This window comes from Carassius auratus, chromosome 10 (genome assembly GCF_003368295.1).
Source record: "Carassius auratus strain Wakin chromosome 10, ASM336829v1, whole genome shotgun sequence".
In the NCBI taxonomy this organism is placed as follows: Eukaryota; Metazoa; Chordata; class Actinopteri; order Cypriniformes; family Cyprinidae; genus Carassius; species Carassius auratus.
Window position 1 is genome coordinate 12,484,054 of NC_039252.1, and position 576,716 is coordinate 13,060,769.

Here is a 576,716-nt window from a genome sequence, read left to right on the forward strand (position 1 = left end):
TAATAAATTCCTGTAATGGCTGGCCCACTTATCGTTTTAATCATAAACTAGATTTAGTTATATCGCATGGAATCGATCTTACTGATATAGATATCGTACCTCAAAGTGATGACGTTGCTGTCTATTTCCTTGTATCGTGCATGCTGCGTATCACTGATATTAAAGGGGGGGTGAAATGCTATTTCATGCATAGTGAGTTTTTTACACTGTTAAAGAGTTGGATTCCCATGCTAAACATGGACAAAGTTTCAAAAATTAAGTTGTACATTTGAAGGAGTATTTCTGTTCCAAAAATACTCCTTCCGGTTTGTCACAAGTTTCGGAAAGTTTTTTTCGAGTATGGCTCTGTGTGACGTTAGATGGAGCGGAATTTCCTTATATGGGTCCTGAGGGCACGTCTGCCGGAAGAGCGCGCGCTCCCGTATAGCAGAGCACTGAGAGCACAACAGATGTTCACTGATCAGAGCGAGAGCGTCGCGAAATGTCACAAAAGGAGTGTGTTTTTGGTTGCCAGGGCAAGACAACCCTGCACAGATTACCAAAGAAAAAACAGCATTAAGGGACCAGTGGATGGAGTTTATTTTTACAGAGCATCAACGGAGTTGTGCAAGTGTTTGTGTTTGTTCCCTGCATTTCTAAAATGCTTGTTTTACAAACAAAGCCCAGTTTGACGATGGATTTGCGTATCGTTTATTTCTTAAGGATGATGCAATCCCAACGAAAAAGGGTCACGATTGTGTGTTGGAGCCACAGGCGGTGAGTAAAACTGCTTCAAATATCTCTGCCTCCTTGTTAGTGCGTCCGCCTCCCATCGGAGACCCGGGTTCGAGCCCCGCTCGAGCGAGTCCTTGCTGCTACTGCTCTCGTTCAGTTTCAGCCTTCACAGCTTCCAAACGCTCTCAAAGCAACTGGCACTCGTGATTCTTTAGCTCCGCCCACACGTCACGCCTCCAGGCGCTCGTGTTTTTCCGGGAAAAATCGGTACAGACTATCTTTCTCTTATGAATATAATAAAACTAAATAATTTTTGGAGTTATGAAGGATGCAGTACTACTCTATAGGTACTCAAGATTAACATGATATTGAGTGAAAACGAGCATTTCACCCCCCCTTTAACTATATGGCTCAGCATTACCATCTGTGCAGATCTATTGTTCCAGCCACCAAAGACAGATTCGCAAATAACCTGCCTGATTTATCTCAACTGCTCTGTGCACGTATAAACACATATAAACTAGACGAAATGACTAGCAAAATGGGCACTATCTTCTCTAATAGTTTAGAAGCTGTTGACCCTATCAAATTGAAAAAGGTTAGAGAAAAACGTAGCTACTGTGTCATGGTATAACAGTAATACCCACTCTCTTGATCAAGAATTAAACTCGTAGTCTTGAGTGCAAATGGAGAAAAACTAACTTGGAAGTTTTTAGAATTGCATGGAAAAACAGTATGTCCAGCTATAGACAGGCTCTAAAAGCTGCCAGGGCCGAGCATATCCACAAACTTATAGAAAATAACCAAAACAATCCAAGGTTTTTATTTAGTGTTTTTTTTTTTTTATGTTATGCCTTACGTATAATCCTTCAGATTTTTTTTTAATATGCTGATTTTCTGCTCAATAACTTTTTATTTAAATTTTTTATGACAGGAAAAGAGAGAGAGACCCAGTTGTGCGGTCTAAAACTTTTGTAAATGTAAATTGCAAAGCCTTTTTTCAGGATTCTTTCAATAAAAAGTTAAATAGAATACCATTAATTTTGAAATAGAAATCTTTTATTCACTTCAAAATAATAATACTAAAATAATAATAAATAAATGTAATAAATGCCAAATGGTAGGTCAAAATAGCAGTTTTGCTGAAGTAACTGGCCTTGTCTTAAGGATGTTTTGATTTCTTTCTGGAAAAGAAAATTAAATAATTTTTGGCTCATGTCCATAGCCGCATTTCCACTGTTGGGCCAAAAGCGAGCATGCTAGTGCGTGCCAGGGCCAGTTGTGTTTCCACTGTCACATACGGTGCTTGATCTAGCCTCATCGGTGCTTCCTCGGGGCCAACGGCCAGGGTTTTCTGGCCCGACGAAAACTTTGGGCCAAAGTGGGCCAGCTGGGGCTAGAGGAGTGGTCATGAACAAAGGTGGAGTTTCTCCGTCACTGGAGAGATCGTCTGTGCCGTTCATTTCAGAAAGCCAACAGCTATAACACCAGCATTAAAAACTTTTTTAAATAAGTTGAGCTCAAAACTCACTTTCAGTCAGTGTTTGAAATAACCTGATCCGATGTAGATTATAATCACCATACAAGGCAGAAATATTTATAAGCGATGCAATATGCATGCTAAGCATTAACGTTACCACATGGTAAATGCAACTACTTGAAGAAATCAGACGTCAGCTTCTTATTCTCTATCACAATTGTGTATTCATGTAGTAACATATTTTTATCTGTCATAAGTCTTGTCTCGAGAGTTTAGCTCTGCATAGCCTTGGTCATAAAAAATATAGGCTAATACTGTTTTTTGTTCGGGAGCTTTTATACAAATATAGAAATGATCATTCTTGCTAAATGTGATGTATAGGCTACTGTGACTATAAATAAATAGAAACAGACTTGTAAAGGGCTGTTTTAGTGAAGAGCAGCAGAGCTTCTGGCCCGACGGTTGAAACACAGCGCTATTTTGGCCTCGGCGCTACAGGTCCTAGGCTATTAGGCCTACCTGGCCCATTTAAAGCACCAGCTCGCACTGGCCCAACAGTGGAAAAGCGGCTAATGTTTCTCGGATTCTAAGCTCACAAGGTGCGTGAGATGAAAAATTTGTGTATGACAGTTTGTGGGTCATTCACCTCTTTAGTAGTGGCCGATAATCCATGCACATCATTGAATAATACATTGACAGAGGCTAGAAAATGTAAGTTAGATGATTGGGTAACTGCTGCACAGTGTGCATATCCCTCTTTAGAGCGGACGATGCGCAGATAGAGACAAAACGCAAGCTGATTTGCGATGAGTGGGAGCATTTTTCAGCCTCTGATAATTACATCCATCTATCATGACTCTATTTTCTAATTCAGCCCTTCTCCAGAAAAATCACCCTCAGTGCTGTGTTTCTGATTGTTTCTGAGATTTTCCTTTTATTCATGAGGCTTTGTCTTGCGTCCAAATGAAAAGGGGCAGAATGGCACGATTACAGCTGGCACAGGTTAATGAATGGAAACATTGCGGTGCAGTAACATGGCCTGTAAATATGAATGTTCCTGCCATTTCTCTTCATCTCGGCACACTGCGTGGTCCTCTCAGGATGTCTGACTCACTGGTGAGTGTATGATAGCATGGGAAATATATAACAGCTTCCTGGTATAATTTCTCCTTTCCAAATTAAAAGTGGAGGATGAGAAGGTGCTCTGAACGGTTCATTTTGCAGTCTATCAGAGGGGATGATGGGGCTTTTTCTCCTTCAGCAGGTACATGCACATGAACTCCCATCTCATTCATACCACACCGCTTAGGAAGCCAGGACAAAAACATTGATGATCATGATAAACAGAAATGGTGACTATCAGAAAGAGTGATAATGCACTCTGACATTTCATTTTTGAGAAATGGAATACAAACCTGTTCACAGAAAACTTTCTAGAGAGTTTTGTCTTTAGGGACAGTTCACAGAATTTTTTTAATATTATTAATCTTTTTTTTCCCGGCATTTACTCATGTTCTAAACGTGTATGCTGAACACCAAATAAGATATAAATGTTTTGGTAATCTTGACAAAACCTGATGTAAATCTTTTGGTTTGTTCCTCACACAAACATCTCAGTTGACATTAAAACAGTTTGAAATAAAGCATTTATGGATCATATGGATCACAAATATTTTTGTTGTGCTTTTACATCTATTTTCAAGCTTGGTTTTGGAACAGGGCGAGTAAATGATGACCAAATGTTCATCTCTATAAAATTCTGCTGCTGTCTCAGGAGAGAGTTGTGAAAGGGATTTTTCCCCCTGTGGAAATTGTGAAATTTGCATTAATATTCTGTGTATGTACTTTATGGTATTTTTCATGGTGTTTTTGCTTGAAAGCTTGAATAAGCTTTTATGCTAAAAATTACAGCAATGCAGAATTTAGCATTAGGGGAAATGAGGCCTGTCCAGAACAAAAAAATAACCTTTATCAGTAATTAGTAGGATTAATATGGCTGATAATAATATAATAGTGTAGTTCCTCATGGCAGTGAAGGCAGAGATGGATGAACAGCATGAATCATCTGCTTTTTTCCCACTAATTTATCATTGTGGTAGACCCCAATCCTTACTTTTCACTTTTCTGAGCCAGTGGCCATTGTGAGCCACCTTTCTCTCAGAGAATCTTAGAGAATAAGTGACTCTGCAGCTGAAATGCTTATCCCAAAGAAAATAAATGAGAATAATGTTTCTCCTAACAATAAGAGTGAATGGATATCAAATGAGACTTTCTCCTGAGAAAAGATTATTGCTTTTCATGTCTGTCCTTTAGAGTTTTCGAAGAGATATTAACAATGTCTCAGATTTGTCAAGATTCAAACATCTGAGTTCCTCAAAGTCTTCCTTTTTATATATCCCAAGAAATTCTAAGGGAAACTTCTGAGACAGAGTGTGTACAATAAATAAACCCTAACCGAGATCTCCAGTTAGGGTGACCACCTGCTAATAAGCCCAAGGGGGGACACGGGGTATGTTTCTGAGGGACAATGTGGGACACCCCATGGGCTGACTCACTGATAGTGGTTTACCCATTTCTAGCACATACCACCTTACATGGTATATTAATAATGCCATATTCCCCTAAACGTGTGTAATTGCTGATGTATGCTCATGACAGAATTGACAGATGCACTTCCACTTACGATTTACTTTAGCTATTTTATTTATTTTTCATTACGGTTTATTCACTTTAAATTAATTATAATATAAAATTATAGGATTAAAATGAATTGTAGTTGCTCAACACCACAGGAACAGTAAAATAAAAAAGTCTAACATCACAACTCAAGGGAAGGGAATTCACTCATTCACTAATCCCTATATAATGTATGACAGTTGAGTTCTCTATATCAGGAAGGAGTGAACAAATAAATAAGTGAACGGATTCGGACAGTGACGTATAGCCTACACTGCGCGTGAGACTTGGAGCTATTGCAAAACATTGCCATGTGTACTTTTATATTACATGTACCTAATTTTAGAAAATAATACTGATAGCAATAATACTCAAAATTACTTTATATTGCAGTTTATATTAGGTGGCCTTCACTAATATGTACTTACATAAAAAAATAAGTACAATGTACTTATTGTGTTCATATTGTATTGTAAAACACTTTTGCTGCTATTGAGGTGGGATGGGGTAAGGTTAGGGAGAGGGTTGGAGGTATGGGTAAGTTTAAGGGTGGGTTAAGGTGTAAAGTATGGGTCAACAGTGTAATTATAAATGTAATTACAGAAATTAAATACAGATGTAATTACATGCAGTTTTTTTTTAAAATATAAGTACAATGTAAAAACATGTATGTACACAATAGGTACATTGTACTAAATTATTAATTAAAATAATTAATAACGTTAATTTTACATCGGAATACACCTGTTAATAACGAAAAAATGTAAATTGTCCACCAAATTATCATCATTTTTGTAAGTTAACAATGATGCCACCTCAGTAAATTAGTCAAATAGTATAAACTCAGTTATTGCCTCATAACATATTTTATTATAAATAATGTAGGAAAAACGTTAAAACAGAAATAATACAGATGTAAACTTTGTAAATAAGATGTAAAATCTCTCATTCAAACTCGCTCGCTCCCGCTCTCGCAGTAGCGTGCTGAACTGTCAAGTAATGTTCGTTTGGCTGCCTGGGGCTCGAGGATATAGAGCCATCAACTTTTTTTAGCAAGCATTGATTATGCGTGACACAGTCTCAATTTGCGGGACGCGTGAATTGGGCTTCAAATGCTGTGCGCGCATGCGCTACGTGGGACGGGTGGTCACCCTATCTCCAGTGTTTAAGAAAGTAATGATGGCCATCCTGAGCTTTTGACTTAAAGTTTTTCTACAGAACTTCAAAAATCGCTTCAATTTTATCCAAGTGTTGTGAATTTACAAAACAGAGAACATAGCTGTTAAGCATCTAAATGCACCCATGACAAATGGCAAAAAACACATTCAGCTTTCAGTTTCTGACCCCCTTACTCTTGCCTTTGCAGCTGTTAGTTCTGTAAGTTGAAAGTTCTCTCTCTCTAATGCCTTTCCTCTGCACAGCTTCTTGCACTTGCCAAGTACAGAACTTTTGGGAAGTTTTATTGAATAATCCATCTTTGAATACGTTTTTGAGAGGTTCTTTGGGATTCCAGCCAATGTGTTACAGGCACAGCATAAATAAAAGATTCATATGTTAGTGTTATTTAGCAAAAATGCAGCATTTGTCTTTCTTTGAGATGCAAGCAGGAATGAGATAGTGTGTACTTTTTGACCGCCTGTACTTTTCTTTTCAGCTGTAAATTAATTTGCTGCAGAGTTTGAAGTACCTTTCAAGGTGTTTCTCTGGAGCTTAATTCAGATGTATTCAGATGTAGTTGAGAAGCACTTTCAGCTTTCAGTTTGCAGCCTTGTTCACTATCATGCACTTATTTCTATTTTGTTCATTGATGTCGCTCTCTCTTAAAATGCGAAATGTAACCTGTTTAGGCTATGTTTGGTGTTATTTTTGTATAGCTTGATAAAAGTAGTAAATAAATTAATGTCAACGAGAAAGCAATGGAGGACAAAACTATATATCTGCATTGTCATTTATGAGAAAAGCATATATGCTTAAACAACCTCGAGAAGATATGTATACAAAATTTAATAAGACTTGTTTTGCTTTTTTAAACTCAGTCATTCATTGATTCTGTGACTCACACATAACACTACTAAGTGACTGTTTATTGGAAACATGATACAAGTACATTATTTTCAGGGTTACAAAAGACTTTTTAATCCTTAATTTAATCTTTGATGAATAAAAATATTAATTTATTTCAGAAATATCTTGTTAATCCCAAACTTTTGTTACGGTATGTATGTGTATGTTCAGTGTTGTGTGTTTTATGTATGTCTATATAAACACACAGTTAGTGTTATGCTCTTTAATTTCTGGAGACATTGTCTCATCTGAAGCTTTTAAATCCATTAAAAGAAATTAAAATACATTTGAAGCTGCTCTCTGTTAATACATTTTTTTACAGATGAACTGACAATTTAATTTGAGATCCATGTATAATATTTACTTTTGTCTTTGTCACTACAGGCATTCATGATAAGAAGGGCATCCTTGGCCTTTTGGTTCACCTTAAACCGAATGTCTTGGTTACATACGTAGCCCTCATTCCCTTATGGAGGGAACAGAGATGTTATGTCATGATGACATAGGGGGTTTACTTGAGAGCCAAAATCCACTCTGACTTTCAGAGAAAACACCAATGAATGGATTTTGCATACCTGAGCCACTCCCCATGCATACGGGTATAAATAGGTGACAGGTGCATCCACTCATTCAGGTTTTATTCTGAGGAGCCGAGAACATGTTCCTGGAAACCAGTGATGGTTCGAGGTTGTGGCATGGGGACATAACATCTCTGCTCCCTCCATCAGGGAATGAGGCCTATGTACGTAACCCAGACGTTTACAATCTGTTGGTCACTACATGTTATGTGGTTCGACATAGGGGGTCCATGGAAAGCACAACAACCTGAACCCCATAACAAACCTGTAGCACTGTAAATGTTGACAGGCAGCCACATGTCAGACAAATGCTACACAAAGGTCATAACCTTCTCAACGCCCCAGCGCAAATTCGCTGACCTTGGCACCCGCAGGGACCAAAAGGTGAGTACAGTATATCGCTGCTGGAGATAGCCAAGCCACTGTTCCTATGACACAAAAAAAATTCTTAAGAGAAAATTATTTCGACCTTCATGAAGCACACCAGCTCTCTATGTTCCTTGTACAGAATAACCTCCTGGACAGCAACCAATCTGGCTTCAAAAGCAGACACTGAACTGAGACTGCCCTGCTCTCGGTAACTGAAGCCCTGCTACTGGCAAGAGCAGCTTCAAAATCCTCAGTACTCATCTTGCTGGACCTGTTTGCTGCTTTTGACACCGTTAATCACCAGATTCTCCTGTCCTGTCCTATCCTGTCCTGTGGTGTAAGTCCTACCTCTCTGATAGATCCTTCGAGGTGTCTTGGAGGGGTGAAGTTTCTAAGTCACAACAACTTGCTACTGGAGTTCCTCAAGGCTCAGTACTTCGATCACTTCCTTTCTCTATCTACATGACATCATTAGGATCTGTCATTCAGAAGCATGGCTTTTCTTATCACTGCTAAGCTTATTACACTCAACTCTATTTCTCATTCCAACCAGATGACCCAACGGTAGTTGCTCACATTTCAGCCTGTCTGAGTGACATTTCTATCTGGATGAATGACCATCACCTTACTGAAACAGAACTAACAGAACTAACCCATAGTTTCATCACAACTTCTCTATAAAGCTCGGTTCGTCAACCATAACTCCTTCCAGGACAGCCAGAAACATAGAAGTTGTGATGGATCATCAGCATACATGCCAACCCTCCCGATTTTTCCGGGTGACTCCCGAATTTCAAAGCCCCTCCCGAAAATCTCCCGGGCTGACCTTTCTCCCGAATTTCTCCCGATTTCCACCCGGACAACAACATTTCTACACCATCCGTCACTTGGCGCCGCTTCAGACCGAACAATTGGGACTTAGCAACAGCCTCTGGTGGAACGGCAACGCCATTCTGGCGTTATATTGCACATGCGCGAATTTAACTGCTACTTTGTGACGTTCTACTTTAACGGTCTACTACGGGAGAACAGCTGATTTGCCGGAGTCGCTTCAACGTGAGAGATAAGGTAAATAAATGTTATGGCATTTGACAGTTTATGATTGTCTGATCACAAACGATCTCATTGGGAATCCCGAGAACATCTATATAGGTAATAAAAAAATATTTTATTTTACCATGATACATAAAAAAAAAAAAAAAAAAAAAGATAGCTTGAATGCACTGTAAGTCGCTTTGGATAAAAGCGTAGCTATGCTAAATGCATATTAAAAAAAAATCTACCAGAATTGGTAGGTCACATTTTCTGACACGAAATGAATTTAAGCATTTGTCTTCCTCCATGTAATCAAGGTTAAAAGGCAAGTATTGCTTACATGGTAAATCTAGCTTTTTTATTATTTACATCATACAATATTAAAAACTCATTTTCTGACAAAAGATTGTGATAAATGGTGGGTTTGGGTTGTGATGGGTTGTTGTTACTGTACCTAATATGTATGTATAAACTTTGTACAGATAAATGAATTATATTTCTTTTCTATGCGTTTGTTTGTGTGTGTGATTATATATGACCCCCCCCCCCCCCCCCGCCGCCTTTTGAATATCTCCCGAATTCTGAGGTCTCAAGGTTGGCAAGTCTGATCATCAGTATTACTACAATGACCCGGTCCTGCAGATTTGCCTTATAGAACATTACGAAGATTAGACCCTTCCTGTCAGAGCAATCCACCCAACTTCTTGTCCAAGCTCTTGTTCTCTCCAGACTGGACTATTGTAATGCTCTCCTGACGGGCCTTCCTGCATGTACTATCAAGCCTCTGCAACTGATCCAGAATGCAGCAACGAGGGTTGTCCTCAATGAGCCAAAAAAAGCTCACATTACCCCTCTCCCCATCAGGTTACACTGGCTACCAGTAGCTGCTCGCATCAAATTCAAGGTACTGATGCTTGCCTATGTGACGACCACTGGCACTGCACCAACATATGTCAACTCACTAGTTCAATCTTATGTGCCCTCCAGAAGTTTGCGTTCTGCAAGTGAACGATACCTTGTGGTGCCATCCTAAAGAAGTTAAAATTCACTCTCACAGACCTTTTCCTTTACTGTGCCCAGCTGGTGGAATGAACTCCCAATCTCAATTCGAACAGCTGAGTCTTTACTCATTTTCAAAAAACTTCTAAAGACTCATCTTTTTCGCCAGCACTTAACCAACTAATACTAGCACTTACCTTTTCTTTTCTTGTCTATCATATTCTAAAAAAATCAAACAAACAAAAAAACAACAACCTGGCTATGTGTTCTGTACTAGACTAACTGACACTTGTCATGGCACCTGTAAACTGTTGTTGTTTTCTTGTTGGTCTGATTGCTTCTATTGTTCTCATTTGTAAGTCGCTTTGGACAAAAGCATCTGCTAAATGATTAAATGTAAATGTTTACAGCTTGGCAGTAACAAAGGGAAAGCGAGCCTTCCAGAGAAGGCTGCTATGGAGACCACATCCTGCCCATAGGGAGGTATTATGTGGAGACTCTGATATGGACTGACCCAGGCCTGGGGCAGTACTACATATGGAATGGTCTTTGAGGCAGGTCCTACCTAGGAGTAGGGAGGAACGGCTGCCAGCAGAGACTGACAGAGTGATATGTCAAAGGGAAGACATGGGTTTACTGAGAGCAGTAGTAATTTTGACAGCAAATTTTGATTTAGTTTTAGTCATAGTTATTGGACTAAAATGCCATTAGGTTAGTCATATTTTAGTCATCTGAATTGTTTTTAGTTTTACTCTAGTTTTAGTCGACTAAATATAAGATTTTAGTTGACTAAATCTAAAGTAAATTGAGTTAGCTAAAATCTAATGGGTTTAGTTATGCATTTATTAAGCAATTCTCTTAAATTTCCAAAATCATTATATAGGTTTGATTTTAAGGTTTTATCGTGATAAGACACCTATTTAACTGTGATGGCACACAACATGCCTTTATGTTAAAATTATATAAATCCACTTCTCATAAAGAACAAGAACATGGTCTTCTTTTTAATGAAATTCCAATGGATATATAGGCTAATTTTGCATTCTTTATAGCAACTTTTTTACCTTATTATTCATTCATTCAAGCAGACGTATTTATTTCTATAAATTAATATATAGATTCGTCTTTAGGGCTACTGAAGTTTTTCAGTCAAGCCCAGTGTGTGATTTTCTGTCTTTCCTTTGTTGCTTGCTTGACATAAATGACTTGGACAATAGCAACAAAATTTGGCTGCTGTCCCTTTAAAATCGAATGAACAGCTGCAATGGATGCAATGTACTGATACAGTACATGTTATCCCTACTGTTTACTTTCACTTACGAAGTAATCAACTGTGTTTATGTGAATACTCGTCAAAGCAGACAATTCAACATAATTTTGTGTGTAATTCCCCATTCATGCGATGCAAAAGAGTAATCCTGCACTGTGAGACGTGCTTTCTGTGTGGGTATGCCTCAGTGTCTGTTTTCAGAAAACTGAACCAAATTAAGTTCTCTCTTGCATCGTCAGATTTATCCATGTCTGCCTTTCTCTTATTCCCACATACTGACATTCTTGAACATTTTATGCAATGTGCAGCAAGTGTATGTTAGCTTATGTCCCACTGGTTCATATGTAATACACCCTCTGAACCACGCAGCAGATTCATTGGGAATGAATCTCTTCTTCCCATATCGTCTCTCCCTAACGTTTTTGTCTCTTTTTTTCGTTGATGAAAATGTCAATTGATTTACTTCATAGTTTTTGTCCTTCAAATAGAGTTTTAATTCATTATTGTCTCATTGTCATTAGTGAAAAATGTAATTGACGAAAATTATGATGAAAATTATTTGTCAATGAAATTAATATTGACTGAGAGGGAAACCTTACCATGAAATACACATATGGGATCGCCTGCAGGGAATCAAGCCATGTGGACAACCAGTCCGGTAAAGGGGCTGACCGGAAACCTGGGCAATACTTGGGGATGAGGGAGGATACATAACCAGGGTTTGCCGAATGGGGAACTTACTGGAGGAGGGAAAGGCGCACACATCCTCGGGTGAGGGGGATTTGTAGGTACTTGCAGCTTCTAGCACGTATCCAGACCAGGGTCTCAGGACAATGTGTGAGTAGGCTGGCCTGAACACAAGGCACTCCAGAGCCCCAAAGCTGCCTGCCAATTGCATGTAGCACCCCAACCCGTACTGGAGGAATCTGTCATGATACCGACATGGTGGGAAACTTGTTCTAAGGGCACCCTGGCCTGTAGTAAGGAAAGGTCTGTCCAAGGGCTTAATAGGCTTTGACACTCCAGTGTGATGGTCACACAAAATGTTCTGCAACACCATGCCCATCTCTGGACTCTGAAGTGGTCACATATGAAGCAATCCGGGTGGTGTGACTGCAGCTGTGGATGCCACATGCCCCAGGAGCCTCTGAAAGTGTTTCGAAGATACCATGTTCCAGGCAGTTCGTTAGTGAGATGTGCTGTCATACTCACTGAGTCTAACTTCATACTAAGAAAATAGATTTTCTGCACGGGGAGAGTTTGTTCTTTTCCCAGTTGACAGAAGCCCCAACTGGCTGAGGTGCTGGAGCACCAGGTTCCTCTGATTGCATTGTGGGTGAGAATGAGGAGACAGTGTGTCACTCACTGTCAACCCACGAGCCTGATAACACGGAGACAAAGGAAACTATTTTTTTTTTTCAAGAATTTGGGTACCACTGGCTGATGGACCAGAGGCGGAACAGAAACAAAATGGAGCAAAGTATTCTCCACCTGGCCCTTCTCCAGGGGGAGGAGTAGTGCTGTTATCGCCATCTCTACAAAAAGAGCAGCTTCCCATATCTATGGTTTGCCCAGGTCAGGACCACTTTGTCATCTTTTTAGAGGACTTTAGAGGACCCTTCAAGAGGGACCGCACCTTGAATTTCGTAACCCAGAGAGTGAAGAAAGTCACCGTTCACAGTTCCTGCATCAACCCCAAATAGGAACTACCCTTGTGAATTTCGTTGTGCTTTGGCTTGATGGACCTGCAGGATAACCATAGCATGCAGGGCAGAGGTGGCCTGGCCCTGCAGCACCGCAAGTTTGGTTTGCGAGAGATGCCGTCAGCTTACAGGCTTTGGATGGGAGACATGGACAATTCCTACAAGTGGTGGTGTTTTGTGAGCATAAGTGCACCACAACCGCTCTCTCCACCTGGGGAATGTCTACATACCCCCTTGTCGCCCCGCCATTGAGGGAAGTGGGGATGGGAGAGGGAGACAAGTGGCTTCTGGCCGGAAAAGGGGCTGTCCATGACTCTGTCAACTTCTCATGCACCTTCAGGAAAAAAAGGTGCACCAATCATCCAGCCGAGAGAGCTTGGGACTGGGCGGTGTGTTTACCTCCAGCCCAATACTCACAATTGCCGGGGGAGCATACCCATCAACTCTGGGTCCAATTTGGCAGTTGCGACAACACCCGAGGGGGGCAGCCCCACTGAATTTTTATCCTTGAAAGACAGTAGCCCATCCCCCGATGGTGCGATCGACATCTGATCGTCCAGCGGCGCACCAAATGAAATGCCGGGACCAGCTAAATTACTCGGGAGCTGCACGGGACATTCGTTGCAGGGTGAGTGAGAGATCCTCTTTACCAGGGGAATTGCTGAATCAACAGGGACACTGCTGTTTGTGCCATCAGACAACCAAGAACAGCTTCTTTCTTCCATTCAGAACAAAAAGGTTTTGTGGAGAATAAATCATTCACCCACTTGGCTCCGAAGCAAAAATCTGAATTAGTGGATGCACCTGTCGCCTATTTATACCCGTATGCATGGAGAGTGGCTCAGGTACGCAAAATTCACTAACCAAATTCATTGCCATTTTCTCATAAAGTCAGAGCAGATATGGGCTCTCAGGTAAACCCTTTCTGTCATCACAACATAACTCATAGTAACCGACAGATAGGAAATCTGCCATGTATGTGAATCAGGTATGTGGTCGTTAGCACTTAAGGACCATTAATCCACCTGCACTCTCAGGAACAAACAGACCAGATGCTCACAAATCGCCTAGAGAAATGGGCCTGTCCGATCTTGCTGAATAACGACCTTTGCTTCTGAATGTGTTGCGTAAGTGGAGATGTTTCAGGAGGTTTCATAAGACGAGTTGAGATGACATTAACTTTCCCAGTTTCTTTAAGTATTCAAATCTCTTTATTTGGTGCCCAGATTTCAGCGTTCATTGTCTCTTACACACAGAGCTGATTTCTATCCCAAGATGCAATGACATTAATTAAGAATGGCATATTTAACTTCTGGTGCAAGAATGATGCAGATTTTCTTGTTCCTTCACTGTCTCTTTCATACTTCTAGCACATACCCTCAAGTGACAAGATGTTAAAAGCACGACTCCGACATAATGAATACATAAGTTAGAGCTTTTCAGAGTTTTGATGTGGCCTATGTACAGCACTGCATTCCTTTCCTCTGCTTTAGATACTGCTGTTTCCTCAGGAGACTGTGGACAGGGTTATGAAATCATATTATATTTAATATGAATGTGACATTTTTGTCATGTCTTTCCAATAATTTATGACCTGTTAAACACAATACTTTTAGCTCGTTCCTCACACAAACTTGCAAAATGCAAACTACCAAAATAAAGAATACAAGTCATATGGATCAGTTAAAGGATGTTATTATGCTGCTTTTATCCATTTTGAAGCTTGAAAGAGTGACCTGGACATTCTTGGGTGATTTAAAATGAAGGTATGGCACAAGTTTTTGAACAGCATGCAGTTAAATAAATGACCTTTTTTTATTTTATTAAGTTCTTTTGTTGGTGAGCGGTGTCTTTAAAATTCATTTGTTGTCTCGGGAGAAGGTTATTAAAAGGGATTGTATTCTCTGAAAATTGTGAAATTTGAATTAATATTCCATGTAAGTTCCGTTGTCTTTTTCCGCAGTTGCCTTTTATGTGAAGACATGCTATGCTCTTAAGTGTTATCTGGGTTTCCCATATGATTTAGCAGGAGTTCCCTGAATAACATTGGATTTATGTCAAAATAATAAAATATGGCGTGATATGATTGCATTGGGCACTGTGTACCCAGAACCAATTTACCAATTTACTTAGGAAAGGCTGTACACAACTTTAATGGGCTTGTGCCATAATCTCTGTAGGGCTTTTCCCTTAAATGCCTGTCATTCCTGGTTTAACATATTTTACTAAAAGATTGTTGACTCAGGCACACAGGGGCTCAAGTAAACGGAAATTACTTTTGTATAGTTTAAAGACAGACACTGTAAGCAGTAAAGATAGATGCACTGAGCCTAATTCTCTATTGAGTTTCTGTAATTGTTTCTGGTTTCCATTTGCTTGACACTAACATTAGCTTTTTCCAGTTTTGTATTTGAGCTCAAATTTGCATCTGCTTCTGAAATATATCACTCTCACTTGAGTTGTTTGGTTCATTGGTTGGAAAAAAATTACTGTATTACACTGTATTGAGAGCAAGCTCAGCAGCAGATGTGCTGGAACATTTTTGAGTTTGAGTGCAGAATTTTGGAGGAAATTAGGGAATTTACGTACCAAAAATATGTTCTTACCGCATTTATAAAACTGATTAATAATTTGTGCTGTCAGTCAATTAATCACGATTAATCGCATCCAAAATAAAAGGTTTTGTTGTTTGTTTACATAACAAGCCCATGCATTTATATGTTTAAGAAAATGTTATGTTTATATATATAAATATATATTTATATATGATATAAAATATAATAATATAAATATAGAAATGTATATATATGTAAAGAATAAGCAAATTATGTACAAACTTGCAATAATCATCTTATAATTCTCACATTTCAGTTTAAAAATCATAATATTGATGGTCCTATTAAATGTACTAGCCAACAGGCAGGTAGTTTTGCCTCAGTCCTTTCCCAAAGCTAATTTTTAGGTTTGTGTTTGTGTTTATTAAACATTAATTTTGGACCCTGAGCGTAGATATGAATTTGGCATGTAACTAACTGAATCTTGCATCATCCTCTTATAATTTCTCTCTCTCTCTCTCTGCTTGTCATTGGGTTTGCATTTCTTGTTGTGTTGGTTGCCATTCAGTTCAAACATGATTAAACTAACAGATCGGTGCTTTACGCACTTTGTCGAGATGCAAAATTAATTCCACCAGTGCAAACAAGATCAGTTCTGCCCCTTCCCCTTTAAGCAAGACAAATATCCTCAAGACGACTTTTATAATAAATGTGCTCTAATGTAGAAATATGATGGCATAAGCAGTTCTATTAGAGTGAGGTAGAGTGCTGCCTCTGCATTAGCATTATCATTATAGTAATGAATTACAGCAAAGTGGTATTTGAGCTTGTGCAACAGGGACACAGGGATTGATTCATTGTGTTGAAGTCATCATAAATGTGCTTCAGTGGTATCAGAGCTGCCAAATTATCATCTGACTTATTGATTTGTTTATCCAATTATGCATGTTTTGTGTGGTATCTTCTTGTTATTCCCCTGGTGGCATTTATATTGGACACATGTTTACTTGTGGGGACTTTTCGCTCTACGTATCCCATGATAATTGAAAACGGTGGTCAGAGTCATCCAGCATTGTGCCAACTCATGCATTAGAAGACTTTACTACTCCCATCCATACAACTACTCTGTAATGTTACAATATACTTTGATCATATCAGTTTTGTGATCTGTAGATCAAGAGTCCTGCTTATGGGGGTAGGTTGTGTCTCAAACCTGGTGAGCTACCTGCCTAGACAGCATCATTTTAGGCATCATTGGCAGTGTCTAGGTAGGTTTTCAGGCTTTCAGGCCTCAAAAGGAGATGCAAAAAAAAGCAACAAAAAAAGTACAGAAATCCATGTTATATTTCCAGGTCTTCTGATGTCTCACAGTAGCACCGTGTGAGGAAGTTCAAAGCTATTCATTGATAATTTTCCCCTCCAGTGAGCTGTTATCTCCTACTGAATCACTGAATCAGTGAATTGAATCAGAGAATTAGATCTAACTTTAGGTGAGTAATGATTTATTTTTCGATCTGTTTCTCATATTGTATGGCTTCAGAAGCATTGGAATGTTGCACAAAAATCATTACATTTATGATACTTTTATTGAGATTTAAAATATATATGTATGTAGATTCATTCGCGTTCAATTTCATTACATTTTTGACTGCTAGTAATGCATTCCTGCAATAGCATTTTGGATATTAAATAATATACTTTCAACAGGAATGTATGTGTCTTTAATAAAATAGCTGTTATTTATTTTTTATTTATGTACATATAAAAAAAAAATCGTAAAAAATATATGTATATTTTATCTCAATTAAACATTTTTCATTTATTGTCAGAATAGACCATGTGTTCTGGTGATAATATATAAACAAACTTTTGTGATGATTCACTTTCATTTTCTTTTCATTTTTGTGTTTTTGTTTCAGCTTTTGCTCCCTAAAATATGATCAAACAATAATTGACAGGCCCCCAACAGTACCATCCTAGACCCCCTAAGGGCCACAAACCCCCTGTTGAACTGATGCTTTGTTCTACTCTTCCTCTTTATATCTCGTTACCCCCAAATGCTCCCGGTTTAGTTTGAAAATTTACCACCTCAGGGTTCACACTCCAATATAGCTAATTATCCCCAAGACATTGTCTCTCTCATTCTTTCTCTCACTTTTTTCATTCTGTCTCTCGTTCTCCTTTCTTTGTTCCCAGTGGCACCTGGTTTCACCCTACGAATGACACCTCCATTGGCAGCAGCAATGTGTTGGTACAGCGTGTCAAATTGGAACGATGCTTAGGTCAGCCAGGCACCCCACTGCAAGCCCAGGGAGAGGCGGCCCATCGGCTCAGTTGCCTGGCCGTCTGTAGCTGTGCCAGGCCCGCAGAGGTCAGAGAACTGTCTCACAATGGGGGTGGAAACTGGTCTGAGCTGGATGTGACTGCTGAATACAACGGCTGCACAGGGTGCATGTTATCTAGTCATGCATAAACGTATGGGCAAACCCACATGGAATTCTGATTTCGGCAGAATTACAAAACCTGTCACTCAAAAGTTTTTGTTTATTAAATATTTGGGCCGAGTTGAATATGCTTATATATATGCTTACAATATATTGTTCAAATGTGTAAAAGTACTACACTCTTGTTGCTATCTGAAAGCATATATATATATATATATATATATATATATATATATATATATATATATATATATATATATAGTTTTTGCTCAGTAACTAAAACTATATGTATAATGTAAGATACTTACAGACTTAAAGACTTTATGTATAATGCTTTATAATGTTAATGCATTAATTATGCACTGTAATGCACCTTATAATACACTGAACAATCTCAAGTATAATTGTATCCACAGTTAATACATTATAACATGGTTACTCTTTATTTTAAGAAATCCGTGTCCCAGTGTAATTATACAATTCAGTACTGAATAATATTAACTACATGTACTTACTATATAGTTAGGGTTAGGATAAGGGGTTGCCTTGGGGTTATTTGCATGTAATTATGCATAATAAAAAAAAATATTAACTGTAATTATAATTGTACATGTCATGTGTAAAAATAACAACTTAAAATAAAGTGTTACCTATAAGACATCAATTCATTGTTACAATATGTATAATATATATATTATTATGCAATGTTTAAATAGCTACGACTGGAGAAAAACAAAAAGTAAAAATGTGTTATTATAATATTCACCTCCAGGGGCCAATGGGATCATGAAAACTTTGAACACAAAAACAAAATCTAAATGATAAAGAAAATACTAAGTGCACTTGAACTAGTGCCTTATTATTTTAGTCTACACTGGCCCTGTCCCAAATGGAACACTTCATGTGCACTTACAGACAATGGCTGCTGCGTGCACATGTCTGTTGTCCCATTTGTCATTTTTGCATTCTGATTGGTGCTCAAAAGCACCCCCTTTGCGGCTGTTATGCGCCCTCAATCCACACTTTTTCCAAGCCCACCCTGTGGCGAGCTCCACAGCAGGCTTCTACACGGCAGTCAAAGCGGCATTATATCACGAAAGTGCAGACTCAGAGGAAGACCGTGAGGGTTTAGGGTGCCATTTGGGACAGGGCCACTGTGCTATTAAACTACCTATTCTAACTGTCAAAGACAGGAGGAAAAAAAAACACTTGGGACTTTCTTATGATTTCCTGAATTGTAGAAAAGCTCTCGAAGCCCATTTCCCCACATCACTGAAAGCGAATGTAAAAAGATATTTAATAGACTCCAAGGCTTTAGTTATTTTACAAAGCAGCTTCTGTTAGAACAGCGCAGGCTGGCCGTGTCCTTGTTTGGGTGAGGAGAGATAAAGTAAAGATGAGTATGTTTGTATGTTGCAGTCAAGCAGAGAGCTAAGATGACAGGCAGTCTCACAGTCACTTGTAATTTATTTTAATTGCATGAGCTGAAGTATAAAAGTTACGGTGATCCATAATTTCCATTTTTAAGTAAATTTTTTACAGTCTTTTCCTTTCGGTTGGTTGCACCCTCTCTGGCATGTGGCAGATGAACGTAAATATGTGTCAGAAAGACATATTGCTAATCAAGCGGAGCCGCGTGTTATATTTAGGCACCGAGTGTGTCTGTTCAGGGCCCCCTGTAGGCCCTTTGGGACCCGCTGATGCTGACAGATTCAGAAATATGAGACTGCATCATGTCTGCGTCTCAGCAGGCGAAGGAATCAGGGCGGACAGGTCTGCTCTGCTGCTCCGCTCCACTGGAATCATAAATAATGTGATTCCATGCTGTGACTTCCACCTTCGCTCTCATCACAGATTTTTTTTCCTCTCATATTTACAAAGAGTATTAGTGAGACTTTCTTTTTAATGAGAAAGATAATGCTGGGATGAATTATTAATGCGTTCGTGGGGTAAGGATGCGCAACACATCTCGGATAGGTCGAAATCTGCATTGCTAGAAGCCAAGTATTTGACTTTCGGTCATTGATTCAGGTTACTGTGGCCAAGCCCCACCTATTTAAATTGACTGACATGTAAAGCAACCAATTACAGTTTGTTTTAAGTTGGTGCGAAGCCAACCAGTCAAATTTAGCTTGGCCATTTCAGCCTACTCTTGCCTTTTTCGTACGCAATATGTGTGCGGTCAAATTTGTGGGTTATCATTTGAGGCAGAGACTACAACATCCCAAATGAGGTCTAAATTCTCTGTGCTGTGCTGCCTGACAGCGTCCTCTATCTCAGAATGGACAAATATGCAACACCCCACCCCTTTTTCTACTTTTGGCCATCAGTCTCTCTCTCTCCAATGACCACCCGCTTACTTAATAGTCTTTTAATCGCATTTTAGTCTGATCATTCACAGTTTAACCAGTATTTGACATTCACCAAAAGCACAGCATTTCCAAATCTGTGAGTTGAATAAATAACAACTCGGCTGAAGATTCTTCAGATATTGATGTATATTGTTGTGTAAGATTGCATGAATGGAACTGCATGCAAAATAAGTTATGTCTTTGGGTGCTTTCAGGCCACATTGATGGTTTGATTTGCAGTTTGTATGGTGGCTTTGAATCTCTCGTTAAAGGAATGTTCCGAGTTAAATAGAAAATTTGTCACTCAAAACAAGCAAAAAGCATGTTTACAGGAATGCACTTCCAATATAAATGACATTTATATATTTGGCAGAGGCTTTTAAATAGAGTATTCACAGTATATGTTTTATCAATTGCATTTTCTGGAAATTGAACTTTGGCATTGCAAGGAACCCACTTTGCTGTACAAAAAAAAAAAAAAAACCTTCAAGCAATTTGTACTCACAACTTACAACTTCATAATCATAGACAAAAATATAAATATAATAATGTTAACATTATCATCATAAGCTTCATTATTATGTAAAATAAAAAACAGTTATCATAATAATAATAATTATTGTTATTAATTTGTACACACCCTGGAATTTAAACCCTTTATATATTTAAATACAATAATAATGATAATCATAATTATTATTTTTATTTATTCATTTTGTGATGTTGGACTCAAAAATTGTTGTATAAAGTCATTATTTGTGTTTTCTTTGCACACAAAAAGTATTTCGTAGCTTTGTTCTGTTGAGCTACTGATTTCACATAAATGTATCTATGGTTGTCTGGTTGTCTTGTCAAATTAAGTTTTCAAAAAATCTTGTCAGAAATCTTCAATTTAGCATGGCAAATTTTCCATTAACTATCTCTATAAGTTATATATATATATATATATATATATATATATATATATATATATATATATATATATATATATATATATAATATGTATTATATGTATTATATGTAATATAATACATATATAATATGTATGTAGATACTGTCTGGGGTCTGCCATCAGGAGTTGAGTATGTGACACCCCCCCCCCCATGCGTGTCCCCATAAAAAATGAAAACCCAATGTATGTGTGTGTGTGTGTGTATGTGTGTGTGTGCATGCATGCAAGATCCATTATCTCTCTGCAGCTGGTATGCCAGCTGTTCTAATTTGAGACTAATTTTCACCAGGCAGCACTGAAGCTGCCATGCATCGTCTTAAAGAACATTATTTTGTGCATTTGGTGTAATGCAATGTTATTATTTATTATTGTTATTATTTTCCACATACCGTACATTATTTTTTCTCCTCTATGCCCCACCCTGCCTCTCTGAAATGTGTAGATTTTTACAGAACTCATTGTTTATACCTCAAGCTTGTGACAGAAATGTTACGCCCCTTACCATACCCGGCGTGACGGGCCAAAAACAATAAAAACCCATTACAAACGTGGCATATTTTGCATCCAGTGGGGACATAATTATGGATTTTAATGACTTATATGGTATTTTTATGCATTGCATTGCATATTGCGCCACGTAAACATAAAACTATTTTTTCTGCATTTGTAATTTGAGAAACGTCAAACAAAAAGCGCTACTCTACATTGCTCAAAACTCGCAAATCAAATCATCAGTGGCAAATTCTTTAAATATGAAAACATACTTACAGGTTGTAAATCAGAAAAGCCGACATTGTAGGTTCAGGAAACAGTCCTCCGTTAAATGCTTTGCACACACACACAAATATTTGGTTTAAACAAAGTAGTTTTGCTTTCCGAACGAAACATACAGCATCTCCACGACATGATGGTGGCGGTAAAAATACTGCAGCCAGAATCAAAGTTACGCCTTTTTTCTTTGCATGAACATTTGTGCGGTGTTATGTAAATCTTACCACATCATGACGTAGATATGTGGGGGCATGTTTAAACGAGGCTTTTAAGAAGAATGTGGACGAGTCTGTGTTTGAAACGTTAGTCTTTGTAATTTTAGGGATCTTATCTATATACGAACAGCTTGTTCCGAAGAGAAAGGAAAACTTGAAATCACATCATATAACCCCTTTTATTAACCAAAACTCAGCTGACTGCAAGGGGCAATATAGGATATACACACACTCAACTTAGTATGCTATTAATGTAAAAACCTTCTTTCAACACACAAACACAAAGAAACCTTAACTTTTTTGCAAGGCTTATGTTTTATCCATGTACACTTCATAACAAAATCAACTGCTTTTAATCACTGTTCATTATGAATGGAACTGCTAGAGGGGCCTAGATGGTTCTTCATGGTATCTGTATGAGAATTGATGAGAATAGAGCGAGAGAGAGAAGGAAAGAAATACATTATATAAATAAAGACTCAATCCTGTATGTGCACACCTTCAAATCAATTTGCTAAAATACAATTAGCTCCATTTGTCTGTAATTGTTCTAAGAGGTTAATTGCAAATGCATTTCTTGCTCTCTTTTTTCCATTTACTCTAAATCATTTTTGAACATTCGCACACACACTGAGAAGCATTTTCTGCAATGTACAGCAGAGTTGCCATGGATTAGGAAGGCTAATGGGGAAGTTGAGGATTTCTTGGCAGTGTTTGGTCCCCACTCACCCATGAGCAATGTAGCCCAGCATGCACCTGTGATAATGGGCACTGAAAGCTTGGTAAATAAATGAATAGGACCAAAGGAGGCATCCCCTCTGGACCAAGGCATCAGCATAAACTGCATTCAGCAAATTAAATGTTTTTTTGAAAGTGGCCGTAACACCTTGTGTGTGCATTAATTTGAAATAATGTTGAAGTCCAGAAGTGCGTGTTTCAGATTATACCATGGTTGTCACATTAGTACATTGTGTCAGGGTGTTTAGTTAGATTTTATCAGTTTTCAGAATTATTTTCTTTAATGGCTGTTTCTAAGCTTTTTTTAGCAGAACACATTGTGAGTTTGTGTACAGTATGTGAGTGATTACTGGAGTCTGTCCCAGCTCTCATACACCTCACATTATTCCATATAATTACAGTATTATCGCCTGGACATTTCCCCAGCTGCTGAAATTGTTGTGCTTTCTTTAGAAAAATAACATTTTAATGTTTGTCTTGCAATTTGCTGGTCCTTTTCTGATACATTTATTATGATAGACTGCATAAACCTTTAAATGTGTTAAATTGATATCAAGCTTTTATATGGCCATGATTATGGTAGCCTGAGTAGAAGAAACAAAAAAAACCCTGTATTTCTCAAAATTGTGATTTTAAATCTCAGAATGTGGCTTTATACTTCCTATTGTGAATTTATGGCTTTATATCTCATTACAATATTGTTGAAGCATTGAAAATACATTTTGGTACAAAAACAAGAAAAACATTCTGACTTTATTCAGCGCCGTCTTCTCTTCCGTGTCTGTTGTGAGCGCGACTGCTGTGACTGTTGACGTATGACGCTGCTGACGTGTTTTCTGGCAGGCCCAATAACAAAGATAACACGTCAGCAGCGTCGTACGTCAACAGTCACATGTCAAATGTCACATGACTACTTTGATGATGTTTTTCTTACCTTTCTGGACATGGACAGTATACCGTACAAACAGCTTCAATGGAGGGACTGAGAGCTCTCGGACTAAATCTTAAATATCTTAAACTGTGTTCTGAAGATGAACGGAGGTTCTACGGCTTTGGATCGACATGAGGGTAAGTTATTAATGACATCATTTTCATATCTGAGTGAACTAACGCTTTAAGTCTTTGGTTCTTTTAATTGTGATGATTTTGGCTAACATTTAACAGAAACCCATCAATTCACTATCTCAACAAATTAGTATATGGTGACAGGCCAATCAGATAATCAATTCTGATTGGGCCTTCAAAATGGTCCTTCAGTTTGGTTTACTATGCTACACAATCATGGGGAAGACTGCTGATCTGACAGTTTCCAGAAGACAATCATTGACACTCTTCACAAGGAGGGTAAGCCACAACATTCATTGCCAAAGAAGCTGGCTGTTCACAGATTTGAGTGAACATTACAAGGAATGGACTGAGGCTGGGGTCAAGGCATACAAACGTGTCAAGGAATTTGGCTACAGTTGTCATATTCCTCTTGTTAAGCCACTCCAGAACCAGACAACATCAGAGGTGTCTTACCTGAGAAGAAGAACTGGACTGTTGCCCAGTGGTCCAAAGTCCTCTTTTCAGATGAGAGCAAGTTCTGTATTTCATTTGGAAACCAAGGTCCTAGAGTGTGGAGGAAGGGTGGAGAAGCTCATAGCCCAAGTTGCTTGAAGTCCAGTGGTAAGTTTCCACAGTCTGTGAAGATTTGCGGTGCAATGTCATCTGCTGGTGTCGGTCCATTGTATTTTTTGAAAACCATAGTCACTGCACCCATTTATCAAGAAGTTTTGGAGCACTTCATGCTTCCTTCTCCTGACCAACTTTTTGAAGATGCTGATTTCATTTTACAGCAGGATTTGGCACATGCCCACCCTGCCAAAAGCACCAAAAGTTGGTTAAATGACGATGGTGTTGGTGTGCTTGAGTGGCCAGCCACGTCACCAGATCTTGTCAAGAGGAAAATGAGAAACAAGATACCAAAAAATGCAGATGAGCTGAAGGCCACGGTCGAAGAAACCTGGGCTTCCATACCACCTCAGCAGAGCCACAAACTGATCACCTCCATGCCATGCCAAATTTAGGCAGTAATTAAATCAAAAGGAGCCCCTACCAAGTATGGAGTACATATACAGTAAATTAGCATTCTTTCCAGAAGCCCAACAATTCAAAAAAAAAAAAAAAAAAAAAAATATATATATATATATATATATATTTTTTTTTTTGGTCTTATGAAGTATTCTAATTTGTTGAGATTGTGAATTGGTGGGGTTTTGTTAAATGTGAGTCAAAATCATCACAATTAAAAAAATGTAAGACTACTTCGGTCTGTTTGCATTGAATTTATTTAATTCATGAGTTTTACAATTTGAATTGAATTACTTAACGTTTCCACAACATTCTAATTTGAGATGGACCTGTATATCTTCCGATATTGGCTTGATGTTCTTGATGTTGACTTCTTGTGTGTTACTAGCTCTTATTTTAAACTTTATCTCTGATATTTTTTTCTATTTGTGGAAAGAAATTCTGACCATGAACTGCTTCATAGCCATTTTGTAATCACCCAATCAGAATCAAGAATTTAACAAACTGAAGTCAGAACAGTTTTAATCAGTCAGACCACTGAAAAAGGTTTTCCAACACCTGATTGGTATTCTTTCCAATTTACCTTATCATCTGCCATGGCTCACTTTTGACAAGAAAATACATATATTTGTGTTTTTCCTAGCAAAAAGACGCCAGATAAGACCACAACCCTGGTTGTCCTGACCCACAGTTGTTTCAATCAGGGGCACCAGAAACAGCTTATTATTTCCTACCACCAGTGGTCCATCTTATTCGGTGAGCATATGGAACCCTAAAAGTTCCAGGAAATAAGTGGCATTTAGGTCTGTTTTTCACCATTTTTGCGGCTGGCTCCCTGTCTGCTTCACACATCTGTGTCAACCTCTGCTGCCATTTGGAGAGAATTATTCACCTCATATTCCTGGCTGCAACATTGCTCAGTATGATACTGTATCGAACCCTTTTCAACACATCCACTCTATCAAGCTTCTTTTTCTATCTCATTTTCAGCTACTATTAGTCTGCCCGCCTCATTCGCAGGGTAATAGTGCAGCTGTTAAACTGCAACTAAGGTTGAAACATGATTTGACAGACTTTATGAGCAAATCCAAAGCGGTTTCGAATTTATAGTGACAGAATGTAAGGATATGGATGTTTTACGGTGTTCAGCTTGTATATTGCATTTGGTTTTGATTACATACAGCTTTTACGTTAAAAAAATTCAAATTTATCTTCATGTTGGGCATCTTGTGCAACTGACAGCTCTTTTGTGTCACTTCAAGTGTTTAGTTTGCATATTACTGAAACACAACGACCAAAAGCACATTCTAAACTTAGCATTTGTGTTTTTCTGTTTCCACTAATTAATGGGAGTATCATTGAGCCAGGATGTGAAATGTGAGTTTCTCATGAGAGGCAAAGCAATGCACTGTAAACGCATTCATATTCTAGATGCAATTAATCCACGTGACAGACTCCGCTGTGACATTTTGAGTTTGGGGAATAACGATGTTTGCTGTCCTCACTGTGCTGACCGCAGGAGCTGGCGCGAGGGTGGGCTTGCTGGAAGAGCACTCGCGGTAAACAATGTAAGTGTGTGCGTGGGACAAAGAAAGGGAGTGAAAGGGTGTGTGGATGTGTGGTTGTTCAGGGCCTCCATTAGTGCCAGAGTTGCTAATGAGCAAATGGGGGTCCTTGTGGTCCCAGTAGGCATCATGCACACAGTTCAGTGCCACACATCAGAACACACACTCAAACACAAACCTTCGCACGCATGCGTAGACACTCTGGCACTGTATACACTTACATGCTTGATTATCCTCACCACGGCCTTAAAAATGTTCCCCTTTCCTGAGCCATGTGAGTGTGACGCCCAATCCTAAAAGAAAGATAAGAAAGACTTCTGAAGAGGATTGGAATTCAGCTACCGCTGCTACATGGATTCATTGTCCGCTTTTTTTATTTATTAGCCTTTTAAACTCTATTACCCCTCCATAATCCTATAACACAGAATTGCGTCGGCTTAGCCTAGTGTGCCACATCACGCTCGCGCTTTCATTTTGGCCAAATGAAAAGAGATTGAATGACTAACTATTTGGAACAAAGTATGAAATATCATACAGTATCGATGCATGATTCTGTAAGCCGTGGGAACTCAAAGCGTAAGCTCATTTATTCATACTCATGTCATGTTATTACAAACCTTCAATCTTGCATGTTCTAGCTGCTGTTTTCTATATAATGAAAGCATATGGTAACAAGAGGTTGTCACTCAGGCATCAGTAAAAAAACATGTTTAACAAGAATTGCATGGCTTCTGAAAATTTGGACAATAGCCCACACACACACACACACACACACACACACACACACACACACACACACACACAACTCATATATATATTTATATATATGGACACACAGAGGGAGAGAGAGAGATACATATTACCTTTCAAAATTTGCCTTAGAGTTTTGTTTTATGTTTTTGAAAGTGATCGCTTATGCAATTATATTATATTATATTATTTATTCAATCATGATAGAGACATACATATTTCAACTTCAAGATCAAAGATTAACTTAATTTAAAAAACTGAAATATAACACCACCGTAGTTTACAAGAAAGTTTCTTTCATTGCTTTATAATACTCAAATTCCTCCACAATTCTTGAGTTACCGAATGCCTTAATGAAATAAAGATGTAATCTCTCGACCACATCTATTTTCCGTTGTTTTATAAATGACAAGCTTTGCCTGTCTGAGCAGAAAATTGAGCAACTGCCATTTAATCTTTTGCTTTTGATTGTAGCCCCGCACCCGAAATGAAAAATGAAAATATCCAGTGTAAACTTTTCCCCACGTTTACCACATAACAAAGCCAACCAATTAAAAAGCATTTGAAACCTTAAACATAACATAACATAAACATGCTAAAAAAATAGTTTCTGTAGATGCACAAAACACACATTTATCATCAGTGTTTGGATTAATGATTGAAACAAATGCATATATATATATATATATATATATATATATACAGTACAGACCAAAAGTTTGGACACACCTTCTCATTCAAAGAGTTTTTCTTTATTTTAATGACTATGAAAATTGAAGATTCACACTGAAGGCATCAAAACTATGAATTAACACATGTGGAATTATATATGGAATTGTATACATAACAAAAAAGTGTGAAACAACTGAAAATATGTCATATTCTAGGTTCTTCAAAGAAGCCACCTTTTGCTTTGATTACTGCTTTGCACACTCTTGGCTTTCTCTTGATGAGCTTCAAGAGGTAGTCACCTGAAATGGTCTTCCAACAGTCTTGAAGGAGTTCTCCGAGAGATGCTTAGCACTTGTTGGCCCTTTTGCCTTCTGTCTGCGGTCCAGCTCACCCCTAAACCATCTCGATTGGGTTCAGGTCCGGTGACTATGGAGGCCAGGTCATCTGGCGCAGCACCCCATCACTCTCCTTCTTGGTCAAATAGCCCAATTTTCATAGTCATGAAAATAAAGAAAACTCTTTGAACGAGAAGGTGTGTCCAAACTTTTGGTCTGTACTGTATATATCAAATCCGGTGCGCCTTATAGTGTGGAAAATACGGTGTGTTTGTGTATACTGTGTATACTGTATATAGGAAAATAAAAAAAAATCCCTCACAGTAAGCCCTAAGGAAGCAGAAAGTTGTTGTTATTGTAGTTTTTTTTTTTCAGGAAGAGAATAAATATAGGAACATATGTGAAAGAGAACTGAACTGATGGCCTGGACTTTTTGAAATCAGAATGGATCTGTGTGTGCGTATGTGAGAAGAGAGAGAGCTCTATTGAGACAAAGACAGGCTGAGCTGAGAAGAATTTGATGCATTATTAATGCAAGTTAAATTGAAGGAGCATCTTCCTGTCTGCTGGTTTCTGCCTGCATTTGATTGGCTGTAGTCTTTCTTCTGAATCAGTGCTCCCTTCCCTCCTTCTTTCCATCTTTTCATGTCTGTCTCTAACCTTTTCTACAGTACATCATGCTGTTTATCTAACTTCCTCTGTATCTGTTAGACACTCACATGTGTGTCCACACATAATAACCATAGCATTAATCCATCATAATAGAGCCGATGCATTGATCATTGTCAGGTAGTGCTCTGCAAAGGATGATGGGGTCACAGAATGCGCCGACCCTGGAGGATGTGAGTATTTGTTTGTATGTGCTGTTTAGGAGCTTTGAAGCAATGGCCATTTTCTCTGAATATCTTCTGGAAATGCTGTTTAAGGAAGTAAAACTCTAAAAAAGAACAAATATCATAAATCTTATAAAACAGTTTTCTGAAGTAAAACTGTCTGTTGGATTTGATTGGCTCATTAACCCATCTAGAGCTCAATACAGTTGCTATATTTCCATCAGTTTCTGATATTTCTATATAAATAGAAATAGTTTGATAAATATATCACCATCATTTCAGAAATTAACCACAAAGAGGAGTGTCTACACAAGTACTAAATTATGTCTGGTAAATTGCCAAATTCACAAGTTGTTGTGTTTGTGCCAATACATTTAAGTGTTTATGGCGTTTTGTGTGTCAAAGAGAAAGCAAGTTTCATTGCCAACCATACTGGCTTTGGATGACACAAAACCATAGTATTCAGCCAAACCAACACACAAACACAAACACACTATCTATCAGGTTCCGAGTTTGAGCCCTATAGAGCTCAGCTGTCCTTAATTATTGCATGCATGTGGTTCTGATTAGCAATTTTCCAATTTTACATTTGTTAGTAATTTCCAGCTCAATATTCAATTGGTTTTTACACATTAGTAATGTGTTGGGGTCACACAGCTTGCATGGAAAATCGGGCAACCTAATCAAAGTGGATCTATTTCGACCTCACTCAGACCGTCACCACGGTCTTACCTTGAATGACGCCATTCCTCCGCCTATCCTCGAGACCAAATATCAACAATGTCAGGTGACTGACCTTAGGGGTTGGCTATATAACATCCAACCACTTCCTCTTGCCTTTCTCGCCTCATCTGAGACCGACGCGGTAGAGCGCATTGTTTTTGATTACAGGAGAGATTAGTTTCAATCCGTCACGTTTTGTGCAGGTGCTTCAAGTCCCTGAGGATTGCAGTGGTTTTTCTCCTCATTTAAATATTTCGACGTGTCGTCGGAACGCATGTCGGTGAGTATTTCTTTATTTTTCTCTGTTTGTTTTCAGGCATTTATTGATGGTTCTCAGGTCAGCTGTTCGCAGCAGACGAGAGTTTTCTTTTCCATTTACTGCGTGTGCGCACGTAGAATGATGGATATATAATTTTCTAAAGAGTTCTGTTCGCAGACGTATTCTGAATGATGAGTATGAAGAGTGATTCGTCACAATCTTTATACTAAATTGTACCTGGTTAATTGTGTTTAACTAATACCAGACATATATTTTTTGTGGATTAAGGAAGTGTTCAATTTGATTATGATCTAGTGATTCGTCACAGTCTATTTGTTAATGGCATTTTTGCAGTTATTTTGTAGTTATTTTGGAGTCTCGCAGTTCAGCTTCCAGAATTAGTTAAATACTGTGATTCATTACGGTTTATTTCCCTTTTCATGCACTATCATTATATGAGTGACCTGACCTCGGACTTGTTGTCATGAGTCACTCAAGGTGTCGTTTTTGCCAAACTAGCATACACCCAAGAGATGGGCATCGCGAATGTCCCTCCTGTTTGGGTATGCAACATGTACTAGATGATATTGAGGATCCCTGTGCAGCTGCGTTGGAGCTATCTTTGCGGGAAAGAGTGCAAAGAGCTAAACTGTTAACTGGTGGTAATAAAGAAATTATTCCCAGTAGTTCCTCTCATAAACGTAAGAGGCCAGATGCAGGTCCTGACATGCCTCCAGATAAAATAAAGAAAGCCACAGTAGTCCGAGATCCCAAGGATGACACTCAGTTGCAAATCTTAGCAGCATTGCGTGACTTAGCTGGTAAGCTTGAAACACGTAATTCTTCAGTAAACACACAGCCATCTGCACTCCGGGCTGGGGATGAGTTGACATCACGTCAGAAAGAGAGGGATGATTATACGGATGCCGTCTCACTGCATGCAAATAACTCCCTTTATGGTAGTGAGGAGAATGCAGATGAAAACGAGGGAGAGGAATCCAGGTCTGAGGTTTCAGAAGGAAGCCTGCATTCTGATGTTCTTTCGCGCATTTTAAGTGCAGCAAGGATCCTGGGCCTTAATGCACAGGAAGAAGCTACAGCTCCAGCCCCCACACAAGGTGTATGGGCGAGTATTTCCCCTGCACAGCCTACTGTGTCAATCCCTGTAGCTGAGGATTATTCCCAGATGTTGAGGAAAGCCTGGAATAATCCAAAAGCGGCACCCCAGTTTAATGCAGGATGTAGACGGTTTGTTAAGTTGGATTATCCCGCTGAGAGTGGTATGGGGAACATGCCATCAGTGGAGCGAGAGATCGCAGCCTTAACCGCTTTGGGACCTGATAAGGTTACTGACAATCCTCGTTGTCCCGGTAAGGAGTGCCAAAAGACAGACCGGTTAATGAGCCAGGCATATAATGCAGCTACTCGGGCAGCCCGTTCAGGAAATGCTCTAGCAATAGTTTTGGCTGCGTTAAGAAAGGTTGTTAATAAGGAAGAGCGTGATGTGATGAGCTTGATTGACACAGCACTCATCACACACTCACAGTTTACCAGGGACATAGGGGCATCTATGTCGTCTGCAATTTTAGCCAGAAGACAAATCTGGTTGGCTCAAACATCTTTACCTGACGCAATCAGGAAGGATTTGACTAATATGCCAGTGGTTCCAGGACGGATATTTCACACTGATGCACAGGCTTTACTGGATAATGCTGATCAGGCAAGACGCAGAAGGGAGTCAGTTCAGCAAACATTTGCTGGCCCTACCAAATGTGGCCATAGGGCTGCTCATTCTTTTCAGCCCCCACACTTTCCTCGTTCAGAAACTTGGGGGTATGACAGAAGACGATCTAGGGGTTACCAGTCCCATGATCGAGGAACCAGACCTTTTTATCAGGCTCCCCAGACCGACCAGGCCCATAATCCAGTCAGGGGAGGACCACTTAAGAGGCGTCCTTCCAGGGGTTTCAAACCCCGGGGAGGCCAGGCATAGCGGTCTCTGTGTCGTCGGAGAATGCTCCCAACTGTGCCTGGACAGTTGGGAGAAGGTAACATCAGATCCCTGGGTCCTAGATACCATCAAGACAGGATACAGGATACAGTTCCGGCGGCGCCCTCCTACTTTTTCAGGCGATCATATGACCGTAGTCAGAGACCCAGTCCAGGCACAAATTTTGGCCAAAGAGATCACAGTTTTACTTCAGAAAAAGGCGATTGTACAGATAGACACCAGCAAACAGCTCACTGGGTTCTATTCAAAGTATTTCCTGGTGCCAAAGAGAGACGGGGGACTTCGACCCATTCTAGACTTACGAAAGTTGAACGAATTCATAAAGGTATTGCCCTTCAAAATGCTGACTACAGCACAAATTCTGGAATACATAGAACTGTGAGAATGGTTCACTTCCATAGACTTGAAGGATGCCTATTTCCACATACCCATCTGTCAGGATCACTGCCCGTTTCTTCGCTTTGCCTTTCAAGATCGGGTTTATCAGTTCAGGGTCCTTCCATTTGGCCTGTCTCTGTCTCCAAGGGTCTTCACCAGGGTGGTGTCAGCAGCCCTTCGTCCCCTTCAGTGTGCAGGTTTGAAGATTCTGTCATACCTGGACGACTGGCTAATTTGTGCTCCTTCACGCAGTCAAGCCATGAGGGACACCGAAGTGGTGCTCCAACATGTCCAGTCTCTTGGGTTCAAAGTGAACTGGGAAAAGAGCAATCTAAGTCCCAGACAACAGACCGTGTTTGTAGGAGTTTCGCTAGATTCCCAACTGATGACGGCAACTTTATCACCCCAGAGAGTGGTACAGTTGATCAGTCTAACTCAATCATTCCATCTGAACAAGAAGGTGAAGTTAATTCAGTTTCAGCGATTGTTGGGCATGATTGCAGCAGCAGCAGCTGTGGTCCCACTCGGCCTTCTCAAAGCCCGTCCACTACAACGTTGGTTGAACAGCTTTCACTTGCATCCCAAATTACACAGACATGTAAGGATAAAGGTTACACGAAGGTGTGTCCAAATGTTACACCCTTGGAAGTCGTTACCGTCACAAGGGGTTCCTCTAGGCAACATCCCAGCGAGGCGGTCTGTGATAACGACAGATGCCTCTCTAACAGGGTGGGGAGCAGTTTGGGAAGGCAGGTCCATCAGGGGACACTGGAAATTCCCCTGGACCACAGAGCACATCAACGTGCTGGAACTCAGGGCAGTCCATCTCTCCCTGAGGGTTTTTCTCCCGTTGTTACAGAACAAACATGTTTTAGTGAGAACAGACAACATGTCGGCAGTGTACCACATCAATCACCAGGGTGGCACCAGATCAGCGCGGTGTCTCCAGGTGACACAGGAACTACTTTCTTGGGCATTTCCAAAGCTCTCATCACTCAGAGCAGTATACATACCGGGAGTGGCGAACAGAGCGGCAGACCTGCTGTCACGAACTGGACCACTCCCGGGAGAGTGGCGCCTCCATCCCGAAGTGGTGAGATTGATATGGAGGCGTTTTGGTATGGCGAAGGTCGATTTGTTTGCGACCACGGAGACAACTCATTGCGATCTATGGTATTCCCTGAACAGCCAGGGAGGCCCTTTAGGGATCGATGCACTATCTCAAGAATGGCCGGAAGAATTGTTGTACGCTTTTCCACCCCTACCCTTGATCCACCTTGTGATCAACAGGGTAGCTTTGGGCCGTCACAAGATTTTACTTGTGGCCCCACGTTGGCCAAAGAAACTTTGGTTTCCGACCCTTGTACGTTTGGTCCAAGATTACCCTTGGCAGTTACCACAGAGAGCAGATCTCCTCTCTCAAGTGGAAGGCCAAATCTGGCACCCCAGTCCAGAGACACTTCAACTATGGGTATGGCCCTTGCTCAGTCCCTCTCTGAAGGCTTAGATGAAGCTGTATTAAGGACAATAAATAGTTCTAAGGCACCGTCTACGTGGAGTAACTATTTTAGCAAGTGGCGAATATTCTCAACATGGTGTCATGACCGACAACTAGATCCGGCCAAGTGTGACACCAGTTTGGTTCTTCGTTTTCTTCTAACATTGATTGATTCTGGGAAATCAGCTAATACCATAAAAGTCTACATTGCAGCCATCTCACACTTCCATGTGTCAGTGGATGGTGCAAATATTGGCAAACACCCTTTGGTGTCTCAATTTCTTAAGGGTGCAAAACGCTTGCGTCCAGGGAGAATTATGAGATCACCTGCTTGGGACCTTTCTATTGTCTTACAGTCACTGGCCAAAGCACCTTTTGAACCTTTGGAGCAAGCAGATCTCAAGTTCTTGACATGGAAAACAGTTTTCCTACTGGCGATGTGTTCAGCCAAGAGAGTTGGTGAGTTGCACGCTTTATCAGTCAGTGAAGACTGCTTGAGATGGAAGGCAGAAAAAACAGGGGTTTTTCTCTGGCCAAACCCATCATTCTTGCCCAAGGTCCTTAAGCCTAGCACAATAAATCAGGTAATTGAGCTTGATGCTTTCCGTCCAGATCCCCTTTGTTCAGGTGAAGAGTTGGATCATTGTTCTCTATGTCCTGTTAGGGCATTGCACACATATATTGAGCAAACTCATCAACTACGACAGTCACACACACAACTATTTGTATGTTTTGACAAGAAGTGTGCAGGCAAACCTGTGTCTAAGCAACGGTTATCTCATTGGATAGTGGATACCATTTCACAAGCTTATGTCAGCCAAAATCTACCTATCCCTGGTGGTCTGGTTGCTCACTCTACCAGGAGCATGGCCACTTCCTGGGCGGCACTGAAGGGGGTAGCACTATCGGACATCTGTGCCGCAGCCTCTTGGAGCAGCTTGTGCACGTTTACGAGGTTTTATAGGATTAATGTGGCAAAGCCAAATCATTTTGGGTCTGCGGTTTTATCTGCGGCTAAATAAACAGGGGAAGGAAAACATGCTAGTCCCTCGTGACCCTGGGGGTATAAGTCATCCAAGGTAAGACCGTGGTGACGGTCTGAGTGAGGTCGAAATAGATCGTAAGTTATGACTATAACTATGGATCTATGAGACCGAACGATGACCGTCACCATCCCTTGTCACTCGGGATGAACTGGGGCGTTCCAGGCAAGAGGAAGTGGTTGGTTCACCTGGATGTTATATAGCCAACCCCTAAGGTCAGTCACCTGACATTGTTGATATTTGGTCTCGAGGATAGGCGGAGGAATGGCGTCATTCAAGGTAAGACCGTGGTGACGGTCATCGTTCGGTCTCATAGATCCATAGTTATAGTCATAACTTACGATCTTATATGCGCTCACAGCCTGAGGTCACGGTATCAGACTTTGTAGTTTAATTGAGAAGTGTGAAAATTCATGTTATGAATATGAGCACCAAAGGTCAGGCATCATTAGAATTGTTAGTGGCAGTGAGTATATTCTGTGTTTCCTTGAAAATGTTTCTGACAGTCACCATTATACTGTAAATACTGCAAGAAAAAAAGTAGATTGCATGACTGATTGCAAACACTGGTTGCAAATTATAACCAATAACAAACGATACATTTTGTTCCAGTTTATGAATGCAATAACCAATCAGAGGTGTTTGAATTAGTCATTGCTGAAACACATTTTTGTTGTTCAGTGCACGTGCATGCTGTCTGTATTCTGTACTCCTTTAGCCATTAATGAACCTCGATGCCTGAATATTTCTTCAAAGTTTTATTTTCCACAAGTCATTGATTCCCACACAGAAGACAGAAGTAGTCTGTAGCTGAAGATTTTGATTTCCTCTCTGGGATTTATGTCCTCACAATTCTATTAAACGCAAACTATATTCTCCATGTAAGTGGGGCAGGGAGCTGCTATACGACGTGCAGCCGAATTGCTTAGTCACAGTCGACAGATGAAATCTCTGCAGAGTTACAGGAAGATGAAAGAATGAATGGATGAGAGAGAAAAAAATATGCAAACAGTGTCAGAAAGTCACAACTTTTCTGACTTTTCCACTCAATAGCAGAGCTGTCATTAATAGTGCCTGAGGAAAAGAAAGGCAGCTAAAAGCTAATGCCTTGGTTACCTATTTTTATTCTACAGCAACAATAATGACTATGCTTTGCCCTTTGTCTGTGAATGTGGTGGATGTTGTGTTGCGGAAGGTCTGGTATATGGTATGTGTAGAGCCAGATGTGTTTGATTGCAGGGTTGAGGACATGGGAAAGAAAGGCCGACTGAACTGCCATGAATTCTTTTAGTCTTCCCTCCACAGACTGTAATTAAACTGTAAAACTCCACAGGAATGAAGCCATAGCACACTCTGGAGAGCTCCCCCACAGATTTTGTTACAACGAATACCTCAGGCCGTAGTGAAACATAAAATAAAAGCGAATACAAAAGACACAGCGGTGTAAAATCAATAGGTTCTTTCTTTTGTGCTGCATACACTTAAAAACAGAAAACCCTGTTTACAAATTTGCGTCTATAACCTTTGTATTTTTATGGCAAAAATCTTCAAAGCTTCTTCCTTTTCCTCCTAATTCGTTTTTCTCCTTAATGCAGAACAAGTAAACAGTTGCTGCTATCCTACAGCTGCGTGTTAGCGTGCATGTAAATTTATGGTAATGTTTGCAGTGCTTTATTCCAATTGAGAGTGAAAGTGTATATACAATCTTAGTTTAATAATGACTTCTTTAGCGATAAAATGGACTGTAGGAGACACACTGTGTCACCAGTGTGCAGTTTGTTAATAAATGATCCATTCATATGAGATTTTTTTAAGCAAATAATAATAATATTAAACCAGCGTGATTTCTATTTGCTCTCTTTTAGCCAATATTTTAGCTAATCAGTGTTGCAGAGTAGCTTATAATATGTCTGTGTAGATCATCAAAACTGCTTTTTCATGATTGACCTATTAGATCAGTGACAAAGAACATATTTTGACATAGCTGCTAACATTTATGCTAATTGCCATGCTAAAGTATATGTTATGTAATGAAATATATATATATATATATATATATATATATATATACACACACAAGTAAACAAGTGTGCTTTGAAAATTAAGTGCCCAGCAATTTGCAGTTGGATCATATTGCATCATATAAAAGCATTGCAAATACATGTAGAAGTAACATCATGAAGACATGTCAAAATAAGAGGATAATAAAATGAGTTTGGTCAGATGCAGGTACACAGGGAGGGGATTTAACTGTCGGATGTGATTCCTCAGTCTAGTGCGAGTCAGCATTCTTGCAGCTGCGAACTGAATGCTTTGTAATTGTTTGGTAAAGCTCTTTGGTACGACAACAAACGCATGAATGAATTTCATGTTGTCAGGAATGGAGAGAATATCATGTACTTTAGATTGGACTCAAGATTTGATAGATCAAAGAACATTAGATCTGAAGATTAAACTCACAACCAATCACCTTCCTGATAAAAACATCTAGTTTCCCCATTAACTGGTCTCACAGCTTGACTAAGATGGTTAGGTTGGTCGGTATTGATCGTTTTATGGGGGTTTGGTGGGAGATGCTTTAACTTATGTTTTGTTATGTTATGTGTTTGTTAGTAATTTGTTATGCTCCACATTAATATCTTTGTTGTTCTCTATTTTCCCTGTTGCAAAAACCAGCTTATGTTTGAAGAATGGCTGCTGGTTTCAGCTGGTCATGAGCTGGTCCAATGCTGGTCAAAAGCAACTAGCTCCTGCTCAGGACCAGTTCAGGACCAGATAAGAACCAGCTTAAACCAGCTTCCCAGACAGCAAGCAGTTTCGGCCCATAACCGGCCCGCATCTGGCTCGCATGAAATCCATGAGGGCCAGATGTGGGCTGGATCTGGGCCGAAACTGCTTGCTGTTTAACCAGCAAATGCAGGGTTTTTTTTCAACAAGGTTGTGTTGTGTTTTTTTTTTTTTTGCTTTTTTTTTTTGCATTTTTATTTTGTTGGTTTGTTTTGTTTTGTGCTTTGTTTTATGATGTGTTTTGGTTTTTGGCATTTTTTGTTTTGTTTTGTTTTAATATCTTCTTTTGATGGCTAAGTTTAAAAGGGTTTAAAAAATTTGAAACTAGTTAGTAGATGGTTTTTGATTAGTAGAAATATGTTTAGATGAAGCATGTACTTTCAGTCTCATAGGCTTACAAAGACAAGTGAAAACATGGTTTTGAGAGAACCTGGTGCTTATTTAAATATTGTGCGGGAAAGACAGATCCAAATTGTTATCCAGATAGAGAAGTTGATGTTGCCAAGTGCAAACATACCGTGTCCTGATTTACTGATGATCCAATCTGGTTGATCAGATCACAGTGATCCCTTGTTAATTCCAATTGTAAATGCATCCACAGAGCATCTTAATCAAACTTGTTGGTCTAGTCTTCTATCTCTGCACAGCTGGTGAGCTTGTTAACAAGTTTGACCAGCATCTCCGGTTTGGTGAGAACTATGACTTTTTCTGCTTGACACTGAAGTTTTTATCAGCTGTAGACCTGGACATATATTATATAGCAGCCTCCAGACAGGAATGCTTGTTATAGATGGGCTTTGGAAGCTCATGAGACCTGCACACGCACAGTATTAGGCAGAATCATGTGTGAAGTGTGGAGGAGTGGGCATGAGGCTTATGTCTCGTCCATCCCTCTGCCGAAGTGAGCAACCCCTTATTATGCCCTGCTGGAGCTCTGACATGTCCACTGAGCTGGAAAGAGATCTCCAAAGATCATGGCCGTCAACCTTTCAGCTGATCTCAGATCTGCTCGGGGACGGCCAAGGATAATAAAGGCTGGGGGTGTCGGGATGTGAGATGTTTTCACAACAGTGGCAGGAATGATTCATCCTCTCTGGATGTTACCTTCATACTTACTCCAGCAGAAGCCTGACAGGTGCTGGACATAAGATTTTCATGACACATAGTGACCATGATAGAAGGGGGCAAATCTTTGAGACACTGGTTTAAAGGACAAAACTGAAAAAGGGACAGCAGGGCAATAGGACAGTCTCACAGTAGGACAGAAAAATCAGTACAGCTTAACGCCATCTAACAGATCGAGTGACAGACAGATAGTTTGGGCTTGACAAATCACCTTTCTGCTAAGAAACAGATTCCCAGTTAACTCAAGTTATGTTGGTCTGTGTTGATGGTTTTATGGGGGTTTGGGTTTTTTTGTTTTATTTTTTTACTTATTTCATATGCCCATAACATAATTTAATTTAATTTATTTTAATTTAATTTAATTTAATTTAATTTAATTTAATTTAATTTAATTTAATTTAATTTAATTCTTAAAACAATAATTAATTTTTTTCTAATTTGATGCTCTACAGAACGATTTTATTTGTATTTTATTGTAATAATGTTCTCGTAACAATTGCTTATTTTATATGCTCAGAACAACATTTTATTTAATTAAATTTTCTTGTAACTATCTATTACACATATACATATATACACACATACACACATATAATTTTATTTTATTTTTTTCAGTAGTTCAATATTCTCATAACAATATTTATTTTATTTTATTTCATGTGTTTGGTGAAAATGAGTGAGACCTAGGATAGAGCTTAAAGGGAGGTGGGGGGGGGGGTGAAATGCTATTTCATGCATACTGAGTTTTTTACACTGTTAAAGAGTTGGATTCCCATGCTAAACATGGACAAAGTTTCAAAAATTAAGTTGTACGTTTGAAGGTTTGTCACAAGTTTCGGAAAGTTTTTTTCGAGTATGGCTCTGTGTGACATTAGATGGAGCGGAATTTCCTTATATGGGTCCTAAGGGCACGTCTGCCGGAAGAGCGTGTGCTCCCGTATAGCAGAGCACTGAGAGCACAGACATTCACTGATCAGAGCGAGAGCATCGCGAAATGTCAAAGACAACCCTGCACAGATTACCAAAAAAAAAAACAGCACTAAGGGACCAGTGGATGGAGTTTATTTTTACAGAGCATCAACGGAGTCGTGCAAGTGTTTTTGTTTGTTCCCTGCATTTCGAAGATGCTTGTTTTACAAACAAGGCCCAGTTTGACGCTGGGTTTGCACATCGTTTATTTCTTAAGGATAATGCAGTCCCAACGAAAAAGGGTCACGATCGTGTGTTGGAACCGCAGGCGGTGAGTAAAACTGCTTCAAATATCTCTGTGTTGTTAACTTAGCTATCGGCGCATAAGCACATCAAGTAAACAACATGCGATGTTGTCATCAAACTGCACTTTCCACATGTACAGCTTAAAAAAAAAAAGACGACATAAAGTGGAACTTAGTCATTTTCTATGGAGCCAGAAGAGTCTCAATAAAGATAAATGCACACACTACAGTCACATATGCACACATAGGATTTATACATGCACACACATAATTCATAAATACACACACAGGATACACAAATGCACACAAAATTCACAAATGCACACACAAAATTTAAAAAGCACAGAAGATTCACAAATGCATACAAAATTCAGAAATGCACACAAAATTCAGAAATACACACACAATTTAGAAATGCAAACAACATTTACAAATGCACTCAAGATTCACAAATGCACAGGACAAGATTCAGAAATGTATTTCTGATGCACACACACATATATCTTGATTTACAATCTGCTTGCGGTCTGTGAACTTCACTGCATTTGTGTGTGAATTTTGAGACTCCCTTGACTTGGCTCGACACACAAATGCCTTTTTTTAAACAGGGAATGATCTGCAACCAATCAGATATCTCCCTTGTTTTAGCCAATCACAAGAATGCACCCCACGTGGGGGATTGTTTACTTATAAGCCAATCAGCGAACGACTCACTTTCCTCATAGTGATGGGAAGTTCGATTCTTTTCCGCGAACCGGTTCTTTCGGACGGTTCGATTCAATAAACCGGTTGAAAAAACCGGTTCATCGGTTCTTTCACGCTCGACGTAATGACGTCAATGGCGATGACGTAATGGCGTCACGTCTATCAAACATTCTAATATATAAAGTCAGTAATCATAACTTTAGTCAGTTAAAACCTCACAATCATGAAAAGTTTACATTTGAGTTTTGCAACAACACCTAAATACAGTAACAGCAATAATGTGCATATGAGGATTTAAGTCTTGAAGATATAAAGTAAATAAATTAGGTGTCATCAGCGCAGAAACCATGATCCAGTTACTAAACATAATCCATTGCGATGTATTTGTTACTAAATGAATTTACGTTTCGCCAGATTGCCCTTCATCCAAGCCCTCGAAATACCCGCGCTCATAACATTACTAGTACAGAATCAGAATCAATCACCAAAAGAATCCCTTCGGTTCAGACATGCTGTCAGTCAGTTGGCTTCACGCTGAATCGCGCATGCGCAGTATCATCAGTTCATCGGTTCTCAATTCGGACGCGTCCGACAGAAACGATTCTCGGTTGAGTGTACTGATGGTCCGAAAACCGATGCAACCGGTTCTTGACTCGAGAACGAGAATCACTCTAACCAGCACGTGCTGCAGTTCAGTTTCATCAGCTGCTCTACTCGTGTTCATATTCTGTTTACTACAAACTCTATTTGTGAATGTCATCATTAACTATAAATACAGTACAGATATCTCATAAATCATCCCTTATTCCTATTAAACATAAGAGTCTTTAGAGTCTTAATTATTGTCCAACTTCCTTGAAAACCCATTTGGCCTATACATTATATACAATATACAGATTGGAAACATTAATCTAAAAATAATAATAAAAAAAATCAAAATAAAATATAGTTATTTTATCACACTTTCCGATGTTTAACAAAATACTTACAAAACTACACGCATGCGCAATATCATCAGTTCATCGGTTCTCAATTCGGACGCGTCCGACAGAAACGATTCTCGGTTGAGTGTACTGGTGATCCGAAAACCGAAGCAACCGGTTCTTGACTCGAGAACGAGAATCAGCTCATCGGTTCTCAAATCGGACGCGTCCGACAGAAACGATTCTCGGTTGAGTGTACTGGTGATCCGAAAACCGAAGCAACCGGTTCTTGACTCGAGAACGAGAACTGCTCCAGCAGTGGGCGTGTTCGTTCATTATCTGGCTTGGCTTGGTGTTCATCTTCAGTTCGGTCTTCACAGCATTTCATTCAGTGTACTGTTTGAGTAAATGGATTACCCTGGGATATTGGTTTATTCTGACTCAGAGGGAGTGTCCGTCACGTTAAAAAAGTTAACAGCTTAAGTAATTTGTGGATTAATGCTTATTGGAGACGTGAACCGTTTCAAACGATTCAGTTCGATTTGGTGAACTGGTTCAACCGGTTCACTAAGAAGAACCGGTTAAATTGAACGATTCGTTCACGAATCGGCCATCACTATTTCCTCACGCAGCGAACGACTCACTTTCCTCAGCGAACGACTCACTTACCTCACACAGCCGGCGACTCACTTTGCGCAGCCAGCGACCCACTTTTCGCAGCGAACGACTCACTTTCCTCACGAGTCACGCAGCGAACGACTCACTTTCCTCACCCAGCGAGCGACTCACTTTCCTCACGAGTCACGCAGCGAACGACTCACTTTCCTCACCCAGCGAGCGACTCACTTTCCTCACGAGTCACGCAGCGAACGACTCACTTTCCTCACCCAGCGAGCGACTCACTTTCCTCAGCGTACGATTCACTTTCCCCACGAGTCACGCAGCGAACGACTCACTTTCCTCACCCAGCAAACGACTCACTGTCCTCAGCGAACGATTCACTTTCCTCAAGCAGCGAAGTTGAGCGAACGATTCACTTTCCTCACGCAGCGATCAACTCACTTTCCTAAGCGAACGACAGCCGAAGACCCACTTTTCGCAGCCAGAGAGCCACTTTCCTCTCGCAGCGGACCACTGACTCTCTCTTCATGTAGGGACTGAATATTATAATTAAAGTGACTTCTATATTGCATCCAAAATAATAATTAGATATATTTAAATATTCAAAAAGGTTTAAACATTTTTTTTTTTTTTACTTTCATTAAAATATTTCAATAAAATTAAATAATTGCCTATTGCAAATTTATGAATCCATGGTTAACTTTTTTTCTGCAGTCACTGGGCTATATGTATTGAGACATTTTTAAATTTATATTTAGTAAAAAATAATAAAAAATAAACCTGAATTGTAATCTAAACATCTGTATTTTCAGACAATTTAATACAATTGCTGTGTGAACACGTTCATGTGATTGGCTTATAAGTAAACAATCCCCCCACATGGGGTGCATTCTTGTGATTGGCTAAAAGAAGGGAGATATCTGATTGGTTGCTGATCATTCCCTGTTTAAAAAAAAGCATTTGTGTGTCGAGCCAAGTCAGGGGAGTCTCAAAATTCACACACAAATGCAGTGAAGTTCACAGACCGCAAGCAGTTTGTGAATCAAGATATATGTGTGTGTGCATCAGAAATACATTTCTGAATCTTGTCCTGTGCATTTGTGAATCTTGTCCTGTGCATTTGTGAATCTTGAGTGCATTTGTAAATGTTGTTTGCATTTCTGAATTGTGTGTGTATTTCTGATTTTTGTGTGCATTTCTGAATTTTGTATGCATTTGTGAATCTTCTGTGCTTTTTAAATTTTGTGTGCATTTGTGAATTTTGTGCGCATTTGTGCATCTTGTGTGTGTATTTATGAATCATGTGTGTGCATCTATGAATCCTGTGTGTGCATATGTGAATGTAGTGTGTGCATTTTTCTTTATTGAGACTCTTCTGGCTCCATAATTTTCCAAAACCACTAAGCAAATATATACAGTTTCAGTACATACCACATAGAGACGTCGTTGCTGATGCTGCTCTTGTTAAATTTCAGCCTCTGGATCTGATTCTGGATCATAAATATATGCTGAATCTGACTGTTAGCCATGGTTTGTTTTGGATGTTTTTTCCTCACGGTAATGTCACAGCTTCCAAACGCTCTCAACGCAAAAGCCTACTGGCGCTCGTGATTTTTTAGCTCCGCCCACACGTCACGCCTCCAGCCGGTCGTGTTTTTCTGGGAAAAATCAGTACAGACTATCTTTATCTTATGAATATAATAAAACTAAAGACTTTTTGGAGTTATGAAGGATGCAGTACTACTCTATAGGTACTCAAGATTAACAGGATATTGAGTGAAAACGAGCATTTCACCCCCCCCCCCCCCTTAACGGGATAGTCCACCCCAAAATTTACATTTGCAATTGTTTCACTTCATAAAACCTCAATTTCCATTTTGGGGTGAATTATCCCTTTAAATAGGTTACCTCAGTCTTAACATTATTATACATTTCCCAGCCCAACTAATATGGTTAGGCTAGTATGTTTTGATACAGTACTTTAATGGTTGTTTGGGGCACTTGTGAGCTAGGGTGGCCTAAACCCCTATGAAACATTAAAATAGACTAGAATTGCCAGGCTGGGAGATAAACTAACTGCCTTAGGTCCCAAGCTATTCCAGAGGCTCATCTTAAATTTTCTCGTGCAGTGATGATGTATCTGGCTGTGTGTTGTATTCTTTGGGTGGTTCTGACCTAAGCAGATGGAACGAGAAGTGTGAATTGCATCGGTAATTGCATGCCAGCACTTTTCTCTCTCTTTCTCTCCGGTGGATGGAACCTGCTGTGAGCACGTGCGGCCCTCTCAGCCTCAGAAGCTCTGAGTTAATGAGCCAAAACACCCAAAGCAAGTGCGCATGTGTGTGTTTTTTGGAAAGGATAGATGTGGCACAGAGAGAAGAGTGTGTGTGGATGTGACAGAGAATGAGAAGAAAAAATTGTGTTTGTGTGTTTGTGAGTGTGTGTCATTGCGTGGGCACTTCTCTCACAGCACAGGTAGGACAGATGGAGACCTACACCAATTATTGGCTCTCCAGAACCACTGAATTGCTTAAAGACCTTCTGAGGCATAAAGAAGGGAGAGCGTGCAAGGGAACGATGACACTTGAAAATGGTCGCAAGGTCGTGGTGGTATCGTAGACCCGTCGAGTACAGCTCAGCTCAGCGTGATGCCTTAGAGCACCAACCTCCGTTTAACATTGAAAAAGCACTGCAGTACAAAGCATGATTTTTTTTCCAGCTACAGGGTTTATCTGCAGCCCAACTCCACGGGTGGAAAAAATCTCAGCGCTGTTTCCACCAACACTTCACAGCCCCCATGCTGGGACCCCTACTGAAAAAAATGTTGGATCTTCACACCATGGAGTTTCAGTGTTTAAAAATGCACATAATACTCTCCTTCTGCATGTCTTCTTTGTCTCATGCTGTGTATACGAGAAAGATCCATGGGAAGATAGATGTATTGCCCCCTAGAGGCCAAGTGTGAAGCAGGCCTTTAGGCAGGGAAATTGACAGCAAGCAGTCAAGCAAATTCTGTTATTTATTACATTTTTACAATAAAAGAGTGCTGGCTTTAAAAACGAGGCCATGCGGTAATCATAGAGCACTTTATTTACAATAGAAAGGACTTTTTCCATCATAGTTCTCTTTCTCGCTCTCCTTTCACTTTTTTATGTAAAACTTTTTTTGCTGCGATTACAGGTGAAAGGGCCATGTATAATCGTCCAAAGCAATTATATTGTGGCAGGTCATTCGCTTTAGACCTGTCATTACTCAATGCCAGTTCCAGAGCGCCCCTGACAGCCATGAGTAATGACAGGGGAGAGAGACAAGGCTAGATTTCAAGATGTCCACCTCTTGTGACAGGGATGGAAGGGGTTCGCGGCAACGGTTAGGAGGCGGTTAACAGTCCAGAAGATCTTAATGACAAACCTTTAGGTGAGTGGTTTGAAATGTTATGAGTGAATCTGTGATCAGCAGTATAATGTGATGCAATCTGTTCCCCTGGTGTGTTTATAGTAAGGCTGCTAGTTTAACTGTCAGTATAATGCATCTCAAGAGAACAAGTTTAGCCTGAACAATCTGCAGCAACAGTTGAAAATGTTCCATTGGTGTTGCTCACTAATGCTACTGGTTTTCATATTTAGTATTAGGGATTTTAACATTTAACAAGTATTGAACTTTAGTACCTTGTCCCACACATTAGTGCTACAGACGTTTTTCTACATGCAAATTTTTTAAATTCCTGTCCCAAAATTTGCATAAAATATATTGTTTGATATCTGGCTATGAGGAACAGACTTGGCTGAGTGCACACTAACCTAGCAACCAATAGCAACATACTGGCAATGCATTTGGCATGCAAAAGTGCTGCTTATTTTCTTTTCAAAATGTAAAAATGTAGTGCAGAATTTTCAGAAGACTGAAGCAACTCTGCTGACACATGTATATGAATGTTTATTCGCTTTAATTCATTTTCGAATTTTATTCTTTAATAAAATATTTTACTTTATGCCTTGTGTGCCTACTTGTTTTTACATTGTACTTAAATTTTGAAAAAAAAAAAAATATATGTACTTACATATGTAATTAATTTCTGTAGCTACATTTATAATTACACTGTTGACCCATCCAACAGTTGTACTGATTACACATTATTTCAGGATTTTATGATGAATAGAAAGCTTAAAAGAACATCTTTTAACAAACAAACATTTTTCTTTCTTTCTTTCTTTTTTCTTTTTTTTTTTGTAATAATGAATATTAAAAATAAAATTTTTGATAAGGCCCAACTTAATGTGTCTTTACTGAATAAACATATTATCACAATGACTTGAACTTTAAATGGTTGAACATATGCAATTTAAAGTTATTTGTAAAATTGTAAATGTTTAGGCTTTCAGTGTAGGGCTACAGTAGGCTATATCCTGTTTTAATTATGATATGGGGCATAATCTTTTACGATCCTGAAACGGTGGAACTTGTGCATTTTTAGCAGCTCTAGGGACTGACTTATCACTGACGCAAATGCATTTTGGATTTCTTGTTGCTGCAAATGTCTTGCTAAACAGTTCAGTTTCATTTAAACATCTTTTTATCACATGCTCAGGAGACCATTTCAGGTCATGGAGACAGTTTTGTTACTGTGCTTTCAAGATAGCAGACTGCCTTAAGTATATGGTCGGTAGATAACAATATTGTTTTTCTACAAAACTAAGCAACATAACCCAAGACTGACCCGATATCTGTCTGCAGCTGCGGAGCAGAAAGGAGATTACGAATGAACGATGCCGTTTTCCCTCAATTAACTGGCCGGTTAATTAAATCACACCGGTAATGAGTACAGCCTCACAAAGCCAAAGGAGGCCAAAGAGCAGAATAAATTTCATCTGACACTTTAATTAAGTTTCCCCGAGAATCAGATGTCAACGGTTACTTTTTTATTTTGATTAAAAAAGCCTGCAAGCCGGTGTTCAGAACAGCACAGAGCCATTGAGCTCTGTGTTTGTCCCTCATCCTTCTCGTATTACAGTCACCAGAACCCTGATATCGCTGGCCTGTGCTGCCAGGCATAATTGACAGCTACAAATGACTCGGTTTAAGATATGACGGCAAACATGATGGCACATCCTTTCATTTTGAAAATCAATAACACTCTGCAGAGCCTGACTGACAGAGAGCATAACGGAAAATCCATGTTCCTGAGCGTTCCCCTATACGACCCTCAGATACACCGAGGTTACGAGGCGTTTGTGGGAGCTGAAAGGAACACCGGGTTTCAGTTAAGTGCTATATAATACTCTGCCAGCTTGGCCGTTTAGAAAGGGAGCAGGGGCCACAAATGTGGCCACGGCTTTGCTAATGGTCCCCGTGTGTCTGTGTGGATATCGCTGAACATTTATCAGTAACAGACACCCTTCAGGCCGCTTCTTATCTTCTCCCGAAGGGACGATCGGATCCTCCAAACTCTCGCTTTTGTCCTGCTCTTTTAAATGTCACATCCCTCAACTGATTTCTGCACATCTGCTTTCATATTGTCCCCCATAAGTCATCTGTTAATAACACCTGTTCTTTTCTCTAGGTCTACAGTATTTCATTTTATAAAAATTTTATTTAAATATTGCTTATTATAAGATATAGGTACACTACCGGTTGAAGATTTGGAATAATCAGGATTAGGAAATGTTTTTTGAAATTTCTTATGCTCAGCAAGGGTGCATTTATTTGCTCAAATATGTAGTAAATTTCATTAAATTAAATTTATTTTGTCATTTTATACTTATGTTTTGTCAATGATGGATGGATGGAATATATTTTATAAAAAAAATGTATCTATCCATCCATCAATGACAAAATAAAGTATAAATAATAAGATAAAATACATTTAAGCTTGTTTAATTTGAAATAATTTACTTTATATTTGATCAATGTAAGTGTACCCTTTTCTATCTTAAAATATATCTTAAAAGCAGTTTCCATCTATAATCATATTTCATATTTTGATTTCAATTTTTGAGTCTTTCTTTGTCCATTTCTTCAAATGTTTTTTTTTTTATCTTTAATATATGTTTTGAGTTTTCGTAATTTGTTTAACAACTGTTATTCCCATCACTGTAAAAGTGTACTGCTCTATTTCATTTCTTAAAGAACTCAGTTTTGCTCCTTTTTTACAGTACATCTTGCTACTGTACATCTACACCCATCTGACTGAATGCAGCGTGATACTGATGTGATGTCAGATCGGGGCTTGATTAGATCCCACAGAGCATTTCGTCTGGTGGCCCGTCTCGGTCTTCACAGTGCTCCGACCAGCAGCAGTGCTTCTGAATGGATTGATCTGTGCCCGGTTGAGCTGGGTGGAGATTGCACAGGGGGAAGAAAGTATTCAGGCATTAAGGTGGCAGCGGCCATTTCCGAACCTCCCTCCCAGATCAGATCCGTCTGCTTAACCACCTGCTGTCTGACTCTGACAACCAGCAGCTATACGGTTCTTTCAGTTCTTTGAGAGAGTATGACTGATTGGGGAAAAGAGGAATGAGAGCAGGCCTGCAATACCTCATTGGTGAAAGAAAAAAAATAAATAAATAATGATGATGATCAACAACGTATTACATTATCGATTAGTTGGTTCTTGTCACTATTCATGAAGAACCTTTGTAGAATACTTCATTTTAAAGAAGTGAAAAATGTTTATGTGAATTAAAAAATGTTTATTTACATGTTTGTATTCTTATGAAGATGTCTTTTTTACAAAGCAGCACGTCTTAACAACTACTTAGTGATTAAACGTTGCTGCCGGCGTTCAATTTCAAGTGCTTCATAAACAAACACAGCACAACAGAAAAGGAGCTCAATGAATTGGATCAAAACAATGTTTAATGTTACATAAACATCAAATATTGGCTTTAATCTAACCGTTATTGAAACATCAAGTCCTATATTCAAAGGAAGTAATTGTATTCATAAAAAAGAAAGTTATGTGCGGTTAGGGATGTAAGAACCAGAGGCGTGTCAGCCTGACTCATGAATATTAATTAAGTGATGAAACATTTGCTTTGTAGTTGTAATTCGTTTGTCGAAAAGCCAAATTCTGATGATCGCAAGCAGATTGTGCCTTCATCCAATCGATTGGATGCTGATGCAACATGTTGGCAAAATGTCTTTGTCCATACAACGACATCCCAGTACTAAAATTATATACCATATGTTCCTCTGTGTTCCACAGGAAAAAGAAAGTCAAACAGGTTTGAAATGACAGAAGGGTGACAGATTTATCACTTTTGGGTGAACCATTCCTTTAAAAGCCCATTATTATTTTTATTGCTTGGCAAAATAAATTCCTTAAAATATGATCATTGCCCAAATTGTAGGAGGACAAAGTTTGAAAGCATACGTTCCCCTCAGGTGCTCATGGTTGCTACGCCCTTAGTCGAAACTCTTGATGAGAGAGGCCTTGCCTTTCTTGTGATTCATGAGATAAATGCTTTGATGTAAAAGTCGTGCTAGATCATTTTTCATCCACGCTCTGATTCGCGATCTCACGTTTTACCTCTTTTTCAGCATTCTGCTCTCGAGCTTTCTGTATTTTCATGATAAGTGTGTCTATGTGACTATGATTGAGGAAGCAGTAGCTTGTGTCTATGAGAAATTGCCGGGGCTCACTGAAAAGGCCATAAATGAGCCTCCTGTGGGTTTTTTCAGACGGCCCTGTAATCGGGCCTTGTTCGTGTATTTTGTTGGCACAGTGCTTCTGACTGGAATAGAGAGAAACAGTCGTAACATAATGAGCTCGGTGAATGGACACCCATACTGTGTGTGTGTTACTCATACATGCTCACTGACTGGCCTGATTAACCGATTACCCAGCTCCGAGCATTTCTTGCCCAGTATACTGAAAACTCCCTCTGCTCAGCTGTCTTTTATTTAACACAGTGGCTCCCATATGAACCCCCAGTCCGTCAATGAGAGCTGACATGAAAATGACCATCATTTACACACCCTCATGTTGTTCCAAACTTGTATGGATTAATTTGTCCCATTTTGAAGAATGTGTTGGTCATCTTTTTACATACAATTACAATGAACAGATATACTGGAGCTTCATAAAATGAATCAAAAGTGTCGTTGAAGTGGTACATACAATTTGTGTGCAAATATTGCAATTCGCATAAAGTCATACGATAGCTTATATATGAAGAGTTCAGATGCAAAAGCCTCTAAATGCCATCTGAAATTTTCATCTAAAATTAGGATTTTTATCAAGCTCCTTTGCTTAGGTTGATTAATTTTACTTTAATTGTGATGTGCAGGTACTTTTCCAGGCTATTAAAGTGAAATAACTGAACATAAATATAGGAGCCTGATAAAAAAAAACTAATTTTAGATGAAAATTTCAGATGGCATTTAGAATTTGGAACTCTTCATATATTTGTAGTTGTGAACTGGATCATTAAGAAAACAGAGAATTAAAAATAATGATTCCTTCACACATTAGACTGCCGTTTCTCATGAACAGTCGGTTCTCCACACAAATCTATCCTACGGCTTCAGATGACTTGGGATAGAGAGCAAACACACAGTAATCATTCGAGTGATACTTTTTCATTCTTTTTGATCAGTCTTCATTAATATTAACTGCATGGGGGGGGGGGGGGTGCAACTTGTAAATATTTGAACATTTCTCTTCTTGTGTTGCACAGAAGAAAGCCATACAGATTTGGGACAACATGGGGGTGAGTGAATAGTGACAGAATTTTCTTCATTTTTAGTTTTATTGAGACAGTGAATTGTACGTATAATCTTAATTAATTATTTGCGGAAATTTTATCTAAAAGAATCTTTATTTTTGTGTTGTATTGTGCAGATTTGGAATAACTTTTAAGAGTGTATGGAGCTTATAACTTGAATTGAATGAATTTGTATTGTGTGAATTTGAATTATTGACAAATGTAATTTAACAAAACTTGATATTATGTGGCATTTAAAGGGTTAGTTCAGGGTTATTTAAAAAATTATCTTTGATCTTTCAAACCGTTTCATGGCACTCAGCTGGTGTTGCAGTGCATCAATCCAAAAGAAGTGAAATAAAAAGTTCCCATCCATAAAACATGTCTCACTTTTTTTATGTGAATGTAACTGAATTGAATTAAATTGATTGAATTGATTTGAATTAAAGAGTTGAATTTATTGAAAACTAAATTCACTTAGTTTTGTCATATAAAAGCTCACAAAATAGCTCCATAAAAGCTACCATATTATTGAGTCACTCAATTGAACTTGAGATTTTGTAAGTGAAGAGTTCAAATGCAAAAGCCTCTAAATGCTGTCTGAAATTTTCATCTAAAATTAGCATTTTCGTCAAGCTCCTATATTTATGTTCAGTTATTTCACTTTAATTGCACAGAAAAGGACCTATACATTGCCATTAGAGTAAAATTACTAAACCTAAACATAGAAGCCAGATAAAAATGCTAATTTTAGATGAAAATTTCAGATGGCACTTAAGAGGCTTTTGCATCCGAGCTTTTCAAGTGTATCCTTTCAATTGATTTTGTGAACTGGATTAGATGGTTAATTAACCATCTGTTGCATGGATAAATTGAAAATCATGCAGATTTTGAGGGTGAATAAATGATGACAGAAATTGCATACTTAGAATGTACAATACCTTACAAGGCTTTTATTCCCCATGGACGATCTGAGAATGAACAGCTATGCCAGGAATTCATTGCAGTGTGTTTGTATAAGGAATACTGAGACCTGCTCACTCAAGCCTATGTGTGCCGTTTGTCCTGCTATAAAGAGCTTGTCAAGGTCACGTTTGAAAAGTGCAGCATTTGCCTTATATTCGCTCATGACTCATATTCTTATGAGCTTCTCACATGGCACATGCATATTCTATAACTGCAGGTAAATGCTCTGGAATGCATGCTGGGATCTTTCACACTTCAAGTTTGCCTGCTCTTGCCAGTCTGTCTAGACTTCTTAGCTCTGGTTCTTTAATGAATGACAATACTATTTGTTGTTTTTATGTTTACAGTATTTTAAACATAATATTGGCTTGAGAAAACATAAGTTTTCTGTCATAACATTAGTTGCCCTCTCACTCAAAAACCACCCTTTATTCTTTCCATTCTGATGTGGAGAGTGTTTGGCTATAAAAATGGAAATGAAAAACAAACCTTCGACCCTCGGCAAATCTGTTTTTTAATGTTTCATTTTGCACCGTTTGCACAGCAATCAAAAAGAATTTGTACGGGAAGATGTTTTGCTCAATTGATGATTTATGTTTTTTATATTCTTCAACTTTTTTAAAGACCCCATGGAGTCTAAATGGAAGGTCTGTGGCTTTTAGTGCATATAGTAGCTCTGAGACTGATCTGTATGCTTGTGCGCTCCTAAAAGTTGACAAAATAAACAGTGTAACAACATATAAAAATAACAGGGGGATTGTCCGTATCCATTTATCCATTTTTATTAGCTGCAAATGCATTGCAAATGCAACCTTCCTCTGACTTACAATTATAGAAGATCATAGTTCATTGATGTGCAGTGTGCACTGATGCTTAGTAGTTTTATCAGTTGTTTAAAATGTATTCATTTTAAAAGTGTTTTCATGTAAAAACTAAATATGCATTTCAAAACTCTTCACGGTTTCAACCAATTCATGATATTTGTTTAGCAGTCCTTCTCTTTTCCACATCAGTCATTTTTTTCTTTCTCTTTCGGCTTCAGACTGATTTGATTGATTTATTCTGTGTAGCCCTTTTCAGAAATCATATCTGTCGTTCACTGTTTTCAGATGATTTTTTTTTTAAGATCTATAACTGTTTTAAAGCATCCAGGAGCATATGTAAAAAAACAATTATAGTTTGTATCCATGTCTTGTTGCAGCACTGTGTTGAGGTCAGCAACCTTTCCCTCTTTCCCATTTGTTCTTTTTTGGTATTTTAATTACCTCATTTGCATGATTTCCTCTTGTTGTCTGTCTTTGTGTTATTTTGCTTAACAGATCTCACCAAACAGTTATTGGATTGCGTTCTGCTGGTAGGTTCTGGCAGAGCGATCTGGTTTAAATGAAGCCAAGTTCTTACATAACCGGTAAATTGAACTGTATCAAGCAATTATGCATTTCAGAACAACATACAGAGTAAATTATTCCTTTAGCAGTGCCAGCTTATAAGACGTGACTATAACACATTTATGGTTTTCTATACTGTGATTATTTGATTATATAAATCAAGTCAAAACCCAGTAACCAACATCAGACTCTCGTTTGTCTTGTTTATCCATAAAGACATTTTCCACTAATGTTTTTTTGGAAAAGCCGATATTTCTCCATTAAAGGATCCATTTATAAACACTTGCTCTTTTATTGAGAGTGCCACATTGTTGTGTGATTGCAGTGGCTGCTGAAAAGCCCTCACAATAACAGGCCGACTGAATGTGAGTTTCATTTGCACCGATAATGCTGTGTTTACCGAAAGCTTCTGGTATGTGAGAGTGATTACTATCTGCAAGATTATCACTCAGATGTTTATTGCTTCTTCTGGTGGTTTCAGAGAATTATGCAGATTGGTCCAATGCCCATCTCTCGTTACATGGCAGATTCTGAATTATAATTAAAAAATAAATGGAATGAACTCAATTGTCTGTAGCTCCAGGTTAGGTCTTCTCAAGAATGTGCTAATAAATCTCTTTAATCTCTTTTCTTTTCTTTTGGCAGCTTCTTCAGTTTCGAGGCCATGGCCCCCGAAAACCCGTAGCAACTCTCTCCGATCCTTTCTTCTCTTTCATCCGTGGCTTCTTCCTGTTTCCTTAGATTTAAGTCTTGAAACTTTTTTCATCTCTGCTAGTTCTCCGCTGAGAATCACAGCTTTAGACTATTTACTCCCCAAATAAAGCTTCTTTTATCTGTTCAAGGTCCTTCTCCCATTGCTGATTTTTAGAACTGTATCCTGACAATTTAATTGGCTACAATTGTCAGTTTTTAGATATAGCCACCAAACACTGAAAGTGACAACGTTCAAACTTTTTATTTTACACTGAGCTTTGAAAAGTGTCATATCAAGTTTATAAAATGAAGAGTTTTGACTTTTCTCTTAAATAGTTTTTATAATGAAAGTCAATGGGGTCCAAAAAAACAAACAACAACAACAAAACTTATTTTGTGTTTAACAGATGAAAGTAAGTCATACAGGTTTTGGAAGCTGAAGAACTATATGTCCTGATTATAAATATTAATATATTTTATCTTACTATTTATTCAACATTGGTGAATTTTAGCAAATTGACAGAATCTTATGTAAGCAATAAACCACACAAACTCGCCTGCACTCTTAAAAATAAAGATTCTTTACTGGCATTGATGGTTTTATGAAGAACATGTAACTTCCATTTCACAAAATGTTCTTTATAGTTAAAAAATTTTCTTTGGGTTATTAAAATGCTTATTTGAAGAACTGTTCACTGAAAGCTTCTTTAGCGAACTTGAAATGGTTCTTCTATAGAATCACTACAGAAACCCCTTTTGAAACCTTTATATTTAAGACTTTATGGTATAAAGTTACTGTAATGTACAGCTTTATTTTTTTACACTGAACTTGAATATAATCTTGTATATCCAATCAATATACTGTATTCAGATTCTGTGTAGCCTAGTAGTTAAAGGTCTGGGCTCTTAAAGGCTGTAGGTTCACACACCATAAAGGAAAATCTGTGGAACATAACTATTGTGCATTTGAGCAAGGCACTTAACCCCATTTACTCTATTGGGACATCTCTGTAACTTAATAAGGTGTGTGTGTGTTTGTGTGTGCGCACACGTGGGTAGCAGTGGACCTGGTCATGTGCAATACATAGCGATTCTGTAATATATAATGCTGCTTTTTGTTTCTAAACCTTTTGGTTGGAGCCATTTATACCAAAATGTGTGAAAAATATATATTTCTTTGATCTTTTTTCTGTCTTTTCTCAAAATCCTCAAAATAGCAAATAATTATGTACTGTACTTGCATTTCTGGGGGAAAGCAATTATAGTCACCCTGTGCAAAATTAGGAGCTATTCTTTTGTACATGAGTACTCCTGAAGTACATTTAGCAGCATTGTGTGCTACATAGTGCACTTGAAAGAAAATAATAATCTGTGAACACATTTAACTTACCGGAGATCTCCATGAGTCACAGAAGAACTGTAGAAAGAGACCAGTGAGGAGAAAGTTCAGCTTTAAAAGTGTCATTACAGCAATTAGCATGGAGGGAAAGGTCAGCCAGAAGACATCACCACCTGCACCTTGTAGAGTTTAGATCACCTCCCTAAATTGGATCTCTGAGTTGGTGAATGTAACTAGACAGGTTATGAAGTCACTGGAATACCTGATGAAGCTGCTGGAAAGCTCTTGAGGCTGCATTAAACAAACATGTGCAGAAGTCTCCGGAGAGTGGACTGACTAGGGGTGCTTCCAGACGGAAATGCCATTATGCACAAAAACAGGATTTATTCAGTTTTGACCACTCAGTGGCCATTCAAGCAGTTATCCCCTGCAGGCTGTGCTGGGACAGAGGAAGGAAAACGTCAGGATGTTTCGAGAGGAGTGAACAATTACAGCTAGGAGAGAAAGAGGCTGATAAAGACAAGAGGTGTGTGAGTTATTCTCGCATTCAAGGATGGTTTGTGATCAGCCAACACATCATACAAGGCCTGTCATTTTCTTGAAGTTTAAAGATAAGCTTTAAATCCATCTTGAAAGTATTGTGGAGGGTATTTACACCTGTTTTTTTCCTGAAAAGACAGGTATCAGATCAGAGAAAATGCATGAAAAGACCAGGTGTAAATAGGCCCTTAGATCACCTTTGTCATCATCTGTCACTCAGTTAAAATTAAAGTAATTCTGTAATATGTAATCGATAACACTTTACAATCAGGTCTTCTTATTGAAGATACGTTTGTTAACATGAGTTCATGTATCAACTAACATTAAAAGTATATTTTTTTCACATTTATAAATCAATGTTAATGTTAGTTAAGAAAAATAATAACTAACTGGAAGTTGTTCATGTTGGTTGACAGTGCAGTGCTGTTAACAAAAAAATGTATTAGTAAATGTTGAAATTCAGTTAAGTAAGGTTAAATGCTATAGATGTTCATTCTTAGTTCAGGTTAAGTATATTATTAAAGCTGCAGTCGGTAACTTTTGACGCTCTAACAGTTAATAAACAGAACTGCTTGCGTCTTGCAAAAGAACATCGTAGCCGGAACTACTTCTCTCTGTTTATGTCTATGAAGAATAAAAAAGTTACGGACCGCAGCTCTGATTGGTTGTTTCTTACCAGGAGTGGTGAATTTTTGCAAATGGCAGTAGGACCACTGGGAGGAGCCAGAGGAGCTTGATTTTTTCACTGATTATCTGTCTCATATTCTACTGTCAGGACATAATGACAGATTTAACAAATATGTAAAAAATACATTTTTACAAAAGTTACCTATTGCAGATTTAAGTAAGGTTGTAGATAATCTTTAACAAATTTGAAAAAACGAATTTTTAACCATATAAAGTTGTGTTGTCTAAATTCACTTGAAGTTTTTAAAGTGATTTTATTTGATTTTATTTGTGTTTATCTGTAATGTTTTAAAAATATTTCAAATTATTTCATATTTTGTTTTGTATGTTTATTTTGTATATTTTACTTTTATTATATTTTATATTTATTTAAATGGAAAGTTATATCAATTTATTTTCTTAACTTATTTATTTTTTTCATTTATTTTATTTTATTTGTGCATTCCTGCTTATGTAACCTACATGTGTTCTATTTATACAAACTTAAACAGCCATGTATTGAACAATGCTGTTGCTTTGTTACTGGCAGAGAATTCTTTTTTATTGTTGAGCCCTGCACATGATGGTCACTGATTTTGTTTAATCTAATTAATGAATGTAAACCCCTAAAAAAACAAGTTGATTTATGCCCAGCAATCCACTTGAGAGCCAGATCTTAAATTTCATTGGCCTGATTTATTCTGGGCCCTTTAAACGACGTCTCTCAGGGGAGCGAGAGTGAGATGACAAGAGAGGGGGCGTGGATGTGAAGCTCTCTTGTTTGTCAAGCGTATTGTCCGATGCTCTGGCAGCCAGACAAGGAGCGGGCTGCTTAATTTGCTCAACGTTCATAATTTACTTAATCAGAATTTCAAATAAGCCAGAATGAGGTGACGGCCCTCTTCTCTCCATCCCACTCGTGATCAAGGTTAGGTGACATCAGCGCTCCGTGTCAATGTCACCAGACGGATGAGTCACAATCAGAGGATGAGAGCATTTGCTGAGTGAGAATTATGTTCATTCACTTATTCAAAGGAGATCGGTGTCAAAATTTGCATACTACCCATTATAGTATGCAAGATTAGCACATCCCAAATAATAGTAGTTTGAAAATAGTATGCTAAAAGCAACCAGATGGCATACTGTTCCCGCTGGATTTGAGAATTACATTTCCATGCATGCTTTTTAAGCTAATATTACCCAAAAGTCTTCTGGTGACAGGAAAATATTACATTATAGTAGGTCTCAAAACTAATCCTTTAAACTTTTTTTTTGTTACTACAGTATTTACTTGAAAGTAAACACATTTAGTATGCAGTATAATACAAGTAAACAAAGCGAGGCACAGCCAGGAAGAGAGAAAGTGTTTATTATATCTTCCTGTGAATAGTGCAACAAATAAATTTGTGATTGTAAATCTTCACCGGAGAAAATGCCCTTTGCATTCATGTGCTGAAAAATATTCTGCATTTCCACAATGCAAGAATGAAACCTGAGGGTGCTGAATGTATTCATGTTGTACCGGTACAAGCAAAATTGAAAAATCTGGCTTGAAATATTTTTCAAATGTAATCCTGACTGCGAGCAATGAAAGCACAGAGGGAAATTGCCAAACACTGTATTGTTATTCTAAGTATGATACAGCTATTGCGGGCTTGTTCAGTTTTGTTGTCTTTTGTGTTGATGAGAACTAAATCTTACGGTGTCTCTTCGTCATTGCCATTCATCTCTCTCTCTCTCTCTCTCTCCTGTCACCCTGAGGAGGTTGAGTTTGGCAGTGTGGTGAATCTAGTGGAACTCTAGAGTTGACATACTCTCTTTTTCTGTCTCTCTGCTGTTCTTCTCTCCTTCTGTCTACCTATCTTTTTTTCCTTCTCAGTTCCAGCCGTGAGACAGTGAGCTGGTAGACAAACGTGTTGATGGGCAAATTCGCTCTCCCTATCTCTATATAGCAAGGTGAATCCATTAAAAACAAAGCACTTGCATCCATCAAAATGTCACAAACATACAATTGTGGCACTTTTTTTAAATAAAGGTTACTTTTAATATTTTGATTCATTTTTAGCAAAATGCACCAGTTAACATTTGAACTGGATCAAAACCAACCAAGTTACCTAATACCAAAATTTGTTCTTGTCTTAGGACAAATTTGATTAACTTTTTTGATCCACTTAAAATGTTGACTACTATGGTATACTTAGTTACTAGTTATTTTAACTTGAGTTATTGATGTGTTAACTTGGCACCACAACTGTCAAAATAATAAAATAAAACAATTAAATTAATAAATTACAAATTGGAACCTGTATGTAGTCGATAGGACTGTTTTTAAAAAGAATAGAAATAAAGCAATCTAAATAATTAAAACTGTTAAATCATTAAAATACTTTGCTTTAAATTATTAAAGCTATTGTAAACTAATACTTACCTTAATATTTAATGTGTGTTGTGGTTTCATCTATTTCAGCCTAAATAGAAATTAGAACAGAAATGTCAAAATAGGTAAAAGTCATTTAATGCTTTTAAAATTTGCATATTAAATTCTGTCATTATTTGCCATTCCAAACCTGTATGACCGTCTTCTGTGGAACATAAAAGAACATATAAAATAAAAATGATTGAATATTGATTGATTGAAGATTTAATATTTATTTATTTATGGACGGATGGTCCACGCAAATAAAAGTCTGTGGGGTTCAGTGTGGCTGTTTGGACACCATTAACTTTTATTGTTTGGGCAAAAACAGTTCTATAAAATATGTTTTTAGAGCTATAGCAACCACTGATGTGAGATTACGGCATAAATTGCAGTTCCTATGGTGTTTTGACAGTCACCATGGTAATTGTCTGTAAGAGCTGCACGTATACATGCTTAAGGTTGTGTGTGTGAGTTTGTAGCTTTCAAATGTGACATTTGCTTATTAAACGGTGCCATTCGACTTCTTTCAAACCTAATAGCACCTTAAACGTTGGGTCTTAGCTGTGGCCTCTGTCCTCTGCACTTCCTTGTATGGATATTCCAGTAAATTACCAAAGTACCAATTAACGCTGTTATGCCAGGCCTGCTATCACATAGCACACACTGGGGGCTTGTCAAAAGTAAATGACTTTATGTCCACTGTGGACGCTGATTAATGAGCTAGAGAGAGAGCCTGAGGCTCTTCAGTGGAGTTTTTCTGTAAATGGCAGCTTAGAGAGTCTAGAAGAGGTGCACTGATGCAACACAGGTAACAGAGCAAGCAGGTGTTTATTAAAGCCAGAGTCATTCACAGTCAATTACCCTTTCACTCAACAGTAGGGGACTGTTCTCTGTACTACACTACACAGTACACAACAGTAACTGTCCCCATTCACAGTTTTTGTGAAGTTTACTTGACTTGATGCAATCACTCGTTTGGAACGGCCTGCAATGTCAGCAAACACAGACTTAAGTTATGCATATAAGGAATTTCAGGATATAATCATAAGTAAGACTTTTTATAAAAGAAAATAAAGAGAAAATTAAAAGAAAAAAAACTGTATTCAGCAAAAAATGCATTCAGTGCATTCTGAACCATGTTCTTTTGAACTTTTATTCATCAAGGAATTCTGATTACATATTAAAATTAGAAAACAGTTATTTTAAATTGCAATAATATTTTGCAGTATTACTACTTTTGAAAAACAAACGAAGCTAAAAGATCTGGTCTAACCGGTCTCTAGCAAACTGGTCTTCAGCTATTTTATCTTTTTTTTTTTTTCAGACTTACCTGCTGATAAGTGAGGATAACCCTCTATGTAAATATGTGGATCCTGTAAATTGTTTAGGCTATAAAATGACACACTGTATTACTGAGAACTCTGTTCTTGCCTAAATTACTTCAACAATGATTTTATAGATGTATTAGGTTACTGTATATTTAATAAATGACTAGTGTTATTTTCATGTAAAAGTAAAGGTGATTTGGTCAACATGGTAATAATAGACATTACCACTCTAGCTCCACAGACACAGAGTGAAATTAAACTTTACTTTGCATTAGTGTCTTGATCAGACTGCTGTGTGCACATTACATTTATACTCAACCACATAAACGTGTCTGGGCAGATATAAACACGCTTCTGCTCATGGCTCATCTACTGTATAATGTGCAGTTCTACAGCAGCGTAACACCATGTAGCATTTTAGATCTGCACGTCTTCAGAACTTTTTGCTGTATTTTAAAGAATACTGAAGAAGAAACCAACAAGGTGTGTGAAAAAATACACAAAAACAATAAAGTATAGATATCTTCCCTTCCCTTCCAGTTTCACATTTGAATATTTAATTTCTCTATTTCACAATTTGTGCTGGGTTTGTTTTTGTGCTCATAAAGTATAACCATAAACTCTTAATGTGTGTGTGTGTGTCTATTTCTTCACTGAAGAAAACATATTTGGCTTTGGAACGGCATGAGTAAGTGATGACAGAATTGTTTTATTTGTGAGTTTGTCCTGATAATTCTGTGAACAGTGTAATAGCAACATGTATTTTTTTCCCAGACCAAAAGCACGTTTCTCTGCCTCATCAGACACAGCGTTTGGTTATTAAATCTGATCAGAGGAACCATATAAATCATATGTTTTTAATATTGTCTATGATTCAGTGCCCTAGCAAGGCCGAGCATTATTCAGCACTCTCTCTCTCTCTCTCTCTCTCTCTCTCTCTCTCTCTCTCTCTCTCTCTCTCTCTCTCTCTCTTTAACACAGCAGATTATCTGCTGCATGTCTGCCCTCTACTGTTAAGATATCATATTTACAGAAACATTGATATTTCACACATAACCTTTGGTTCATCAAGGGCGTTTGGAGAAAGAGTTGAACAAACAATTCATTCCTGAACAGTGCTCAAAACTGAAAGCTAGGATTGGACAGAAAAAAAACGACAGGATCTGATACTGTGTCCCAGCCCTGGAAGAGGAATCAGGTTTAAATTCAATCCAATTCCCTGACCTATACCGTTCGTGAGCTACGCCTTTCAGCTTTGATTGACGAGCACGAAATACAGGCACGAACAAATACACACCGTCCTGAACAAGGAGGGAGTGATAAGACTACATTATTTGTGCTGTGAACCTGGGAATGTTTCAGTAGAGCTGCAGCGTTTATGAGCACAACAGGTGAAATATGATTCTTTTAAAAATGCAGTCTACACCTTTATTGCCATCTGTCACAGTTGCTTTCTCAATGGAGCACACAGTGTCCATCTAAAAGAGTGTGTGTTGAGATGATGGCTGCTGTCTGAAGCAGAACAGAAGTAATCACATGGAGCTTTTCTGCTCACAGAGCTTCAGTCTAGCTTGTCTTGAATTCTATCTTTCTTTCTCTCTTCAATCATGCTCTAGAATGAGGTCTCTTCTTTCACGAGAGGCTGACCACACTGATGAGGTCTGATAGGAGAGATCCCCCGTGAGCTGAACCAAGAACTATCCCACCGTGTCTGCAGCATTGATGGAGACCATAGATCAGCGTCCCAAGGTAATGATTATAGTTTTAATGGGCTCGGTGTAATATTTAAGTATAATATTTATTATAATATATATCAACCAGACGCATGATGTGCAGTGGGAACACTTTGACTGAAAAGCAGCCTAGTTGTGCTCTTCATGCAATATAGTGCTACAGTCCAATATATTCGGAATTGTATTTTACTGCCAAAGCAATATATGCTTTATTTACCCAAGTATTTATATTTTTCATGTTTGTACCTTATTGAAATAAAATAGAAATAAAATATTTTTATTATAAATATATTATTTTATCTTTTAAATGTTTTTATTAGTATAAATAGAAATGTATTTATATTATAATAAATATTCATTTATTTTTGTTAAAAAAAACATTTAAATACACTTATTTCGATAAAATGATGCTATTAATATTATAATAATTGCATTAATTTAACTATTTTAAAATAATAATAATTACATTATGCATATAATAATAATGTATTTTATACTTTATTTTAAATATTTAAATATGTTTACAAATATTTCAATAAAATAAATAGATGATGATGATAGTAAGCTGCCTATAGTGATAATGAAAATACTAATAGTTTTCAATAAAAAAGTATTTGTATTATAATCAATTTACTTGGTACATTTATTATACATTTATTTGTAATTCATTATTTGTAAATATTTCAATACATTTAAAATTTAAATAATATTATATATCAAATAATGTATTTTAATTCACTTTTTAAAATAAATAAAATAAAACACTATAATAAACATAAAAATGTTTATTTTTTAATTTTTTTTATAATGGTGACATATTGCTAACACTGTTTGATACATGTGACAAGAATTTTCTTTAAAAAGCAGAGTAAAATAAATCTAGTTTGAACTTTCTAGTTTGATCTATTTCCAAGGTTTTAAAAAACATTTAAAGGTTGTTGATGTTTGTAGTTCAATGCAAATTGTAAAAAGACTTTCGGAAATTATTTGCCTTTGATATCTTGTGGTTTTGAATGAAACTAAACTAGAGCACTAGTCTAAGACACTCAGTCATAACTTCAGAGGAGATAAAGACTGCTCTCCATCACAGTCACGACCAAAAGTTACATTCCTCAACAATAAAGTGTTTCATTGTCAAACGTTTTCTAATTGAAACCCTTTATTTTCAGTGAAGTCCTTTTATTTTTTGTGAGTCTACAGGTGTGACCTGAGCATATTTATCTGCTGGTGGTCTTTAGACAGAAGGAATATATGGTTGTTGTAAGAGGTTTTAGAGAGGCATACAGGATTATTGAGCAGGTTTGGGCTCAGAGTTCTCTATAGCCCTTATGTGTGTTCGCTCTGCAGGTCTCCTTCAAGCCACAGAGCTTTGAATTTTTTACAGCGCTCCTGCAGTGAGGTTCAAAGCACATCCCTCTTTCTCCTCTTCCTCCTTCATTACTCTGCTTCTTCAGTCCTCCTCTCACCCACTCATTCTATCATTAATAACCGGGTATGACTCCTGTGATACAGGGCCTTTGAATAATGAATAAGCTTTCCTCGATAGGAAATTCCATCCTATTGTCTTGAGCACTTGAAACAAAGGTGGAGATGAAAGGACAATGTATCCATGGGTAAATCTGAACTGGTTTCTGCTTAGTTTGTCAGCAGACATACAAGAAAATCTGACATTAAAAAGGTTGTAAAAGCTTTAAAAGGAAAAATACTTTTATCTATTTAGTGGCATTGTCATTTTACATACTTTATTGCATAAATTTAATTTAATTTAATTTAATTTCTTATAGCAGTCATCAATGGAAATATGCATATTTATTATTTTAACATTTGGTGGGTGAATATAAAAATGTGAATTGGTTAACTTTGAGTTCATACCAAATACACAAAAAAATTGTTTTAACTTGTAAACAAAATTGAGTTTCCATATAATTTATGAATAAAATGTATATTTAACTAAATATAACATTACACGTTATGTAATGCACTTCAATAACAGTATTGTTTATTTTATTTATTGAGATTTAAATACAAGTTTGATCTTAATTTTTGATCTTAAAATACTGTAAAATATGTAAATATATAAGTAAAAAATATAATTTATGATTCAAGTCTACTGTATACTATATTTAATGTAATAATACATAAACTCCTATGGTAAAATTATGTTTATAAGATAAAAGTTACCTCATAATGGAAATGTTCACAGTGGTGATGCATCAAATTTGTTTTATAGTATGTTTAACGAGAAGTCAGAGGCGTTCGGATCCATGTGCAGAATTTTATTAAGAGAATGGTCATAAAGGGAGAAATCAGGAACGGCATTAGGGATATCCAGAATCATTAACGGTAACAAGCAGAGATCAGGGCAGGCAGCAGAGAATCAGAGAGTCGGTTTAAACAATCCAAGATAATACACGGAAAGAACAAACACTAGGAAAAACGCTTTAAAAAACATCAGACAGGCTAAACAAGACTTCACAGTGAGTGAGAGTGATTGTGCTGCTTTTATGTGTGTGTAAATGAGGTGCAGGTGTGGCAAGGAAATTGGATGATAATGGGGTGCAGGTGTGGCAAGGTGATTGTGATGCAGTGACTCATGGGGAATGTAGTTCTGGTGTGGTGCAACATTCTGAGAGGTGCTATAGTGTCCAAGTGATGATATGGTGATATCTGGTGGTTGATGGGTGGAATAGTGCCCTCTACTGAAGTTTATGGGCACTCCATCTAATGATCGTGACATAACATAACATATATAGGTAGATATAACTTTACTCTGTCTATTCATATTTATCAGCCACCGTTGTTGTGCATGACCTACTTCAGTCATTTAAATTGATTGGTATATTAACATTATCAGTTACCAAAATATGCGGATATGAGTTGTGTTACTGTATTTCCTACAGTAAATTTCTGGCTGGTGCAGCTGCTGTGTGCTATGTAGGACACTGCAGATAAAAACTGTATTAATAAATCCTAAAAATAAAATATCTATTATATTTTAATGTTACATTTCTTTGGAAAACCACTGTACCCTTTGCGGGTGAGTCAGAATGTGGGGCATTAAAATATTTGAAGCTATGCTTGCAAAACAGTGCAAAAGAAACAAAGAGACTTAAAGAGAGCCACAAAATGATGGCCTAGTTCAGCATCTGACAGAATGAATCATCATGTGCCCTACTTATGTGCTGGATCTGTCTACAAATCTGTCCTTTCCTCTCTGAACTCAACAGGGTTTCTGTCCCAATCATGACCTCAAAACAAAACAAAAACTGAATGGAGTGAATGGTTGATTGATTGATCATTTTGTGTAATTTGGCAATAATTAGGCCTATGTGAGGTATTAGTAGGGGGTGCAATATAAGATCACGTTTTCTCCAGCGTGGCTGTGAGAGCAGTTTCAGGTGTTAGACATGAAAACATGAACTCCCTAAACAATGAGAACAATGAAGTTAGGTTCATCATAGCTGTAAAGACACCTGACAATATACAGATCAGGCATTAGTTCATTTGACAGGTCACAGTAAAATGATATTAGACTGTGATCAGATTTCCCTACTAATATTGCAGAGGTGTCACCTAAAAATCCACTTTTTCTGAATGAATTTGCTTGACCCACTTTAGCTAGGTGCCTATTTTCATCATATAAACAACTTTTTACTAGGTATTTTCTACCTTTACAAACTTTTACACACACCTCTGTCACATTTTAAGTACGGTATGTATAATAGTTTTAAAAGACCCGAATGCTATTTTCAGGCAATCTAATTCGATTTTACTGCAACTAAGTAAAAACCCACTCAAGAGGACAGTGATTTGTTCTTGTACCAGCAGCCTTTACTCATATGAAGCATGCATTAATGGATGAATCGCAAAATTACATCTACTTTTAAGAGTTCAGTCTTCCATATGACTTTAAAAGAAGTTACAAAATTGCAGAGCCAAGAACATAACTTCAGATCTAAAGATCAACGCTTTGCTGCACTCTCCTTCAGCTCACTTTCATTTGAAATTGCTTTTATTTCCATTTCTTTATTTATGAAGTTGAACATGCAGAAGGAATCTATAATAGTCTGCTATTGCTTTATTGATTTAAAAGGATGTGTTTCATTGTAAATGCAGGGATGTTTTGGGCTGTGCATTAGTAGTCTTTAGATATGGGGATGTCAAAGTTAAATGAGGAATAAGCAGAAAGAGTAGTGTTTAATAAATAACATATTACATTTTAGAAGGTAAACCCATCACATACATTCAGATTTATTTCCTTTTTGTGTTTTACAGGTACCACGGTGTGAGCTCATTGGGATTGGATTCATTTGATGGGTCAGTATTTTTAATGCACTATTGCAAAACACAAGAATACAGAGAATTCATATTGCCTTATATAAACCAAGGATTAAAGCTCTGTTTTGGTTGTGCATTTAACATGTATTCCCAGGTCAAACACAAGTTTAAGATGTAGAGCTGATGTAGTAGTACACTGTTGCTCTTCTAAACCACATTATGCTATGATTATTCAGCTAGAAACATTATAGAAAATATTGAGATGTCTGACACAGTTCTATGCTGAGCCCTGCTCAGCCCTCCAGCAGCAGTCTTCTCTTGGAGTAAGAGCAGGGTGTCACAGCTCACCGGGGCATATTTGAAGGTGCGTTGTGCCAGTATCTCTTGTAGAAAACTGCTCCCAATCCTACAGTCATGATGCAGGCAAATGCCAGGATGCCCACAGCCAAGCCGAGACCCACAGAAGAGTCTGAAGGTGTTTCCGTGTTGATTGTGACTTCTGCAAAACAAGGACATATGAGATTCGAATACTACAAACAAAAGTAGGGTTTTAAAGAAATTACCACTTTTATTCAGCAATAAATGGGTCAAAAATGTTACGATTTCTTCTTCGTCAAAGAATCCTGAAGTAAAATGTATCATTATTTCTTCAAAAATAGTAAGCAGCACAATTGTTGATACAATTGATATTAATTACAACATTGATATTAATAGTAAATGTCTTAAACACCAAATCAGCCAATCCAAAGGTTTCCTGAAAGATCATGTGACACTGAAGACTGGAGTAATGGCTAGTGAAAATTCATATTTATATAGTAAATTAATAAAAAGTAATAATTATATAATATTATGATTATTTGAAAATAAAAATATTAGAAAATAATTGTAATAATTGTTTTATTTATTTAAAACAATCAGATAATTTGGCTGCAAAAAAAAAGCAGTACTGTATCGTTATCTGTAAAAAGATACATAATGCCTCACACAGACAAACTGATTCTACAAGATTCTTCAAGAGAGTGCTTGATTGTTTCCTATGTTTGTTTCATTAAATTAGTATTTAGTTAAATTAGTTAACATTGCTATATTCTGGAAATAATTCCCTAACACTGGAAAATATGAAGTGATTTTGGACAAATATTACATGCTTTATGTGTGAAACAGCTGAAGCTCACCTTCCTCTTTTGTTGCCACCACTGAAATGAAATAAACAGGAAGTGAGCTTCTTAGATCTGGAACTTAAATCTCAGTAGTGTTGGAGATCAATAATTCATTGTGTTTTCACAAAGGGAAAGGAACGTACCATTATCTGCACGTATAACGATGGCTGGTGATGTGAGGGTTCTGGCTTCTGTGACTCCATTTGGAGAAGGAGTGGTGGTTAAAGGCACAACGTCTCTCCTTTTTCGTTTGCGACATTGCTGTGGAAAGAGTCATAGAGTATGGTAAGACTAAAAAGTGTCTTAGCCAGTGTTTGTCTCTGGGTAGGGGAACTTAATGTTTATGTTGCTTTTTATGTTTGTTTGTTCAAAAATCCCCACAAAATAGCAAAGCTTGGAAAAACCACTGTATATTTACAATGACAATAACAACCTACCCATCCCAAGCCAAAAGGCGTTTCTAATTTGCCTAGCTTATATAAATTACTATGACAGTGTTTTAGTGCCATGTTGAATGTTTCAAGAATAAAATCGAAATACTTCGAGAATAAAGTCAAAATACTTTGAGAATAAAGTAAAAAAACTTCAAGAATAAAGTCGAATTTACATTAATAAAGTCAAAATACTTAGATAATATAGTTGAAATATTACGAGAATAAAGTCGTAATACTACAAGAATAAAGTTCAAATGTTTTGAGAAGTGAAATCGTAGAAATTAAAGTTATAATATTTTGAGAGTAGGCCTTTATTGCACATGCAAATGGCCCGGATTGAGAGCGGTGGGTGAAGTTGCAGGCGACTGGAATTGATTTGAATATTGTTGCATCCGAGCGGCTGCATCATCTTACTGGGATGAGGAAGAGTCAGTTTAAGGTCTCGCAGAAACAGCTTAATATCAAGAATATAATATTTATTAACAGACTGACCAGGAAAACCTTTTTATCTTAACATCAGCTCACACACCCTATCGACATTCCTTCGGGGGCCACTGTAGCTCTCTTATTTTTTTTACTCTACAAATATATGTGGGATCATTCGCAGAAGTCATACCATGTGTCATACTTGGAGGGACAGTATGTTTGGAAATAATATTTCATGTCTTCCATTGCATTCGTTATTTGTAGTGCTCATGCCACCCAATAGCAATAAGATTTGTGTTTTTGATACACCTACTTTTAATGTGTCAGCTTTGAAACACTAATTATGTGTCTTACAATAATGTGTTTTTCAAACTCTTCAATGATCAGGTCGCTGTGTTTATGTGAAACAATTCATTAAATTAAACTGCTTTCTTGGTGAAAATTCAAAATATGTGAAAATGTATTCTCGTAATATTTTGACGTTAATCTCATAATATTTCGACTTTATTCTTGTAGTATAACGATTTTATTCTCAAAACATTTCAACTTTATTCTTGTATTATTACAACTTTATTCTCAAAACATTTCGACTTTATTCTTGTAATATTTCAACTTTCTTTTTGTAATTTCGACTTTATTCTCTAAATATTACGACTCATAATCTCAGGGGGTTTTTTTGTTTGTTTTTTTTACGTGGCACTAAAATGCTCGTAAAATTACCATTAACTAATACAAGAAAGTATAAGTTGAATGTTTTTACCCTAAATGCACTGCAGGTTGATATTTCACAGAGTCTTGTAATGCAGTGCAGATAGTATGTTGAAACTGTTTGGTTCTGCTGCTCTGTGAAGCGGAAGGCCGGAAATGAGAACCGAGCACGTTGCATCTCCCCATTCACCATCATTTTAGTGAGCCGATCACCACCGCAACTGATCAAACAAATCATCAAATTGCAAATTATTCTCTCTCAGGCCCACCAAATCCTATCGGACAGATTGTATAGTTTTACAAACATGGTGCAGTGGTAATGTAACATGCAGTTTCCCATGACCATAGTATAGATCAAAGTACCATAGTGAAAGCACAGTACTTTTTTGGGTTAAAATAAAATAAAAATAGGATAATATTTTATGATTAAACTTACGGCATAAAGAGGTCGTAGTAGGTCCTGGTGGTAGGGATGGTGGAAACAGAGGCAAAGCATCTGTCCAACAGCAAAAAGTACCTGTAAAATAAGTAACAGTCGTCGACTTTATTGCAAAATGTATTCATTTACTGCCATAATGATACTCAATGAAACAGGTCTTACTGGGTGGACAAGTTGGCGGCCTCCACTTGCACAAACACATTAGTCCTCAGCTCAATACCGAGGGGAGGCATAACAAGAGGCTGGGTGTAGTTAATGTCCTGAGAAATGAAGAGAAATTCAGATAAATTAATATTTTATGTTTGTGTATGTCTCTAGCTGTAGGTCCAGTTTAGGGAAAGACTTACACTGAAGAGTCTGAGACTCAGAGTGCTGATGAAACTGCCATTGTTGTCTTTTACTGCAATCGAGGAGCCCGACCTGTGAGGCATAACTAGGTTAAAGTTAACCAAAAACCACTGGAATAGACGTGTGTATCTGTGTCACTGTTGCGTATATGATATCGTCTTCTTGTCCCTTGAGGATAACAACAGGGATGGACCAGTTGGATTTAATGTGTTCTTAGAAAGTGATACTACAACAAAATGCTTATTCCCCAGTCCGTTTTGTTCTTTTATCCTCAGTAAATGGATCTTAGACCTGGTACGCTTTACCATGAGTGAAAATAAGCCCTTACACATCCACTTGAGTGTTGTTGATCAGGTACTCCAGAGGATAGGCGCACGAGTAGTAGTACTTCAGCTCAGCGTTATACGTCACTGTGCCTGTTGTGATGTCTTTCGATCGTATAATTCCACTGATGTTGACCGTTTCGATGTTGGAGAACTCTGAGAATACACCTGTCCCTACACTACTTGTTGTCTGTGGAGAGATGTTAGGATTGAATTGTATTTAATGCCATAAAAACAGACTGACCATTTAGTTTTGGCTTTTAATAATAAGTTATTTGATTTACTTTGATTTACAGCCATTACTCACAACAAAGTTGCTGCCGCAGCCATCGGTTGAGTTAATCGGCAAACTAAATCGAGCCACAGGAGGTGAAACGGTAGTATCGAGGGTCGCATAGCAGTCTGGGTTATTCATGATGTTGTTGAGAATTAACTCCGATTCGTTGTAGCCAGTGTACATGACAGGACAGAATTTGATAGCCAGGCTGATGTACTCCGTTCCACAGTCTACAGAGATGTCTGTGTACTCTGTCATGGCAAGAACGACAAGATTAGTTGCGCAAAAAACTGTACGAAGTCTTATTTGAGACAAAAAACAACTGAAGCGAATTAAAGTTGTTGTTTTTTTTCATCAAATTGGACAGAATCACAAGCTTGAAAACACCCAAAGACATACATCAAAATAAGCTAATTCAAATAATTCTGGTATTTTATGATGTAAACAAGCAATTAATCTCTGTGTGATTCAATCAGAAATGAAAAATATACCTGGACGTCTGAACTCTGATCCGCAGTCGCTCAGTGTTAACTGAAAGCTTTTATCGAATTTTGTGACTAGGAGGAAGAGGAAAATGTTGAGGGGAATATCTTTCCAGTTGTTTGCAGAACGCGAACCTGTTCATGGAAGAAAATACACCATAATCAAAATCAGCTAGTCACCATCGGTATATCCAGGAGCTTAGCACATATCCCACAGTTACACGTCCTAGGACACGTACGCACCTTGGATCATGTTTGCGACTGGTTTGGGTATCCTCTGCCTGTGAGATCTTGTGAACTGTCGAGTCCTTTTATAGAGCACTTTCCATTGTGTGGGATGGTAATGAAATAAGGTCAGAAAGGTTTGGTGTGGCCACTGTTTGGGACCAGCCCTTTTGTGAATAAAGTCCCATAGTTGACCGCCTAAAGGCACTTGCTAAAACTCTACACAACATGGGCCTCCAGATATGCAGCTGACAATAGCCTGGTTTCTTTTTCTACTTAACGTAACATGGATATCCTCCTGAGGAATAGAAAAAATACAGCGATGGCTCTTTCCACCTTAATTTAACACTACGAAATGTCAGAGATCTTTATGTTGATCCAAAGGTAACCCAAGCAACACAATAAATAAGGATGATAAAGCAAACACATACCATTAAGTCTTAAAAATGTGACCGTTGTGATGTAAAAACCTGACAGGGGTAGGCAGCTGAGTAATTTTTTGTTGTTGTTGTTGTTGTTTATTTCTGTGTTTCATGGATTGTCAGTTTCCATGGTAACATTGTTTTCTTTGGACAAGGTGTACACCGAAAACCACATGACTGTTTTAGCCATTGTTGTCTGATTTCTTCGAAATGACAAAGGAAACTACTTTTGACATAACAGTTTAAATGAATAACAAAACCTGACACTGTAGTAGGGTTTTCAGTGTTTGTCATAATAACAGATATATTAAATAAACTGTAATAATGGTTTCCATTAAGTTCTATAATGAAAAACAATCTATCTAACATAAAATACGTGTAGTTGTGCTTTTTGTATGTTTCATACTGCTGCAACAAATTACATAAGAATGGTTTGGCAAACTGTTTACAAAGAAAATTCATTCTGCCAGCATTTCATAAATTAAGCCCACTGGGCATTATTAGATAACTAATTAAATAGATCAGAAATCAGACAACATGATTACAGGGGTGAGTAAAACATTCATTATACACATCACAGTGCACTCCTGGGCTTTGTTTTGACTAATCCTTCACAGTAATATCTCAATCAAATCTTAAGTCACTTACTGTGTTTAGTTTGATAGCTTGACACCTGAAAAAAGATACAAATAATAACAGATGCTCGCAATTAGTGCTTATTTGGTCACTTAACGCTTATACACCAACCATTCTTATACCTACCTGCTTTAATTGCAATCTGATTTCTAATTGTGTGTATTTAGTCAAGTCAGAGATCTCTGATCACATAAGCTGTGCCTTTTTCTTTTAAACATTTGTCCAAATTAACTAATGGTACTATCACATATATCTAGAGGTCTAAAAACAGGGCCTGTTTGAATGAAGGCCAGCCAATGAGTGGGTAAACACTGTTAAGTGGTGTGAAAAGGTCAGTGGATTACTCTGTAATGAGAGGGCTCTGCTTTAAGCTCCAAACTAATCACTTTGTTTCAGCGTTTTTTCTTTTCGTTCTTAGTAGGATGAGCCACAGATCCAGATAAATCTCAGGTGAATCTGTGGAGAATCACTGATGGGTTTAATAAAGCTTTAGCGTGACCCCTGCCCGTGTCACATGCCAGCAGTGTGATTTCTTCTTCCCAGACAGATTTATATATATACTATTTTTTATTATTAATTCAAAATGTACCAAATTCATATTCATTTTAAAATATAATTTTATACATTATTAAATGTTTATTTTTCCTAAATTATAAAACTCTTTTCAACAACTGTTTTTTTTTTTTCTTTTTTGTCATCAAGATTTAGAATTGCACTTTCTGTGACAAAGGCTGGGTTTATACTCTTCAGTTCAGTTTCAGTTCAGTTCAGGTCAGTTCCAAATCAAAAGAGCTAATCCTTATATTCTATGCTGACACTCAACCCTTCTTTATGGCAGATAAGGATAAGGAATGTCAGATCTAAAAAAATTCATGTCAGGAACTAAGGTGGATTTTTATTTAAGAAGGGTATACTTATGTCACTGTGAAAACCATGCAGCTTTGAAACCAATACTAAAACACTCTTACATAAAGCACATTGATGTTAAAATGGTACAATAATGGTTTCAGAAGGAAATATCATTATGCTTTGATATATATACAGTTGGTACGGAAAGTATTCAGACCCCCTTAAGTTTTTCATTCTTTGTTATATTGCAGCTATTTGCTAAAATCATTTAAGTTATTTTTTTCTCATTAATGTACACACAGCACCCCGTATTGACAGAAAAACACAGAATTGTTGACATTTTTGCACATTTATTAAAAAAGAAAAACTGAAATATCACATGGTCCTAAGCATTCAGACCCTTTGCTCAGTATTTAGTAGAAGCACCCTTTTGATCTAATACAGCCCATGAGTCTTTTTGGGAAAGACGCAACAAGTTTTTCACACTTGGATTTGGGGATCCTCTGCCATTCCTCCTTGCAGATCCTCTCCAGTTCTGTCAGGTTGGATGATAAACGTTGAAGGACAGCCATTTTCAGGTCTCTCCAGAGATCTTCAATTGGGTTTCGTCAGGGCTCTGGCTGGGCCATTCAAGAACAGTCACAGAGTTGTAGTGAAGCCACTCCTTCATTATTTTAGCTGTGTGCTTGGGGTCATTGTCTTGTTGAAAGGTGAACCTTCGGCCCGGTCTGAGGTCCTGAGCACTCTGGAGAAGGTTTTCGTCCAGGATATCCCTGTACTTGGCTGCATTCATCTTTCCCTCAATTGCAACCATCGTCCTGTCCTTGCAGCTGAAAAACACCCCCACAGCATGATGCTGCCACCACCATCCTTCACTGTTGGGACTGTATTGCACAGGTGATGAGCAGTGCCTGGTTTTCGCCACACATACCGCTTCGAATTAAGGCCAAAAAGTTTTATCTTGGTCTCAGCAGACCAGAGTCCTTCAGGTGTTTTTTAGCAAACTCCATGCAGGCTTTCATGTGTCTTTCACTGAGGAGAGGTTTCTGTCTGGCATAAAGCCCCGACTGGTGGAGGGCTGCAGTGATGGTTGACTTTCTACAACTTTCTCTCATCTCTCGACTGCATCTCTGGAGCTCAGCCACAGTGATCTTTGGGTTCTTCTTAATCTCTCTCACCAAGGCTCTTCTCCCCCGATAGCTCAGTTTGGCCGGACGGCCAGCTGTAGGAAGGGTTCTGGTCATCCCAAACGTCTTCCATATAAGGATTATGGAGGCCACTGTGCTCTTAGAAACCTTAAGTGCAGCATAACATTTTTTTGTAACCTTGGCCAGATCTGTGCCTTGCCACAGAATTGGACAGCACCTGAGTTAAATATATGAGTGTCACAGCAAAGGGTCTGAATACTAAGGGCCATGTGATATTTCAGTTTTTCTTTTTTAACAAATCTGGAAAAATGTCAACAATTCTGTGTTTCTCTGTAAATATGGGGTGCTGTTTGTACATTAATGAGGAAAAAATGAATTTAGCAAATGGCTGCAATATAACAAAGACTAAAAAATATACTTTCCGTACCCACTGTGTATATATATATATATATATATATATATATATATATATATATATATATAGAGAGAGAGAGAGAGAGAGAGTTCTGATGTCTTTGCCTTTACAACTCACCACAGGAGAGGAGGAATTATCTTCTGATGGATTGTTTGCTTTTCATATCCAGAGAAGATATTGTGGGTCCCATCCCTGCCCTTTTGTACCCAGAATCCTTCAGATTAAATTGAGCCATTCATTTATTCTGCCACAATCCCATTAATATTTGTCACTGATGTCACGGATAATAAGCCTGGACATCTTCAGAGGTCTGATATGAATACCTGATCTTTGTTTAGCTGGTGTCATGGTGATTACTATCATTGTGAAAAGCTTTACAAGCCTGCTTTCTTCAAAGACATAATTGAATATAATAGAACTGAGTAATGAACTGTGACCCCTGTGTGTTTTGTAATTACTACAGGAAAATCTGCAAACAAAATATTCAGACACACATCTGAATTTACTTTATTGTTAAAAAAGACGAAAGAAAAATCTACAAAGTAATACAAATACGTGTTTGGGGGATAATAACATGGGCTGTTATATTTAATAAAATTATCTTGGACATAAACACCATTGAAATAATAATAATAATAATAAAAGAGAAAAGCTAATACTAAATATTAGAGTATGTGAGACTAAGAGCTAAGCCTTTTTACTGTTCAGCGGGTATCACTGAGGCATATGAATACTAATGAGTAAAAACAAATACAATTAATTAAAACTAAAAATATCTTAAATAGTCTTCTCATCCACCTCAATCACATAGCATAGTGATCTAGGTTGCTGTTCGACTTAATTAAATTCGTTCCCTATGGTCTCTTTCTCATCTCTTGTAACTCAAACTAATTATTGCAGAGAGTAATGTACTCGGAATCACTGGTGTCCCATGATCTTTTGTGCTGTTGTGATGAATAGACTCCTCACTTTCCTTCCTATAGCCTCTTATATTCTCACTGAACTAGAAATATATGTTATGCAGGTCTATTAGATACCTTTGCTCATGTTCTTCATGTAACTGATCTTAAACCCTGCAATAATGAAGCAAGGGGCTGAGGTATTAACTTTAAGTTACACTGCACCAACAGATCAAATTACTTTTCAAATGAAATGTATGTAAAAACAGTTTGCTGCTCTATTGATCAGTTGATTTACAAGTGCAATTAAATAAGGTTTGTAAAAACAAAATATTTATTCATGTTTGTGTTACACCGTGTAGCTACGATCACTTTCAATGTATCATTTTAGTGTTTCAGGTTTGACAGAAACAAATTGTGCTGCTGTTGTGTAGTGTTGTAGCAGTCACGTCTTAAAGTATGAAATAAATGGTGGGAAAGTTCATCGAAAAATTCTTCTTCTATAGATTCCAAACCTGTATTTATATTATATATTATAATTTGAAATATATTTCAACTGTTGTTTCCCATACAAAACAACAGCATAAGACTTTATAGATAAAAAAAATAGGGGTGTAACGATATATTCATTTGTACCAAACAGTCATGGTATGGACATCCGGTTTACAGCGAATACAGACAATTCACCCTCAATCCAGAAGGGGGCGCTGACAGTAATGCAACACTGTTTGATAGCCACCAGCAGTAGAACAGCGAATGCCATGAGTTGCGCACTTGAAAACTATGCCAACTAGACAGTGACCATTTGCTGATTCTGAATGCGTCTTTCAATGACAAAGGAGTACACTTTTTAAAGGCTTGCACACTCAACTGTTTGCGAAATGATACCCATTCATCTCATTCACCACAAATCCATATATTCCATAATATTTCCATATTTACGATGTATCTGAATGCAAAACTATTATTTATTATGTAAATTATAGGCTTTGTACTTCAGTTGCGTTCTAACGGTGACACAGAGGCGGGCGTGCTGATGTTTGGTTCACTGCATTTTATTTGAATAAAGTACCAAATGCGCTGTCAAGTTAGCAACTGATGTGTTTTGTGTCTGTGTGCGCTGGCACGATTACTTTAACTGTTTCTTTATACCAGCAGTATCAACTTAAAACACTCTGTTATTTATTGTCTTATTAATAATGCATCACTGTAAAATGCCTACTTTTATTTAAAATGAAAACAAAACATTGTACTTTTGTAAAATAAAGAAAACAAATAGGATATTGTTTTCTGCCATTTGAGTTTCTTTTATGTGATCAAATTAAGTGTCACATAAAAATGAACTGAAATGAAATATGTGACCCTGGACCACAAAATCAGTCTTAAGTGTCAATTTTTTGAAATTGAAATTTATACCTAATCTGAAAGCTGAATAAATAAGCTTTCCGTTGATGTATGGTTTATTAGAAAAGGACAATATTTTGCCGAGACACAACTATTTGAGAATCTGGAATCTGAGGGGGCAAAAAATTATCTATATACTGAGAAAATCGCCTTTGAAATTGTCCAAATTAATTCTTATCAATGCTTATTACTAAATCAAAAAGTAAGTTTTGATATATTTACAGTAGGAAATTATCTTCAAATGGAACTTGGAAATGGAACAAAATATCTTCATGGAACATGATCTTTACATAGTATCCTAATGATATGTTATTGTAGAAACATAATTTTCTGTAAAGTTGCTTTGTAACGATTTGTATTGTAAAAAGCGCTATACAAATAAACTTGAATTGAATTAAATTTAATTGATTTTTGGCATAAAAGAAAAATGGATAATTTTGACCCATACAATGTTTTTTTGGCTATTGCTAAGAATATACCCCAGTGACTTAAGACTGGTTTTGTGGTCCAGGGTCAGATATAGGCTAAGTTGCATGTCGCACAGTTTTTTCCCATTGTTTATCTTTTAACTAAATCAAATATATTAGTATTAGCATTTATTCCTTGTATGTGTATATGTTCTGCAGATTTTATAAATATAATTCAATATAATATTTAGTATTTTCACATCTAGGTGGAATTTTTTTTTCTTGTTGTACCAAAAACGTATCGAACCGTGACCCCCGAACTGGGGTACGTACCAAATAGTGACATCTGTGTACCGTTACACCCCTAATAAAAACACTAGAAACCTTTCTTTAAAAAAATCTCCTTTGTTTCAAAATAAGATATTAGTGATGTGAAAATGAAAACTATCCCTTTGCAGTCAGAAATATGTTTCACACAAGTTTATGAATGCAGACATTTTGCCTTTAAACCGATGTGTTAAGCTAAGTTGTTATCAAGAGTGACTTAGATCAAGATTTTGTTTAAACTGTTGCTCTGCCATAACAGTAGTTGACATGAAAGATAAATCTGATCTTAAAAGCAGGCAGTTTTAGAAATAGCAGCTCTTGCGGCAATGATGAGTAACAGCATTTGTGTTGCATCTATCGTAGCCAGAAGCATCTGCCTTCATGTACATGCATAGACCATTTTTTTTAAATCCTAAAAGTGCATTTGTAAATGTTTGTTTATGTTGGGTGAGCCTTCTTGGATTTATAGTGACACCTAGTGGTGTGGATGCAGAATTATGCAAAATCAGATGTTTTCAGTTTTAGAAATGCGTTATCAGCCATGACTAACTAATTTCATTAGCAAAACTGTCCATTTAGTCAGTATTATTCAGCTGGTCATGTGATCTCAACATGTCAGCCCTCAAAGTTTTTTGGTCTACCAGTGTTTGACTAAGAATCTCACGTGAGTGTACATGATTTAGTCAAAATTACATTTTTTAATCTGTAAAACATTTTAATGAGGAAAAATTACTGAGAGCATATTTTAATGCTGTTATTCCTGATTATATTATGTCTGTGAGAATCATTTCCAATCAGAGTTCAGCCTCTTATGGTTTAGGATTGTGTGTTATGTAAATTTACAGGAATAAGAATGAGGTATTCATTCTTTGTGACCGAAAATAGGCATCGGTGTATAGCTAAAGGCTGTGTAGAGTGATATTATGATATTACTTCCCTGTACTGTATGACTGTGTGTAACCGAGAGCTCTGCACACAGGTATTGCTGTATTGTTCAGCGGCTCAAACAGCTGTGTGTGTGCGCGTTTAGCTGAACGCTGGGTTGTGGGTTCCTGACCGAGGTGTTGGTGCTGTATATTTTCCTCTCAGCAGTGACAGAGACAGGATGAAGAAACACATGCTCATAACGGCGAGGATCGCGATGGAAGAAATCAAGGCGCTCGTCACTGAATTCATTTTGAATGGAGGGCTGTTTAACTGTGCTGAAAAACACACACAAACACACACACACATACACAGAGTGTTACGAAGACTTCTTACAATATATAACCCACCATTCAAACTGTATCGCACACTCTTTCTTTCAATCCGCTTGTTCATTTCTTGATAACACCTCCTGCTTCTACCCTCTATTAACTTCTCTCTAACTTCTACCCTCCGAATCTTTATTTTGGTCACGTTTTCAAGCCGCTAGATCCTTTGAGGAGAAAAAAATTCCTCTATATTGTCTGGGAGGAAGTAAAGCATGCTCCATCAGAAATTCTACAGTTCTGAGAAAGAAGGATTTAGCTTTCTTTTAAAATATCTATCATGGAAGCCAAAGCAAGGCTTACCTAGCTGGGAATTATTGGTGGGAGTTTCATCTGTGGACAGATGAAAATAGTTTTAGTAAGATGAGCACACTATTGACATAAGGTGCTAAGTCATGTCACATAACAGGCTCAATATGAAAATTAAAAAATGTGCATTGTTGAAATCATGTGCTACCAAGATGAGCTACATAAACACTACATTACAGTTCATATCATACCACTTCGGGTGATGATGGGCCCGGCAGTCATGACCGCATTGCCAGAGGCCACCGCAGTTCTTTCCGAAACGTTCCTTTTCTTCCTCTTACCACAGATCTGTCAGGATGACAATGTTTGTCAGTCATAAACACAGTTCCAGTCTAAAGTATATTTCCTTATAATAACAGAAAACAAAGTATATGATTACAACTAGAACTAAAACTATCAGAATTAAAATTGTGTTTTCCTTTTAAATTCTTATTACTTTCACTTGACTGTTTCTAATTCCTATTATTGATGGGATGGTGACTCTTACTATATTCTCAGTATAAACTAAAGGCAGTCAAACCAGTACTCCCATGACACATTTACGGTTTTATTTTTTTATTCTTCACATAATTGTCTTGCATTACTGTAATGTATTTTTCTGATTGCTGTTAAGTTTTGTTTCTTTGTTTTTCTAAATGAAAATCAAATATACCATAGATAGATTCAAAGGATCTTGGAATAAAAATGTGTATCTGGATTCCTTAAAAAATACTGAGCAGCACAACTGTTTTCAACATTGATAATTATAATAAATGTTTTTTGAGCACCAAATCACCATATAAGAAGAATTTCTGAAGAGTCATGTGACACTGATAAAAATTATATTTTGCTATCACATGAACAAATCACTTTCTGAGTTTCACTATGGTATTAGTCTCAAGCAGCCATCCTTACAGGCAAGAGCAGGGGGCAGTCATCAGAGCGACACAGCTTGGTCACACAGTGCAGAAAGACGGTGGACATTTTCTGGTTCTTGTGCTTGACAAAGCGGAACACCTCGAAGGAAAAGCGGCCCATCTGGCTCTTCCCATTCTCAAACACTGTTGTCTGTGGGTCCTTATCACATCTGCTGGACCAGAGACAAGACACACCTAGCATTCAGCCTCAGTTCTAGTCAGACACACACATATGTGCAAGCACCTCCAGAAAACATGGAATTACCCAAAGAAAAGGTCGTATCGGAGCTCATCATTAGGATTCCCAGAGGGAGTCGTGTAACAGTAGTCCATCAGAACATTCCATCTGTGGGGAGTGACATGCGTGAATCAGTCACTAAAACAAGGAAGACTGGATATGAAATGGCCCTATATGAGTTAACCACTGTTGTTTCATATAGAAGTCATGTGTCTTATCTCTACTCAAGACCCATGATAATCTTTCCCATCCACTTTAGTGGCGCCTATGGTTTGACCTAAACAAGGCCGGCATTGAGTCACTCAGCATTCTTCCTTTAATGGGCTAAACCAGTTCTGGATTTATCAGATATAAGAGAGGAGGTCATTTTAGGGAAGTGCTTTAACAAAGCAGTGACACAGTCCAAAGACCATAGATATTTGACCTCCATCAGATTTCATGGTTAACTCACCAATAAGACGGTTTCAGTATCATATCTGCAGTATGTTTTGCATTTAGGCCTCCTTGCAAGATACTTTCCCAAGATATGTTTGTGTAATTGTAGTTTACCTCTTGTCTAGGTTGGTGGCTTTTACAGCGGCAAACACTCGCGTCTTCAGAGTAAGTCCAGACACTGGGATGGCAAGATGATGGATGTATGTGGAGTCCTTAAACAATAAACACCAAAGGTTAGGATTCCACACACACTTGCTCAAAAATCATAAAACACACATATATAGTGTGTATATAGTCTATATTTGACTAAATATAAATTGTAGTAAAATGTAATAATATATTCTATTGTATTATATATATATATATATATATATATATATATATATATATATATATATATATATATATATATATATATATATATATATACTGTATATGTATGTATGTTTTAAATAAAATATATTCCACATGTACTCACGTTGTATAGAAGTAAATTCAGCGTGCTCACAAACGTGCCATTGCTGTCCTTCACTGATATCGCTGCGGCCGACCTTCGAACAAAAGAAGCTATTAAAAATATGATAAATATATTTTGCAGGCCAATTAAAGTCTGAAAGGAAAACTTGTGTTATAGTTTTTCCTGATTTACCGTCTGATGTCCTTGTAATCAACCGTGCATTAGGTTTTACAACATATTCGTCGTGCATACTAATTGAATTATGCCTCACAATTTAGCTCGTTAAAGCTTAACAATAAGTGCTAAGCCTTTGACAACCTGCAATTTGGGACTGTTTTATCTTCCATCTAAATGCTGTGAATAATTCCGCATTAGTTTGCTATGTAACAGTGATGAAGTGGACTTACGAAGCAAGCTGTGTGTTGTTGACCAGGTATTCCAGAGGGTAACTACAACTGAACTTGTAAAGCAGTCCCGGTAGGTAGCTGATGACCGTCGGGGGATCCGGAGTGTCAATGTATCCTGCTATATTCCCAATCTGGACCAAGGAGAGATTCCCATAGGCGTTGGGCCCCTGAGCCGTGGAGACCTACAGACACAAAGGCACTAAAGTGTGATTGCTCTTCCTAAAACTAATGTACCTTCACCTCCCTAATCCTCAGCTCTTTTATCACTGCCGGATCTCTGCTGTCACCCAACCAAAGCTAAATCCACCTTACCGCAGATGTTCTTCATTTATTACAGACAAACTGACATAGGAGGATACTGTCTCTCCAAACACAAGCTGTAGTTTAGCATTTACAGTAACAAATGTGTTTTTCTTACTAATGACTGAAACTGAAATTCTGGGCCATTGAGGGGCTAATGTGTGTAAATCATTCTGTCATGGGTCAGTGTACTCCATGTAGGCCTTTAGAAATGGTGAAAACCGGTGTCTTACCGCAAGTGAGTTTCCACATGCCTCCAGCGTGCTGAGACTGATGCTGAACAGCACGACTGTTGGGAACGTGTTGTTGTTGATGAACCCTCGGCAGTGGGCATCGCCGTGACGCCCGTTCAGCGCCAGGTCAGTGTCGGTGTAGCCAGAGAAAAGCACCGGGCAAAAATTGATCTTCAGCGTTATGGTTTGCACTCCACAATACACACTGATGTCCCGCTCGGCTGTTGAGAGAGATTGAAACATCACTAATTCCATGATCAAATGCTTGCACAAAAAAAAGCAGGCGTTCACTCACCGGGGAAGCGGCTGTGGAAGTTGGCATCACAGTTGAACCCATTGAATTGTGCATTCACTATGAAAGTTTTACTTACAAGCAAAAGAATCACACACAAACGTTCCATTGCAGCGCCTGAGGAAGACAATGTATGAGCAATTTCTTAGGAGTCATCAGAAAATGCTTCTTGTTCTGAAATGAGAGAAGAAACGCATGATTAGACTCGCTTCAAAAGATAAATCCACTGTATTGTTCTGTAATTATGCAATTACATTGGAAGGAAAAGACCGAAAATGAGAAATGCGATACTTTTGTTGGCGCTTCTGTTCAATTTGAAACCAATAATGAGCATGAATTGATCTGAAGAGAACAAATCAACCTCAATTTATGTATTCAAAAAGCTATAAATCAACTCAAACCGTTCGCTTCCTGTAGGTATTTGTAAGATGACACAGAGTTCTTCGTGATTCACCCTGACCTCGTCCTCTTTTGCCCTCCGTCTGCTCTAGCGCCCCTCGCTCTGTTTCGGAAGACTCACCCGTTTCCCTGGCAGCTGTAGAATCAGCGGTACTCCATCTGTTCTCAGCTGCGACGCGAGACTGACTGGATTACCCAGCATCCCGGCAAAACCACTAGAAACACGGCCTTGCTCCGAAGAAAAAAAAAATAAACATAAGAGATTCATTATTTGAACACGTCAGCAGCAAAAGAGCTGTCTGGGGGAACATGGGAAAGTCCATCAAAAGTGAATGTGTTATACAAATCCTTTCACGGGCCCAGAAACATGAGCAGGTTTTGAAGTTTCCCACTCATATCCTTTCTGCTTGATCTTGCTCTGTCAGCGCTCACAAGCGGCCCCACGCCGCATGTGGTCTGCGAGGGGGGAATTATCTTTTCATCGGCTCCTGGACTGGGCTCGTCGCTGACTGAGCTGGCCTTTCTGTGTGCCAGGATGGTCTGGGTCGGGACCTGGATTGTCTGGACGCTTTAGATGCATTGTTTGGCCTGGCTCAGTCAGCACTCCTATGATAGTATCCTACCTGTCTGGCCGTGACCCTCCTTTCCGACTGCCTCACTTTTCCTCGTGATTATCACCTAATGTATATGAGAATCTATATAAGTCTGCTGTGAATAAACGCCATTCCTAATCTCATATTATGTCCATTATCTACATACTTCTGGTGATGAACGCTTGTTTGAATCTATCCGAATTCATAGCATACTTATATTTCATCAAATTAGCTGCAATTTTTGCATCATTATTTTTCAAATGCCTTTAATCTGCATGATTTATTGCCTTAGAAAAGTCTCGACGGTCCACCCTTGTGGGAAATTTGAGTGATTACATTGTCCGTTCTTACCTGATTGATCAAAGCTCAAAGTGTCCGGGCTCCAGGCCAGCTCCAATGGCAATACATCACCCAAAAGTCACTTGCCAATCCGTGCAAAATACAAGAAATCCAAAGGATGAGGATTTTCAAAACTATGCAATACTACTCCAAACTGCTGGAATCCTAAATCCAGCTAGGTTTGGCTCTGAAGCCCCTTCAGCCAGAACTGATGAAGTTTGTCTTGCATCTTGGACTTTCTTCAGATGGAAGGGATTGTGGGCAATATGGAGCTGTTGGTCTATAGTGGGGCAGCTCAATACTTGCGATAAGTATCTCTATTTATGCGCTTCCAGCAAATGTCATTCCTTCATTTTTCACACTTGAATGTCTCTATATGGCAGGCTATAGTGCGGTTTATCAGTGTGACACAATCTAATACACCTTGGCAAGAAGCAAGAGAAAGCAGGACTATTACTGTAAGGATTTCCTCATGTGTTATTGCATGTACACTCTAGAATAGCATTTGAGAAAATGGAAAATATTTAGCCATTCTTTTGATATTTGTGGATTCAATAATTTCAATTAAAACTTTGATTAAATGTTCTTTTAATTAGCTATTCAAAACCCAAATAATGGGTGTAGGGAGCAATTTTGAAGTTTTCAGACATGCAAAAGATAAAAGCCTTTATTTTATTTATTTTTTATTGTATTTTATATTTAGAAAACTGTGTGCTTGGACAATTTAAACAAGTTAAAAATTGGCATACAGTAAATGCTTATAAATGTGAATAGATTCAGCTATTCACTCATATAATGGGTGGGTCAGAACAATCACAGGAAATTTTTAGAATTACAAATGTGTTTCGTGCTCAATTTAAACACCAGATGGAATGATGAAACAGTCTCCGTTCACATCTGAACTTCTAAAATCAAAGCCACCAGAAGGAATTGTATTTATGAACACGTTAAGAGCTTATCGCAACACAAAGGCTGTATCTTTTGTTATTTGCCTGCCATTTGGTCGTGCTTCATTTTCTTGTCTCTTTATTTATCTGATGACTTTATTCACAGCGCAATGAATAATGTGGGTCATTAGGAGGTTATTGTGAGAAGCTCAGTAATGCAATATAAAACTGACAATAATAGTGATGACAATGGCATATCTAACCTTTCATAAGGTCTTTAGTCTAACCAACAATAATATTTGACCATGTTCTCTAAGCAAAATAATATCTGCATATCTTGTATCACAAATCAGTCTATAGTTTCAAGTAAAACGTGTCTCTTTTTTTGAGCAGGGTACTAAGTAATTACTGTTTTTCTTCTAGCCGTGTGAAATGCCATCAGCTGGCGGCCAAGCAGGTGTCAGGCCCAGTGCATCAATCACCGCGGCCTGTAAGGAATTAGGAACGATGAGCAATCTGTCTCTGTTTGGTTGTCATGGCTATCTGGCGGCCAGGATACGTCTAGCCTGCTGAGAGAAAACTAAAGTGGAATTTCAAACTAGGCAACACACTTTCGGTGGCCTTTTTGAAGCGCCATAAGGCATGTAAAAGCCACAAGTTTTGCTAATTGCCTCTGTCTCTGTCAAAGAATCTGCTTGCTTTGTTGTTTAATTGTGCCATGTTTATTCATAAGGATTTTTAACTGGAGGCACAGTCGATTTTAACTACTTATGATGTAGATTTGATTTAGAGTGATTTTAGGCCACTAATTGGACATTAATGCTGCAATTCAGTGGAGATTAGAAAGACTTTGTTGGGACTGTCTCAAAGTCAAGTTCTACAGAACATTATAAGAAGATTAAAAAAAATAAAAATTCATACAGATGGCTCCGCAATACCAACATAAGGATAGCTAACACAGCTGAAATAGTTTCACCATATTTTATAATACTTCTAATATGGAAGCAAGTCAGCTGTGTGGCTGTGAGAGGTGGAGTGTGGAAAAGAGAGAGGGATAGAGTAGGAAAGTCTGTCAGTGACAGGTGTTTGGCCCTGTGTCGGGTACAGCTAAGGTTATAATGCCTTTTTTTTTTCTCGGAAGATTGTATTGTCTGTCACAGCAGCAAACTTCGTTACCTCCTATTTTCCTGTCAGCAAAAGGTACATCACTTGTCATCTAAGTTAGCCCTCATCCAACACAAAAACAGTTATATGTGCTAGTGAATGGGGTCATATAGCACATGATATAGAGAAAAAACATATCCATGTCGAGCATATGACATCTATATCGTTTTTTTCTCCTACACCCTTTTAATGACCCATTTTGTGACCCTTTATAGTTGTTTGAAAGTAAATCTATTACTTAAAATACTCACGTTCGAAATTCAGATGTTTTCAATAGAAAATGTATATATTTGAATAACGTGAAATTGAGTTAAAAAAAAAAATTGGTAGAGGATTCTTGAAACTTAAAAATGCTTCAATGCATTTATTTTAAGAGTCAGAATGAATAAGAAATATTAATAAACATTTGAATCTGTTATTGCGAAGTGGCTTAGTTTATTATATCAATGGCTGATTAATTTGTCATTTCTATATTTATTTTTATAATAAGTGTATTCTATGGTATCAAAAGAACTGCATCTCTCTCTCTCTGTATAAACTATATGTATATATATAGAGAGAGAGAGAGAGAGAGAGAGAGAGAGAAAGAGAGAGAGAGAGAGAGATACAATTCTTTTTATATAGAATATATGTGTGTGTGTGTGTGTATATATATATATATATATATATATTGGGTTTATAATGTGGCACTATCGTGTAAAAATGGACTCTGATCTAGGAAAGAGTTTATAGAGTTGAAACACTGCTGGACAACATTTGAGGAAACTATTGTGGATGTGAGAGAGCTCTGCAAACAGCAAACAGAAAAGCTGTGTTTCTGGTCCCAGGTGGTAGAAATCACAGGCTGCCTTATTGTTTATTTGTGAAACACAAGCCATGTGGTATTCAGACCTGAGGGACACACCTTTTCATTATGAGCCATATCTATAACCAGCTTTCTCCTCACAGACACAAACCCTGACAGAGATCCACAGCATACAAAACATCAGTGTGTCTGGATTGTAATGCAGGAAAAAAAAAAAAATTATAATAATACTTACTATAGTCATCATAATTTTAATGAAAAATAATGAAAGCATGATAATAAATCACGAAAAGATAATAGTTAAGTAAAAATACAAACAAAAATAGTTTCATTACTGTAATGCAGAATTTTTTTTATAATAAAAGTTTTTGTGTATGTGAAGATTACGTGTCAAAGGATCCTGAAAGTCATAGATTACACTTATGTAAAATATATATGCAACCTGTTGAAATACTGTTCAGTATTCTGGTAGAATATTTGTTGTAAATAGAAAAAGCTGACATGCACCTGCGGTTTCTAAAATGGATATTGTCAAGATGTTCTTGAAAGTTTGTGCACAAGGACACAGAGACCTGCATGTGTATATCGCCCTCTACAGCGGTGAGACTGCCACACAAGAGCACTGATGCCACCTGTGTGATTCCGACTGTTGATACAGGCCTAAGTCAATCTGCTCGGCCCATTTCACACAAATGAGCCTCGTCCTGAAACTGTCCAATGCTCTGGATTTGTGCATTAGTGGCTGATCTCCTGGACATTCAATCTCTGATACCCTCTCCCTTTTTGCTCTTCAGTGTGAGAGAGCTGAGAATAGTGATCCATCTATCTGTCTGTCTCTCTGTCTGTCTATAGATGCTTGAGAATATTTGTATTCTTACGCAATCGATATTGGAATGCATCAAGTTGAATTAGGCAGATATTACAGAATCCTACAAATCAGGTGGGTTTCACTTACGCTCATCACAACCAGCATACAGTCAACACCAGTATAATCAGCTACTGTAATTTATATCAATTATTTAAGCTTAAAAGACGCAGTTCATGATTTATGGATTGCCTCAAAACGCGAGACACAATCTGCTTTTTGATACTTTCTGTAATAGCATATTTTTATCACTAGATGTCTCCCTTTCCATGCATTTTAATTATTTCACTACGTAAAATCGTTTGTTTTGATTTTCTTTCCCACACGTTTATCAGTTGAGCAACTGGAAGCTAATAAGCCTTTCATTTACAAACGAATGATAAATATCACAACAATAACAATTAGAATAAATTATGAAATAATGTTTTTTGTTAGTTTTTTTACGTAATAAAGATAAAAACTACAACTTTTTTCCCCCGTCCCACTTCTATTTTTTTTCTGTTTTTTTTTTTTAACTATTGTTAAAAAGTCACACAATCTCTCCTTATATTACATTTTAACATAAAACACACACACACACAATTGTAGCTATATAACAATTATATACATTATTATTTTGTTAACGATGAAAAGCAAATTTAATCAGTGACAAATATATAAATAGACTTTGTGAAACCATGAATTTGGTTGGACAAATTCCGTCACGTGCACCGTCACCAGTCTGAGTGACTAGTAAATAATACACAGAAACTAGCCACCTAGAGCTGCCATTTTGGCTCACAAGCCAAACAGCAGTACTCACATTCTACGTAATGCGAGGCACCGGTTCCAATATGTGGAGCCAACATGGCGTCGTTTTACACATGATGTCTGTGGTTTTACACCGACCATTCAGCATCCATATAAACCTTGGGAGGATCCTCTGAAAAGAGGAAACAGACCCGCCATTTTCCTAGGAGCCTTTTAAACCCAGCAGGGGGAGGCGAGATCCGAGAGGAGAGCCACTGAGGAGGAAAAGGGGGAGTTAAGAGAGAGGGAGAGAGAGAGGAGAGTGCGTGACAGAGGGGTTGCGAGAGAGAGAAAGGACGCTGCCGTTAATAGAGGAGAAAACGTTTGGTACGTAAATTTTGCGATCAGCTGACGGCATACATTGAGAGCAAACTTAATTTGGACTCTCTGAAGCGGCGGATGCGTCTTACTTGCAATCTCATTTCTTTTCTCTTTCCCCTGTCAGGTGGCGGAACAGTGTACATCCCAAGGACTAAAGCATTGCCTTTGGATTTAGCAGTCCGAGCATATTTTTCCCCCTCTTTTTTTGTTTTCCCCCCTCTTTTTTTGTTTTCCCCCTTTTTCTGTTTGTTTAAAACTGCGAGGATGTCTGGACAGAGCATAACGGATCGGATAACGGCAGCGCAACACAGTGTTACCGGTTCCGCGGTGTCCAAAACTGTGTGCAAGGCAACCACGCACGAAGTCATGGGGCCAAAGAAGAAACATTTGGAGTGTAAGTGTCATGGGATTTTTTACTATAGTGCTTTCGGACCCGCGTTTGAAAGTTACGTCAGTCACTCGTCGCCCTGGGAACGAGAGGTTCTGGGGCTCGAGGCCTGCTAAAGAGTCACGTTCAGTGCTGCTCGTGCTGTTTAACCAGCTTTCTCCAGCGACCTTTGCTGATGTTGAAACAGGGAGCTTTAAGATAGCATGAGTACAGTGCAGTGCATTTAATGATTTAACTTGCTAACTAATAATTAACCACATTTAAAAATGAGCCCATCTGCTGTCTCATCAGGACGCTTGCAGTTTGAGTCGAATGGATTAATTGAGAAATCTGATGATTGCAAACAAACGTGCTTTCGGTGCAAAATAAAATCACTGTCTGTCTTTTCGAGGTTGCAAAACAAAAAGCAGCAAGTTTTATCAGGATCACACTGATATACGACTAATGTTTATTAAAGGGGTAAAGGCAAAATGTTAATTCTGGATTTGTTTGTTCAACAGCATGTTTATGAAATTCATTTTCACATTGCAAACAAAAGGAGCTATTAACTGCAGAAAGTCCAAGCTGCTCTTTTCAATGCAATGAAAGTGAAAGTGATCACTGCTGTAAATCATATTTTTTTTAGTGATTAGCAACTTAAATTTCACTTTATTCTTTACGCAAAAATATCTAGTGACTTCAAAACTTGGAAAATATTGTACATGTTTTTTTGTCTTTTATTTTACAGTGCCTTTTTGGAGCTTGACCGCTATATTCATTATGTGGAAAAGAAGCGTTTAGGCATTTTGTTATTAAAATATATAGAATTGATATATGATCAATACATATTTCACAGAAATGTGTCCAAAATTAGGCATTTCATTGAATAAATGATGATTTTCTTATACGCAGTCCTGACAACATAGTGTTATTAATGTCTTGAATTTACAGATTAGGCAAACCCTAGAGTTATTCAGTTCTTTGGTTGTAGTCGATTTTACAATTAAAGTGAAAAATCTGCTGACTGTTAAAGGTTATGTAACATTTCATTTAAGATGTACTGTGGCAGGTGTTTATAGAGGACGTTATTGTAATTGGCTCAATCCTGGCAGCGGCTGAACTCATGAGACCGTTCTGTCAAGTTAACTTTTAACTTTATGAAGATGTCACATCTTTTTGGCTTGTTACTAGTGTGGTGGAATCAGGTTGTCTTCTCTGAGTGAGATGTTCTCAGGCTCTCACAGGTGCTGGTGCTGACAGCTCTCATAGAGCCGGATGCCTGGGGTCTCTAATGATTCTCAGGAAGCACACTGGCCTCATTTAGGGCCCATTATGCCCTTATCAGACCGTTAAGAATCGTGTGAATGTCTGTGTCCTTTCTGACTCGGTGAATCAATTGCAGTTTGTTCTTAATTTGTTCAGTTTTGCAGTTGCAAGTTTGTGTTGGCAAATTCATTCTTGTAGTACAGTTCTTGAGTTGTGATCTTTGTTGATCTGTGTGTGTGTTTTTTTTGCATAAATGTCATGTCAATAGATGTGGCGCCATCATCTGATTCAAATCAGCTGGTGGCACCACCATATCAAGTCTTTCGCCTCATACTGCTTGTGTACATATAGCTTTTTGCATTCGTTCCTATCCTACAGTGCTAATTTCCTCTGGTGAACTATTTTTAGCTTGGTCTTGACAATACCGAATGGCATGTGTGCTGACAGACGGCTTTTAAAGAGAAGAGAAGTTCTGAACTTAGTGGAGGTCAGACCTAATTGCCTTCTTCCTTTAAGAGTATGTGCTTATGTTACGTTCTTCTTGATTGTGTGCTTATGTTACGTTCTTCTTGTGTCCAGAATGTTGTTTCACAGTAGTCCAGTGCCCTCAGGTTGGTTCCCGTAGCGTGGAGAGAGTGTGTGTGACGAAGTCTTGTAGGTGTTTCAGGGCAGCAGTGTGTTCTGTGCCTGGAGTTTCCTTTGGGACCGAAATAGCAGCGTGTCTCACTCCCCTTCTGTTTGATTTGAACATTAGATATGGCTCAGGCTCAGGCTCCGGCCCCCAGCCTCTTTGATTTGGGCCGGGTTTCCGAGGTAGGGAGAACATTCCTCTTGAACTACCCTTATCCCCGAAATGACCAGCTGGCTGAAAAAAATGTCCTCCAATTGTTTCCATTCTGCTTCATGTTTTAGATTAGGAAAACATTTTAGTTAAAAACATGAACATGGTAATAAATAATGCCACTCTATTTAGTCAAAAGAATTCTTGTACCTTCACTAATCTTAGTCAATAGAGATTGATTGTGTTAGGAAGCATATAAGGAAGTGGTCCATGTTAAAGGTGGAGTGACATTTATTCTCTCCTTTCCTCGCATCGCAAAACAAAATAGAATCGAATTTGGTTGGGTAAACATTTGGTCCTGCCCATCATAAAATTTGCCCACTTAAAGGGATAGTTCACTAAAGAAGAAATAGTTATCAGTTTCTCGCCCTCATATCGTTTCAAATCTGTATGATTTCTTAATGATTTCTCTTGATTCTTTAAACACATTATTTTAGGTATTTTCATGAGATTTCTCCTGGAAAAACATGCAGCAAAAAACGTTGATTCTCATGTGGCAAGCAAGAACGGTTTAGCTTCCACTATATATATGATTTTTGTTTTGCCATTACAGTGGATGCTAATTTTACTGACTCTCCCAAATAATGGGCCATGGATATAAATATGGGGCGTAAACAACCTGATTTGTGTTCATGAGGGTTTAGTGTAAGTAAACCGGTGGATGCAGAGAGCGATTGGGTGGGTAGTGGTTGAACTTATCGAATTGTGAAATCACATACACACCACCAACATCAACAGCGTACCTTCCGCTGTTGTATTTCCATGGCTTGTTGAAGTCATGTTGGCTGGCCTTCTGTGCCTCAGTGCTGTGTAAGCATGTTCAACGGGATCATGGCTTATTCTGGGCGCTCATTCATATGAGTCAGTTCTGCAGTATGATAGATGCTTCCTAGAATCTGTCCGAGAACAAATCCACCACACACAAACACACTTACTTATCTTTATGATTTTGAGATACACAGCCGCTCCAAGCAAACTTAGAGCTTGAATTGAATCAACTCATTATGCGTTTTCCTTAGGATAGCTTGATTTCCTGTAGCTGCAGAGCTCTTCCAAGCAGCATGTCACAGGAATGTTCTAAATTATATGGTGTTCATTCCACAGCGTACTTGATCGGGGGTTCAGAATGTAGTCAAGAAAAAAAAAAAAGTGAGGTAGCTAGTTTGCCTGGTTTACAACTGAAGGTTTTCAGGACGTGAAATGCATCTTTGTCTGATGAACCGTTGGACAGCCGGCGGAAATCGGATCAGTCGTTTGTTGTAATCATAGATTAAAGTGCTCTCATCTTAATTGGTGTGCCTATTGTTTAGTATCTGTGTTTTTGAATACACAATTCATAACCCAATTTTAAAGTTGCATTTAAGAAAATAGTAGCTTGAAAGCACCCTAAGCTTACAGCGTGTTGACTGACTGCGCTCTCAATATGCGTAGCTAGAACAGCCATAAAACGTCATCTGCTCCAACAAAGTGACCCCTCTTTGCCATTTTATGGTGTCAGATCACTGTGGCAGGGATCCGCGGTAAGTCAGTCATACCAATGTGAGTGTGTCTACACCCGGGTAGAAATATAGCATGTGACCTGAGAGGCATCAAATGATGGTCGGTCAGAAAGATTGCTGAGTCACCACCCTGCTGTGTGTGAATAGAGTCCAGTTTTTAGAGCTTTTAGAGTCACTGTTCGAACCTCCTAGTCAAGCCTGGCTTTAGAGCGTTTGTAGCTGACTTTCTTCATTTTCCATTTCCTAAATTATTGACCCAGTATGCCATTAGCAAAGTGCCTGTTTACCTCAGTGGTTTTAAGTGATCAAGTATTATGTAACTAGTCACACCAACCCAAATACAGCAGAGGGAAAGGTTGTGATGCCCTCCTTACTGCTTTTTGAGTGACGATGACAGAAATTTAGGCCATAAACAGACCATTCAGCAGGGGCTGCACTCACAAAGTATTTGAAAGTGGTCACAGAATAAGTTTTGTTGAAAGTAGCACTAGCTAGGGCTACTTTTAATGACAGTGCTGTGACTTTGGCTGCCAGACAGTTTGCACTGTAAAATCCTCTCGGAAAAGTAAAATAGATAGAAATCTCTGACATTTCTATTAAATATTACAAGTTAAAAACAAAAATGCATGGATGTATTAGTGATGTCATTACTACAGGAACTAGAGGGATGTAGTCCAAACGGGTCATTTTTTGTAGGCGATTTCTGTCTAATAAAATATCTCGCTTGGCATTGAACTGAGCTTTAGCATTTTACATATATTATTTATACTCTAACAACAACATTACACACTAACTAAAGTTTAAAACATGGTATCACGAAGAAGGGGACCTTTAAATAGTGCTGTCAGTCAATAAGAAATATAAACTAATCAAAAAAAAAAAAAAAAAAATCTCAAATTAGTCATGATTTATCCCACCTAACATTTAAAGTTTTTAGAACTTTTATATTGCAATAATTCCACATTCAATCTCGAAAATAATGTACAAACAACAAAAAGACAGTATATATTTTAATGTTTAATGGCATCTTTTTATGACTGAAAGGCCAGTATCACTGATACCAATAGTGATGTCTCTATAAAATTATTTTCCCCCCTTAATATTTAACCATTGACTATAGCCTCAACATTGCAGTATAATTGAGAGCTGATAATTTTAATCTTTATTTGACTTAAAAAAACAATATTCACATAAACCAGTTATAATGAATGCCATATTTACCAGGGCCCTCTCATCAGAAAAATAGCCTACAGAAATGAAAATTAAAGTTATACAACACTAAATTCTAATTTAAATAGATGAATCATTAAATCTATAAATTTATTGATCTCCTCTTTTCTCTCTCTCTCTCTCTCTCTTTTTCTTTGATTGATAGACATCAAAGCAGCTGGTTATTAGGTTGTTCTGGCTGCTGTTTGTTTTAGAGCTTCTGCTTCTGAACGTGACGTGGATCTGACACGCATCATATCTTCTCTCAACTCTCTTTACCTTTTCAGACTCTCTTCAAGTCTTAAATTCTCTACTAATGAGCTGACGAGTTGAATCGGGTGTTTTAGATGAGGAAGACCATGCTGACATGCTCCAGAACAGTTTTGAAAACCATTTTGGAGACATGATTTTAAATGTGACTCATAAAATATATTACATGCATGCACAGTTTTAAAGCAGCTTTAATCACCTTTTTCGTATGCTTTAACTGACCACGACATTGCATGCACGTAATACAACTCACACTGGTGCACTCTGAGCACCGTACAGGTTCTGTGCTCGTATGACTTGTGCTGAAGTGAAGTTGGAGCACACGTGTCCCATTTGATGTGGTCATGAAAATTTTATGCATCTAAATAAATGTACTTTTCAAGAAGTGGGTTGGCCAACTGTTGCATTAATTGTGTAAAATAATATAGTGGGTTAAACTGAAAAAATGCATCACCCGTTTTAGGATGCTGTGTTAGAATAATACACTTCTATACTCATGCAAAAAATGTGTCTGTTTAGGGTCAGTTGTTCCCAGTGGCAACCTGGTGATTAGTTTTTGCGAATACGTTTTGCACTGTGAGTTAGAACAGATAGTTTATCAGCATTCCTGCTTCCAGACCCTCCCAAATTCAATCGAGACTGTAAGTGTCTTGCCTAGATGAACCCAGTGAACCATTTCAAGATACTTCCTGCATTCTTGTAGGTCGCCAATTATTCAAAATCTAAACCGCCAACAGGAAGTTGTTCCAGAAATCAGAAAAATGTTGGGAGCTGATTAAACGGGAGATGTCTGCAGATAGCAGCACACAGTGATTCTTCCTCAAGATCGGCCTCCATCAGGGGAAATTCATTAAGAGTTTGTTCTCACAACAAACATGCTACTTCATTCTGAACGTCACTGTCTAAATATGGAAGCAGTCCGAGTGATTCAGATTTTCTGTTGATTGTCTGCATTTTTGGTTTACAAAAAAAAAAAAAAAAAAAAAAAAAACTTGATATACAGGTGCATCTCAATAAATTAAAATGACATTGAATTACTGAAATGAACTTTTCCACTCAAATTGTGAAACTCGTGTATTAAATAAGTTCAGTGCACACAGACTGAAGTAGTTTAAGTCTCTTGGTTTCTTTTTTTTTGTGATGATTCTGGCTCACATTAAAAAAAACAAAAAAAACAATTCACTACCAAATTAGAATATGGTGACATGCTAATCAGCTCAAAACAGGGAATTGGCACGCAACATACATGGATTTTTTTTATTTTAGTTTTTAATGACCGCCCTGCAAATAAAGTGACCATGTCTTTACCCGCCCCAACCTGACCCAGGGGATACCCATGATAGTGAATTGGTGCATTCTTGTTAAATGGCAGTCAAAATTAAAATAACTACTTCAGTCTGTGTGCATTTAATTTATTTAATACATGAGTTTCACAACTGGAGTTGAATTACTGAAATAAATGAACTTTTCCGCGACATTCTATTTTGAGATGCACCTGTAAGCTGCTTGCATGTTTTTCCCCTTCTGTAATAATTCATCTTTTTAATCTTTTATGTAGGATTAGCTAATGACCCCAGGAGATCTGCTTGTACATAATACGTGCCACAAAGCATTTTTTTCCAAGATGTTATTTGAGAAAGAGAAAAGTTACCTTGATGATACTTGTTTGAATGTCCGTGCCAGTCTGAGGTAGTAACACTCGCTATTATTTTGTTAATGAGTAACTTTGAGAAAACCATTGATAAAATGCCTCCAGTAATGGTGGTTAAATGAGTCCAGACATGAAGTTTTACTGAATAACGTTTAGAATTTTTCTGCATTTATCCTTGAGCAGCTGTTCTTTTTGTTTGTAAAGACATTCTTTCATGCTCTGCCAAAATGTATTTTATTGTATCATTTTTTTTTATTACTCGTTAAGCTTTAGCAGCTGCTCTCTTTTTTTATGAAAACTAATGCATGATTGACTTCCTGAATTGTATTTTATTTAGTTTTTTTTTTTTTTTTTTGTTCTAGTTCCCAGTTTATCAAGCTTATAACATTTTAGATATTTATTTGTTTCTGGCATATCTGAGTTTCTGTGGCATGGTTCCCTGATTTCTGTGCAGCTGTCTCCTTCATTCTCCTCCTTTCTCCCTCTCCCTCTCTCTTCCCTCCTCTCTCTCTCTTCATCCACTTCCTCAACAAGCTCTGGATTCTACAATGCTGTGAAGTCAAGCCTGCATTCCAGCTAAGATATGTATGTTCTCCTTCTTCTGGCCACTGAGCTCTGTGAATGCGCTCTGTACATGTGGCATTTTTTTTTTTTCATGATATTTGTGTGCTGGTCTTATGTTAACCACATGGTCTTCATGGGAAGTTTTATTTTCTGGATATAATAAGTTATAAAAGTTATTTGCACTTTCATGTGTAACATTCATGCATCTGAATTATTATATCACTCCAGGGCTCCAGACTGCGAAAGAACTGAGAAAGTTAGACACAAAAGAGTGACCAGTGGGAAGAATGAGTCTGGAGTCCTGTCACTGTAATTCTTTTATATTCTAGATATTGCTACAATACACAATACATGTTATATATATTATTAGAGACCTGTCTTAATAGTTACTGTTGACCAAATTGTTGCATTTTTTTTAACCATATTACTAGTTATTTATTGCCTGTCCAAGTTAGCCTGCAGGTAGTCAGCCCTTTGTACATTGAGTTTATGTGATGCAGTGCACAATGCTGTCTTCTATCTGTCTGCGAGTTAAAGCCTTCGAATCAGGGGAGCAGTCATTCACTTAATGGTTTCCTGTCCTCTGCCCTCACAAATGGGTCTGCCTGAAGCGGACCAGAGATGTGATGAGGGGAGAAAAAAAAAGTGTCTGTCAGCCTGTTCGTTTCTACCTGTTTTCTGTTACCTGTTTGGCCTGTGTCTCCTGTGGCCTCCTGACATTTCTGTACTTTAGGGGTCAGAGAGTCTAGATATCTCTATCATCAGCTTGTTTTATGACTGAGCATTTTAAAGGATTCCTGTCGAATCGGTTTCCTGTCATGAACTGGAGGAAGTTTGTAGCATCCGGTTGCTGAGTCCACTCTGTTCTCCTGTCATTTAACAAAAGAAAATGGTATTTGAAGGCTCAGGACACCATAGTGATGCCATTAGGTCTTATAGTCAGTCCATTGTGGCTCCATGAACGCCATCCTTCTGTTTAGCTTTGTCAACAGAAGAAAAAATAAATAGATAAATTATATATATGTATTTTTTTTTTCATGTTTTTCTGGCATACAGTGCATTAATATATGACAGTGTGCAGCCCAGCCTATCACTAGCTTTAAGATCAATATTCCTGGTTCATTATTAACATTTGTTATGCTCTCATGGTAATGACCCTTCCTATTAGGGATGTCAACGATTAATCGATGATCGATTAATTGTCGATAAGAGATGCAATCGATTAAGGCTATCGATGGTCGGTTAACCGATTCAGTGTTGGGCTGCGTGCGGCTTATGCGCACTCAACACGTGCGAGCGGCTGTGAGTGACGGTGACGATATATAAAAGCATCATCATTCATTCACAATGTACAAATTAAGCTTTTAATGTGATTTAAACTTTAAAGTACATTAAAATAGAAACAACATAAGTTCTTCAACATTAAATGCAATAGATGTAGTTACTAATCATTTCATCAGATAACTGTTTTATATCGTGCGCTTTGCAGGGCTGCGGGACACAGTGACAGGACAGGTAGTCTATTCATTACTACAACTTGTTAATTCATTCCTACGAATTATTAATGTGGCAATTGTCCATGTTTCATTAATTTTGTTCCCTAAATAACCCATGATTTAAGTGAAATAAGGGAACAAATTAATAAATCGAACGAATTCTTAATTCATGAAATCTTTAATTTCCCTTCCCATGTTTACCACAGTAAGAGATGCGAAAACAGTTATTAAAAGCGAAAGATAATAAAATAGACCTGGGAAATTAGAGGGTTAGACGATGAAGATTTAGGAAAAGAAACAATGCCTAAATATACTGAATTTGTGGAAATTCGTGACCAACCGGCAAACCAGAACAAAGCCGCGTAAATGAAGACTATGGGTCCAAAAGCATGGTCGCGATCTAACATTTTCCAGTTAACCTATTATTCCTCTAATAAACAAAGCTTTTATACCACACTTGTCATAATCAGATCTTATCATTTCTAAATAAATAATTGCTGGATTCAAAACAGCGATTAATAGGCGCTGTGACCGACACATTCCTGGAGCATTCACTGCTGTCACTAAACGGTGACGCCGAGCATCGTTCACAAGTTTCTGCATGGACCTGACTAGGCCACAGGTTCTAAGCCCTGGGACAAAATGGGATGCTTTAAGGAAAATTTATAGCCTACTAAGTAATAGGCTGAACATAAAAATAACAATTTGTTTTCATGTTTTTTTTTTTTTTTTTTTTTTTTTTTTTTAAATAGGCTATGCGAAATATATCCGACTTAAATAGGCTAATTAAGATTAATGGATTTAAAACAGAAGTGTGGGCGCTCCATAAGTTCACAAAAAAAAGGATAACAACGCTTTCTGTTTGTTTGCTTTATTTTACAAGAGCACAAATCTTCTGTTTTTATTGTGAGTGTGCACAAATGAAAGTAAACACTTTTGCGGAAAATATATATATTTTTTAATGTCTCAGCTGTTTCGATCGCCCCGGAGCCTGCTGCACACGTATATTCTAGCGATTCAAACTTACATCGCAGTCTGTTCATTATCAAAATAAAATGCCAACTAAACATTAAAAGGTTACACTGGTCAGTTTAAATAGACCGTAGTATAGCTACCGGTCCACTCTGCTGTTATGCCAAGGACGTTTTTGCTCATATGAAGAGGATCATCTTTTCCGTCTATATGCGAATGCGTGTTAAGTACAAGCCTAGTTTACATTATAAATAATAGTTTAACATTCAAATACATTGCGAATATGGAAACATTTCGATTTGTGCCGAATGAGACATGAGCAATAACCTCCAAATAAATCTAGCCAAAGCCGCGCTCGCTCATCCTCGTCTGCACGCATGCACTGTCACGATCTAATGCGCTGTATGCCGGATTTTTAAAAATCTGACATTTTCTAGGACAGAATCCAGCAGGATCAAATTAATGTGAGCAACTGTGTTTTGGTGCAGCAGCGCCGATGTAGTTCACTTAATGTGCAGCGCAGTCACACGCGCTCCACATTTCGGTTAATTTTATACAATAATGTCAGTTGAAAACATTGCAATTGTGCTTTAAAATACAACAACGAGCACCACAAAACCATTTAAAGAGGCGCGTTCAGCGTTCTCCGTGCGGGATTGGAAACTGTCAACAAAGTAAAATGACCTCAAAAGTATGGCGCGCTCTCTTCATTTTATCAAATGATCATAATCGCATCTATTCATTTTATAATCCTGCTACTAGCATTTTATTCAGACTAAAACCTCTTTAATTCAAGTGAGAAAGCGTTTTGTGTGTGTGTGTGTGGCTTTTGCACATCCTGTCATACCGCTGACTGCGTGCCTACAATAGACGCATTTTGCAGTATTATGGTTAACAATTAATCGATTAATTGATCGTTAATTTAAACGACGATCGATCATGGAAATAATCGAAATTTGACATCCCTACTTCCTATACATTGCAAATGGGTCACTGACAATAAGGATGTCTGAGATCTTTAAGGGATTGGCTTGTTCACCCCAAAATTTTGTGATTAATTACTCACCCTCATGTCGTTCAAAACCTGTAAGACCTTTGTTTATCTTTGGATCACGAATTAAGATTTTTATGATGAAATCCGAAAGCTTTCTGACCCTGCATAGACACCAACGTAACTACCACGTTCAAGGCCTAAAAAAGTAGTAAGGGCATCATTAAAACAGTCCATGTAACAGCAGTCATCCAATTTAAAATTTATGAAACTATGAGAATATTTTTGATGGCAAAGAAAACAAAAATAACAACTTTTCATCAATTTCTTCTCTTACATGTTAGTCTTCAGTGCTGATTGACGAGAATACCATGAGGGTTTACAGGCTTTTATTCTGTTATTTACTTTTTTTCACCTGACAACAAAAAGTCTCCCTGACATGTTCTAGATTCATTAACCCTACCCCATATCTAAACACAACTTTTACAATGACTACCTTACTATCAATAAGCAGTAATTAGGAGTTTATTAAGGCAAAGCTCTTAGGTAATACTGAATGTGTTGTTCCATAATCTGAAGTGTTACCAAATTACATTTGGACAAAATGAGTCGTGTCATTGACCCAAAAATGTAACCATGAGGAAATGGATATTTAGTGGTGTAGGTTTGCATATTTCCACCATAATCATTGGGTGGGTGAATATTTTAGTCTAAAGTAAACATATCTTTCTCTATTAATAGCTTGTACCATGACAGTGTCTTATTTGTATGTTTACAAGCACAAGTCATGTTTTAAAGGACTAGAAAATGAAGATGATCATGACAACCCATATGTTGTTTTAAACCCGTATGACTTTGTTTCTTCAAAAGGAGACATTTCTAGACCTTTTTATCCACATTAATTTATAGCTAAGGGAGGCTGGAGTTTTCAAGATTAAAAAAAAAGATGCAAAACAACTTTAAAGTACACAATTTTTGCTCTATATTCCAAATCCAAAAAAGAGTTCAAGTGAGTTATACAGGTTGAGTAATAACATGAGGGTGAGTAAATGAAGACCGCTTTCATTTTTGAGTGAACTATCCGTTTAATATCATCCTATTCCTTCAGCATATTTTATAGAAGCAAATAAAGTCAGTGTAATATTAGAACACTTCCAGTGCACAATTTGGCATTTGATGACTTTTAATATTGTAGAATTTACCCAACAGGCATTTCAAATCATGAGCCTCAGTGTCAAAGGAATATGGATATTTTATTACTTAAAGTTTGGTAAGGTTTTACTTCAAGTAAGTAAGTGTCAGTGAGTTAGATTTTTAGGCAGAGCGGGTGGCAATTCATTCATTTCTCATCACGTGACCATCACATGGTTGGATACACATGCATGTTCACCCTGCTGAAGCATCAATCACGTCCATCTCCACTCCAGGGAGAAAGAGATCCACATTGGATGGGTTTTGATTAGGAAAGCGTCCTACAGATGTCTCATTCTTCCCTTCTGATGTGCCTGCTGGCTACATCAGGGCATGTAAGGTAAACCCGTCAGTGTCCGGTTACCCTGGCGTAGGACGATAACAGCATTAAACGTCGTCTTCTGGCTTTGATCTTTCACTCGAGGCCCATGGACGTGTGATTTCGCACCGCCGTCATGCTTGGCGCAGGCGTTTTGTGTTGGCTCTGAAAAGTCTATTGTTGTCACGTGGCCAAGCCTTTGTGCAGGTTTAAATGGCGGATGTTATCTGTAAAAGAGAGGGCATTCTATAGCCCACCCATGCTCGCTGTGCAGCATATTTTCACATCTCCACTTCAAAAGGTCATGTATGCACTAATATTTGGTGGCAGTTAGTTGGAAGTGTGTAATTACTCTTGTGTCTTTGAAATGGGTTGTAGTAACGATGAGTGGCTTTTTAATTTCATTTCATTTAAGGAGGTCTAGAAGTGGTTTCTCCGTCATTTGAATCCTGAAAAAGAGAGGCAGCGGAGTCCCCCCTCGCTGTCTGTGGGAGGCTTCATGAATGGCATGATAAGCTGCGGCCCTGAATGAGTCTCACAGTGTCGGTGGTGTAGAGCGAGCCTTGAGGGATCCCGCTCTCGCTCTCGGAGCACAGATGGCTGTGGAGTCCAGCCAAAGAACTAATAAAGCACAGGATATAAATGCATTTCTCTCACTCAAACCATGTCAGCGCTGTCTGAATGCTAACATACTGAACGGAGGCACCTTAGAATCATTAGGAGGTTTACAGAACTTTCAGACTGCATCAATAATTTTTCTATTTTTAATACATTTTCGTATGTCTTGTCCATTTAGTCAATAATTTGTTGTGTTGTATTAATTTCTTTTTAATGGCCTAATAACAATTAAATAATCACTTTTGTAAACTAAAATAATTGTAGTTGATGATACTGTGCGTGCAAAATGATGAACTTGAAAACATGTTTTAATTCATCTTTTTGTCATTTTGTTCCACTTCTTGAACCTTAATTTTGTTTATGAGATGAACACTGCCAATCAGAACATTTTAAAACTTAAAATAAAAAAAATGTGCAATGTAATTTTAGTAATTTTGTTTCTAACTAGTTAGTAACTATCCAAAATTGGTTCGAAACAGACAAAATATAACTTGAAAATGTATTAATGTGCTAGCAAAGCAAAATTTTTCGCAGCCATTACTCCAGTGTTAAGTGTCACATGATCCTTTAGAAATCATTTGAATATAATGATTTGGTGCTTAGGAAACATTTCCAATTATTATGAATGTTGAAAACAGTTGAGCTGCTTAATATTTTTCTGAAAAAGGCCATGTACTGTACAAATATCAGGATTATTTGATGAATGGTTAAAAAAGTAACATTTATTAGAAAAACATTTATTTTGTTGCATGTCATTTTCACCACCGTGTTCTCTTTATATCAGTATAATCGTCTGTTGACTACTAGTTAGGGCACCCTTTTGAGGAAGTCTGAACTGGGGGATTCAAAAAAGTTAACATGCCAAAACTGTTCAAGTTATTTAGGGCCCAAATACAAAGGCTGTGATGTGCTGACAGTTTGAATTATAAACACCTTGACCTCTTTCAACTCTCTCTTACAGGTCTGATCCACTGCACCAATGAGATGAATGTGAACATCCCTCAGCTGGCCGACACGCTGTTCGAGCGCACCACCAACACCAGCTGGGTGGTCGTTTTCAAATCCCTCATCACCACACACCACATTATGGTCTACGGCAATGAGGTCAGCTACCCTACACACACACACACACACACGCACTATTGTACACTTTTATAACCTATAGCCTGATTAAATCTCTACACACTGAACTCTTTGGAATGAAGGAATAGTTCACTCAAAAATGAAAAAAGAAGGAAAAAGTTGTCATTCGAAACTAACTATATATTTTATTTCTGTTTTTAAAAATTTAATTTGTTTTATTTATTTTATTTTAATTTTTTCTTTACTATTTTTTTTTTTTTTACATATCATTTTCTTTTTCTTTTCTTTTTTTGGAAATATCCTGACCGCATTTAAATATTTTATTTTAATTGAAGACTGTGCTGACCACTTTTTAAAAAAACTTTTATTGAAGTGTATTCGTTACGTTTTATTTAACAAAATTTATCAATTCTGGGGTTTATAATTTTTTACAACACTTTTTATTTATTTATTATTATTATATTTTTTTTTTATAAAGCTGTACAACCTTATTCAGCATTTACTTTAATTTTATTGAAAACATCGGCCAAGATCCATCTTTTATGTTCTTGGAAGACAGTAAGTCAGGTTTGAAATGAAATGAGCCTGAGTAAATAACCAACTTTACATTTTTTGGTGAACTAATCCTTTAACTCTCAGTATTTTCAGCAGTGTTTAGTCATGGTTTTGGTTAAGTTAAAGCAGTCAAACCGCACATGTTCCACACTCAATCAATTTTCCCTTGTGGCTTCGACAGTTCTGTTTATTTGCCTGATGACTAACTTCAAAATAAATTGAAATCCACACTCTTTGTTCCTCATGTTGACAGAGATTTGTACAATATCTGGCCTCCAGGAACACATTATTCAACCTCAGTAATTTTTTGGACAAAAGCGGGTTACAAGGTAGGTGCTTTCAGCCCGACACTTCATTAGTCATTCTGTTTTCCCAAACACATCCCAGCTGTGTCATCCATTTTCATGAGCGTCCAAACCCAAGACAAATGCAGACGTGATGAATTTTTGAGCAGCTGACAGAACATGCACTATGTTTTCACAGGTTTATCATTTTAATGTTAGTCATGGTCTGATGCTGTGTTGGAGGGTTTGGGCAGCAGAAGCATGAGGCTCTGTCTGTCTGTCTGTCTGTCTCTTGGGACCTGTTCAGTTACATGTCCGACTTTCAGCTTAAATAAAGCACTAGTGGGTTTATTTACTCAAGGCTTTTCCCATGTTAACAAGCTGCCTGGCAGCCAGCACTCAAAGAAGGCAGCAGGGGAATCAGTACAGCAAGTCTCTCTAGTTTGGAGAGTCTTTCAAGAATAGCTCTGAGCCAGTTTTCTGAAAAAGACTAGAACTTCCTGGCTCAGATTTTTTTCCTGAGGCACCTTGCAGTACTTCACCTTTATCCTACTACTTTAATACTTTTCGTTATGGCTGGGTACTTTTAGTACTTTTCTTTATTACATCCCATATAAAATATAGCTATGCAATAAAATATACTGTATGTATCAATATATATATATTGAATATTATGAGTTAGAAAATCTTTGAATTGACAAAGTTTTGCATTTATTATATTCATATTAAACAAGAATTAACATACAGTACAAACGGTTATTGCTGGGTTATATTTATATATATATATATATATATATATATATAATATTTATATATATAATATCAGAAGGATAAAAAAATGATTGAATATCTATTAAATGACTTTTGTATGTTTATTTGTCTGCATATGTTACATTATGCTATTTTATTGTTATATTTTGACCAAGAGCCAGTTTGGTCAGGTGCATAAAACAACTGGTTAAACAAAAAGTATGAATAATAATTTAGAAAAATTTATTATTATTATTGAAATTATACATTTTTATCTGAATTTAATTGTTTTAGTGCAAATATATAAGCATTTAAAATGCCATATAGAGACTTCCACTGACATTTTTGAGTCCATGAATCAAACTCTGCTAGTATTTTTAACTACTGTGGATGAAATCATGTCAAAAAATATATGTCTTGGTGCTCTCATATTCATGGAATTATTGTAGAATATAATGTACATATTTAAAATGTTGTCCATTTCATTTGTAAAATTTTATCTTTTGCATTTGAGCATATTACTCACAGGATAGACTAGTAAACTTCTTGATGACCTGTCATACTTGGCAGAGTCTGATAAATCTGACGGCTTCTAGGCTGTGTCATGCATTGTACTAACCCTATGGAAACCAGAATGTTTTTTCCCTCTGAGCCTTTAAATGAGTCACAATCATTGTGCTCAGAATTCAACTAGTACATCAAAGACTCATGTTATTAAATGTCTAGAACACAAGAATACGGTCTGCTGTATGACTAATTTCAACAACCCGTGGGTCACTGTGAACTCAGAAGACAGCATGTTCTCTTCTGCGTGCAGGGTATGACATGTCCACCTTCATTCGGAGGTACAGCCGCTACCTGAACGAAAAGGCAGTCTCATACAGACAAGTGGCTTTCGACTTCACAAAAGTAAAAAGAGGGTAAGTCTGTTTTTTAAAGGTATAGTTCAGCCAAAAAATGCGAGCTCTTTATTGAATTGGTTGTCTGTTGTTGTCAAAGGGCGGATGGCGTAATGAGAACTATGAACACAGAGAAGCTCTTAAAGACCATCCCTATCATCCAAAACCAGATGGATGCACTCCTCGACTTCAACGTGAGTCTAGACTTATTTAGACTTGAGCTCCATATGCACTAATGGCTTGGTCTTTCTTCAGTGGTCTTTTCCACTTGTTTTCAGTTCTTGTAACATAATCGTCTCATCTAAATTGTGTTTGGCTTATTTTGTGTCCGCAGGTAAACGCTAATGAGCTCACAAACGGGGTCATTAATGCTGCATTCATGCTTCTGTTTAAAGACGCCATCCGTCTGTTCGCGGCCTACAATGAAGGGATCATCAACTTGCTTGGTGAGCTGTTATCCTGCTTGAGCTTTAAAAACTTAAAGTGGGCTGTCCTACATATTGGCTTTTACCATTTATCTCTACTGTTGGTTCCTGTTACAGAGACCTTTGAAATTAAAGTATCGGCCCACTCATCGACAGTTGCTTCGGACTCTGACCCGGACTCGTCACTCAGTTTTATGACAGTTTGTTTACTGCCTGAGAGCTGTAACTCATAAAACAAACCCTTCCTGTACATATCAATAGTCTCAGAATGTATTTTTGGGCCAAGTAAGGACATAAAACTAGCAATGCACCAACCAAATTTCAACATGAAGTGATGATTAGCTAGACAGTGTGATTAAACTTGGTTATCCAGACCATTTTATACGGTCCTATCAATTTAAGTCACCTGATATTGATCAGCTGTTGCTGAAAACTTGGAATTTTGGAACAACATCAACATGAGTAAATGATGACAATTTTCATTTTTCCCTATTGACTCCAAGCCAAAAGGCATTGCTTTCTAGTTAGTTGAAGAGCAGATTTTATATATGATTTAATCTTTATTATTCTTATTTTTGATATCTCAGCAGCAGAAATATCAGATTATCATATCACAATTTAAATCGCTACCGCAGTATTGGTTAAAACAATTGCAATATGATATTTTTACTAAATCGAACAGCCCTACTTAGAGTGTTTGTGTTGGACGGCTCCGTTCAGGGGCTGAGCTGCATCCGTTGGCTTCATTCAGTGGTTACATGTGAATGAGAGTTTCTGTGAGAGGCTGACATACTACTGAGAGTGGCTTCGGGTCATATTGTGACGGCAGATGCCAAGCATAACTCTGAAGTCGCAGAGTGAAAAAACAAGCCCCCTTGAAATGTGGTTAGGAGTGCAAAGTCATCTCAAAATCTGACTTCATACCTTTTCCCATGTGTAGAGAAGTACTTTGACATGAAGAAAGCCCAGTGTAAAGAAGGCCTGGACATCTATAAGAAATTCCTCACTCGAATGACGAGAATCTCAGAATTTCTCAAAGTGGCGGAGGTAAGACGGTGTAACCTGTGCTATGGGTCCCTGCTTATTTAATGACACACATTAACCAGATCTTTTCTGATCATGACAGCAAGTGGGAATCGACCGAGGGGACATTCCAGACCTATCACAGGTGAGGGAAAATAAATTGGCCTTGTTTTTGTATTTGTTTTTTTGAAAAACATACAATGACTGCTTTCCCTTCTGCCCATTAGCTACTTATCTGTCACTCTGCCCTTAGTTCACAAGATACAGCTTGAGATCCTCTGCCAAAGTGGCACGGCTGCATTAGATCCAAACAAGTGCATGTTGTAGAACTCTCTAACCTGCAGTTACCTAGAAATCTCAATACGTAACACGAGTTATAGGAAAAGTCATCAGAGAGTTCTAGAACTGCAGCTAATTTGCTTGTGCAGTGAGGCTGCAAAGCGCGAGCTTGCAGTGCTCGACGCATGCGGACATCTCTGCATGACGCTGGTGGGGAAAGCTATTCTAACGGTCCACAATGCTTGATTCATACAGCACATAAAGGTGTGAGGCTGTGGGCAGCATACAGGTTTAAAACTAAAATTAAGTTCTAGGTTTAGGTCCGATTTCATTTGCTTTCGTTTTCTTTTTAACAATTAGTTTTTTTCTTGTGTGTTAAGGAGACCGTGTGAACAAGGAAATTATATTTTTTTTAGTCATGACCTGTTAATATGGGGTTTTCATTGGAAACTTCACTTATTTGTGTGATCTCCACCTTTTATATGTATATAGAAGTCTTCTTTTTTTTCTTTTAGATAATGCAATTTTTTTCCGTATATTAACTTAAGATTTCTGGGTCTCTTTTTATTCTGCTTAACATTTCTGCAGTTTCTTAAATGCAATGAAAAAAACCTCTGTTAAACTACCACCTTTATATTCTGTATCTTTCCTTATCTTTTCGTTTTCAGTTTACAGTTTGTGTAAGTACCTGCATCTCACTCTCTTCTCTCTGTGTTCAGAGCTTTTGGTTTGTACCTTTGCATGCTGTCTGTGTTTTTGTACAGCAGTCAATCTTCACTTAAGGGGACATTTTTGTCTGTTGTATGTTTTCAATGTTGTGTATAAAGTTTGTTATTAAAGTGATCTTTTAAAAATGTGATTTAAGTTCATTAAGAATGTATGTGAACATTACATTTTATAAATATTTTTTGATAATTCATATTATATGATCAGTGATTCTAAATTATTGTCATTATCATGACATTTTTAGAAAACATTAAAGAACTAAATCTATTTAGTCATAATAAAATGAAAAGTGATGTGAGCATGATTATTTTTAAAATCCTTGTCAGTAACTGTAATGCAGCTTTTATAAAATACATACATAAATACGTACATAAATACAATTACTAAATTAATAAATGCTTTTATATATATTTTTTTATATATAATTATTATTTTTTAAAATCTATTTATGTTCTTTTTATCTTTTTTTTTTTTCTTTTTATTAATTTAGCTGGTTAATTTATTTTTATTTCTGTATTTATTTATTTTCCAATTAGTTAAATTAGTTTATTCATATCAACTCCAAGGCTTATTAAAACTTTTCACAGATGTACAACATCATGTACAACATCAAGGATATTATTTCAATGATTTCAATGATTATTTCATGATTTTCCATTGAAGGGTTGTTCATATTAAAGTCATTGAGTCTCAGTCATGTTAAAAAATTTGCACATTTCCTAAAACATTTAAGACGAGTTAAATTTTTTTCAAGATTTTTAGTAGTCAGAAGTACCCCTAATTAAATCAACCACCACTATATGTTGTGTGTGTATATTTGTGGTCTTTGTGTGTCTGGGTGTGTGTGTACTGGTCTGTAAGCTAATGTTTCCTTACCTCCAGGCCCCCAGTAGCCTTCTGGATGCCCTTGAGCAGCATTTGGCTTCATTAGAGGGGAAAAAGGTCAAAGACTCCACGGCTGCCAGCAGGTACAGTGATTTTCAAGCAGCTAATTTTGAACTTTCTAGAATGTGAGGGGGTTGCTTTCCTCATGCGCTGCATCCGGCGAGTGTTTGTGACTTTTGGCTGTTCTGAGCATGTGTGGGAGAGAGGTTTGTTTGGTGCAGCTTTTCCAAGTAAGAGGGATTTTGAGCTTTTTTTAATGCTGAAATTTATTATGCTGCCATCTAGAAATCAACATGTCATCTCCCAGTCATTCTTTAAAGGCTACATTACTGCAGTTTATGTACATGGGAATTGTACAAAGTTTGTAGTTAAATGCTTGTAAAGTTTCTCATAGGTTTATATTTTAATCTGATTGAAGCATTGAATTATCTAAGGTGGTTTTAAGTGTTGTGAGTAGTGTCATTTAATTTCCTTATTTTATTTAATATAACATATGTCTAAAGCAATCAGTGTAATGTGTTTAAACAAATCGTAAGAGGAATGTACGGGCATCTGATGACCTGCAGTTTGGATGTAGGCTAAAAAAAATGCAAGCTTTGCGAACACTGACACTCTTTGTGGAAATCCAGGGTCAAACTGCGTTCCTGTAGAGGAAGCAGTAAAAATGTGCTCTGTGTTTATGCTAGAAGCACTGATGTCTACAAATGCAACCCTAGCGATTTCAACAGTGGCATATTTACTATATCAGGTCTTCTGCCTGTCTTTCTACATAGAGCCAGTACGCTGTCCAATGCGGTGTCCTCTTTGGCCAACACGGGTATCTCTTTCACCAAAGTCGATGAGAGGGAAAAGCAGGCAGCTCTGGAGGAGGAGCAGGCTCGATTAAAAGCACTTAAGGTGTGAAAGAGAGGAACAGGTTTTTTTTTTAGTTAAAGAGCTCATTAAATTGGATTATAACCAATTAGCAATGTAACTATCAAGGTTACGTGATTTGATTCTTCCATCAGGAGCAGCGTCTGAAGGAACTGTCCAAGAAGCCCTCCACATCTTCCACCACTGCAGCGTCTCCCGTATCAACAGAGACGTGCACCATCAGTTCCACCCCAGCCATTGACCTGTTCTCCACACCCAGTAGCTTCAATAACAGGTAATAGTTTTATGTGTGTATTGTTCAAAAGCGTGGGGTCGTCTTTTGAAAGAAGTCCTAATTTTATCCATTAAAGACACATTAAGTCGATATGTTGCATAAGATTTCAATTTCAACTAAATGCTGCTATTTGACATTTTCTGTTCATCAAAGAATCCTTACACCAAAATGTAGCTCTACTATTAGCAGCACTATTTTAATGTTGATTTTAAATGACAGCAAAGTTCAAATGCTTTTCGCCAGATAGATTGTGTGGGAAGAACTAATTGCTCTATATTTGATGATTGATCCCACAGTCTCTCTTTTCTGATGATGCACGGCTGGTAGTGATTATTTTCCCAGTTGGTGAATGAGTGCACATGTGCAATCGTTTGGCATCAATCTTCAGCTTTGAGTATTTTATTAGGGCTCTATGGAGGACTACACAATGATGGCAAGTTAAACTCCACGATTACGTTACAGGCTTATGTGATTTTAATGATGATGTCACCCAAGGAGCAACTGGGACATGCGTTATTAATGATGCTAAGGCGAGCATCATTATTACTATTATACTTGCGGTTATGGGTTTGTTCAAATCAGATTAATGTCCTGTCCTAAGACTGTGCGGCTTTGTGTATTAAAACAGAGAAAAAGAGAAAGTCATTTCAAAATCAGGCTCTGGTTCTCTTGTTTACACTGAAAGTGTCTGAATTCCTGCCTGGACAGGATTTGGCTGTGAAGAAGGTATTGATTGCATGTGAATTTCCCCCAACTCCCTAAGACTCTACTTTAAGCACTTCAAATCAACGTGCCAAGTTTGTCTTTGCCATATAAGTGTGAAATGCTTGGCCCTTAGTCTGCCGTTTTATGGAAGACATTAATGCAGTTCCTGTGTGTGTCTGTGTTTGTCTTGGTGCGTGTCTGGCTCCAGTACTCCGAAGGTGCCGAGCGATCTTTTGGACCTGCAGCCCGCGTTCCAGCACTCCCTGCCTCTCTCCACCGGCCTGCCTTTAGCCAACACATGGGGAGGTGAGCCGTCCACACCACAGGAACTCACAGATCTGCGTTAATATGCATCTGATTGAAATCGAGCTTACATCAGCACTATCTTCTCCTCTGTAATCAAAACTGAAGCAGAAAAAGTTCCACCTTGAGTTTTATTCATGGTCTTAATGCATGCATTTTATTTGTCCTAATAACATCTAATCTGTAAAGTCTGATAAATGAGAGTCTAATTTGTATCTGAAAGTGCTGATAGGGTGTGTAACTTGATATTTAACGTGGCAGAACTGATATCATATTGGTTTCCGATATTAGTCAGGCAGAACCATAAAAAGCCTGCAGCTTTCTGTGTTTATTGAATTATACTGCGTAAAACACACTCAGCAACCTTTACGGATGTATTACCTTGAAGCTCTTTGGAGTTTTAAGTATGCTATACAGTGTCCAACACCTCTGCTGTCATCTCCTACCACTTTTAAAAGAATAACTTACCTAAACATGATAATTCTGTAGTCATTTATGCATCCTTATGTCGTTCCAAGCTCGCATGAGTTTCATATTTATAAAATAGTTATTAAACTAAATAATTATATATTTTAGATTTATTTTACAACTTTAAATATTTATATCAGAATCAGACCTGCCAACCTTTATGCATTTTTGCATTCCAGCTACGCATTTTGACCTCAAAGTACGCTGGTGTGATTTGTCACTCTAAACTCCGCCAAAATCTAGTACGCCTGTCCACGCGCAGTATTCAAAACAAGCAAAAACTTCATAGCCTTTTTTTTTATATATATATAAAATTTCTGTGTTTTATTTCTTTCCTAGTAGCCTATCGTTTATAGTTTCAGTTTAGTGTTTGAGATGTGCTGTTTTCCTTAACGCATAAATTTAATTGAACGTGTGTATATATGTATATGTGTGTATGTATATGTATGTATGTATGTATATATATATGTATATGTGTGTGTGTGTGTGCTCCATCTGTAAATGTAAAAAAAAGGAAATATTTCCATTTTGCTGTCAGAAGTGCATGAGTTTCTGATTTAGCGATTCTCCGCTAATCTCCAGAGACTTCATTTAGAACGAGCTCATTGAAATAGGAGTGCAACAACTCAAGTATACAAGTATAACTCTGACTAAATTATACATGTTGCTGAAAGATTTGTAGTTAGAATTTTAAACCTTGAAGTAAATGTATTTGTCTGATAGCACTAACTGTAAAGTGTACTGGGTTAATCAAAATAGCCTATTTACTTAATTAGTCTGTGATTTTTTTTTTTTTTTTTTTAGTTTAGTAACTTTAACTTCTTCTTTAAAAATGTATATATTTTTTTAGATTGCAATGTTATAATGTAATGTGATGTAATGTTGAACCCTTTTTGCACATAATATATGCCTACATGGTTACATTCACAAAATACCACGATATATAGGATACTATACTATAGTGAAAATTAGCACAGAAATACAGATATATGAATTTTTGCTCATATTGCCCAGCCCTACGGATGTGTACTGGAGGTTTAATTAAAGTGTACTGAGAAAAAAAAATAGCATAAAAAATCAATAGCAAAAATTAACTAAACCGTTATGGTAAACAATAAAAAACTGTTAAAAGTAAAACTGTTTACTCCCACTCCAACACCCATAACCCGCCCGCCACGCTGATGGTACTCAAAAAAAATTTCCAAGGTTGGCAGGTCTGCAGAATGAAGTTCTACTGAAAAGTAAGCATAGCCAGTCAAATACATTTTTATGAATTCTAATATTTGTCACAATTCAAAGGATAATTCGTAACCTTTTAGATTACATGCATGATTTGTTACATTTTCATTACATTCCATGTCGGAAGGCTCATTCAGTGTAGTTTATTTACATCTGACCAATCTAGACCAAACAGACTCCACCTCATTTGTCCGTTAGTCTGTGTTTGCATGCTTTCTCTTTTCTCTCTCTCTCTAACCTTTTCCTGTTATTTTCTGTTTCTGTCTTGTCTTTGGCCATGTAGATCCTTTCACGTCTACAGAGGCTGTTGATGACTCCATTCCAAACTTAAATCCTTTCCTTACAAATCCAGTTGTTGATCCTGTCCATCTGCCTGTTGTGTCTTCAGATGCTGTTAGTTTTTCCTCTAGGACACCCAGTCATGAAACGTTCGGTGGTAAACAGCTGTTCTATTCTCTAATGTAGTGTGCTGTTTGCTTTCTTTCGCCTGCTGCGTACCGGTCTGTTTTCCCTCCACTCTCATTTTTTTCCTGAATGCTCCACCGCATCAAGTTTACGAAGACCCTCTGGGTAGAACGGGGCGAGACCCTAGTTAACCTTAAAGTATCAGATACGTGTGTCTCGAGTTCATACCGGCTGTGTACTCAAAACCTAGTAAGCTGCCTACATAGACAGTATTTTTGACATTGTCTAACTCAGAAGACTTTAACATGCACTTTATAAGTACTAATGAGATTTTATTACATGCTTTAAGACAAATTGCATGCATTTTTGAATCTGAACTGCTTGATTATTGGGATAAAAAAAAAGTATCTAATTTAAATAACTAAACAAACTTTGAACAAATCTGATCATGAGTCTAGAAAAAAATCTAATTGTGGCAGTTTCATCAAAAATGGTTTCTTCCTATTCTTTTGTCACATTGGAAACCCAAGGTCAGGTTGAGCGCAATTCATTGTTGGGATACAGTGATCCTGAAAATTTAGATACTGTGCCATATAAATGTAAAAATTGAGGTAGTATGCTATTCTGAACACAGCCTAGGTTTTGAAACACTGTGTGTGCCTTTCTATGATTGGGTAAAAGCAGTTAAGGAAGTCTAGCTTCTGTGAGTTTGTTCGACACTAGTGACTTTATTTATTATATTCTCGGAGCGAACAATAACATATTTGAGAGAGTGGCGGACAGATGGTTTGTTGCTACTGTAAAGAGTGTTTTTGTTTGTACAGCTGTATTATGGTGAGTTGGCTTTTATGATGAAGTAATGTTGGTCTAATATCAATACATGAGTGTGATCAAGAGTGAAAAAGATTGGCTGTTATCAAGTACAGATTAACTGCTTAAAAATACATGTACCCTATTTGAGTTTGGTGGTCCTTTTTACCTACAATAAACCAGTTAATTGCTTCTTGGTGGTTTTCTGAAGGTCTTTACGATGGTCTCTGGACCACCTTACTCAAAAATATGCTTGGTTGTGCTTTGCTGCCTTTGCTGCCTGTTAGTTTCCCCAACCTTAGAGTGATAAGTTTGAAGTTCTTCCCAAATGTCAATTTAATTTCTTGGTTCTCCAGATAATTACAATCCCTTTATTGATTCGAGCTGTTCCGTTGCATCACCCGTCGAGCCCTCTGCTCGGATGGGCTGCTTCCTCTCAGGTACAGACGTCCCAGTGCGACATGTTTTCTGACCTCAGGAAACATAATGGCGTTACCCCGCTGGTTTCCCCTCTGAGTGCTTTTCACCCCAAATTACTCTTAGTACCTTTATTCGTTTTACATTTATTTTGTTTTAATTCAACCCTCTTGACTGACTTTAACATAATGTGTGCAGTCCATATATACTCCCCCAATTAGGGTTTATACAACCCCCACCCCCCACAGCAAACATCACCCAACTTTGGTCTTTCTTCACTAATTTTCTTGTCTCTGGTTCCTGTTCTTTTGTTTCTTGGTCTGTCAGACTCGTTCTGTTCTCCGGCTGCCTACCCTAACACTCCTCTCTTCCACTCTGAGCCCTCCGCTGTAGCTGGACTATTCGGAGGTAGGTGCCTTCCCTCCAGCATGTCTCTCTTTCTTTTTGTGTCCTTCAGCTGTCTTCCCCTTTCTTTCCCTTTGCAGGTGCGCTTTTGTTTGGCCAATAGGAGCAGGTTTCTCAAATAAGTCAATTCAGATATTTGGCTCGGTTTAAGTTTGAAACCTGTGTTTTCAGCTTTCATTGTTAATTTTCTTTTAAAATAGTGTTGTCAATTTAATAATTTACTTCAGCACAGTTAATTATGAAATATTCTTTTTTTTTTTTTAATTCTATATATTTTTTGTTGCTTTATCTTTTCAGACTTCATTCTAATTTTACTCCATTTAAGGAATTTGAATTGCTCATGTCCTTTTTTTTTACCATTTATATTTAACATATTAATTTAAGTTTAAGGTTATCATTTTATTTCATTTAACAAAAATAATTTGTACATTTGCAACTTGTTTGATTATGTATTTAACTTAAATACTGAACATGTGAGAATAAGACTAATATAAAGCCCTGCAAAATGCAAAGTTTTATCTGACAGAAGTCGGCATGATACAGCAAATGTGGTTGTTGGTTGAACTTGCATGGCTGTCTTTGTTACTACAAACATTTTGTGGGAAGTATGAGTCAGTTGCCGTTGGTTAACCCAGTCAAACATTTAAATTAATGATGGCAATTATGCATCACACATGAACTGGAAGAACACATTAACCACTGTTTTAAAATTGCTGTTCTCTGGCGTTCCTCAAACACGTGTCGGTGAACCAGTCTGTAGTGGATTTTTTAGGTCTGACCTTATTTCCTTTAACAGGGTTCGCTGCACCTCCCGCCGCCCAGCCTCCCAGTTCGACGGGCCTTAATGTTGACTTTGACTCTGTATTCGGCAATAAGTCGGCCGCCCACAACACAGACTCGACTGGTAAGAGAGAAGTTAACCTAGTTGCTGTATAACTCACACACTGCTTTTCTCCACACATGATGCTTCACATCCATCTCACTGCTGAAGGTCCATGTTGTTTGTGGAGTAGTTCATTGGACCACGCTTAAGCTGACAGTGAAACTAGCATGTGCTAAAATGGTTAAACAACCACTTTTACGTTCTTGTAGAAGTTTGCTGTTGTACTTTTTTTTTTTTTTTTTTTTTTAATAAGAAAAGAAATCATAATGTACTGCATGTTTAGAACTTGCTTTTTAAACCCAAATCACACCTCAGGTTTCTCTTTAAATCTTGAAGCATTAATTTGCTCGATTCTTGGTTTCATTGGATCCAAGTTAAACCCAAGATTGGTTTGAAATCAGTGTGTCTTATGTTGGAGATGTGGCATAAGGGTTAGTGCTATAAATTATTGAGACCTAGACGACCCAGGTTTGGATCCAGATTTCAACACAATTAAAGAAATTAATGTTAAATTGAAAATTCACTACGTGTTCTTGGTCTCATTATGCATATTATTCCAAGGGGGGGGGGGATCGGCCTCTTAAAACATCACTAAACATTTTTTAAATGGATACATTTTAATAACATGTAAATGTAGTAATACATAACAGAAGTTGACTTGAATTTGTAAGCTTTTTTAAATGTGAGCCCATATCATGTATGACCACCATAAGTTGCGCAGTTGTGTTTTGAGATGTTCCTCATTCTATCCTCTTTATCTCTTCTCACTGTGTGGTTTGATCTGGTTGGCCGCTGACTTTGCATGGCAATGCATGTCTGGGTGAGTTGACTTCACAAGATTTTACCCACAATCTTTCACTTTCAGTCCTTCAACATTTGCTTTGAGGATGGCTGCCTCTCGCTCCACCCAACCTAATTGCGCTCTTTCTGTTTGTGTGTGTTGTCCATGTCTTGTATCCCTCTCCCATTCCCTCTCCTCTCTGTTTGCTTAAGATGATATTTTAGGTGGCATCCTGAAACCCACAGTGACCTCTCCCAACCAGGGCCTGACGCCCTGCGTCCAACAGCAAGGCAAACTGGTTTCCGATGACTTGGATTCCTCCCTCGCCAACCTTGTGGGAAGTAAGTGTTCTGTTCTTGTTATATCATACAAACAATATTCTGTATTAGAGCTACACGATCAATTAAAAACAAAAAAAACAAAAAAAACTCAAGTTGTCAAATGGCATAGTGTGATTTATTGAATCATAAAAGCTGTGATTTAAGTTAATATATTCACAAACTCATCTCTTCGTGTGCTACAAATATAGCTTGGTTATGAAATGCATTTGAGAATTCAATATTGAGAATATATCACATTATGCAGCCCTGCAAACAAGCATTATCACAATCAGACTTTTTCTTGATGAAAACATTTTATTTTCCCAAATTGAGCCCAACTCTGTATTCTGGTATTAATCATTTAGAATTTAGATTTTATTTATTGATTTAGGATCCTGTAAAAATGAATTTAGCATTTCACAATGGCTGGCATAGTCCTCACTGGTTTTCTCTTTCTTCCAGATCTCGGTATTGGAAATGGAACAGCAAAGAAGTATGACATTTGCCACTCATCTCAATCCAAATTCATAGTTCTCTTCAAACTCAGTGACTTGATCGTGGTTGTTTTTACTGTTCTTCCTCAGTGACATTCATTGGAGTCAACCCGGTGAGAAGAAGTTGACTGGAGGAACCAACTGGCAACCAAAGATGGCTCCGACCACAACATGGAACCCTGCCACCATGGTGAGGACAACAATATGCGCTTTCTCTGACTCAAATGAAACAAGACTTGTGCTAGAAACAACTGTCAAAAACCAATAGACAGACAATAGCTGGAGTTCCTCCTCTGATTCTGAAACATGGGCTCTGTTCCAAACCCTAATGAGCTGCCTCACTGTCTGCTGTCTAGATGGGCAGCTACCTTCTAAACTGCATCATGAGTGACTGAATTGAAAGGCTGTACATTAGCAAAAACTCAATTTCATGTGTCCAATGTAGCATCCCAATGCTCGGACGGTGTATACAGACACAAATGGCTAGCAAAATGCTAACATTTGTTTTGAATATGTACAGTTATCAACAGAGAGGATAGTTTAGCATGGTTTACACTCCTGTCTCTGCAAACATTTGTTTAACCTGCTTTATTATCATGTTGGAACTTTTGAGTCATTGAATGCGTTCCATTCACATCTTTATCTGTGTTTATCATTAACCGGGAACATCTCCGTTGGTGCTGGTATGCTCTTGTGACATCGTTGACAATTTCTGAGTTGGAAGTACAACTTCGAGAGGCATTCTGTTGCACTTTTTTCCAAATTTTCTTTCTCTCTTCCATTATACTTTGGAGTTAGCATTTGGCTAAGCTAACAACTTAATACTTTAAACAAATTTTGGATGAAATAGTACATTTAATTAGAACCGTTTTCTAGTGATGTGTTAAATGGTATTAATTTATTATTAGTGTATAATGGGATTGTCTTTATATATTCAGTGTTTTAATAAAATACTTTTCAGGACTGAATAATTATTTATTACTACACATTTCCCTCAATTCTGTATTTAAGTATTTATTTACCTAGGAAATATTTTTATAGAATTATATTGGTTATAACTGAATTTGTTTTATTTACTTCTTATTTCTAATGTACTTGAATACATACGATCCTGCTTTTATTTTGACCAAAATTAGGTATTTTACCAAGCAACTTGATTTGCTGCCTTAAAACGTTGCCTAGGTAGGCAGCACACAAGCATTTGGAGTAGAGCTGTAATCCACTCAGAAAAACAGCTGGAATGTATTCTGTCTTGTCTTTGTTTACAATGTGTTTGTGTGAGCTCACAATGTGAGATGTTATTGTGTTGTATGCCCTCTAATTGTGTCTGTTGCATTGTGTAACCATTCTCGTCCGACGGGATAAACAGAATGGCATGCTTTTCCCACAATACGTAAGTCAAAACGTTGAGTTGAACCATTCTCTGAAACGCATGAGATTATTAACCCCACTGCCTTTGCTTTGGTCACAGTTTATGACCTGTGTGTGTGAGTGACCAAAACTGCACTGAAGCCCATGAGCTGATCTAACCAGATGTTATCTTGGCATGGCTGACAGCGCTGTTCCTCCTCCACCCTTTCCTCTCATCGGTTTCATTTGTTTATCGCCATCAGCAAACAACTGTAGTCATTTTGGCGTGAATCAATGGGCTAGTGTTTCCAGCGGAGGGGTTTACCAGACAATGTGCAAAGTCCAATAAAGTAGGTAATCAGACTGTTCGAGTCATGGCTTGGTAAACATTCTGATGGAAACACTTCATCTAGAGAGTTGTTTCTTTCTTGAACAGGATATGCTGAGCTGGATTGATCGGTGCATCAGCATGGTTTAATCATATTTACTCCTGCAGAGTTGTTTGTGCTTGTCAAACGTTTCTGTAGGTGCCATTTCTCCGAAGATTACTGTACGGCTGAGCTGTTTGCTTACTCTAGCTAGAAGTTTACAAAGTACCTTTTGTATCTTAATGAGATTCCTCAAAGCCTGCAAACACATTTATCTTCCATCATCTTGAGATTCATTGCAGCCTGTTTCTGATTTAGTGGGATGTACTCAGAAAAACACACAAGGTTGTGTTTTATATTAGGCTGTAAATTGAATTCTATATTTATAAAATTGATAATTATGGCTCCAAATAGGACAAACAGTTCAGAGCTCTTATACCATTTTACATCAAAATGTTTTTTTTTATAGTTCAAAAGTTAGATTGTTTTTGAAATGTCACTTATGCTCGCCAAGGCTTTATAATTTTGGTCATAATATAGTACAACCAGTAATTTGACGAAATATTACATTTTAAAATGTCTTCTGTGTCCCTTGATCCTTTAGAAATCATTCTAATATGCTGATTTGCTGCTTAAACTTTCTGATTGTTATTCATATTGAAAACAATTTCATTTTAATTTCATCTAATCTTTTTTTCGGGATTTCTTGATGAATTTTCAAAAGAACATTTATTTAAACAATTAAAAATCATATTACTTTTATCAATCACAGTTACAGCCTATGTACCAGCACAAACAAGGAGTGTTGTGACATCACACTCGTCATAGTTCATGGGTAAATGCCCTCCGTTCGTGTTCTATAAAAATGTTTATTTTACAAATTTATTGGTCGTTTGGTCACAGTCACTCTGCTGAATTTAGGAGGCCATTCAGAGTCTGTGAAACAACAACTTTTCAATGGTGCACAAGTGGAAATAAAAGTGTGTCTGTGGCTACCGAAGGCCTCATTGAGAATCTCACAGCTCCTTCACAAAGAGCCTCTCTCTTCAACCAGAGCCCTGCACCTGCAACTAATCACTCTGCCTTCAAAGAGGACACACACACACACACGCAGTTTCTTTCTCTCTTCCTCTTTATCTCCTTGCCTATATTCCTGTTTTGATGCTCTGGTTGGAGTGTGTAAAGACATCTCTAATGTTTCCCAGATGTGAGCGGCTCTCTGTGAAGAGAAAAAACTTAAAAGACTTGCAAATTAATAATAAAAAAAAGCATTCTGCTAGTCCACAAGGTTGCCTTTGTTCACTGTGTGCAAACGTGGAAACTGAGATGGCGTGTTTGGGATAGTTGTGATGTCATGACTGCTCGAGTGGAAATTTCTCACTTAAGGTGTTCAGAAGAATCATCCTTTCATGCTTAAAGCTGATGATGTTTTACCTGTGGTATTTCTGTACTAACGCAGAAACATGTCCTCCTAGGCTCCTTCTGTCATGGCCTTCCCTGCCACGACACCCACAGGAATGATGGGATACGCAATGGTAAGTACAAACTGGGGGTTTGTGCATTACTCACTCAATTAGTGTCAGAAGTATTAGCTTTTCAACTCCTGTATATTCAGAGACTGCAGTCATGCTGTCAGTCCCCACTGGAGCAGTGTGGGTGTGCGGAACACTGTGAAAGGCTCTCTAGAGTGTGAAGCACCTCTTCATTGAGCTTAGGGCAACATTAGACCATTTTTTTTTCCCCTCTGTTTTTTTTTTATTCATCAAGGAATTACTACATTGATTTATCGTCCATTAGCTTTAAGAAAAAAAATGGGCATCAGGTAGTGCATGTTCTTGATTTATATTAATTATTGTTATTTAGCTATATATTAGTAGTAATTAGATTTTAATCAAACAAACTGTTTTAATTGTTATATTAGTGTTATTATTATTATTATTGGAAAAAAAATATATAACTCAGGTATTTTTAAAATATAAGTACAACATGAAATGAATTGTACCTACTGATTCATTTAAATATAAGTACATAGTTGTTAAGGCAAGTTGATATCAAGTTAGACCTAAATTATAAATGGATTTCTTTAATATTGTAATACTTTGAATTTATAATTTTTTTAAATGTATTTAGTGGCACATACAGTAAGCATTCTATCTATAATCAAAATTGAGTCTTTCCTTAGCTCCTTTAGCCATCTTTATAGATTCACAGTATGCTCAACATAACCCAGTAACAGAGGTTGAGTAAGCCATACAGGTAAAGTCCGTGCAGGCAGTGGTTAATGGCTTAAAGAGAGGATGGCGCTCTGTAAATGACTCTTTTTCAATAACAGCATCCGCACTTACATAACTGCTATTATGACTCATCCATTTGGATCCTCCAGTCCAATCCTTAAACGTACCTCAGCTTTTTTTTTTTTTTTTTTAAAGAGTTAGAAATTTTATAAAAATATGAGTTGCTCCAAAAACAAGAGGAAGTTTCTGTCTGCTGCAAATCATATAGCTCAGGTGAAGTTAAACAGGAACTCCAGTCAGATCTGACGAGAACAGTGGGTTCAGACTGGCTCACATAACTCTTTGCTGAGTTTCAGTACTGTCAAAAAAAAATGATGTCAACAGAGGAACTTTTTTAAGCCATTGGAATTTAAAGTTCCAGATAGAAACGCTGTGTCCCAAACAGCCATGACAAGCATCACTTGGTTCTTTATTCCTTTAACTTTGGTTTTATTCCTTTCTAGCCCCCTCAAATGGGCTCCATGACTATGATGACCCAGCCCACCATGATGTACACTCAGCCTGTGATGCGGCCAGCCAATCCCTTCGGCCCAGTCTCAGGGGCACAGGTATGATCTCACACACGATGAGGTTACAAACCAAATGTCCCTTAAACAATCAAATTTAGAAGCCTTAAGGTCTGGTGACATTTAGTGAATGTCCGCAGACTAAATCTAGCCATTTTAATCATTTTGCATTGACCGACATTCTTTTTAGTTGGCAAAATTTAGCTAATGTGACCACACCTTAATCCAATCAGATTAGTCCTTTACAGAGCACCGCAACATTTATTGGTCTCTGCTTTTTGATAAATGTATTTGCATTGATTCGTCTTGTAACGGAGTCATCCACTCAACCCTGACTGGTCACGCTCTATTCTAGAAGCGGCTCCATTCAGAATGCGCTCTAGTTAGTTCACCTTCATGTTCCATCGCAGCGCAATTCTGAATATAAAAGCTAGCATTGTGGCCTTCACACATCTCTGGGGATGGATATGTATTCCACACCGCACCAAATTCTCAGTTGGAAATACATATTGTGCCCCAAGCCACCCCTGCTTCATTTGTGCAGTAGTATTAGCGCAGGAAATGGGTAACATCCCGCAGCCTTGCAGAACGAGGAGGACTTCAGTGGTTCTCTTTTTCATGAACCTCTCTGTTATTCTCTAGCCTGTCTGGCTCTGAATTGTCCTCTCGTGTGTGTGTGTGTGTCTGAGTGTTTCCTGGCTGTCCTCGGACCCCTTCAATCTCTCTCGTTCTTTCTGAACTAGCTCTCTACAGCCTCTAGTCCTTCCAGTTCAAGTCCTCTCAGAGCTCCGGGACAGGACCCTTTTGCACAGCTGTCTCTGAAGGATTTCCTTTAGAGCGCCTTTAGGTACAGCATGTCTGCTGTGTGTGTGTGTGTGTGATTGATCGACAGGAGCTTCTTGCTTTATATAATAGTTTGTTTCTATTGCAAAAACTCTTACCCGTTTTTCTCCATGTGCTGCAATACTAATGTTTTCTATATACATCAGTATAATGTGATTCGTAACCATTCACTTCAGTAGAGCCAGTCTCTTGAAGTTCATTAACCAATCATGCATGATTCTGTTCTGTTTTCCTTGTGATTTAAAGGGGTCATATCATGTGGAATCAAATCTTTTGAGTTCGCCATGTAAGGGAAGTAGCAACAGAGCTTTCTTGGAAAAAATATCTTAAGTTTTTTTAAACCAGAGTATCTCTTAAGGGGAAGTCGTGGCCTAATGGTTAGAGGGTTGGACTCCCAATCGAAGGGTTGTGAGTTCTAGTCTCGGGCCGGACGGAATTGTGGGTGGGGGTAGTGCATGAACAGCTCTCTCTCCACCTTCAATACCACGACTTAGGTGCCCTTAACTTAAAAAGTGAAAGTGACAAAAAGTTGGGGGTTCGATGCCTTGCTCAAGGGCACCTAAGTCGTGGTATTGAAGGTGGACAAGAGAACTGTACATGCACTCCCCCCACCCACAATTCCTGCTGGCCCGGGACTCGAACTCACAACCTTTTGATTGGGAGTCCGACTCTCTAACCATTAGGCCACAACTTTTAACCTCAGAACACGAGTGTCTAGTGTTGTCGTGGCCTCCAGTAGTTTGTTGTTGTTTTGTCTTCTCCGTTTCTTTTCCAATTGTGAATCAATTACCCATCTGGGAGCATCAGAGGTTTAAAAAAGTCTGTATAGTACACACACTTTTTTTAAGCTTTTGTAAAAATAAAACTTTGGGGAAGAAGTGACATGCACCCCTTTAAATGTAAACATTTTCTTTTCTCTTTGGATCTCCTGGTGCATAAAGAAGATCTGTAAAGTTGCAAAGACTTAAGTCACAAATCAAAAGAGATATTCTTTATAAAAGTTGAGACTCGTCCACATCTTCCTAAAACTGCTCATTCTAACGCTCTCACGTCATTATGTGGGAAGATTTGCATAATGCCGCCCAGATATTCACGCAAAGAAAGAAGGCGTACCTTTTTTTTTTAATTTGTTGTAGTATTGTTGTTACCGTGAAAGCGAAACTACTTTGTTTGGCCTTCCAAAAGAGGATGATATCCGCTTCGTCATCCCTGGAGCTGATCCGTGCTGGTCGCTGAGGAAATGCATTAACTTTGCATTGTGGATCGCCGGATCGGCTTTCACCGTGGACAAAGCGGAGTCCAGCCCGGGGTTGTCACGTGGTTGCCACAAGCCCAATGGATGCTGCTCCTTAGAATCCTCTGGCCACACTGTTCTAAAGCCGGTCTACACTTACTCAAGGTCGCGGTGTGTGAAGCTGTTTCGTTGAAAGAGTTAAAACTACTATGTTTGGCCTTCAAAAAGATGACACAACTAGAAATCATGTTTATACCACGTTTAAAATGGGTTTTATGTTTATGTCTCGTTGCTCCGGCCAGACAGGGCATCACTATACGTTAAACCAAATAATGTTCTTTTTAGCAGCATCGTATGACCCCTTTAAGTTTTTATCCTTTTCATAGTAGGTTATCCTGAGTTGCAGCTTCATAAACTCATCTCATCATTTATTGGCTGCTTTACTGGAAACATTTGCATATTCAGTTCATTTAGTGACATTATATACAATTACGATGGACAGTCAATCATCCAAAAAAAAAGCATTCAAACTTGTGCTCCTGGACTTGGTATAAAATGTAATAATGTGTACGTTCATCACAATCTGTCAGATAATACAAAAAATGTTCTAAAATATGCAGCTTGGCTGTACTAGTAAATGTGCATTTCTCTGATTCCAGATGCAGTTCATGTAGGTGAAGGAGGGTCGACACTTCCCAAGAATGAATTACACGGCAAATCTCAAACCTTTAATCTCTCTCCAGTTGGCTATTCGACTCTTCACAGAGTTCTGCCCCAGTACAAACCTGTGTAGGAATCAGAGGGAGGGGTGGGAGGGGCTTTATGGAATATGATGGGTGGGGTTGGGAGGGCTAAGACTCTGTTGCCCAGAGATGGAGGACACCGCGCTCATTTTGTAATTTGTCGCGATAAAAGTTATTGTACCGTCTATAACGAAACACATGGGTGTTGAGAGAGCGTGAGTGCCAGAATGTGGTGGGTTTTCACGCAAACACGACCTCACTTTTTTCCATTGAATGCAAAAAGAGGGATTTGGGTGGAGTTCTGTCTTTATCCGATTACCAATCAAAGCATTACCTGATTTAACCATCACCAATTAGAAATTATAACATCGGTTTCTACTATGATTTCTACTTTTTTATGTTATGACGTTTGCAGTAGACATTCCTTGTGTATCGTCTGTATTTATTTATGATTTGCCCACTGAGGACATGAAAGAAATGAATAATCTTTTTGTTTTTTCTTTTGAATTATGCGTTCATATGGGTATGATTGGTTGTATAATTCGGATTTTGAGTGACTGAATTATGAAAAAAGATATATAATATAAAAATGGGGGAAAATGGACACCTATAAACTGACTGATACAGCACTAAGTATTCTCAGAAGCAGTTTTATGTCTAGTGCAATTTCTTTGTAGCTCAAACGCTCACGGCCCTCCATTCGTACTCGCATAGGATCAAATGTACCAATCATTATGCCACATAGTCAGTTCTGTGCCCCAGGGAGGTGGGTGGGTTTTCGTGAGGGAGCATTTAGCAAAGCACTACATTTGTGATTCAGCGACATTGCATTTGGGGAAGATCTGTATTGCTTTCTGCTTCGCATGTCATTATTTTACATTTGAGCATTATATGGCTGCCTTTTCAACCTGAATGTGCAGAGTTGCCTTCATTTTCGGGCCATCTAGAAGGAGAATAGTTGTGTGTGTGTGTTTGTGGATGCAAGTGTGTGAATGTGAGTGAGAAACGCAGGTTGCCGTCTGTATCGGGATGGGGTCAGTAGTGTCTAGCTGTAGGTCCAGTGGAGGGGCGAAATGGGGTGCTGTTGATCAGTGCCCCGTGTACATAAAACAGGCCCTGTCCAATAGGGAAGTACACAAAAGGTGGTCCAAATATGAGGGCGATTCTGTCCATTGGTTTATCATATTTACTGCATCATCCCTGCAGATTATATTTTGTTTATATGACAAAAAAGAAATGAAGCAGAATTTGGGTGATTTTCAAATAAAGTGCAGCTTCCACAGAACTAATTGTGTATGTTTGTTAATTATGTGTTTCAAATCATATTTATATCACATACATACAAAGTATTACATATTTTTATGTATTACGTATTTTATAAATTATTTATTTGTATAGTTGGAGTGCATAAATAGTTTGCCATTCCTGTTTTAATTATTATCAAACAGCTGCTGAATTTCACAGGTGTTGTTTACAGAATTATACATATATCATTCGCCATCTAGAATAAAATTTTTATCCAACAGCTGAATTTCACAGGTGTCATTTAGAGATTCATCAGCTTCTCCAGACTGTGAACTTGACGGTTTAAACTTTCTATGGATGATATTTGTTGTAACTGGCCAACTTTCATTTTGTAGCAGGTCAAAGGTCATCTCCTCGCCCATATCCGCCGGGTCATTTGGCAGTGGGTGCAGGGGGTATGCTTTACCTCTCACCCACAGCAACTTCTGCTCCAGCGAGCCCAGATGCGTCGGCCCCTTCACACAAACACAGCATGTTAAAATGGCTTCCGGTTTGGCTTCACTAACAAGGGTAGTGACTGTTCCCCATCCCTGCTCGTTTCATCTATATTCTAGCCCATGATGCCTGGGAAAGTCAGTGCGAAAATCAAAGATTCTCTTTTTCCACAGATCTTATCTTGCTTATGTGCCACTGAGAGAGCCTTTTCAAGATCTGCTGCCTTTGGCAGAAATCCTTTCTGGGTATTTTGCCTGATAACATCTCAAACATAAGCACAGGGGGCTCTTCTGAGGGGGCATCATTTGTCATAAATTTGATGCTAATCAAAAATTAATGATTGTTTATTGATGCCATCTTCATCCGTAATGTGACTAGGTGGGGTGAACACAGCTAGTATTGTCCTTACCATGAAATCTGTATGATCGCTGAATATTTCGCTGAAGTTAGGTGGGGTGGAAGTTGTTGTGCTACCAGAGGCAGTCACATTGCTTTTCTGTTGAGCCCCTTTGACTTCTGTTAATGGCTGGAGGGGATACCGGACTCTGTTGACCAGCTCTGGAAAAGAATATGCATTATGGGAGATTAATGTCAGGCATTTTATGTTTAATCGTTTGGAGTATTTCCTATGGACTTTTAGAAAAAAAGTTAAAATCCAGTCATTTTCAGTAGAATCTGTAATTGGGAGTTTTGTGCGAGTCATGTAATTCTGACAATGTGAAGAGAAAAATGTTTTTCGTTTTTAACATATTAGGCTTACAAATACGACTTAATATGAACATATATTTTGCTAATAATTCAAACTAAGAACTATCTAAATCGAGAAATAACAGAATTAAGGATCCAGCACTAGCCAAGCAACCGTCACTGAGGGATTTCTCCTGCTATTTCAGCGTTTCAGTATGTCTACTGTTATGGTGCCATCTTGTGGTTATAAATGTCAATACAAAATGATTCTAAAGCTCCATGTGTTCAGTTAAGTCTTTTTATTCTTAGACTGAACACTGCTATTATTAGGGATGTTTGGATTACCTGATGTTTCCTCGGGGCTTATTTTCATTATGTTCCTGTCCATATTGTGGGTGTCATGGGACCCAAGGCTAGCAGATTGCTCAAGAAACTCGTTGCCTGGGCTGAGGGAAACAAGATCCAAGATCTCCTCTTCTAACTTCTGGACGGTGGATTCCAACACTGCGACCTTCTCGTTATATAGGGGAACCTGATATGGACGTTTAGCGCCATTGTGTTATCTTTGCATGTTACAATAAGATGCCTGTAAAATAGAACTTAAAACATGACCAAACCTGTTTTTTCAGCCAATGCATTTCTTTAATCTCTAGTTTACTCATGTCATCAAGGTTTTCTTTTGCTCTCTAAAACATAAAAGCCATTTCAGTACCTCAGAACACACAAAATATTCACAATTCAGACAACAATACGGTGTTTGCAGTACCTCAAAGGCAAGATTAATTCCATCCTTTAAACTCTGTGCTACTTTTTGCTCCGTTTCATTGATAGCCGCAACCAGAGATCTCTGAAAATATTCTGGATTTTTTTTTTATATTAAAATGTTATTTGTTTTAAAAAGAACATTTATTTTTAGATGTCTTGAATAAGCTGTTTCACATAGCAGATGTTTACCTACAGTCAATAAGACAAAATATTAACATATATTTTTATGAAGTCATTTAATTTTTTATATATATATATATATATATATATATATATATATATATATATATATATATATATATATATATATATATATATAAATTCAGATATTTATTTGTCCTGTTGCATGTAAACATCCATTATGTTAATTATAGATCCATAAACATTAATAAAAAAGAAGCATTACATTATTATTAGCGTTCTATGAGATTACTGTAAACTTATGACCACAACTGTATAGTATTTTATACGCAAACATAATCAGAATGTGTGTTCAGAGTGAAGTAGATGGAGGAAAACACACACCTGATATCTCCTGAAAAGTCCTTTGTGTTAAGGCAATATCTTTTTCCAGTTTCTGTATCTTTTGCTGGTCTTTAATGCTGCCGTCATTCTTATACTGAAGCCATACATGCTGTTCCTCCTGCAGTTCCTTCACTTGCACCTGCAGCCGTGCAAGCTTACAGCGCAGTTCTGTATAAACCACAAAAACTGTTTTTGAAGGTGTTCACTAAGATATAGCAATGTACTTGTATTATTTATGTATCACATATAGCTATAAAACTAGTACATGTTGTGGGTTATATTACAATTTTTCGGTAGCTGTAGCTTTGTGTGGTTGATTCACTGGAAAATTGTGTAATGTTCTTTTATGGTGTTTTGCATCTTTTTTGAAGCTTGAAAAGTGAGAATATTGTAAAATGCCTAAAGGGTTCGTTCTGATAAAAATTCTAATTAAATGTTAATTTTCTCACCCTGGTGTTGTTCTAGTGCCATATCCACTTCTATCTTTTTTAGGATAATGAAAAGAAGAATACAAAAAATTTAATTTGTGCTCTTTCTATATACAGTAATGGCAGTAGAAAGCGAACAGCAAAAAGGGGTGTATTTTTATTTATTTTTTTGTAATCAAAAAGACACAAAAGTATCACTGAAAGTTCACCGAGTTTTCTTGGTGCATACAATAGAGTTTATTGGAAGACAAAAAAACTAAATTAAATGTATTATAAAAGAAAAAAAAATGAAATCCTGGTCTTCTGTATCTTCCTGCTTCTGCACAGTATATTTTATTAATAAGGTGTACTAAATTTGGTCTTTACAAGAACCCACTCCTGAAATATGACTTTAGAATATGCTAAATATAGCGTATTTTTCAAACTAGAAAGATTCAGTCCCCATTTGTTGCAACAGAAGGTTAGAACACGAGTGTGTGATAATGATGACAGTCATTTTTGAGCTATTGTCACTCAAGTACCTTCTAGTTCTTTCTGTTGCTTGTGTTTTAGCTCCAGATTCTCCCGGGCCGTGCACTCCACCTGCTCTTCATCTTCTCGCTGCCTTTGCTCCAGGTTCCTCTCCTGCTCCTTCATCTTCTTCTGCAGGTCACGCACATAACCCTTATGCTCTTCTCTCAGCTGCTCCTGCTGCAGACACGTGTTTGAGTTTAGTCTTCTTCCCTCATCATCTACCAAACATAACGTTGACACTTACCAACTTTATCAGTTTATTCTTCTTATCTTCTAGTTGGGATATTTCTTCCTCAAAATCTTCAATCTCTTCCCTTTTAACTTGAATTCTATTAGAAATAAAGATATTAGACTCACAAAAATAGACAAAGCAGTGAGGATAGACAATATTAAGAACCGTAACGTTACTAACTGGAACTGTATGAAGGCCTCTGACAGAGATGTTGTATCTAATGTCTTGCTCATTTTCCCTTACGCCAGGAAATGATCGTGTTTAATTTGAAAAACAAACAAAAACAACAGCATTTATTAAACTTTCAAAGAGACTGTGTTAAGATAACAATCTGTGGTGGTAATATAAGCCTACCTGTGAGCTGCGTTTTCTTTTTTTATTCTACGTAACGTTATTTACTTTTAATTTCCCGGATTTGTTTACACGTTGTTAAGGAAACTAACTGCAGCTGTGAACTCGATCAGCAGGGGGCGTACGTTCATACATTTTATTCTGAATCTGAACGGTATGAAAAATTTCATATCCTCAGGAAAGATGTGTAAGAATGTATTTATATTGTTTAGAGCATAAGAAAATTTTAATTTTTTAATCATATTTTGTACATATGTTATGCTATGTCCTCTGTAGACACCAAAATCAAGTGAAAAAATAGACATTAAAAGTCAAAGATATTGGAATTAAAAAAAATATATATATATCTAATGTTTCATAAGAATATTGATAAACAATTTATTTTGCTATTCAATTGTTTTGTCTCCCGAGATGTGTAATAAACATGTTTTAGTCCTGGTGTCCTCTACAGTGGACATGTATGACATTATTTCATAACCGGAAGTCATATTTTGATTTGAAACCCCATTAGATTTTATTTTAGTGAATTGCTCTGAGACCACACATATCACATTTTTAAGTCTGTATGTCCTGTAAAGAGCACATTCAGGGCTTTTTCAGAGATACCAAATGTTGAATGTTTCACCATGACCACTCTTTCTCCTTTGTCTTTAAATATGGCTGACATTAATTTAGTGATAAAATTGTACATCCTTATAGAAAATTACAATATTTTCACACACACACATGCTGTATATATATATATATATATATATATATATATATATATATATATATATATATATGTATATATATATATATATATATATATATATATATATATATATATAGCAAACAAATAGTACATTCTGATATTCTGATGATTATCATTAGGAGTTCACATAGAGGTGCATTTCAATAAATTAGAATGTCGTGGAAAAGTTCATTTATTCCAGCAAATCAACTCAAATTGTGAAACTTGTGTATTAAATAAATAAATTACTGCCTCAATTCAGCATGGCATGGAGGTGATCAGTTTGTGGCTCTGCTGAGGTGCTATGGAAGCCCAGGTTTCTTTGACAGTGGCCTTCAACTCATCTGCATTTTTTGCTCTCTTGTTTCTCATTTTCTTCTTGATCAGAATCAGAATCAGAATGAGCTTTATTGCCAGGTATGTTTACACATACGAGGAATTTGTTTTCGTGACAGAAGCTCCGCAGTACAACAGAATGACAGCGACAGAACATAAAACACATAATAAAAGAATAAAAAAATACAAATAAGTAGATAGTGAATGACATTATACAAATGACAATTGTAGGCAGGTATATTACAAAATGAAGTTATGTATGTACATATATATTGTGTGCAAAATTTAAGTGTATACTAAGTATGTGTGTTAGATAAATAAAGTGTGTGTGTGTATATAAATATAAAGTGTAGTGTGTTCGCCGTTATTATCAGCTGTTCAGCTATAATACCCATCTTGATAATAGATTATCTATGGGGTTCAGGTCTGATGAGTTTTCTGGCCAGTCAAGCACACCAACACCATGGTCATTTAACCAACATTTGGTGCTTTTGGCAGTGTGGGCAGGTGCCAAATCCTGCTGAAAAACGAAATCAGCTTCTTCAAAAAGCTGGTCAGCAGAAGGAATCATGAAGTGCTCCAAAATTTCTTGGTAAATGGGTGCAGTGACTATGGTTTTCAAAAAACACAATGGACCAACACCAGCAGATGACATTGCACCGCAAATCTTTACAGACTGTGGAAACTTACCACTGGACTTCAAGCAACTTTAGCTATGAGCTTCTCCACCCTTCCTCCACACTCTAGGACCTTGGTTTCCAAATAAAATACAAAACTTGCTTTCATCTGAAAAGAGGACTTTGGACCACTGGGCAACATTGTCTGTGGTTCAGCAAATTACTTGACACGTCTGTGTGTGGTGGCTCTTGATGCCTTGACCCCAGCCTCAGTCCATTCCTTGTGATGTCCACTCAAATTCTTGAATCGATTTTGCTTGACAATCCTCATAAGGCTGCGGTTCTCACGGTTGTTTGTTCATCTTTTTCTTCCACACTTTTTCCTTCCACTCAACCTTCTGGTAACATGCTTGGATACAGCACTATGTGAACAGCCAGCTTCTTTGGCAATGAATGTTTGTGGCTTACCCTCATTGTGAAGGGTGTCAATGATTGTCTTCTGGACAACTGTCAGATCAGCAGTCTTCCCCATGATTGTGAGGGAAAACTGAGAGACCATTTTGAAGGCCCAGGAAACCTTTGTATTTGTTTTGAGTTGATTAGCTGACTGGCATGTCACCACATTCTAATTTGTTGAGACAGTGAATTGGTGGGTTTTTGTTAAATGTGAGCCAAAATCACCACTATTAAAAGAACCATGTGTGCATTGAATTTATTTAATACACAATTTTTAAAATGTAAGTTGAATTACTGAAATAAATGAACTTTTCCATGAAATTATAATTTATTGAAATGCACCTGTAACCTGTGGGTGTAACAGCTGATAGTCAGGGGACGACATAAAACGACTTAGGTTCATTAAATAGTCTGATTCACAAGGAGTGGAGAGGTAGTGACGTTATAGGTGATGTTTAATTTTCATACATACCTAGGTCGCGTATTAAAATATGCGCAGGATTTTCTGTGGCGTTATCGAGAGAACATTAATAACATGTACTGTATATGGCACGTGCGTGTGACAGCATTTTGTTGTATTCTGAATTGTGGAACTGTATTGCTTGGCAAAAAATAATGTTATTGTAGTCTAGATATACTAGTTTGTCAACAGTAAAGACTGTTTATTTAATTTTTTTATTCTTATTTTTGGTTTTGTTTTTTTGTTTATTTATTAAAAGATGAGATGTTTTAAAAAGGGTAGGCATTATAAGCAAGCGCTTCAGCCTACACCTGTTCAGACTGATGTAAATATGTTGCTCTACATTAGCTCTGAGTTGTCTGTCTGAAATAAACTAAACTAAACTAAAACTAAACATTAAAAGACTATGAGAGTGCCCGAGCGTGACCACGCCTTTATGAGCGCGCACAAGGGTTTTATGTCAAAACGTAGTGAACCTCATGACAGCATTCTGTGAATATCGTTTGAACTCTCCACAAGTTTATCAACAGCGCTCATTTTTAGCTCTTACTAGTGCGCACGCGAGTTCGTGAGTGTAGGAGCCCACACCCACCGTAAACACACGCCTCACTTTAAAGCCGGAGCTTTAAATAATTTGGTTCATATCAGCGAGTGACCGGCAAATGGATTATTACACTCCTCTGGTGTTTCAGATGTTACAGTAACAGTGTTGGGAAATGATGCGGTCTAGTAGCAGCCACGCGAGCGAGACTCAGGTAAACTTTTGCTTGTCAGTTGTTAAATTTTACCTTAATAGATACTGTTTTACTTTTTAAGGCTTTAACTTCACTCAACAATTCCCCTGCAGTGAGTTGGAAGTTCTGCTGCATGCTCTGACAGGGGTGGGTTCTGTTTCAACAGGCGCTCATTTCATTAAGTTGTTTTCATTTCTGGAGTTTTGTTTTCTGATCTCTGGAGCCACTGCGATTTTTTTCTCATTTCCTGTTTCCTTAATTTGTTAATTCTTGTAAAGCTATTTAGAGAAAGAACGCGGACTATTTATTTACATCCAGATCAGACAGTGATTAGTTAAATGAGTGCTTCTGGAAGAGTTCTGTGTGAAAGGCCATTTTATTCCACAGTAACATTACTAAAAACCCATCTTAAACACATAATTTAATCATTGTCTTGGTTTAAGATGCCCCCAAACATAGATAAATAAATAAATAAAATAAAATAATAAAAAGTCAAGAAATATACACCAAATGTTCAAAGCTTTTTATGTACACAATTTACATTGTCTAGGATGAAAAAGAAAAGAAAAGAAAAACTAAAGCATTCTCATAGTTACTGAAAATATCAGATGCTTAGAATCCTGTAAAATGGTTTGTCACACAGTAAAACTGCACACCTATAATGTGAACCCAAACCAGGTGGCGACTCTTTGTTATGTTACATGCCTCAAAGGGATGTGGAATAGGCAAATGGTTAACATTTATTATTCATGTTTACTGTCTGGATGAGAAAAGTTCTTCTCTATTTTGGTAATGTTGTATCCCTTGAAAAGTTATGATTTACCGATCCAGCCTCAGGTGACCATCCCAACTATGTTGTCATGACCTGCTTTTCTCAGAACCCCACCGGACATGTAAATGCTTAACAGTGTCTTTTTGAAATCTGATTTGTACTGAGAGAAATCATTTAGCAGTATTTATTAGATTTTAAAAGAAGTAAATGTTTAAAAATAAAACTTCTAGAGAATCATACTGTTCTTCTTGGAACAAGAAGGGAAATGCTTGTCAGATATGTTTTGTGTGTTGAGTAAACCCATTAAGAGGCATTTTTCATGGAAATGACTCAGTCAAGAACAGGACTCGGGAACAGATTTCTAAAATAGGAAAGTAACAACAAACTTCCACTCTGGCTGGAATGTGCAGCTTTATCTAGACACCCAGATATGCCCATGCAAGACGTAGGAACTTATTGCTGTTCTTTTTTTTATGATACATAAAAATCGGATGTTACAATATGCAAAGGAATTAATAAATAAAATAAGGAAATGAAAAAAAAAAATAATCATAAATTTCACATTTTTATTTATGAAAAAAGTATTTTTGGTATAAAAAAACAACACTTTAAAAAAAAAAAAAAAAGCTTTTTGTAAACTATTTATAAGAGATTTGTTCAGCATTTATTCTGTTTGTTATATTACCTTATCCAGACATGTGAAATTCTGCCAGTGGTAATTCCATCCAAAAATATCATAAATCCTGTTCTTTAAATGGTTTAGATGTATTCATTTTTTTTTTTTTTGCCATGGTTTTTTAAACTGTTTTTTAGAAAAGCAGACTGTTCAAATTGATACCATTTGTGTGCTGCCACCTAATTTGAGTTAAGTGTAATTTGATTTAGGAATAAAAGAGTCTTTGACTGTGCTCTGTGCTCTGAAAAGCAGCCAGTACCCATATCCTCTGATAGTCATCTGAGAATGCCATGTCACATGTCCAGTGTTGAGCACATACTGTATTGACCAGAGCTGATATAGAGAAACAACGTTATTTTAGATGTTAAGTGAAGCATAGAGGATGCTGGAAGCAAAAGTCTTGAAAGTACAGCTCACAGATTCATTAGGAACAATTAGGATCATGTGATATCTTAATGGTTAGAAGTATTCACAGGGAAGACATAGTTCTTTGTGAGCCAAGCTCATACTGTGTTTTTTAATTTGTTGAAACTCCTTCTGTCTGTCTGGTGCAGGTGCTCCTCTGATGTTCTTCACGATGTGATGCAGTGACTCAGTGATGCTCTTGACACTTTCAGTGAACCAGTCAGAGGCGATCTGAGACTCATCTGTTATAATCACCTACCCTGAAGCCATTCATCATGATTGACCTGAGTTATCTGACAGAGGAAGAGCAAGAGATGATCCTGGCAGTGCTGAATAGAGATGCAGAGCTTAAGAAGCTGGAAGAACAGAGGGTCAAGTGAGTTTGGTGGATGAAGAAAATAAATTAATTTGCTCTGATCATGTATAATTAGGCCTAACTAGTTATTAAAGCAATAGTCCGTTAATAGGCCATTCACACAGAATGCATTTTTGCTTTCCATATTTCCATTTTTCCATTGTTTTTGTTTGTAAACACAGATGGATGTCTTTTACTGGATAACATCCAAGATACCCCTGGAAACCATTTACTTGCAATGTATGGGCAATAAAAACAGGGACAATGTTCTTAACATCTTTTATGTTCCACTCAATGTCATACAGGTTTGGAACAACACGAGGATGAAATAATGAAAACTAATGCCCCTTGCTATTGATTTTTAATGTGTTAAATAATTCTACATCTTCATTTGCCTTCTCCCTTTTGTATTAGTTTACTGAATTGATTGAATTAACCCCAAAATGGTTCACAAGTTTGTTCAAATAGGATAATAACATAGTAATAAAATAATAGTAATAAAAAAAAAATCTATGATATTGCTAACTGCAAACAATAAAATGTTACCCACCATATTATTGTGCATAGTTAAGATAGCAAACTACAAAAGCTTATAAAATCAAAAGCCATTTATTCCATCAAACTGTTTAATATTTAGCCATGAATTGATGCAGATGCAAACATAAGGAGGTTGTATGACATACCGCCGTCCTTAACTTAAACAAATGTATAAAAAGAGACAGTCCCAGAGTAGTCCCAGGCTACATTTAATATGGGTTACAGATTTGAGGATGTGTTAGTTGCATTTAATGTAACATAAAATCTGGGTGCTGAAAAAAAAAACTTCTCACAGTTATACAGTCCAGAGTAACAGCTCAGAGTTTAGACAATGTCTGGGATTTGTCAGTTTGGATGTCACTGCTAAAGCTCATTCTGTACTTCTGGGACACCAGGATATTTTTATTCGGTGACCATTCATATGTGTGTGTGTGTGTGTGTGTGTGTGTGTGTGCGTGTATATAAAGTGTATATGTATGTGTATATATATATATATATATATATATATATATATATATATATATATATATATATATATATATATATATATATATATATATATATATATATATATATATATGTGTGTGTGTGTGTGGATGTATTCATTTATTTATTTATAAATTTGATGTCTTTTCAGGCAGCTTCGTAAGACTGAGCGAGACAGAAACAGGCTGAAGTACTTGACTGGGGAGTGGTTTTATGAGACAAAGAATCACAGACACAGAGACAGGATCCATGGCTCCGACATCATCAGAACATCCATGAGACAGAAGAAACCCGTGACGATCTGTGAGTGTTGCCAGCGGACAGAATCAGATAGAGAAAGGGCTCTAGTCTGTTTATGTCTCTCATTATTTCCATTGCATGTACCCCGTCCCTGATTAGCACCTGAACTCAGTGTTTACATAACTTTTTTTGTTGTTTGTTTCATATCACATTTTTAGCATTAATAAAAAATCGCCCATAAATCAAACATTTGTTAAATCATATATATCATGTAGTTCCATTAAATGTTTAGATGTGGGGTTGTGTCTGTTAATGTACGTTTGAGCATTACAAATGTCTCTTATTGTAGTGGAGCTTTCTCAAAGATGGTCTGAGAAACCCAGCAGTGTTTATGGTGAGAAGAAAGATGTATACATCCCTCCAGAGCTTTTAGGCCTTATTGAGGATCCATCCACAGAATCACACAATGAGAGGTGAGCTTTTGGTGTTAAGTAGATTTATGATTAGAAAATTCCAGTACAGCGTTTCATCTGATTGAAACGTGGTGCAGCACATTCTGGAATATTGTTGGGTTTTCTTGTTCTTGTCATACCTGTGATGTGAAATCTTGCAGAATGCAGTGTAATCACATTTATATGAATGTTTGTAATTTATGTAATTAAGTATGCTGGTCATTATGATACCAGGTACAACATTTTTAAATGTTGCATAAGTAGATGTTTGTGTTCATGCACCTTTTTTTCATGCCATATGCGAGATACAACCAAAGCATAACTCAACACTTTATATAAACTATTAGGTCTTTATATAAACTCATATTATGTAAGTGCGTGGAGTTTTTAAGTGTCTCTTATGCTCACCCAGGGTGCATTATAAAAAAAAAAAAGACAAGTTCACTGTTCCTAAACAAAAGTTCCTAAACTCAAATTGCGTTTCTGTTATCAGTACCAAGCCCATGCCATTGTTATACTTGATTAAAGGAAATTTTGGGTGGCTCTGCCTTTTCAACACATCAATGCTGCATCCGCCCATTAGCATGGCTGGACTGATCATACTGTCATCAGCAGCCTTAATTTTGTGGACACTAACTTTTAAAGCTCTCATCACAGCTCATTTAAAACAACATGAAAAGAAACGTAATCTGTCTCCAGTTTATGCATGCTTGTTTATGAAATGTTTGTGAGTTTGGTAGAGATTCAGGAGTGAACCTGTACTCTAGGTCTAACATAATCTGTAGGGCAATTTTTTCCAATGTATTCCCAGACATTGGTGAGGGAATCTGTTGCCAGTAAGCTGCTTCAAGGGTCAGATTTCACGTGCTGCTGTTTTTCCCTCTGACACACCATGTAACGGCATTATACTGTCAAATAGCAACATGGAAACTTAGTTCTTTGCTGAATCTTGTGACTTTCCAGGGGGTTCAGGACCAGCACCATAGAGATGTATTGATGATTGAATATAGAAATATAGAAACTGTTCACAATGCACAAAGCTTTCAGTGGCTTATTGGTTTTTATCATGTTGGTGAATATTGCATTTAATTTAATTATTTATATGAATCTATATGATCAAATCATACAGGGTGGATGATGTGTTGGCAGAAGCCCAGGGGGAAAGGCAGAGACCTCAAATCAAGGTACACTACACTAAATCTAGTTACTCATTCATTTTTTTCCTCATTTTTTCAGTTTTCTTTATTGTGCATTTTCATGATTTCATTAAATTTATTATGTAGCCATGGGAGAATCCATTCAGTAGTGTGCAATCGCAGAGAGATGATGCCAGAGATATCAATGGCGTGAAAGAGTCTGATCAGACACCTGCTGAGGGTGAGAATTATCTTCTAAATTGATCCACAAATTGATTTTTATACACCCTGTAGGGTATGTCACTCTATTAAAAAAATAATTCAGTTTATTGTTAAAATGGTGACAAAGATACAGGCATTCCAGGACTTTTTAATGCTGAATGTTTAAAAAGTTTTTAACTTCATATTACATTTAATGATATCATGTTTAGGTTTTAAGTTACATTTTTTCATCTAATTATTACATTTTATTTTTTGTTAGCTTTATTTTAATTGCTGATTAGTAAATCATAATTTTCATTAGATTTGTTAACAATAACAACACTGATTTACAGTTTTTAATGTAGCATTTTCTGTCAGAACTACAGCTGGATACCAGCTCTATGATCTAACACATGTGATTACCACAGATTTAACATTTGTGTGATTATTTTGATACTGTTCAGTCCAGTAATAGATCAGGTTTTTATTGGAGTTTATGTTCTGATGAGCAAAGGGTCAGAACATATTTCTTGCTAGAACAGTATGTTTGTTTGACTGATCCCCATTGTGTGTTTAGCTCTTCTGGGCTATGGTTATGGCTTGACATGATCTGTGCTGCTCTGGGCATAATAACTGCATGCATATCTATTAAACCTTATTTGGTCACTTTAACTTGTATAATGCAGTGCTACATTTGTATTATATGTTGGCAATAAAACCTGTTGGCCCCTGATTTTTGATCATGAATGCATCAAATTCTCCTTTGAGGTCATACGAGAGTGTAAACACTCAATAATCATTTGCACAAGTACAACAATAGAGTAGTTTTGTATATTTACAGGATTCAACTCTACTCTGCTTGTATAATTAGTATAGACTAACCAATGTGTAGTTTTATAATTGGCATTAAATTAAATTAAATTGAATTTATGCATTTAGCAGACGCTTTTATCCAAAGCGACTTACAGTGCATTCAGGCTATCAATTTTTACCTATCATGTTTTCCCGGGGAATCGAACCCCCAACCTTGCGCTTGATAAAGCAACGCTCTACCAATTGAGCTACAGGAACACTAAAGGCATTGAAATGTAATGTGTGGCATTTAGAGTTATTACAAGACATGTGAAAAAGGTGCTGTTCCTGAAATGATCTGGCCAAATCATTTCCGCAGAAAGTTGAACCTGTAGTGATCTTGAGTAATAAGTTTTATGGAGCTGCCAAACTTTAAGAAGATTGTACTGAGAAATATGTTGTTCTAAGCAGTTAAGCTGCCACGCATGACCAGTTTGTACCTCAGACATAGATGGTACATTTTTGATGGGCTTTTAGTGTAGTAAGGCTAGTATTATTGTTATGAGTGCAAAGGGTTCAAAGTTGTGAATGTTTGGAATAGGCCACAAATACATACACTGTAAAAGTAAAAATGTGAGCACTGACTGTGACTACTCTGCTGAACTATGTAGGCCCGTATTTGATATGGTATCAATATGTCTATTATCCCTGACTTGAAGACGTACCATTATATTCCTAGATTGCTTGCAAGCTTTAATCCCATGCATCTCATTGCTGTACCATTCAACTTTCATCAATTAACAGATACTGTACTGCTGTTACAAGAACAGAACTGTTAATTGAAATGCAAAATGAATTCATCATAAAACATGAACTCATGTTTTTGTGCATGTATGTGTCTTTGCTCCCTCTTTCACTGCTTCATTACCCAACTATTTGGTTATTTTTCAGAGACTTTCCTTCCAGCTGAGAACTCCACACTCCATCACACTACTCCAAAAACAGACAACACACACAATCACAAAATGCAAAACTGTACCAAAAAAAAAGATTACTGTTGTACTTCTGCAAAAACTTTTCCCTGGACACTGCCATCAGTGACAATGGCGTTAAATAGGTTGTGGCCCCTGCTTCGACATCTCTAGCTGTAGCTCTACTGACTCCTTGCATCTCCAAAAGTTCTACCAATGATGACGACAACAGCAGCAGTCAATCTTCAGCTATAGTCAGCCCCTTTAGTCCTGAAACTCCCATCAGCCCTCCTCTTTCCCCCTGCTTAGTGCACTCTGCATCAGGGTGGTTAAATAGGAAAAAGGTCCACTTCTCTCCTCTGTCGTTGGACCTATAGAGAGGGTGCAAGGAGAGCACAGTGTCCTGGAAGAAGACTGGTGTCCTCTGTCGGAACAGGATAGAAGCAATATCACAGACACCAGTAACAAGGTTGTATCCACGAGAAGTACTCAAAAGGATAGTTAAGCCAGGAAATGAAAATTCCTTTATTCGCTGTCATGTTGTTCCAAACATGTATTCAAAGGCACTCTTCATCTGTGTTCCACAAAAGAAAAAGTAGCAAGTCTGGAATGACATGTGGGTGAATAAATGATTATCAATTCTGAGTTTCAATTTTCATTCTGGTTGAACTATCCCATTAATGCATGGAATTAGCATAGCGGTCTGAGAATTGTCAACTTCCTGTGGTTTACAAAGTTATACACAGCAGTCTGAAGTACCCTAAAAATCACGAGCATCCCAATGTGGGATGCATCCCAATCTGAGCCTGTAGAAAGGTTGAAGGAAGGACAGGTAGATAGTGAGAAATGGTTGTTCCAAAACCCTTTTGTTAAGACATCCTGAACTTTAACAATATAATCAAACCCAAGAAATGTGTTTAAATGAGATAATCTGCCAAAAAAAAAAAAAAAAAAACATAAGCCTGTAATTCAGAAGTTAACATGCTAAAGCATCAATGCACCCTAATACTAACTGCATGTGTGTGCGTACCATATACAGCACATAGCTTCTGGTGAATGCTTATGTGTATGTTGATTAATCTACAAATGGTGATTAGTAAATAAGCACTGCAAGAAATGACTACTGTCTGGGTGTTAACTGCAATTTTAAAGTGTAATTATATCATCTGATCTCATGGTCAGATGTATGTAATTTAATGTAATTTTGTTTTTGGAAGTCATTAAAAGTATTATTATCTCACTTGCATGCAAAAATGTAATTTTTAAAACTTGTGATTGTCTTCACTGCAGGACATCATGAGGTTTATGGTGAGCCTCAGCACTCACAGGTGTCCAACTTCCACGGCTCTACTGAGGTAGCAGGTAAGGCCATTGGGTTAAGTGCAGAAGGCCAGACTGACAAAGTTACAGTGGAAGAGCGTCGTTCATTTTCTAAGGTACTTGGATGGTTTGGGAGAGGCTCTCGAGATGGAAAGCTGAAGGAGTCGCTAGTTAAAAAAGAGATGGATGAAAAGGAACCAAAAGATCATGAAAGCCCAGAAGCCAAGTCAGAAGATTCAGTGCCTTCAGTTTTACAGCCGAAGACCAAGCCACCACCAAATACACGTAGGGGACTTTTTTCATTGTTTTCGAGAGCAGAGAAAAAAGATACGATTCATGAAGTTCGAGCATCTGACCAAGAAGAGATAAGTCAAGATAAAACAGAAAGTTCACAATATAAAATATCTTGTACTTTGAGGTCTGATGATGATAATATACTTCCACAGACCTCTGTTCCTACAAGCAAGACTGCAGAAATAATGCAGGAAAAAACAGACATACCAATATGCTTAGATCCTCCTCAAATAGAGACGTTTGACCAAGGTGAAATATCAACTGGAAGACTAGCCAACCTGAAGTCATTCTGGGAAAGGGGCAACAAAGGACCTAAAATACTGAGCATCAAAAGAGATTCGGAGGTAGAAGAAAGTGAGCCATCTCAGCTTAATGAGAATTATCATGAAGGTGTGGAACGAAGGCTGTCAGATTCCAGCATCAGCCCATCCAAACCCAATCCCAATGATCCAAATCCAGTTGATGTACAATCTACATCATGTGAGATTTCGCCAATCTTACCTAGAAGAACATCCAGTGGTGTTGATATATCAGCCACATCCTCACATGAAGATGAGAACGCTTCTAGTTTGGAGAGCAATAGGGACTCAAGCAGTGAAGTGTCAAGCAGTGAACTACAAACTCTCACAGTTAAAATGAATGCCAAATTGTCACCCAGTCCATTGCTAAAACACAAAGATAAATCCCTGGGCAATGAGCTACAGGAAGAGTCAATCTCCAGGGACATATCTGACTTGAAGAAGGAAATCTCCACCTTCAAAATGTCCCCAAGTCAACAGGAGGATAAAGTTTCAATTAATGATCTCAAGTCATTTTGGGAGAAAGAAAAAAGTGGCGTTAGAGTAATTGTAAGCTCACCAACATGCAGAGCTAATGTTAAAGATCCATCCCCACAGTCATCTCCAACACATTCTTCAATAGAACTGTCTGAACCTCAGTTTGACATCAGATCAACCAGCCAAAGTTCACCAGGCAGAATGAGTTTCAAAGAGGCTGGACTGACACAAAAAGAGAAGATGGAACAGACCGAGGAAAACCAAAAAAGTCCAAGTACAGTGCCATTACAAGACCTTCAAGATATCAGAGGTAGGGTACATTACATAACCCAGAATATTTGTAATTTCAAACAGTCCATTTCAGACAAACACTCAAAGCCAAGTCCACCATCATCTCCCCTCAGAAGTCTCATTGCAAATGGTGAACATGATGAGCCACAGTCCACTGACATTTACCACCCAAAAGACCAAGCTCAAACCGGAACTCCCAGCCCATTACTGCAGTCTAAAGTACCTCGTAGAGATTCATATCCAAACAAAGAAACCAGGAAGGATGCCTTAAGTTCTCCCATAAGAACCTTTGCGATAGATATCAATCCCGCCAACAAGAGTCCTGTCACTGTAAGGGTTGATAAAGGGCAAACCAGGTCTTGCACCTCTCCTGAACACCACAGGAAGACTTCAGATGGAGGCTGTGATGTAAGACACATCATGCCCAAAGAACGAAAGTTGTCAGCGGACTCTCTGACCCGGTTTTATATTCCCCTGAGTTTACACTATTACCTGGGTGTACCTGAGCAAGCAGACTTAGATGAAAGAAAACAGATTAATGTGCAGGCAGGTGAAACTTTCGAACAGGTGAGCCAAGGCAGAATGAGCAGTGAGAGCTCTCCTTCTCAACACTCCCTGCTCGAATCAGAGGAGATCACCTTTGACTCCTCTGGGAGCTCCACACCTGAGGCCTGGTCAATCTCACACACCAGTTCATACTGTGAGCTCACCTCTCCATTTTGGTACAGTCTAGTTTTAGTAGAAAAGATCTTGATTGGTTCTGTGATTCTTGTGGAAGCAGGGTTTATGATATTTAAACAGTTGCTCAGTGTGTCCTGAGAATCATGTCCTTCTTGATACTTTGCTCAAGTAAGTTGCTCAAGTTTGTAGACATGATCAAATTACCTTACCTCTACAGGTTTAGAACTATTTAAGCCCTGCCTCTACGTGTTTCTATAATGATCTAATTCAACAATCGGAACTTTTTTTATTTGAAATCATTAATTTTTTTTTTTCTTGGTACGATTCATTTTATAACATGGTGTTTGAAATATTGTTTACAGTTACAGTCATATGAACACAATTACCTATTGACACTGAAGAATCAGCTTACAATCATTAAAGTATTATATTGTTTTTCATTTATTACATTTTAAATTTCATAATTATTTTAGTATTTTAATTGTTATATTTTAAATCTATAACCAATACAAAAAAAATTATTATTTGGCTATATTGATTTTTAACTAGCTTTTGGTGTTATGTTTAAAATTACATACAATGTACACAATAATAATTACATATACATTTTCAAATCCCCTGAAACCAGAAAGCTAATGGATGGAAATACCACATTAAATCAATGTTTCAAATCAGATATTCAGTTGTATATAATGGATCAGTAGACTTCTGTTTTTGTATGGTTTGTTGATTCTTTCTTGATATGGGCTGTGACAGGGGACAGTGAGGATGACAGCCCTGTCAAAGCTGCCCTTGAACGAGCCAATGCCAGACCCATCTCTATTTCCAAGAGTTTAGAGGACCTGGCATCCACACCTTTACGTAAGTTTCCTTTGTCTTTCTTGCCCTATGTTTTGTTGACTTTAAGACCTTATTTAAGGTAAAGTCCAAATGTCTTGGTCTTTGAGAATCATGGATAGTACAGAGCCCTAGCTCAGTTCTGTATGAGTCTCATTCGCCCTCTGCCGGACATTTGTTAATAACTCCCAAGGTTTCTCAAGCATTTTATGCTGTACTGCATTTCATAGTGTTTGATAAGATAATGAATACATTTTTGTTTAAATCTTTATTTATCAATACTTTGTCATCTGAACCAAGAAGAGAGATGGAAGACTGACCCAAGGAGTGATGTTGGGCTGAGTATGGAAAATGGTAAATACTTATTTTTGATAAATAGATTATTAATAATAAGTTAGTAATAAAGTAAATACATGGCAATTTGTAAATACATTTCATAATTATGTTAAATGATTTTGATAGCAGCCTCTGCTGTAGCTGTAGATCATAGTATTATACATTTTCATTATTACATTAAGAGCAGAAGGTAAGCTCTTGAAATTAAATTAGCGTCAAGGACATTAAACATCCTTTACATAATCGACCCTTGGTCTTTCATGTATATTTTACTTCTTGAAAAGGGAATGCATTAACTGACGCATGAAAATTTTATGAGTATATGGATTAATGGTAACGATTGAAGTGGTTTGCATTCCGTACCACCTAATGGTGAGTTAGATAAGAGTAACTAAATCAATTATCTACATAAAATATCAAATGTGCTCTTCAAAATCTCAGAACTCTTCAGAATCAGTTATTTCTACTAAAACTAACTCAAATTCCTGCTGTATCTTTATCCAGAATGTGCATCCACTAAAATGATAGATTAATTTTTTCTCAATATCTGCAGTGACATCCATCACCAAAACATCCTTATCCGACCCAGAACAGGTGAAGATGATGAGAATGTCAAATCCTGCATTCATGCAACAAGAGGTAAAAAACAAACCAAAACCCATGAGCATCTTAAATGCTGATGTGGAATATCACTTAATTATGATTTTTATGATTTGCCTTATCACTACCTTGAGCTAAACAACACCATCCACTGCCTTTATTACCCTGCATACAAGCTAACAATCTCCTGTTGTTTGTGCATGTGACTGATAGATGGATTTCAGAAACAGCGACTGTGCATCAGTGAGCAGTTTCCAATATGACAAACTGAGAACATGCAACACTCCTTCTAATTTTAGCATTTGCTCTGAGGTGGCCTCCATGTCCTCTGTATGTGACACCAACTAATTTTGCTCTAATATAATGCAAATGCACGTATTAATCTATTTTTGCACGTTTACAACACGCAATAATAAAACGGTTCCTGTATAGATCTGTTTCTTTGTGCGGGGTATTTGTAGGTCACTGGCAGTGTAATGAGCATCTACAGTAGTGAGTTTGGTAATCTGGAGGTCAAAGGCACAATCCAGTTAGCCATTCACTATGTGCAAAAACTGGGAGAGTTCCACATCTTTGTTGTGCAATGCAAGGACCTCGCCGTGGCGGATGTCAAGAGGAACCGATCTGACCCGTAAGTGAAATAATATTTGTCATCAGAAGAATATAGCTTCTCTCAATATACAGGTGCTGGTCATATAATTAGAATATCAGAAAAAAGTTCCATTCAAAAAGTGAAACTTGTTTATTATATTCATTCATTACACACAGACTGATATATTTCAAATGTTTATTTCTTTAAATTTTGATGATTATAACTGACAACTAAGGAAAATCCCAAATTCGGGATCTCAGAAAATTAGAATATTACTTAAGACCAACACAAAGAAAGGATTTTTAGAAATCTTGGCCAATTGAAAAGTATGAGCATGAAAAGTAGGAGCATGTACAGCACTCAGTACTTAGTTGGGGCTCCTTTTGTCTGAATTACTGCACCAATGTGGCGTGGCATGGAGTCGATCAGTCTGTGGCACTGCTCAGGTGTTATGAGAGCCCAGGTTGCTCTGATAGTTGCCTTCAGCTCTTCTGCATTGTTGGGTCTGGCATATCACATCTTCCTCTTCACAATACCCCATAGATTTTATATGGGGTTAAGGTCAGGCGAGTTTGCTGGCCAATTAAGAACAGAGATACCATGGTCCTTAAACCAGGTACTGGTAACTTTGGCACTGTGTGCAGGTGCCAAGTTCTGTTGGAAAATGAAATCTGCATCTCCATAAAGTTGGTCAGCAGCAGGAAGCATGAAGTGCTCTAAAACTTCCTGGTATAACTTTGCACCACTCAGCAGCAGTCCAGTCCTTTTTGTCTTTAGCCACTTCTGACACTGTGTGTTGTTCAAGAGAGGCTTGACACAAGAAATGCGACAGCTGAAACCCATGTCTTGCATACGTCTGTGCGTAGTGGTTCTTGAAGCACTTACTCCAGCTGCAGGCCACTATTTGTGAATCTCCCCCACATTTTTGAAAGGGTTTTGCTTCACAATCCTCTCCAGGTTGCGGTTATCCCTATTGCTTGTACACTTTTTTCTACCACATCTTTTCCTTCCCTTCACCTCTCTATTAATGTGCTTCGACACAGAGCTCTGTGAACAGCCAGCCTCTTTTACAATGACCTTTTGTGTCTTGCCCTCCTTGTGCAAGGTGTCAATGGTCATCTTTTGGATGACTGTCAAGTCAGCAGTCTTCACCATGATTGTGTAGCCTACAGAACTAGACTGAGAGACCATTTAAAGGCCTTTGCAGGTGTTTTGAGTTAATTAGCTGATTAGAGTGTGGCACCAGGTGTCTTCAATATTGAACCTTTTCACAGATACTTCACAGATACTGAATTTAGGATTTTCCTTAGTTGTCAGTTATAATCATCAAAATTAAAAGAAATAAACATTTGAAATATATCAGTCTGTGTGTAATGAATGAATATAATATACAAGTTTCACTTTTTAAAGGGAATTAGTGAAATAAATCAACTTTTTGATGATATTCTGTTTTTATGACCAGCACCTGTAGATAAACAATAATATATGTGCTCTGTTTGATTGATCTTCAGGTACGTTAAATGTTACTTGTTACCTGACAAAGCAAAATATGGAAAGAAAAAAACATGCGTAAGGAAGAAGACTCTGGATCCAACTTACAATGAAATACTACGGGTATGAGAATTACAAACTACTTGTTATATGTTTTGAATTTGATGATCAAAGTTGCCTTTTCCATGCAGTTTAAGATTCCAGTGGAGACATTGAAAACCCAGAAGCTGAACACCTCTGTGTGGCACAACGACACTTTTGGGCGTAACATGTTTCTTGGAGAGGTTGAGCTCGATTTGGCCGAATGGGATTTCAATAACACTCAGATGAATGAATATTTACTTAAAGGAAGGGTAAGATAATGATAGTCATGTCTATTTGGTTACAATATCCTGTAAGGATAGTGTTTAACTGGTGACCCACAGATCAGGCCTGTGTCTAGTTTAATATTGTTGAAAATATGGACAGCAAAACTTTTTTCAAAAGTGCTTTTATTGAGAAGTCTGTGAACAAAACATCTAAAATCCTGTACTTAAGGATATGAGGTCATGTTTGTTGCAACTCCACTAAAGCATGTATTTCTTTATCAACCCAGGTCCAGGTTCCCACCAGCCCAAAACATTCTATTGGCAGTGAGGAAATGAGTGCAGAGATTAAAGTTGCTCTGCGTTTTGTCCTACAAACTACTCACTGTAAGATGCTGACACTTTGTATTTTGACTAATAATATGTTTTTAGAAGCATCTTTCTTTCTGATAGCATGTTAATTCTGTAGGTCACAAGAACAAGGGGAATGGTGAGTTGCAAATATGGGTGAAAGAATGCAAGAATCTGCCCATTACAAGAGGTGTTGCCATTGACCCCTTTGTTAAATGGTATTTATAGCTGTTTTATTGGATATATTTGTGTATATGTTGGATCATTAAATCTGGGATGCCCATCACGTGTGACATTGGTAATTTCAGCGCAGTCCTCCCAGATACCAGCCGAAAAAGCCGTCAGAAGACCAGAGTGTTGAAGAGGGCATCTAACCCAGTGTTTAACCACACCATAGTGTATGATGGTTTCAGGCAAGAGGACCTCAAGGAGGCCTGTGTGGAACTTACTGTGTGGGATCACGACAGACTCAACAACCACTTCATTGGGGGTATTAGGCTGGGTCCAGGAACAGGTAATTGAAAGAGAAATTATAACCATACTTAAAAAAAAAAATATATATATATATATATATATATATATATATATATATATATATATATATATATATATATATATATATATATATATATATATATATATATATATATATTAAAAACAACTGATCGTCAGTATTATTTCAGGTAAAAGTAATGGCACTGAAGTGAACTGGATGGACTCTAATGTTGCTGAAGCAGCCCTGTGGGAGAGAATGATGCAATCTCCGGATGAATGGGTGGAAGATATTTTACCCTTGAGATTGATGGTCATGGCAAGAATGTCTAGATCGTAAGAAACTGAGGCATATGGTGACACTTTTGAACAAACAAGAATGCAGTATGTAGGAAGACTATATGTAATGTTAAATATTTAGGAGTTAACTTGATGGTTTCTTGACTTGTTTGTTGAGGAATACACAGAGAATGAAAAATATAATATGCTCATTATTGTAAAGTATGTGGATTTAATGTCTTAAAATAAAAAAAATCCCTTAAAATCTTTCAGTTTGCAGCAAATACGATTGTTTGTTCATTACCTTGAGAGAGTATCTGGACTAAGACGTTGATTTTAATACACTTTAAATTTTTATAAACTGGCATTTCTTTTAAATGTAAAATTCTGTATGTGTAGTAATAAATAAACATAACTTTTGTTGTGTAAGGAACTACGGACTAGACCGACAGCAACAGATTCTGAAAAAAAAACAGCCAATCATTGCTACTCTTCTATAATAAGCGATGCTAACATGAAGTATCGTGATACCTAATGCAATGATATGTTCAGATTCATTCTCTGCATTATCAAGTGATATCAGTAAAGATCTTATCAGTGAAAGATCTTCAAAACAAGACATTTTGTATTCAATTATTTTATGTATAGAGTGAATAAGATATGTTTCCCTGTGGCTTCCAGCACACGTGGGAGTGGATGGAAATAAGGTTGCAGATCATTTAGCAAAATAGGCGCTGAAATTATGACATATAGAAATCATTAAAGAAGCTAAGGCTAAAATTAGAACAGTGATAAAAATGAGATGGCAAGAAGTTTGGAATAAGGAGGATAGAGGAAGACGTATTTATCAAATGTAAAATGAAGTTGGGGTTGAAAGAGTTAATTTTGGTAGTAGAAGAGAAGATACAATTATTACAAGACTTTGCATTTCACTAAATAAAATGAACAAGCATGAGTCTGGGAACTATGTGGATGATCAGAAACAGAAGAGTATGCACTATAACACTGTTCTGCTTATGATAATGAAGGATAATTTATTTGGTAGAATTAAATAGGGATAGAAAATTTTAAGTGTAACTAGGGATAGTTAGACTTAAAACTCTGTTGAATAATGGCTTGTAACATTATAATATATACAATGCTTTAATGACATGCTTAAAAAAGTAGACATCTTTAACAGGATTTAGAAGTGTTTTATATATATATATATATATATATATATATATATATATATATATATATATATATATATATATATATATATATATTAGTGCTGTCAATCGATTAAAAAAAATTAACTAATTAATCGCACAATTTTTTAAAATTAATCGCGATTAATCGCGATTAATCGCAATTAAAAGACTGAAACTTTTTGGATATGTAAATGTAAAATGTAAATAATTAATGTAAACTCAAGACAAATAAACTATTTAAATTCAAAATATGATTGTTTATTGGAATTTTTGTTTAACTTGTAACAAAGATTTTCTCATGTAAACAACATACCTGCAATAAACCATCAATATCCTCCAAATTAACTGTTGGCTTGAAAGCCATATTTATTACAGAAATAAAAACACAGGCATGTAAGTACCATTTGAATTTCAAAACAATCAATGCCAATAAAAAACTAAAATGATTTCCATGTTGAATTCTAAGTGGACTGCAAAAAAATTCCAAAGTATAGTCATTGCCAGTGCTTTAAGTGGGCCAGTAGGCACCGGTACTCAGTACCGCCACTTCCAAATATAGCTCTTGATCGTACCGCCACCTCTCCGTGCGCCCAGAACGTGCTTGTAGCGTACCGGTACGCTCATTTGGACATCTGTTTTAATAGAGGTTTTAATCTTTTACCGGCACTGCCGATTTTCAGAGCGCCCTTCACAATGCAAGCTTCCTAATTCATCCCACCCAGAGCAGAAATTACATTACCCATTCACCCTTAAGTTATACAAGTGAATAGCGCGTGTGTCGCTTTTCCCGCTGTTAAGTGTCAACAACTCAACGTGGCCGGAGAAGGTGTGTGAAACTCGTTGTGAGTTATACTAAAGCAAAATCTTGAGTATTTATTGTCTGATAAACATTAAAAACTGTCTGCGGAGGTTGAGTCGTCCTGCAGCCCCCGCTGGCTGCTCATTGGCTGCAGCATCTTTTTTCTAAGTTCTAAAAAAATACCGTAGACGGCAAGGCACAAATTGAGATATTCATTTATCTAATTAATCTATAGCCTATGCACAAAGACAATATGATCTTTTTGTCCCCTTTTTGTTTTAAAGCTTGATGAAGAGAGAGAGCGCAAGTTGCTGCAGCTGCGAGGAGGACAGTGATGCACGCGCACAGGAGTGATTGACAGTTCGCGGCACTGTGTACAAAAAATACTCCGCTACACAATTATTTCGTTTTTTTGATTTAAGCTTATTAACGTTAGCGTTACAGAAAGGTCTGATTTACGCACTGTTACAGTCATTGTTTTTTTGTTTTTAAACAATGACATTTGAGTTCATGATTTTAATGTTGCTGTTTCTTGTGGCAGACTCAAGAGTAATCCGGCAGAGTTTTATACTGAAACTTTCCGTCTAAAAGTCCTTCCTTGGTCTTATCCATATTTCTTTGCACTTTGAACACACATAGGCCACAACTGGAAATAAAAAAAACTGCAACCGCGTTAATTGCGTTATTTTTTTTTAACGCGTTAAATATTTAAAATTAATCGAATGCGTTAACGCGCTAATTTTGACAGCACTAATATATATATATATATATGATTGATTTAGGTCTTCCGATTCCATCAATGGTCCACTCTCCAGGCCAGTAGGTGGCGGGAATGCACCTATCGTTTGTTTTACAACCGCCATAAAACGCCAACAGAAGAAGACGACGCCATTTTAGTTCCTCTCGGTGTCGTCTTAAGCGTGTACTTGGCTTTACAATATCTGAGCTTAAATATCTTTTCTGTCAAGTTAATTTAGATTGCTCGTATTTTTCTTCATACAATCGACGTCAGAAGACATAAGCTTTCGATTTATGGTAAGTTACTCCGGTTCTAAACAAAAAAATTGTCGTTTTCTTTGCGTGAAGAAATTGCTTTGTCACGCTGATCAACAAGGCGGGCTACAGCGGCCTACTAAACAAACCACTGCGAAATACATGTTCTTTGTTGTATTCGATATTAAGAGTTGTACATGTATCGAATATTATATTAAAAGTAAGAGGATAGATTGACGTAAATCATAAAAAATGTTTGTTTTGTTAAATGTTTGCTAATTAAGGAAGAACGTGGATCGATTTCTCCCCATTATTTTGAGCTCGAACGTGCTATCGTTAACCCTCCACAATTTACATCCTCACTCTTGTGTTGTTTCAAATTGGTTTGGCGTTCTCTAGTCGAATATTTCTCAGTGGTTTGACAGCTTTATATATCTGTAGTTTTTATTTTGGCTTCTCCCAGACAATAAAATGATCTCTTTTGTGTGTAGATTGCTGCTGTTATTTATTTTTTGCTAATTTCCAAATGTTTTGTTTCTATGCAGTTCCCACAATATCTAGAAACAGCCATGATCACCAGAAAAAGAGGAAGAAGCAGCCTAAGTTCTGACGTCACATGTACAAGTACCTCCCATGAGATTGATGGGGTATCGAAAACCAGTAATACAAGTGAAACGAACATGGAGACTTCCCCAGAAAGCGACACCAATGATTGGGGCCTGGATGATCTGCTTGGCTTCGGGTTCAACTGGGACCTGGACAACGAAGTTATTGATGCTTTCGGGACACCGACAGCGGCCGGTGATGAGAGAGACCAAAGCGCAGATGTTGCCACATCCTTCAGTAGAGGTGCAGTCCAGAGGTCAAAATTGAAAGACGTCTCCAGTCGGATCATCAACAAGAATGCCATTGCGGCGAGGATGAACCGTTTAAAGAAGAAAGAATACGTCAGTGGCCTAGAACAGAGAGTTGGTTCTTTGACAACAGAAAATCGTGTTCTCAAGCAGGAAAATGGCAATCTCAACAAGAGGGTGGAAGAGTTGGAGAATGAAACTAGGTACCTGAGAGCCGTGTTGGCCAATGAGAGCATGCTGGCTCAGCTGTTGTCTAGATTGAGCGGTGTGAACGGCATGAAATTCTCTACCTCGCTTTTCCAGGAATCCAATGAGAACGACCATGATTATGCCATGCCGAGGAAGAGGGTGAAGGTGGAAGACAAAGATACTGCAGGTGGCATCTGCCTGCACGTGGACAAAGACCACGTCTCGGTGGAATTCTGCACCAAATGTGCAGAGAGTTCAAGCTTGTCACATAAAATGTAGGGTCAAGTATTTTACCTTTTCATCGTTTCCTGAGACTGAACATTTGCACGAGATGTAAATGAGGGGACATGACGACAGTAGTTGTCAAATATAGTTAACTGTTTAAATATGTGCAGAGCTTGAATGGCATGTCTGTTGAACTTGCTTTCAATACAAGTTACTGCTAAACTTGTTGACAGTTTTCTTCTAGGTGCTTGGTCCGCCATGCTGGATGACTGGGTCACAGAACATCCTTGACTGCTGAAATCCATGGTAAGGATCCAGAAGTAGAAGACTGCACAGAACTGGTTAACTCCTAAGATGAAGACAATGCTTTTTGCCAGTTTACGGCATAACACGAACTGGAAATAAACTAATGTTTGTTTCATTTTCATTTGCTGTCTGTTTAAAGTAGTGAAGATAACCTACAGAAAGAAATTAAGCATTGTTTTTTTGTAACTTCATACTTTGCATGATTACAGTTGTACTATGTAATTTCAGTTAAATTAGACTTAGAGGGAAGTAGTTAAGTGGGCAAAAAGTTTAAAAGAATTATGTAAATGGGTGATGTTTCACAAAGGGCTTCTGCTTAAATTAATCTGTTATGTATCAGTTTATTCTGCGTTGATACATTGTTGATTTCAATGCAAGCTTATATTTTGCTTAAACTAGATCAGCCCTTTCTGAAATATCGCTATTTTTCTAAAGAATGTTTTTCATGTAGAACCCTTATTTTTCTTTATGCTAAAGTGGATTTTGCTGTGAGGGAAGCAGAAGAATCGGGACCAGCAGCTTGCATCATGGCCTGGTAAATTTAAAAAAAGGTAGTTCTTGAAACAGTGTAAGTTGCAGTTTTACTGATTCTTTGTCTCATCCATAAAGACGTCAGATGCTGTCACGTTCATTTAGCATCTAAATGAGGGTTTAACCTCTCCTGTTTGTAGTATGTTTTTTTTATTTATTTTTTTTTATTACAAGACATTGAACATCTGCCTCATATCCATGTGTTTCATCTTGATTTGTTAAAGCACTTGGGCTTTATTTGACACTTGTCAGGAGAATAAGTTTGTTCTGAAACAACATTTTTGAATGGGTCATGGTTTTTGAATATGAACACCTATATGTGATATGTAATGGAAATCCAAAGACTGTGCTAGCACATGGCTGCAGCTGTTCTGAAGAAAATAAAAATGTAATAAATTTTCATTTAAGTAATGTTTTGTGTCCTAATAAGATGTTAACTACACTCTCCTTCTCTTTTACACAGCACTTTCTTCGCTCTCTACAAAAGCCTTTTCTTATCTCTCTTCAAGGTGGATAAAGAGTGGTGGTGGTTTCTTCCTATTATATACAAGTGTATACTACAAAATTCCTTAAGGGCTGTGGTAACCCTGACATCCCAAAAAACAAAACAAATGCACTTATTCTGTTTGGGCCATTGTCGATCATGTTTAATGACTGCAGCTCAGATTGTGGATCAACCCAAGAAGTTCTGAAATGTATAACTGCAGTTGATATTTTTTTTTTCAAAACTCAAATGACAATATTAATCTAGATTTTCGGAAACACTGACAAAATGAAGTTTTTATGATTTTTATTAAAAAGTTAATGACGATATTTGTCTACATTTCAGAACTGTTTGGTTGATTGTTGTGATCGGGATTTGGAAATTCACATTAAAAGATCTCTTCGTGGTGGTAAAGGCACATTATAATTAAGGTCCATAAGCTTGTTTCTCGGTGCATTGTTTTTGTTATTAGTAGCTGAGCTTATTGGTTCACGTGTTCTCCATTTGATAATTTTATAAGTTGCACATTAGTAAAAGTTATGTTTTCGCACCACTTTTTATCCACCGTCATACATGCACACAAACACATTTTTTGTTTAGGCAAAGCTCTAGTTAACTTTTGTAGTAAAATAACCACGTAGAGACTTCTGAATTGACATTATATTCTTTTAAGTATCTCAATTTGAGGTGATTTCTCCATTTTCAACTTTTGGGCAGAGAGTACAAAGGTTTAGTGAATAGAAAATATTGAGACATCAAAACCAAGAACAAATCGGACAAGATTGGTTATGCCACTGGGCAAGCGTGTTTCACTTATTTTAACAAAGATTTACAATATCATCAATATAAATGACAACTGCTAACCAAGAAGCTCTTCACCGTCAGAATCGGGTATTTTCAGCATTTTTAGGTAGATATCAAACTGTTTAGAGCTCAAGAAGGTTCCAAACAAACCCTGCAGCAGCAAAACAACATACATCTTCTGTACAATGGGCTTGCTGACATTTGTCCAGAAACGTATCATGTTCCCCTTTTCTGGCATTGGTGCACTGTTATACCTGCAAGACAATTGGAAATCACTTAAAATTAGTCCTACATCACTTGCCACGTTATATTTCTAAGAAAAGCTGTGTTTTAACTATGTGAACTAACCTGGCTGCAAGACCAGCATTGACAGGTAAGGCCAACAGAATGGGATATATGCCACCACCAACTACACCAACCACAGCCCCTCTTATCAGGGTACAGGTTGGGCAGTTCAGGTCACCTGCAATTTACAATGTTGCCCCTCAGTAAGATGCAGAACGTTCAGAAACACATATAAGGAGCTTTCACGCGATTTGTGCAAGGGTGTTGTAGGCAGAAACCGTTAAGTGCACACAGACTTAACCTAGAAATGAAAAATTACTGGTAACCGTATTGAAAATAAATAAAATGAGGCGTCGATTAAGCCAAAATTGCTGATCATATTTTCGTAATGGCGCGTGCACAATGTCATTTGAATTTTACCAATTATTGGCTGACGTTTCGACAGGTGAGCGGCAATGAGGTCAAAATTTTACTATGGACGCGAGTCGCTATGAAGCTTCTTAATACCAATTTTCATTCAATACTGCATCCATACCTGACATCAAAGGGTTTGTCACGGTCGCAGTGTAAAGTGCTGCAGTTGTTAGAAAGGGCAGAACAGCCATGGGAAGGCTGGAAGTAAATCGTCCTTGGGTGACATTGAGGACACGTCTGAAAAAGCTGTTGGCAATTAAGCCAGCAAATCCAGCGTTGCCTGCCAAATATATGGGTCCGTATGAGAAGAGTTTTCTGTGGGGGTTAAAACAGGGAACCTTCATCAGCCAACTGCAATGGGGGAAACAAATGTGTGACATATCGTATGTATGATATGAAACCAACTTACTTGTCGATATCGGGGAGTTTTTCAAACTTCTTATTCAGCATTTTAATAATCATCGCCCTGGATATTGTCTGGCCTTGGCTTGTGTCTTTCACAAACATCCCGTCGTCTGTCATGTTGACCTAAAAGCAGATACAGATGTTTTTTTAAATAAACCAATTAACTCGTTGCAGACAGTCGATCTTTTAACAACATTGTGACAGTTTACTATAAATAAATATTTAATTTAATTTTGTTTAATTTGCCCAAAAGTCATGGGCAACGTGAACGTCAGGGGCACGAAGCGCGAAATTCGCTATTTGAATATCAACCGTTGGTTTGTCAGTAGAAAATCTGCAGTGGATTATCAACTAGTGAGTTTTGATTTTGTTTAATTTCCATTTCAGAATATAAGATTACTTAACTGAACATATATAATTATTGTCTTTTATAAGCGGATAATTCATGAGTCCGTTCATAAACTTACAACGGGTAACGTTATTGTTGTGTATGTTGGTAGGTAACGTTAACTAAGTTATATCATTATACTTGTACTGATTATTAACGTACATTTATAAAATATATATGCTAGCTTTTTATCTGGATATCCATGAAATGTAAGTTATATTAATACTCAGGCATATTTTATTAAGACGCTTCTTTATTAGCCGACTTTACAGATATGTCGTTTTTAAAAACGTTATTAAAAATAACTCATTCAGTCGAATGACAGCTAATTTGTTTTACCTCTGTGTTGACGTGAAAGCTGAATGTCACACACAGTCGTAATTCTGTCTGTTTATTGAGAACGTAATTTGGACATGGTGAATATTGCATTTATGCATGGTAGTATTTCTACTTACCCACGAAAGAGCTTTCAAATAAGCGCTAAACTATTCCATCCCGTGTTCAACAGTCACGGTCCTCAACGCCAGCAGGGCGCAGCCATGTCTAACCACATGTTCCAGTCAACTCTCACCCCGAGATCCAGGAACAGTACGGCGATTCCTATTGGTCCGTGTGTGCGTCAACTGGGCGACTGAACGAACGCCATTGGAGGACGCTCCCTGTCAATCCCCGCGGGTCAGCCCTCTCGTTGCTAAGGCGAAACTGGTGATGATGCTGCTGCTGCTGGTGATACTGCACCCACCGTAGAGAGTGTCTGCAAACCAGCTTTGGCAAAAGATGCCGTAAAGCTTGACAGAAAAAATGACGGGAAAGGAGGTGAAGTTGTTCTTAACTGCCTTTCGGGACGTTTGACGAGAATCTTTGGGATATATTTGCTCAGATTGGCTTAATTACAGAGGCAATTGTGGAGCCATGCGTTATCGGAAAGCTGGATGAAACTTGCAGGTGTTTTCCGACAGGCGTCGCACCGACAAGCTGCTGTTTCATGGGGGGAATACATCCTGCCTTGTTTAGTTAAATCTGCATTCTGTCTCTACATTGAGATCTGGATTTACACCTGTATGGTGATCGTTATGCTTGCTTCTTGAAGTGACGTGAAAGTGGATTGCGTTTGTCGAACAGCAATATGATCATGGAAGTCGCCAATTTTCTTTCTGTTCAAGGATCAGAATCTAAAACATAAAACACGTGAACGTCATTCCCCATGTGTAGAAAAAGTCGTTCTTAAAGAAATGTTTACAAGCATGCATCATTCAACTAAGGCATGTGAGATACCAGGATGTCATGCTTATTTATTCCTCGAACTGTTGCTGGATCTCCATATTGGCAATTTAAGGATTTAAAATAATGCTTGATCAGCATGCTGACTGAATCGAATCCAAGACAAGCCATGTACCGGAGAGCCTTTCTAATTTGATGTATATGGCCCTTTGGGGGCAAAAACTAGTGGTTAGATTAAGTTTAGTTAGTCACTGCGCCTTTAATGTTTGTCAGGACTGCATGGGTTGTGTTATGGAAAGAGTGATTGAATTATGTTTATGTAGTTAAACACCAAAGGCATTTAATGAGTCGGTGGTTGCGCGAATATTCCAGCAAAAGAATCCTCAGAGAGCTAAATACCGAGAACATATTCAGACACTGGAGAGCATTTCTTATGGACTCATCCACACCAATGTGCACTCGATCACTCTCCAGTCTTTCTATCGGATTATGGATTTATTTCTCATGAGCGACAATCATGCGCTCAGCATGTGTTTTCTTCTGGAAGATGTTTCGGCGCGTGTCTCTTCCTGTTTAAAGTGACAATTACAAGCAACAACCCCGAGAACTGCCATTCTGTTCGCTTTTACATCTTCATCACCGAACCGAGCAGGAACTTGCTGCTTTAGCAGGTGACACCTTCTCAAAGACACTGACAGCAGATGAGGGAGAAACTTTTGTGTTGCCGTTTCCATGCGTGACAATCCCACAAGGACATAAAGGAGTAATTATGCCCTTAAGAAAACGAGGTGAGAAATAAACATCAACGAATGTATATAATTGTGAAAACATGATTATCATGATCATGACTGTATACCGGTCGTTTTAGTGTACGCACTTTTTAAGGCAGAAATATTTTAGGTTAAACTTATATGAATGAATAAGAGAAATTGTACACTGAAAGAAAATAGTGGAATTTATGAATGTTAAGTAAAAAATGTTAACCGGAATGCACTTTAAGTCGCTTTGGATAAAAGCGTCTGCTAAATGCATACATTTAATTTTTAAATATTCTTTCCGACATTGCTAGTACATTTTACATTTACAAATATTTACGAAGAAATGGCAAGTAGCTTAACAAAATTATCTAAACAGGACATTTTAAAGTAGTGTTTTCTTTTAAAACGTAGGCTACTATATATATAGTGTATGTATCTAGTGTAATTATTTTAAAGAACGAATATTACATGTATCTCAATATGAGGCCATAAAAGCTTTATGCATAATGTTTATTTGTCAGAACGTGTAAAATGTTGAAACACAGCATGACAGATGTCAAATTTCACATATGTTCATAGTTTTGTTTTTGGGTAATCCAGAATGTCAGGACTTGATTAGCTGAATGTGTTGCGGTTGCTGAAGCAGGCAAAGATGATCATGTTATAGTAGGACTGTTGTGGCCGTGCCTTAATTATCCTTATTTTATTTTGACTTCTGTACCTCCTAAGCCTAAAATATGTGTAATTATATATGTAGACCTACTAATAATGTAATTATACTCTGCTGTAAGTTTGGAGTATGTAAAAATAGACACAAGCATGGCCAACCTGCCTATGACCTCGGATGATCTCGGATGCTGGATTGTATTTATATTTCAGACCACTATGCAGCTGTGTTTTTAGCTATTCTTTAAATGCCTACAAGTCTTTTTTGTACACTATAAATGTAGTATATCTCCAATTTTATTGTCCTAGTAGTTTATCATTAGCAGAAGTCTCATTAATGCATGCACAGTAATCGTTTGCACATTACTAATTTCAATTTATATATTAAAAAAAATGTGCTGCTCTTTCAGTTTTTCAAAATTGTTTTGCTCAGAACGATCTGTCGAAGACAGGAACTAACCTCGTCCCATCCATAGTATCTGTTTGTCTATGTGACTAAGTGACTGAGTCATGCTCAGCCACTCTGATGATCTGTGCCAGTAGTAAAGAGTCTCTCAGAGTCTTTAGCTGGATGTAAGTTGTTAGCTGGTTACTATGTTATAAAGCATGTAGACATACAGGATTGTTTGAAGAAAGTTTCTTTGCCGTTTTCTTTAAGGATGTCCCATTGGATGTAAAATTTGGTTGTCAGTTCAGACATTCTGAGTCATTTATTTAAATGCAAATCTCTGTTTACAGCCCATTTTAGTTTTATAATGTGACATGAGCTACTGAGCTAAACCTGCATTAGTGAATCATTTACAGTTTCACTAGGAATGTGCATTAAAGGAATAGTTCACCAAAAATAACAATTTGCCAGAAAATTATTCACCTTCAGTCCATGTAGATGTAGTTGAGTTTGTTTCTTCATCAAAAACATTTGGTCATCATATATAATGGTAAATTCCTTTCAATATTTTCAAATGACAGAATAAACTATTTTACATGTACTTGCTTGGATGGCCTGTTGGTGAGCACATTTTCAAGAAATGTTCAATATTTGGGGTGAAACATTTGATTTTTGATTTTATACATTTTCTTTGTTCTTGTTTGTGAGCCAGCAGTCTAAAGATATTTATTTAATAAATAAATGTAATAATAATAAAAAAAAATACATGTTAGGTAGTTCCATATTAAATGTTGTAGATTAAAAAAATGCCAGTAGCATAACATTTATTCTGTTTTACAGACACAGCCAGAGCAATAAGCCTCCTTGAGGACTACTGCTCCAAACTGAAGAAACCAGAGGAACAACAGCTCAAAACTGCCATCTTAAGAGTCATGGGCATTTTCAAAAGCAGTCTTTTCCAGGCTCTCATAGGTAAGCTTATGTTTTCTTCTTCTTTTTCTTTTTCTTTTTTTTGTAAAAAGAACCATTTTTCCTTGTAGTAGGAAAATAGGTCAGTGAAAACACGAGGTGCAGAATAAAGTTATTTATATAAGTGATTTTCTGAGCAGCATACACATGTTACTCGCTAATACATTTTTAGGATATTTGCTTGCCAAGAGTGTTCTGATGTTCATTGTTCTAGTTTAAAACAATGCATTTATGTCTTAAGGTCAATTTTTTCTTTTTATTATTTGCTCCATTAAGATTGCATGTGCTTTGTCTGCTGAGGTGACATTTGCTCATAGTTCATTCTTAAGCAGTGGGCACATTCTGCCGCTTTAGGGCTTTTTTCCCTGAAATATAGTTATTTTTAACCTTGCTGATGTGGCAGGAGATGCTTCCCTGTGCCTCTGGTATTTTAAACGTGTTCTTCATAAGCTCAAATCTCCGGAAGGCAAGCTTTTGTCTTTTCTGTAAAGGAGAATGAGATTGGTTTTGAATCTTGATTGGTTTAACTCCTTTATTCATACTCAAGGTCAATTGCAGCTTAAGGACATGCTCTCATTTGCTTTTAGTAAGCATTACTGTGATCTAGAGATTGATGTTGACTTCCGTGATTTTATTAAATGTTTAGACACTGATGATTCTGGAATATAACATCCTATCATAATTTCTATAATGAGATGGACCACTGTGCTGTCTGTTGACTTTTTCACCAGGATGTGGATCTTTATTCTGGTCTAAAGCAAAGGTTCATTCAGTCAAGTAAAGAAACTCAGAAATGTGCATCACAGAGGTGACCAATGGTCAGAGAGTTTTTGCTCAATTTTAAGAAAAGTGTAAATGTAACACCATTAAGTATTTCCCCTTTTCTTTAAATAAATTTCTCATAGTTGCTTTATTAGATATTCCATTGGTTTCCATGAAACTGTAGGGAGTGATGCAAGCTTTGTGAAAATCACAGCTTTTGTTTTAAATGGTAGTCTGTCATAGAAGCATTTTGCAATATTTCTTAATCATTCACTTCTGTTTTAGCTGCAAGATTTTTGAATCAAGTCCCTATGCTTGCTTTCTCTTTAGCTCTAAGTTTCAAAGCTTTTACTGTGTTGGATGAGAATTAGTCATGCAGAAAAATTGTGTAATTAAAAAAACAATGTGTTTAGATGCAATATGCTAAATCGTAGTTGTGTGTATAATTGCTGGAGCTGTGGTATTATGATCTGGGGACAGGGATTTAACTTTGGATAATGTAATATTTGTGAAATATTGCTTTCTTTTTTCTGTCCACAATCTGTAATATCTGTAATTCCTTTTATTGTTCTTTGACCTTTGCCTCAACCCACTGTTTGTGTTCATGTCAGATTGCTTTCTATTAATTGGAAAAGGTGAAGTGATCCCAACAGGCCTTCACGTTCTTTGCTGCCCTCTTGCAGTCATTTACAGATGTTGGCAGAATGTATTACTCCGCCTAACACATTTAGAACCTAACTGTATAATTAGCTTGCCTCTTTGATACTAAAAACAAATTTAAACAATGATGTAGCTCTTGTCCCCTTTCTATTGATTTTCAATAAAATGCTGTGAAAGGTTAAGGTCACTTCCTGAAATAGCAGTAATCATCTTAGAAGGCATTAGCATGAGTGTAATCTGGATGGTTTGCCATCATGCTAGAGAAGTGCAGCCTCTTAACCGCTTAACCTGTTCTCTCATTCACCAGGAAACATTTACATCTGACAGCACAGGGTGAACATTTCTGGTTGGTTCATGAAGAAAAGTTGGAAATAAGAAAAGTTGGTTCTGCACCTTGAGATTCTGTTGATTTGGAACCCCGAAGGCCCTGGCATTTTGATTTACAGAACATTATAGTAGTAGTCTTGGCAGTACACACTCGTTCAGAATGGAGAAGCCAAAATGCAATGGCCTGTGTTATTTGTGACAGAATAGCACCCTAATTTATCACATTGAGTTCAGATCTGAGTTCAGTATTTTACTGTTTAAATCAAAAGGTCTCTGTAACGGCTCTGTCTCTTTTTTTTTTTAGAGTCTGTCCTTTTTGATGAGATTTCCTGGCTAAATGTTCTCTATCAAAGCTGCTCATTGGAATCCTTTAGATACTAAGCCACTGCGGTCTAATCGGGAAACCAACCACAGTCTGCCAATTTGTTCCATAGAGGTTTTTAATGGGCCCTATTTGTCACTGTCATCTGAGCAAGGTTGGACACTGCCCACTTAATAGAAGAGCCATGACGGCGCACTCCTGTTTCACAGAGAGACCGTCCCATGAGAAGCCTTTTTTTGCTGTTGCTCATTTTGTTAAACTGTAATCAGATCTGTTACTCTAGCAGGAGTGGAGTTCCTGATACCAGGGGATGGATGATCTCTATTTAGTCCGTGTTCCACAGCTAGAACAATATGACTGCTCTGCCACAGTTTAGAGAGTTCAAGAATGCTCATCAAAAGTTTAGTCTGGCTTTGTGTCACAGACAGCAGGATCCAATAAGGATTAGATCATTTATTGTGTCTGTGTCTGTGTGAGAGACTGAGAGTATGTTCTTTTAGCTTACTTCATGTTAGCATTTCCAAATCCATCTCACTACCATAATTAAAATTAAAAGACAGATTGGGGATGTCAACCATAAACAAAGTAGCTTCTTTGGATTGAAAGTTTGACTTCATTGTCACTTTATTGTTAAAATGATCACTTAATTTATCTACATTTAAGATTATTCAAATTCAATTATTTTTGAAGGAAGATTGACAGTGACGTTTGCTTTTTTTCCTGCTCTGGAATGATCTAGTCTCCCTGTAGCATGTTCTCTACTGTTAATCCTGCCGCTTTGTGACAGCAGCATGTTATCTCTCTCTTTCCCCTCTCTCTTTTGTCTGGTCCTGTTTATTTCCCCGAACAAGTGGACGTGAGTTTAAGTGTCTCACATGGTGGTGGAAGCCATGCCTCAAATTGAAGGACTCTGGGTGAGGACTTTTGTCCGAGAGTGTTGGCTCTAATTACAGGTCAGTGTAATCTTTATCAGGTAAATGTCTGACCCAGATCTGAGATCAGTGGCTCATGGTATATCCTGTGACAAAAGTTTACTGGGAAACACATTGTGAGAGTTGTGAAGATAGTGAGTGAGTGATTATGTGAGTACAGTTATAGTTTTCTGACAGTCTGAGCTGTATTATTTAGAGCATAGATCACAGAGGTGTTAAAGGTATTGGCGTAAAGCTCTTCCAGATAGTAACATACTACTAGAACCAGTGGGTCACGGCATCCCATCTTAATGTTACAGAGATCAGTCTTCACCTGTTGTTACAGGTTATTTATACATTGAGGCTGTCAAATAGCGTGTGCCAGTTTACTGCCTTTTCGATCTATTGCGTTATGATACGAGTAACATTTTTTTTTTTGAGATGGTGCCTAAAGGAAAGCTTCACCCAGAAAGGAAATCTTTGTCATCAGTACTAATCTTAAATGTTATTCCAAACCTGTGTGCTGTTGTTGTTGTTCAGTGGAACACATGTGGAATTTTTTGCAGAGTTTGTATGTAGCTCTTGCCATTAAACAATGGTTTATAATGTCTGTCAAGCTTTGAAATAGATGGTGAACAAACAAAATGAGATGTGGAGTGAAATGAGGATACATAAGTGACAGAATTGACTTTATTGTATTCCTTTCAAATCTAGAGTGAACCTTTTATTCATTATTTGTGCTTTCTATGACTTTGAATCTTAGCCTGTGGATAAATAGTCAACCTACATGTTCATTCGATAGCATAATTTGAGTTTATAATAAGCCAGTGTTTACAGAAATGTGATGCCACATGCATTTGGTTGAGTACCAGCCTTGGCCCCACCTCAAAAACAGATGGCTGAAAATTATCAGATGCCCTCAAGGACGGAGATGTTTCTAGGAAGATATTAATGCTGGTCTAAAGATGCAAATGTAATGTGAATATTTTCCTTACCAAGCCTTTAGCTCCAGCTCCAGAGCCACATCCACACAGAAACTGCTGAGCCCACCTCTGTTTCTCTGCGTAATCATGCCAATGGCAGTGGGTCTCCAATCCTCTCCATGTAAAGAGAATAATGTTGCCATCTTGTGGAATTTTGTGGGAATATATTTAGAAAAAAAGGGAGGCCTCTTCGATTCTGACACCTTTTCACAGAATAAATAATTTCTCGAGCCACATAACTGGCCATGATGTAAATGCTATTGAGGTTTGAAATACTTTAGGTCAGTTAGTATTTTATAAAAAAAGTCTTACCTAATAACAACAATAATAATATTGTGGCTAATTTTGATCATTTTTACTTACATTTGACATAAAAATAGATAAATAAATTACATAGGGACAATATTCTTGTTTATTGTTAATTGTCTGAAATCTAGTGGAAATTGTTTTACCTTATCATGCATTATTGTTCTTAAAAATTATAATCAGTGTCTTAACTAAGAATTCATATAATAAAATATGATTCTAAATTTCAAAACTTCAATATAAACAACAGCAAAAAATATAAAATATTTTCAGTGTCTTTTCTAATGCTTCAAAATATAATTTAACTGGTCAAATTATATTTGTATAGATATAATTACAAACATTTTATCCAAATGAATGCCTTTTATTTTATTTTGTTTTATTATTTTATTTTAATAATGTATGAAAGTAAATGTAATGTACAGGGCAGTGGTGGTTGGCTGTTTCCAGCAGAGGGAGCTCTGTAGTTCTGTCTGGTCAGAGAATGCATTGCTTTGATAGAACTAATAAGTCATATCTTTGAATTTAGGGTTGAATTAATAAACAAAAACAAAAAATCTTTTACATTAAAATACATTTCATACCATCTCAATACATTGCATATTTCATTCTAATAATTTACAGATTAAAAGAAAACAAGCCACTTGTCAGTATCAGACTTACTGTGTCTAATATGAATGCACTTCTCCATTTCTCTGTGTTCTGTGATGTATAATTCAAAGAACTTTCAAACACAGCACTTTCTGGTATTAATGGCAGGTGTATTTAAAACAACATGGTTTGCATATTGAATGAAATGATCAAGTGTACTTCAACTAAAACTCTTCTACTTGACTTTGAAGCGGCCCTTTCAAACTAGTGTTGGTTAAGGATGTAATTACGAAGGATAGGAAGTGTCTGTGAAGTGTCTGTGAGTCAGATGTACACCTGTCGCAGTCTTTTAAGATAAGTATCATATGAAATGTGCAGTCTCTGGCTGTCTCCATGGTAACGCAGACCTTCGGCAGAAAGGGTTAAAGTGTCGTAGCGAGCAGCCTGCAGTTCTTCAAACAGAAAAACTTATTTCCAGAAGACGAATGAGTAAAGGTAGTGATGTAATTCAGCATCATTTTAGCTACATTTAATGGAGCACCAGGCAGCACTGCAGCAAATTAGACCATTTTAGAATATTCATAACTGTTTATAGCAGCATCTCATATCTGATGGTATTCCATCAGCTGTTATGAAGCTTTTTGTGGCACTCCAGGATTTTCTCCAAGAAGGATGAAACTTGTACTACAGCTTAGATTCATCAGTCACTACATTAAAAGACTTGCATCCACTTTTTTATAGTATAATCTTCAGCTGTTATGAAGCAGTTATTCATTTCATACTGGGCAGATCTCAGCCAGTCAGATTATTTTGTCAGTTTGTTGGTGGAGCAGAGAAATGCAGAATTATCAAAGCCGACAGAGGCAGCATGCCAAGAGCAAGAGGCAAGCTGTTCTTCCTGTCACATCAGTATTTAGAGTAAAGAGTGGGAGCAATTTACTGGTTTGTTTTGGAACAGAAACATTTTCAGTTTTCTAAATGTGAGATGCTAATGATAAATATGAGCCATCTGATGTGTAGCAGTCCTGAGATTTTTTTCTTCAGCTCACTAAACCAAAAGAGGACATTGCCAGGAAATCAACATTGTTTTCTGTAAAACTATCAAAATCCATTGCTTTCTCTATTCATTAGTGACATTGTACTTAAACGTAAAGAAATAGTTCCCCCAAAAATGAAAAACTATCCCTCAGGCCTTTCAAGGTGTAGATGAGGTTGTTTCTTTAACAGAACAGATGTGGAGAACTTGCTTTAATCATTGCTCAATTAATTCTCTGCAGTAAATGGGTGCCTTCAGAAAGAGTGTCCACAAAGCTGTTAAATACATCACCACAATCTACAAGTAATCCACATGACTCCAGTCCTGCAGTTAACATGAAAAATGAATCCATCATTAAGAGTGTTTTAAGTTTAAACCATTCATTCTTACCAATACTCATATTTTAGTTGGAACGAGTTGAACTTGTCTCTCATAAACATGCGGCTCTTCTCTTAAATGATGGATGTTGTGTTGTGATGCTTTTATCAGCTGTTTGAATTCTAATTCTGACGGCCCCCTCCCACACTCCTTTGATTAAACTATCTTTTTGATATGGATGCATTCTTTATAGTAATGAATTTATTTAAACTGCTGCCCATGTTTTACAACCGCTCTATATGTGTCAGTTGTAACACATGTCAATGCAAAGGCCATTTTCAGAAAGGAAAGTGATTTTATGAATCATGTCGAATCAGGGAGGTGGGAGTCTGCGTCAGTAGATAAGGAGGTGTGTGTGTTGGTATGCAGTGGTGGGTAGCATAAGGAGCTGGAATAATCGCTCCCTGGAGAGGAGTGAGATTACAGCCCTGAGCCCACACCATCCATCCATCCATTACATAAGAGTGGAACAGCTGCCGATCTGCAGCGTGTGAATGAGTGTGTGTGTGTGTGTGTGTGTGTGTGTGTCCTCTGTGTTTCTGTGGGTTGGAAAGAAAGGGAGTTCATGTATAGACCGATGTGATTATGAATATGAATCTTTCTGGTTCTTCTTTCTGGTTGCCTTGGAAACCAAGCAGATAAGATATTTCCTCATCGTATCTGGTACCTGATCACCTAACTAAACCCACAGCTCTGCTGAAGATGGATACACTTAGAACAGCTAGTCAGAATCATTGCATTCTCTAGTTAGAACCAATGCTGAATATTTTATTTGCATTAGTATGATATATATATAACTTGAATAGATATTTAATGCAGGAATTCCCAAATTTTTTTGTGCATGTCAGCTGAATATATTTGACTTAAACTATTTACTTGGAAAACCCCTGAGATTTGAAGTTAATATAATTTAACAACACATTTGCATGTTGTAATGCCTGTTAATGGTAACATGAGATGTAGCTAAACAAAGTATTTAATCAGTGTTTTTTATTTTGATACCATTAATACCATTATGGACATACATTACTTGTAACTATGTAACATTAAAGTGTACCTTAGTTTTCCTTAAAAAAAACTTTTAGTATCTTTTAAATCTATCAGACTTGTAAGAGCCATCCAATCAGATAAGAGCTTGCTTTAGCTCTAGAAAACCTTCCACTTTTTTTTTTCCAGTGATGTGTGCCATGCACAGATGAGCAGCAGTGAACTGTAGTCTGTGGGTGTGCTGTCTGAGGCTGAGACTATCTGTGTTTTGGTAAATTGAGTTGTTTCTATACCTGTCCTGTTTTCTCCTACTGTAAATTGTTTTAGCTGCAGTAGTAAGCGCAAGGTGCACATACTTTTGCTTATCCCAACTGATCTTATCCAACATGCCAGATATGGCCACCCTGGTTTGACTTCAAGGAAGGTCTCTAAGAGACTCTGAGTGTTTGCAGTCAATGAACACTTGATTAAAGCAGCAGTAGGTAACTTTTGTAAAAATATATTTTTTACATATTTGTTAAATCTGTCATTATGTCCTGACAGTAGAATATGAGACGGATAATCTGTGAAAAAAATCAAGCTCCTCTGGCTCCTCCCAGTGGTCCTATTGCCATTTGCAGAAAGTCATGCGCTCCCGGTAAAAAACAACCAATCAGAGCTGCGGTCCGTAACTTTGTTTGTGTTCAAAATGTAGAAAAATGTATATAATAAGCGAGTACACCATGAATCCATTTTCCAAACCATGTTTTTAGCTTGTCCTGAATCGGGTGCACCTTTGATAAGTGTTTATATTCGGACTATTTTAGATTGCTTCGGGGGTACCGCAGCGGAGTAACCCAGTACCTTTATAATTCTTCATAGACATAAACAGAGAGTAGTTCCGGCTACGATGTTCTTCCGCAAGATGCAAGCAGTTCTGTTTATTAACCGCTAGAGTGTCAAAAGTTACCAACCGCAGCTTTAAATAACTGATTGAGCTACCTAAAAAACTAAATAAATAATATTTTTTTGTAGTTCTGAAATCTTTACTATTCCAAGGAGTCCAAAATGTTCATAGCTGACAAGTGTTAGATAATTGTCATGTTATTTAACTGCACATTTCAAACATAATTTTCAGCCTATTTTCTTTCTTGTGCACTCAACGGTGAAAGCAAGTTTTAGATTAGATATGAACTGAAAGCCATCCACTTTGTAATAATTGTTTCAAAGGGATTTGAAAGCCAGTATGCTGTCAAGACTCCATCTGAACAGATTTATAATATCCGATTAGCAGATGACAAGCCCTTTTATTTTACAGATTTGTCCCAACAAGACTTTTATGGCCATCTGCTAAACCACACTGCTCTGTTTGAATAAATGCATAATGTTGATAACAATATCTAAAACAGCAGGGTGGCAAATTGCTGCTTTAATTAACAGGTTTGGGATTAGAATGGCTTTTTAATTATTATTATTATTTTTTAAGAAGTCTCTTAACAAGGCTGCATGAATTCAAATTTCCAGTAAAATGTAGTGTTGTTAAATATTTGTACAGTTTAAAATTAGTGCTTTCTATTTTAATGTTTTTAAATGTAATTTATTCCTGTGATGCTAAAGCTAAATTTTCAGCAGGCTTTTTTAAAGTGCTTGAATTTGGCTTTTAGAAAATTAAGGTCTAGAAAACCTGTACAACTGGCTTGTTTTGTTGAAAAGTGCTTAGAATTAACATGGAGTATTTGTATGCCGTTTTCACAAATAAATTGTGATTATTAAATATGACATTCCTGGCACAAAAAGCGGTGATTTGATTGACATATAAAGTGACCACAGTCACCTTGTCTAGTTTTACGTGAAACGTAAGGATGGGACAAAGGCCTTTCTGTGTTGCAGTGTTGAGACTGAAAAAGAAAAAAAACGTTAAAACAAATTTCATATGTGTTCTCCATAGACATTATATCTATGTTGTTATCAACAAGAGTAAATAAGTGACGTGACATACAGCCAAGTTGGGTGACCCATATTCGGAATTCGTGCTCTGCATTTAACCCATCCATAGTGCACACACACAGCATGAACACACACCCAGAGCAGTGGGCAGGCATTTATGCTGCAGCGCCCGGGGAGCAGTTGGGGGTTCAGTGCCTTGCTCAAGGGCACCTAAGTCGTGGTATTGAAGGTGGAGAGAGTGCTGTACATTCACTCCCCCCACCTACAATTCTTGCCAGCCCGAGACTCGAATTCACAACTTTTGGATTACGAGTCCAAATCTCTAACCATAAGGCCAACTGTGGACTTTCGAGCTGCTTTTCCATTATCGGGCTCAGGCAGCAGGGATTTCGAACGCTGTGCCTTGCATCCATCTGACGAAACTCTGCTCTCTACCCAACAAAACGGACAAACTCCTGCTCTCCCAGACAAATAAGGATTTCTCACACTCTGCTGTCCTGTGTTTCACGGAAAACTGTCTGAATGATGCCATACGGGTTAGCGCGTTAAATCTGCAGAGCTTCCAGCTGTTCAGAGCGGATAGCACATCACAGATAGCACATCACATGTCCCACCAGAGATTAATAATTAATAATACAATTCATGGAAGAAAAGTCAGCTGTAACACTCTCGATGAAGTTCGTAGGCCGTTCTGCCATTCAAAATCACCAATAATTATACCCTGACAGAAGATACTAATTGCGTAAATGTTTAGGTCAGCAAAATTCTGGTTGGTCTAAACATAGATAAATAATGAAATCTCTACACATGCACGTAAAACTCGAAGCATATCTTCTAGTGATTAATTTGGTGACAAGTGATCAGAGGTCAGACACAATAGGTTTCTCCAGAGACGTATGCCTGGACATCATGGTGACGACAAATGAGGGTCTCCCTCTCTCTCTTTGCATCTAGCTGCAAAGATAGACATTCACACATATACACAGAGAACACTTATCTGTATGCTCTGCCCTGAATCTTCACACACACAATGAGAGCAACTTTTTAGAGAGTAAAAAGGCAGAAAATAGCCACATTCATCGTATTTTCTAACATGCATAAATGTAACTTTGATTTACAATTATTCAAGAAATATTATAAGTAATATTATTATGATGGCCATTGTAGAGCTGTGATCTACTGTACTCCTTCAGATTTCATTCTGTTGCACTGCAGAACCTTCTGTCATGAAAACAAATTCCTTGTATGTGTAAACATACCTGGCAATATATATGCATAATGCATAATGATCAGTTTAATGCATAATAAATAGGGTTGGGTATTGTTAGAATTTTATCAATTCAGATTCTTATCGATTCCTAGTTTCGATTCCAATAAGATAAAAAAAAAAAATCCAATATTAAGTCAAACATTTATTGTGTCTTTTTACAAAGCATTCTGTCGCAGCTGAATAAGACGAGCAAAAATCAGCAGCCTACAGAACACTTCAAGAGGAACATTTGCCTATGCTTTTAACAAAAATACCACAGCAAAAACAACTACATTCATGTACATTTCAAATATTAAACAGTCAGTTATAAAACGGGGATAAACAAATCAATTAGCAATGGCATAGATAAATACAACTGGACCAAATTTATGGTAGGCCTACAGAAACTGTAATTAAAAGTTTAAAAACACTGCATGGTTCTCTTTTCGTGAATATGTGAGCTGCACGCAAATAAGGCGCAGTTTCTTTGTGTTCCTGCAATTAAATAATTTTAAATCACATTAAAATGCGTATGCAGGAATCGATAAGCAGAATCAAAATGCACTCATCTTATCGAATACCTGGTTCTTGGAAAATTGGAACCGGTTCTAAAACAGACCTGGTTTTTGATACCCAACCTTAATAATAAAAGAAACTTACCCAACCTTTCAAAAGTTCTAAATCAGTATGATGTGTCTTTGAGATCACTACACTCATCAGGTGTTTTTAGAATTACTTTGATCAAATGCTCCTTTTGGTTGGGAAGAATTAAATTTTTTAAATACTGGTGATTACAGAGATCAGAAAGCTGGGGTTCTGTCCTCATGGGCTCAGCTCTGTGCCCTGAGTTCAACTGTCTTAAACACTCTCCCAGCTGCTCTAGTCCAGCCTACAGCCAAACCCACACACACACAAACTTCATCAGTCGCCACCTGCTCTGTTCTTATGCATGTATAAGAAGAGTCGACTTGTCACTTCTAGGCTTTCTGGGGTGAAAAGGGGGCATGTTTGAGTGCACTAAACAGCTTTAAACACTACCAAAGAGAAAGCGTCTGAAATAATGATAAGCTGTGTTCTTTCTGTTTGTGTGTGAGGGTGTAAGGTCATTGTATGAATTGTTGGGAACAGGAGGCCTGTGCAAGGATTAAGCTGGCTGCTCACATGCTGTTAGATCAGGCATCTGGCATTACACACACACACACACACACAATACTTCTTTCTATTTCAGTGATGACACTTTACACAACATGTCAGTGGAGAACAGGGGACTTTTACTGCTCTGTAAGTTTATTAGATATTACTGCTGCTTTTAAACATTTTTATGTGCTTGTTGTCAGTATGGGTTAATCTAACTGTTCGTTTTATAATAGTATTGATATTTCTGTTTATCATTTGTTGAAACTTTTTCCGCCTCTGTCACCCACGATTGAGATGTGGAATTTGCATAAATTTAAATCTTTGGTCTCACTTTCAATGTATTTTTCCACTTTAAAGGCAGACACATCTAAATCATTTTTTTATGTAAGCTTGTTGGTGTTTGCACCATCTTAAATGCTTGATAAACAGTGTTATTGATACTTGTTGAACTTGCATCACTGGACCAGACAGGCATCTGTAGGAGGAATAACAAATGGAGTCTTTTTATTAGGTATAATTTACATGTAAATGAATTCTCTCTCTAAGATGGAATAGACTGCAAGCTTCTGTTTGAAAGATGCTTCTTTTGTTAGGTAGAAAATGCCTGTTTTGTAGTACAGCTTTGCAAGAATTATATTGTCTCCTGAGCAGCTTTACATGCATTATCACATTCAAAGTACCAGTACAGACTCTCTATTATGAAGTATGGTTAGCTGATTGGATGATTAGACAGACATATACCACAGTTCTTCTTTCTGGTCCTCAAATCTGATTGGCTGAAAGTTCTTTCCATCCATGAGATATTCTATTTAGATTTAGATAGTTTTAAAAGTATATCTTGCCATGTTGCATTACTACCCACATACTTTTATTCATTGTAAATTTGCATCCCTGCAGGTTTTTTAATATTTCCTTTCATATGCTACCATCATAATGTACAATATAGTAACTGAAAGTCATTGTAACTACAGTAAAGCTGATGCAATTTGGTATTAACCTCTGCTGTAATGAAAATAAATAAATAAATAAATACAACTACAAGAAAGATTAAAATAAAAACTGCAAAAAGATGTTATGTGGTACATCCAGTGTTACCTTTTTATTTTATAGTTTTAGTTAAATATTTACTTGATTACTATGTATATATTTGACAGTATCATTTATTTTAGCACCTGCTCATAATATTTATTTTTGAATTTAGTGATTTATTTTTTTATTTTATTTGATTATTATTATTATTTATTTTTTGCTTTGTATATTTTGATTGTGTAATCTTTTGATGGGATCATTTCATCCATACATTCCATATGGGCACTCCAAACACACAGCATGGCCTTTTCTTTTATTTCTTATCTCTTAGTTCATTCCAACGCAGTATCTGTAGCATTTACAATGGCATGATTTTGTGCTGGGTTCACGGCAGAGCTGTTGACTTTACCCACCATGCAATGTGGCTTAATGTAACTGTCCCTTTTAAATCTGTGTTGTTCAGGTTGAAATATCAGAGCCGTCCAGATGGTCACTGCAAGTGCTTTTACTCTAGTTTAAATATTTGGCTATCTCTGGCGTTTTTGTTGAGCATCTCTCGAGGCAGGGCAGAAGAGAGTTGACTCACAATAGTAATACATCTCACAGCACCACCGACCTCATTTAATATCGCTTAAGGTAATGACTTTAGTGTCTTCTCTGCAAATTTGGTACAAATAATAATGTTATATGTAATGTTGTGTGTATATATATATATATATATATATATATATATATATATATATATATATATATATATATATATATATATATATATGAATATGTATGTATAATATGTATGAATATGTATATATTAGGGGTGTAACGGTTCACAAAATTCACGGTTCGGTTCGATACGATACACTGATGTCACGGTTCGGTACGGTACGGTTCGGTACGTTTTAGATACAGCAAAATGTAAAAACATCTCAACTTTTCAGAATGCCGCAAGCGCACCAAGGGTCATGTGACAAGAACTAACCAATAAACTTCATCCTTTCCTGAAACAACGTTGAAAGCTCAGCCAAGATGAAGGAACAGCTGATCATAGTTGTATATGGATTGCAATTTCGAAATAAATTTAGTAGCAGAGCTAGCCTACTGCAAGCGATTTTTAGAGCTGCAAATCCATTTATCCTTTGCTGAAATTTCTGCGTCTTCATGGAGAGAGCAGGTCATTGTTGCTTAGAAAAGACAGACGCCTCAGGGGCGCTTCTGCCCTAGCGCTTTGGAAAGGAGGAGAAAGACGCGCCTAGCGTTTTCCATGCGTTTTTAGGCGCGATATGTGAACGGCCCCTACGGCGCTCGCTCACTCAGCACGCGCTGAAGGCTCTTTGCAAAATGTCTAATGCATTTAACAGACCAGAAATAGAAGATCCTCCAATAACCAACAGGTCTGGTATTTGAGTGCACTTTGGATTCCCTGTAAGCTATAATGATGATGACAGAATGAATGGTAAATAGTAAGGTCTCATATCCGCGGCTATAACGTAAATGAAGCCTACCAATATCGCCGTGGTGATGTCTTTTGCCCTGTTTGAATCCGTTGGAAATGTCTGTCTAAATGCAGCAGGGATAGTTTGTTGCGTGCATGTTTCTCCTTTTTTTCGTCTTTTCCCAGATACTGACACACAAAGGTGATGTCGGCGTAAATGAGTTGATGTTTCAAGTATTCCCACTGGTGTTATTTTTTTGTTTTGTTTTTTTGTATTCCCGCTGGTGTACCCTATTGTCATGTAGCAGATGCGACATACCGTTGTTTTTTTATCCACCACTCTCTTGCCATCACCATAGCTTACAGGGAATCCAAAGTGCACCCAAACACCAGACCTGTTGGTTATTGGAGGATCTTCTATTTCTGGTCTGTTAAACGCTTTGGCCATTTTGCAACGAGCCTTCAGCGCGTACTGAGTGAGCGAGCGCCTGACTGAGTGGCGTAACATAAACAGTTGGTGTTTTTTTCTTCTTCGGGGGTGTCAGGGGCGTTGCCTGTTACGTCGTTTGGGTTATTGGGCTACCTTGTTGAACGCATATCATTATATTTCTTTTTTTTTTTTTTCAAATATAATTAATTAGTCCAACGAACGGTTCAATACGAATACGCGTATCGTTACACCCCTAGTATGTATGTATATATATATATATATATATATATATATATATATATATATATATATATATATATATATATATATATATATATGAAAAAAGGTTCACATTACTTCTCTTTCTTTGCAGTGAGCAAATTTTTTACACAAGCCTTTTTACATTATTTGCAGGACTGGGCAGCTAGCTCACTTCTTCTGAACATACAAAAGGAACATTTATTATTCATTATTACATTTGTTTGCCTCTCTGTGTCTACATACTGTAATTTGATGCAGACAAATATTTGTTTCATTTTCAATTAATATTTTTTATAAATCTTGCCTTTGTTTTTATTTTGTACAGTTCTCTGAGATCCAGTTATGTTATAAAAATTTTCACATAAAAAATCTTATTTAGCTAATTTTATTTTATAAAAAATGAAGTGAAGAAATAAAAATGAAGTGAACAACGGACAAAATTCTTACTGATATGGTTTTGCACTTCATTAAAAAAGGTTACTCAAATAAAGTATTGTTTTATTTCTGCATGGACCTGTGTTTGCTGCTCTTGTCATTAACCTACCACATGCATGAATCGGTGGGCAGGGCAGAAAAGGCTGTTATGTAGAAGCAGGTGTTGATCATCTTTTGTGGAGGTGGTGTTTAGCCACTATATTATGTCATAAAGTGGCACATTCCAAAACCTGATTCCAAAAGTTGTTTTTGGACTAATGAGAAAGTTTTGAGTTCTAAAACTTACAGAATGTTTGTTATAGTACATGGACCTCTTATCAAAATATCAAGGGCATTTGGATTTCTCGGTTCATGACCTCTTTAAAATGTTCCCCTACATCTTATATTTATGTAAAAAACTGCTTTGTTGTTGTGCAGTTATGGAGTGTAAATTAGTGGAAAGTCCTACATATTTTCTCATGATTGGCTTTGGAATCTTTTTGTCTGAGCTACAGTAGCTTGAAATTTGTGTCTACTTGCACCTTTTGACCCAGAAACACAAATTAATCTGTACAATGGCTGCCGCTCAAATCTGCAGCTTTTATTTTCCGACTAAATAGCATGTGTTTGCCTGCTCTTTCTCTCTCTCTTTCTACCTCCTTTTATTTTTACTATGCTGGATTCATTTAAATGCCAGTGAATCAATCTAATAAATTGCCTGTGTTTATTTTGATCTGCTGCCAGCTAGAGATTGCTGGTTTTTTATAAAAAAATAATAAAAAAATAAAAAAAAAATAAAAAAAGAGTAGACAAAGTCTAGTGTTGAAACTACCACAGAGTTTGAGTAGGTATTAAAAAGACATTTATCGTGTGTTTCTCTCTCTCTCTCTCTCTCTCTCTCACCCTCTCTATCTCTCTCTATCTATTTGCATAGATATCCAGGAGTTTTATGAAGTGACCCTGCTGAACTCTCAGAAGAGCTGTGAGCAGAAGCTGGTGGAGGTGAATCACATGGCTGAGCAGTGGGAACACCCTCCTGCCAACTCAACCTCACCCACAGAGGGTCTGCAGCCAGCCTCCACACCGCCAAAGGTGAGACAAATTATAACATTTAAACTATAATATTAAGAGGTCTTAATTCAGAGGATGGGAAATTGTGACACTGTCTAAAGTGATTGCTAAGCTGCAAAATACTATGATTTCATTAAATAAATATGAGTGCTGCATGTTCAAAGTTAAAACCCTGCACAGTACATTCTATAGGCTCACAGTTTCAGAATAGTTCACAATAAATGGATGCTGTGTATTGATACCAAGCAATTGCTTATGATATAATGTTGATAAATGATGATAATGTTTACTTTATGGTGTTATATTGTTCATCTTTTTGAATGAGCATCCAGCAATAGTGAAAAGTAGACTTTTCTAAATTAGACTCCTAGTGTATTTTGGGCTTTTTATATTTAAAAGACCTGTAGTATGCAAGAAGTTTGTTTTATTATTATTATTACAGTGTTTCATTTAGAATTTTTTTTTCAGCTGTGGTGGTAGGACTATTTCAAATGGACCCACGCCACCTCCTCCCCCAAGAATCATATGTACTTAAACTCAGAATTTAATTTATTTTAACTAAAAATAAATAAATAGCACGTAAAATAAGAACAAGTAAATAAATGACAAGCAATAGCACAAAAAAAACAATAACAAGATACACTACCAGTCAAAAGTTTTTGAACAGTAAGATATTTAATGTTTTTTAAAGAATTCTCTTTTGCTTACAATGCCTGCATTTATTTGGTTCAAATACAGCAAAATTATAAATATTGTGAAATATTTTTACTGTTTAAAATAACTGCTTTCTATTTTAATATATTTAAAAATGTAATTTATTCCTGTGATTTCAATTTGTAATGATAATGATGATTGATATTACATGTAAAATCATTTAACAAGCACTATAGAAATAAAAACGGTAACATTTAAAAGAAGCATTTTAGTTTAAGTGTATTCAACCAATCTCTCTAATCTCTTTTTACCGAAATAGTGCTAATTCTCATGCTGGTGTATTGCTGAAATCATTGAAGGGCTGATGTCCGTGGGAGAATTGCGAACCTCAGAGCGCCACCTCACTGTACAGATGTGTACAGTTGTACAGTTCTGTGATTAGAGAACATACTGTATGTTTACATTAAATTAATTTTAGTCTGTTTTATATATAATGAAATCATTTTGCATGTTATCCCTCTGTCTGTGTGGGTTTGTGCTGGGTGATCTGGTTTCCTCCCACAGCCCAAAGACATGCAGGTTAGGATAACTGAACATTCTAAATGGTCTTGTGTGTAAAGACCAGACTTGTGTGAAGTGAAGTGAAGTGAAGTGACATTCAGCCAAGTATTGTGACCCATACTCAGAATTTGTGCTCTGCATTTAACCCATCCGAAATGCACACACACAGAGCAGTGAACACACACACACACACTGTGAGCACACACCCGGAGCAGTGGGCAGCCATTTATGCTGCGGCGCCCGGGGAGCAGTTGGGGGTTCGATGCCTTGCTCAAGGGCACCTAAGTCGTGGTATTGAAGGTGGAGAGAGAACTGTACATGCACTCCCCCCACCGACAATTCCGTCCGGCCCGAGACTAGAACTCACAACCCTTTGATTGGGAGTCCAACCCTCTAACCATTAGGCCACGACTTCTACCCTCTAACCATTAGGCCACGACTTCTACCCTCTAACCATTAGGCCACGTGTATGGATCGACTTGTGTATGGAATTACTGGGTTTCACCATGAACATATCCAGAAAAACTACCCTGCACCTGTGTTCAAAAAAAAAAAAAAAAACTTTAAAATGACCCAACAAGATGAACCCAGCGTCTGGGTTAAAAATAATAACCCAGCATTTTTTTTGAGTACAGAAAACCTACCCACACCTGGATAAAAATATCAAGAACAACCCAGTAAAATGACCCAACAAGATGAACCCAGCATTTGGGTTAAAAATAATAACCCAGCATTTTTTTAGAGTACAGAAAAACTACCCAGCACCTAAGTAAAAAAATATTAAGAACAAACCAGTAAAATTACCCAACAAGATAAACCCAGAGTTTGGCTCAAAAATAATAACCTGTCTTTTTTAATAGTGAAAACTACCCAGTAACTGGGTACATTTTTGTTTTTTAGAATAATCCAGTAAAATGACCCAACAAGATGAACCCAGTGTTAAACCCATAATTTTTTAGAGTACAGAAAAACTACCCTGCATCTGGGTAAGACATATAAAAAATAACCCAATAAAAAACAGATTGAACCCAGGATTTGGGTTAAAAAAAATAACCCAACATTTTGTTGTCAGCCTATGGAGAGAATGTTGTTTGCTGGTTTTACAGCTGCAAAGAATTCAACAATACAAAACTACTTTATTCTGAACATGTGTGCAAAACCATTTTGGATTTATATCCTCCTTGGGATAGTGGCCTGTGAATGTACAACGGCATGAATTAATGGGGCTCAACCTGGTACTATTGATGCATGGCAATATTTTTCTTCTGACATTTTAAACTATATAAAAACTTATTTTATTTCTCTTTTAGATTGAGAAATAATGGAGAATATGTCTGTTGCTCCCCCTTTCCTGTTTGTTTGTTTGTTTGAATGGATGTTATTTTATTTGTATATAAATAAAAAGTTGATCACAAAAAAAAAAAAAAAATATCATAATAACCCAACATTCTTTGGAGTGTAATATATGTGTGTGTATGTAGGCCTATGCATGTGTCCCTCATGTCAAAATAGCCTGTGTTCTGGCAGTGATAAAAATAATTTTATGGTTTATTTGGGATCTTTCTGAAGTCTATACCTTGTTGTGTAGGCCAGTTGAAGAGAGGACAGTCCCCTTGGGGGAGGTTTTATTTCTCAGCATGTACATAAAAGGCACACACACAGCACAGTGTACATAAAAATTAAATGCAGCACAGTGATAGAGGTTTACAATTTAAACCCGGAAGTGTTTAATGTGAATAGATTTTTTTTTTACCAGATTCCATTGCCATTTAATCTTGATGCTGCAATTTTGGAGAAAATATAGACATTAAAGAATTCTCAGCCTGATTTTGGTTGATTTTCTTTTTAATTTGCTCTTAAAATGCTGGAAAAGCACCTTGTATGTGTTTGAGACATTGTCATCAAGTGAGTGGAAAGGCCTGTGACTATAATTAAAGGCAGTGAATGAAATTGTAGATATCTGAAGAATACAAATGGAGCTGTATGCAGGCAGTTCTCTTTGTCTTCTCAGATGCTGGTGAATTCTGCTGCATTGCTCATGACTGCTGACACATCAGCACTCACAAAAGCATAAAACATGTCAGTCAAACACCTACTGATAAAATGGTACAAGTGTACTAGAGACTTCGTGTGATTAATGAACCCAGTTTTCTGAGAAAGTGAGATTGTACTGGACTGAAAAGAGCCCCAGATGAGATTCTTGTTGCTCAGCATATTGCATTTAAAAATACAAAGCACAAAGATTAAGATTGTAAAAGATTGCATTTTAAATAATTAAATACAAAACTTTATATCAGTTTCAGTTAAGTAGATAAGGTTTCCATGTCTTAAATATGATTTATATTTCTATATTTATTGTGTAGTATTTTGTCAGGTTGGTAAGTAACCATTGCACATGCAGTCGGCAATGTATATTCAGTTTTTTATTTTTTTCGTCCAGCCACTAGGGGGAAGCTGTCTCTGTGTGAGCTGTGTGTGTTGATCCCAATGTTTCATGGTCTCATAAGACAGAAGAACATCATGATGACATCAGCATCTTTAAGTATGCATGTGTCCTCACTGAGCATATTAACTTTGGGATGCAAAACTAGTTAGTTACTGCATAATAAAATTCACAAAAACCTATGCACTTCTTATGTTAATGTAATTATTTGTCAGTTATCTTTGTCATTTATTATAAAAGAAATCAATACTTAAATTTAGTAAGGATTTATCAAATTGATCAAAATGCATTATTACAAAGGATCAACAATAGAAAAAAGAGATCAATAATGTTACAAGAGATGTCTTTTTCAAATAAATACTGTTCTTTTGAATTTTCAATTATTTAAAGTATCCTTAAAAAAAGGATTTTTTAAAAACACATTTTAAACAACAATATTAAGCAGAACAACCATTTACAACATAAATAATATTAATAATAATAAAATCTTTCTTGAGTATCAAATCAGAATATAAAAAAAAATTTAAGGATCTTGTAACATTAAAAAAATGCAGGAATTACTGCTATAATGATGGTTGTGCCATAATTAAATTATATTTTAAAATATATACAAATAGAAAATCGTTATTTCAAATTGTAGTATTTTTTTCACAATGTTACTGTTTTACTTTATTTAAATTATGTATTCAAATAAATGCAGACTTGTACACAAGTACACAATGCTTAACAAAATTTTGTGTGTGTGTGAGAGAGAGAGAGAGAGAGAGAGAGAGAGTTGTTTGTGCTTCTACGGTTGGCTGTTATATAAGTGTTTGTGAATTTCAGACCGATGCATCTGGCCTTCTTTCTCTTCAGCTTGCTTTATAAATTATATATTATTTGTGGACAGATTTTCCAAGTAGAATTTTAATTCTGTGACTTCATATAAATGTTTTAAATTACAGATTAGTTTATAATGTATACAAGCAATATTGCCCTCAAAATCATACTTTTAGCCTGAATATCAGCCATGCTCTTGAATATCAACAGCTCAGTTCATAGTGTCATATTGTTTAAATCAATATCAATAATACCATTATTATTATTCCTTTTTAAGTCACTGGATTGTACCAGACACTAGAGACAGTGTTTTCATCTGAAAGAGTGTGTTTTTGTCCTCAGCTCACAGAAGAGAGTCACATGGAGCTGACAGTAGAAGAGCCTGCTGCAGGAAGCACCAATACAGAGGTGAGACACACACACACACATACACACACACACACACACACAGTCTTTCCACATTCAGGTCAATATTCTGACAAATGCAGATTGTCATATGGCAATGTTTACACCAGCTTTGCATGAGGCAGAGAGGTTTTTCCCATCACTCCTTAATTTGGATGTTTTTTATCCATTTGTAGAGATGCCTTAGACTGTTGAAAAGTGCTATGTCAATTAAACAGTGAGAGGTTTTAAGATGAGTTTTTCATAACATAGCAATCCATTATCAAAATCAAAATGTAGGGACATTTGTAGAGACATGAGTGTTTGTCACATTGCTTGAGTATTTGTCAGTTTATATACTATTACTGTTTGTACTTCTGGGAGAAATAATAATTGAAAACAGTACTATTTACATTCTATTATTTATTAAGAGCTTTTGTTGTGGTCCGTTTTTACATTAATTTATATATATATATATAATTAATATATTTTTATATTTCTGTTTAGCTTTGCTTCATTTAATTGCTATTTCCATTGTCGTAATTTTAGTTCAAGAAGTTGTTGATGTTTAATCTAATATTTAGATTTTATTTCAGGTTTAGTTTGGTTACTAAAAGCATACATTTTTTGGGGGTTTCAGTTAACAATATAGCAAGAAGTGTGTTTGTATGTACAGTAAATAAATCCTATTTACTTTTTTAAATAAATGTCATTATTCATCACGTGATATTCTTCCTCAGTATCTCACTAAATATTAACCAATAATATCATATTTTATTGATGAGCCAATCAGACAATGTTTAATAAAATCCCTACCCTAAATTATTTTGTGTTAGATTTGCAGTGCATTAAGTTTTGAAATATGGCATATTTCCAAGTGAGATTTCATATTTATTTCTTGTTGTCTTTATCCTCATTCCTTAACACACAAGTCCTCTTTGTGGCTCACTCAGAGTTCATGTGGTAAATAACAAATTTAATTTTTTTTGAGAAATGATTAAGAGCTAATTGTAGTATTTAACTGCAATATAGAAGTTATCTGTGCAGCGGAGCTGATCGGTGACAGCAGCATTCATGAGAGACTCGTCCTCTCCTGGAAAAAGCTTTCTTAATTACCTCAATCTGGCAGGGGAACTCCATGCTCCATCGGGAATTTCAATTTGGGAGAGAAAGAAAAAAAACAAAAACTTGTAAACCTTGTAACATCTACCTTCTCCGAAAAGTCCAAAAGTTTGAAGATCTGACATTTTTTATGCATTCTAAATGAGTCTGGCATCTTTCATCTGTATGTACTGTTAATGGGTGGGTAGGATAAAAGTTTAAGCTGTGTATTTGTGTGTGTGGAGCCTGTGTTTCTGCCTCTTTTGCCAGTACAGCTCCCATCTTGGAGGCGTGTTGATCTCCAGTAATTGCCACCACTGTCTAACTCAACCAGCTTGAATGCTCGCAGCGTTTACCAAGCAGTTAGAAATACGCATACATGCAAGAACCAATGTTCTATTCTAAAAACCTGTTTCTGAGCAAGAATCTTTTCAAAAGGAAACCTATTTCAGCCCATATCACAGAGGGCAACATATTGTGTAATTGTGCTGACCTTGTGTCAGTATGATTTCAATGGTGCTTTAACAATATGAGACTTCAGTGAGTCAATCTGTGTTATGAGTGACCCACATGTACTCAAGACTAAACCAAGGACTCTGAGTTTTAGACATCTGTGGCTTTTATGTTTTTGAAAAGAGGGCAGAGCCAATTATAGGCAGGCACAAAGACGAACCCAAATATAGCTGGAATAGTACAGAAAGACTAGATCCGTGGAAGTCCAGACAGCAGGGTGGAGGTCTTTTTGGAGGTTGCCTTTTCTGAATGAATCTGCGACAACTCCCTCTTTGGTTTCTCAAGTGTGGGATACCTGAGTGTCCTGAGGTCACTTGGTTTGTAGATTCTCACACACAGGGTCCCTGCGGCTCTACCAGATGTCCCGTCTGCACACATGAGAGAGCAGCACTGCCCGCAGGTTTGTCGTCTGTAAACGTTTACAACTGCTCTGTGTCTTAGGTGCTTATACAGTCACACACACACACACACAATACACATAGCTTTGTTGTTGAGTCGGATTGCAATGTTGTATCCTGCTAAATCAGAGTCATCCGTAGAAAATGAGCTTACGCTGAAACTAAGGAGTTGTGGACACAAAGCCTCAGGCCAAAATAAAAAGCTTAATCTATCTTACCCAAGGGGTTTTCTTTGTGTGTATCGTTGTTCGAAATAAAATAAAAAAACCTTGTAGCATGGATTGCGGGTCTGTCCTTCTGACCTGGGCATGTGTGATATGAGGTTAAAGAGGGTCTGAATGATGAGCTTAAACTCTTAGTACTTACAAAGAATGTATTTTATAGAATGTAACATAACTTTAACTTTTCAGAATCTATTAAGTTGCATATCGACTAATATGTGCACCACCAAAATAATTTCATAATCAGTATTGTTTTCAGTAAAAATATTTAAACATCTTTTAAACTAAATACATTTTCTTGTAAAACTAAATTTGTATAACATATCTTTTGAAATTTTCCTGCCCCATTGATGTAGTTTTGTCGTCTTGTACAAATACATATATCAAAATAAAACAATAAATAATTTTATTGTTAGTCTCTTATGCTTAACCTGGCTGCATGTATATGATGAAAAAATACAGTAAAACCAAAAATTGTCTAAATTGTCTCTTCCAGAAATCATTTGCTGCTCATCATATTACAATCAATATTTATTTATTTATTTATTATCCTTTTTTTTTTTTTCAAGATTCTTCAGGTTTGGGGGTGGGGCAAAATACATTGTCAAGTCAGACATTCGACAGACATAATTACTGATGTTAACACAAACGGAAAATGTGTAACAAATACCTCGCAGATACAAACGGGGTAAATAATGTTTTTATGTTTTGATTAAAATATAGTTAACACTAAACATAAGCGAAACCCTTACAATTCACAATTTTTTACAATAGTGCTCTCATTATAAAGTTAGCGTATATGACAGTAGTTATTAATGTTCTGCATTTCTGTTTTGAGAGGCACTCGCTGAAGATGACCAGTAGAGTGAGCATTTGATAGCAAGTTTTTAATCAATGGGATTAAATTAATAATTTCATGTTGAATAGGCTTCGTTATTTATAAAACATAACGTTAATATTAGGACTTAAAGCCTATCTGCAAATAGAGCAGGGATGCAAATGAACGTGTCTGTGCAGCTCTGAATGAACTCCTTTTGTGGACGTGTTCTTCACGAAACAATGTGCAGAAACATGGCAGCTAAACTCAACGTTTTATTAATATATATTTTATTAATATTCTGCTTTGTTGTTTGTCCTGCTTGTGCTGCGCAGTAAAGAGATAGTGCCTGACTCAACCAAATGCATTTTATATCAGGTAAATAATATATCCACAATATATATAAACCGGCTGAAATGTTTTGAAATCACTTGAACCCTACCTGATCGAAAAAAAATCCAGTCTCTGCCTGTGTCAGTTTGAGTCTTGGTAAAGTTTTAAATCCCTGCCGTCAAGATGCTCCTCTGTCGGTCACGGATTATGGAAAGTGAAACATAAATCTATAGGGGTGGTTGGATTTATTCATGCACTTTAAAATATTTATTTGAAGCTTCTTTCTTTTCAGATTCTTATTCAGGGCTTTGTCATAATAGGCTGCATATTAACTTACTGGGAGAAAACCGCAAGTTCTATGTGAAATCAGACATTTGAACTCCCCCATATAAACAGAATGGCATAATCATAACAGCCCGCGAATATTCGACTGTGAGTTTGGTAGTTGAATCAGGTTCCTCGAATCGAAAGTTTTAGCTTTTCTTTTCTGTAATAGACAGACAAAATTTTTTGTTTTTTAGAGCTCTATTCTAGTCCTTTAGTAATTTTTGGAAACTTAAAAGAATGTGAAGGGCCTCTCTTCTAGAAACAGGGTTAGCATTGTTAGCATAGTAAACAGTGTGCTAATAGTTTGCTGAGAGTTCATGTAAGGAGAACACAAAACAGAATTTGGCACTAAAACAAAGATTGCCTCACCAAGTTCACGTTTGAGCGTAAGAGCCACTGTCTCAATGTCTTGACGACCTTGTTTCTTAATTATTCCCCCATGTCTGTGGGAAAGTGTTGTGGAGAGGAAGTTAAAGCACTCGGACTCTAATGTGATCACTCAAAGCGGCTTTGAGGCCCATCTGCTGAAGGGCTTAGTGTGTTTGTGTGTGTGTGTGTTTGAGGAGTAAGACACAGACATAATGCGTGCAGAGGCTTTTGAGATGCTAGATGCAGAATGAAAGCCATGATCAGGGTGCTGTTTTGTGAGGAGCTGGAATTGGAGAAGCGGGCAGTGTGCAGGCAGCAGGTAAGACTGACCAGAAGATTAGCAAGATTAGAAAGAAAGCAGGTCTGGGTAATAATACTGCTGTTACTTTAAGAACTACCGCTCCATGCAAGACAATCCAGTGGTCATCAGCTGGAAAGCCAGGTGAAACTTCAAGTGCTTGTAGCTGCTTTGTTTTTTATTTATAAAGATATGCTGTATGCTCTTTCCCCCCGGACATAGACTTTATTATAGTATAATTTTATATATTAAATTAATTTTACATTTATATTTAGTATATAATACTTTATACATATAAAAATCATGATCAGATTAAATGTGCTGTGTTATGATTCTTCCTAAATTCTTTTATGGTTTAAAAAAAACAACAACAAAACAAGCAGTAAATAATGTAAATAATTATAACATTTCCATTTTGGGGTGAACTTTCCATTCAGTCGTATACAGATATTCAACTGAAAACAAACCTTTTCTAGTAATTGACTCACTTATTAAGTAATTTCTTCTCTTTCTAGAAAATTATAGGGTTAACTTTTCATTTGATCCCAAATCTTCATTGTTCTCATTCCTCTTCACTGATATATGTCTGAGATCCTCTAAAGATTGAAATCGCCCCTGCTATGGTCAACATTTTGTTCTCAAGACTGTTTTATCTATTTTTCAACAAGACATAAACACTTCATGATTGTTATTTCATGACTGCAGTAAGCAGCTCTCCCCTCTTGTCTGTTTATTCGTTTAAAGTACTTGGGAAGATCTTGATATAAAGAACAGATGTGTGATGTGCCAATCTCTGCTGAAGCATTACTGCAGTTTCCTCTCTGTGACTGCTCTCTCTTTGTCTTGTGCCTGCTCACTAGCCCTGTGCACTTAAAAGGCAGGTTATTTGAGCTTGCTTCGTTGGTTTTCCAAGACGCCCCAAAATAAAACCTGACTGATGTTGTCAAGGTCAGTGTGAACTGCTCACTCTCTCCCCTCTCTTAAACCCTCCAAACTACCCATTCTTACACTTCATTTATCAGCACAACTGGCTTGGATTCAGCTTAGCTGTTCCTCAAACAATAAAAAGAAGGAAAAATCTAAACTCTCACAGCACAAACAGTGACTACAATAGCTATTTTCCCAATCGTAGTGCAGATTCTCAGAGCTGTCTCATCTGTGAGGGGTGAGCGCGTCTGTTCTCTCGCGCATGGGTGTGCGTGTGTGCGGCGAGCTCCAGAGGAGGAGGGATGCTCTGTGATCTCAGCAGCAGCAGAGGCAGCAGTCTGAGCCCCAGCCATGCAGCTGAGCAACGGATAGTGCTAACAAGCGCCGGGCTGTAGGACTACGGCAAGACCATGCCTGCACAGAGAGAGCATTAGCTCCAGCCGTGCCTTCGTTCCTCTCCCTTTCAGTCTCTCTCCCCCCTCTCACCTCTTTCAATTTGTTAATGTGGTGCTGATGAAGAGGAAAATAGCTTGAGCTGTTTGGCTCAGGATGGATTGTCTGTGTATTGTCACAACTAAGGTAAGGAGAGCTGGAAGTGGATGAGAATTGAATGAGTATGAAAGGGAAGAAGCTTTTTTGTCCTTCCAGCTGTGAGTATGCGTCGGCGGTGTTGTTTGTTTCGTATTTCCTTGATGTTTCTTTTAAAATTGATTTTTAATGTCAGTGTGTTCATTGGTTTACGTGATGCATTAGAGTGTTGTATTGTATCAGGCTTAATAATCCCATGTCGCCGGCTCTTTGGAGCCATCAAGGCATAAACTTGTTAAAAACTTGCATCCACAGATAACGAGACTCTCTGTAGGAAACGGGGCTTTTAGCTCCTCACCAGCCGCTGGAGCCAGACTCAGTGCTGGTGGAATACATTATTGATGGTCAGTACATCAACAAATGGTCCAAGGCTTTATTGGATTTTCCCGCTTTCGTCGGTGCAGGTATCCGGACAGGAAGCCCTTTGAGTGGCATTAAAGGATTGAGAGTGCCAGTCTACCAGCAGTACTTGGGCTAATGGGGTTTATTTCACTGGAGCAGAGCTGCTTTGTTTTCATGCTTCTAAATATACAATATGAGGGATCTGATATGTGCATCTCTCTTCAGTTTAATGTTCTCTGTAGACTTGTCAGCGAGGGAGGGCTTGTGCCTAATCTGTAGACAGCTATCGCTCTCATTCACAGTCAGTGTTGCAGCTGCAGTTCACCATCCTGTGAACTGAAATATTAATGTTTGTATTTTCGTGCTTTGTTGAATCAATGCTAGAAGTGCCATTGTGATGGTAATGTGGGCAGCCCGGCTATGTGTGGTGAATTCCAAATGTGGTCTTATTACAGCTGAATGGGAAGTACCTTAACGCTTATTGTTAATTGGTCCAGTGTATTTTGTAGAAACTTTATGAACTCTATAAAAATGGCTAATTAATATAAGGCATCAATAGTTTTTCCATACCCCTGGAAACAGGTGGTGCATTGATTGCAATACCTATATACCTATATATTTTAAATGAAATAATACTATTAATCAACAATACATGAATCATTTAAAAAAGATGGTAAAGACATATTATTTAAAATAAATAAATACTGTGAAATAAATTCGTTCCTTTGAAATTTGTTCATCAAAAACACCTAAAGAAATTATAACAGGTTCCACAAAAGTATTAAGCAGCGCAACATTTTGTTAATGTTTGTAACATTAACAATAATAAGAAATGTTTCTTGAATACCAAATCAGCATATTAAAATGATCTCTGAATCATGAGACACTGAAGACTGAAGTAATATAAATAAATTACATTTTAAATCATATTTAAATAGAAAACAGCTGTTTTCGATAGTAATATATATTTCACAATGTTATTGTTTTTACTGTATTTTGATTAAATAAATGCAACCAGTGTTTTGATGATGTAATATCCGGTCCCAGCTGAGTTGCTTACTCAGATTTTTGCTTTCAATTCCTTGGTCACCCACAGGAATTATTTTAAGCTTTTTTCTTCAGCTGGACTATGTGAATCATCGTTCATGTCTTATGAAAAAGTATTTCCTGTCCTCTAAGTGGCTGGTTGAAGTGTTTCTCAGAAATAGGCAATTACTTAAGTTTTAAGGTACACAGAGATCTAGAGAGCAAGTTGTCAGTGTAGCCCAATACATAATGTAATGATAGCAACTAAGTACACCTGTCATTCACAGGGTTCCACACATCATTTGGGTTCTCTCTTTCAGACCCAATGAGTAGCTACACCCAGTTAGAGTTATACACAATTTTTTTTTTTTCATGAAGACTTATTTAAACACTATTTACTTGAACACTGAAGTTTTTTTTTCCCTCTCAGGGCCTTTCTCTTTAGTCTTTACTGACTAAAGAGTGCAGTGCTTCCCATGTCAGCCAGAATGTTGAAAATAGTTTGCACAAGATACATAGAGACTGTAAGAGGCCAACTGCTCAAGAAAAAAACCAGACTCATTTAGGAAGCACTGAGTTCTGTGGTTAAAAGAGCACCATCCTGGTTTGTAGCAATTTAGCAGTGTAATAATGCTGTTGACAGAGATCTGGCTCCTCTGTGGCTCCCTGGGAAGCACAACTCAAGACTCATTGGGTGAACTCCTCTATCTGATAGAAAAGGTGAAATACGAGTGAGAACATTAAATGGAAAAAACAGATACATCTTTGGCCTCTAGAAAGCAGTTTTTCTCTTTTGCCCATAGTTGCTGACTGACGCCAAGACTTAAAGTTGGCCCAATTTGTCTGAAACCTCTTTTGTTTGATTATTTATATATATTGTTTTGTCCATACAGATAATTTCAAGATAATTCAAAACACTTCTTATTATTTGTATGTATTATTATTATTTTTTATATGTTGCAAGCCAAATTGAAGCTTGTATCACCCACATGAGTGCCATTGCAATCAGAACAGATATTCAGATTTAGATGTATGCAAAAAAAAATACAGATTCAGAAAGTCATAAACTTGTCATTGTATCATCAGGAGACAGACATTCGCAGAGGGAACAAGATCTTGATGAGGGAATATCCTCCCTCACAAGAGCCAATTATATTGTACACGCTGAGAGTTATTATGCCGTGCTTCATCACAGGAAGTCTTTCCTCCAACAATGCCGTTGTCAGGTTTTTTTTTTTTTTTTTGCACTGTGGCTGTAAATATTTCGTGTGAGTGCCTTCTATTTTAAGTAAGTGAAGTGTACACGCACATCCAGCGCCCTCCACCCCCTCCCTCTACTTCAAATGCACGCAACAATATATCTGCATCTTTCCCTCTCTCTTTCTGTCACTTCCTCCACTCTGTTTTGGGTGGTTAATGTTACGTAATATTTGCGGGATGCACTCAGTAGGTTTTGCCTTAGAGAATATCATCCCACACACATGCTGTGTGACGCTGGGTGTTTATGTGTGTGTTCCAGTCCCCTATCACAGCTGTTTTTAGTGGCTAGCACAAAGGTGATGTAATGACAATCTTTGCCTCCACCCCAGCAGGGCAACCCTCTCTGTTCGCTCCCCTCTCCTCCGCTGGACGGTGTGGGTTCTAGGGTTCATCTGCGTAGGAAACACTGATTGATTGATTTTTTCTGCGATCGCATCTCTCTGGTAAAGTTGAATATGTCTGCAATTCTTCTGTTCATTCACTCAGGCGGAGGTGTCAAATTTGCAATGACATTGCCTACATGCTTTGCAGAGCTTTAACACTTTATGACTTAAAGTCCCGTTCACACCAAGGATGGTAACTATAATGATAAAGTTTTAATAATCTTTATAATATTATGAAAATAGAGCAGTTCACACTTCAAATTTAACAGTAATGACCCAGAGGAACAGTATACTTGTAGTCACTTTCAGAGCTTTTTTTTCAGTTTTCAGAGTGATACAAATACTGACCTTAAATCAACTGAATTGCTGACATTGAATAGTTGAAAATTAGTGCTGTCAAACAGTTAATCATGATTAATCACATACAAAATATGTTTTTGGTTGCATAATATAGGTGTTCTTTGTACATTTATTATATTATATATATACACACACACATACATACAGTATATATTCAGTAACTGTGTGTGTTTATATATACATAATAAATTCACACATACGCATATATTAAATTATTAATACAACTTATTTTGTGATTATGATGTGATTAATCATTTGACAGCACTATTGGAAATTAAAAATAAAATGTGTTTATGGCATAGTTTCATCTTTCAGGTAATACTAGCTCATCCTTATGTTCTACTCTTATTTAATTACTTTGGTTTGGAGCAGAAGGCTCTCTTTCTAGAATGTCATTAAAATAATAATAATAATAATAATAATAATAATGGATTTAGTGTGGGTCGTCTGTAAATCAGCAGAATAGGGACAAAGTTGAACACTGTCTTTCCCTCTCAAAATGTTTTGCCTTCAGCCTTTTAGGGTGCACCCTGTAGAGTACTTAAATTGAATTAGTCCTATTGTCAATGTTTTGTGAATGTGACGCTGCTCTCTAGATCATGGTGAGTAGCTTTGCAGTACTGCTGAGTTCAGAGTTGTAGAAAAGCCTTTCTGCATCTCTAAGCGCCCACCCTAATCCTCTCATTGCATTTGAATATGTACCAGAGCTAAACATGTGCAGTGGGGCTGGGACGGCAGATATTTCCAGAGCGCTGCAGTGACATAAGGCCAAGTATGAAGACTAGACTAAAGACCTTAGTGATTTAAGCTGCTGTTAATGTTAAGCATATGTTTTTTTTTTTCTATTACCCGATAGACATCTTTAAAATACACTTCCATTGAAAAGTTTAAGATCAGTATATATATATATTCTTTTATTTAAAGAGAGCAGCATTTATTGGATTACCAATACAGTAAAAATCATCGTGAAATAATGTTACAATTTAGAATAACTGTTTTCTGTTTGAAGAGGACCTATTTGAGCCCTCAAAATGGACCATAGAACATTTATTTAATTTTGTAAATGCCCCCTTTTCTCTCTTTAAATGCAAATGATCTGCATCCCAATTCATCTTAATATCATACCCTAAAAGTATGTGTTCTGTGAAGAAAAATTGAGTTTGTAGCAGAGGCAAATAGGCAAGCTTTGGAACATGCTTCATTGTCTTAACTTCGTCTGTAATGGACTGCTCTATTGCTTAGTTACATGCATCCTTTTGACTTCAAACAGTCCTGTCAATCATCTTGTCAGTTAACATCATCCAGATTTTGTATTTAATTTCCTAATGTACTGGAGAGAAATGAAGTAGCGCAGTCGTGGGTTTTTCACGAGAACTCTTCTCATGTGTTTGCATAATGATGCATTTAAAAGTTAATGACCAGCCGTGTCTTTATTAAACTTCAAAAAGTAATCAAACTGTGAGTTGATCTCATTAGTTGTTGTATGAACGGAATTTTTAACATTTCTAAAACTCTAAAGTTGATCATATGTGAGGATTTACGTTTTAGATGTTGTTAGTGTCTCTTCATTAGTCTAACTGACAGATATTCATCAAATAAATAGTTTAAATAGCTATAACCTTTATTGCACAGGACTATCATAGTCATCACACCAAACAGGGACCTTCAGACTGTGTATAACAGGAAGATTGCTCACAGCAGGCTGTTTGAAATGTATTGTTGAAGGATGTGGTTTTGTTGAAAACTTTTGATGGCTGTAGCAGAGGCGCTTTAAATGAGATGAATTAAGTTCTTTGAGGGAGTTTAGGCCCAATCCCATTTCTAGCCTTTAGCCCATACCCTTTCCTCTACCCCTCTCAAGCTCCAGCAGTTGCACAAGTGCCATTAAGTTCAGATGGTGGTGCCAGGAGCAGATTTGGTAGCACTATGGGTGGTGTGTGGAGGTATTCATAATAAAGAACAATTAATCATAAAATTACTGTTGTTTTGCGATACATTAGAAAACGTATTCCACTCTTATTAAATGTACCATTATTTTTCTTCGTTCATACATAAAAAGGTGTAAAATTCTGACAAAATCTGATTTCTTGATGATTTTATATTTTATAATAGTGATTTTATAATTTCAAAATATAGAGAAAAAGTTGAAATGAATGACTAATTAGCCAGTAAGTGCTCCTCTGCTGCTGTCTACTGGTTATAATTGGGATTTGATTTATTATTATTATTTTTAAAATTTTACATAAGTGTTTGTTTACCACAAAGTATATTTTGTTCATCCCATTAAAATAACATTCAAACTGGATCATCTTAAAGCTTCAAAGTGCTGGAAATAGTTGTGTGAAATGCTTGATAGTTGTTGAAAAGTGCTTGAATTTCTCTCTCAAAAGGTTGAACAAATCCTGAAATGAATGATATAACACATTCGACTATTTCTACCACAACACCGTGGTTACAGTTAGCATTGACGCTTCAGGTTTCCTTACTTATGTCAGCGCTGTTTATAACAGAGATCTCTGTGCAGAATTTGAATGATTCTCATTAGATCTCGCAGTAACCTTATCATTGTGTGGCGAATTAAAACGCTTCTCACTGGATCTCGCAGCACTGTTGCATCTGTGCAGTAACAGTGTCGCAAAATCAACTTTGGTTCCCTAGTAAAGCTGTTCTAAACTTGGACAAGTTTGTTTGCGTCGGAGTCTGAGTTGCACCTCTAAAACAGCGCGGTTTAGTTTAGTTTTTGTTTACAGTATGATGTTTCTAAAATGCACCAGTGCGACCGCTCACAAAAGTTAGTCACACCGGCAGAAAAAATGGTCACAGTCTGGAGCCCTGCCTCTATTTTGTGCGTGTACGTGAAGGGGTAGGGGCGTCTCAATTCTCTTTAGGTTGGAGGGGTAGGGGTAAGGGGAAGGGCCAGATAGCCCATCAAACGAAGATTTTTCGGGATCACACTTCAAACGAAGGGGTATGATAATTATCAGCATAAACCGGCAAACAAAAAGACACATACATGCATTATTGGCATTAATAAAGATTTTAATGAAAATTATTCATGTTACATTCAATCGTGTTTTCGTATTTATATTAATGTTAAGGAGGTCTAGTACCCCCAATACTTATAAATCGCTAAACCTAAAGAGAGAGAAAAAGATTAAAGTTGCGTGTATGCGTGTCTGTGCGTCTCTTTTTGCAATAAGTGAGTTTACTTCAAAAACAGCGTTTTTGTCCTCTCGTGGCTGGAAAAAATTATGTAATGATTCAGTATTTAAACTGTTTTTAATAAAATTCATAGGGCAGCGTTGACAAGTTTCTTAGCTCCTGGGTGTGTGAGCTCTGCAATCTCTGATGTGTGTGTGTATGTGTCAGTAAGCAGCGCATTAATATAGAACGGTAAGGCACTAATGCACACCAGTATTGGTGTGTATTGTATGAGTTAGATGACGCTCGATGACGTGTGACGGTATAGTAGCTGTGTCCCAATTCTCAGTGGAACATTTTCACCCATACCCCTTGACTCTTTAGCCCCTTTCACACTGCACGTCGGACCCGGCAAATTAACGGAACATTGCTGGGTCGCCTTCTGTGTGAAAGCAAACACATCCCGGGATTGATTCCAGCATTGAACCCGGGTAAGGGACCTAGTAACATTGCCGGGTTCAACCCGGGATGAGCGCTGTGTGAACAAAAGCCAGATCTAATGCTGTGTCGAAGTGATGATGCTCGTTATCACGCAACTCTTTCACCAGCTGTTTTGAAGGAAGATCAACATTCGCGACAAAAAAATATGTGCAAACTGTAATGAAGTAGAGATTGAAGTAGTTCCTCACTTTCCGCGCTGACGCAGAGATTCGCTTTCGCTTGCTTCAGTGAAAGTATAACGTGCCTAACGTTTTCGACTCGTACATTACACATCACACCCTGATGTCACGTGTCGTTACGGGATCTTTATGGGTTGTGTGTGAAAGCACGCACATATCCAGGGTAATCACTGGCAGTGTGAAAATGTAAAATCTAGTGACCCGGGAACAATTGCCGGAAAACATTACCCGTGTATTTGCCAGATTGGCAGTGTGAAAGGGGCTTTTGTTTCAAGGGACAAGGGGTAGGAGTTGGGGAAGGGGTATAAATTAGAATTGGGATTGGGCCTTACTCTGCTTTGCATGTTAAAACACTTCAAAACACTTTGAAACTGGCTATATGTTTGTCTGAACGTGATAGATGGGTGGAAATGCTTGGGAAACCTATTTGAAAGTAGTTTGTATTTTTATTTTTTCTGAAAATCATTCTGGTACTGGAATTTTCACTAGTGGCTGCAGGGAGCTTTAACATGCTCACTTATGCGTTCATGGCAACCCCGCTGGCTACATAATCCATTCTATAGCAGAATATGCAAAACATTTGGTTCCCTGTAGTTTTATGGGAAATAACTCCTCCAGTGTGACAGGGATACAATGAAATGGTTATATTGTTACACTGTTGTGCAGGATTGCCCCAGTTCTCCCACTGACACCTCACATAAAGTGGTATGATTACCCAACCCTGAGGAGTTTTGAAGAAGACTGTTTGTAAGGCGCTTAATGAGGTAACAACTGTGATCTACTGAATGAACAGACAGAGGAGTGTGGGGCCGCTCTGATGGAGGTCCGCTGTGTATCCAGTGATAGGAGTTTCTGAGCACTCAGATTTGTGCTCTGAAGTGTGTGATGTATGTTAATGAATTTCTGTACCACAGCCTCCAGGTGCTTTAGAGTACCCTTGGATCCGAGGTGGGGATTTGCATGGCCTAGGTATTGAGAGTGAAGTCATGCAACGTCACACACAAACACATTTCTTATCATCATGTTACTGTTATCATGGACTTCATATTTATCTTCAATTATTTATTTTCTCCCAAACCTTTCTGCATATATATATATATATATATATATATATATATATATATATATATATATATATATATATATATATATATATATATATATATATATAAATATATATCGATTTTGGTTTTATTTTGTTAAAATAAAATGTGTTTTTATTATATAATATGTAGGATTATTCTTATACTTGTGAAAACATTTAGTCCCTACAGTATAACTAGATCTGACCTAGATCTGACACTCTTTTCCAAAATATGACTTCTATTGATTTTATATGAAGCTACATTTTGACTAATACAGACTTACTCTAACTGTAAAAAAAAACAAAAAAAAAAACATTGATTGACATTGATTGTTGCATATCACAAACCTACAGTATAATATGCCTAACATTATGAATCTTTAACTATGATTATATAATAATGATCATATTAATTTCTAGCTTTTATATGCTCAATTTTGATTGATCTATTTTATATTAGATTAGCAACCCTCTACATTGTGAGTAAATCAATTGCATATGCGACTAAATCTTAATTCTGGGCGACTAAATTATGTCTAATATTAGCCAATGGCTAATAAATTCTCAGATTTTTCTCGCCATTGTGTGAGTTGGAGGCTAAATATAAGTTTAGCACATATATATTTTTACTCGCCGAACACACTAACTGAGCGCTTCAGAGTTTCACTCTCCGTCAAACGATATGTGCTGTTTTCCAGCTTATCGTAATGGATGTGCAATGCATATGTATTTGACGTACTGTAAACTCTAGTGTGAAGGCGTGCGACTCACTGTCACTTTGTCTCACACACAAAGAGAGAGAGAGAGAGAGAGAGAGAGAGCATTGACGCGCTAAATGGTAACGATATTCTTTGTTGTATTTTCCTGTCAAAATAATGGCATTCCCTCGGAATTCTTCAGCTTTTAATAACTGCAGGGTTTTCCAGTAGTGGGCAGAGCTAATGCACAAAGGCAATTTCATTGGCTGGCGCTCACCTTTTATCGTCCCTGTTTTGATTTTAGGAAATCAGTTCGAGCGAACGCACACAACCTGATTAATATTCATGAATCCAGCAGCTCATTAATCCTTAGTGCTTTTTATAGTTCTTATTAATAGAATTCGTATAATTATTATCTTATATGAATTCTCATCTGAATATACAGTGTTTACAATATATTACAAATGTACAATAAATATACAAATAAGGCAGTACTATGGACATAATTTACAGATTTTTTTTTAATAATATCAGCATGATATACAGATAGGTGTACTATGAACATACTATACAGATGGATTATGTAATAAGTGTGTACACCATTGGCAGAAACTATGAACATGAACATCATTAAGCTGTACAAAACACTAGTTAAATGAACATTTAAAAAATGTGCATAGAAAATATATTCCAGCGTGCAAAAAGGGAAAAACTTTTCCTGAGTCGGCTTGTCATTAAGCCATTAAGAAGGCTGCAACCTCGACATAGTGTTTTCTATGGATGTTCTCAATAGTAGGAAGTGGTCACACACACGTTTAACAACCGACCCGTCAATGTGGATGGGGTCATGCGTGCTTCCTTTCTTCTTCCTAAAGTCCACACTAAGGTTCTTTGTCTTACTGGCGTTAGGGAGCAGGTTGTTGTCAGTGCACCATGTGGCCAGGTGCTGCACCTCCTCCCTGTTGGCAGTCTTATCATTGTCTCTGATGAGGCCAATTACCATGGTGTCATCTGCAAACTTGATGATGGAGTTGGATCCACGCACAGACCTGCAGTCGTGGGTGTAGAGTGACTAGAGGAATGGGCACAGCACATAGCCGTGTGGTACGCTGGTGTTGAGTGTGATTTTTGGTGAAGCAGGTGTGGCCTGATCTAACATGCTGAGGTCTCTTGGTCAGAAAGTCCATAATCCATTTGCAGAGGGAGGTTTTAATGCCCAGGTCTCCCAAGTTCAGTGGTCAGTTTGGAGGGAATGACAGTGTTAAATGCTGAGCTGAAGTCAACAAACAACATCCATACATATGTGTTGTTATTGTCCAAGTGTGTAAGTACCGAGTGCAGCACTGTGCATACGCACCCTCTGTGCTCTTTTTTTCTACTGTAAGCAAATTGGTGTGGGTCCAATGTGGTTGGAGGCAGTTCTTGGGGTGTGCTAGGACCAGTTGCTTAAAGCAGTTGTTCCCAACCACGTTCCTGGAGGCCCCCCAACACTGCCCATTTCAGGTCTTGAAGTCTCTACTAATGAGCTGATGAGCTGAATCAGGTGTGTTTGATTTAGGAATGATGGAAAACATGTAGTGTTGGGGGGCCTCCAGGAACATGGTTGGGAACCACTGATTTAAAGCACTTCATAACAAATAGATGTGAGTGCTAGGGGGCGGAGTGTTTCGGCACTGGCACAATGGATGTGGACTTAAAGCATGTTGGCAATGTTTGAAAATGTCTGTGAGCACAAGTCCAGGAATGCCGTCTGGGCCAGCAGCCTTGCGTGCGTTGATCCGGCTTAATGCAGTGTAGACATTTGTGGAGGTGAGTTTGAGGGGTTGATAGTCTGCGAAGAGTGTGATCTTGGTGGCCGTCTCCTTGCTGTCAATGTCTAAGCAAGCATAAAATGTATTCATCGTGTTAAAGAAAGAGGCGTCTGTGACTGTTGGAGTTGAGTTGTTTGGCTTGTATTTTTGATGTGTGATCAACATTTCAAGTTGTATAAATCAGTATTAATGTATTATGAACAAACGTGAATTGTAATTTTTTTTTACTTATTGTTAGTTTCTAATACATAATGCATTAAACATGGTTATCATTATTAGTTCATAATAATAATAATAATAACATTGTTAATTCATAATACTGCACCTAACGTTATAAAAATTGTTAGCTCATAATAATTAAAGCATTAAACGTGGTGCTTATTGTTAGCTCATAATACTTAATGCATTAAATCATGTGAAGAAATTAAATATTATTGTCAAGTGTTAGCATCTGTTTTTCGTTTATTTCTAAATCGTTTTTCCTAGTGAGGACAGTCCCAAATATCTCCACCATAAGGTTTTCTCAGATTTAGCAGACTTCTTGGGACATATTGGTCCTCAACCTATACTACAAGTACGTACACACACTGTCACTGTAGCTGCATGTCCAATCTGCCACATATCCATCAGGATTAGGGCAAACACTGCCAGAATCCTGACTGTCTGGAACGTTCCTGTAAAAGGAGACAACAAGCTCATCAAGCGTGAAGTTGTGGTTGTAATGTTTGATGTTGTGTATGTGTGAGTCAGACAGAACACTGAAAAAACACACACACATTTACGACAAAGTAAATTATGCATCATGTACCCAAATGTGACTTCATCCTACCAAAACAGTAGAGCATGCACAGTTGTTATATAATATATTATTCAGTGTTACCTTAGCAGAATCCCCTCAAGAGGTGTTGAGTGTGCCTGTATCAGGTGAGATAAGGTGGCATTAGAAAAGCTTGACAGGTGTTGTCTGATTGTACCAGTCAGGACACATACTTGCATCAGTCAGTCTTTAATGTGTCACTGTCAGAGGAAGAGAAATGTAATTTGAGTTTTATTTATTATTTTACTTCGTTCTTGCCCACTTTAGCCTCTGCATATGCAAAAACATATACATATATTATGTAAGTCTATGTTATTGAACCTAATATTTAATTCAGTTTTCAGAAAATGTATTTCCCTCACATTCTGGCCCTGTCATATGGTTCTGTAGTGTTGAATGTAATATTTAGTTCAGTGTTATTTATATATGAATGTATTTATTTACTTCATTCCAGTTTAATCTCTGCATATACATATATATGTACATTTTTCATTCTTGTCAAGCTTTTAGTTTGAACAGTTGAGCTTTTTATGTTCAGGGACATTTGACATCCACTTGTGCTTAGCAAGCAAAAAGAGTAGCACTGATGATTGTGAGGTATAAAAGAAAGTGATGCAAAAATTTGAGATGAAAAGCACCTTGCGGTACATGCAGTATTTTAGTTCTGTGTAATTTTCACCTTAACCATAACACAGCTGTCAGTTTGCTTTCACTCCCTGGCTGTCCCAAGAGAGGAAACGGCTCTTAGGGATGTGGTGACAAGAGAATAAGATGCCCTGACATGCTGTAGTATGTCAGAGGGATCAGTTTTGACAGGCTGTGAATAGAAACATTTAGCGCAGTAATTTGCAAAGGTCTCTTAGGAAGCTGTCTGCCTGCTTACACCATACAGGGGTTGGACATTCGTCCTTAAAAAGACAAGAAAGGCTCCTAATGTACTGCACATGCATGTGACGCATGAAATAGCATTTTCCAGCAATAATTTTACCTGCCATTCATCCTTGAATAGGATCTTTTGGTGCCCCTGTGACCTGAATAATATGTAACTGATTGGCCTTCAGAAAGCACTAGAACCTTTTCATATCTCTCTTTTGACTTCACTAGATATAATTTATTTTAGTCATATGGTCTGTCTAAAACTTTTCCCAAGTTAAATTTTATTTTAATTAAACCACTATCCAGAACTATTGAACTTTTTGAAAACAGTAGAAAAAAAACACTATAAAGGGAAACCAAGGCTATATGATTATAAGCATAGAAGCCCAATCAATTCTCTATTAACTTTCATGTAGTGCTACTACAAAGTGTTTTGTGTTTTTATATTGAGCCTGTGTTGGATATAATTGGATCTCTTGGTATTCACCCCCAACTCTTTTCCCCAGGGCCACCCTTAGATAGAAAAAAAATTTTAGTTTACAATTTGGTTGTTATTGGCACCTTCTTGGTCATATGGAGTTATATTGAGTAAATATGGATGAAATGCATGTTATTAAATGTATTCTAATTGGTTGAGCCAAGCTGTGCACTGTGACAACCTAAAGAAGTTTAGCTGTTGATGCTAATAACCTACTTATAGTTAACCAGGTTTTTTTTTTCACATTGATTAATTCAATTACGAGTAGTTAATTATCTTATATGAACTACAGTAAAAAGTCAGCAAACATCAGTAAAAGAAATTCATACTTTTTCAGAGATTCAGTAAGGATATATTAAATTGATTAAAGTAACAGTAGAAACTGAAGTAAAATTAAATTCAGAAGTAAAAATAAAGACTTTTTTATTTTATTTTTTACAAAAGATTTCTATTTAAAAAACTACATTAATTTCTCATTGTCTCATTTCTGTCATTTCTCATTGCTTGTAGTCTTAATCCAAAATTAATTTTTGGTCACATCTTTCAGTAACGTATGAATTGTACCGGCCATGAAACTATGTTTTGCATATTTTTGTCTCTGTGACAACATATGTCAAAATATTTGTTCCTTTAATTTTAGATCAGCAGTCATCAACGAGCTCTGGCACTTACTGAGTGCTGCTTTTGGACCCTGACTGTAGTAGCTTTTCAAGAACATGAAAACTGTGTCTACAGCACAGTATCATTAAGGAAAGATTATATGAAGCTTAAATTAGATCTACATAACTCCATGTGCAATTTTTGCCGTTGTGGACAATTATGCGGCTAACCTATTTTCAGCCCCCCACAGCCCTATGTAAAATGACTAACAGAGTAAAGCAGAACATAATAAACCCAATTCTAGATAGACTGAGTGAAGCAGTGAAGCTTTACCTTCTCTCTTCTTTTCCACTGTCAGCGTTTTGAAGATGAGCACGTCTGTCTAGGGTTTAACGTTCTTTGTATTTCACACTTGACTTAAGCCAGAGGATTAATGTTGTCACCTCATAGGCTGTTTAAGAGGAAGAAGAATGCATTCTGGGTTTAACATGCAACATGCTTATGAAAAGAACTTCATCTTGTGAATAATCAGCACCCTCACAACTAACCACAGCAGCTTTGTTGACTTAGACAGACAGCATGCTTATGAAACGTACAGCCTGCCAGTCATTATCGCTTAATAAACCCAGCAGAGTGATCAGGTCCCAGATGTGAAGCTGCTTACCAAATCATTAAATCCATAGATGGACCATGTAAATTCCCTTTGTGTTTTGTTGTTTTATTAACATTAAAGGAATAATTACCCCCCCCCCTTTAAAAAAAAACAATCTGTAATCTGCCTGTTAATTCTGTCATGGTGTTTTATTTCTTATGCCATCATTTACTTATTAAACCTGAACACAAATGCTATTTTGAAGAACATTTTTTTTTAATACTATCAAAGTCAGTGTGGACCAGCAACTGTTTGGTTACCAACATTCTTCAAAATATCTTCTTTTGTGTTCAACGCAAGAAACAAACAAATACAGGTTTCGGACAACATGTGAGTGAGTAACTAATGACAGAAAATGTTTTTTTTTTTTTTTTTTTTTTTAGACCTTATTGTAAACCTTGCAGTGTTGTAATGTAACAAAGTAAAAATACTTTGTTACAGTACGTAAGTATTTTTTGGGAGTATCTGTACTTTACTTGAGTTTTTATATCTCAGGCAACTTTTACTTTTACTCCACTACAGTTACTAATTATCTCTAAAACTCTATGGTTTTGCGATATAGCATCGTCTGTGATAACATGGTAAGGTTGTTGTAATGATGTGCACTCTGACGTTTTCAAGTAGTCTATATCACGAATCATACACAGAGAGCACGCACATACATTTTTTTGGCTTTCTAAATTGTAGATGTAATAATTCTTCTATATGCTTTTTATATTTATAGAATTAATGTAGGCCTTGTTAACTTTATCTATATCACACTAAGAGTACCATTTTTCTGAAGATACATGAAGACATTTAATAATCATTTTGTACAAGTTCAGTAAAGTAATAAATGATTTACATTTTAGACATAATATTGCTTGTTTTTGCTCAATTTTGACAACGAAAGTAGTTCCAAACAAAGATCACAGTACTGTTTTGCGTATTGAGCAATGGACTTAGTTTAATTATTGAATGAATCAGCTTTTTGAATGAATCGGTTGAATAAATGATTCAGTGATTCACTCATTAACACAGTCAAATGTTTTGTTTCTGAATGAATCAGCCGTTTGAATGAATCGGTTGAATCTCAATGACTCACTTATTAACATTCACTTGCTGTCACCTACTGGTGGTTTTAATTTCAGATTTAGACATTTTTTTTCTCCCCATGGTTTAAATAATTTTAAATATCAGTATTCAACGTTTTATGTTAAAAACAAAGAATTAAGCTTATTTATGCATCTGTAATTCCAGTTTAAATGAATCCATGTCCTAAATGTTATTTTAGATGCAGATTCCAGAAATGTTTTCTTATGTTGGAATGAAAGACACTAAGTACCGAATGAAGTGCTACTTATTCTTATCCAAAAATACAAAATGGAAGAAATTTTTAAAACTGAACACAATCCTGCTACTCAAGCGGTGTATGTGTGTACATATATATTTAATTTATTTGCTTTTCCATTTTGCATCTACTTGTACTTTTACTTTCAATACTTAAGTGCATTTAAGATTTAAAAAAAATACTTTTCATACTTAAGTTCAATAAATATCAGATACTTTAAGACTTTTAGTCAAGTAATATTCCAAACGGTGACTTCAACTTCTACCAAAGTAATTTTCGGGTAAGATATCTTTACTTTTACTTGAGTATGACTTTCAGATACTTTATACACCATTGAAACCTTGTGTGTTTTGACAGTATAAGCGCTAAAGATAACTTAGTTCAGTAATCAGGTGCTGTTTGACAGGCTTTTTTTAGTGTGTGTGTGCTTTGCATGTAGGTATGTGTTCAGAAAAAGCGCAAGTCAGACCAGCATGCAAATGAAACATTTAACTGGCAATGCTTTTAAGCACATGCAAAGAATGTACTTTTGTGATTGCGAATATGTGCAGTGTCCTATGAGAGTAATTCTATCATGGAGTTAAAAATGTGTATGTACGGTATGTTGCGTTTTACAGTATATTGAGACGGAGGTGCCCAAACTGTAACTGATAGAATTATGCGCTGTAGCACGATACTACAACATTTCTTCAAAAACAGATTGTGGAGACATTTTTATCATCCATGTTCAAATATCGTCATATCGCACACCCCTAGTCAATAGCTATGTTTTGGGTCTGCAACACTTGCACGGCATAATTTGAGATAGCTGTCTGTGAGTTTTTTCCCCATGTAGTTTTGGTAAGCCTTGAAGTGTAAATTCAGTGTTCTCTGTGTTTTTCTTGGTACAGGGGATTCTAACTGCTTACGTTGGTCAGGGTCTGCTTAGAAGGGTTTATGTGTGTATGTTTGACAGTATAAATGCAGGAAGGGTCTCTTTTCTATTTCAGCCTCTATGCTCTTACTCTTTCTCTCTCTTTGCCCTTTGCGCCAAGTTCAGGTTGAGCATCAGCTCTTAGTATGCAGTGACATAACACATGATCTAACAATGGAAGGATATGCCCTTCTCTCCCCCAGGCACATCTTAAAACTACTGTACATTCTACATATTTAAAGGATTTGTGAGCTGACACATTCATTAATTCATTTGCTACACAGATTTCCTTGAATGTAGTGCTTGCCACAGTGCGGGGGATGGTGGTTGCCAGAGCACTGCTCTGCTGTTGCTTAGGTGCTCTGACAAAGATCCCACCCTCTAGTCTCTGTGATATTCTAGTCTGTAGATGAGTTTTTCTGGCTCCCAGGTGTATATGCAACTCAGTAATCTGTATGATTTGAGGCATCATTCATGTCTATAGCATAAAAGTTATAAGATGAGTTTTGCATTGAATTTTATACTTTGGCTTGGATTTTTTTCCAGTGCACAAATCCATCTTCAGGCAGCCCCGACCTATGTTTGTGTCCCTGATGCAAAGGGTTTTAAAGCTTTTAGAAGATTATTAAGGCTGTTTATGAGTATATGTGTAGCTATAGAGTTACTTAAAATGTAGAATTGTGATGCGTTGTAGCTGTAGCTGTGTCTTATTCATTAGCATATTATGAATGCAAAAATGTTTTTCTTAATCTATAATTTTGTATTGTTTTCAATACCCTTAAGGGCAGCATGAAATGGAAATCTATATATTTTTTTCCCATTTCACTCAGATGCACATAACTATATCTGTCACTACTTGTAATCTTTATTTCGGGTACATTTTTTATTTTATTTTTCTCACTTTATTGGCAGTTTTTTTTTCTTGTTTATGTATTAGATGCCTTAAAAATATTAATTTATACTTTTAGAGTTTTTTGCATTAGATCCTGTGTTTTATGTTAAACTGCAAAAATAATATTTTCTGAGCACTAAATGCCCTAGTAAAAAAAAAAAAAAAAGATACTTCAAATACCTTTATTTCATAATAATAGTTTATATATATATATATATATATATATATATATATATATATATATATATATATATATATATATATATATATATATAAAACATATTTAATGACATATCACTCAAGACTTACTGATATAAAACTTTACATTAAACTTTATTTGCTGTTCTACTTGTGCACAATGCACATTTCTTAATATTAATCATAAAATGTGTCACTATTGACATTGTATGCTTTGCATAATGTTTACATGAAGTATACTTGTATTAGCTCCACTCATTATTCAGTATATATTTAGTTGGACCTCAGTACTACTTTCACAATTAAAGTGCATTAAAGTACAAAATGAGTTGTTCCAATTTAGCAGTCTAAGTACTTTAAATTAATTTTAGTATATTTATTTTTCACTAGGATCAGCTTACAGTTGGATTAAATATAGTCTCTGCCTATTACGGTGTTATTAGAAAGTATTTTAACTTCAAAAAATGGACAGATTTCAGCATTATCAGAACAATATCATTTGGGGGGGGGGGGGGGTTGGGGGTTTCAGGAAACAATTTTTCCAATTCCGTTTGGTGCTACTAATGGTGTAAAAATGACACGCTTCACCTTTAATGTGACCTTAAGTGTTTTAACATGCATATCAGTGTTAAAAGAGGAGAATGATGGAGCGTGTGTGTATGTGCATGAGCGAGAGTGTATGACTCATTTCTTCAGCAGGAGCTGCCTCTGGGAGGAGATATATTTGTGCTTGTTAAAGTGTTTTGGCTTCAGTGCAGCTTTGCCTGTTTGTCTCCCTCGTCCTGTCCACGGTTCCAGCTTATACAACCTTTTTTGTCCAGTGTGTCTTTCTGTATCTATTTCTGTCCAAGGCTGAACGTCAGGTCACAGCAAGTGAAGTTTTCTGAGGTAAAAAAAGTCTGTATACCCCCTCTGAAACTGGCCTCGGACAGAGAATCTGATGTTGATTCTCACATAAACACTATTTTGGTCACAAAAGCTGCAGTTCCCAGTGGCTAATTGGTGAATTTAGTCGCCTCCACTCTTTCTCTCACCTCCTCTCTTTCTCCACCCTTTCAGTCTTCTGCCTCAGCACTCCCTCTCTCTTGTCACCCCCTCATTCTCTCCCTCGCCTTACTGTAAAGCTGCTAACCATGGAACAACTTGTTTCCCTGGTAACAGGGAGGCTGGCACCAAAAATGTATTTTCTAAAGCATCTCTGATGCCTCCCACTGCATGCTAGCGCTCGCCCGCGCTTCACAACACCACCCAGCTCTGAACTGGCAAACTGATTTACACACTCACACAGTCACATACACTCCCATGTGCTCCTCAGCTGGATATTAGAACAATCTTCACTGGGAAGTACAAAAGGAAATTTTAAATTGTACAATGAATACAGTTACATTTTACCATGGTAACCATACTTTTTACCAGAATACCACACTGCATGTGTATGTTTGTGAATGTGTGTGTCTTAAGGCCATTTCCTACAAAACCACATAACTCCATATCAGTAGAGGATTCTGATTTCTTATTTCATAATTCATCAACTGGAAAAAAAAAAAAATCTGAAACAATATTGTTCAGATTCCGAAAATATTGTTCTTCTGGTCTTAAAGTTTTTGTGTGGATTTCTCTTGTCTCATACAATTAGAAGGATTATTAAAACTTTATAGCTATAGTTATAGAGTATAGATGTAACAATATAAAAATCTCATGATACGATATTATTGCAATATGAAGTTCACGATAATATATTTATTGCAATATAAAAAATAAAAATAAAAAATTAGGGTGAATGAAAACTGCATTTTAAGGTTTAATTATTCTATCTAGTGCACTTCAAAATTAAGAGCTCCAACCCATGTTTCTTAACTAAGAAAACAATCTGTGAACTGTAGTTCTTGTTCTTGTAGTTTTGTACCTACAAACTTTAAAGGGGACTCAACATTATTTTTATTTGTGATATACTGTCACTGTCTTCATAACAGTAGTTGCCATATGTTGTAAAACAGATGCACTGTAAAATAAACGAAAATTAATGTTCCATATGTCAGGGTTTGCAAGGGAGGAACTCAGGTGCAGACAGGAAGTAACTCACAGGATTTATTATACAAAAAGGGAAAAACAAAACCCACGAGGGGGAAAAACAGGACTAGGGCAGATACAACAATAACTAAACAGGACTGATTAATCAAGATAAACAAAGACTCAAAACAGGAGAAAACTAACTACAAATAACACTCACGGTTATACAGGATACAATATCTCAATCACAGGTGAGGAACACACACACTGAACCGACGCAAGACAGAGCACACTAGGAAAGCTAAATAGGGGAACAATTAAGAGACAACAGGTGGCACAGATAAGGCAATCACAACAAGACAAGGATAACAAGGGGGGCGGGGCAAGGGAACGAGACAACACAAGCACATGGCCCAAAGACAAGGCCATGTGCTTGTACACAAAACACGGGTCTGCCATGATCCTGCCTCAAGACTAGGAAAAATCAAGGACACAAGGGCAGAATCATGACAGAACCCCTCCCTTAAGGAGCGGCTTCCAGACGCTCCTCAAGGGAACATCAAACACGGGACATGACTGACATGACAGACTGGGACACAGACACAAACCAACAAGACATGACAAATAATAACAAAGGCAAACATGAATACACAATGGCAGGGTTAGGGTGACATATCAAAAAAAACAAACAGGGAAGGGGAGGAGGAGGGAGCACAAAGTTCATGGGGGACAGACCAGGGTGGGTGGGAGGGGTAGGGATCTTAGGAGGACAGGACGAAGGCTGACGACGGGGGGTACGGGCAGGTCTGGGTGGTGAGGGGTCTCGGGACAACTGACAGAGGACATGACAGGAGCAGACACGGGACGCGGGGCAACACTTACGGGACGCGGGGAGACGACAGCTGGACACAGGGGGACAACATCTACTGGACACGGGGAGACAACGGGACACGGGACATCTACGGGACACGGGGCAACATCTACAGGACACGGGGCAATATCAGCTGGACACGGGGCAACACTCACGGGACACGGGGCAACATCCACGGGACACGGGGCTACATCAACGGGACACATGACAACATCAGCTGGGCACGGGGAGACAACATCTACTGGGCTCGGGGGGACAACAGGACACGGGGAGACAACGGCTGGACACTCGGGACTTCTAGGGACAGGGTCTGGGGACAAGACAGGACTGACGGGGACTTCTAGGATCCGGACAAGACTAGACAAATAATCTGAAAAGGCTTTCGCAGCTAAGACAATTGGCATCTCCTTACGAGATGAGACACACTGTACTAGAGTCTTTGCTGCAGAGTCGGCCGCGGCACTCTCCTCCGCTCTCACGACTGCCGACTTGCATACAGCCCTCTTCTTTGCCGGCTCGGGCACGCCAGCGCCCACCGCTGCTGACTCGGGCACGCTCACTGCTGCTGGCTCGGGCACGCCAGCGCTCTCCGCTGCTGGCTCGGGCAAGCTCACCGCTGCTGGGTCAGGCACGCCAGCGCTCACCGCTGCTGGCACGGGCACGCCAGCGCTCTCCGCTGATGGCACGGGCATGCCAGCGCTCTCCGCTGATGGCACGGGCACGCCCACCGCTGCTGGCACGGGCACGCCAGTGCTCTCCGCTGCTGGCACGGGAGGAGACGGGGTCACAGGACCGGCAGGCCCCCTCTTCCTCCTCTTCCTCCTTGGGCGCGGTGCAGAGACCACAGCTGGGTCAGAGGCGGGTTGGGGGAGTTCGGTCTCTGGCAGGGCTGACTCCGACGATTCCGAGGCAGACTCCCACGAAAACCGTCTCCCTCGCTTCCCGGGGAGACCGACGGGTGTGGGAGGCACCTCAGGACTCGGTGAGGGATGTGCCTGATCCCCCAGAGCGGCCACGGCCAGGATACGACCCTCTGGAATCGATGGCAGGTGGGTAGGTGGGGGGGACCTCTGTGGCTCCTCCTTTCGACCGCTTGCTCCGGTGCGACCTCCCCTGGTCCCCCGGAACACCACGAGGCGAGAGCCCTCAAAACCATCCCGCTTACTGGCTGATGACATCCAGTATTGCCTCCTGTCTGCTGAGTTCCCTTTTGGTCGGTTCATTCTGTCAGGGTTTGCAAGGGAGGAACTCAGGTGCAGACAGGAAGTAACTCAACACAGGATTTATTATACAAAAAGGGAAAAACAAAACCCACGAGGGGGAAAACAGGACTAGGGCAGATACAACAATAACTAAACAGGACTGATTAATCAAGATAAACAAAGACTCAAAACAGGAGAACACTAACTACAAATAACACTCACGGTTATACAGGATACAATATCTCAATCACAGGTGAGGAACACACACACTGAACCGACGCAAGACAGAGCACACTAGGAAAGCTAAATAGGGGAACAATTAAGAGACAACAGGTGGCACAGATAAGGCAATCACAACAAGACAAGGATAACAAGGGGGGCGGGGCAAGGGAACGAGACAACACAAGCACATGGCCCAAAGACAAGGCCATGTGCTTGTACACAAAACACGGGTCTGCCATGATCCTGCCTCAAGACTAGGAAAAATCAAGGACACAAGGGCAGAATCATGACACCATAGGTATATTATTTTTGCAATACAGTAGGGAAATTGCTACACTTGAAAGAGATATTTTGAATTTGGACTGCAGTAACGTAACTGCAGTAACACCGAAACCCAGTATTAAACTGGCCCCGGGGCTAAATTATAAGACCGTAGTATCAGTAAGATCTGACGGTATCGGTTCTGCTTTCGGTACTGGAGGAAAAAAATAATGTACTATGTATTTTTGCTTAAAGGTCCCCTTCTTCGTGATTCCATGTTTTAAACTTTAGTTAGTGTGTAATGTTGTTGTTAGAGTATAAATAATACTTGTAAAATTCTAAAGCTCAAAGTTCAATTCCAAGCGACATATTTGATTTAACAAAATTCGCCTACAAAAAACGACCCGTTTGGACTACATCCCTCTAGTTCCTGCAGTAATAACGTCACTAAAACAGTTTTTTTGACTAACCACCTCCCACATGAATTCACAAACAGGGGGCGTGGCCTTGTTGCGCTCCGACGGAGAAGAAGGAAGAGCTGTTTGTGTTTGTCGCCATATTGTTGTAACGCTGTTTTTTTTTCATTTCTGAGTCCAATCATCTTTGTTTGAGCTTCCCAGGAAAGCTGTACTTTGAGATTAATGGTTACAATTTATGTTTAACTCGGTTCCCGAAAATTATAATGCACATGTAAAACTATGTGCAGCTCATTTTGCTGAGGACAGCTTGCTGAGGACAACTTTCTCAATCAGAATCAGTTTAATGCCGGATTTGCACAAAGATGATTCTTGAAAGATGGAGCAGTTCCCTCTTTGTCTGGAGAAGGCGTTGTTTATGGACCACAACCGGTAAGTATATTTTATTATTTAAGTTGGTGCGTTTAACAGTTTCTGTAACTTATTACACAAAGGGCAACGCTGTTTAGCTTTGTTAACTAGATGTTAGGGCTGTGCAAAAAAACGAATGCGGTTTTCATGCGCATCTCGTCAGTAAAAACGCTCCTGTGACTATAAATACATGGCTATACGCTGGCCCAATCAGAACCCGTTATGTATTTCTGAAGGAGAGGCTTCATAGAACAAGGAAGACATCAGCCCGTTTTTGTGACAGTGAAAACAGCAGTATACAGATAGGTGAATTGTGAGAAACATTAAATCATGTTATATTGCACATTGTAAACACAATCAAAGCTTCAAAAAAGCGCGTAAAATGGGACCTTTAATAATGTTGTCGTGCACATTTAATCTCGCCAAACATTTCTAATGTGCGATATTATTAAGACGTTTGTCTGTGAGATCTGCAAGAACTCGCATGCGCGCCACGGAGGCTGTCTGTCAGAATCAGAATCAGAATCAGAATCAGAATGAGCTTTATTGCCAGGTATGTACACATACGAGGAATTTGTTTTCGTGACAGAAGCTCCGCAGTACAACAGAATGACAGCGACAGAACATAAAACACATAATAAAAGAATAAAAAATACAAATAAGAAGATAGTGAATAACAATATACAAATGACAATTGTAGGCAAGTATATAACAAAATGAAGTTATGTATGTACATATATATTGTGTGCAAAATTTAAGTGTATACTAAGTATGTGTGTTAGATAAATAAAGTGTGTGTGTATATAAATATAAAGTGTAGTGTGTCCGCCGTTATTATAAGCTGTTCATAAGATGGATTGCCTGAGGGAAGAAACTGGTCCTGTGTCTGGTCGTTCTAGTGCTCAGTGCTCTGTAGCGTCGACCAGATGGCAACAGTTCAAAGAGGGAGTGTGCAGGATGTGAGGGGTCCAGAGTGATTTTGACAGCCCTTTTTCTCACTCTGGATAAGTACAGTTCTTGAATAGATGGGAGGGTTGAACCGATGATTCGCTCAGCAGTCCGGACTACTCTCTGTAGTCTTCTGAGGTCAGATTTAGAAGCTGAGCTGAACCAGACAGTTACTGAAGTGCAGAGGATGGATTCAATGATGGTGGAGTAGAACTGTTTCAGCAGCTCCTGTGGCAGGTTAAACTTCCTCAGCTGGCGGAGAAAGTACAACCTCTGCTGGGCCTTTTTTACGATGGAGTCAATGTGAATGTCCCACTTCAGGTCCTGAGAGATAGAGGTGCCCAGGAACCTGAATGACTCCACTGCAGTCACAGTGCTGTTCATGATGGTGAGTGGGGGGAGTGCAGGGGGGTTTCTCCTGAAGTCCACGATCATCTCCACTGTTTTGAGGGTGTTAAGCTCCAGGTTGTTGAGAGTGCACCAGACAGCCAGCTCTTTTACCTCCTGTCTGTAAGCAGACTCGTCACCGTCCTGAATGAGGCCGATGAGTGTGGTGTCATCTGCAAACTTCAGGAGCTTGACAGAGGGGTCCTTAGACGTGCAATCGTTGGTGTATAGGGAGAAGAGCAGTGGGGAGAGAACGCAGCCCTGGGGAGCTCCGGTGCTGATTGTACGGGTGCTGGATGTGTATTTTCCCAGCCTCACTAGCTGCTGCCTGTCTGTCAGGAAGCTGTTGATCCACTGACAGATGGAGGTGGGCACGGAGAGCTGATTTAGTTTGGACAGGAGGAGGTTTGGGATGATCGTGTTGAAGGCCGAGCTGAAGTCCACAAACAGGATCCTCACATAAGTCCCCGGTCTGTCTAGGTGTTGCAGAACATAATGCAGTCCAATGTTTACTGCATCGTCCACAGACCTGTTTGCTCTGTAGGCAAACTGAAGAGGATCCAGCAAGGGCCCAGTGATGTCCTTCAGGTGGCCCAGCACCAGTTTTTCAAATGACTTCATGACTACAGACGTTAGAGCCACAGGCCTGTAGTCATTTAGTCCTGTAATTTTGGGTTTCTTAGGGATGGGGATGATGGTGGAACGTTTGAGGCATGAAGGGACTTCGCACAGCTCCAGCGATCTGTTGAAGATCTGTGTGAAGATGGGGGCCAGCTGGTCAGCACAGGATTTCAGACAGGCTGGTGTAACACAATCTGGGCCTGGTGCTTTTTTCCTTTTCTGCTTCCGGAAGACCTGGCGCACCGCATCCTCGCTGATCTGAATTGCAGGTGTGGGGGAGAGGGGGGATGCAGGAGGTGAGAATGGTGAGAGTGCTTGATTGGAGAGGTGTTCAGGATGGGTTGCAGGAGCTGTTAATGGTGTGAACGGTAGTTTGGAGAGGCATTCAGGGCTGGTTGCAGGAGTTGTGAAGGGTGTGAATGGTTGTGTGGGGAGGCGTTCAGGGCAGGTGATGGGTGTTCTTTCAAACCTGCAGTAAAACTCGTTCAGATCGTCTGCCAGTCGTTGATTCTCTACAGTGCTGGGGGGTGGTGTCTTGTAATTGGTGATCTTCTTTAGACTTTTCCACACTGATGCGGAGTCGTTGGAAGTGAACTGAGTCCTTATTTTTTCAGAATAATTCCTCTTTGCCACTTTGATCTCCTTTTCCAATGTGTATTTAGCCTGTTTATACAAGACATTGTCCCCCTTCCCTGTCAGTCACACACACAACAAGAACGAGCGCGGTACACGCATAACAGTACGAAAACTCCCGCTTAATACAAAGAGTGACGATGGCGGAGAGAGCAAAACGTTCCAAAGTGTGGTTATACTTCACTAGAGTAATGCTGACAACCCTCGTTGTCATAAGTGCAAAACAATATTTGCATGTAAGGGCGGAAACACAAGCAATCTGTCAAAGCATCTTTCAAAAGTGCATTATGTGACTAGCTAGCTCGTCTCTGGTTGTTGCCCCATCTACGTCAGGTATGTATGCTAAAATCATGTTGAATCAACGTTGTTCACGTAATTTAAAATAAATGTAAAATCTCCTTAGTTTGCTAACCTTACGTAGAAATTCTGTTGATTTCTTTTGGGGAAAATGAGAATGGAATCAACATATTTTCTTGATTTCTCTTGATTTTCTTGTTTTTAAAATTCCAAATAAGGAAAAATCAGTATGCAAATGTAAACATTTATTTGACTAACTTAAATGCACAGCATCTCAAGTTAGTTTACAAAATAGCCTATTGCCACATTTTGCAACCTTTTTATTTTATATATATATATATATATATATATATATATATATATATATATATATATAATTTTTTTTTTTTAAGCTGCAGCTACTATGAACCAACCAACTCCTCCTAACACCTCTGGTCCAAGACAAGCCCATTATTAATTTTACATTAAAAAAAATAAAGAAATGTTAATTCTGTTCTCAACTTGTTATTGAGGACCACAATTGAAATAAGTCCTGGACTTTATTGTGTTTTTATCCTCGATTGTATCTGATGCCTTTTTGTTTTTATGTTTACTGTAAGGCTTTCTTGATATATTTAAATAAATCAAATAAAATTCTTAAAAAAAAAAACACATACACACACAACACAAAGTAACGATAAGAATACCGTTAAAGTACCGGACCGTTAAGCAGTACCGGTAAGAGTAGTAATACCGTTAAAACCTTAACGATACCCATCCCTAAGTAACACGCACTAAACTCACAGAATGTCTAATAAATGTTTACTGCATTTATTCTCTGTGAATAGAGCCGTTCTGAGGTGCAGAAAACACCGGATCACGAGCTTATCGCCTGAACAATGTGTGCACTTTAAAACACGCAGCAAAAACAGACTTCAATGAATTAAGCCATATAGTGTTTTCGGTTTCATTTCATTTGCCAGATGTTTTGCCAAAGCATAATGGCCCAAAACGAATATATTTTAAAAACTACACTTCTTGCCCAGAAGACCTATATCGAGATGAATTTTGCTATTGCAACATCGCACCATTTTATAGTATCGTTACATCCCTATTTATAAGTATAGTTATGGTGTGAATGGGCACACACTTTTTTCTCACCAGGGCTGCATTTATTTGATAAAAATGCAGAAAAAACAGTGGTTTTTAATATTATAAAAATTAAAAAACAGCCTGCACGTGAGTTGTCTTCTTCTTAGACTTATAAGTGCATTACCACCACCTATCTCTCAAGTGGACCACTGACACTCCTAATTGAGATTGTGGATAGAATGTCAATGGTCAGTTTGAGAGATCGGTGGCGGTAATGCACTTATAAGTCTGCGAAGAAGAAGATGCCTCACGTGCAGGCTGTGTTTTGAAGAGGCTCTCAAACAGTTCAGACAGTTCAGGCATTGCAGTGCATCAGAGATAAAAAACAATATACATTTTTATTTTATGTTTTAGCCCTGATTCCCATTCAACTCCATTATAAGACTGACAGACTGTAACATTTTGTTTAAAAACATCTGTTTGTGTTCTACTGGAGAAACCAAGTCCCCTACATCTTGGATGCCCTGGGGGTAAGCAGATAAATATAAAATTTCTATTTAACTATCCCTTTAACCTGTGGCAAATTCAATTGAATGAGTTAGATTTGGAAAGGCACACGTCTTTTTACTCCACCCCAAAATGAAAATGTTGTCATTAATCACTTACCCCATTTCTTTCCAAACCCGTAAAAGCTTTGTTCATCGTGTGTGTGTGTTTGTTTGTTTGTGCGCTGGCGCGTTCACTTTAGCAACATTATGTATTAATATTTAGTATATTCACATCTAGGGGGAATTTTTTAATTTGTACTACTGTCTGTTCAAAGTAAATGAAAAGAAACCTAGCATAGTCTATCTATCTTTCTTTCTTTAATCTTTTCCATGTATTAACAGAATTATAAAGTCATTTCAATCAAAAAATGTTTTGAGAGGTGTCATTTAGTTTGAGTTCACTCCTTCTTCTCAAGTACTCGAAGTCATTAGCCTTTGTCTCTCCCTTTCTAATTTAATTTAGCCTTAGTGGAACTCTTTTGTGCTGAGCTGCATTAACACATTCATAGCGCAATAATTAAATCACTTACATGGTTGACAAGTAATTCAGTTCATGCTGTGTGCATTTTGTTTATCTCAGGCAGGGATAGTTTGTAATAATGTAGCAAAATTGCCACATTATCAATACATTTTTAACTTGTGTTCACCATTGCAGATTTTGAATTAGACTCCTGCCCCCTTGTGTTTATTGTATGTTGGTGCAGTATGGATTATTACAATTCAGAGAAATTGACATCCAATACAGGACCAAATGCAAATGTCAAGAATCTGGATTCTTAATTATGTTTAATAATTTAGCAAATTGACGTGCGACTTTAATGGGTATTTTCTCAGATGCACTTTGTCACTGGAAAAACATGATTCAGGCCATTTTATAATCCTGCTATTAGATTTAATTTCTGATTTGCATTCTAATGCCATACATGAATTATGCATGTTTCAATACCAAGTGCGTAATCTCATGGGTGCGCTGTGTTTTGACACTGAAATGTGGATCAAACCTTCCCACAAATATTCAGCAAAAGCATACTGTATTCCAGATTGTGGTTTAAATGAAAGACCCACTGCTTACAGCTCTGTTGCTTTCTAGCCTAATGAATTCAGCTTTTTTAGCAACGTTCCACTGTAGTTAGAGTCCTGAGGGGTGTTATATAACAGCACAGGGTGTGTGTGCACAAGCAGAAATTTTTCAAATAAATACCGCCATTCCTTAACTTTTCACCTGCTACTGTTTTACAGTACATGCATGTATCGAATCTAGTGCAGTTAGAGTATCGGTAACCTCCAAAATCTTCTCCCTCGCTCAATTCCTGCCTCTTCTTTGTGCTGTATTAAAGAGAGGGAGTGAAAGGGAGAGAGTGAGATGGAGAGAGGAAAGACAGAAAGATAGAATCCCCCATTCGTGGTGTTCTTTTCCTACTGCTGTCAGATAAAATGCCTCATCCAGCAACAAAGCATAGCGTATTTTTCCCTGCATGCCTGACGCCCATGTGTTGAGTACGAGTCCCTATCCCAGAGAGACGGATACAGCAACCCGCCGCAATGCTCTGCTGGGAGTGCACGTTGAGGGATGTGATCCGTCTCCGACTCTTTTCTTCCTCTTTTTGATTTCTTTCCTTTGAGAAGCTTTGTTGCCACACCAATCCTTATGCCACACAAGACTTGCAATGTTTTTTGCATGTTATTGTGCACTGAGGTCCAATGTGAAGGTAAGACCATGCTGTAAGTGTGAACTTTTCTGTGTAATGTACATGTGTGAGTGTCACATGGGGCTGTACGATTATGCCATGTGGCCACACAGGTGGTTGTGGCATCTTTGGATTGCCACACCAGGAGATTTTTCTGTCAAGCAGAACACATTTGGCAGATTTTTACGTAAACTGTTTTGTGCTTTTGATTTTCTGGATGAGGTTTATCCAGAAGCATTTGGTGGTATTTTAACAGTATCAGTGTGAAAAAGCTTTTGAATTGAGATTTTTTTTAATCTATCAAAAGATTAAAGTGTAGTGTAGTTTATCTGAGTACTGCTAATTTAAAAACACTGTAGTCTTTTTCTCAAGTTCTAATACAAACTTGCAAATGTGGCATTGCAGCCTCACACTGCCATAACTATTAAAATTGATAATAAGAAATATTTCTTAAGCATCAAATCAGCATATTAGAATTATTTGATGATGGATCCAGTGAAAGACTAGAATAATGACTGATTAAAAGTCAGGTTTGCAATCACAGGAATAAATTACATTTAATTGAAATGTGCTATTTTACAATGTAAAAATATTTCTACTGTATATTTGATCGAATATATGCAGCCCTTGGTAAGCATAAGAGACGTCTTTCAAACACACACACACACAATCTATCTTTTGAACACCAATATATACAAATTTTTAATAAAACCTTTAGTCTTTTAATTATATAAAATTGTTTAGTTAATTATCTTAATATAGCAGAGGTTTATCTGAATGTATAAATAATTGATGTTTTATAATATCTACATTTAATATATATAAAGATAATTAATAATGTCTATTTTCTGTAAACCTTATGAGCAGATTAAGTAGCTTCTTATGTGTGTATATTGTATGTTTTCGCTATATTTATTGTTTTGTTCAGTATTGTTCATATCACTATAATTATACCTGTCTGTCCCACTCCTTTCTGATGCAGTTTCTTGAATTTGTTCGCTAAAGAGTAAGAGGTGTTTAATATGCAAGAAACTGTTACTGCACCTGTCTGCCTCACTTCCCCCAACCTCCCTCTGCTGCCAGAGCAGGAAGTGCCCTGATAATGCAAGGTGGGGAAGTGCTGCCTGTGAAAAGTCGGCTCTACTTTATACACAAACTTTGTTGAAGAATACAGAAATAAGCTCTGAAACACTGGTGTGAACTGACCTATTCAGATATACTTGGGCTATTTTATATTCTCTGCAGGCATGCATAAAGAGAAGATTTAGTTGGGGGCTCGTCTGGGTTTTCTTATGTTGGTAAATTGCTGTTTGCTTGGAGTAGGTGGCATTCTGCTTTCCTCTGCAGCTTGTAATGGATTTATCTAAGAGAAGCTGTGTTCTCTTGCATCAAGCTGGCAGTAAACCTGATGCTGCGGATGCAGGGGTGGACATGCTGGTGATGGGAGGAGAGGAAGTGTGCATGGCAAGCCAAAAACTGTATGGATGTTAGTTCCTGAGCGATTATAGTAATACATTTGCAGTGTGTGTGATACTTGATTGTGTGTATGTGGGAATGTGAGGGCTTGTGAATGTGTGGTAAGAGATTAATGCCAGTGTGTGTAGAAGCCTACATGTGAGAGTACGTATGGGGGTGGATGTGTGTAGAGGAGTGAAACTGAGCTCTATCTGTGCTTTTCTTTCTGGCATTAGTAGGCTGTATAATAACGCACTTGATCTGTCTATACCATTGGGTATCTCAGATCTAAAGGCCGGCTGTATTCAGTAACATTACTCAGTACTCTCTCCCACGTCAGTACTGCTACACACAACCTTTCTACTTCTTGGAACATCTTGAATCAATGGACTTGATTTAGCAGTAGTCTTGCAGTCAGTGTTGTAAAAGATAATTTTCAAACTCTAGATCCACAAGCATTATTTTAATGTTTAATGTTTTTTATCATTATTTTTAGTTGGTATTACTTTGATGTAACTATAATGCATTAAATTGTACACACACACACACACACACACACATACATTACAGGGAAAAAACATGAGATAGTAAGCTAAGCAAAATGATTTGGCCCTTGTTATTTACTGTTTTAGAATTTATATTTGGCTTGAAGAGCCAGCTGATGGCAATTAACATGTTGCATACCCTCTCTTTCAAGATAATGATAGTGTGAGCCAGGAATGGAGTTGGATTTAGTTTTTTACTCTCTCACTTAAAGGAAACACTCTGTCCCAACACATTGCGCACGCTACTTCTCTATATTTTGGTTTTTCCAACCATTGTGTGTGAACCCGGGGACCATTGTGCTTTCCGGCATGTGAATTCAGACTGGGAGAGGGAGGTACCCAGACAGTACTGACCCATCTGCTAGCTTTGAGTCATGGAATCATGAATATTTCACAGGGAAATCTCATTTAGTTCTGATGATGAATGCAGTAACACTTGCAGAGAGTCAGACATACCTTCTCTAACCTGGACCTGCACTTTGTGCTAGAGCACTTTTGTTATATTTTTTCTCCTTATCTGAATATGATGGTTATGTCCATTTTCTTCAAGAATTTCAGTGAGATCTTTTTCATAGTCAGTGCCTGATAACTTTGCATGCCTTTTTATTGGTGGATTCGGTGTTGCGGGTTTTGGTCATGGTAGCTTTACTCTGGGTTTAACAAGCAGTCAGACAGTGGTATTGATGTTTGATGTCTTTGTGGAATTCTTGTCTGTTCCCCTGGAGCTTTCTTAGAAGACGACAAGCTTGTGTTTCCTTGTGATTATGTTTGTCCATGGCGTATGTGAGTGTGGTTTCTGTGTCTTCTCATTAGTGCAAGCAGAGTCACCACCGCCCACTACAGCTTCATTAAACCTCCTGCATTTCTAACACACACACACACACACATTCACGGCTGTCTATCACTGTATCACATACACATATTAATCATATGGGCACAGCTCGTTCCTGTCGGGCTTTGCTAGCAGATACACACACACACAAAAGAGGCCATTATAGTTAACAAGCGTAGTATAGACTTAAAAAAAAATTTGTAAAGTAATTGCTTTGCGGTTGCTAGGGCTGTCCTGGGTAGTTTTCAGGGGCTTTCTTAGAGGTGAAATGCTAAAAACATGTTCTATGTGAACACCCCCTAAGTTTATTTAATCTTTTGTAACTCTTTTGATAATGCTTTAACATTAAGTAATACATTTCTCACAGCATTTATTTACTCTTGTTAACATTATTAAAAGAAAATAAAAATTTTTATTGTTAGTTCATATTGACTGAATTAATGAATTATGCATTTATACTATCCCAAGTTCCAAAATATTCACAAAACAGTCACAAAATATTATTTTAATGTGTTATTTGTTGAAAATAACCTTTACTAAGATTAATAAATGCTTTAGAAATTGTATTGTTAGTTCTTGTTAACTATTGCAGTTAACTAATGTTAACAAATTGAATCTTATTGCAAAGTATTACAGAATTAATTTATATCTGCCAATTGAAAACTTTGATCATGATCACATAGAAAAGTAATACACTTCTCAACAAGCCACAATATTTCAAGCATCTTTCACAAAGGATTAGGGGCAGGTGTCAAGTCAAAAATCTTATATAGCAATGTGTGAAATTTTATTTCATGGTAATAAAAAACGTTACTTTTAAGTTACAAATGCAGTGTTAAAAAATTATGAACAAAAAAGGTCAGTATGCCCTTTAATAAATCTCCAGACAATGTGAGCTAAAATGCAGATGAGTCCTACAACATTTAGATGCAATGAAAGATTGTATTTCAATTCGTATGAGTCATATTTCAAAATGTTGCACTCAACATATTTTAGTCTGGCATTATAGTTTGGCAAAAGTTCAAAAATTGAATGTGTACAAGTTTTTTTCACAGTAACACTAATAAGTAAAAATAAATGATTCAGAATGAGACGTTCCACTGCTTTGGCATCACTATTGCTTATTGCTTAAGGAGCGCGTCTTATTCCAAAAACAAAAAGTAGCTGAGGTGAACTTGAATCTTTCTTTGAATATGGAGGTGATCTGGATATTTACATGTTGGCGCATCTCAAGCCTGGTTGGTTACATACAGATTATTTTTTAGACATTACTTCATTTAATAACAGACACTTAATGCTTTTTTTTTAGATATAGCCTACTGTATTTCTTATGTATTTTTTGTTCATTTTAGTGACTGGTATCAGGAAGACATTCACGGAGACTGAGAATGCAAAAAGTGCACCAAATTTTTCTTTATTTTACAAAAAAAACAAAAAACAATCGTTGTTCATAATGGGAGCGTAGGCTATAAAAAATAATACTTATGTATTTTTTCTATCAATATTAAATCAATGAAAGAACTATGAAGTTTTCTCTTTGTAGTGCATTTTTAGGTTTGATAACTTGAAAAGTAAAGTCAACTTGAAAGTAACTTGAAAGTAAAGTAATTAGTAATCGGCAGTGGTGGACAGACTTCGTTACTGTACTTAAGTACATTTTTCAAGTATCTGTACTTTACTGGAGTAGTTTTATTTTGAGTAACTTTTACTTTTACTTCACTACATTCCAAAGCATAAAATCGTACTTTTTACTTCACTACATTTCATAAAACATGTTGTTACTCCCTATAATATATCACGTGCTCCGACAGGCAGAGACGGTGGTGTACCGATGTCTCTGATTCATCATGAACGAACCGAGTCTTTTCAAAATATACTTTTAAATCGGATCGCAAACCGCACCATATGATTCGTTTACGAATTAGAATGAATGATCCGATTGCAGCTGTTCTGGAGTCGACCACTCACTGATTCAAATGAACCATTTAGTGCGAGTCTCCAGAAGTAAGAACCGGGAGATCTTGTGAGCGCGTGTGCGTCTGATGTTGCTAAAAGTAAGTTATTAATGTCGAAATTTAGGATTAACTAACACAGATTAAATAAAATAACTCGTGCATGTTCAAATTCCCCGATGCCGTAATATTAACAGTTTTATTAAAATGCTAGCATGTCCTATGTGATGTCTGTTTTTATATTGTTTATCAACAGTAACGTTATATTGTTTGGATTAACTAGACGAGTAGACAGACATGAATGTTTATTCATAACCGTACTGAAAACAAGTAAATATTGTTAGCTGATGCTAACTGTCCAGCTAACAAGCTTGCTGGTGCTAACTTGAGGTAATTTTTATAAAAAATGCCCAAATATTTTTATTCAACAACCTATATATATATATATATATATATATATATAGAGAGAGAGAGAGAGAGAGAGAGAGAGAGAGATGAAGAGAGAGAGAGAGAGAGAGATGAAGAGAGAGAGAGAGAGAGAGAGAGAGAGAGAGAGATGAAGAGAGAGAGAGAGAGAGATGAAGAGAGAGAGAGAGAGATTACATCTAGGGACAAAAGAAAGGATATGATGCTCAGAACATGGTAACTACAGTAATAATCAAAGTGGGGAAGAGATGCACCCCGTTTGGCCAGGGGTGTTTTTACACCACAGACAAGATTTGAGAAGGAAAAAATCTTTATGAAAATATAATTATATTTTCCTTAAAATGTTCTTCCTAACTTCAGGCCTTATTATCATCCCTTACGAAAGGAAAATATATTTACCAATATATTTCTTAAAATATATTGTGATATATTGTAATATATTATTTTCCCTTTTTATTTTCTAATATATCATATATTTGAATACATTTAATAATATATTGATGATACATATATTATATAATATATTGAAAAATATACAAATGATTGCCGCTTTCATATTGCAATATATTGGAAAAAAATAAATATATATAAGAATATATGCCTAATATATTACATGATATTTTCCAATATACTGCAATATATTTTGGTTTCATAAGGGATGTCATATATAACTGTGATGTTCTGTAAAACAACAAACTTTAAAATACTTTTTTCTTACTGGTGAAAATCAGATGGTCATCTCGGTTTTCTCTCAGGTAAATCACAGTGTAAGCTTCACAGTTAACATTACTTTTATCAGCGTAGTCCATATCAACAACAAAAATATATCTTGACTCCATATAGTGGTTATTTTGGAAAAAATCCCAGGTATTTTGAGCAGTAGGATTATAAAAAAAATATGTGCTAATATAAAATTAAATTAAGTAACGTTAGCCTGTATAAAACTGCAAACATCTATCTTTCAGTACTTTTTTACTTAAGTACATAAAAAATTGAGTACTTCTGTACTTTCACTTGAGTAAAATTGAAAAAGGAGTACTTTTACTTTTACCGGAGTAATATTTTACTACACGTATCTGTACTTTTACTCAAGTACTTGATTTGTGTACTTCGTCCACCACTGGTAATCGGATTACTTTTTAAATGCAGTAATCAGTAATGTAATAAATTATTAATTATTTAAAGAAGTAATTAGTAATTTGTAGTGGATTACTTTTTTTAAGTAATTTATCAAACAATAGTACAAAAATAATTCAGTTGAACAAATAAATAAGAAATGTTACATATATTTTTTAAATAAAAAATAAAAACACTATATTTTTCAGTGTGTGAATTAAATATATATTTCTTATTAAAGTTACAAAACTAATTTAGTCAAGAGCAGTGTGAGGTTTTCTTTCTGGAATTTTGACGTACATTTTTGTGTTTTTAACTGTTCTAGCACTTTAAAGTAAAAAAAGAAAAGAAGAAACTTTGTTCACGTACTCCCGTGATTTATGAGCAACATCTTCACGTGTACATGCCTCTCTGACAGTGCTCAGAGACAGACAGACAATGCACACTTAGTGAAATGAGTTTTCTTTTGCTGCTGAATGCATTTCAGTGGCTTCAAAATCACTTAAAATTCACATGATGCTTAATAAAATGTACAAATGATAGGTGTTTGTGACGACAGAGCACATCAATGTAACATGAGTGTGTATCCACGACAAAGACGATAGTCCAAAGTCTCTGCCGGTTGACTTATTTCCACCGGTTAATCGTGTGTAGAGGTATATCACCCACCCCTACACCGGATGCAGAATATACGGGGGCTTTACACATCGCAGCCTTGAGTGAGCAGAGGCCAGAGGCCTAGAATGGTCTAGAATGAGCCGCGGCCGGCTTGAGAAAAAAGAAATGATGTGACATACAGCCAATTATGGTGACCCATACTCAGAATTCATGCTCTGCATTTAACCCATTCAAAGTGCACACACACAGAACATTGAACACACACAAACACTGTGAACACACACCCGCAGCAGTGGGCAGCCATTTATGCTATGAAGGAGTGATCTTGGGCTTGCAGCAACCACGTGACGACCCAGGGCTTGACGCCGCTTCGTCCACGGTGAAAGGCGATTTGGCGATCCACAGTGCAAAGTTGATGTATTCCTCAGTGACCAGCATGGATCAGCTCCAGGCATGATATCAGGATATCGTCCTCTTTTGAAAGGTCAAACAAAGTAGTTTCGCTTTCACAATGAAATACTCAGCATCTATACAATGTGGCTGCAGCAGCAACAAAAATACTACAATGAGAATAAAAGACGCACCTTCTTTCTTTGCCTGAACATCTGTTAGATGAGTCTTAACTTTGATAAAGAATATCTCTTTAGATTTGAGACTTTAGTCTTTGCAACTTTACAGATCTTCTTTATGCACCAAGAGCTTGTAACACTCCAAAGAGAAAGGACAATTTTAAATTGTATCATATGTGACCCCTTTAACTATGCAACTTCTAAACTGTAGTATTGTTGGCTTTAATACTTGATTTAAGGTTCTTATAAGCTACAAAGCTCTTGTTGTACCTGTCAACTGTCGACTTCCTGAGCGGGAACTGTGTTGCAGTACAACTTTTCCGTGTGGGCTCGGTGGCCCTTCCTCTCTTAGTTCCTGCTTGGCTGTGCTCCCTGCAGTAGACTTGCTGAGTGCCGCAGAGTGCTGGATGCAGCGATGGGGAAGTGATTCAGGGCCTCCCCACATCTCTGGCATGCTCTCTCTCACACACACACGCACACACACGCACACACACAAACACGATGAACACAGTCTCTGAGTCTGCCCAGAGAAAAGGAAGCCACTCCACAGAACATGAACACCTCTCTACTGTCCGATTGAACAGTCACTGAAACGCGCTCACACACACATACACACACACACACACACACACACACACACACACACTCAGAGAAGCATGCAGGAACAGAAAGTGAGAAGCCCAGAGGTAAGCAAAAAAGACTTTATACTGTACGTCATGTCGAGTGTGGAGAGAAGGAGGGACGCAAACTGAAGTAATTAAGTGCTGTTTCGATGCTGTAGTTGTCAAAGTCATAAACATTGTAAGTTGGCATTGCAAATTGTTGTCAAGAATGATTTTCAGTCTGTCGTAAGAAACTCTGCAGCAAAGTGACTCACCCCAAAAGCTTGTGTTTCTCTTTTTCTAGTTTATTTTGGTATCATTTTCTTGTTTCAATTCTCTCTTTGTCACTCTTTCTATTTTCCTTTCACTTTGTCTCTTTCCTCTTCCGTTTCCTTCTGTGTTTCTTTTAGAATCAAATATTCTGGAGAGCAAACTAATAAGCAGTTGATCATCTCTTTTCTCTTTCTGTATATCATAATGTTTGGTTTTATAATTATGGTGATTTTATGATTAGTTATGTTACACGTGAGACCCTTATTGCTCTACTTGACTTATGTGTTCACTCACATGCTGCATTTCACTGCTGTATGAGCAAACTTCCGAGCAAAACATGTGGCTGTATTCTGAGCCTGTGTGTGTGTGTTTGAAGTGTTAAGGGGGGTGTTTGTGGTCAGATCTGATCCCCTGGTGCTTGATGTTTTTTCTCATGTTTGCTTCAACTGCTGGTGATGACACTTCAACTCAAAGGTGCTCTATGCACACGTTTATAATGTTTATTATATAGAAGAAAAGAAGAGGGCTCAGCACTGAGCCCTGAGGTACACCATTACTTAGCCAGACATCCCCTCATTTTTGCTGGGACAGAGTGAGATAATAATAATAAAAAAAACAAGACAAAAAGAAATATAAAGTGCAGAAAGAAAGGTGGAATCAATGGACATTAAATGAGTTGAACATGTTCCCAGTCTGTGTTCACACAGTCTCTGTTGATCAGCTCCAATCAGGATCTCTGACTACGTAGTTCATCCGTCTGCCATCTCATCTGCTCCCCTCAGAATAACGCTATTGTTCACACGGGCTCTCATGTTTCGGCCTGGCTACTCTGCTGTTTGGACCCAGACTGTCTCTGTGTGTGTGTTTGAGAGAGAGTACTCATGTTACCCCTTTACTGTGCCTTGTTAGAATGGTAAACATGAGCGGCTAACAGATGCAGGGTCTGTTCTTTTATATCAGTGACACACACTCATAAACACAAGTGTTAGTGCACATCTTCAAATGGTCTAACCCAATACTATCTACTTATTGGATCAGAAAGTTTATTTTTTTCTGTTTATATGGGACTGTGAGCCCACAGTAATATGAAATGGGTGTTTTGAAGCGTCAAAGTTCAGTGGAAACTTTGTTAAAATCTTGATTTTATTTGTTGATCTTGATTTTATTAATTATGAAATTTATTATTATAAAATAATAACTAAGAACATGTTTTTTTATTAAAAAAAACAACACATCTGTCACCCTACAATATAATATGTGAGATGTTGGTTAATCTCAAACTGCCTGATCTCACACAGCAAATCCCCTGATAATCCATAGACTTCAGTAGTTACAATGTAGTACAATTGATTCTTTCCTTTCCTGCACTCACAAAGCTGTAGGGTGTTGTTGGTGTTACCTGGATGTTCCTATGCAGCTGGTTGGGTGATGTGCATAGTTGCTAGTGTGCTTTGAGTGGTTGCTAGGTATTTTCTTGGCCCAAGTCAATATAGCCTGTCCATGTCTATGATATTGTAGCCCCTAGATATGTCATGAGATTTGTTTGTCTTTGTATTGTCATCTGCAAAGTACAACTAATCACAGCCTTCTCCTCAACAAACACACTACAAAAACACCTAAATAAAAATAATTTATAATGTTAAATTCAATTCAAGTTTATTTTAAAGGTGCTTTTCACGATACAAATCATTGCAAAGCAGCTTTACAGAAAATTAAGTTTCTACAATATATTTAGAAGTAGCTTATCAGTTGTGACTGTCAAATTGATGTACATATGGCAGAAATGTAATATAAAATCCAGTTAATGAGGTAATCAAACAGACAATATACATTATTAACAGCAGTGATTATATGTTGCAATTCAACTTGTAGCAAAATTTGGTAGTTTATGTTGTTTCAGGGTTGCATTCATCTGAGGTCCTCTGAGGGGTTGGCATCATCTCTTCATCTCTTCATCACCTCTTTTCGGTCATTTTAGGTCTTTGTAAGGGCTGGATCCAGACTGAAGCTTGTGTAAGTCCTAGTTACCATGGGATGTTAATCATGTGGCAGAAAAAGAGAAACAAATAGAGACGTAATTAGCGTAGCTGCTGTTCAAACAAAGCAAAAATTATTACTTCAAACCAAGCTAAGCAATAATAATAATAATCAGATATAACTGCAGTACAAGATTATTAAGATTAAACGATGGATCTTTAATCTAGATTTAAACAGAGAGAGTGTCTGAACCCTGAATGTTATCAGGAAGACTATTCCAGAGTTTGCGAATGCGAAATGTGAAAAAGCTCTACCTCCTTTAGTGGACTTTGCTATCCCAGGTACTACCAAAAGTCAAGAGTTTTGCGACCTAAAAAAAACACACTCTGTTATCTTAGATAATTTACAAATTTAATCTGGCCTTGTTGAGATTTATAGTTGTGTATCATTAGAATAACAATGGAAACTAATTTCATATTTTCTAATAATATTACCAAGGGGCAACATATATATTGAAAATAGGGACAGATCCTTGTGGCACTCCATACTATACTGTTGATAATTGAGATGATTTCCCGTTTAAATAAAAAAAGTGGTAGCGATCCGACAGATATAATCTAAACCTAGCCTTGAATACCCACATAGTTTTGTAATCAATCTATGAGTATGTCATGATCTATAGTGTCGAACACATCTATAAGATCAAGTAAAACAATATTTAAATTGTCTAGGAATTAAATGGAAATTATTGAATGATTTTACTAATTGGCTAATTAATGATGTTGAGATAATTAGTGTTTAGAAAAGTGGGTGGAGGTATTGAATTGCTTTGCACACTGAGGAAGGCTTTGAGCCTATACGTTTAAATTTTTCAATAAATTCAATTCAGTCAGAAAGTTTAGTGCAAGTGTGAGTGCAGGCCAGTGGGTGAGTGGGGAGGTGGATAATCAGGCTCAGTTCAAGGCAACCATGCCTGTTATGAGTACATCCTAAGTGATAAAGTCCACCACTGCTTGGGACTGTTCTCTATTCACCCCCTTCCTAACAATTTCTAGTGACTAAATTATTGACATTTCACTGTCAGGACTAATTGACTGAATATGGGTAGGGTTCATGACCCCCAGAATAAAATGTGCAGTTAGGACTTTCAGAGTCAGAGTTTTTCCTCTGACTGTGCTCTTCTTCCAGCCCAGAAGGTCTTCAGACAGGGTGACAGGAAATGAGGAGGAGTGTACCCAGATAGGAGGATGTTTTAGGGCCAATATGCTTGTTCTCTCTGTGTCAGCATTCTCACGGTGTTCGCACAACTTTGGTCATAGTGCTCGTGTGTTGTTTGTTAATTATTTTTTTGTGAAATTGTACTTCTATTTTAAAATCACAGGTACAGAGAAACACTGGGAGGGATGGTAGGCTCTTGCTGTGTGTCCTTTAGCTGCCAGTGAACTCCTATGAACTTTGTAGCTCATTAAGGTTAGCAAGAAACCTGAATTCAGCCACAAGGCAGCACAAAATCAAACTCAACTCGACTGGAATTCTGGACCTTGCTGCCATACATATATATATATATATATATATATGTATGTGTGTGTGTGTGTGTGTGTGTGTGTAATTAGTTTAACCTTTTAATTAGTTTAACTTTAGTTTGCCAAATTTGTGCTTCAAGTAGAACATATTTTATTTATTTTTTATTTATTTCATAATTGTATTTTAAAATTCTAAATTCTAAGTTTTTCCTATAATATTTATAATATTTTAGTTCTCAGCTTTGGTTCAGTTAATGAATATTTTTAATGGTTTTAGTTTTAGTTAAAAACAATACTGCACAGCCAAAATTATTTTATAAAAGCACTTAGATTTTTACAGTAATTACAGTTTTTTTTTTTGCATATTGTTGTCATATAACACAGCTATATCAGTTTACACAGAGTAGTAAGTAATTTTATCACAGTGAAGTTATGAGCTCTCTGCTGTTTCAGGATTTCTCAGGTGTGAGCAGAAGAGTTGTCCCTACACCATTCTGTTTTATTTGAGATAATTGCATGTTACTAGGTGTGATTACTAACAGCATTGCCATGATTAATAGAGTGATTAGCCAACTGCTACGGGCTGTTTTTTGGAGAGGGGGAGATGCAACATGGGAATCTTAATTAGGTTTTCCATGTTGTGTGAGTAAACCCACGCTGCAGGCTTATATAACCCAAAGCAACATTTGCGATTTGTAAACCAGGGTATTTTTAGCACTATCTTTAAAAGCAAGATCCATATCTGGACTCTAATCCATTCTGTTTAAAATCTGTTTGCTCCATTTTCCATCTTATTGTTTATTCCCTTGGTATAGCTATCCAGAAGTGGGATGCTGTCTCTAAGATTGGTTAATTTAGCCACAATTTGTCATATTTGTACCACAAATATGCATTTACTGAGGTTGTTTTCTTGAGAGGCACTATACACATTGTGATAAAACTACATGTATATATAATGGACATTTCTTTGAAGCTATCAATCTCAAAGGCTTTTTATACTGCACTAAACCCATTTGTCTTTTAAAGCCAGAACTAAGGCCACTTTTAACCCCGAGTAGCCCAGGATTATGTTTACTCAGGTTTTTGGTGCAATGTCTGATTTATTTGAAGCAAAGGCTCTTTAGAGTCAACTAATGACTTCCTTTTTTTTCCTGGAAAAATATCACAGTTGAAAATTCATTTAAAGTCAAAATTGAAACATTTGTAGTGTAGTCAGGGAGTCATTTCTATCGAGCCACATCAATTGAGTCTTCTTGCTCTTTCTTTTACAGTATGTAGTTCCCAAGAGGTGTCTCAGAGCTCAAATCTAATTGTCCTTTACCACTGTAATTAAACACTCTGGAAAAAGCTATCAAACTTCTAATTAATATCTAGTCGGTCCACTTTCAGCTCAGCCTCAAACTCGTCTGTCTCCACAGTCAACTCCAGCATGCATATGCCCCGGGAATGCCTCTCCACAACATTAAAGTCAAAATGCTACCCATCATTCAGACCTTACAGCTGGAATTTGACAGCTAGTATGGTCTGAACTATGCAGGAAAGTCACTGCAGCAATCTTTGTATTCTTTCTACAAAGCGTAAGTTCTATATCATATAGAATGTTGATGTACTCTATGTGTGTGTTTTGATTTTGTGAAGGTGCATGTTACTTATGGAGAATAAATTCAGCATCAGAATCATCTCTAATACAACGGCCAGAGGATGGTAACAACTGACATATTTTAGCACAGCTTTTATGTGAAGTTGCATCTTGAAGCAAGATTGGAGCAGACAAAGAACTTGGCTGTGTAAAGACACCTTTTATCACAAATTTTATCACAGACTTTGCTTTACAATCTCAGGTTCTCTATAAACCCTTGTATTGATTTGCAAACACATAAAGTCAATTATAAGTGGTTCATGACCGATTTACAATGACAGACCTTTAGCTCCTAGCCCTTAATGTTACTGGCAGGTTTGATACATTCTTCTGTGTTTTTCTGCAGGCCAGAGCAAATGACACCGAGAGGGAGAGGTGTATCCATCCCAGCCTCCAATACAGAATGCTGATGCTTTACTGTAAAACCGTAATGTAGCACAGTCTGAGGCCAGACTAGATCTTCTCGTGCTGAATGCATGCTGAAATATTAATGTCACTTGGAGTGCGTTTAGCTGCAGGTATGAGGCTAACGCAGAAGTGAAAACAGACCTGCTAGACATATTACTGTGCTGCAGGCATGAGCTGCTAAATTATGAGGCCTTGAAAACAGACACTTGATTAACTTTTCTGGGATCTAATCATGTGTGGTGATTAGCAGACGGAACTTTCTCTAACTTCCATTTTTATTTGAATTAATCTATTTATAAATGTTTTAATGATTTAATTAAACACAAATGATTATGCTCAAATCAGAGTCTTGTGGACTGGAGAAAGCACAAAGTTTTGTAAGAAATAAATAATTTATTTAACCAGGATTGATCAAAAGTAATAGTATGTTGATAATGTAACAAAAGATTTCAGTTTTTAATTAAATTCTGATTCAAATCATTAAAGGATCCTGAAAGATGTTTCCAGGTTTCCACAAAATTATTAAGCTGCACAACTTCTTTCAAGAAAAGAAAAAAAAGTTTCTTAAGCATATTTTAATGATTTCTGAAGGATCATGTGACACTGAAGACTGGTAAAATGATGCTGAAAATTCAGCTTTGCCATCTTAATAATAAATATTTTTTTATATATTTTTTTTATTTCAACAATCATACTGTTTTACTATTTTTAATCAAATAATACAAATAATACTCTTTTAATAAAGAGACTAATATCAAAACAATTAAAACCTCTTACTAACTCTAAACTTTTGAACAGTAGTGTACATCGTTGGGACGCTTCATCCCTATCCCCAAGCACCCTTAGAAGACAGCAGACAGGATCAGTTGATTCAGCATAAATTTAATGTTTAGTTCTGCTAATGTATCAGGATCTGATTAGTGGCAATCCTTCATTCTTTTCACTTCAGTGAAGCTCTGTGTGAATGCTCCCTCTGCTGGACAACATGAGCGCTTACACTACCCACATTCCCCTCTCTTCCCCATGTGTTCATGAATTTATAGTACAGTAATACAACTTGCACTGCCAGCTTTGTGTTAATGAGACTATCAAACTTTTTTTCGGGGTTATATAACTGTGTTTATTGTTAATTAAGTGATGTGCCATATTTTATCCTGACAGCAAGGATACTGTAATTAGCATGCAGTACATCACTTGACTCTGCATATGAACCCTATATTTGTAATTACAGTTAAAGTAGACCTCACTTCATGTGGCGATTTGTGCTTGTGATCCATAACGTGCTGTGTTGAGCTGAATCAGGAGCTGGTTATTGGAGAAAACATAAAAGATCAGCACACGGATAGATTGGTTTTAAACTGTGAGTAATATTTTGTTGACCAGAGACAGATTTTCTTCCTCGTGCCAACCATGCGAACGACGATTCACTTTCTGACCATTTACCGTGCCGTCAGTTCACATCACAGCAGATTCGGTCTCAGAATGTCATGCACAGTTGAGTAGATTCCTAAAATAGAATGACCTTATATTACATTTTACATGGGCTCTGTGCAGTGACAGCTCTGTGGTTTTTAATACTGTGATTTAAAGGGATAAATCACACAAAAATGTTTATTTAAATTTTTTTATTTACCCAAATAATTTCAAAGTTTACTGTTATATGGTCATATGGACTACATCAAAGTAGATTACTTAAATGTGGATTTTCTTTGCTTTTCTTCTTTTTTATTTATTTTTTATTTTTGGAGCCTAATGTGTAGTATTTAGTTTTATTTTTACAAAAGAAAAAAAAGCTATGATGCATTGTAACTGCATTCAGGAATCCTTCCTAAGGCATCATTACCCATCACATAAAGCAGTTCACGCATGACCACACAACACACAGTGCACATGTACACACACAGGCCATTGTGTACTCTGTATCTCCCAAAGGCCCGGGGCTTTAGTGCAGATCCACTCACTGTGTACCTTATGTGTGTTTGTCTATGAATTCATGTTAATTAGATTCACTCTCTGTTTGAACAGAATAAAACACAGAGCTGCATCCCTCTTAGCTGTTATCACACATCTGAGGTGGGATTTACACACTGGTATTTTTAGAAGTGTTTCTTCAGGTTGGTTTGGCACACAGGTGAACTGGCACAAAAACAAATGCTAAGATCTCATAATAGCTTCCTGCAGCTTTCCACATCTATAGGGAAGGCCAGACCCCCTTCTGTTGCTTATAACACGTAAGCTCACAAACATGCACTCATCACGCACGTCCTGATTTTGCTGAGTTAGATGTATTCCTAGGTCAACATGTTTTGTTGACCCTGGAACAACATTTTACTCAAAAAATGTAGTCTTGACCATATCCCCACAACTAAACCTAACCTTAACCATGAGTGATCCTTAAAATCAGAGGAAATGATAGATGAATGACACTGATGTACAAGCACCTAATAGTGATTGTAAGCATAAACTTCACAAAATCTATAAACTTGTTCTTCAAATCTGATTGGTTAATCACAGTGTTGTTCCAGGGTCAACAAAGATGTTGTCCCAGGAACATGTCTCACTTGGTAAAATCGGGTTCTGCCACTCATCACCACAAATTCAACATTCCATTTAATGCTTACCAATACAGTAATATTTTTGTATGTTTATAAACCGAAATTTTAGTACTGTAGGGTTTTAAACTTTGCAAAATTAAAATGTTATGAAGCAAAATGGCATGTTGTGTATTTACATATTTTCTTTCTTTCTTTCTCTGTCTGTCTCGTCATTAGTCTTTAGCCAGTTTTAGCAGTTTTACTCATTTAGGCTGATTAGCCAAATGGTTGTTAACATGATAGGAGAACATCATCAAACTGGTAAGCAGCCAATCATTGGAACCCGCACTCTGGGTTTGGCAGTTTGCTGTGCAGGCTTGTAAACATCTCTTAGAGTTGTGCTAATTTGTAGGCTAGAACATCTGCAGTTGATCTTAATATACATTCTCGTCTTGGCATAGAAACCAGGTTGACAAGAAGAGTATTGCATATGTTGTGCTTTTGACTGTGTGTTATTCCTGTGATAGAAAAGTTTAATTTTCAGCAGTTTTCACAGTGTTACGTGATCCTTAAGAAATCATTAAAATATTTGATTAACCTTTATTTATAAAGATACCTCTAAAGCTCTTCTGCAAGAGTGCCCTGGCCAAGATATGCAGCCCAAATTTATGAATGCATATAAAAAACAGTAACATACAATACACAATAAAAGACTTTGCAAAAAGAAAAAAAAAAAAACTATAAGAGCCATTATCTGTATGTATCAGATATTGATACATACAGACTGATGTAAACTATGTAAGCTTTTCGTGTACACATTACAATGTCGTTAATTACAGCTGTCTGGTTTTCAAAGAAATCAAAGCCGGTAACACTGCTTTCATGCTGAATTTCTTTTCTTGGCTTTCCTAATAAATTCAGTTGGCGACAATTATGACATGTAGTTACTTTACCAGGATGTTGTCACTAGTTTATCTCACAGAAACACAAAAAAGTCATGATCATATTTAACTTAAAAAATAAAAAATAAAACAAAGGTTTGTATATGGAAAATGAAGCATAGGACTTAAGAAAGCTTCAGGCAGACAGGGTTGTGAAATAGTGTGTGACTCAGACCAGAGTAGTGAAAGGGACCAAGGGAAAAAGAGAATTGAGATCTAAATGGAGGCTGCATCCCAGTTGTGTGTGTGTGTGTTTAGGGAGAACGTTTGTGTTCATGCATTAGGCGGACTCTTGCTCATCCAGGAGTGAAGAGTCTCGTGCTTTCTCTCTGTCTACATCAGTGCTTGTAGCATGAGTGCAGCACTCCTGCTGCGAGAGGAATGTCTCCGATAGTGAGGAACCCCGACTGTTTTAATCCAATGCTCTGCCACTGTAAGGTTGCGTGCCATGACAACACCTTGTCGCTGATGTTCGGATGTAAGGTAGGCATCCATCATCAGGGCTGTTTTACAGGAAAGAAGCTATTTGAGTTGATTATAGATTATACATGAACACTTTTGCAAGCTCTAGGAATGCTGCTGTTTTGCCGTGTCAGGAAGTATGTCAGTGGTGTGTCACTCAACATTTACTTCTTATGTGGATTATTGGGCTGCAATAATAATTTCTATTGAAATGTGTTGCTCTGCATGGATGATTTGTTTTAATTGATTTAATGAGTTTTAAGTCATTCAAGGCATTTATAACCCTCAATTTGAAAACAAGCACTTAAGTTTGGCTTTTTTTTTTTTTTTTTTTTACAGTAAAACATCTTCAAACCTCTGTAAGGTCACTTGGATCAAGATGCTAATGTTGTATTCAGTTGACGTGCTGCACTTGTTTGTTTGTTTGCTATCATGTATGGTTCTTCATTCAGAACCAATTAGTCCAGACGACAAAGGCAGTATGCAGCACAGCATGCTAATTAGATAATTCAGCTATGTACAGTAAGTAAAATTAATTGCAGCTGCAGATGTAATTCTGTCACTTGTGCTTGTCTATATGGTGTCACTCAATTGGGTTTATTTATAATGCATAGAAATATGCAGATTAGTGTATTTAATTAGATGAGAAGTGTCTTACAGGAGTAAATCACTTAGAATGGACTGTGTGTATATATATATATATATATATATATATATATATATATATGTGTGTGTGTGTGTGTGTGTGTGTGTGTGTGTGTGTGTGTAAAAGATGGAAAAAAGGGTTTTGACTGTTTTATGATTTGATTTTGACCCAAATGTGATTCAAAGGAGCAGTGTCATAGTTTGTGTCATATGGTTGTTCATGAATCTGATATTCAGACTTCCACTGAGAGATTTGAAATTTGAAGTAATGTTTTTTGATTACAGATATGTGTATGTGCAGTTACTCATGCTGTTCCAAACTTGACTTTTTGCTTCTCTGGAACACAATGTTATTCTGCAATTATAAAGAAGGATCACACTGTTCTCTTCTATACAGTGAAACTGATTGGGGACCAGAGGTTGTTAAAATCCATAAACGTAATACCCAAGTATTCTGAAGATTTTTTTTCTGAGGAACAGACTAAAATGAGTTGATTTTCACAGCAAATCTTGCTTTAAAATTCTTGCTTGACTAGTTCTACCATTCACTTTCTATGGTAAACGGTCACTTTCATCTTGTGGAAGAGAGCAGCTCAGACACCCTGCTATAAATATTTTATGGAGAGTTTTATGTATGTATTTATTTATTTTAGTTTTATAAAGTGATTCATATGTTTCAATTTAAACACAGTATTTTACTTTGGCTTAAAATCTAGTTTAGCATTTTCTCAGTAGCTGAGGAGGTAGAAGTGGCAGGATCTTGCCAGCTGTCGTTAACCCTTCCTTCTTCTGCAGGCTGAATGAACCCTGTGAGCTGACAATGATGAGCTCTGGGTTTATTAGGCCGCAGAAAAGGGGTCAGTGCACACAATCGCGAGGAGATTCCAGAGCCTTCAGCCACGCCACCTCATATTCCCATCTTCTCTCATCTCAAAGAGACAGAGAGTGAGGGAAGTGAGGAAGGAGCCTTCAGCACAGGGGCACGTGAACAAGCTAGATCCGCATAGTGTGTTGGAAAAACCCACAGCCTGTTCACAAATACAGTACATTAATGCACCTCCATACACAAACACATCTGTCCTTATACAAATATATTAGCACATTTAGAAAATCTGTAGACCGCGCTAGCTGCCGTCTATCACATTATCATGCTGCATATGTCAGATTAAAGTTGATATATTGTGATATATCAGTTGTTGCAGTATTACTGTATTTTTGACACTTGTGTGTGGTGTGAGACAGCTTCCCATAACATTAATCATATATTCTGCACATCACTATGGCATTTAGCATGCAAGCCTTATGCATTTTTATTAGTCCAGTTAAACACAGGCTTCACTTTGACCATTTTATCTGTTTTACATTGCTTTTACATGATGTGCTATGGTAAACAGTGTGAAACCATGCAGTGTTAAAAAACTGCAACAGCAGTAGTCAATCATCATAAACTAATCAGTGCTTACCTCACTAAATATGCATGAGCTTGGTACAGGCCTTGCATTTTCTGCAGTTCACATTTATCATTTATCAAAATGTATTATTATTATTAGAAGCTATATGAGTTTTTTTTTTGCTTTTGTAGGTTTCATTTGATTTAAAGTAAGGGGTTCTGATTAGTGTGAGTTCTACTGTGCATGTTTATACTTTTGATTTGCAGATCAGTAGCCTCAGCTAAATAGCTGTGCTCTATTTACTGAGCTGTGACCAGTGACCTGACTGTTATATGTTAGTACAGTGTAGTGCTAAAGCATCATTGGTGAATTCTGCCTCATTCATTGCCGCTGTAGTGGTTCTGTCAGAGACTCACAAACAGTGTGGCATTCTGTGCTGTCATTACTAAGGCTGATATTTCTATGATGTTTCAGAATCAATGGAATAAATTCAGTTAAAATGTCACTTATTCAATTATTTTTTAATAAAGTCCAAAGGTGGTTGTAGGAATTCTGGGTGATCTGCTCTGACAGAATATAGTATATTTACTTTATTCTGTTTATGCTGCTTTATTTAATTTTTTTGGACACAGAAGGGCCACCGTTCAAGTGGGAATGAAACATGACATGGAGGGATAAATAAAGTATTTTAAAATAAATATGGTGGGTAATTCGAAGCAATGGTTTACAGATCACAATGCAAGCAGGAGAAGTCTCATATTATGCTTGTCAGGATCACATGTGACAACATGTAGGATCAACACTTTTCATGTACCGCAGAGTACAATGAAATTAATTTACATTTAACCAGTTTAATATGGAGAGGCACTGAAATGTAGTCCTTTGTTTGTATTTTTGCCCTACACTGTACATGATGTGAGTACAGTTAGCTATTTAGGTTTGTACATTAGCATGGACTCACTAACTTCAGTGGTAGCTAGTTTTAGCCAGAGAGACTTTGCTGAAGCACAAGATGACATTAATGTTCTCCTTGAGCAGATGAAAATTTTAACTTAATGAGTGTATGACCAAAAGAAAATTTACGAATTAATTGGGATTGTGGTTGAATGCTTAGGGACATTTTGCTCTGTTTTGGTTGGGTTTAGGAAATGCAATAAAACAAAATCTATTGCCTATCTTCTCAGGATACCTGGAATCAGTGTTAGAAGTACGCCTGGCACATAATTTTTACATTTTTAAAGCATGAACACCATCAAACTGATGCAAGCTTCAGATCTTCCAGTGTTTCTCTATATCTCTGAAACCTAAAGCTGTCTGAGTTCCGCTCCCTGTGCAACTGATACTCAACTGCCATTGGCTCATCTGTGTTTGAGGGGAGGGGCTTACGATAGGTCTATTCTAAAACCACACCAAAGGGCATTGAAATTTATGTGGGTGATTTACTGACAATGAGCAAATTAAAGAACACAGACATAACATCTCATCACGGCCAACGCAATATACAAAGCGCAGTGCAAACAGGAAAGCAGGCAGAACAACAGGAAATTCTCAATGACAGGAAGGAAACAGAAGCATATCGTGTTGTAGTTATTTGTAGTGCCTTTACCCACTTCTCTTTCTTGGCTTTACTAAGACCCGTTCAATCCCGTCACTATCACTGCAGCCCGTTAGCTCTGTGTATCCACCAAGGAGAGAGGATTTGCATCTTTATTTTCAGTTTTGTTTACCAGTTCTTCCCTGTTCCGTTCCCCTCATTACGTTTGTAACAATAAGCAGATTAGCTGTGGCTGGCAAATATTTTCTTGTTTTTTCTTTTATAGACCATTCCAAGCAGTTTGCCGGCAAAGTCTGTAATCTTCAAATGGCATGTTGAATGTCCGCAGAGGTCTGAAGTCAGGGAAGAGACCTACCGAGTGAAAATACTGTCCAAGGATTCTGCTGAAAAGACCATGTTGTACTAGCATGACTAGCCGCTGGATTTGTTGACCAGCACAACACAATATATGCTTGTCTTTTCCACAAATCCAAAGGTTGAAAATCTAGCGTGGCTGGTGTTTCTAGATTGAATCTCTGAGTGTGCATTTTATACGGAAGATATTTCCCTACCATTTACTGCTATGGAGTATGAGAGCTGCTATTAGCCTAGGCTGGATAATTGCAGGTAATAATAGTGTAGAAAGAACAAGTCAGGGGCAACAAGAGATGCTTACAGCATTTGAGAGAGGGAGACAATAGCAGCTTTTAAAGAAAGGTTAGACGGTTGCACGACCTGCTACTCTTTGAGAACCCTGGGGACGACCTTTTCTCACCCACCTGTCATTACTTTAAATTAACTTCATTTATCTCTGCCTTCACATACAGTAATACAGCAGTTCAGCACACTGCTTTTTTGCAGCATGTAGTACATTGTCAGTGAAAATAGTGTGTATATGTACTCATATAGTGTAACACAGTCGATAATTTAATACTCTTTTATGGACATCAAAATTAAGGTTTTTGTGTCTTAGTTCTTGCATCAGATACATGATGTTTAAAGTGGTTAATTTTTTGTGGTATGTGTGTATTCTTAGCACAACTTTCATTCTGTTATTTAGATCTCTTGTGACTTCTTCCCTCAGATGAACCGTCTCACATATGTCAGCTATCAGACTGCCAGCTGACAGTCCGCATGGCAGTCTGCAGCTCAGAAATCCAGATTCATAGCATTGGATAACTTATGACTTAAGAATGTCCCACACCATTGATCTATCTCTTAGAGAACCTGCATTGGACCAATATTTGTGGGGAAAAAGGCATTTTTGAGCTTTAAAGGCTTCTTTCAAAAAAACTAATAAATAATTATAATTAAAACCCTTACCACTGCAAACTATTGAAGCATAACGTATACAAAAAATGTTGAATAAAAATAATTGTCTGTGGCTATTATCAGTTATGATACTACCTTAGAAGGCTGTGAGGTGTCTTACTATGTTTTGGAACAGTGATGAAGTTCTCTCTTGAGTTTTAGATTGAAGATGGAACATTCCAGCTGTTTCTCTGAGGATGAGGGATAATGAGAAATACTGTAAATCAGGGTAGTGTAAAGCACATCTACCTCAGTGCATAATGCCAGTCAGTAAGGTGTAGGATAATTACTCTGTGCTGTGCATGGAGTCATTTCATCAGAGAGAATTAAAGCTCTCATGTTCTCTGCAGGTGGGCTCATGCAGCCTAAGCCCCTGAAATATAATTATGTGCATATTTATTTATTTTTTTGTTACACTCCGTATAGAGGATTTTAAATCCATAGTGTGATGGTGAGTCCACTGACAAGGAGATACTTGAGCTTTTGATTGCAGAAGTGGTAATTATGGCTCTCAGCTGCCTCCATATTAGTAATATTCATTACATTTGTGTAATTGGTATATGCTATTACTCAGTGAGTTGTGTTACATTCAAGATTTTAATCAGAGATTTTATCAGTTACATGCCTTCACTGAGAATTGACAACTGGCAGTGCTAGCTTGACAACTGGAAACATCTACTTGATTATTATTAATTATTTTTTTTTCAGCTTGGTGTTTCAATTTGTGGGATAGCAATTATATTTATTTTACTTTTTATTTTATTTTTTAAATAGGACATTTGAGTCTGGAAAGTGTATCATTTGTCATCTAAAAGCAGGCTTACAGAGCCTGATGCTTCCAAATTAAGGCAAGGTTGTTGGCTTTCAAACAATAAATGAGTAATAAATTGCAGTTTGTTCAGTCTCGGTGTATTTTTATTTGTGCGTGTGTGTGTGTGTGTGTATATTGCACGTCAGATTGTACTTTTTTGTTGGTCTAAGCTTCTTCCCTTGTGTTTGTTTTGGTTCATTTGTGTGAGGCTGGTGAATAGCCTACACTACTTTTCAAACGTTTTTTTTTTTTTTTTTGGGATGCATTAAATTAATCAAAAGTGAAAGTAAATACATTCATAATGTAACAAAATATTTCTATTTCAGTTATCTTTTTATCCTTCTGTTCATCAAAGAAAGAAAATTCACATTTTCCACAAAAATTGTAAGCGTTTTCAAAATTGATGATGATGAAAACTTTTCTTGAGCACCAAATCAGGATATTACAATATTAATATTGTATTAAAATAATATTAATATATTAAAATAATGTCAATATTAAATGTAATAATATTTCACAATGTTACTGATTTTACTGTATTTTTGATCAATAAAATGCAGATTTGGTGAGCATAAGAAACTTCTACCAAACCCCAACTTTTGAACTGTAGTGTATGTACAATTACAAACCTGATTCCAAAAAAGTTTAGACACTGTACAAATTGTGTGTAAGAAAAGGAATGAAATCATTTACGAATCTCATAAACTTATATTTTATTCACAATAGAATATAGATAACATATCTATATTGTTGAAAGTGAGACATTTTGAAATGTCATGCCAAATATTGGCTCATTTTGGATTTCATGAGAGCTACACATTCCAAAAAAGTTGGGACAGGTAGCAATAAGAGGCCGGAAAAGTTAAATGTACATATAAGAAACAGCTGGAGGACCAATGTGCAACTTATTAGGTTTTAGGTGCTGCATCACATACAGGAATGCTACTGTAATGAAAATCACAACATGGGCTCGGGAATACTTCCAGAAACCATTGTCGTTGAACACAATCCACCGTGCCATTTGCCGTTGCCGACTAAAACTCTATAGGTCAAAAAAGAAGCCATATCTTAACATGATCCAGAAGGCGTTTTCTCTGAGCCAAGGCATTTAAAATGGGCTGTGGCAAAGTGGAAAACTGTTCTGTGGTCAAACGAATCAAAATTTGAAGTTCTTTTTGGAAAAATGGGACGCCATGTCATCCGGACTAAAGAGGACAAGGACAACCCAAGCTGTTATCAGCGCTCGGTTCAGAAGCCTGCATCTCTGATGGCATGGGGTTGCATGAGTGCGTGTGGCATGGGCAGCTTACACATCTGGAAAGGCACCATCAATGCTGAAACGTATATATCCAAGTTTTTGAAAAACATATGCTCCCATCCAGACGTCATCTCTTTCAGGGAAGACCTTGCATTTTCCAACATGACAATGCCAGACCAAATACTGTATCAACTACAACATCATGCCTGCGTAGAAGAAGGATCAGGGTACTGAAATGGCCAGCCTGCATCCAGATCTTTCACCCATAGAAAACATTTGCTGAAGACCTAAGAAGACCTTAGACAGTTGAGCAACTAGAAGCCTGTATTAGACAAGAATGGGACAACATTCCTATTCCTAAACTTGAGCAACTTGTCTCCTCAGTCCCCAGACGTTTGCAGACAATTATAAAAAGAAGAGGAGATGCCACACAGTGGTAAACATGGCCTTGTCCCAACTTTTTTGAGATGTGTTGATGCCATGAAATTTAAAATCAACTTATTTTTCCCTTAAAATGATACATTTTCTCTGTTTAAACATTTTATGTCATCTTCGTTGCATTCTGAAAAAAATATTGAAATTTGAAACTTCCACATCATTGCATTCTGTTTTTATTCACAATTTGTACAGTGTCCTAACTTATTGTATTTAAATGATTGAGCTTAACTGACTGTGATTGGTTGTTCACAGTTGGGCTCCTGTGTGTGTGTTTACAGAACAGGCCTCCAGCAGTACAGGGCTCCCAGCACCAAAGCAGCTCTCCAGCATGTATGAACCCAGCCCTGATGAGCTCCCCCTGGGTGAGACGGAAAAACAGGGGCTGTGCCATAACTAAATTCTCTGTTTGTCCAGAACGGATGTGCTGCACTGTGTTGCATCTTCATTTTACACATTGTCACTGTTGTTTTCGGAAACATCAAATGTTTAGATGAAACAGATGACCATCCTGCTTTGATCGCATGCAGAGCAAACCACTTAGAACTTCTCCTTCTTGACTGGAGCATGTCAGCAGCATTGCTTTGCTTTAATTTCACATTCATGCTGTTGCTCACAGAAAATATGAAACTTCACCATGCATCATGATATCAGTCATTCTTAATTCTCCAAATAATGAATTGGCTTGTTCATCTCACAGGGCACAGAACTCATTGGCTGAAAGTCATTTACGTCGTTGCATTTTGCTCTGCAGTGGATTGTGGGATTTCTTTCTGCCCTTTCTCATTTAGTTTTTCTCTGTTTTCCTTTCTATCCCCATCTCTTCTTTCCTTTCACATATATAGTACCGTTATCAGGATGATGATTCCTCTCCTCCAGAACATGGCTTCCTGCGGCTTACCAATGAAAGTCGAGCGCCGGAGCTGGTGCATGTATCGGAGAAGAACCTCTCGGAAATTGAGAATGTGCATGGCTACGTTTCCCACTCTCACATTTCACCACTTAAGGTAAGTCACCCTTTCTCGAACCATTCAATATGTAACACAATGGCCCGCTTCACATTGCCTTCTTTCACCTCCTCCTTTTTTTCAATTGTATGTCTGTGTGTCTGGTTGCCTCTTTGAGTGACCGGTTTTCCATGTCATGTTTTCATTCCTCATTTATATCAACATTTTTTTAAAAATCTAAAGAAATATTTTTTTTAATTAATTTTTTTAATGCATTTATTGGAAAGAGTCTGACCTGTAAGGCAAGCATTTGTTGGAACAGTTGTAGGTTATGTGTTAGTCTTCGGTATAGCCCTAGTGCTGTGCTAAGCTGTGCTCATGTCACATGACTTCTCAACACTAGATGGTGCTCAATTATTAGTTTAAAAGCAGGGGATTGTGGCAGCAGGTAGGTTATTTTGTACTGTGTTTGTCAGACACAGTAAAATCATCAGAAATAATTATTTTCTAAATATTTCACCACCTTTTAAATCCTAGTACAATTACAATTATTTATTTTATTTTAATATTTATTTATTAAATTTGAAAGAGGAATTTGGGGTCAGTAAGATTTAAAAGACACGATCTAAGATTTATAAGAAACAGTACAAACAGTCATATTGTGAAATATTACTGCATTCAAAATATCTTTTCTTTTTTTTTTAGTATATTTTAAAATGCAGTTTAATCCTGTGATGCAAAAGCTGAATTTTCAGCAGCTGTTACTCCAGCCATCAGTATCACACCCTTCATGAATCATTCTAATATTATGATTTTCAGAAACATTTTTTATTTTTTTATTAGCAATGTTGAGAACAGTTGTGCATCTTAATTTTGCAAAAGCCTTTGATACATCTTTTTTTTCAGGATTCTTTGATGAATCATTTATTTGAAATCTTTTTTTTACATATATATATGTATAACAATGTAGAAGCTTTTGCTGTCACTTTTGATCAGTTTAATCGATTTAAATAAAAGGTTACTGACCCCAAACATTTTTAACAATAGTATATATTTTTTTGGTAAAATACAATTAATAAATGTATTTATTAATGACAATTAAATTAATTAAAATTAAATAACAAAATTAATTTAAATAAAATACTGCATTAAGAAACTAATATCAATTCAAGAAAAACTTGACAAATAGTAAAAATAAATAAATTTTATATATATATATATATATATATATATATATATATATATATATATATATATATATATATATATATATATATGTATATATATATATAATTTATTTCACCTCTTTGTGCACTTTTAAGTGTACTGCATTCATGAAAAATGCCAGATACAAACCATATTTATTTATTTATTTCAGAATTGAAATCTTTTGTTGCTGCTTTTCTATGATCAGATATGTTCCGGCTGGAGTCACGCTCTCTGTCAGAGAGACATTACCATCCTCTGCCTCATCTGATTGTCTGCAGATGATTCAAAAGCTCTGTGCTTTTATTTGATCTTGGGTAGTGTATGATTTTATTCCAGAGTGTATAGACCTGTCTGAAGCATTAGGCTCATCAGAATTCTGCACTGTCATCTCTTGTGCAGACAGTGTTTTAAGACCTCAATCTTTCTATTTTGCCAACAGCCGCTTCTCCCCCAGTCACATAACAACCTCTATCCTACAGACGTGATTTCTCAGAGCAAACTCTTGTCGACGCTCAGGCGCAGGATGTTATTTGTCAGTAGGACTAAAAAAACCCTGCACTGACCTACTCCTCTCACTTCCTGTTCCCCGAAGCAAGGTGAGGGATGAGAGGTGAGAGCAAGATGCTCTTACGTTCTATCTGCACTATTTTTAAGTGGTTGCTTTATACACACACGCATCAGGCAGATATCTTTAGTTGCTATGTCACATCTCACTGTGTTTTTTTTTTAGCATCTTATGCCATGAGCGTAGAATTTAGTTTTGGGTTAAATGTGTACAACTTTTCATTTCGAGATCCCTGCATTCTGTTCCATTTCTTTCCATCTAGCTGTTTATTAAAAGCAAAAGCGTGCTCTGTGTGAACAGTCTCTGACTGCTTTTACTGGTCGTGTGCAGCAAGTGCCGGAAGGTCAGAGCCAAAATAACCTTAAAAAAATCAAAGCCTCATCCAGCCATCTTTTGTTTTCGTTCCCCTCCTTTCTTCCTCTCATGGTTCATGCACTATGTCTGCGTTTTTATCTTCTCTCATCCTGTCTCCTCAGCCTCTCTCTTCCCTCCCTGAGTGCAGCTGACATGCTGGTGACGCTCTTTTGTATTTTCTCACCTGCAGCCTGCGCTGGTTACCCGGTTTGATCTAACATACCCGGGGGTGACCGCAGCAAACTACCTGGCAAGTTTTGTGATATTTATTTTGAGTGTGTCTATTTTTCCACGTTGTTGTTGTGGTGGTTGTTGTGGTTCATCCGTACTCAGGAACATTACGTCTGTGCCAATGTTCCGACACTGTGTGACATCCGCATGAAATTCTTCAGAGGGTCTGAATAGCAGACCGCTGGCTCTTCAACCAGAACTTCCCTTTGAAGAAACCCATTTGTGCAGTGAAATCACATTTATTTTCTCCAAATATGTTTTACTCAAGTGAAATCAATTTATGTGATGTTCATCTTTTTTTTTACCCGTGATGTTTGTTTTGGGGTTGATATGTCGTTCAGTGTGATCGCTGCTGATATTTGATGACTTTTATTGCAGGTACATTGACCATTGAAAGACATTTGTGTGGGTTTCTGTTAGTGTGTGTGTGTGTGAGTGTGTAGTGTGTGTGAATGAGCATCTAAATCTACCTTCTTGCAATAGCAGTCAGTTTTCATACACAGTCCGTGTGGCAGTTACAGTTTGTGTAGCACTTCTGGTAGCGCTCTGCCTTATCAGGCCTTCCAGAAACTCTTAAATGCACACACAGAAAAGTAAACACACACACACACAATCTTACACACACTTCAACCATCCTCATGGCCTCTTCAGACTGTCAGTTGTGCTAATGTTACAGCCTCAGTAGACCGTCACCATGACAGCCTGTCCTCTTCAACTCTCCACACTCACGCCAGGGACGCTCCGCTGAAAATTAGCTAACAGCTTCAACGTGTAGATCTGTCACACCCCAGGATTGAATGGGGTACAAGTTAATCCTGAGATAAACAAAAATGCAAGCATCAACTGCTGTTGAGTAACTAAAGTATGCACACTGTGTCTCTGTAGGAGGTATATGTTGTGGTCAATAATCTATAGATATGCAAACATTTTAGTCATTTTTAATATTACATTAAATGTTTTCTTTGTATTATTATTAAATGCCTTTAAATATTTTTTATATTAAATATGAAATATAAAATATAATTTCTCATGATACTATTAATATGAAATATTTTATTGGGTAAAAAGATAAGTAACATTATTTTTAATATATTTTACATTTCTAGGAATTTGAATGTTTATTAATGTTATATTTACAATAGTATTATTAAATAATGTTGAACATTATCATTTAAAATTGTTTAAAAAATACATAAAAAATGCACAGGTCAGAGTTTAGCAAACTTGAACTTTGCTCTACAGTGACAGATGAAACTTGTGCATTTGCATGTATTTTATGCATTCATATGCTTAATTGCACGCAGAAATTTCAAGAGCTTTCAAAATAATTAAATAAAAACACTAAGCTTTAAACTGATTGGCTGTAATTATTAGCAACAAGTAGACATGATATGTTGACGAGAGGACTCATTCCTGTCTAAATGAGCAGTTTTTGGCCAGAATAAGTTGAGGACAAGACTTTGTATAGATGGTCAAAGGTCTGTCTAAATGAGACTATTAGAAGCTTTCAGACTTGATGCACTCTATTCAGCAGCCAAACTTGTTGATTAAATCACTTTCGACTTTCTCTGCATACATATTCTAGCCTTGTCGTCCCCTCGTGTCTCGGAGAGAGTGAGTGTGAGACTATTATGCCGAGAGGTGAGCTAGAAATGTAGCACCATTATTCTGACTGAATCACTGCAGGGCTAAACATTGTGAATCAGCTTGAACACCCGTCGTCTGTTTGCAGCCCAGGAACTCCTACTGAAAAGCTGCTTTAACACAAGCACTAATTGAACGGCTGCATAAGAAGGACTTCTCAGAAGCTTGACAGTCAGATGGCATGATATCGATCCTCGAGTCGCATTATTGAATAACATAACAACCAGAAAGGACACGCACCTTTTAGCTCAGATATTAGCCATCCGCCAGTCATGCAAACATCTGTGGTTTTAATGAGTGGAGCTCGGCAGGGGAGAGCCATGATATTTATTAGCAGAATCAGTGTGATTGGAGAGCTCTTTTCTTCCTGAGAGAGCGCGTCTCGGAAAAGAAGTGAGAGACAGCAGAGGCTCAGGGTTAATGGTGATTGTTTGGTTATCTCTCCTCCCTGGTGAAATGATTACTTCAGAGTCAGGGCTCTGTATGTGCCCAGGTCGGAGTAAAGGACCAGGCTTGATTGTCTGGGAGATGAGCCTTGGGTGGAATTAGAGATCAGCCAATTACCTCGAAAAGAAAGAAAAGAAGAGGGGAGGAGGAAGACGAGGGGAATAACTAAAAAATAAATAAAAAATAGAGTTGTGCAGAGGCCTAAATACATGAATTAACCACAAATGTATTACTGTTAAAACCGTATCAAAATAATTTAGCACAGCTGCCAACAGGAAGAAATATGTTGAAGTATTTTTAGCAGTGTTTCCTTATCACAGTTTCTACTGGCCATACTGTTTTTTTTAGGGTTCTTTGTTTTTTTTTTCATTAAACATTCTCACATAAAGTGTGACTTAGTGTGGTCGCATTAGCATATTTATTTTAGTCTTACTACTTTTGACATCATAGTCATACTACTTTCTCTTTTTTTAATGTTGCTGTTTAGCTTCATTTTTTATTTTAGTTTGTAGTCATTTTAGGACTTCAGCATAAACATTTATTTGAGTTAGCTCATTTCAGGCAACATTTCTGATTTTTTTCATCTTATAGTTTATTTCAGCATTATTGCACTGAAGCACTGAAGAAAGCATGGGCTGAAACGTCTGCTCTTTCGTCTGTTTTTAAGACTCTTTACACTTTGTCACTTTTTCACTTTTGCATATGGAAAATAAATTATATTTTCGATAGACCTTTTTTGGTCTGATTATATTTTTTCAGTGGATGGACAACTTTGGCTACTTGATTGACTAAACTTCTTTTTGTTAACAAACCTCACAATTCATTGATTTTTCTTTTCTTTTCTTTTTATTTTTTTGACTGCACACAATTCCGGTTTGATTTCAGCATTATTTCAGTTAGTGGAAATGAATTTTTAATTTTAATTTAAAATAACAACACTGCTGAGAGGTCACATAAAAGTTTGTTTGGTTGAAGCAACAAATTAGCAAAATCTGTGTGGAAATCTTTCGCCCTGAGACAAAATCCAAATCATGTGGATTCTTACTGAAATGACTCTATTTCACCTTTAGGCCAGTAAACCACCCAGAACTGCCTAGCCAAGGCAGTCCAACACATTAAAAACACATTCAACTACATAGTGATGCTGTACCTCTCACAACGTCATCTCTGTTCATTTTTGTCTTGCTATTTTGTCATGGTTGTGTCTCAACAAGGACAGCATATCTACCACAGACAGGCTTTTTTTTTTTTTTCAGTGCATGTAACGTGAAGTCAGGGAGTTTGAATTTGTTCCATTAGCATACTAATTGTTTTCAGGTTTTCTCATTTTTGTCACATCACTTCAAATAAAACGCTTATGTCTGCCCTGAAGCAAGAGCTTAATGAAATTTGCTCCAAGCTTTTTTTTGTTGTTGTTTTTTTTTTAAGGGAGATGAACTCATTCGTCTGTTCATAGACTGTTTTTTGAAGGGGTTTTAGGAGTCAGGACTTGTGATGTTTCCAGAAGCATGCCATAATTCACCTTTACATAAAAGATTTAAGAGAGTGTTGGAGAGCTACAGGGGCCAGCTATGTTTTTATTTTATTTATTTATTTGCAGTGTGGAGAGGTTTTTCTTTGATTTCTTATTATGAACAGACAGTTATAAGCCTATTAAGTTGTTCATGAGTGGCACTTTACTCTTTGCATATCGAGAACAGTTGCTTAAGTGAATGTATCATCTCTGCACCACTATCATCAAATGAAATTGCAAATTATTTCTTAATAATCTGCTTTGCACTGTTAAAAATATCCTGTTAAATTGATGAAAAAAAAAAAGCCTGTTGTAAGTAATTCACTGTAAAAAAAACAGTACAGTGATGTTTCAGATTTTATGGGATGGGGTACTAGTGCCTGTATATATATTTTTTCACTTATACCAATGTAAATGTAGTGATAAATCATAAATCATAATAATGCAAGTGGTACAAACAGAAAACCATATGGTAAATCAGATTTTATAGTAAGTGGTCTGTACATAAAAACAGCCACTACCCATATACGGTGCAAAGAATCACACATACACACACAGACAAAACACCATCAGGGTATTATACATGATGTTAAATAATGCAATGAACATAAAATAGTAAAGATAATTAGCATGAAATGCAGCAAAAAACACCCCAATATACATTACTTATTACAAAAATGAGAAACGTTAGTCTATTTATGCAAAATATAGTCATATGTGATATCATGACTTCTGGGAATGTTCTTTAACTGTTGTTTTTTACAATATAAATTATTTAATAATTCATAAATGTACTTTCAAAACCACAGTATAAACTGGATGTTAAAGCATATACAGTTTTTCACCTTATATGGTAATTTACTGTCAACCAATTTACAGGTTTTACTGTAGCATTTGTACTTTTTTTCTGTAAAAGGTCAACTTTTCACAACAAATGTATTTATTATTTTTTTATTTAAAAAAATGTATAGTGCAGTTCGGACAAAAAAAATTCTCTCACAATTAGTTGAGCTGTAAATTGACATGTCAAACTTTTTGACAAGCTAATCTATAAATGGCTTGCTTAATACCATTTTTACATATTAAACATTTAAGAGGAGAAAGTATTTTAACACTGACAAAATTACTTAAACTGTCATTGTCCTTGAATAGCATTCAGTCAAAATTTCATTGTGATGCAGTTTGAGCTTTAAGAAATTTTGCACCCGGTCTGAAGCAGTCAGAATCCTTGACATGCTCTACTCCCAACTCCAATGACGATCGAAGTGCTCGCCTGGCTGTCAAGCATAGCTTTTACAATTTTAGAGCATATTAGAGATTTTGGTCACTTGTGGATAAAAACCGCTCAATAATTTACCCACAAAAAGAATATTCTATGAAACATATCAAGAAGAAACTGATATATAGTGAGAATATTTGCAAGAATCTTTAAAGGGTTCATTTTACAGATCAGCAGATGCTAACATATAAATTATCGACACACTTTACATCTGTTGAACTGGTGAATTACATGTGAGACTAGAAAGATGCTTCTAGAGCTTTAGCCAGGAGAGAGTCACATGTGCTACCCATATGTTTCTCTTTCCCTTGGTTTACTTGCTTCATTGAATAACCTTTATTATAGAATCTATTGGTATCAAATAACTTTTTTTTAAAGTAAAATATATATCAGCAAAGACAATATTAGAGCATTTAAGGAGCCATCTTTAAAAAAAAAATACTTACATGCTCAGTATGTATTTGAATAAGCTGATTGACTTATTATTTACATTTATTGATGATTGCATTATCGTATTTTCTGACGTCTGTCAATAAAGCTACATATTTAACCAGGGAGAAGGTGCAGTGTCAAAGCAAAGGCATCTTGTTGTTCCTTAGCTCTCTCTTTTTTTTCTCTCTCTCTCTCTTTTCTCTCTCTCTCCTCACACAGATGCTTAGGAAGGTCATTCTTAACCAAAGAAAACACAGTGATATGAATACTAAACTGTCTCCTTAATTGCAGATTACAGAGTCTGGGGATTATAAAAGAGAACATATCTAGGCATCCTGATCAGTCCTCACAGACTGTTTGAAATGCATCCTTCAAGCCAAAAACTGTTTTTAATGGTGATGAAATGTCTTCTTGGGCCAAAACACTGATGAAAAGGGAATATTTTGAACTTGGCTGTCTCTATTACACTATATGTGACTTTATTGATTGGCATTTGTCTCAGTTATTATAGCAAATCCCAGCATTGATGTTTTATGGTAAAGACACGTTATTGTATCCTACCTTCTTAAAATCTGTCATCTTAAAGCCCGTGAATGCAGTCAGATCCTGGCAGTTGCTTGGTAACAGATGTGCCCAACTGCAATGTTTTTAATAATCAGACCCACGCTTGAGTCCGACCTTGTTATTGTGTATGTGTGTGTGTGTGTGTGCTCGTTTGTGTATGTGTGTGTTTATGACCTTCACCCTGTATCTCTAATGAGTGTAAGTAGCTCTAACAGGGTTATGCTGCACTGCAAGTGCTAAACGACAGAGAGAATGTGAAGTGGGTTTTACTGACAGGGTTTCAGAGACCTCCTGGACCCGATGGACATGTTTATGTTGTTTCAGCTCAGCTCATTATATGGCTGCACTCCGTGTCGTCCTTTTTGAAATAAAAATGAAAACTCGAGAGATTGGAGCTTGCTTTTTCAGATTAAGGGCGGCATGTCTATATTTGGTTGACCACATGCAGGGGCGTACCATAATGACTTAAATTTTGATCGGTTATATTTAAAAGAGTTTGTTTTTCCTGACCTCACTGAGAATGAAAAAAGGACTTTACAATCAAGCATCTGGTTGCTTTGACAGTGGGTTAAATAAATGTGCAAACAGTAAAACACAGTCCCACTGTGGCTAAGGCTTCCTATTAATGTCCACCTTTTAAGGAAATCATTTATATAATATAAAAAAAATAAAGTAATTTATGAAATAATAACACATCATTACTGGGTATTCATGACTCAGACTGTGCCTGTCACAGTGTGAGCACTGAGCCGCTGAAAGAAAGTGAACCTCCTTTTAAGAAAATAAAAGTTTTCTTGGGCAAATTATACACTTTTGTTTACATAAATGTTGCTTTTACTCACCATGGATACATTGGAATTACTGTAAAAACAGTCATATTGTGAAACATTAATGCAATCTAAAATAAATGTGAAAATTTGAGCACAAAATCTGCATATTAGAATGATTCCTGAAGGATCATGTGACACTACAGACTGGAATAATGGAAATTCATCTTTGCCATCACAGGCATAAATTACATTTTAAATATGTATTACAGTAGACAGTTCTTTTAAATTAGACCGTATTAGTGTCTTTGTGTTTTTGATCAAATAAATTAAGACTCGGTGAGCACTTTCACAAACGTGTAATATCTTAATTTATTCCAAATTAATGACAGGTTGTATGTGTGTATCACACTTCTAGTATAATTATATAACTAAATGTGAAACAGCGCAAACAGATATCCATCTTAATTTCTTACAAACTGATGTAGGGTCCTGAAAATGTAGGATTTAAAATTTATGGTTATAACATGCACTTGACATTCTATTTTTTCCAACCAATCTATGACTATAATCATAAAGGCAGCTGTATTCTCCTGCTATGTAACTGCAGCCAATTTTCAGTTCTTTATTTTTTTGCGTCCTGATCACATTGCACTTTTCTGGTGAAAAAAGTGGACTGTAGGTCCGAATCTCTTCCTATCCTCAACCTTTCTGTATTTATCTGACTCAAGGGCTCTTATCAACCTCATTCCCTGCTGCTGTGCACCGCTCTGCTGTTACACTTCCTGATTTGTGTCTGAGTGTCTAAAGTACCGGCCGTCTTTAATCTCCCAGAGTGCACCTGGAAACTCGAGTTTAGCTCCAGAGTGAACACCTCACAGATTAGTTGAAGAGAGAAATATATTCCCTGAAAAGAGTACAATGCACTTAAAACTATGTCCTAGCTACAGTAGCCACATTTGCCAGTGAGTCATTGGTAGTTTAAATAGAGCACATGAGTCTTCCCTGTGGTTCAGGTGATTGCTGGTGCAGTGGTGATATAACTCAGTTTTAGTGCACTTTAAAGCAGCCCAGTCACTGGCAGAAAGAGAGAGAGAGCGCTATCGGGTCCCATTGAGACATATAATTTGTGTAAAGTACAAGATAGTGTTGCAGCACCATGGAGAGATCCATGTGCACATACATGTTGGCATTTGAAAGTGGTTACCCAGTGCTTCCTTTCCAACCTGACAGGACACAATAACACACTGCAATTAACACCCCAAATTACCCACCACAGGCTGGAAACCAAGAGAGAGAGGCAGTCGGAAGGAGAAGACAGCGAAAACTGGAAGGGAGGGCAGTGGAGGTTGCGTTTCAGCCAGAATCCATTACACAATAAGGCCTCCAGAGAAATTGATTTGCTATTAGAGGGTAAATGCATATGGCAGGCAGTGGGAGATTTCCTGGAAGGGGCAGATTCCGAGCCCTCATCCCGTGCTCCTTTACAAAACCTTGATGGAACTGCCATCCGCAAAATTGTGTCTAATTTGATGTTGAGATTTCAGCATGCACAGAATAAAAGTGTACCTTCTGCTCTTCCATTTCATATGGATCAAAGGCAATTTAAAGAGAAATTTAAGACTCTTAGCTTCATGCTTTCCACCTGTTCCACCTGATTTTTGTAAGATTTTAAGACAAGATTGCATTTAAAAAAAAAAATACTGTACAAAATATTAACATTGTGAAATATGATATGCATAAGTAACTGTTTTCTGTGTTTAGGCCTATGTATTTTAAATTCCTGTGATGACAAAGCTGAATTTTCAGCATCCATTATTACAGTCTCAAGATCACAGAGTGATCCTTAAGAAATCTTTTTTTTTCCTTAATCCTATTTCTATCCATCACTTTTTTTAATTTCAGTTTAAGTCCTTACAGTTGCTTCCTCCTGCTATACGGATCGCAGTGTAAGATGCAAATTGAGAAGGTGCTATATGCAGGACAGTGGGGGTAAAGGGACCTGCTGGAGTCTGAGCTACAGATCACTTTGATGTGGTCCCCTGTCAGAGCCTCTGCCCTTTACGTGGGCCAGGATTCTGTCCTCCCCACTGTATGTTCCTCATGCATACCAACACATCCCCCTTATGACTGCATGCCATCATCATTCCTGTGTTCATTAAAGCGCAGGTGCAGACTGATGACATCGGTTAGAGTGGAACATGATTTATACATGTCAGGAATTTATTGTTTTGTGGAAAAGTAGGTGTGGTCTCTCTGTGACACACAAAATATTAGGGCTTAGCAATGTTAGGTGAAAAGAAAAAATATTTTGATGATTACAAAACACTTGTTGTTCACAAATAAGATCAGTAATGTGTATTAAAATACATGGTGTTATTTTGTGTTTTTCATGGAAATGGAGGCCATGGGTACATGGCCATGGTTCACCCTTGACATGACATAACTGTGCATGCGGGGGACACGGCAGTGTCCATAGAGTCAAGGTCATGATGTGGCTCAGTAATTTAACTGGGATCAATGGGATTGTATGGCTGTGTGATTCTGACTACTGAGAGACTAATGCTGATCTGAATGTGTGTGTGTGTGTGTGTGTGTGTGTGTGTGTGAGAGAGAGAGAGAGAGAGAGTTTTACTAACACTGTTGTACAATATACACACACATTTCATTTTAATTGTATTCTTACAACCTGTCGTGTTCACACAGCTTCCATCTGCCAACAGCAATAACTGTGGGATTACTTATGTTAGGGACCACTAATCTCTAATCTTTCTTTCTCTCTCTCTCTCTCTCTTGTTTGTTCATTCCTTTTTTCCCCTTAGTTTATTCGTTCTTTCTTTCATTCCTCATTTCTTTTATTTCTAAGGCTCTGTCATATGAAGGTGTACTGGCACTTTTTCTGCTGCCATCTCAGTGGCTATCACCTTCAGATGATGTATGATTGATTTTAGCATTTCAGCCATGAGTGACATATCTGAGCGAGAAATGATTTGGCCCTTTCAGATGGGGAAAATCTGTTTTCTGGAAGCATGCTTTGTATCCTAGTGTGTGTTTGTGTGTAGAGTTGGATTGTGTTTGTTGAGGATATGCTAATTGCTTAGAATGTATTTTCTGGATGAAGTATAATTGATGGGCAAGGGATTCTTGAATACGTACACATACAGTATGTGCTTCCTATGCTGATCAGAATGGTCCTTTCAGCAGGCGTCCACATTCACGCTTGTCCCTCATATAACCCTAAACTCCAGGGCTTCAGATGACATCAAAGCCGCCCTCCTTATTTTACTTACTCCAAAAAGCCTTTGTTAATGATAAGCAACTGACTGTATGATGCCTCAGTCTGCTGCTTCTGATTGTCTCTGTGTTCGTGATGAAGTGTAGGGCCCTCTGACTCGATGAGAGAATCAACAATGCTGTACAACTGGTTTCTTACGCATATCCCCTCTGGGGTAGACCTGTTATTTAGAGAATGCAGTGCCGCCCGGCCCATTCATTTCCTAGACACGAGCGGGCAGTACGAGGAAATTTCCCTGTGTACACAGAGCTCCCCAGTGTGCAAAAATCAATATCTGCGCTGCAAAGCATGCAGTCTGAAAACGCACCATTGCAGCCATCTATTACAGATGCACTGTAGGATAATCCAAGCCAGACCTTATACTGAAGGAGCTCTGCTAAGGCAAGCATATTTCAGCAGAGCTGAAATGAAAATGAAGTTTTCAGTGGACTTTAATTTGTGTATCGGACTTAAGTGTGATAAATAAGTGTAATTTGCCAAGAGCAAATGCAGGTTTAATTGTACTATACAAATTCCATGTTGCATAATTGCACACAGAGTTTGATTTGTATCCCCAAACAATAGAAAAAAAGTATTTTCCCAGTAGTTGAAAGTTACTAGATGCTTATATTTTATGTATGTGATTCCTTGATCATATTTTGGGTCAGTGTCATCAAAATGTCTGAAAACCTTTGGTCTAAAACAATGTCCAATTATGTATTATATTTAAAATTAGAAATTGTTTCCTTCAAATAGCTTGAACTGATGAATTGTGTTCATTGTAGCCATGTAATTTTCATGTACACTACTGTAAAGTGTGATTGCTTCTTGTGAATGTGACACATATAGACCAGAGTTCTTTAACAATATTCTGCAATCAGCTTACGCCTGAGGAGAATCAAGGGCACTTTATTCAGCTCAGTGCTGGAATTATGTAACAATCATAATAATATGTAGCATTTAGAATGTGAATTCAAGATGAAGTGCAGTAGTTATGCAACAAGCACAAGGTGTACTCATTTAACAAAATAGAGCCGTTTATTGATTCACTGCAGGAGAGATTTATTGCCTCCAATTCAGTTTATGCTCAGTTATATTTCCTGCTTAGACTCCAATGTTTATTCTCTAGCTATAGAAACCCACAGGTTGATTAGATTCAGTATCCACTACCCTTTTTGGTAATACCGAGTATATGGGGTTGAATCATTCCTAGCTTTCAGCTATAAACCCACTTGATTAATCTCCTTATTTGAAAAGCGAATTTCACAATTTCACAGATGTACATTGTGTAAATATTTAACTAAATTAGAGCTTGATATATGAACCTGGAGCTATACATGTGGCTTTGTTAACATTCTCATGTACTCATTATCTTAAAACATGAAAAAGAAAATGTGGCCAGCCCAGAATAGCCTAGTTATTCCCGCTCAATAATCTGTTTCATTGTGCACCTTATTATAGTTCATGTTTTTCGATGCCTACAGTCTTTCGGCACTCATTTAATGTGATTTGTGTCTGTCTTTAGAGTTTTCTCCTGTGTTTTTCTACAGCTCCATGTTGTCAGAAGAACATCAGTGAGTAACATCATGACTCAAGGCCTCTGTAACTTCGTAGTGCCTCCATTCGCCCCCACGTGGGTCGAATCACCTCCCTGCCTCATTGTTTATCCCACACCACCCTGTGTTAACATTTCCACATCTTTGCTGGCTGAAAGAGCTCGCTGTGCCTGCTCAGATCTGAATATCCCCATCCTGATATGATTGAATGAACTTTTTACCATCATAGGGTACAGTTAGCCTGAAAAGGTTTTGATTCCGATTAACTGTTTTCGCCGATGGATGAGCTGATCTCTGTTTGTAGACCCTGGATTGCTCTTATCAGTGCGTCCAGGACCGTGAATGGCTCTGGGAGCGATTGAAAAAGCCACTGGGAGCCTCACTTTTGCTGATGAGTGCTGTTCTGTGAACACGTGACGTTGTCAGTGAAGACGTACGGAGATGTTAAAATGAAGCTCATTTTCAGCGTGTGAAAATGCATGCTGGGGTGTGATGGGGAGCGGAAGGAAGAAAAATGAAATCTCTCCTCCTGCTGTAATACTTGCTCATACACACCCACTTAGCAGATCAGTGTGAAAAATGAGTGTCTTGTAAGTATGAGGGCTGACCATTGATCTGTGTGTCAACTGAGTGTTAAAAATGATGGCTCTTGAAAAATGTAGAGCAGACTTATTATAACTAAGCAGAACAAAAACATTATCTAATAAGAGTTAATCACAACAGACAGGCAACATTTTTCATTATCCATGACTACTTGGCTTTGTCCGATGATTTAGCAGAGGTTTTAATTAAAAACACTGCGACCAATATGGTACAATAGGATAAGAGTATCCAATAAAAAATACACTAAACTTTAGGGTAATCTTTGAAAGAAGTCTCTATTGCTTTCAGCAGCCATTACTCCAGTTTCCAGTGTCACATAATCTTTCAAAAATCATGCCGATTTGGTGCTCAAGAAACATTTCTTATAATTATCAGTGTTGAAAAAGTTTGTGCTGCTTTTTTTTTAAACTGATACATTTTTCAGGTTTCTTTGATGAATAGAAAGTTTGAAAGAAACCTTTGCTGTTTTTGCTGTCACCTTTGATCCATCACACCCTTGCTGAATGATTTTTTTTAAAGACCTCAAAAAAATGTGTTGCTTATTGCTCAGTAGATTTAAAGTACATATACAATCAAAATTGACCGTATTTACTTCCACACACATTCCTGGTTTTATTGTGGAATTAATTGGTGCACATTATTCCAAAGAAGCATCACAGTTTGTGATACATTTCTAATGCGTAAAACCAATTACATCTCTTGAATTTTTCTCTTTGAAGTAAGTTAAGTAAGTAAGTTGTGTATTCATTCATGTTGTCTTTAATGGGGTCCTCAGTAATGCCTAAATTGAGTATCATTGCCTTCTCTTACAATATCAAGTTAAAAATAGAAATAATTTAGATAATTGTTAACTTGCAGAGAGAATAGAGCTATAGAGTGAATGTGCAAAGCATAGCTCAGAGTATTTGGTCCTTGAAGAGATCTCTGACTTGTGATAACAGACTTGGGTATCTTTGAGCACAGTTAGAGACATTGTTGAGACCTTGTCTGAAACTCCAGTGGATGAATTATATATTTTTTCTTTCCTTAGGAGCTCTGAGAAGCAAAAATGAGTCTCCATTTTTAGATAAAATTGAGATGAAGGGATAGCCACCTCAAAAAAATAAAATTCTGCCATCACTTAATTGCTGTAATATTTTCCCTCTCTCTTTCCAACACAATTTAAACTTGCTTGTGGCATTAAATGATAAAATTACAGGTAGATTCCAGCATTCTGTTCAGCGAATTTAGCGGTCTCACGCAGGTGTTTTGACTATGATCCAAAGCATTTCAGAGGTGTGAGGGATGCAGCTCATGTTTACCTTCACTGATAACACAGACAGATTGTGTTTTTGGTCCCAAAAGAACCTATGGAGCTTTAGATGATTTATCCCACCAAGCTTAGGGAGCCACATTCATTTCTCACAGCCAGAAGAGCCCCTGAACCAGTGCCAGATAGACTTATGTACTACCCCCAACAGACAGAGCAACTATATTGGCCTGGGGTCAACAGAGTTTAAGTCCTGCACACAATACCATAAAGGAGAAGACTCGCCGTTCTGTTGGCAATGTGTAAATAAACCAGCAAGACTAGGGAAAGGAGAAAACAGTGAGATTTTAAAGAGAGTGCATGTGAGATTTGCGACTTTCTCCAAGCAGTTGGTCTCTTTTTGCCCTCCCTCTTTCTCTCTCACCTGCTCTAGACTGAGTGTGTATGTGTAGATTATTACTGAGGGCAGAGGAGTGTGAACAGCATCTCTCTCTCTTCCTCTCTCACTCTCGCTCTCGCTCTGCCTCTCTGACGCTGAGACTGGTGACTCCTCCACAGTGTTTACTCATAATTCAAACGGAGAGATTCCACTCAGCCACACTATGTTTGCCTCCATTTGGTACGCCAAGAAGCTTGGACGCAGACTGCTTCAGAATGCTAGGAAGGCTAAAATGCAGAAGGTAGGTGTGGGAGATTTCCATTTGCTCCGCGTAGAGTTCATTCAAAAGAATATGACCTTGTTTGTAGTGCTTCTTAATATGAATTGATTAGCGAAAGGTGGATTGGAAATGGAAAGGTGGAAGGAAATGCATTGGTGTGTGTTTTTAGTCAAGTTTGTTAATGCTAAAAAGCGGTTGTGATAATCGTAAAGGAGATTCTGGTGAGCTAGATTGAGTACTTCCTTTCTTTTTTCCTCCCCCAGATCTAATCTTCACCGTCTTATAGTGGGAGTAACATAATAATGTTTTATCCCATTGTCGGAATCCCTGCTAGCATTACAAAGCATTAATAATGATCTGTATCATTCTCATTAAACAGCAGAATATCCTCTTTACCTGCTGTCTTCCTGTTATCGTGGCATTTACCATGCTGTACCATCTGTGAAGTTTAGCAGCCTGTCTCTCTCTCTTATTCTCACTCTTTCTCTCCCTCTGTCGACTCTCGCAGTCTTGAGATGTTCAGCACCATATCTGATTTGTCTTAACCTGCTGCAATTTTAACTAGTCCTGTTTCTGACCAGCTCACTTCGATTCTCACTGTTTCTCTTTCTATCAGTAATTCACAACTTTTGGTGCCCTTGCTAAAGATTGCAGTTCCTGTCATTAGCGAGGGTCCTCATCACTTTTACACTTTTTGAAGGGAAGAGGTGTGTATGTGTTAGTGTGGGATTTGAATGCAACAGGTTTTATTCTCTTATCTGCCTAATGCACAAATGCTAATGGTTTGAAATCTTTTACTGGGGAGAATTCACAAAAGTATGTCCAGAGCATGTCTATGCCACATTTGAACCTAGGATTAAAGTACTCTTCATAAGTTTTAGGTCAGTAAGATTGTTTAAATGTCTTGCAAGTTGCTTATGCTTTCCAAAGCTGAATATACAGTAAAACTGTAATGTTGTGAAATATTATTTAAAAAAAGTTGTGTATTTTATTATTTTAAAATGTAATTTATTTGTGTGTTGACAAAGCTAATCCTTTAGTTACATGATCCTTCCAAAATCGTTCTAATATGCTGATATGGTGCTCAAGAAAAAAATTCTTATTATTATCAATGTTGGAAGAGTTGTGTTCATGCTCTTGTGGAAATGGTAATACTTTTTCAGGATAATTTGAATAATAGAAAGTTCGAAAGAACATTTATTATAATTTATTTATTAGAATTATTTAATAAAATTATGAAGGTCTCGTTCTTTAAAAAAAAGTTTTTTCAATCCTCATTCTCAGTGGTGTTTGTTGTATTCTAAATTACTTTAATACATTTTTTTACAATTAAATTTAGCATACATGTAAGATAGCACATCAGATAATAATATTTAATAATATATTTTTCCACATTACATTAATTGGAATCAAGATGTTTGGCATTTCTTTACCAAGACTTTTCAGGGAGAATTCTCAATTAGGAAAATAAAATTAGAAACATTTTTGTGTTGTCCTCCATATGAGGAAGAAGATGAAGTAACTGATTAATGCACACAACCTGAAGTGTCTAAAGGACATGTCCCCCAGTCTGGAACTCTATGTGCAGAAGAGCAGAACGTGGGCGAATGCAGGCGACCACAGGCCACATGAGGACACCAAGAAATTACCTAGGAACCATCTGCATCAGTTAATAGTTCTGAAATATGCTTTACTGTGGCACTGATGCACAAATCCGTTTTGGAGGAAAAGTGCTTAATTATCACGAAAATACTTGACCATGACATGTTCTTGAAGGGTTCATAAATTCCCCCCACCAAAAGCTTGATGCTTGTATTGATTTTGTTTTTGGCAGAAGGGTTTCACACCCTGCTCACCTTCCTGCATGCGCTGGCACTGTTTCAGACTCTCCAGCAGAGGCTTCTGGAACATTGCTGGAGTTCCTTTGAAATTTGTTTTATCCATCCACAGAGGAACCTTGGTGTGATATTTCTTGGCGCTGCTGATGTTTGGCCTGTTCTGTGTGAGGTTTTATGTTCTTTGTCTCTAAGGGAAGATCTATCAACTACAGCAGCAGTTTGGTAGTAATTGAAATTCTTTAATTTCCCAAACTGTCATCTGGTTCAATGCTGGAAGGAGTGGGACTTTGAATTATGGGAATTTATTAGGTTAAAGTGCATGCATCTAGCTTTTGTGCTTGATTTTCCATTGTATTTTTCTTTTGATTCATGGATCCATAAATAAGGACCTCTCACACACCTGAATGGTTGGTGCAGGTGCGCTGAAAACAGAAGATAATATGAAAAAGAAGTAAAAGGTCTTGCACACTACTGTAGCTCCCAAGCTTTCAAAGAAATCCAATATTTTTTGAAATAGTAATTATTTGAGCATGCCTTCATCAAGCTTTTTATCCTGATTTCTGGCGTTAATTATTGTTCATGGTTTTACAATTGCTGTTTTACCTCTGAGAGGGTGTTGTGGATAAATTTAAGGGGCTGAAAATGGAATATTTATAGCCCAGTCCTTACAAGAAGAAACCATCACAAACCTAGGTTGTTCCTCCAAGTTCCTGTAAGGAAATAGGCACCTGCTTAATGTATAGTACTTCTCACTAGAGTTTCTCTTCTCTTCTCTTTTGTTATTTTTATCTTTTTCAAATATTGAATGACTGTTCTGCCAGAGTTTATAACATTCAACTCGGATTTGGAGAGCGTTTCATGCTTATTCGTTGCCTCACAGCGCACGTACTATTACGGAGGAACCGCTGATGCGATGCGATCAAATTGAAATGAACCTTTTTCATTATTTGATCAGCGTAAAATGCCTCCTCAGCCAATTTTTGCATTTGTGAATTACCTCTGAGAAAAAGTAATTTATTTAACTGATCTGAAGATGGCCTTGGTGTTGTACCTCTATCTGCTATATAGTCTTTATGAGCTCTCCCAAAAATAGTGCGTTAGGTGAATATTTTCAATTTCATCAGCAAAAAGATGGTTGTTTTAGGCATTGTTTATGTAGCAGTGAGGCTCTTTGTCCTTGTGTGTTCGATTGCCCTTCATATAAAAGCTGTGTGTCTGGGTCAAACCCGGACAGCATGTGCTCTTAGGTCACATTGGCCGCTTGTGCTCAGACCCATTAAACTTGAGGAACAGGTGAAGGTAGACAGTCTCTATCCTGTTTTTGACCTACCCACCCCAGCAGCTGCTCTGCAAATGTACTCACGCTTCCAATATGTCCTCAAGAGTATTCTGAGGATCTCTTATTTCAGTACTTTAAGGGTTACTGTTTACTGAAAATGTCTTGACATTTGTGGTCACCATTGATTTTCATGATATGGAATGAAACGCTGTGGACTTTCTGCTTACTCTGTTTCATGAAAGATAGTCACAGGTTTTTAAAAGATATGAAGACATAATTTTCATTTTTAGATGTACTTTCTTTGTGTGGCTACTGAACAAGTACATGAAAATGAATGGTTACAAATACAGTCCAAGGGCATTTTTTTTCTTTCTTTCTTTCTTTCTTCTTTCTAGTGGAAAAAAAAAATATCTTGGAGAAATTTGCAGTCAACACAAAAATATTATATACTTGCACTTCATTTTACGAGGAGGAAAATGAATATCTAAAAGCCCCTTTATTTAACAGATTAAAGTCAAGGTTAGACTTTACAGACATTTATCTTGAAATATGAAATACTGAAATATGAAATTTTTAACCACTACAAAAAGATTACAGAACCTATTTTTTTTTTCTTATTAATAATTTTAAAATGGAATAAAATGTTATTATATGAAAGAACTAGAAAAATGCAAATGTTGTATTCCAAAGACAAATTTGAAATAATGCAGAAAACTGCCTTTTAGAATTAGCTATAGTATTTATAGCAGTATATAAAACAATAGAAGTGCATGGAATGTCCTCATTTAGATTGCAAAGTAAATGTGTGTGTGTGTGTGTGTGTGTGTGTGTGTGTGTGTGTGTGTGTAATTGACTAATGACAAGCAGGGATTTGTTAGCAAGCCTTACACTATATCTTTTCCTTCCTAGTTTCTGTGGCGATGAAGTTCTGCTCTAATTCTTTCTGTGAGTACAGTGCAGTCTCACATATATCATGCCGGTCATTGAGCCCTCATAAAAAGAACTTTGAGGTTCAACACATTTTGTCTCATATGTGTGTGGCCCGAAACGTTATTAGATCCTGCTCTGGCTGGAGCCTTCCCCATTTGTCTCCCTCATTTGCCTCTGTAAGGTTTTATCATGCGGCGATGACTTTTTAAAATTGGTTTTCGTGCAGGGCCTGATTTATTTAATGCAACTCTGCCGTCCACATTGTTCTTCACATTCATATTGGAAATGTGGATATAGCTTTGTAATGTAGACGCTTAAAATGAGGCTCCTACATTAGGAGAATGATACTTTTTTTTTTAATTATTATTAATGGATGCTATTTAGTGATTCAGCAATGTATATGTATAGAAGCTTGGCAGTGGGCCAGCATGCTTAATAATATTACAGCAGAGTAGAAAAAAGTCATTTTTATATATGAAAAGTAATAAACTGGTTTCCCTGAAAGAATGGGAGAGTTGAGGTGATGTAGGCTTTATAACGATGGAGACATGTTGACATTTGTATTATATGAATAATGTATAGGCTTTCGGGAGTGACAGGCGGTTATGTATGATAACAGTAAATAAGAGGTGTTGTGTGAAGGTGATTCGCTCAGGCTGAGATTTTTCACATCACACTTGTTCAGTGTTACCTGGAGCTGAATTTAGCAGATTGAGTTCAGCGTCTTCTTATGTGGTTTGTTTGTTCTGAAAGACTCTTTTCATCGCATATGTCATAAGATCTGTAAAGACCAAGGCAATACATGTTGTAACTGGCTTGTGCTATTGTTAGATTCTGTTTCGCTCTCTGTACCTGTTCTCTTCTTCAGCAAATTGAGGTGTTTCTGGTCCTCACTCTGGGAACAGCAAACCCAAGAATCATTTCAAGTGTTGCTGATTCAGAGTAAAGCCTCTACATTATTGATCATCCTGCTAGAATTGAGTCAAAAGCCTTTTTGCTCTCCAGCTAGTTTGAACAAACTCTGATTTGACTCAACACAGTATCAACTCTTTGTTAGGGTGTTGACTAGATTTGTTATGTCCATGTTTTGAACTCCGGCTTAAACCAATTCTGGCATTGGATTGCATCCCAAATAGGGGATGTTTGCAGTTCTGCTGCGGATTTGGCCACGTGTTTTCCAAGCCGGTCCTGGTGGAGGGATATATGACAGAAGTGGCTTAGTGCCACCACAGGCTATGCTGTGAGCAGTGATAAGTTTAATTGCAGGAAGTTCGAGATGTCACTTGGTTTAATTTAATTATGAATGTGTCTGTCAGCACATGGGATGTACACTCAAAGGTCTTGAATGGTTCAGGTTTTGAGGTTCACTTTCTTTTTTGAGTTGTTTTAAAACCTAGTGGTGTCTTACTGCCTGCTGCATACGTAAACATCTGCTTTTTAAGGCCGGGTTCACACCGCAAGTTTCAGCAGAGCAGAAGCAGCGCGTTAGCAGCAGGTAGGCAGAGCAGAAGCAGCGCGCGCCTATTTTGCTTTCACACCGGCAGCGGAGGCAGCGCGCAACTGAACAGCTGATTTTGGTCAGAGTGCTCTATAATGGGTACGTTCGCATTGCTTTATTTCCCATTTAAAATACATTTAAATAAAAAGACTAGGCAAAAAGCTGTTTTAATTAATATTTTAATTGTTACTTTTGCTGGATCTTTGTTTTGCTGTCTTTTCCGTGCAGTACGTGTTGTTGATAGAAGAAAGGCCATTGCGCTATATTTGTTATTAAGGAGATTAAAAAGACCCAGACTTTGGATTCATCCCATTAACCGACGTATGAGAGAACATGGTGCATATTACCATCTTGTCACTGGGTTTGTTTGCAATCAAATTTACCAAAAAACACCCTGAAAACCAATTTAATAAACGGTTTTAAATTATGTGTATTGTAAATGGTTCACAGCCTTGACTTCCTGCTCATCTTGAAATCAGCATTTACTTGTTTATTATATATGAATGTATCACCTGCTTTTGTTATTTGTGTGCTTATGTGTAATTTAGAAATTGTAAATCAATGGTTCCAATTGAATAAATTTTGAATCAAATATTGAGTTGTTTGCTCGTGTGCCAGCGAAAGCGTCAAAAACACTATAAAATTAATTACCATCTGCAATAAGAGCCGCTGCAACTTCATCCCATGTTTTTTCCTTCTCCTGCAAGTCTTTATAAAGTACATTGTGTGGATCATAAAGAACTTGATATTTCTCAACTTCCACAATGAGACGAGTGTCGTCCATTATTGTCTTAACAGGTGCACTCTGAAGACCACCGCCTGTGACACCACGTGCTGTTGTTTATGATTGTTAGCACGACATCCGTTCTTCTGCCAATAGATAGGCCTAGTTAAAAGAATAGGACAACTACTAATAATAAATAAATCTCCAAGGCTAAGCTAGCAATATAAATTATTTAAAGTTGTTTTTGTATTTCGGCAAAAAAGTCTATTTTTGGATAGAACTGTAAGTACTTTAACAGATTTTGTAAAAAAAAAAATATATATATTAAAAATAAAATTATAATAAAAAATAGAAAAATAGGTGGTTTTAAATATCATAAATTTTTTATGTAATTTGCTAAGAACACAGTAGATATCATTAATGCAAATTTTGGGCAAATTTTCGTTTAAGTACATGTGTATTTTGGCCATGATCATGATCATTTTGGCCATGGTCACTTTATCTTCTATACATATTTTTTTATATTAATTTCCTTTTCGTAACATACTCTAGTTCTTGTTAAAACACCCTAGATGTGCTTTTTTTTGTGCAGTTAGAGCACTTTTTGTGTGAAATCATATTTATTTTGTCCATCAAAGGTGTACTTTCACTTTAACTGAGCGTCAGCAGCGCTGCAAAAATAGACCCAGCGCCGAAACGATCGCGGCACTGCTGCTTCTGCTCTGCTTCTGCAACGCTCTGCCGCGCAGCTTCTGCGTGCGGTGTGAACGCTCTCATCTGTTAACATAGGCACCAAAAAAAATACGCGCTGCTTCTGCTCTGCTGCAGCTTGCGGTGTGAACCCGGCCTAAGGCAGCATCACAATTTCACACCACATACATGGTACACAATTATGATAATCCACATCGTAAGTCAGTTCAAAAACTTTTTTTTTTCAATATTAAGGACATGCTACTTTAAGTTTGTGTATGTGTCTATGCATGCGTGTGTCCTCTACACACATACATTAAATTAATGTTTTTTTTTTAAAGAAAAATCACTTAGACTCTAACGTAATGGCTGCTAAAAATGTACCTTTCCATTACATTAACAAATTACATTTTCAGATATATTTAAATGGAAAACAGATGTTTCAAATAGTATTGATATTTCACAAAGTAATATTTTTATTTTATTATTTTTTTACTTAATGCAGCCTTGTTGAGCAGAGGATACATCTTTAAAAAATTATCTACACATATAAAAATAATTGGTTCCAGTTCTCGTTATTAACAAACCATTAACTATGACTTTTGCCTCAATAAACTCCTAATTTGATGCTTATTAATAGTTAGTAAGGTAGTTGTTAAGTTTAGATATTAGGTAGGATTAGGGAGGTCACAAAGAATATCCAATTCTTAAGTGCTAATAAACATATAATATGTTATTAATAGGCATACTAATAAGCAACTAGTTATAGTGGGAGTTGGTTCCTATACTAAAGTGTTACCTAAACTTTGGACTGGTTATATGATTTTAAATCATTTTAATATATTGGATACAATATTTATTTAATCAATTATTTTTGCATTGTGAGATTGCCTCATGCAGGGTAAATGTCTTGTTGGCTTCCTGCAAACCTTTAGGAACAGACAACATGTTGTAAGCATGTCTGGTGTGCCTTAAAGTGCTATCTAGGTAGGCATTTCATTATGTTTGGGAACAGAGCTGTAGTGTTGCAGCATAAAGGCAGGATGTTGGGTCATTTTAGAGGAGGACAGTAAAACTAGTTAGTCCCACATTGTTTGTGTCATTGTCTCTCTCTCCACCTCTTTTTTTTAATGAGTGTGCATTGTTTAAGTGTTCTCTAGAGCTGCAGATTTAGAAGAACTTAATTAGCACTGCCTAAATGAACATCATGAGAACATTACAATGGCGTTAGCAGACAGAATGGACAGATCATAAAGGGCTGCACTAAAAATGACCCTCTTTTTTCTCTTATCGCTCAGACTTTGTGCATATTCAGATTGTCTGCCACTATAATGCAGTGATGTGGAATTATTGTGGACTATATCTGCAGCAACTGCAGCAAATGTTTACCCATCAGCAACATCAAAGTTAATACAAATAATTTCTATATCTTTAAGGACATTTTGGTAGATAGAGGATGGACACTGAGTGTTGCATTTTAGGTCTGGCCTATAAAATATTGTGAATACATTGCGAATTTCATGACTTTTTTTTATTTTTTATTATTTACTGATGAATCATGCACAGTAAAACTAGAGACATTTATGTTTTCATATTGTTAAAATTTTAATTGACTGAATATATAATGTTCTGAATTGGACAGCTTGGATTCATCACTCCATGTCAGGCTGAACGCTTCATTTAACTCTTAATTAGGAGAACAAATTGTCTGACATTTTCTGATTCAGGAGGGGGAATTGCTGCGCATGTCGTGAGTTGGATCTGACAGGTGAATTCGGCCGCTCTTCACTCTGAAATAAGACTGTTAATATTAGGATGGCTTTCACTAACACAAACCATTTCCCCCTGGGCTTAAGGCCGGAGCACATCCCTGTTGGCCAGCAGACAAGCTGTCAGCGACTGACAGACTATTCCCACAGCAAGAATGCTTGAAGAGGCCGAATGGCAAAAACCGTAACACTGGCTAGAAGATCCAACACCACTACTTACACTATTTAAAGTTGAACTTGAAATAAACGGAACCAGTAATTAAACTACTGATATGGTATCTCTATAGTAAATGTCCAGAAAAACCCTTGGTACTTTTTTGTTACCTCCCTTTACATTGGTTCATTTTATTTTTTGATTACTGTTTTATGCTGTACGTGTCACCTAGAAGAACTTTTTTGTTGCTTTTAATTGATGATTTAAACCACTTTGTGTTTGTTCTGTTTGTTTGTTTGTAAGATTAATGATGTGAAGTTCCAGTGATGTATTTAGCGGTAAAAAAAAAAAAGAAAAAAAGATCTCATTAGTTGCTCCGCTGGTTTATAGATCTAAAGGAACGAAGCGTATGTGTTGGTGGGAATGTGTGAGTGTGTGTGTCATCAAACAGCCCACCATTACCTGGAACGAACCCAGACATAAGCGTATCATTTCACTGTCCTGCAATCTGCACGGTATATTTATTCTTTTCTTGGTTCTGGTCCTGAGATCAGATCATTTAGATTCCCAGCCTCAGAGGAGACAAGAGAGCAGTGGATTTATTGATTTATTTACTATATATTACACATTCTGAATATAAACATGCCATATCTTTCTCAGCTTCTTTACTTTCAAAATTCATGTGTGTTGTTAACATAAACCTGGTTGTATTTGAGAGTTTAAGCGCAATAAAACATGAAAGAAAACTTAGTTTAGTACTCACATGCTGTGTGACAGCCACTTTCTGTGTGCGTGCTTCCAATCTGTGCACTCAGAAAACCGTATATCATGTGATGAAACTGATATGACTTTAAAATGCATGTTTTCAGTGCAATAGACATGATCAAAATCAAACACGTTTCTTTAGCAGCGTATCTGAGAAACAAGCTGTAAAAGCACAGCCCTATTCTGGAAAAGGGGGCGGGAAGCTGCAGCTCATTTGCATTTAAAGAAACATGCACGAAAACAGCGTGTTTCTGCTTACACTCAAAATATGCATTTTCAAAATGATATAATACATTATCTGTGGGGTATTTTGAGCTGAAACTCACAGTCACATTCTGGGGACACATGAGACTTGTATTACATATTGTAAAAAGGGGCAAAATAGGTCTCCTTTTACAGTCCCAGATAAGAATAGGCATATGCATTTTAGTTTACTTTGAGAGTCAAGCAGTAATGTAAGACTGTTTGATTCCTGCTTAAAATGTGTGATTGCTAAAATACTTTCTCTGTGCAGTTTTAAATGCAGAAATATCTACTGTATAAGTAAACCATTCACAGAATGAGAAGTGTAGAAACCTGTTTGTGGTTCTATTAAAACCACAAAACCATTTTTTTTTTTTTTTTGTATATTATTTATGATGTTTTTTGAGGTGATTATGAAGTGTCAGTTTGCCTACTCAAATGATTGTACACAATTATAATCAAAAAGGCTAGTATCTCTTATGATGTTCAAAGATCTTTTGATGGCTTTAGATGTATTCTGAGCAGGTACCTTGATCATGGCACGGCACTCTGAGTTCTGTATTTTGATTAATTACCCTGAAATTTGTAATGCATATGGATCATTAGTTCATCTCCAGGCAACAAAAACACCATCTATTTATATGAGCGGATGTATTTCTGTGCTTAGACAGCATATCTTCTATTTCAAACTCTCTCTTTGTTTCTTTTTTATCCACCTTTGTCTCTCATACACAATAAATATTTGTATTTGATCTGTTCTTCTATCACTTCATGCCTTCTGTCTCTGTCTCTCTCTCTCCGGGAAGCCTTACAAGATGTGCAGGTTAAAACTTATGTATAATAGATGGAGCTCTCAGCTGCAGGTAACAGACGGGGGGAGTTTGAGTTATGGATTTCAATATGTCATACTGCCGATACACAGAGCAGGATGGATGTAAACATGAGCTGAGAGAGAGATGGGTAAGGATAGGTTTTTGAGATGAGTGCTGGCCCATATCTAGAGTGCCTTGTTTAAAGGTCTGCTTTTCTTTCTTGTTCTTTGTGTATGGTAGTCACGAGGCAACCCGATTCATGTTCCTCATCCTTTCCTGTCCAGCTTCATCCACTGAACCCATGGGAAAGAGAGAGAGACAGAAAGACACAATGAGAGAGGCTGGTTTATCTGTAGCTGACCAGGGGTTGGATAATCCAATGCCACACAATGAATGTGAGCAGAGCAGTTTTGAAACAGAATCAAACTCTGGGTATGCTTCCGTTCTTGTTAATGCGACACAAACATCAATTTTAACACTGCGGCACATGCCTGTAACACAGACGTCAAAAAAATGCCATGGCAGCACAGTGTCTGACGCAACCGTAAAAATAAAAAAAAAGCATCCGAAAAAATAGCCAAATAACAGGCTATTGCTTCAATTGTAGAGACTTTTGGTCCTGTATGCTGTTAACACACTTTTCACGCTCTGAATTTATTATTTGTCCACCAGTAATGTCAAATAGTTATTTACTTATTTATTTTTATATGAAAATTTCCTGCACATTTATAATGCTCCATGTCATTCTGTAATGGAAATGATGTTAAAAAATGGAAATAATTTCCACACAGTAAATTGAAATAGAAAATGGTTTATTTATTTATTTATTTATGTATTTATTTATTTATTTTTATTTATTTTTTTCATTATCATGTTTCTAAAGGGTTACTCCATTAAAGGGTCCTATTATGCTTTTTTGTGTGTAGTTTGTATGTTTGGGCATAAAAAGATCTTCAAACTTACAAATCTCAAAGTTTTCCCTTTTCAAGAACTACAACGAATGGCTCGTTTAGTCCACTGCTCATTTAGACTACTGGAGCGAAGCGCTGCTGTGTGTACAGTGGTTACCGGGGAAACCTTGATCTGTATTGACCGGCAACCTCCCGCTCTGTCTCGTGAAGCCCATACGGAAGTGACTTAAACTATAATTCATCGACTGGCCGCTTGAGGCTGGCTGCAAAAGGGAGTCAATCCCATGACTCCCCATGTTAAAATGCCCAACCTTACAGCAGAAAAAAACATGTTTACAGCCTGGTGCAAAAAATTATTTTTGTCTATATAGCTAATTTTGCCCTTCATGACAACTGTGAGGTTGTGAATTTATTTATCTGCAAAGGTTCTGCGCGACTCTCTTGTTCAATATTCTCTGGGTCTTAATCTGCCTCAAATTGATATGTCATATTGATGCCATCCTTAACTAAACCGGAGCAGACAGAGGAGCTTGCTGCTTTGGCAAGGGGCGGGGCAGTATTGAAATAATGTCTAAACAGTTCTCCAATCACAACCCATTGGGACAGCTAACCAATCACATCACATTTCGTTTTTCAGAAGGCGGGCCTTCATCAAACCCAGAACTAATTGAGCCGTTTTTGCCAGGATGGGGAGAAAAGTATTGTAATAATTTAAATTATGTAAAAAATAATGCATTTTCAAAACACCAAGCATGCAAGCATTTTCTAGTACACCCCCAAAACAAATTCAAGACATTGTACAAGAGCATAATAGGACCCCTTTAATCACGTACCCCCATGTCGCTCCAAACTCGTAAAAGCTTAGTTCGTCTTCGGAACACAATTTAAGATATTTTTGATGAAAACCGGGGTACTTGTGACTATCCAATAGACTGCCAAGTAAATTACACTGTTAAAGTCCAGAAAAGTATGAAAGACATCGTCAGGCAGCGTACGCTCTTCTGTATCAGCTGATCAGAAGAGTGTACGCTACCTGCATTCAGCTCATAATCCAAAATGGTGCTACGGTGAAGTGGAGAGAAACAGAGGAGAAGAATTGTTGAATAAAGTCATTATTTTTGTTTTCTTCATTTACAAAAAGTATTCTCAACGCTTCATAATGTTACGGCTGAACCACTGATGGCAGATGGACTATTCTGATGATATCTTTCATACTTTTCTGGACTTTCACAGTGTATTTTACTTGGCAGTCTATGGGACAGTCTGAAGTCTCCCTGTTTTTATCCAAAATATCTTAAATTGTGTTCCGAAGATGAACAAAGCTTTTACAGGTTTTGAACGAAATGGGGGTAACTGATTGACAAAATGTTCATTTTGGGGTTGAGAATATCTTTAACATATAATAATTACATTTTATTATGTATATTCCTAGTTTAAGATTTATAAGTCAAGGGTAAAACTAATAACTTTATAGGTAATCTTCATTTAAAAACAGTAAAGGTTAATCTGTAAATGTTAATAATAATAAAATACTGCCTGAAGATACTGCCATTCATTAATTGTCTATACGCATATTAATATTTAGATTTGTATATAACACAGTCACATCCCTTGATTGAGTCATATTCTGTACATCTCATCGCATTTCTTTTTCACTCATTCAGAAAGACCAGGCTGCAATTGCTATAATGATCAAGCAGCTGTCAGACCATTTCCTCTGCGAACCTGATTAGCCGCTTGTCGTCATTTAGCGACATTTAGCGCTGTAATCAGAGAGATAACACATTTAGCCTGTCTATTCTGGGATTCCCCATCATCCCCCTTTGTCTGATTCGGCAGCATGGAGCCCAGGACATGGTTAATTGCTGTTTTTGCGCTTCGCACATTTAATTTTCCTTTCACACTCAACATCCTGTAATACGCGTTTAAGCCTTCTGTGGCGTTTCCAGTGTGGTGAATTTAAGTTTGGCTCGTGTCTGCGCCTGATAAACATCGACACGTATGGATGTGTGTTTGTGTTTGTCAGCTCCATTATTGATTGGCTGTAATCTGGCAGTGGCCACTCAGTGGAGTGATGTTCCCCTAGGCTTTAATTATATCCCCATGTGATTTGCATCTCAGCGTTGCCCCTTGCTAATCTCATCTCATCTACCTCCCCCTGCCACCCTGTCACCCCCTGATTTATTGAGTTTGTGTCACTATCTGTGCACTTTTTTTTCTCCCTACCACACCCTGAAAAAAAGTCCAACTAAGCTTCGGTTAGCCTAGTCTACCACAGCACAGGCTACAGTCAGAAAGATCCATCTCGGCCATTCCACTCACATACTCCGTCCCCCGATGGAAAGAGAGACTCATCCAAGGATGAACAGACTTCTGGGACCAATGCTGTCTTCCCGAGCAACACAATGATTTGTTTGAGAGTTAACACCTGTCTGAGCCTGGAGTTCTAACCGTCCTCTACACATCCAGAGCCATTGGATTTGGCTCCTGATATTTGACCGACTTTCGGTTTTCTAAAGAATCAGTGGATTTGTTTGTTTATTAGCCAAAAGCACAGAAAAGTCAATTTTTTTGTGGTTTGGCTCCACTGGGCTGTGGATATGTACATTGTATTGGTGTTGGGGTGACCTTGTTGCGAAGCTGTCCATTGATTGGGTGCATTCGAAAGGCTTTGACAGGCTTTTGTGGAAGTTTGCACATTGTCCAGCTTTGCTGGGCGAACTGCCATCCGCCATGAGCTACATGATGGTGAATAATGGCCTTTTCCAGGAGAAATTCCACAGAGGAAGTGCGCCCAATCTTCTCGCCCCTCCTCGTGTTGAATCCTTACGGCCGCTGCATAAACGTCTCAGCATGGAGGCCCTGAAGAGCAAAGCTCCTGACTTGGGGCAGTCTAAATGGCCGTCGCTCGTCACCATCTGTAAATGGAAGCAAAATCTGACTGAGAGACTTCTAAAGAGACACCGGAGAAGTTGCAGTCAGGTTAGCAGCTCTTTATTCAGTTTAACTATGAAGTTTATAGCAGGTAGACCACCAACCAAATTTTTTAGACAGTGTTTCCCAGACAATAAAAGACTGAATGATTTTCAAAACCAGACCACTTAAGAATGATAATTGCTCAGAATTCTCCATCGGCCCTTTTTACTGTCTTTTCGCTTTTGTTAGATAATGCTATTTTAAGTTCTCTGTCTCTCTGGTGGATTTAGCTGCTCTTCCAGTTTTTATTGAACCATTGAACTGGTTTCATAATTTCTGAAGTTGATTACACAGGCCTGGCTCTCGACCAAAAGTGGTCCGTGCATTAGCCTTTGAAACATCACTCACAGATGCTGCCAGCACTCAGAGACATATTCCAGTGGAAAAAAGACTAATGAAACTAATCAATGTAAGAGCTGTCTTCTGTCTTTATAAGGATGCCAGAGGTGTTAAAACAATTTAAGGTTGGATGTGCAGCCTAAAGCAATATTTTAGACACAAAATGCTCAAGACATGCTATTGCAGTGCAGACACTGAGAGGTTTATGTATGTTAGATTTGATGTGCTAATGCAACATCGCTCTTACCACTCTTGCAATTCGGTGTGTTATTATTTTTCAAAGTCAGTAAAATTAGCAAAAAATCAACACTTGCATTGAAGGAGGGACTGAGGTCTATCTAGTGAACACCAAAATATAACAGAGACTTGTGGTGTCAAATAACAACTTAACAACCACATAATAATGCACTAAGAACTTCTTATTTTTTATTTGTGGAGAGCACCGCATGGTTTACAAGACGGAAAGGAGAAGAGGACATTAAGACCCTGGGGGAAAAGGACGAGCCATTGAGGAGCTGAAACTGTCTCTAAGGAGCTGAAACACTCTTTTAGTGAACACTAATGGTGATTTTTACGGTGCGTGTGGTGCTTAATGCAATGGCCATAGGCTAGGTTCACAGAATCTCATTTTAGATCCAACAAAAAGCTATTTCTCCAAAGTAAGTGTTGGCTCTGCTTCTGTATCTGCAGAGCTAACCTCTCTGCCCCTTGCATTAAATTATAATCACTCCCCTGTTTAACTTTCCACTCTTTAAAATCTCCCTCTGCTCCTGGGTTCCATGCACTCCTCCGTAATCCAATTAGCTAAACCCAGGAGGAAGTTCTCATAACTTCCAGCACTTTTTATTCCATAATTCAGTGAACTGGTGTGGTTGGTAAATCTGAGGCCAGGTCAGCAGTATAAACTCTGACCATTATTTTGGCTGACTTTAGTGCTCCTTCAAGCTTGCATACCACAATCTCTGTTCAAAAGTTTAATTATTTTTTTCACACTGAATCTTTTAGCCAAAAATGTAACGTTTAACTAAATATGTTGTGTTTTATGTATTATGTCAATTGGAATCTCCAAATGGATTTCAGTAATATATTTCTAATCAGCAGTAAAATCTGACAACAATGGTAGAGTGTTATTTTAGTATTAATTTTTATATACTTTTGTAGTTTTCATTAATTTTGAATGAGATTTTTTTTATTTTAGTTTTTGTTTTTGTTTCTCTTATATTTATTTCTATTTAGCTTTAGATATAATAATTAAGATATAAAATCATAACTTATTTTTTAAGTAAGATTAGCAGTGGGCATTCTATAATGACTTCTCTAGCATTGAACAGATCCTATGGGCTCTTAGTGATTAGCATTCGCTAAACACTGACCAAAGTTTGTCGCTTCAGTTGATGACTGTCAGACTCTGTCAAACTTTACAATAACTGCTGAGTTAAACCAGTACTGGAAACCTGCACACACTCTGCAGCAGTATCATTGCCTTTATTGGGCATGAACTGAGCATGTCTTCAATTGGCAAATGGCTGTACCATCATTCCTTGCTCTCAGTTCTGAGACAGAGCGAATGTACAGCAGTTCATCCTGCAACATTACTTTGCCAGTGAGTAAAATCATTCACTTTTCATCTGAAGTATAGACACTTAGGACAAAGCTTTCAGCAGAGCTACTTTTTTGATCTATCATACAGGATCCTAGAGAAAATGGATTTTTTATTTTTTTTTGGGGGGGGGGGGGGGGGGGTGAAATCACTTTTGAAGTGTCAGGGTCAATCAGAGTGACAAGGCTGATTTTGTAGCCACATGTACAGTCTCAAAGCCTAATCACAAGCCCCACCTTGTGGTGGTAAATGTGAACTGCAACAACAGCACACCTGGAACATTGCTTTGCCTTTGGCCCTGTGAGATATGTAGTTTTGTTTTGTGTTTTGTATTGCTTTGCTTTTTTTTCATACTAACATGATACCTTCCTGCTATGGTAAAACAATAACATAATGTACTCTTTCAGACTTTGTCTGTATCCTCTCCTAAGTAAAGGAGAGATGGGCTCTGGACCATAATAGCTTTCACTGAAGTAATAAATGACCTGGCACACACTGACAGGACCAATCAACCACTTAAACTCTGCCCTGCAATGTGGATTAGAATTTTTGGTGGGGATCTTGCAGGCCCCGCAGTGTCGTGTGTGTGTGTGTGTGTGTGTGTTTGTTTTTATGGTTTTGGTACAACAGGAAGAAATGAAGAGATGATTTCTGAGAGCAGTGGGAAACACAGTTAGAGAGGGGGGAAGGAGTGAAGAGAGTCTCTCAGTTCTTGTGAGAATTAGTGCACGTGGTAGCCTGAGTACTTCTCTTCTGTTAAGAGCTGCACGGAAGAGGGGGCTTTTAATTAGAACCCTGATCCCAGACACTCCCAGTGCCTGCAGTGTGAATTATTAAGCCAAGTATTTTGACATTCATTGTGCTACTTTAATAGCACCAACTTCCTGCTTTTATACATACACAGTGTCCAAAATGAACCTTTGCCAAATGTCGGATGCAAGTTGGATTTGTTGAGTAAATGGTAAAATAGAGATACTTGGCATTTAGCAGATAACTTTATTACAGTAGGAACTGCGACATGACGTGGTTTGAATTAATTGCTAGGACGATAGTCTAAACCTCACAGATGTAAGTGACATGCAGCATTCAAATCCAAGACATCCAAACATCTGCTAAATAAAACATCTGTTGTGATTCAAACACCATCGAATGACTTCTTTAATAAAAAAAAAATTTATTTGTCACAAATACACAAGTAAATATAAAACTGCAAAATAATTGTGATATCATAACTGAAAATAAAATAGAATAATAAAATATTGTATAATTGTATTTGTTAATTAAATTCAATTAATCTTGATTAATCGCATCCAAAATAAGTGTGTGGGTACTGTGTATATTAATTATGTATAAATAAATACACACAGATGTATATATTTGGTTGTATATATCAGATGCTTGTTTTCAGTGTGTATGACATATCCAGCAATTTTTGTGTTAATATTACATCCACATAGGTGCCATGTTCTCTGGCTCTTGTGAGTGAAGCTGCTTGAGTGGGCACTGCGGCGTGTGTGAATGTCAGGGCTGACCACCTGTCACTTGATGCTCTGTCTTTGAAAGGTGGGAAAATTAATTTGACAGCATCTTATGACATTTACAACAGTATTATACAAGGGTTTGTCTCGGTGACGTGGTATCACAGCCTGCTGGCTTCCATGACTAGCATTTGGCAGTGACACATGGCATACAACTCACACACACACACACATCCTGAGGCTGTCATCATTTCAGGCATTGACAGTGATAAGTGGTGTTTGTCATCATGTTAAAAGTGTGATGGAAAACGCACAACACTTTTGGGAATTAGAAATGGCTGAAATTTTCTCACTGGGCTGATTTAGCTGGTTTTTAACTGACTTCTCTCACACATTTCAAGTATACATTATTATAATCATAATTATAATTACGTCCTCCAGTTGGCTTTTTTAGCTATGGAACACTAGTTTACTATTTATAGAGTATGAGGATGGCTAAGTGTACCTTGTATTTTTTTCTTTTTAATTTGCATGCAACATTGGTATTTTTACTTAAATTATGATCACTTAGCTTTAGGGGATAAAAAATTTAGCACATGAGTCATGTTGACAGCTTTTATGACTATTTCTGAAGAATATCCTGCCCATTCTTTTCCATAGACAGAAAGTCAAAAGGTATTACTTTACCATCAATCCTTTATTATCATTCTTTTACCATACATTCTCTTTCTGTTCAAACCCATTAGTAGAGCTCGATGTTGATTGTGTGCTCTGCAGGTGGAATATAAAATGTCACAAGAATTTAATTGGAATGTGGGAGGAGAGAAACCTCCTTAATTGTAAGTTCAGATGGATTGAATACTCTATATGGATTGTTAATTATACAAAATAGAGTATGATTAACTGGCATTTAGACACTTAGAATGCCTACACAACAACACATTCAGAACAAATCACTAAAGCCTTCATTATCAGCCTCCAGCGTGTTTTATTAGTTTTCATCTAAGCTCACCCCCAGATGGGAGACACTATGGGAAGTTTACAAAATTAGAATGAATAACCACACAGCTAAAAGACTGAATCCTAAACAAAAATTAATCACTGGTAATGCTTCTGTGAAGATAAATTGGCTTTTTCCCTCGAGCTGTACTGTGTGCTGGTAGCCAGTAGGTGGAGGTAATGTACACTTGTTGAGCAGAAAGTCAGTACAGCACTCTGGGATTGATTCTGATGTAGCTGGATGGTTTAACTTAAGCAGTTAAGCATCAGTTGCTGAGCATAAAGCCCCTTGTTTTGATTAAATGTGACGAGGTTAGTCATAAATAGAAATCTTATTGAATTAATGAGGCTCAGTGATCCACAAGATACAGGCCATAGCTCTTCTGTTTAGTGTCTGCTGTTGAATTATGGATTACAAAATTCAATTTACTTTTGCTTTGCACATTCTTAAAATGCAAATAACGGACAACCTGCTGCATTAATTATCTTTTGAAATTCCCGCTACACAGGTTGCGTATTTTTATTTGTTAATGTTATAATTAATAGTTATAATAATTATTATTATTAATTTATTTATTTTCAAATCATTTCAAATGCAGTTTTGCCTCTAAATATGTTACTAACTAAAGACATAAGTATAATATTAATAGTAATAATAATTATTATTATATGTAAAATGTATTTTTTTATACATTTTCATTAATTAAATCTTTCTAATTAATTATTATAATTAATGAAATTCTAATTAATTTATATAATTCTTTTTATTTAAATTTTTTTATAATTATAAATGCAGTTCTGCCTCTAAAGTTGTTATTAAAAAGCTTTTTTAAATACTAATATTAATATGAATAATATGCATATTTAACAATTCTATTATTATTTATAGTACATTATTTCAAATGGAGTTTTACCTCTAAATCTGTTGTTGAAAAATATTTAATTTAAAAGATTATTAAAATATAAGTTGTTGTCCAACAGCAACTTCAGAAGCATTGCATTTAAAGTGGTTTATAATTATCCAGTTTTATTAGTTCATTTGAACTATTCTACACTGAGTGATACTTTAGCCACTACTCACTATTAACAAGTTGCTTATTAGAATACATATTAATAGCATATTGGCTGTTTATTAGTACTAATAAATCACATATTTTAGCTCACTTAATCCTACCCCATACCTAAAACTTACTAACTATTAATAAGCAGCAAATTAGGAGTTTATTGAGGCAAAAGGCGTGATTAATAGTTGCTGGGGAATGTTCTGCTGTGTAGTCCACAACATTCAAGGCTCTGAAAAAGTCTGCATTGCAGGCACAAAGGTGTTGCTCGTGAGCACCCTTCTGAGCCTAAAGTGATAAATGGGACACTCTTTGGGTTTTTTGAGGCTGTAAGACTGCAGGTCCATTAATGGGACAGGTACATTAATGGGACAGGTTGCTTCATTGCTTGGTAACCTTAAAAAGCCAAGAGTTTGGCTAATGAAGTGTATTGTTGTTTGGTTATTATTATGCTTAATGTAACTTTCTTTTATAATATGGCCATTACTGCTGCTTTAGGAGTATACCACGCTGCTAGCAATTTTTCAAATTCAAAGGAGGTTTTGGAACACTTATTAGTACAATTTGTACTGTTTATGCATTTCTGTCTGCCTTCCGGCTATGAGGCTTATATCTCTGCATAGCTATGAGCTTTTTGTGTTACTCTGAGCTTGCTGTAAGAGATCATTTGAATGATTTTATCATGTTGAAAAAGTGCAGCTGTCAGTTAGACATCCGTCTGTCTGATCGGGGGTTTGGGTTGAAGGCAGCTCAGTCCCCAGCTGTTCAGGGTTTGATTGCTTCTGCCTTGAGCAGAGATGCTGTCAAGACACACCGCCAGTTAAATCATCAATTGACTGAGCTTTCTCACATACACACAAAAATACACTTGTCTACCGCTCTTTCTTCTCTTATTTCCTCTTGTGCTTCATCTCTCGCTGTATTCCTGTTGTTGCCTAACTAACATGTAGCCTAGCGTCTATAAGTTGCCAGCTTTCCCTCTCATGCACCCTCTCTCTCTCTGACGCACACACACACACTTGCACAGAGCCCTCTCACTGGCTCTCTCACTGTAGAGAGCACACTGCTCAGAAATCGCCCAGAGTAGTGCCGCTCACCACAGCTGCGTCCTCTGCTGCAGCCGCCTGCACCCGAGCGCAAACTCAGAGACAGGGAGGTGAAACACACAGGGCGAGAGGAGAGGAACGCACATTGGGGATGACGGCTTACCTGAGCAAGCAGCAGAGCTGCTGTGTGGAGATGCACGGCCGAGTGGGAGATGGTGGAGGGGGCGAGCCGCCCTGCTCTTGCAGTTGGCAGCATGAACCTCATCATGGATACAACTACCAGCCATCACCGTCCATGTCCACCCTTCCCCGTCAGAGGGCCAAACTCATGGCTTCACGCTCCGAGAGCTCCTGGAGAAGTCCCAGCCGCGGTGCACTACGAGCCAAAGGGGGGAGCTGCGATCTGTGGACGGAGTGCGGCTGCCATCCACACAACTGGCATGAGCCGTACCAGGTAACCGCTGCCATCTGGGCTAGGTACCAGGGAGGTGAGGGCACAGGTGTATTATGAGAGGTTGGATGAGAGGGTTAGAAGTAGTGAGAAAAGTTGGGTTGATTAAGTTGTTAAGGGTTTGAAAAATCTTTGTAAAGGTGTGATTTTCTATAAGCATGTATTACCACTAGAGCCTCTGTTCGATCATGCTTATTGTTTTTGTCGCTGTGTGTCCTGATATCACTTTCTATCGCATGAAAAGTTCTATACAACATGGCTCTCAGAACTCAGATACTACAGCAGTGATGATAACGTAATCTGTTTGTTCATGAGAGAGAGAGATCCAGCTAAACGCCCCAAATCAGGCCAATGCATCACACCCCTTGAATGCACTAACACAGCTGGACACTGCACTCTGAAGACCCTCTGTTTTGTGTGTGTGTGTGTGTGTGTGTGTGTGCACTCCTCTTGCAGTACTGATCTGTGTTTAAACTCCAGGATTATCTAGTTAAGCAGAATTTGGTACTTCCCGTGTTACAGCTAAAGTCATTTAGTGCATGTGACACTTATTTTGTGTTTTTGTCTTAATATACAGTACAGTACATGAATAGCATTGCAGGATTGTTCTGCCTGCTGATTAGTAGATTAGCATTTTATTTGTTCTGACATATTTCTTAGCTGAAGACGATGTCAGTACCAGTATAGAAGGAATTTAATGCTGAAATAAGGAAATTGGTCAAGTGATTGTTAAAGTGATGGCAGACAGAGGAAGGCTTGGGAGAAATGATGATGTGCCTTCACATCCATCACCTCCACACTTCTCATCTCTGGCGGTCTGGTGTGATATATGTGACCCTGGTCATAAGTAGCACTGGTATATTTGTAGCAATAGGCAAACATTCTTTATATGGGGCAATATTATAGATTTTTCATTCATTAGGATATTAAGTTGACATCAGGTTCCATTAAGATATTTTGTACATTTCCTACCTTAAATATATCAAAACTTATTTACTGTTTAATAATAACTTTATTTGGACAACTTTAAAGGTGACTTTCTCAATATTTAGAATTTTTTGCACCCTCAGATTCCAGATTTTCAAATAGTTGTATCTTGGCCAAATATTGTCCTATTCTAACAATTTAATTTAATTTTAAATTAATTAATTTAATTAAATTCAATTTAATTATCAATTAATTATCGCCATTCAGCTTAAACCATTGACTGGACAAGGTTAGAGCTCTCAGATCATCTTTCAGTTCAGAGAAGGTCATCAAAAGACACTATTAGCCAATTGTCTCACTGTAGGACCAATGCCAAACTAATGTATATCTCTCAACAGTTAAAGATTGTTTGTTTATTTGTATGTTTGTGTATGTATACCAGTGCACACTAATATGTATATGTTGATTAATGACATTTTTTCGATAATATTTGTGATTTAAAGCTACGGTAGGTAACTTTTGACGCTCTAGCGGTTAATAAACAGAACTACTTGCGTCTTGCGGAAGAACATTATAGCCGGAACTACTTCTCTCTGTTTATGTCTGTGAAGAATCACAAAGGTACTGGGTTACTCAGCCGCGGTACCCCCGAAGCAATCTAAAATAGTCCGAATATAAACACTTATTATAGGTGAAAATGAATTGATGGTGTACTCGCTTATTATATACATTTTTCTACATTTTGAACACAAACAAAGTTACGGACCACAGCTCTGATTGGTTGTTGCTTACCGGGAGCGGATGATTTTCTGCAAATGGCAATAGGAGCACTGGGAGGAGCCAGAGGAGCTTGATTTTTTCACAGATTATCTGTCTCATATTCTACTGTCAGGACATAATGACAGGTTTAACAAATATGTAAAAAATATATTTTTACAAAAGTTACCTACTGCAGCTCAATCTCAAAGCTCATCTCAAATTATATTATCTTTTTTTATTCTCAAAAATCCATAAAACTTAATACTATTTAAAAGACTTATTCTTATGATAAATTTTCAGCAGCCATTATTTTAGTCTTCGGTGTCACATGATCCTTTAGAAATCATTCTGCTATGCTGATTTTTAAACATTTCTAATTATTATCAATGTTGATAACCGTTTTACTGCTTTTACCGTCTTCACAGTCACTTTTTATTAATTTAATGCATCCAGGCTGAATAAAAATATTAAAAGTTGTTTTGATTTTTATTTATTGGTGTGTTTATATATGCATCTTGGTAATATCTTTACCAGCCCTTTGTAGTCTGCTGCTCTTGGTTACTTCTTTGAGTTGCTGTCTCTTTGATGTTCAACTCTTAAAAATGTTGTTGTTGACTTTTTCTTCTTGTGCATTATTGACGGTGGTGTGGTAGCTCTATGTATAGTTTCTGTGGCCTGAATTATTGAGAACCGTAAAGTGGGACAAGAGCAGAGGCACTGAACGCCATTGCAGGACCTCTTTAAGCAGCACATACCACATCTGCAGACTAATCATTATTAATCATCATCTTTAACACTGGATAAGCACAGTATTAACTATCTAATTTACAGTGACTTTCTCTACAACAGTATATTATACTATTGTTGTCACCCTGTTTTCCAAAGGCACAATTACCGGTATACTGTAGATATTTATCTTCGTTCAGTTCTATTTTTAAAGGCTCCTGACTAGTCCTTTTGTTTCACTGAAGGGTATTTTTCATCTGGTAATTAGATAAAGAGCAAATTGAATTAGGAATGTTTGAGGAGTAGTTTAATTGAAGTTCATATTAATCTTGCAGTTGTCTTGGAATTTTATTCAGTTCTCACAGATAAGGTGAATTGCTATCATTGATAAGGACAACCATAGTTACTCCATTGTGCTTATTAACACACAATTAACCTTAGGGTTGATGGGTTTCCTAGATACGCCACACTGTATTAATCATGTTTTGCCTGAATTGGATTGCACTTCACATGCATTTTTGAGGTGATAAGCCTTTGAATCTCATAAACATCTGCACGACACAGTGTTAAACAAGTCTCAAAAGACCCCCACTAGCTAGAAAGGTAGTCTGACATGATGTTTTAAGTTACATAAAGTGGCATAAACTCTGGGTTTAAACCCAAGCACTTTCTTGATCTTGTATCAGCCTGCACCTTTCCTGCCCTAAAAATGCTGATGTCTTGAAGACAGGCACTTCTGTGTACCAACTCTACAGAGGCATGAAGATGCTTGATGCAGAAAGTCTGCTCCAGTTTGGCTCCACAATAAGCTCTTAAGATGTTTGTGTTCGTGCTCTCTTTACCAAACACTGCAGAGCTGGTCTCCCCTACACCACACACACACACACTTTTCATATTAAATGTGGATTCGATCACTGCATCTTGTTTCTTTCTTGCATCTTTAGCCTTAAAAACAGCATGGTGTACTACATATGTCTATACCATACTGCAACATTTTTAATTGGCACACATTCATTTATTTTTATCCTCTAATGTTGATTGAGGGCTGTGTGTGCAGTTGATTATGTAATGCCATCACCTCTGTGCTCAGCTGGGCCACGTGAGCACTTGCTGGCTGAAAGAGGCCGGTCGTGCTCTGCATCAGGGCATTTGCAAGCACTTCCACACAAATAACGCTGGAAAACGGGCAACAGCCACTTCAGCCGATTGTGTCTAGAGAGTGAATTAATGAACACATCAACAAAGAGTCTGTGTGCCCGTTGAAGCGCTTATTCTACCCAGATTTATTCAAATGTGTTACATTTTGTCCAGCTAGGGCATTAACTGAGTACTTGCTATTTTGCAGTGTGCATTTACATTGAGAAAAGATGCTGTCTGTGTACATTGAGCTTTTATGTTTTCTGTATATTAGTGCTCTAGTCCTCTCTTAACTATCTTTCCTCTTGTCAGTTTCCTACAATCTAGTTCTCATTAGCTCTAGAATTGAGATGAAGAGACTTGTTAGTCCAGCAACCCACTTCCCTTGCTGCAGCACTGCCATTTCAGTTTTCTTTAAAGTCAAACTAAGCATGGAATAAAACCTTTTTAGGTGAGAATATCCAAGTTTGTATCTTTCAGCCCATATTATCTAATTTCACACAAGATATCACCATGACATTACAATCTGTATATAGATCACTGTGCAATGAAACCACCACAGTGCTGTTTTGTATCGATTACTTCCTGAAAGAACAAAATAAGTACTACCTAATAATATCATGTGATCTTAAATTACTCTGAATATTCAGTTTCAGTGTGAGGTCACCAAATAAAGACAAAATGACTTGATGTTGTCTTTGATCTTCAGTGGTAATTAGTTAATGTACCGGAATTAAGTTTTAGATGTGCTGTTTTTATATTTAGCTTCGCTGAAAATTTCATAGACACCCAAATTCCTATAGTTAATGTCACACTGTCTGACATAGTGCTGATGAACTTGTGGGTGTCTGATGTCGATCTAAAATAAATCTGCATATCATTTGCATTTTGATGAATGCAGTCTTATTTTTTTATTATACCACCTAGCGGGAGCATGTCATGTTTTAACAATGACAGATTCAAATTAAAATATGGCTTCAGCATTGTAGAGCTCAGAATTTTAACATAATATTCTTAATCATTTAATAGAAACTGAAATCTGCAATATGAGCTGTCTTCACGCTTATGACTAGTAGTTCTGCAATGTCATCGTAGTTGAAAATTGGACTCATCTTTCTGAGTGTGTGTCTCAGAGGAGAGCCGCTTTATGACTCTCTTTCTGAAATGGCCAATATTGCTCTTTGTCATCCAGGGAGACATTAAACTTAGCTTTTGCTCATTTACGTTCTGTGTGCTTTTTATTTTCAACCATTAAACTGTCATATTTTGAGATAACGCTGCAATTATCTCTTTTAATCTCTTTAATGTTTGGCTGCCATGCCGTGATGAACCTCATCAGTAGATAATAGCTTCAGCTAGATGGCAAATTTTTGTTGTTGATCCCACCATGTCATTCATTACAAGTGCACCTTGTGTGGGTGATGCCCGCAGTGTGTACTTAACCCTATAAAGCCTACTGTATCATATTTGATATGCAAATGCCTTTAAATTATCAACATGATCAAAACTTTCTTGATCTGCTACACCACTGCTGTTGGTTATTGCTGCTGTTGTTGATTATTAATGCATACACCAATAAGGTGTTGTGAGTATTTAAGACATAATGCTGCTGGATAAATAGCATATAAAATAACCCTTAGCAGGTCTATACAGGTGGAGCTGGGGAGGTGGAGGGTTTCAGAAGAACTCTGAAAGTGCGATGCAAGCTGCTCTAGTGAATGCTAACCAGCCATTTAAATGTAAAGCAAGCTCATTTGCTGCATATGCAACATGAACCAATCAGTGGTTTAATACTGGGATTTTAATATTGTATAATATATGTTTGTGTTGAGGACTTACTCACCAGAACTTGGCATTGGGACACAATTACCTACAATATGACAGCTGATTGATGATTATACTTTTTAGCAAATAAACAGGCTTTTAGTATAATTCTAAAAATGCCCACCTTCAGGTTGTGGTACATGTGTCTTTTTGATGTCAAATCTTTACTGATATTTATAAACTGTAAGCATAAATGTATAGTTATATTTCCAGATGAACACTTACTGCACTGAAGGTTTACTTGATCATCTCTACTTGGTATTACATGTTTTGCTTCACAACAGTAATAAACTAAAGAGCTTTTATCAAAAACCTAAGCATTGAAATACTGTAAGGCTTATTATTGGGCGATATAGAGTGACAACTAATATTTATATACATTTTATGTCTATTACACTGTTATGAAGATCTCGTTTACTTACACTACAAGCTATCAGAAATTCTACTTACATTTTGGTCATTCAAATATCAGCAACCGCACCAAACTGGCATATTTTTGCCTCTGAATAGTGTTTTTTTCTTTCCTTCTCGAGTATGAGATCCATATTCTCCTATATCATACTATATAAGCTATAAAAGCCTGATGTTTGAAATATGATACTCAATATAGTCTGAAAGTTTAACAAACTGTTCCATTTCAAATAAAATAAATATTGACTATTATTTAAGATGCCAGGCTTTTCAGGGTAAAACAAACACAAAATGTTTAGAATGAACTCAAGCTGACTTTATATTTCGAAACTCAGTGGCAAAGATTTTAAGATAAGGTTAGGTTTAGGTTTTTCATTTTTTGCCATGTGCTTTCCAACACATCTCTCTGGTTTTCCAATCCCTCTGTGATTGAGGCTATAGCTCTCAAGGCGGGAGATGTATTAATGTAATTAGAGGCAGTGCACAGTAAGCATGGACAGCCTCAATCTCTGCTGTCGATCGATCTTCAGTTGCCTGCTGCATCTCCCTGGGGATTTGTGTAGTAGGCCATCTCTGAATGCTAATGCGTCTGTGATAAGCCTCACAGCCTCCAGCTGAATGAGTTTGTGTTGTGCGCTAGCCCACCTTTCATTACTTGTTAAATGTTGTGTGCCTCTAGTGGCACTAAACAGAATTACAAAAATAATGACTTGTTTTCAATTAGGGTTCTTAAACACAGGTCTGCCATTGGTCAGAAAAACAGAAAGCCCTGCCATTGGTTGAGCATGTGTTGCTTTGAAGAACTGCGGGACTAATGCATATAATGCAGTCTCAAGTGCTTTCTGAAACTAGTCCCTTAACACGAAAAAGTTCTAGTTGTGCAAGCAGAGCATATGACAGACTGTTAATAATATATATTTTTAGGATTCCTTGATGAATAGAAAGTTCAAAAGAAAAGCATATATTGAAATAGAAATCCTTAATGTATTTTGAATGTACTTTGTCACTTTTGTATCTGAATAGAAAAAAATGTACCGACCTCAAACGTTTGGACTGTAGTATATGAGTAATGGTTGAGATTATTATATTCTGAATTATCACTCACAGCCACTTCACTTTATGAGGACATTTATCTAAATGAAAGTTTTCCTAATCTAGTAGCAAAGGTGATTAAGCTTTTTTAGTGCGTGAAAAAAAAATCTGAATTTGGCTCATATTTGAGGTCATATAAGGCCGACAGTGTCACTGGTCCACCCAATCTGCCTGCTTATTTACCCATTCAAATATTAATAAGTTTTTTAATTATAAAAAATATATTGTCTGCATATCATTATAGTACTTTTAGCTTTTTTTGTTGTTGTTGTTTTTTGGTCAGGTTTTATGCTCTGCAGTAGTTTACCAGATTTATTCTTGCCTCCAGCACCACAAATATCATTACTACCTATAACAGTAAAATTTTGCTTAATTGTGCCGTTATTTCATAGTGAATTGTACAGCTCTACATAATGCTGTGTAAGATGAGCTAATATTTTCTAATAAAGGCTAATGATGGGGTTACACTTAACAACACTCAATGAAATTACAACGAATGTACAGAATAGACATCCAACCACCGAGATTTCTGGCCTCGCTGCTGTTTGGGAGAAACGATTTGACTTTGTGTTGTCTTCAGAAACTAGCTAAATAGCAAAAGAGACAAACAAGGAGAGTTATAAACAATTTCAACCTTCATGTCATACAAACATTTTTCCAGCATTGATCATCATTCTCCTATGATGCCATGTTTTTCATCTTTTATCTAATCGATGTGTGTGTATGTACTGTAAATATGTTTTTACTGTCGTTTTGGAGTTGTGTTCTTCATCATGACATCTAGGAGCTCAGCGGTGCCCATCATGCTCTGCTGTTCCCCTTAATAAAATCTAAGCCAGTTCACGCATCTCCAATCCACTCTGATCTTTATCTCTTTCTCTTTCTGTTTTCCTCTCCGTCCATATCTCTCGCCCTCCCTTTCTCTCTTTTCACAGGCAAGTCCTGCCCCAATTATTGTCAACACGGACACTTTGGAATCTGTACCATACGTGAGTTTTGATTTTGCATTTATTTTTTTGCATGTTCATGACATTTTGCACAGCCGTGACATTGCAGATCATCCACTTGATCAGATCAATGCCCACGCAGAGTAGTGGCGAATGAGTTTGACATCATTTTTTTTTTGTTCTTCATAAACGTAGTGTCATTTATCACTCTCCACTCTGCGCAAATATGATCAACGTACTCAATGACTGATGGCTTTTCATAAATTAACCAGATAAGGTGGCCAGTGATTATTGGCGGGTTTGATTAGCATAGGCTTTTCTGTTATGGGTTTGAAATACTAATGTGTGGAATAAACTGTTTTTGGTGGGCTGTCTGAGAGATGTTTGATGAATGGTTTAAAACAAGTCAAATCAGTAAAATTGTGATATTTTATTCAGTTGCTTTAGAAAGTTTGCTAGGTTTTAAATCAGAGTGATAGGTAGATAACTGCAAAAGAAAAATCATGAATTGCGCATATGACAGAACAGGTGACTGGAGTGACTGAAAGAACACAGAGGGGGAGAGCAGTGCTGAATCAGACACCAGCACAAAGTGATAAACACTCAGCAAGAAGTTTATAGACTTCACAGACACACTAACAACACAGCTTGACCTTCGGTCAGCTGAGATAGGTTTTGTCTGGGTGTCTTCAAACTCCAAAATAATTGTCTGTTATTTCCTGTTTTTGCAATGATGTATTTTGACCATGTACAGAAATGGCCAGCCGTTTATGAACATTTCAGAATATTCTTTGTTTGTTCTGCTTCAGCTTGCTTGTTCAGCCAATAAGATAAATCAAAAATAAGAGAATTTCAACCAATCAATTGTTTCTCCGAAATGGCGTTGAGTTGAATTGAAGATTAAAAAGGCCTCTTCCTGTTACATCAAGGGAATATCCCTCTGTTGTTTCATTTTCTATTTGCTGTTGTACACGCCACTTATGCACACCCTTCACGTTCACTGAGGATAATTTCATTTGATTCTTGTTTCTCTGCTTGCATCTCAGTAATGAAAAATGAACATCAAGGCATATCCAGATGACTGTGAATGCGCAGTGTTTTAGTCAAAGCGGCGTGCTTCCATCAGCAACGCGAGATCGACCATGACATCCAGAATCCAGCAACAAGCTTAATGCTGTTAAGTCGTTTTAATTGCTTTTCCTCCTGGTTTTCCTGCTGTACTCAGTTTAAAGCCCACTGTGGACATGTGTTGGACTAAGTGCGAGATTACAATGATTATGAACTGCTTTAAGCAGCAATCTGTCTCTGATAGAACTTCTACTAATAACCTAATACAAGAGAACAAGCAAGAGAAGATGGAGTTCTGGGAAAAGAAAACACTGATGGATTACTCCAGGAAAGGTGTTCACTCTTGAGTTAAACTATAAACTATGTGTGTGTGTGTGCGCGCGTGTGTGTTCTGTGCTTTCAAAATGCAAATCTCTAAAGTAGAATAGATTAACTTTTTTTCTTTGCTGAGAACTCAAGGGTGTTTTAAACCCTAAATGTTAAATATGGCATCACTGGGATTTTCCATATGCTGCATTTTAGATTTGTGTACTTAATCTTCAGTCTGTCTGAGTTTTGGGAGTAATAAAAACAAAATAAAAAATGTTGAAAATTCATATAAAAAAGTAGTAGTAAATATTAGCATTTTATTTTAAATTTTGCTATAAAATAATTGTATTTGTATTTAATACCTTTTAATTTTAAATAGTATTATCACACATTCTTATGTAGTTTATTATTGAATAAAATAATATCAAAAGTATATATATATATATATATGTTATCACTATTATTAATTAATTTTTTATAGTTATATTTAATGGTTCAGTGTGAGGAACAAACCAAATCTCCTGGTTCTTTATGTGCACTTCTGGTTATTAAGTAGTATTTGTGGAGATAAAAAGACTCGACATGACCCCAGACAAAAGAGAGAGGTGCTGCAGTAAAGCCAGTGGGAAAGGACCAAATCAAGCTCATTATGCATGTATTCATGCAGTACATGTATCCTGCACACACACATTCACTCATCCAGCACAGTATCATCTGTTCACTTTTTTTAAAAGGAACCTCGGTTGTTTTAGTGCAGATTTGCCTCAGGTTAAATGCTACGTGGGCTTTGTGCTGTTTATCAAGGAATTGTCGAAGCTAGTTGAAAACTAAGCTTAAAAAACAGATTTTTCTTTTGAGTCAATAAAAAAAATGTCTCCCATCTGTTGATGCTTCTGAAAGATGTTGAAGAAATGCAAGAGTGTGTAAAGCTGTCAGACGTTACAAGGTACATAAAGGAGTGCAGTAGACCTTAGTCAGAGAAAATGCCATATTTAATTTAATGCAAAAGAAACATTCAATATGCTGGGTTGCTAAATAAATCTGTCTATAAATAAATAAATAGTTTTTCCAAAAAATGTAGGTTGTGAAAATAAAATGTAGAATATTTGTCTTTTTAATGGTTTACTTTTAAAAATATATATTTTACAATAATACTGTTTAGAGTTAAATAGTTTTGATTAAATAAATCAGCCTTAATAAGCACTTCTTATGTTTTCTTGAAAAACGAAAAAAAAAAAACCTTTAAAGGTAGTATATATATATATATATATATATAGATAGATATTTTGTGTACCTCCATGATGCTGCTTTAAAAAGTGCCAATGTAAACAATAGACAAAAAGACAGCTCACTCATTTTGAGGCAAAGTGTATATGTTGCATATGCACAAACAATGAATATTCAATAGACACTACTGTTTAAATCTCAACCCACTGCTGCATAGTTTTAGACCTGGTGAGAAATCTGGTTAAGTATTGTTAATTATAAAGCCTCCACTGTGCTCACTGTAAATGTAGTGAGAACAGAGCTCATCTAGAACGTGCGCTAAAGATAGTGTGGGGGGGGGCACAGGATTAATAAAGCATTACTGAGTCAGTGTAGCTGTTAAATAACATCCACCTAGCTGCAGCAAAATGACCCTTTCTGCCTACTTTTAACAGCGCCTTTGTTTCCATTAGCTGTCAGAAATAACAATGGTTAGTTCATAGTGCTAATTAGTCCACGTGGGCGTGTATTGAGGAAACCAAGTCTCATTATGTCACGACCCAAGAGATATTTCATGTTTAATCACTGCGATGGGCGTAAAAAAATATGCCAGAACTCTAAAGGGAAAGCTTTTGCATTTGCGAGTTTGTTTGGTACCACATTTGCAGTGACTCACCAGTTTAATGTGAGCTTTTACACCCCGGATGCTGCATGGTGTACTCCCCTCCCACCGTCCCCCCTGCAGCTGCACTCTCCCCCGGTCCCCAGCGTCTCACATTTGCAACACCATGCGACTCAGAATTTTAATGCCAGTCAAAGCCCAGTAATTGGGTCGTTTCTTCAGGGGAAAGATGGAAAAGCCATGTTTTCCTGACCTAAAGAAAAGTTCCCCTAACTTAATGACCAAATGAAGTGTGTGTGATTATCAGTGTCTTAAGTCCGTTGATAAGGAGTGTTGTTCTGTTCTGATGAGCACTGCTGTTGTTAATGATCTCACTCTACTCATTTACTAGTCTTATTGGTTTCTCATGCTCATCAATCAATTATAACATCCATCAGTTATCTCCCTGATTGTGTTCGTTGGCATATTCAGGGTGTTCTGAAGAGCTCTCGCACACACGCATTGATGAAAGTGCGGAGAATCGGCTCGGCTGCCATCGCTCTGATTAGTTAGTGTCAAACAGAAGCACTTATGTGCACTAGGAAACACATATAATTTTGGGTCAGACAATAAGCAGAATGGCCACATCAGATGTTGTGTTTGACAAAACAATTTTGTTATATTAATTGTGAAATTATTTGAGCAGCTTGCAGAGCATGATGTAGGCGTTTGTCTTGACTGGTGATGTTCTCTGGGGATCCCTGTGCTCATATAAACTGCATCCACTGAGTTTCTATTTTACATGCTTTCTTAAAGTAAACTCGTTGGGAATTTAAACTCTAAAGTGATGTTCACACCAATGTATAAATGAGTAGTCAAATGAAATCGTTAATCATGTACAGTATTGTTTAATTTAGTTTTTTTTTTTTTCTCTCTGCATCTGTGGTTCATAATAGTCAGCAGATCTAGTTGATTTATTTATTTATTTATTTGTGCATATCTGTGGTTTATCTTGTTCATTTGATCTATTAATGTGTTTATTTAAAATAATAATAATAATAATGTTTTGTACTTGTGGAAGCCTGTTTCCATCCACTGAACAAATAAAAATAAAAAAGGGTAATTGCGACTTTTTATTTCATAATTCTGACTTTTTTCTGGCAATAGCAAGTTTATGTACATCTTGCAGTTCTTACCTATTTTATCAGAATTGTTAGATATAAACTTTGTTCTCAGAATTGCGTGATATAAACAATTTTGACTATTTCCCGGATTATTATCCCATTATTCTGACTTCATAACCTGCAGTTGTGAGTTTATATCATGCAATTCTGAGAAAAAAATTGGAGATACAAATTTGCAATTGCCTTTATTTTATTCAGTGGAAACAGGCTTCCATAGTTTAGTTTTATGCATATGTAACGGAGGCCAGCGAGTAGGTGCTGTGCAGGTAAACCTCACTCCCCAATCTCAAAATACTCACTAGCGACAGATGCTAGTGGCTGCAGTCATTTAGTCTCCTTGTTAGTGCGTCCGCCTCCCATGCCAGAGACCCAGGTTCGAGGTCCACTCGAAGCGAGTGCGAGGTGTGGCGCTGAGGGTGAGAGGGACTACACATATACATGTCTATGTGCTTTCTGTCTTTTGATGATAGAAGTGGACCACTCATTTAAGCATTTAGTTAGAATATAATGTGTCCAATTTGTGCTCAATCCAAGGTTCCAATTGCCCCCTAAGTAATTCATCCTGGTATTGACTCTGGACCAACTGACTAAATATGTTACCAAATCTTCCTGCATGACTGAAGAATGTCAGCTAGCATTCAACAAATGAATTCATCTGAGAAATGTTGTGGAGTGTGAGACTGCGTTCAGCTCTGTGCTCTTGACATCTGTTTGGTCCTCATGTTTAAGAGCAGGTGTAATCTAGGGGGCGTCCAACTGATGCTGTAAATGAAAGGTCATGTTGCTCTGAGGAGAGCAGTGAGACCGTATTCAGCTATGTCTCTCTCTCTTTCTCTCTCTTGAACAGCTGAGGCGGCTGAGGCATAAACGAGCTTGTTCACTGGGTTTCAATTAGCCATGAATGACTGTTTCTCTTTCTCCAGCTGTCTGAAATACTCCCTTCAGTATAAAAAAAAAAGTCAAAATGTGAAACATGCACACTCACTGTAAATGCCATGGCTGCCTTATTATCGAGGCACTTCAACATAAAATGTCCTTGTTCGTAACATGCTGTTTGGACAGTATCTGTGAAATGATGCTGGCTATCACAGAAAATAAATCTTTTAATAGCTTAAAAATGTTGTAAAAGCATTCACAAATTGTATTTCGCTAGAGTGCACCAATAAATAAATAAATTCAAGATATGCATTTCTGCCACAGTTCTTTTAAATTGCAGTAATATTTTACAATATTACTGGTTTACGGTGTTTTCTGGTCAGATAAATGCATCCTTGTGAGAATAATATACTTCTTTCAAAAACATTTTAAAAAATCTTACCGACTTTTGAACTGCTATAAATAATATGTAACTATAATATGATAATAATCATAGTTATTTCGTCTTATACATATTCACTGTATTTTGCAGCAAGGTCCTTGTAGTATTAGTATCTGATGAAGTCAAATGTTGAGGATATTTGTATGCTCACATTATAAATGTGAGAGCAGCCCAAAAAGGTCTTTAGCATGTATTAGAGCGCCTTATGGCCATTACATTTGCTTCACTTATTAAAGAATAATTAAGATGAATGTCTCCAATCGAGCACGAAGATGACCCTCATTTGAAATTGAACTTGAAATTGGATTAGTTGTCTTTCAATGCCATTTCTAGCAGCACGTTGAGTATGAATTCATCTCTAAAGGGCTGCCTGAGCCAGCATGTCTGCCCTAGAGGCCTGGTCCCATTGTACAAGCAGGTAAATGATTATGGATTTTAGTGTCTGGACTCAGATTTAGACAATTACAGCTAATGCAGTGAGCCGAATAGATGTGAGGCTCAATGTCTGCTGAAGATGTACTGTATGAAAGCCCTGTTCCTGTTTCATTCAAGGAGAATGAGTTGAATGCTGATGTTTTTAAGAGGTTATTGGACTAAGCACAATGGCTTCAGTCCTAAAATGTTTTAAACTGTTATGAACCTCTTTCCACATCACTTGGCTGCTGCAAGTTTAGGATGTCTTTGTGGCATCACAGTTAGATATTTAATGTGAAGGTTAAATGATTAATGCCCTTTTTGAATTGCATCTGCAAACATATCTAATGGGATTTCATTTTTTCCCCTCCAACAGGTAAATGGGACAGAAATTGAATATGAATTTGAAGAGATTACATTAGAGCGGGTAAGTGTCTGTCTCTCTCTCTCTCTCTCTCTCTCTCTCAGTACTCATTCGTAGATGCATAGACTCAGAGTTGAGTTGAGCACAGATCACGTTTTATGCTCGTGTAGATTCTTCCGCCTGATAATCCAGTCATTCACAGTCTGGTTTGTGAGCATGATCTTGAAACATAACTATCAGACATGACCAGTCATGGAGCAAGCTTAGTCTGTGATTAGTAATGACTTTAAATGTGAGATCATTTGATTTAATGTTGATTGCTTTTTTGATTTTTCTAGTGATTGTGTGGATAAACTCTCAAAAAAAGAATTTGCCTGCCTGACCAAAATATTAACAGAATCCTGTAAATGTTATAAGTCATCATACACACACACACACACACACACACACACACACACACACACACACACACACACACACACACGTATACTGTATACAGGGTAGATTGGGTAGATTATTTAAAGTCTGTTTAAGTATTTAAATATTTAAATCTGTTACTGCTTACAGGTTATATGATGAAAACTGTAGTTAATAAATTAATAAATCTAGTTTTTTTTTATCTAACTTTATCTGACTTAATGTACCATGCTGATATTAGAAAAGCAAAGAGAAATAATGATATATATATATTTTATATATCAACATCAAAAAAGCCATTAAACATTACATTACACCAGGGTTTCCCAAACTGGGTTTAAAACTGCAGTGAGTATATAAAAATATTATATTGAATATTAAATTGTTTTAATTATATTTTATATTTATTATATATGATTATATTTATTCATGAAAACGCTTATATACTATTTCCAAATGTACATATTTATATGAATGCATTGTTATAAATCTAAGAATATCATAATACATTTTATAATGCATTATATATACGAACTCTTTAGAAAGTATTACTGAAGCTTTAATTTTGACGTATCACTGAACCCTCTTAATTGGGCTACTGTATATGCTTTATTTGCAAGTGAAAGCCTGGGGTGCACAGTAGAGTCAGTGTGAGAGAGAAAGAGAGAGAGAAAATTAGACGGCTGAAGATGACATTCTGGCAGCTACATTCGGATCCACATGACTAGACACAGAGCACGGACAATAGCAAAGGTCAACTAGACCAGAGGGAGCGCAGATTTGTCCGACCCTGGAGCCAGGAGGGCTGAGAGTGTATATTCAGGGGTTTCTACAGTCTCGACTGAGATTACAAGCTAGAAAATTGGATACAAGCCGAGGCGATAACTCTGCTGCTAGAGGCTGATCTGTTATTGTCACTCATTTCTCTCTCTTCCTTTCCCTTTAAAACCATCTATCCACTCTGATGCTATAGTTTTGGCATTTCCTTTTCGTAACTTTGCTGTTCTATCCAATCTTTCAACATAGCCAGGGAACATCTCTAATCAGCGAAGGTTAATTCTCCTCACGATCCACTTTGTTTAAAGCTTAAAAGCCTGTGTATTATACAGACACAGAACCCTGGAGAGCCCCATCATAAACACGTCACTACAGAATATTAGCCTGTAAGTCTATTTATGTCTCCGAGATGTTAAATGTGGCTCTAGCCCACGGTTGTGACAGGTTTTGATTTGTGAGTTTGCGCTGCTCAGAGGCGCATGCTGTGCCAAACTGTAAACACTGATGAGTCATGGGTAGCAAAGGGCACCTCCTACGAAAATAATGTTACGCTTCCCTCTTCTTGTGCATTATGTTGTTGTTCAAAAATTAAGCCTCTTTACACTGAGGCAAAGGTCTCAGAACAGGCCAATCATATATTCCTCTGTGTGTGTGTGTGTGTGTGTGTGTGTGTGTGTGTGTGTGTGTGTGTGTCTCCTCAGGGTAACTCAGGGTTAGGGTTTAGTATAGCAGGTGGTACAGATAACCCTCACATCGGCGATGATCCTGGGATCTTCATCACAAAGATCATCCCTGGAGGAGCGGCAGCCGAAGATGGCAGGCTGAGGTGGGCCAGTATTTTGTATTTTGTAAAAAAAAGAATTGTGTGCATGCATTTGTTGTGTTACATGCAACATTGTCTTTACATATACTCTAAACACACACTCAAATTTGTATGCTAAAAATGTAATAAACAGTTAGACGTGAAGAACTTGAGACATTCATAAAACCTTTCCATTGTACAAAAAAGTTCTTTATAGTGGAAAAAGGTTCTTTAGACTATTACAATGTTCTTATAATTAAGAAAATATATATATTTTAAGAACTGTTTGTTGAAAGGTTCTTTGAGGAACCCAAAATGGCATTGCTGCAGAAAAACCCTTTATGGAACCTTTATTTCTGAGTGCATGTAATGAAAATTGTCTTTTTTTAAACCTATTTTATTTCCATTATGGAAATGATTATGAATTGATTTTTAAAGTATTTTCATAAATTGATGGATTATCAGAGGAAATAATACTGTTTCTTATAAAGTCAGTAGATCACTAGGTCATTTTCTTTTTCAAAACATAATGATCTCGCTTATTGCTCTGGCTTTGTAGAGCAATCTTTCTCTGTTCCTCCCTCGCTCTTTTTGTTTCCTCCCCTTTGCCTCTCGCTGCTGTAAATGATTGAAACCGGGCTGTTTATCACAGTCCTAATGTCTCTCTGGAGAGCTGAAGTACCTGAGGTTTTCTGCTGACTGCCACACACTCTGACCGCGAGGTACTTTAAAAAATGTACCGTCTGCGAGGTCTGAGATGACGTGTGTGGGTATAACGAATAGACCTGACCAAATCACTTTCAGATCACGTCAATCTTCCACAGGGTGAAAACAAACATGTTTGCAATATGCATTTTATGTAAATACTCAAGATTCAAAGATTCTTTCCTTGATTTATTGAGATTTTATTTTTAAAGAAACATTTTTGTGACACCTTACTGAAGGATTAGAGAATGAAAGCAACGAAATTAAAGGGATAGTTCACCCTAAACATTTACTCACCCTCATTTGTTCCATACCTGTATGACTTTCTTGCTTTTGTGGAACTTACATGGAGATTTTTTAAATTTAGAAAATTTGTATTATTATGTTTTTTTTTTTTTAAGCTAAGTTTGCAATTAAAATTTTGATGAATCTGAATGCAACTGTTTTTTATTCCACAAATACCAAATTTTCTGATACTTTCCACACTCTTGCTGTACGGCAACAATGATCTAATTTGTTTCTATTTTCATGTCTCCCAAGGAATCTTAGTAGAAAGTTGATTATTGAATAATACGACAGAACTCAATTAAGTCTCCTGATCTATGAAAGAGCATTCTTTGACCAATAAGATGTTCCTCTGCATGTTTCTAAAGAGGTCGAAGGTTTAATTGATATTGGTGCGCTGTAGAGTTTCTATTCCTGGCTGGATGTGTTTTCAAATTCATGTCAGGGCCGATCAGGAGTTGATTGAGAGGGTTGTTTTATTAGAGGGAAGCATAATTAGATTGTGCTGGAGAGATAGCAGATCTTCCTGTGTTTTGTATGCATGTGTGTGTGGCGCTCTGAACAGCAGCTGCATGTGGCAGCCCGGTCTGAGCCTTTCGCCCTTCTCTGCTCCATGACTTGGCTGTTTTCTTTTATCCTCTCGTTCTCAATCAGGTCTGTCAGAGCTTGGAGCATCACCAGTCCTCCTCTTGCTTGTTCTCTCTGGGCACTTTAACGTTCAGTATTCTGCCTTACACCCACAAGCATTCTCTCTTTCTCTTTCCTTTCCCCTTTCCCGTCCGCCCCATATTCTGCATTCTGTCTTTTAAAAGAGTCCGACACTTTGAACGTTCGCCAGTAAGCTGTGATAGATTTATTGTGAGTTGGAGGTGAACAGCATTTAGAGAAGCAATTACATTGTGTATGGGTTTTTTCTCTGCTCTACCCTTGTTTGACTTTGGGAGTGTTGGAAGCGGAACAGTCTCTGGATAAATCATGCAGGCTTTAAAGATTGAAGGTGCAAAGCTACGGGAAGTTGCATCAGAGATTCTATATTGGGTGAAGAACTTGTATGATCAGACTTTATAGAGCTGGGCTGGGAGCAAAGATGGGAATAAGACATTTCTGGCCATGATTAGAAGAGAGGGATACAAAGGGAAACTATAAAATGCTTACGACCAGCTAAAAGAAAGAAACTTTTTAAGTATATGATTAAATTATTGAAACCAATAATAAAAAAACAAAATAATAAAATAAATAATTAAACAATAAAATTAAATTCATTTTAAATAATATATGTTTGTGTTATTTTAAAATTGTTTATATACCGTTATCATTTTTATTAGTATTTTATTAAGATGTAATTATATAATACAATTTTTTTTATTTGAAGTAATGTATATTAGTTTTCGGTGTTTTTTTATATTTCTGTATGTGTTTTTGTAATTTTTATACTGAAGGAAACATTTCTATTATTTATTAATTTATTTAATCTTCATTTCAAAAAAATTTTATGCAATTTTTATAGTTTTAGTTACAAAAAAACTATACAATAACAACAATTATATCAATATGTATTATTTTTATATCATTAATGTTTTATTAATTATTGAATATATATATATATATTTGTATATTATAAAATATTGTATATTTCTATGTTAAACTGTCTAAACTGAGTTGTTGAACACTTTGAATCAGTTGTGTATACATTGCATATATGCGTGTGTGTGTTCATGGTTTGATTGAGTGTGTGTGCTTGTTTGCTGGGTCTCAGCTGCTCTATGTGAGCATGCCCCAGGAGGCGGCTGTCCTTGGACCACAGGCTGCCGTGATCTGGAACTCTCTGCAGGAGGCTCACCACGCACTGAGGGCTCCAGAAAACTCACTCCTCACTCTTTATTTCTCTCCACAGAGTGAATGACTGTATTTTGCGTGTGAACGAGGCAGATGTCTCGGAGGTGTCTCACAGTAAGGCGGTGGAGGCTCTGAAAGCGGCCGGATCGATTGTGAGGCTCTATGTGCGCAGGAGGAGACCGATGCTGGAAACCGTCACCGAAATCAAACTCATAAAAGGACCAAAAGGTTTCAGATTTACAATTACCGTAAAACCCATCTGTTACCTGAGCTGTTTGTCAGCGATTGCATTAGGGATGTGCCGCATTGGTTGGGCTGCTCTGTGAAAAAAAAATCTTTTTTTTTATTTTAGTTTTGTTTGTTTATAGTTTTGCACACTCCTCCTAGTTTGGATCCAATATTATTTTCTGATTTCTGCTGTTATAAAAGAAAATATATTACTCATGTACACATCCATATCTAGGGTGAGAAGATAAATGGAAAACAAATCGAGATTTGAAACTCCACTGAGCCTGAGAGTTATCACATCCTCTTTTGTTGGTTGTTGTTCGGGCGGAGCAATAAACAGAACTATATCCTGAGAAAGACACAGCTTTGATGCATTATTCAGAGCACATAGAGGAAGATGCATCACACATACACATACAGCAGCACTTGCACAAATTTGGAGGAAGAGCTTCGGGCTGCGTAGACTCCTCAAATCCAAAACAGCATTAACACACTCTACAGTAGAACACTTGTTTTCTCCTCTAGGAAATTGAGGAACTAGACTATGCTTGAGGAAAGTGTGTTCTCTCTGCTCTGAGATAGTTTTGAGTACTGTTTATTATTAGTATTCAGTTAACTTCTGATAAATTCAGCATTGTTTCTGTGTGAGGGAATGCCATAGGTTTTATAAATAAGAGGTAGTCTGTTGTTACTGCATCTATTGGGATGTATTGATTTGTTCTTTCTCAAAATCCCATAGGGCTCGGCTTCAGTATTGCCGGTGGTGTGGGAAACCAGCACATCCCGGGTGATAACAGCATTTATGTCACTAAAATCATTGATGGGGGAGCTGCGCAGAAGGATGGACGGTTACAAGTTGGAGACAGACTGCTTATGGTATGGCTCATTAACCTATTTTATCTTATTTTCAGGTTGTTTTAGTTTTCGCTTCTTCATATATTTATTTTAGTTTCAATATTTTCATTTACTTAAGTTTGCTTTTGTTTTTATTGCAGACATTTTTCTGTTTATTTCCCCCCAAAATGTGTTTAAGCAGCTCGAATTGGCTCAGCCATTGGCGTGAGTTTGGGACAAATTTTGAGTGTTTCATAGAAAACAAAAACAACAAAAATCTCTGTCCGAATGCGTAGAAGTTGCCCCCAGAGATCTTTGAGAAATGAGCTGCATCTGTAGTTGGCTGATTATATTCCTGAAGTTTCGCTCCAGTGTCAGTGTCAGACTCCATTGCTTTTAATCCAGGGGGGTCGTTAAACGCTTTAAGACTGAGTTTGATTTAATTAGTAAGATCAGTGCTAAGTGTAATCCACTGGGCAGGACACATTTGGCAGCTCTGATTCGCCATTGACCACTCGAGCGTAACTGTTTACGTAACTCAGGGTTGCCCGCTTAACCAATCTCCCTTGTTTTCTCCTTCGCCCAGGTGAATAACTACACTTTAGAAGAGGTGACCCATGAAGAAGCAGTGGCCATATTGAAGAATACGTCAGATGTGGTATACCTAAAGGTTGGGAAACCCACTAGTGTCTATCTCTCAGACCCCTATGGGCCACCTGATATCACACACTGTGAGTGATTCTTACCACATTCACTCTTCCTTATGTAATACATATGTGTTCTTAAACCAGGATTACGCTAGAGAGTAATGAATAGTGCTTAGAAATTTGATAGTAAAATGGAAACATAACCTTTTTTTAAAGTCAGCATGATTAGCAAATGTGTGTATTATAAACTCTCTCTTTGTCTCTCTACAGCATTCTCACCCGCTATGGAAAATCATATCTCTTCCCCCGGTAATAACGGCACTCTGGAATATAAGTCCAGTCTTCCGCCCATCTCCCCCAGCCGATATTCCCCCCTGCCCAAGCACTTGTTGGGGGAAGAAGACATTAACAGGTTGGATGGTTTTTCCTTCCTACGGTAATTCCCTCCCTTTCTACCAGACTCCACTGCCCACAGGTAGACTGTGTTGCCCCCTTCCCCCATGTGTCCCGTGGAAATCCGAAAGACAATCAAGCAGCATCATCACACCTAGTGATGGGATTGTTTTGGGATTTACTGTCCCATTCTTTACTCCTTCCTGTCCTGTTAGTTCTGTACTGTTTTTACGTTCCTGGATTTTTAGTGGTGCATTTTGTTTTGAATGTACAAAACAACATAGACTCTACTTACATTTTTGTGAATACGTGTCTATACACGGCACAATTCACTGCAGTTTACATCTCAGTGGAAGTAAAACATAAAAGAAATGTTCCTTTTCGTACAATTTATGATTACAGTCAATTAGTAATTATTTACAATTCAGGGTTTTATGCACAATACTATTTTATTACATAAAAGTCAAAGTGGTGCACTTGCGGAGGGCTCAGGTCTGAGTACAGTGTAATACAATTGCTAAATAACCACAAAATTGCAAGAAGCAAGCCAAAATTGTTGCTTTAAAGTAGTTAGTTAACTCTATTGGTTATATTTTGAGTAGGGTTAAATCTAGGTAGTATATTATTATATTATATACAATAGAGCATTAACATTTTAGCACCAGTCACCAGACATTTCATTTCCAAACTGCCACGATATCACAATAACCACTGCCATATCCACATTCATCTGTTTTGGATAAACCTGAACAAACTTTTAGCACAATTCAGTGTGCAAGAAGAAATGCAATAGAATTTTGCACAGACACGTTTTTCAATGAGCCTGGGTTAGTACAGTTCATAATATCATAGAGACTTGGTCGCACAACGAACCAGCAACCACAGTAGCAACCACAGCATACGATTTTTATTACAATAAGGACCGAATGATCATACTGATTCAAACTCTTAAATCTGTAATGATGTAAGTGTGTATCGACAGCATGAGCTTGTTTTTGCACACTGGCTTGCTCTTAAGGGTGTTTTGGGAGACATATGTTCAGGGCCGCAGGGCTGGAGATGTGTTTGGTTCACTGCAATGCAACCTGAACCTCCAAGTGATGTGAATACTGAGCATCATCCCTGGAGTTTTCTGGAAAAGAAAACTAAAGCACAGAACTAAATCTGAGGACTTAACTGTCTCCATGAGAACTGTGAATTTAGAATAGTGAAGAACGTCATAACAGACTTTGGTTTTGATTAACTTGTCTTGCGCTCTTTCTGCCGGCTGGTTTCTTGATGTGTTAATATACCCTGTGGTTGTTTTGGGCCTCTGAGGCTTTTGATAGCAGTGTTGAGTATCTAGCTATGGTTGCTTAACAGTATTTAAGGCTGTTGTCTCTTGGAGACGTGTTCGCAGAATCCCAGAATTTCACTAGCCTTATTGGTTTAAGGCCACACTCACCACAATAAACTTAATCAATCCACAGGGGAAGACGACATATTTGTTTTTCTGCAAATCCAGAGTATTTTTAGATGAATGATTTCTAAATAAATACCCAAGTTCAAAATTGCCACTGTAATTTCTCAACCATGTTTTTTTCACTTGTAAAATATGGACTTGTTAACATCTCCCACTGTGAAACACAGTTAATGCCACTCTGCTGTGAAAAAATCCTAGCTTCACCTTGAATGCTAAACTTGCATGCAAATACGCATTCCAAACAAAGGATGTGACCTTTCCCAAAGGTGAGAGAAAAAGATTAAACCCCCTCTTCTCTGTAAGAGGTTTACGTGGTCTTTGTGTTCGGAAAAGCATAAGCCCATCTGGAAGTTCAGTCCCCTTCATCTCTACTGTGTATTCCACAGGAGAATCAGAGAAAATCAAAGGTTTGGTTGAAGATAATAGTATGTAATGGCAGAATGTTGTAGCTGCTAATTTCTGTTTTAAGTTCAGAGACTCTGAAATATGGAATGGGGTATTTCGTGTAGATTTGCATAATAAATGTGAACTTATATTATGGCTCACAAGTTGAATAATGAATCAGGTGTGACATTAGGCAGATGTTCAGGAGGAGGAGGGACATGTTTTTGTTCGTGCATGTGTCATTTTGGTTTAGTGTAACAGAATGTAAAGATGTAGGGTGTGTAGGAGTTGGTTATGTTGCCTTAATCTCCGTGCATTATTAGAGGAAAGTCATGTTCACAAACATACACCATAATGTTATACACAAACTAAAAAACAGATGCTTCACATACTTCTGTGAGGCTATAGGACCTCAAACACACTCACACACACACATACAACCTGGTCGTTCAATTATTATAAATAATACAGCTGCAGAAGTAGAACATTCCATACTCACGTCATGTACATACACACTCAGCAGTGCTACCTTGGGTCAGTACTCAATTATTACTAAGCACACCTCTAATGAACTGGACATTCATGATTATTAGATGTGAAGGCAGAGAGTTCTTATGCAATATGTAATTCAGCAAACTGTGTGCTTTGCTGAGGAACAGCTGTCACTGACCTTAAGGTCTTTTATTTCTGTGCATGGTTTTGTGCATGTGGTCATGGACACGTTCTTAAATCAGCATCCTTCGCTGGTCATGTAAAATCATCATTCAGTCAGCTTTACCCTTGACACCAATGTTTCTCAGCCTTTTTGACTTCACAATATCATTTTTGAAATGATAATAATTCAGTGGATCCTTGCTACAAATGATTAATTCCTATCAAGAAAAATTATTATGATGTAACGTATTTTAAAAGACCTGAAACTTTCGATTGGTGGTGTATGGACATTAGCTGAGAACCCCTAGTGGGTCCCCTGGTCCTAAACCCACCCAAAATTCTTACTTCTAACAGGCCATTTGTCTGTCCAGACACTTCAGATGCTATTTGATGTTTAATACAGAGAAAGATTTTTGACCAATGAGATTGGACAGTGCTAACCAACACAACAATTAATTTATTATACCGTATAATAATTGATGTATAGTTAGACCATCAAAATATCGGCCATCAAAGGTATTTGTCTATAAATGTGTGCTACTTAGATAATCTTGTTAAGTTTGTGGTTCCATATAATGTGAGTCAGTGATGCTGGCCTGTTCCTAATTCCATCTCTGCGCCTCGCCGTCAGTGTGAAGTGCCAGAGGGTTGGTGCCGTGGTTGATAAGGGTTTCGTCATGGTTTTATTTAGCCCGCTGTGACCCTGTATTGAGGGCAAGGAGAAGGGAAGAATTGCAGATTTAAAGAAATGTGCTGAAGCCAGACACACAGTGAGAGACTGAGAGAGAGGAACGACACATTGGGGAGGAGAAGATACAAAGAGTACTGTTAAAGATAAAAAGACAAAGGGTAGAATTTAAGGAAGGTAAAAGTGTTTGTCAGTCATCTCCATTCAAGACAAATCACAAGCAAGCCTTACACGACGCAGAGCAAAGAGAGAAGGTGGTCCGGAGAGGAGCCTGTTATAAATATATCCCACTCGCATTATCTGCAGGATGTCTAATGTAGCCTTGTATCCGCAGTAAGATCTTGCTCTCTTTTACCCACAAACAGATGCTCACTGAAACATGCAGGGAATGTTAGAGACTAGTGATTAGCACAAATTTTTGAATGGTAGTGTATCTGATTTAAATTTTAATATTTGGAGTGGTTGGTTTGGTCTGTTTGTGTGTCAAACCCAGTTGTGTTTTATAAGGAGGCTTTGGTGTGTTCTCACATTTGGTTTTGTCCTGAATTCTGTTGGTGTCTCTGTTTCGTTTCTGCATGCTACACGTAACAAGTGATGAATACGTTTCAGCCGTTTTGAATGCACATTTTAATATTTCAATCATATAAACTACAGTTTGTTTTGTCTTCATGCTAACCTGTTGTCTGTTTCTAATCAGAAATCCCTCGTTAGATGAGATGGAAGGTCACAGGTTTGATTCCCAGCACTTCCAGTTGAGGTGAGAGACTTAAGTGAGCCATCGTTTTGGTCCTGAATGTTCAGCTTAATCTGTTTTTGAATCCTTGTGTAAAATGAGACAGCGAGAGTCGGATACGTAATTCTGAGATTTCCAATGTGATTGAGACAGAGGGAATGAATAAAAGGTCCCTGGATATCAATCCCTGTGGAGTCTCTTTACACTGGCATGACAGTATTAACAGAATGTTAATTATTAAAAGCAAATATTGAAAATCTGAGGGCTAATTGAATATGCTGAGTTGAAGAATGGTGAAACTGAAATAGTCAGTTTTAAATATTGTAGCACTAATTATCAAAGCTAAATGTTGAACTAACCACTTGAAGTTCTTTCCTTGTTCCTCGCACTTCCACTGCTATGTTTTTCACAATCTGTCTTTTTCTCTCTGGGCCTATCTTTCCCTCTTTCTGATAGTGGTCGACCGATATGGGTTTTTGAATCCGGTCAAAACACTGAATTCAAAGACATAATCAAGTCTTACTATTATATGCAATTTTGCTTGTCAGGTTAAATGTGTTGAATTTTTATACTGTAAACCAAGTCAAAAAAATACAGATTTTTATTTTTTTTTGATGTTACGTGGAATGGCCTGCCTGTATATTCTCGGTCTGTCACTACTCTCTGTCAGTCTACATCAGCACACTAACCCTAGCTGCTCTGCTCTCTGCCTCTCTCTTTCTCTCCCACACCAGGCCTCCAGAGCCAGTTTACAGCACTGTGAACAAACTGAGTGACCGCGCCCCCTCTCCCCGTCTCTACTCCCCCGTGGAGTTTGATAAAAGCCCCATGCACTCAATCCCCCACTTCCCTCACTATCACGTAGGCCTGCTCCCTGACTTCGAGATCACCAGGTACTGAGCACAGCGCTCTGCATGGGACGTGAATGAGGCATGTGAATAAAACCTTACTGCTCACCCGCATGGTCAAACTCTAACTTATGCTCACTTGCATGCCCCGCCCCATTTCAAATTCACCCGCATGAACCGCCCATCGTGCACTAGTCTTAGTATACCTCATTCTTTCCTTCTTTGCCTTTAATTATCTCTAGATGTTTGATATAGTGAAGCGACATGCTTTTAGAGTACCATCACAAAGAACCAAAATGAAATCAATTTATTTAAATCTTTCTAAGTAAATGCACTACTGTTTAAAGTTTGAGGTTTGTATGGTTTTTATTATATATAAAATATGTGTGAAAGAATGCTCTATGTTCGCCTAGGCTTTCTATGCTTAACCTTGTTTTTTTTTTTTATTTATGTTACAATGTAATTTAATCCTGTGATGCCACTTTTCAGCATCATTACTCCAGCCTTCAGTGTCACATGATCCTTTAGATACCATTTTAATATGGTGCCAAAAAACTATTCTTTTTATTATCAATATTGAAAAAAGTTGTGCTGGTTAATATTTTTTATGAAAAACTTGATACATATTTTAGGAATATTTAAAACATTTAAATATTTCAGAAAAACACAGTTTATTGGAAAAAGAAATATTTTGCAACATAGTAAATGTATTTACTGACACTTATGCTCAGCACAATGCATCCATTCTAAATAAAAGTATTAATTTCTTAAAATAAAATAAAAAAAAAAAAATCTTACTGACCCTAAACTTTGATAGTAGTGTATGTCTGTTAACAAAAAGAAGAAAAAAGCATGTGAATGCTATTTCATGCTCTTAACAGATTTGCATAATTCTCTTTCATTTTTATTCCTCATACTTAATTTGACAATGATGCAAAGTGCACGTAGAGGACACGAGCGTGAAGATTGGTAGTTACCATGGCAGTTACCCGGGCCGTGACAACAGTATAACTGAATCACATCTCTGCTGCAGCTGTCCACTTACTTCCTTCCCTTCCGGAGCCACTGTCAGTTGTCCGTATTTTCATTTGTTAGACTGTATTGCTTATTGACAACTTCCCCATGAAGGTCAGAGCTTGGCTGCTGTCATATGCGGTTTGCTTGTGTGCCTGTGGCGGCCATCTGACATTAGTGCATCATAAATCAGATTGAATAGATTTTATCGTCCTTATTTCCTGTCTAACTGATTTCAGTTTGGGTTCAGGCAGCAGCTTGTATAGTTAATTGGATATAAAACTTTATTAGCGATAACGCAACATCTCTCATCTTTCTGATTAAATGACTAGGCATATAAATGTAATAGTCCGGAGATGAACGGAGTGTAAACAGGGGGTTTGGCCACATAGGAAATGCTCTTCAGGACTAAAAGACTCCTTTAGGTGCAAATGGCTGAGTAACGTTTGGCTGTTATCTGAATCTGTGCATAATGCCCTCAGTGTGGGTGTGCTTTGTTTACCGGTTTGTTTTGATTTTGATTTTGAAGTTCATTACTCTATGAATTATAAAGTGGCATCTAATTGGCTTCTCTGGGATTTAAGTTGATTTGCATTTCAGAACGCCACCACTAACACCTAATGCATCGCTTAAATCCTCAGGAGTTGTGGAAAAAGCGTTCATGTAAATGCCAGCGATAACATCTGTGATTAATGGATCTCTGTCTTTCATGTTCAGGTTCTGCCGGTTTTTGATGATGCTCTTCAAGGGGAAAAGCGTAGGCAGCAGTTCTGTGAAAATGGCCAGTTCTGTGTGACCGAGCATGTGAGATTGTTAGTATCGTACCAAAAGGAAACAAATCACATTTTATGACGCATAAACACCAAAATACTCTGCCTAAGAGCGCTGTTACTTCACATTAGCTTTGTTTGAGTAGCTCCTGACAGCTGCCAGTAAAAGAATTGGCAGATTCTAAAACAAATCCCAAGTGGAGCACTAGGAATATACAGTGCAATGAAATCGACTGTGCACATGTGCCATTTTTTGGCTTAAGTGATTGGCTCAAAACCCTGGATATGTGGTCAATTAGCTGGTCAATTCAAAAACTTTTTCCAGGTATTACTGACCCATTTAGACATCACCAGGAGATACTAGTATCCATTTTTACAATTATGTTTCAAGCAGACTCTTTCTTGTCATTCTCTTGGGGGTTTTTTTGTCTAGAAATCAGATGTCTTTGATGTTTTCTTATTGTGTATCCACTTGGCAATAGTACACAAAAATTAATTTGATCCTAATCAACAACCTCAAGCGTGGTTCCCAGAGAGAAATCAGATCTGATGTATTTCAAGTATTTCGGAGGGCCTCAGAGGATTCAGAGCTTGTCATCTCTGAATCATCAGTCAGGAGGGAGAATCCCTCACATCATTCAGTTTGGAGCAAAATGGATGAAGCCTTGCTTTCTGGGCTGTTCTGTAGTTTTGCGGCACATGTGTTCGATGGCGGTCATGTCCACCAGCTGCTCACTGATCTGAAGCAATGGTTTGTTGGGATCATGATTAATAATTTTGTTTGGGGCTTGAACGAAGGGTGCATACTAATTGCGTTTTGCTTATGTGGACAATTTCACAATGACATGAACCATAATTCACAGTTTCCACACGGTTTTGTAATTTCTAATTTGTATGACTTGTGATCATTTTAGAGCAGGATAAACTAGATCAATCCAGTTTGCTGACAATTTTTGGAAATCGCTTCTGGAGCATGTAAATAACGAATGTCTGAAATCATAAACCATTTCTAACAGTGACAGGTGTTGTTTATGTATATTAGCATGTTTTGTACAAGGAGAATACAAATTCTACTAAAGCTTTTTAAGTATGCTTTTTCATCTTTTATTCATAACTCATATTATCAGGCCATGAAGATTAAATTAGCTTAATTTATCAATGGTGTTTGCTAACACAGTTTAGGATAAAGAGATCTCAACAAACCACTAACCCGAAATATTAAACTTAGGATCATGTCTTGTGCTATGCAGTTTTGACTATGCGTTTTGAGGTATGTATTATGTATTTTTTCTTTTAAAAATAAATAGTCATCTAATTATATAACTGTTTTAAAAAATAATCTAATTTAAAAAAGGGTTAAATTCAAGACTAAAATAACACTAGATTTGTGTTTTTCCTAGTAAAACTACAGAAAAGAGGCTAAATCTAAGCATTCAGTATATGGATCTTATACTGTGTTGTGATCAAATTAATGATTTAATCATTTTGCTGCTTACCGTAAATATGTGTGATAATCAATCTTACTGAGCTGTTTATATTTAATGTACTCTGTTTCTTCAGGAGCAAGATTTACACTATCAATCTTAGGTTCTTACGATAAAACTGCATTCATTATTAGTTCTTTAGTCCCTAAATGTCTTTTGCAATGCATTGTGGGACATGTGCTTCAGCGAACCAGCGAATAATGAAACCCTTTCTTCTTAAACTCTGTCCTCTCTTATTGAGAGTTGATAATACAGCCCCATCTCACATTGATCAGTGGTACAATATCTGTCCAAACCCCAGTTTTGTAACTCCTGTAGTTCTCATGATATACCAATCATTTGCCAATTTCCTTCGGGAGAAAACACTGACGTTTTTAATAACAAAAGTTCAGTGTTTACAGTTGTGTCCTCCTTAAATGTTCCCTAAGGAGGGCAACCATGCCCTTTAAGAGGGACAGAAAATGAAGCAGAAAAGATTTGATTGCATCTACTGAGTGTGTTGGAGTTTACCGCTTGTGATTCTGACAGTCAAAGGTGCAGAAGAGGCTGCTATCTTGAGACTCCATTGAGCTAAGAAGTGAAAAGGCCAGCCGGTTCTCTCGCTGAGAGAGCATTTTTGAGAACGACAGGGAGGTGTGCATATCAATACATGTCTTAACATTTCTGCTCAACAGCTAAATTGCTCTGCATGTTTCCTCTGAATCTGTGAATCTGATGAAAGTATATTGATTGTGTCAAGGGGTATTGGATATGTTTGAGTAGGTTGATCGATCGGTGGCAGTTATAGATTGCCACCACAGAGTGTCAAAGCATGAGAGAAACCCAGCAAAGATCATAAGGTATTCATGGTTTCACTTCAGAGGTCATAGTTGGTGTCTATGCTGTGGGGAAAATAGAGTATGAAAGTATGATAGATGAATGGGTTGAGGGATGGATGGATGAATGGATTTGCACAATTCATTAAAAGGACCAGCTCAAAAGAGTCATATGTTCCTGAGCCGGGTTGGATGAATTTTGAACATTTCATTAAAAGGACCAGTTCAAAAGAGTCATATGTTTAGACTACACTTTTTGTGTCGTATGTTTTTGATTTGCCAGTTGTGATCACTAGTCAAGTCAAGTCACCTTTATTTGTATAGCACTTTAAACAAAATACATTGCGTCAAAGCACTGAACAACATTCATTAGGAAAACAGTGTGTCAATAGTGCAAAATGATAGTTAAAGGCAGTTCATCATTGAATTCAGTGATGTCATCTCTGTTCAGTTTAAATAGTGTCTCTGCATTTATTTGCAATCAACTCAATGATATCGCTGTAGATGAAGTGACCCCAACTAAGCAAGCCAGAGGCGACGGTGACAAGGAACCGAAACTCCATCAGGACAGAATGGAGAAATAAACCTTGGGAGGGCTCAGTTGGGGGGCCGGTTCTCCTCTGACCAGAGGAAACCAGCAGTTCAATTCCAGGCTGCAGCAAAGTCAGATTGTGCAGAAGAATCATCTGTTTCTTGTGGTCTTGTGCTGGTGGTCTTTACAGGGGATCTGTATCTGGGGCTTTAGTTGTCCTGGTCTCCGCTGTCTCCACTAGTCAGTTAATTTAGCTGTCCCTGGCTCGCTTGGAAGAGGTGGGCCAGATCACAGTTCAGTTGGGCGTGGTGCGATTGTAGTGTGAGTGCTAACTGAACCCGAGCGCTCAGGCTCGTGTGAGCATACCCCCAGAAGAAGAGTGACAATCATATTTATGGTAGCTGCATTGCTGACATTACTGATGTGTGTGTCCAGTAGTTGGCGTGTAATGGGATAAATGCTCCTTACAGCACACATTTAAACAGTTTGACTGACAGACTAGAATTTGTTTCAAGTTCCCAAGTCCATGCAGTGCGAAAGAACAAGAATTCATTAAGGTGTTCCTTGCTTTGTTGAGTGCTGAAATACGCAGCTTTTAGCTTTCAGCCCATTTCTTCAAGGCTGAGGGTCATTACATAGGTACTCTGCGATTCCTTTTCCTTTATTGAGGTTGATTCTGAAAGGCAGTGGTTATTTCGCCATCCGACAGGAAAGTAGCGTGCCAACCCATTAGAAACGACAGCTTATATTTCACGTGGATGAGTCTTCTGGCACATTTTCATATTCAGAATGCTCTTAGAATGTTTAGAGAAAGAAGGGGGGGAGAATATCACAGGATGACAGGTGAATAAGTGGTGGCGGGTAAAGATGTGTGAGGGGTTGCATATGAAATGCCTATCTGCCCCTCTCCTTCTCAGGTATTGTGAATTGAAAATGAGTGTAATCTATTTGGTTTGTTTCCCTATTTGGCTCTGAACTTGAAATGATAAACAGTAGCTGTTTGTAATCTAGGACTGAGGTGCTGGGGAGGCAGACAGGAGCTCTATCAGCATTTTGCACCCGGTAGAGAGAGAGAGAGAGAGAAATGGATGAAGGAGAGAAAGAGAGAGGAGGAGAAGCTTGGAGTATAGAAATATAAGTGAACAAAAAAGATTGAGAGAGTTTAATGAGGGTGGTTACAGCCGGCGGGACGCTACAAGCACTCAACCCACCTCTGAGCCAGCCGTTACTCAGAATAAATCTATATGTGGTATCAAATACATAATGATCAGCATATCATTAGTATCAGCATGAGTCCTCAGCTGTCACAGATGCTCCTCTGAGCTGCAATTTATGTTTGTATAAACTAGAATAATGTGTTTCTTTTAAGCTTTTAAGAAAACACCTACAAACTTTTTTTTTACACATTCACCATTAAATGGACCTGATTAAGATGAATACAATCAGATCCACCTTACCCTTTATCAGTGTCATGACAGTCAGCATGTGTCTTGTCTTCTGTCAGCCATGCAAGACAATTGGCAATCAGCACACATGCCACCTCTGTGCCTCATTTAAATAGTCTGACAGCAGCTCACCTTTTCTGTGCAGTGTAAAGACAGATTTAGTTGTTCGATTGCATAACCTCGTGTGACATTTCAGTTGTCCCAATTATCCTTGTGTATACATTAATGGTTTAATACCTCATCCTGAAGCATAACATGGTTTGAATCGCTTGAGCAGCGTTCAGTGAAACTTTTGTGCATTAAACTAAGATAAGCCTGTTTTTCGATTTGATGCTTTCTGTTGAAGTGTGCAGTTTGAATTCAGGCTAGAATCAATTTCTCTGGAGTCTGTGGATGAAAAAATGGTGCCATCTAGTGGTAAAATAACCCACGTTCATATCTTGGCTGTATTACAATGTGCAAAGATATTAGAAGCTGTTCTTTGCATTTTTTGTTCACCCACCCCTCTGCTTATTTATTAACAATAGGCAGCATTATTTATCTAATGTGTACTGATAAACATGTGAGCTATATTTCCATAGCATCAGACTGATCATGAGATCAGAATATCTGATTAACTTTTTCTGATGTATCCAATTTATAGACTAAAGGTGAATAGGCAGCATTGTATTAATAGCCACCAAAACCAGAAATTTAGAGAGTGTAATTGGATATTTCCTCCAAGAGGATGCTGTCTTTGGATATCAGATATGTATTTTGTTGCAGAGTTTGAATATCTCCAACAAATAATGGATGAATGGATGTATAGCAAGGTCTAGCAATTTCTGAGTAGGTAAATTATGTAAATCCTACACCATATATTTTTCAGTATGTGTGCCATAAATGTCCTTATCATTGAGCCATGATTTTACTGATGGGTGTTAGCCAGAGGCCTTGCCTGTCTGACTCATGAATATTAATTAGATTGTGTACCATTGGCCAGGCAGTCTTAACTGATCTGCAGAAAAACAGGATTACTGACACAGTCAGGATTACTACTTACTGATTACATTGGTTGGTTTGATCAACTGCTGATGAAAAAGTGTTTTCACATTTCATGGGATGCAGCTTGGCTTAGTTTCTGTTTTTGGCCTGAGGAGCATCATCACTCCGAGGTGAGCCAAGCAGAGAGATGAAGTGATGGAGAGAGAGAGGAAGGGCCTGCCTCCTCTTCACAACTAGGTCAGAGAGAAGACAACGCTAACAGATTAGCCTTCTGTTCTAAAATAGCTGCATCTCGGGTGTCGTCTCTTTGCATTATCATCTGTAAACTCAGGAGATTGTGTATCACACATTTCAAGTGTATCTGACAGAAGTGTCACAGCTCAAGATATCGCTTGGTTTGATCGGTCACACTTGACAGGATGATGCCCCGACTGTCAGGGTCCTATGACTAACTGAAAGGGCCCAAGCTAAGTGGATCAGACTTTTTGGGATCATTTTAACACAATCTATAATGCATTTCAGCACAGCTTCAGATTCAAAATCAGATTTTTTTATTTCAGGATTTTTTTTTTATTAAAAGGAAATAAATAAGACGTATCTTTATAGATCATTTTATATTTTAGATTCTACACTGTTTGCAGTTATAATTAGTTACTACATGTTATACTGACATTTAAAACTCTTCATTTTGTTTTATTTTAAATTATTCTATATATACACAGCATGAAGTGACTGTGTGTGTATGAGAGAGAGAGAGAGTGTGTGTGTGTGTGTGTGTGTGTGAGCCTGTGCGTCTTCTCCGTTTCTAGGAAACCGGCCGGAAATGGGACAAATAGCACATAAGTGGAGCAGTCCCCAATAGGTGTCAGCTATTGTGCTCGTCTACATTGTACACCGTTTGGACCGACCCAAGAGTGTGGATGCTTGCGTGTGTGCACGCGTAGATTGCATGTGTATGTTTACAAAGTAGCGTAGCAGTGGAGTCAACGTTGGAATCAGTAGCAGTGGAGTCAGCAGCAGAGATGCTGAGCCCTACGGACTCTGAGCTGATGTATTATCTGAACTGTGTGTACAGGGACCCCAGGAAGATTGTTCTGCACAAGGGCTCGACTGGACTGGGCTTCAACATCGTAGGAGGAGAAGATGGAGAAGGCATTTTCGTTTCTTTCATACTCGCAGGAGGGCCCGCAGACCTCAGCGGAGAGCTGCGGAGAGGAGACCAGATCCTATCCGTAAGTGGACATCCTGAAAATACATCAATTGTATACATGAGGGCAAAATGGTTAAATAATATTGCAGTGATTATAATAAGGTATATTGATCTTAATGTTTGCCATCAACAGCCATTTATTGGTTTAGAATTTATTAAGGTTAGGTCATTATTAGATGTCATATTTTGCTTTTTTATGTTAAAAACAAGGATGTAAATTACCATAAACAAGGAGACGTTTCCCTTAATATTCAAATTAGTAGTTCATTAGTCTAGGTTTTTAAATGACCTTAATCATTTAATCATGGGCATCCATCATTAAAGTTACCTAAATGTTTATTGGAGTAATTTTAATGCTTCTTAATTATTTATTTATTATTTATATATATATATATATATATATATATATATATATATATATATATACTTATTATGTTTTGATTTGAACAAATATCATTTATGTTTTTAGGTAATCATTCAAGTTGGTATTTAAAATTCCCAGAGTAGTGCAGAACCTGTACTGAACAGGAGGTGGCGTCATCAGATCATTCTGTGAACCCTAACAAACCTGTACTGAAAATGATTTTTAGTTGTCTCTTTGTGTGTGTGTGTGTGTGTTTGTGTGTAGTCACCACTCAAAACTCCACCAGTACCAGGTTTCCCTTTATCTTTTTTTTATCAGAATTTTAGTTTTTGGCACAGACACAGCAGCGTAACTTTTTTTTCAACGTGTTAATTGACAGCGCAATTACAGCTCTCATTGAAACAATCCAGATCAGCGATCCACTCGAGAAGCTCTCCAAGCTGATTTCCCGTTGCTGATCTCATCATTTATGTTTATCAGAGCTTCATCAGGACTTGCTGGTCGTAATCAGACCCCTCCATCCAGATCCAAGCCACAATTACTTTCGGAGCCACTTGAACCGAGAGCAATCACGGTCTGCCTCCTTAGGACACTGATTAGAAAGCGAGAAAGAACAAGGGAGAGGAGAAAAATAGAGAGGGAGGGAAGAGATAATGGAGTGCTGGCCTGATTTGGAGTCTAAGAATAGCTGTGGTGTACCTTCTGGGTTCACACTGTTAAATGAGCATTAGGACAAGCTGCAGGCATGCTGAGACTAACAAACACACACTTCACCTGACCCTCCCACTGCGCTGTAGTCTCATGTCGACTTCTTCTGTTTATATTCCTAAACCTGGTGTCACTCCAGATCCGGCCCCCCAGCAGAACCCAGACCCCATTCTGGGCCCAAAAGATATTGCTAATTAGAAATGAAAGAAAATTGTGTTCATTAGTTTTAATCATGAAAATATGTCAATGTATTTTAATTTACATATAACATTACTTAAAAGAAACTACTTTCATTAAACTTTCTCTTAGCTTAGCCTGCTAGCTTAATATAATTCTAACCACTTAAGAGAAGCTCTTTTGATAAGCTAAAACAGCAAGTTCACAGTGTTATCCAGAAACATTTGTAGAAACATTTATGACACCAAAGGAGAGCTGACATTCAGTTTATGAGCAGCTTAAGGTCTATGGTTAACATTACTTCATAACTTGAAGATATTTTCACATTTCGTTGATATGAAATATAAATTGCACAGCCATAAACCACTATTCAAAAGTTTGAAATTAGTGATAATTTCTTCTATGATTTTTTAAAATGTTCTAATTAAGTTCCAGTACAACTTTACATATATCAAAAAATCCTGAAAAAAATTGCATTAAAAAAATTCTAATATTTTACTTTACATTGCTTTATTATTTAATGTATTTTGCTCAAATAAATGCAGCCTTACTTCAGAGGCTTTGTTCAAAAAACACTGTAAAAATCTTAGTCCAAATGGTTTAATTGTGGTGTATCTCAAACTGCAGTGTGCTTAAAAATATGTTGCTAACAAGCTGATACATAAGGAGTAAAACTGTTGTAAACCATGCTTAATTTATTCCACAAGTTAAAGTGTCCAGTAATGGAGGAATACATGAAAGAAATAGTACTTGCCTGATCATGTGATCTCAACATGTTGGCCACCATAAAACAGTTTTTAGGCCACTAATTTGAATCTTAATTTAATTTTAATAGAGATTTTTTACAATTACTATTCTTTTATTTGTGTGAAAAACCTTTAAGTGAGAAAAAATGAGTGAAATTTTACCAGCAGTTTGGCTGCAACACCTGCTCCAGGTTTGTGTGCCAGCAGTATCCAGCAATTCCCAACCTGCTTGAACATAGACTTTCTATGGCTCAAATTGGGTCATAGAACAGATGATACACACAACTTAGCCAAACTCATATTTTGGAGGAACACTGATTACTTTGTGCTCCAGTTGTTGCAGACTGGGGCCTACAGGGTACTGCCGCCCACTGATCCTCTACTGTAGGCTTTTCTTGAGCCGAAGAACTGTGCGCCTGGATCATAGCAGGTGTTTCTTGTGCCAGATCACTCCAGGCTGAAAGATACCATATTTTCTGAGAGTCAAGCAATTTAAAATATGAATGCGTTCGAGTGCTTTAATAGTACTGGCATTATTGCTGACCTTTTAATGCTTACAATTTAAGACATCAATGTAGGTCCATTGATGAATTAGCTTTTATTATCATATGATTTGTGTTTTGTTACCATTAATAAATAATCAAACAGTCATTGTATCCTTGTTGATCATTTAAATCATGCTTCTGGTGAGTGTTATTGATGAAACATCATTCACAGTTAGATGCTATTGATGTAACTACCTTTGTTGTGATTGGTTTCAGGTTAATGGAATCGATCTGCGAGGTGCCACTCACGAACAAGCTGCAGCTGCGCTGAAAGGAGCGGGCCAGACGGTAACCATCATCGCCCAATACCGGCCCGAGGGTAAGTGTCCGTCAGCTCCTCCTGGCCAAACATCGTCGCTGAAGGTCACATGTTTCTTACTCACGGAGCCACTCAGAGTGCAGAGGTCACCTTTAGCTGCAGGCAGGACAGAACACAACTCACCCAGACATTTTTAGGCCAAGCCCAGCCCGGTGCACACTTTATTCCTCCTGACTGTTACAGAATAGCGCATGTGCCCTTGGAGTGTTGAGGTGCCATGTTTGATAAGTGTCAGTTAGGAGGTTTGGCTGCTCTGGACTCCACTGACCCATGGAGATGGGGTCGGATGCATCAACGTAGTCTCGGATCTGAGAATGTTTTCACTGGCTCATCTTACTTAAAGGTGAAGTGTGTCATTTTTTCCATGTGACAACCCTTTCTTAGGATTCAGGAATTCTACAAAAATGTTTTTGTGGTGTCTTCAAAATATTAACCACCACAACCCTTTTCAGCAATAAAAATAACTGTTACTTGAGCATCAAATCAGTATATTATAATTATTTCTGAAGGATCATTTGACACTGAAGACTGGAGTAGTGATGCTGAAAATTTAGCTTTGCCATCACAGGAATAAAATACATCTTAACATAATTAATACATTTCGAAATAGAAAGAAGCTTGAGAACATTTGAGTTAGAATACTTTGCACTAGTGTTAGTAAAAGCAGTATGTAATATTTTTATGTTTGTCATGATGATGTATATGTTGTCCCACTTATTGCCTTTTTCAAGACTAAAAAATAGGTAGGTAATGTATATATAGAATAAAACGTGAGAATATCTTGAGTTTGTGTTAACGACAGACCTTATTTAAGACATATACCCTGATAAAAAATAAATAAATCCAGATGATGGAACTTGAAGTTCTTGAAATGCTGATTTTTTGGACTAATTCCTGCAGCACTCTGTAGGTAACATGCATTATTTTTTCCAATTCCAGCTGTCACCACTAGGAGCACCAGAAATGACACACTTTACCTTTAAATTCTATTCATATTCTTTATGATATTGGAAACGGTCACCACTAGGAGCAGCAGAAATTGCACATTTTACCTTTGAATTGTGTTCATGTTCTTTATGATATTGGAAACAGTTTATGAGGTGTGCATAGCATGAGCTGCAGGTGTGTGCTCATACAGTCTGTAATAAGGTGAGAGAGACAGATGTGGCAGCATGGTCAGGTGTGTACTGATATGTCCTCTCTTTTTTCACCCGTCAGAACTTGCCCTGTGCTCCCCACGCCGGGCCCCGCCTCCAACTGCAGGTTTGTGCCATGTGATCAGCACCTGGGTCAAGAACAGTACCACACAGACAGACTGCACAGAGCTAGATCACAACTAAAGAGTCGACCTCTAGAACTGCTGATTTTACAGTTTTACAGTTTTGCCTTCCCTTGAGGCTTGTAGGAACTCCAGGACAGTTGGAGCACTTAGATCTGAAGTTCACAGCTCAGGTTCCATCTAACTCTCTGCAGTCTGGCTGAGGAACGTGGTCTCATTCTTGCCCAGTGGCGGCTCTGACCATGGGCCTCTCATTCAGGGGAAAGGAACAGAGAGAGACCTTGCTCTCCTGATAATCCTGTGTGCATCCTGTGTTCCCCCTGCCTGCTGCCTCACTCGATAAACTCCTCGGCTCCTGTTGTGTTTGTTTTTGGCTCTAACCCACCCGTCCAGCACAGACGGCTGCTGTTCAGTACATACGCATCCAGATTTGAATCCTGGGAGACATTTTATAACATTTACATTTTTCCTTTTAGCAATTTTTGATATAAACAGACTTAGAAATTATGTACATCAGTGATAAATCATAAATATTAGATTATATTTGGGGTGATAGGATTTTTGGATGTTTTCGTTTCTTATGCCCACTAAGGCTGCATTTTTTTTATAAAAAAAAAAAGAATATTTAGTTTTTCCCAATGATAGTATCTGCATTTATACATTTAGCAGATGCTTTTTTCCGAAACTATTTACAGAAGAGGAGCAACAAAGCAACATAAAGCTGAACTTTCAACATTTCTTTTTTTTATTAAAGTTGAAAACAGTTATACTGTTTAATATTTTTGTGTAAAACATGATAGGGTTTTCAGGATTCTTTGGTAAAATAGAAAATTTTAAAGAAAAGCATTTATTTGAATCAGATAATTTTCTAACAAATAATTTTCTATTTTAGAAAAATATTGCTTTTGATAAATTTTTTGCTGAAAGTTATAATTATTATTTGCTGAATAAGTTATAAGTTATAATATTCTGGGATGTGTGTCCTGAGATCTGGAGGAAAACCACTGATATACAGTAGATGGCCTCAGAGCTAATATACATGGACCTTTTTTTTTTTTTTACTTATTTAGGTCTCTTACAGGAGCTAAATTAAGAGCTCAGGGTTCGGGTCAGCAGCCATGCTTGTCTTACTGCACTGCTCACTGTCTCCATACCTGTTTTCGCCTGCTCTTCCACCTTTGACCTTCTCTCCCAAACTACCTGCCCTGCTGAAACCAACACACCCTTACCAAAACACACACACGATTGTTGCATGTTAGTCCACTCACAGACACAGACCACTCTTGGTCTATAGCAGTTTTCAAAACTAATAGGTTTGAACTGTTTGCAAATAAAGTTTGCAGATGCAGCTTAGTATTTGTATTTAATACAATTAGCATTCATACATTTTGTTGGGACATCTGTACATGATAATGCATGTGTTTTTAAATGATAAGTAACACTACACATGATTGAGAGTCCTGTACCATTCAAAATAATAACCACCAGGCATTCTGTATGACTGACAGATGATGGTTTATTTTAGCATTCTAGCATCTTTCTGATATTACATGATCCCATATAAGCCTGCTATAATCATACTGGAGACTGATAATACATTATTTAAGATTCCTATCATTCTGAAGACTGTAGTGGAGTCTGACCAATGATTTTCAATGAAACTTCTGATACCCATCCGGGATATGTCATTGGATAAGATCTAATATAAAGCAGTTGTGTGGAAATGATGTGTGGAGTAGAGACATAGTTAAGGTGACGATCTCTGTCTGGTAGGAGGGGTGGAAGTGTTTTGGGGGAATGAATTTGGAAAGTGCATAGGGTTTCCCAGACATAAATAAGGTCTCGAGGACTGTTTTAGCAGATGGAGGAGGTGAAGATGCTTTTTTTTATTCAGATGGTGGCAAGAGACAGAGTCGTCAGAGGTTTCTAGAGCAACTCCCAGTCACTTTTGACATTCTGTTCTATTCCTGAACCAGTAACTCCCAACTTTCTCTGAGCCCCTTGCAATATTTCCTAAATTCTGGCTGAGTTGGATGATAACGTTGAACTTTTGCAGACCAAGCCTTTGTTAGGGGTATTGTGAATACACAAAAATCAATTCCCTTGGCTTTATTATTTAATTATAATGGCAATTTCCTCTGTTTGCAATATAGCCCTGCACCCACTATGTAAAACCTGTTTAGTATAGATGTTTTGTGGGTTTTCACAATAAGTTTTGCAGGCGCTTATACAAGTTTGCAATAGTCAGCATTATGAGTATTTAGTCATAGGGTCGTGGTTCCAACTAGGCTGATCTTTTTCTCCGTGGCTCAATCCAATTCCCCTGATGCTCTCAGGATCGATTCTGGGGAGGTTGAGTTCATTAAGGTGCAGGGGTAAATGCAAGCTTGCACTTTCTGCAGGGGTGTTGTGGGACTGCTGAGATGGGCTTTCCAAGGATCCTTTTCATTAGCAACTCCCCGAGTCATTGCAATACGACGGTCTCACTGTGTAGCAGCACAAAAATGTACAGAATACTGAAGACTGAAGGATTGATAATCAAGCAGCTAAGTTGACATTCTTACAGTAAGTCTGTCAAATCAAAACATGAAGCAGGCTTACTTTTGTTCCAGAAACTGTCAAGGTTTTATCTCATACATTTAATTATGATTTGACTTCCCATAGGGTTATTGACACATTAAAATTTGTATTAAAATGAACTGCATAGCATTTACTGAGACATTTACTAAACCTGAATTGCTCTTAAAGAAGGAAAATCACATAGGGAATAAGTAAAGTTCAGGGGCATGATTCAGTGAGTTTGATTTTTAAAACATGATCTTGTTGTTCATTTCTAAATTGCACCCTCTCTCTGAATATGAAATGAAAGATTCTTCCTTCTCTTTTATGTAAAAGTCTTTTTAAATTTTTTGCAGAGCCACATATGCTTTGAAAAAAAGTTTTTCATTATGACCTCAATTACAAAGGTTACACTGTATACAGTATATTCTTCAGCCAGTAGACAGAACAAGTAGAGAGAAGGTAGACAGATCATTTAACCATGGTCAGAAAGCATTTGCTAGCTTTGTGAACTGTCTCTGGGAAACATGATTACATGTGATTTTATCAGAGTGCCCTCAGGTACAGCAACACTTCCTGAACCTTGGTAATTTCACTGTAATAGGATATACACTGAAACTCATATACAGATCCACATCCACTGACAGACCATTTTCTCTTCCATAAGAGAATGAACAGATTGCAGTATTTTGTTTTTACTGTATATTTCAGCACCATTACTACAAAAAAATAAAATATAATAATCCTTTAATGATTGACCCTCAGTGCTAGCTGACTTAAATTCAAAAACCATTTACTCTCAGAATACGTTGCAGTTTTTAGCTAGCATTTTGAAACAGAGAACAATAGGATTTAAAAAGGTTTTCCATAACTAACATTTTCATTTGTGTGTGTGTGTTTGTGTGGTTCTGTTAGTGTGGCTTTCTGGTAGACAGGAGGCCACTAGTGGGGACATACTGACATCACAAACTCAACAGACAGCCAGACAGCCAATGACAGGTCAAGAACACCTGAGGGTTACTCTGTACACACACACACACACACTCACACACTTTAATAGCTTTCGAAATGTGGACATATCATACACTTATGCTCTTTTTTATATATATCAAGCTAATTAGAATTTAACTGCAAATCACTCTTTTTCTTAAACCAGTATTTGTTGTCCAATACAAGTACTGTTTTCAGAGAATGTACACTGAATTAAATACATTTTTCTTAGCACACTAGCTCATTTTCGCATATTTTCTTAGACTTGAGGAACAATAAGGACAAAAGCAAGAAAAAGTAAGCCTAATTTATGAAATATAAATAATATGTAGCTTTGAGGACATCCTCAAAGGTACATTTTGACAGAATTAGCTAACATTTGCTTATAGCCAGCTTAATAAACCCACACACATTATTACAAACAGTATAAGCTACAATGCATTTCTCATCACTGAGAATTTTTAATAAAACCTTCCTGTTTGGTGCGCCAGCAAGCCACAATATTAATGAAATCTGCTTTCTCTATAAATCTAATGTTCTTCAGATAAACCTGGTGCCATCAAAAAATCTAATGTTTGTGTGTGGAGAGAGAATGCAGTCTGCAGCTAACAGGCCATTAATCATTTAGCTGGATAACCAGAGCTCTATGAATGAGTATTTTACTCTAATATTGTGTGTCCCGCTGATTTATGACTAACCTCTGCTCTCTGCCATCTCATTCTTTCTAATGAAGCCCAAACATCTGAACAACTTCCACAGAGAATGAATCTTCTAAAGTACTATTGCTTTACTATTCTGACAGATTGTGCCACATTCATGCAAGTTCGGTTGTGTTACTAATTTAAAGGGCAACATTCAGAGAGAAGAAGATTTATAATATTTATAATCACTTTCTGACTGTTTTGTCATGGACTGTCAAAACTAATTAGCTTAACCTTCTGAGAAGTAAGTTTAGGGTCACACAAGGTTATCTCTCGTCCCCTCAGGAGTGTTTTTAATATTCCATGACTATTAACTTTTGTGCATAACTCGAATTGGACATGAATTATACATCAAATTGTGCAGCTTGTTGAGGAGAGGTGTGCTATTACGTTTCTAAGCAATCAGGCTTACAATTTTCACCTGGCGGGTGAGAAAAATGAATTGCACAGACTTTGAAGGTAGAACCTGAATCATAAGACCAGAAAATCATAGACAACCACGTATATCTTTTCAACCGCTCAAAGCAGCCTAGCAATCTCATAGCAACATACTAACAATTAGTCAGAACAACTTAGCAACTACCATTGTTTTGCACAAGTGAGCATGCATCACATTTTCTTCAGAAAACACAAAAATATAAGTTATTTATGTTGTCATTTTTGGACATATTTTGGACTGTGGGTTGTTTGGGAATATATATTTCTTTAATGGGCTGTGAGGTGGACTATTGCCAGTGTTTAGCCACTGCTTGGCTGTGATCCCAGAGGCCCTGGGGCTGAGTTTCTCTGGCTGAGCTTCTATTGGCAGATTCTCAAGAGGATACACAGTCTCTGGATTCAAACATACATGACCATCATGCCTGGGCTGCTGTTTACACACACACTCATGTATGTTTAGACCAAACCTTCACACCACTCTATCACTCTTAAAGTGTTGTCACATTTAAGGTTGCTCTGCAAAATTTTGCATGCCTTTCCAGTTTCGGTCACACTTTATTTTAAGGTCCAATTCTCACTATCAAGAAACCATTGACCACAACTTTTGGCTCAATAAATTGTTAAGTTTAGGTATTGGCGGAGATTAGGGATATAGAATATAGTCATGCAGAATAAGTGCTTTATAAGTACTAATAAATGGCCAATATGTTGACATGCTACTAGTTAATAGTGAGAACTGGTCCCTATCCTAAAGTGTTACCGAAATCTGTGCAAACAAGAGTTTCGTGTGAGGACAAAAAAGGTTCACCACATAGATTTCTTAGACCAACAGATATCAGCTTGATTTAAAAAAGTAGGTACTTTTACTCTGAGTAGTTACTTCTTTTGAGTAACGAATTTGTGAATCCTAAAATGTATGTTCTCTATAGTATCAATAGGTAACAGCCCATGACTTCTCTTTGAGCAGTGCTTGATACATACACTATACTGACAATGGACATTTTGCATACAAAATTTCACTAATCTGACCACATCTTTATACTGTCATCTTAACAATCATCTCTCACCATTGTCTTCCTATCTCAGCTATCCAGTCTGTAGATACAGTAGCATTATTTAGCTAAAAGCTTGTGCACATGTGTGACACATTACAGACGATGCTGGCTTAATTTACAGTCTCTACTTCACTGGAAATGTCACACTGCCAGTTCTGTAGCTCACACATTGTGATTGTACCTTCTGGCACAGTGATGCTCTTTTCCCCTGCTGCGGGTGGAGCTGTATTTGGCATGTTGGAGTCATTGCACAGCAGCTAATGAGACTACACAAGCTGTCCTCTATTAAGTGAAAGCATCTCACTGCAGACTGACACAAACATGTGTATGTGTATGAGTGATGCGCAAGGGCGGCTGTCTGCCTGGATGTGTCCGACTGTGTGCAAGCTAATAAGAGACCAACATTCATGACAGTAAATGCAACTATTTGTGCAAAATTAAGACATGTTTTGAATGCACTTGTTTTAACATGCACATTTGATTATATAAGCCCAGAATCTCTGAATGTATGCCCGCTGTACAGTCTTTGTCTCTAGATGTGTGGTAATCTGTCATCTCAAACAGCCTGTAATCTTCCTTGAATTTCTCAGCTTGAAATGCAGGTCTGAGACAGGCAGGGGTTGAAAGCTTTTCATCTGTCTAGAAGGTTCCTTGTTCAGTAGATCTTTGCCGCTTTTTGAGGGAAAGGTGCAATTTTTGTGAATTACAGTAGAATCTAAAAAGTGTTGGAGTTCAGAAATTTAGATTTAGCACAATGAAAGATTTATTTCCCCATTTTTTGTTACAGCAAAGACATATGACAAAATATATCTACATTTATGAAAGAATCCGTAAAGTATCACAATTTTTTACAAACGCATCACTGTTTCTTCAGGACCTGAAAATTGTAATAAATAAATTGTAGTAATATTTCATTTAAATTGTAATCATATTTCACAATAATACTGGTTTTACTATATTTCTGATCAAATTGATTGATTGGTTGCTTGATTGATTGCTAAAGTTTAGTTTATATTTTTAAATTTTGGACCGTTTTCATTTTAAAACAGTTTGAAAAGATGTAAAAGGATTGAATTTGTAGCTCTGTTGAGTTACTCTATATAATAGTAAAATACTCTGATTAATGATGTTTCTCCTTAGGAAATTCAGGGTAAACATGAAAACGAAACATTCTTCATCTGAGCTATAGAAGAGTAACCTCTTTGAGACTCTCCCTTCGCACCTGTGTAACTGTATTTTTATCCATCTGTATTTACCTTTCCATCTGACCCCCAGTCAGCTGTTAATATTCAATTGATTTCTCGGTTCACATGTGTTTATTTCACAAGCCTGCTGCTTATTTGCATGAATTCCCTTCAAATGCTTGTGGAATCCACAAGTTTTGAAGGACAGCTAAAACTGAAATATTTGCTGGATTTGTGGCATGTTTACCTTTAAGCGAGCTAATACGCTGCAGATTGAAAACACAAAGCCGACATCAAGAGAGAAAATCCAGCATGGCTTTTGATCTGGATTACTTTGGGGGAGGACTCCGCCCACTCTAGAGTCCCAGCCAATGAGAGCAGGTCTGGAGGAGAGTGTGTGTGTGTGTGTGAGAGAGAGAGAGAAGGGAGAGGAGGTGGTAGAGCGGCAGTCTTTGCTTGTGTGTAGGGAGCGGTCAATCTCTCACGTTGCTGCAGTCTGCGAGCATCCTCAAGAGTGAGAATCTCTTTTTATTCTCTCTTTCATTCATGCGTTCTTTCATTTATCCTTCAGTCCATCCTCTCTTCCAGCCCCTCACCTTTTCTGTTTCTCTGCTGTTGCTGATTCATTTATGTTCAAGTGGGAATGTATTTGCAAGCACATGTGTGTGTGTGTGTGTGTGCGCGCAAGTGTTTTAGTGTGTTTAATTTGGTTTATTTGAGGTTATATTTACATTATACTTTAGAAAAGTGCCATTTATGTTATAATTGTGCCTGATAATTGTTATTTCAGCTTTGTGTTTTCTTAAGCGACTAATTCCCTGGTGAATGGCTCTTTAATGTATGAACTTTTTTTTCATCTATGAAACATTTCTAACGATGTTCCCCCAAAAATCTCCTGAAGGTTTGTGTGCTCAGCAGTCTTTTTTCATTTGAGTGGATTTGTTCGGGATGAGTGCATCCCTCACTGCAGGATTGTTTTGGGTTCTCTACTTTATCCTCCGCCTGAGATTTGCAGCACTGTGAGACTCTTTAATCTTTTTCTCTCTCTCTCTTCCTTTCTGTCTTTTTCGCTGGAGAAGAAGAATCTCTTTGTTTCATTGTTATTGTTTAGGTAGAGCTTAGTTTCCAGAGTGATTTATATAATGCTAGCATATTTCATTGGGAGGGAATGTATGCATTTGTGAGTCAGGTCTTTTTTATGCTTTTACCGCATATCACTGATTGTATTACCATCATAATTGTCCTTAATCTTCCTCTTTCTGCCTGCAGCCTGTTGACAAAATTGACTTGTCGTTTGACCTTTGAGTTTCTGCAAGGACAGACAGGGCTCTCAAATCAGCCATATTCCTCAGGAGACCCTTTGATGACCCTCATGCTCATTTAAAACATCAGAAGCTGCTCAAATCATCTGCTTGATTAGTGGTTTATTTATTTGCATAAGATATTTTTAGACCAATTAAATTAGTTAAAACTAAATGAAAGATACTGAATAAAAAAGCAATCAGAAAAGGAGCCAAACCAGCTGTAACATGTTGCTCAGGTGTGGTAGGTGCTCTGTTGGGGCTGCCGTGCTGCTTTGGTTGGTCTAATGGTGTTCAGGCTGGGCTTTGGGGCATTGCTGAGTGCTCAGGTTCAGCACACGGTGTGTGTGTGTGTGTGTGTGTGTGTGTGCGCATTGGTCTCAGCAGAAGCCACAGCAGATGTAGTTATCTGCTGAAACAGGGCTGAGGTGTGCAGCACCAACAAACTGCCATCCCGTGCACTAGATTACCTGCTGAAAAAGTCCAGTTTTAGGAGGGCAAAAGTGTGTTTTAAAGCTCATGAGTGTCTGTGTCTTTGCCATCCTGAAAAGTACACAAAAGTGTAACAATACAAAACACTTTTAATAAAGAAAATAAAACATAGATTATTGGAGTATGTTTTGCGAGGCAATACTGTTTTGGTCTTTCTACTTTAAAAATTGATGTTTTATTTTATCCACTGTTATTTGCCAATTTAATAATTTATTCTGAATGAAAATTGTTTTTGACACCAATTTTAATGGGATTGGAAAGTTTTTTTTTTAAATGCTTTTAAACGTTTTAGTCTGTAATGCTCACTAATTATCAAGAATATAGCAATAATAGAAAAATTGTGAGACATTATAATTATAATTTAAAATAACTTTTCTATTTTAATATATACTAGTCAACATTAAACCTTTCATCAAAGTTGTCCTAAAACCTAAAACCAAAATGCATTTTTGTCTTTAAAAATTTGTTGAACTTGTTTGATCCACTTCAAAATGTATTGTATTCCTGTGAATGCAGTGAATTTTCAGCAGCCATAGTTCCATTGAGAAATCATTCTATTAAGCTGATTTTGTGCTCGAGAACCATTTTATTATCTTTAATTTTGAAAACAGTTGTTTTTACAAATATAACTTTTGAACGGATTAGGTTTTTATGAATCAGATGAAGCTATCACTATCATATTTTTGAATATCTTATTTTGGTCTTTTATTATAGCTGTGGAATGGGATCTTCATTTTTATCAAGGACACACATAAATGTAGTTTTTCTGATTTTGTGGGAGTTTGAGGCTTGAACCCTCCAAAGAAAGGCAAAACAAAACACAACAATAGAGGGTCTTAAAGTGCATAAATTAAATAATGGATTATATACAGTTAGCTGGTTATTATTTTGCAAACTGATCAATGTTGCAAGTTCTGTAGGAATCTGGGGAGATTCAGTAATAGGATCAGCCTGCATATAACAAAGACACAGAAGTGGGATGTTATCGGATCTCATACATTTGCACCAAAGAAGATACATAATATGACTTTGCCATCTCTCTCTCTCTCTCTCTCTCTCTCTCTCTCTCTCTCTCTCTCTCTCTTCTACATTACATATATTGACTGTGTGACCTTATGCTAGAAGTCATTACAGAACAGCTACTGTATCTTGTATCGATCGGAGCTGTCATCTCAGAGATTAAGACTCTACAACACCACATCCTTTCTAGACAGCATTTCTCCCGAGAGATCTTTTTATTAATTCTTTGATTTGTTTGCATGTGCTCTGTTTTGTTCTAGTGTTTTTAGGGTTGCCATTCCAGTGCTTGATGTTTGATTTAAAAAAGAATAAAAGAAGTTGCACTGTGTTTACGCTTGCTTGGTTATGTTTGTGTTTACAGAATACGGGCGTTTCGAGGCCAAGATTCATGACTTACGAGAGCAGATGATGAACCACAGCATGAGTTCTGGATCCGGATCCCTCAGAACCAATCAAAAACGCTCACTCTATGTCAGGTAGACCTCATCTATTTAAACTTATAGTACTGCAAGAATTAATTTTCTTTGTGCTTTTCATGTTTTTCACTAAATGATTCTAAACAGCTTTAGAAATTCCATACCCCTATGGCAATTTCTTTTTTTAAGCAAAAGCTAGAGAAGATTTATGCTTGAAACATAAAAATAAATACATTTTAAATAGATGTCTATTTTATCTAACACCATTTAGCTTATCAAGACAGTTTATCTTGTTTACATATTTTTAATGAAAAACAAGAAAAACAGAAGATCTTTTTTTTTTTTTGGTTGCGAATGACTTGGAATGAATATTTCTGTCATCACAGATGGGATACTGATATCCCAGAAGCCCCTGATCATGTAAACTTGCTGTTAACTGTCTTTCCATGACACTCTTGTTAAGTGGGAATGATGTTGGATTGATGTTAACATGAGTGTGGCCTCTCTGGGAAATGAGACATTTCTAGCCTGGAGCGAGTTGTTTGTTATACACACAAGCACACATGCACACACTTCAGGGGTTTGTGTGTGAACCAGCAGGGTATCTGAGTGAGTGAGTCAGAATTCATCAGTGTCCACTATGCCTTTACACATGTGCGGTCTGATCCTAGGTCAGCCAGAATTGGGGGTCATACTGTTTTACATGATATTTACAAGAGCCATTGATATTTAAAATCCGTAGGAAAGCGGCAATAGTGTGATCCATTATAAGATACTCCAAGAAACCTCTCTTTGTAAATCTCTTCTCTGTTCTTAAAGGGATAGTTCACTCAAAAATGAAAATTCTGTCATTAATTACTCAGCCTCGTGTCATTCCAAAACCGTAAGACCAATTAATTTGGAACAAAAGTTAAAATATTTTTGATGAAATCCAAGTGCTTTCTGACCCTCCATAGAAAGCAATGCAACTACCACAAGGCCTTGAAAGGTAGTAAGGACATCATTAAAATATTCCATGTAACATTAGTGGTTCAACCTTAATTTTATGAAGCTATAAGAATACTTTTTTGTGCACAAAGAAAACAAAAATAATGTATTCTCTTCCGATGCACGTTCACTGATTATTTTAGTATTTGTATTTAATAGATAATATGTATTTAGTATTTAATAGTATCATGTAATGTATACATCGAATTAAACAAAAATTCGATGTATAATTTTACATCAAATTATTTTTTTATCTATTATTAAAAAAATAATATATTTGATATTTAATAAAAAAAAATGGTTTTAAATAAAGAATCAACAGAATAGTTTGATCCCATTTCCAGAGGCTACTTAATATTTGTAAATATTTTCAAGAAATTATGAAGAAAAACATTAAAATCATGAGACCTACATAATATATTCTAACCTCCAGGTTTACTCCAAGTGTCCCATGTGACAGCATTGTTTGGCTACTCTTCTGAACAGCTATTATGATTCTCCCAGATATGTTTCCCAATGCAATCAGCAGGACAGTTCCTCATTAGCTGGTAGCAACATAAAGCTGTGGATTTCTGATTTGGCTTTATTATTGTGTGTGAGGTGGAAAATTTCAGCAGAACCAGCACACCTGTGGAGATCCATTGTGATTTATAGCCCTCCTGTCAGCAATTATACATATACACACCTCCTCTCCTCATGATGTACAGCATGCATGGCTTTCACAGCATTAAAAGATGCTCAAGAACTCCTTGCAGCTGCAGTCCAATGCCGCAGGCCCCTCTGTGGGTGCTAGATAATTGTACTGTGCCATAGCCAGTCCACAGAGCTGGGACAAAAGCTGAGACAAAGAAAATCAAACATTATAGGGAGTCATTTACAGTATATGCTGCAGAGCACATCTCACTAAAGTCACAGTTTTGTTAAGTTTATGATTATACTGATGCTTGTCTTAGAAGATTTTGAATTTCCCTTCTCATCAAGGTATTTGCTTTAAAGCCATGAGCACACAGTAACAGAAAAAAGTATGTGGACTCCTAGGTTTCTGCATAATATTTGATCGACTAGACTCAATAACAGGAAAAAAACAGTCAAACGGCAAAAAAGTCTTGTGTTTTGGTACAAGAACTTTAAGTGGACATGTCATAGACTAATATAAGTGTATCTCAGGAAAAGAAACTTGAATATAAATATACAGTATGGCCCCTGCGGTATACTGTACTTTAAGAATTCTGCAGTTGAGGAAGGAGATGGCTGTGAGGCAGGAGTTTCCAAACTCTGCTCTGTATGTAGAGGGAAACAGAAAATTATGACAAAAGTATGATTTCCTTTTTGCCTCCTCTGAGTTCTGGTGAGATGAATGCAGAGGTGTGATCGCTGTTGGCTGCGAACTATGAATAGAAAGCACACGTCAATGTAGAAAGCAATGCATACACAACTCCATTCACACACTGACTCAGTTAGGATAGGATATGAGTCAGTTATTGAGTGATTTTCCTCAATCAGCATGTTTCAGTGTTTCTGTCACAATGAATCAACATCACAATTTCTTAACGCGGAAGCATGCGTCTGTGTTTTGTGTGTGTGCACTGCTTATTTACCTCCTCGAAGCATTCTCTGTGTCTCTCTCTCGTTCTGCGGTAGCATTTACATGTAACCATAACAACCCCCTTCCTCTGTGTGATTGGAGAAAGAAATATACATCTTTTTATCCTGCTTATTATGCAGGAAAGTCCAGAGTGTGTGCAATTTGTCCAGTGCAAATGTAAATTTCAGAATATAAATTGCAAAGATGTCTGGTTTTATCATTTATGTTGTGTCTAGGGACTGCGACAGGGAGAGAGCACACTTTTTCACTTATTTTCTTACAATCCCGTGAATATTGATATCATGTTTGTGTTTTTAGTTTGATTTTCCAGATATGGACCTTGATGGTTTTGGCCAGCAACCCATTCCCCCCACACCCCCACCCCCTCAACAGCAACTTTTCACTAACAAGCACCTCTCACATTTTCATCACAAATTGTAAAAATGTAGTAATCACATACAATCTTCAGTTGCTGTAATGCATGTAATTCATTCTTGCAAATGTCAGCCCGGGTCCTGTTATTTCACTAGCCCAGGCTCTTATCGCTATGAGGCCGCTGATCTACACATACAGATTCCACTCCGCTTTACTCTCAGGAGGCTTTTAAACGCCACATTTCTCTGTAACAAGAAAAAGCACCACATTATCTGCACCTTTGCCAGCACTTTGACACTTTCTTCTAGTTTGCATGTTATAGATGTATTGCTTTTTTCCCCCTTTTGCCATGCTGATGGTTTCAGCTTTTATCTTACTGCTTAGAAAATACTACACTCATTTTTTTCCAAGGACTGAGGCAGCACTCACTCTTAACAAATTATGTTACAGACATTTGCTGTAGTGGAAAAATGCTGTCCACCCATGATGTTCCCTTTTCTGCTGAGCACTGTATATTACACACATACTGTACCTGTACCGTTTCTCTTGCAGTTGCACAGGGATTCAGCCCTGCAGCTCTACTGCAAGACCCACACAATAAATCACAAGAACAACTCTCTCAGGGGTGAATTCGCTAAAGAGTTTTGGCAATTTTGCATGCAGTATTTCAGTGCAAGAAAAACCTGCCCTTAGCCAGACTTAAACTGGTGTTGTTATTGTTAACTGAACTGGTTATAAATCGTTTCACGAACAGAAAAAAAAAAAATATATAATTATAAAAAAAAAACTACATTTAGAATTGTAATTTAATAATTAAATTCAAGTACTAAAATTTCTACATAAGTGTATATATAGCTAACTAAAATAATGAATACAAATTCCAAAAACAGATATAAAAATGCAAAAATAAAATGTTTATATACAAGTTCATTTAAAATATTAATAAATGTCATAATTGTATATAAATAATGCTATAAGCTACTGCTTTTGCAATACATAATGTTTGCAGATTAGTTCTTTCATCTAGTAGTGTATAAATCTCGTTCCTAGGTATCGGCTGAATGCTTTAGAGACAAGAATATGTTGTTTATTATCATAAGGGCACATAATGCCTGCAGAGGGGAGAGAGAGCATTATTCAATATGTGTCATATGACAGTAAATTTGAGTTTTTGTCAGCAGCCTGCTCTAGCACATGCTGTTTTTTGGAAGTGTCTTGAGAAGCATCACTGCCATAATGATGCCATGGAGAAATGAATTCAAAGTAATAAGCTGAGAACCTGCCAGCTTACAAAATATTATTTATCTCAACTGTACAGTAGCTTGCAGTTTCCATAACAACCTTAACGTCTTCATTGGCCGATGAGAGGGAACATGTGCTTTTTTCCCCTAGGCATGTGTTCCAATGTTTTGTTTATTTTATCCTTTAATGAAAAAAAGGTTAATGAGGACATTGAAGACAACACTTTATTTGTATATAGTATGGTGGATCATTTCTTTTTGCACGCAGAATGGTTTGTAAAGGATCTGTAATGGTAACTTATGAACATTAGGGCAGTATATTATTGCTTGGTTTATAAATAATGTTGTACCGAAGTGACCCAAATGGAACATAATTTTTAGAGAGTTTTCTGCTCAAATTAAGCTGGAAGTGCAGATATTGTCTTAATATCGTGTTTGTTGTGAAATAATACATGCTTGTGAAATTACGTCTATGAGATTGAATGTTTCTTTCAGTAGAGCAGCATATGTGCCAGTCATTACGTGCAACCCATTCATTTTGTCATACAGGTACTGTATCTGCTCACAGCAGTGCAGTATGGGTAGCTTGTGATTGATTTCATCCTTGAGATAATATTGATCACAAACACAATATACAGAGAAAATATTCATTTTCAGTTTGTTATATGTTTTATGTATGTTTTGTATGTTTTTACTTTAAATGTTTTTACATTTAACTTGTTTTTGGAATTTTTAATCAAGCCTGTGTATTTACTTCCATTGATGAACTATAAACTGTTATACTTATAACCATGTGTACACACACTCCATATAGCCCCTATTTTACAAATAATAATGTCAGGAGATGGTGTGAAAAAACATATCTCCAGAGGAGAAACAATAATGTACAGTATATGTAAGATAATGTGTTTTTTGAACCTTAAAACACATCAACACATTACACCAAATACACCAAATAATGTTATTTTAAACAACGTCACATTATTTATTTTAAGATATATACATGAACACTTGATTTTCATCCTTTATTTATTAAATTACATCATTAGCCCCTTCATTGATTTTAGGCCGGTTTTGTGTTGTCTACATCTCATTTGTTGCATCTGCATCATAGGCTTCCTTTCCAAAACAGATGCGTTGTCATGGTTACACAAGGCAATATAGAGCAGAGGTAATGTGCATGCTGGCAGTAAACAGAGAAGATGCGGCTAGTGTATTTTGTTTGTTTGTTTTGTTCCCCAATCTCTCACACTTTTATTCAGGAGAGCCTCTTCTTATATGAGAGCTTTTATCGGGGCTGAATATGCAGAAGTGCTGTTTCGTGTGTGGTGTCATGGCAGCATTTTAGGAACAGCTTGTTCTAAAACGATAAATGTCTTTAATAGATGCCTGCTTTTGTTGTTATCGGACATCCACCTATTCATTGTGTTAACATTTACATCAAGGGGTCAAAGTTTGGTTTACTTTGGCTTGCTTACCCACCGATTGCCTTGATTGTGCAGTTTTTGTAAAGTATTTGCCATTAGGAGGTGGGTGCCATACAGTGGGCCTCCTTGGTTTTCACCCAAACAGATTTAGAAATCGTTTAGACAATAGAAAGAAACATGCAGAAAAGCAGTAACTCTGATTTGGCTTATCGCAGGTCTGCATTGAAGCATTTCAGCGAGGCTTGCAGTGACTAAATGTACCTGGAGGAAGGAGTTTAATGGGCTTTATTGCTGTTATCACTTGTATTGTGTACTCAGTGAGCAGGCCTATAGGAGACCGTGGCAGCCTGTCTGTTCTTTTGTGTGCAGATGTGTCTGAGCTATAGTGCTTCCTTTTACGTTGTTACACCGCTTGATCATCCACGCTGCCCTGCTGGAGGCAGATAACAGTGAAAACAGCATGGTTTTAAAACTGGAGCAGGCCAAATTTTGAGAATAGTTCAAAAATAAAACAAAACGGCTATTACTTTACCTGGTTATTTTTTGAAGTGCATACTAAAGCTCAGTGGGAGACTCCAGTCCACATGCTTCCCTCAAACAGTTCAGGTTTAAACTCTTCTTTTCATTTGGTCTTTGTGTCTACATCATCAAGTGTAAAATCTGTTCCGTAAATAGACTGTTTGTGTCTCTTTCTAAGGATGAGTACATGAATCATGGTTATTCTTGAAACGCTAGCCTGTTTCTCTTGATAGCACTCCTCCATATGAGGATGAATGAGAGTTTTCTTCTGTCGCCACATAGTGATTCACCCACTTCAGATGGCAGGAGTGCGTAGTAAACGGCGATTGCCTTTGAAATGGCTTTGCATTCCTGATCTGGGCTTCTCACTTACTGGAGGTTTTCTATTGTGTGAAAGAGCTGAGATCCCTCAGACAAAATGATGTGAAATATATCATATTCATATATTTTGATGTTTGCAGCATTTGAAAAAGATCTGATTTCCTTGTTTACACTGTCAACCAAGTTTAGGGTCAGCAAGACTTTGTTTTTCAAAGAAAGTCTCTTATTCCCAGCAAGGCTGCATTTATTTGATTAAAAATACAATAAAAACAGTAGTATTGTGAAATAATATCACAATTTTAAAAACTATTTATTCCTGTGATGCAAAGCCGAATGTTCAGCAGCCATTTCTTCAGTGTCCCACATTCTTCAGAAATATTTCTATATTTCTAATTTGATGCTCAAGAAGCATTTCTTATTATTATTAATGCTGAAGTCAGTTCTGATGCTTAAGATTTTTATGGAAAAGATGACAATTTTTTTTTCAGGATCCTTCACTTTTTTTTTTATAAAAAAGTATTTACTGTCAGGTTTGCTCAATTGAATACATCCTTTAGTATAATTAACATATTCTTCTATAAATCGATATTATGTGATTTTATGTCTGTTGTTTATAATATTTACATATTCTTAGTATTTGCAGTTTTATGTTTTTACTTGTACTTCTATTCTTTAGCAGAGAAGAGACAGGAAATGATAGGTAGAAAAGTCCAAATATAATAATGTGATGTTGGCTGTAATATAATGTGACGCAACCCCTTAAGTAGAGGCAGCTGCTTATAAATTTAAAAAGCACTGGAATGTAACATTCTGTTCTTTTTTAACCAATCATATCCCCATCATACCATCACAAACACACTCAGTTATGAGGAGTGTGTGCTACTCTATAATATGTGCTGACCGTGGCTAGGGGCACTTCTTGTACCCTTCACAGCTGTATCTGCACATTTCACATATGCTGCTTTGCAACGTGTCAGCCATTACTGCCAATTCAAGACAGTTTTAGTGACAGACGGATGCGAAATGTTGCGTGAATGTGTCAGGTCTGTAAAACTGACATTGTGTGCATGTGTGTGCGTCTCTCTCTCTCCCTCTCATTCTCTGCAGGGCTCTGTTTGACTATGAAAGGGCGAAGGATAGTGGGCTGCCCAGTCAGGGGCTCAGTTTCCGATATGGAGACATTCTCCATGTCATCAATGCATCTGATGATGAGTGGTGGCAGGCCAGGAGAGTGACGCCTGAAGGGGACAGTGAGGAGATGGGCGTCATCCCCAGCAAGAGGAGGTGAGTTTCATGCTGAATCACAGACTGAACCTGTAACCAGTGCATGTTTAGTACCACCTTTGAAGTGTTTTGTGCTGCCTTTAGTAACTTAATAACCACAAACCACAGCTAACCTTACCTTTTTAATAAGAGTTGTCCGTAAATGAAAAAATACAGTCAAATTAATTGATATGCCAAGTTATCAGATTCATCTCAATAATTGCATATATTAAGTTAGTACAGCCACCTAAATTATGTTCATTAATTCTTAAAAAAAGTAACACGAGTGACCCCGTTTTTTTAAGGTAGATTGTCTTGTTAATATTTTCGCTCTACTGTATTTTTCATACAATTAATTGTACTAAATGTGACAGCCTTAGTTCTAATCGTTCCCCTACTGCCTTATATTTACGTTTGCTCTTCAAAGGGAACATAAGATGGAAAACAGAATTTTCTTTCTTAGTTGAGTACACCATGTGAATAATAAGCAGCAAAAATGGGTCATTTATTAATATTAACCATTCACATTCTTGTCTTTTAATTCCTAATCTGTATCTACAGAAAGAAGTCTTATATGTAAAGCAGCAACATTCTGTTTGATTTGACATATCAGGGTAAAAAAAAAAAAGGTCATGTCAAACAAAATAAAAAATAAATAAAAACATTTTTTTTTTCCTTAAGTTCACCAAGGCTGCATTTCTTTAATCAAAATGATAGAAAATATATATAATATTGTGATTTTGCAATTTTTTAAAAATAGCAGTTTTATATTTACAAATATTTTAATATATGTAATTTATTTCTGTGATATTAATTCAGTAATTACTCCAGTCTTTAAGTGTCTCATGATTCTTCAAAAATCATTCTGTTATGCTGATTTGGAGCTTGAGAAACAATTCTTAGTATTATTTGTAGAAAACAAACACAAACGTTTGTGCTGCATATTATTTTTGTGCTAACCGGAGAAATGTAGTATACGTACATTTGTGTAGAACGTTTCACTGACTTTGTCTCTATTACTGTGGCAGGGTGGAGAGAAAAGAGAGAGCTCGTCTGAAGACGGTTAAATTCAATGCAAAACCCGGTAGCCTTGATTCTAAAGGGGTAAGTGTTCTATTTGTTGAGTGATTGTCTTTAAAATGGTTTTATCAGTGCCAACATCCCGAATTCTGTTCGCCCAGGTTTTCAGGTGTTAGCAGGAAGGGTCCAATGATTTGATGACAGTTTAGACACAGTTCTTCACTCATCCGGTGTAATATCTGTCTGTCTCTTCCCTTTTCTTCAGTCTGTCCGGATTAGTTTCTGTCGTGCCCTGTCATCTTGAATTTATTTTCCCATTTGAAGTTGTGCTGGTGGGTCATTGAGTCAGTCAGTCAGAGTGAAAGTGTGTGTGTGTGTGTGTGTGTGTGTGTGAGACTCTGTTCTTCTGCCGCAGTGTGACAGCTCACTCTGAGCTCTTAGCCTCAGTACTGCAGCGAAGCGCACAGAAGCAGCCTCAATATTACATTTGTAAATAAATGCGTCCCCTAATGCGTCTTTTATTAGATCAGTATTGTAAGGTCATCCGTAGTAAATATTTCTTGTGTTTGTGTTTGAGAGGTGAACTGAATAAAACCGAAGGATATAGGGTATATTTTTAGTCCGGCACACAAGCGCAGCGCTGTTCAGATTTTTAGCCTTATGATTCCCGCTAGTATCCATAGCAACATTGCAGCCGGGCCTGCAAATTTTCCTTGCTTCTTGTCTTTTTTTTTCTTTCATTTTTTCTCTCCCTCTGTCTTTTGAAGATGGGAGAGGGGTGGGGGTGTTGGCACTGATGGATTACTTGAGGATTTTGTTGTGTGCTTTTGTCTCGTGTTAAGATGCACCAAATTGTATATGTATCATTTCAGGTTTATTGCTCATAGGATTTCAGTGTCGATTGAAAATGCTTTGATTGTAGGATTGTTTATGTGCATTATAATAGAGAGGATTAGCATAGGTTTGAATATTCCCTTTAATCAGGGGTGCTATTTGTTTCATTCATACACTGCAAAAATATTAAAATAGACAACAACAAAAAACACACACACAAATATATACACAAAAACACTCAAATTAAAGATTTATTTTATTGCTAAACAATTATCTGTGAATCCAATTAAGAAATGTCAGGGTTATATCTTACCCCAAGATCATAAGAAAACATATTTATTTTGTTAACATTTAAAGACATATAAGCCTATTTTTAGAACCACTGATATTCTTGATAATTAAGCATAAAAATTCAGATTTTCATTATTGTTACTTTTCATTTCTGGATACAGTGATTATTTTTTATTAAAGCATTTATTAAATGCAGTCAAATTAAACAAACACTACAACATTATTTACATAAAAACCTAAACCCGAAAATTCAACTTGTTTTTTGTTTCCTGTATGGTTTTGCATTACAGAAATAAGTGTTGGATGGAAAGTAATTTCGATAACATTTGATAATGTAAAAAAAAAGTATATATATGGTCCTTAAGTTAAGGAATGGTCCTTAAATGGGCTTGCTTTAATATAATTTATATTCATATAATTTTGTATCTTTTTTTTTCTTTTAATTTTGAGATAAAAGATAATCTGGACATATTCTAGTCTGGTTTCACCATCACAGATTGTAGTTTATCATGAAAATTACATTCATATCAAGCAGCGTATTGACCCCAGGTTCACCAAATCAGTTAGAAAATCACTTTTAAAATCACTTCAGTCATGTACATGTTACCTCATTTATTTTTCTTTGCAATTCATAACCTTTTTATTTCATTATAATACTACACACAAGCAGCACAGATTTTGCCCATTTGATCAGCATGGCACCTGTCCTGCATGCTTGTTTTTTAATATGAGTATTTTACTTTATTTATTTTTTGAGTCCCATTTGCCTTTGCATGGCACTAAACTAGCTTCAGTTGGTCTTTTGTTTCTCATTGTTTACCTCCCTTGTATGTCTGTTCCTAATGATCATGTTTTAATTTGAATATGTTTGAGCTGTCTGAAAACAGCTCAGGTGCTGTGACGTCATGGACAGCAGGGTCTGGATCAGTCTTCACAAACAAACAAAGATCACCTATTCAGAATCATCCAAGCGCTTTCGGTTCGAGTCCAAAATACTGCAATTAGCATATTTAATATGAGTGAATGATCCTGCCAATAAGAAACAACTGGTTGTTTCCTAGCTGCTGTCCCTCGCGTCCAGCTCCGGTCGTTGTGTTGTTTTTGTCAGCATGATTGTGACAGCGTTTAGAGCCCCCTGTTTGCACCATGCTCTCTCTCCGCACAGTCATTCAGTGAAAAACGTAGAAAGAACTTCATCTTTTCGCGCAAGTTCCCTTTCTACAAGAACAAGGACGCCGACGAGCAAGACGGCAGTGACTCGGAACGTAAGTAGCCACAAACGCACGTGCACTCTCACACGAAGGTGCATAAAAACAGCACACGCTCACACAAACGCATCCTCGGGGAAGGTTGAGAGGTCTAGGTGTGTGTAGGTAGCTCCAGGAAGCCCATGTCCTCCTTCTTCTACTGCCCGCCCCACCAACAACCTTACTGTCTCTCTCTTCCTCTGTCTCTCTGTCTCCCATCCTCTTTCATTCTCTCTCTTCACCCCCCTTCGCCTCTCTGATCGGCTGTGTGGTGTAGGACATCTCTGGAATAGGGGAGGACGGGTACGGAGCAAAGACACTGAGTAAGTGTGTTAAGGAATGGACCCAATACCCCTCTCCCAAGCACATATGTAACATTTCAGTTGAGAATCTTTCTTTTCTTTTCTGTTGCGTCGTCCTAGCCGTCTCCAACAGCCACAGGCCTGTCTGCATGTCAGAATACTAATGTGCATTGGTCCACAGGATGTAATGTTGTAGGGATTCCTGCATTCCATCCTTAGGTTTATGTGGTAGCTAAAATGGTGCATGAACACAATGTGTCAGAATAGTGTTGTTTGTTTAGTTTGTATGTCGAGAATGTTGTGCTATTTTCTATGTAAGCTTGTTCCTGCCACAGGATAACAAAAAAATCAAAAAGGTAACTGTGACTTTTTATCTTACAATTCTAACAATCCTGAGAGAGAAAAAAAACAGAACTACGAGATGTAAACTCAAAATTCAGAAAAAAAGGCATTTAGGGATGGTTAAATAATAAATACTGATTATCAGACATGATTCAGAACAAATTCAGAATATATAGTTCTGCTTATGGCTATCTAGGCTAGGTTACAATCTAGTCTTTTGTGTTTGTCTTTTATGGTGTCTCTGCAGTGCTGTCCCAAATGTTGTCTTGTGTTTTAACAGTGTTTTTATGTTCTCATCAGGAACATTTAGCCAACAATTATTGAAAGGGAATACAGATCAGTCAAACTGAATATTTAACACTATTCTCAGTGAATGAATATGTAATTGTGCCAAGAGACAATGCGTAGAGAGGGAAAGCTGAAAACAAGCCAATATATAAAATCAAAATAAAGGATATTTATTTTGTATTTATCTCTCTTCCTCGGTACTGGGTCCCTAATTTAATCTCCTTTGTCTCATTTTATTTTATGCTTGAAACTCAAGTCTAATTTTGTCCAATACAACCAACTTAGACCGTCAAAATGTATTACGAGCCCCTCATAATAATCTTCAACCCCCTTGAAAACTAGGACGCACTGCTACAAGAAAAAGTTACTGAGTAACCTGCTGAACTCAGGTCAGTTTAGTTGGAGATATAGTACACCAGCTCCAGAACGTTAGCTGTCAGGTTTTATGCTCATCTCGCGAGTGGCAGGTTCCCAGACTGAGTGTGAATTCAGATCTCTGGATGAGCTTGTCACTTTGGACAGATTAGGTTTTGCTGTGTAATTGTCATATTGCATGATGCTCTTCTAGACAGCCATCGTCAACATAATGAAAGATGACTTGTTTGTTTCGCGTTTGGCCGGTAAACAGGATTTGTGGTTTTTATTAAATTTATTTTGGAAATGGACTCACTTGATAACACACTGATGAAAAATGATAGCTGCTGTCAGAAAGAATCATTTGCAGTCTGTTTGCTATAACATGCAGAAAGATACAAGTTTTAACCATAAACATTTCAGGTACACTACTGTTATATATTACTAATTTTTCATGAACGAAGCAAGGATGCATTAAATTGATTAAAGGTTACTGTAACAACATTTCTAATATTACATTTCTAATTCTCTGGTTTCTGTTTACCTGAGAATGTTGGGGAAAATGTATTATCGTTTCAACAAAATGATTAAGGAGCACTGTCAATAAGAAGTGTCTCTAGAGCACCAAATCAGAATGATTGCTGAAATATTATTTGACACTGAAGACTTAAAGTAATGGCTTCTAAAAATTCATCTTTGCATCACAGAAACAATTTTAAAGTTTATTTAATATTCATATTTTACAATATTTCTGTTTTACTGTGTTTTTGATCAAATAAATGCAGCCTTGATGAGCATAAGAGCATAAGTATCCTAAAAAACAATTACTGATAAGGATATTATGCATGACCAGCTATGTGAGAATCATTTTTCAACAATATTTTCATTTGAGTCTGGTGCTAACAATATAGATCCACTCCAATAAGCATAAAATTTGAAAATGTTAAATAATAGTTAAAATATATATTTTTTTTATTCTACATTTTATTCACACTATAAACGTTTTTCTCACCTCACCTGCTTGAATTGGATCAGTAATACTATAAACATGCAGTGTTTCCTTTAGAATGTGGCCAAACAAGAAATATAAGGAGGCAGCAAAATTAAATTGCCTACCTTTTCAAACAGCTTTTTTGTTGTGAGTCTGCATTTGATGCCTTAAAATTCTGCCTCTGTGGGCAGCTCGTTGGTGAACAGAGCTTCAGAGTGTGCTTTGTTTTTGTAAGGCTTTAAATGGACATAATCCATTTTGTTTATGGCAATAGCTACACAGATAGAGGCCATCTAACATTTCCACAGGTTCTAAATTGTTCTGGTTAAGAGCGGAGCACTAAACAAAACTGATTCATGTGTGATTCATTCTCTGTAGTTTCATGTTACCACTGCCAGTGAGGAAAATGGAAGCTCTGGCTCAGAATAACATGCAATCCTATCTGGGTTTGAATCGATGGATAATAACCATATTGTGTTCCTGCGGCAGCCTGCTTCTGTTCGTCCCAGGGCTAAAAATAAACTCCTCTGGCTCTCAAAGTTCCTCTGTGCGCAGGCAACCACACAACTAGCGTCACTTTGGACTTGTGTTTCCATAATTGGACTATTATATTCAATTAGTATTGCCACTGTCTGAAACTCCAGCCTCATCCTTGATTAAATTGCATTCTGTTGTCCATCATTGTCCCAAATCCTTTCTGACGTTCCCTTTAATCTCCCAAATGAGCGCTAACAAAATTTTGCCACTGTTTTTCATTTTTCTCTTCTTTAATACAAACGTCCTTGTCAACAAGTACGTAATGACATTACATGCTCAGTAACTCATTTACACATCCACTTCAGCTGTGCTCTGAGATGAGAGACCTTGGTGAAGGGCGCGCCAAATGTGGCCATCACGATCGCCGGCATTCTGCAAAAAGCAAGCTGAGTCCTACCATAAGCACCCACCCCGCTGAGTATGTTTTTCTGTTCTGTTTCCAGGGAGTCAAGAGGAACTGATCCTCTCGTATGAGCCCGTCATCAGACAAGAGAGTAAGTGCCTCTCCATGGTCTCTCTTGTTTGAACTGTATGACGTTCACAGTAAGTGGAAATAGATTACGTGATTGGTGTACAATTTGAGTTTCTGTCTGTATTATGTGTTTGAACAGTTAATTATGCCAGACCGGTTATAATCTTGGGGCCTATGAAGGACAGAATCAACGATGACCTCATCTCCGAGTTCCCGGACAAGTTTGGGTCATGTGTGCCACGTAAGTACCTACAGAGATCTTGAGGTTCCTGTACAGGTGCTTTGATTATCAGATAAACTAGACTTTTTAATGGCTCTTCCATTTATTATTCATTATTCATCTTTAGTATGCACCGATTAACCTTCAGTAGAGGCTGACTCATCCAGTGTCTTTAAAGAGCCCAACTGAGCAATAGTGTACTCTGTTATTCTCACTTGTGCCATTCTGAATTTCAATCGGAGTGTTAGAAAAGCCTTCAGCCAGGGTAGTTTGTAATTATATCCAGTAGTCTTGGGGGTTTTTAAGCGTTTGTGCTGATAGCAGTTCTGGTGGGGTTCATCAAAATGAGACGGTAAGGTGAGTGACCTGACCATAAGAGTCTGTGGTGTTCCCTACTGTCCCAGAGTGCTTGTTGTGCAGTTCCTGAAACTCATTTCATTGTGTTGTGACTATCAAATCACTTGTTTCAAGGTCTGCTGATTAATGATCTTCAACTAGGTCACTAGTTAGTGAAGTAAGTGGTCTAAAGAGTAAATAAAAAATCTCTTGGAGCAAACCTTGAAAGTAGCCCTTCTTAATCCACGATTTGTGTTCTTACTTTCCTAAGTTTTATGTTTATTGGGAAAGAGCTCTGTTGTCTTGTGCTACAAGTATTAGTCAAAATATCTACAATAAATAAAGGAGGTCTTCATCTCAGAAAAAAAAAATTCCTAAATTTGCTCATGAGTTCCACAGAGCTCTTTCATGTTTTACATTTGTTGGTTTTTCAGTTTTTCAGACTTTTATTTAACCATTTTTGTTTGTTCATAATTTTAAAAAAGCGGCTAACAGTTCTGGTCAAGAAGGTAAGTGAGAATATTAGTCTGAAATGAGCAAGATATGAGTAGAAAATGTAACAGTCCTTCCCTGTAGTATACAGTTCATCCAGTCAGTGGGAACTATGGGTATTTCTGCTTAGATCACTGCTGCTGTTCTAGCTTTTAGTATGTCACCCCGAAAGGTAGACATACAGTAGTTTATTTGTATTTGTAAGTAGATTTGACCTCGGGCCTCTGACAGCTTACGGTATTTCACATGAATGAATTTGTAAATAATAATGATGATTTATATGTGTTTTAGAACTGACTACCCACAAGTCTTAAAGAGCTAAAGCCGTTATTTTTTTTATTTTTTTTTACCAATTCCAGATACTACTAGACCAAAGCGGGATTATGAAGTGGATGGGAGAGATTATCACTTTGTGAACTCACGAGAGCAGATGGAGAAAGACATCCAAGAGCACAAATTCATCGAGGCTGGACAGTACAATGACAATCTGTACGGAACCAGTGTCCAGTCTGTCAAATACGTGGCTGAGAGGGTCAGTGCTTGCTGTTGTTTTACAACCACAACATTGCCATGAAGTCTGCTTACTTCCTTGTTATTATTGTTACTCTTATCTCCTATGCATATGTTGTGGTTTAAGATTATTTGAAATGCTTGAATGAAATGTGGTGTATAAATAAGCTTGAACGTAGATTTTACACTTAGTTTGTAAAGCAGTTTCCAGATGTACAGTATATTACTTGTGAGCATCTCGGTAAAGAGTCAAACTCAATGCTAGGGGCCATCCTTCACAAGACTTGTCTTTGTTGAACCTCTTTTAACTGAACAACACTTGAATGTGTCTTTTGTGAGCGGCCCCTTACTCTACTGTTCCGCTTCCCAGCATTAAGCAAATCCTTTTTGCTTTTCTAGGGAAAACACTGCATACTTGACGTGTCTGGGAATGCTATAAAACGACTACAAGTAGCACAACTCTACCCTATTGCCATCTTTATAAAGCCTAGATCCATCGAGACCTTAATGTAAGTTTCCCACACATCTCTATGATGATGTATATATTTAAGAAATAATACACAATCATCTGCGCTCCAAGTCAGTGACTGACACACTTCTAAAACCTGTGCATTTCAGGGAGATGAATAAGAGGTTGACGGAGGAACAGGCCAAAAAGACGTACGACCGTGCCATGAAACTGGAGCAGGAGTTTGGCGAGTACTTCACAGGTAACGGAAAAGTTCCTAATCCATCAAGACACCCGAGTGGCGCCTTTTTGCTCAGATATCACCTCGTTTGCATATTCTAATAGTCTCTTGCATATGCAATACCTCAGAGGCCAACCCCTGCAGCCTGTTAAATCCATCATGTTTGACAGTAGAGCCATAGAGCTGAAACATATCAACTTTCTCTTGAAATTGGCATTGGCTTGACCCCCGTGAGTCTGTATGAAGGATTATGAAGAAGCATGCAATGACATGATGATTAATTTGAGGATATTTTGAACCCACGTGACAGTGCTCCTGCTGATTTATATATATACATTTTCATTCCGCTGCTCTTAGATTTAAAAAGTGTGTTGCTTTACTAATAATGCTGTGTACTTAAATAAAGAAGAGCTATTTTGCTTATCAGAAAAGAAAATATATTTTGAAACAAAGCAGTTGCATAATTCTCATTGCTTTTTTAGATATTCTGTTGCTGGGTAAAATGGCTATTCTTACAAGAAGAATCCATGAACAGTAAAGTGGTTAATGAGCCATTAAGTTCAAAAACAATCGTTATGAAGGCTTCATCAGGGTTTCTTTTTGTGGTGCCAAACTAAAAAGACATTGAGAATCTTTTAACATCAGCTCTTTCTCTTTTTCTTTCAGCGCTGGTTCAAGGGGACACACTAGAGGACATTTATAACCAGTGTAAGATGGTGATAGAGGAACAGTCTGGACCTTACATCTGGATTCCCTCAAAAGAAAAACTATAAAAAATCACCTTACCCTGGCAGGGACCTTGGACTGGGACAGAAACACACATAGGAATAATTTGTAATATAATATAAATTATTATTATGCCAATGTTTATTGTTAACTCTTACGGTGATTTTTTTTTTCCGTTTGTTTGTTAATTTTATGTTGCATTTTTCACTTTCAATATGAATGTTCCTGAATGTACACCACAAAGTGTTAGAAGCATTTTTGGTCTCGACAAAAAAGTGTACTCTTTGTTTGTATATTTATTGGTTAGCTTTTTAATTTAAGGAAAAAAAGAAACAAAATTTAGCGCTGAGTATTCTTCTTCAAACAATCTTCGGTTGGGATTTTGAGCAGGAGGTCAAAGAAGTAGGTCAGATCATCACAGATGTTTTCCAAACCATCACCACCTTCAAAAAAAAAAAGGAAAAAAAACTAAAAATCAATGTTGATATCAGCTTTCTTCACTTTTCACCCAATCATTTGGTTTCACACACCTCCCAGACTCATTTCACAAACTCTCCAGCATCTATGCACTCCTGTGGCTAACAACACACACTTTGATTGTGTTGCTTTTTTGTTGTATTATTTTGTTAATTTTGTTTTGTACAAACATCCTTTTTTTTTTTTTTTTTTTTTTGAAGATTTAGTATCCAATTGTACATTATTTCTAATGGATCCTTTCAGAAAAGAATCTTGTGATTTTAAGATGTTTTAGTGTAAATGGATAAGGGGATTCGACTAGCCGTAGGAACTATGACACTATATTTTGCTATTTATATTGAAAGAGGACACAACAGCACAGAAAATATTTATAAAGATTATATATAACGTTGTCTAAAAATCGTTTTGGAAAAGAGATTTTACTGGTCTATCATATTGTGTCGTCGCTGTTTGTGTTGGTAAGAGTGAAAGGTAATGAGTGCATGTTTTCCCTGAACGAAATGCCACCGTATCTATCCAGTTCCGGCATCCAAGAGTTCTGAAATCCTTGGAACTCAACTTTAATTGGCTGAAGATTCTACTCAGTGTGAATTGAGTTCATTTCAGGTTTGTTCATATAACAGGAAGGAGCCTGATGTTTGGGAATCAATGTTCTGCCTCCCTCAAGCACCCTCTAAAGTGTTTACAGTACCTCAACTACAGTTCAGAGAAATGAGTGCAAAAGGGACAAGATCTGCAAGCAGTCCGGTCTTAAAAGCTTTTAAGTAAATGTAGTGTTTCATTTAAGTTACATTTTTCTATTTTGGCATGCTTTACACTTGTGAACATGACCTTGGCTTCCTGTCCACACATTCACGCTGCATACTTGTGTCATTGTGCCCTTTCCATTTTCCTTCTACATTAATAGTAAAGCTCTCGCCATTCATGGAAACTACAAATGCCAAAAGCCATTAACTCTGCTCACTCGTTTCAAATGAGGGGGGGATTATTTGTTGCAATATTTATTGGGAGATGATACAGCATGGTTCTGTGGCAAGAGTCTTTTGACCTACTGGTCACCGCTTGCCTTAAAAAAGGGAAGAGGCTTTTTGGGCCAGATAGACATTTTCTATGCTTTCTTGAAGACTGAGCACTTTTGTATATTTGAAAACTTATTCACAGATTGTGTTCAACCAGATGGTGGACACAGAGGGGGATTTTCAGAAGAGAGAGGCTGAATATCAAAGTGGAGATTTTAATGGTGTAATATGAAATTTCGTTAAATAACAATAGATAATGTATATGTTATTATGACAATGTAAACCATGGATGGCATCAGTGACTATCAGAATATAAATTGAACATTTTAAATGCTGTGAAATTATTTCCTTCTCTTCTACATGTGTAGTTTTTCTCCTTATTCAGTGTGGTTGTTCTATCATCTGTAGCATATCATTTTATTAATTTAGTAATGCACACAATGGATCGTGAGAATATCTCGTGGGACCTGGGGGGGGGGGGGGGTACCCTTTTTGTTAAAAATATTTGCATTTAAATCTATTTGTATTATTGGGTAATCAAAAGAGAATCTCAAATACTGATGCTGTAGCTTTAATGAAAAACAAAACCCTGCAGATTGTACGCACTTGAACTGGCTCTCTGGAGCCTTATGGTGCTCATAGTCTGATTTGGTTCATTAAGTCCAAGTGAATGTTCAGCTTAGTCAAATGTGCTGAAATGGGGTTGTTTTTGTCTCAGGGTTGCCAGATAGTGCTTAATCACTAATATTCAACCTTCGGATCAGAGTGCATCTGTTTATTCCACAAATCTCAAATGTTTAATTCCTGAAACCTGCATTGCATTTAGTCCTTTGTTCTGGAGCGTCTGTGTCTGAGTTCGCTTTGTGATTTATTTATCCCCAAACAAGTGATGCAAATTATTTTCCACACGTTATTATTTGTCCTGAATTCCAAATGATATGTGCAATTTTGTACAGTATATAAATATCTGTTTGCACTTATTGTAGTTGTATAGGAGAGCTTTAATTAACACTGTCCCCCAAACCTCTCTGTTTTTTCTATTTATATCACAGGAGATTAAAGTTAAATTATTAAACACTTACATCCCCCTTCTGTTTGTAGGTATCATTTCCCAGCATTCCATGGGTGTAACAGTTTAAGCACACTTAGAAAAAGTGTAGTTCATGTTTTATAGTTTTATTTTATTTATTTATTTTTCACTCTATGTTTTTGGATTTCTGGAAGGAGAAACCAAAGAAAGGAAACTATTCTTTGCATCCTGTTGCAGTATGTATTCCCGGTTGCTTTGAGGAATCTCAATAAAAACATTGCTTTAGGTATACATGAAGGTACTTATAAAATGTAAATAAAAGGTTTGATGAGACATTTACACTCTTCAGAAGATTGACAGCTCTTTTTGTGCACTGTGAGAGTTCACCTCTATACTGACATCTAGATTTGTGTTTTAACATCAGTTAACCTGCTGCTGATTCTATGATATGTCATAATTGATAAACGGAACCTTTAAAAGAGTTTGTCATGCAAGACAAACCACTTTGTTCTGAAATCATTTATCTATGACTGTGCATGACAGTAACTGTGTAGGGTGGACACTTACAACCTCTCAAAGTTTGCATACTTAAGTGCCACTTTAAGCATTGCTTCCTTTGCATTATTGCAAGCAGCTGAAGTGCTCAATTTAGTCATTTTATTATGTACTTATCAAGTCTATATAGTGTGTTCAAGCTATACAGTACATGATCCAGTGCCAAGTGCAAGAGAGGAAACATGTTGCTATTTTTCATAATGATCTTTATTGAATGTAATTGTAATCGTGAAACTTATTATATTATATTATTTTTAAGATGCATTGTCCATCCAAATATATCTTTGTAATAATTGGAAACCATTTATGGTTAAAAGTGTAGAGCTACTACACTCGCAAAAATTAGGGAGGGGTTAGTGACGGTACCCATGCAAAAGGTGTACTTTTAAAAAACTAATATGTAAATTTAAGGTACTAGCATGCACCAAGTAGGGGTAAATAAGGTACACGGTAGCACCTTTTAGCTTTGTACCACTCCAGTGAAATTTTTTTCTGAGTATGTTTCCAGCGGTTTTGCTGCCCTCTAGTGGTTGATCAGGGTGTAACGTGCTTTTCACCCGCTGCTTATAAATCAGTAGCACTTCTAAATTGCACTACACTAAAGTAAGTTAGTATTCGTTGGTTTTGCAGTCTCTTATTTCAGTTGTCATTCCTCTCCAGCTTCGGGACACGCTGTGGACTCTTCATTAGAGACAGGTTCCCTGCAGGAGGGTCCGACCTCAGAGTAACCAGACTCCTCAAAGTGTTGCGCTGCAGCGGAGGCCTGACTGCTCTCTCTCGGCTTAATGAAGTCTGTGTAGACGCACGGTAAAGGAGTCACCTCTCCAAAGTCAGGTATTTCCTGAGAGACAAGAGTAGTTGGAATAAACAGGTATTATTTATAGGGGGTTGTTTCATGAATTAAAGACCCAATGAAATTACGACAGTGGCATTTAAGCTTAGTGACTACAGCAACTTCCGGTGTAGTGCTTTGTTTTGAAATGATCAGAATAATAACCACGACATTAAACATTTAAGTGTCACACAACAGGAGAAGAGCTATATTTAAAGCTTTTAATGCTATATACAAAAAGGTCATTATAGGGTTTTATTATAGGTAATAATTTTATAGGCTATTGATATTAGCTACAATTAGATGTGTTTGCCAGTTATTAGAAATATGACAGAAATAGTCCATTTTAAAATAGCCAAGCAAGCTATTAGCCTTTAGCTTACATTGCAGATGGGAACAGGGAAAGTGTGGAAGTTATCATTTAATTTTATTGGACAAAGTGTTGAAAATGCCAAGAGCAAGATTAGACTATAAAATGGTAAATGTCAATATCTACTGAAAGCTTGATTTGTTGCATGTATTAGCATATAGAGGCCTCAAATGTAGTTAATATGAAATTAAAGCCAAAACACTTATTTTTTAAGATAATGAAGATGGTGCCTTAAATATCATCATATTAACGTACATCAGTGTGTACTAAATTCATAGTTCATAGTGAAAAAAAACTTCTAATGTTTTCCACTACAAATACCATTAAAAACGATGAAAACCATCAACTTTTAACAATTAAATTCATTAAAAAATGATTTCCTTTAATGCGTTTTGGCACATTTTCCATTAGGATTTAGTGGTTTTACCAAGCCACCAGTAGAAGGCGACCAATTACCAGTAGAGACCAACAGGGTCCATTAAAAACCAATAAAACCATCACAAATTCTGTAAAGTTCTCTAATGTTTTGTTTTTTTAAAGCAGGGATCTGTTTATTAATACTTTTTAATAATATATTACCTGATAAATACCAAGGTCAATGGCTGCTTCCCCTGTGGAGTATATTTCACATATATTATACAATTACAATTGGTATATATATATATTTAAGTATAATTATATTATTAATACCTAAAGTTTATAATAAACAAACAGATTTGTTTTTTAATACCTCCATCTGTAGTTTTGCCATTTTCTGCTCTGTGCCCTAAAAATATAACAACAGTAAAACATTCTGTACAAAATAGAAATGTAATGCAGTAATGGCTGTAATTGTATTTTATGTTTTAGGTTGTCTGCTGAATAGCTGGTATTAATATAGCATTTGCTGAGATTAAGAGTGGTATTGTGGTTCATAGTCTGATTCACAGAATAAACTTAACTCATGGAGGATGTGGGTTTCATAAACTAAGAGTTGTTTTTTTGCTAAAGCAAAATAAGAGAAAATCATACTGTGGTGGTATTTGTAAAGGCAGTAGAACACGAGGCACAGTCCCAAAACACAAGTGAGTGTAAGTCCACTTGAAAGCACAGTTTGATCAGACCGAGTTTCATCTCTAGTGCCATTTCCTTGGTTAACAGAAACCAGAAAAATACGTGATTATGCAATGCAGCTTCCTTTTTCACTGTGTTACTTTCTTTTTTAATATGTCTTAAGAAGTGTCTTTGTGTTTAAAGATGTTTCAGGTTTAATTCCTGTCCTAAACATAATATAATAATCTGGCAACATTTTGCAAATTGATATAAGATGGACAATGAATGAAGAACTGCTCACCGGTAATATATGTGTGCTTTTCTGATTCTCCATATGCATTTGAAGCAATACAGCTGTACGAGCCGTACTCGGAGCTGGTTATGTTGCTGATGTGTAGAGTTTGGTTTCTCTCACTGAACGAATGTCTGTGTTTCTCTAGAATAGAGACTCCTTCTCTCTTCCACATCAGATGCTGAAATAAACCGCTCACTTCACATTTGAGAGTCACAGATGTGCTGGAGGTCCAGGAGACCACAATTCCTGTTGCATTTGGAGGATCTTAAAGTGAAATATGTTAATGAGCACAAGCACGACAAAATTAGAGGAATTCTTCATGAATAAGTTTGACTCTGTTTTGTCTGACTTACATTGAATAGTTAATGTAACATTTAGCCATTCTTTAGTTCTATCTCCTGTATCTATAGTTTCAATGAAAACTCCTTCATCCCTTTCTGTCACGTTCTCCAGAATCAGGGTGTTGTTGTTTAGATAGAAACGAGCCGTTCCACAGCATTGACTGTATGAAACACTGGATTTGGTAATTGTTAGTCTAAAACATAGACATGTTGTCGATCTATTTCGTTTGGTCCATTCCACTGACTTCAGAGAATCAGCAGTGTGTTGATCAAGTTTCTCTCCAGTGAGCTCAACACGACTGTATAGGCCCTTCTTCACTTCTTCAACTTTAATTTCTCTCACTGTCAATCAGTATGCATGTTCGTTATTATTAATTAACAAATACTAAGAAAAAGATCAACTATATCTTAGAAATGACTATACATGTAAATATAGTAATTGGCCTAAAGAAATGAAGTTAAAGTAAACTTGAAGTAGTACTTTAAGTAAACATCACACATATACTACATATCTAGCTTTTTAAAATGTATTATATGTATGTATTACAAACCACATATGCATTAATAAAAAAAACAGAAATGCTGCAATAATTATTAGTTATAGAATGTATTAGCCATACTTACCAAATACAGCAAAGAAAAAAAGCCAAATATGAATGAAATATCCTGGCATCATAAGTCAGGAGTTAGACTTAGTCCTCTTATAGTTAAATTAGCATTTGATTAACACTGGTAACCTTTAATCAATCCATTCAGACGTGTAGATCTAGTTTCTGTGACACGCTTTAATGAACCCGGAGTTTAAACTGTCACCTCAGAGTAAAAAAGTAGTCACTAAAAACCACGACAGGAAAATATAAAGCGGTTAGAACAAGGAAGAAGGCAGGGCTAGTCTTATTCAGATAATACAATAGAGACAACAACTCATATACATGTTTCATATTGTATATATAAGATAAATTACTAATTCACGAAAAAGACAAATTGACAGCAGATTATTTAAATGTATAAAACTGATTATCGCTATAATGTCATCTTGTTGTGCTAAATCATCAGATGTCTTACGGTGGATAGTGTTGAATCAGTTTAATTTAGTATTATTTTTACTAGATATTAATACAGTACCTACTGTTATTTAATATTATATGTACTAATAAAAGCTAGAGTCTGAATCCTCTGATACATAATGAAAAAAAGTGATATAAAACATCTGTTAATGTAATAAGTAAAGTCAAACAAGGGAAAACCCATCATCCTCTGGTTTTACCTTTTAAAACAAGTCTGCTAGACATAAACATATGAAGAATTCACACATTCTGAGAATACAATGTAACTTCACAGCTTCAGCTGGTGACACAACAGCTAAGAATGAAACAGGATGTATGAAAAAAGACCATGAAGGAGACTTCAGTCCAAAGTGAGTCTTTCTAATTCAGCAGTGGCTGTACGTGAAGCAGGCGGTGTGTTGGATTTCTGGCCCTCTGCTACAGATTTATAGTGCTGATCGCAGGAGAATAATACATTAATAATACAACCCTGAACTGAAACTTTTAAAACGCTGTGCTTTACAAAACATGAATAAATGCCACTTAATACAAATAATGCTAAACAATGACCTCAGCATTTGCAGAATGTGAAAAGCATTTTTTTATTATTTAATGTAATATTTCAGAACATAATTTGTCCTCTCCAGCTTCAGGACGTGCTGTGGCCTGATCATTAGTGACCCAAAACATAACAACGGTTTCTTCCCTGTCTGTGGGTCCGACCTCAGAGTAACCAGACTCCTGAAAGTGTTGTGCTGCAGCGGAGGCCTGACTGCTCGCTCTCGGCTTAATGAAGTCTGTGTAGACGTACAAGACGGAAGTCAGCTCTTCAGAGTCAGGTACTTTCTGAGAGACAGCATAAAAAAGTATATTAATAAGTATATAAATAAATCATTCATAGAATTCAACTGGATGCAAAGAGTTTGTTATTTGACTTAAAGACCCCATAAATGTACTTTAGGATTGTGTTGACATATTGAAATGTTTTAGGTCACAAGTTACTTTACGACCTGAACCATGATTAGTTTCTAGTCAAAAGCAGGTGATAACAGGATGAGGAAACATTCTCATTTTGAAGAGCATTTTATTGGATGAAACCATGTAAACATAAACACACACTCATCAAGTACAAGATAAGTCATCAATATAGTTTAATTTCCTGGAAGTGGAAGAGGAATGTGTATAGTATATGTGCTTAAAGCTAATGTACACTGTCATAGAGGCATTTAAAGGGTTAGTTCACCAAAAAATAAAAATTATGTCATTAGTAACTAACCCTTATGCTGTTCCAAACATTTAAGACCTACGTTTATCTTCGGAACACAGTTTAAGATATTTTAGATTTAGTCCGAGAGCTCTCAGTCCCTCCATTGAAACTGTGTGGACAGTATACTGTCCATGTCCAGAAAGGAAAGAACAACATCATCAAAGTAGTATGACATCAGAGGGTCGGTTAGAATTTTTTTGAAGCATCGAAAATACATTTTGATAAAAAAATAACAAAAACTACGACTTTATTCAGCATTGTCTTCTCTTCTGTGTCTGTTGTGAGAGAGTTCAAAACACAACAGTTCAATGATATCCGTTTTGCGAACTAATCACTCGATGTAACTGGATCTTCTTGAACCAGTTCACCAAATCGAACTGAATCTTTTGAAACGGTTCGCGTCTCCAATAAGCATTAATCCACAAATGACTTAAGCTGTTGACTTTTTTAATGTGGCTGACACTTCCTCTGAGTTAAAACAAACCAATATCCCCGAGTAGTTCATTTACTCAAACAGTACACTGACTGAACTGCTGTGAAGAGAGAACTGAAGATAAACACAGAGCCGAGCCAGATAACGAACGAGCAATTGACTCGTCAGATGAAGTGTCAGCCACATTAAAAAAGTTAACATCTTAAGTCATTTGTGGATTAATGCGTATTGGAGACGCAAACAGTTTAAAACGATTCAGTTCGATTTGGTGAACTGGTTCAAAAAGATCCGGTTACATCGAGTGATTCGTTCGCGAACCGGATATCCAGACTGCTTTGTTTTGAACTCTTCCTCACAACAGACACAGAAGAGAAGACAATGCTGAATAAGGTCGTCGTTTTTGCTATTTTTGGACCAAAATGTATTTTTGATGCTTCAGCAAATTCTAACTGACCCTCTGATGTCACATGGACTACTTTGATGATGTTTTTCTTACCTTTCTGGACATGGACAGTATACCGTCCACACAGCTTCAATGGAGGGACAGAGAGCTTTTGGACTAAATCTAAAATATCTTAAACTGTGTTCCGAAGATGAACGGAGGTCTTACAGGTTTGGAACGACATGAGGGTGAGTTATTAATGACATAATTTTCATTTTTGGGTGAACTATGCCTTTAAGCTAACAAGGAGGGAATAACAGCCACAAAACTGCAGTATTTATTTTTATGGGATCTTTAAGTTAAAGATAATAAATGCTAATCATATTAATGTCCATCAAAATGTTTATACTGAAATCATTATTTATATGTTTATGGCTTTTTGTACATTACCTGATAAATTCCATGGACCTTGTCTGCATCGCCTGTGTATTAAAGAGTGAGGATATAAATTATAGGATACTTTATAATATTAGTTGCAGCTCAGAATTTTTTTCAACCTTTATCTAGTTCTGCCAATGTCCACTCTTTAGTGTTAAAAGTATACCAAATGTAAAATACACTAAACAAAAGCTAATTTTTCACAGTGCATTTTATAATACTATACATGCTATATATTTCAGGATAGTCTACAGAGTAGCTGGTGAGTTTTGTTGAGAGAAAATGTTTTTTTTTTTTTCTGTAGTTCATACTATTCATAGGTTTTGAGACTGATAAACTGAGTTACAGAATAAAACCAAATAATGGAGGATGTGGGTTCGATAAACTAAGAGTTGTTATTTTGCTAAAGCAAAATAAGAGAAAATCTTACTGTGGTGGTATTTGTAAAGGCAGTAGAACACGAGGCACAGTCCCAAAACACAAGTGAGTGTAAGTCCACTTGAAAGCACAGTTTGATCAGACTGAGTTTCATCTCTAGTGCCATTTCCTTGGTTAACAGAAACCAGAAAAATACGTGATTATGCAATGCAGCTTCCTTTTTCACTGTGTTACTTTCTTTTTTAATGTCTTAAGAAGTATCTTTGTGTTTAAAGATGTTTCAGGTTTAATTCCTGTCCTAGACAGAATATAATAATCTGGCAACATTTTGCAAATTGATATAAGATGGACAATGAATGAAGAACTGCTCACCGGTAATATATGTGTGCTTTTCTGATTCTCCATATGCATTTGAAGCAATACAGCTGTACGAGCCGTACTCGGAGCTGGTTATGTTGCTGATGTGTAGAGTTTGGTTTCTCTCACTGAACGAATGTCTGTGTTTCTCTAGAATAGAGACTCCTTCTCTCTTCCACATCAGATGCTGAAATAAACCGCTCACTTCACATTTGAGAGTCACAGATGTGCTGGAGGTCCAGGAGACCACAATTCCTGTTGCATTTGGAGGATCTTAAAGTAAAGTATGTTAATGAGCACAATTACAACAAAATTAGATTAATTCTTTTTGAATAAGCTTGACTCTTATTTGTCTGACTTACATTGAATAATTAATGTAAAATTTAGGTGTTTTACAGTTCCATTTGCTGTTACTATAGTTTCAGTGAAGACTCCTTCATCCCTTTCTGTCACGTTCTCCAGAATCAGGGTGTTATTGTTTAAATAGAAACGAGCCGTTCCACAGCATTGACTGTATGAAACACTGGATTTGGTAATTGTTTGTCTAAAACATTGACATGTTGTCGATCTATTTCGTTTGGTCCATTCCACTGACTTCAGAGAATCAGCAGTGTGTTGATCAAGTTTCTCTCCAGTGAGCTCAACACGACTGTATAGGCCCTTCTTCACTTCTTCGACTTTACTTTCTCTCACTGTCAATCAGTATGCATGTTCGTTATTATTAATCAACAAATACTAAGAAAAAGATCAACTATATCTTAGAAATGACTATAAATGTAAATATAGTAATTGGCCTAAAGAAATGAAGTTAAAGTAAACTTGAAGTAGTACTTTAAGTAAACATCACACATATACAACATATCTAGCTTTTTAAAATGTATTCTATGTATGTATTACAAACCACATATGCATTATTAAAAAAAACAGAAATGCTGCAAAAATTATTAGCTATAAAATGTATTAGCCATACTTACCAAATACAGCAAAGAAAAAAAGCCAAATATGAATGAAATATCCTGGCATCATAAGTCAGGAGTTAGACTTAGTCCTCTTATAGTTAAATTAGCATTTGATTAACACTGGTAACCTTTAATCAATCCATTCAATCTGTAGATCTAGTTTCTGTGACACGCATTCCTCAGAGTTAAAAATAGTCACTAAAAACCACGAAAGGAAAATATAAAGCAGTTAGAACAAGGAAGAAGGCAGGGCTAGTCTTATTCAGATAATACAATAGAGACAACACCTCATATACATGTTTCATATTGTATACTGTATATAAGATAAATTACTAATTCATGAAAAAAACAACTTTCCAGCAGATTATTTAAATGTTTAAAACTGATTATGGCTATAATGTCATCTTGTTGTGCTAAATCATCAGATGTCTTACGGTGGATAGTGTTGAATCAGTTTAATTTAGTATTATTTTTACTAGATATTAATACAGTACCTACTGTTATTTAATATTATATGTACTAATAAAAGCTAGAGTCTGAATCCTCTGATACATAATGAAAAAAAGTGATATAAAACATCTGTTAATGTAATAAGTAAAGTCAAACAAGGGAAAACCCATCATCCTCTGGTTTTACCTTTTAAAACAAGTCTGCTAGACATAAACATATGAAGAATTCACACATTCTGAGAATACAATGTAACTTCACAGCTTCAAATGGTGACACAACAGCTAAGAATGAAACAGGATGTATGAAAAAAGACCATGAAGGAGACTTCAGTCCAAAGTGAGTCTTTCTAATTCAGCAGTGGCTGTACGTGAAGCAGGCGGTGTGTTGGATTTCTGGCCCTCCGTTACAGATTTAAAGTGCTGATCACAGGAGAATAATACATTAATAATACAACCCTGAACTGAAACTTTTAAAACGCTGTGCTTTACAAAACATGAATAAATGCCACTTAATACAAATAATGCTAAACAATGACCTCAGCATTTGCAGAATGTGAAAAGCATTTTTTTATTATTTAATGTAATATTTCAGAACATAATTTGTCCTCTCCAGCTTCAGGACGTGCTGTGGCCTGATCATTAGTGACCCAAAACATAACAACGGTTTCTTCCCTGTCTGTGGGTCCGACCTCAGAGTAACCAGACTCCTGAAAGTGTTGTGCTGCAGCGGAGGCCTGACTGCTCGCTCTCGGCTTAATGAAGTCTGTGTAGACGTACAAGACGGAAGTCAGCTCTTCAGAGTCAGGTACTTTCTGAGAGACAGCATAAAAAAGTATATTAATAAGTATATAAATAAATCATTCATAGAATTCAACTGGATGCAAATAGTTTGTTATTTGACTTAAAGACCCCATAAATGTACTTTAGGATTGTGTTGACATATTGAAACTTTTGAGGTCACACGTTACTTTACGACCTGAACCGTGATTAGTTTCTAGTCAAAAGCAGGTGATAACAGGATGAGGAAACATTCTCATTTTGAAGAGCATTTTATTGGATGAAACCATGTACACACCCATCAAGTGCAAGATCAATCATCAATATAGTTTCTTTTCCTGGAAGAGGAATGTGTAAAATGTTGTAATTAGCAGACAGATGAAATTATTGTCGACCATTAAGTAAACATAATATACAGTGCCCTCCACTATTATTGGCACCTTTGGTAAATATGACCAAAGGCATCTGTGAAAATAAATCTGCAATGTTTATCATTTTGATCTTTCAGCTAATGTCTACAATTCTCCAGCTGTTATCCTTGGAGAGTGTGCATTAGGACGATATAGACACACGTCCTCTTCCAAGCTGATTTGTAACATCTTTATTTGATTGGAACCCCGTAATAATTGCCCTGATGGTGGACATGGGGATTTTCCATGCTTTAGCTCTTTTCTTACAGTCACTTTCTATTTAGTGAAGCTCAACAATCTTTTCTGTTCTGCACATCAGAACTATGTTCTTTCATTTTACTCCTTGTGATGGATGATCAAAGGGTTAGTTCATCCAAAAATTATGTCATTAATAACTCACCCTTATGCTGTTCCAAACATGTAAGACCTCCTTTTAACTTCGGAACACAGTTTAAGATATTATAGATTTAGTCCCTCCATTGAAGCTGTGTGTACGGTAACGTTATACTGTCCATGTCCAGAAAGTAAACCCTCTGATGTCACATGGACTACTTTGATGATGTTTTTCTTACCTTTCTGGACATGGACAGTATACCGTCCACACAGCTTCAATGGAGGGACTGAGAGCCCTCGGACTAAAACTAAAATATCTTAAACTGTGTTCCAAAGATAAAAGGAGGTCTTACATGTTTGGAACAGCATAAGGGTGAGTTATTAATGACATAATTTTCATTTTTGGATGAAATAACCCTTTAAGGGGTATTTGTTCTTTGTGTTGCTCATATTTATATTCCTGTCGAACAGGAACTCTTGGCTGGACAATTTCATGTTCCTATTCACCCTGGTTTGCTAAAAGATGTAATTATCAATGGTAATATACTTCAGAGATATTTTACTCAAAATAATTTCTAGGAGTGCCAATAATTGTGGCCAACATTCATTGGAGAAAAACTATAATTTCATTATGAGATATTGTCCCCACTTTTAATTGTTTTACTTTAGTGATACGTTAGAATTTTGTGAATTTTTTAAATGAAAGATCAAAAGGATAAACAATGCAGATTCATTTTCACAGCTCCCTTTGCTCATATTTACCACAGGTTCCAATATCAGTGAAGGGCACTGTGTGTACAGTCATGGCCAAAAGTTTTGGCAGTGACATAATTTTTTGTGATTTGCAAAGTTTGTTGCTTCAGTATTTGTAGATTATTTTTCTACATGTTTCTATGGTATACTGAATAACAATGATACATATCATAAGAAAAACAATGAAGCATATCATAAGTTTTAAAGGCTTTTATTGGCAAAAAATAATATGACTCAGTGTTTACAATGTTGACCCTTGTTGTTCATTACCTCTGCAATTCACTCTGGCATGCTAGATATTAGATTCTGGGCCAAATTGTGACTGATGTTGATCCATTCTTGCCTTAGTTCTCGGAGTTGATCACAATTTGTGGGCTTCTGCTTGTCCACTGGTCTTTTGAGGACTGACCACAGGTTTTCTATGGGATAGAGATACGGTGAGTTGCCTGGCCATGGATTTTAAATTTCTATGTAATGATATTCAAGTCACTTCTTTATCACTCTTGCTTTGTGACATGGTGCTCCATCATGCTGGAAAATGCACAGATCATCACCAAATTACCATACTTTATTCCTTGCAGTGATTTTGGGCAGAATTAGGAGAGAGCACACTCACTTGGTTGAAAAGCAACCCTACACGATTGTCTCAGGATGCTTCACTGTTGGCACAACACAGGACTCATGGTAGCATTCACCTTTTCTTCTCCAAACAATCAATTTTCCAGATCAGAAAAGGGAGCTTCATCAGAGAAAATAACTTTCCACCAGTCTTCTGCTGTCCAATCCTTGTACATCCTTCAGAATTTCAGTCTGTCCTTGACATTTTCTTAGAGAGATGTGGCTTCTATGCTGCCCTTCCTGATGTCAGGACATTGTCCACAAGTCTTGGTCTCACTGTGCATGCAGATGCTCTCACAACAACCTGCTGCCATTCCAGAGCAAACTCTGCACTGCTGGAGACACGATTTCAGCTGACTCCTCAGGAGAGACGGTCCTGGCACTTGCTGGACAGTCTGGGGCATCCTAAAGACTTCTTCACTGCAGTTCAAACCTCTATCCTTGAGGTTCTTGATCTTGTAAATGGTTCTTTCAGGTTCATTATTCTTTGTAGCAAAATACAATGCAAAACGATGCAAAAATTGATGCAAAACGATATCGACTGCATGTTTTTACTGCACATTTCTTTGGAGATAACCATTGCTAACAAGAACACAATGATTGGAAGCAGTTCTTCTGCAATCAATCTGCTCTTACAATCTAATTAGTTTGTTTGTTTGTTTGTTTTATTTGGATCCCCATTAGCTTCAGCATAAGCTAAAAGCTATTCTTCCTGGGGATAGGAAGAATATTCTACCTTCCTATAATCTACCATGTGACAATACAATATATCACACACCATACGTACAAGACATTACACTACATTGAAAATACATATTCTACATTTAATACCATTGATCTCAAAATAACAATTATAAAAAAAAATAATAATAAATTAAATAAAATAAATATAAATTGCGCCGCTCCGAATAGATCGATATCAAAAATAATGTAACTAAGAACCCTATAACAGTATCTCCTTAAATTAATTAATATTAACTATATATGTTTCTTTGAAGGTAATATTTCTTAAGTGATTTTTTTAAACCATACAAATTGTTTTGTTGTTTAATAGTATTTGGGAGAGAGTTCCATTCACACATTGCTCTATACCTTACTGAACGTTGAATTGATTTGGTTTTTACTATTGGTAAAATAAACTACCTCTTACTGCATGCCTCGTTGGATAATAATGTGTGTCTGTACTAAAGGATAGTTTTTCATATAAAGTAAAAGGTGTTTTGTTTGTTATAACATTATATAAAAATACCATAAGTGAATATTCCAATCTATTTTTTACTTTAAACCATGAGAGGCTTTCATGCATTTTTTCAACATTTGATCTAAACCCACATGAGAGAGCCAGACGTGCAGCTTTATTCTGGATAACTTGTAGTTTTTTTTATATTAGTTGATGAAGTATTGGACCAAACCACAGAGCAGTAATCAAGGTGTGAAAAAAACAATGCATAAAGTACTTGTTTAACAATTTGTGGTGTAAAATATTTTGCACATCTTTTAATAACAGCCAAAGTGCTGCCCATTTTTGTTAACAGTTTCTGAACATGTTTGTCCCAACACAATCTACTATCAATCATCACTCCCAATAGTTTAGCCACTTCTTTTTGTTCAACTGAATTTTGCTCTATGCTAAGTTCAAGCTTTGGTTTGGCAAGTAAAGAAAAAGGAGTTCCAACCACAAAACAGTTAGTTTTAGATACATTGAGAATCAATTTGTTATTCCTTATCCAGTTCACCACTAACTGTAGTTCTCTTTGTAGTTTTACATTTAAATCACTAATATCAGTTCCTGCTAAATATACAGTTGAATCATCAGCAAACATTGAAATGCTTGCTATATCTAAAACAGTTGGAAGATCATTGGTAAAGATTGTGTAGAGGAGCGGCCCAAGACAACTTCCCTGAGGCACACCCTGTTCCACGACCCTTACCTTTGAAAAGCTTCAATTAAAGTAAACTAATTGTCTTCTGTCTGACAGATAACTTTCCATCCATAATAATGCAGTTCGTGAAAAACCATAATATTCCAGTTTTTTTAACAGTAAATCGTGGTCAATTATATCAAATGCTGCAGTGAAATCAAGCATTACAACACCTATTATTTTCCTCTCATCCATATCCTTGTACCAGTCATCAACCATCTGAGTCAAAGCAGTGGCTGTTGAGTGTTTTTCTCTATATGCATGCTGAAATGTTGTGATTAAATCATTATTCATAAAATAAGACTGAATCTGTTCATAAACAATTCTTTCCATTATTTTACCGAGAATTGGTAATAAACTTATTGGTCTACTGTTTGACCCAGTGAAAGGCATTTTCCCATTTTTCGGTATTGGCACAACTTTACATATTTTCCATGCTTGTAGACATATATTCTCAGTAAAACACAAATTAATTATATGAGCAATAATAGGAGCAATGATTGAGACTATTGGCTTCAGCAACTTCAATTCAAGGAAATCAACGCCAGGTGGTTTGTTTTTACAATTCATCAGAAGTAGTTCCACTTTAGAACCACTGACACTCTTAAATTTAAAGCTGCATGTTTTACCTTCCATCATTTTATTTATCAATATATTTGATAAATCGGTCTTGTATGGCTGTGTAGTATTTTTAAGTTTATTTATTTTATTTATGAAATAATCATTAAGATGATTCGCTATATCACTTGGTTTCGTAAAAAAATTACCCTCATATTCTAAATAAGATGGAGTTGATTTATTATTTCCTCTTAATATATTATTTAGTGTATTCCATAATTGTTTACTATCATGTTTTATTTCTATAATTTTATTATTATAGTACAATTTCTTTTTCTTCTTATTTACCTTAGTTACAAAATTTCTAAGTTTACAATTTACAGTATGATGGTGATTTTACCTGACTAGTACTCGTTCACTTTCACATTTCTGCATTTTTTATCAGAGAAACGACAAACAATAGGCACTACTCTACGTACACTGCTGAAAAGTCGCACTTGAATCATCAGTGGCAAATACTTTAAATATGTAAACATGCTTACAGACTGTGAGTCAGAACAGCCAGCATTGTAGTCTTCTATCCCAGGATCAGGGAACAGTCCTCCATAAAATGTGCTGCACACTGTATGCTGTATTTTAGCGTTCACATTGAAACACACAGCCTCTTCACAACATGGCGGATGCAGTGGCAGCGGACATTAAAGGTACACCTTCTTTTTTTGCGTGAACATTTGAGCAGTAACATGCAAATCTTCCCACATCGTGACGTAGACATATGGGGGCATGTTTAAACAAGTCGTTTTAGAGGGGCATGGACGACTCTTAACTTTTATAAAGATTATCTCTATGGGTTTGAGACTTTAGTCTTTGCAACTTTAGGGATCTTATCGATTCACAAACAGCTTGTAACGCCCCCAAAGAGAAAGGAAAACTTGAAATGGCATCATATGACCCCTTTAATGTAGCTGCTCAATTTGTGTCAGGATAATTTTTTGGCCAATGAAGCTTTTAGGAATTAATTTGAATGCATCTGATCACTTAACAGAATAATCTAGAAACAATGTGAATAAACACCACAACAGCTTAAGCGGCAAACTTTGTAAAAAAACAAAGTTTTTCTAAATATTACTTATTATCTAGCTACATAAATCACTAGCCATACTTACCCAATACAGCAAAGAAAACCAGCCAAAAATGAATGAAACATCCAGGCATCTTAAGTCACGAGTTAGAATTCTTGATGATCTTGTAGCTAAATCAGTATATTATTTGATTCATAATAATTAATCAAATCATTCAAATATGTAGACATTCTGTATGATGTTCTTTATAGCACTCAAAACTGCTGTCACCTTACAGTAAAGAATAGCCACTAAAAACCACAACAGGAAAATAAAAAGCAGTTAGAACAAGGAAGAAGGCTGCTCTTATTCTGATAATATAATAGACAGCGTGTCATGTACATTTCACACAGTATATCAGACCAATAACTAAATCATTAAAAAGACAACTTGCTCTGGTTCAGTGTATTATTAAAATTTAAAAAATGTATTATGGTTTGTATATTATATATTTTTATATCATCTTACTTTGCTAAATAAAAAGATGCCTTTCAGTATTTACCCTGGATTCAGTTAATTACTGGATATTTATACAGTACTTACTGTTATCTAACAGTATATAGATTCTCATCTATTAATGTAAGAAGTGGAATTAAACAACCCATCATCATCTGGTTTTACCTTTTAATAAGAAATGATTCATTGCAAACTGTGATATAATTAGGCAGTGGACTGTTGGAGTAGATATTATGATTTTTGAAGACACATTTCCTGTCTACAGTTTAAAGAAATGAGTTTTTCCTAATACAATACACTGCTAAACATAAACGTATAAAGAATTCACACAATCTGAGATGCACCGAATGTAACTTAAATTTTCAACTTGCGACACAACAGCTAAGACCGAAACAGGATGTATGAAAATAGACCATGAAGGAGACGTCAGTCCAAAGTGAGTCTTTCTAATTCAGCAGTGGCTGTACGTGAAGCAGGCGGTGTGTTGGATTTGTGGCCCTCCGTTACAGATTTAAAGTGCTGATCACAGGAGAAACAAAATGAGCTCATCAATAATACAATCCAGAACTGAAACATTTAAAATTCTATGCTTTACAAAAAAGAAAAAGAAAATAAATGCCACTTATTTTAACATTGTAGAGTATCTGAAACTAACCTGTGAGTTTTTGAATTCAGAGTAGAGTGTGAACAGCACGTGAAGTGAGTGAATCCGGTTCTTGTACACCGGGATGTCCAGGATTCCTGACAGGATATACTAACAATCATTAAAAAACATAATGAAAGCATCAAAGATATAAATACAAGAAACATGCAACTTACCACAAATAATGTCGACATACTCTGCCAAATCACAGTCAATATCTGCAGTGGGGAGATTCACCTGATTAACAGATGGAAAAGTGAACGTGAACATGACTGAATTTGCAGAAAGTTATTTAAACAACATATTTGAGTGGAGCCAACCTTCCCCAGAAGCTCCTCAAACTCAGGCGGCCACTCTTGCATCAAGCTGTCAATATCTGGCATGGGTCTGAACAAATATACAAGACTCTTGTTATAAATTGAAATAGATGATATGTTCTGCTCTCTGGGTGTTTGTGGTTGGTTCATGTCAGTACTTGCCTTGTGTAGTGTACGGTAGCTGGAGGCTTGGACCGATGCAGCTCACTAATGCTCTCGATCCAGTTGTCTATGGCTTTGGGGTTCTTCTCTGGGTTTTCAATGCTCTTGACTTTCACTTCCTGTGAAACAGATGTGCATCACTTTCCAATTTCAATTGCTAGGCCAAAATAATCAAAGCAGGTTTCCAGTGCGAGTTTGTGAACTCACAGCAACATTGTGTTGTTTGCTGTTCTCTGACAGCCACAGGGAAAGCACAGTTGGGTCTGACTGTTTAGTGCAAGGCTCATCCAGAACCAGGAGACCCAGATTGTCAGCCTTCCCATCTGGTCGTGGTACCTGTGGGTTGAACAGAATGATTCAGAAACTGAACACTGGACACATAGGTCCGGTTCAGATTTAAAAATTGTCACTCACTTTGAGGAAAGCATCGATGTCCCCCACAGCTGGGATGAAATCAGGGATAAAGGGCTTCAGTTTGTGGTCAAGCTCTATCGTCTGTGGAGTATATCTGAAAGAAACACGCACGCAATTAATAACAATAATAATCCATTAGATATCTACAAGTCAAGAGAGTGTATGTAGTGTTTCCTATGTCTCAAAGGTTGATTTGTTTTCTTTTCATAGCCAATTGAAAGGTTTGAAAATATTAATCGTTTTTAAACTTTCATAGTTTCCACCACCAACTGAATAGATATTTTATGGTGTTCATGTACATCTAGAAAAAAATGACAGAATTCCCCTGTGATGTATGTACAGTCACTATTAGACACTGTTAGCAAACAAATGTAAGAAATAAGATTTATTTTTGTCTACAGGTCAAAATTGCTCATAGTTGAATCAACATTCACACTCATTAACAGTGTAAAAGTGTTAAAGGTCAGTTTGCTAGATGTTTTTCAGTTTGTGTTTTGTGTGCAGGTGCACATCAAATGCGGTGAAGGTGTTAAGTTGATGCATGCCGACCTTGTGATGTACTGAAACAGCTCTTTGATCTCAGCTGTCACAGGAAGATGTTCGTAATCGGCTGGGTCATATGCACTGTGAGAAATCATCCACACATTCACATTATTTTCAAAAATAATAAAGTAGCTTTTTTGTTTTTCAGTAGATATTAAAACTGCTGTATAATGCTCTTAGTACTATTGATAAAACATATTAGTGAAATGTGTTGCAACTTATACAACTTGCCCACTTCACCACTGTATATCTACTCTTTGATACGGTTTCATTAAAAAAAAACAATTTCTCTCATCTCAGACAGCAGACAGTGCCTTAGATGAGCGGCCCTACCCTTCTGGAGCAGATCCAGGCTCCCCTTCCTCCTCATCAGACTCTGTGTCATCAGAATCATCATCGTCGTCATCATCATCATCATCTTCTTCTTCCTCATCATCCTCTTCATCATTCTGATTAGTAGCACGAGGTCCGGGTGGCGGCTCTTTCTTTCTCTGCTGTCAGATGTGAACAGGTCATTCAAACGTCATTTTAGCCTTTCCCCAAATAAGAGTTAGTGAACTTACCTTAGTGTCCTCTTCTAGTTTATCTCCAGCATAAGTGGCCATGGCGCTCTGCTTCTGCCTGCCTGTCCTCCTGGAAACTGAAATTAAGACATAATATCATGAAAAACAGTCGATGAATGGTAGGTAAACTGAAGTGGTAAACAGTCTGACCTATCTGTCTTGGGGATGGTGTGTGCACACTGGCCGCCTCCTCTGCATTCACTTCAAAACTCTCGTCATATGGCTGGTTGGTTTTGAGCTGAATCTGTTTACAGTTATTATTTGCACTTTAGTATTAAAACTGGGGGTTGGTTGTGTAAACTCTTTAGAGTAGACTTAAAAAGTCATCTAACTAAAACAGGTAAAATATGTAATCAAATAAGTTGAACCTGCGCTCACAAACCCTGCTCAGGCATTACAGACTGGGTCTCATAACCTTGGGAGATGCCTATCAAAAATGTATTTTTATGAGTCATAGTGATTCCAAAACGCTGCAGACTCAGAATATGTCTATGATGCCCTAAAATGGTGTCTAGGTAACATTAACGTTAGGCAGCTTACTATGTTTAGAGACACAGCCTATGAAGTAAATATTTAGCTCACCAGCTGGTTTAGCTTTTTTTGCATTACTAGTTACTAGACTATTATAACCTTCCAAAAACCGTTTTAGGAAGCAACTAATAACCAGTATCTTTTATGTAACATATTAAGACAAATGTGACACGTAACTTAGTCATTAAGGAATAACAATGTTTTACTGTAATTTAGATTGTTGTTTGATGAGCGCGCTAACGTTACATTGGTTTACGAGCTACATTGAATAGTGAGCCAGAAAATACATTACATTAGTGCCTTGCGTATTTAACACGATATGCAAGATTAAATTATTAACATTTGCGCAATAATAACAAACCTTTTGTCGCTCAGACTTCTCCATGAAAACACGACGGTGTACTGTTGCCAAGGGAACTTAATCTCGCGAGAGGTTCACCGGAAGTGCGTGAGACAGATGCGAACTCACGGACATTCTCTGATCTACATATGAATATATATTCTCTATTATAGATGACAGTGGATATATTACTTTTAGTGCTTTAAAAACATTGCAGGTGTATAGTTTAAAGTATTTTATAGTTTGAGTAGTAAAAATGCATTTATGCATATGGTATTTTCCCAATAAAATAAATTATCATACATTCTAAAAATAAAAAGCATTTGTGAAACATTATACACCCGTTTTCTGTTAATAAAAGTTTTTAAATGTTTTCAAAATAATCTGAAGGAAATACAATGATGGAACAAATACAAAATTACTTTTCCATTCCACAAAAAAAATATATAATACGTATGTTTAGCTTATGCCGGTTTCATTAATCCTACCTTACAGGCAGATTATTCCATGTTTTATTTCTTTTTGGACATGGTTATCACAATTACATTGGACGAACCATATGGATTTGCTTAAGTGTTTTACATGCTAATTGCTAATTGAATGGCTGTCCTGAAAAAAAAAAAATAAGTCACAAGTCCTAAATGTTTACTGCTAAACCCAAATTGTTTACACTCACATCATTGAGAAAATATATGGTTTTCCATAAGAAAAACTCAAAGGCGTTATGTAACTAGGGAGACATAATTTACTGAATCAATTAACTGTCTCTTTATGTTTGGTCTTTATCTGTGACACTAAACTGAGTTTGAATGAGTAGTATAGTGTAAAGGCAAAAGCTGAGATTTGTGATTTTACGAGGTTTTACAAACATACTAAAACATACTAGACTTACAGCAGTTGCTAGGCATCATGGATCAGATCTTGAGAACAGGATGTGGTTCTTAGGACCTTTTCTTGCTGGTTCAGCTGTGTAGCTTTGCAAACTTTTCTACCTCACCTAATAGTTTCACAAACTAGACACTAGTGGAGGTGTAAATAAATTAAGGTAGATTTGTTCAGTGGTTTTCCAATAAGTGACTTGAAAATATTTTTAATACATATTTCTGTATTCTTTGGCCTCTGTGATGTAAAATACTGTGTAAATATTTCATTTTTATTAATTCATGACAAATTAAGATCTCAACAAACATCTGAGATGATACAGCAGAATACAATGTAATTAAAAGTCAATAATGTTTTACGTTTATTAAAGACACTTTTATAGGCATTTGACATTGATTAGTTGCTTTTTCTGTACTAGTTAATGGTTGCAATACTAATTAAATATTATACATAAATTATTAAGGGATGCAAAAGTTGTTCAAGTTGTCTTCTATAGTGTGCCTACGACAGCTGAATTCAAAGCTTGAAAAGGTCACAGTCTTGAAGTGCAACATCTTAAATGTTATCATCACCCACTGTGGTTTTGATACTTTCCACTTTATGCTGATCTGGCAGGCTACACAGATGTGAGATTTTCTGAACAAACTGTCATCTTGCTCTCTGCAGTCCGGCCTATAAATAAATCAACACCAAGAAGAGAAGTTGCAGGGGTTCATTTGGAGTTGTTCAAAGGCCATTCAAGCCATTACTGGAGCAGACCATTGTCAGACTTCATATTTTAACAGTCCAGCTCTCAAACATTCCTCTTGGTGTTAATGAGCAGGTCTCGGTTGAATTCAGCCTCTAGATTCCCAGCTCCACTCTTTCCTCCAGGAGGATCAGTTATTAGAGTGAGTTTGTTAAACACTCCACGGCCAAAATAGTCAGCGATGACTGAGAAGCCGTCATTGGAGCATTTGAGCTATGAAAGAGAAATGAGATTTAGTTAACTGGCAACTTTGATCAATTCGGCATGTCTCGCAGAAGGAAGAACAATACCTGTCTGTGGAAATTATCATGCAGATCTCGTTTCTGATCTTGTGCACGCAACATGTCCATGACTTTCCTGTTCTCAGGGGTGCAGGTGGGGCACTCCGCTTCACTCTCTGCAAAGCTCTCTAAGCAGTGCTGATGGAAAGAGTGGCCACACAGGAAGTGCACAGATGGCAGCTCTAGTGGGCTGTTGCACATGCTGCACTTAGTCTTCTGGAAGATCTTCGCACTGAAAGAGCAATGTAATTTTTTTAAACGTACAATGACATTTCTATACTATCAATATGTAGCATCCATTTTTAAATGACTGATTAAAGATTTAATCCTTGATTTGCTCACCAGGTTTTAAGTTCTTGTATTTCAGTACGAAGATGGGCCGTTTCCTCTCTATACTGTCGAATCTTCCTTTCATCTTCCTCAATCTGCTGGGTCTCCCGCTCCAGTTTATTTATCAGGTAGTCTTTTATCACTGACAGAGATGCTGTGGAATTATGAGCCAAAGTCTGCACCACTACAACAAAGACAGCAACGTAAGGTCAAATATATGATCTTAAGTTCACTGGAAGGTGAAGAACGAAAAGATGTGTTAAAAGGTCACACAGTTATGTTTAGATGTGACAAAAACACAACAGAGGTGCGACCGACAGCTACTTTATTTCCTTTTACTCACCCAGAAGTGGAGCCATCAAGTTATTTTCATCGATGTGCTGCAGGACTTCACTAATGTAAGCCTTGCAGTTGTCTTCTTTGCGTGCAAAATACCCCAGAGCCTGTTCCCACAAACACACCTCACTGTCCCCATAACGTTTACAGGCCTCCACGACTTTCCCGTACTCCTCATTCTGCATGTGGTAATGCATGATCTGCTGGTACCTGTTGAAATAGCCTGTTCGGTCACTTTTGCTTTTGTGCCATTATTAAATATGAAAGCTCAGTGTAATGCAAGTTTAAATTCTGAAAAAAATTCAGTAATTGCTCTTTAATTGTGGTCAGTTGTCACACAAAGCTGTAGTATGGCTGTAGAAGTTATGTAAATAACAGAGTAAGAGAGATTGACAGTGATAAGTAATGGTGCTTACAGTTTGCCTTTTTCATACAGATACAGCACTCCTTCCTTGAAGTTGTGCATCTGGCAGAGCACCAGGGCTTTGTCAAACACAGTGTTGTCGCTCCTCAGCAGGGACAGTGCTGCCTCCTGCAGGAATTTCTTCTTCTGTCAGACAAAAGATAGAAAAAGCGATGTGCTTCCTGCAGTATATGCTGTTACAACAGGAAGCAATTGAAATTCACCCCCCAAAAATGGAAAAATGGTTTTAAAATTGAGATGTGATAAGCTATATAATTTTATTTCTTGAGATGCACTGATATTATACCTCTGGCCAATGATAAACTTAGAATTATTTTAGTGCCAAAACCTGATAAAAAAAAAAAAAAAAGAAAGAAAATTTCTTAATACTAAAAATTATTTGTAATTTCATTATTTTATAGTTTTAAACTAAAAGCTAAAATCGATATTGTTAAATGCTACCTTATTCTGCTAATATTATAATGTACAGTATAAAATACTGATTTTCCTTTTCAGTTTTGCGAATCTCCAGGATTGTCTTAATTATGGTCAAATAAGTTTTATGGACTACAACGCTTTTATTAATTGCCTAAAATAATAATCAAATGAACTAAAAATATGCTAAGTCAAATTCTTCAGAAATCTGCAAAGCTCTCCATCAGCTTCTGCAGGTGCAGATGTTGTCAGTGATAACATCTAATGAGACAGATATATGTGTGGTATGTTTTTACCCCTGGGTCCTGCTCATGTGCCCAGTCCTGTAGTCTGAGCTCTAGCAGAGTGTCATAAACTCCCTGAGGTGAGAACGGATCCACCTCGATCATGTGTTCCAGGAACGCTCGCAGCTCTCGTGGGTTATTGGCAAAGACTGGGATGAACTCTTCTGGATTGGCCTGTAAAAATTTAATAAAAATGTACAATCTGCAGTCATTTGGTTTAACTCAATGTCAGATTATTTGAAGGTGCTAATGCTAATCCAAATCAATGACCTTGTTTTCTGCAGTCCTGTCTAGGCTGTCCCGGTCGGTTGAGTCTTTGCTGGGGTGATAGTCGGTGCAGAGGCGTTTTAAGAGGATGGTAGTGCTTTCAGGCACATGGTGCATTAAAGTTTTTCCGTAACGCTTCATATTGCTCTCTGCCTGATCAAATGGCAACCTTCCAATGTAGCGTAAAGCCTCCTGATAATTCTGAAAAGGAGGATTGGCATAAGTACTGGCTTACATAAACTTGTTAAAAAGCTTAAGCTAAGAGTTCATATCATATACTGACCTTCAAATCCTCTAGCTGGATCTTTAGATACCATTCATGGTGCATGTGTCTCTCTGCCAGAAACACGGCGTGACTGTGATAACCGGCCTGACGTAACACCTTGATGGCAATTTCAACGTCAAAATGCACCTCACTTTCATTGCTCTACATTCAGAAGAAGGATGCAGAGTATACAAAGCATTGTTAGTGGTCAAGGCGTCATTTAAAAGCTTAAATACACATCCAGGCCAAAATCTCTTTTCTACAGACCTTTATGAACTCTTCCAGCTTGGAGCTGTCTTTCAGTTTAGTGTAACAGTTGAGCAGTAGAGTAGTGTGGTCAGCGTTGGCCAGCGACTGCCTGTGGAGGGCCTGCAGATACGCTGTCAAGTTGTGTATCCTTTGTGCATCCAAAAATTTACGGATTACATATGAGGGTTCAAGCTTCCCAATGGTGCTGAGAGAGACAGAAGACCAGGATGTAACCACGACTTGCTTGATTCCTAATGAAATGTCTAACTCAAAAATCTGAAGTGCAAATATACCGAATATACTGCTGAATAGCTCCATCGTGATCCCCTTTGACGTAGAGATGGTCTCCGTACTGTCTGAAAATCTCAGACAGACCATCATTGTCCAGATGTTGAGTTTTAGCCAAGTTAATAGCCATCACAAACAGGTTCTTCTTAAACAGCATCTAAATAATACAAGTTTGAATGGTGGTGATTAAAAGAAAAAGTTTCCTTTAGTTTTTTTTTTTTTTATGATAATAACACTGTACTAACCTCTAGCTTGGTCTGTGTGTCTTTTTCTTGCAGCATATACATTGTGTTGTCCCTCGTTAGGACATAAAAAGAGCCCCATTCTGCCAGAACGTCAATGACGTCATCAAACGCCGCACTGTACGCGATGAACTTGTTGTCAAGGTCATAAATGGTAAGGATGTGCTTTTCTGTAGGGGATGTCTGTCTGCTGCCATAATCAGAGCTGCACAAGTTAAATGTCAAAAATGTGAATGCGTATTAAGTTAAAGAAGCTAAAGGACAGATAATCTAGGCAATACACATGAGTCTTACTTCACTGCTAGCATGATTCTTTCAGTACAGTGAGTCTTACTTGCTGGGTGATTTGTTATTGTGTGTGAGGAGCATCAGGTATCCTCTGTGCCAGTGAGTTAGAAGTTTGTGCCCATCGAAAGCAAAACAGGGTCCTCTCTCATCGGGCTGGTACAAATACACACAGTCATCTCCAGCCACTATGAACTGTGAGTCCTGCGAGGGGTCTGTGAGCGCCGAGCAGCGGAGGGCACAGCCGTGTGTGTCCAGTTCTATACGAGGGTACTCTTTCACTGATAATGTGTAGCACTGTCAACATAAGAATAATGCTGCTTTCAGTTCGGTATTTTCATCTGGATTTACACGGTTTTCCAAAGATGAAGAAAATCACAGTCCGTGTAAATAACATGTACCTGCACTTTTTCTAAGGTGGCGACAAACAGGTTTGTGACTTTGCCAGCCTGCCGGAAAGCCAGGCCTGTGATTGGACAGTTGCCCTCATGGAGGCTGAGAGTTTTACTGTGTCTGTCTCTGGTGATGTCACCCTTCGTCAGCACAACACTTCCATCTGTAAAACCTGAGGATTCAACACAGATATTACTGTCAATTAAAATCAAAATAGCTATTCTGGTATATAATACCTACTTTTCCCAATCTATTTAATTATTAATGGGTAATCCACCTAAAAAAAAATGCAATGCTTTGAAATGCATCATATTACTGAAAAAGATGGGTTGCAATTGCCATTAAGAGTAACTAAATTATTAATATATATATATATATATATATATATATATATATATATATAGCAGTACATACTATTAATATATAATTATAATTTAAACTAACTTATTCACAATAACATATTAGAAGTGTTTTCAAGTCTTTTTTTTCTAATAAATATAACTTATAAATATAACTAAAATTTTATTGACAGTTTTATCCTGAGCTCTAATTAAAATCTAGCCTTTTTAAAGAGCTATGGACTAACAATCGTGACAGTGTTGTTTTAGTATAATTAAAATATTAATATTTTACATTACATTTATTTTTATATTTTTTCCATGTTAATTTTAGTCACTTTGTTGTGTGTTTTGGCCTTTCATTAGTATTAATTAATTAAATTGAATTAAAATTTAATTTTATGATATTATATATACAATTATATTATTTTAATTTAATATTTTTCTCTTATTTCAGTTAACATGTATTTTTAGTAAATTGTTTTAGTTAACATAAATAAAATCCTACCTATAGCCATGAAATTGAGGTTTTCGTGAACACTGAGACAAGACACTTCAGTGGGTTTGTTTCCAGGTATGGCAGGGAATATCCGGGTACAGAGAGGACTGCCACTGTCCTTCTTATCAAGGTTCCACACCTTCACCTGATGGACAAACACATGCGCTTTAGAAATCAACTAAAGCACACACAGATCTGCACTTGCACGGACATGTATCTTCAGCAGACACCTGTCGTGTTTTTTACCAGAGGATTGATGCCAGGCTCGTCCTGCCCCACAGACACCAGGATGTTGTGTTGTTTCAGCTGGAACAGATGTGTCACGCGCAGTTTATAAGCCTGAAAGCTGGACAGCTGCAGGGAGCGAGTCAAAAACCAGATCTGCCCATCCATATGTGCATTGAATGAGTTAAAGAAAGCACACGTATGGCATAACTGAAATCATATTTAATCATCCAGAAATGACTGAATGTTGGATTCATGAATAATATAAAAGAAAATACATGCAATTATCCATTTTATAAAGCAGGTTTACTACAACCTATTAAAATACGCTACAATTTATGACTTATACAACTATGATTATGAAATATACTTAGTATTATTGCTTAGATTTATCATTGCTAACTAGCCTCAGGCATGACTTAAGCGTTTTAAGGATATCTCCCAACACAATGTGTCCTCGACCTGAATCACAGGCCGATATTCCGACCGGTAGTTGGAAATTTTTCCCATTTTCGCTCGGATCTTTCACCGTTTCTTTATCGAAAAAAACAAAACGTCTCCACTGTAAGAACGCTGCCATTTTCCAAGCAGTTCTTGTTTAGCAAAGTCATGTGACTCACATCACGGTCATGTGACTAGTGTCCAGCTTTACGTGTTTTCTGCGATAATATTTTTAAGGTTGCACACAACAAACCACAAATTAAATTGATAAAAATAAATTTTATGTAAATTAAATAAATTATGCTGTTTTAAGCCAAAAATACACACCAAATAGAAAATTATAAGAAAAATGTACATATTTAATTTAAATGTATACTTTTATAAGTTATTATTATGCCCAAATTACAAAATTCAACAGAAAATTAACCTGCTAAATCCAATGATTCGGATGTTTTCAATGAATCTCTGGAACCGGCTCGTGAATGGGACCAAACGAATCCGTATATTTAGTATATTTAATAAATATAGTTTTATTTCATGAAAAACATAATAAACAGAAATTTGCCGTATAATTTAATTGGGCCGGTTTGTTTATTTTTATTTTATTTTTATTGGGCCGTTTTATAACATGTAATAAATGCAAAGAATTACTGAATCGGTTCTTTGAAATGAACTGTTAAAACTGAGTCGAGCTCCTGCACAGCTGTTATGTCCCCTATTTCACGTGGACCAATCAGGTCCGTGCTTACTTACACGACTGACCACTTGCGCGCACTGGTTGGCACGTGGACCAATCAGCGTTCTCCATTCAAGGGTAAAGAGGCGGGACTTACGAGCATAGCGATTAGCGCTTCACTCGGCGAGCAGCGAGTTGTGTGGATCCAATGAGATCACGCCGCGTTCCGGGCCCAATATGTTAGAACAAGCCGGTGATTGCAAAAGCAAAATCAAGTAAGCGAGGTGGTGTGCTCACAGAGCATTCCTGATTAACGCGGTTTCCCTGTCTTCTGTAAGACGTTAGATATTAAGGATCAGCACAGAAAAGTTTTAGTTCGTAATTAGGGCAGGGTAAGCGTTTGTAAATATTGCTGTTCAGGTGTCAGAGGGATTTACCAGTTAACAAGAGTCAATATAAAACTTGATCTGACCGAAGGTAAGTGCCATGCCATCACTTTCTTTGTTGGAGATATTGGGCTTATCTAAATATTTGCATATGTTCACAAATGTGTCTTGATCAATCTGGTACAGTAGTACATCTACCAGACCATCAGCTGCATTGTCTTATATGTAAAAAGAAAGCATGATCAAGCAGTGAAGTGACACATTGAAATGGTCATGGTGCTCTTCCCATCAGGATCAAGCATCCTCAATCAAGCTTACGTCACACAGGCTGTGCAACTAGAAGTTTCCACTTAAGCATTAAAAATAGAAGAAATGTGACTGTAAAAATGAAGCCAAATTAGATTTTTTTTAATTTAACATATATTAACTATAGTCTCCTTGTATTCTTTTTACACCTTGGTTCCAATGTCTAAAAGCTCTGCAAAAGTGCTTCCTGGAGGCCCCTCAGAATATTTTTGATGAGACCCTTATATGACACCCTTTTCAGGTTTTGGGGGTTTCTGTTACAGAACTGAAGGGTTAAATGAGCTGTGTCTGATTAAGACAACATCCAAAAGGTACTGTTGGAGGGCCTCCAGGAACAGGTTTGTGATCCACGTGTTCTCAAGCTTTGTCCCAGACTTGTGGAAGGGAATTGGGATCACATCAAATCAGCATGCACCTATCTACACCTGCCACTGACCGAATGTGTCCACCTACAGTTTTTCATTTCACAGTTGTGATGTATGACTGTCAGTTTTAGTAAAAGTGTTTGACATGAGGGAACTTTACTTGGTTTTGATATGCTTCCTGTTTTTGTGCAGAGCTGTCACAGTTGTCACGTGACTTTTAGCCTATATGCTGTTGATCCAGTCTTTGTATCTTTCCTGCAGGTCACAATGAGGGAAAGGTTGTCTTTATGGGCTGTTTTTTGCCTAATAGTAGCATTCCTGCCTTCTCAAACCGGTAAGCACCACATAAATTATAATACTTTTTCTAGGTTTCCTTTTGTTAATGTCTTTCAGGAAGAATTTAAATCTATCGAGATTGTAAACATGCATTATATTTACATTTGTGGTTTTCTTATCTAGAGTGAATCATTTCAGCTCTCACTGATATTTGTGTGTGTGTGTTGCAGAATCGGTTGCTGTGATGTCTGTGGACTTGGGCAGTGAATGGATGAAAATCGCTATAGTGAAGCCTGGTGTGCCAATGGAGATTGCATTAAACAAGTAGGTTTTAGAACAGAATGCATATAAAATCCAGAGATGTCAAGTGACTTCTAATATAGAAAAATTCATTTCAGTCAACGTATTACTCTATTGTGACATTAAGGTTCTTTTTTGTGCAGGGAGTCCCGGCGGAAAACTCCAGTCGCAGTGTGCTTAAAGGAAAACGAGAGGCTTTTTGGAGACAGCGCTTTAGGAGTGGTAATTTAATGTACACCATAAAACCTTCTTTAAAAGTAAACATGAGATGGCATTTGCAACTGATTTGGGGTTAAGATTTTTTTTATTTATCAAAGAAGTCTCTTATGCTCACCAAGTCTAAAATTATAATTGTTTATAATATTGTTTATAATTGAATGATTTAAAATATCTTTAGTTTCACATGATCTTTCAGAAATCATTGTAATTATGCAAGTGTGCACAAAATATCCCATTTTTATTAATGCTGAAAACCATTTTTTGCTGATTGATATCTGTGCAAACATTTATACATTTGTGATTTATTTGACGAACAAAGTTCAAAAGAGCAACATTATTTGACATAAAAATCTGTAACAATATAACAGTCTTTACTATCACTTCAGATCAATTTAATGCATTTTTGCTAAATAGAAATATTAATTAAATACCCTAAACTTCTGGACATAAGTGTAAGTCGTTCAAAACAAGACCAGGTTCATGGATTAAGAGAGTAAATAAACTTCATGTCCTGTAGTGTGAATAGCACCCCTTCACATTTTCTTTCTCTAACACCTTGTTGTAGCATTTTTGACAAGCTTTGATTCTAGCATACTTTAATCATGACAGGCTGTGAAGAACCCCAAAGTGGTTTACAGATTCCTCCAGAGCATTTTGGGAAAGACCGCAGACAATCCACAGGTGGCACAGTATCAGAAACACTTCCCTGAACACCAGCTGCAGAGAGATGAGAAAAGAGGAACCGTGTTTTTCAAATTCTCAGAGTAAGTAATGGAGCACTTGCAGGTGCATAGCTGGAACTGATGTGTTTTATATTAATATAATAAAAAATATATATCTTTTATGTCATTCAGAGAGCTGCAGTATACTCCAGAGGAACTTTTAGGCATGATATTGAACTACTCTCGTACTCTGGCTCAAGACTTTGCAGGTTTGATTATAAGGAGTGTTTTGAATCTCTTTCTTGGTCTTTGCAGATAGGGATATTTGAACGCACCACTAATTTAGTTTGTTTTTCTTCTAACAGAGCAACCCATAAAAGATGCTGTGATCACAGTACCAGCCTATTTTAATCAGGCAGAACGCAGGGCAGTCTTGCAGGCTGCCCATATAGCAGGTCTAAAGGTCCTTCAGCTTATCAATGATAATACTGCTGTGGCTTTGAACTATGGAGTCTTTAGGAGGAAGGACATCAACTCTACTGAGCAGGTACTTTCTGAGAGGTTTGAAGCTAATTTTATTTATTTTTTAGGTCAACAGTGTATCAGACAGTGGTGCTGTTTTTGAGTGAGACTATCTTTTTGACCAACCAGTGGCTTTTTGTGATGTAGAAATAAATGCATTTTTAAATGGGAATTGTGACTTCTTCTTTTTTTTTTATATATATATATATACTTTTTTTTTGTAGAACATCATGTTTTATGATATGGGATCCGGCAGCACAACAGCCACGATTGTCACGTATCAGACGGTGAAGACCAAGGAGTCTGGCTCTCAGCCGCAGCTTCAGATTCGTGGAGTCGGGTTAGTCGTGGTTGTCATGTTTTCAGCAAATTAGTTGGCCATGTGGCCAGTGTATATGTATACAGTATTTAAGATGCATGTGTATGTATACAATATGGTTTTTCTTTTAATATTTAGGTTTGATAGAACACTTGGTGGCTTTGAGATGGAGTTGAGGCTCAGAGATCATCTTGCCAAGCTCTTTAACGAACAGAAGAAATCAAAGAAAGACGTGAGGGAGAATCTGCGTGCCATGGCCAAACTCCTTAAAGAGGCGCAGAGACTCAAGACTGTGCTCAGTGCCAATGCTGAACACATGGCACAGGTATCTCAAACTGAAACCACAGTTTATTTCAAAAGTGTACACTACAGTACAGTTAGCAAAAAAAAAAAGTCTGCATAAAATCAAAATTCAGCTATTTTCAACATGAATATTATTTCTCTTATTGTAAGACATTTTTTTTATTCACTTTTTTTAACCTCCTACTTTTAAATGATAATATTCGTTTTTCTTGCCATGAAAATAGCCACAATAAGGGGAATGGCATTAAACACATTATAATAACATAACTTAATAAAAGGGTTTAAAATCCACCACTTTTGTGCATTCAACTGCAAATTCATTCAAAAACCATCAAAATTTATTCAAAAACCAATGGACCGAACGAAGTTCCCAACCTCTTTTTTTTTTTTGGTTAATAAACTTTCACTGTGTCAAAATTCAAAAGAAAATCTGTCACCACTTTCCCTTCATTGTGACTTTAAATGTGTGAAATGATCCTTAGACATTTCTAGGTCACTATTCAAATTTAAGCAAATTTGTGAACTTATCAGATGTTCTGGCTTCCATGAAGCATGTGATGCATTGTATCATTCTCAAATAATTTTTCAAGATAAGATTTAGATAAGATATTTTCAATTTCATATTCAGTTTTGATTTTGACTCCCACTCAAATTGCTTTGATTGTGTTTGATAAACTTAATTTGAACTGTAAAAAAAATCTTGAATTGGAAAATGCAAAGGACCATTTTCACTCACTGTATCTGCTTGGAGTAATATTTTCCCACATTGGATGGCCTTGATTAAATGGGTGTTATCAAATGGTGTCGATTTCCTTGACCGGGTGAGATTTGGATAGCCCTTCATTATATGTAAACAAAAGTCACTCAGTTACATTACAATTGTAAAAGTAGTCTGTGTTGTGGCATCTCGTTTGATTTGTCTGGGTGGTTTAGTGACCCCTTGATGTTCTCTCTCTCTCTTCAGATTGAGGGGCTGATGGATGACATAGACTTCAAGGCAAAAGTGACTCGCTCTGAGTTTGAGGCCCTCTGCGAGGATCTGTTTGACAGAGTACCAGGACCTGTGAAAGAAGCTTTAGCTGCTGCAGAAATGAGCATGGTGAGGAGCTCAATATTATGCCATTCGCTTTATACAGGGTTTCAAAATAATTCTAAATTTAACAATAATCTGAAATACCTTTTGTCAAACAGGATGAGATTGAACAGGTTATTTTGGTTGGAGGATCCACCAGGGTGCCCAAAGTGCAGGATGTGCTTCTTAAAGCTGTGGGAAAGTATGTTTTTGCTTTTATTTCCTTTTTACCTAGTGGATACTTTTGATTGGATGTCAATGGAAAAAGATGCTTCTAGGGCTGTGTGGTGTAGTTACATCATCACCCAGCAGGGGCAGACTGGGATAAGATACCCAGCCAAACTTGATCTCTTGTTATAGACTAGTAGAAGCGTTTAAAGAAAATCTAACACAGTTCCAACATCTAATACAATTAGCATTTATTAACAACTGAATAGATGCAGTTTCAAAAAATGCAGTTTGGTTTCAAACTTGATGTTCCTTCGTCTCCAGAGAAGAGCTGAGCAAGAACATCAATGCAGATGAAGCTGCAGCAATGGGTGCCGTCTATCAGGCCGCTGCGCTCAGCAAAGCCTTTAAAGTCAAACCTTTCTTGGTCAGGGATGCAGCTGTGTTTCCCATACAGGTGAGAGAACACAACACACAGGTTTGTGTTCTTCTCAAGAATTAGATTTGTATTAATCGTCTTTACTTAGCCCTAGCCAAGACCACTGAGATGTTTAATATAACAGAACAATTAATCTGCATGTTTTCTGTCTCCCTCCGTAGGTTGAGTTCAGTCGTGAGACCGAGGAAGAGGATGGCGTGAAGACCGTGAAACACAACAAGCGCATCCTGTTTCAGAGAATGGCCCCGTATCCCCAGAGAAAAGTCATCACCTTTAATCGTTACATGGATGACTTTGTCTTCTACATCAATTATGGAGACCTCAGCTTCCTCGGTGAACAGGACCTGAAGTAAGTGACCGTTTTATTCACTTACGTTCTGCTTTATTTGTTTACACAGACATGTGCTGAAGTCAATGTTCTTTCTCAGAGTGTTTGGATCTCAGAATCTGACGACGGTGAAGCTGGCTGGAGTGGGCAGCAGCTTCAAGAAACATTCAGATGCTGAATCCAAGGGCATCAAGGCTCATTTCAATATGGATGAAAGCGGGGTGCTAATTCTGGACCGGGTAAAGACTGGATTTAAGTTCAGAATGAATCATACATACAACAGTGAAGTTTTATTATTCCAGTAAGAGCCTAATAAGCCAGAAGAACTGAATTCTTGATTTTTTTTTTTCTTTTTTTTTTTTAAGGTGGAGTCAGTATTTGAGACCATTGTGGAGGAGCAAGAAGAGGAGTCCACTCTTACCAGTAAGTTTTGGAAATGCCTACGAATTTTATATGTATATTGAAAATAGTGTGTGTGTGTGTCTGCTTCACTCTTTAATTATTTTTATTTATTTATTTTTTTAACCCAGAGCTTGGAAACACCATTTCCAGCTTGTTTGGGGGTGGCAACTCCGAGCCAACTGCAAATGGGACTGAACCGGTTACGGTAAATCTGCTTAATGACTCTGACAGACATTGAAAATGTAATTTTATCAAATTAATCTTGACATTTTGTTTTTCTATAATGGTTCAGGATGAAGAAGAAGTGATTCCAGAGGCTGGGAAAGATCAGGAACAGTCGGAGAAACAGGAAGAGTCTGCCCAGGAGAAACCCGAGACGGAGGAGGGAAAAGAGAAAGAGCCACAGGCGGAGGAGCAGAAAGACAACAAAGAAGATAAAGCGGAAACTCGGGTGAGATCATTCATATTTAATCACATTTTTGGAGAGGTGCAGAGTGACTATGGAGCCTCTAGGCTTTCATGAGACTCATTTCAGTAGTTCTGCCCCTTTATTGTCAGGAGAGATTAGTGACTTCCTCTCACGTTTTATTACACAACGTGCAGTGCCAAAAACCAACTGAAGCACCTGACTAGAGTTTCTTGTAGATTTTCTCTAGGTGACCTTATACAGATGTACCATTTTCTTTTTTTACCTGATAATTATTTTAATGTAAGACCTAATATAATACAAATTATATTTTATTACAATTTTTTTCACTTTTTTACTGGCCATTGCAAGAATATTGCATTATTTTAAATGATTTATGATAAATATTTGAATTTGAATATATTTTAATACCAGTTAGAGAAGTGTTGTTGTTTTTTTACCTTGAATATTAAAGACATTTCCCACAGTGCTGGAAAACCTACAAAGATCAGGGAGTTAAAAAAAAAAGTGTAAAAGTCGTGACTGTTTCTATAGGATATAAAATGTTTCATTTTATTTTATAAATATTTTTATTAGAATTATTTAACCAAAAATCATTTTACAGGTTCACAGCCAATGATTTAAAACCATTTAATTATATATATTTAAAAAATCCTTAGTCAACCATGGGCTCTCAGTAGTCAAAGAGTGGGAACATTTTAGTGACAAACTGCGTTTAAATACAAGTCTCTGCCCCATGTAAAGTAGGACCTGTCACAAAAACGTGACCTTTTGAATTACTTGCATCACTTACGTCAGCAAGGGTCAGACTTTAATTCTTAAATTTCAATTTAAACTATGTATTAAATTGCAGCTTCATATGAAGTTACCAGCCACTGGTGAGTCACTCCATTTAGCTTCATTTTGGAATCTGTCTAGAACTGAACTCTCACCTCCGTCATACAGGGAGAGACCGACCCCGAGAAAACTGAAAAGCCTGAAGAGAAATCAGATGGTGAAAAAGCAGAGGAGAAACTGGAGGACAAGAAACCCAAACCACAGAAAAAGAGCAAAATATCAGAAGATATCGCAGTGGAGCTTGAAGTGAACGATGTTCTCAATCCCAGCACCGAGGACATGGAGGTGTCCAAAAAGAAGTAAGTGTCTCTTGCATCTCAGAATTAATTAACGTGGAGAATGAATTAACTGAGAGCCAGAAATGGGACGGACACTCTGCAGTAACTGAAGAATCTCTAAAGAATCCCCATGTGTTCCTCCGTCCCATCAGGCTGCAGGACCTCACTAACCGCGATCTGGAGAAGCAGGAGAGAGAAAAGACCCTGAACAGCCTGGAGGCTTTTATCTTTGAGACGCAGGTATAATGAAGCTCTCCGCAGCCCTTCCCAGTGTTTGAGCAGTGACTCATAGATCCAGTGACGTCATGGTGACGGAACTGTCTTTGTCCAGACCTAAAAATCTTAATTTGCAGAGCATTAGGTGAAACCTATAGTGGGCTTAAGGCTGTATTATGATGTAGGATTTTGGACGTCAGCTATTATCACCTCTAAATAGATTTTCTTTTCTCATTTCAAGTCTATTCTTCTTTGCAATTTGCAACATCTAGTTAATTTTTCCTTTCTGTGTGTAGGATAAGCTGTATCAGGATGAGTATGTGGCTGTCGTGACTGCGGAGGAGAAGGAGCAGATCTCCGGCAAGCTGAGCGAGGCTTCTAACTGGATGGATGAGGAGGGGTACACCGCTGGCACTAAAGAGCTGAAGGAAAAGCTGTCTGAACTGAAAAAGCTTTGTAAAGCCATGTTCTTCAGAGTGGAGGAGAGGAAGAAATGGCCCGACAGACTGGCAGCTCTCAACAGCATGCTCAACCACTCCTCCATCTTCCTCAAGTGAGCGAGAGCCGCCTCAATTACTTCAATCCATCCGTTTTCTTTTTCTTTTTTTAAATGTATTTAATGGTTTAAATGTAATTTATATATTAATTGTATTAATTTATACAAATAGTTAATACATTTAATAAATGTTTGGAAATATGCAAATGTATTTATTGCATTTATTATTTTTTAGGTATTTTAATCAGTTTATTTTTAAATTAGAAAATTCATTCAATTTTATAAATTTTTTATATACAAATTAAATTTAAAATAAGAATTTTTAAAACTTTTTGTATTTTATTTTGAAATCATTTTTGTCTTGATACCCTGGAGGGCAATAGCGTTTTGAGTTCAGTCCAAATAAATGTCCACTACCTTGTGTTCACAGGAGTGCTAGACTGATTCCTGAGAGTGACCAGATCTTCACTGAGGTTGAACTGAAGACTCTAGAGAGGGTCATCAATGAGACTATGGTATGTATTCACGTTCCTGTTTCTTTCCTCCTTCCTCATGAACGCCACACGAACACGTGTGATTCACTCTGCATGGTTGGCTTTGTTTGTTTTTTTATTGCAGACTTGGAAGAATGAGACCGTTGCTGAACAGGACAAATTGTCCCCAACAGAGAAACCTGTTCTGCTCTCTAAGGACATTGAGGCTAAGCTTTCCCTCTTGGACAGGGAGGTCAACTATCTGCTGAACAAAGCAAAGTTTGCCAAACCAAAGCCTAAAGATAAGGTTAAAGACAAGAACGACACTTCCACAGAGAACAGCAAGGCTAACAAAACAGAAGATGCAGAGAAGATTATTCCTCCCAAGAGCAATGAGGGTGAGACTGATTCTTTTATTTTAGCAAATCGGTAGACTACTAGTATAGACTTTGCAACTCTTCATTTAGGTACGTTTTCTGTTAATATGGAATAAATTGGGTATATTTGCTTTTAGCTGAAGAGGTGAAGCCGGCAGAGGAGCCTCCAACTGCTGAAAAAAAAGATGAAGAACCCATACTTGAACTAAATCCAGCAGAAAATACAGATTCAGGTAACTCATCAATCTAACATCAAAAATCATTTTAACAAGAGCTCTTTGACCTAAAAATAACTGAATCTATAGATTGAATCGCTTGCTATAAATGCATGCAATGTTTCTTTTTTGCAGAATCAACAGAGAGCAGTAAAACGGAAAACCATAAAGGAGATGAATTATAACATCTGGAATTCTTAAATGTTTATTTGCTATATTTATTGACTCCGTTAAGTAAATTGGAACAGCTTGACAATGATGGTGTTTATTTCAGTAGTTCTAGTTCAGTGACCCTGAGCCGACAGAAAATCCCAATCCCAACCCAAAGCTGTGTGTGCCCCATCCACAGTTGTTTAATTTCTCTTCTTAATCCATGAATTAATGATCTTCTCCTTCTCAGAAACATGATCCCGGTTTGTTTGAGTCACAAAAATCAAAAATGGCATGCTTGACCACAGTAAACGCGCTGTCTTTTGTGCTAATGCAGTTAATCTTGAAATGGTCTGTGTCATTTTCCTCTGACTCAAGACACCTTTGCTCTGCCTCCAGAAATGTAAATTGTGGAAATGTAAAGTTCATGCTGAATTGTTACTTAGTTTGTCACATCTTTTCAGAATCTTCCGTTTATTTTTGTTGGTTTAACTTTTTCCATTCCCAAAGCCACCGTTTGTACCTGTGAGCATCTTGCATACGCCAAACATCTCATGTATTTATGGACTTCAGTGTGAATAGTAAGCTGCACTGACATCAAAGAAATTTCACTCGACTGAAAAGTGGATTATATACACATTTTTGTTTGCTTTCACATCTTCACTGGTTTTGTCTTAAGTGTTTTCATGTGCAAGTCTATGTGGAGAGAAAAATGTGGAAAAGGGAGAAGATTGTTTCTAAACTGTTAATAAAGTCTCTTTTTTAAAAAAATGTAAAGGTCCCATTCTTCGTGATCCCATGTTTCAAACTTTAGTTAGTGTGTAATGATGTTGTAGAGTATAAATAATATCTGTAAAATTCTAAAGCTCAAAGTTCAATACCAAGCGAGATATTTGATTTAACAGAATTCGTCTACAAAAAAACGACCCGTTTGGACTACATCCCTCTAGTTCCCGCAGTAATGACGTCACTAAAACAGTTTTTTGACTAACCTGCCCACATGAAGTCACAAAGGGGGCGTGGTCTTGATGCGGTTGCATGGAGAAGAAGGAATAGTTGCATTTTGAAGAGTGTGTTTGTCGCCATGTCTTCAAAACGCTGTTATTTTCATCTCTGAGTCCAATCACCTTTGTTTGGGCTTCCCAGGGACGCTGTACTTAGAGATCAATGGTTACAATTTATTTTAAACTCTGTCCCGAAAATTATAATCCATATGTTAAACCATGTGCAGCAAATTTTGCTGAGGACAGCTTGCTGAGGACCGCTTCCTCAATCTCAATCAGTTTAATGCCGGATTCACACAAAGATTATTCTTGAAAGATGGAGCATTTCCCCCTTTTGCCGCGTTTCCACCGAAATTACCCGGAACATTTGTACCAGGAACTTTTTTTCCCAGGAACTTTTTTCCCCCCAGACCTGTCGCTTTCTGTGTTTCCACCGCGGTGTAAAGTACCGGGTAGATTAGGCAAATAGACTGGTGACGTAGGTCTGCGCGTTTCTCAATACAAAGTACTGCTGATAAAAAAAAAAAAAAAGTATGCTGATTTTGGACGTGCATCCTCGGTAGTTGGTTCAGACTTTGTGCATTCCTCTCGGGAGTGTGATGTCCGCGACGACGCAAGTCCGGTAAATCAATAAACAGCAGCGTACTTGAGTCAGCTCGTCTTGGCTACTGCAATTTTCCTTACTGTATATTTACAATAAAACGAAATAGGATATCAAATACCACTGCCTCCTTTCGTTTTCATTTAAGCATAATAACAACTGCAGAAATGTACTTAGTTCAGGGAAATGTGTATGCAGCCATTACAATGAAACGAAATATTATTTAAATTCGCCTTCTTTATTTTCATTTTAACATATAGATAAATTGAATACAGACCAAAGAAAACCTGTTAGATTTACCCCGCAGCTGAATTATATGTTATGTTTAACCACTAAAGAGACATCAGAGCCAGCGGCACATGTCAGAAGGTCTATCCCAGGAGAAGGCATTTGTCTGGAGAAGGCATTGTTTGTGGACCACAAACGGTAAGTGTATTTTATTATTTAAATTGGTGCGTTTAACTGTTTCCGTAACTTATTACACAGAGGGCAACACTGTTTAGCTTTGTTAACTAGATAGTAGCAATGTGCAAACAATAGAATGTGATTTTCATGCGCATGACATGAATTGTATTGTTTTTTTTTTTGTTTTTTACACGCGAAACATAAACACATGTTATATTGCACACTGTAAACAAAATCAACGCTTAAAAAAACACGAAAACGTGACCTTTAATATCATATCTGTATTTAATATCTTTTAAAAATTACATCTAATTATATAAATGCATTTTCTTAAATTAAGCAAAGGAAAAAACACAAATAAGTACTTTCTAGATTTTTATAATTTTTTTAAAAGCGCAAATGAGAGTAAACTGAAGGCTAGTGTTTACTACAGTAAATGGATACTTCCTAGGTTGTTTTAATTACTCACAAAATTACAATAACAAAATATATGTATTTTTTACAAGAATGCCCTCTTACAGAATTCCCAAAAATGCATATATATATATATATATATATATATATATATATATATATATATATATATATATATATATATAAAATGAAGTATAGTTAAAATAATGAACACTGGCATGAAAAACATTTTCACAAATCAAATCCATTCAGTAGACTGTTTTAAGGCACACATCTATTTATAATCGTGGTTTCATGACATTTTGTTCTTCCTCGTGGCATCATCTACTCGTCATCCCATTCCTGTCCTCTAAATCTTGAGCTCAACCAAACTACAGACGTAGTGTCTATGTGAACAGATTTCACGATGATGACTGGGATCTCTGAAAGCGGTCAATGGAAAAGGTTTGATTTGTCTGTAGTGAACTTGTCCTTGCGGAGCTTGAAGATGAGCACAGCCAGCATAATGACACAGAGGCCTCCAAATACCCCCGCTGCCACAGAGATGCCCACCACTGCCTTGTCCTGCTTCTGATCCTTAGACACTGCACAAACACAGGCACCAGACTGACCCATTAAAAAAGCACTAAGGTTTAGGAGATCTCAAATTCAAATTTAAAGGAGAGAAAACAAGTGCATACCTGTAGCAACAGGTACAAATGGTTCTGTAAGGATTATGAAAAGAAAAGAAAACTCAAATGATGAGTTCAAACATGTCATTAGAATAAAAGTTCAAATACATTAAAAAGCAAAAACGTATCCAAATGACAGAAGAACATCTTTACTCATCGGTAATCTTTATTCAGGGGTGAATTACGTTTTTAAGACCTGCATAAACCCTGTTTCATGCATATTTTAAATGATAACTCTCAAAAAGCTGACTGTTCTTACCATCCACTTTGGTGATGATTGCCCCAGAGCTCACCATGGCAACATCACTCACTGAGGTTCCTTGATCTGATTGGACGGCCCTCCTCTTTCTTCCGGAACTTGTGCAGTTCTGATGCAAGTATCATAAGACACATGTAAATGCACTCTAGTGATCTCTAGATGAAGGTTTTTGAAGCCCTTCTGTGAATTACACATTAAGGTTTTTGCTAGCCATGGTACATTATCATAGTGATTGTGTTCATACCTGCCGTAAAGACCTACAGAAAGAGCTCTCACAGAGCCTGGTGGCGCAGTGCAGATAAAAGGTGGACACCGTCCTGTTTCTGTGCTCCACAAAGCGAAAAGTCTCAAACGAGAAGCGCGCCAACTGCTGTTCTCCATTCACACCCATTATGGTTTGCAGATCACGGTTGCATCTGAGAATGACAGAGGATGATATAATCATTGCTGCTAGAAAAAGATGTAATCTGTAATCAAATTATAAAACTGGTTACTCTTTATTTTAAGGTGTCCTTGTTACAGTGTAATTATACATAATTATAGAGTGTAAGTACTAAATAATGTTAATTAATTATGTGTACTCACTATATGGTTAAGGTTACTTGTATATAATTTATTGTTATTATATTAGTAAGTACATGTAACATGTAACAAGGACACTGTAAAATAGTGTAAACCAAAAATGAAGTACTTGTAACTGTATTATAGAGTACTTAAGAACTATAGAGACTAAAATCATTATTTTTAATTTTTATTACATATCATTCACCCAGTAAATTATTCCGAATTTACTGATTCTCCCTAGATCTTCCTTTTTTATTTATTTTTTCTTATTTATGTCATTTAATATTTATGTAATGCATTCCCAAACCTTATTCACGTAGTGTTAATTTAGATTAATGTTTTTTTTTTTTTTTTGCATGTGTAAGTGTTACAAAGATTTAAGTCTTACCCCACAAACAGGTCGAATGATGTGCTGTTTCCAGGATAAGGACTTGTGGTTGCATGGCATCGATCCAACAGAACATTGAATCTTTATGAAAAAAAAAAAAAATTCATTGGTGGCATCCATATTTCATTGGCCACATCATGATGGAAAACATAGCTGATAATAATATCAAACTGAGCAAATTACCTCTCCGTTAGGTTAGTAGCTCGGACTTCCACAAAAACCCTGGTCTTCAGCATGAGACCCGTTGGAGGCATGAAGAGACGGGTTGTATATGTGAAGTCCTTCGAGTCGGTGCAGAAAGACAGTTATGAACACACGCAACTGATCAGTTCCAATAACTCTTGAATGTTATAGTCAATAATGTGTTATGCTAAACATCATTGCTAATCTAAGCCAAAGGAACATAAAATACCTCAAAAAGAGCCAGGCTTAGAGTGCTGATGAAACTACCATTATTGTCCTTAATTGCCAGACTCACTCCAGATCTGCAGAACAACAGGGGTTTGTGTGTAAATGACATAACTCATTAGATCATTTCGAATGAACACATTCCAGGATAAGGCATACAGTGAAAGCCAAAAGCCAGAGATAACTGAAAATGTGTTTATTTTTCATTTTTCTAATACATTTTTCACTACAAATTATATTCTGTACAACATTCACGCGATTACAAATATGCTTATTTGATCAGTGGCCTAAAAATAGTGTTAACATTAATTCCTTTTATGGCATTTTTAGTGTGGTCTCAGACAGTTAGACCTCACTGTAAATGTTTACTCCACTCACACACTCATCTCTGTGTTGTTAACCAAGTACTGCAGTGGGTATCTACAGGAAAAGAGGTATTTCATCTCCTGCCGGTAGGTGATGGTTCCAGCATTCGGGTCCTGAGTGCTGACCATCCCAGAGATGTTCACAGACTGCACGCTAGAGAAGTCGGAGAACAGCCCAGTTCCAATCTCCTCAGTGATCTGTTGAGATGAATTAGTTGAACGGTGATACCTGGGAATGACTTTTAATAGAAGTATATTAAAAGACCACAAAATATAAAATGTGACTTAAGGTTCTTTACAGGTCAGAACATAAAAAATCCAATAAAAAAAGAATAATAGAATAAGCAAATAAATGTAACAATTTCATAATTTAATTAAAAAAATAAGTAATAAACATTTACTAAAATATATTAATTTTAAACTATAACATTTAATAAAATATGCATTTTAACAAGCGGTTAAATAGTCCACAAAGAGTCTGTATATAAATATATATTTTTTTACATTAAATATAAATACATATAAAATAATAACTGCTATAATAATACAATTCTATATTATTATATTACATAAATTATAATTTTTATTAAATCTGCTGAAAAATGTCTTATACCGTCAGCTTATTGGCGCAGACTGATATGTATGGTTCAGTGATGTAGAATTGGAATTTCATTACAGGTGGGTCGACGGTCCAGTCAGCAGTTCCTCTGCACTCAGGTTTGCCGAACTGACCATTAAGAGCCGCCATGGATTCATTATATCCATAAAAGTACAAGGGGCACAGCAAAATCTGAAGTTCCATCCTGTTTGTGCCACACACAACTGTGATATCAGAGTTGTCTGTAAAATAAAAAAGATAACAATTGGCACAGTAAGCTTGTATGATGCTTATTGTTTGCACATATTTGGTATCGAAATGTGTGATGTTCTTTATGCTGCTAGGACATTTAAAACCACATGAACCATAAGTGAAAAAAGGACAAATCATTAAAATAATACTGCATGTTAAAGAAAACACACTCCTCAAATTGCTGGGTGGTCCCAGGTACCTTTATGGTTTCAAAGGAATTGAAAGGTGAGATAGTGATGAGAGAATTAAGAATGTATAAAGAGGAAGATGAGAAGAGGAGAGGATACATAGATGCTTTGACTCACCCGGGTCTCTGAATGTTGGGCGGGTGAGGCAGGGACTCTGAGCCTCTGACTGGAGAATCAGGACGAGCTGACACACTAGGAGGGCTGGCCACATGATGCTCTGGCTGCAGGGAAAGTCCCACACATCACATTATCACCTTGACCTCGATTTACTCAAAAACAGGTTTTAAAAGCAAAAACACTAACTTGCTATCAAATCACGCTACAAGTTTTCCGTTCTGTGTTCAGGTGTCACCAACAGGCTCTGAAAGTCCCAGTTCAAATGATGTCACTGGCCTCACAGTTTTAGCTTTTGATGAAGGAGAGTGTACCAACAAAGAACATCTGACTCCTGTTTTAAACATAAATAAACATACATATTAAATAATCTATATTACATATAATTCAAATCATTTTGTGATGATAGATGAAACAATAGAAAGACGGAAAGACAGGCGGACAGATAGAAAGACAGACATAGATAGATAGGGTTGTCCCGAATAAGTAATGGGCGTAACGTTTAATAAACCAATCAGAGTGTCATCTTCCATTCCCTTTAAGAGCGAGATGCGCTCGCGCCATGGCGGATCGCTATTTACATGGCAGAATTTGTTGGAGGAAAACCTGAACGATTTTCAAGCGAAGACACCAGATCGTCAACGGGACAAGCAGGAATCCACCAGAGCTCTGTGCGATGAGTCAGTTAATATATATGTGTGTGTGTGTATTGGCACGATTGTTCAATTAATTAGCCAATTCCATTCATCATTAGAAAGTAGTAATAGGCTGAATTGCAAATAGGTAGCCTAATTCTAATACAAGCAATGACTATCCATTATTAATTTTTTATATTTGAAGCCCTACACAATAATATTCTTTTACAGTGTAATCCTTTTGTTTTTAATATTTGGCATGTTTGTGTGATGCTCATCCCCGTGTTAGCGAGTTCTGTGGAGCCGACCGAGGCGCATTTTCTACCAACGCGCTATTAAAATACCACAAAAAAAAAAAAATTGCGCCTTTGACTTTAGACCAGGTTTGAGTTGGTCTATGGCACAGTCTATTTTCAGCTCCTTAAAATAGCAATGTGCCAGTAGGCTAATGTGCCTGAACACCACTTTTTTTTTTAGACCACAAAAAAAAATTTTGTGGGTGCACAAATGGGCGCAAATGCATTTGCTAATTAAACGACATGGCGCTTGACAGGAAAATGCAAAAGGCGCTGGACAGAAACTAGCAAACACACTTGCATTGCCCCGGGTGTTTGATAGGGCCCATGTACACACACAGACAGGCAGACATGTAGACAGAGATACAGACAGACATGTAGACACACAGACAGGCAGCAGATAGACAGACAGACACCTAGACAGAGAGACCGGCAGATAGACTGAGAGGCAGACAGACAGATAGAAATAGAATAAAATGTAAAATCTAAAAAAAATCTAATAATTTTTTAAACAAAAAAACAAATAAGTAAATAAACACAAATTAAATCATTTCAAAATACAGAACCACACACAAATAAACAAACAAAATATAATAAATCAAAGTCATCTGGAAGGACTTATATATTCAGACAAGATCTTAAATCATAAAGATGTATGTATTACCCTGTTCACCTTCTCTCTTTCGTTGTCTCTTTCTCTGTGTTTATGCTGATATAGCTATTTATACCGGCCCCTTTCTTTCTATAGGTGTGAGGGAGGGCACCAGAAACACAGCAGGGGTTATGAGAAGTAAGTTACGCCAGAGGAGGAACATGAGGAGCTTTAAGAAGATCAGTATAAGTTCAGTATCAGGTAACATGTTGGAATACTAGGAGCATCTCAATGCTCATGTAGCACAAAATTGGCTTTTGCATTATATTCTATAAATGCATTATATCACTGTGTATCAGGCTGCACTTAACTGTGCTATAACAAAGCATTATGCATCAAATATGTCCACTTGTTGACAAAAGCTGATCAAGTTATAAAACAGGACACTAATGAAACACATGGTCTTTTCTAATAACACATTATGTCACATTAACATATTAATAGTCTATTTTAAGACTGATAGTCCATATTGCTTCATAGATTGAAAACCAAAAGGCTTTTTACAATTAAAATATATATCTAATAAATGGTTGAGGATAACTGCAGGATATATGCAAAATCTTCCTATTTTCACAAAAGGGGGATAAAATCCAATCCAAAAATTAAATAACCCCTCTTGTAATTTCAGAACTCTGAATTAGCTATATTTTATAGTTGGATGTAATGAAGAGCATCATAATACCCTCCTTAATCCAACAATGGTGTTAATATTTTTCATAAAATACGCACGCACACTCTCAATATCCTTTTTTTAGTGTATGTGGTTTCAGGTATGCTGTCTTCGTGAGAAAAGGTTTCAAGAAATGGATATCACACACCCTTTCATACAATGCCTGCCATCGTCAGAGTGTGATTTCAACAAAAACAGCCCCTCTTAAAAACTACACGAGATAGGGACGATGTAGTACATGATCTTCCATCCATCTGGCTATCTGGTTCCTCAGTCACATTGTTTTATTTTTAATCTTCTGGACCAGCCAACCTGGGCCTTAATGCAATTTATAAAGTATTGCGATACATATTCTACATCTGCAGGATCTATTCAGTCATCTATACATCTATTATCATTTGCAAAATAATATCATGAAGGTGTGCATATAGGTAATTATATTCCTCAAGTAATTTATCCATTTTGTATACTTGGTTACTTGATGTGCACCATTATTCAAGGCCAAATGTCAAAACATGATCATGTGGATTATCCTCAGCATTCTCTCTTTGCCTGCAGGGGTGTCATGATCAAATCTTCTCCCTCCATTATATGTCCCAGCTGGGCCGCATTAATGCACGGGCTTATCTGGGCATAAGCCCAGGGCCCCGATGATATCGGAAAATACTGTTATCGGATTTTATCATTCGTTGGCTGTCCCTTTAAAATTACGCTTTATCGCTTTGCTTTGAATGCACGTGCGGTCGTTGCAAGTCCTGCTCGAGAAGGGTCAGTCAAACCCTCTCACTCAATGATCCCTGCAATCATCAGTCACAGTGGGCATTATTTAATGGTCTGAAATCCAATAAAATTCATCATTGTCTGAAAGCATTCAGTTATTGGCCTGTATCGAACTCACGTGACATACTTGCGTTGAATTCTTTATAAGATAATTGCCGCCTATTCTAATGATGACAATAACTAATCTAATAGCTAATGTGACAGCAATGTCTCGTAAATATGAAAGTGGTTCGAAAAAAAGAAAAACCGCACAAGATACTTTACTTTCTTTACTTTATATACTAAAATTCTTCTTTAGTACTTCCTACGATAATCTTAAGAACATCTAAGTGTACTCAACTGCTATTTTGAGACACCATGAATAGGAACTTAAGTGTGCTTTTAATATACTGTCTCTGTCTTTAAAAAAATTATGGAAGTGTACTTTTTCACTTGGGTATATTTGTGTATTTTATATGACAGCTCTGTAGATTTGGATGTTTTTAATACCATTTATTCACGTAAAATAAAAGGCATGGTGAAGAGTTAAATTGAGAATGATTCCATGACAAATGCATTTTTAACAGTCACTTGTTGCCATCTGGTGGGGTACAAAATGATAAAAACGGCCTAACAGTAAAAGGGGTGGAACCATGACTTTCAATGATTAATTATGCAGTTCCAATGGATGAAGGCAGGGCTCAACCTTACTTGCCCCACCAAAAATTTCACTGGCCCCACAAAAAAAAAATTAATAAAAGTTAAAGACAAGAAAATGGTCCTATAAAATACGCATAGATATTGTTTTCATTGTCTTTGTTACATTTAATCTCAATAATAGGTTAATTACATGAAAAGATACTAGATTCACTTATATTTTAAATATTGTTAGACAAACAGTAAGTAATAAAATAGTTACAAATAATCAAATTATGAGTAATAGCACAAATAAATACAACAGAACAAACCTATACATGAAAGAAATATTTAATAGAATAGATTAAACTTTATTTTAAAAAATACCAGTCAAGAGCAGTTACAGATGCATAAAAAAATGTATGTTGAAAAAATAAAACGTTAAATACTGTGGAATTATTAAAATAAAAATGAAGACACTTTAAACCTGAAAATTAAACCCGCCAGTAGGTGGCAGCGAATCGCTGTTAATGAGCAAATCAATGTTAATGAGATTCAACCGATTCATTCAAGCTGCTGATTCACCCAGGAAGTGTTGCTCAGAGAAGCAAAACAATTCTGTGGACTTTGGAACCACTTTCGTTGGCGAAATACAGCGAAACCGATGATTTGGTGTCTAAAATGTAAGTCACTTGATATTAAGTTCTTGTTTATTAAACTGTACGCTGAATAAAATCATCACATTTGTAATAATGCTAATATTTGGAGGAAACGGCACTCTTTGTGTAATATTGGTTAACATAGATATTAAATTATATAAATATGAAATATTTACAGGGGCATGTTTGAATTCTGGGGCATTAAGACTAAATCACTTGCACAAGTCTAATCTAGTACTAGACTACCAGTACATAACTTAGTGCATGCGTGCACAGAATGGGTGTGTTTTTGTTTGTTTTTTGGTAAAGTGAGATGCATACTCGATAAAATCAGATCGTTAAATCAACAATTACCATATCATAGACAATATAGGCTATAACGCACACCCTACAGCACTGGCCCGATTGGGCAAGTGACCGTTCCGTCTACTGTCCCGAGCATCATTCACACTAGCCTCGGGCAATCGGGCAGTCCTTATTGTCGAGTCCTGGAAGGGCCCCTCAAGAGGTAAAGCCTAGGGGTTGTAGTCTTAACGCGGCCATGTGTCCCAGTAACACAAGTTGGATGAAATCACAGGGAACAAACTATATAAGGCTTACAAATGTCCTGATTTCACTGTAACCTGAGATTAGCTTATTAGTACTTTTAAGTAATATTTAAATATGAATGATTATAATATAAAGTTGTTTGTAAAAAATGCAATGCTGTTTAAAATATCACCTCAGTCCGTAATTCAGGATCCAAGCAGCATTAAGCTTTGTTGTTATTATGGCAGAGAATATTTCAGTTGTTACACTATTTATAGTTTCATAGATTTATTTATATACATATACTAATATTTTTATTTCCTAAATTCGTATTTAAAATATAATTGTCATACAGTAGGCTGTGGATTTCCTGAATAATCCTAAAGTGTTTTGCTGTCTCGGTTATCAGGCCTAATAAAGACGTTTTAAACGGAACACTGTCTTTTTTTCTTTTAACGTTTGATGGTAAATCTATAATAAAGTCATAAATAATGACAGTGCTTGTTTTGTTCATGCATCAGCCAATACTCGTGCAGCCTTCTTTCCTGTTGCTATGGTTACCTCCTCGGGCGACTTCAAGCCGAGCGTCTAATAGCGCGCTTGTAAACTTTCGTAGCTACGGCAATGTCGTTTGAAAACGCATTTCACATACTTCAAACAGTCTTTTTCGAACTACATATTCGGCTTTGTGGCGTTTCGTTTATGTCATAGTAATCAACTACACATTACAACACAGGAAAACTCACAAATCTGGCTGGAGTTACCATTAACGAATGTATTTATTTGTGGTAGATGACAGGGTACTTAAGAAGAAACATTCAGGCATTTCAGTATGAATACAGTACAGCAATTTTTGTCAACAAGAAATCAATTAAAAACAAAGCCACAGTGTTTTCCTCCGGTAACATGAGTTAATAAATGACGGACATATGTCATAATAGTACAGTACAAGTGTTCAGACGTGCGAATACGATCGAACAGGAACAGCCTCAGGTGGATGTTGGTTTTACAGATGGAAAGCACTGTTTGTGCTCCTCCAGAGCTGCGTTCGCTCAAGATGTACCAGAGGTCCCTCATGCGGATATCAAACAACAGTTGGGTGGATTTCGTCTTCCATCATTAGGGATAGAGTCCTGTCCATCTTGTTTGTTTAGGTTCACTTGGAGCTTGTGTATTTGGTCACGGCCTTGGTGCCCTCCGACACGGCGTGTTTGGCCAGCTCTCCCGGCAGCAGCAAGCGCACGGCCGTCTGGATCTCCCGGGATGTGATAGTGGAGCGCTTGTTGTAATGCGCCAGGCGCGACGCTTCTCCGGCGATACGCTCGAAGATGTCGTTTACAAACGAATTCATAATGCCCATCGCCTTTGAAGAAATACCAGTGTCCGGATGTACTTGTTTCAGTACTTTATACACGTAAATAGCGTAACTCTCTTTCCTGGTCTTACGCCTTTTCTTATCCCCCTTCTTCTGGGTCTTGGTGACAGCTTTTTTAGACCCCTTTTTGGGAGCGGGTGCTGATTTCGCAGGTTCAGGCATTGTGTCGATTTTTCACAAAATCTCAGCTGTGAAAGGATCGTTATGGTATGCGTACGCGCTGCGCACATTTTGTCTCTTATTTATAGAGTCGGCATGCAAATTTGAACGAGCACAGAGTGTATTCTGATAGGATGACTTTCTAACGTCATGGACTAAAGTTCGAGCGGCGATTGGTTGCTTGCTTTAGAGTGAAACCAACCAGTCAGAGCACACGTCTGGGTATAAAAACCAATCCCTGCTTACATCACACAAACGAAAGTACATTTGACTAGCAATACTAAACAGGTCGCTTCTTGCCAAACAGACGGTTCCTTTGTTGTCATATCATGTCTGGAAGAGGTAAAACCGGGGGGAAGGCCCGCGCGAAGGCCAAGTCTCGTTCATCCAGAGCTGGACTTCAGTTTCCAGTCGGACGTGTACACAGATTATTACGCAAGGGGAATTACGCCGAGCGCGTAGGCGCAGGAGCCCCTGTGTATTTGGCCGCTGTCCTGGAATACCTAACGGCTGAGATCCTCGAGCTGGCAGGGAACGCAGCCCGAGACAACAAGAAGACAAGAATCATCCCCCGTCACCTGCAGCTGGCTGTCCGCAACGACGAAGAGCTCAACAAGCTTTTAGGCGGTGTTACCATCGCCCAGGGCGGAGTGCTTCCAAACATCCAGGCAGTGCTGCTGCCCAAGAAAACCGAGAAGCCAGCTAAGAGCAAGTAATGGGGCTTCGCGATCATGGACAATGACACAAACGCAGCTCGGCTAGTTTGAGTCCAAGTAATGTTATGTTCCCTATTTCACAATATATTGTGTTTTGTTTTAATGAAAATGACAGCTGCATCTTAGTAGACCTTTTTTTTGGTGTCGATAATGGCTCTTTTGGACAGACGCACTTCCTCACACAAGAATAGAGCTACACCACCACTGGCTAAAAATGGCCATTGGACGTTTAACCAACCATCACGGTGGACTATACTGGAGAGAAAAAAACTCCATTTGTGGGATGATTGAACATCAGTATTTCATCGTATATGGAGCAATGTTTTATTCGTCACTGCTTTAAATTACATGCAAGTCATGTCCTTTATCTGCTGTTCAAGTGATTATGTTGTTTCAATAAATGTTAAGTGTCAGTGGAAGGCACAAAGAACCCGTGATTCATTGTTTTTCTCCAAGTTGCATGACTTAAGTGGATGTAAAAGAAAAGCTCTAATTAGAACTGTGCTACATTAAAGGAGCACTCAATACTTTAAACATTATGAAGTGAATAGTGCTTTCTTTATAAAAATAGAAAAACATTAAAATTACAAGTTTGTGAGTTGAACAGTCGAACATAGACAAAAAGTTAAATTGTACATGTTGATATCACGTGACATGCCATGTCACACTGAGTTAGTAATATTAACAATAACTATATCTTGTTTATAATTTGTAATAAAAAAAAACATTCACTCCACAGAATTGCTTAAACTTACTTGATTTTAAAACCATTATGCAGAATAAATTATTCATTATTGTCAAAAAAGAGAAATCAACAAAAACAACATGTGAACAGAGTTGTTTGCTGTTGAAAGCACTGTGCTGTCATGGATTTGTTTGGTGCTGTTCTTCCGAGAGTCTTCTGGTGCCATTTATCAGTATTAATATTAAAGGATGAGTAATTGACCAGTTAGAAAAACACAATATACACGCTAGAGAACCAGATAACGTAAACAAAACCTGAATGCATCACCAGCAGTGTGAGTACATGTTCCAATATGGTCATAAAATCTATTATTAGTTACAAAATTGCACTTGGTTTCAATGCCGAGACGAAGCCATTTTTAATTAGATATCTCGCTGAACTGGAAGTTAAGCATAAATAGATCAGAACCATACTTCTCATTCCAGACTTTTATTGTACAAACATAACTTATTTTATTACAGCCTTTAGGAGTAAGTCCAATTACATGGAAAAGAAATAATGCAGCCACAGAATTCACATCCAGCGTGCTTAAGACTACTTTATTAAGTGTCTGTAGTTTTAAGTACTTCAAAAACTTTGTAACAATTGTGCTGTTACACTAGTAATTAACACAAGGGGCTTCACGGCCAAGATGACCAAAACTTATAACTTAAAAATTGTTATAGACAACAAGGATAATTCAGCGCCTTTCACTTATTCAAGCCAAAATAATGTTTTCCCCTCTTCAAATTCTAACGCTGCCTTTAAAAGACATTATGGTTTTCAGAAGTGGTAATTACATGAACTATTACAATAAATGTAAAAGTGAATTAAATAATGTAATATAATGGCTTTGACAGAATTTGGCATGTAATAACATATTTGTCTCTGACTTTAAGCCTATTTCTCTGTGTACCCTTCTGTTTTCATGTCATTCAGCCCTAAGTCTTCATTCTGCTCAAAGGTCCTGGTGTACTTCTCGATCCTCATTTCTGGATCTGGTTCTGGCGCATAAACATTCTGCAAAAAAGGTGTGAATAGTTAGCCTTCAGATAAAAGAAAAAACAATATTAAATGTTTGAAATCATACTGATTCAAAACAATAAATCTTATGCTTAACCATGAGATGTTATAATAAGATCTCTTAAATATTGTGAAAAAAGAAAATGCAACTCCTTGCTCACCTGAAGATAACTATTTCCAGCAGGATCATCCAGGATAATGTGCACATCCATTTCCCCTGCTATTATCTAAGAAACAATTTAGAAATACAACACATTAAGACTCCAGAAAAAAAAATGTATGTGCATATTATATATACATATATTGTATTAAAACATGTTTATATATCCAATACTCAAGGTATTCAAAACGTTTTATAATTATAAAAATGACTAGTTGAATGAATGAATAGTTATAATGTAAATATTTTCTTTTTTCAGTAAATCTATATTTCTTTCTTTTTCAAAAACTAAACAAGCTTCTTTTTAGACACCAATACTGAGAATACTGTCAGTACATTTAACAGTGAGGAACAATAACAGAAATTCAGGGAATATATTTCACACCTTGTCAATCTTTTGCCCAAAGAGCTCCAGTTTCTCGGCTCTATCTGCTGTAGAGCTGTCTCCACACAGGAAGGGGTTTTTCGAAACAATCTAAAATAAGCATAAATGCATAAAATAAGCATAAAAGGAGCTGTTTGTTGATAACAGCAAACACTGTTAGCAGGGCTTTGATTCCTACTAGGTCTTTGATATCCGTGAGAAGTCCTTCCAGCGTAGTGAACTTCCCTCCAAGAGCCGCCATCCCAATCTCAAACTCCAGCTCAGGAATCAACACGCTGCAGGTCTCTGACTGTAACACACACACATGCATCAAGGACGACACTTTTCACATGCAAAATACATTCACAGGGTATCTCAAAGATGTTGTTAGATGAAGCCACCTTCAGCAGGTCTCTGGACATATCAGAAGGGTCGGTTAAGTGGAGTGTTATTCTGGTTCCCAGCTCTTCTGTGGCTCCTCCTGATTTCACCTATTTCATGATGCCAGTAGAGAACTAGTTACGATATGATATGTATAAAGAAATAAACTAAACAGAAGTATACTATCCCCACCTCATTAGTGCGATGTCCACAGCTGTCACAATTAGTGGCCATTATAATGACCTCTTTAAAGTGTGGAATTTCTGCAACCAAGTTAAGGGACTAATAAACGACATTCTTTAAATTATCATGCACTATGGTTAAACTACTTTTATGAACCATTTCTCCATGCAGCATTGTTATGCAGTGCCATTTTCACAAAGTATTTTTTTAAGCAATTTACCACATAAAGTAAGTGTATGTCATTTTCTAGCATTCTTTAAAGGATACGAACAAGCTTCATGTTTGTATTGGCCGGGGCGTTGCATTCTGGGCAGTTTGTGTTGAACACTAATACCTCATTTCTCATCGTGTCTATATCATTGCTAGGCTTTTCGCTGTCTTCTTCTTCGTCGGTCTTTAAAAAGAGATGGAAAGAGAGTTCAAGAAACGGAGATCTTGTCGTTCTCCACACTCATGCTTCAGCAGCTTCTCACCTCTATTCCTAGCACAGCGTTGTGTTCAGGCGTCCTTTTGTAATGTGTGACAGTGAGAGCCGTGTCTTTCTGAGGCACAAACGGGTTCTCAATAAAACTGTTCCCTGATGGATCATCAATAATCTGGAAATAGAAATCAAATGAGGTATTCATTCGTTCTAACTTCATAATAAACAAACAATAGTGTTTAATCTTTGGTCAGCTGCATTGAATTTTTCTGTAGTTTACTATCTGAAAGACTTACTAATGTGAATTCCTCTTCGACTTCTTTAAGTTTTTTCAACCTCTCGATGAATTCCTCTATTTTTTCAGCTACAGCTGGATCCGTTGCCTGAAATGTGGAAGGGAACAGTCACATAAACCAAATTCTTTGCATAACAATTCCTTCACATCTAATGAAAACTACAAAACTAATAAATCTATTATGGACTAGTGGAACTATTTTGATCAAGTTAGCATTGTAAATGTGGTAAACATTTGGTAAAGGATGAAAGTTTTTTTTTTTTTTTTTTTTGAGCAAAACATGATGACTATCATACATTTTCATTATTTCAACAAATGTCACTGTAGCAATAGTTCATATGCCAAAAAAATATTGCCAGGCATATTTAGAACGCAAAACTTTTGATTTGAAGTTCATAGTGTAGTCACTAATTAATTAATTGTAATTTTAAATCTTAACCAATCTTTGCCACTAACCTTCAAATACCCTTTTGTAAGCAAGACTTTTTTTTTTAAATAAAATGTTACTGTAATTGATGGAACATTTGTATTTATATATTATATTAAAGAAAAAAAGTTATTTGAAGCATTAAAGTAGACACCGAATTTGTATTTAATATGCTTACTGTGTATATAAAATCTCTTTTACAAATTTAATTTGATGGAGGCACCAAAACGGTACTCATCTTCGACCCATATACCTATAGAATATTGGCTTCCACAACAAATTATGGTTTTCTGTTGTAACGCAAGCGATCACAAATGTGTAAAACTCATTGAGGTGCACAGATAAAACACACACCTTTCTAACAGGTTGGTCTTGTTCTAAACCCGCCACTGCTCTGTCCAGGAGGCCCTCGATTGTTGACAAAGCTGAACATTTTAGAAAAAAGAGAAAAGCAACCAATCAAAGTGGAAACTTAATTTTTTATTTAACTGTAACTTTCCAAAATATTCTTCTGTAGATTTTAAGACTTGTACTTAAGTTTGAGGTCACAATGGAAAAACGTACAGCCCTTTTGTGTGAAAGCAGGAATTTCGAAATCAAGTTGTGGAATTCTGGTGGATGCGCTGTCAGACTTCACAACCTCTCGGTTCATGTCCTGCACAAACGAAAATCTGTTGGCTGATTCCTGAGAGAAACTTCAAATGTGGCAACATGACATAACTGATCAGATCATGAGTATCTAAAACACTTTAAGAGTAGACCCATACCTCTTTGGTCTTCACCTGTAAGGTGTACAGCACACCTTGCTCTTGGATCCGTCCAGCAGACTGGATTTCTGTGTTACTCCAGTTACAGTGTGGGCATGTGAAGGAGCTGATGATGATTTCTTTGAAGAAAGGGATCTTAGTAAGCAGCAGACGTGTACTTCCCTAGACAAAACAGAAGATGGACATTATTTAACTTAGTACAGAATAAGGTATGAATTAATTTATTCATAATAATCTGTATATTTACATTTTCATAACAGTTCATGCACAAGCTCTCGATCACTGTAGGTTGCTGATCTTCATCTTCTGCATTAATGTCCTTAAAAACAGCACCGCGGACTCGTTCCTCTTCAATAACTGACATGCTGCAAGGTACTGTAGGATTAAACTATGTCCACTCTCTGGATTACTGATAGAAGTGGTTAGTTATTAATGAGTGGAGTTTTGCTAGAAGTTTCCAGCTGCTTTCGCACGTTTTTGTGTCATATGCTCACGTCCGCTTGGATCATTCATCACCGGGTCAGATCAAGTTCCCAAAGCCTGTCAAAATAAAAGTCTCGATTAAATATTTGTGATGGAGCACATAACTTTTAAATGTAGTCTTACGGGGAAACCTTATTAATGTATAAATATGCTTTATATGCGTTAGGTTTTTTTGTTTCATAAATCTGGTTTCATAGGCCTACATTGATAATGCATGCAAACACATAGTACAGCATTAGGACTGTGTGTGTTCTTATTAAATGCTTTATTCATTTACTATTCAATTCGGCATTTCTCCTCATTTGTTTTCCAGCGCCCTATACAAAACATGCTATACATACAGTAATCTTATGCATTCGCATACTCATTAATAACTATTTGACAAAACTGACCATAAAAGCCAGTTAATTCCCTGTCATTACTGTTTGTTTCGAATCAGCAGCCAGTAGATGGCGCTCCATTAGCTTCTCTACGTTTGCCTCATGCTTTCAGTTCTGCTAAAGAGTTGATTTGTAATAAAGCTGGTAAGATTCTGGTAACATACAAATCTTATTAAATTAGTAACATCGAGAATGAAAACAACAAGATCTGATAAATAAACCATGCTTTCAAGATTTTATATGGTTCTGACCACATAACTCCTGTTGAGAATCTCAATATTGAAACTTGTGGTAAACTATAAGACAATCTTCTTGGCCTTCAGCATCTCAATCACTGCAGTTGGACTTACACTGTATCATATGTTGTCCTTGATGGCATACCATGTCCTAGCCAGAAAATATCTCAGATTTATATTTTACTCATAATGAACCAGCATTGTGCAAACTGGCCCTTGGTGCCAGAACAAAACCACTGACTATAATCAAATATAGAATATGCTTTATAATACACCTGATGAACAGATAGAAATGAATAGGATTATCCATTACACAGTTACATCTGTATTAATACCCAGTTGTGTTTGCTATGTAATCTGATGTGACGCCTATCTGATGTGAACTCTATTTAGGTTGTGTATCAAAATGGGGAAGTTTTTTTTTTTTCTCACATGAAGTGGTCAGTGGGTAGTGTGAAATGTAATCATGTGATGTTTTTTCCCTACAAACCTAAAAAAGACCTTCCTGTTCCTGCCGAGTTGTTTAACATTTTTGTGTAATGATGCCGCAGTCATTACGCTTTTGGTGACGCAGCCAGGGAACTGTCGCAGAGTTGCTAAAAATAATTTTTATTTGATCATAAAGCACCATTAGAGGGTTATTATGTTAATGGTAACCTATACAATCTTGATTTTTTTTCTTGACATAAATATAGAAAAATAGGATTTAAAGAAGAAATCTACTGAATTAAACATAAATAAATATACAGATAATATCAGTAAATAGAATAGTTTTTTTTTTTTTTATTAAAAAAAAAGTAATAATTTTTTAAAATCCTTATTACCAGGGTTAAATTAGATACTGGATGATTCATTAACTTATCATTTATATATTAATTATATTATTTTATATTATATTTTACAGCATTTATATTATACATATTATGCAGCAACAATATACAGTGGACTTATCAGGAAAACTGAATCCAGTCAGAACTGAAGTCTGAATTAAACACATCAATTGATTAAATAGATGAGAAAAAAAGGTCAAAAGGTGGCAAGTGTAAATTTGCTAAAAGAGAACCAACCACTGTCCGAAATGCCCCTGAAACTTCACATATAAATTTGCACAGGGGAAAAGACCATGACATTTCATGATGTCATGGAAGCCGCTGTCTTTAAAAAGAGTATGCAGAGGAAGTGAGCTTCAGATTCAAGAGCGTGCAGCATGGAGATCAAAACAGTCTTTGTTATTCACACTTTGATGTTGATCATAGGAGGTAAGACAAACGTATTACTTATTTACAACTGTTTTCGGCTACACCTCGGTCTTTTAAAGTAGTGTTGTGGTTGACTAGTTTGTGTGCATATTTACCTGTTGCCTACAAGTTCGTTTTCATGAGTATGTAGATATGTTTGGGTAGGTTACATCGTAAGAGAAGGTTTTAGATGTATGTCGGTGCATTAAATGCTTTACTGCATGATGGTGTATGTTAGATTTTTACATGATTTGATCATTTTCTTAACTCATTTTGTTATTCTTATTGGACTGGTTGAATGATATAACTTTAGTTTATACGCTGTGCATAAACCTAAGTAGTAACCTGCAGCTGTTCCCTCTAAGAGCTGTTTATACCTTATACAACTTATAAAATGTAGTTTTGCTGATATAAATCAATGTATATGGGTTGATTCAGTGATATTTAATAGTTGTTCTGACTTAAAACCAGTTTTTAGATTACCATTTTATTTTTAGATTACCATTTTATTTTTTATTTTAAGTTTGCTCGCCTTGATGTTTTAGAAACAGGAATATATTTTTGTAAACACGGCAGATGATGTTAAGTTTTTCAATAATTGTCAGTAGCAGTGAGCATTTTGCACATATTTAAAGAATGTATGAAAATAAATGCAAAGGTGTATAACAGAAAAAGAAATTAACTGAATAAAATGAAGCATCACAATGTAAGAGATTTATTGTACTATTACTCCCACATGTAAAATTCATATGAGGCAATAGGCGTTAGGGTCATTTTTACATATGACTAAAAAATAACACACCTACATGTAGCCTGATTTAGAACTACATCTGTTTTATATGTTTACACCTCTGCGAGTAAGGTTCTAACACCACTGTTTCCTGTTCCAGTGCGAGAATGTTGCTTTATGTGTCACAGTGGCAAGTTTTCTCTCATGCAAAATCGAACCACACAAAAAAATAAGACCACTTACAGCAGTCATTTTTACACTCTGTTGCAAAGTGTAGCCCCCTCTCTGTTCAGCCGCAGCACCTAAAAGTGGTGAGAAAAAACAAATGAGTCAGAGTAGAGAGTAGGGTGTCTGTGGTCTTATCTGCCCCCCATCAACCTACTGTTCTTCCATTCAGCTAGCCTACACTAGACTGTATTTAGCATTCATTAAGGCTTTAGGTTGTTAAAGGTTTCTTAAAACATGATTATACTGACTGGGTTCTTTTCATTCTGAACAGGAATAAGAGAATGTCTAGCCAAAAAGTATCTTACAGTGGCAGAAGGAGATACATTGGTATTGAAATGTCCTCGAATAAACTTCAGTGAGAATGGACACGTGGAGTGGAGGAATCCACAAGGCCATCTTTTGTTCTTTAACAAGCACAAAGGTGAGCCTGAGAACACTGTATATTGAAAACCACTGAAGAATGTATTTCAAACACTTTTACATTTCCCCTTTACTGTATCTGATAAACACTAAAAATGTATTTCATGTTCCCCTACAGCGCTTAAAGACGCAAGAAGCAGCATTTTTGCTTTAAACGACTATGAATATACATTACACCTGTCCAACATTAGCTTAAATGATGAAGGGGTTTATAAATGTCTACTTTATGGCAATAGAGTCACTACAAAAAGATTCAAAGTAAAAGTATTGGGTAAGTATACATATTTCATTTCTCATCTTTTTTGGAAACATGCATAAAATATGAATATTAAAGATTTGCTGATGAATAATGGAATACGTCATTCAACTCTTTTTGATCGGATCACAGGAATGCCAAAAATAGAAATGGCCGAGTATAACGAAAAAACAATCATCAAGTGTTCAGCAGAAGCGAACGGCCAACCACCTGAACTCACATGGCAAATCAATGGGGTTGAATTCGAAGGTAAGTTACTAGCAGAGTCTGAGTGGGCACATACACACACACACACATATATATATTCATATAAGAATCATAAAAGAATCCTTTCAAAAACGTAACAAATATTACTGACAGACATACTGTGTGAACAGTAATACTGGCAACCAAATTTCCATGACTTCTGACATTTCTCACACTAAGATACGAATACCTTGTGAAAATAGAGGAACCAGGATATTCTAAAATAGGTCAACTAAGGACAAATACAAGCAATAGTACTATCAATAGGTTGTTTCTCAGACTATATGAATAATAAATCTTGGATAAATAAATATATACATCTTGTTTTGTCTTAACAGCTCTACCCAACACCTTGCGGCAGGAAAGATCCAACAGGTCACTTGCAGTCAGCGTCTTAACAGTCAAAACTCATATCAGGACAGCAACGGTGATGTGCCTGGCAAAACATAGCGCTTTCCCAAAACAACTGATACATTTCGTCACTATTGAAAATCACTGTAAGTATACATAAATAGTAGGCAACTAAATATCAATTGCAGGAATAACGGTTACCACTAACTAGAATTCATACTTGCACCCATCTCACCAACACCATCAATGATGTTCCAAGCATTTGACCAAAAACAGTTTAGCCAGAGTCAGAAAAGTGAACCGAAAGATTTGGGGATTTTGTTTGGTTGTGCTACACTGGGAAAGTTCATCTGCACTTTGGAGTATTTGGTAGTTTCCCATTTAAGTGAATGTGTGTTTCTTATTCGAGTGGTCAATCACATGATGTCAGGGAAGTCAACTATTTCTTTGAACAAAAAGATGTTCCCCATTCAGAATAGATTAAATATTTATGTATAATATAACAATCACTGTGCCAGATTCTTAGAAGTAAATAGTCAAACAGTTTTCTGATGGGGTTTCTGGGGGAATTAATGTTTTCATTGTTTTCGTTTTCAAATAGCTGTTACAGCCTCCACCACAACACACTCCAGTACTAGAGATAAGCTAAAAACTGACACAATGATTACAGCCACTTCTGCTCCTGTCATTAGCAGTACAGGTGAGTCTTTCTCTTCATTTCATCTATTGGGATAGATCACTTCATTTTTTTAATGGCCTCACCAGTTACACTAAATAAACTAGGTATTTTCAAAGAAGTCTGAGCATGACAAAATATATGAAATATAACTCACATAAAAGTGAAAGCAGAACCCCTTTTGTGAGATGGCTTCACATAAAACCACAGAAAGGAAATTGCTTTTGCTCTTCATATCTATCTGCCTCCATCTTCTGGTAGCTTTTGAATACTGCACAGAGTCATAAAGACATTTTAGTTTTGTTCTTGTTCAAGGTCATTCTGCCATGAACAATGGTCATCTTTTCTTTTTCATTCTTTTACATTGAATATCTTAACAACTGTTTAACATATATACCATCTGATTACAGCACACATGGAACTGTCATCAATTCCAGTAAGCACTGAAGTGCTCCCAAGAGATGTCACTACATCAAGCAGCATACAAGGTAAATACGCAATTATGCATGACAAAATACTTAAACAATATTTAAATTTCACCTAAAAGTTAGTAATTGTTTTTATAAGATAATATCAGTGTTTTCTGTGACTAATTGATTTGCTTTGTGATCTCTTTTAGTAGAGGAACATTCCACAGCCAAAGATATCAGCTTGATAAGTAAGTGTTATTAAATTTCATTGCTTAATATGTAACATAATAGATCATTAATCTACCTTATTTTTTGTAGTGAAGTTGACCTTAGATCTATCTTTGTATTTCAGCACACAACATAAACTCTTCAGAATCCAACTCAACTGATCAATTCCTGAACACAACTACAACCAAGTCAGGTGTGAAGCTCCTGCTAATATTTATAGCTTGTGCTCACATAAATGTCTGAATGAAAATCAAAGCAAGATGTAAAGGACGTGAATTACTGACTGCAGTATTACTTTGTGTATTTGCAGAATTAGGCCAACAACTTCGTCGAGATGAAAGCTCACCCCTGCTGATCCTGCTGGTCACATGCCTTGTTATATGTTTGCTTATTGTAGTCATTTTCTTTTTGATCAGACTGCAAAAGGCACATTCAGCCTGGAAAAAAGGTATTATAAGATTATTTATATATTTATAATTCAATGTCCAATTATATTCTAGAGATTGGGTGAGATATAATACTGGATTCAATATTAATCTGTTATTACAGAGAATGAAGAATCAGACCAGTCTGTAGAAAGCAGCAAATCAAAATCCAGTCATGAAGAAAAGCAGGCCCAGCAAAGGAGAAGACAAGGTATAACTGCTTAAACCGCCTAATCTGGTTGATCAAGCATACAAGCTGTTGTGTCTTTGCTGTTGTGTCTTTACAAACTATTAAAATGTGATGTTTCTCTCGATTTTCTGTCTAGGTTTTTGGAACTCAAATTTCACAGAATACAAAGTGGAAGAAACTCCGCAGAATGTAGCCAGTTCAGCAGCTACAGTAGATGTGATCACTGAAACACAAGACATTTCAACAGAAGCTTGTAACAGACTTGACAGAGCTTGTGTCAAGGAGACTGAACTTTAGAGGAGAATTCAGCAGGTTCTGAATCCTCATAAAAGACTGAACTGATTTTGAAGTTCTAAATGATGGTGCTCACTAAAAGCTGATGAATATAGCTAACATTTTTTGTATTTACTGCAGTCGTTGCTGGTTTACATTATTTTTATACTGAATGTAAAGAAGTGTTTTATTATAACATGTGCTTTATTGAAATGTGTTTATAACTTAAAATGGTGATACAATTGGAATAAGCTGCCATGGTTATATTAAAAATGTGTCTTTTTAACCTGAAATGTTTGCTGCTTTCCCTGTTATCAAAGTTTGGCATTCTGAGAAAATTAAAGAAACTGTTTTATCTAACGTGTGGATGTTATGCTTGGCGATTCTTCTTAAGAATGAAAAATACAAATGTTAAATAAGATTTAAACCGAGCTCACTTTTTGGATGTCACTTCCCCTTCAAAATTGTTTGGGTTGAACGAAAACGCATATCCTGTGCTCTTTAAATACAAGCGTATTTAAGCCTTAAAACAAAACTAAATTAACTTTGTTTTACGTGACTTTTGTGGACACATTTACTTATTATTATTTTGCGATTATCGTATCGTATGGTTCTTTATTCATATGGCAACCTTCTGGGCGTTTGTGCAATAATTTATTTCCTTGTTCCTGGTTCTTGCCTTTCCTTTACTTAAGAATTTCGTTTATCTTCCTAAATTATATTTTTAAAAAAATATTCTGCCCCAAAGGTTAAAGTCTACCCTAAACCTAACCTTGCAATATTAAATATAAAGTGTTGGCAGCATAATCTGATAGATGTTAGCATAATTTTCGGAACACCGGCGCTGCGAGATAAGATCCTCGTGCTGCAACAAAGCCTTTCATGTAGTACAATGAAGCAGAGTATCATCGCCTTATTCTAAATTCAAATATGTGCTTTTTAGGTTTTGTAAAAAAAAAAAAAAATAATAATAATAATCTGTATTACTAATAGTATTTCTTTCAAGTAACGTTAATGATTGATATTCTTCGCTAGGCAAGACCTTAGCTTCAAACCAAGGTCACTTAGCTCTTTGGGTTACATTTGTTGTTGTTTTCAATTTGTATGTGGTTATCATGGCGTTATCTACTGATCGACGGTTTGATTTTATTGTCATTAAACATATCTTTTTTTGGTGTATCATCGATGTATTCCAAGTGAATGTGAAAGCTGATTTCATTCATTCACATGTACAGGACAAACTGTTCCGCATTAACAGCGGTTGCGGCAAAGCCGAAGGGGGATGGTTGGGATTTTTTTTTCAACCAGTTATGTCCTTGCTTCTTCCCACAATGGGCGTGGCTAAAAGAACTATTCCGGTTTTACATTGGTTCTTACGTACTGAAGTTGAGTCATCTGAAATCTCATTGGCTCGGCTGCCGGCGATATATAGTGTTCTAGAACGTTCTACCGGTCTCTCTTCTAAGCAGTAAGCAAGGCGAGGCAGTTTGTCGCCATTCCAGCTTTCCAACCGGCTTATTCACCCATCTCTGTTATTTCCAGTTTGGTAAGGTCTTTGTTCTGTCGGCTTTATAATTTAATATTAAATATCTGACTGTATGTAGTATATCACTGCTTTATTAAATTCAAAGAGTCTGTTTTCATTTTTCTTTTTTTTATCAATTTATTGAATATTTTTCTGGCGTCCTAAACAATTAATGATTCAGCTAACGTTATATATTCTTATCGTATTAAATATCATTTAATACGAAGAGATTTTAACAAGAGATTTTTAACTTGATGCTTTTTTTGGTTTTCAATTTTGTGTTTGTCGAAAAACTCTTAAAGGTGAATTTTCGTATTATACTTAACGTTACTACAATAAAAATGCCCGAGAAAACAATACATTAAATTTTAAGCGCAACCGGCACCTCGTGTAACGTTAATCTGCTCACGCGCGTCACTCGACCTTAAGCGTTGACCATTTTTTTTCCTTTGGTCGCTTAATACTGCTTGTGTATCCCTTTATTTTAAAATTATACACGTACACACTCAGTACGACAACACTGAATTCATAAGTTGAATTTAAACGGTTTTGATCGGTTTGACTTATGAATTCCGTATTTGACCATAGAATCTTCTAGAACGAAGCTCGCACCACGTGGTCTGACGCATTTCCGCATGTTCTCCCGGGCTTTGTGTTCTGTCGTTTCAAGACCGCATGTTAACTGTAGATAGTTAATGAAATAGATCCTTATGTATTAACTTTTTTACGTGCTATTGTACAGGGTTTAATTAATTTGTCTTTTTTTATTTTATAGAAACTATGTCGAAGGGACCAGCTGTTGGTATTGATCTTGGGACCACCTACTCCTGTGTAGGTGTTTTCCAACATGGAAAAGTTGAAATCATTGCTAATGACCAAGGAAACAGGACCACTCCAAGCTATGTAGCTTTCACAGATACTGAGAGATTGATTGGAGATGCTGCAAAAAATCAGGTCGCAATGAACCCCACCAACACAGTCTTTGGTAGGTGGTTATTTAATACAATTTACTTTCATTCCAAAAAGTATTCGCTATGATGAAGTTGATTCCTTGCCATTCGTAGTTTCCACCAGAGGTTGAAAAGCCAAAGATGGCCCAAGCACCTTCCTTGGATGTCTGAGCGAATTCTTGACATTTAGTTTCTCTTTGTTGCGTTTTTATTTTTATTTTTTCTCCTGTTTACTCCATCTATATAACTTGTACTTTTTTTTTTTTTTCATCTCCTCCTATAGATGCCAAGCGTCTGATTGGCCGCAGGTTTGATGATGGCGTTGTTCAGTCTGACATGAAGCACTGGCCTTTTAATGTCATCAATGACAATACCCGTCCCAAGGTCCAGGTTGAATACAAGGGTGAGACCAAATCTTTCTACCCTGAAGAGATTTCCTCCATGGTTCTTACCAAGATGAAGGAAATTGCAGAGGCCTACCTGGGAAAGGTGAGTGATGGTTCAGTTGTCTGGTGTGGCTCTATTGAATTCCCCTTTGGCTTTGTGTGCTTCGCTATGATGAAGTTGATTCCTTGCCATTCGTAGTTTCCACCAGAGGTTGAAAAACCAAAGATGGCCCAAGCACCTTCCTTGGATGTCTGAGCGACATGCACTATGCTGTAGTTTAACAGTTTTATTGCGTTTAGTTTCGAATGGCAGTTGATATCTAAATTGCACTCTCTTTGCAGACTGTTTCCAACGCTGTCGTCACCGTGCCTGCCTACTTCAACGATTCTCAGCGACAGGCCACCAAGGATGCTGGAACCATCTCTGGCTTGAATGTTCTGCGTATCATCAATGAACCAACTGCTGCTGCTATTGCTTACGGTCTGGACAAAAAGGTTAGGAAACTTGCATGTCAGCAGCATTATAAGTTTGATCTATGTATTTTTAGCTTCGCTATGATGAAGTTGATTCCTTGCCATTCGTAGTTTCCTCCAGAGGTTGAAAAACCAAAGATGGCCCAAGCACCTTCCTTGGATGTCTGAGCGAAATTTTGAGTGTCATACAATGCGTAGATGTAAATGCAAATACTGATTTCTACTCTTTATTTTTGGTTTTCAGGTTGGTGCTGAGAGGAATGTCCTCATTTTCGATCTTGGTGGTGGCACTTTCGATGTGTCTATCCTCACCATTGAGGATGGCATCTTCGAGGTAAAATCTACTGCTGGAGACACTCACTTGGGTGGAGAGGACTTTGACAACCGCATGGTGAACCACTTCATCACAGAGTTCAAGCGCAAGCACAAGAAGGACATCAGTGACAACAAGAGAGCCGTTCGCCGTCTTCGCACTGCCTGCGAGAGGGCCAAGCGTACCCTATCCTCCAGCACTCAGGCCAGTATTGAGATCGACTCTCTTTATGAGGGTATCGATTTCTATACCTCAATCACCAGGGCCCGTTTTGAGGAGCTCAATGCTGACCTCTTCCGTGGCACTTTGGACCCAGTTGAGAAGTCTCTTCGTGATGCCAAGATGGACAAGGCTCAGATCCACGACATTGTCCTGGTTGGTGGCTCCACTCGCATTCCCAAAATCCAGAAGCTGCTCCAAGACTACTTCAATGGCAAGGAGCTCAATAAGAGCATCAATCCCGATGAGGCTGTGGCCTACGGAGCAGGTGGGTGATCGTCTTATTCGAGTGGCTTGTTGTTCGCTATGATGAAGTTGATTCCTTGCCATTCGTAGTTTCCACCAGAGGTTGAAAGACCAAAGATGGCCCAAGCACCTTCCTTGGATGTCTGAGCGACTATAGTCATTGCTAAATGGCAATCTCAAATTAGCCAAGGTTCTTATCTCTCTCTCTCTTATGTTTCAGCGGTTCAGGCTGCCATCCTGTCTGGTGACAAGTCTGAGAATGTTCAGGACTTGCTGTTGCTAGATGTCACTCCTCTGTCCCTTGGAATTGAGACCGCTGGTGGAGTCATGACTGTCCTCATCAAGCGTAACACCACTATCCCAACCAAACAGACTCAGACTTTCACCACCTATTCTGACAACCAGCCCGGTGTGCTCATTCAGGTGGGTGCCAAGTGCTTCTGGTAGATGTTTTGTCTTATCCCACCCAAGGTCCCCTTGGATCACCTTTTAATGATGCCATCTTGTTTTAATTGGTGCTTAGGTCTATGAGGGTGAGCGTGCAATGACCAAGGACAACAACCTGCTAGGCAAGTTTGAGCTTACTGGAATCCCCCCTGCACCTCGTGGTGTTCCCCAGATTGAGGTCACCTTTGACATTGATGCCAATGGCATCATGAATGTTTCTGCTGTTGATAAGAGCACTGGCAAGGAGAACAAAATCACAATCACCAACGATAAGGGTAAGTCTTTCCTCTTTTAAATTATTGTATGGCTTTGTGGCAGCCTGTTTCAGGGGTTAACTGGAAGTCAATTTCAGGTCGTCTCAGCAAGGAAGACATTGAGCGCATGGTGCAGGAGGCAGAGAAGTACAAGTCTGAGGATGATGTGCAGCGTGAAAAGGTGTCTGCCAAGAATGGTCTGGAATCCTATGCCTTCAACATGAAGTCCACTGTTGAGGATGAGAAACTAAAAGGCAAGATCAGTGATGAGGACAAGCAGAAGATCCTTGACAAGTGCAATGAAGTCATCAGTTGGCTTGACAAGAACCAGGTGAGTTTACAATTAATTGAGACATTTGGTCAACTAAGTGGCTTCTGGGTTACTTTTTTGTAAGCTTACACTAGCAAACTCAATGACCTTTTAACCTTGTTTAAACCAGACTGCTGAGAAGGAAGAATTTGAGCACCAGCAGAAAGAGCTGGAGAAGGTATGCAACCCCATCATCACAAAGCTGTACCAGAGTGCTGGAGGCATGCCAGGTGGAATGCCTGAAGGTATGCCCGGCGGCTTCCCAGGAGCCGGCTCTGCTCCAGGAGGTGGATCCTCCGGCCCAACCATTGAGGAGGTCGACTAAGCCATTCCAGAGCCACTGCGCTACCTCCATATAAATGTTTACTGTTGCCCTCTGTAGTTGGACTCCTCTAAAATTGTTCTTAATCTTAAGTTTTGGAGGACTTCAACTTGCAGAGAGATTGTTGCAATTTAAAAAAAAAAGGGGGATTAAGGGAACATTGTCAGATCACAGGGAACAGATTTTCTACCTAGATTGCACAACCTATTTATCGGCTTGTGAAATGTGAGTTTCATAAGCCTTTTCCAACTGCCTCAATGCTTCAGAGTAAATGAATAAAATGGTTACTTATTCCCAGTGCTGCCTCTGTCTGGTGTTTTGTCTTTAAACATGCATCAATTTGCCTGTTTGTAACTCCATGTTTTTACCTGAAATACATGAGTAAAAAAAAACTTAACCTTTAAATATGAAATAAGTGTCATGTGCTGTATCTTAATTAAAAGGTCTTTGACCTATAAAATGGCTTTAAATTATGGTGAATTCTCAGCACTGAAGTCATAAGGGTACGAGAAACTCATGCTTTAGAGTAAGTTTCCATCCAGTGCATCATAATCCTACCTTCTGCATCAGCCATCTCGTATTTAATGACCGGTCCTATAAGATGAGTGTCAAATCTAATCATCTAATGCGTTTTTAATGTAAACAACAACAGAAGGCTAAAAATTTCTAAATGACGTTGCTTAACGTTTCAACGCTCCATTACTAAAAGTTTTCCCTTTTATATAGGTAGATATGTTTTTGTAACTAAACCGAGAAATACGGAGTGGTTGCAACCCTAATGTCTTCTGCAATTCTAAGCTTGTGTCCGTCACGCAGAACCTGATTTTACCAAGTGAGACATGGTCCTGAAACAACATTGTGATTAACCAATCAGATTTGAAGCAGTTTATAGATTTTGTGAAGTTTATGCTTAAAATCACTGTTTGGTGCTTGTACATCAATGTCATTCATCTATCATTTCCTCTGAATTTAGGGATTATTTATGGTTAAGGTTAGGTTTAGGTGTAGGGATATGGTCAAGAATAAATTCATCACAGAATTTGGAGTAAAATGATGTTCCAGGGTCAACAAAATATGTCGACCTAGGAACACATCTAACTCAGCAAAATCAGGATGTGCGTCCGTCACAGAGGAGCAAGGAATAGCTCTGCGCAGGCGTGGACAGGCGTCCATGTTTCCACGGCAACAGTTTAGCAAACGAAACTTTCCTTCACAATGAACGTCACATCTTTCGATGTAGATAGCAGGTAAAACAGAAACATTCAATCCGGAGCACATTCAGTGGGTTTCTATACCAGGTAATATCTTAGCTCTTGTAGAAGCGATATACATTATTTCGGCGTTTAAGGTGCACTTTCTAAATTAAAACATGGGTTAAACACAGTCGGTTTGCAAATTCGGTAAACAATCGAGTAAACTACCAAACATTTAAAGTAATTGCATATCTAAATTAAACTTAAATGTGTTTTCACTACTCTTTAATGCTGGTTCTGTGTTATTAGACATGAAAACGATAGCCTCTGAGCAACGACGCCATGTCGAGCTCAACGGGCCTGATCCACTGCAACAGACAAAAGTCAAATTCAACATCAGCAGTGACTCAATCGATAGTCCAAGGAATAATAATGTGCCTGCTTTACCGCTAACGTGGGACTCCTTAGAGTCAGATACTGAGAGTTTGGCACAAGAGAAGGAGTACCAGCGAGAGCTCCAGATGCGCATTGACCTCCTCTCTGCTGACAACCCAAAACAACATGATGCCAAGACTGACAGTGAAGAACTAGAGCATATTGATGTTTGTGATAGTCTGGATCTGAAACCAAGAGAGGTCACAGGACCACACGAGCCACTGAGGTAAGACAACAGTTGGCGATTTCCCTACCAAATAAGAGACGAATATAATGATACAATCCTGCTACCAACAGTAATTGACATGACATTAATATAATAATAACAATTGCAAGGCAACAATGAATCTTTATAAGATTTACATTTACTCACCCCCATGTCGTCCCAAAACCTGTATGACTTTACTTTTTCCTCTGTGGAGCACAAATGCAGATATTTTAAGTAACGTCTTGGTACTTTTTTTTGTTGTTGTTGTTCATATAGTAACCAAAACTGCTTTTTACTTCCTTTAAAACAACTTTTGGAGAAAAAAAAATAAAAGTCAAACTAGTTGTAAATGATGACTGTAGTTTTTGCTGAACTCTAGTGATTGCAAAATGATGACCCTTACCCGTTAAATGTTAATGCAGGTGGTTGTTTGCCAAATCGGGCCTGTATTTTAGTATACAGCATCCTTATGACTCCTAAAGGCTTTCGTAGATATGTCATACATCCCACGTATGCTTCAAATGATCTTTCAAGCACATCCAGTTGCACAAGCTCAGGTGGTGGTTATGACAAATTTAAAGAATATTTTTTTCAGTTCACAGGCAGAAACAGTTCAGAGTGAAGGCTAATAACATCTGAATGGTCGATTCGGTCTATGATCATAATGAAGTTTCCTTTAGCTCAAGTTGCATATCTAATATTTACTATCAGATGCCTTTAAGTAAACACTTGTATAGGTGTTACCCAGAGGTTGAAGTACAGAAGATTAAGGCAAGCAATAAACATTCCAGGATCATAACCATGGGCGATATTCAAAACAGCAGCAAGAGTCAAATTTTGACAGTTTTGTAAATGCAGGCAACCTCTTTAAGTTATTCTTCACTGTGCTGCAATATGGTAGCACATTGTTTGATTCATTAAATGATTTCCTATTCCTATTGAATGTCCCTCTGTTTTGTATTTCAGGTTTTGCTTCTGTTCATAAAATAGACCGAATAAACAATAGCAATACCTGAAAAACACTAAATTAAATACACCAATCACCAACAAAATGACTATGAGCTTTGTGTGTTTAGCTGCTCTGCAAACAACCTAGATGACTGACAGCTTTTATTCACATCTAATAGATAATGACAGTCTTTGAAAATGATGTTTTGCGCTTGCATTTTAATTGAGCCGAAATACCCACTAATTTTTGTACTTTCCAAACAAGTACCCTCATTTAGGGGAAATTAGATTTTTAGTTTGCAGGACATTACCACAATAAGGTCTCATTCAGCAGTCTGTTAAAAAGCATTTGCTTTGTTACCAATGAATGGACGAGCTCTCTGCGCTGCTGAAACACAGATTGCTGGAATCTGAAGTGTGGATCATCGCATCTGTCTCCACTTCTTCATCTCCAGCCTAACCGTTGTGTCCGCCACTCCAAATCTGCCTCGGGATAAAAACGGGAGGCGTTTGTTTTAATTTTTTGCAGGCTGATAGCTGATGCGCTGAAGAGGTACTTAACCCCATGCATAGATTTGTCATAATGGTTATGGCGAACATTGACAAAGACTTTTTTGTTGAAACGAAGCAGCTCTCTCATCATATTTTCATGCTCAAGAATGAAACCCTGCGAATGAATGGCGTGCAGCAATATTTGGCATAATATCATTGTAGCTAATAACTACCCATTTCGTTTACATCCTCTTTACCGCACACATTGTCTTTAGAGACTCGAGTCTCGCATTCAGAATGAAATGACCTGAAAACAATAGTCTGTGTTTCCTATTATTGAATTTAATTCTGACACATTTATATTAGCACAAGAGAGACTTTGCATGTTAAAGAGCCCGACACAGCTGCAAACCCACGGCGCATTCTCAAGACCATGTCAGTGGAATCATTACAGAGCCATTCCTTGCCCTTTTGCCCTCATTGGCTGAAGTGCCATGCATGCAGACAGCCTCGTATTTGGCATCATGGGATGTGAAGAGCATCTTGTACTATTCAGAGGCACACAACAAAGAGGCACTCTTCTAATTATTTTAATGAGATCTTTTCATCCAATGATGCTAGGAGCACATTAGGTTGTAGTTTGAACCTATTTCATATGTTTGAATTAGCCATTTGCAAAACTATCCCCAAATTGTGGTCTTCAGACCCATAGTCATTAGGGATAAGGGAAGGCAGTGGGGGGGAAGCGAATACAACACGCTATTACCATTTCGCTTCGGCTGAGAAGTGTAGCCGATTTTTTTCCTTGTGTTTTGATGGCTGTTTGAGGCATTCCGACTGCCTTCCTGACAATGCCGAAAGCACTAAACGAGACGTAGCTAGCCTGCTCTTCAATTGAAAGCTTGTCCTAAGTGTTTGTGGCTTATTTCTTCTTAACTCTTTTTGAAATATTTCAGGCAAGCTCCCCCTGAAGATGAATACACCGACTTGCGTTACGACCCAAACTGGAGGAAGAATCTGGAAGGGGCTCATTTTCTCAACCAGCTAAGTGCGAGACTTTCTCTCAACTCGTTTGAGGAGTCCGAAGATAGTCTTGAACCTTTGGAGAATCTGCCTCTTAGTAGCAGGCAAGAATATGTAGTTGTCAGTAATCCACCCACAGTCCAGATGGACAATGTTTTATCTCCACCACCTTCATCTCCTTTCCACCTGCACCCACAACAGGAAGACATTCTCGATCCCCCCGAATCTAAAAGTTCTTGCATGTCCTCCGAAGGCACACCATGGGATAACGAAGAGCATCTGAATGTCCGATCAGTTCCTCATTGGAAAAGAAGCTCACAACATCCTTCTAATCCAAGGCTAGTGAGAGCTAGGGAAGACATTGTGGAACGTAACAAAGCAACTCTTGGTATCCATACACATAAGCAGGGGTCTTACCTAAAAGTTCACCAGCAGAAAGACAAAACAGAGGAAACAAAGCAGGTGAGTATTTTAAAGAATGTTCCCTCAGGAAAAATAATATCCTTATTCCTAAACTGTCTTCGGTTTCTTTTTCTGCCTTATAGGCCTTAGCATATGTAAACCTTAACATGTTATTCTAATTGGTTGGACGCATTGGTGACCGAGTTGATAACCCATGGTTGACCACTAGGGGGTGAACTAACACAGCATACAGTCTGTTTCCTCAAAGTCAGATGTTAGGGTAGTTTAGGCCCAAGGCTAGTGTTATACATAGATATTTTCAATTTTTTTCATTTATATCAAAAGATGACTCCATTTGTATAATTATTTCCATTTCCACCCAATATCATAACTCAAGTATTGCTATTGGCAACAAAAAAAAAAACATAGTGACTAATGACTGTTGCTGTCAGTAGTAGGCCTTTGTTATAAATCTCATTTTGTTCATTTTTATATGCACTTGTTTCTTAATAGAAATTCAGTATTCAAGTTAACCACATTTGTCAAATTGTAATTTAGTACGACATTTTGTATTTCTTGTGTAATCTATGTATTTAGTCTAGATACATTCTTTTTTATGTATTCAGTTGTGTGCAGGTTCACATTCTTCTTTTTAGGTACAAAACAGGTCATATCATGTCTGGCATGACCTGACCTTTATCTTTGCTCTTTTTAAAATCTGAATAAGTGACCTTGGTGTTTTCATTGCTCTGGTTTGAAGGAGACTACACTGCCTGTGTCACGGAAATTAATTTGGCAGAAACACAGAGTCTTCAGATGGAGCATAGAGAAGAGAATGAATCATGTCTGCCTATGTAGTGCCTATTATGAGTTGATCTGCACAACAGTGGCTGTTTAGAACATCAGAGGGGCATGGTTACCAATAGGCTCTTAGTTATCAGTGCACCTGGCCCATGGTATAATTGGCAGGGTTGGCTTGTCTGCACACTGTAGCCCATGTGTATTTGCAACATTTAAGACCTTACACAGCACATCTGAGCCCAGTCCCACCTTAATGTCTCACATCAGCTGCATTAGCATAGTGAAGAGCCGTTAGCATTGTGACTCGGTAAACGGAGGAAACGCTCCCTGCTTTAGACGGTACCCCGAATGTGCCAGCAGTGCCCTGGTATGAATTCAGTGCATTGTCTTTCCGAGAAATATGGTGCGCTGTCAAGTTCCATTTATGAAGCGGCATTGTAAGACTTTAAGAGGCGGTTAATTGAAACATATTTTATTTCTTTTCTCATCTCTTTAATGGAGTGGTGAATACAGGATTTCCCCCAACAAAATATTATAATAATATCTATTTTTGTCTGGAAAAGAGTCAGATATCAGAATTTTTTTTTTTTTGCTTATGAAAAATATCTGTCAAATCCATTTTTATGCCAGGTAAGGATGAGTGTAATGTATTTAAATATAATCAGTAATCCAACTTGGGCACAAATTATTATTATTATTTTCAATGCACGACACATTGATGTTGATTTTTTAAAATTACGTTTGAATAGAATTATATATTTGAAAATTCTTAAACACATTCATGTCTAAATCCTTCAGGAATTCAGTTAGATTTGGCAAACTATCATACAACAAAGCTTTTGCAGTACAACATAACACATAAAGAGCAATCGAAATACTTCTGCCACTTGGTTAAAGTTTTGCTTTTTTGTCATTTCCTTACTATGAGAGAGAGCACAAAACCCTCATACCTTATGTTCGTTATGTAGCTAAGCATCTGTTGGTAAATTTGATACACGGCCTGCACTTTTGGCCTTTTATTTGTTATTTTGTGGCCCTGTTACCTTCAAAGGGAATAAAAAGCCCCTTAGCTCCCATCAGTTTTTAGCATCATTATTGAGGCGCGTCTGTTGGGCTTTTAAAAAGCCACTATTTACTCTTTCACAAACCCCTAACTCTCGATAATTAGCTGTGTTATTAAATGTACACAATCTCATAATGCACCAACTTCCAACCGGCATGTGTGGGAGTGATGATGAGCTCCAACAGAGACCCCTTTGATAAAGACAGAAGTAGCAGTGCAATCTTCTGCCATTGCACTCAGCCCCAATCCCTCGTCATCCCCCAGACCCTCACTTCAAAGCCAGGAACATAATGTACAATCTCTTAATAGCTCTAGACCAAGGCTCCGCGGCTCTCTGCCACTGTATACCCTACCTCAGTGTAAACACCTAATCAAGATTGCCTGGGCGGTCACAATAGCAACCAAATGCAATTCAAGAATTGCGGCCCTTTGAAGTCTTCATCGCAAAAGCTGTGTTTCCCAGTCTTGAGGAAAATGGCAAGCTCCAATCGCCTGACTTTGTTGTGCCACGTCTCAGCCCAAGAGGCAATTACGGGCCCCAATTTAACAGAATAGATATTACGCAGCTTATGAAGCTCAAAATGCAATTTTGTTTGATCATTTCCTCAATTTGATTGAGATTATTAAAATGGCGGACAAAAGGCAGTGGTCGTGGATGGGGCAGAGGTTGTGGCCTGCTGTGGCTAAGAGGACATGAAGGGCAGGTCTGTGATGTCTGCTGCTCACACACCTGTTACAGCAGAGCACAATCTCTCTACTTGAAATGATACTTGCACGATACAGGAAAATTAGCTTTTTTTTTGCAGCCTCCTATTAACCGTGCAGAATAGCACACAATATGGTTTAAAGATATTTTAATTTATAATGAGGACCGCTGCTGCATTGCCTGTTTGTCCCTTTGCTCATGTATTGTTTTTGGTGCCGTTTTTAAATGTTAAATTCTGGCCTGTGTGATATTGAAGTACCAATTGCTTTATAAAAAATATTAAGTGGCAACCCTATCAGGACCAGGGGATTAATACAGTGTCTAAAGAGCTAGTTTGACCAACTAGCAGTTAACCAAGGGTTAATTCACAATTGAAGAGTCGTTTCAGTTCATGAGTGGGAATTAGATTTGAATTGACCAAATTGACCAATTTGCTAAATTGAAATAAAATTCAACACAGTTAATGCATTTTGGTTCATTAATGTTATTGATGCAATATGTAAACTAAATACAGACATTTATAAGTGGATCTATCTATCTATCTATCTATCTATCTACATTATTCATCCATCCACCTTTTCAGAACCACAGTTGAAGACCAATGGCTTACTTAAATATACAGATACAGATAAATAACTGTCCACTCAGTGTCTCTGGCCCAGTAACGTTGAAGGCTGTTCACAAATCAGTTCCTTGCGCACATAGCCTTTCGCTAAATAGATAGACCAGCATGGCTGCCTGTTTATTGATGGATATGTTACAACTCAGTCCACTCACTGCTGCATGTGTCTCTTTGACCTTCCTCTATTCACGCTTTCAGAATTAGCCGCATGCATTCAGGGACGCCGCAAGCTGTCAATACCATCGATCAGCGAGAATTGTCCTCAGCAGCCAAAGTGACTGGAAGTTTACTAAATGATTTTCATTACAGCATTAGCTGTAGATATTCCGCCTCTGAACAGGTACATTAAGAAAAATTGAGAGAGTGCACTGATGTAACGTGGCCGTATCTAGACACTTACCTCCGAACTGCCTCGCGAGAATCATTTTAAAGAGAATCAATAAAACACTCTACTAGACACACGTAAGTCAGCTCAGAGGAGCAGTGGTTAGTAATTAAGAATAAAAAGTTGATCAGAAGAAGTCAGTTGAATTGGTATGCTTGCCAGACACTCAGGGACAAATTATTTTATAGACAAACCTGACTGTCTGTCAGCTCCGTTTTTTTGAGTAGGTGGATGATTTATTGCAGCTCTGTCGGAATACATTTATGCCAAACGCTGTGTGTAATTTATCGCCCAGACATTTCTTCTCATACTCATAGATGTATTTGTTTCACTCTCACGGTGCACAGTTTGCCCCTGTTGTTTGCGGTCAATAGTTGAATATAAATATGAGGCGACATAATAGCATTTCATCGACACGGCAACAGATGAATTGTTAAAAGGAGGCTTATCAAGCAGTCGACCCTTAAGGGGGTCGCACACCGGACGAGAAGCGCAGCGCCGCGTCGCGTCGCGCCACGTCTTTAAAATTCGAACACATTATTCTCTATGTGAGTACACACACCGGCGGCGCCATTCGGCGTCTGTCCGCGGCGCCCAGCTACGACTCAGAACGCTGTTCAAATTTCTGCCGCGCCACAGAGCGCCATTCGCATAGTTTTATATTAAAAAACCCAGATGTTATAAACTGAAACTGAAATTAAAGTACAGCACACTTGTTTCATTCAAATAAAACATTACAAAGTGTTTGGTTACGTTTTCAGCAGCACAGTTGCCTAGACAACAGATACAACAAAACAATAACAGACTTATTATAATAACACAGATTCTTTTCATTAATTGACGTTAAAAACTCAGCTTTTATCAATTAAAATCATATATTTAAAATTAAAATAATAGATGAAGTTAAAACTCTCCCATCTTGATGCGAAATTGAGCTCACGCATATAGAATGTGCGCGTCCAGTGTGCGATACCTCGAGTTGTCCTACATGTGGCGCGACGCGACGCGGCGCGTCTCGTCCGGTGTGCGACCGCCTTTACACTCCCCTCTCCCTTCTTTCTTCTCTTCTCACAGCCCAAGCAAACCTCCTACAAGACTATCAGCACTCATAGCCCGGAGAGTCAAGACAATGTCTGGGATCTCGAGCTGATGTGGCTCCAAAAAACACAAAAACTGAAGGTAGAGCTCACTTTATTGATTCCATCCATCTCTATCTGTGCAGACGTAGGTGGGGCTGTTTGGCACAATCCATTGCCTTAATGCATAACAGTCTGCGAGGGCGTCCTCTCAAGATGAAAATGTCTGCACAGTGGGCACACTGTCACCCGGGATTTCATTTCTGCTGTGATGGACACAATTTCTGATAGAGTTGTTCAGGCACAATGGAGCCTCTGAAATGTCTTGAAAAGGAGCCTGTGCTGAGGAAAGAGGGGGAATGGAGAAGCATCATTATTTTGAGCACTTGAACGGTCACCTTAATGCCAGCAAGCAGAGGAGTGTAAATATTTTCCCATTAAGAATGGTGCCAGCCGGTGTTGGCTAAATCAGAAGCATTGCATGCTGAGGCACAGCCTCAGACCTCACAAGAATAATGTCCGGAGGTCTCACGTGAATGCCAGGCTCACTAAAAAAGAAGCATTATATAAATGCTCCTGTCTTTATTTCTCCTCGGTTATGAAACTATCCATGAAGCCACATTATTTAAGGACATATCTCTGCTCAATGAGATGTATTCTTTTAGCCAATTAGAGTGCGTGGGGCACTATTTCCAAAATCTTTGTCACGACTTGAATTTGAAATTAAATTTTTGTCATTTATGCTAGTATCATCCTTTTGTGCCTACAGACATTGAAAAACAACATCTAGAATTTAGCTTCATGTCATCTTAACACAGAATACATCTCAAATGCTTTGGTCATAATTTCCTTTTTTTTTTTTGTCTCCTACTTACTGCAGAGCCATAAGGAAAAAAAGGAACGGAAGAGAAGGGAACGAACCAGCAACCACCCAGATCAGCTCAAGCCTCCAGTTCCTGAATCCAAACCCAAAGCGCACCTTACAGGGAGAAGCGTCATTAGTTCAAATCTTGTACCGCAGGACTCTGAGGAAGCTTGGACCCAGGACCCGCTACAACACCATTCTGGACTTCCATCTCACACTCATGCTCCACCGACTGTCAACCTTAACATAAACCTCCACACACCTGCTAATCTCGCACAGCCACTGAATCTTTCCCAGAAAGAGACCATTTTTACTCTTGTTTCTCAAGCGCTGCAATGGGATAGGCCTGATCTGTTTAACCAACTCTTTTTACAACAAGGTTATCCATTTTCCCCATATGCACCTCCTAATTCAGGAGGGCAGATGGGACTGGCTCCAAAAGCGGTTGTATCTTCACCAGCCCCGAAGTCTGGAGTGGTACAAGCTGTGGACATAAGTGTTCCTCAGAGGCATGCTGGGAAACCCACTTCTAATACATTTGAGAAGTCATCATTCAGGAATCACAGTAGGCAAGTCCAGAAACATTGCACACTACTATACTGTTTTTAAGGCTGCAGTGTGTCGTTTTTCAATCAGTTTACATTTACATTTACATTTACATTTATTCATTTAGCAGACGCTTTTATCCAAAGCGACTTACAGATGAAGACAGTGGAAGCAATCAAAAACAACAAAAAGAGCAATGATATATAAGTGCTATAACAAGTCTCAGTTAGGTTAACACAGTACACGTAGCATGGGATTTTAACTAATATAATAAATAAAAAGAAAACAGATAGAATAAAAAATAAAAGAATAGAGCAAGCTAGTTAGAGGTCTTTACACATACACACACACATACATATACAATTGCATAATAAATGAAAAGAAAATAGAATACAAAAAGATTAGAAAGGTAGTTAGATTTTTTTAAAGAATAGAATTAGAATAGTGAGTGTTAAAGTTAGAGGGTCAAATAAAAATGGAAGAAGTTTATTGTGGGTCATTGACACTCATATTTAGCCATACCTGTTAATTTTCTAAAACATGCAATTCATACATTTAATGACTTTTATACACCATTTCTGTAATAACAATGTTTTTCATTTTTTGAATTAACATTCATGTTATAATAATAATATTATATTATTAATAATAATATTATAATACAGCTTTCATGATGACATAATAAAAAAAAGCCTCATTAGAATGACCATAAACTTATTAAGTGTTAGGCTAGATGTTTTATTATTCTTTCTTAGAAAAAAAAAAAATCATATTTTACATGCTAAATATAAACTTTGCATAAATGTTATGCTCCATGTTTCCATAGGATACCAACGCTAAAATTGCCCACGTCTTCTCAATTGGAGACCAGCCACTATCCATCTGAGCTTTTGCCCAGTGATGAGCAGAGCGTGGGACCCTGTGCGCCCCCAACACAAATCTCTGGTCCTTACACAGTGCTGCCCCCTATAGTCCGAGCTATCGGCAGTGACGCTGAACTTTCAGATAGTTCAGAGCAGCATCTGAATCCAATCCACAAAAGCAGCTCAGAAGGTTACCTTTCACAGATGGAAAAACAGAGACAGCTGAAGGCACAATCAAATTATAAGGTGTGTATATATGTGTTTAGATTTTTTTTATCATTTATCTAGAATGTGACTTATATTTTATACCCTGGTACTACTGGGCTGCAAACAAGTTTTCAGTCTTCAAAATAAATGTAAAATATAATATTTATAATATTATAGAGAATTTTTCACATTATAAAATAAATTATATTTAAATATACATTTTATGAAGGGAGAATCTTGTAAAGAATCATACTTATTCGTACATGGCATCAAAAAGTTTAAAAACCCCAGATTTAACCCCATTCTTGTTATAATTAGCAATATATCAAAACAAATAGCATAATAACTACAACACCCAGTTTATACCTTTAAATTGCCATGCCAGTATCTCAATGGGGCTTGTTGCAGATGTAACAATTATTGTGTGGGCCGATTCACACAGCAGGTTAATTGTATAAGTAATTGAAGACACTCTTAATTGCAATGAGATGATGATATAAGACACAGTCACAAAGACGACACTGAAAAGCGTTAGAGGATAAGGTGATTAAGCAGCACCCCCGTCTGTGCAGAGCAGGGCTGGTAAGATGGTGATTTGCATTTAATGATGGCCTCTTTGTCCTCTAGCACCTTGAGTTCTGCAGGAAAGTCCCTCTCAGGAACAGATGTACTCAACCGCTGCCATTAAAACAGAGAGGATATTTATGTTTACTCAATATTTGTGTCTGCTCAGTTAAAGGAGTGATTGAAAGTTCACCCCCAAAATTTAAATGATGGCATCAATTACCCTCATGTCATTTGTGTACGACTTACTTTCTGCTGTGGAACTGTTTTTGTTCATATGATGGAATAGGGGTCCAAAACAACATCAAACTATTACTGTCATTGTAAAGAGGAGAATATATATATATATATATATATATATATATATATATATATAAATAAATAAAACTTATGTTTTTCAAGATATTATTTTGTGTTCAACAAATGGATGAAAGTTGGATTTTAAAAAAATAAAATTTTCTGAAAATGTACTCACCTTAAGGCCATCCACCATGTAGATGAGTTTGTTTCTCCTTCTTGAAGATGTGTAGAATTACATCACAAACTCTCAAATGGATCCTTTTTGGTGAATGGATGCTGTCATGAGAATCCTAATAGCTGATAAACACACCACAAGATAATCTACAAGACTTCAGTCCATGAATTAACGTTTTGTGAAGTGAAAAGCTATGCGTGTTTAAAATAAACACTTCTTAATTAAGACGTTTTTAACTTTAACCATTGCTTTTGACTAAAATCAGAGTTCTCTAATCATAAAATTGCTTTATGCACAGATCAAGAACCATTTACAATCGTCTTTTACAACACTTCTTAACAAATATGTTGGTGGATTTTGATGTGAAAAGACAACAGGGTATGGATTTTTCACTGGAGAAATGATGTATTATGTACTATTCCTATAATTATTCCTTTAAATAATGAAAGAGTATTTATTTTTGGGGGTGAACTATCCCTTTAATTTATCATAGTATCTGTGCTATTAGGCTTCTAGATAAGTAACATTTTTAGTGCCACATGAACATGTCACAATTTAAGGATCATTTTGTCATGGGACACATCCACTTGATGCTGTATCCGGATTATGCGGTTCTTACACCATAAAACCAATTGCTTTCCTGGGAGAAGCTTGCTCTCCTCACCTTGATGTGCCCGCCATCATGTCTCATAGGATTATGGGATAAATTTGTAAAACAGCTAGTGTGGCAGACCAAGGGGAAGCAGATCAGAGTGGAAAACAGCTGTCCTGCAGTGTCCATGACCAATGGCTGAATCCTGAGAACCTGAAGGAGCCTGACCTGATTAGTGCTTTTGTTTGCGGATTGTTGCATGAGGGCACTTTAGGATTAAGACCGTTTTTCTCACAGTATCTTCACTATTTAAACATCCATGTGGATAATGAATATATGCATTACAAAATTGTCTTCTCAGGCTTATTCACTGAAGGACTACAAAAACATGAAACAGGAGGTGAGGCTTGGAGGTCTTGGACCAACAAACACAATACCAGAAGCTGTGGTAAATACTCACTTCAGATTGTATAAGGACTTAAGCATATGACGATATTCACATATAATGTTGTTTAATCAGAATAATTTGTGTGTGTGGAGATTTAGGAGAAAGACTCAATGGATAATTGGTGATCTCCTTGTTGAATATTGATTTAGCTAATCCCTAATTGCTACGTCCAATTGTCAAGTGAGGGCCATGTCTCAATAACCCCCTCTTTTCATTTCCTCATGAATTTAAAAGACTTGTGTTTCTGAACACAATAGAAATGGACCAACTAATCTAATGAGCACAGCTCTCAAAAAGCAAACGGAGACATTTTCCAGCTCGGCTGATGTAAAAATTTCACATGAAATAACTGTTTTCGCACCGCTCACAGCCTGAGAGATGTGTTAACACTGATTCTGAAAGGGATGATGAGTTTTATTTGGCTTTGTTTGCTGCTGTTGAGTAGCTTCATGGAGTGAAATTCAAAGAAACAGAGGGGCCTCAAAGAAGAAATGGCTTAGGTAATTAAAGTTCCCTTTTGTAATCTTGCTGCTCTTTCTTTCACTCCTGTCAGGCAGAGAAAATTAGACGACAGAAGCTGTATTCAAATGTGATCCGCGAACAGAACAAGAAGATAAGTAGGATTCCCTCTCTGTCGGCCAAGGACCCAGTGGGCAGTGACAACAAGAACATCATTCCCAGGAGGAAGGTAAGAGAATCTCCTTCTGAAAACATTAGCTTTATTTATTCTCTACATCATATATTGTATGTCTTTCATCCCAAGTGGTTTACGTGTGTATATGTTATCATATTTGTATTTCTTTTCTTTTTATTTATTTTTTGACCAGGCTTTAGAATATGCCAAAACGATTGCAAAGCCCAAACCCCCTCCAAAGCCAAAGGACAGAAGCAGAGAGCAGAACGTGAGCACACGGTTTGAAATGGACCCATTCCATCTGGCCACTCTGGAGATGCTGAGACGGCACGAGGAAGAGAAACGTGCCGTGGCTCGCTTCAGAACCATTCATGCTATTTAAATCTAAAAAGCACCCTGCATATATGAGTTTTATCAATTGCACTTCTATAGAACCCTTATTTTTCCTTGCTTTAACTTTGTGTGTACTGTATATATGCATACTGCTCATTATAATCCCGCTCAGTTGCAAATCACTGGAAGTGGAACAGGTGCGTAACATGTAATCCACTGCATACTCATTTCGAAAGCCATTTTTTGATCTAAAGAAATCTCGAATGAAATGCTGTGGGGTTTTGTTGCTTGGCTTTGCATTATCCTGCTATTTCCCCATTGTTTCAATAGATCTGTGCACAAGAGCAATCTCTTAAAGCACACCTGGATGCACCGTTAACCCAGTGTAATGTGCCGTTTTCTGTCAGTTCCCGGCTATTAGTCTGATTATATCCACTTTCGCCTGCCCTTTTCTTTCACCAAATAGGTCAAATAAGGATGACACTTTGAAGCCACCCTTATTAGAACACACAAACTTGTATTCTGTATTTTAAAGTGATAATTTTCCCCCTAAAACAAGCTCAAGCACCAATTTCTTTAATGGAAGCTTTAGATCGTTATCAAAGAGCTATTTACTCCTATGTAATATTTTAATTAGATTATAGCCTCTATTTAACCCATCATGTCTGCTTTGATACTCTGTGTTTTCAGTGTTAAGCCTCAGAGGCGAGGCTAATAAATGCCGGACCTTTTGAATTAATGAGAAATGCTGCCTTTCCAGACCGACTCTCTTTGCATCTTTTATTTTTTTCACCCTCTCTCTCTTTTTTCCTGCCATTGAAATCAGTTAATTGAAGGGGTCTCTCTCAACCGCACATGAAGGAGGTTGAATTAGCATCCCTTTTTACGGATTGGGAGACTGAGGCAGGCTTTGATCTGTGGGCAGTGCTGAAGGAGGCGGCAAGCCCCCTGAAAATGAGCTGATGGCTCTGCTATTAGAGCAACATGCAGATGCGTCCATGTGTTGCAAAACGCTTAATCTTTTAATTGATCACCTTCCGCACAGCCTATTCTCTTGCAGTGTTTTATTTTCCGCGGCTAAATCAGAATCACGTTTTGAAAACGACATGAATTGCTTTTAAAAGGGTGGAAGTGTGCCACATACCCTGTTAGAGTAAAAAAAAGGGGCTCTTGCCGCAAATGAATGCGAGCTACTCCTTGCTACACGTTAACATTAGTATTTGATTTAAAAATGTCAGTTTTATAATTATTTACCATATATATATATATATATATATATATATATATATATATATATATATATATATATATATATATATATATGTGTGTGTGTGCTATTTATTTATTTATGTTTACAAAATATTTTAGACGAGTCTAATTAAATGTTATTAAAACTGCTGTGAAGTATCTTCTTCAGTTAAGAACTAAACCCCTCTCATCGAACTCAAAAAAATGTTGAAGCTATGCAAGTAGCCTATGCCAACAGGGTTTTCAAATAATGTTTCAGTAACAACAAAAGTTGACAAGAGTGAACTGACAGAACTGAAATCGTCGCGAGAAAGTTGGTAACCATAGCAACGGCTGCGCAATCCGGACGGTAGCTGGGCCTACTTCAAAAAAGTAGGCTACTGTTGGCTTATTTTTATCACGTTATTATAGATTTACACATCAGAAATATAACACGTTAACCTTTTGTAAATCATTTGATAGAAACTCTAAAAGGTAAAAGATGAAGCCCTACTGACTGATATTCCGTTTAAACATCCTTAAAAGTTATTGAGTAATTCACATCCTGAAACTAAACTGCAATAACTACACCGTTATTAGACTAATAAAATTCATGCCAAGACTTTTTTTGTAAGTCGCATAAAACTAAAACGATACTAAAAGAACAAGGACCAAGTGTGTCATAAAACTGGATTTAACATTTGGCATAGGAATAGTGTAGGCTAATAGTCAACAGTATAAGGACAAATTGTTGTATATCGATCGTCCAAAAACAATTCCAATATTCTCACTCCATTCCCACAAATAATATTTTCCACACATCCGATTTCGAAAATATGCTCACATTCAGACTCCGATCTCTGAAGCACGGTTGATTTCAGAATATTAATTATACTGATTCTCATATTCTAATCCTTAAAGTTAGTCCCATTTATTAGCTACATCTATCCAGATATTCCCATTGACTTTATAGGCTATTTTCCAGTTATCAATGAAGAATAGGGGGAAAATGACAAACAAGGAGCAGAGCTAAATCATGCATGCTCACGCATTCGTGCATAGCAATGATGCAAATACTAGTTTTGATTGACAAATCAATAGATTTTCCATGTGATTTCTATTTATTGTTATTATTATTCAGTCTAATATTAGTGCTAATACTGTTGTTATGTATAATCTGGACTATTATTAGTTTCTCTATTAATGTTCGAAATTGTGATAACCCGCAGCTTTGAGGAAATTATGAATTCATAAACTTTCAAAGCACAAAAAAGACGCAGCTCGTTTAAGAATTGTCTTAGATAATTCACTCAATGTACATTTGTTTATATACATTATTTGTTTTAACAAATGGCAAGTCACAGTTTTTGAGTTCATAAATATGTCAGTCTACAAAATTCCAACCAATATCATCGTCTCGCTAAAGTGCTGAATATCTTAAATGTTACACTTCAATTGTAATGGAAATTAATGGTTACATCTCTCGAATGATTGTTTATCAAGTACATCATAAATCTATTTACAGACTGTCAGTATACATTATATCATTCATTCCAAATTTACAGAAATGATCAAAGTCGTCCGACACAAAGCCATGACTATTGTGATAATAATATTAATAATAATAATAATAATGTGGAATAGACACGTGTCATTTAAAGTCCTTCAGCTGTCCAGAATTTTCTTAAGCGCCTGAACAGTATAACAGTAGACCAATGCTCTCTCGCAAAAAAATTACAAAAAATAAAAAATAATTGTTCATGGGGTGATGATACTAGAGTAAATGTTCAGGAGAGCAAATGTCATCTTCAATATCGACATCATCTTCATTGTCGTCCAGCGTGTATCTGTCCGGGCTCATGCCGTTTTTACCGTCTGTACTTTTCTCGTGCATTTCGCTCTCGCTCGTGTTCTCCAGCGATCTGTCTGCATCATTTGGGTTTTTCTGATCGTCTTGTGTTTTCCTCAGTTGCTTTTTATGCTTCATCCTCCGGTTCTGAAACCACGTCTTTACCTGCGCAAGGCAAACGAATGATAAGCCTTAGTGAACTCCTGATTCGTTTTCATAAAAGGTTTGTTAGCACATGTAAGATCTTAAAAATGTTATCTAAGTTCTTCAATTATATTAATCGTTATTACCTGTGTTTCCGATAGACTGAGCGCAGTAGCCAGCTCCACGCGCTCAGGTGTGGACAGATATCTCTGGATCTCGAACCTTTTCTCCAGTCCGGATAACTGTGAGTCTGAGAACACTGTTCTGGCCTTTCTGCGTCTGCAGTGCTTCCCTGGTAAATCGGGGTGATGCTGAAATAACGCAGGCATCTGCATTCCTTTTGCAATGGAAACATAATAGTAATCATTAATACATTTTGTTCGAATTTAGATTAAGATTGCAGCCTTGTAGAAAACTTTCCATGTTTATGTTTCAGTCGCGTTTTCAAATTAACAGCGCAGGTGAAAGCGAAAAGTGAAAAACGTACAATATAAATCAGAAAAATATATATTTATTGTTTTAATCTAGTTAATTCTTTTATTATTTTCCCTCAGTAAATAATATAATCGATTAAAAAAATACAGATGTGGTTTTAATTTACAGGTGATTTAAAAAATAATAAGAATTATTATTATTATTATTATTATTATTATTATTATATAATCATAATAATATGTGGTTACTAATATAATTTACAAATGTATAATTTACAAATTCTAACCCTTAAAAATACGGTCGTCAATACAGTCACGATAATGGAAACAAAATAAGATTTGTCTTGAATAAAACCAATTGATTTGAATGTTATACCACACGAAGCAAATTTTAGGGTAATTGACATCATATGCTTTCACTGTACCATTTTACCAATATTAAGGTTTAGATTATGGAATAATTTCTAAAATATTAACTGTAATAAGGCCTGTTTGATATCTTCCATTCCATTCCACAAAGATACGCGACTTTGTAAGCATACATCCATCAAATGCATAGAAATTGCATAATTTTCTTCACGTAAAGGCCCGATTTTAGGGTTGGCTACTTACCGGAGGTGAAAAAGTATGGATGGTGTTCGGGTTTGTGTAGCGGATGATGCGGATGATGAGCCAGTATCGGTGTAGGCATGAGTGGATATCCATACTCTATAAGAGGCATCCGGGAGGCAAGAGAGTTTGAAAAGGGCGAGGGAAACACCTCTCGCAAAGGTTTAGGTTTATGTAGTAAAATATCTTCAATGAAGAAAGACGTTGACCTTTGAGCCGGCATCTGGGGGACCGGAGAAATGTAGTTCAGATTCATCTCAAAACTTAAAAAAACAGGGACAGTCCGTGGGGCTTTTGATGCCTGTGTCGCAAACAGAATCACTCAGTTGGTCCCAGTCTTCAGGACCTTAAAAGCTGGAACGTAGACTCGTTGGCAACCTGTGCACGCTGGTACAGGTACAATACTATTTATTTGGATCGAGACTGACAGCAGCAAATCAGGAAGTAGATTAGCACTCAACCAATGGCGCGACGGCTGGGCGGAGGATTGAACGACTTCTTTACGGATTAATTATGCAGGCGGCGGGAGGAGCGGCAGGGTCGCTCCCCGTGGTGCTGAAAAAGCCTCGCTACAAGAGCCCTGTCCCCGCCACACTCACTCCTACATAAGCCTACACTTTCACTATACACTGGCTTAAAAGGCGCGTGGACCCGTCAAGAATCCGAACAAAGAGCTGACAGCGTTTAAAGAATTCAAAATAATGTACCGCACCTGTTAGCTACAATCCATCTGAAGCTTGGGTTACCACTACCAGCGTTAAATTTACACTCGTCTTTGCGAGTTCTGTAGCTATTTAACTCTGTTTGTTGGATTCTTGCCTACATTTTTTTAGCTAATAACCAAATCAACAAATTATTGTGGCTGGAATAAAAAAAAAAAACGTTACACATTCAGTCAGTCATATGCTAACAATTTAGGCTAAATGTTTGTATCGCGAGTTCTGTATTTAAACCTACCTGCAGGATCGTTACTAAAAAACAACTAAAGATAGCCAATTAATAATGAGTGAATTTAACCCAGTGTTAGCCTATATACATTTACAATTTTATAAATAGCGCTTCGGTTATGACCGTTACAATTAACATTTTCATCGCTACCTTTACGAAAATTATTCTTGGTTTTACAATAAATACAGCGAAAACAAAAACATGGTAAATATAGGTAAACCAAGGTAACCACAAATTAACAATTTGCTACAGAAACCAAAGTTTAACCATGGTAGCCAATTTGTAGTAAAAAAATATGGTGCAATCTGCAAAAAATAAAAATAAATAAAAAATACTATACACTTCTAATAGCCCCCCCCACCCCCATAAAATAAATAAATAAATAAATAATAATAATCTAAACATCTAAGGGTAGCTCCATATTTAAGCCTGATTGCTTTAATAACGAGAAAATATTTAAATAGTCTAATGCAAAATAACTCATTTTTAATAACTCAGGAAAAAAAATATATATTTTCTGAACGTCTCTGATTCTCATTTCTTGGTTAGGGTAAGGGTTTTTCTTTTTTCATTTATTGGTGAGGGAACATGTAGGCTGTTTGGTATAATTTTTTATTATTTCATATGACGGTACAGGGCAAACAGGGCTTCCGTGAAATAGGATTTAATTGTAGATATTGAAATCTGCGAGGATACAAGTGTGCTTGAGTTCCGTCTCAACTGATGGAGCGGTAATTTGTTGATATCGTGTTGTCATCACATCTGCAATCACGGGGGCTAATGGTAAAAGTGTTTCATTATTGGCAGAAGTCTTGCAGCAATGCTATTAGGTAATTAGGTTGGATGTTAGAACGGAAGTAGTAATAATCCTCGACCGCAGGATTTCCATTTGATCAGATGAGTTATAGAACAAATTATTTAGCTACTGGATTCAATTGGTCAGGAAAATACAGTATTCCTGCAAATCTGAGACAAGGCTTCATTAGTGTTGGTGTATTTCAAGAAAACTGAAGACCATCTAAATTACAGAATATCACAGAGTTTCTCAGTTTTAATGAGTTTGGAATCATTTAATGAGTATCTCTGTCACTCCTGCACGCATGCAGTTATATTTTCAGAATTATAGTTACTAGCAACCTATATTGTGAAGTAGCCTACTTTGCAAGTATACGTAGGCTAGTATACCTATAAAAATCAGTTAAACAGCATAAAACTTGACTCACCTTGACAAAGGCTGTACTAGCTAAAACGTTAGAGAATAAATACGCTTAAGTGAGTGTGCAGATGTTCTCTTAATCTTTTTTTTTTTCTTATTCTTTTTTCCCCCAACGATGTTCAAGTATGTTTTACTGGCAAACGTGATTGCAAAAAATGATTTCGTTAAGACTATATGCAAATTTGCTAAAGCTTTACCTGAATTCAACAAAACAGGCCTACCTGTCACATCTCGTCTGTTTATACAACGATTTAATGTGGTTTTGGAGCACTGTAATTGAAACCTTTTATTAACTGCACCTGCGCTCCACACTGCTACGAATCATGATGCTTTTATGACAAAACGCGAAAGTAAATGTACTAATGGTGATGGAATCGCCTTTACTTGAGAAGTCGATAGAATCCGCACCCAGAGGCAGTTAAGCAGCTTTTAATAGCCATTTAATCAAGTGAAATTGGGAGACAGCACGCCACTGCGTCACACCTAAGTGGCGAGTTTCTGTAAGAGGCTTGTGGCATTAGCTCGCGCTCCTTACACTGAGAGCAGTTTACATGCTCGAGCAGCTTATTGTGAAATGCCAAGTCTTTATATGTCTTAAAAAGTATCAAAAATATAGTTTCATATTTGCTCCCAGTAAAAAAGCTACCATTAAAAAAAAATGCATTTAAATTTTATGTCAGTATCACTTCATAGAAAAAAATGACTGAATGAAAGGCAGGGGAAAAACATTATTTTGACCCATTTCATAATATAGACAGAAATAAAGATTGTAAGCATTCACACATTGTTATACTATGGTTCTTTATTTCAGTTTTACTTTGTTTTTATTTTCATGACCTAATGGTGTTTGATACCGAAGTGGCTTTCAATACTGATGATAATGAAGCCCAGATTTCTATTGAGGATTTGACATTCTGGGGCATTCATGCATCCGATATGCACACATGTAGAAAATTCCTGCAGAAAAATAAAAATATCCACTTTAATAAATGAAGTCAAAAAACATTTTGTTTACCTCTAATTTACCTTATGTAATAAGGCTGTGATTATACAGAAAATAACTTTCAAAATAGAAAAATGAGACCTTTATCAGTTGATCATGCATAAGTACACTACATTTAAAATGAATGTAAAAATGCAAAATAATAAGGTAGCTCATTTAGAGGCACTGTTTTCAGACTGTAAAACTGTCATTACCTGAAAAGAAAGTGAGCACAACAGAGACCCATCCAATGATGTAAGACCAGGAGAACCTCCAGTTACCATAGCGTTTACCATAGTAATTTATTGTAACTCCAGTGTACACAGCCATGGCCAGAAACACAAAAAAGCCTTATGGAGAAAAAGGAAAGAAGCAGTATAACTCTAACTAAAATAATAATATATTAAAATTATTATTGTTTTAAGACTACCTGACAAATTCCATGTTCCACAAATTACAGGTTGATTTACTTTACACAATAACAAAAGCAAAACAATAGAATTACACCATCCGCAAAATAAATGACTTTTTTTTCTCTATGATTACATGCAACAACTAGTTGTAAACACACAACAAGGTTTTCATACTTAAAGGTTATATAAAACAAAAAGAAAGGCAACTTACATGAGATGAAGAACAGAATGCTTGCAGCAAAGGATTTATCAAACATGTCAAAGGATGAGTAGTGGATGAAGGCCATAACACCGATGAGGATGCCAATGAAGCAGGCCAACAGAGACAAGATCATGAACGCTCGAGTAGCGTCCCAGTATGCTGTGAACACACATACACAAGCACATAGACATCAGAAGGTCATAGGTCATGTTATCACCAGCTCATTTGAACATACATGACAAAAGGTCTAGGGAACAACATCAACTTTAAAACGCAGCATCAAATGCACATTAGATACAACCAATATGTTAAATTCCATAAAAAAAAAATTAAATCAAAATCTCTTTCAATTTCTTGCCGATCTGTTGGACCGTAAATCTCACCAATGCTGTCGGTGTGTGTGAAGCATTTTCCGGGCATGCAGTATCTCCACAGCCCCTGATGCATGTAGTTGTTTGAATGACGGTACTGCATCCAATAATCTGTTGCTGTGGAAACAATCAGGAGTATATTGCCCATTCCTGCACAAAACAGCCCTCCTCCCATGAAGCTGTACATTCTGCACCTACAGACAGACTAAAAACAAAAGCACACACATATTTATGGTCCTGTCTACAATCACACATATGGGCAGGTGCATTAATGCAGACACACATAAAGGTCAGGTTTGTGTTAGCATTGAGGGACCGGTGCAGACTCCTGTCAGTGCGCTGCACTACTGAGACATGTAAGTGTCTGTAATTGCATAGTAAAGAACACATTAGTTCCTCGGAGGGAGCTGAGAGGTTAGCATCAGGAGGCTACTTTCTTTCACTCTCTCTTTCTTCTTTTCAGGTAAAGGCTAACGGAGCTCACAGGTGAAATGGCTGGAAGAGACTGCAATTGTGGTAAATAGGAAAATCCTTATTTATAGTCTATATCAAGTTTTTGGATCGATATTTTTCAAATGCTATTTACTGTGGTTGTCAGTGAATCATTGTCTTTCAAATATTCACAAATATTGATGAATGTGTGGACACAGAAAGAGGTAAAAACTATTTTTGATAACCATTCAGTAGAGGGCGCCATATAGTTCAACTTCTAATTGGTTTAAAAACAACACTTTTTTTTAGCACTATTTGTCGACTCATTCTTTTAAAATATATTCAGAAAGGAATATTGAGGATTAAAAAAAAAGAACAGTTTAATTGAAAACAATTTAATTATTAATTTAAAATCAGTGTGCAAAATGAGTCTTTTGTAATAATTTATTAATATATATTTAAATGCATTAAACATTTAAATATACATATTTTAAATATTTATATGTATTTTTATATACATGTCAAACTCAATAGAAATGTCAATAAAAATATGCCCCAATATATTTATTTATATTTATAATTTTTACAAGTGTTATCTGCATTTTGCAAATGTCCACACACTTGGGGGACATTATCCTATCCTATCTTAATTCATTTGAAACGCCTTGTTATCTGTAAATATTTGTAGCTTTACACTGTTTTCTGAGAGGTTATCTTAGAGTTAACACTATACATTATTGAGTTATACCTGACAGATGTTCATGGAATCATTGTATTCTTGGAAGGTTAAATATTGAGAAAGACAGAAAACAAACAATAGCCAAGGTCCACGGTTCTATCAAACAATCAGATAATTTAGCTATTAAAAGTAGTCACACTTACCTTTGTCAAGCCCTTTAATGAAGTCTAAATAAAATACAGCAGGGCCCTATAATGGCTGTATGCAGGCAGGTTTCCAGCAGCTCTTAGCACTAGCGTTTAACAGGTGAATAGAGAGAACGGGGGAAAGACCAAGCGGACCGCTGAAACAAAAGAACAGGCAAAAACACAGCCAATCAGCTAGAGCTAGTTTTGTGAATTTGGAATCTGCTGAAGAAACAGAACTATCTACAAATCCTGATGACTGGAGGCTTTCCATTGAGCGGGCGCCTATAGTTGGGAAGAGGCCGAGCGGAAAATCTGGATTGCTGTTGGGCCTAGCATGGAACAATTACATTTTCAAAACAAGATTTCCATTTTATTTTGGGTTTCATGTTCTGCTACAATCTAGACATATGAAAGTGTGCTCTGTTTTATATCAATTTCCAGTTTCAGGCTATACTAGAGGATTTCCATGCAAAGCTTTGAAAAACATCACTTTCTAATTTAAGTGATCAAATGAAATACAATTTACAACAGCCTTGTTCTAATAAGCTGCTATAAAAGCAACTGTTAAATGAATAAATGAGTATTATAAATGAAATATGAATAACCAAACCATTTTTCATTCCTCTGTTTTCTGTCTGTGCCTTTCACAGATTTACACAATATGCTAAAATCAACTCCGATTTCCTCAGCATTTGAGTCAAACTTACAACCGCCCTACTGAGAATTAGTTTAGCTTTGCTTTCCCTCGCCCTTATGTGTGTTAGAGTTGTTTTCTCCTCCAGAAGGGTTCCTCTCCCATCTCCCGCACATGGTCCCGAAGATGAAAGGACCACAGTGGATCCATTACCTGCATTAGAGCAAGTTGCTCGGACCAATTGACGACTACAAAATGCAACAGGAAAGGGTTTTTTTCAAAGATGTGAGTGCCGTACTTACGTCTAACTTCATTTTTATAGACCACCGCCTATTTTGTTCCATTTCAACTGAGGCAGCAGAGGGGCATTTGATATCATTCTCAGCTATCAAAGTAGACAATATGTCTCAGTGAGAGTGAAGCATTGCTTTCTCGAATGCACGTGCCTTTTCAGAGGATGAATTTGTTATGACGTGTATTAAAGCAAACGCTAATGATAACAAATGTTTAGCTACTCTGTGGATGCACGGAAATAAAGAATAATCCTAATCCCCAGACCTTCAGAGGATCCTCGGTACCTTTGTTGGCAAGTTACATGCAGTTGCATGACAGATGACAAAAACGCAATGCCACTAATGTTAAAATCAAGCCTAGTCCTATCAAATGGTATGGATTTTTTTGAATGCTATCTTTACTGTAGATAACAGCATGTATAGACAGATAGATATAGACTGGAAATAAATGGAGAGACAAATGCACAGACAGTCAGACAGACTTAGGGCAGAGGAACTAGATAGATAGATAGATAGATAGATAGATAGATAGATAGATAGATAGATAGATAGATAGATAGATAGATAGATAGATAGATAGATAGATAGATAGATAGATAGATAGATAGATAGATAGATAGATAGATAGATAGATAGATAGATAGATGCATACTCTGGTTACTCTTGGGTCAAAAGGATTTTGAAATAATTTGGGTTTCCAGTGTCTCTCTTTCAGTAGCTTGCCCTTTCATAATGGTAGAAAACACAAACCAGTGTTCAGCCCTGACCCCTTCAACATAATGCACACTGCCTGAGAATGTCTTTGAATCCTTTAAGCTGCCAGGCGCATCCCCCTAAATGCCTAAATCAACTCTTTAGAATTTCATTTCGCAGCCTTCGGTTGGCTAATTTGTATGGCAAGTGCTTTCAACATTTTCTGGGCATTTAAGCGGCTGCCTTAATCAAAAGAGCATGCAGACGATTCTCCCTCCCATCCCTGTTCCACGCCACTGAGTATGGAATAAAACCCTTCCACTTAACCACTTAGATGAATATATCAAGAAACTAATTTGTCATTTTAATTGCATGATTTGAAGAGACGCTGCCTCACTTTGCCTCTTCCATTTCGCAAGATTTTCAATGTGAGCACATATTAGATTGATCTATGAAAGACAGCTGAAATCACAACATTTATGTCTTTTCATTTTGCCGTAATTAGATAATTGAAATTCCTGTCACTGTCTCTGCACTTTTGCAAAACACAAACAGCACACAGAGAGACCCTAGACGGAAGAGATTGCTTTTTTCGCTCTTTGCGTCCTCCTCTTTGTTTTTTTTGTTTTTTCAAGTTACTTTTCCCCTCTGTTGTTTTGATTTTTTCCCCTTTTTTACCAGAGCCAATCACTCACTCCATCTCCCGAAGCCAGAAATAGCACAGTGCATGTCCATTTTGTTGAGATTTACCGTCCCCATTAAGTGATTGCTTGCTGAAATGACGGGGCACCTTTCTCTTGATACACTCCGAGAAACCCGGCTGGCTCACATTAAGGACACATTACTCGAGCCCATTTTCATCCAGCTGCAAGGATATCCATTAAGGTGCCTCACAACCCTAAATTTTTCCATTTTCTCTCTCACTAAACTTGACTTCACATATTATTCCCTGCTCTGTTTTGTCATTTGCAGCGACAAATTATATCAGGGCGAGGCTATCTCTCTCAATGTTTTCCCTCCCGACAGAGCAATTTGCCGTGACCGGTTCTGAAGTGTCAAAATGGACACATCATTAGACCTAACTATGACTGATGGATGGTTCTCCTCAGAAGTTCCCCGGAGTCTGCCAAGTTTTCAGCTCTGGAGAGAGGTAGAGTGTTATGGAATCATCTCGCAAATGGACATCTCACGAGTTCGTGTAGGCCTTCCAAACCAATTAGGCCAACACCTTTCAAAAAAATAAATAAATAAATAAATATATATATATATATATATATATATATATATATATATATATATATATATATATATATATATATATATATTTTATTTTTTTTGACTGCATGGCCTAAGTGACCTCGGTAGAAAAGAATAGTTGTTTCAGAGGAAATTATTTTTTAATGAAATATTACAAAGAAAAACATTTTTATTTCGAATAGAATAACACAGATGCATCATTCACAATAAGCTGACATGAGTATATGATGACAGAATTCTTTTTTTTTTTTTTTTTTTTTTTTGGATTTAAACCTTACAGAAACTATTTACGTCTATTTAAGTCTATTTTAATTACTTTACCATGCAAGCCCTTAAAAAAATTTAAGTTTATTTAACCTTTAGAAAAATTAATTCTAATCTAAAGCAACTGTATGTGCATATGTGCTCAGTATCATATTTCATATATCATCTTTTATGGCTCATACAGTATAAGAGAATATGGAGCTCACACTCAAGGAGGAAAAAAACAACCAGTTTTATTCAGAGACCCAAACTGAACAGTATACAATTTGATGCAGTTTTCTGATTTTTGAACGGCAAAAATGTAAGATGAAATTCTGATAGTTTTTGATCTAGCTTTACATTTATAATACAAAACAGTGAGATCTTCACAGCCTAATTGTATAACATATGACTTACATAAAATGCATACAAATCAGTTGTCAATGATATCTCCCAATAAGATAAAATTTAAATGCTTAGTTTTATTATTATAATAATAAAAGTAAAAAGACATGTGCATCACAACATTTTTAGAAATATACTAAAAGGCCTTTTACTTGAAACAGGTTTTCAATCATAATCAATGTTTCGATTATACTGATAATTTAGAGGCCTTAGAAATGTGTATTAAATGTGATAGGCTTTATAGTGTTAATATATGCATAGACCTATAAACAGTGCATGACTGCATATACTTTGACTGCTTCCTGTGCAACTGTTTAGAGTCAAATCAAATAAAAGGCATTTGACTTCACAGCAAAACAACAAAACAGATGCTTTCAAACATTCAACCGCACAAACAAATGCAAAAGATCCAACGCGGGCGTTTGGCAACACAATCACCTTAAGAGCCGGCTCTGCTCGGAGCACGCTCCCCGTCGCGTTGACATTCTCATTGCGCTTTACCCATTAATTCTGCCATTGTTGTTTCTGAGGTCTCATGGGGTCCTACGAGCGACTCAATAAGCAGTGCTTAACCAGCCTCCTATGTCCATTCAGCTTCAGTTAACCCAGACACAGAGTACAGTCAACAAACCCGAGCCACGTCCCTGCTCCAGGTCAAAAGCCTTTATCACCCTGTAATTGTACAAGTCAATCCCAAATAAGCAAATCAAAGCTCGACCTCACTCGGCGCCTCACTTTGCATCACAAGGGTGAGCGGCCGACATCGACTCCCGTCGAGGGAGACATGTTGCTAATTGAGTTCTCACTGGTCATTTGATGCCCCTAAGTGAGCAAGAAGAAAAAGTGTCTTGGGTCTCATCTGCTGGCATAGAGCGCTGTGTAAAACAGGGAGGTTCAAAGGTGACTCGGGAAGCCCTTTCAGTCGGCACCATGCAAAGACCGATGACCTTTCTTTCAGCTAACGCCCAATGCCATGCTGTGTCATTGCTTTAAAAGCACTCCCTTGCTGAGAAAAGGAAAAATGCATGGCACAGGTTCTCATAAAAAAAAAAAAAAAACTTTCCAACAAATAAAGCATTCAAACATTTATGGAGAGAATCGTGCCACATCAATAACTTTTTTTTTTTTTTTAGTGTATCGATTTTTATTTTGTCCGAATGGATTGGCTCTTGATGAGAAATACACAGATCTACACTTCCATAAATTTGGACATGATGAGAAACAAAAACGAGGCCCAAACAGCGCTAGGTTACTGTTGTAAACTAAAACATTCGGAAAAGTTCTGTGCACAGAATGGCACGCCAACTCTGTGAGGAAAGAGGATGACGTTTTTGTAGGCCAAAACCCAGAAACAAGTTCAGTCATCCTGAAATGAGTGTGATTAACGTAAGCTCAAGATATTTTAGCATTTTACATTATAAGCTTCATTGAAGTAATATGATGCATTTCACATAGGGTGATGTTAGGGTTGGCTGGGTTGGCCTACAAAACTACAATGAAGCGTTCTACAGCCTGTGGCCCAGAAAACCATACCCAAAGTGAGCACTCTCTGAGTTAATTCAGAGCGCTGTGATCTCATTTGTCCTTCACTCCCACTTTTGTCTAGGTCAGAAAGGAGGGGTCTTCACGGTTCAGCAGATTCATCCTGGTGAAAAGCTTGAGCCAGGGGGAACCTCTTTTTCTCTATCTCTATACGTCCATGTTGTACTCAACACCTTAGACCTCCACATTCAGCCTGGCTGAGCCTCACACTCACAGGATCACCCGAGGGCAATGGGAAAGTGCCGTGGGACATGAAGGCTTGCTTAGTGGCTTCCTATTTGGACCAGAGGCAGCTGAATATAAGTCACAGTCACTGGTGTAATTAAAAAAGGCCTTTTACCAGTTTACCTCCGGAGATTGCATTTGTTGTTTGCTTAGGCCTACATCATTGAGGTGGTCTCATTCAAGAAAAGTACAGGTAATAGAATTGTCTTTTATTCCATGTGAAGTATAAAATACTGTCATTTCTGTCTTACTTTTCAATCTAAAAGTTACTTTTCTCAAATGTGACCACCTCAATGATGTATGTGCCCAACAAATGCAACCTCAGGAGGACACGGCCTCTGAAATGAGATGCAGCAATTTTATCTGAGCAAGAGGCTAAAAACTTTTCCAAACGATTAAATCCTTTTTTTTATTATTATGGGTTACATATCATAGGAATCCTACCATGGTGAAGGGATGTAGATTTCAGACTTTGGTATTTTGTCAAATTAGAGAGCGGTTGTTATTTTAATTTTATCTATTAAAAAAGAAACAACACCAAACATTTTTCTCTTATGAAAAATCTGAAAAAATAAAACGTTTACACAAAAGTATTTATGTTGTATCTCTTTAGGAGAAACATCTATGATATTAAGATGGAATTAGCATTTTCTTTAATTTATCAGTAAAGTGATGAAAAGCAATTCACTTGCAAAAACACACACACACGTGATTTGTGACTTTTAGCATTGCATTGTTACACTTTGAGATACATAATTTACTATTTCTATAAATATTGTCCTCGTGATGACCACAATATATATATATATAAAAAAATCAGGTTTTACTACACTGGTCCCCACAGTGTAGCATACACAAGAACACACACACACAACACACACACACATATACAGTTATACACGATTATATATTATATTTCTTAAGAAGATCATTTATAATTTCTTTCCTGTTCAAAATTAAAATAATGAAAAACAATTTACTTGCAATTATCTAATATATGTACACACACACACACACACACACACACACACCACACTTTCTGTAAGATTACATTTTTGTTTGTATGTATATATATATATATATATATATATATATATATATATATAGTGTATATTATACATGTATGTATATATAAATAAGAAGAAGATCACCAAGACATTCTTTTATGTGTACATCTACACTATATATGTGTGAAAAAAGCAATCATCAATCAATTTACAGTTTGTGCATGTGTGCCCTTCATTGTTTCCATCTTTCCGCTTTTTTATATGAGAGAATGAAAATAATAACAACAAAACTAATAAATAAATTGACTTACGAATCGCCTAACACTGATGATGACTAACTTATTCCCCATTTGTAAGCGTCACCTACTGTTAGCAGCTAATTAAGAGCCCATTTTCCCACTAATATATACAACCTAAGTCTCTGTCAGTCACGAAATGACGGCTGCTAAAGCACAAATGTGCCACTTTACCGCGAGTCCGGGCAAGCAGACGTTAATTAGCCTGTTCATAGAGCAATTTCTCATCAGCCCCCCACCCCCACAATCCTCGGAGTCGCATGGGCTGCACTTCCTTATTACACACCTATTGACTCTCAGTTCAATAGAGGAAAAAAAACTTCTTAATGGACTCTGAAAGAGGAGTCATTTACAAATGATGACTGCATTATTAAATTGAAGTGCCTACATGGAAGTTTAAATGTAAGTGGAAGTGCATTTTAACCTGTCATTTGGAGATGCTATTCAGCCCCATTCATGTCAGGGTCACACAGGCCTCACTGCTAATAAACCCACGGTCGGAGCAAAAGTAACCCTGTTATTTGGCTTTATTGCAAATTGACACATAATTACAGAAAACATAAGGAACCCTCACTCATTAATGCTCGGTAATATGTCTATTCTAGGTCTATAGGGAATGCAAAATTATCTTTCAAGTGAGCCGAGCTGCAGTTAAGCGATTTTTTAAAAGCAAGAAATCCACTGTTTGTCAAGACGTCCTCAGCTATGACATACAATAAATATGCGTCTCAATTTTGCATGTCTAAACCTTGTAAACTGCTATTTCCAACAACCACGATTTTCTTCAAATTATGATTTGGCGATTAAAGCATTTATAAATCGACAGTGAGGCGAACGTTAGCAGTGGAAAATGCACGAGGTTGGAAGTTCCTTGCAGCCCTATTGTGCCACTCAGCAAGGCTTTAAAGGCAGATAATGAAGAAATGGAAAATGGTGCACAAATTGACCCTTTCACAGCGTGCTCCAAACATTTGTATGGGTACCTGTGGAGGCCATCCCACTTCCCATCAATAAAATAATTTAAGAACACATTATACTCCTTTAAAAGGTCCCATTTGTCTGACCAGGTGATTTTTAAAAGAGCCTTCGGATTAGAGACACCCTGCCTCAGGTACTTTTAAATCAGAACACAATCAATATGACTTAGCCAAAGCTTTGTTTAAATGAATATTATAAAAGGAATGCAGGTGATTTCGCCAGAATTTTCTCTCTTTTGAATTTCAAGTCAATAGAAGAAAGAGTGGCGATAGATTTTTTCTCCTCCCCCCCGGAGATATTTTATTCATGCGTTGAGTGGAAAGTCGCCCTTTTTTAACAGGAACATCTTGTAATTTCTTGTAATTGAAAGTGCAATAGAAAAACAATTCACAACAAACATATGAGTATTTATGGTCTTCATCCTGACTTACAAGACAAACTCTCTATTTGTAATATGTGCATGAGATTTCTTCTTGGTTATTTTTTTATTTTTTATTTTTTGCAAGTTCTGGACTGTAAGAACTGAAAAAGGCGCACAAATCAAAGATAAATGGACATCAATAGCCTGTTTTTTATTCCGGATGTGACTCTGACAGGTGGCAGGGTTAGAAGTGTGTATTGGAGCGGATGTGCGAGTGTGTATGTCCAAAGCTGGGCTCTGGGCTGCGCTACACACTAGTGATTTGGCATGTTAGTGAGCGTGTTGTGCCTAATCAGACAGAGGGGCCACAGTAATGGAGAGAATACAAGTGGAATCACAGAAACACACACAGCGGCAGGGCGACAGTAATACAGCTAATTCCTCCTCTGTCTCAGCTGCCGCGCAGAACAAAATGGGGTCAAGAAAAGGTGCAGGCAGCTTCAAATGAACAGCTGTTCTCTGCTAACTGCGTGGAGCGGCAAGATGGTGGCCTACCAAAGCACCGCCATCAGCCCCTCCCTCGCGCATCAATGCAAAAGTATGTATGTTCAAATAAGGCCAGGACCTCTGCATATCTCTCCAATTCTATACTTAATCATTTCTGATGCCTGCCCATCATCACCAGGTATGTGTCTGGAAACACTCAATATAGGCAGACAATGATATGCAGTCAGATTGCTTTCGGTTGCCCATGTTGTTTGGTCGGGAGGGGGGTTATATCAGCAATTGCCTATTATATCGCTCCTCGTAGGCAAATAAGGAACCGGCCTGCGTATAGGAGAATCTTGGAATGGGGATACAATATCTCGTCCTAGCAATCATAAGACAGACAGAGTTTAATGGAGTAACGAAACTGTGAGATTTGTGAGATTCAAAAGAACCATGCATCCCGTGTCACGCTCCTGTTTGAGGGATATGAGGGTTCGTGTGCATGAAACTGATCACTACACATATATTTTGTTTTGATGTTGTAGTTATGGTACATAGGAGCAGTGGACAAAGATTGAATGGACTTTTTATTTTTATTTTTAAAAATAGAGACAAAAAATGCGCTTTAAAAAAACATATTTTAACATAATTCAATATTTTTTTATAATATAAAAGTGTGACATATAAAGAGTATATAAAACTAAGTGTGATCAGGTTTCTATTCAAATCTGCAGAAAAACATGACAATTACATAAACATATATTACAATTAAAATTTGTATTAGCATATTTAAACACTTAAATATTTGACAGTATAAGCTTAAATATTTATTTATAGGTGTGTTGTTAAACATTTAAAAATATTAAATACATTTAATACAAATTGTTATTACATTAAAATTAGATTTAATACATTTATTTAATATGAATAAATACTCATTTACATATTTAATAATACACACACGTGAAACATTAAATATATATTTTAGACATAAAAAAATTATATATATATATATATATTAGTACTATGCATTTATACATAAAGGTTTTTATGTTACATAACTATATATTTACATTAATAAGGCTGTATTGACAGAATAACATCCATTATTGCAGTGTGTGTGTGTGTTTGAGCACATAGTTTGCACTGGCACCATATTTGTCTGCAAATTCAAGAAACTGAAATCTTACATTTAATTTCTCCAATCTCATGTGTCACTGAATCTGATCACAGAGCCCCCAACACATATCATTTGTCAGTAGTTTATAGATTTTCCATAAAGTACAGCAAACTTGACCCTTTCTCTTGGCAAATCAATTAGGCGCAGTCAGCCACTTAACGCAGAGGCTCTCTCATGCAGTTTGAGAGCAGGGCTCCATGCAAATATAATGTAAGACAGGGATGCATTAAGCCCTCCCCATCAGTCGCAGTAATGGATTAAAGTCCACAGTCGCTCCACAGTTTGCCAGTCAATGTTCTTTATTTTCAGCATCAACCCAATTTCATCTTCTTCTGCTGCCTTTGGAAGCAGTCGATTTGCCGTCAATTGCCATTTCAGGCAGTGGCATTAATGCGCGCCCACAAAAGGATGACACACCGCATTATCACCTCACTTGCTTTCAAATTAGAGTGGACCGCTGCCTCGGCGCAGCTTGTGACTGGTTAACACTATCAGCTATTTGTTGTGATTGGCCCTAATTCGTGGTGTCTAAAGATTTCATCAGGCATTTGATGAGTGAAATAAACCACTGCCCACAGGGAAATTGCTCTGATTAATAGAATTAGACATTGGAGGGGAATCAATACGAGAGAGGTGGTCACATGGGGACGGGCCGAGCTGCCCATCATTTCGCCTGCCGTCGGCTCGGGCTGCCCAGCACATGACACTTTCCCATTAACAGGCTCTGTGTGAGACTCAAGAAAGCGGGGATTAGCAGTCGGCTGATGCTAAGGAAAGCGCCAATCTGTTCGGATAAATGGCTGGACCATATGGGTCCCGTTGGATGTGGATTACTTCAATGGCCTCGATGCGATTCTTCTCCACCAAAAGTACTGGATAGCAAACTATTTGTCTTTTCATTTAAAGAGCGGCCTGTTCCTCCTCCCTACTTTTAACCACTTAAGTGCACTCAGAGGGGCATCGCCTTCTCCGCCGCACCTCTGCCCCCGACCGCACCGCCCCCTTCCACCCCCTTTGTGTCCGATCCCACTCCTTTACATTAAGAGCTTCTGTCGGCTGGTGACTTGCGTGAACCCCTTCGTCCATACGATTCAGCCATTACTGCGGGGCTATCAGGAACATCTAGTGTCCTTGTGAGAGGGGGATAGAAATAAACCCAGGCCCACTCTCGGTGGACGCTCATAATGCCTCTATTCACTCTTTAATTCTCTTCCCATCTGCTTTCCCCAGATGCCTGTTGCCGAGATAGAACAGCTCATAAAAATGTAAATGAATTCTATTAGATTTAAGTGGTTGTTTGTAAATATAAGTCTATTTGGTGTCACGGGTGTCAATTAGGTAGTGTGAGCGCATTCTTCCACAGATGTTTAACTTAGCATGATGGATGCATACAAATGGATGTTGTTTTTTAGTCCTCTGGGTGCCCTGACCTAAAACCGAAAACTCAAATAACTCTGTTTCTCTCAAGAACAGATATAGAAGGAACCTGGCTGATTACAGCAAGGCTATAGATGAGTTTTTAAATCCTCATTCAGGACAATAAAATCCGTTAAAATAATTACTATGACCTGTAATTATAATAAAATCTATATGTTTTGATTTTTTTTTCAAATAACTACTAATTTTAATAATACTCAAGGTTGACTTGATTTTCATTAGAATACCTGCTGTACTGTACTTACAGAAATAATGCCCTCTGGTGGCAAGAAATGGTAGTAAATGAAAGGCTTAACGTCACAATGCCATGTATCATGCACAAGGTATGAATGAAATAATAATAATAATATAATTTTTTATGTAATAATAATAATAAAGGCAAAAAAAAAAAAAGTTTAAAATAAAGGTTTCTATTTTAATATTTTATATATTCCTAATTTGCTTTAGAAACATTTTTATCAATGTTGTAAACAGATTCGCTGTTTAATATTTTTGTAGAAACTGGGATTTTTTTTTTTCAGGATCCTTTGTTGAATAGCACAATGTAACAAAAATTAGTTTCACTTACAAAATTAGTTTTTTATGGTTCTGTAATTCTCTTGTGCAAATTATTATTGTAGCCTACTATTTATTTTCACATAGCTTCAGTATTTTGTAAAATCTTTAGGTTAGGTAAATTCTGGGACTTCTATCATTAATTATGAAACATTGGTTTAGTTGGATTATATTGGATACGGTTTTTTATTATTAATTTTGCATGATTGAATATATATATATATATATATATATATATATATATATATATATATATATATATATATATATATATATATATATATATATATATATAGTTTTGGACGACTGGCTTTTGGTAGGCTAACTATTATTTCACACTGTTATTATTAGCTGTTGTAACTGTTGTTATTGTTTATGTAATTTTAAGTAATAACAGACTACCTTTTATAAGTTGTCAAAATATTTAATTTACATGACCACTGTTAATTAAATAAATAGACAAAAAGGGTATTATTAACGAAATACGAAAAATCAGATTTTCCTATTCAGCATGTCATACTTCGTAAAAAAAACATTAAAATAAAAGCAAAACAAAAACTTTATAAAAGTTTGTTTCTCAGTGTAGTTCAAAGGAAGAGAAAATCGTAAATAATATTTTGTAACGTTACAAAAAACTTTTTGTTTGTCCATTTGTTCGTTGACCGCTGCTAAACGTCTGTAAAATCACCTGTGTGGAACTTTGTCTAGTGTAAGTATAGGTTTAAGGTGAGTGTTTGAAGACACTGGCCTCTAGTGGTTATAAAATGAAGTGTTCAATCATGGTCAAATTTCATTTCAGTCAATTCCAAAAAAAAAAAAAAATCATTTTGCATACATTATAGTCAATGTTGTTTTTATTTTTTTATTTTTTAGGCTGTCAAATCTAATGCCATCAAGTGTTTATTAAAAATGCTAATACCCTGAAAAATCTAAGTCATGAGGGCTTGTAATAATCAGTTCAGGTGACAGGCCAGAGGTCAGATAAAGTTTGTTTAATGCGTATCTGTCATAGACATACAGGCTCCCAGAAAGCTAGACCTCTCTCACCCCTCAGCTGTCTCTCCTCAGATCAACCGTCTGTATCTGCAAGACCTCTAACCCCTTCCCATTCCCTCTGCATCTCCCTCTAAATTAAACTACTGCACCTTGTGTCCCGTATCCAAATTACACATTGGCATCTAGTTGAATCCGCCGTGTCCACTCACTAATCTGAAATTAATGGGTAAAATCTGCATGGGACAGAGAGCTGCATTGTGAGATAAAACAGCAGGTGCTTTGGAGTAACGATTAGGGAAGAAAAATGAGTACGAATTAATCACTAAAGATTTGTTCCTCTCACTTTCATCTTTAGTAGATCTGGAGTCATGCGGCCTAATGGTCTTAACAGAACACTCTCTCTCTCTCTCTCTCTCTCTCTCTCACACACACACACACACATTGGAAACGAATCTAATGAGATGGGTAGAGAGGAAGGTGAGCTGCTTAGCTTTTGGCCTGCGATTATATGAGTTGATTGAAGAATATGACCCTGTTCTTGCTGTAATGTTATCCAGTAACTCCACCAAACTGCGAGTAAAAATGATATACACTGACATATTTCGCCTTGACTTATGAGGAAGCTTCTCTCGCTACCAGCTCAGTGATAAATATCTATTACTGGTGCAATCTGGGAATTATTGAGGATCTTTTTGAAGGGTATTATTACCAGCATCCCTGAGGGAAGTCTTTGTGTTTATTGAGGAGCCAGTTTTGGCAATGTAACACTGTTGAGAAGCATGATAGCTCTGCCACCTCTTCACTCGTTCTTCCTCGTTCTCTTGTTGTTTACTCTTGCTCGCTCTCTGAGCAAAGCCCCCCCGCTGCTGGAGAGAGATGGTCTCAGCATGATATCACTCAAACAAAAACTTTTTCCCACTCTCTCTCTCTCCACACACACACAGACACAGACACACACACACTTACACACACACATCACTAAATGGTCTGACAGGAGTGTTGCACACCCTGTGAGCTCTGGCACCCCTTCTGTCTCATCCATTTAGCCTTGTGATTGCTCTGTGTACGTTGGAAAATCATTTAACTACCCGGCCAAAAACATTCAATAACACCAGACACCAAAACTGCTCTTTTCAGACAGTTTTATGGGCAGCCTTGGGTCAGTTAGACTTCCTCAAATTATGTTAGTGTCTCCGAGTAGATGGCAAATAGCAAGGACAAGAACTTTTATTTGTATTTTTTTTTTTTTTTTGCAGTTCACCACAGCTGTGCAAAATTCCAGACTCGAAGTATTGTCTCTCTTTCAGTTTATGAGTGTGAGTTTGAACTGAATTGGCCACACGCCACAGGAAGTTGAACTGAAGTGACATGAAAAGTAGTTTTAATTAAATAAAGAAATCTATCTAGTAGTGTAACTATTTCATTTACTTTATCAAAGTAATGTAACTGATTACTTTTTTATTACTTTTCTAAATTAAGATGATAATCATTTATTTTTTAAAGCACAGCCACCACAAAATCAGATTTACTTTGAGATCATTCTCATTCATTCAGTTTAAAATCTTTAAAAGTCATTAAAAAAAAATGGCACACAACCTGCCATTCCTGTGTTGTGACAATTTTGTTTAATTTTCTGTGATTTGTGGAAAGTACAAATCTCGCAGGTTATAAAACATTTCATCATTTCACAATAATTAGATTTGTGTGTATATATATATATCTCAATACCCCCACATATGTTTCATTCTTCTAAAGGGTGCCTAAACACACTGAGAACAGCTTTCCCTATGTTCCCTGTAAATATCTGCCTATGAGTCATGCTGCTCAGGGTAAGAGTCAGGGAATTACAGTCAAAGTGATTTCACACCTGTGCGTGAGTCATTGTGTCCTTCACACACATATAGAACTGAGTGTTCAACTAAAGCTGCAATGCTCATGGATAATCTACAAAAACCCTGGCTGAACAGAAACTATGCACAGTTTGCTGTGTTTGTATCACATCTAAGACACTTAAATACTGTTTTTAGATTACTTTGAACCTTTCTGATTATAGCAATGTTTAATGAAATGAAATGTAAGCTTTTCAAGAAGTCTACACAAATTATAAAAAGGAAATAACAATATTATATATATATATATATGTCCTGCACATGCCATTCCACAAAAGAAGATATTTTGATGATAGCCATTGACGTCCATATTATAATAAAAATTAAAAGTCAGTTGTTACCGTCAACTGTTTATTCTTCAAAATAACTTCTTTTGTGTTCAACAGAAGGAAGAAACGCATACAGGGATGGAACAACTTAGGGGTGAGTAAATTATGACAGATTTAATTTTTGGGTGAACTATCGCTTTAAGATGCCATAGAAAGCGCAATGTGAGTCATACAATCCAAACATCTGACATTCATCCAAACGAGACTGGTTATCAAATTGTGAATAGTAATTTATCTGTACTAATTTCCAGTTTAATTGATTTAAACAGAAAGATGATCAAAAATTGTGCTGAGCTGCTAACTGCCAGAGCTGTTGATATCCATCAACAATCTGCACCTGCACTGTGGATGTGATTCCTTAAAATTACCACCAGGGGTCAGCCTTGTGCCATATCTACCCATAAACTCTAAACTATTCCTGAACAACATCTACCATGCACTAAAATATAGTAGCATAATATATCACACAAGTAATGATGAAGAACAGAACTATATAGGAAGACCATAAATATAAAAATATACTGTTATATATACCATTATGCAACCATGCACAAGGTTTTGTTTTTTTATGATTAAAATATATTCCTTCCCCCACATAGACTTGATCCAAATAAGGGGAAAAAAATCAAACAACCTCAAGGGAAACAATCAATCATTCAAAATTCATATGTTCCCTGATCACATTAAATGACATCAGTCTCTCTTATGACTTATTACATATATCAGAGGATATATATATATATATATGTGTGTGTGTGTGTGTGTGTGTTTGTGTGTGTGTGTGTGTATATTATTTTAATAATTATTAAACATGAAGGCAACCTAGCATTTTCATTTTAGCTATTCTGCATTATCAGGTCAAGGGTTGCCATGCTAGCATACTGTTTGCAATATAAATAATGGTTTGCATACAAACCGGTTATAATAAATCAGATATACTGTATGTGCTCAAGAGTTATTTCATTTGGCCTTTATGCAGTGAATCACTCACCAGAATAAGATGAATTTTCGGAGCTCACTTTGTTTTGAATATTGAACTTTATTTTGCCTCTGAAAGGTCATTCGTAAAATCTTAAAGGCTTAGTTCATCTGAGAATGAAAATTAGTCCATCTTCTACTCACCCTCGAAGCATCCTAGGTGTATGTGACTTTCTTCTTTCAGAATAGTCCAATCAGAGTTATATTAAAAATTGTCCTTGCTCTTCCAAGCCTTTCATTGGTGGTAAGTGGGTGTTTGTTGTCAACAGTTCAGAAGACGTGAAATAAAGTGCACGCATATGTAATAAAACGCCCCTCACATGGCTCCAGGGGGGTTGAATAAAGGCCCCCTGTAGCGAATCCATGCTTTGTAAGATAAATTTCCAGATTTCAAATGTAATAAACACTTGGAAAATGGAAAATGTTTAATGTAACTCTGATTGGATTATTCTGAAAGAAGAAAGTCTCACACACCTAGGATGCTTCGAGGGTGAGTAGAAGATGGACGGATTTTCATTCTCCGGTGAACTGACCCTTTTAATAAAACAGCCAATTTTGTCAGCAAAATATAATCACCTTCCATTTTTCTCAGGCAAACGACTGTACCACCCCGTTCATTCTGTGTCCTGAATCTCAACTGGAATCACCCTCCCTCTATCTTTCAAGATTTATGAAGACATTGATATAATATAAGACCTCTATTATAAGTCCCTGGCTGATTATCATGGCAATGTCCGGTGCAAATACATGTCAGAAATGTTGCCTCATTCATCCCCTTTCTTGCGGAATCATTTGCCATGAAAATGATTAATATGGTATAAGCCTCCCGAGAGAGCAAGCACAGTCCCCATCAACCCATTAAACATTCATCAAAATTCAGAAAAGCTCCTTGTCATACAGAGCTGGGACTCTGCGGTAGAGGAAGTTTAATGTATGCAAGACTGCATTACTATACTTTTACTAAGCATCTGAGAAAAGCATGTTGATTACAGATCTGCTTTTATGATTAAGAAAGAAGAAAAGCAGAGAAACTTGTTTTTAGATCAGTTCTCAGATACTGGTTGATGCCCCCCAAGAGCAGAAATCCCATCAAACATTCTGGCTTCTCCTGCTCTTTCATCTATGTTTCCCACCTGGAGGCCTGTAATTCCACTCCAGATACAAAACTGGAATCAAAATTAACTGCAGTGCATCTCCAATGCAGAATCTCCCATTCTCAGCGTCTCTACAAGTTTTCCAACACTCCCTAAAAAAGGTATTAAGATAGCCCTATATCGAATTTCCCAGTCATTTCTGAATTAAAATGAAGGGCAAGATTTACTCTTACACTAGTAATGAGATACATTCATATCTAGAGAACAGCAAAAATAGCCAAAAGAAGCAGGAAAAGCCTTAAAAACATATATTTGCATGTGTAACGTGTACCTCAGTTGTTTATCATATTGTACCAAAGAAACAAAAATGTTCTGAAACCAGATATTGAAATTTATAAATAGTTTTACCAAGTGCTCCAGCAATATTGATTTCTTTTTTATTTACAACATGCCTCAATAGGACAATGTTGGCCTCTTGAACATTGAGGTTTTTATGCTCTTACAGCTAATGTACGAAAAAAGACACATTGTGGTCGCCACATCATATTTCTACTTCTCCACATTCTCTTTGACCCCATCAGAACCGATTTATGGCTCATCTTTGGGTTATGATTCATCTGTTGAGAACCATTGGGTTATGTATTGCAGTATAAATGGAAAAATATATTTTTACCCATTTTGACTCATAGGAACTACACTTTCAAAAGTAGATATATTCGTTTTTTAATAGTAGTATATGAGTTTTTTTCTTCTATCATTTTCTCTCTGTTTTTCTGTGTGTCCTGAGGGAATTTTGAATTCCTGACAGCAAGATCCATTACCTCATTATTCATAATGTGTTGAAATACAATTTCACAGCTGTTTGTTTTGTTAGTGGGATTAGCTTTGGCATTAATATTGAAATATCAATATAGACGGCATTTGATACAGTCTGCCACTAATATGGATCTAATATGGATTAATAAAGATCTATCTATCTATCTATCTATCTATCTATCTATCTATCTATCTATCTATCTATCTATCTATCTATCTATCTATCTATCTATCTATCTATCTATCTATCTCAGGGCTGCCAACTTTCATCTTTGTCCACTTTGCTGGATGTACAGTGTGCAGCATGTAATGGATTTGATGTAGCCTATAAAAGCCAGCAAATAGTGCTTCCTTAATAATCACTAAAAGGCATTCACTCATTTCAGTTTAAAGCTATGTCTCACTTTGCCCCTTTATAATCAATGAATCTCTAATGTACATCATGTCTAATTTACTACAGTAAGAGGATTTGCCGGCATGCAGAATAAAAAAGGCTTTTGAGTGTTGAAAGAATTTTCCAATATGGTAGCGCCATAATTCCGTTTATTACGGGATACTGTCTATCTATCTATCTATCTATCTATCTATCTATCTATCTATCTATCTATCTATCTATCTATCTATCTATCTATCTATCTATCTATCTATCTATCTATCTATCTATCTATCCACTGGGTTGAGCCTGCTAAAGATTGTAATTTGGTAAAAAAAAAAAAAAAAAACATTTCTTGGTAGTCTGCATAATTAGGTTTCTTTAGAATTATTTTATGTTGTTAACATATGATACATTAAAATGTAGATATTTACTGATTGCACAGCCATCGAAAAGCACAGCTTGCAATTTCTGTTCAACTGCCCTGACAGACAAAATTAAGCCATGAAGCTTATTTGATAGAGCTGCTGTAGCACATCTGAGAAGAATTTGCTGACTAATGTATCTGTCAGTCTCTCTGGCTAATGCACTTCAGGCTGTCCTCAGGTCAGCCGAGACAGCAGTGATTTAAAGGATAACAGAGTGAGCAAGGTGACTCTCTGAGTTTCAAGTGTCCCAGTACTGGACTTTGAAATGGCCTGGTACTTGAAACACTCTCCTCCCAGCTTATAAACTTACTCTTCTGGAGTCTTTCATTTCTCTGAGCGTGCTCCTTTCTTATAGTCTGCTCTTTCAAAAGGCAAAAGTGCAGGTTGGACTCTTCTGGAGGACTGAAATTCTCAGAGCGTTCTAACAATTCAGTTTGGTTGCTGTAGATTAACTGAGTCTGCCTGATGTCTGGTTATATCGAGCAACGACTTTCCCTAGGGCAACAATACAGGGATATATGCTGCCAGTCTGCAGTGCCAGGAAGAAACCAATTTATTTGAACTGATTTAAACACAACAAGCAGGGCTGAAGCGAAAAACAACCAAGTTTGATTAGTACTATAGTTATTTGAACAAACCTCAAGCCTAAGTATTACATTTATCATTTAAACTTACACTGTTTGTGCCTCAAATCCATGAGGTTTGTCAAGGGCGACGGGACTTATAATTTTCACTGAAATTGGGTGAAAAAATTCCTAGAATTCCCAGCAATCATCATTTACCTTTAACAAAGCTTTGCTACTCATTCTGACTGGCTGAAGCTTGTTATCAAGATTGCAGGCAGTGTGTTTGTGTCAGAGATGTCAATGAGTATAATCTTTATGCAATGGCTTGACGTACTCAGTTAAGCAGGATTGTCAAATAATCAATTGTTCTCGCACATGTCATTTTCTGCCAAATTGTTTGCATCAGTTCAGACTCTGAATTGCTTAAGGTCTTTTTTTATTCTTCATATGACACAAGACATTTCATTGACATTGGAGATGACAAGCAGTTTCACCCGACTGAGTTGGTTAATTATTTTTCACATTCACATTCAAAGCCAAATTTAACGGCAAGTCACCTGCTGAGGTCTTCAAGGAGGAACAACAGAAAGCCAGTATTACTTGATTAATTTAGGTTCACATTTTGAACACCAGACTCAGTTACGGAATGCAGTAATCACAAAATATTTATTTGCTTTCTCAACCTGTTTCTGAAGTGGTGCTCCACACCTAAAACCCCCTATTAATTATAGTGCATCTCTAAAGTGGATGCTGGCCTTTTTTAGAGTGTTTTGCTGACACGAGGAAGCGTGTGCATGTTTTTAGATTGTATTAATGGCTCTTGGAAGTAGGCCAATATTTGTTTATTCAATTCACCAATTGGCAGGAGAAACTCATGTAATGTTTTTAATAACCTTCTGATGTCTCTCATAGGCCCACTTCCTCAGATCATAAAAAGTGCATAGGAGAGATCAGGGAAAAGTTGTAACATGGTCAGTTTAACCAATTAGAAATGAGCTACAAGGGTTTCAGAGTGAAAACGATTTGAGCATGAATATAACCGTTTAACATTTGAATTGTGTGGTTGTGTGTGTGTATTTATAGATGTATGCATGCATGTATGTATATGTTCCTGTGGCTCAAGTGGTAGAACATTGCATTAGCAGCACAAGGTTGTGGGTGCGATTCCCAGGGAACACATTAGGTAAAATCTGTCTGCCTGAATGCACTGTAAGTCACTTTGAATAAAAGCGTCTTCTAAATGCATTAATTTATATATATATATATATATATATATATATATATATATATATATATATATATATATATATATATATGTATATATACGATTATGGGAAATGAAATCTGATTAACAAGGGTGTAGAAGCACCTAACCCTGACTGTCGAAAACAGATATTTCCTAAAAAGTTATATCTCAATTCTGATTGGTTGATTGGAATGTTAAAAATGCAAAAAAATAAATAAAAAAATAATAATAATAATTACAACCAGTGCAAATAACTCAACAACAGATTATTAAATGACTAAACAATAAGACAAGCGGTCTGAGGATATGCAGCGAATTCAAGATTTGGAAACTAACCCAAGCACTGCAATTCAAATGCACAGTCACGTTTCTTGAGCAAATGAAAACAGCGGGTTCTTGTAATCCAGTGGAAGCCTATCCAAACAGCTCCATAAGCGATACCTCACTGAAGGAGGGACTTCTCAGAGCCTGCGTAGGTGAGTGAGCGAGTGCCTACTTCACAGTTACTTAGAGCCTGGGACTACACTTCCACTTATTCCTCCGGATTTTCAAATTGGTATTTGCAAGAAGGAAAACAATCACGCAGACCGCACGCGCACTCGATCCGCTCCAGACGCCATGAAGAATCCCGTGTACTGGGTCGCCCTGGCTGGAATATCCATCGCTTTGATTCAACAAGGTAAGATTAATATTTTTTGCGAATAAATAATACTCGGAAAGTGTGTTTTGTACGGGAAATATTTGGCTTTGATCGGAGATTGTTTTACGCGTCTCGTCTTGAACGCGCTTGCAATCAATGAAGACACGTGAAACTCTTTGGCGTTTTGTGCGTTTTCAAGCTGTTACACTCAGCATTATTATGTTTGGCTTTTGATGCATTTTCAGCATTTTAGACGGGGGACTGGTGGTTTGACTTTATATTCGCGTTTGAAAGTTTTGTGAAAAGCGCACTTGAGATGGTGAGAGGACGCGGTCCTTCCAAACGCGTGCACTTGTTTCACATCTGCGTGACTGCGCAACAGTGTAATGAGTGTGTTTGGAGAGCAGCTCCCATCTTAGTTTCTGATCAGCTGGTTTAACTTGGTTACGGAGATCTACTGTGTTCTGTTTAGCTGAGTTAAGACGTGTTAATCTGCCGATATTCCCTGTCAGGAGGACGCGTCAGTTTTCTCTCTTGCTTGTTGGAGTGAGATGTGTTTTGCTGTTGATGTATGATTTTATGGAGAAATTATAATAATCAAGTGATATGCGAGGGATAAATCATAGAAAAATGTAAAATTCTGTCATTATTTTCTTATCCACCCACATAAGGATAAAGCAGGAAAGTCATTTGGCCATATTTTCCACACAAAGACAACTTGGGGGTGAATGTAAAAATAGCTTATATTTAAAATCATTATGAAAGTAGCCTATATGACTAGCATGTTAAATGTACAGTATTTTGAAACTGCACTGAATATTTAGTCATTACTCATAACAGTCATAACAGTAGTTCTGTTTCGCTGTACAGTAGCTTTCCAAGGGAATGTTCATAACAGTGTGATTGCTCATCTCGGGATTGTCCCAAATGGCCTCACTGTCATTTTCTGAGGCCTTGTCCGAAATCGCACCCTAAAACCTTGTGGTCTTCCTCACTTGTGTGGAACCTTCTGGAAGTCCATACTTTCATGGTGTAATGCTGATTTGACTTTCGGGTTCAAGTCTGCTTTGGAGCTCACCTGCAGATGTGAGCAAAGGGGGTTCTTCCTAACACCCATCAGAAAGCTAAAATGACAAATGTGACACCTTACGGTCTTGTGAACTTAAAGGTCACATGGACACAGAAGCCTTTGTTCGACTGTAAGTGCACATGAAGTGTGCCATTTGGGACATGGCCTCAGTTCACACTTTTGTAACTTAATGCTGCTTTGACTGTTGAGAAGAAGTCCATTACAGAGCTCACTTCAGTTTGCGAAATGCACCAAACGCAAAAATTATGAATGGGACACCTGTCGTTAGTTCACAAGTGCGAATTAAGTCTGTCGTTTGGGACAGGGCCTTCATGTGCACTTGCAGTTTTGCAAACTTACAATGGCCACCAAATATGCATGTCAGTTAAGTCCATGAGACTGTAGGGTGTACATTTGGCATTTAATGAACCAAATTCAACCAGATTCGACATGAAATGGAAATCTGTCTGTTTCTAAATGCACCGTATTGCTTGTTATATTAAATTAGTTTGAATTTGGTGAGGTATTGCTACTTCAATTATTTCATCCAATTTAACTTTGCCCCTTTCTTAAAACTTCAAGCTAACATTCACATCTGTCATCATCCCTGTCCTACATTATTTTCTTTTTTGAGAATATTTTAATCTTGGATTTGTCACTATACAGAAGATCTGAATACAAAAGATCTGTCTCTACATTGCAACTTCAACGTCTCGCTAGAGTTGATGATTTTCAATTTAACTTAAATTTGAGTTTTTTCCATTACACAAAGCTATTGTATGATTTCATCAGACTTTGAATATATTGTACACAATATGAGCATATTAAAGTGGTCCATGCATGTTATATTTTTTGAGGCTCACATCTTCAATCACCATTTATTATAAATGTATATGAAAAACAGTGGCCAGCACTTTTTTTCCCAAAAAGTAAGATAATTAGTTGACATGGGGATGAGTAAGACAACAGAGTTTCCGTTTGTATAGGTGCAATATCCCTTTGGTATTGATTGGTCTAGTCCACGATGCAGTTCAAGGATATCTTTTTTTTTTTTGTGACATTGAGGAAAATTGAGAATCATAAAAGTGCAAGCACTCTTTTCAGACTGGTTCTCAAGTGCTCATAACAGAATTCACATACTCCACATCTGACCGTGACATGTCCCTCTTCAAAAAATGTTATGTATCCTAAGCAAATAGACATACTTGTCCGAATAGCCCCCACTGTCTGGACAAGCAGCTTCCACTAGTGTAGAATTAGACTCGTTGTCTTTAATGGAGGTTGTCAGGGGTTAAGAGTGTTTTTTTCCTTTGGGACAGAGGGAGGGAGAGAGAAGATGTCATTGGTTGCCAGTAAGTTGCCAGGAAGCTACAGACTCCCCTGCAGTGCTCAAGCCAACATCCCTCCAGGCCTGAACTGTCCATTGAACCCCCTGTCACTTTTCTAACTCTCTCTCAGCCAAGGGAGGAATTATATGTCATTAAATTGAAATTTGGTGCCACAGCTGTGGTCCAGCTTCACACAGAGAGAATGGAATACGGTGATTTAACAGAGAGAACTTCCTTTTGGAATAGACTTCAGGATCATTGCTCAAGAAGAATTCAACTCATGACGTTTAATCAGTGGTTGACACATCAGAGCATGAGGAGTAGACATATTTACAATGTAAACTGACTCTACAATAGTTGTAATTCAGAGAAATGAAAGTCTAGGCCTGGATGATGTATTTGAAATGATTTCGCTAACCAAATTAAACAACATAATGAATATTAAGGGGATTTTTATTTGGCCATTAAGTTTCCATATGGTGTCATTACACTAAGTTATTTTGCATTTGTAATTTAAATTCTGTGGCAAAATGCCTTAACTTGCAGCAGTTATATACTTATGGACTTTACACACATTATGGTTGTGTTCATTGTCTGTGTGTTCAATGTCCAACAAGAACTGCCCTTTTAACCAGGTGATACACTAATTTAACAAAAATAAATAAATAAATAGTATGCAATGTTGGGCACTACATTCACTTTTTTTTTTTTAACAAAATTTTACTTTTTTTGTAAAAATGCTGTGGCAAACATTTGTTAAACTAGATTTTTACCGTGTTTTAGTTCTTTTAAACGTTGAAAATCTGCTTGGCAATAATGGCAGTTTGGTTCAAGTGGTTCTTTAAGTAATTTCAGAGCTAAGCATGAATGTTTGTGTGTGTGTATGGCTGCACGATAAATCGCATACGATATTTAATGCACATCTTGTCAGTAAAGCTGGTTCTGTAATCAGCAGTAAATCTCCATCACCTGGGCGCTTTCACATGGAGCAGAATTAACTATACTGAGCCGTTGTTCACTGACAAGCTGTGCAAAACCACGATCATATTTTGCACGTGTTTTGCGCAGCTTGTGCTGGAGATTTATAGCTGGTTACAGAATCGGCTTTACTGACAAGATGTGCATTAAATATCGCATGCGATTTATTGTGCAGCCCTAAATACATCAGGTACTGTCAAAAGCCTTAAAAATACAGATATACTGTATATTTGTTTTGTCTTAATTAGGATATGCAAAAATGTGGTCAACACTTTTTTTTTTTTTTTTTTTTTTTTTTTTTTATAGAGGTGTTCTGAAAAACCTTGAGAGATTACGCCTCTTGATGGAAAAAAAAAAAAGATCTTTTGTCTGAAGACACCCTTTATTATGATATCAAATGCAGCTTCATCTATCCAAAGTGATGCAGTCCTGCTGAGTCTCAGCATGATGTGTTATTACGCAAATTAGACACATTAGGTGTCGATGACAGCAGAAAGTGGTGCTGATTTTAGCCTAGTTGCAAAATTACCTCTTTGCTAATTTGATCAAAAGGACAAGAGGACTCTCACATTTCCTCAAGTGGCAAAATTAAATGCTAGTGTGTGTTGCCTTTATTTTGACATAGCCTTTAGGGCCCAAATTACTTCTCCGTTTGTCTTGGTGCATTTCTTTTGCAATTACTTGGAGGGAATGTGATTTTTAGCAAACTAATTTGGAAATCTCAACATATGCAAGGAGTGCTGTGAAGCTGCAGTGATTTTGGTTGTGAATAAGAATAAAACGGATTATGAAATGTACAGTAGTTATTAGTCAAACCAATCTGGTTTTGGATTTTGCATGATTTTCTAAGTAAATCATGCCAAAAAATTGAGTTGGCAGTGGCTATTAAGTAGCTTTGTGAATGCTTTCAGACCCCCTGACTGTTTTATGAGCATCAAACCAACACAAGTATTAAAAATAGCACAAAGTAGCCTTCATATCTGTTCAAATGTGGCCTCAGCACTGTTCATTAAACATCTGCTGCAACGATGTGAGAAGATTCTGTCACACACTGTGCTCATTCACAAAAGCTGTTGTAGAAAAGTTCAGCATTGTGTCCAGTGAGGGATTCTGTGAAGTATGAATGACCCAGAGATTTAGATTAGGACTCGGTGCAGTGAACATCGTAGATGTGGCTATTCATGGGTTGTCATGTCTAAAGAATGCAGCCTTCATAAGTTGGCTCTCCAATACTGCGGTCTCTATGCAATCAGCATGTCAAACAAAATGCAATTGAAAAACTTTTGACGTTTCAAATATTCGCTCAGGAAAAATCAAGTGATTGTTCAAAGCCTTGAATACGGAATCCTGGAATAAACAGCATTTTCTGGCCTATATTTATGTCTACAGAGTGTCCAAAATGGTATGTTTTGGGTTTGAGTTCTGTGACATTAATGGTTGTTTCTTTCATGTTTCTGGAGTCCCACTGTACTGAAGCTAATAATAAGACCTATTTTATCCAGTGCTTTGTTACTTTGAATCTCTTTCAGAATGCCATACGGCTGGAACATACATGCTCTTTCTCGTGAAGCATTAATAAACCTGTCAAACTCATCTCTGCTGCAGTCACAGAAAGGCAGACATTTTTAACACTGTCGGAGAAGCTGACCAGGTTTACATTTCACTGCAGGTTTTGTTCTGTGTGTAAATGTGTATGTGAAAAAAAAAAAAACTTCGACTACATCTTGTTCTTGTTAGTGTGATTATGGAGACTTCACTGGCAGAGGTCACACATGGCTTGAAACCTAAAATATGAGATATGCCAGCACTGTTTTTTTTTATTTTTTATGAAAATGTGACTGAAGAGTTATATATATATATATATATATATATATATATATATATATATATATATATATATATATATATATATATATATAAACAAAATTAATAATTGTGTATATTAGTAATTGTTGATCTTGTTTACTTAATTGCACTGTTGTACAATAAATCCATCCAAGATTTTGTTAAAGTGGATATTAGCCATGTTTCGTATAGTTGGCTTGGTTAATCCCTAAATAATTTAGCAAAGCCTGCATTCAGGGATTTTTTGAAATTGAGTTACACTGTAAAACTAGCAAAAACACCATTTTATACATTTTTTGTGGAACAGAAACTATTGAAACTACTCAAAACTATGATTCAGCAGTTTGTTTGTCACTTTTCATAAAGCGATCACAGAGTTAACCTTCAACACATTACAGTATTTCCCATAGTACAGTGAATTTGTTCATGAAATGACTCCTATAGTGGTGTTGAAGATCAGTAGAGTGTGTTCTTCATCTAACAGATGGTGGATAGAGTGATTGAGCAGCACATGTTGAGACTCTAATCCTTCTGTTTTTGATTAGTATGTGGCCTCTATGAGGAGTGAAGAGGTAGAGTAAAGCCTGGACATTTCAATTAGAGCTATCAGGGATTTTGCCTTTACCCCGCACAAACCCTGATTAAAAAAGCTCTGCTAATCTATCAGAGTGCTGCTACTCAGCTTTTAAGGAATAATGAGCGTTACTTGTCAATACAAAAGTCTTCCAACCGAAAATGGCATGTACTGGATCAATCAGCCTTTCTCTGTTAGTATTATGAAACCAGCAGTGTTTTATATTACATTTGCAGAAGTTCATCATTATAGTTTCCAAACCTCCACCACCTCGAGGTTTGCAAGTACTCAGTCAACATATTGTCATAACATTTACATTCTTGGAGTAAAATTTCAAATGCTTGAAGTGAAATGAAAAGAAGCAACAAGCGTTTAAGACTGAAATTACAGTTGACTCAGCATTCATTGAATAGATTTTCGCAACTGCTTTGCTCGTTGAATTTCATGGAGGCTTATGGAAAGCTTGTTATAATTAATGTTAAATGCATGACTGGAAATCTTAATGGCCTTTTTGGGTCACTATTGAAATAAAATTTCTCATTAATCATAGGCTCTGTTATCTGTTTTTTTTTTCCCTCTCACAGTAACTTCCTTATGCTGGCAGATAGTTTCTTCCTCGTGTCACAATTAAAGAAACATCCATCCTTGTAGATAAATAACATTCTCACTCAAAAGAAATGATGCATTGTTTAAACTCAAACCTGGTACACAGTCATGTACACCATAGAAATCCAGTGATTTATAGACAGTGTTTTGTGCAGAGAATTCTAATATGTTAAATTCCCTGGTCGTTCCGCTTGTTTCTGTTGCATTTTCCATTAGCATTGGAAATGAGTAATTTCCACAGGCTATCAAATCACAATAACCTCTTTAGCAAAGCTATGGAAATATTCTTCCCTTGAGAAGTTTTGTTATAAGTGGACCCTGCATGGTTCAACATTTTGCCAGAGGTCGGGGGAAATTCATCTCGTTGAAATCGATGATGTCAGCTCTCTTGTCATGCTCGTCAAACAAGATTTGTCAACCAAATCTGGTAAATATAAATATTTCACAGATTCATAGTTCATTTTTTTTGCTTTCTTAATAACATTAGATTAAGTTAGGACCGATAATAGCTCATCTCATTAAAATTTGACACTTAATCAAGCAATGTTTGCAATCGCTCATTTGCATGTCCCATCAGAATTAGAAGTAGTGGTTGCATATTTATCAGGATGCTTTAATAGGGATGCAAGCGTTCAGGGCATAAGAAACTTGATTTTTAGATGAATATTGTTTTTTAAATCTTGATGCAATTGCGGCTTTCCCACCAGGTTTTCTTGGCTTTTCTTTTGCACTAATGTCCAGGTCTATCTCATTGTTTTTGCATTTGATTTTTCTTCTTCAATATAACAGTATCTAGATTGCAGTGGCCACCTTTGGACCACTTCAGATGGCTTTGCCATGTCACTTAATAACCTGCATACTAATCTTTTGATTCATTGCAGTAGTCATGGCGGTGTTCAAGTCACTGACTACTTAATCTTCAGGTCAGCCACTAAATTATAAAATGAAATGCTAATACCAGTGGGTATAACCTCAGAAATTCAATACTCCCTCTGTTATGAGCTAAGGTAGAGGTTTATGTAAGGGATGCTCAAGAGTACATCTGCTACAGCTTTAATATAATAATGCATCTCTTAGGAACTCACCTTGTATGCTGCTGTCTTGATTTTCTATACTGTCTGCTGTGCACAAGGAGATTAAAGCAATGCAACCCACAGAGAGAAAACAATAAGAAAATTGTTATTTTCAGAAGTTCTCATTTTCTCTGTCCTCTATGCAGTAAAAAAAGAAAAAGTCATATTTTAGCTGAAATCACAAAATTGCTGGTCATTTCTGGACTTTAAATTCTCAGACTAGTTGATCTTGAAATGTTTCTACTAGGGCTGCAATGGCTGCTTGATAAAATCAAGAATAATTGATGAAAATAATAAACACAGAATTTCATTGTCGATTACTTTAATCTTTGAACAGTGAATAAAGAAGCTTTATGACAATAAAATATTTCCGCAAATTTTCCTGTTATATTCTAGTCCTCATTTGACAAACATAGTACATTCTAAAGTTAGCAAATTATTAAATGTCTCTATTGTTAAATTCAAATTCAAGTTGCCATGCTTCTGTACATCATCTTAAATTTCATACAGTTGACTGTTGACACATATGATGCAGAGCAACATCTTCATAAATAGTTATATCCAAAAATTCAAGATATTGGTTAAAAAAATGCCCCTGTATGAGTTTGACATTGTATGATATGCGTTTAGTTTCTGAATAAATCTGCATTTTGAAAGAATTGTGTGAATCAATGATTCAAAGACCCATTCATAAAGAGAGCTCTTAGCTGTGTCCCAATTCTGCAGTCAGGGGTTCCCAATTTACGATTTGTTGTATAGCAACTGTGTGAACTTTGAACAAAGAAAGTTGATGATCAGTATCATGGTACCAACAAAGTGGAGTGGTTTGGTTTTGCAAACAAGCATGCCTGAGAAGCACTTAATGAAAGCACATTCACTCTATGACAGCAGATGGCGCTAAACTGCAGAAAATGCAGCCTTTAACCTAGAAACCCCATAAATAAAGCAGCTACTTTTAAAACATATTTAAATATCCATTTAGATTTGTGGAAATGCTATGGTTTTCAACACAGCGCCAAATACTTAAATATTCAGACTTTATAGGATATTTATTTTCAAACTTAAAATTTTAATCTGTACTACAAAAAAAAAAAAAAGTGTTTTGATTTTGTTTGATTACACTTTACATTAAGGCTTCATTAGTTAACATTAGTTTAGGGCTGCAACTAACGATTATTTTGATAATCGATTAATCTGTCGATTATTTTTACGATTAATCGATTAATCGGTTTATGTACTTATATTTTAGTTTTTTCCATTTTTTCCCCAAGTAAATTATTAATAAAGGGTCTTTATCATTCAGCATAGATTTTTAAGAGATTTTAACCATTTTGCATGGTCATATCCTCATCAAAAATATACCTGGAGTGGTTTTATTATGTTAGTAATCCTTTGTCGAACTCTTCTGCAATCAAAACACTGACCCATACTCTAGCAAAATTCACAAGGAGATTTCAAATATTGTTTTCACCATGGCAGTCCTTAGAGCTCCTAAAGTAGTTTAACATCCCAAACAAAGCTTAAGGAATCTTTGAGAACATATTTTCACGAAGTATAAGGATAAAACAGAATAAAATTGCAGTGCATTGTATTTTATTATTTACTGGGAAAAAGCTTTATAGCTTATGCTGTGAAATTGTAAACAATCCTTCGAAAAAAAGTGCCAATGGCATGAAACCTGAATGGAACTCACAATTTAAAGTAAAATCCATCAGAAGGTTGTCCAGAAAAAAAAAATTGGGACACACACAAAAAACCTTCTGTGTGAAAAAGAGCAGTGAATACTTAGAAAAGAAGTGCATTTTAAATATACTCAAACATTTACCTCTCTCATTCAGTCATAATTAGGCTGCAAGTCTGAATTATGAACTGGTAAACGACAAACTGATCACATAACATGTTTGTAAAGCTTTAAATGTTAACTGTTAAAAAGCAATGTTATCAGCTTTTACGACTAAACATTTGCAAACAACCTTGTACTGGAGAATCTGCACAAATAAAATTCTTAGGGGCCGTTCACATATCGCACCTAAAAACGCGTGGAAAACGCTAGTCGCGCCGCTTTCTCCTTCTTTCCAAAGCGCTCGGGCAGAAGCGCCCCTGAGGCGTCTGCCTTTGCTAAGCAACCATGACGTGCTCTCTCCATGACGTGCCCTCTCCATGAAGACCCGGAAATTTCAGCAAAGGATAAATAGATGCGGTGTGGACGCGCCTGGAAAAACGGGCGTATCGCACCGCGTGCGTGTCGCGACCGCGTCGCTTCCATTATGAGAGTGCATACTGCGCGCCTACATAGGAAATAACGAACTTGAGCACGCAAAAGACACGATATGTGAACGGCCCCTAAAACAGTTCAGTAGTGCAGAGTTTACAGGTTACTCTTCATTTTGAAGGCTCAAAGGAAAGTACTCCCACTTCCCGCTGAATGCGCAGAGACGCTGTTCGGGAAGCACGTGACATAAAACGAGGCCAGCTATTGGCTATTCGCTACTTCACCTGCTGTACTGGCTGAGTAAAACCTCAGGTGGCTCATTACTGCCACACTTTGGTCACCGCAGATTTGAAATATGCACGAAATGAGCCGCTTATGGCAATTAAAATTTATTTAGCGACGAATCGATTACTAAATTAGTTGACAACTATTTTAATAATCGATTTTAATCGATTAAATCGATTCGTTGTTTCAGCTCTACATTAGTTCATTAGTTAACAAACTGCTAATTAATAATTCTTCTAAATGTTCATAAATCTTAGGTATTCCAATATTTAATAACATGTTGGTAAAATCGAAAGTTGCAACTGTGTTATTTAATGAACGAACATAGGGCTGCAGTGACTAATTGATCAAATCGATTATTATCGATAATGAAAATCATTGACACTGATTAGTCAGGTCTGCCCACTGTGCACGTTCAACTGCAGCCAGTCGCATTAAATTACAGCACTAAATAAAACTTCTATGGACATAATGTATCTACAAATATTGGAGGAAACAGAATGAACTCCTGCAGGAAAAGTACTTGATCCAAGCTGGCCAAAACAAGATAAATCTTTATTTTAAGCTTCAAGCTGATGCATTAGTGTAATGGCTTGCCTGTCAGGTGCTTTTACAAATATGTTTGGGCTTCTTTGGCACAAAAAACTTTTAGTTAACGGTCATATCCTTATCTGTAAATGTCACAAATTCATGCAAGCCTTTCCATTTTTGCATAAAGGCCCACTATGACAGTCTGCGTTAAGTTGAAATCTTTACTGAAAGAGTGCTGGCACGGTGGGCGCGTGCGTTAAACAGAGTCGAGGGAGACAATATTCAGCGCAAAAACTTTAATTTTGCTGAAATATATCTGTTGTTTAACATTTTATATTTAGGTTTAAAAGTCAGCATGCCGTGTGAGTAATTTATGAAAGTAGGAACTGAAAAGGGACAGCAGAGTGTAACTGTCTAAAGATAAATATCTGATGCTTTTACAGGATAAAGAAATGACTGTAAGAGGAGACTGACTGTGTCCCAAAATGCACATGACATGTGTTCCTGCAGAGTATTACTGTGATTTTATTCGTCTTTATTATCTTTATTGTTTAAATTTTTGATCTAGAGATTTAAACTACAGTATATTCACTAAATAGCCTACAGTGATTAACAATTTTTTTTAGCTTTCTGTATTGGTTACCCCCCTTCAATATGCATAAGCTTTTTTAGTAACAGTAGTAAGCTATTTTTAATGCTTATAATATAATCATTGCTGTTATCTGTGAAAGGCAGAAAAAAGTTGTCAGGTGCTTTTATAGTGTTTTTTTTTTTTATTCAGATACCCAATTAATCAATAAGTACATACATAATGCCCGCAAGCATGTGAGCTTTTATCAAAAGCAAAGGAGGCAATTTTTGTTAGTATGTGAATAAATACTATTTAGTTGTTTCAGTTTGTTATTTGTCCAGAAAATCTAATAATATTTTTAGAATTATATTTTTTTGACCGATTCCTAAAATATTTGTGTTTCTCTATTACGACAGGTGGTATAATAAATTAAGCACTGTATGTTTTTTTTAATAGCATTCAGTTGGCACATTTGTTTTAAGGACATTGGGCAGAATGTGGAATAGTGTGGGGTGGTGTTGGTGCAGTGGATAAGACACATGCCTTTGATGTGAGACACCCGGGTTCGAATCTATTGTGTGTCCCTGAGCAAGACACTTAACCCCTAGTTGCTCCAGAGGCGTATGACCTCTGACCTATATAGCAATTGTAAGTCGCTTTAGATAAAAGCGTCAGCTAAATGAATAAATGTAAATGTGTTTTTGTCAGTAAAATGAAAATAAAGAAAATGGGGGTTTTAATCCGAATATTCGAAAAATAATCGGCCAACTAATCGATTATCAAAATAATTGCTAGTTGCAGCCCTAAACTAACATGAACTAAGACTTCTGTAGCAAATGTAGCTATTGCTCATTGTGAATGTTAACCACTTTCGTGTAACCTTAAACTCAAAATTGTTGCAAACTAAACTAATCTGGCTTCGTGTTACAGAGCCCTGATGCCAGATGCCAGACTATTTTTCTGCTTTTTTCCTTTTTTAGTAGTTTGATCACTTTAGTATATTTTTAAGTAATACGTTAAATGAGATAAATTAGATTTGTTTCCAGTTTTCTAATTTTTTTTTTTTACTTTTGCATCTGGATGGTTATCAGTTCGTCTTTTGCACTTGTTAGTTGCAACCTCATACCGTGTTTCTCTAGTGGCCTTACCTGAACCACAGATCTCGATCAGGTACATCACAGCCTTCAGCAAAACATTCGTTTGCTGTTTTGTTTTTTTTCTTCCTCTCTAATGTCTTTGTTCAAAGGATACCTGGAGCCGTTCTTTGATGGGTAAAAAATAACCTGCTGTATTCTTGAAGGTGGCATTCCAAAGGTGCTGGAATGCAGCTCATTAGCTGTAGCTAGAGACGTTTGAAACTATGATTGCTGTTGATTACTGTGGTGGGCTGTGTAGAGTGATATGAAGATGTGAGAGAGGATCGGAAAATCATTTCATGTGGAATATATTCATAAAGGAGAGCTCAGATATGAAGTCAGTCTATAACATCTCATCGCCTGCTCATCAAATTCAGTATTGTTAGGACAATGTCTTGTTATAGCTCTCAGAGATCCCTATACATTAGGATTTAGTCGAGTGCCTCGTTTCAGTTGCCTTTTCTCTCTGCAGTGTTTATTCTTGTACGGTTATTGCAAAAAAGCTTAAGGAACTGCAAGCTCAGCCTGTGCTTCTATTAGAAATGATGAAGATATTTCTCAGGAGAGGTTTGGAGGGAACATAGATCAGTGCTTATTGGTCCGTACATGGTTTTCGGCAAAAGACAAGCCCCCATTGTGGCATCAATAACCCCACATCATACCGTGGGACATACAAGTTTAAAATAAAATCTAAATTAGGAAATCCCTGCAGCAATATTCACTCATGGACTGTTTGTATACTCTCTATTGAGCTCTAAAATAACTCTCATATCTTATCTTTCCCACCAGATGGTGAGATTTCCAATTTTTTATTTTTTACCAGTTGTATCATTTTTTTTTGCTTTGTAGCTGAATAATGTAGCTTCATAACGCGTGTATATGTATGCACAGGTATTATAAGAGCTTTCATTTCATGTTACCTTAGTATGCCTGAGCTGTTCGCTTTGGTTTCATATCGTTTCAAATTGTATTTTATCATTTTGTGTGATTTGTAGTCCTTTCCAGGAAAATTAAAATGGCAATTATGGATCAACCCTCTACAGCAAACTGACCTCATTGTTTATGTTCGGCCATAGCTCTGAGATTGATGCATAAATATTATGGTGATGCCAATCTATTAAGATTGATTTGGTTGGTGTGGGTCTCAGGGAAGGCAAAGTTATACATTTCAAGGGAGCATTTGGGAAGCCCACATTTAAATGCATGACTTTTCAGACTATTTTTTTATGGGAAATGAAATGGATTTCTTTCCAAACTTTTATTGGGTCGTATTGAAACGCCTTGCACAAATAAATAGAAGGCGACAAAGATTTCTCCCTCTTGCAAATGGTATTTACAGGACGTGGTGTTAAACAATTTGTGAAGTCATTCAAAGGTGACATATTTGATTGATTTTTCTCTGTCCTTGGATAGAGAGATGTGTGATTAGCACCAGGAATAACAAGTATCCTCTAGTTGAATTTGATCTCTGAGTGATTTTAATCAGGAAATGCAATGTTGTCAGGTTTACACAGAGATTAAAAGAGGAGGCTTGAATAGAAATAGGTGAGCACAGCCTTTCCTCGGGTGTGCTGACAACCAGGTGCAAGTGGTAACTCTCCTTTGCCAGCATGACTTCTCAGACAAGACAAGTCAAGGAAAAACAGCACCCACGTATAACCAAGCCATGTTTTTCCGACACCTTAAATCATTAACGTAGGAGTAGACACACTTTGTTTAGCAACATCCTGCACAAGCTTTGCTTATCTCGCAATTCTGTATTTTTATCCTTTTTCAAACAAATTGCATATCTTCATGATATGTCATGATAAATAACAAGCTCCTATGGATTTGAGCCATCAACTTGTTTTCTGTTGTCCTAGGGATAGAAGTGGTAAGATAGAAAACTTGCAGTATGGCTGTGCTGCAGGATGCCTGTTTTTTGTGGGAGAGTCAGAGAACAAAATAACTTCCCCCGGGTGACTTGTATTCCCCAAGACAGGAAGAATCTCAGTGGAAATCTTCCACAGAATAATAAAAAGGAACTTGAAGGTTTCGAAAGTCTACCAAAAGTTTTTTTTTTTTTTAATGGTCTGATTTAGTAGTTCTCAGAATAACTACCATTTTCTCAGAATTACCAGTCAGAAGTCACTTGCTGTTCGTGCTAGCATGAAGAGATGCCCACACTCTTAAAAATAAAGATGCTTTATTGGCATCTATGGTTCCATGAAGTACTGTTAACATCCCATTGCACAAAAGGTTCTTTATAGTGGAAAAAGGTTCTTCAGATAATTAGAATAATCTGCACCCTAAGAAAAAAGGGGTTCTTTTGGTAACCCAAAATAGTTCTTCCAAGGCAGCACTGTGAAGTCTTTTGTGGCATTGCTCACAGGTTCTACCAGTTATTAAAGAGAGAGTTCGCTCAAAAATGAAAACTTGTCATTTACTCATCCTTATGTTTTTTCAAACTTTGAATGACTGACTCTATTCTGTGGAACACAATTTATTTTTATTTATTTTTATCTTTTTTATCAGTTTTTTGGGGTGATCTATTTCTTTTATCCAACCATCTAATTTTCTGTTTTTCTTTTAGCTGCACTAGTTTGCTTGGAGAGATTTGAAAATGGTAATCAAGGTGTCATGGTTTTGAAATGGATATTTTCTACAAAGCCTCTATAGTCAGTGTAAACAAAAGCTCCTCAGGGCAAGACAATGCAGTAGTGAAGACACCATTTTACTTCTCAGCATAAGTATCACTTATATTATAAGGATCACAGCATAAGGATAAGCATAACTTGTTAGTCTTGAAAAAGTGATGAAATTATGGAATATTTTCACAACTGATCTGGTTAATACGAATACTACTTTTTGTTTAATTAAGAATAATAAATCAGAGTTGGTCCCTCAACTTTTTATTACAGTTTTGTGATGCAGTCAGTCACTTGGAGGACATGGCATACCTTGCTGTAGGCGCGCAGAAACAGGCATGCTGTCAATAATCAATTAGCCTGCCAGCACCTCTGCATGAGCGCCTGAAGGAGTCAGCTCGAAGTGTTCACCTTCTCTCTCATTCACGAGTCGGTAATTTCAGCCTTGCTGTTTTTTTTATTAGATAAAGGCCATAGGCTGTTGTACTCTGTGTTTAATCTAAGAGAAAAGTTGGTGGAGAATTGTGCCATTCTGAGTTTAGCTGTGTTTTTAAGTTTATAGTACTGTAGTTTTACTGCAAGACCAGTAAGGATAAAATGAATAATGTTAAATATAGTGTAAGGGACATTTAAGTAATATTCATGCATCCATGGCGCAACATTTGCTTCGTATTCTTCCATTGTAAGTGCATGTGTTAACTTAGTTTTTACAAACTGAGGTATTTTACAAGCGTTGACTCGATAGAGCTTGAAGGTGATGTGTGTTGTTTTCTTCATCATTAGATTCGCCGGATGGAGACTGCAAACTTGTTCCTAAACACAACCCCCAATTGCTTTTATGATCTCTTTTTTTGAACATTTTGAAGCACTTTTGGATGAATGGTTTTTCAATGGAGGGGCGGAAATGTTGGTTTCATTAAAAGTATTATGACCAGTGTTTTGAAGATCAATATAAAACTTTGGGTTTGGAATAATATGAGGGTGAGAAACTGATGACAAAATGTTATTTTTTGGTGAACTAACCCTTTATTAAACAAAACTTTTTGACCTTTATTGAAAATAGGTAATGGACAGGAATTAATAAAGACACAGGACTCTGAAAAGACAGTTTAACTTGACCTCACAATCTGTTGGAGCAGGTGTGCTATCCAATATGTCACAACTCTGACATGGCCTTAAAGTTTTCTGTCAATGTCTGTCTTTACAGTTTAGAAACAAACATCTTCCTGCAATGTTTGGATTGCACCTCAGTGTTTGGAGTAGCAGTGTCATATTGTCCTCTGGGGCAAAGTAAGTTTATTTTAGTTCAAGATAATGCCTGCAATGATAGAAAGGTCATGGAAAAGACTAAACGCCTTTATCTTGTTTGGTATAGTGTGCTTTATCTGATCACACAAGGCTCTTCACACATGTATATACAAAATTATTACATTCATAATGCATGTTTTGCAGTTTTACTACAGTATGTGAAAATAACTTAATTTCTGAAATGTTGCCTATCAGTGACGTTGCTGTAAATAGCATAGAATAAAATTAGCTGACTATGATTGCATAAGACGTTAGCGGTCCACAATTTTTGCTATACTGACAAAAGACACGAATAGAAATAGCCCTGTTGATGTCTGTCTGCATTGCAAAATGTCCCTCTTGCGTTTGTTTGGAAGGTGATTTCTATAAAGCCTGCTTGCCACCTTTTGTATATTGTCCCCTTTCAGTGTGAAGGATAAACCGACAGGAATTTGGAGGGGTTATAGAACAGGTGGACTCTCATTAGCATTCCTCCAGCATAATATTGATAGCAGTTTCACCATTCTTGTGTAATAGAAAGTCGTTATCTCGCATTGAGGTTTGTTTGGCCATCCATTCACAAATTAGCTGCCAAACACTTTGTGAACTTCATATCAGTGTTGATGGCCGTTAGAGAATGAATGACCATTGGGTTATAAGTGAAGCAATAATTCACCCTAAAATCTCTACACCTGATCCTGAATACAGATCAGTAGGCTCTTGGACTGTGATAGGGAGATTGTGCGAAAAAGGTTAGTTACACTTTTTTTTTTTTTAGGGCATTGTATGGTCCTAGTGGACACATTCACTGTAAATTCAATTCCAGTTATGACAAGCTCCAAGTATGTCAGGGGAACTTGAGCATTTGAGAAAGTGTATTCCATCAACACAGTTTGATGTTGAACTGATGGAGTTTTGACTCTGAGATGACGAGGTGGAGGGGCTCAAAGTGTGATGGTTTTTCCACAGGACAGCGTTGAAGCCGCATGTTTGAATAAATTTAGACTTAACTCCAGCTTCCTGCCAGCAAACAGGTCCTTAGAGTTCTTTAGGTTTAGAATGCTTCAACAGTTCGTCAAAACTGTTGTATAAAATACTCCTTTTAACAATTAAATTAATGTCCAGAGATTTGTTAGCTTTTCTATGCATAGGGGAACTTGTGTACACTGACAAGTGAACTTAGAATAGATACAGCAGTATGTAGTATTCTTCATACAGAAAGAAGGAAATACGTTGAATTCATAAGAGATTTGCATTGTGTCCATTTGCTTTGAACCAGACTTGCAGTTAATTTTGTTTCTTGTTTAAGCTGAAAGAGAAGAGAAAAATTATTTGATAAATTCTACCTCCACCCTTAAAATTGGAAGAATTTGAGTCCTGAACTTGACACATTTGCAGTTTTTTTTTTTTTTGTGACCGGTGTTACTGGTTAGTATGGCCAAGTTAGGCCTTACAGTGATTTTTTTCCACCCTGAAAAAAAAAAAACGTCTTTTTATGCTGATGACCATTCAATAGCAGCCTTATATCTTGCAACATTTATTCAAGCATGCAACATCACAAATATTGCAGAATATTTTAATTTTACTTTCTCATCTCTATTGCTATGGGAATGGTAACGGTTCTTCAGTTATTATAGGACTAAACCTTCTTGGTGGAATCCATTACTACTGAAGTCATGTTAAGGCTTGACATTTTCTATTCTTGTGGTTTATGAAAGCCAGGACAGTCACTTCCAAAACAATTAGCCTCTAATTGCTTTGACAGCTTGTGCTCATTAAGTTGTGATTTACAGGAGATGTGGCTCTGCAGCGTCACCTGTAGTATAACAATTACAATTCAGCCCAAACAGTGAGAGCCACTCGGTCACTGGGCCCTAATTATTTAGCAATTTTCCCTGCCTTTATTTGATGAACGAGTCACATTTAACCTCGTTAAGACATAGCGATGTGTTTATTAAGCTGTAGTGAAATGTTGGTTTGCCCTTTGACCAACTCATTAAGTAAACTATTTAGTCTCGACATTCACTTGACTGGCTTTTGTGTTGACGTGTCACAACTTAGAGTGATGATAATTAATTAATAAGAAGAGACCTCACAGTTTCAGTATAGCTGCTTGAATTTCCACACATCCAGGCATCCAGCAAGCAGGACCGACTGCAGGATAATCACTCATTCCGACAGTTGAGGATTCATGCTGACGTGAGAGATTAAAGGTCTGCCTGCCAGACACCCCCCAGCCCCCAACACCTCTTCCAGCTCACCCTAAATTAGCGTTGCAAATGGTCGAGTGGAGTTTGTCTGCGGCGGGAGGTGGCAGATTTAATCCGGTTAGGAGACAAGCACAGGCGGATTGTAATCTAATCTGAGCTTTTCTTGAAGAATACACTCTTGTCCTCTTTTCACTCTGTCGCTCCTCAAAAAGATATTTGGCTGCATGCATATTTCATGAAACTCTTTTAAAAAATGCAGCCGAACTTTGAAGCTTGTATATACCGTGACTGTGAGTAACACAAAACCCACAGGGACCAAAATATGTATATGCATTATTTATTCATATGGCATAAAGCACAGTTCCAGCCCACTATGCTGTGATTAGTTTATTCTGAGTATGCTGACACAATGTAATCACTGTCATTATGTCTTTGCAGCCTTTTACTCATAAAGCATCAGCTGCTGAGAGTAATGGCTTTACATAAGCTGCCTCTTAACTGGCTCGTATGTGACCTTTGGATGTTGACATTTCGATGACGATGCTCTCTCTCAACCCACAGTCATCTGAAAGTATAACAAATATAATTTGCTGTTCCGCTCTGCTAGATTTATGGAAGATGTTGCTTGTATCCAGTGTAAGGGCGTACTAAACTAAACATCATATATAAAAAGAAAAACAAACAGTTTGATCCATATTTATTATTGTAATATGTATGTGTGTAGTGTGTGCATAGAATATTTGAGCTGTATTTATATGTAAATGCCATAGATATAGATATATAATAGAGATAAAGTTTATATACATATGTGAGTAAATTAAACTTAACTTTTAATGGAAATTAAAATTTAAATTAACTCTAAATTAAAGTTTTCATCAGATATTTATATTTTATTTTATTTTAGCTTATTGCAATTACCAATAAAGAAAGAAAAAAAAATTAAGTATTAGTTAACAACACTCATGTATGTACTAAAAAAATAAATAAAATACCTGTCAATGTAAATATGCATAACCCATATACCAATGTAAGTTTACCTCACCGTGCCCATTTTTTCCTGCTTGTATGAGGGCACTCCAGGGGAGTGTTATGCATGTATAGGTGTATGTGTGTGTGAAGCATTGAGACCAGGAAACACTGCTGCGAGGAGGTGACTGCATTACTGCGATAACAGGTGTATTGCTGATGGCAAAGCTGATCTAGAAATACAGTGGAGATGTGACAGCCTGCGTGAGTGTGTGTGGTAGAATAGATGCTTGATATTTGAGAGCAACAGCAGGGATTCTGAATTTCAATACATGAGCATTGACTTTCCCTCAAGACCCCAGGTGTAGAGTAAAATGATTCCAAGCTGGCATTAGATTAATATTCAGCAGCAGCTCTTTGTTTGTGCAATAAATGTTTGCATGGCATCAAACAAAAGAAAACGCATTAAATAGAAGGAAACAACAGGATAGCTATCGTCATTGTGTCGTCATTGATACTCCTTTGACACGCATTCACAGTGTCACGATTTTGTGCTCTACTGAGCTGCAGTATATGCAAAGCAAGTGAAGTTTGTGTTTGTTCTCCCTAGGAGATTTTTAAATTGACATTCTAATCTCACATTAATAACAGCTGAATACACTTACAAGTACATTAGAAGTAACTCAGTATTTTGAAACCGTATAGACTTCAGGGCTTGAAGCTAGATTTTCTTAGATGACAAATGTAGGAGTACATTAAAAAACATTAGTTTACTTTAGTTAAACTTTAATTTATTAATATAGAACACTAGGTGTTTAAATAGTTTTGCTTCAAGTCTGTTAATACACTGATACTAGTAAAATCTATATGAAGACTTCAGATGCAAAAACCTGTCCGTCTGAGATGATTATTATTTTTTAAATGTTTATTTTTTTAAAGCTCTTAATTTTTATCTTCTAATTTTAGGTCAGTTTTTGAATGCTTCATTTTCAAAAATGTCCATTGATATTTTATAGTAGCCTAAAAAAAAAGAAAAAAAAAAAAAAATGCCAGACAGACTTATATCTGAAAGGGATATTTCACCCAAAAATTAAATAATTACTCACCCTCATGTCATTCCAAACCCTTAAGATATTCATTTATCTTCGGAACACATACTAAGATATTTTTTTGATGAAATCCAAGAGCTTTCTGACCCTGCATAGACAGCAATGCAACTACCACCTTCAAGACCCGATAAATGGAAGTACATTGTTAAAATAGTCCATGTGACATCGATGGTTCATATGTAATTTTATGAAGCTATGAGAAAACATTTTGTGAATAAATAAGAGTCAATTGTAAATGATTGCTTGGAATAAATGTACAGCATTCATTGAATTAATTGTAGGGCTCAAATTTATTTAATGAATTCATAGCCTTTTGAAGTTCAATAATATCATTAGGTTAATTTTTTTGCAGTTCCTGTTTTTCATTCCCAAATTTAAGAACTCTTAAAATAATTTAATTGTTATACAATGTAAGATACTTTAAATTCCATAACACATTTGCACACATCCTCCTGACTACATTTTGCTGGTAACACACCTATTTTTATGAGCAAATGCAACTTGTCTCTGTCAAGTCCTGGACTTGAAGAGACTTGTTATACACTAGACTAGCTGACGAATATGTTTAAAAAAAATAAGCCTCATCAACATGCACAGATGCATAAAAGGGATGAGGAGAATTTTGTCATTCACTCGTCCTCATGTTGTTCCAGACTTCCTTTCTTTAGTGGAAATCAATAGAAGAGATTCTGAAAACCTGGTTTTTCCTATTTTTTCATGCCGTTACATTTAATGGAGACCGAAGCCATCTGTTTTCAAAAAGATTGTAAGAGCACCATATGTCTCGTGTGCTATAGTCTTTGGAAGCCATTAGCTGTGTGTGAGAAACCGACCGAAGTTCAGTCGTTGATATTTGTTATTTTCTACGCTGTTTTACGGTTTGGGACACTTTGTGTGGAGGCGAGAGTCTGTAAGGGTTTATTTTTGTTTAATATATACTATTTAGACAGCTTACCGAGACAGAGACTGATGGAATCAGTTCCCTGGAGACTTTGTCTCTGCTGTTTTCATATTCTTCAGGAGTAGACAGGTAAAATGAAGACAAGAACATCCTCTGTGAGTTAAACTCAAGAAATACATCTTGTCTGAATATATTTCCTGCTCTGACCTTAGAGGTCCACTGACAGAAAACATATTTTTGTTATCTATCTTGCCCTCAAACCCAATAAAAGGAAAAAGTTGTGGTTCCAAATTTAGCATTCTTTTGAACTTTGACTAAGTGCTAAGATGTGCCATGTAAGGTGAGCAATTATCTGACGATTAAAGGAATTTTCAGGGTTAAATTTAACTTAAGTTCTATTAACAGCATGTGTCAACAGAAAATAATTTTCACTCGGTTTTAAAATGTATGTCATAAAATATGTGAAGTAAATCTTTAAATCTCTTTAAAACTGATTTTAAACAGTGTAAATAATTGATGCTATCATAGAGTACCACAATTAATGTGATGCATACAATATACCATTCATTAAGTGCTTTAATAAAAAACACAAGCTCCATATTTTTGCTTTTAAACCTCTCGGAATTTCTTATGCCATAGACTTCCATTGCTAGTGTGTTACTGTAAATCTGTGTTTTTTGTGGTAATCAACAACATGTCAATAAAGCTCAAGTTGTATTCAACATGTAGTATGTGTTTAATATGCAAGCAAAATATTTGCAGCTTTTCCTCAGACAGAATGTATGCTAATTCACAATTTTCATCAGTTGGTAAATGCTCACATTACCTTTGATAATACTGTATCATTTATATATCAGAAATGTTCATGCAATCAGCTTTACCCCATGCAAGATTTGATTTCTTCATCTTGAGAACGTGGTGTGTTGGCCATCAGGAGAGTTCTCCAGTGTAATGACCAGAATAGCTCTGAGATCTTGAGGTTACTGCAACTTAATTGGCTTACTACTTTGTGCAGCGTAGATCGGATATCATCGTGTAGGAGAGTAACTAGAGCTGCTTGTTCTCCTTCGACACAGCAGATGCTGAACTAATTCACTCAGTTGTTGTAGATGAGCTGTAATATAATATACTGTAATAAAAAAAAGATATTCTCCATTTTTCTTAACTAATGAAAGATACAACATTCCTCTCAGGATCAGCAGGACCCCTGTGGAGAGAGTTTGTGGTTCATATATCAGAAGACTTTTCATGGACATTTCACACAAACCACTTAATCAAGAAGGGCATGCCACCGCATAGAATAGATTTTATACAGTAATGTTTAGAATTAGGAGTCAGGAAGATTTTTAGGTTCCAGTTTATATTAGGTGTCTTTAACTACTCATGTACTTAAGTCAATCAAACGATGTACTCTTTGTGTTCATGTTGAATTGAGGTAGGATATGTTAAACGGATAGTTCGCCCAAAAATGAAAATTCTGTCATTAATTACACACCCTCATGTCGTTCCAAACCTGTAAGACCTTTGCTTATTTTCCAAATTATATGTGTATAATGTACATTTTTAATAGGTTTTTGACTAACGTACCCCTCCCCCCAAACAATAATTTAAAGCCAACATAAACTTTTTCTTGGATAAAACATGAAAAAGGCAATGTGGTGGCCTCTCTGTCTATTTTTAATTGAGGATGCAAACAAATTCAGTCATTTAGAAGCAATTAACAAAAGTCCTACATGCTGTGAATCATTTGCTCATTCCACCTATGGCATTTTTGACTCTTGGCGTTGAAACTGGGGTACTGTGAAATCCTGAGGAAAAACTGTTCAGAGCTTTGACTGAAATCTTTTACTTGCAACTGAAGTGCATCTTTAGATAATAATATAGCTCATTGATATTGTTTGTGCCTTTTCACATGCTCAGTTCATGTGTTCAGACGACAGAGAATAGTAGCTGTTTGGTTGCTTTTGGTTGACCGACACTTTTTGGTTGATAGGCAGTTCTTTGATCATTATGATTTTGGTAACCCTCAGCAGCTCATTGCTGTTTAAGACAGCCATATTGGGGATTTGTTGGATTTGAAAGTAGTGATTGAACCATTGTGGACAGAGAAAGAGCAGTTACATTCCTCTCCCCTGTTATGAGCAACACACCTGGCCCTTTGAAGAATGTCCTAAATCCATTTTTGTTTGCCTCTGTGAGTGAATGAATTTGTAGGTTGAAGATGGGCTGTAGGGTTGTGGTTCCACTCTCTCAGAGAAAGTAGAAAGGTTGGTGATTATTTGGCTCCATGCTGTTGCACATGGCTGTGCCTAGATCAGCCTGGCCAAGGGGCTTCTTGCTGCCAAACTGGAAATCAGTATTCTGCTCTGCTACGTTGTGGCGTTCACCTTCCCAACTGTCTTTCAGCACATACGGCAGACAGGGAACCAACGTCAACCAATTCAATCTCTCTTATACTGACTATGATCTCTATTAGAATGTCTGAAGGTTAAGCTGTTTAAAAATGAACCCACATTCAGTAATACCTTTAGATCATTGCAAGGATGTTTTTTTGTATGTTCTATTGGATGTTATGGTTTGTTTTTAGATTAGAATCAATCAAAGCTATCAGTTTTCTTAAATCCAGCCTACAAATAAAGTGTTCACTTGCAGACTTTAAATGCTATCGTGTGGAAAAAAATGTTTCTTCTCTTTTAAGAGGTTGTTAAATAGTAGCTGTAAATATTGGACTGTATTTTTCTTGAAAAAGGAGAAATTATTAAATATTATATTTGTCTGCATCATTATACATTTTAGTATAATTACAAATATATAATAGAATACAGAGAAAATTTAATAATAATAATAAAAATAATAATAACTGATACATTTTTTTATAACATATAATATGTACACTGAACACTACCATTCAATAAAAAAGTATATTTATAAATATTATTATTTATAAATCTTGTGATAACTACTAATTTCAAACATAAACTGTTTTAGATAAATCCTTGTCTTTTAGACTTCGTTCATCAAAGAATCCTGAATAAATTATCACAGTTTCTACAAAAACATTAAACAGTTTTCAACACTGATAATTAGAATCGTTTCTCATATTAGAGTGATTTTTGAAGGATCATGTGACTCTGAAGACTGGAGTAATGGTGCTGAAAATTAAGCTTTGCCATCACAGGAATAAATTACAGTTATTTTATGTTGTAATAACATTTCACAATATTTCTATTTTACTGTTTTATTGATCAAACAAATCTAGGATTGGTGAGCATAAGGGACTTCTTTCAAAACCAAAAATCATGCACAAACTTTTGAAAGGTACTGTGTATAAGGTTATACAAATATATAGCTAGTAGATGTTTAGTCTGTTAACTGTGCACAAAGTAACGGTTAATATATTAAGTTCTTCTCTCAAATTATGCATCTTGATTTCAATGTGATTACTATTCTGTGCTCAATAGGATGCCAATTTGTTGCTGAAACTTTGCTCTGACTTCATTGCCTTAGCTTAATGTTTTCTTTTTCATAATTAGAATAGTTTAATGCTTTCTTTTTCAGAATGCAGAAACAATTATAAAGCCTCTCGGCAGCCTTGATTGTTTCCTGTCACCCCTGGCTCGTCATGCTAATTTTTACATAGAACCTGATGAACTCCCAGTATTCACAAAGGGCGAGAGCCCCCACTTATCACGCGTTTCCAAACCATCAGGAGTTCAGTTGTATGTATAATGGATGTCCTCTTTCCTGCTGAGTTCAGGTTGGCATCAGCGGCAGTGATTTTACCACAAGAACTCCACTCGTTGCAATGAATGTCTCATTTCCTGGACCCGTTTCAAGTTTTTTTGGGGAGTAAAGTGCGTCATGCGGTGACTAGCTGCCAGGGTTTTTCTAAATGAGTTTTCATTTGGCAGCTGTTTTTGATGTCGCATGATGTCACTTATGGTAAAGTTAGATTTTTTTTGATGCTGGTCAGATTATTTATTTATTTGTGTTTTTTTTTTGGTTTGGTTCCACTATCCAATATGCCATATGTTGTGTGCACAAATTCAAGAAAAAATACATAACTAAAATAAAATCTCTTTAATGAGCCATATTATCAACAAAGTTGAGGCCACATAGCAACCTTGTTTTAAGGGGTTTGTTTGTGCTCGTATTCAAGAAAATATGGCCTCATCAAACTCTCAGCTACCAGAAACCTTCACTGAAAGCTCTGCCATCAAACCTGAACAACAGGCTTTTAAAGCTATTTCAGATTTCTAAAGTCAGTGAACTGTTGAGGTTTACATTCAATGTTTAAAATGTAATGAGGAATGAAGGTTAGCTGCTGTGGTAATTTAACATCAAATGCATATCATGTAGATGTAACTGCTGGTTAAATTCTTTATATTAAAGAAGCCTTATAAAATTGACTTGAAATGGCCTTTTGCACTTTTTATGGAACTATTTTACATATAAAAGAACTGAACGGTTCACTTGGCAAATGTCAGAAATTTCTCTGACAGAAATCTCTCTGATTTGTGTATTCTGTGTAATTTTTTTCTCCTGTGGGAATGTTCGGCCATTTGCTCTTTTATTTGACAGCAGTGATTCAGCACAAGGAAGGACAACAGCTGTTTTAATGACCTAAAGTTTAAAGGCATTAAAAAATGCACACAAGCATGCAACCCAATTTAAAAACCATTCTGGTCTAATTAGGATAAAGAATACTAGAAAAATGATTGAAATGCAGAATGTTGGTATTGATTAAGAAAACCCCAAAATATTTTCTTTTGTATATACACTAGTGTTTAAAAGTAAGAAGGGTGTAAATAAGAGAATCCCTAAAGAAAAATGTATCTGTTTCCACAAAAATATTAAGTAGCACAACTGTTTTCAACATCAATAATAAGAAAAGTTTGAGCAGCAGATCAGTATATTATAATGGCTTCTGAAAGACATGACGCTAAAGACTGAAGTAATAGCGTGTTAAAATTCTGCTTTGCCAAGACAAGAATAAATTGCATTTTAAAATGTATAGCAAAATAAAAATGCTTAGGCCTATGCTAAATTGTAATTTACAGTATTACTGTTTTTACTGTATTTGTTATCAAATAAATGCAGACTTGGTGGGCATAAGAAACTTATTTCACAAACAAACTTTCAAAGGGTAGTGTATATATTGTAAATATGACTTAATGAGCATGAATATTTCTATAAAAAAGTACTTAAGTATGTTCTAAAATTTGGGAATGCACAATATTGAAATTCTGGCTGATACAGTAAGATAAGTATTATTTTGATTATAATAAAGCTGGTGTTAAAATTTATATATTTTATATAAGTGTGATTAATTTCCATATATAATGAAGCCCATTTTCCAATGTGGAATGTGCAAATTTATCCAGTGCTTTGCTTTGTGAACTAAAAAATTCTCAGACCTTGAATCGGAGCATTAAATGTGCTATTATTCACTCTTTTTAATTTATAAAATGAAGTGAAAAACATCAGTCCAGCTCCTGCGGTTTGACCCTTCTCTGCCTTTTCCCAGTTACTCTGTCTAATAACAGCACTCTCATTGTCTCCTTCTCAGCTCTTACTCTCCTTCAGTCTGCAATTGTATTTTATATCTGTCCAGGATTGCTTCGTGTTTGGGAAGCTCTCGTGAAGAAGGGCTAATTTTCTCACTCTGGAGGCTCTCATCTCAGTGCAGTGAAAAGTGCTGTTCTTTAAAGCACACAGCCTCCATGATAGGAGCAGGTCTGCCTCCTCTAAGAGCCTGTTATTAATGTAAAGGTCGGTGCAGGACAGGGGACTGGTGGTGTAGAGGACAAACCGTGTGTTCGCTAGACTTCACATTACCGAAAGATAAAGTCAGAGATGAAAGTCTGGCTTTCTCCCTTAATCCTCAGATCGCCGAACCTGAGCTCACTTTATGGAATGATTTTTTTTTCCAAGACATCTAAAAAAATTGTCTGTTGGGCATTACGGATATCAGCCACATTCTTCAACATTCAACTTTCTTTTTACGCAGCAGACCCAGTTTGTACATAAACCGGCATTATCTGGAAACTCCTTATTTGCATAATGCTATCCAAACTTCTGATAAGTGAGGGACATTTTTGTATGTTTTTATTGAATGTTTTTCTTTTATTTCCCTAAATTTGATGTTTTTTTCAATAGTCTGCATAAATGTCTTTAATTATTCGCAGGATCAAAGTGTTAGGAAAATCCCTCAGAGGATGTGATGTTAGTGAATGAATAGCTGGATTATATGTCTGTTTTATTTGTCTTTGAGAGAAAAGACCTCACTTTTTTTTTTAAACAAATTTACTGCAACCTACCATCAGTCTGAAATGTACATACTGTACAGTCATATATACTGTACAGTATATGCATGTATAGATGTAATAAGTACAACATGAAATTATTATTATTATTATTATTATTATTATTATTATTATTATTATTATTTTATTTTATTTTATTTTATTGTATTTATTTTTTTACAATGGTGGCTTGACATCTGACTGAAGATAAAGCTGAAATTCTACAATTACTAAGACTAAAACTGAATTTGAAAAAAAATATAAGGGAAATAAAAGAAAATGAACATGACATGTAATAGCCATGTGTTATCATAAATAAAACACAGCTGTTGACCTTTCAGAATCGAGGACTGGAACTAAACATTTTAAAATCTAAAATAAAAGCTAAAAATATAATAATGAAATAACACTGCAGAAAGCGGTCCATATGCTTTCTTGAGTCGACTAAAGTCATATAATAGCATTTTGAGAGGAACAGATTGACATTTGTTATTCTGTGTTAGGGTGGGAATTACCAGAGACCTCACGGTACGATATTATCAAGAGACTTGTGTCACGATACAATATTAGTGTGATTTTTAAATATATTGTGATATTCTGTTATATACTGTAATTAATACCTTTTTCCAACTTCAAATTATGTGCCAAAGTTTGTTTATCTCACTTCAGTTTTATTGCTACACGGTTCTGTGATTAGTAGTAAATCGATTTAAAACTCCAAATATGCCCCGAAAAATAAATCCTGGAAATCGCTGCCGCTGAATAAACAGAAGATTTAACTGCTTTCACTGTGATTCAACGTGACTAATAAACACACAACTACTACAATACATGGTTTATCTGAGTTCTAATTATAATTGTTATTATAATGAAGTTACAATAATGCAATGCTAATCGACACAGCATTTTCCATTGCTCAGAATACTATGAAATGTGTTGTGTGCCTTATTCTGTGTAAGAAGCCACATCATTTCACAGAAGGATTTGGTTCAAACACTCAGCTGATGTTATGAACTGAATTTAGAGTAAAAACATTATTAAATGTAGTGCTTTTCAATAACGCACATGGTTTCAGATGGAACATCGGTTACTACACAGAGTCCTAGTTCACTGACAAGCTACGCAATCAGCTTTCATAATTGCAGAATGATTTCAGAGATTTCATTATCGTGCGTTGATTTCGTCCGTGATTATGAACGTGATTTTGTGTAGCTTGTCATTGAGCTACATCTCTGTGTGGTAAATCCTGTCCCATCTGAAAGCACGTGCTGCAGATTTACTACTAATAACAGAACCAGCTTTACTGACAGGATGCGCATGACAGTCACCATTTGATTATTCGCTCAGCCCTGGTGCAGACCCTTCAGCCATTGGGGCATTTGAAAGTAAATAACTGTTGCATTTAAAATAAATAAAACAGTCTTACGTCCAATTTAAATGTGGACAGGGCTGATAACTTTCAGAAATGCCGCCATTTCTATTTTACTGACTTAATGCATGATGCAGAATGTGACCCAGCTGACCTCATCAGAAAAAAATCAACACCTCCATCTAGTGGGCTGTAAAGAAATTGATTTTATTATTCTATCAAATAGTTAAATTAAAGATCGATACTTGCTGTCCATGTACGGAAAATATTAATAATAATAATAATTACTCCTTTATATAGTGCTTTTCGAAGCACTCAAAGCGCTTTAATATTGTTAATATTGTTCAGTCAGTGTACTGTTTGAGTGCATGCATTACTCCGGGATATTGGTTTGTTTGAACTCAGAGGGAGTGTCAGCCACATTAAAAAAAGTGAACAGCTTAAGTCATTTGTGGATTAATGCGTATTAGAGATGCGAACCTTTTAAAACGATTCAGTTCGATTTGGTGAACTGAATGATTAGTTCGCGAACCAGATATCCAGACTGCTTTGATTTGAACTCTTTCTCACACAGACACGGAAGAGAAGACAATGCTGAATAAAGTCGTCGTTTTTGATATTTTTGGACCAAAATGTATTTTCGATGTTTCAAAAAATTCCAACGGGCCCTTTGATGTCACATGGACTACTTTGATGATGTTTTTCTTACCTTTCTGGACATGGACAGTATACCGTACACACAGCTTCAATGGAGGGACTGAGAGCTCTCGGACTAAATCTAAAAGTTATTAATGACATAATTTTCATTTTTGGGCGAACTAACCCTTTAATGGTTCTTGTACATCAGTTTTGAAACTACAAGGACATTCTTCAGAATTGGTTCTTTTATGTTTCATAGAGGTAAGAAAATCAGGTTTAAAAATGAGATTAGGGTCCGTCCATGATGATCGTTGTTCATTTTTGGTTTACAAATTCCAGGCAACAAAACATTTCTAGGCACATCTATGTGCACTTTCTCAATCTGAATCAAAGTATTTATAAAGCCCTTAATTATGCGCTCACCTTCATACAAATCATTTTCCTTTTAACCTTCTCATGTGTGTCTTTTTCCTGTGATAGGTTCTCTCAAAAGCCACATGTAGTCCCTGAAAAGTCAAGTGTTATTTAAAGAACACAGAGGGAGACGTTAGATCAGTTTGGCAGACTGACTTTGATCAGGGGAGTTTGCGCTAATGGTTGCTGAGGTTACGACATGCTTGATGACAACATAATGTCAGTCTCCACAGCATTAGAGGCAAGGTGTCTAAATCACGCTGAGCTCCCTTGACTTCCTGCGCATCTCGATGCAAGCTAATTTTTCCTTCAACTGCTTGCTTTTTCCCACTTCTGAGAATGTAAAACTGTGAATTAGTGTTGGATGGTGTTTTTGAAAATCGTTGTTTCTTTGAAAACATATGCTTAGGCTGTATTTACAATAATAATAACTGCTGTACTTTATTTATGTGACTCTCAAAGTCTGGGCACGGTGTGCCATAGTAGTAATCGTTTTAGTAATGCAGATTAGATCACACTACTGTATACACAGACACTATTCTCGCCTCTTTTAATAGAAACTGGCCTACGTTCAGCTTCAGTCAATAAGCTGCTATGGTATTTTTTTTTTATGTTCATGTTTTCTCACACAGTTTGAATGCACAAGTAACTTTGAGTACATGTAGTGTTGCGGAGAAACATTTAGCATGTTGGCACTGCATTGAGTAGACAAAGTTTGATTACTACATTTAAATTCATGGTTTACCCACAGCATTTTTTGAGAACTCTCATTCTGATGGCACCCATTCACTGCAGAGGAACTGTTGATGAGCAAGTGATGTAATGCTAAATTTATTAAAATCTTTCCACGTGAAGAAACAAGTCATCTTTAGTCTCACCCTTCGGCCACTAAAGATGATTTTGTTTCTTCACGTGGAATGTATAATTTACATTTTTGGGTGAACTAACCCTTTAATGCTAGATTTGGTTTTAACAAACACAGCTTTTCTTTTTCCAAGATATTAATTGATGGACCGGAGTCATGTGGAATACTTGTAAATTGTTTTTATCAGCTGTTTCAACATTCATTCCGATGGCACCCATTCACTGCAGAGGAACCACTGGTGAGCAAGTGATGCAATGATGTAAATTTCTACAAATCTCTTCTGATGAGAAAAACAAACTCATCTACTGAAAATCCTGGATGGCTGGAGACTGGTATATTTTCAGCAAATTGTATTATTTTGGCAAAGTATTCTTTTAAGGACGTGCTTATTCAAAACAACCACTTTGGAAAATGTACCTTTTTTCATTTCATAACCATTCTTTTTTTTTTTTTACATTATAACTCTATTATTTTGCTTTTAGTGCAGTTTGTTATATTTTTCTGTTAGTGCAGCTGCAATGTTTGTACAGGCTTTTTTCCACAAATGAATCCCCATTGTAATTGGAACAGTCATTGTCAACGCGATTAGCACATACTTAATCAAATCCCTACCAATTATTGCAGTTTTTGGCCACTATTTTGTCTCAGAATGCATGTAATTATTTCAGGGATTCTCATTAGCTACAATCTACAACAATGTCAAAATAAATAAATGATTACCTAAAAATCAACTCTTCTATCAAATCAATCTTTCATCATTGTGATTATCTCATGAATTAACATGAAATGATTTGTGTTGCTGTTTAGTCTGTTGGGACCTTTATCTCCCCTGAAAATATTTTTTATAAACAGAATTGGTAAAATATCATATTGCTGAATAGTCTCAAATCACCAGGCCACATAAGATCATAGAGCTTTATCTATTTTACCATTAGTAATGGGCAATTATAGACGGACGCTCCTCATTAATCCTTCACAACTCTTGGAATGTTAATTTCATTTAGTGGCCTCCCTACAGTGTCCAAACAAACTGCGCCATTGCTCTGTGGGAGTTAACCATCCCACTGGACCTGTACATTAGCCTTTTGTGTTTTCGCCAAATGACCCGCCTTTTGGCAGACATGGGAAGCTACGACTGCCAAGTAAACACATTACCAAAATAATTCTGGGTTAATTGTCATGCATGGTGTCACTTTGGGCTGTTGCTGTGTGATTATTTGTGTATATGTTTGTGTGAGAGAGCAAGAGCTGGATTGAGTACTCCTCCATGTCTACCAGTTTTGAATGGACTAGAAAAATAAGATGTTTTTTTTAGATAATTCAGTTGAAAAAGGAGTGGAAATTGTTTTTAGGTACCGATTTAATGTTTTTTATTGTTTGCTGTGTGTATATTTTGGATGTTTTACAAAATGTTTAAGATGCCAAGAAGTCATTTCATACAACTACAGTAGCTTTTATAGTGCTTTTACTGAAATGCCACTACTCTCTTCAAGAACAAATATAGTTAATGTTTATGGAATTATATTATATTATATTATATTATAGTGCTGTTTTTTGTTTGTTTGTTTGTTTTTCCAGTGTACGTTGTAGATAAGTACTGGATGTTTAAATGAATCGGACACACCATGTATGTCAATGTGGCTATATGCTTGATAAGCAATTTGCAAAACCTTGATACTTCTATGTTCTTCATGCATCTTTGTTTAAAACGTCCACTATTTGGATGCTCCTGAGCACACAAAGTCTTTTAAGTGACATTTTATTTTCCATGGTGTCTCTCTGAGGAGTATGAATTACTTGCAGGTTTATAAAGACATTGGTGAACTCGCTATGCTGTGGCAGCTGCTGCGCTATCAGCACAAAATGGTTCAGCTTGATTGAGAATCCTGATCACCCATTTTATTGGGGATGGTGCATGCCGGCGTTTGATGGACTATGGCCTTGTTTCCCCTCCTCTAAATGAAAGCCGCAATTGTTGACATCGGTTTTGCCCTCCGTCAATTAGTTAATTTATTATTCATGTATGTACAGTAAATCAACCAAGCTCTTTTCAGATCACATTAGCAGATACTCTCTGCAGAGCAGCAACAGTGAAAAAGCAGGACGATTAGCAGAAATATTTATTACGGGGTAGAACTAATGGCGGGGGTTGGCAATCTTTTTGACACAAAGTACCATTTAGAATTTTTTCTTGTTAATCACTGTGGCACATGATCTCTAATTGTAATGATGAGATTATAGAGACAGTCTCTGTCATTGAGTTTTGAAGGATGAATTTTTTATTTTGAGAGTCAATTAAATTATTATTATTTTTTTTAAAGTAAGTTTTAGTAAATTCTTAAAATATCAGGATGGTACAACTGTAATGATATTGTAATGAGGAATACATTATTTAAAGCTTATTTATTTCTTTAAAAACTTTTATTATTTAATAATAAATAATGACAATAATAATTCCCTTACTGAGTAAGTGTATTTGTGTTACTATAATTTCAACTTCTTTAACATTTAATAAAACATTAATAATAATAACAACAATAATAATAATATTTTTTATTAAATTAATTTACAAGTTATATTTGAATTTTTTTTGCTGGATGCGCACACAATAAAATTTTTAGAATACATTTTTGTAGGTTTCATGAGTTTCATAAGTTGGCATTTCTAATTTATAATAGTGGTTGATCGATATATCGGCAAGATGGATATATTGGCAAGACGGATATATCGGCCGATATTTTTTAAATATCAGCATTTGGCGATAAGATTTTCTGCTTGGCCGATGTGTTTGAGCCAACAATGAGCCTTTTATTTTGATGGCGCGCAATAACAATATCGTTGACCACTAATTTATTTTAATTTTTGTATCCATTTTATGTATTCTTTTTTTTGTCAATGACCGTTAAAGCATTGTCAGAGATAATGTCTCCTAAATTTGTACAAAGTATTAAACTGAGTGTAACAGAAAAATCTCAGCAAACATTATCACTGCCATGTGCTTAAGTACACCATGTGAGCTTTTCCCCAATTGGCTGCATGGATGGTTTATCCACGCTGTGCAATTCACTTGAATTGTTCGCCTCCTCATACAGCTCATAACTACATAAACGGGCTGCGTGAGGTTGAGGAATGATCGCCGTGATAGGTCATTTGGCATGCAGGCGTAAGGAACGTCAATGTTTTGAAAATAAACATCTAAATAAAACAAATGGATTTAGGGTGTCACTCTGATCACTTGTTTGCCAATCTATAGGAATGGTAAGATTAAAATCACATTTCCACTTTCTTTGCCTAATCTATTCATTTCCAGCTTAGCAATTGGCTCCACATCCTGATCCCTTTGGTACATGTAACCCAAGCCCAGAGGACCATGTGCATCAAGATGTTTATTCGAAGGTTGCTATACCAAAAATGGAGGATGTTATCTAAAAGACAGGAGAAAAGCCTAGAGGCAGAAGTGCTTATTTCTGCCAAATTACCATGCAGGATGAGCCAAACTGGGCTGTGGGCTGAGTCACAGCAAAATTATATTAGCTTATTACGCAGATGCATCGAGTCTGACAGTCTAAATGGGAGAGCGCCTCAGATATCCAGCGCTTCTGGGACAGAGTTAAGAATCAGCAACTGCCAAATCAGGGGTCACAGAGGTGCGGAGAGGTGTCAGGAATGAAGCTGTGGGCGCATTAAGAGTGAGTAGTGAGCAAAGAGATGCTTCCCAGGCAGGAAATCCATTTTGGGATAAGTGCTCTCTTGGGAAAAGCTCAGAAAAATCAGCCCGTGCATGGACCTGTAATTGAAATTTAAGGTAGCAGAAAGAGTTTGAGTTTGAGCCTAAATCAGCCAGATTTTTTTTTGCACTAGGAGTCAATGCCATTCATTTTTTTTTATTAATTGATTTTTTAGTAAAAAAAAAAAAAAAAAAACTTCAGGACTGTGTTATTATAACAAAGATGTACTTTTCTAAAACTTATTTAGCATTTGAGCTTAAGTTTTTTATTAATGATATTTTATTATTAAATAGTAATAAAAGCAAATAAATAGACTAATTATTAAAACAACAAAAACAAAAAGTTCTTATTATTAATGATAATGTTATAAATATTTATAAAAAAAGGCATTATAGAGATTTAGATGTTTATATTTTTACCTCCAAACTGCTTCAATGAATAATAACAATATTAATAATAACAACAACTAATACATTATTTAAAATAATATTATAACAAAAACAAAAAAGTTCTTCTTATTAATAGTAATGTTATAAATATTAATTTACAAATTGGCATTATAGATTCAAATGTTCATAATTTCCCCCTTAAACTGCTTTAATGAACAACAACAATAAATAAATTAATAAATGATCATTAATAATTATTATAACACCAAAACAGCTTTTCTTCTTCTTATATATATATATATATATATATATATATATATATATATATATATATATATATATATATATATATATATATATATATATATATATATATTAAAATTGGCATACATGACAAAAACAATTAATAAATTATCAGTAATAATTAACAATACAGCTCTCATTATTATTATTATTATTATTGTAATTGCATTAGTTAAAAAAAATCCCCCTCAAACTGCTTCAGTGAATATTATTATTATTATTATTATTATTATTATTATTATTACCGTTTGTTCCAGTTTGAAAACTTTTTTTTAATATATCAAAATGTTGTTAATAATGATTACGATGTATACACTCACGACAGAAAGTGTTCAGGTTTGAAACATTTTTGAGTAAACCTTTACGAGAATCACTGGATTATGTACCATTATGTATATGTTTCAACCCTTCATCTTTGGCCATGCTCTCTGTATTCTTCAGTTTCGACTGAACGCAGACAGAGGATGACCTGTTCACTGAAGTGAGATAAAGCTGCTACACCGGTATGAGGTCTGCCCCTTGTTCTAGCACAGCCGTCACAGCTCCCCGTGTGTGTGAACTGACACTCCTCCGCTCTGCAGTTGACCTTGTGGAAATTGGTGTCCGGGCCCTCTGGAGACCTCTCGTCTTCGGTCACCCTTGCTGTATATCATCTCTCTCTGCTGAATCTGTCACTTGCTGCCTGTCTGCCACCGGCAGTTTTTGTACTCTGGGCCCCGTCTCATGTGATTGAGCAGTCATGTCGTGTTGTCTCTACAGTCACCTCAAACATTGTGCCTTTCGACAGGAAAAACCTGTGACCTTCTGAAATGACACATTCAGTTCTAGAAGTCTTTCTGTTGAGTATATATGCTGTTTGATATAAGTTAAAAGGTAATAACGTCGATATTTGCCTACCGTGTCAGGACCAGATGTCCCCACAAGGATGGTAAAATCTGTGATCTGTTCTAAAACTTAGCGAACTGCCTGCAGCTTTTAAAGCATCATGGACTTTCTCCTGACACAAAGAAGTTTCCAGGCAGTGGGTAACTTAATTATGCTGCCTCCTCAGGTACTTCATTTTTAGCCAAATTCCAAGGCGGCACACACACACACACAGTTTGCAGTGAAGGCAAGGCTCATTCAATGTGAAAATAAAATGTATTAAACTGGCCTAAGCTTTGTTTGCTGGTCTCTCAGCCTGGTCAGACTGTTCTGTAAACACTAGCTTGGCCCGGCAAAGCAGACATGTGATTTTTATTATTTATTTTATTTATTGTTGATTCAGCTGCTAGGTCTTTTACGTTCAGTTAAGTTGTCCAGTGAAGCCAATTATAAAAAATGACTTTTTAAACAAGAGAAATTATAATACTTTGTCTTAATGTTTTTGTTTTTTCAATATGACAATAAAATATTATTTTATTATTATTAAATAAATAATTATTATTAGATTAAATATTAAACAGCATCAAAAATAGCAATAATATTAAAACATTTTATACTACAACTGTAAAATTACAACACTAATTTTGACATCTTAATTTTAGGTTTAGGTTAATTAAAGGTCTCAACACCATCTAGGTTTTAATTTGGTGGTTTGATGACAAATAAACAATTTGAGGTACTGCATTCAGAGTGAAGGGCAGCACTGTGTTTATTTGCATACAGCTCATGAAATGGTGCTTCAGCATTTCAGAGTGACTTGATTCGCATTAAACTATATTCTGTCTGTAATGATCTTACATTGTGCCATTTGTTGCACAATGCACGTTTTGATCAGAATGCATCACATCCGGTCTAGCAACAGAAATTCAAATATTTCAGTGGATCCAAAATGCCTGCATACTCAGCTCTCGAACTACTTTGCATTGGAAATGAATGACTTCCAGTCATTTGTCAGAGATGCCTATGTTGGCAGGTTTTGGAATGGAGCTGTAAAATCCGCTGAATTGTTTCGTCTGCCCAACAGGATCCAGAAGAATGGATGATTAATTGACCAGATAATGTCTAAATGCAATATTAAAAATGTGAGGGGTCTTTTAGGGGTTTGGGAAAAAAATATCATAGTCTCTCACGGTGGGTGATTTAAACAAGTGTTTGTGTAATGCAAAACAAAGTCGTCCCATGTGTCGGGTAAGTAGATTAAGATCTTGTGTTTTATGAATTAGTGTGTCAGAAGTAAAGCTGAGAGCTGTGGGAATATGGCCATGTACACTGATTATCACACTGAAATATAAATGAAAAGACAATGGCTGTTTGTTTGCCTATTCACCTAGTGTAATTACAACAGCACAGAATGAAGGACTTGAGAGATGAAGCATTGTACTGTAATTCCTCAAGGTTTTTTTTTTTTTAATTGTTCTTTGGGGTTGATTAATTTGAGCCTCTATAACAAAGGTATTTGAGTCATTAACAAGCCATAATTGAGGCCAACCGTGAACATGCCATTTTAAAGATCAAAACACTGTCATTGACTCACAATGTTCTCTGGTTCATATGATGAAAGTGAATGTGGACAAATGCAGCAAGCTCTAAAACTGACAAAAACACCATTAAAGTAGTCTAATGAATGACATGAGGGCGAGTAAATGATGACAGAGTTTTTATTTTGATGTCGGCTATCCAAACAACAATGACAGAGCGTTCCGATGAACATCCCGGCAAATGCTTTGGGCAGTGGCGTCTGAATTTAATTATCTTAAACTTGGCATCTATTATTTTGTTGTCTTTCCTCTGCGCCTTTCAAATTGTCATCCAAACGCTTTTCTGTGAATTGATATTGATAGGTAAACCTCTAGCACAAATTTGACATGAAAGCTCGGCTGCATTCTGCCTCGTGCTGCACGCTGGGATCAGATCACGCAAAGAAGCATGGCACTGCAGCAATTTCAGAGCTCACAGAAGTAGATTGTTTGGTCCATTGTATGAAAACCATCATGCTGACTAACAGTAACCACTGAAAAATACATAGAGACAGAGGTTTTCATCAACTGGGTGAATATGGCTAATTAGGCCAAATTAATAATTATGCCACATTTTACAAATAGAAAAATAGCTTTCTTTAACAGCTGTACCAGTTATACTGCCGTTGTTAAATGATGCACGCTTACTTTTCCAGTCTTTCTTTTCAGGTCAGCCTTGATTGATTTCTAAGATTTTTAAAATGCATTTCTAATTTTCCTGGTAACATTCTGTATTCATTCTTGTATGTAAATCCATGATTTTCTTTGTAAATATTTTAATTTAAAGCTCTGTTATGTCAGTGGTGATTTTATTTTTGTTAGTATTCGACCTAACATTACTACAAAAATCCTGACTGCCAATATATGACTTTGAAGTAGAAAATACATGTATGTTTGGAGCTCAGTACACATTCTGAATCAGCAGTGTTTGTGGCTTAATGTTGATTGCCATAGGGAATAATTTTGACTTGTCACTCAGTTCGGCATAATACAACAAATTCTGTTGATTTAAGATGATCTCAAACTTGGAGCGTTTCTAAACAAAACTTCTTAAAAATCTGATAAAATGTGTTATTGTACATTTGTAACTGCATTGTCCCAGTGTTACTTTTTGCTGACATTTAAATGTTGCTCGCTCACTGTAAACACCATCATCTCTGTGCTCTCTAGGGATAAATTAGTAGGTCGAGCCTCTTTCTCTACCAGCTGCCTTCTGGGAAAAACAGTAACTAAGGTCCATGAAAAAAAAAGTTCAGCAGCAATTTTTACACATAGTGGGGTTAGTGAATTATTTGTATGAATTGCACTCCTTTGGTTTAGAATAAATGTATCTTTTTTTCATTTGCAATTGTTACAATTCTTTTTATTTTTTGTTTTGCTTTTGTTTGTATTTTTTTCATAAAATAATTAACTAAATGAATTCTGCTTTAAGAAAGCCATGCAAAATGTCACTTTTTTTAGTTGTGCAATGACATAACTTTTTACAGTGCATCACCAATCATCTATGCCTCTTAGCATGACAGAAAAGTGAAGAATTGAGAAAAGTGGGTTATAACGCGAGCATGTCAGAGCGTGTGCTCTACCCATCAAGCCATGTCTCTGCTGACTTTTGCCTTTATTTTTTTTAGAAAGGTGTTCGAGAAGAAACAAAAAAACTTATGAGATTATCAAATGACATTGCCAAAAAGATCATTATTGTGTAATTGGTGTAATGAAATGTGTGGATGAATTATGTGGATGAAGGTTTAAAAAACACATTTTCCATATAATGTACATTGTTGTTTCTCTATGCCCTGCCTGTCTGAAATGCATTGATTCGATGACAAAGCTCATCGTTCTAAATAAGCGAGGTGTGCTCTAATTGGACAGCTATCTCATGCTTTGTGATTGGCCCGAATGCCTCAAGCGTGTGACGGAAATGTTACGCCCCTTAACAAACCGTCATGTTGTCTCCCAGCTGTATGAGACTCAGCAGCTCTGCTAATGCTCTCACATCATCGGTTCTCTTTTAGCAGTTCAGTCAGTGTACTGTAGCAGTAACTGAAGAACTCTGGATATTGGTTTATTTCGCGTCCGAGTCAGTTTTAGGCATATTTATAAACCAACTAACTTAAATAATTTGTTGATTAGTGTGTACTGGAGACGTTAGACGTAGGTTATTGGTTCAGGAAACAGTCCTCATCCTCCATAAAATGCACTGCACCTATCTGAATATTTGGGTTGAACTGTTCTGGAACATTGTTGTAAATACAACTTAACCACTGATTTCTAGTTGTGTCCACTTTTGGAAGGCCAAACAAAGTAATTTAGCTTTATTAACAAAACTCAGCTTCTCCTCCACAACATGGTGCCAGCTGCAACAGCAAGAATAAAAGTTATGCCTTCTTTCTTTGCATGAACATTTGGGCGGTGTTACACAAATCATCCCACATTGTGACATAGATATGTGGGGGCGTGTTAGAATGAGCTGTTTTAGGGGGGTGTGGTTGACTCTTTTACAAAAAATATATCTTTGGATTTGAGACTTTAGTCTTTGCAACTTTAAAGATCATCTTAATGCACCAAGAGCTTGTAACACTCCATCATATGACCCCTTGAAAAATTTAGTCAGAATAAAATGGGACACAAAGGGAGTTTTGTTTCTCACAGATGTTCCACATCCTTCATGCTAACCAATAAAGCACAATTCCAAATGGTGATTCATTTTTGACCTTTACAGTGCATGTATACAACCTCTGACGTGAGAAAACTGAAATACTTTGAGAGACTATTGTGTCTTAACAAGGTGAGGAGATGCAAGGAACAAAAAGTGCATGCCTCTGATATTTTCTAAAGTAAAATAATTTGTTATTGTCTGAAATCACTGCCTAAATTATGAGATATAAAATTGCAAGTCTGCAGAATTATTGTAAAGCATGGTGCAACTAGAAAAGTATGTGTCATTTGATTGACCTCACAAAATAATGCTAAACACAGACAAGACGAATTAATGCTTTTACCCAACCCACGACTCCCTTCCTTTCTGTTTATCTGTTCTCCTGAAAATAAAATAATACATCAGTGTCCTCCATGAAGTGTAATTATGTCTGAGGGTGGAGAAACTTTGTGATAAACGGTCTCATTTCATATTGCACGTTCAGGTTGTGCTCATGTATTTTAGTTTTGACACGAACGTAATGCCGTATGGAACAATGGCAATTGCGTTTTGCTTTGAACATGCTGTTCTCTATAAGGTGCCTTGTGAAGTACTTTGATGGAATCGGTCTGTAATGATCTTGCATCATGCCATTCGTTGAATAGAATGTGTGCCGTGGTGTGCGTATTTCCGTACCTCTTGAAATTTTTATATATATATATATATATATATATATATATATATATATATATATATTTATATATATATATTTATATATATATATATATATATATATATATATATATATATTAAATATAATAAATATATATATATTAAATATAATAAATATATATTTATATATATTTATATATATATATATATATATATATATATATATATATATATATATATATATATATATATATATATATATATATATATATATATTTTTTTTTTATCTACCAAGACATTAAAGACAAACTATTTTAGGTTTTTAAAATTTTTTGCTGCATTGAAGTTTAAGGTTTTGAGAGTACAAAAAAAAAAAAATTAAGTGGCGGCTCACGTCGCATTTTATTAGCCCTATTACTTCCGTTATAAGGAAGGCTAAAATTCCTGTAGTCTTAAGCAAAATGATTACGAACATTATAAAAACAGTTATTAGTTTATCTTCAAAACAAATCCTCTAAAGTTTAGGCTATAAAAATGTCAATCCAAAAACAAATTAATTTAAGCTGAAGATGATGTCTATTCCTCTCTCATTCAGCACGAATCCAAATGTTTCCATGTTCCCGACGTATCTGCATGTTACAATGTTATTTAATATAAAGAATATAGAATAATAGTAATTGTATAATAAGTAACGCTGTATATGTGTCTGAAAGTCGGACTCCAAATTTCAATCTAAGAATTATTTTGAGGTTAATATAGCAAATATACGAAATGTGCTATATAAATAAACTTGCCTTGCCTTACTTTTTAAACCATTTAGTTGATCTATTAATCAGTCAAAATTAGATTAATAGCATTTATTTGGACATAACATTTCCAAATGTCGAAACTAGGTTGCACATCTATCTGTGCATGATGGTGTCCAGTGCCTCCGGCTAGCGGAGCTTCTCAAAGTTAATCAAAGTAGAGTCGTGGTCCTCAGTTGGGCAGGAAAGGTTAAGCATGCTGGCGCTTGAGTGTCGAATGCACATGCACCAATGCAGAGAAAAAATAGGCCCTTTTTGCGCTGCAGCATCAGGCCAAATTTGGTCTTAATCCAGCCTAGAAGACGATTGCCATTGAGACTTTCCTATGATGAGTTCACAGCTGAGCGGACATTTCACTCGTTGGCTTCAGCATCACATTTGCATAGGACATACTGCTGGAATTCCTTATTTATTGACAGCAAATTTCAAATATTAAATGGAATGATAAAATAACATTATTAACCGGTTAATGGCCATTTCAAATGTTCGATTCTGTTGGGAACAAAAAAAAAAAAAAATTCTGTTTCTGGTTGTGTTCCTGTCAAAGTATCGTTCGTTTCCGGTTTTCGTTCCTTGAACAGGTTCAGAGCCCTGATTTACAGTTTGTAAAATATACGCTGATGTCTGGGGAAACGGTATAATGATCCTTACAAATATAATCTGACAACATTTTTTTTTAATGATATCATATGCATATTGTGTAGGTAACTAAAGTTTACTCTGCTCTTCTCCCAGTTTACCGGAGACTGACTTTTATGTGTTTTGGGAGGAGAGGATGAATGTGCTCGGATTCCGCGCATGGGGACGCCCATCACCCAGTACAGATCAATTAACACGGTCAACATAAAATTTAAACTATCAAATATATTTACTCTCATGTATTTCAGAATATCAGATATTTCATAATATAGTGAGCATGTTTGGGAACATTTTGAACAAAACAGGAAAAACGAAATAACAGCGATCCATGTGTCATACAGATCTATTTTGGCTTTGTTGCGTCACGTGACAAGCACGACATGTCGCCATGGAAACAATAAGGCAATACATTCTAAAATAATGGTTGTCTAAAAAAAACTCACGCCGGGGTCTCAGCTAGAATATTTTAAAATCATGTGCGAAAGGGTTAATTGTGGTGAATTTGGCTCACATTTAACAAAAACAACAAATTAGAATATGGTGACATGCCAATCAGCTAATCAACTCAAAAAACCTGCAAAGGTTTCCTGGGCCTTCAAAATGGTCTCTCAGTTCGGTTTACTAGGCTACACAATCATGGAGAAGACTGCTGATCTGAAAGTTGTCCAGAAGACCATCATTGACACCCTTCACAAGGAGGGTAAGCCACAAATAGGGTTGTGCGATATGGTGAAAATATCTAATTGCAATTTTTTTTTTTTTTTTTTTTTTTACCGAGATTGCGATTTGATTTGCGATTTTTAAATGTGCAAAGTCAATTTTCAGCTCAATATTGTCAATAATGTGCAGCACAGTATCATTACCCTGCTGGAAAAAAAAAAATCTTACAGTTTCCATTCAACCATTACAAAACTCCTTTTTGTTTTTAGCAGTATTGTTTTATTGGTTGCCATCTGCCAGATTACATCCCACCAATAGAACCCATCAAATAGACCATTATAGTTTACATTAAAACCAAAACAATTCCCATTATGTATCTGAAATCCATTCAATTTTCAATTGTGGTTTGGGAGGGGTTCTATATTCACCGTGTGGGGAAGAGAGGTGTGAGTATAAGAAGCATTCAGAAACACAGGCTGATTTGCTGAATTGGGAATAGTTAAAGGGACAATAAGTAACTTTTTAGGTATTTTATTATCTAAAATCAATATTTTTATTCATAAATATGCCCTCAATGGTGTACAAATACCTATGCCAATGTTTAAACTAATCCTTGTAAATGAAGAATTTATTATCTTTATATACATGGGACGGGTAGGTTGACGGAGGCTTCCATGTAGTTCCGCCATCTTGCAAAACTATAATAGCAGAGAGGGACAAAAAGTACTAAGCCAACGCGTTTCCACAGCGCGTTTTCGGTCAGAGCCAGAAATGCAGGTGCAGAGCAGTGAGAGGCGCTTGAAACTGCACCGGCAAGTTTAAAAGTCTGGATTGCGTTCTTATTATGGACCATACATATGCCGCGCCACAGGAGAAGAAAACATCGTCGCCAAAACAGTCAAAAATAGAACGTAAAAGGAAACTTGACCGTAGATTACAGAAAACAAGAGTTAATGTCGGGAAGCTTTTTCTAGGTGGAAAGAGCTAATGCTTGATAAAGATTTCAAAAGAGATGCTGAAGTGGCCAGTTTTCTTCTCGACAGGTAAGTCAGTGTTACAATCTATATTATAATGTTTTTTTTATATCTAACAATGCATATAATTCAGAAAATATAACGAATAAATTAGACATAACTACTTATTACAATATTTCATGTTTTCCACAGTCAGTAATTAATACTGTAACATTCGTTTGTTAGTTGTCATGTTGCAGTTTGTTTGAAATAACACACCTGTTCACCTGAAGGAAAACTCGACGAAGTGCTATTAGAATACATCCTGTCAAAGCTTTTTGGTACATATCGCCTACCGTAGATGAAACGCGCATTTGAAAAAGCGAGGCGCTGGAGAGCAAAATTAGTTTGAATGCAAAATACAATTTCACCACTAGATGGGAGTAATTCCTACTCAGTGTCCCTTTAACATGCAATAAGAGATGCTCTTGATGCATTGTGACGCAGCTCTTGCAAAATACCTTTTTTGTTCGTTGTCTGTCGATTCGAAGCTTAAGTTACATAACGTTTTTCTTTATTTTTAATTTGCCTTACTATTGAGCTAGGTTTTTTATTTACATATATATATTTTTTTAATGGTGGGCGTTTACACAGTTGGCTAGAGCAGAGCTGATTGGGGAGAACGGAGGTGCCCTCACTCTATTGGTTAGTAAGACTGTCACTCAAGGCGACAGTCAAGCATATGCTCTGGAACAGAGTAATTTTGCGTCCACATCGCAGGTTTTTGCCATTACCAAATCGCAAAGTCTCAAATTGCGATTTCAATTCTATTTTGATTAATCACACAGCCCTTTCCACAAAGATTCAGTAACCAAGAAGCTGGCTGTTCACAGAGTGCTGTATCCAAGCATGTTAACAGAAAAAGATACATAAACCAACCGTGAGAACCTGAATTGTCAAGCAAAATCGATTCAAGAATTTGAGTGAACTTCACAAGGAATGGACTGAGGCTGGGGTCAAGGCATCAAGAGCCCCCACACACAGATGCATCAAGGAATTTGTTGAACCACAGACAATGTCAGAAGCATCTTACCTGGGCTAAGGAGAGGAAGAACTGGACTGTTGCCAAGTGGTCCAAAGTCCTCTTTTCAGATGAGAGCAAGTTTTGTATCCTAGGGTCTGGAGGAAGGGTGGAGAAGCTCATAGCCAATGTCATCTGCTGGTGTTGGTCCATTGTATTTTTTGAAAACCAAAGTCACTGCACCCATTTACTAAGAAATTTTGTAGCACTTCATGCCTCCTCCTGCTGACCAGCTTTTTGAAAATGTTGATTTTGTTTCCCAGACGGATTTGGCACCTGCCCACACTGCCAAAAGCACCAAAAGTTGTTTAAATGGTGTTGGTGTGCTTGACTGGCCAGCAAACTCACCAGACCTGAACCCTATAGAGAATCTATGGGGTATTGTCAAGAGGAAAATGTGAAACGATAGACCAAAAAAATGCAGATGAGCTGAAGGCCACGGTCAAAGAATCCTGGACTTCCAGACCACCTCAGCAGTGCTACAAATTGATCCCCTCCATGCCACGCTGAATCGAGGCAGTAATTTAAGCAAAAGTAGCCCCTACCAAGTATTGAATACATGTACAGTAAATTACTTTCCAGATGGCCAACAATTCACTAAAAAAAATCTTTAAATTGTTGTTGGAAATATTAAAATTTGTTGAGAATTGGTGGGTTTTTGTTAAATGTGAGCCAAACTCATTACAATTAATAGAACCAAAGACTTAAACTACTTCAGTCTGTGTGCATTGAATTTGTTTAATACACAAGTTTCACAATTTGAGCTGAATTACTGAAATAAATGAAGTTTTCCATGACGTTCTAATCTATTGAGATGCCCCTGTATGTGTGTATATGTATTTATATTTTGATAACGACCCATAATTGCAACATATGTTTTGGAAGAATCTCTCTAGAATTGATCTGTCACAATATAATTTCCTGAAGGATTTGTGATGACTCTTTTCTGCTCTTGACAGCACTTCCCCATGAAGCGAAATTATGCTTGATGTGCCTTCAAAACAGAGTCTGCATTTGGTATCGACTGTGAAAAGAAAGGGATTCATGGAAATAAGCGCTCAGGGGCATTAATGCACCACGGGACACGACACACTTCTAAATAAATGTTCTTACAGATGAAAATCTTGAATTATCAGTTGTTATGCTTCTATGTTAGTCAGGGGTTCATGAATTTTTTTTTTTTCCTCTGCTAAATAGTGACTTCACATGTGAAAGTGACAAAAGTGACGTGACATTCAGCCAAGTATGGTGACCAATACTCAGAATTCTTGCTCTGCATTTAACCCATTCAAAGTGCACACACACAGAGCAGTGAACACACACACAGTGAACACACACCCGGAGCAGTTGGTAGTCATTTATGCTGCGGCACCCAGGGAGCAGTTGGGAGTTCGATGCCTTGCTCAAGGGCACTTAAGTCATGGTATTGCTGGCCCGAGATTCGAACCCACAACCCTAGGGTTAGACGTCATATGCTGTTTGAATGTTTATACATTCCTCTCACTTTTGCTTATATATAAAAAAAAAACTATATGATTTTATTGCACCAGATGAAGCGTTCTTAGCAGGTGGCAGCATAATTATGTGGAAAAATGCAACAATAGGTTGATAGGAATAAGATTTTATCAGATTAAAATTTTCAAAAAGGCATCATTGAACTAATCAAGAGTGATGAAGACAAAATGTTTGCTTCTATTATTATATATTTTTTTAAGTCCTGAAAGAATTATCACAGTAATATTAAACAGCACAAACGTTTTCAACATTAATAATAACCGGAAATGTTTTGTGAGCAAATTCAGCATATTAGAGTGATTTCTGAACGGTCACGTGATACAGAAGACTGTTGAAAAATATGTATTTAAAATGTATTAAAATAGATCATTTTAAAATCTTTAGAAAAAAATGTAATCTTTTAGATTGGAAACATGTTTCAAAACAAGCATGTTTTTGCAATGTTTTTCCCCTAAATAAAAGAGACTTAAAAAAAACTTATGAAAGATGGTTTATGTATCAAAGTTGGGATCATAAAACACAGTAACATTGATGATTAAAACTCTCCAAGCTTGTATTTCTTGTGTCCTTTCTTTGTAGGTCTTATTTCAGATGTGTACGGTCCTGGCTTTGGTTGATCTTTCTTTCGAAGTGTAATTTGCATTCAGCAAGGGTTGGTGAGATGAAGAACAATGCTTTGTAGAATGTATCATAATAACACATCGGCTTTTCCTTTCTTTCAGTCCCAGTGGCTTTAGAAACGCGTGGTGGTGTATTAAATTCATGAATCATCATTACAAGCTTGAGGGTTCTAAGCATCATTAATATTCGGTTTGTGAAGATGTATAGCCCATGATTCGCTCTGTCCTTCCTTTCCATCCTCCAAATGTGCGGTAAGGATCTGATTTCTACTAGTGAAATGCATTTATTATATTCCAAGGCCCAGATATAGTTCTCTGCTTTATCTGTATAAAATATCCTATGAAGTGTTAAAGTAATAGTCACGAAATTAAAGTCTGACATTTACACACCTTCATGTCACTCTCTAAACCTATGTGAGTTGGATCACAAAAGCAGGACTGTGAATATTGGTTGTCACTCTTTTTATACAGACAGAATGAATGGGAACTGACGATTCCAAGTTTTAAAAAGGACAAAAGCACTATAAAAGTGGTTCAAATAACTTGTGCACTTTTATATACATATTCTGAAGCTTTCAGTGTGTTATTAACCTGCTGTGTCATTTTAGAACCTTGACCGTCTCATTCACTGTCAGTATAACAGAAAAAAATGGGCAATAATAATTTTTTATATATATATATATATATATATATATATATATATATATATATATATATATATATATATATATATAAAATATATATATATATATATATATATATATATATATATATATATATATATATATATATATATATATATAAAATATATATTATATATATATATATATATATATATATTGTATTTATATATATATTTTTTAATAAACATTTATACAGGTTTGGAACAACGTGAGTGTTAACACCTGCTCAAGCTCCCTAGCTGAGGAATTGCTCGTCTAGAGTAAAAAAAAAAAAAAAGTATTTGAACCACATTAAAAAAGAAAAAGTCCTTTCTAATGCATATTCTCTTGCTCCGCAACCGTTAACCTCATTTTCAAGGTAGATGTGTTCGTCTTTGAGCACGTCAGTCATGGTTGTTTCGGTGTATTAAGCTTGACTCAAGTATCTGGAAAAGGTCAATACTGATAGAGAGAGCGGTTCAGCTGGAATATGATGGCGCTGACCTCAATCCTTCAGCTGGGCCATAGTGTGATTGGAGGATAGAAAAGGCTAAAGAATTGATTAATTTTCCATCAATGGTAGGAATCCTGGTTCTTCAAAAGTTCACAATACATTGCTTTTTCTAATATCAAAGGGAAGAAAGCATAAGCCTCTTAAAGTTTTTCTCATTTTCATGTAGAATAATAATTCAGTGTGTTTCAGTCCAAGGACATGCAATAAGAGCTGTAACTAACTATACTGTAGTTAAATTAACCCCTTCACTCTTCACCTATTGGTTCATTGGATAGTTAATTAATTGTTATTTGAAGCAAGTATCACTCTTGTCTGTTCTTTCAGTTTTATGTCCTCGACTTCATTCATTATTTACAATGTTGATATCTGTACTGTTTGTGAAGCTAATATTATGCTTGTCAATTCTTTGGTAAGCTTGTCAAGCCACAGTGGAATACATTGTATGCTTTTTGATTTTCTATTTCAAAAGGCCTGGGCGTAAGCTTTTGACTATGAAATAAAGGAGAACTAGTGTCATTTTTCAGCACTTTCATGCTTTGCTATTTTCTAATAATGCGTTGGGGGAGAGCATACGAATCACCAAATCACTGAAGCAGGGACTGATTCCTTTACAAAAAAATACAAATACAAAAACCTGTTCTAGCAAGAATATTTCACTTTTTGTGGGGGGACTTTCTGAGAAATAACACTTCACTTTAAAGATTAAAGTATACATAGTCTTAGCAAATCTCAAGAACCACTCTACCCAGTTCAGTTCAGGGGGATGCCCAATCCTGTTCCTGGAGATCTACCTTTCTACAGAGTCCAGCTCCAACCCTGGTCAAACACAACTGAACCAACTAATTAGGATCTGAAGAAGCACTTGATTCTTGATACACCTAGTCTAGTGGAACACAGTGTCTAAAAAGGCTGGTTGATAAGTTCACTGACTTGTTTTTTATTTAGGAGACTTAACTGAAGTATGATATCTTCCTAAGTCAAGCTTTCCAAAGGACATTTACCATGGCAAATCTCAAAAAGAGCTCTCGACCTTTAGAAACAACCTTTAGAGTCTAGTTCAGGGGTCTGCAACCTTCAGCGTCAAAAGAGCCATTTAGGCCCCCTTCCCACCTAACATATTTCATCCAACCCCTGGTCTTATTCCTTAGATTCTTATTAGAAACTTAGAAACTTTCCAAGTCACATGTTCCATATGACCTTTGCAGTGGAAGATGTCAAGATCCTCTCCCATACAGTATTTTTGGAAACCAACCCTTAGTCTGGGTATGAACTGGTTTGGTGGCTTTCTTTTGACTCTGTTTGCTTATTAGGTTTAAGATCTTCCTAAGCAGAGTCAAGTTTTACGAATTACATCTGCCATGACAAATCTCAAGAACTGCTCTCCCCATTATATATTTCTGGAAAATAACCCTTATAGCAGGGATCTCCAATCCTGCTCCTGGAAAGCTACCATCCTGCAGACTTCCAGTTCAGACCCTGCTCCATCACACCTGCCTGTAATTATCAAGTTGCCCTGTTAGCCAGGTGTGTTTGATTGATGTTGGAGCTGAAATCTGCAGGATGGTAGCCCTCCAGGTGCAGGGTTGGAGACTCCTGCATTACAGAATCTAGTTCATCATGGTGTCAGAGGTCTAAAAAAGGTTGGTCGGAATTGGTTTGGTGACTTTCTTTTTACTAAATTTGCCTTTTAGGATGCTAATAAATTCAAGACATTCATAAGCAAAGTCAAATGGCATGTTCCAAATGACATTTGCTGTGGAAGAACTGCTCTCCCTATACAGTATTTTTGGAAACCGACCTTTAGAGTCTAGTTTATCACTGTGTCAGTCATCTAAAAAGGCTGGTCTGAATTAATTTGGCTTTTTTTTGACTTCATTCGAATATTAGGATGCTGAAGGTCAAGATCTTTCTAAGCAAAGTCAAGGTTTACAAGTGACATGTTTACTTGAGGTTCTGTCAGAGGCCCGTAGGAAGTGAATTTCAGGCTTATTCCTAAAGCTGTATTATTATGGCTTACTCTTCCCACTCAGACCCAATCGTTCATTAGAGAGAGCGGAGCAGGGCTTTCATAGCAAGCCCCACTAATGGCCCAGAAAGCAGCAGTCTGCCTGATTACCATTGATTCCCTGGCAAATTCCCTCACTTTGTTTGCTTTCATAGTTGCAGTGCCCGAAAAGCCTTTGAGATTGAAATTGCAGGACCTATTGTGGGTGGCTTTGTTGGTAAGTACCGACAAGCTGATAATAAAGAGACTGTCCTAGTCCTCACACACAGTTACCTATGACTGCCCACGTCGAGTGGAGAAGTACATTATTAAACTCAACGCTTACAAACAAGTTAGGAAAAAGTCAGGCCGTTTTTCTCATTCAGAGAGAAATGTCACTAAGGAGCTATTTTCCTCTACTGGATAATAGCTTTGCTTTAGAGGGGATTTGAGAGCAGTGCTGACATTTTGTGCCCTTTCATAAGAGGATGTCTGGTATGTATCACTAGACGGAATACCAAATTATAATGTAATGAATCAAAGTCGTGTTATGGCATGTAACTTCGTGTAAAATAACTCAGATCAGTATGATTATTGTTCTGGGCATTTTATGGATTTGTTCACCAACACGTGTGTCTGTAGAAAACTCTTGTGTACGTTTGTGTATGAAAGTACATGATGTATATCTGTCTTCTCTGTCTCTCTGTCAGTCCATCTGTTCATCTGTCTGTCCATTGTTCTTCATTCTATCTATGTCTGTCTGTTTTTCCCGTCCATTCATCCACCCATTAGCACTGGTTTGGTGGTTGCTAGTGTGTTGTACTTGACATTGTTCAGAGTGTTGTAGTTAGACAAGTTTTATCACCGACACATTTCTCAAGCTTGTAGCATACTCACGGTTGCATCCCTGGAGTGCTAATATATTAAAGCTGGAATGGAGGTTGGCACTGAGCTTTCTTTAAGTTGTAAATAATTAAGACGACGTCTCTGCCAAATCATTTCAAAGGACTGTATTTTGCTTTTTAACTTGAAGGCAATTATACATTTAAAAACCCCCTGGAACGAACTCTGCGACTCAGTCCTTGATATTCTGGGAATTGTGGAGTTTCAAAAAAAATTCGAAGTTATCTTTTAAGTACAGCATGCAAGCCTCATTTTGAGGCTTCTAGATTGGAAAGCGAAATAGCATGATACTCATAGATAATTGCATAATTTTCAGGAGCAACACTATAATTAGCATTATTAGAGCTTAATTAGGCCACTCAGTAGACATGCAATGCCAAAACAGCAATGAGACGAAACAGCGCGTCACTTTTCGACTTGAATATGATACACAAAAAGGGCCTTTGAAACTTACTGTCAGAGAAAGACGAGACTTTGGATTCCTTGAGTTTCACCTCATTATTTTCTTCCCGCCACATACTAGTCTTATCTGTCTGTCATCGTTTTCACAAATCACTAGACTTTGCTGGATAAATGCAATGTGTCATGATCACCCGAATAATTTGCAGACCTCATTAGCATCCTCTCAGAGATAACAGCCGGTTATAACAAGCTCCATCACAGGAATGATTAAATGTGTTTGCAAATATTTCCACCTCTGAGCAGTCACAACAGTGTGTTAGTCATGGGATTTATCCAATCGCAGACCTCATGTAAATTCAAGGATTTGGTTATTCACTTGGATGGGAACAACAGCTTTTCTCATGTCACATTTGAAGTGGGATAATTGCCGAGTTGTGATTGTGAATTCTATGCAAATAGAGATCTATGGCTTAAGAAATACCAACTGGCCTCATTCATAAAAATACATTTCTGTCTCTGTGACCGTTTAATTAAAAATTCCTTAAGTTTAGATGAGTCAAGAACGATAGCAACAACTCTCAATTAACTGCGGTTACTGAAACCATGTCTTATTTCTTTGTTTGACCATTTGGATGGCATTAAACAAATATTTTCACATAATGATGTAGACATGTGGGAGCATGTTTGAATGAGCCATTTTAGGGGGCGTGGCAGAGTCTTAGCTTTGATAAAGAATATCTCTTTGGATTTGAGACTTTAGTCTTTGCAACTTTAAAAATCTTTTTCATGCACTAAGAGCTAGTAAAACTCCATAGAGAAAGGATCAATTGAAATCGCATCAAATGACCCCTTTAAGGGTGGTTGCTAGTGCTTTGTTCGTCTGTTGATAATGTTATTATGGTTCTTTGTTGTTAGGGTGTTATTTGGTGACTGCTGTTGTAGTGGTAGCTTTGTAGTTGCTCGAGAAATTCTTAGTGGATGTTAGATTCTTTATGGTTGCAATTGTGCTGCTTGATGGTTGCTAGGGTGTTTTTTTATGTTGCTATGGTGTTGCTAAATTGCTTATTGAATGTCTTCCTCTCCACAAAGGGTTTCATGGTTGAGTTCTTCTTGAGTCAATAAGTAAAGTAACCCTAAACAAAGCTCTGGTTTACTTCTCTAATCCAGTTTAGTGTGCACAGTGTGGAACTTTTGAGCTTCTGACACTTGGCATGAGGACCGTAGGTCTTGTCAGAACCCACCCAGAGATGTATTTAAAGTTGTGCTTTCTCCTCAGAGTGACGCTGGAGCAATTTCCTCCACCCTGCAGGAGAAGCTGGGGACTGTGATTGATGTTATTCTCCAGGACGGCAGATTTTGATGAGTTCCACAAGCTTAAGTGAAAAGTTTGTGGTGCAAAAAATATAAAAGGAGAGGAAAACGAGTACTAAATTAAACGAAACCACAAAATGTCAAAGTGCCGAAGCGCTTCGGGTCTCTCGGGATTGAATTCAGTTCTCGTATTACACTGGATCTACGGTTGTTATGGAGGAAAGGACATGCCACCTAAATGCCACTTTGCACTGGACATAAAGCACATTCTTTTATATGCAAATGAGTATGTAAAATACCGCATAGACCTACATAATATTAGTCATAGGTCAAGTGTTTGAAAGGTTTTTACCCCATGTTTTACCCCAGGTATACTTTTAGCTTTTATATTTCTACTTTAAAAATGCATACCCAATAGCTACTCAAATCTGAATCGCTGAAAGCATGTTGTACCAAACTCACCTTTTACATCTGCATATATTGCAGTTCTCCTAATTTAATGCATATCACCCAATGGCACTAAAACAATTATTAGTTTAGGAATTTTTTGCTACTTCTAGTCTACTTTCTCAGAGTTACTTAGTGTGAAAAAAGTCATGTTCTTATACAGCAGTTGATTAGTATTCCTGTCAGATTCATGCAGAGCATTGTGAGACTGTGAATATGCATAGTTCAATCACTGTGTGAAATTTCATTGATGCATGTAAGCTTTTTTGGAAGTTATCTGCCTCAAATGCAATTAACCACCATTTGTCCTGTCCAAAATTTGGATAAAAATCTATTGATTGTCACTTTGAAATGTTACATTTAATTCTATTGTCTGCAATAAATTGCATTAACAGTCCTGCACGCCATGATTAAGATCCATGTGCAACCTGCCACTCAACTTGAAAATGTTCTTTTCTCCGGCAGAAACATGTTTAATGCAGGCTCCAGTAATTTATAATTTTTTATTCTGAGCTCATCTCCATTTTCCTAATAGCATCCGTATTTTTTTTTTTTTTTGGTCAATCATGGCGTGAGTGGCAGAATCCTTATGCAGCACATATATCTGCAGGCCACAAAATGAAATGTTTTCATAATCACATGCCTGATTTTATAACTTTTTCTGTTTGAAACCTTCCAACTTTGTCAAAATATCTATGGAGGGATGTTGTATTGTATTCAGAGATTCGTTTCTTAACATAAATCCTTCAAGGAATCCGCAATCGCATTGGCTGTATTACAATGCTGTTGCATCATACTGACTAACAGGATGTGCTATATGTTCACTCTTAATAATGAAACGGTGCTGCCAAACAAATATTAAAATAAACACAATAAATAAATGAGTGCGTGAACATGAAGATCCATGAACCATTATAATAGGAAGTTGCATTAGAGATGCAGAGCTGCTCTCCCTGCATATTTTATGAGCAGAAATTCCCTTGAGGAAGTCTAAACAGCACAGATGTTCACAAGTAATATAAGGTGTGCTCTCGCTCATTTATCTTGCACAGACAAAATGGCAGTGTCCAACTGTTCACTTGCAATCACAGCTTAAGGGGCCGTTTCATTTCCTTGAGGTCTCGCAGTGGCATTTTTCAACAGGGTGTATGGGGACATGGTCTCAGAGTGCTCATTTCCTCTCCTTCTCCCTTTGGATTGTGCAGGATGATGAACAACAGCCTTGCACCGATGTCCCCTCCAGCACAGGCCAGTTCTCCAACAGTTGTCCAGAACCACAAAACAAGATGCCATCCTCTTAGGTGGGCTGTGCAATAAATGTAAAGGACCCGTCGACATCTGAGGAAAAAGCAGAGAAATAATGAATTTAGATTCAAATGGCAACTTGACGCTTTGTACAAATTATTCCCATCACTGCTGTAAATTGCTCTAAAGTGAGATAAATTCTCCAGTGTACACAATACAGTTGATGTGGGGTGAAAGAAGAAAAAGGCTGCATAAATATCAACAGAGTGTTTAATCCCTCATGCCCGCTTCGTTTGCTGTGAAATTCTCGTTCGCAACATGCTGAAGCGTTTCTAATCCATCAGTTCTTCGGGTTTTCAAAGGGAGGTCCCTGAAGGTTCACTAGGAGGTCTTTTGGAAAAGACACGTAAAACATTGAATTTTTCTTAAATTTCTTTGGGTTTTCAACCAGGGGTTCACAGATCGTGAAATTACCTTCAGGGGGTCCACGGAGAAAGATACAGAGAAAGCAAAGGAACTTTAAGTAATTTTTGAGCCTTAAATACTGTATTAATTTTAATGTTCTTAATCCTCTGGAGTCGATTCACGCGTAAACGCGTGATGAAGCATTTTCTCCTGATATCCCCGAAAAAATCTTAAATTACACTTTGTTTTGATCAAAGGGTCTAAAGGGTAAAGGGTCTACTTTTATTTGTGTACAGACATAATAACAACAAAACTGCATTTATAAAATAAAGATAAACAAGGTGTGCTGTCTGCAGCCCCTAAGCAAGTGTTATCAAAAACAAATGTTGTGTGATCAAGTAATCCATATGAAAACAACGCAATGTCCATTTTGAAGTGCGTGGCTTGAATATGCCTACACAACAGAAGACAACGCAGCGAGACTGTTCTTAAAGGTTTTTTATTTTACTGTTTGCGTCGCGTTAAAGGAATAAGACATAATTCACCCCAAGAAGATGTGATGAGGATTACCTCAGGATTTCAGATTTGGATTTCCTCAGAAAAAAGTTTTTTTTTTCATAGAAAGTAAGTGTGTGACTGGAGCAATGATGCTAAAAATATATAAAATATAAAACAGTATATAGTGAAACTTGTATATAATTTTGTACAATATGAAACTGTAATATGGTTGTATAGTAATTTTTTTATTTCATATGTTTTATGCGGTGCCAGTGGAATGGTAGGTTAAAGTCCTACACCATTATCATGAAGGTTTCCGCCTTAAATCCCACTTGTGGTAAATTTCTGGAGTGGTATTATGTCCTTAAGCACAATATTTAACCTCAGTCAGCTCCAGAGATCCTTGGACAGCCGCCCTGTGCTGTGCCCTTTCTCTCCATCCTCATTTTAAATGGTATGCCTTAAGCGCTCGGGACACCGAAAGCAAAGAATACTTAATAAGAGTTATTAACGCTTAAGCTTCATTCCAGTAATTTAATCTTTACTGACAGTCTATACTGCTTATTGGATTCTTGTTTGATTTTTCTTGCCATTTGAAAACCTATTGGATAAGATGCCAGCATTGTAGCGTTAGCGATCCATCTCATCAGGACAGTGTGACAGATTAATGGCCAATCATGGCCAGGTCTTACGGGGCGTTTTCTTGTTCAAATAAGAATATATGGGGTGAAGAAGTGGGAATGAGCATCCCTCCTCCTGCTTGTCTGATAGATTGACTGCTTGACACCGTCCTGACCTTCTCTCTCTCTCTTTGATAGAGCTTGTCCATTTCTCTACATCCCATCTCTAAACGCTGTGTCCACTGAACAGTGCTAACATGGGAATATTGTCCGCTTTCCTATTAAACTGTGAAGAAAGAGCTCTACTTGACCTCAACCTGTTCTAGGTTTGAAGAGCAGCAGTGGGCTACTCATTGGATCAGAATGAATATCGGTATAAGCAGTAACTCTCTGACAGAATACAGACACGCTTTAACACTCCTGAATCCCCTCTGGTTTTCAACTTTTTTTTTTTTGTTGACTTTGATATAGGTTTTCGATTAAATTATTAACTGTCAAATTGCATTATGTATTCTATTGGCCAGGGCTGGAGTAAGACTCATTTTATTGGCCTACCTTTGCTTTTTGGTCTGATTTTTTTTTTTTTTTTTGCAAACTGTATCTTTAACCACTCTATAATCCAGACCTCTTTTTCCTTATTCAATTTAATTAATAAATGGAGTAATGCCATTTTTATTTTTATTTTCATCTAAAATGATTTATTCAAATTTCCATATTGTATTTTGAATTAAGAAGTACATCGTTTTAGAATTTTATTGTTATATTAAATGTTAAGATTCTATCATTAAATATTTGAAATTTAACATGTTTATTTATTTTATTTTTCCATGAAAGCGTTTAAAGGAATTCTACTACTCTTGCCATGAAGAATCCAGCTCACCCCCACAGTGGGATATTTTAAAATAGCACACGTACATATTCTTAGAATAACTACTTCCATTAGTCCAGTGAGGATAGCTAACCCCTAAACATGTCAAGAGCTCTTATTTTAATGCCAGTCATGTGGAGACAAGTGGATCCGAGGACAAGATTAAACCATGACATTCGTCAACAAAAGCCATCCTCTTCAAGTGCTCAGAGACAGTCAAGCGCAAAATAACTTGGAGTTGTACAGCTTTTCATAAGCCTTTATGCTGATAGCTGAGGTTCTGTCAATACATAATGTGTCAGTCGTTTTGAACGATTAGGCACTTCCTGCAGTCTTACTGCTGAGTAATGATTCAGTTACCGTGAGGAGGTCATGAACTGTGCTTCACCCTACGACAACCTCGAAATCCGTCTCGGCCTCAAAAGCCGTTAACTTTAATAAATGCCTGCAGAGCGGCATTTCTTGCCTTGAGAGTCACCTGTATGTTCACATTCGTTCAGACTTGACATGACTGAATAGAAAAAAATGCTACTTTTTAACCGCATTGCTTCACTAGTTGCCATTTTTTACACAGGCCATTTATGTAGTCAAAACTTCTTCAGTGTTTTGTCACCCAGTGATTCATTCACAACTCCGACTTTGTCCTTCTGCCAGAACTGCTCTCCACAAACTGTGAATCATTTGGACGTAGCTATCAATGCAAAAGCATAGTGGGTGAAAAGCTGCACCTGGCCATACCGAAACTTTTAAATCACTTTTATCGCCCTCCGTCGACACAGCAGCCGTCTCCGCCTCCGTGAATCGGAATCCGGGTGTGCGGAAGATCTCCACATGGCTACTTGCAGATTGTAACAGATGACGCAGCTCACGAGCTGCATGTGGTGCCAGATGCACCGCTCCAGTCCCTCCATAACAGGCCCATTAGCCGGTGATTTAAGTCTCTGCTGGCTAATCTGTCATAACAACTGGCGCTGCCTCCTGCCTCATGAGAGGCACTGGTGGAGTTCCATTCTTTGAGGCACATGATTGGCTCATTTTCTATTGGTCCTGGGGCACCAGGTCCATGAGGAACTTAATGGTCTTACAATGATTTTTAACAGCATAGAGGTTGGCAATTTAGCCCACACAGTGGGCCTGTCACTCATTTTTTTGCACTTTGCTTCCAAGACAACATGGTCAATGAGATCATATAAACTCTTGAATAACTGACCCTCTATTTACAGAGACCATCATAACTGCTAAGCCTTGATTTGTACAGGTCTTTTAGACAGGTTTCTTGTATTATAAGCTATTAAAGCTATTACATTATATAAAACTGTGGTGATTTAGGTCTGATGTGTTAGGGACAGTTTATTGGCTGCTTTAGGTGTTCACGAGTTTGTAACGAGATTAATAAATGAGGGTGGATTCAGAGAGGCAGGACTAAACTCAAAGACAGGCAATGGATTGGGCAGCTGTCACTCACGGTGACATGTGACCGACTCCACTGCTGCCCACCTTAAAAATAACATGGTGCAGAGCTACACGGCCTGAGCTGGCACTACTCTGATTGACGATTACATGATCTGAACCTAAGGCCACTTTCAGTGAAACATAGATTTAAAACACATTAGAATCTATCAGAAACATTTTATGTATGTATTGTTTTTAATGTTTGACACCTCTCTCTCACCAAGGATGCATTTATTTGATTAAAGATGTAGAGAAAAAAGGAATATTATGAAATATTACAATTTAAAAAACGAATATTTTCTGCTTTAATAATATGCATTTCTAAGGACTTTATTTGGACAGCTTTAAAAGCAATTTTCTCAATATTGTGATTTTGTGCTGTTTTCTTTTTTTTCTGGTTATTGCAGAAATGAATAATGCGACTAGCTGTTTTAACTGAATGGCATAATTTATGTACGTAGAGTTGCCGTATCGACTGTTTAGATTTTTTTTCCTTTTATTATTTTCAGTGAGTGCTCTCTATACTCCTGACACTGTCTGTTGATAACTGATCTGTGAGCTACCTGTACAGTCTCTCCCTAATTACCAGATATTTTCAGCTCTGCGTCCTCCTTTAATTGGCACTTTATTCACGAAAAAATGTTTGTTCAAGTCACGTTTGGATTCCAAGCAAATATATTGGAAGAAATGTTTACAGCGATTCTTCACTTGGCACTGCTGCAAGCTGTCACCCGCTGTTTGAGGATATATAATCTGTTACTTTCATCTTTAGACACTGGGAACAGCTATAACACCGATACGCTGTGTCTGGCGCTGCTCTCTGTGTTTTGTGACGAGCATGTGACACATTTTTCCTCCTCAGAGTTTGTGATGTGTTCATGAGCAAGTGCTTCCACTACAGTAAGTGTAGATACTGGAGCAGGCAAACTCTCACTTTCTGTCTCTCAGTCTCTCTCCCTTCCCCCTCTGCCGCATTTCATTTGTCACGGCCTAAACTTATCTCACAGACATGCTGAAATGCAGAGGGCGGCATGCTGATAACCCTGCCAGCGCCGCTGCTGCAGGCTGCTCCTCGCAGAGGCGAACCATCTGATACTTAATCGAACCTGACTCCACCATGCCCTTTGTGTCTTCTGTTAATCACATAGTCTATATATAGACATCTCAAATTTGAATATAATCAGATCGAAATCTTTCAGAATTTGGGCCCTGCCTGGAGTGGCATATTGCATCGAAATGTCCTTGCTGCTGGCATACTGTATCATTATGATGTCACAATAGTCAAAACTTGTTTGATAGCACAGAAACACACTCTTCTGTTGAATACAAACCAAGTGTTTGCAAATAGTCACATATACTCACTCATTGTGGTCTCTTTCATAAATGGAAACAATTCTGAGACACTGAATATAAAAATAAAACTGTGATAATTATATAAAAAAAATGTTTTTTGAGAACCAAATCAGATTATTAAAATGATTTCTGAAGGATCATGTGATACTGAAGCCTGGAGTAATGATGCAGGAAATTTGCCATAACAGGAATAAATTACAATAAAAATATTTTAAATACATTTATAAAACATTTAAATAAGAAATATATATATATATATATATATATATATATATATATATATATATATATATATATATATATATATATATATATATATATATATATATATATATATATATATATAGATAGATAGATAGATAGATAGATAGATATATAAACAGAAAACAGATATTATAATTTATAATATTTACAGTATTACTGAAATTAAATGAATCCTTCACTCAAAAAAATGTACTTTCACCTTTGCTAATTTTACTTAATCCGTTCATGTTAGGATTACTTAAAAAAAATTATTTAACAATGTGAACTTGATTTAATCTAGTTCATTCAACAAAAAAGTGTGTATTGTCAGCTTTACTTAAAAATTATTTGTCCAGCCAACATAACATTTTTGCGTAAAGGTAACATATTAGTGAAACCAACACAGACTTGCATCTCATTGGCTGAGGCTTTCTGCAGTGTATTATGGGTAATTTTTATTCTGTCACCCTCTTGGAGAAGTGTAGCACCATTAGATAGGTAGATGAGTAATACAATTTATAGCAATTACATTGTTCTAATAAGTTTTAGAACAAAACAAACAAAGAAACAAACAGTTTGAAATGTTGCTTTGTAATTTAAATATGTTTGTGATATGCTTGATAGTGATGGGATTTATGGCTCTTTGAGGGGATCCGGATCTTCGCGATCCGTTCCTTTCAAAGAGCCGTTCAAAAGAATGGCTCTTTTGGCTCTTTTTAAATATTTAGTCAGTTTTAAGAAGCCAGCTTGGGAGCATCTCAGTTTATCCTGGAAATAATCACTGGGAGGTATTATGAGGTGAGATTTGTAGTCAAATAATTAAAGCTCAGATATCACACACCAATATCTGAGTTTGAATTATTCTGAAATATTGATTATTACCTCATTTCTCATGTGTGGACTATATTCCATAGGGTTGCACAAATCCCTCTGCTTAGACAGTGACATCATTATTTTGATTTACCTTTAGTACAAAGTGTGTGTGTGTGTGTGTGTGTGTGTGTGTGTGTGTGTGTGTGTGTGTGTGTGTGTGTAAAACTACGTTGACTTATGTTATTCATACAATACCTACTCACAAATAAACATAAAAAACGAAGCCGGCTGCAATGAATTTCTGTGCAAAACAGCTTTTACTACAAACACTTCCACACAAGAACATTGTTATCACACAAGAACATTTTGATAGAAAACTATTTTTTTTTTAAGTAGATAAAATTAGAATAAATAAAATGGAAATGTCTACATACTACATACTATTACTACTGTAAACTTTGCAAATAGGACATCAGCCCCTTCAAGTCAATGAACAATAACAAAGTGGGCTGCAATGAATGTCTGTGGAAAACAGCTTTTAGTGAAACATTTCTATACAAGTACAGTATCACAAAAGAACATTTTTAATGATTTTAAAATAAGTTTTAAATGAACACAAAATGCAATGTAAATGCATGCACAACTAATAACTAATATCATCACGCTATAAAGGGTTGGCCTGCGCTGGGTGCGCCCCTCCCCCTATAACTGTTCTGTCTCCTGGAGGAGCTCATTTGTATGAACACGCATAGGAAAAAAGAACGATAGAAAGAACGGCTCCTCTCCAGTCGCGACTCGGCTCCCATCGTTCATGTTTATGAGCCGTTCAAAAGAATCGGTTCGTTCGCGAACGTCACAACTCTAATGCTTGATAAGCTGTAATTATATAAAGGTCTTGAATGAAGAATAACATTAATCAACTGCTAATGGACCTAATGCAAGGGGGTAGCATTTCTAAAATGGCATTATTCAAATTTTATGTCAGCATTATTTAACATTTTCAGGTACAATTAACTCATTTGTTGTTTGTTGACTCTATTAAGGTTTGTTAAGTTTACTTAAACTTATTTTGTAAAATGAACTTAATTATTAAAAACATTGTCCAAAACATTGCAAATTAGTTGGGCTGATACTATTAAATTAAGCTTTGCCCAACCATAGTAAATAAGTTGAATCAACCTTAATAAATTAAGTTGAGCCAAAGTAAGTACATTAAATTGGAGTAACAGAGTTGCATAATGCTGAAATAAAGCAAATTAATCACGTGGAAATCCTTTCCACGATTTTTTTATGTTCGTTCAAAGAGTTATTTTTTTGAGTGTTGGTAAGCATAAAATACAGCTTCCAAAAACATAAAAAATCTTGTGTATGTACTTTTATGTAGTTGATATACATTTTTCATACTTATTTGGTGTCCAAGATTAGTAAATTCTTGTAGAATTGATAATTATTTTTTTATTTATAGTTTTGTTTTATTTACACAATGAAATTTCATTATTTTTAGAATCTGAAATGTGTTCAATTTTGACCATTACATGAAAAATCAGGCTTTTGAACAACAACATATAATATGAAATTAGTAAGAATACCACTACCAAAGTACAGTTTAACTGGAACCCAGGGAGCAGGGTAGCCCTCTCATAATGTTATGAGCAAATTTTTATTATTTTTTTAATTAAAAATAATTAAGCTTGCAATTATATTATGGATAAGAAGCCATTTTTTTATATAGTCTTCTGATTAAAGTGACTCTTAATCTGTCTGCTCAATCAAGTATCATATTAAAACAAAAGCATCATTAGAATTTCTTGTTTCATCTATCTATTTAATAGGAATTAAGCAATGCATTTGCATTCACTGAGGCGTCACACTGGATGAGCTCTTCTGCGGTTATAGTGCATTTCCTCCCCAGGTAGCTGGCGGGATGAGCAAGAAAATGATGCAGCTTTTGGACTTGCCATTACTCTTGCTCACACAACTGAATTAGATAGATTGAGTGATCCATCACAGAGCTCTGCTTCTCATAACCAAACTAATAAAGACGTTTTTAGGGGGCAGTTCAGGGACATGACTTGCCCGTAATACAATGTTTGACAAATAGCATTCATATTTTTCCACAATTAGCTTGTTCCACATTGCTGTCAGAAGGAGGGTGTTTTAATTTTCTCTTTTCAGCTGTTTTGTTGCTGAAACATTGCAGTATGGCATTTTGGAAGTGGTATGTGCATTTCTAATATGCGCAGGGGTTTTCCTGTTTTTTGACAGTTGAGAATTGTAGGCAGATCATACACTTCTGCAAAAGTGTTATAAAAATATATTTTTTGAGATTATAGCATGCATATTTTTGAATATTTTAATGTTTGAGCAGAAACTTCCACTGGTGAAGTAATTACTATTTAATTGCTATTTTTAGATACATTTAAAATACACACACACACACACACACATATATATAAGCTGTATGTATAAAACTATATAGGGAATTATTGTGGATGACCATAACCTGCTACCGTAGCTACCATTGATTAATTTTTAACACTTCTATTAACAAGAAACATTTTGCTTTTGCTCTTCTTTTTTCCCAGACATTACAATGATTTTGTTGTGTTTTTTTATATATATATATTAAAGGAACTCACTAATGTTTTCTAGAGTCATCAAATTTATGGCTCTGCCTTTTTTTTGCCATTATTACCTCCCCAGTGCCAGCATAATGTTCAGTGGTCTATCGCTCCCAGTTTGAAGTGATAACATCTTTCCAGCCTCCTAATGCCACTGTCTCTGATTCATTTATTTGGCACCAGACTGAATTTTAAGCCATTTCCCTTAAGGAACTGAAGATTTAGGAAAGAGGTTTGTTTGCTTTTTATTGTGCTCAAAATCTATATAGAATAATAGCAGTTGAATCTCTGTTACATTATTACAGAGTACATTATTTTTCTAAAAAGTGTTGCTTAGATGATGATCATATTCATGTACCATAGTATTTCCACTTTTAAGCAATTATTTAGCATGTTGCAAAAAAATACAATCTATCAACTCCATATTTTGCAGACAGAATAATAAAAAAAAAACACTAAGATTTTGGCTTGACCCAATGAGAAGTGCCTTCCATTTTTGTGTGCAATATGTAACAGTCTGCATGTGGTTCGTCTGAGACTGTAATGTCTTTTAGTTTCCCACAGACTTTATGACGCTTCTTGAGCTGTAGAGTCAAGATTTGTCGCCTGCTGATGCACTGCTGATTTTCACAATGACGCAACTGTTGTCATCAGCTAGACTGATGAAAAATGCTATTTTCTGAAAGCTCATGTTGTTGGGAGACAAGTGGCTATTTTCTGTAGTGCTTTTTTGTAGTCAGCTTTTGGAACACACTCGCACACGTCTGGACTACCAATTTGTCCACAGCAATCTCCTCATGGGGCTGATGCCAAAATGACCTTAGAGTATAATACATCTCTCTCTCTCTCACTCTCTCTCACTGCTTCGTCTTCCCAGTTTGATACAAACAGTTTGGGAGGGTTGTCGCTGTTTCACAGGCCTGCCTGAGGAAGACAGGTGACAAATAGACCCACCCCATGGCACAGGATGTCCCATTGAGTGGATTTTCTCTAAAACTTAATGAAACTATCCATACACATCAGAGTGCAGTTCAGATTACGATTCCATGTCTAGCAACAGTCTGGTACAATTTAGAAAGGAAGAGCTGTTATATCACTATCATTCCATGATTGTTGTATTTTTTTAAATTAATGTATTAATTTGTACAATATAATAACTATGTGTTTGTTTTGTATGGTGTAGTAACATTCTGTATCTAGTTTTAGACTCACAAAGCTATTGAAATTGTATATAGATCATAAGGACTAAAACTTGGAAAATTTCATTCAAAATATATTGTACCTTTCCGGAGTCATGTCGTGTACCGAAGCAGTCTGAACCTGAAACTGGTCTAAACTCTTCTGTTTGATACTGCAGAGAAGTTGAAAGAATTTGATATAGGAGATGTTTCAAAATGAGAGGCTTGGGAGGCATTGGAGAGTGTCTTGAGACGGACTGGAGGCAGACAGCCTGCAAAAGGATCAGACGCTGTCAACTTAGAAATTAATGGCTTGTATTTCATGTATGCCGCTTGCGAATTTCTTCATCTACCCAAAGGAATTCAGATTCTCATCAATATCTACGATCTGAGGAATCACACATTTTGACATAACTTTTATCTATAAACATATCTGGATCTGGCTCTGCTATAGCTTCTGTATTCTAATTATTCATTTTCATTTTTTGCAGTAGGACGTTACATAGATGGAAATGAGGACACTTACATTTACAGTAATGCACCATTTTATGTAACTTCCATCAATCACACACACACACACACACAACACACTTTTCATAAAGTATTTCAGTGTCATATGAAACAGATTTCAGATTGGTGCTGTCATTCTCAATTTCACATCTCTGCTTCTATTTTTGTTCTAGTCTCTTGAAGGAATAAATGAGGTTTTTCTTTTTTCTTTTACTCTTTGAAAAGTCAAAATGAAAATTCTGTCATCATTTACTTACTGTCATGCTTTTTGTCTGAGAAGCACAAAAGGACATTCGACAGATTGTCCAACCTATATATTGTTTTTCTACATAAAAATAAAGTGGATGAGAACCGGGATTGTTGAGCTTCGGAAATTACAAAAAGCACCTTGAAAATGGTTCATACTTGTGCTATACAAGTCTTCAGAAACATTTTTATGAGTGTTGTGAAGCAGTAATAGAACTTAGTTTTCATAATGTCAGTGTTTTCATTAAAAGTTCATTTGAAATTAAAATCGACCCAGTTTACAATTCCTAATCTTTATTTATTTATTGTTTGACAATTAACACCTTCTTGTGCTACTTCTACCTAGTATGCTATTTCCTAGTATACTATATATATATACAGTATAAATCAATTGATTCAGTGATATTTACATATTTCTAATTTGAATAAAGCCATTTTTTCAGAAAACTTCTCACATGTCCCACACTGAAGGATCCAGATTACGTGCTTCTGTAATGGTTTTAGAACATCAAAGTTGTCAGCTAAACAGCTCTTTCTTTTCATAGGTAGTAGAATGGATTGATTATTAACGTCTTTTCTTTTGTACAGGCCTGTAGACTTTATTGGAATCATACTGTGTATGTAATACCTTTAAATCCCAGCATGATTATCAGTCATACAAGATTAAAAGTGAAGACACATCGTCTCAGTCAGTTCATGGAAGCCTGTGGCAGCTAGAATAAGTGTAAATGTCTACAGCTTTGATTTGTCTCAGTATCTGAATGCTTTTTGCCTTTTGGACAGTCTCCAATACAGGACTCTCCTCATTTAGTTCAGCTAAGACACATTATGTGTACCAAAGAGTAGCAACGCTTATCTATTTGGCCTGTGCTTCAATGCATGTGCACGTTTGGTGTTGTCATTATTCTGCTTTGTAATTCTGCTCGAGTTCTTGCAGTTATCTTGGTCTAATTTGTGCTCTGACTTGGTTGTCCTTCTCCGTTTGCAGGACACTCGCCCATAACTGCTGTCAGTATGAGGTCACCTTCCCCACGGGGGACTGCCCTGACACTGTCCTCCAGCGTTTACACACCAATATCACATCTGTTTCACATACTCTGAATATTCCCCCCTTCAGATTCCAAGGCTACACTGCTCCAGCTACACTGTCACCCCCATTGATTTTCTTTCTTTCTTTTTTTTTTTGAGCACGAGGGTCGGATTCAATCTCAGTGGGAGGGAGAGAGGTCAGAACGATTCTGTCTACGTGGTTGTCTTTATATAACATTAAAGAGAAGACAAGTTAGTTTTACTGTTGTGGAGCAGTGATAGAACAGTTCAGTACTCAGAATGTCATTGAATGTCATTGACTCCAATAAAGTCAATATGAAATAGAACATTTAAATAGTCTAGATTTACTATCATTATACACATTACACATAGGAAGTCGTGGCCTAGTGGTTTGAGAGTTTGACTCCTAACCTTAGGGTTGTGGGTTTGAGTCTCAGGCCGGCAATACCATAATCTTAGGTGCCCTTGAGCAAGGTACCGAATCCCCAACTGCTCCTTGGGCACCGCAGCATAAATGGCTGCCCACTGCTCCGGGTGTGTGTTCACGGTGTGTGTGTTCACTGCTGTGTGTGTGGACTTTGGATGGGTTAAATGCAGAGCACTAATTCTGAGTATGGGTCACCATACTTGGCTGTATATCACGTCGCTCACATACTCATTCCTGGTCTTTTTGTGGTTGATCATTGCACATTTATCCAGTCGATTCAGATAAAAACAAGACCTGTTTTTTCTGAGAGAAAAAAATCTTTGTTTTTTAAAAGCAAAGTACCTATGAAATAGAATGCTTACAAAACCAGTAATAAACTGATAATATAATTTCATTTTTTTTTTAATTAAAGCAAAGCAGATGTCACAGTTTACTTCGTTTTCTAGTTTCAGTTTAGTTGTCGTTATTCTGTATATATACATTTTTCAAAAATTAGTGCTGGTAAACTTAAACTGGTAACACTTTAGAATAAGGTTCCATTAGTTAATGTTAGTTAATGTATTAATTAACATGAACAAACAATGAATAATACATTTATTACTGTATTTATTCATCTTCGTTAATGTTAGTTGATAAATACAGTTATTCATTGTTAGTTCATGGTAATTCACAGTGCATTAACTAATGTTAACAAGCACAACTTTTGATTTAAATAATGCATTAGTAAATGCTGAAATTAACATGAACTAAGACTTATAAATGCTGTAGAAGGATTGTTCTTGCTTAGTTTATGTTAATGAAAGTAGTTAACTAACATTAACTACATACTGGCATTTGTCATGTTTTAGTTCGTTTTGGTCATAAAAATGTCTTTTGTATAAATTTTATGTTAGCTCTTATTATGTTGGTGCTTATATTAGTGGTCGACCGATATATCGCCAAGGATATTATATATATTAAAATATGCCAATATTTGGCATTTTTTCAAATAACGGGATCGGCCGATAAGTTTTTCTGCTTGGCTGATGTGAGATAGAAGTATGTCTAATGATCAGATAGAATGATTAAACAAAGGAATTAATGTATACAGAAATTATTATAACTATTTATTTTATATTAGGCCTATTTGTTATCGAAATTTAAACATTGTAATACTTTTTTGTTTGCCATCAGCATTAAGCAAACTTATATATAATTTAAACAAATCTTTGAATGACTAACGAACATTTAATTTCACAAACCTTGCCAACTAAATTGAATGCTTTCAAATTATGCTGCACTTTCTGCATTTGCCCACTGTCATATTCATGTCATTTACACTGTGTGCTGTATGTAAGATGAGGGTTACCCTGGCTGTATTTGAAAAATATGATTCCCAATGCACACAAAGTTCCCAGAATACTGAGTGCCCTGTTGATTACAGTGTTTACCTTTTTTATATTATAATTGTATTAAATATATATTTGTGAAAAATACTGTCATGTAAAGTATAAGTATGTTTCTTTTACACATTTATTTTTAATCCATTGTCAAATGATGTCAAATTTCTTAAATATCAATAATAATAATAATAATAATAATAATAAAAAAATTATATCAACTATTGCCCCCCTCTGCTTTCCAAGATATTGGCATCGGCTCTCAAAAAACACATATCGGTCGACCACTAGTGCTTATTGTTATTTCTGGTAATAAAAATTGTTACATTTAATATTCATTGTTGTTATTGTTAACAATAATTGACAAGAGTCTGTGAATATTAAAACCACAAAATGTGTGAAAAATAAAACTATTTATAATGTAACTTTTTAATTGTTGTTAATTTGTAATTCAGTTCAAACTGTCACTATAAGAGAGGATAAATATTGTCCTTTTTCCATGGTGTGAAGGTTTATACAGTAGTTTGTTAACAAGTATGAGCGGTTTGGTGCATTGTGACCTAGTTTCCATAAAAGCTGTTTAACACGCGTCACTCACAGCCCCAACCCCCAATCACTTTTAATTGTTTCCTCACTTTCCCCAGTGAATTAACAGGTGCAAAACTGCCCCAAAATATCCCATCAGATGACAACTGTATGCACTGCAAATTTTCTCGGAGGAATATTATCAACCTCAAACTGTCCCATGACGATTTCCACTGTGTATATTATGTTTTGATATCTGCCACTCCTAAATTCTATCTCTCCATCAATGTGCAAAAATTGGGTATTTTTAACACATAAACTGAGCCTATACTGTCGCTGATGTCAGCTCAATATGACTCTCAGCAACATTAATGATGACAATGTCTTGTCACAGCAGTATGTCAAGCATAACAATTTCTTAAACCCTTTAAATCAGTCTCTCTTTTTTTGCCCTAAGGCCTAATGCTCTGTTTGCCGGAAGGCTTTTACGCTGTGCCTCAAACGATGTGGCACTGGACATAAGTGCGTCTGTACAAATTGTGTGCAATTGTGCTTAGCTTGCTGGATTTTTTTTGCATCCGTCCCTGTGCATTTAAGCATAATTACCAGTTTTGTCTTTTTTACATTTTTGTGCACACTTAAGCTTTGATTAAAAAAAAAAATGCATTCCTGTAGGACCTGCAGATGTGGCGTTTTTTAAGATGACCCTCAAGGCACACTTGTTGCCCTAATTACTCAATTGAAACAGTCCTAATTGTCTAACATTAAGGAGCCATTGAGAAACGAATGAGCTTTTAGTAGCAGCTTAGAGCAAAGCATTGTGTCACAGTGGTTTTGCTGACAGTGGCTCGCTCTGACTAACAGCAAATTCTACTTGTCACTTGTCAAATGCATGGCCAGGGACGTTTAAGAGGAAAACAACAGTGCATTATTATGTGCATGGTCTGCTGGCTGATTGATAGCCATTTCACTTAAAATACTCTCACTTTACCTCATCATGACTTAAGGATCACCTTTCGTCAGAGAAGTGCTCAGAAATGTGCTGTTATTTTCCCAAAAGAGGAGAGTCTGGACGCACAAAAAGGTGCAAAGCGGTATTTGCACACAGTAGTATTTGGCTACCTTTGCATTTCTCAAAAAGCATTTTCCTTTTATCTTTTTCCCAGTTGGTCTTGGTTGGATTCTGTGATCTTATGCAAAAGAGCATTTTTAAATTATTGTTTAATGATTGTTTTTATACTGCTATTTTTAGAAAATATGTAAGAGTACAAACTTTGTTGGTGCATGATTTCAGAAAGACGTGATAATTTTGCATGTTGTAAATGAATTTACACACCAGTAAAATGTGAACTGTTTGTATGAATCTTGCAAAATTATAAATCTGCAGACTAAATGCTTCAGTCATTTAAACATTATAAAAGTAGACTTATATTTCCATTTTAGTCAGTCTTGAATGGACAGCTGGATGTGATAAAATAAGTTTAGAATTAATCATTTGAGCATTGAATGTTATTATTCTTTGTAACCATTCCATCTCACATAATTTGTTTTGAAATGATAAAATGGGAAACTAATTGAGGATGCAATGGTTGTTGAGGATTTTTCTGTTTTCGGACATATAAATATTTGCTGTGAACTCATGCTTTTAGAACTTTAGCCTTTATTTAGCACCTAAAATTGAAACATGCTAATTAACGATTATATGTTTCACACACCATTTTCATTTCATAATGTGACTGATTAAAGTAAAAGAATATCTAAAACATAGCTAGAGACTCCATCTGGAGTAGACAGGATTGAAAGCTCAGTCAGGGTCAAGTGTTTTCATGTTGACTGAAAACTATAGCAGTTTGCATTGAATTAAAAACGATTAACAACAACTTAATCTACTGTTAGCAGATGCATATGCCATATTTATGTGTGTGTATGGTTTATTTAGATATATGCGCTTTAAAGTCTCATGATTCCTACTTATAATATTCTTCCTTAGAATCCTTTTAAACAATTTAATTGAGCTTCACCGTTAATGATAGAATTGTGGTTAGCATTTAAGCAGATTTTGCTCTTGGTAACTTTGCAGGTCAGGCACTAATACACACAAACCACAGAAGGCTTTTAGCTTTTGCCCCATATATGTGGTGTGTGAGAGAAAAGGTGAACTGTACTTGTCTTTCTGTTGACAGGAACAGTGCGTGCTAAATTGGTTAAGACATCTAACCAATTAAGGCCAAACCAAGAGTTTCAGACACTTTCGAAGACTCGGATGTATTTTTTCTTAGTCCTTCAAGGTTTTCAAGCAAAACAGTAGCTAGAGCTGAAGCTGCTTTCAAAAAGGATGGCACCATATCAGACACTCTATTTAGCACATAGTGTTGCATTTTCTGTAGATATTGAAGGGATGGTTCAACCCATAAAACTTAAATTCTGCCAGTTTTTACACCCTCAAGTCGATTCCCAACCTGTTTATTGTTCTAAACACAGATATTTATTTTGGACCCTATTTCATTACATGGACGAATAGTTAATAACAGAATTTTAGTATAATTTTTATATTTATATATATTTAAAGTGTACATATAATTTCAGCCCAATTTTAGCTGAATTTTAGTATTATCTATACTAATTTAACTAAATTAATAGAATCAATTTATTGAATGAATAAATAGAAAAATAAATTAAAAAAAATAAATTATACAATTTGTGTGTGTATATAATATAATAAAGGCAAGGCAGGTTTATTTATATAGCACATTTCATATACAATGGTAATTCAAAATGCTTTACATAAAAGAAGAAAAATCACAACAATAAAACAAGAAATTTAAAAACTTGAAAAATGATTTCAAATTGATTTGCAAGGTTTAAAACTGCAGTCCAAGAATTGAGCCTTGTGGGACTCCGCATGTCATGGACGTCCACTTAGACTTATGCTCTCCTATATTCACATAATAACCTCTAGCTTCGAAGTATGACCTGAACCATTTTTGTACCATCTCAGAAATCCCGACTCAGTTTTCCGGTCTCTTTAATAATGTTATGATCGACAGTGTCAAACGCAGCACTAAGATCTAGTGGTACCATCACTGATATTTTGCCAGAAATATAATATAATATTTAACTATATAAAATTATAATTAGTTTTTCCATATAAACATCAATGAGGTCCAAATTTTATATTTAATTTTGACCTTATTTACTTTCATTTTATGGACAAACAGTTGAAATTGATTACAGAATTTTCTTTTTTGGTGGAACTTTTTGAATCTATTAATTTAAAACTTTGATTATACTAATATAAACTAGAGATTGATTGCTTCTCCACGGATATCAATAAAATAAATAAACCCACACCAACCCCTTGTGAAATCACCTTTAGAAATATATCTGATCAGGTTGTGTTGTCAGATAAATATGTACTGCTTTAGGATTTCTTTCTGTTCTAGACTTGCATTGCATTGTACAGACCCTAATATTCCTCAGTATGGCAACCATACTTCATCCGAGAGTAGAGATATGCAACCGGCTTACACTTGCCAGATAGTTCTTATCTGAGAACAGCACAGGTTTGCCTTGTCCGGAGGGGGGAGATCTGCCACGGTTTGCAGGTGCAAATCCTGCTGCTCTTTTTCACGCTTTTATTAAATTCTCCACAGGGTGGTCTCTCACAGGTAAGCTTCGACCCACCTCCACCTGGCTATCTTTGAGGTAAACACGTGTGCCGAGAACATCAGCTAGCTTTGTTAAAGGTGATAAAGGGTTATGTTTTCTAGCGTCCCTTGCTTTAATCTCCTTGACATATCCTTCCTTTTGTATGTATGCAATTTATATTACAGAATTAGAAAGATTTTTTTTTTTTTTGTGCCACAAAGGCACCTTGCAAGGAGTTGGGCGTCTTGTTCCACTTTAATAGCTTGATGTCCTGTCAGTGTGAATGAAACATCTGTAGCTTGTGAAAGCTCACCATGGGATCAACCTTCACCAGGGTCTGTCTCATATCTTATCTCCTGCCCCTTTTCCTCGCTCTGTCGTTCTTCCTTTGCTCTTTCCGTCTCCTTCCTTGTTCAGCATGATGTTTATATCTCCCTCCTTATGTCTCTTGTCACGCAGAGTCTGTCACGTAGCTGTGTGCATGTGTATCATTCTTGTGTGCTTAAGTTCAAGAAATCTCACATCTTAAATATTCTTTAGTATTTATTTACTTACATAAAAGTCATTAGCTATTTCTTGTTTCATCTTTTTACGTTTGTTGATTGCCACCGATTGTGAAGATTTGTGTGTCAAGTGTTGCAGTTTATATAAATCCTTCATTAACAAAATTATTAACAAGCATAGGTCACTTAACATATTAAGTGTTATAAAACATTAATTGTTATAAATAAATATATTAGGAATGCACGTACGTATCGGCCAATAATTGGTATCTGCAGGTGATGGAGATTTACTACTAAACATGGGACCGGCTTTACTGACGAGATGTGCATGAGAATCGCATGCAATTAATTGCACAGCCCTAATTGGTTTACGTCCAAACAATGTTTAACACAAATTACTCCAAGCGTAGTGTTAATGTAAATCTACCTTTCTTGTTATTGTATTTTCTAGGGCTGGGTTATATATCTAACGATATCATCATGCACATTTAGTCAGTTAATCTGGTTCCATGATTAGCGATAAATTGCCATCACCTGCTTACAAATGAAACGGCACTTAATAGACAGACCCGTAGATCACTGACAAGCTACGCAATATCGCTTTCATTATTGAAGGCGATTCATCTGCGATAATGAACAAAATATTGCGTAGCTTGTAAATCACACTTTTTTTTTTGTTTAGCTGGTCCTGCAAAGTCTAGTCAGGTCCGACTTATCAAAATTCATTTTACATGAACCAAGAAAAATGAACCAAGACGGACCATGTATTTTAGGACTTATGCGACTTATACTTAGTTGCGACTTATAGTCTGAAAAATACAGTACTTTCCTCAAAATATATTTTTTAGTGTTCCAAAAAAGGAGTAAAGTCATATAGATTTGGAAAGAGATGAGGGCGAGTACAAATGACTGTTTTTTTCTTTTTTTTTTGGTGGGGGGGGGGTTCAAACTAATTTTTTAAGTGCCTTGGCTTTTTAACTAGACCGGACGTTGTCTCCCCTGTGTGCTGAACTTTGCCATTTTGATGGATGATGGAGGCAAGCTGGGTTATTCCTGGACTGGAGGTCCGTCTCCTGCCTTTGCTGATATACTTATCTTGGTTTAAGGGAAAATACTGTAATGCAGCCAGTATTAAGAGCAGATTAAACTGTCTACATCACAGAGCAACCTGACAAGGGCTCAAACTAGCAAGCTGTGTGCATGTTCAGAGGCAAATATGTCACTGCACCACCACAGTCTCTCTTGTCGTCTGCGGAGCGCACGGCATCCACACTGTCTCTGTATGTCTCTTTGGTGTTCTAAGAAGTGAACATTGCTTTCTGCACTGCCTGAATGGAATTATGGGAGCACATTTAGTCACTGTAACAGAGTCTTGTGCGAATGAGCCTGTGATTCGCTCTGACTACATTCCCATGACTCTGTCCTGTACAAAAGGATTCATACAACCCATATGATCCAGCAATCTGTTTAGAAGAGCTTAGGCAGGCTGGATTCTCATTTTTCTTCGTGAGATCAGAAACTAAATCGGTGAATAACTGCAATTCCGGGGAAAATCAATCTTTCTGCACACTTTTGTGTATTATGGATTTATTTTGGTGCAGTTTTGACAAGCCTCATTAGTATTTATTTATTTGCAGCTTGATTTACATTTACATGACACTCATTTTCTTTGTCCTACTATATAACTTTTTTATTTTTTTCAAAATGTTAAATATATAATGGATGGATGGATGGATGCATGGGATTCCAGCATGTGCACTGCATTTCACCTGAGGCCTTCTTTTTGTGCCACATTGTACAGGTGCTCACCACAGATTTCTGGCTAAAATCCTCTGAACAAACCTCTGATATCCAGCCTCCCTACTGATCCTTTCATTTTGAATCATCTAAATCACTCTTTACCTCACTTTCACTGTGGTGTTGAACTCGCCTTACTTTTCTGGCTTGTCTTGAGTACTCTAAGACTCCCTGAAAAAAAAGGAAAGAAACCCCTTTATATAAATTCAACTCATTACCATTTAAAGTACAGCTCACACTGGCTAAAGCATTTGTGCTGCATTATAACAGAATATTTCAAGTTGCTTTAATGCAGAGTGATTTGAAGGTGTTTCAGGCCTGCCATTGTGCCCTCAGGGTTTCAGAGCTCAGGGGGATTGATTTAGACATACTGTGCACAGCTCTACGTCCGATGATGGAGTTGGTATCATCCATCATTCCTAAAAGAGAGAGGACAAAGAAAACCCAGAGATGTTGAAAATCAGATACGTTGCAGTACTGGCTGTATTACAGTACAGAATCTATTGCATCTTTTTTATGACACTCCCAATCTGTACTATGCGGTTTACTACATGGTTGCTTTTATTATATTTAATTAAAATATCTAATATTAATAATACAATATATTAATAATACTAATATAATATATATATAATAACAATTTCATTTATTAAGGGAAAAAAACTGTTCAAACCTGCCCGGCACTACGTAAAAAAAGTAATTGCCCCCTAAATCTAATAATCTAATGTGCAACCCTTGGCAGCAACTACTGCAATCAAGCGTTTGCAATAACTGGCAATGAGTCTTTCACATCAATGTGGAGGAGTCTTGGCCCACTCTTCTTTGCAGAATTGTTTTAATTCAGCTACATTGGAGGGTTTTTCAAGCATGCCACAGCATCTCAATCACATGTAAGTCCAGACTTTGACTTGGCCATTCCAAAACCTTAATTTAGTTTTCTTGAGCCATTCAGAGGTGGACTTGCTTGGTGTTTTTGGGATCATTGTCCTTCTACATTAACCAGGTGCACTTGAGCTTGAGGTCAAAAACTGATGTCCGGACATCTTCTTTCAGGATTTTCTGATAGAGTGCAGAATTCATGTTTCCATCAATTATGGCAAGTCATCCAGGTCTTGAAGCTGCAAAGCAGCCCCAGACCATGACACTACCACTACGCTTGACTGTTGGTATGATGTTCTTTTTATGAAATGCTGTGTTGGTTTTACCCTAGATGTAACGGGACACATACTTTCCAAAAAGTTCAACTTTTGTCTCATAAGTCCACAGAATATTTACCCAAAATTCTTGGGGATAATCAAGACATGTTTTGGCAAATGTGAGATGAGCCTTTCTTTTCTTTTTTGGTCAGCAATGACTTTTGCCTTGAAACTCTCCCAGGGATGCAGTTTATTCCCAGTCTCTTTCTCATTGCTGAATCATGAACACTGATCTTAATTGAGTCAAGTGAGGCCTGCAGTTCCTTAGATGTTGTTCTGTGTTCTTTTATGACCTCCTGGATGACTCGTCATTGCAGGAATAATTTTGGTAGGCTGGCCTCTCCTGGGAAGGTTCACCACTGTTCCAAGTTTTCTTCATTTGTGGATAATGGTTCTGACCATGATACACTAGAGTCCCAAAGCCTTAGAAATGGCTTTATAACCATTTCCAGACTGATGCATGTCAACTATTGTTTCTCATCCGTTCTTGAATTTCTTTAGATTACGGCATGATATATATATATATAATATATATATAATATATATATAATATTAGTAAGGTCGCAAAAACCTTTTCACAGAACTGCTTATATTTAATTTAATCTTTTTATTTTTTAATTATTGTCGTTGATGATGTTTAATTGTCTTGCCGATCTGTACTTTTTTTTTCTCCCTTTTTTTCAGTTATTCTCTCCATGAACATCACATTTTAGAGATTGGGGGTCAGACACTTGAGTAATTCCTTTATCACAATTTTGACATTTATCATACTATACAAAACACTTAACCGATAGTCAATCGAAGAGCAAAAATTGTGATTTATGCACCCGTGGCAGCCACACAAGACGGATTTTGCTTCACAGGAATCGAGGAGTCAGTGGCAATCAAATTACCATAATTATTCATTAATATGCAAATGCGTACAGATGTTCAACGAGCAACAGATGTGCTCTTCATGTCGAGCAACACAACAATATGATAGACTGTGAAGGAGATGGCAGCATGAGCAGGCAAGACTCATTACAATGTGTCTGTCCATGCGAATCTGAAGCTGCATTTCTCACACATTTATTCGGCCTCTTACAAATCCTCTCCAAGAAGTTATGGGAGATTTTCAAGGAAATGTAGCAGAAAGGTCCAGAATAATCGTTGTGAGCAGGGCCGGTTAATGATTCGTGGCTCTTCACCCACGGCTGTTGGATTGCAGAGGTAGCAGCTCATAGCAGAGAAGGATCAAGAATACAATACTCCACGCTCAACGTATAATGAGCACAATCAAGCTGCTTATCAAATGTTAAACCTGCAATTTAACTAACGCAGCTGCACTAATTCAAAGCAGATTCCGCTCATGTAGTGCGTAAATGAGCATTGTATGCGTAATTACATGTATTTTTTGGGGATATGAATGTTGAGGTTCACATTTAAAACTGCATGTGGTGAAGAGACCGTGGTGCATTTCTAGAAAGTTTATATACAGTGCAATCAAAGTATGAGAGTTGGCTTTTATTAAAATTTTTTCGTTTTCATTGCAAATGATATTAGCAGCATGACAGTTTGAAAATTGGACTGCAAAATTTGCATGAAATTGAGACTTTCCCAGTATTTAATATGTCCTTCATTTGCTGCAGAAAATAGCAGCACTCGAGCTGCACAAACTTTGTCCTGAAATTGTAATATATATATCCTCCGCTAAATAAAATCTATCTCATCCCAATTTCATGCCAAAGTTTGTATATAAAGTTTGAAATATATAAGTGCTGTCAAATGATTTATTGCGATTTGATAAAAGTTTTGTTTGCATAATATATTTGTGTGTTCTGTGAATATTTATTATGTACCGTATATATAAATGCACACATACAGTATATATTTTACAAATATTCACATGTATTGACATGTCTGTATTTATAAACTTTATATTATAAATAAATATATTTAATTAGGGCTGGACGATTATGGCCTAAAATCAAAACCTCGATTAATTGAACATTTTACTTTGATTACGATTAATTAATGATTATTTTGTTTCTGTTTCGTTTTTTTGCCCTCATAGTTCGCTGACAAGGTTTGTACTGTAAATATGGTTGACTATTAAAGGTGAGATATTTTTTTCCTATTGAAAGAGAGATCTGTCATCATAGCTCACTATTAGCAGTTATTTTATCTATGTTCGTAACATTTCTTACTAGGGTTGGGTATCGTTTGAATTATATAGTTTCCGATTCTGCTTATCGATTGATTCTTATCGATTCTTAGTTTCGATTCCAATAAGATAAAAAATCCAATATAAAAAAATCTAACATTTAGATGTCAAACATGTAATTCTGTCTTTTTTACAAAGCATTCTGTTGCTGCTGAATAACATAAGCAAAATTCAGCAGCCTACAAAACACTGCAAGAGGAATTTTGCCTGTGCTTTAAGAAAAATATTAATTGCAAAAACAACTGATTAATATATATTTCAAATATTAAACTGTTAAAGACAAGTAAACAGTCAGTAATAAGATAGGAACAAACAAATCAATTAGCAATATCATAGATAAATACAACTAAACAAAATTTCAGGTACAGAAACTGTAATTAAAAGTTTAAAAACAATGCATAGTTTTCTTTATATAAATAAAATAAAGATTAATCAAGTTATTAAATATATTGTCAAGGTCAGTGAATGATTTTATTTTGTTCTTTGATTAACATTAATGACAGGCAGCGCATTTATTAGGCTGTTGTCACTATAAGCAAAAATACTGTATATTTGTGTTTTCTTTCGCATCTGTTTACATTCACATAAGACAAAAACGGCTGTGTTTATGATGATATACTGATATATTTTTCTGGATATTGGTCGACAAATATGAAAGAAGTCAGTTTCGACTCGGAACAACCTTTTCTACAGTGGAAATACACGGAACAGTCCGAGAACGGACACAAACCAGGAACCCACAGCGCGACTGCTGCTATCTGAGCACGTGTCATTGCGCTTCATGCGCGCTGCCCACAAATAGGGCGCAAATTCTTTCCATTCCTGCACTTAATCGTCTTTAATCAAATTGAAATGCAAATGCAGGAATCGTTAAGCAGAATCGAAATGCACACGTCTTATTAAATACCCGGTTCTTGGAAATTTGTTACTGATTCTGAAATGGAACCGGTTTTCGATACCAATACCTATTTAAAAAAAAATAAAGATCAGATAAATATAAATTAGCACAGTACCAGTACGAGTGATTGCGTGTGTTAATTAGTCATAGCGTCTCTATATTACTGTGAAGCTGTGGGTTGTAAATATCTTAATTCCTTCAAAAGTAGAAAAATATGCTATAATAAGTTTTCTAAGCTACTTTAGAGATAAATCACAGGACAGCGCTGACAACTATGTTCTGCGTTCCTCTGTGCGCGCAAACTTCATAGCTACTGTTTATATGAGTGTTCGTGCCACTCATGAAGATGAAGATGCAAGGCTCACCGCACACGCGCCATCACTATGTGTTGAACCGGCGTCAGTTCACCTCCGTGTTTTTTAGTTTTATTCCACTGACTGGAAAGGACAGAGTCATGTGGCTACACACGCGGTAGTATGCTTTTAAGATGGAAGTATTAACAGGATTAAAAAAACAAATTAACCAACATGGGAAAATTACATAGGTTAGAGGTTCTGAATATCGGTTACCGTTACTTTTTGATTAATCGTCCAGCCCTATATTTAATATATAAAATAGCATTTTTCTGAACTATATATATGCATGTACGTGTTTAAATAATAAATATAAACAGTACACTTACAGATGTAAACAAAAATTTTTTTTGGATACGATTAATCATGATTAATCATTTGACAGCACTATATATATATAATACACACACAAACACATTTTATATATATATTTTGCCCCAACTAATAAGTGTATTTTCTTTCACGTATGTTTTTGTAAGTTCTCAGTCCAATTCTATCTACTGTACATTCTTAAAGAATTCACTTTATGTTGCTTATGATGCGTTTAATCACCTTAGACTTGTGCTTTTGAATGTGCTTTGAAAGTAAGGTAAATGCATTACTTGATATTTATATTTCATCTGGTTGACATTTTATGCGAAGTGATTTACCAAGCACTTTTGCTATAAGCACTAGGTTTTCCCTGGAGCCAGGTGTCTTGCTTAAGGGAAAAATAATTTTCAGCACTTCTATATTATAATAATGATGGTAATGTGATGGAAATGCAGTGGCACTTTGCAATTTTTATGATTATCATATCCGTTCACCGGCGCATTTGCATAATGTTCCTATATTAATTTATTTATTTTAAATGAAATGAATGGTAGGGGTATGAATGTAAAATTTCTGGCTCTGAGATGAAGCCACTAAGATTCACCAGTCTACTCGATAAGACAAAACTTGCAAACATGAAAAAAAAAAAAAAAACCTGTTTACATTTGATTGTCATGCTTGACTTTGAATTGAGGCTTTTGTTTAGTGTAATTATTCTGGTGGGAGGCAGCGCAGGGGATAGCATCACAGTCAGATACCCAGAATCTGTGTGTTTTTGAGACATAGGGTGAAGGGCAATTCTAAAATGAGAGCGCATGCTGTGGAGAGAAATGCTTTAGAGACAAACAACTACCTGTCATGTTCCGGAACACCCGCTGGTACGGGAACATCAGTCATTTGAAGATGCCACACAGGAATGTCCAATAAAATTCAGTTTTCTTATCCAAAGCCTGACTCTAAATCACTTGCCACTTATACATGTCTATTATTTCGCTGTGTAATGGATGGCTTTCATAATGTTAGCTTGAACAATGCAACACTTTGCAATGCGATGCACAAACATTTCACTTTTTTCCAAGCTGAGTGGCGATAAGATTGAGCATTTTAGAAATGTGTTCATGATATACATGTCAACACAGCCATATTCAGCTGATGATGGATATGTTATGACATCTCATGCAGTATGAGATGGCATTTTGATGACTGCACAGTATTTAATATAGGCTATACTATATATCATTAAAGGATATAATTAATGGAATTAATGGAAATAATTTATGCTTCATACATCTGATTCATTTAAATGTTCTTTCAAAGAAGTTATAGCCATTTAAAGGTAATAAAAATGTCCCTTTACAGTAACTCTAATAGAACCATGTCCACCCCATCTGTCTGTCTGTCTATCATTCTGTCATTACTTTTATCATTAGTTCTATCGTCCATCTGTCCATCCAGCCATCCATGGTTCTATCGTTCTATCTATCGTTCTGTCACTAGTTCCATCCATCCATCCATCCAGTAGTTTTAAATGTTTTAAGTCATATACGGTTTCAAAAATCTATTATTGAAAACTATTTTATATAAGTGGATATACTGTATATACAAATTCAGTTTGAATCTTTATAATATCAGAGCAATTTTCAAGTTGTTTTGTCTTTTTGATATACTTGATCATATATGTAATATTTTACAGTAAAATGTAGCAAGAATGTGTCTTTACAATCTTTTTTCCATTACATAAATGTATTTTTTCTCCATTACATGACATGCTTTCTCTAAGGAATTCTTGCAGAACTGTATACTGTATTTGTACATGTACTGTTCTTTGTGTAAGTGTGGACAGGCAAAGCCATCTAAACACAAGAGAGCCTTTTGTCCTGACAATGTCTATGGGACCCTCCTCCACAGTGTGCTTTCCTGCCTCTTGTGTCATACAGTAACTGTAAGACCTGGGTGACATGCATTGCCATCTCCTTTAGTATCATGAGGCACTGCTATGATGTTCGCTCTTTATGCATGTGTATCAGGGTCGCCTGAAGGACGCTCGGACGTGATGCTTCTCAAGAAAAGATTCTCCATTGTGCGCCATAATTGAATTCTACTTGAGTTCAACTGGCTTTTCATTGAAAACTGTTCCACTGTAATACTCCTTCTGAAAACACATGACCGCAGATGGCTCTGATCTGCACAGGCCGTATCGCACCTTTGATTGATCAAGTTCAGATGTGCTATCTGGCAACGGGTGAGTTCCAGATACATGCACTCATTTTAGTCCAAATCAGAAGCTCTCAAGAAGAACGAAAACCAGAATTGAGTGACTCTCCAGTGACCAGTACAGAATAATAATCTTTGTCTGCAACAGTTATGACTTTGGAAAAGACAAGAAATAAAAGGTTCCTCTGGAAACTGTTCCTTGCTATTCTCAGTCAGAGCATAGATTTTCCGTTATGGGTTTTGCTAACTCTGACTTTTGTCATTAGGTTTAAATTGGATTTGTTGATGCCAGTCTATTAAGTCAAACTAAAATGTGTTTGCTGCAGGCTATTCACATTAGCCAAAAAAGACTTAAATATGAACTTTGTGGCTATGTAAAATCACATTGTCATCAAAAAGCACATTATGAGCATAGTGGGTGTTTGAAGTCCAAAGGCAAGTATTGTGCATTCTTAGTAAAACATTCAAATATTTACTTTAAGCATTAGCACTAGTTATTGTATTCATTATCATTGAACAAGACATCATTTATCTTTACTTGAGACATTCAAGGGAAAGTTTTAATCTCTGAGAGACGTGGCCTTTGTGTCTTTTTTGGATGAAAAATTAAATCTCATGTGGAGTAGTAGTGAGCAGCCGAAAAGCAGAATAATCTTTACTTCAAAGAAATGCCTTTGGGTAATAAAAAGTTGCTCCACTTAAAATCTACCGCTTATACAGTGAAGGGGGGGAAACACAAGTGATATTTTCAAGTTCAAGTGGTCCAGTTGAAAATGCTGTTTTCTATTCATCACATCACTTTAAAAGCAGTAATTGATTTAAAAAATGACAATAAATGTTGACAAGTAGAGAACTAAATATAAATACCTAAATGCGATCAATATATATTGAAGAGTATATGTACATACACTGATCAATACTGCTTTTTCATTTTGATGTCTATTTCGAATAAATGCTGTTCTTTTTTTACTTTTTATTCTTCAAAAAATCCTGAAAAAAGTATTAAAAGAATATTAAGCAACAAATAAGATAATAAGACAGTATATTCGAAAGATTTCTAAAGAATTATGTGACAATTCAGATTTTGCATCACAGGAATAAAAATATTACATTTATAGTTATTTTAAATTACAATAATATTTCACAATATTACTTTTTTCTGTATTTTTGATCCAATAAATGTAGCATTGATGAGCATTAGAAACCAAAAAAAAAAAAAATCGTACTGATCCCAAACTTTTGAATGGCCGTATATATGAATATTTGTGAATAAACACTGAGTTATGAAAGTAAAGGTAATTTTTATCAAGTAAATATCATTATCAAAAATACTCTCAAAAGTACTGTGGTCTTACCTTGATACAATCACCGTCAGATGATCAGATGGAAATACCATGGTATTTTGAGATGTATTACCTTTATACTGTCTCAAAAAGTTTGCTGTGTCCAAATCGCAATAATCAAAACCCTGATGTGGTTTGCAAACCATAATTGCTGTCTTATGCCGCTGGTGCCCGTTCAGCCCGAGGTTACGATGCCCTGTGTCTCCCTCAATCAGTCACACAGGACATCTCTAGCTGTGCATGTGGAGAGAGGAAGTGCTACCTGCCACAACAGATGAGGTCACAACATGGTTCCCCACTCAACATGAATTAAGCGTAGGCCTTCATATATGTTGAGATTCCTGCTTCTAGGAGTCCAACAAAACAACTGGCAGGTGACAGAGGCCTGATGGGGTCTGTATTCCCTATCCTATTTAAAGATGGATGGAGAGAGAAAGGGTAGAAGGTCTATTGCCATTTCCACATCCATTAAATAAGCTCTTTATGTGCTGAGATCTGCTGACTGGCTTTGTCATCGAGAGGTTGAGCGAGCTGGTTTAAAAGGGATTATGGGATAGCCTGAGGGTTTGACTTAACTTGACCTCTCACGATGTTTGCACTTGCTAGGTATTGGTGGGATTGTAGTTCTGAGATGTCACATACGCTTAAGATGGGGTCAATAGCAACTCAGTATCTATAGATGTTTTAATATATGGTTATTTTAGTAACATTTCTATCACGGTTATGAAAACACAGCTAAATAGTAAGAAATATGTATTTCGATATGACACGAGGAAGAGCGCTTTGTCATCACAGGGAAAAATTAAGTTTCAAAATGTATTCAACATTTTTTTTTTTGGTTGTAATAATTCACATTATTACTGTGTTCACTGTATTTCATGTTCAAACAAGTTCATCTTAGGTGAGCATATTAGAGTTCTAAAAAAAGTAAATGTAATGAATGCTGGAGAAGACTGCTCCAGACTCAAAGTACATTTGACTAATAGAGAAACCTCATTAAAAACTGTGCATTGTTTTTTTTATTATTATTTTACATTTTTATATTGTATTTTTTAAACTTCCATTGCAATGATCTGATAAAAAAAAAAAAAAAAAAAAATCCTGTGAAATTAAAAAACGCCTTTTATTATATTTTCCTCAGTATTTCTCTCTCTCTCTCTCTCTCTCTCTCTCTCTCTCTCGTAGTATATATAGTGCCTATAAAGAATGATATTCTAAAACATTTATTTTAGAAGAAAAGCACATATATTCTGGTATTCTGAGTAGGATTGTCTCGACAGTGAATGATATGCTTTGTGTGTGTTTATTGAGTCTGAATACTTTGTGCTTATACATTTGTAAACGTCAAGTTATAAGTTTCTCAGAAACAAGGGGAAGGTATATGTATTCATACGGTAGATATTGAAGCCACTAAGAACTGCAAGCTGAAATTCGTTTTGCCCTTGGAAACAGGCAGATATAGTGTGTAATGTCCTGTAGGTTGAATTTTTCTCTTGTAGATAAAACTGTGTGCTTGTGTAATAATAAAAATAATAATTTAAAAAAAAACACGTACATATGAAAAATCACTAAGATATGTGATGGTTTCTTTGAAGTTTCTTTTGCTATTGTTCTGTCTTATTCACTCTCTTTTCTTTGTCTGAAAACATGCAATTGCTTCATACCCAGAAAGGCAATTTTTCATATTAGGATATATTTTTCATTTTAACCCTACCATTTTAACTGTATAAACAGATCAAATAAATTGACATGTAAATACACTAATATAGCATTAATTATCAGGAACTAATCATTCTACCTTGTAGTTTTATTTTTTACATTTTTAATCTGTTTCTCTCTTACAGTTACAGTACACTAGAGTAGACAGTGTCTTGATTGATGATAGCTGTCAGTCAGATTGTTTTCAGTGCCGTTGTCTTTATTTCAGAAGTGTGACAGTAAGTAGTGTAGCACTCTCACTGTCTAACTGTAGTTTATATGTTTGAAGCTCAGTGGAATGTTTTCTCCCAGTGTTGGGAGATCTTAAGTTTTATTTCTTTAGCTCAGTGGCAGTGGCAACAATAAACAAGCATCTGCATCGTTATTGATCGCTCATTCCTGCAAACACAAAACCAACCAACAATCGATGTGTTTCCCATTTCAGTGGACACAAGCAGCTGAGAATATTAGAAATGATTCTGTGTAAAAATCAACCTCCCTAATTTTTTTTTATTCTGTCTCAGAGGAGCACAAACATTTGGCCACTTTTTTTTGTTGTTGTTGTTGTTCAAATTAGGGCTTTGTATATATGTACAGTATATGCCAAGAAAATCCTCCAAATTAAGATGATTCAAACTTTAACAAGCATTAAAGTTCACCCCAAAAAAAGAAAAGGAAAAGAAAAATGGCTTTCATTATTCCAAACATGTTTGAATTACTCTTTTTATGTCCAACACAAAATAAGTTTATGATTTGATTTATGATTTATGAAAACTGTTACAGTGGTTTTAGGTGATATTGAATCCCACTCATTTGCATTGTATGAAGAAAAAATACTTCCATAGAAGAAAATCAGTCATACAGGTTTGGAATGACATGACAGTGAATAAATTGACAATATTTTGAATTGTCAATGCACTCTTTTTTTTTTTTTTTTCCAAGCTTCTTTTATTTTTAACTTTTTATCTTGAATTCAGACTTAAATTCAGATTCTCTTAAAGTCAGAACTGCAACATAAATAGTCTTAAAGAGATAGTTTTTTTTCTATCTATTTAATTATTATTTTTATGTAGAAAAAGTAATTACTTTATTACGTCTTTCTCCTGTGACACAAAACAGGCTTCCATTATTAATTAATAAATTAATGTGTAAAATTCAAATCAGTAACACCTGAATTTTCTTGGCTTCACAGAATACAGAATACTAATGCAGCTAGTTATTCCTGGCACCGGTTGTGATGCAGATGGGCTGCTAAACCTCAACTGTAAATGGTTAGTTGAAGCATGCCAGTGATCTCGAGGCAAATGAAAAAGCGTTCAGCTTCTGATGGAGGGGAGTGGCCGAGACCGAAGCGAACTGAAACACAGCCTTTGTCCAGTCTCTCTGGATGTCACTGTCAGCCCTGCTGAGAGGTTTTAACTCACTAGACTGCCTCTTTCACTCTTTCGCTCAATGAAAGCAGAATTAACTGGCTCTACAGTGCCCCGGAAATTGATTCCCCCCCACCCTCCTCCCTTTCTTCATCTACACACATCTTACTGGCACTTCATTGGTCGTTGCGGCACACAGAACGAACCCCTTATGGTTACTCTTGTAGTTGTTCTGTCAGTCAGCGCTTGATGTATATTAAGTTAGCAATGAGAACAGCGCACGTTTCATTTTCTCTGCTCCTCTTTCCAAAGATTGCACAAAGCATTTCTGTCACACGAGGCAATTGGCGTGAAGACTTTTCGAAAACACTGCATCCAGACAGAAGGGAAAGTTTGAATGAAATAGAAAGGGAACGAGAAAGCAAAAAATGTAAATTATGAAAGAAGCCAAGATTATTTCACGCTACTAGTCAATCATTCACTTTATATAGCAATTCATAATCATTTGCGTTAAAGTTTATTTAAATTTGAAAGTTCGATTTACATTTATTATTATTATTATTAATGATAATAATTAAAAGAGAGAGTTTTTAATTTTACTTTCCAGGAATTTAAATTTGAAAGAAAAAAATGTGGGCGATCACACTTTTTGGAAATTCATCATTTAAGTAGCTTACTTGATTGTTTTACTTGTGATGATAATATGCACAATAAACCATAATAGAAAAAAAAGTGTTTGGCATTCAAAAAATTTACATGCTTCACCTTTTAAGTAATTAATATGCTAATTCACTCACTTCAACAACAAAAAAAACTGACTTTGTGTCTCTCATATGCAAATGATTTAGTCACAATTTTGATTGCACAAATTACATTTAAAAACTGTGGCGTTACCAAACACCCCATTGAACTTAATGAGAAAAAATCATGAGTTTCCTGATTTATTCGCCCATTTGCTTTAATGCCTTTTTCAAGCACAACAATTAATATTGCCAGGACATTTGCACACAACCCTAGGCTATTCATTTCTAATCACAATACCAGCTATTCAATGTACATCTATACTGTTCGGAAAGACAGATTTAATGATTTGGAAAATCCACCTCCTGAAGTGGTTTCAGACGCTATTCATCTCAAGGGTATACAAACCAGTGATTTTAGTAAAATCATAAGAATTGATGTGACAAAACTGCATTGCTGCATCATAATGAATGCTGGATAGTTGTTTTTGAGTTTCAATTCTAAGCAGAACAAAGACATGCTTGTATTGTGTTTGCAGGGGATGATGTCAGTTAGCAGTGCTGTCTCCGCATAAACTGACATTAAGAGGAAGAGTATTCCCGCTATTAGCATTACCAGATCATGCGAGCTTTGACCTTTGCTCTATTGTGTGGCGTCTGCTTGTGTATGCCATGGCTGAAAAGAGTCCAGCTTGCAGCCTCTCTGAAGGACCAAAGATGGGTTTCTTTACCACAGACACATTCATGTCACATTGACACATACAAAGTTCGCACACAAACGGGCCACCAGTATATGTGTGTGCAGGGGGATCTGAAATGGTTGAGGCCCTGAGGGAAATAACAGCACATTTCATGGCAGTATTTTCTCAAAGAGATGTAACAATGCACACACAGACATTCCGGGTCTGTCCATTTCCTCCGGGCCTAGAGCCTCACTGGAACTCCTATCCATTCTTCACATTTCCGTGAAAGGGCTCTCCCTGGTCGCACGCTCGCTTTGAAGTAAATTGGTCTTGATTCAAATTCGATGATTTAAAAAAAAAATGTATCTTCATTTTGGACAAAGGTGTCCTTGAGCTGAGTTTATTTATTTGGAGAAAGGAAATGGATTGAAGATAGGGCTGCACCATTAATCGCACGCGATTGTCATGCGTGTCTTGTCAGTAAAGCCAGTTCTGTGATAAGCAGAAAAAAATGTCGATCACCTGCTATCAAATGAAGCGGCACTTAATATACAGAGTCGTATTTAGTTGACAATCTATGCAATATCGCGTTCATAACCGCATGCAATTCATCTGCAATTATGACGTGGTATTGCATAGCTTGTCAGCGAACTACAGCTCTGTGTAGTAGGGATGGGCGATATATCGTATGCAATTGTCACGCGCATTTCGTCAGTAAAGCCGGTTCCCTGATTACCGCTAAATCGGCATCACCTGCTTTCAAATGGAATGCCTTTTAATAGACAGAACCGTAGTTCACTGACAAGATACACAATATCGCATTCATTATCGAAGGCGAATTATCTGCGATAATGAACATGATATTGCGTAGCTTGTCAGTGATCTACGGTTCTGTCTATTAAATGGCGCTCCATTTGGAAGCAGGTGATGGATATTTAGTACCAATCCTAGAACCAGCTTTACTGACGGGACACGCATGACAATCACATGCGATTAATCGTGTAGCCCTAATTGAAGACAACAAAAGTAGGGGGTGATAGCAGGAATGTCTATACCATTAAACCTTTCCTTCATTTTCAGATGCCTAGCTATGAATATGTTCACTGTTTAAACTAGTTTTACCCAAGTTCCTCAGCATGTTCTTAAACTGTTGTTTATTTATGACAGTAGATGTCCTGTAAGTATAAATTGTCAGTTTACAGTAATTTCCAATATAGTATTTCTTACAGCAACACAGAGAATGCAGCACATACTTGCATTGTGTTATGCGTGTATGTGCTTTTTTGTGTACATTAAAGTGAGTTATTTGAAAGTCAAAGTGTCTGTTTCTTTCAGTAAAAGATCACTTCAGTACCACTCCATAACTAGTTTTGCTTCAGTGAAGCATGGTACTATTTTATTTTATTTTTTATTTTATTTTTTTTGGAATATAGTGGAGCAGAGTGATTATGGAACACTTTCAGGAATGAGAACATGCTGTCAGTCCATTATGTTTGGATTACAACTATTCACAGAATCAAGCTCGCATAGTTCACGTATTTACATACATTGTATTTCAGGCCTGAGAATTAGACTGGATCTACAGTAGACTCAGATAGACAATGGCATTCAGGGAAGCACAGCCATCTGAACAGAGAATCACTCTCAAAAAATGCTAAATGATGGATTGGGCAAAGATATGTTCTTCTGCCATTATTAATCTGTGTTGACCTTTTAGCCAATCTTGGACCGTATTCAATTTGTAACGCTTAAACTGATACGTATTCCGTGTTATTGTAAGGTTGCCAAAATCATATATACAGTATTAAATATGAAGTAAGTATGAAGAATCTGTGCATTCTGGGTCATGCAAGTAAAAGATTCAGATATTTGGTGAGGAATGGATTTTTAATTATGCATTTCTTGACATTCTTGTATATACATATTTAACTTTTGCCTTTTGAACAAATGTGTGCATAATGTAGAAATGGAGGACTGATCCTCACAGAGCCATGCCAGGCATACACATGCGTACTCGCACGCATGCTGGCATGAATATTTATCACCCCAGACAGAGTCGAACCCTGTTGCCTTGCATTCCTGTGTGCAATGTGTGATGTTCTCTGCCTTTGTAAACCTTTGCCTTAAAGGGTCCTCTTGGCTCCCCTGTGACTCTGCCAGCGATGTGAATAAAGGGAAATCAGAACTCATGCCTTCCCATCTCACCTTGTAGTTTTTCAACAAGAGGGAGTGTCGATCTTTGTGTAGGTGTGTGTTTGTGTGGGTGTTTTTGTTTGTGCGTGTGAGTCACCACATCAGTTTACCTCCATCTGAAACCACATTTTCTGTGTATTTCTTCATCCTCATATGTAATAATTTACAATGTGTTCCTGTTAGTTAACTGTAATTTAAACTAAAATAAAATGAAGATATGATTTTTATACAGAAAGCTAATCAATACAGAGTTTCCTGGCTAATTCATTCTACAGTTAAATGTTCTTTTTAAATGTAACCTTTTTTTTTTTTTTGCATTATCTTACTGCGCCTTTTTTTTCAATTTTTTTGCAGAGCCTTTGACATTCAGATGTGATTGTGATTCATGCAAAAAAATAAATAAAGATTTGTATTCAATACATCTGCAAAACGAAATGTAAATAGCGTGAATGCACGTGTGAAGCTAAATCATTAAGAAGACAGAGAGAAACTGGAATAGACAGCAACAGAGTGTGCATGTGGGGGACAGATCATCGAGTCCAGATGGCAGAGATGGAAAGGCCAGGTCGCTGGTAGAGAGAAGAGAGACAGATGGGAGTATGCGAAGATCATAAAACCATATTATGCTTGTTATTATTGTTGTAATAGGCACTATAATGGTGCTTAGCGTTAAGCTTATTTTCATGGCTGGTCTACTGATACAGCAGTGCTGTGAGACATCCTCAGTCTCAATTGGATTATGTAGATGCTTGGATTTGGAAAAAAAAAAACAGCAGAGTATTTTGACTCCGCAATTACAGAGGCTGTGCAGACACAGAAACCAGGAGGTTAGCCTACAATAAACAGAAAAACAACCACAATCCTTCTGTACTTAGCAGTGAGCTCAGGCTGTCGGTACAAACTCTTTATCCACATGTAATCCATACATTTATAAGACACACTGAAGATTTTGGACTTTATTGAGCAGACAGTTTTTGGGCTTAACATGCCAAATAGTGAGAAACAAGAATGCTTGTCCTCAGGCGATGTTTAAAGACCACTTTTACTGATGAAAGGAGATTTATCCACTTTGTGCGTGATAATCCATGTATTTTGTAGCTGACTATAGTGTAGCTACATTTCCTTGATGTGCTGATTTGCATAGGTGAAGGTGTCAGGACGTCCTCATATCCTGATGAATAAAACAAGAAGTTCATCAATTGGTCAGTAGGAACACAAGCTGTCGTGTAGAAGAGGAATTATATGCGTGGGGGGAAATGATGCAAATGTTGCAAAAAAGTATCATTAATAATTTAAGAGTTTTTGAAAAATTCATCATTCCCCAGCTGGTTTGAAGGTCACTCCCTATTGAAAGCACAGGCTTTATGTGGTAAAATTATGTTAAAGTGAAAAAGAAAGAAATATCAATTATTAGTCTCTGAATGCTATTTATGATGTTTGTGGATGAAATCTTTTGAAATGGAGACAGCAGCATATAGCCCTGAGGAGTGGAGCTCATAAAAATTGCATTGTTTTTAAGATGGAATTGCTTCATACTGTTCTCATGAGTGATAATGGTTCTGTTAGCTGATAAATGCCTTGTGTGTGGGAGGGTGGGGGGATAAACTCTTTTTAAAAGTTTTTTTTTTTTTTTTTTTTTTTTACTTTTTTTTGTAACCCTTAATCCCCATAATACTAAAACTTTACCAGCTAGTAAATAACCTTCTGATGTGTTTATCTAAAGGACAATTTTTTTTATATTTGTACCTTGATGTGTTTAAAGGTATGTCTTTGCCATCTGACATGGTGCGAAACTCAAGTAATATTGAGAGTATCAGATCTTCATTAACTTGTTTTCATTGTACCAAATCCATAAGAAGTGCTGAAAGAAAGTCTCTACTTTTTGATTTTGTGAGATAAATTCACCAATTGCTGCAAAGTAGCCCATCTAGGACATTGTATTATTTTGCTGCTCGACTTCAATGCTCCCTCTCTAGTTTATTCTCAGTGCGCTCACTCTTTGAAGTGTCTGTGAGTGAAAGGCATGCTGATGAGCTGTTTTTGATGATCTTGGCATGTGGTGGAATGTTTTTCCAAGCATTAATGTCCTACTATTTTTAAAATCAGCCGAGAAAGGGCTGGCAACATGAATTACCTTGTTTTCTTTAAATTGAAAATCTGTATTTTAGAATTTATTTAAGCGATTAGCTCACTAGTCTGCCTTAAAGGAAAAAAAGTTAACCCAAAAATGAACATTTGCTGAAACTACTCATCCTCAGGCTATCCAGGATGTAGAAGAGTTTGTTTCTTTATCGGAACAGATTTGGAGAAATTTAACATTACATCAGTTGTACCATTTGCAGTGAATGGGTGCTGTCAGAATGAGAGTCCAAACAGCTGATAAAAACATCAAAATAATCCACACAACTCCATACCATCTATTAATGTCTTGTGAAGGGAAAAACTGTGCGTTTGTAGTAAACAAATCCATTATTGAGATGTTTTTAACTTCTTATGTTTAATTGAAATACTAGTCCTCTATCTATCATTTTGCTTTTGTCATCTCATCTGAATTTAGGAGAGAGATATATGCACAGATCAAGCAAAAACAGTCCAAAACCATTCTAAACAAATATGATTTTGATGTGAGAGGACAACAAACTGTATTATGGATTATTCACTTGCCAGAAGTGATAGTTTAAAATTAAAGCACCATAATTATATATTTGTTTCAAAGAAACAAACAGCTTTTCCCTTCACAAGATTGATTGATTAAATGATGGACTGGAGTGGTGTGGATAACTTGTGAGTTTTTATCAGCTGTTTTGAGACTAATTTTGACGGCACCCATTCACCGCAGAGGATCAATTGGTGAACAAGTGATGTATTAGTACATTTCTCCAAACCTGTTCGATGTAGAAACAACTACTTTACATCTTGGATGGCCTGAGGGTGAATACGTTTTCAGCCAATTAAAATTTTGGATGGATTAAGTAACCAATTCCTTTAAACAAATCAGGAAATTTCTGAGAGGATGTTTTACTTTTGTGCTAAAATACAGTAAGAGCAACAGAATGAAATGATGGGGGACTCAATGCTGATGTTTGCATAGTCTGGCTCGTAACCATTTTGAAATGTATTGCTCAGTTCAGTCATGCATTACACAAGCAGTGATTTGATGACTCTTGTGGCGGTGCTTTTAAAAGCAATGCGGCTTCTTTGAGAGTGTTTACTGTGCTAAGAGTACTACATAATACAGTTAAGCACACTAAAACCCTTCCAGAGAACCCTCTCAGAGCTCAAAAACCCCTAAACTAGTCAATGTATGCTAATACGATCTAAGATGTTTTAGATGTGTGCACTCAGTGGTTTGCAGATCCTTTGCTACTTTCATCATCATTGTTCTTTTTCATCCATTTTGTCTCATTATACACCTAAAAAGTGTAATAATTAAAATGGATAAAAACCTGTTCAGTTTTATTAGCCTCCCCTTAATTTTTTTTGTGATGCTTTAAAAGTTAATGTTTGCTTCCATTCCAAGGCCATACATCTGCAGTTCTTAGATAAGAAAAAGTGGACCATTTTTTGGCCAGGCTTCACGTTGGGTGTTCATAATCATTCAATTTATCTATTTTCCAAATTCCCACAGATTAAAAAAAAATTGCTTCCACCTCAACATGCTTATCAGACTGTTTGCTGTAACCTCAGATGCAGCCGTGTTGCTTTCGGTTAGCTCAGAGTGCCCATGAGTTTAATTGGCTGTTCTAGGGAAGGCTGTAAACCACTGTTTTCCCTGTCTTAATGACCCACACACAAGCACTCGATGTATCTGGCCATTTGAGAAAGAACACCATAGAAATGCCTCACTGACTGGACCGTGGAAGATTTTTAGAATGAGCTTTGCAGGATTCATTTTTTTTCTTGACCTGCCTGACTCATTCATCTCTGTGTTGTCAATATGAGCAGGCCAAAAATCAATTTAATGTGTGCGTTTATTTTTTGCCCGTGGCAGTGCACTAATATACCATGATCCAGCTCTGCACTTTAAGTGTTGAATGGGTTTCTTGTGTCCACTACATCAGAATGTAGAATGGTTTCTGGGTGCCTGATTGCTGATGATGGCAGAGAAGTAAAATATCAACTTTTTTATTTCATTATTATTGTTTTAGTAATTAACAAACAAATTAACAGGTGATATTTTATACACAAACTGTTATACACTGTTATACACATTTTATACACAAAATTGTTAAAATGTAATATGCAATATAACAGTAAAACAGTCATATACATTGCATATTACATATTTTAAAAAGATCCTTAATAATAATATCAGATAACCCCGAATATTGTTCACACTTTATTTTAACATCCAATTCCCGTTATTAACAAACCAAAGACTATGCATCAATAAATATTAATAGTTAGTAAGGTAGTTGTTAAATTTAGGGATTTAGAATACAGTCATGCAGAATATGCTTTATAAATAATAATAAACAGCCAATATGTTCAAAATAGGTATGCTAATAAGTTACTAGCTAATAGTGAGAAGTGGTCCCTAAACTAAAGTGTAACCAGAATGTTCAAGAAATTATAATAATAATAATAATGTTTTACATTAAAATATATTTTAACATTTTAAAATATAAACAAAGCAATTTACAATATACAGTTTATATCAATATATGTAGATCTATATTATATTAAATTGTTAACATGTTGTTATAGAAATATTTTAATTGCAGTTAATTAATTAATGCATGCATTTTATTTTATTATTTAAAATGCATAATAGCAGTAATAATAATACCTTTATCAAATACAACAATAATATTGTAAAATATAATATAATGCAAAGCAGTTTAACATACAATTAATATATTTACATTTATGAATTTAAATGTATTTTAAGCTGTTATATTATATTATATTATATTATATTAATGAAGGCAATATATATGCAGTTAGATTTTTATTTTTTAAAATAGCAGACTACCCCTTAGCCTAACAACAAACCCTTCTGCAGCCCCCATTGTCTTGCCTATCAGACTCTTTTTATCTGGAGCATGCTTGCTGAGCGATACTTATTCATGCAAGCCATGAACTTCCGTCGGCAGAGACAAAACACTCTTTGTAAGTCTACTGCAATTTCTGAGGTGCAGTTGCACACCAGCAATGCTGAGGCAACAAGCATGGTGATCCGAATGTCTAATATGTTTCAAATGCATTTTCAGATAAATTATCTGCAGGTTTGCAATTGACATTCTATTGACAGCCCCCTCCCTCCTCACCATCAATTACAGTCTTGGACGGCTGCCTATTATTGAAGGCAAATAAACAATATAATTGACTAAGCAAGATCCTCGGCTTAGGAAATTACACAGGCTGAAGTGGATGTGAAACAAAGATGTGTGATGGTAGCTCAGTGGCGTACAGTCTTTTTAAGGATGGAGGACATGAAAGTAGCAGGCTTTGGATGAATAATGTTTTCTTTCTTAAATTACAGACTGTGTGGAGCAGGTTTGAATGAATTCAAATAGAATTCAAAATGTGTCTCAGGGATGCCTGTATTTGTGCTGTTATAGGAGCGCTTCGCCTAAAAATGAAAGTTCTGTCATTGTTTACTCGCCCTCATGGTGCTCCAAACCTGTATGATTTTCTTCTGCCTATGCAACACAGAAGGAGCTAATTTGCATAGTGTGAAATCTGTTCTTTTCCATGGAATAAAGGCATAGATATGACTAGATAAAAAAAAAAAAAAAAATCAAAATAAAAATGGAGAATGTCAATTTGCAGTTTTATGTATAGATTTACAGTACACAGCATGAATAATACAGGCTATGCAAATACCACCCAACGGATGCATTATTTATACAATAACTTTTTGATGAAGGGTGAAGCAAGTACAACAGACAATCTTCAGGAGAATGTTAAGAAAAAAGTAGAGCATATCACAATTTTGGCCCAGTGTTTTGGCCGTTGTGTTGATATCATGCTGAGCCAAGGACACTCATATCAGAATATAACAGAATACTAATGCTGTTCATTTAGGCTTCTAGACAGTTCAGCTAATTCACATGCAGAAATGTCAAGTTGTTGTTTTGGATGGGGGGCCGGGCTAATAATAGTTGACCTCAACCTCAATGTTGACTATTCATTTGTAAATATCAGGCCTTGAAATAAGAATGTTAAAATCATTTATTTGCATTTTTATTTATATGCATGGTGTCAAGTGTTTGTGTATCTCTAAGGGAGTTTTTCCGGGACGATTTATTAATATAGGCTTATTTACATTTTGTTCCAGTCATTGCCTGCTAAGTTTAATTAATTTTCCGCCACTGCTGCCAAGAAATACTGCTTTCATGCTTATTAACTAATTTCTAAATATTCTCATTTCCCCATTGGCATAACATGACATTTGTATCAATTTCATGTAGTTGAGCTATTCTCCACGTAAACTGGAGGACGGAGGCCAGCTTGAAGCTGAGCAACAAAACGCTAATCAGACATGCAGTGGGGGGTGACTAAACCATGCCGCTTATTTATTTGTGATTATTTCATTAGTTACTGTAGCTCCAGTGGATTGTTTTGCAGGCACTTGTATTAAAAAAAAAAAAATTACTTTTTACCATACCATTTTTTTTTTAAATAACCACTTTCTAGTGCCATATATGTATAGATACACTGATGTTCTGCTGCTTTATTTAAAGACAGTAACTGTGTAGTTGCTGAGTTAGTGACCATTTCTTTATTAAGCATTTTAGGACATAAATTTGTACTATTGCTACTTACTGATAATCTACAAAGCTTTGAGTAAAAGTCGTGTTTTGTATTTTATTATCTTTCTTTAAATGTTTGCAATTTTATATTAAGAAGTATTTCTTTTTAGTGGACTCTTTAGTGGAAATGAAATAACTTCACTGCACTAACATCATCTAAACAGTAATTTTTGTTGTTGTTGTTTTTAACTGTTTTAATGGTTTAAAACAATCGGTTTCCCAAATGAAACAAGTTACCACATGGTATAATAACGGTAACATGCTGTAATAATGAAGAGCTGTAAATTAACTGTAGAGAGCTGTAAATGAACAGTACAAAGCTGACATCCACAGCTTCCAGCTTTTTACAGTGATATGTATATTTCAATAATCATGATTACAAAATATACATGAATGTTGATTTTTAAAAAATACTGTTTAAATGAGCAATAAAAAAATGTAAAGCTATATAAAAACTTTAATAATCTGAGTGAAATAATCAAAAACATGATTTTTACAAAATGTATGACTTTCTCTCGGTTATTTTTTATTCTTAACATGACTATATATTTTAGCTTTGAAGATTTTTCAGAAATGATTATATCTCCATTGTTATATTGTAGATAGCAGTGGTTAATATCATGCAAAATCATGGTTTTTTTTTTTAAATGAATTTTATATTGTACTCTACAGTACTACTACTACTACTACTACTACTAATAAATGTATTATTAATAATATAATATAACATAATATAATATGTATATTTAGGATGTAAATGCAAAACATAAATGTAATTTGAAATTTGCCCTAGTAAAACAAAGGAGAATTTTGTTCCAAAAACTTCCACCACCCTCTTTTTCATCACTGAATATTATATATGTGGTAGAAATTACACTTTGGCATGAATATTCAAGAAATTTCAGAATTTACAAATCATTCTCAGTTGTGAAATCATTCCCATTTAAATATTTATATTGCCTTTAAATATTTGATTCAAAAATGACAGTATTTGTTTGCCATGGAGATAAGTGTCTATAAAGAGCATTTTTTAGATGAAATATGAGCCTGAAGGTAAATATCAAATAGTTTTTATATTCAATTTATACTATACTATAATTATAAAAAATATATAATTGTTGAACATAACATAACACCATAAAATAACATACGAATTCCACCTTTGGAGATTGTTAAGCCCCTTTCAAACTGCGATTCCGAAAAATACACCGGTAATATGTCCCAGCAATTGTTCCCGTATTTAGTTTTTTCATTGCAAACGTTGATCTGCCTTCAAAACACCCGGTAAAGAGTCGCACGATAACGTTAACGTCGCACGATTCCAAAGTTCTCATAGTTGAAGAAACACCTTTAAATATTAATTTCTTTGGGAGTCAAAAATGAAAGCACAAGAAACTAAAAAGTACAAAAGTTGGTCAGTCTCACAGGAGCACAGTAATCCTAGCAGTCTGGACAGCAGCACTGTTTGGTACCTGCAGCACTGTACACCCCCCCCCCCCTCTCTCTCGATGCACACCACATGTATAGAGCTTAGAAAGAATATTGGGAGGGAGGACAATAGATTGCGCCGGAGGCTGTGAATGTGGTGTTTTCTCGCTCATCAAATGGCAATGGTTGAGTTGGAGAACATTTCACATTTAGCTCCACAGTGGAATGTTAGACTCCCCTCAGGACACACATCAGGTCTTGCCGATGGAGTTTGTTGCTCAGTAATGTGCAGCAGCTCATTTGTGGGAGTTTGTCTGGGGTCTGAAGGTAATTTGGCTCTGAATCACTCACGTTCCCAATAAGCATCAAATTCCAGCTCGTATAGGAGCTCTTCTAGGATGTAATCAAGTACAGTGGTTGATTGCACTTCCGAATGAAGGATCCTTCATGTTGAAAGGAAATCATCCACTGATAGGAATAGTTTTTTGCCTCTCAAAATGTAGGTGACAAATGTCCTTCTGGGAAACGCTGAAATGGCCAATTTGGATGTCATAAAATGAGCTGATAGGAGCCGAGAGAATTTTGCTGTCTGGATGATGGTTGCACCATTTCTGCCCTCTGTTTCTTATTTGCTTTTTTTCAATGCCTTTTTATGTATAAACCATTCCGGATAAGCCATTTTGTTTTTATAGTTATTTATTTATTTTTGAAAAGATGTTATTTTGAGTGCAAAAATAAGATTCAGTGGACCAAAATATGACATGTAAATGTATGTAAAAATAAGCGATATGAGTTTGTGTATTTTAAGTAGGCAGAAAAATCTGAGACACCATAGTATTTCCAAAGTATCATGATCAAAACATGGTGCGATTTGGTAAAATACCAGTTTGAAGCAGGTAAACCACTTGCTACATGAATGTCACCACAATGTGAGTGCAGGTTTTACATTTCCTTTCAGCAGTCTCTGAAAACTAAACTAATAACTTGACAGTGTTTTCTGCCTTTTTATTAAATTAATTGGCAGATTTAGGCTCATGCTCACAAAGCCATGACAGGAAGTGTAATGATGTCCTCAGGGAAGGAGTCCAATCTTTTCTTGAACGAATAGCTCATACAAAAGTAAAACTACTACTCTCTCACTAGTTCTCTTTTCTTTAACTCACTCATCTCATTTTTTAATGGAACACAAATTGTTTATTTTTATTTTTTTGTTCACAGTGACTACTGACTATTAAGTTCCGAAACTTAATTTAAAAAAGTACCATAAAAATATGTGTATTTAATATAAAATAATAAATAAAATGTAAATGAATTCCAGCAAATGGCTTTGGAACAGCATGATGGTGAATAAATCCAGTCCAAATTTTATTTCTGGGTGAACGAAAAATTCTATCCTTTTAAAATGGTCACTTCTGCAAAAAGTCATTATGCTGTCTTATAGCAGGGAGAGATGTCTCTGAATGTGTGTTTCTGTCTGTCCCACTTCCTGTTTGGAGGGTGATAGCAGCATTAAGGCTCTTCTAAAGGTCAGCCCTTAAACAGCTGTTTGAGGGATGAATGGGAACAGGTATTTTGTGACCATTAACTCTGCTTTGATGGCTCTGTCTGTCCGTGTCCTGCTGTGATCTTACAGCTAGTGCTGTGCTTGTTATCACCCTCTACAAATACTGGTGGCACACTTGTCATTGGTTCAAGCACATGTAGGGTCAGAGAAGGGTTACATAAATACCTTCAGGATGAAATGCAAACCTTATAAGAAATATATGTATGCTCAGCATGTTTGAGATGATAGCTAATACTTCACTTTAGACCATCATTTGACCACGGCGAAGTCAAGGGGGAGTTAATAGTCTGGCCTTGAGAAGCCTTGTGGAATGTATTTTAAAAAGTTAAATTGATATTGATATGTGGTAAAATATACTACTTTTGAAGCTACACTAGTAAAAATTGTAGTTTTATCTTGTAGGGAAATTGTCTTCGGATCCACCAGTCAGAAAAGTTTCCATTTTCAATGTTATTCAGTACCAAATCATTGATTAAAAATAGACCTTTCTAATTAAATATGAAATATTAACCTTTATAGCTTAATGTTTATAATTAGAGTATTGTTTTGTTAGCTTAGCAACATGATGAAACACTGACATCTAACATTTCCTTGAAAACAGTTAATCTGAAACATTAAGCATATACATATACCCAAATAGGAAATAAAACAGTTATCAAATAAGCATGTGTCCAATTCTGTGTCCTAAACTCTTGTTTCATTTTTTAGAGCAGTCGAAGCAATATTGGAAATAAATAATCATCTTTGTTTCTGAAAATATTCAGATGAAACCCTTTTTCTAATTGTTAAGTAACTGTAATATAATGCTGGGTTTTTTTTTTATTTACTTTTTTTTTTCTTTTTTTTTTTTACCCAAATGCATGGGTTGGTACACTTCTTCATCGAAAAAGGTTTGTATACATTTTATTTCATTAACAAAGTCTTTAATGTGCTGTAAATAGTATTATTTTACACAATGCAACATAAAAGAGCTAGATGTCAGTCATTTCACGTAATGTCTTGCCTTGCATAACAAATATATTTTATTTGTTATAATACTGTTAAAATCTCAGTACTGTTTGTTTATGGACAGGTTTTGGAGTCAGTCACAGCATCTCTCAACTACTAAACTAAAGTTTGCAGATACCCCGGCAAACAGAAGCCCTTTACCGGCTCAGATTACGGTGACACTCCGGCATGCAAATTAGCAATATTTCAGTAAAAAGCGATTACAGAGAATAGTTGAATACATTTCAATTAAAATGCTAATTTTAAATGTTACGTTTTTATGTCTTCTGTGCTTGTTAAATTAGTTTAAATGCATGTAATACTGTAAACTATGCTGTATTCACCCAAATAATTTCAATTTGTCCAAGTGTTCTCGCTTGATTTTTGTTAATTTTTGATTTATGCTGTTGGATCTAGTATTTGTTTTTTCTTTTTTTACAGTCCTTTTTAAGACCGCAATATAATAATTTTTAAACAATAGTTGACTTAAATTAAAAAATCCAGCATGCTGAGAAAAAAACATTTAACCCATCCAGCTGGGTCAAAATAACCCAACAAGTTTTGTCCAATATTTACCAATAACCCAAGCTGGGTTGTTTTTAACCGAGCATTTTAAGAGTGTACACATTTTTTCATCTTCTCAGCAACTGTAACAGATTACAGTTACAATTATTTTGTAATTAAATTACATAATTACATTTTACAAGTTATTCCTCAACTGCAAATGCCAAATGAAAATCGGGAATTGTTGTATTTATAGCGACTCAAAGACTGAAGACCCCTGTACCAGGACATTTCCTTAGAAACAGTAGATAGTAGACAGCAAGGCAGCTCACTATGTTTTGCCTGTATATATATATGCACACACTTACACACAACATTAATTTAAGGAACTCAATCTTAGACTTCTCCCATTCATAATTTATTTATACCCAACCATCTCGGGGCTCTCCCTCAGGACATTAGGATTAAACTGCCACATTATGAATAAAACATACTGAAATGAATTCAGCACGGTCCAGAAATATTATCTGAAGTAAATCAATGTTTTAAACAGAATTCCCGGTGGCCTTAGGAGTATGTTTAAGCGAAAACTGAGAGAGAGGGGCAAAGAAAAGTCACAGTGCCCGAAACCTTTCCTCAGTTTAACGTTTAGCGTTCGATACTGAGAAAATATGTCCGTTCCCGAGCACATCCCCACTCTCAATCTGCCTACATACATCTTCACTGCTTTACTGCAGAGCCGAAAATAAATGGCCTCTCTGCATCCCAGCAGACACCCATCCAGAAAAAAAACATATTTAAAAAAGGGCATGTAATTTCTCATTGAGTGACTGCAGTGTGGAAGTTCGATACAAAAAAAAAATAAAATACATACAACTGTGATGCGTTTTTTCTCAGGCGCTTTTTGGTACCAAACAGTTTTGACACCCTTATGTGACAAATCGCTGAGCAGCGAAGCTTATCAGAGGAACGCTGCCAGCTTTGCTTAGCCTGGTACAGTTTTGTCTACTTAGAAATAGCGATTTGGTGCCAGAGCCCGGGCGAGATTAAGCCATGGATGTTTATAATATCAGACAGGAGCGCGCTCAAGCATTTGGGGGCTTTAAATCAGGCATGAAATTAATTTCCAAACCCTTTTCAGCAAAGGTGCGAGTAAGAAGAGGCATATGCTTTGTATTGTGCATTTGTATTGCCCAGAGCTTATTCTATGGGCCTTTGGATTCTTTGTTCGACGTGTGTCTGTCTGACCTTAGAAATGTTGAATCTCTTTGATCAATACGCCAAATACATTTTCACGAATAAGGCTGGAGTGTTATGGCGAGACTGGCTTTGTTGCTGTTCTTTGGTTGATCTCTGTCGCCTTTATTTCGGAGTTATAGGCCACCAGACGTCCTTCAAAAAGAGATGAGGCAACTAATCATTATCGTATCTGCTTTAATGCTTTTTTATGGGCTTTTCCCTTTGGGAATGTTGTGAATGAGACTGGGGGAATTAGATGAAGATTTGATGGAAGCAGGATTGGTATCTATCTGCATTCCCGTGAGCACAAATCAACACCACCACAGCTCCCACGGATCTTTATTTCAGCAGTGTGTTTTGGATGTCTTTTGAAGGGTTTCAGTGAGTCTTTTATTCTTACAAATAGTAGGATTTTTGAAGGTTGTCTAGTTAAGGATTTGTTGTAATCGTATTGTTCAATGTGCGATTTATGCAGTGTTTCCCGTGATGTCTGAAGCTGTATTATGGCTTTCTGTGCACAGAACAAAACTATGTAAAACGGTTAGATGTGTGACACAACATGCTGCATTATTAAACGGATAGTTCACCCAAGAATGAAAATTCTGTCATTAATTACTCACCCTCATATCGTTCCAAACCTGTGAGACCTTCGTTCATCTTCAGAACACAAATGAAGATATTTTGATGAATTCCGAGAGCTCTCTGACCCTCCCATAGACAGCAAGGTTTCTAACATGATCAAGGCTCAGACATAGTTTCATACATTGTTATCCGCGTGCATACATTGTTTACATATGTGATACTCTCCAAAATGACGCTATGTGGGGATGCAGAGGAGACGAATTGTTTAAAATTACGATTGAACCACTGATTTCACATGGATTATTTGAACAATGTCCTTGCTACTTTTCTGAGCCTTGATCATGTAAGGATCCTTGCTGTCTATGTCTCAATATAAAATATCTTAATTTGTGTTCCGAAGATGAACAAAAGTCTTACAGGTTTAGAACAACGTGAGGGTGAATAACGAATGACAGAATTTTCATTTTGGGGCGAACTATCCTTTTAAGCGCATATAATTGCATAAATGTATAATTTTCTGGCATATACTGAATAGCACTTCCAACTGTGTAAAGCCATCTGTAGGATAAATAGTCATAATTTAGTATGCTTTTTCCAATTCTAGTATGAACATTTAGTGAAATCATGCTTTGAGAATTGTATTCATTTAATTGCTCTTTGCAATATTAAAGCATTCTTTTTAAGCCATTGCACATGCAAAGAAAATATAACTCATAATGTTAGGTGTTTTGTAATGTCTCAATAAAATACTTATCTTTTTGCATTGGTCTTATTTGGTCTAAAATCGGTTCTAGATTCTTTAAATAAAAAAAATGATGTATTTCTTTCTGGTAAACTTTGAGATAGATTAAAAAAATGAAATAAATAAAAGCATCATCTCTTAAAGCCATGACAGAAGATCAAAAATCATAGTAAGTAAATATAATCATTCATACTGTTATATTTAACTTTCTGTTTCATACAATGTTGGTCTTAAGAGTCTTTAAATTTACTCTGTAAATTTGTTATAATGTTTTCTTAAACATTCAGATACTCTGTGCTGGCAAAATAATGTTTGTCTTAGATGTTATGTTAGTGTTTGCACTGATATTTTAAGGAATATAATTACGAGCGATTTGCTGTTATGCTTGACTTGCTTGTCTTTCTAGTCTGTAATTTCTGCTTTGTATATAAAGTGGTGTTTAGTGACACTGAGGCCATCTTCTCCCTTTGAATTACAACTTTAATATCTTGTCCTTTAGCACTTGACCAGATCTGTTTTCAGTTTTTTCTTTTTCTAATGCTCGTTCTTTAAAGTGTGAAGCTTGCTTTCTGTGCTTTCCTGGGAATGCTTTATTCTAACGAATCTAATCAATTCTACACACAGTACAGTATGTAAACAGCAGATCTAATTATACGTGGCTCGAGTCTGGAATTGATTTTGCCGGCATATTGTGTATGCTTTCACATCAGTGTAAACATTTCTTAGAAAAAATGTAAAAATTAATTTACCCCCACAACATCCAGATGTTGATAGGATTAAAATCTCTAACCGGCTGCATTTTGTAAAACTACACTGTGGATTGAAAACCTCCGTTTAACTTGGATTATAACAAAATACCAGGAACAGAGGCCAAAATCATCAATTCGCTATCAATGTTTTAAATTAAAGCTGCAGTCCTTAACTTTTATTTATTATCTTTTTTTATGATCCGAAATCAGTATTTTAGCAAGTACATAACCAGCCAGTGTTCAAAACTATCCCCTTACTTTAGCCCGATTCACTGCGTTTAGCTTATAATAATGTTTTTTTAATTTGAGTGGTATGGGAAGGTTTTCGTGGGAAATTCAAGCATGCTGCTGCATCATTACATCACGTCTCAAAAAATAAAAAAGTTGCAGGTGGTGGATTGTTTAAAGCCTTTTCTCACAGAATAAGAATATTTCATTTTATCATTTTGATGGCGAATTGTAATCCAGAAAGGACTGTGTTTATGAAACACATGCGAATTAATTTAATTATATTTCAGTGTTAAATGTGCTTCTGATTACAGAAGATTTGTATTTCAAAGACAGACAGTTCGAAGGGAGCATAATTATCTTTTTGTGTTAAAATAATTTCCTAATATGAAATTCGAATGGTATGACAGTTAGAGATTATACTGTGAAGAAATAGAAATCTGCACGCTAATAAACACTATAGGCAATGCTGATGTTGTTAACATTAATAATTTGAGAATAAAGTATAACAATAATAATAATTTGCATGGTTTGATGTGATATGAGCCAGCTGATCTTCAGATTAAATCACTGTTGGTAGTGCATTTTATTAACTTTTTTTTCTCAGTTGGTCAGAACAAATGTGGCAGACTTGTTAGTTTTTTGTTCAGATGACAATATACAATGAAAATTCTTATTTGAGTAATATATTCGAACAGTACAGTACAGTAAATATCCACACCCACGCGGTGACTGACTGCCACACATACTCCTCAGACTATTAGATTAGTCCATGCTGGAGCTGTGCCAGTGCACGACCCACACAAAAAAGATAATTCCGCACATAGCTGCAATTGCAAGTTGTCAAACAGAGATGGCAACAAAGAGGCAAAACTTCTGGACTGCTTCATTAAGTTAACACCGGTTTTTATTCAGCAAAATCAAATATAATAGTTGAAAAGACCCTTTTGGCTGCTGCTTCATTCCTTTTGGCATACCAAATCACTGAGGGCATCATTAACAGAAAGAATTTCTGTTTTGCATATATAATTAACACAGTCCCTTGACTGAGACAGGAAGAAAGAGAGAGACTGAACATACCTGCTGCCACAGCGAGATAAAGAGAGAAATATATCAAATCTGGGGCATATTCCATGCTGTGGCTGTTTTTGGCCACAACTTACTTTGTAGTTTTACAGTTAACAACATTCCTTTCATAATTATCAACATTCCTTGTACTGTTATCTATCCCTCGCTCTTAATTTATATATTAAATTATACCTGTATAAATCTGGGAACTTTTAAATGGCTGTTAAATTTATTTAAAACTTGTTAAATAAAATAATGATTATTATTATTATTATTATGATTATTAAATTGTATCATTTAAAGAAAGTGAGTTATCCTCATGATGCTTAAAGGCCCCTGCCAACCTTCTGTGTTTTTTTTTTTTTTTTTTGCATACTACTACTTGCCAGTCTATTTACTCAATACTCTGCATCTTTGTCTAATTATGTTGAGTAAGAATGTTGTTTGTCCATTACCTAAAATGGCTTTTTACCTCTCTGCTGCTGTGCAGTGTTCTGCACTAAGAATTATGTTTCTTCTTCTGTTCAGTTGAAGAAATGTGTAATTTCCCTCAAATGGCGCATGATAGAGCTCTGCAATTAGATGGAATCTGCTTTCTCTAGGGTGTAATACAGGTACCTGTTGCTGGCAGCATGCAGGACAATTGATAGTTATCCTGTGTTCCTCTAGCAACTGGTACATTTCCTTGCTCTCAAACCTCAGCAGTTGTCACCTGAAAGGGCTTTTTAGACCCATTTGCCCTACTAAATGTGGTTCAAATTATGACCATGTCCCAAAATATTCATGAAAAGCCATTTATGTTAGCGTTTGTGGTCTGCTCAGTGCTGCTTTTCTCAAGTGTACCTTATATTCTGTGACATTAAAGTATTTTTTCCAACTAAATATGTCTCTCTCTCTCTCTCTCTCTCTCTCTCTCTCTCTCTCTCTCTCCTGATTCTTCTTAGGTAAGAACAACAAATGTGGCCCATCAAATATAGGACGCTGATGGTTTCCATGCATCTGGGTGTCAGTAGCTAAGTGCCTTGCTTTACTATTTTGCACAGCTTGAATTGCAATTTTATGCTTGTGTGTGTGTGTGTCAAATTAGAATCCATAAATAGATGAAAGGCATATGGAAGTCCGTTGTCACATGGGGAAGATGTCCAATTGTGTTTTTCTCTATAAGTGGTTCCATTGTTTACTTCTGGGTAAATGTTGCTTTTTTTTCATTTTTGCTTTATGATAAAAAAGCCTGTAAATCTCTCAATATGCTTTATCAGCGGTGGCGAACATCGGTCCTGGAGAGCCGCAGCCCAGCAGAGTTTTTCTTCAACCCTAATCAAACACACCTGAACAAGCTAATCAAGTACTAAAGTGTTATTAGAAAGCTACAGTTAGGTGAGTTTTAATTAGGGTTGGAGCTGAACTCTGCAGGGCTGCGGTTCTCCAGGACCAGAGTTTGCCACCCCTGTGCTATACAATCTTGCTTTTTTTTTTTTTTTCAGTTAGTACCACTTTTTGATTTAATCCATGCCTCATTGATCTTAGCTTATGCGTATGAGTTGTTCATTCACCTTGTTTTTGAGTTAACAACTGAGGTGCAGTCTTCCACAAATTATTATTTGTTCCAAAAAGCAATATAAAACCTGCACTAATTAACCCTTTCGAGTCGATTAACGCATATATGCGTTTTGAGTCATTTTCACCTGATAACCCCGAAAAGAACTTAAATTACACTCTCAGTTTTAATCGTACAGATAAGGGCAATACATCAATCGAATCTGTAAAGGGTCTAGTTTTTTTTGGATACAGACATAATAACAAAAAACCTTTGTGCACTTATAAAATAAAGATAACAAACAAGGTGCGCTGTCTACAGTCTTTGTCTCCGCTGATCGTCATGTACAAACATTTCATTAAAATGAACTGTAACTCCGTGAATACTCAACGAAGAGACATGAGAGAGATATCTATAGAACGCCTGAAATGTCTACTTTTAAACTAAACAAGTGCTGCCGAAAACAAATATTCTGAGATAAAGTAATCCATATGAAAACAACGTGATGTCTATTTTTCATATCTCCGCTCATTATATCTAATGTGACCACGCCCCCGTGCTGAACGCGCTACTCAGATTCAAACTGAAGCGCGCGGCTTGAATACGCCCACACAGAAGAAAAAGCAGCCAGACTATTCTTCAAGTTTTTATTTTATTTTACTGTTTGCTTCGCGATGAGAGGAATAAGACATAATTCACCCCAAAAAGATGTGATGTGGTTGAGGATTTGAGAAATGGATTTCCTCAGAAAAAAGAATGAAGCACTTTATTCAGCAGAGATCATAAACATGAGTAAGTCTCTTTTTATTTTTTTGTTTCAGTTTTCACATAACGTGTAAACATTTTACTAGTTAGACTTTTTCCAAATACTTTTTCCAAACTATAATTCCTGACTTAATGTATAATCAAGTGAAACATTATGAAGTTTCAATAACAATATACAATACTATACCATTCAAAAGCTTGATGTAAATAATATAAATGTGACAAATAGAGATAACAAATGTAAAAACAATGCAGTTCTTTCGATTTATTCCCCCTAAAAAAAACTGAAAAATATTATCAGCTCTTTTCAACATTAATAATAATAATAATAATGATGATGATGATAATAAATGGGGTTTATTTGGTAGAAAATAAGATTGTTAAATGGATTTCTGAAGGATTGTGTGACTGGAGTAATGATGCCAAAAAATTTGAAAGTCAGCTTTGATTGTTCCTAATAAACTGTTTAACTGCTCCCCCAAGTGGATATTAAATTATGTTGTGGGATAATTAAATATATTCTTAATAAACTACAAACATAAAATTATATACTTTTATTTTGTTCTCACATTCTTTCTTGTAACTCCTCACTCAGTGGCACAGTTGAATGAGAGGCTCATTATGCAGCTCATTATGCAGGCCTTTGTCTTCTCAGGTGTAAATCACAATGATATTCATGATAGTGGACGCCTACTCAAGCTCCAGTTCTCAACTTTTCCAGCAACCAATTTTATGTATGTGTTTTATTGCCTTATTCAAGTGATTTAACATTTTTAGTTTTTCACTAACCATGCATAACATTTTTTTTCTCAAAAATACAATCATGTACATGAATGCATTTCACATATTATTATAGCCCAGTTTGTGCTGATTACAGTGATATTAGACTTTACCCATTTAGATATTTATAAGAAACTGAAAAAAGCACAAATGTCAGGGCATGACAAAACTTCTCAAGGCCCCAAAAATACCCTTAGACTACAGAGGGTTAAAAGAAAACATGTTGATAAAAAGATTGAATCCAATATTTTATAATAATAACATAACCTATCAAGACCTTTATATTATTTTTCACAAGTTTAACGAGGTGGGAAAGATCCCCATAAAGTAAAAACATTGTCAAAGTTTTTAGACAGTCAGTACGTTTTAGTCCAATGGGATACTTGTCAAACTACGTCATTACGTCAAAAGTCAGTGTGTGTTCAGTAAACCATATGCCCTTTTTTAATCTGGCCAATAATGAAGAATACTATAAGTTTTTGTAGCAGTTTATATGCATATACAAAAATTCTGTAAAATTCATAAAATGTCACAACTAGACATTTCCTATGAAAATAATGAAGATCACTATGTTTTGTAGATTTGTCTTAGGGGGCTTTCACACTGGCAGTTTAGTGTGGTACGAGGCATGGTTCACATGAAAAATCGCTAATGTGAATGCTGTCATCGGACCCTGGTGCGCACTGGGGTACCGAACCCGAGACTACCTGGAGAAGCTGGTCTGAGTTCGGTTGCTCTCGAACTGTGGCACGGTTCGCGTGAATGTGCAAGCAACACGGACTCGGGTGCGCACTTGGTCAGGAAGTAAACTATCCCGCGCATGCGTAACACTGTCGATATCATTGTTTCCTCAACACACGAGAACCATGAGTGACAGGGGAACGTTAATATGTGCTGAATTACACCATGCAATGAACGTAAACACAGTTGTCATTCACTAAGCTGTGCATAATAGCACCAACATTACAAAAAAATTACAACTATGCTCAGTCGCGTTGTGTTTCCATGCGTTTTCTGTGTGCGTTTGCGATCACGTAAGGCGACCGCAAACTCACCAGGGTTTGATACAACTATCAAGTGTGAAAGCAGACCGATGCTGCAGGCGGCACTGGGAACAATCACGCTCGGGCTCGGACCGCAGCAAACGTGCCCAGTGTAAAAGCCCCCTTAGTTTTTAGATACAGTTAACTATGAGGTTCATGGTATCATTTCATGTGTTGGACGTCGTCTGGATTTACTGCGATCACCATAGTGTTAACTCAAAACACAGAAAAGTATTATTAATTTGTTAATTAATAGCTCCTGTTGTCATTTATGATGATCAGAATGTGTTGATCTCTTGTGATTCATGACTAGTAATAATAGTCTCCCTGATGGAGAATCCTGGCCCAAGCATCTGGCAAACCAGCAGGTCTGTGCGAGGAATATATCAGTGAGACAGCCGGGCAATAAAAGGTTTTATTTAGGGTGTGAAAGCTGTTGATAGAAGGTTGTGGCAGTGTCCTTAGACCTGTCTCTCGGTGTGTAATTGAGAGCAAATCGCCAGTCAACCCCCTTTGAGGTCATGATGCACTATTCATGTCTGCATTGATTAGATCTCATGGGCGGCAGTGGACATGAGCACTATGGGGATGGTTGTTATCGTGACATGAGAAAAATTAAACGCGTAAATAATCAGTGTCCGGCAGCTGCGAAGATGATTAGGGTAATATAATGAGAGGGCTGATTAAGAACAAGCACTCTAAGGCCTGCTGTGATTTAGACTTTAACAAGTGTCACCAGTTTCTCCAATTAAGAAAAGGCTTCCAACACACCAATTTTGAGGAGCAACAAAGGAGTGTTTTTAATAATTCAGATGATCGTAGTGAATCTTTGCTAGCAACAAACTAATTTTTCCAGGAGCACCGTACTGCAACTTAACACATTTGAACTATGTTCATGTTACAAGTCATAACGAATCATGCTACTGTATTTATATATAAAGATTTTAAAGGCATAATCCTCCAAAAAATGTAATTTGTCATTATTTACTCTATTTACTAACCATTGTCATTCTTGCCCATGCAATGGAAGTCATTGGTAACCGAAAATGTTTAGTTACCACCATTCTTCAAAATATCCTTTGCTTTGTTTTGATTGCTATTTTCCATATAGGGTCAAATAAAATATTTTTATGATCGATCATTCATGTCACTTTCAAGTAGCCTACTACTCAATCCCTACTAGAGAACAGAGCTGTAACTGTAAGTAGTGAGCTACTGTAGAGATTATTGGTGTACGTAATCCTGATATATCATCTATAATACAGCCTAACCATTGGTTCATGTGAAATCTAGAATCTTATCTAAGGTACTTTGTTTGCTGCTTTTGTAAGCTCTGTACATCTCTGAACATACAGTATAGACCAGATAAGAGTCACTCAGAGGAGACGTGTCCAGAGATTAATTTATGACTTATCTGATGTTTTTAATTATAGATGATAATGCTCAGTCAGAGATGCATTAACAGTGGCATAAAGTGACTTCTCTGTTCTGTAAAATAGGAAATTAAATTAATAAATAACAGCTCCATGCTGCTGAGATGACCAGTGGTTCATAACGGCAAAAACCTTTTGATTTGATATGTCTTTCATGAAGGCTCCTCCTGTTACTGCTGATTGATGCTCCCTGGGAGAAGACAGGAATTTTATAACTTTTCTTGCACCTGCAGTATTCAATCTCTCCTTAACTTTCCATTAGACAGTAACACCTCAAGTCTAATTAGCTGCAGTCTTCAAGGTCATTGTGAATGAGAAAGTCATTAGCGAGGCCGTCTAGGTAAGATAATGCAATCAGGCTGTTGGAACACTAAGAGTGGGCAAACAACTCAGCACGCCTCCTGCTACAAAAACATCCCATTATTCATCATACACATGATTGTATGGACCATTATTTTTATTATTAACTATAACTAAAGTGACAACTAAAACCATAGAAAAAATTACAAATTAAATGTTAACTGAAAACCATTACCACAGAAAAGTAGCTAATTTGGTAAAGCAAGGCACGAGCAGAACTCAAACTTATGTTTCCCAGATGAGCACCACAACGTAATGTGTGCTAACCACTATGCCGCAGCTCCGTTACTTAGCAAAAGTAACTCTATCTAAAAGTTTGAATTTGTCGTTCAATCCCCAGCTGTAAATGTTCATTTCTCTCTTTGCATTACTTGGACTGAGATGAATACTTCCTCAATTAGTTTTCTAATGAATGGTTTTAATTAGCTCCTGATATTGCTGCCAGTGTTTGCAGCATTTCTGCACAGCCTCAGATTTAAAAGTGATGAAAGAAGGGGGGAAAAAAAAGAAAAACATTTACAAAAAAAAAAAAACTATCACAAGGAGAGCGTTACCTTTTTTGCATAACTAGCAACACATGACGATGTGGGTGAGCATACTGATGAAATAATGTGTTTGAATATTATAATTGTATGTTTATCCATTATAATTGTGTTTGCATTGGACTGAACAAATTTCCTATCAAATAGAGTGGGCTGAACAAGATGGGCTTCTTTTTTTTGACAAGCTAGACTCAAATCAACGTCGAATACACTGATAACATCTCATTGATTCGTTTTAAATGGCAATGTCACTCTCTTATCTCCTCAAGTTCAGCACACACTACAAATCTGAGACTATAAACCTGTATTAGGATTTGATGATTACGTCTCAACTGCGCTTTATTTCAGCAGGTAAAGGGAACTGAATCACAACACTTTCACGGCCTTTTCACTTTTTTTGTTGGTGAATGCTAAAGCTAAAGTAGTCTCCCATTGGCAGACCTTTTACTAAACTGCAAACGGTCCTCATTGATGCTTTTTCTGCCTGCTTAGAAAGGAAGAGATTAAAGGGGTCATTTGATGTGGTTTAAAATTTTCCTTTTTCTTTGGAGTGTTACAAGCTCTCTGAATCAGCTCCCGTAGGTATGTTTTGTTATTAGTTTAAGTATTTGCTATTGAATGTTCAAATGTGGAGTTTTGCATGTCGAGAGAGAGCGAGAGAGAGACAGTCACACAGTGGAGTTAGCTGTCTTAACTGACCGTGGCTTCTGTTCTGCAAACTCATACAAGCTTCATCACTGTGTCACATGACTCTGTTCCCCTTTCAGGCTTGAACCGATGGTAAAACTAAAGACATTATTAACTCTCTGTAAATGTACTTTGAAAAATGAAGCTTGCGATTATGGAAAGGGCCGTTACATGTCCGACGAGTGCTTGTGGTGTTCAGCTAATCACAATGCACTGGGTCAGTTGGCCAATCAGAGCAGACTGCGCTTGTCAGAAGGAGGAAGTCTGAACAAAAAACAACGTGTTTGAGAGAGGCGGGGCATAGAGGACCTACAATAATGTAGAGTATTTGAAAAATGATTGATTTAAACATGTCAACATATTATGTTACACCAAAATAAAATATTGATTTTTAAAAAAAGCATTGTATGACCACTTTAACTAACTGACATGTAAAACGACTAATTACGGGTCATGTAGTCATTTATAGTGATTAAGAACAGGGCAACCTGAAATAGATTATGCCAAATTTGATATAACAACCCCGTTGCATATATAAAACATATGTGACACTGAACTCTGGTCTCAACTCTCAACTAAATGTGGCTTTATAGAAAAGGGAATGGTGAACATACTATAAAATATTCCTTTTGAGTAGGCTGATGCAATATTTTGATGTAAATACCAAAAAGCTGTATTACACAGCGGATATACAGATATTCAAAAATAGAGCAAAAGGTTTAATCATAGGGTGCTGCAAAAAGATCTTTCTGTTCTGTTCCAGTTGAAATGCCATTCTTGCAGTTTCAATGACAGCACTTTCCTTTTCCAATTGTCTCATCAATACTAGTGAGCAGGAGGTTGGCACAGGTTGAGCACTCTGATGGAGGTTGTGCTTGCACTTATCGTTTCAGTTGCTGCTTATTTGCTGTTGGCTGTGAAAGGTCTTCAGGACTTTTCTAGAACTTTCTAAACTTGGAGAAGTGCTTTAGGCATCTGGGATGCCAGAGGCTGAGATGCAGTGGCTCAGAGTGAAATCAAAGACTTACGTCTCTCATTTCTCAACAATAGGCCAGTGTGCAAACAAAGCACCTGTGTGTGTGGTTGCATTGTTTATAACCTCTGGCTTGTCAAATCCAGTAAATATTCCTAGATCGCTGTGTTCTACACATCATCTGATTGAGTGGGATGGTACACGTCAATATTTTCACTGAGCTGTCTTTGTGCTGTAGGTACACAATCTGTTTGAACGGATCGCGGCGACAGTTTGCAGCCCAACATGTTAATATTCATCCCACTGTGATGTCTTGTTGTAAGGAAGACTTTTGTTCTGTTGTGTTCTATAAACATCTCCATGAATATTCATGAGATCTATAC

At 36.9% G+C, this 576,716-nt stretch overlaps 21 protein-coding genes, 1 long non-coding RNA gene and 4 other non-coding genes across 99 annotated transcripts; 14 read left to right on the top strand and 12 right to left on the bottom strand.

The window, feature by feature from the left end:
* Positions 1 to 66,099: 66,099 nt before the first annotated feature.
* LOC113109883 (zona pellucida-like domain-containing protein 1) lies at positions 66,100 to 71,592 on the bottom strand. The gene is made up of 11 exons (XM_026273702.1): positions 71,325 to 71,592; positions 71,091 to 71,216; positions 70,630 to 70,850; positions 70,328 to 70,512; positions 69,999 to 70,071; positions 69,814 to 69,911; positions 69,649 to 69,729; positions 69,265 to 69,433; positions 67,788 to 67,905; positions 67,660 to 67,680; positions 66,100 to 66,983 (listed from the first exon to the last, which is right to left on the bottom strand). Exons 1-11 carry the CDS (start codon positions 71,332 to 71,334, stop codon positions 66,829 to 66,831), a joined length of 1,257 nt encoding a protein of 418 aa, XP_026129487.1. The 5' UTR covers positions 71,335 to 71,592; the 3' UTR covers positions 66,100 to 66,828.
* Positions 71,593 to 78,581: 6,989 nt separating this feature from the next.
* zpld1a (zona pellucida-like domain containing 1a) lies at positions 78,582 to 83,236 on the bottom strand. Its single transcript, XM_026273703.1, has 11 exons — positions 83,151 to 83,236; positions 82,634 to 82,804; positions 82,339 to 82,559; positions 81,806 to 81,987; positions 81,420 to 81,492; positions 81,056 to 81,153; positions 80,534 to 80,614; positions 80,267 to 80,438; positions 79,564 to 79,660; positions 79,367 to 79,396; positions 78,582 to 79,015 (listed from the first exon to the last, which is right to left on the bottom strand). The coding sequence occupies exons 2-11, from the start codon at positions 82,737 to 82,739 to the stop codon at positions 78,840 to 78,842; spliced, it is 1,236 nt and encodes a 411-aa protein (XP_026129488.1). The 5' UTR covers positions 82,740 to 82,804; positions 83,151 to 83,236; the 3' UTR covers positions 78,582 to 78,839.
* Positions 83,237 to 88,510: 5,274 nt separating this feature from the next.
* Positions 88,511 to 125,955, top strand: LOC113109887 (phosphatidylinositol-binding clathrin assembly protein-like). 26 transcript variants are annotated; one of them, XM_026273711.1, is made up of 26 exons: positions 88,511 to 88,798; positions 88,917 to 89,186; positions 103,008 to 103,150; positions 103,938 to 104,013; positions 105,536 to 105,638; positions 105,718 to 105,811; positions 105,952 to 106,063; positions 106,983 to 107,089; positions 107,169 to 107,210; positions 108,013 to 108,024; positions 108,953 to 109,038; positions 109,729 to 109,852; positions 109,969 to 110,102; positions 111,016 to 111,113; positions 113,101 to 113,253; positions 114,389 to 114,472; positions 114,777 to 114,857; positions 115,651 to 115,758; positions 116,731 to 116,859; positions 117,301 to 117,331; positions 117,423 to 117,522; positions 118,702 to 118,725; positions 120,526 to 120,585; positions 121,788 to 121,892; positions 122,594 to 122,697; positions 124,587 to 125,955. In XM_026273711.1, the coding sequence occupies exons 2-25, from the start codon at positions 89,057 to 89,059 to the stop codon at positions 122,684 to 122,686; spliced, it is 2,229 nt and encodes a 742-aa protein (XP_026129496.1). In that variant the 5' UTR covers positions 88,511 to 88,798; positions 88,917 to 89,056; the 3' UTR covers positions 122,687 to 122,697; positions 124,587 to 125,955. The 26 variants fall into 26 exon arrangements, with proteins under 26 accessions (XP_026129496.1, XP_026129499.1, XP_026129495.1 ...); XM_026273714.1 differs by having other exon boundaries at positions 88,516 to 88,798; positions 109,963 to 110,102; positions 116,743 to 116,859; XM_026273710.1 differs by having other exon boundaries at positions 88,517 to 88,798; positions 109,963 to 110,102.
* Positions 125,956 to 126,051: 96 nt separating this feature from the next.
* ccdc83 (coiled-coil domain containing 83) lies at positions 126,052 to 129,992 on the bottom strand. The gene is made up of 10 exons (XM_026273738.1): positions 129,915 to 129,992; positions 129,741 to 129,798; positions 129,573 to 129,657; positions 129,337 to 129,505; positions 128,388 to 128,555; positions 127,864 to 127,955; positions 127,715 to 127,783; positions 127,443 to 127,629; positions 126,820 to 126,968; positions 126,052 to 126,430 (listed from the first exon to the last, which is right to left on the bottom strand). Exons 2-10 carry the CDS (start codon positions 129,791 to 129,793, stop codon positions 126,161 to 126,163), a joined length of 1,242 nt encoding a protein of 413 aa, XP_026129523.1. The 5' UTR covers positions 129,794 to 129,798; positions 129,915 to 129,992; the 3' UTR covers positions 126,052 to 126,160.
* A 3,011-nt stretch (positions 129,993 to 133,003) lies between these two features.
* Positions 133,004 to 149,187, top strand: LOC113109885 (synaptotagmin-like protein 2). 6 transcript variants are annotated; one of them, XM_026273704.1, is made up of 18 exons: positions 133,004 to 133,268; positions 135,250 to 135,476; positions 136,630 to 136,781; positions 137,068 to 137,191; positions 138,300 to 138,354; positions 138,454 to 138,547; positions 141,561 to 143,651; positions 144,389 to 144,493; positions 144,770 to 144,823; positions 145,359 to 145,444; positions 145,619 to 145,735; positions 145,867 to 146,036; positions 147,509 to 147,611; positions 147,680 to 147,841; positions 148,084 to 148,180; positions 148,263 to 148,362; positions 148,453 to 148,658; positions 148,828 to 149,187. In XM_026273704.1, exons 2-18 carry the CDS (start codon positions 135,376 to 135,378, stop codon positions 148,974 to 148,976), a joined length of 3,966 nt encoding a protein of 1,321 aa, XP_026129489.1. In that variant the 5' UTR covers positions 133,004 to 133,268; positions 135,250 to 135,375; the 3' UTR covers positions 148,977 to 149,187. The 6 variants fall into 6 exon arrangements, with proteins under 6 accessions (XP_026129489.1, XP_026129490.1, XP_026129492.1 ...); XM_026273705.1 differs by having other exon boundaries at positions 144,773 to 144,823; XM_026273708.1 differs by having other exon boundaries at positions 133,005 to 133,268; positions 141,561 to 142,970.
* Positions 149,188 to 151,775: 2,588 nt separating this feature from the next.
* Positions 151,776 to 154,898, top strand: LOC113109895 (CREB/ATF bZIP transcription factor-like). Of its 3 annotated transcripts, XR_003293026.1 has the most exons (4): positions 151,776 to 151,942; positions 152,446 to 153,474; positions 153,952 to 154,025; positions 154,469 to 154,898. XR_003293026.1 is itself a non-coding variant. In XM_026273778.1 (2 exons), exons 1-2 carry the CDS (start codon positions 151,940 to 151,942, stop codon positions 153,220 to 153,222), a joined length of 780 nt encoding a protein of 259 aa, XP_026129563.1. In that variant the 5' UTR covers positions 151,776 to 151,939; the 3' UTR covers positions 153,223 to 154,416. The 3 variants fall into 3 exon arrangements, 1 of the variants encoding a protein (XP_026129563.1); XR_003293025.1 differs by lacking the exon at positions 154,469 to 154,898 and having other exon boundaries at positions 153,952 to 154,412; XM_026273778.1 differs by lacking the exon at positions 154,469 to 154,898 and having other exon boundaries at positions 152,446 to 154,416.
* A 243-nt stretch (positions 154,899 to 155,141) lies between these two features.
* Positions 155,142 to 157,374, bottom strand: tmem126a (transmembrane protein 126A). The gene is made up of 5 exons (XM_026273779.1): positions 157,241 to 157,374; positions 156,402 to 156,520; positions 156,114 to 156,307; positions 155,642 to 155,756; positions 155,142 to 155,547 (listed from the first exon to the last, which is right to left on the bottom strand). Exons 2-5 carry the CDS (start codon positions 156,512 to 156,514, stop codon positions 155,349 to 155,351), a joined length of 621 nt encoding a protein of 206 aa, XP_026129564.1. The 5' UTR covers positions 156,515 to 156,520; positions 157,241 to 157,374; the 3' UTR covers positions 155,142 to 155,348.
* Positions 157,375 to 157,543: 169 nt separating this feature from the next.
* dlg2 (discs, large homolog 2 (Drosophila)) lies at positions 157,544 to 349,473 on the top strand. 25 transcript variants are annotated; one of them, XM_026273740.1, is made up of 29 exons: positions 158,143 to 158,794; positions 160,659 to 160,790; positions 176,863 to 177,020; positions 181,819 to 181,884; positions 242,418 to 242,501; positions 242,982 to 243,143; positions 245,402 to 245,461; positions 288,804 to 288,857; positions 295,292 to 295,342; positions 297,175 to 297,299; positions 300,160 to 300,329; positions 301,069 to 301,205; positions 301,750 to 301,894; positions 302,081 to 302,246; positions 306,089 to 306,148; positions 306,859 to 307,017; positions 315,092 to 315,248; positions 317,983 to 318,085; positions 319,304 to 319,348; positions 329,466 to 329,580; positions 337,083 to 337,259; positions 338,267 to 338,342; positions 340,549 to 340,648; positions 343,888 to 343,938; positions 344,056 to 344,157; positions 345,324 to 345,496; positions 345,874 to 345,983; positions 346,093 to 346,184; positions 346,830 to 349,473. In XM_026273740.1, exons 1-29 carry the CDS (start codon positions 158,776 to 158,778, stop codon positions 346,934 to 346,936), a joined length of 3,156 nt encoding a protein of 1,051 aa, XP_026129525.1. In that variant the 5' UTR covers positions 158,143 to 158,775; the 3' UTR covers positions 346,937 to 349,473. The 25 variants fall into 25 exon arrangements, 24 of the variants coding, with proteins under 24 accessions (XP_026129525.1, XP_026129528.1, XP_026129526.1 ...); XM_026273743.1 differs by lacking the exon at positions 340,549 to 340,648 and adding an exon at positions 340,908 to 340,953; XM_026273741.1 differs by having other exon boundaries at positions 302,081 to 302,222.
* On the bottom strand, positions 348,587 to 358,300 carry LOC113109894 (neural cell adhesion molecule 1-like). 5 transcript variants are annotated; one of them, XR_003293023.1, is made up of 12 exons: positions 358,116 to 358,300; positions 357,504 to 357,833; positions 357,157 to 357,414; positions 356,837 to 356,953; positions 356,419 to 356,450; positions 353,465 to 354,732; positions 352,853 to 353,182; positions 352,506 to 352,763; positions 352,184 to 352,300; positions 351,903 to 351,938; positions 351,752 to 351,783; positions 348,587 to 350,811 (listed from the first exon to the last, which is right to left on the bottom strand). XR_003293023.1 is itself a non-coding variant. In XM_026273775.1 (10 exons), the coding sequence occupies exons 4-10, from the start codon at positions 353,514 to 353,516 to the stop codon at positions 350,617 to 350,619; spliced, it is 1,020 nt and encodes a 339-aa protein (XP_026129560.1). In that variant the 5' UTR covers positions 353,517 to 354,732; positions 356,419 to 356,450; positions 356,837 to 356,953; positions 357,157 to 357,345; the 3' UTR covers positions 348,587 to 350,616. The 5 variants fall into 5 exon arrangements, 3 of the variants coding, with proteins under 3 accessions (XP_026129560.1, XP_026129562.1, XP_026129561.1); XR_003293024.1 differs by lacking the exon at positions 352,184 to 352,300; XM_026273775.1 differs by lacking the exons at positions 357,504 to 357,833; positions 358,116 to 358,300 and having other exon boundaries at positions 357,157 to 357,345.
* On the top strand, positions 357,294 to 367,643 carry LOC113109897 (uncharacterized). Of its 2 annotated transcripts, XR_003293028.1 has the most exons (4): positions 357,294 to 357,425; positions 359,163 to 359,354; positions 361,171 to 361,259; positions 361,404 to 362,233. It is a non-coding gene; the product is annotated as an uncharacterized LOC113109897 (long non-coding RNA). The 2 variants fall into 2 exon arrangements; XR_003293027.1 differs by lacking the exons at positions 361,171 to 361,259; positions 361,404 to 362,233 and adding an exon at positions 367,538 to 367,643.
* ift46 (intraflagellar transport 46 homolog (Chlamydomonas)) lies at positions 358,862 to 369,129 on the bottom strand. 8 transcript variants are annotated; one of them, XM_026273773.1, is made up of 12 exons: positions 369,032 to 369,094; positions 368,290 to 368,383; positions 368,140 to 368,216; positions 367,910 to 368,067; positions 367,583 to 367,657; positions 367,034 to 367,127; positions 366,827 to 366,955; positions 366,620 to 366,738; positions 366,461 to 366,527; positions 366,317 to 366,377; positions 366,153 to 366,238; positions 358,862 to 358,969 (listed from the first exon to the last, which is right to left on the bottom strand). In XM_026273773.1, exons 1-12 carry the CDS (start codon positions 369,053 to 369,055, stop codon positions 358,877 to 358,879), a joined length of 1,077 nt encoding a protein of 358 aa, XP_026129558.1. In that variant the 5' UTR covers positions 369,056 to 369,094; the 3' UTR covers positions 358,862 to 358,876. The 8 variants fall into 8 exon arrangements, with proteins under 8 accessions (XP_026129558.1, XP_026129553.1, XP_026129552.1 ...); XM_026273768.1 differs by lacking the exon at positions 358,862 to 358,969 and adding an exon at positions 365,651 to 366,016 and having other exon boundaries at positions 366,317 to 366,358; positions 367,910 to 368,070; positions 369,032 to 369,129; XM_026273767.1 differs by lacking the exon at positions 358,862 to 358,969 and adding an exon at positions 365,651 to 366,016 and having other exon boundaries at positions 367,910 to 368,070; positions 369,032 to 369,129.
* Positions 369,130 to 370,144: 1,015 nt separating this feature from the next.
* On the bottom strand, positions 370,145 to 376,381 carry LOC113109898 (vacuolar protein sorting-associated protein 11 homolog). The gene is made up of 16 exons (XM_026273780.1): positions 376,199 to 376,381; positions 375,782 to 375,930; positions 375,545 to 375,680; positions 374,707 to 374,870; positions 374,355 to 374,602; positions 374,024 to 374,225; positions 373,784 to 373,935; positions 373,509 to 373,695; positions 373,260 to 373,403; positions 372,980 to 373,177; positions 372,722 to 372,883; positions 372,004 to 372,137; positions 371,595 to 371,797; positions 371,264 to 371,435; positions 370,931 to 371,153; positions 370,145 to 370,853 (listed from the first exon to the last, which is right to left on the bottom strand). Exons 1-16 carry the CDS (start codon positions 376,338 to 376,340, stop codon positions 370,686 to 370,688), a joined length of 2,784 nt encoding a protein of 927 aa, XP_026129565.1. The 5' UTR covers positions 376,341 to 376,381; the 3' UTR covers positions 370,145 to 370,685.
* Positions 376,382 to 377,051: 670 nt separating this feature from the next.
* Positions 377,052 to 387,184, top strand: hyou1 (hypoxia up-regulated 1). Of its 3 annotated transcripts, XM_026273782.1 has the most exons (25): positions 377,052 to 377,354; positions 377,833 to 377,907; positions 378,196 to 378,268; positions 378,441 to 378,534; positions 378,654 to 378,732; positions 379,339 to 379,493; positions 379,584 to 379,660; positions 379,757 to 379,938; positions 380,138 to 380,253; positions 380,371 to 380,557; positions 381,500 to 381,634; positions 381,727 to 381,809; positions 382,100 to 382,232; positions 382,376 to 382,563; positions 382,643 to 382,781; positions 382,908 to 382,965; positions 383,073 to 383,149; positions 383,237 to 383,395; positions 384,317 to 384,507; positions 384,639 to 384,726; positions 384,999 to 385,255; positions 385,629 to 385,713; positions 385,817 to 386,069; positions 386,186 to 386,281; positions 386,399 to 387,184. In XM_026273782.1, the coding sequence occupies exons 3-25, from the start codon at positions 378,202 to 378,204 to the stop codon at positions 386,446 to 386,448; spliced, it is 2,949 nt and encodes a 982-aa protein (XP_026129567.1). In that variant the 5' UTR covers positions 377,052 to 377,354; positions 377,833 to 377,907; positions 378,196 to 378,201; the 3' UTR covers positions 386,449 to 387,184. The 3 variants fall into 3 exon arrangements, with proteins under 3 accessions (XP_026129567.1, XP_026129566.1, XP_026129568.1); XM_026273781.1 differs by lacking the exon at positions 377,833 to 377,907; XM_026273783.1 differs by lacking the exon at positions 377,833 to 377,907 and having other exon boundaries at positions 377,076 to 377,152.
* A 1,849-nt stretch (positions 387,185 to 389,033) lies between these two features.
* Positions 389,034 to 392,973, bottom strand: LOC113110465 (zona pellucida-like domain-containing protein 1). The gene is made up of 11 exons (XM_026274645.1): positions 392,834 to 392,973; positions 392,648 to 392,751; positions 392,106 to 392,332; positions 391,506 to 391,690; positions 391,132 to 391,204; positions 390,903 to 391,000; positions 390,720 to 390,800; positions 390,012 to 390,183; positions 389,768 to 389,876; positions 389,518 to 389,541; positions 389,034 to 389,421 (listed from the first exon to the last, which is right to left on the bottom strand). The coding sequence occupies exons 2-11, from the start codon at positions 392,739 to 392,741 to the stop codon at positions 389,270 to 389,272; spliced, it is 1,215 nt and encodes a 404-aa protein (XP_026130430.1). The 5' UTR covers positions 392,742 to 392,751; positions 392,834 to 392,973; the 3' UTR covers positions 389,034 to 389,269.
* Positions 392,974 to 398,234: 5,261 nt separating this feature from the next.
* Positions 398,235 to 399,083, bottom strand: LOC113109904 (histone H2B 3). The gene has a single exon (XM_026273789.1). The coding sequence runs from the start codon at positions 399,014 to 399,016 to the stop codon at positions 398,636 to 398,638; it is 381 nt and encodes a 126-aa protein (XP_026129574.1). The 5' UTR covers positions 399,017 to 399,083; the 3' UTR covers positions 398,235 to 398,635.
* A 168-nt stretch (positions 399,084 to 399,251) lies between these two features.
* LOC113109903 (histone H2A) lies at positions 399,252 to 400,159 on the top strand. The gene has a single exon (XM_026273788.1). The coding sequence runs from the start codon at positions 399,343 to 399,345 to the stop codon at positions 399,727 to 399,729; it is 387 nt and encodes a 128-aa protein (XP_026129573.1). The 5' UTR covers positions 399,252 to 399,342; the 3' UTR covers positions 399,730 to 400,159.
* Positions 400,160 to 400,887: 728 nt separating this feature from the next.
* LOC113109901 (zinc finger protein ZPR1-like) lies at positions 400,888 to 407,956 on the bottom strand. The gene is made up of 14 exons (XM_026273784.1): positions 407,785 to 407,956; positions 404,722 to 405,014; positions 404,475 to 404,636; positions 404,272 to 404,362; positions 404,062 to 404,132; positions 403,282 to 403,368; positions 403,038 to 403,160; positions 402,832 to 402,958; positions 402,574 to 402,644; positions 402,402 to 402,491; positions 402,200 to 402,310; positions 402,022 to 402,111; positions 401,638 to 401,703; positions 400,888 to 401,473 (listed from the first exon to the last, which is right to left on the bottom strand). The coding sequence occupies exons 2-14, from the start codon at positions 404,836 to 404,838 to the stop codon at positions 401,354 to 401,356; spliced, it is 1,326 nt and encodes a 441-aa protein (XP_026129569.1). The 5' UTR covers positions 404,839 to 405,014; positions 407,785 to 407,956; the 3' UTR covers positions 400,888 to 401,353.
* LOC113109902 (cytotoxic and regulatory T-cell molecule-like) lies at positions 406,734 to 411,604 on the top strand. Of its 2 annotated transcripts, none has more exons than XM_026273786.1 (12): positions 406,734 to 406,832; positions 408,041 to 408,190; positions 408,308 to 408,460; positions 408,578 to 408,694; positions 409,030 to 409,188; positions 409,644 to 409,742; positions 410,129 to 410,206; positions 410,338 to 410,376; positions 410,481 to 410,549; positions 410,667 to 410,804; positions 410,906 to 410,992; positions 411,108 to 411,604. In XM_026273786.1, the coding sequence occupies exons 1-12, from the start codon at positions 406,781 to 406,783 to the stop codon at positions 411,266 to 411,268; spliced, it is 1,302 nt and encodes a 433-aa protein (XP_026129571.1). In that variant the 5' UTR covers positions 406,734 to 406,780; the 3' UTR covers positions 411,269 to 411,604. The 2 variants fall into 2 exon arrangements, with proteins under 2 accessions (XP_026129571.1, XP_026129572.1); XM_026273787.1 differs by having other exon boundaries at positions 410,341 to 410,376.
* A 1,030-nt stretch (positions 411,605 to 412,634) lies between these two features.
* Positions 412,635 to 416,987, top strand: hspa8 (heat shock protein 8). Its single transcript, XM_026273790.1, has 9 exons — positions 412,635 to 412,790; positions 413,545 to 413,754; positions 414,003 to 414,208; positions 414,448 to 414,600; positions 414,824 to 415,379; positions 415,578 to 415,780; positions 415,881 to 416,079; positions 416,157 to 416,389; positions 416,499 to 416,987. Exons 2-9 carry the CDS (start codon positions 413,550 to 413,552, stop codon positions 416,691 to 416,693), a joined length of 1,950 nt encoding a protein of 649 aa, XP_026129575.1. The 5' UTR covers positions 412,635 to 412,790; positions 413,545 to 413,549; the 3' UTR covers positions 416,694 to 416,987.
* Positions 413,799 to 413,894, top strand: LOC113110520 (small nucleolar RNA SNORD14). Its single transcript, XR_003293173.1, has one exon. It is a non-coding gene; the product is annotated as a small nucleolar RNA SNORD14 (small nucleolar RNA).
* LOC113110519 (small nucleolar RNA SNORD14) lies at positions 414,270 to 414,365 on the top strand. The gene has a single exon (XR_003293172.1). It is a non-coding gene; the product is annotated as a small nucleolar RNA SNORD14 (small nucleolar RNA).
* LOC113110521 (small nucleolar RNA SNORD14) lies at positions 414,656 to 414,751 on the top strand. The gene has a single exon (XR_003293174.1). It is a non-coding gene; the product is annotated as a small nucleolar RNA SNORD14 (small nucleolar RNA).
* LOC113110518 (small nucleolar RNA SNORD14) lies at positions 415,413 to 415,508 on the top strand. Its single transcript, XR_003293171.1, has one exon. It is a non-coding gene; the product is annotated as a small nucleolar RNA SNORD14 (small nucleolar RNA).
* Positions 416,988 to 417,770: 783 nt separating the features above from the next.
* jhy (junctional cadherin complex regulator) lies at positions 417,771 to 432,761 on the top strand. Of its 3 annotated transcripts, none has more exons than XM_026273792.1 (9): positions 417,773 to 417,937; positions 418,193 to 418,544; positions 420,923 to 421,451; positions 426,043 to 426,147; positions 426,925 to 427,478; positions 428,282 to 428,564; positions 430,518 to 430,604; positions 431,158 to 431,292; positions 431,432 to 432,758. In XM_026273792.1, the coding sequence occupies exons 2-9, from the start codon at positions 418,195 to 418,197 to the stop codon at positions 431,618 to 431,620; spliced, it is 2,232 nt and encodes a 743-aa protein (XP_026129577.1). In that variant the 5' UTR covers positions 417,773 to 417,937; positions 418,193 to 418,194; the 3' UTR covers positions 431,621 to 432,758. The 3 variants fall into 3 exon arrangements, with proteins under 3 accessions (XP_026129579.1, XP_026129577.1, XP_026129576.1); XM_026273791.1 differs by having other exon boundaries at positions 417,773 to 417,988; positions 431,432 to 432,757; XM_026273794.1 differs by lacking the exon at positions 426,043 to 426,147 and having other exon boundaries at positions 417,771 to 417,988; positions 431,432 to 432,761.
* Positions 432,762 to 434,079: 1,318 nt separating this feature from the next.
* Positions 434,080 to 436,687, bottom strand: LOC113110466 (brain-specific homeobox protein homolog). Its single transcript, XM_026274647.1, has 3 exons — positions 435,838 to 436,687; positions 434,938 to 435,128; positions 434,080 to 434,812 (listed from the first exon to the last, which is right to left on the bottom strand). The coding sequence occupies exons 1-3, from the start codon at positions 436,088 to 436,090 to the stop codon at positions 434,573 to 434,575; spliced, it is 684 nt and encodes a 227-aa protein (XP_026130432.1). The 5' UTR covers positions 436,091 to 436,687; the 3' UTR covers positions 434,080 to 434,572.
* Positions 436,688 to 438,780: 2,093 nt separating this feature from the next.
* Positions 438,781 to 441,449, bottom strand: LOC113110467 (lens fiber membrane intrinsic protein-like). The gene is made up of 5 exons (XM_026274648.1): positions 441,281 to 441,449; positions 439,979 to 440,171; positions 439,605 to 439,754; positions 439,196 to 439,330; positions 438,781 to 438,955 (listed from the first exon to the last, which is right to left on the bottom strand). The coding sequence occupies exons 2-5, from the start codon at positions 440,151 to 440,153 to the stop codon at positions 438,894 to 438,896; spliced, it is 522 nt and encodes a 173-aa protein (XP_026130433.1). The 5' UTR covers positions 440,154 to 440,171; positions 441,281 to 441,449; the 3' UTR covers positions 438,781 to 438,893.
* Positions 441,450 to 576,716: the final 135,267 nt, after the last annotated feature.

Coding starts and splice junctions, on each gene's coding strand:
- hspa8 (XM_026273790.1), top strand. CDS start 413,550: ATGTCGAAGGGACCAGCTGTTGGTATTGATCTTGGGACCACCTACTCC. Junction 413,755..414,002: donor CCCCACCAACACAGTCTTTG/GTAGGTGGTTAT, acceptor CTCCTCCTATAG/ATGCCAAGCGTCTGATTGGC. Junction 414,601..414,823: donor CTTACGGTCTGGACAAAAAG/GTTAGGAAACTT, acceptor TTTGGTTTTCAG/GTTGGTGCTGAGAGGAATGT.
- LOC113109903 (XM_026273788.1), top strand. CDS start 399,343: ATGTCTGGAAGAGGTAAAACCGGGGGGAAGGCCCGCGCGAAGGCCAAG.
- zpld1a (XM_026273703.1), bottom strand. CDS start 82,739: ATGGAACGTTTGTGTGTGATTCTTTTGCTTGTAAGTAAAACTTTCATA. Junction 81,493..81,805: donor AACAACACACAGCTTGCTTC/GTAAGTCCACTT, acceptor TTTTGTTCGAAG/GTCGGCCGCAGCGATATCAG. Junction 79,397..79,563: donor GCCCATCATCACCCGAAGTG/GTATGATATGAA, acceptor ATCTGTCCACAG/ATGAAACTCCCACCAATAAT.
- LOC113109898 (XM_026273780.1), bottom strand. CDS start 376,340: ATGGCAGCGTTCTTACAGTGGAGACGTTTTGTTTTTTTCGATAAAGAA. Junction 375,681..375,781: donor AGCCTGGCATCAATCCTCTG/GTAAAAAACACG, acceptor TTTGTCCATCAG/GTGAAGGTGTGGAACCTTGA. Junction 374,871..375,544: donor CCTCAATTTCATGGCTATAG/GTAGGATTTTAT, acceptor TTGAATCCTCAG/GTTTTACAGATGGAAGTGTT.
- LOC113109894 (XM_026273776.1), bottom strand. CDS start 358,167: ATGATGCCAGGATATTTCATTCATATTTGGCTTTTTTTCTTTGCTGTA. Junction 352,301..352,505: donor AAAGCACACATATATTACCG/GTGAGCAGTTCT, acceptor CTGTTAACCAAG/GAAATGGCACTAGAGATGAA. Junction 351,939..352,183: donor CCTTTACAAATACCACCACA/GTATGATTTTCT, acceptor TTATATTTTTAG/GGCACAGAGCAGAAAATGGC.
- tmem126a (XM_026273779.1), bottom strand. CDS start 156,514: ATGACAGACGACGGGATGTTTGTGAAAGACACAAGCCAAGGCCAGACA. Junction 156,308..156,401: donor AAACTCCCCGATATCGACAA/GTAAGTTGGTTT, acceptor TAACCCCCACAG/AAAACTCTTCTCATACGGAC. Junction 155,548..155,641: donor AATGCTGGTCTTGCAGCCAG/GTTAGTTCACAT, acceptor ATTGTCTTGCAG/GTATAACAGTGCACCAATGC.
- LOC113109902 (XM_026273786.1), top strand. CDS start 406,781: ATGGAGATCAAAACAGTCTTTGTTATTCACACTTTGATGTTGATCATA. Junction 408,191..408,307: donor GTTCTTTAACAAGCACAAAG/GTGAGCCTGAGA, acceptor GTTCCCCTACAG/CGCTTAAAGACGCAAGAAGC. Junction 409,189..409,643: donor CGTCACTATTGAAAATCACT/GTAAGTATACAT, acceptor GTTTTCAAATAG/CTGTTACAGCCTCCACCACA.
- LOC113109883 (XM_026273702.1), bottom strand. Junction 69,912..69,998: donor TGAGTCTCAGACTCTTCAGT/GTAAGTCTTTCC, acceptor TTCATTTCTCAG/GACATTAACTACACCCAGCC. Junction 69,434..69,648: donor TACTACGACCTCTTTATGCC/GTAAGTTTAATC, acceptor TTGTTTGATCAG/TTGCGGTGGTGATCGGCTCA.
- LOC113109887 (XM_026273710.1), top strand. CDS start 89,057: ATGTCTGGACAGAGCATAACGGATCGGATAACGGCAGCGCAACACAGT. Junction 105,639..105,717: donor TTCACAAAAGTAAAAAGAGG/GTAAGTCTGTTT, acceptor TTGTTGTCAAAG/GGCGGATGGCGTAATGAGAA. Junction 115,759..116,730: donor CCACAACACAGACTCGACTG/GTAAGAGAGAAG, acceptor TGTTTGCTTAAG/ATGATATTTTAGGTGGCATC.
- LOC113109904 (XM_026273789.1), bottom strand. CDS start 399,016: ATGCCTGAACCTGCGAAATCAGCACCCGCTCCCAAAAAGGGGTCTAAA.
- LOC113110467 (XM_026274648.1), bottom strand. CDS start 440,153: ATGTACAGCTTCATGGGAGGAGGGCTGTTTTGTGCAGGAATGGGCAAT. Junction 439,755..439,978: donor CACACACACCGACAGCATTG/GTGAGATTTACG, acceptor GTGTGTTCACAG/CATACTGGGACGCTACTCGA. Junction 438,956..439,195: donor TGTGCTCACTTTCTTTTCAG/GTAATGACAGTT, acceptor ATTTTTCTGCAG/GAATTTTCTACATGTGTGCA.
- LOC113109885 (XM_026273704.1), top strand. CDS start 135,376: ATGATTGACCTGAGTTATCTGACAGAGGAAGAGCAAGAGATGATCCTG. Junction 137,192..138,299: donor ACAGAATCACACAATGAGAG/GTGAGCTTTTGG, acceptor CAAATCATACAG/GGTGGATGATGTGTTGGCAG. Junction 148,181..148,262: donor TGTCCTACAAACTACTCACT/GTAAGATGCTGA, acceptor TTAATTCTGTAG/GTCACAAGAACAAGGGGAAT.
- LOC113109901 (XM_026273784.1), bottom strand. CDS start 404,838: ATGTCAGTTATTGAAGAGGAACGAGTCCGCGGTGCTGTTTTTAAGGAC. Junction 404,363..404,474: donor TACAGGTGAAGACCAAAGAG/GTATGGGTCTAC, acceptor TCGTTTGTGCAG/GACATGAACCGAGAGGTTGT. Junction 402,311..402,401: donor TGTCCAGAGACCTGCTGAAG/GTGGCTTCATCT, acceptor TGTGTGTTACAG/TCAGAGACCTGCAGCGTGTT.
- dlg2 (XM_026273740.1), top strand. Junction 160,791..176,862: donor TCTTTTCCAGGCTCTCATAG/GTAAGCTTATGT, acceptor CTATTTGCATAG/ATATCCAGGAGTTTTATGAA. Junction 315,249..317,982: donor GAGGAGACCAGATCCTATCC/GTAAGTGGACAT, acceptor GATTGGTTTCAG/GTTAATGGAATCGATCTGCG.
- ccdc83 (XM_026273738.1), bottom strand. CDS start 129,793: ATGAGCAAGACATTAGATACAACATCTCTGTCAGAGGCCTTCATACAG. Junction 127,956..128,387: donor GACTTTTCAGGAGATATCAG/GTGTGTGTTTTC, acceptor AAAAAAATCCAG/AATATTTTCAGAGATCTCTG. Junction 127,630..127,714: donor TGCATTGGCTGAAAAAACAG/GTTTGGTCATGT, acceptor CGTCCATATCAG/GTTCCCCTATATAACGAGAA.
- hyou1 (XM_026273782.1), top strand. CDS start 378,202: ATGAGGGAAAGGTTGTCTTTATGGGCTGTTTTTTGCCTAATAGTAGCA. Junction 379,939..380,137: donor ACATCAACTCTACTGAGCAG/GTACTTTCTGAG, acceptor TTTTTTTTGTAG/AACATCATGTTTTATGATAT. Junction 380,254..380,370: donor CTTCAGATTCGTGGAGTCGG/GTTAGTCGTGGT, acceptor TTTAATATTTAG/GTTTGATAGAACACTTGGTG.
- ift46 (XM_026273767.1), bottom strand. CDS start 369,055: ATGGAGAAGTCTGAGCGACAAAAG. Junction 368,071..368,139: donor AACTAGAAGAGGACACTAAG/GTAAGTTCACTA, acceptor CACATCTGACAG/CAGAGAAAGAAAGAGCCGCC. Junction 367,128..367,582: donor CTGTTTCAGTACATCACAAG/GTCGGCATGCAT, acceptor TGTTTCTTTCAG/ATATACTCCACAGACGATAG.
- LOC113110465 (XM_026274645.1), bottom strand. CDS start 392,741: ATGTGGCCAGCCCTCCTAGTGTGTCAGCTCGTCCTGATTCTCCAGTCA. Junction 392,333..392,647: donor CCCAACATTCAGAGACCCGG/GTGAGTCAAAGC, acceptor TTTATTTTACAG/ACAACTCTGATATCACAGTT. Junction 389,422..389,517: donor ATTTGTACCTGTTGCTACAG/GTATGCACTTGT, acceptor GTGTTTGTGCAG/TGTCTAAGGATCAGAAGCAG.
- jhy (XM_026273792.1), top strand. CDS start 418,195: ATGAAAACGATAGCCTCTGAGCAACGACGCCATGTCGAGCTCAACGGG. Junction 418,545..420,922: donor GGACCACACGAGCCACTGAG/GTAAGACAACAG, acceptor GAAATATTTCAG/GCAAGCTCCCCCTGAAGATG. Junction 427,479..428,281: donor TCATTCAGGAATCACAGTAG/GCAAGTCCAGAA, acceptor ATGTTTCCATAG/GATACCAACGCTAAAATTGC.
- LOC113110466 (XM_026274647.1), bottom strand. CDS start 436,090: ATGAATCTGAACTACATTTCTCCGGTCCCCCAGATGCCGGCTCAAAGG. Junction 435,129..435,837: donor TCCATACTTTTTCACCTCCG/GTAAGTAGCCAA, acceptor CCATTGCAAAAG/GAATGCAGATGCCTGCGTTA. Junction 434,813..434,937: donor TCAGTCTATCGGAAACACAG/GTAATAACGATT, acceptor TGCCTTGCGCAG/GTAAAGACGTGGTTTCAGAA.